Source organism: Falco rusticolus, chromosome 6 (genome assembly GCF_015220075.1).
Source record: "Falco rusticolus isolate bFalRus1 chromosome 6, bFalRus1.pri, whole genome shotgun sequence".
In the NCBI taxonomy this organism is placed as follows: domain Eukaryota; kingdom Metazoa; phylum Chordata; class Aves; order Falconiformes; family Falconidae; genus Falco; species Falco rusticolus.
In genome coordinates this window covers 10,168,895-10,740,365 of record NC_051192.1, presented here as the reverse complement: position 1 = coordinate 10,740,365, position 571,471 = coordinate 10,168,895, and the positions used below count along the sequence as shown (strand labels likewise).

Here is a 571,471-nt window from a genome sequence, read left to right as displayed (position 1 = left end):
TCTTCCGGTGAGCTTGGCAGCACCGCACTGACACCGGCGGTGCCACCCGGAGAATCTGGGATACAGGTGTCCGTATCCTCGTTTTGCAGACAGCAAGTGCAGGTGCCCTCAACAACTTGCCCAGATCAGTGCTGCCGAGCCTGTGGTGGAGTCGGGATTTCAGTTCACCATTTTCAGCACCTCTGAGTCCCTAGCGCTCTTTTCCCGTTTCCCTCCCTGAAATGGAAACCCACACGATGCAGCTGGTTTCGTGCACGCTGCAGCTGCCCCTGGTGCCCCGGCTGCCTGGCCCACGCTCACTGGAGGAGCTGGAAATGTCAGGCCTATGGGGCTGTCATCTTCCTGCCTCTACGAACCCTGGAGCCGCGTGGTCTGAGCACCAGAGGCCCTGCCAGGGCTTGTGCCTCACGGAAATCAGCACTTGGTACAGCTGATCTTGCTTTCCTACGTGCCCTGGCCTCTTCCATAGGAACAGCTGCCGTGGCTCTCCATGGGGCCGTGACACACCTGCACTTAGACAAGATGTTGGGCACCCCAAAGCAGGGCCAGAGCCAGGGCAGCTGGCGAGACCCCAGGTGGGATGCCCTGTGCATGCAGCTGACGTGGGGTGGGGGCGAAAGAAACAGCCCCCTGGACCCCTGCCCCAGGGCGGCAGCACTCTTCCAGTCCCTGCAAGGAGCACAGCCAGGCAGGGACGGAGCACAGGAGCCAGCAGAGCACAGGGGCTCAGTGGTGACCCTCGTGCTCAAGACCCACAGGGGCCAGTGACCCTTCCGTGGGACTCCCTCGTTCTGCAGAATTTATGGGAATAAATGAACAAAGCCAGTGCTGTATGGAGTGAGCGCCAGAGAGAGACATTACAGGGCACCCAGCTACAGCCAAGACACATTTCCCCATCAGGTGCTTTCACATATTAATCTCCCTGTGCTGAAGCCTGAGAAGAGGAGATCACCCAGGCAGCTGAGCTTTGCCAGGATCCACTGCCAGAAGGACTGGAGTGGGAGCCTGCCTGTGCTCAGGCATGTACTGCAATAACAGAAATGGCTTAATACGTACCTTTGGTTATTTTGGTGCAAGTCCTCATGGGGATGCCTAGGTTAGAACAAAAGTGTTCTATTTTAATTTAGTGTAATTATAGGCTGTCTACCTAGAAAAGCTGAATTGCTTTAACAATACTGTTACAACTGTCCCCACAGTATGGATGCAGTTGTGCCAGGATAATGCTAATATGTTTAATTTTTGTCAGGAAAGGGAAAAACATCATGTGTGTAGGGGCAGGCTCGCTTTATAAAACAGCTGTGGCTGTTTGAAAGGTTACCACCATGGTAACCTGTTGCCACACTGGTTCCTGGAGTTGCTCCCTCCATAGCAGAGCCCTAAAGCCTATGTGCTTCACAGCCACCTGGCTGCAAAGTCACAGCGTTTGATCCAGTATTAGGCAGCTTCAGCCCAGCAGACGTGTCTCTGAAAGGGCTGAGAAGCCTTTGTGAGGCTGCTCTACTGTAATGGTTGAGGGGCCTCAGAGCTCCCTGTAGTGTGGTAACATCTTGAGCAGCGATGCTTTTTCAACAGTGAACAGTAGGAGTGATACAGATGACAAATCACACACCTGATCAAAATCAGGTACTGATCCCTGTACCAAAAATTGTTCTAGGTCCTTCTTTTCCTTCAATTGAGCCAAGAAGAAAACAGATAAATTGCAGAGACATGTGTCCCTTCTTCTGAATGAAAAACAGATCACTTCAGTGAAACTGGGAAGGTAGTCAGGATCTATGCAAGACAAGGAAGAACATCTTCAGTCGTTTCTGAAGAACTGCACGGAGCATGGACACTAGATGCTGTTATGTCTGATGCATTAGCTCCCTACTACTCTGTGCAGGGCGCAGAGCCATGTTTTCAGTCCACTGTCTCATTTTTATTCTGTATGGTTCTGAATGTATACATAGCTGCATCTCTACACAAGACAGGGCAATGCGAATGAAAGGCATGTACGATGGGAAAAGGTATGGCTTTTAAGGCTGTTTCCTTCTGAGAATTTATTCTTCAGGCTCTGAGCAGTGCCCAAGAAAGTTGTCTCCCACACACATGAGCTTTGATAGAAAGGCGTGTTGTGCCTGAGGAGCAGAGCTGTCAAGAGGAGTCTCCACCTCCATGCCCAGATGGTTGTTAGTCTTCTCCTGCCAGAGCCCAGCAGTCAGTAGTTTTCCATCTCTAGAAATCCAGAGGAACTTTCCACCTGGGGGAACAAGAAACTGGAGAAAAGTCAATAGACCAGTCTAGGTTCATACCACATTTATGCAAGGAAATAAAAAAAAGGAATACTGTAATTAAGTTTTAACTGTATTTTACCCTCAGCAGCATCCCATAAATTAGGTACCGTGTTAGTACTGTGGAATGGCATGTGATGCTGGAAGTCGGCATACAGTAAATACACTGACGGTAAATAGGGTAAGTACTGTGTGCTGGTTGGCTTTGGCCACCTTGGGCAGCGTCTCACAGCATGCTGAAATCATGACAGCAGATGAATTTCTGTCCGTTTTGGGCAGTGTGCCAAGTGAATGAAGCAGATGTACTGCAGTCTCTGACGCCAGGATGGAATATGACCCAGCTGAGGGCACAAGAATACCTGAGCAATGTCACCTCTTATCTGTAGTGACAAATGGCAAATCCATGGCCCGTATCAATGCTGCAATAAGAGCTCATTAAGAGAAGAGATGCACAACCACAAGGAAGACTGATGGAGGTGGGAGATGAGAGGGCGGGCAATATGCACTGGGTGACAACCCATTTGAACGGCGTTGAAAGATGATGTGAGAAAGCTCTTCATGCAAATGCTGCAAGCAAAAAATGCCACATGCACATTTTTAAACACCTTCAGCAGACAAATACAGTCAATGCATTGAGCTAAGTAGGCTCCAGTGAGATAGCTATAACGGGCTGCATTGTTTCTGTGCTCGGGGAGGGGGGCGTGAGTGGATTCAGAGCTGCATGGTTGCCCTATACTGTAATGTACCCTACCAAATACAGTAGCCTTTTGTGTGAGAGGATGAGCTAACTGGTTGTTTTGCGGGGGGGGGGGGGGGGGGGGGGGGGGAAGCGGTTTGCACCACAGCAGCAAGTCAGAGCAGCTCCTGGGCAGCCGTGCTGGCGGTGGGGTGAAGGTGCATTGATGGAGGGATGCTGTCACAGATAGCCGAGAAGCTTTCAGCCTCAACCCTATCACACGCACACATCTTACAGGTTTGAACCCAATTGTTTTCAGAGCTCTGAGCTGGGGGATAAACAGGCTTAACTCCACGTAGGTCAACAGGGTGGCAGTTGTCTGTCTCGGGGCTGAATTTGGCACATTATCAACCAGTTCACAGAAAAGCTCTCGCTCTATCTTACATGCTCGTGTTAGTCAAATATTATTCTTCAAGAAAAATGACAGAGAGAGGAAATTATTTTATCAAGACGTGAAGTAGGTCATTGTTATATCCTGGCTTATCATTTTCCCTACGATATAAAAAATACAAACTGGATGCTGGCCTTGTAGAATGAAAGCTTTCTTCTTTTTCTCAGTTGTAGAAACTTGAAAAGCCTGACACGGAGAGAGGCGAGGGAGTGAGGCAGCACACCCCAAGCATGACGTGATACGCTGCTGCTTGTTCAAGGGAAGGGTACAGCCTGCTCTGCAAGGCTGTCGCCGAGATCCTGTTCTTTGTCAAGGAGACCAACCCCAAGGTCTAGAAATAACCCATCTGTGATGCACCCCTTCATTCTCCAAAGGACAGAATTGCAGCGACACGGCTGAGCTGGCCAGTGGCAGGGGAGGCAGGGAGAAAAGAAAGAGGAAGTTAGAGGGAGCAAAGAAAGGGCAACAACCTGGGAAAGAAGAGGCAGCTTGTATAAAGGATGCCTCTGACCTGCTCTGACTCCAGAGAAATGCTTTTGAGGCTGTTCTTTGAAAACTAGGAAGGAAAAGGGCTAAAGAAGTACAAAATATTGCTGCTTTTATTATATATTTGATCTGTAATTAACATATATATATATATACACATTTGCCAGGGCTTTTTTTAAAGAACATTTTCATGGCCCAAGATATCGATCTCAGGGAAGTTTTCACTACCTGGGGAAAGGCGTCAGTGAGCGGCACACATTATTAACACAATAAACTCTCACCACCCCTCCAGCTAAGTTCTGATTGAGAAGAGGCTCCCAAAAACTCACAGGCAAAAAGGATTATTGAGATAAACCTGAAAAAAAACCAAACCCCAAAACAAAGCACAATTGCTTCCAGCCTCCCAAATTCCTAGTTCATTCAGAAAACAAATTAACCCTAACCTCCTATCTGCATTGCCTCTGCAGGGGAATCACGGTGGGAGGTGAGCCCTTTATCTCGCTTTCAAAATCCTTTTCAGCTGATCTGGGGTCACAGCTGCTGAGAAGTGCTGCATGTCCTGTATTTTGTGTGATGGTCACCAATTTGCCTGCTTGTCCTGTAAAGCCTCTCACTGCCCTAGGGCTGCCCCACACCCCTCCGGGTGCACTGGGGGCAGGAGCTCTTCCCAGGGCTCTCCCTGCCAGCCCTGAGTGGGGACCCCAGCAGGTCACCTGGGCACTGCTGGGGACAGGCTGGGTGAGATCCAGGTTGGTAAGAAAAATAGCAAAGATACTAGTTTTGACAAACTGGACGAAGGAACTGCCCATGCCCTGTGACATACCACATTTCATTGCCCTCCTGCTTGCTAGGATTTATAACCTGCCATGCCATTTCTGCCCCAGGAGCCCCAGATTACAGAGACAATCTGGAGAGAAGGAGGTAAATCAAGGACGAAGCTGGAGGAGAAGAAAATATGGTTGGGCAATATGCTGCACATTGGTAGGGCTGGTGAGAGTGGCAAAGGAGAGAGCTGAGCAGGGAAAGGACAGCTTGCCTCTGAGGAGCCAGGGGCCGAGAAGCTAGCATTCAAAACAGGCACAGTATCTGCAGCTCAGATGCTCTTTGCCACACTGCCCATCAGCCCACATGTGAATCCCCTTACTAGTTCTCCTTAGCTCCCACAACCCCACCAGTTCCCCAGGTGGATTCCCAAAACAGCTGTCAAAATCCTGGTCTGCGCCACGCTCCTGATCTCTAGGGGCTCTTTCTAGCAGCTGGGAAAAACTCTGCTTCCTACTACATAACCCCCTCCCTGTCAGGACAGACTACTGGGTAACTTTTCTGCCACAGCTTTCCTGACATTTGTAGCACCCCTGGGAATCGTGGAATCACAGAATCGTTTAGGTGGGAAAAGCCCTTTGAGCTCATCAGGTCCGGCCGCTACCCCAGCCCTGCCAAGCCCAGCACTAACCCACGGCCCTCAGCACCGCATCCACGCGGGCTCTTAACACCTCCAGGGATGGCGACGGCACCACCTCCCTGGGCAGCCTGTCCCAACGCTTCACCACCCTTCCCGTGAAGAAATTTTCCCGATACCCAACCTAAACCTCCCCCGGCGCAACGTGAGGCCGTTTCCTCTCGTCCTGTCGCTCGTTATCCGGGAGAAGAGACCGACCCCCGCTGCCTACGGCCCCTGTCAGGTGGCTGCGGAGAGCGATCAGGTCCCCCCTGAGCCCCCTCCTCTCCAGGCCAACCCCCCCAGGTCCCTCAGCCGCCCCTCACAAGGCTGGTGCCCCAGCCCCTGCCCCAGCCCCCTGCCCGGCTCTGGACACGCTCCAGCCCCTCCACGTCCCCCTGCAGTGAGGGGCCCAAAGCTGAACACAGGGGTCCAGGGGCGGCCTCACCGGTGCCCAGCGCAGGGGGACGGGCACTGCCCTGGTCCTGCTGGCCACGCTGTGTCTGCTACAAGCCAGGATGTTCTTAGCCTTCTCCAAGTTCTTGCCCAGCAGGCAGCTTCCCAGCCGCTCTTCCCCAAGACTGTAGGATGGGATTGTTGTGACCCAAGTGCAGGACCCAGCACTTCTTGTTGAACCTAAAAAGAAGAAACCCTGAACCCTAGGAAGAACCGTCCTGGCTGCCTCTGCCAGTTCCTGCTCCAGCCCTGCTCTCATGCCTGCTGTGAGCACTCTCTTCTCCCATGCTTGAGCTGAGGTGACCTGCATTCATGGGCATCTTTGCATGACCCCACAGATAGATCTTCATGGCCTTCATGCCCAAGCCTAGACTGCAATCCATCATCTCCTGTGTACACTCCTACTCCAGTCTTCCGCATCGTAATCCGTGTTCCTGAAGTCATCTGTATCTCAGAGGTATTTTCTGTAGAGCAGATACATTTTCACTTCTCAGCAAGCTAAAAGACCTCAATAATAGTTTTCCTCTCAGGATTATGCCAGGCATCTGTTTTGTTTTCACAATGGTTAGACACCCAGTGTCTTTTTGAATGGGGAACCCCAGCAGTCTGTGTGCACCGAAGTGCATCACCACACTCTGTGCACCCCACCGGCAGGCTGTACCTGAGCCCCTCATTTCGCCAGAGTTTCAGGCCTCTGGGCAGCTTCAAAGGGGAGCCAAGTTCCAAAGCAGCCTATCAGACCTGGGGTTTCCTCCCCGAAATAGTGGCATGACAGATGTAAGGAGCCTGATCTCCCAGACCCGGAGAGGGGGAGCTGGGAGGTGCCAGGGGGACACCAGCTGCACAATGGGAGATGCACAGCTTGTGTCTGGACCAGGGAGTCCTCAGTGGCCAGACCTAAAAATGCTGATGCTTTTACATATAGATAAGGTAAATGCAGGGATATCTCTGCATTTTGGATGCGGGGCTGTATTAAAAAATAAGGTCCCAGTTTACAAATGAGTTGTGACAGAGGATAATGCGATCAGACCTGGCTGGAGGACTGGGAAAAGGCAGCCAGAGCCCAGGCTGATGGGACAGAGCACAGAGGGAGACGGTCAGCAATGAAGCAGGTGGAAGGAGGCAGGTTTTGCATGCCTTAAACCCAAATTCAAACATTGCGAGAGGAGAGGGAATGCAAGGCAGTGGACAGTCCGTGTCTCCCCTAGGCATAGAGAACCAGGACACTGAATAACCTCATAATGCTGAACGGTGCTTGTAAAATATGCCCAGATAGAGCTGCAATTGTCACTAGCCAGGGTGAACAGAGATCAGTACTCCCTGGAGAACTCTGCTGCCTCCCCACCACCATGGGATGTCCCCAGGGACACCTCTCCCTGGGCCATACATGTCCTTGCATGAGCTCACATTCCCTGGGGGGAGGGGGTGAGAGTAGCTTCCTAAGAGGGGACTTCTGTCAACAGTGCTGGGAGGTGAGTGGGGCAGAGAGACCTGTCTGCTCTGTAGGTACGTGCTGACGCTTGCTTCTGCACTCACCCTCCCCAGTGAAGCTTGCCCCAGTCAGTGGATCTGTGCTGACCTGCCCCCTTGGACAGTCTGGCCTGTGCATTTTTAGTTGGTTACTCTTAAAATCTGAAAAACAATGATTAGTCCTATTCTCTTTATTCCTAATCTCGGAGCCGACCACTTCCTCTTGGTATCAAACTTGGAAAAACCCCATGGCCACTGCTGAAAAGGCTTTTCCCTTTCCACATTTAAAGATCTTTTCTGAAGGTAGTTGCTGGGATCTTTTTGGTGGGGATTAAAAAGCTTGGAACGAGTCAGCACAAGTGTCAGTTTTATTGAAAGTGAGCAGGCTGTTCTTCCCTGATAGCTGCCTGACTCCGAGGGTGGACGTCGCAGGACAGCATCCAAGGCTGGTTCTGGGGCAGCTTAGCAGAGGGGGGGAAGCCACAGCTTTTTCTGTGCTGCATGGTAACACAAAGGCTGGAAAGCAAGGAACATGATATTCTTGGTGCAGAGCAAAACTTGCTGTCCTAATCTGCACTGTCCTGGCTCAGGTGTTTGTACGTGCTCCCTGATCCCCAGCCTGGCTGAGCCAGCTCAGCGCTGAGTCCAGCCCACCACCCTGGAGCTGGCAGCCGTAGCTGGGCAGGAGCAGGTACATCTCAGCACACTGTGCTTCACCCCACCAGAAATCTGCTTTGGGAGAGGAGCTGTAAGCAGGTTTGGGATACTGGAAAGCAATTACCCAGGCATGATGCTTCTCTTCTTTTTCAGAGACAGGATGAAAACCTTCAGTTCCCAGGTTTTCAGGCCAGAACTTTTCAGCCACAATAGGTATACATAATCAGACATAGAAGCCAGCCACAATGTAAGTTATTTTCTCCCTTTCAAACATCCCGTCTCTACCTGTGAGTCCCTTGCTAACTATTTTGTTAGCAGCCAGAGTGTCGCCTGGTCAGTGTACAAGGCCCGGCTCAGGAAGCTGCCATTCTAGTCCCCGCTTTCCTGCTCACAAACTGCCCTCTGCCTGAGGATAGGGCTGGATTTAGAAAGAAAGAGATGCCAGAACAGTACTACTAACACAGCTCTACAAGGCAAACCCTTTCAGGGCGGTTTATTTTCATGCAAATGTGTTTTTACCAGCCTGGCTTAAAACCATTTTCTAAACAAAGTTAAGATTCCAAGGGGTCCTTTGCTGGGTAACCTTGCCAGACTAGTGTCCCCTCTTAGCTGGGGAGAAAGTAGGCAAAGCTCATGTGCCTAAAAACATCACTCTACAGGAAAACTTCTGTTGAGTGGAAAATGAGCCTCAGTTTATCAGTATATGAGAAGATACTTCTTAGATGTCTTGAAGTCCTCAGGTTAAAGATGTGAACAAGGGCAAAGCATTACTGGTAGAAGATGTGTTCCTAGCTTAGACCCTACTTCTCCTGCAGCTGTACAGTTCTCCATATGTTTGAAAGGGAGTGCTAGAGCAAGAAAGATGAAAATGCTGAACCTCCCCAGCTCCAGCAGTTCAGGAGAGGGGTTTTCACGGAGAAGTGACCTAGGGGCTCTGAGCACCAGCCTCTGTTAGCTGTAAATACAAACCACTAAAAGGCACCAGAGCTTTCCCACTGGAGTAAAGGCATCGGGAGCAGGAGATTAATAGGTTGCCAGCTGTATCGGCATGATAAGCCAAGCAAGGACCCAGACGCTTTCAGTCAAAAGTGGATTGAGACCTCAGCAGGGACACATGGCAAATTAGCCAGAAGCCACACATGGAAAACTGAGCAAGGCAGCACAGGCAAACATTTCTTATCTTTGCTTTACGTCAATAGAAATGGCATCGTAAAAGAGGCAGCGCAGTATTTGCTGGAGAGGAGGAGGAAAAAGTCCACAAGCTATTTTGGCTGTACATGTGGGTTTTAAAATGCTACTGTTTTCCTTAGAAACTTGTCATTGAAAATGAGCAGGCAACAATCACCCAGCGACTCCTTCCAGAAGGCTGGTTGGTTGCTTTTTTCAGAGGCTTTAGCCGGGCTGTGCTGGCAGGAATGCTGTCTGCCACTGCTGCTGCACTCCAAAGGCAGGGAAAGTATGACCACTTAAACCAGCCCAAAACACAGCTGCGATAATTACCCCATCTACCCTGATTTGCCATGAAATGGGACTCGGGGGAGAGGCAGACCTCAGAAATCTGGGACTCTCTGCAAGGTGATGCTCTCCACAGCCATCTCCCCATTTCCCACAGCTCCTGCTTCTCCAGCAGCCCAGCCCGATTACCTCTGTCAGCTTTTGCTTTGCTTTCTGGTTTTATTGTTTTCTTTAAAAGTAATTAACAGAAGGGTGGATGAGGCCCAGATTTCTTGTGTGAATTGGTTTTTGTTGGTGGTACTTTTCATTTTGCTGAGTTTTCTTTTTGCTTTTAAGCTGTTTTGATAATACAAGAAAAACATCATTCCTACCAGAGGCAGTACCAAGCAAGGAGAAGACTCAGCAAGGAGAACAGTAATTAAGCAAAGGCCATGAGCAGGTCTCACCTCCTCGGTGGAGTCCAATTTTGCAACCCCACCCTGTGTGGGCAAGGGGCCCTCGCTGCACCTCTGCTGTCCGTGCACTGAAGCAGGGAAAGGCACAAATATTCCCACCACGCTGGAGGTGTGCAGGTGTCAGTGTGAGGTGAGCCGGGGAGAGCAAAAGGCTGGGATAAATACAGCTGAACAGCCTGGACCCATATGGCCCCTGGATCCATCCCTGCCCCACAGAGCCTCAGGCTGGCTACTGGCCAGAGCAAAGCTCCTTGCCGGGTTGTGGCCAGGCGTGGGCTCGCTGCAGGTGGGTGGCTTGGGGCAGGGCTGCCCATCACGCTGCCGGGGGGACCTGCAGCTCCTGACACCTCCCTCCTGCCACAAATCCTCACCCCAGGCACGCAGGGCTCTGCAGGGATGTTAGGCTTGTGCCTGGCAGCTGGCCGTGGAAACCTGAAGGCGCTCTGTCAAAAGGTCTGGTTGTGACTGTTCAGGTACCAAAATAATGGTATTGCTTACAAAATAAAAATATCTCAAAATGGGATTGTAGATAAACCAGTGCATTTTCATATAATGCCTTAATTAATGAGCAATTATCTGTATTTGAAGTCCCTGACACCATGGTGATGGGTGTGATCCAAGAGCAGAGACAGATGACCCAGTAGCTAAAAGACTGATCACCTCCCTGTTAACACAGGCATGGGGAAAATGACCATGGAAAATTCATGATGCTGAACTCCTCTCTTTTTCTCAGCAGAGGAACTTCAGGCAACATGGCTGTTAAAGCGCTGAGCACCCTCTGCTCTTCCTGACCCTACCAATTTCCTCTACGCAAACGACGTGTATGGATTTGATACATGGTCTCTGAGTGGCCCCAAGGCCTTGTACGTCCCAGTAAGTCAAAGTATACAGGGTAGAGGAGCCAGGTCCCTGCCTAAGCTTCTGCAGGTCCCTAAGGGTCAAGTTAAGCGTAAGCCTGACCCTGTTCTCAGGACCAGACTTGCCCGGTGTGTGCTTTAAGCTGCCCAGTCTCACCAGGCTGAGTTTCACCTCAGCTGCAGAGCTCAGAGGAGGTGGCCCTGTCTTGCCCCATGTGGTCTCAGGCAGCTCAGCATCCCCACCAGACCTGAGGCAGGTCTCCTTGGCTGGCTCATCCTCACCAGCCCAAGGGGCTTCAGGCCCTGGGGATGGGGCAAGGGGGCTGGGAAACAAGCAGGCTGCGGGACCTGAAGGCTTGCCCTTTCGCTGTCCCCATGGGTCTGGTTTTCCCCAGACCCAGAGGCTGAGCAGCACTTCCCTGCCCCACAGGGACACTGGGATGAGTAAACCCATTAAAAGCTGTGCAGTGCCGAGACACCAAGGCTACAGTTATAGAAATTAATAGGACAAGCCAGGGAATGTTTTCTGCCCCCGAGACCCATCAGCATGCCCAGCCATCCCCAGAGGAACAAGCTCTTGTCTCCCCGGCACAGGAGAGCTGTGCCCAAACCACCTGCTGGGAACCCTCCCTGGCCCACCCCGGCTCCTGAAACATGCCTGGGCATCAGCTGTGGGAGTATTTGCTTGGTCTGGGACAAAATCCTGCGAGGACAATGCCAACCATTTAACTGTACGGGTAGCCGCCTGGGCCTGTGCCCTGCCTCCACTTTGTTTATTAGTTTATTAGTACCTTGCTGCTAGCCTACACGAGTAGAGACAGAGCGCTGGCCATTAACAAGGGCAATAAAGTGCCTAAGAGGGAAAAGTCCAAAGCATTTCACCTGGTTTTATAAGAAAAAGGTGCTTTCTCATCTGGGATTCAGCCTCTTTTGTCCTGGTCACTGCAGGGCTGGGTTTGGTTGATGCAGGTAGTGTGATTTTGTGTGCGGTGCCTAGCAGAGGGAGCCGTGGCTGCCATGCATCGCTGCCATCCCAGCAGATGCTGCTGCTGTTACGGATAATAATACGGCCAGGCTTAAGACAAGCCTGCCTTGCAGGGATGTAATGCTCCGAGCGGCCAGCTTACTGAAGGCAACAAAGAAATGATTATAGGGTCAGGGAAAAATAAGGAGAAAAAAAAAGCTAAAAGAAAACAAAGAGCCATTGACAAGAGGCACAAATTAGTTACATCTCAAGTGTCATTCCCCATCTGATAAAACAAAAATGTCCAGAGCAACAATTAACAAAAAAATATGAGGGGTAGAATATCTCTGTTTAGCTCCAGGTACTGATTATACACAGAGCTCTTTTTTTTTTCTTTTTCTTTTTTTTTTTTTTTTTTTTCTCTCTTGCTTTGGGTTATCTTAGGTCTTGGTTAATGTGGAGCTGGTTGCATGTCAGGGGGGTGGGGGTGGGGGGTGGTCCCCATCGGTTTGCAGGGAAGGGCAGCCCTGCGGAAGGGAAGCAAAGGAGTAAAGCGGGTGCAGAGGAAACAGGAATGTGCTTTGGCTGCTCCTGGATAACACAGCTCAGTGGTGGGAATGAGCACTTGAGAGGGACTGAAAACTAGAGGCAAATCCAGCGGGTGGTTAAGGTTGGAAAGGCAGCACTGAATAAAACCAATGCACCAGAAAAGGAAAGGTGCGGAGACTGCCACTGCTGTGCTGTACTGGGGCGAATGGTCAGTGCCGGCTGTTGGGCAGGCAGCGAGGCGGAGGAGGGGTGGGCTGCCCCTGCCGAAGGGCCGTACCAACAGCTGGAGCTGGGCACAATTCGGCTTCGCCACACTGAAGAGAAAGGGAATTCAAGGCCAGGCTGGATGGGGCTTTGAGAAACCTGGTCTAGTGGAAAGTGTCCCTGTCCCATGGAAGTGGGGTTGGAAGTAGATGATCTTTAAGGTGTTTCCTGACAGTTGCTCTTCCAACCTCACTTTTGGAAAATGATCCAAGGACTGAGCAGTGCTCCACGGTGATTTTCTCTGACAACAGAAAGGAAACCAGACAAAGCCTGGGATACATTTCAGTGGTCTTGCTCCCTCTCCATAACATTTGTTTACAGGTGTGGAAGTAGATGCTCCTTGGTACATTCACTTTTTCTCCATGAATTTCACTGACCACCTCCTCTTGTCCTGTGGATGACCAGTGTGCCCCTGAAGCACAGCCTCAAAACCACAGGACTGGACATCCTCATGGGAGCCCTTTTGGGTCCCTTCCCTGTGCAAGCGCGGTCGGCTGCCCAGCACCAGGCACTGCCTGTGGCCAGGGGGCTGCTCGTCTCGATGAGCGAGGCACACACCGGTGCTGGTGCTGAGCAGAGCCCTGCCCCGCTCGTGCACTGGCTGCTGCCCAAGACCCTGCGAGAAGACATAGTCAAGAGCTGTCAGGAGTACAGCTAGATTCTGTTAAGTGCTGTCTGTCCTGGATTTGGGGTTGCTTTCTATCAGAGAAAGATCACAGGAAGCAGAAATGGCACTTGCCTCTTACAGTTTAGTGTTTGGAAGCAGCAGTTTTCTTAGTTACATTACATAGTTTACATGTATCACACCATCTCTGTATGGTCTGGCTGGAAGCGTCCCCATTTGGTTTGCAGTGATTCCTCTTTCCTTCCCTGCTGGATCAACAGACTCAACTGGTACCCTCAAAACTGGTCTGATTTCCTTCTGCTTTTCACAGCATCATAGGTTATTCAGTCAAAGTTTGGCCAACAATCTTGTTGCCATGGCACAAAGCAGAAGGGAGCAGCCCTATCTTTACTGCTTTAGTTTTTGTAGTGCAAATTAATTTTATTTTTTTTGTCAGTAAACTGAGGAAACATGAATTGAAGATGGACTAATAAAAATCTCATTTTTTTTCCAATGCAGTAAGGACTGGATTCTGCAAACCCTCGTGCAGCTTGCTTCCCTGTTAACCCAAGCGTAAATATTCTGGTGTTCAAGGCCTCTCTCCCCTGACTGGAGTTCTTCTGCATGGCTTGTCCTTCAAAAGCCAAATGACAATAATAAATTGTCCTACGCAAACAAGGGACCTATTTCACCTTTTCACTACACTCATAAAAAAATGGCAATACTAAATACACTTAAAGATCAAAAGCCTGGTATGCAAAACAGGTCCTGTGCACCAAACTGATGGGCTGCTTAGGGTTTTGTTGCTATGGTGCTGTTGCCTTGACAAGTTAAAATATCCCTTGTCAGCCTGCATGGGAGCCTAGACAGAAAAGTAACCACCAAAAAATACCCAAATGCTGTCTTTGACTATAGTCACTGAGCAGTTAATTTTATTTTAAGCTTTAATCACCCTTGACTTCATGTTTGGCTATTAACCCACCAACTGATCATTAACTATACAGACTGAATGACTGATTTCCAGAGGATTGGTCCAAAGCTGGGTTGGTTTTTGATTTTTTTTTTTTCTGAAGGACTTTAATATCTCCCACCAGCACACAGACAACCTATTGAATCCCCTGTAAAACTCCAGGGCTGAGCAGGGACGTACTTGCAGGTTATCTGCCTAGAAACACATTGCTCAGAGCTGATAAACTCACTGAGGCTCTATTCTGCTTTGCAATCTAACTCAAGCCTGGCTAAGCAGCAGGAGTAACCTGACTGAATTGTTGGGGGTCACAGCTTGAGGTCTTTAATCAACATTCCCAGCTTAATCAACAGGAGTTTAGCTGGCCTGAAATGCAAATCAGGATATTTTTGGTGTTTACCCTGGTGCTTGTCCTTTTCCTACCAGGACAACTGGTTATGGATAAATGTAGTGTTGCTGCATAAATGATCAAATGTCAATTGGATTTGGTATTTTTTACCCCCTCCAGCTTTAAAATGCCTACAGCTTAAAATTTTCTAGTGGCGACTTGCTTAGGCTGGTCTAAACATCTGCTAATAAATGAAAAGAGCAATTTTTCTTTCGTGAATAAACTCTTCTGACTCACAGTCCTTATTCTAAGCCACAAGACCATCCTTTCCTCCTGACTTAAGATCCGTAAGACCTAAGAAGCTGACTCTGACTCACTGCAGAAGGGCTGGGATTGGACTGTTTCTGCTATGTGCATCTTCCTTCCGAACACCGCACAGCCAGAAATAAGATGGGAGAAAACCTCCGCACGCTGGCCCTGATTTCTCTCTGGGAATCACCGAGGTTTTGATTGCTCCTTCTGGTATGAGAATGAATTCAGTTTGGATTTGTAAATAGCTGACTAACCACCCCTGTGCTGACAGGCACAAATGCCAGGAAATATGTAGTTAGTTCCACTGGTGCTGCATCTTTGAACTTTAATTGTAAGTACCTCTGTCGTACCAGGGGAAGCAGAACAACACATCTGGAACTAAAAGCTTCCAGCTAGACTTTCCACACTAACTATTTCCAGCTTTTTTCCAGATAGGAGTTTTCAGCAAAATATTTTCTAATTGAAAGATACCGATTTCTTAAAACTATTATTTTTCTTGTGGGAGCTACAAAAGAAAACATGCCCAATATGTTTCTCAAATAAAAGTAAGAAGAAAAAGAAATTACAAATATCAAAGCATCACGGTTTTCCATTGTTGACATTTAGATTAGTGTTTTCTTTATTCAAATGCCTTCTACAATTTAAATGATTTTACTTTTAAGTGATCAAAAAAATCAGCTTGAAAGTACTGAAATGAAATGTTTCCATTGACTTGAACTGCATTTTTATTGTTTGCCTGCACATATTTTCCATGGCTTGATTTTCTATCCTATTTTGTGACTTGAGGGACTTTTTCCATTTCAAGTACCTTCTCTCCGCCGGAAATAGTAACCAGATATGTTGTGCCTGAATAAAAAATTAGGATGAAGTTCCAGCTAAGGCAGCCAACGTGCCTTTGGAACATGTTCACAGAGGATCAGCACACCTGTGCCATTGCTTCGGGTATACAGCGAGGCTCTGCTGTAAGTCAGGCAGGAGACGAGCGCTCCATCAGGTCAAACATCCTACTGGCCTCCTGCAAGGAGTGTGAGGCTCAGCAGGACAAGAAAGTGGATAGGAACAATCCATAAACTGGGAAAGAATCCTTTTTCTGCAAATATTTATTGAATTTTCCAGTTGCAGAAATGCAATCACTTCGATTCACAGTCAGCAGGATGAATGTCCTAGCGTAACAAAAGCGCCAGGTTTCCAGCATTCATTTCTAATGCTAAAATCTTGCAGAAAAATCTGTTATTGTGCATAGGGAGGGACTGTTCCTGATGGGGACAAAGCTCACAGTGAAGTACCAGGCTGTAACACCCCAAGAAGCAGCAGAGGCAGCTCTGCCTTCCTTTACTCACGTTGCATGCCTGCCTCCAGCCCTGCACAGCAGTGGGACCAGGAGTGCACTGGTAACTTGGGCTGCATCCTGCACGTTTGTAAAGCTGTGGCAAGCCCACACTAGAAAGACTTTTCCAGCTCCCAGGAATGAAATAGCACCTCTGCCAGTATGGGTTATAACAGGGCTTCAGGCAAAATGCCACAGTATAACTCCAGCCACCTCCACAGTCACAGTTGTCCTTCACCCTGAGGACTGAAATCACAATAAAACGTAGACCCACGAGCAGCAGCACTGTGCCAGCCATGCTTGCTGCATGTCCTCGGCTGGGATGCGGAGCTGCTCGGGATGCTGAGCTGCTGGGTGTGGGGCTGCAGGGGTGCTGAGCTGTGAAGCTTTGGGGCTCCGCTGCAGCTTGGCTGTCGCTGTGGCTGGTGTGCTGTGGGGATGCTGGGCGGTAGGGCTGCGGGACTGCAGGACTCCCAGGCCATAGGGCTGCAGGGATGCTGGGATGGTGGGATGCTGGGATTCAGGGATTCGGGGATTTGGGGCTGGGTGCTAGGCTGTGGGTCTGCAGGGCTGCAGAACTGGACATGTGGATGCAGGTCTGCTGGTGACTTGGCTGTGGGACTGCTGGGGCACTGAGCTGGGGCAATGTGAGGCTGCTGGGTGGTGGGCACATAGGAGCGATGCGCTGGAGGGCTGCGGGCTGGCTCCGAGGCTGCAGGGTGCTGGGCGGGGGGCTGCGGCGCTGGGTGCGGGGCTGTGAGGCTGCTGGGCTGAAGGTGGGAGGGGGTGCGGGGCTGGGTGCGGGCCGGCGGGGTGGGGGCTGGGTGCGGAGCAGGGTGCGGGGCTGTGTGCGCGCCTGGGTGCGGTGCGGAGTGCCGTGCGGGCCGGCGTGCGGGTTGCCGCAGCGGATGGCGCCCCCTGCTGTCGGTGCCGCCGCGGCGCCCGGCCACGGCCCGGGGGCCGGACGGGGCGGTGCCCGTGCCCGTGTCGGTGCCGCTGCCGGTGCCGCTGCCCGCGCCGCTGCCCGTGCCGGTGCCAGCCTGGACCCCGGGGGAGCCTCTCCCGGCCGCACGCCGGTGTGGAGCCGGTGCGAAGTGCGGCGGCCGCCGCGCTCCCCGGGGAGCTGCCCGCTGCCGGGGCGGGGCCCCGCGCCGCCCCTTGGCCGTGCGGCCCGGCAGGCTACGGGGCCGCCCGCTCCCCCGGCCCCGGCAGCGGCCCCCTCTGCCCGTAGCTCCCGCACCTCCCCTGCCCCCCGCTCCGGCCCTAGCAGCGGCCTGAAAGTGCAAAATCCCGACGTATCGCGGTTATTTCCCCCGCCTTTGCGCCTACAGCTGGCGACAAAGGAGCCTGCCTGTTCCGTGTGAGGTGTCCCGTGGTGTCAGCAGGTTACTGACTTACACCGTCAGTCACTGCTTAGAGATCACAGCACCACGCTCGGGGGTATTTGTCCACCCGCTGGCGTCACTCACAGGACACCAAACCTTGGCATCACCCTCGCTCCTAGCACGCTGCGGCCCTGTGCGTGGCAGAGCTGCCGGCAGGAATGGCACCCGGTGCTCTCAGCACCCCTCTTTTCCGAGCTGCAGGGCATCCCCATTAAGCAGCACAATGAAGTTGTGGATGGATCTGACTTTTCCCCCCCTCGGGGACCACCGGGACATTTATACAAGCACCTCAAACTTCCCCAGCCCCCCACCATGGGGATGGGGTTTATTTACCTATTGTCCATTTTTGCTTCCTACCCTATAAAACCTCCACCATCAGAAATGTCCTGGTGTAAGTACAAACAGGCCATGCTGCACTCATTTCTTCATCTCCTCTTGGGCGAACTAAATAATTACTCACCTGGTTAACTACTTCTCATCAAATATAGACAGTGCCAGCCCCTAGGACACTGCGTGCAGTACAGCAAGTTTCGCAGAGCTGTCCTGTACCACTTTGGCGGTGTTAGCGGCACAGCTAGAGCTCTAGGGGCAAGATCCAGTACAGCATGTTTCACAGCCCTCACATGCTCTGTGGACCACTTTGGGAGTCTTTTTAAGCAAGCAAAACCTGATGCTTGAACTGATCACGAACAGCAGGAGGAAAACACACCGGTTTTTATCCAATTTTGATTTGCAGACCCTAATATTTTCCAGCGGAGGTGCAGACCATCTGTCATGAATTTAAAGCAACAGACAACAGGGTTGATTTTCTTAGCTCCCTTTTCTCTACAGATAACCCACAGATCCCTGCAGGGCCTGCAGACAATAGGTTGCAAACTGTTGGCATTGATAGATGAGCTTCCTCCTCTTCCACACAGCCTGGAAAAGTGCTTGCTTGTCTCTTCCTTAAACAAATCAAATATTCCAACCCCAAACAATGCTAGAGCTAACAACGGAAACAGGGACCACTTTAGGACTTGAGGCTCCTACCTCCTGATCCTTTCCATCCCCACCCCTCTGCTCCGGCACCCGATTCTTAGATTTGCATTTACTAACAAAGTGCACAGACATGTGGATGTGTGTGTGCGTGCAGGCTCACAATGTTAACCAGAACTTCGGAGCGAGCCATGGGACAAAAAAAATCATTCCAAAGGCATCAGTGTTTCAAACTGTGGCCTTGATGCAGGGTTTGAGCTGTCAAGGTGGGGAATTAGTCTCCTTTACATCAGCAACAAAAAAAGTCACTTTCTGCCTTTCCTACTCCTGAGAGGCTCTTCTGCCTCAGCCAACCGCTATCCCCCGTATCAGCTCTCAGGGATGGGAGCCCGTCACAGGCAGAACCAAACACGTATAGCTGCAGCACCAGCAAGAATACAGATAGAGAGAAGCAAGGACACATTTAGTGCTGTAGACTCCTGGAGGCAAGCTTGGCTTGCGGCTCCCATACGCATGTGCCAAGGTACTCATATCCACTGCAGTATGGACGTGTTCAAACCCTTGCACTGCAAAACGCTGGAACTCTTTTAAGGGTGGGAAAGCATCTGGCTAGCAAACAAGCTTTGTGTGTTTGGGCCTGGCTCATTTAAAAACCTTGTTTCTTCTAGAATATTGGAAGTAATGAAAGTGCCTGCAGTAAAATACCCGATAAACCTCTCCTCCTCTATAGAGAGGGTAAATGCATGTCATTTTCCAATTAGCTCTTGCTCTAAGCAATTATGTTGATCAAATAATTGAATAAGTGACAGGAATGTGAATTCTGGAGACAGTTAATTTCTTCATCTGCCAGTTTATAGCTTGACTTGCATGAACACATAAACCAGACTAATGTGTTATTTATGACTTCGAAAATACAATTATAATAGTCAAACATGAAGAGCTGTGTGTGCAGAGAGGAAGGTTTCTGCTAGTAGATTATTATAATAGCATAATGAGGGAGTTTGTCATTTCTAGCCAGCATGTGGGACAGGAAGGATGTGTGGCTTGTGTTTGAAAAAGCAAACAAGGTTGGTGTCAGCATTAGCGGGGGAGGGGAACGGCCCTGACCTGAACGAGGGGCAGAGAGGCAGCTGAAGCCTTCCCCTCCTGTGAGACATCGTGTACACGCTGCCCCAGGGGCTGTCCGTGAAGGCTAAACATCTCCCCAGCTTTCCCGGCCCTGCTACACATACACCTCTCTCAAAGTGAAGCTGAGCATTGTTTTTGAGAGAGAACCAGGACTGTGACCCTTTGCATGGAGTTGGGTGCAAAACAGACAAATGAGGTGTTTCCTGCTTGGGCTTTGTCTGGGATGAGTACCAGGACACTCTGGAAAAAGCTCCAGTCCAGCGTGCTCGACATCAAGGTACTGGAACAACCCTTGCAAACCTGGTCCTGACTTCCATCAAAAGCATGAATCCTGCTTGCAAGTTTTCTTCAGAAATAAGAATAATAATAGCAAAAAAAAAAAAAAAAAAAAAAAAAAGAGCTCAGCAGGAAAACAAACCATTCGCTTTTCTCCTTAAAGCTCATCTTTAGATTGTCTTAACTGATTGTACCTTTTATCTAAACCCCCTCTAGCAACCTGGCCTACCATCTAACAGGAACTAATTAGCAGAGATATACAGTAATAAAAGTAGTGCACAGGCATGAGCCATCGCCTCGCAGGGCGTATTACCTGGTTGGGCGCTATGCTGACTGCAAGGAGGAAATTTGTGCAATTAATTGCTTCCTGATTAAAGGCATTTGCAGTCTGGCCCTTAAACCTTCAAGCCTAAAAACACAGACTGAGTTAAATACAGAATTTGCCCACAGTAGTCAAAAACATTGCCCCAGACAGCAGGATTCAGCGCTGTAATTTTGGTTGGGAATAAACACTCCCCTGTCTAAGCGTATTATACCCCAAGCCAAGTACGTAGAAAGTATTCCAGTCAAAACTAAAGGGCCACAGAAGGTCCTGCGTGGGTTTGAAACAGTTTCTAAACCAGTTTAGTTGAACCCGTACTATTTTCCTGTGAGGACACGATCTTACAGGAATTAATTTCACAGTGTGAGGCAGCAGAGTCAGAAACCCCACAGGAGGTCTCAGGCTGGAAGGCTATTTAAATGGTAATAAACTTCGGGGGAAAACAAAAAATGGTGACTGATTACAGGCACACCGGGAGAGGGGCTATTTGGTGTGAAGATGCCAGGCAGGGGCCTTCTGCCTGCTGCGCACATCACTGGGCGCCCAGCAAACAAGACGGGGTTCAAACCCACCAGGAAGGAGGAGACCTATTCAGGCCCGGTGGGCAGCAGGAGAGGAGCGTGCAGGGTGGGGGGCTCTAGATTAGCCACAGGAGGCAGGACAGGGTGCAGCAGGAGGCTGGGACTGCTGCTCCTGGTGCCAGCCAGCACCATTGTCAGGCTCGGGTGGAACCACATCCTGGAACAGCATCTGATCCAGCCTCACTGTGCACCGCTCCTTAGCATCACAGTTTTCCCAAGGGCGTTTCCTTGTGATGTGATGCGGTGCCAGGTATCACACCTGGTCAGATGAAGCAACTTTATTTCAGCACGTCCAACTCCATTATGGCTGCCTCCTGGGAAGATGCAACACTGGTGATTTATGGAGCCTACTGCTCCTGCTGAAGAAGGGGAAGGCTTTGTTTTGGGCCATGATTTGTCACAGTAGAGTTGAGGCGTCACAGAAACACACGCTTTGTTAGCTCATGTGCTGCTGTTGCTTTAGCATCACCCCCCTATTGCTTCTTTGCCAGTTGGTTTTTCGAAATTCAGAAGTTTACTGATGCTCCACACATCAAAACCACTTTAACATCTAATTAGCTCTGAGTATAGGAGTGGGCCTCTCAAATTCAGGGCAACATTATGCCCTTCACTGTGTGCTTAAGCACCTTGCTGGGTGGAAGTCGGAGAGACAAAGATTAGAGACCTTTCCTTGCAAGCCTCTCAGCCCCTCTCCTCCCCACATACATTGTCATTAGCGATGGCAGCAGGGAGGTATATGGCCTGAATTACGTTAAGACAGATGCACAGACTGTAATTTAACATGCAGTTTGGCCTCCTTCCTCCACAAAGCCGATCTGGCACCTCTGCTGGAGCAGTTACATTGTGGAGTGGGAAAAAAATCAATCCTGCCAATTGTTAGTCACGGGGAGGGGGGGAAAAGCAAACCAGAAGCTGCTTATCAGAGACCTGCATTTTGAGAGAAAAATTCCCTGGATCCCGAGGAAGGAAGGATTCTCTGCAGAGCTCCAAGTACTTTTCTGACAATCTCATCCTGCAGGAGCTGGGGCAGGGAGCTGGGCCCCTTCCTATTGTGAAAACTGCGTCTGGAGAACTGAAAACGGCCATAACAACAGGAGTCCCCAGGCTGCAGCAGTGCTGTAAAGCTGCGATTAAAAAAACCCAAAACAGGTTAGTTAACAAATCTGACTGGCACACAGACAGTTGTCTATGAATTGTGATTTTAGAAACAGTAGGAATGACTCAAAGCCCAGAGAACTTGAAATCTGGAAGTGTTTGAGGCAAAGTCTTCCCTCAGCCCACAGTCAGGCTGGGGAGTGTCTGAAGCCCGGATCCCAATTTTGCCCAAGTCTGCAGGTGTTCAGAATGCCTTGTATCACAAAGGATTTGGCTAACTCTCTCTCACTTTCATGATAATTTTGATTTTGTCTGGATCAGCTTTCTGGGAGGACAGAGAAAGAACTGAGTATGTTGGTGCAACTAGCCGAAGAGCTGCATGACTGATTTTTTTAAATTCACTTGAAACGATCATTAATCCAAGCATCTCCAAGGACTTCCCAAGCAGCAGTGAAGTTAACGCTACCTGCTCGTCTCCCTGGTCTACCTCCCTAGTGCAATACATTCAATAATCACTTGCACATCTGAACAAGGTTCCCAACAGCCGCAAGGCCAAATTATGTTTTGGGTAATCTAAGCCAATGCCCGAGAGTCCAGCTCCTGCCATAACATGAAGAGTTTCATACATGCTTTTCGCTCTTGTACTGCTCTATGAGAACCAATTGAACGCAATCGTATCTGCTTGCACACGCTAGGGGATGCCTGTTTTCCCTGCGCTGAGGTGATGCTCACCAAAGCAAAGCTCTTGTGGGACCTCCGCTGGTAACCATGTGCCACCACAGCTCTCTTCGTCATTTGGGGAGCAAGGTTCTCTCCATCCTCCCATATTATCTTCTGTTTGGGCGAGACATGGGTTGCTCAGGCCATGGAACAGAGTGCACCTGTGATCCAGCTACTGTATGGGGAGGGAGAGAGGGTAAATACTACGGGGTCACAGAAAGGTGATCTAAAATTGCCTGAAAGCTGTCCTGACCAGTCACATAAACCACTGGGAAGCGGAATACTGCTCAGGAGCCTGCACAGACCAGGCCTCTTCCTAGTAATTTCTCTCTGCTGCAGCAAACAGAGCACATCTGTAGAACAGAATCTAGTTCAACCTGTAACCCTGAAGTTAAGACCTGTATCACAGGGCACATTGAAGCCACTGAAGTTGTATTAGCAAAGTTTCCTAAATACTCCAGAGGCAATTACTCTGTGTCCGAGATGACTCAAATTCTGATCTATTACTCTAGTCAGCATCCCTTGTAATTATAAAGGGTGTAAATCTATTTTCACCACAGTTCCCAGTGTTTCTCCCTCTACCACCTTTCAGAGGTTGTAGAGATGTGAATGCATATCACAGCTCTTGAACCTCTGGGGAAAAAGATGTGTCTACAGGCTATGCTCACAAAGCTCCTCGATAGACAAGCCCCCTTCTGGGTGTGATTTTCTTCAGAGAAAACAAACGGAGAGTTTGCAGAACGATGAATATTTTTAAGTGAAAGTAACCATAATAATAATCATCATCATCACCACCACCATACTATCATCTGTGCAGCAAAGGGAATGTAAAGAGCAATTAAGTTATGAGGATTGGTGGTGGGGACCTTCTGCATTACTGTACTGGTGTGCAAAGCTGTGTTACGACCATGAGCTCTCATTGGAATTTCAGGCCAATATTGAAGTAAAATGACGAGAGGTCACACAAGCTTGACTTTAAGAAGTCATTAAGCTGCACACTTTACACAAGACACTTGAAGCTGGGACAAGCGACTTTTCACATCCCTGCAGGGGCTTGCAGTCTAGCAGCATGTCTCTCAGGCAGAACAGAAATCACATGTTGGTACGTACCTTTAGAAAAAGTAGAAAGCTGAGATCCTCTGCAGGCATCCTGCAGAGGGTACAGAAACACAGCAGGAAAGGAAAACATGAAGAATTAAGAAATTAACTGTACTAAAATTAGAAAACATAGAAAATAAGCACTACCAAGGAAGAAAAAGAGTTGACCCTAACATCTGAATTATTTGGTGCAGCATCTTCGTTCCCCAGCATGCTACAAAAACATCCTGAGCCACACTGCAAGGCAGCACAGCTTTAACGCGTGTGCCTGCCCATGGCATACTTAAGTTTCATCGGACAAAACTCCACCTAGTGATGAGATGGGCTCTACTGCACACTCAGCATCCAAGGGAAGTGTGAATGGAAGCCAGTGACAAAATAATCTCCGCAATGTAACAAACCCTATAGCTACACTGCCCCGGTGTTGATACAGCCTCACCTACCTACCCCAAGTCCCCTTAGAGTACGGCCTCTGCTCCATTTGACTCAGATACAATGTTGAGAAACATTTGCTTCCAGCTTCAACTTATTCAGCCACATACCGACTTTGTAAGAATGTAACAGAAGTGACATCACCTGGCTGCCTCTTACCTTTCCCCCACAAACGACTGACCTGAAGCTTTATTAGTGGACTTGAACTTTGAACCAACGTCCTCTTCCTGATGATGATGTAATAAAAACAGAAATACATCACTAGTGTTGTATGTCCAAAAGTTTTAATACATGATCCTCACTGTTCAGAAAAGTTATTGCATTAAATTCTAATACATAAATTCATCTGAATTAGAAAAAAAAAAACAACCCACCTTCATTTTACACATTACAATTTTGTCACAGCAGCTAAAGAAAACCAGATTTTATATGCAATTGTCTCAGAAGAAAATGAAAAAAACCAACCCACTAGTCTTTCCTCACAAGAAAACTGCTATTGTACTATCAGTAGTTACTGCAAATTCCAACTTGAACACTATCCCCACAAGTATACAGCCCAGGAAAAGAAAAGTGCCATTCCAAATTACCATCTGCAAATCTGAAATTTATTGAACGATGACTCTCAGCATATGTTGAGTTTTCCTGTTAACTGAATTAACACACAAAGCATGATCAATTTAATTGCACACCATTTCCCTTAAGTTACTGTCTTTTATTATGACTTGAATAGATTCACAAGTTACAAAATACCAATGCTACCTACAGCAGTTTATATAAATCCACACCTGTGTCTGAATTGTGACAGGCACACAAACACGGTATTAGATCACCCAAATGAAAGGCCACATTCCCTGATCCTTTAAAACCAACATCCACAAAAGTCCCCTGCTCCATCGATGATGGCAGAGACAAAATCAGTAGGCCCTGCATGCTGTAAATAGATCGATGAAAGGAGCGGTGACAGAGGTGTAACAGAGCACATGGCAGAATGACATTCTGTATTTCATCCTCTGATTAGTATAAAATGCGCTACACCAGCCTGCAGCAGAAGCGTGACGAGGGCTCTTTTCCTATTCAATCTTATCCCAGAGCTGGGAATCACAAAACTACAATTCAGCTTACACAAAATCCTCAAGCATCACAACAATCAAGAGCATTGAGCTGCAGTTCCATAGCTTACCGTTCTCTTGCACAGGCAAAAAAAAATAAATAAATTACATAAGGCTCATCCATATTTAATACACTGCTTTCTTCTGCTGTAAAGAAAACAATAAAATATATCTGTCTTCAGAGGAAAAATGCCCTCCCTTCTTCCTCTCCTCCAAAATACCCGTCATTATGGAGAGCTCTCACTTGTAATCCACTTGAAAGTATTTCTCAGATTAAGTAAGGCCAGGTTGCTACCTTCGCCCACTTTCAACGGATGACAGAGAATATATTACTTCGATATACTTCACTAGGTTCTGGTATTAAAAATAGTTAACTAGTGAAAAAAAGCCTGTGTGGCTCTCTATGGACATAACATGTTCACACAAGTTCTAATTCTCACTGTCCCTGTGCCTTTAAATAGAACTATAGCTATTTCAGTGGTTTTCAATCAGTTTTAGTTAAGAGTAATGAGTTACCCTTTAAAACCATTTTGTATGTTTTTTTCCTGTGATTTGCTAGCACAGGGTCCAAACGCTGGAAAGCGAGTGAGCAGAGACAGCAGGATGCTTTCCAAAATCTGTCAGTTCAAAAGGCATCCAAAGAGCAAGACAATAAAAACTGGCCACTACGGTGAAAACTGCACTGAACTAGCACTGTGAAAGTAAGCAGACATGAAGAAGCTCCAGTGTAAGCAGCAGTTACGCAGGATGTTTTACTAATCGGTATCTTTTGTTTGTTCAGGCAGTCACAAGGCATTCATTACCACGATACAAAATGCAAAAGCTTTCATTTGAAAGTGCGAGAGGACTAAGACACTCAATTATTCCAGTTAAGAACACTTATTGAGAGCCTAATACAAGATTACTTAGCTGTAACATGATTTTCTCACAACTAATGAAGTCTGCACCAAAGGGGAAGAAGTTTACACAGGTTAGAAGATGATGCTGACAGCCTTCTTTCAGCCAGCCTTTATACAGGACTTAGCTTACTTTATTTTCAAAGCCACACACTGAACGAGATAGCCATCATCATTCAATCCAAACGTACAGGCATTTGTGTAACCTTCCCTCATCTACATCAGAGTTCCCAATCAAACACAGCCCTTGCGTTTTCTGCAAAAAATATAGTTCTTCTTGGTTATTGCTGTATTACAGGGAATGATACTAATATTTGCAGGAGAGACAGAGCATGTGTTTTGAAGATCACATCATTTACAAAAAGCCACACACCCAGTCTCTTCATCCTGAGCTGCTTCTGTACAGCAAAACTTACATTCTGTTTCTTCCAAACTGAAAGTACCTTCAGACCCTCTCCCTGCCCTGCCCATTGCAAGACCGTTTATGCCTCTTCACTATGGTTCTTACCAGTAGGTAATGGCCCATAATGCATTTATGACAGCACCTCAAGCAAGGGTGCACACTTCATCAAATGAATTTGACCCTAATGAAGTCCAGGAGAAAACAAGGAAAACCAGGAAGGTGAGCATAAAAGGGAAGGGAAGAAAGTTATTCTCACTTCTTCTCTGAAGGGAACAAATGTTTCTGACAGCAGAAGGTTTGTTTCCAGAGAGCTGTAATTTAAGCTGACAGGTTATTAAATAGAAGCAGCCCCTTCACCCAAACATAAAAACTCTGTACAAAAATCTTTTTTTATTTTAGATCTGCCTCTGAAGTGAATGAAGAGAATTTGAACGCTGGAGAAACTGAAGAGTCTGCATTGCTACCAAACAAATCAGACTGTGCAAATCCATGTTGTTTATCTGCAGTGCTGAGTCACATCTCGATGGTGGATGTGCCTCACCGAATACCACACCCTGGGAGGGTTTCAGCACTTCCCTCCTACCAGAACGCTGCCTTAAAAAAGAATCCCTACAGTGATGTCACGAGAAGTGATCATTTCCTGCCATACGGTGTACGTATATTTAAGACTTCCGCAAACATTTGGCCAAAAATTGTATATTATAGTATTTCCCAAGTCACAAACACTACACAAGCCATTCTTACAGGATATTCTGCCTAAGGAAGTGTGACCTCGACCTTAATTCTCACTCCCCTACCCCCAATCCACCAAGAAAAGCATTGCATCCTTGCAGGCTTTGGTTGTAAATCTCCAGCTTCTGGAATGCAGCAGTTAAGACTTCTGCATTTTTCAGCAACTCAGCACCCCCCCACCCCACTCCCCTTAGTTCATATATTCAATGTACAACATTTTCATTAAGTGCTTTCACACTCTGTTCATCAGAACAGTTAGGTCACTTCACACCACAGAGGTGGTACTTTCTGGATTTACACGCATCAGTCTTGAAGCATTTCTCAGATCCTGTAGCTGCTTGGCTGGCTTTCCAACTCCTTCCTCAAATCTTTTTTCCACAACAGGAAGGACAGTTTCATACAGGAAGGATGCATTCTGCCTAATGAATGCTTTTTTCTCAGGGTCCTGTTCACACCGTAAACTGTAATCAACATGCTGGACAGCCACTAGGATGATTTCCACAAGACTCTCCAAAAGAACCATATGCAACTCCGGAAAGTAAAGCTTTAACGCCTCCTCCAAGAAGGCCATAGTCTGCTTAGTGAAAGCTACCACAGTATAGCTAAGGTTGACCCAGCAGTCATCACCCGTGTATTGATCAAAATTGCCTACCCCACAGCTCCTCATCTCCTCCCTGAGTTTTCCCAGCGCCTCCGGAGTCATTAGGTTCATCCTTCTCCACATCTCCTCAGAATTGCGGTGCTTGGTGGCCTCAATGATGATATCCTTGTAGCTCTGTAAAGCACCTTTGATATCTTTCACCAGAAGGGCATGAATGATGAAGGTGAGATCCAGCCCGATCTCGCTAAGCTGCTTGCAGTGCTCTTTAGCTACCTTGGGAATTAACAAAAAGTGAAAGGTGTTACTAGTGTGCAGGCCCCCTTTACATCTTAAACACTTAACAAATTTGTCATTCTCACAAAACGGGGAAGTGTTAGTCAGTTATTTCTCCTGCTTGAAGAAATTCCTTATTAATGAGAAATCCATAACTGAAAGATAAACCCTGCCTGTCAAAAATACGCTGGACAATGACATTACAACCCCACCCATGCACCCACCCACTTGTTTCCACCCGCACCCCCCACCTCCCTTATTAGCAGCTGAAAGAAACCATAACCTGAGAAAGTTAGTCTTGAAAAAAATTATGGAAATGTAGTCCAGGACAGGCTTGGAAAACAAACAGAAAGTCTTCAAATATTCATCATTCAGATGGAGCTTACGTAAAACTAAGGGCAGGGTTTTTCTTGCTGTGTATTTTCATCTCAATGTTTTCCTCTGTTAAAATGAAAACACCCAAACCAATCCCAAATGAGTATTAACCTTTCAGCTAAGGAAACCTCTCTGGAGACCCACAACAACTGAACTAGGGTTAGAAAAGAGGATTTTATAAGCTTTGCAGCCTTTACTTTGGTTATCATGTCACACCACCCTCTCTTCAGACCCTCTCACCTTGACGCACTCTGCCGCAGTTGACAAGCTCTCTTTACTATCAAATACTTGCTTACTGAAGGCATCTACAAACATCCTCATGGAGGAGCGGGCCCAGACAACAAAGGCCGAGTAGCAGCCATTGTTGCCAGCGAAGTCCGTCTCAAACTCTCTTGCTGTCTCTAGAAGGCTGGTGAAGAAGACATGGCAGAGCTTGTGGATGTAGAGCAGCGTGGCGCCCTCGATGCGCAGCTGTCGGATGGCTGTCTGCACCGCGGCCGCCCGGTTCTTCAAGAAGAGCTCACACGCCTTGGTGGACTGGCCCAAGCGAATGAGCTGGGACACGGCCCTGCGGGTGGCCCGTGGCCCTCCCCGCAGCGAGCGGTCTGGAGACAGCTCAAACACCAGCACGTCTGTAAGCTGCCGGACCCGCTCATCCACCTTGGCCCGCAGCTCCTTCACGGGCTGGCTCACGGGCTTGTCCCCCAGGTACTCGTTGAGTTTATCCAAGAGGTCCACCGCCCCCTCGAAGTCCCGCTGAGCAATGCAGACGTCCAGGTCCTCAGGCAGCTCCTGGATCCACTCCAGAGAGAGGTCGACCACCTCCTCCTCCTCAGAGTGCTCCTCTTCCTCCTCCTCCTCCTCCTCCTCCTCAAAGGGGTTGGTGGACTCGGGGGGTGTCGGGGCAGGCCGGGGCAGAGCCTCCTGCTCCAGGCGTCGCTTCTCGCTGAGGGCCCGGTTGCGCTTGGTCTCCTCCAGCACCTCCAGCCACTCCTTCTTGATCTTGGCGTTCTCGGCCTGGAAGATGCGGCTCTCGGGGAACATGAGCAGCTTGAACATGTCCTTCATGGGTGGGTTGTCCTTGACGTTGACCACGGCCAGCCCGTCGAGGGGGTACAGTGCGTCGTAGCGGTAGGCGCCACGGCGGTTGGGCAGGGCGGTGGCCACCAGCAGGCAGTCGTTCATGAGGAAGGCGTGCACCCGCTGGATCTGCGCCATGTGGTCGGCGTCATACTCCACCAGGTCGCCGTTGTAGACCAGGTACTTGCCGGGGCTCTCGGGCAGGAGGTCGCGGCAGCCCTCCACCTTCTCCAGGAGGGTGGTGAGGGTGCGCTGCCGGCCCTCCTCGCTGGCCGCTGCCTCCTTGGCCGACAGCGGCAGGAAGGGGTCGGTGGAGGCGGCGCGGCGGGCGCCCAGCGCGGGGTCGTCGCGGTCGGCCTGCAGGAGCAGGGCCTGGGTGACGGCCTCCATGATGCCCTTCTGCTCGGTGAGGATGTGGCTGAGCTGGTACATCTCGCTCTCCAGGTAGCTGATCTCCCGCGCCGTCTCGATGAACTGCCGGTAGTTCTGGTAGACGTTGCGCTTCAGGCTCTGGGCCGTCTCCTCGCTCAGCGCCTGGATGCGCTGCCGGTGCTCCTGCAGGTCCCGGTCGCCGTCCGACTGCTGCGACAGCTGCTTCACGTACTCCCCCGCCGCGAAGCCCCCCGACTCCAGCTGCCGCCGCAGCCGGCTCCCGCCGCCTTCGCCCAGCGACAGCGCCATCCCCGCGCCCCCGCCCGCCCCGCCGCCGGGCGCCCGCCCCACCGCCGCCGCCGCCGCCGCGGACACCGCGGCCGCGCCTGCGCACAGCGGCCCGTACGCCGCCTGCGCCAGCATCGCCCGCCGGCCGCGCATGCGCAGGCGGAGGCTGCCGGCGCCGGCGGGGCGGGGTCACGCATGGCCGCGCCGCGCGCGTGCGCCGGGCTGGGAGGGGCAGCGCGCATGCGCCGTGGGCCCCGCCGGCCGTTCGGGCGGGTTTAGGGCCTGGCCGCCGGGGCGGGCCCGCAGCGGCGCTGCGCGGGATGGCGGCGGCGGAGGAGGAGGACTTCGTGCTGGCGCTCCAGCTCCAGGCGCTGTGGGAAGCGGAGGATAAGGAGGAGGCGGCGGCTTCTGCGTGCCCCGAGGCCTCGCCGGACCCTTCGCTCCTCCGCCCGCTGTCGGTGGTGGACGAGGCCTGGGAGCTGCTGGACCCCAGCCCCGACGTGCACGGCCTCTTCCTGCAGTTCAACGAGACGCTCTTCTGGGGGCGCCTGGCGGCCGTCGAGGTGTCGTGGAGCCCGCGCATGACCCTGTACGCTACCGGGGCGGGGAGCGGCGCCGGGTGGGCTCGCAGGGCAGCCCTGCGCGGGGGAGCGGGCCGGGGGGCGGCCTCCCTGCGGGCGTGACCCGGCCGGGGCGGGGGGCGGCAGGGGAGCGGGGGTGGCCCGGCCCGGCCCAGCTGGAGCCGGGAGGCGCCGGGAGCGGGGGGGGCGGCGGGTTTCAGGAGCCGCCTGGCGCTGAGCGGCCCCCGGTGCTGGGCCAGAGCTGCGGGACAGGCTGTGAGCCGTCCCATAAGCAGCAACTGGGTCCATCGTCCAGCGGGTTTCGGGGAGGGGGAGGAAAGTCTGTCATTTGTCCCTCGGGGCTGCTCCCAGCTCTGGCTTCGTAGCGCGGGATAGCAGTGGCACAGCTTCTCTTCCAGATATCTGGATGTCCTGCTTTTCTGACATAGTTCATACCCCAGGTCGTGGGTTGATCACTGTCACTGTGTTGCCCTTCGTTTGTCGCCCTCGGCAGCCGTAAATGGCTTTTTGCATGATGCAGGCAAAACTGGAGAGATGTTGGCTTGGAATAAGTAACTTGGTCTTGAACTGTGTCTGTCGAACCTTAAAAGAACACACTCATAGTGCTGTCGTTTTTCTTGTTCTTGGTCTTTATGATAGTTTTGCAGCATGGCAGAGAGGCAGGTATGAAATTACAATGTTATATTAACAAGACTTAGAATAAACCAGGAAGGGGACTATACAGGAAATCTGAGATGAAAGAAAAAAAACAGCTTTGAAGCACAGGCTGCAGTGCTGCCGCACACAGCTGATGCAATTGCTGCCTGCTGGAGTCCTGCCCCCCTCTTGTCCTCCAATGGTTGCAGTGTTCCTGAGGCACTTGAAAATATTTGGATACTGAACTGGTAGAGGACTAATTCGGTAACCAAAAAAACCCAAAACAACATAACTGCTTTCTGCTGGATTAGCATGCAGAAGTGATGATATGTGAAGGTTTAGTAAGAGCCAGAAGTTGGGGGTAGGGTGAGGAGTGAAATTGCAGCAACCAGTGGTTAAGTTGGTGTTAGCTGTTGTGAATCTCCAGCCTCTGTTTTACGTATTGTGTGCTCCATCAGGAGTTCTAATGAAAACAGTCCTCTGCCTCCTAAACAAATCAGCTTGGAACAGTCCACTGTGATTTATTTTTTTTCATTTTTTTCCCCCCAGGATTGCTATTTTTGAATTAAGTGATTGCAAGAAATTGAATAAATCATAGTTTCACTTTTGCTAATCCTGTTGAGTTTTTCAAGTAACTGCTCAAAGTGTTCTTTCATGTGAGTTACTGAGCGTGTGTTGGAAAGGGATGGTGGTTTAACTTCAATTTTCAACTTTCTTCATGTACTACGGAAGTAGCTTTTCATACTTGTTTTTTCCTGTGTCTCTTTCAGTTGTGCTGGAGTGTGTAGATATGAAGGAAAAGGTGGAATGTGTTCCATTCGTCTAAGTGAGCCACTCCTAAAGTTAAGGCCGAGGAAGGATCTCGTTGAGGTATTTGAAGACTGTTCGTGAATCTCCACATAAAATGTATTGCATCTACCCTACCACTTTGTACAAACATTTTACATTTCATAGTGGGATTCTTGTAAAATAGCTTGTAAAACAGCTTGTAAAATAGCAGTAGCTTTATTATTACATTTGTGTTGCTTGTGTTGCAGTATCATGGTAATATTTGGTTTATGTTTCCAAATGGGCAACTCTGAGTAGGAGTCTAAAGTAATTTGTTTATTTTACTGACTTTATAAAGAAAAAACCCAACTTTTTTATTCCTAAATTATCCTCTTAATATTAAGCCAAACATTTGCTGAAATCAGAAAATGGCTGTAGTTTCATCTTCTAGGTCAAAAGGCCAACAACAGAAAATAAGAATATAGGATATGACAATAAACATAACTTTGTGCCTCTGTTGGGGCTGCTGCTTTGAGTTGGCTTAACATTTGGATTTTCTTAATGAACAAAATGTTGTACAGTTTCAACTTTCCCACAAGTGTCTTCCACCCCCCCCAGTGGCAGAGGGGATGGTCTCTTCAAAGGTCTGACTCTAAGTTTGAGGATTATTTCTCCTTTTTGGATTGTCATTGTAATATTCTCCAGCATGGTTTGCTGGTATGGGAATAGAGGTAATTTGATTTGACAGGTAGAATAAGTATTATGTTTTTATGACCCAGACTGAACATACGAATGCCTGAAGATAAGATCAGTACCCAGATAAATGCAGAGGAGTGAAATACTCCCAGCTTAATCTTGAAACTGTATGTAATGCTTTTCAGTAAATAGGTAATGATTTGCATCGTTTCAGACGCTGTTGCATGAAATGATCCATGCCCTGCTTTTTGTTACTAATAATGACAAAGATCGTGAATCTCACGGACCAGAGTTCTGCAAACACATGCGTCGCATTAATCGCTTGACTGGAGCCAATGTCACAGTAAGCATAATCCACTTAACCTAATTTAATAAAGATTTCTTCCTGATCTTTTTTTTAGTATGCCTGGTGTGGTGTGAGTAATAAACTTACTCCTGTTGGACACTCCACAGTTGGTACCAATACAAATTTGCATCCAAGTGTATGCCAGTGCCATGGTTAATTTTGTTGGGGATGGTGGTGCAAACAGGTTGAGGAAGATGTGGTGAATTGTTAAGTCATACAGTTTTCAAGTATATTCTCTGTAACTACTTTCCTTTAAACTTTTGTTTGAATTTGAAACATCTTAAGGACAGAATAGCTCCGTGTTCAGAATAATATTTGGGAGCAGTCTCTTTTAGTTAAGATTTATGGGAGTAGAGGCTAATGGGTTGACGATATGATGTATCTGATACCATCAACTGAGATAATAACTGGAGGGAGATTACAATACCGGTATTTACAATGCATTCTAAACAGTATGTCATTTGGGGTGAAAGTGTAGAGAGATTTTGAAAGTGATTTTATTGCAGTTCAAACAAGATAAGCCATATTCCTACACATCCTGTCTTTTTTTAAGGCTTTATTTTAATGGTAGCTAAACGTTGATCAAGTTATACCCAGATTCAGCTCTTTTAACTGGTAATGTAAAAATCACAGCAGTAATGGAAGGAATTAAATGGTAATACATTTAAAAAAAAAATAAATCGTAGAGCTATTCACATAAAATTAGAAACTTTCTGAATTACTGCATGTTTGTTTTTTTTTTTTAAACCTAGATTTACCATACTTTTCACGATGAGGTGGATTTGTACCGCCAGCACTGGTGGCGATGCAATGGCCCCTGTCAAAACAGAAAACCGTACTTTGGATATGTGAAACGTTCAACAAATAGAGCACCCTCGGCACGAGACTTTTGGTGGGTTAAGCATCAAGAGACGTGTGGAGGTACGTTCACAAAAGTAAAGGAGCCAGAGAACTTCTCAAAGAAATCCAAGGAGCAAACTGGGGCAGCAAAACTTCCGAAGTCCAAGTCAACTAACAAAGGTATGTAAAATAATTCTTTTTTTCTTTTCCAAACACTTCCTTGAACAAATACAGATCAACCACTAAGCTTTGCTTAGCCATTACTGTGATGTAGGCAAAGAACAGGGCCCATTTGTATTTGTGCATTTCTAGGCTTCTTCTCAATTGTTTGCAAAAAGTTTAGTTTGCTGCACTACTTCCAAGCAGCAGATTTTTCAGGTGAAGTACGTAAATACTAAGCCCTTGATTTATCTATGAAAAACTTACTAACTTTTCTTATTTTCTTCTCTCATTTTGCAGGCAAGACCCCAATTCGTGATACACAAGATCTGATGCCTTTTAGTGGAAAGGGTTATCGGCTTGGGGGAGACGGTGAACTCTCAGAAAAAAGCATAGATTTCAGCAGCAATGTTAGTTCACAGCATCGTTCAGCAGTAAGGACGATACCAATCCCTAAAAACGAGATAAAATTTGAAAAATCACCCCGTAATGGCATCTTCTTTCCACTTTACACTGATGACGCCTGTGAGAAAATCAACTTAGCCTCAAAGCATGAGTTTCCCAAACCCTCTGTCGCTAATGCAAAAGCTTACAAGAATGTTAGTGGATCGCCTGTTAAAATTGCTCATGTTGTGGAAGAAAAATCAAACCAACGTTCTGCAAATGGCAAGAGGGTTATGCCTTTTTCTAACAGGCCATCGAAACAAATTTGTCTTGAGCAGACAGCAACAGCTCAGGTTGTACCTGAGAAAAAACGCTCAGAATGTACTAATGCACTACAGCAATGGCCAAAAATGGAAGACAAAACTGCCTTTGAAAACTATTTCATTAAAAAAGGGAGTACTGATGTCACCTTAAGTGTAAATGCTCCTGTGAAAACCAAAGCTGCATCTACAGTGTCCTCTGCAAGTTCCAGCACTGCTGTAAGGCAGAATGAAAAAGTCAGTTGTCCTGTTTGCCAGACTGAGGTTTTCGAGTCTGAAATAAATGAACACCTTGATTCTTGTCTTGCATAAAAACTTTCAGAAAGCTGTCTCAAAAAGATGAACCAGGGCTGAAAACATGGCTTGAAAACTGCTTTGCTTAAGGTTTGCAAACTGGAATTTAAAATACTGTCAGCACGCTGAACATCAAGTTGTGTGGAGTTATGCATCAGTGCTGACTGGGAAGCTAGCTGCTACTTGTGTTCCAAAGAATCAAATACTCAAGTTTTAGTTGGTGGATGGTTGTGCCAACATTGTTGCTGCATTATCTGGGTAATAAGAAGGTGGATACTTGCTGAACTGTGTAGTTTTGAGGCAGTTCTTAAAACTAAGACATTTTTAATCCTGCTAATTTGTCTTTGTTTTCAGGACCCCTTTGTGTTGTGGTTTTTTTTTTAAGTGTCTTTGACAATTCTTAAAGTTAACCACCTATAATAGATAAGAATTCTTCTGTTTACTGCAGTGTAATTAAGTGGCATGTATTTTTAGAATAGTAAATATTTTGCATAAGCCACAATTACACTCGGGTGGTTCTTCTCACCTGTGACCTTTTTGAAAAGATGGATGAGTGAGAATCTCCAATACGAGTTTTTGTCAAAAATGGGAGACGGACAGTCATCAAAAACATAGCAAAGCATCCGTTTAGGATTAATGGGTAGATTGTTGCAGGAAGAGAGAAAATCCGGAAGGGTGATGAAGTGCTAGGAAATGAAGCGTAAGATGCTTGGCAGATGAGAAGGCTGTACACTTAAGGGCTCAATTAAAAAAAATAAATCATTTTGAGGAGTTTTTTTCAAAAAGGATTTAGAAATTAGGTACACTGTTAAAAGTTGGAGTGGTCAACTGGAAGCTGATGAACTTCCGTTTCGTGTGTCTTTTTGGTCCAGGGTCCCAGCTGGGTTCTCTACCCGCTTTTTTTGATGGCTTGCACAAACTGTTGAAAGTTCTCTTGTTTTCTAGCGTATAGGTATTATGTGCCTACGAGTAACTGACCCCCATATCCTGACACTAGTAAGTAAAAGTTGTGAGGAGTATTGGTAGCAATACTGGTAAAGACTGTTCTTGGCCATGTCATAAAAGCCTTTGTGATTTTTTCACTTGATGCTGTTTTAACCTGTAAAGCACTGGAAGTTTAAATTGACGTTAGCTGACAGCCTTTATTTGGCTTCTTCTGGAAGCCAGCCAGCTCGGTGGTTAGTATCCAGCAAGCTGCTCAGTTGAGTGCTAAAAACCATTATGCTGTGAAACGTTATTCTGTATAAACCTTCTGAAATGTTAACAATTCTCTAGTTGCACTGAAAGTATTAACTGGTTAAACAGTTAACAGCTTGTTTCCGTACTTGTAAAACTAATCATAAGTATTTTTGTTACCAGAAAATATAAATTCCAATATTGTTGCTACAACTGAAAATGGCTGTATTAGCCTGGGATGCACATGTATTTGCCTCTGTATAATCCGTTAATTGCTGCTTCCTTTTAAAATTGGGAAATAAACTGCTGTGCAAATTTGGCAAATGATACACCAGTGTTTAAAAAGAGTTAAGGTGTTTTGTGAACACTGATGCTACAGATAATTAATGTTTGTTCTTGTATATTCTGAATAAATTGGTACTTAACTGCTTAATGAAAATTTAAAATTATAAGTTTAAATTTTCACATGGCAGTTGTCACTGTCTTGTGTTACTCACCAGTGGGCTCACCTGTATATCTAATAAGTCTGGTTTAATAGATCCTTCCTTTATTAACAATGTTCCTTCTTAGATTTCCCTGTAAAAACAGGTGTTGGTTGACTGCGTCAACCTCTGCCTTCTCCATCATATTTTTAGTAGTTTCACTTTTGTTGCATTTCTGTGGAAGACTTTACAAGTACTGATTCTAAAACTTAATTTGACAAGTTAATTTTCCATACTTCCTTCTAAAAATGGCAGTATCTGGCAATGTTCCCAGTGAAACATGACATTTACAAGGACGGTGTGACTCGGAGGTATTTGTACTGTCATATGTTTTTAAGATGAGGACTGGATTCACATCATGAATGGTCTCACATTGTGAAGCAATTTTTTGAGAGCTATTTCCTTTACTATTGTTCTCATCAGTTTCCTCACTTGTCTTTCCCACTGTAACCAATAAGAGTAATGGAGAAGGGAGGATTGTGGGTATTGTTAAATGAATTATTTTTTTTTTTCCTAATGTCTTCTTTTACATCAATAGTGTTCATTTGAACAACAAATAGAAAACAAATGGGGGAATTGACCTGTAGAATTCAGTGAATAGTACAGCCTGTCAGGGCAGGCAGGTCGGGGAACTTAAGCTATAGGCAAGTCCTGTCTCAAATATACAAATGGCCTAAAATAGATCTGTTTCCAAAACAATTGAGCAGTTCTGGACCAGCTGTGGAAAAACATCACCTCTGCCCATGCGTGTTTTTACAATGAAGTAGTATGGTGCCAAGATCTATTTTATACAGAGATAAATGTGACAAAGAGCAGGGTGGACAGGCTTTGCGGTTGTTACCTATTGCAGGCTATTATTAACAGGTCATGGCCTTGTTTTTTGAGGTATGTTACTGTGAATGCTGTTTCTGTAAGTTTTTGTTCTTGAATACAGTGTCCTTCCCACAGTTACAACAATGACTACCAGTATATTTTTAAAATGGACCAGTACATTTGGGTGAAAGGTGAGAAATTTTGTCTTCTCTGTCAGTTGACTTTGTCCTGAGTGAGTTTAGGTACTGTCTGTGACAACACAAACAGACGTGATTCACTGATCTGTGAAATAAGTTGCCTGATCGAGAACGTAAGAAACAGGATAATATACCTCATTTCTGAGACAAATGGGATATGGGCAAGGTCAAATGTGCGCGTGCTGTTTGTGACCAGATTGTTGTGCAAACTGAGGGCAAAACCAATCCCATCCTGTGGTGACCTACTGGAATTGCTCAGAATGATTCGGATGATATTTAGGTAGTTTAACCTATAGAAGTGAGGGTTACTTGGCTGTTTCATCATTATAATAAAAGGCTGCTCTTTGATTGCCTTGAAACTGTTATCAGGCAAGGAATCTTGAAGATAAACATTTCCATAAAGGAAAAAAAAAAACAACTTGAAAATATTTATCTAAGAAGGTTTTGTAATACTTGATGAGTTCTGATGAAAGAGTGGAAAGTAGAGTTTTCCTTTGGGCTAAGAAAAATGAGTTTGTCTTGCAAGAAGATACGTAGTAGCAGTGTGCTTTATAACATGTTTTAAAAGTGATAATGTGCATTCCTTTACCATCTCCAGTAGTCCAACCACTGTTTGTTTTCACTTTGGGATATCTAGGTCGTGTGGGAAATGTATTCTTACAGCAAGTCCAACCCTAATGCCTGTGCCTAAGCTGAGAGCAGGCTATTTATGTCTCCGTGGAAGTACATTACTGAGGCAGGGCAGGTGCTGCTGCTCGGACTGTAGGAATTAGTTACCTGAGCCGCCTTTCTAGGAACGTTTCGCAAGAGAACAACTACATGTTCATTTGGAACAGGCTGTTCTATCTGCCACTGGATCGGTGTTAGTAATAAAGCATACGAGGTAATAATATTTCATGAAATCAAAGGCTAGAGAGGGCTTAGTTGTAACTGGGTAACTCGTGAATAATTCCTGAAATGCAAAGTAGCTGTTGAAGCTTCTCTTGCTGCAGCAGTAGGATGTGCTATGGAGTAAATGGCTTGTAAGGGTTTACTTCTTCCTCGTGTTCTTCTAGAGTCCCTCGGTTCTGTGGTATTTTCCGTGCACACAGCATCCCTATACATCCTTAAAGTAAAGCAAGTTCCACTGTACTGAAGGGTAACAGCGAGAAAGAAGGAAGGGTGAGTTTCTGAGAAAAGGTGAGACGGACATCTCTTCTGAAGCAGCTGGAGCAATTCGTGGCGATGATGGGATGGTGCAGACTGCTCTGGCTGGAGAATGCCAGGAAACTGCCCCTACAGCTGTTTGCTTCAGCACTGCTCGATCCGCTTGGCCTCGAACGCGGTGTCTGTGCATCAGCTGTCGCATTTCGCCACCTTGAATGGAAAGGCCACTAAAAGTTCCCACCTTCTGTGGTTACATCTGACCTCTCTTCCCCTACGAGCATGTGATTGTTGCTGCCAGACCCAGCCGTGACAGCAGTGAGACAGCCACTCTCCAGCGCCTGCGCCTTACCTGCTCACCAGCATCCGTGAATTTCACACTCCAAACTAAAATACCCAAGTTCTTACTTGCATCTGGATTATTGCCGCTGTTGGAGTCTTGAGTTTAAAGAAACAACTGTTCGCATATGACCATAAAGACTCTACGTTAAATTACCCTTCAAATGTGGTTTATGGGTACAGAGGCCGTGAAAGAGGTTTGTGTTTCGGTATGCGTGAAAATACACTCTGTGCGTTCTCCTGTACTTGTGTATATGGAAAAAAAAATACCAAGGCACCAGGCGGGGTGGAGCTTTGGGATTCTCCCACAGGCCATTAGGTGGCAATGCTTGCACTTAAGGAATACTTATTTCTTCCTCTTCCCAACCTGTGCAGGGAAGGAACAGAAAGTCCAGAATTAGCCGGCTGGTATCCCCCCCAGGGCCGCGCTCCGGGCTGAAGGTGGATCAGCGGGAACACTGATGGACCACAGGCAGGGTAAAGGAGGGGGAGTGGAGGGGTGCGGGGGCAGGGCTGCCACTAGCTGGGATGCAAAGTCAGTTTACAAGGAACTAACGGGGTTTTCTGTGTTTCTTTCAGCTTTGCGGCAAGAGGGACTTAGAAGAGGCGGCAGTAGTTCCTTTTTCTAGACCAAGGCTCAGTGAATAACCCAAAAGGTATCATTTTGTCATCTACACCTACCGCACCGCTTGCATCCATTGTGTGAAAAATTGTTTTTCTGTCACTGCTTGGCATCAGCCCAGCTCTGCAAGAGAGGCAGGACAGAGCTGTAGGAAGTCAGAGTGGGCTGTAAACCGCAAAACTTCACTCCTGCGCCTCGGCTAAGCTGGGGAGCGGGAGCGGTGTGAGAGGCCGAGGGATGGATAGCTGCTCTCGGTGTGACAGCTAAAAGGGAGATGGCCATGGCCTTAATCCCTCCGTTCCCTTTTAGCTGCTGCCAGGCCAGGCTGCTTTAAGACTGGATTAAGAAGGTGCAGCACCTTGGCCTGAATAGCTCGCCCTGTCTCAGGCCCATCCATCCCCTATCGTTTGCATCGCTGCATCTGCTCTTTTGGCTTAATAAATCTTAGACCTGACGTCTCATAAACCGCATAACAATGTTTGGAGGAGCAAAAACCAACAAGCCAAATATTTGGCTCCCCTATTGCTTAATTTAGAAGTGGCAAATACTTTATCTTTTTCTTTAAATGACATCAACCTTTGGACCATAATTTCTGTGTTGGCTGCAAGTGCTTTCCCTTCAGGGAGCTGTCACTGGTTGCACAGAAGGTCTGGGGTGAGCTGTGGGCTAGAGCTCAGTGAAGTCCCCGTGTCTGAGCTGTAGGAATCTGGTTTAGTTGGGGTTTGTAATTCTAGTAGCTTCATTTGGCAACTTACTGACGGGAGGAACAGCCATGGAGCCTCTCTGCTCTTACTCTGCTTCCTCCCCACGGCTTTGCTCCCCTGCCTTTGCCTTCCCACTGACCACCCTGGTCTCTCCCCAGAGGCATCCCAGTAATTACCTGCTTTCTTCCCAGGAGGCTCCGCTCGGTGGGTGTGCTGCCACCCATTTGTAAGTGGGTTTTGATTGACCAGGAGAGCGTGTGTTGCGTTTTGAGAAAGGCATGAAGCAAAAAAAGCCAGGCACATGCTTTCTGGGGGGGAGGTGCCCACCTGCAGACGCTGGTGCAGCCCCTGCAGCACTTGCCCACAGCCAGTGCACGGTGAGACGCAGGCTGCCCTGAGGAAGCACTGGCCGCTTTGTTCAAGGGCAGCACTTCTCAGAAGCAAGAAATAATTCAACCAGAGCAGTTTGGTTTTTTTACCAATTCAAATGCCCCTTCGTTTTGAGCACTGCATACCAAGTCCAGTGGTTTTGGCCTGTTTAACGTGTAACCCAGCACACACTTTCTATTTTACAGGCATTACTCCCAAGACCCAGGGGCTGTGCTATCCATAGAGCACAGCACATCTTACACTGGCTGTTTTTCAACCAACAGCAAGGCGAACTTCCTGATGTGACAGAACCACGCAATTTGGTACAGGCTGCTCCAGATAACGCAGTGGTAGAAGGATACGATACAAAATCAGGGCTGTTCTGGCAGATGGCAAACAAACGCATCCAAAGGGAAGAGTCATCCTGAGGATAAACACCCCAGGGACTTCAGAGAAGATGGCACCTGCACCAGGTGGGGTATGGAAAGCTGCGAGTAAGGGACTTCAGTCTTAAATCTGCTGTCTTCTGCAGGATATGTTGCTAAGAATCGAGTTATTCCTTTGATTTGCATTTAGCAATACCTCTAAGAAATAACTTCATTACAGTGAGGGTGGTCGAACACAGGAACAGGTTGCCTGGAGATGTTGTGGAGCCTCCATCCTTGAAGACACTCAAACCCCAAAGGTCCTGGGCAGCCAGCTCTGGGTGACCTTGCTCAAGGGCAGGGAAGCTGGACCAGACCACCTCCGGGAACCCCTTCCCACCACCATGGGTTTCTGCCTAACAACCCCACGAACACATCAGGACAGAGTGAAATTACAGCAGAGGGCAGTTAAGATCCATCTGCCTCCCCTTGCGCTGGCCCAGCCCAGGAGTGCTCGCACCACCTCTTACCATCAACTTATTTCCAGCTGTGCATTTCTTCCTCACCCTGGAAGGTTTGGCAAGGGCAGCTCTCATCACTGCCACCACCCAGACCGTGTCCTTGAGGGGTGTGTTCCCCATCCCATGCATCAGAGACTGGGGGACTTCGGGCAGGAGCTAGGGCCATGCTACAGTACAAAGGGAGAAGACAGGCAGGAGGATGTCCTGCCACGATGGCCGGAGGAGCAGGTAGCTGGGTCACCACCTCCTCCAGCCTGCCCTGGAAAGGCAGGTTTTAACTGCTGCTTCCTTGCCAAGCCACAGTGGGGGCAGGGGGGGTCGGGATTATCAGCCCTGCAGATGGCATGAATTAAAGCTCAGACGTAATTAACTCTGAATGTACCTACAAGAAACCTAGAAGGCAGGAAAAGCATCTGATGACAGGAAAGGGGAGGTATTTCAGGCACTGCAAAACCCTAAGAGACTACTCAAGCTAGCTGGCAACGTTTCCCAGGGGATCTGGCAGAGTTAAGGGGACACGACCTAAGAGGTGTTCCTGCTAACGTCTGGGCTGGTGCTCGGGTCTCGAAATTTGTTAAGCCAACTCAAAGCAGCAGCCTTGCTGGAGGCACAGGAAGCAACATGAAGTTATCTTTGTCATCATATCCTATATCCTTATTTTCTGCTGTTGAAATCTGGCGGTTTTGCCAAAGCAGACACCCATCTCAAGTGGTGCCACACCTGTGGAGCTGTTTGCAAGGCACTATGGACACAAGCGTCCCCTGAAGGAATGAGACCTCAGTTTGGAGGAAAACACTGACAAGTTGCCTTGATGCAGCCTTCCTCTTAATCCCTTTACAGGCCCCAGGGCTGTTCCCTTTCCCACGTCCCTCCTGCAGCGGGGCACCCCCGCAGCACAGCACCGCTCTGCACCCTCAGCACCAGAGCCACGCATTGGGTCACAGCCAGCCCGTGCCCACCCTGCAGCAGGTCCTGAGGGCAACACTGCCTTAACTTCTTCAGGGAGAGGGGTTGGAGGCCTCTGCTGTTGGACAAGCATCCTCACCCAGCTCCGAGTTGTTAAATGACGGGTCCGGCCCAGCCCCGAGCGTATTTTCACCTGTGGCTGTGGATTTGTGTCAAAGTGATACCATTTTCAGGAGACTGACAAGGAGGTGTCGTGTTTGTGAATCCTGCACTGGTTTCCAGTCTCCTTGCATCTTTCCCTTTTCTTTCTTCAACAGAAAAACTACCCAAGCCTGGCATGAAGCTGCTCCTGGGTGGTGCCAGCGTGGTTAGTTACACTGACTCGGGGCCAGCTGAAGGGCACGTCCCATGAGCTGCCACGGTTCAGCTGTGTCATGTATAATCCCGTCACCCCTGCCAAAAGAGGAGGAGCACCCTCAGCAATTCAAGATCAGTTTGCTTCCCTGAGACAGTCAGCAGCTTGTCACACTGAGCTTCTGCCAAGCAGCACCAGCTCAGGGCAGGCGGCAGCAGCCAGAGGCCACCACGCTGGCCATGGCTTGCTTGGCTGCTCCCCTCCAGGCATTTCTTGCAACTCTCAGCCAAGGGCTCAGGTAGCAGCATTCCACCTGGAAAGGCAGGCACCGGGCTGCTGCCAGCCTTTGCCTCGGAGCAAGAATTCCAAACATTTTCTTGAGCCAAGTATTTTATAATTTAATCCAATGCTCACACCAGGGTATAGCACCAAAGTGGGCTGACAGCACTGGGGGAGCCAAGGCAGCCTGGCAGGGCACGAACGCGTGGGGTTAGCAAGGGGCAGGAGAGGAACAGGAATGGCAGGGGAAGTGTCAGGCAGGGCAGTAGCAGAGCTGTCTCTCTCAGTGCATTCTCGCACAAGGAAAAGAGAAAATTTGCAAACCCATGGCAAGCCCTGGAGGTGTACCCAACCACCTCTCACCTCACCTGCTCCATCCCTGCACTGGTAGATGTTTAATCATACATAAACCTGCCTCCCGAGCATCTAAACAAGAGCTTACACCATCGTACTCAACAGCAAAAAAAGCCTCCCAACCAACCAAAACACACATCCTTTGATAGCTACGAGTTCAAATAACTTCTTTGTGCAGCACAACATCCTCCACCTAAAATAGAGCGATTTGTCTCTTTGTCATCTCCGGGACACCAACGACGTTTTTCTGCCCGGACAGACGTCTTATCCTGGTGATGGCACCAGGGGGACCCAGCCACTCGCCCTTGCTCTCCGCTGGCCCTGGAAGCAGGCTGGCAGCACTCCCGCATCCCTGTGCCTGCAGTGCTCCCGCATCCCTGCCTCTCCCACAACAAGGACCACACAGCACCCCCTGCATCCTACTGTTTTCCTGGCTTCAGAAGCCTAATTTTTACCGTAAAATAAATACATGCTCTCCCTGGTTATGTCATTATAACCATGCAGTGTTATGCAAAGTTGCAGCAACTGTTAACTACACGCATTTCCTATTTGTGCTATTTTAAAGGTGTTTTTTTTTAAAAAAAAACACCTAAACTTGTCATAGTGCAGGTGGGGAAAAATAAAAGTAAGCAAAGTAGTTCAGAAGTTGCTACCTACATCCCATTGAAAAGTTTAACATATAACAAAAATTTAGGACCACAGAGTTAACACAGCTTTTGCTTGTTCATTAAAATATGACTGCAGAACACATGCCCCGCACCATATCACTTACTGTTATGTCGTGGCTGGGGAAGGGGAAGCGAAGGGAAAATAAAAATGCCCAGTGTGACAGCTCAAACCTTGCTCTTTGCTTCAGGAACATCATCAACTGGACTCTAATCTCAGAAAACAGATTCTGTTATTACCCATGGTCCTGATTGCCAAACATTAGTGTTCACAGTCACATTTTCCTTAGAGAAATATTTTCTCATTGATGTCCAAAGAGGCTGCCAAGTGCTCAAATAAAAAAAGAGTTCTTCTGAAATATCTTTCAGTTCCAGTAACTGAATGCTGCACTCACCAACAGCCAAGACTCTCCTTTTCAGGTTTAGGGGTGGTGGTAGCTAGTTTGTTGCTAGCTAGTGGTTTGGTGGGTTTTTTTGACACGTTCATTCCCATCATCACTGTATGGAAAAACTTTCCAAGATTGCAACAGCAATTAATCAAGCTCCAAAATTCTAGTTTCCTTGTTCTAACAACACTGCACCAGCTACTAAAAAGAAAATTAACTCTATCCCAGATGAAACCAGGACAGAGCTGCAACCATGTCTTCTGCTATAATGCAATCTTTATTAATAGCTTTATAAATCTTGCTTACATACAATAATGTAAGCAGGATACCTGCCTTAAGATAGTTCTGCTCGTTTCTTTGCTTGACTTTTTGTTTGACCCTTGCTTTCTTCAGGCAGTGAAATACTAGCTCACAACCCAATACAGTATTTAGATACTAAGCTTCCTGATTGGGAGTAGGAGTCAAATCTCTGCGTTTTAGTTATTCCAGTTTCTTCTTTTATTTAAAAGCAAAAATAAAATTGAACCACACCAGTCCTTCAAATGAGCCCAGGTCAGGAACCGGTTCCACCCTAGCAAACCACACTGACAGGCCCACAAGGAGCACTGGATCCACACGGCAAATATTTATAGAGATGAAATTTTACTTCCCATCTCCAACAGCATTTGAAAGAAATAATGGGTTTCTGGTTTAGACACTGCCCTGAAATAGCCTGTCAGCTGTGTGTGACACTGACAGGTTGTTGGTCCATCCATGTGCTTTACATCCCTCCCCACCCTGATGCCAGGCATGCCCTGCAAACTTTTAGCCATGTGAAGGTGCTGGTACTGGGTTTATAGGCTAAAAGAGCCAGTCACCTTTTCCAGCATTTATCACCATGTTATATGTAAGGTAGTTACAGTAAATTCCCCAGAAGAACCCATAAACCATTGCCAAGATAAGTTTAATCCCAAGCTGCATATTTATTAAGAAGGGGGGAAAAAATCCCCAAAGTCCAACAAATTACAGCTGGAAGACAGACAAGGAAACCAACTCCTCGTTGAAGCAAAAAGTTAGGAACGTCTCATCTTCAGAGGTAAAAATAGGCTATTTTGCAACACGCATCCATGAAGAGAAAGGATGGGCAGGATGCATCAACTGTCTTTCCTGAGGCAAACACATTGTGTATTCTTCCTCCTCACACTTTGTGTTCCCCCCCAAAGCAGACACCTACAGTGGATTTTTACTTGGCACATCCTGTGTGTCTTATACACACCCCATACGTGTTTTATCTTGGTCTCTTGGCCATCAGCCTCTTCCCATCCTACTTCACCGCTTCTGTTCAACTCCTCCCTGTCCTGCTAAGGACTTGAGTCTATCCCCACTGGGTTGGTGTCTTGCATCTCATCTGCCCTGCCCTTTCAGTTTTAGGGCCAACTCAGGCCCTGGCTCATCCGTTTGGAAGCTGTGGGCTTTCCCCTCCCCATTTCGGAAAGGGATAAATGTGCTGTATATTCACTCAACTTCGAAGATTTGGGGAAAAGATTGATGGCACTAAGTGGTAGCAAAAGTCAAGAGAGCAAATTCGCTGGAACTGGTTTTGTCTGGCAGGACAGAGGACCTTGAACCTGCTTCTGTCAGCTGCTGTCCACACCCACCAGACAGGGTCAGGCGACTTGGATTTAACAGACGTTCCAAAGTGAACACAGCTCCTGCAGCAGTGTAACAGCACAAACAGACTTCAATGCATTTGCAGTAATTGCTTTACATTCAAGCTTTACTTTACATTCACAGAAAAGCTGGGTATTTTGTATGAAAGCTGATGATGGGAGACCCAAGTTTCTGCAGCTCCATACACCACCACCACATCAATTAAAAAAAAAAAAAAAAAAAAAAAAGCTGATGACATCCAAATCCAGTTAAGTCCCATGAACTTCTTCAAAGTCTTTGCTGCTCGGTACTCATAAATTCCCACTAGGTATTTGCAAGCATGTGCAGCTGTGTATCTGCATGCCTGCAGGCAGGGTACACACGCTAGGCTTCCAGGGTTTCGAGACTCTAAGCTTGCTATTGTCACAGCACATTTTTTTTTTTCCTCCCCTCCTCTTTAAAGCATTCAGCAAGCACAGAAATGGTACTTTCCAGTCTGATTATACTTAGCAGGATGACTTAGCAATGTGATCTTTCCACTCCTGACCTTCAAATGGTCAGCACAACCAGATGTTTTATTTAAGACAGAGGCTGTCAGCCAGCTTCCCCTCAGATTTGCAAGCCTCTTTCTTTCGAGAAACACCCAAGACAGACTTCATCTTTCCCTGGTGCAGTATTTGCCTTTACTATGCAAAACAATCCCCCTGCATATCACGCTCAACAATGTGATAATTAAAAAAAAAAAACAAAAAAAAATCAGGTCTACACAGGAGGGTTACAAGTGCTAGAAAGGCTGCTTCCTTGTTCCATGTAAAACAAAGACAGGGAAGAGGCTATTTCAAGAGAACACGTAAGAAGCAGGGAAAAAGCCTCAAAGCACTTTGGGATCAGCTCAGTGCTGCTGCACTTAGGTTTCAGCCTCACACAGTGGCAAGAACCATCACCTCAGAGCAGAACTGAGCACGACAAGTACCCAAGCTCCATGAAAGGTGCACTAAGGCTGGCAGACTAATCCGGAGATCCAGGTAATTCCTCCTGAACCAGCACAAGACAGCAAGCAACGCAGCAGGAGCTTCACAAGAGTTATAGCAATGACAGGAGCACAGCCAGCCAGATGTTCCCTTGATAACCATACAGTCATTACCAAGCTCATCAAAAAGATTATGGAAATTGTGTGGCACCTTGTATGGGTTGGCATCTGTAGACTCTACCATTTTTCTGCCATCTTCAAAGGGCTCATAATTCATTGGGACCCATGTAAAACTGAAGAGCTACTGTTAGACTTTACAAATTCTGTTTGAAAAAGACTTTCATTTTCCACCTCACATACCTGTCACAGTGGTGAAAAAACCAGAGCTGCCTCTATGTCCATCATCACTCTTCAGCCAGCCTAAACTTGGTGATGTTTTTGAGGGAGAAAGTAATCAGGAAAATGATCACACCCAGGCAACTGTAGGGAGTCTCAATTTAAAAAAAAAAAAAAGACACAAAAAAGCCCAAAACCAAACCCAAACCAGATCCTACTCAGAGCAGAAATAGCTCTGATAAAAAAAAAACCCAAATCCAAAAAAATCCACCCCACCCACACAAACCACATGCCCCTTTTATCAGGGGGCATTTATAAATTAGTTGGCTACAGAGCAGTTTTAAAAGTTACAAAGATTACAAACAACCACATCGTTTTCAAGAACCTTTATACATCATCTTTTTTAATTAGATTAGCTTTACAAGCAACTTGAGAGCTCTTTCATAATGAACACTGCTTTTCAAATTACACAACTTTATAGGCAACCTGTAAACGAATCCTGAATTTCTTTGCCTGCTATAGATAAAGGTCTCATATTTCACAGCCAGCTAACATCATGAATAAAAATAGCATTATGAAGCTTTATCTTTAACCAGGACTAGACACACACAGATCATAAGACAGTTTAAAAAATAGTTTTAAAACAAGGACCTGCTTGGTGATGCTCAAGACTGAATATTCAACTGATGTGAAATGAATGGTTCCTAAAGGACATGGAAGAAATGGCTGACCTGATTTGTTGACCCTATTGTAATGACTTACATGGAGTGAAAAAATAAGCACTTTTTAAACCTGTCTGGCAAGCACAAACCTACAGTGTGATTAGAATTTGATACGCCGTGGAACTGCAAAAGTTTGAATTACACAGGGGCTAAGATGAGTTTAAAGGCTTATGCTTACACTTCTAGAACAAAACCAACCAAACCTCCGTTAAAGCAGTACTAAAGAAGATGAAGTAGAAGAGGTGGCTTTTTTGCTTGTTTCACTGGTAGCCTAAATGCACTGCAGACCAGACAGTAATGAAGATTTGCACTCCTTGGCCAGGTTGGCAGAGGCACTTACAGTAAAGGTATCCTGTCTGTTTTTCTGGGAAGAAAAGAGGAAAGAGGAAGAGAACTGTAAAGGGCAAGAACTTAGTAAAAAAAAAAAGGAAAAGCAAAATCAAAACAAAACTGGGAATTCTGTTGGTTCTCCTAAATGATATACCAATACTGAATTTTTCCCTCTTCTGTCAGTTTGTTACTAAACAATTAGCTTTTTCATGTTTTACATGAACAATAGTAATCTTTTTAATAAAAAATTACTGAGCTTTCCATAGAAAAGGTCTCTAATTGAATACAAACTATACAGATGTTAAAATTGTCACAAGTTGTAATACATACAGAAATATTTCTGTACACTCACATTGTTTTGGCTAAGTAAGGAAGTAAGGGACAGATAGAAAACTGCAGCAGGGAAGCTGATCAACACTCAAACTCCTGTAAATATGAACATAGTTTGCTTTTGTTTTCTTAAGCTTTTAAAGCTCAGGGAAAAAAAAAAAAAAAAGAAGAAGAAAAAAATCACTGTCCAAAACATCAATTTCTTAAAAATAAGAATATCAAAGTTTCTGCACATCTCACTTTTATTCTGTGATGTCCCCTCTCCGTGATAAAATGAAAACAATGTAAAAGAAAGTAAATGATTTCTTACTAAATATATACCTCAGTACTGATCAAAGGGCAGTGCCTCTTTGGGGAAATCCTTCAGCACAGTGAAAACCTAAAGATGTGTTGCACAAGGAGCCTACAGTGATGCACTTCAGCTTCAGTGTGCTGACCATCTCCTTGATACTATATAACAGATCAAGGCGTCAACTTACAGACTGCATGGGACATCAACATTTGAAAATAATAAAAAAAAAGTTAATTTTAGATATTCTATTAACTTACACACAAAGGAAAGGGGGGTGGCAAGTATTCTTTAGAAAAGGGAGAATGCTCAAAAATTTCTGTCAAGTACGTAAGGAGGTTCTGGGTACCTCTAATAGCCTAGGAAAGCCCTTGTATATTCTTGTAACTTGATGGTATTTACCAGGTCCCCAAAGCCAATGATAGCAACCGATAGTGTCAAGTTCACTTAGTGCCAGTCACTTAAAAAAAACAAACAAAAAAAACAAACAGACAAAAAACCCCTAAAACAAAAAACCAAACAAAGAAAAAAACCAAAGAAGAGACAGAAACTTCCCCTCTGTGGACTCAACATACAAAACCACAAATGAATGTTACTAATAGCGAGATACTGATTTGCTTCTGTTAATAAGGTTCAAGAGGACATAGTCAAAAAAACAATACAGCAGCAATCTTTAAAAGTTAAGATTAGTGTGAGATATGATATAAAACAATCAGGTCTTTAGCTGGTAATTAAAGTGCTCCTTTTCTGACTTAAGGTGTAAAGAAATTAAAGTGATTATCAGTTACTGGCAACCCTTACTTTAAATTAGGTCTTTCATGGCAGAGGAGAACAGTATGAACAGTTTTACAAAAATAGATCCATGTTATTTTGGAGAATACTGTAAATTTTTTTCTTTTTTCTTTTTTTTTTCAGTTTTTCTTTTTTTTTTTTTTTTTTTTTTAAGACTCAATTTTGATAAACTGTACCTGGTCATACAAAAATTACCCAAAATTCAAACTTTTACCATATAAAAAAAGGGAGAGATGAACTGGATTCAGCTGGATGACAGGTCTGGCAAAATATAAGGATGGGCAAATTCTATGTAGGGCACTTATTTATGTCCAGATGCATATGCTGTTTCTTACTGATTGCTTATCTTCTTCACATAAGCAGTCACAGGCCTGGAGTCACAATCACATAGTACAATGCTTCAGCAGTCAAAGAACCTTCTATTTGATGCAACATTGAAACACTGTTTGCTTCTTTATTAAAATGTTGGTTTGTTGTTGATTTTCCTTTATCTTGTTATTCACATTCAAAAGTTAATAGATAGCATCAAGATTTATCAGGGAGAACAGCAAGGGGAGTTGCTTATAAAGGCTTATAAAACGTTTTTCCCAACTGAGTCAGAAGGTTTATTAAGTTCAACCCTCACACCTTTTTCACCTGCAGAAATACGAAAAGGAAGTCAGAATTATTTTTCAGTATTTATCAAAGTACAATCCACAGAATTGCTATGCTGCTTTTCAGATTAGTTCTAAGAGAGTACTTCAGAGATTGTCTAGTACGTATGATCTAGCAGTATAGATATTTTTGTATGCATGCTCTGTATCCTGTGCTGAGTAAGATTAACGAGCTGTGGTTAGTGATCATCTGCAAAAACAGGCATGTATTTGGCTGCCCAAGTAGATGACCGCATGCTTCACATCACGCGTGCAGTTCTGAAGCTCATCATCTCAGCCTTTATAAAGGTAAGCTTTAAGAATGATCAACTGAGAATCTGAGAATATTGCCCATTATGCTGTATCGGAATATCCAGAATTTCTGGGTATTTACCTCTGTAAAGAAACTCTGAGGGAGTTTTAAAATGCAACATTCCATTTGACTCACTGCTAAAAAGTAAACAAAGCCACCAACCAACCTCTTCTATCCTTTTTTCTAAAAATTTACCTACATAACCTCAGGAACCCTCGAATAAAAGTTTGACCATCAAAATATTAACAGATGTGGTACCTCATATTCAAGACAAATTCACACATACTCTGCATGGCTTTAGTTAGACTGACACTGAGCAAAAAATTAATAGTTTCCTATTTTATGACATTTTATTCTAAAATCTTACATTTTATTGTCAGTAGAAAATAAAGAGCATCTTGCACAGTTCTTGCTGCAGATACAGAGCAAGGAATAACGCAATTTTAAGTGCAAATGAAAATGAAATCACAACAGTACAATAATGAAAATAAGTAACAGGGCAAACTGATACTGAAATTTAAACAACCCCTCCAACTCAGCCTTCTTTCCTTCCTTAAGTACCTGCAGTTTAGGGGGACCCTGGAGAGGGAGGGGGGCTGGGGGGGAGCAGCACACAAGCCCACCCACTCACTTCCCTGCACTCTGAGGGCAGCAGCTGCGCAGAGCCCAGCGGAACAGCTCTGGTCCGGCCAGGCTGGCTGCAGGGGCTGCGCAGTCCCACGCGTGGGACACGAATCCCGGCTTACAGACAGACACAGGCTTCCTGCGGGACCAGGCGGGCGTTATCCCGCATTCCCACTGCCGGCGAAGCCAGCAGCGGGACAGCCCGGGCGGACTGACGGACTGACTGTTTCTCTGCGAGCCCGGCCAGAGCCGCTGCTCTTACTGCTCCCGAAATGCATCAAGTCCCCGGCTGCACCAAGGGGGGCTGAACTGGACTGCAGCTCTGGCAGCCACGGGATAGCTCTGGGGCGAGTTATGAGCTTCAGACGATGAACAGCAAATGAATGGAAACCTCATTCGTAAATGACTGGCACACGTCTTCAGCATCATCGGTTTCAGAGCTCTGGACAAAACTGTGGATAAACTGGCCCTGTGGATGTGTGTGCTTAGTGGTATACCCGATTTTGGTTTATTTTTAAACTGCTGTAACAAACACAAAATCGTGATGGCAATTACAAGCATGACAGAAGTCCTAGGCTATTTCTCCTCATAATGCTAATTTGAACAGGAAAATTAGATCAACTTCCTCTTGAGGGAGAAGCCAGTAAAGGAAAACAGATGCTAGATATGTGGAATTGGAAATGGAGGAAGTAACTCCATTCTCCGATGCCAGATTTTAATTTTAGACTTCTGTTTTTCCAATATAGAGACTCTGATCAAGTTAAGTTGTATTCACTTGCTGAATCACTATATTTAATCAAAACTATTTCCAGGGCTCTCGGTTCTGCAGTGCCCCAGTCTCTGGTGCGTTTACCCTCCGACACCTATTAGGGAGACAAGACTAGGGAGAAGCTGCATCCCCCATATAAAAATACTGAGCAGCCTCAGGTCTCAGAGGAAGCGTCAGCAGGACAAGGCACTGACCTGGATTTCCCAAGTCACTGTCTAGCATCAAAATCAGTGGGTCACCTTCCCTATAAAACCTGACTCCGCTTTTCTCCCGCTTTTTGTGCACAGGGTGGGCCAAGGAAACGAGGCTGGATGGCTTAGCTATTTTTTCAGAAAAAAAAGAACACAGAAGATACTAACAAGAGATTACCTGTTAGATATTTTACTTTAGCTCGTGCTCTTTCATCTGCATCAAAATACCACACTGTTATTGCGTACCTAGGGAAACGGATGGAAAAAGAACTCCTGAACTACGAAGAAAACAAGACAGTGAGGCACTTGACATAAAACACAACCTAAACGAGGTGGTACTTCTGCAGTCTGACAGAAGAAAGATTTCATGAAGCACAAAGCAAGCACGTCTTTTTTTTTCTTTCATTAGTAGGTATTGTCTGAACAGTCACTGAGAGAGTGACATTGATGCTGTAAGTTTACCCTTCTTTTTCCCCAATGAGCTGCTACTAGGGTTCTTGCCAAGAACCTGTAACGCTGTCTGCATCACCTTGCCCTGTGACCTCATCTTTTACTTTACTTAAGCCTACAACTGAGTCACGCTGCAAGAACCTCTTCATTTGGACGTTCGCCATAAGGGAAAGTTAACCACCCCTTCTTACACAGCTCCTCTGGTTTTCCACTGCCCGTAGAGGATTTACATATGAAATGCCAGATACTAAGAGAAGACTTTAAGGAACTTCAGTAAATGGCATTTCGCTCCCTGACCCTGCTTGGAGCATAAAGGGGGAGGGGAGAGCGGTACAGCCTCTCGAAAGGCTCCAAGAGGATGCGCCAATGGCAGTTTCAAGTTACTTCTTGCAAAAGTACTTGTGTTATCTCACAGCTCCAGTCAATGTTCAGTGCTCCTGCCATCCAAACCTGTTGCGACATGGGCAACAGGAAATCTGGATCAACAACTCAACCATTTACCTATTAACTCTGTGTGGAAACGCCACTCAAGATGTGGGGGCAATGAATGCGAGTACCTTTAGCATCATCCACTGCCCTACACTGAGGGACAAAGGAGACACCAAATTCCCCCTGTGACTCAGACTGGGGGCAACTCCTCTACCACCCGAGAGAAAGAAAAGATTGGTCCATCATTGGTGGTTTCTGCCCCACAGACCTCTCCCAATTCCCAAACTAAATTGTGGTTTACCGCAAGTTTGAATACCACTATTTTCTAACACCTCCCTCCCAACAAGAGGGGAGGTAAAGGCTGCAGTACCTAGTCAATCTTCCAGTAACACAGGGAGGTGTCAGGACAAAGGGAAAGGAGGAGAGTGTAAAGTCATTACAGAGAAGTAATGAAGACAGCGCCCCTTGGCTAAGGTGGGGTCTGCTTATGGCTCTCTGTGCTGCTACCCGGTTCTGCCAAGTACACTATCAGAAACTTCTGGCGTTTCCAGTCCCCCCTCCTGCCTACCCAAGAGGATGTCTTCTCCTAAATAAGGGATCAGACATTAGTACCGACTCAGAAGCACAGCGAAAGCCTAATGAATCAGCAGAAAAAACCAGTCTTGTCACAATGCAACTCAAAGTGTATGTGGAAAGACCTGGGATCAGGTCATAATTCACAGTTTCACTTATTTCTCATTAAGATTTGCTCATGTCTTGATAAAAAAAAGCATCATGCAATATATGGAGTCCATTAGTCCTACCTTGTAGCAAATGCTGGCTGTACTTCATGAGGGTTGCGGCGATCAGACCAGAAGAATAGCAGTCTATCGAATTTGGGTTCAATATCAGCGAATTGGGCTTTACCTTCTGGAAATATCCGAAGGATGCCTCCACTTACCTACAAATTAAGTATTTAAAACCAGTGCTTGAAAACAATGTCTCGGCAAATATAGCATTTGAAAATATTTCAGACACTTGGAACCAAAACAAAAGCCTTTATCAGATACTACAGAAATTATGAATCTACGGCTTTTCTGTTGATACATTTAACAAAGTGTTTCACACATTTTTCAATAAGTAATTTCTGACTGCTTCCAAATATTAAACCTCCATTCACATTTAAGTAAACAGCTGTGGGTTTAGATCGGTTGGTTTTTTAGCTGCATTACCTACTTGAAAAAACAGACAAGACCGACTGATGTTACACAGGTGGCTAAAAATACGCTAGCATAATAAAACATTGTATTTCACATCCAAGTTTCACCCTTCCCCATTAACGAGATTGTTTTATTTAACAGCAGCACAGGTTTATCATGTTTCTGTAATGAAGATTAGGAAAGACTAGGAAGCTTCAAACTAAAGTTTGAATTTTTATTACTGTTGGTCAATGTAGATCTCTTCCAGGCTTTGAATATGCATGCCTAGAGAACAGCACAAGTAGGTGGGGTTAATTATTTTTAAGTCATATAACCTTCTTCCTAGTGATGGCATTGATGTAGTTAGATTTAACTATAGATAGCCACTGTAGGCCTTCATGGGAAAGTCGTAACTGTGCAAGTACTAACAAGGTAAGTTGATATAAATGACTGGGTTTTTTAATTGTGATCTAAATCAGCGAACGAGAAGCGGTAATTCAAATCAACTTGTTTTCCTAAAGAAAGTCTGAGCTTCTTTCTTTGCTAACCAATACACCTGGTAACATATTAATTTGTAATTTAAAATAGATTTTGCAGGAAATGCAATACCTTTGTTCATAAATCAAATATTCAGCTAGTAAATTTTTCAGCTATTGCAAAAATGCAATTTGCTTGACTTTGACACTCTGGTATGTATTCTTTTTTTTCCAGGAGAGAAACCATAAATAATCCAAAAATGCCCCAAAGGTACCTTTTAAGATGTTCTGCCCATCTAGCGCACTTATATACAAAGATGCTATCATGGCAAATAAGGCTAGTAATTTATTTCCTAATTGAAGGATCAAATTTGACATTTCAAAAAGCAAGTCAGAAACAGAGAGCTTGAACTGCATCAATTTCTGACTCAGCTTTCCAATCTACCAATTTTGAGTATGTTATCAGTTTCCTTGTCTCATCCAGCTCTCAGAAGAAACAGACAGCACTCAAGAAAAGAAAAGAAATTAAAAAAAAACCCAAGGAAAAAAGCCCTCAAGCTACAACTTGCGTTATCTGTATCTGGTGCACTCAATTCACACGCAACTTCCCAACTACAACAGAAGTATCAGTAGTTTTATCTTTTCTTTTTCATATACAATGAGAATAAACTTCTCCATAGCTAGCTGCACAGCAATCAAGAAATAAACAAAGCTATCTTTGCATTACTCTCTCATGCTTTCAATACAGCCAGTTAGCTAGGTCCATTCTTTAAATCTAGCTAATGCCACTGAACCGTTAGAAAAATCCTTATTTAAAAGTTACTTTATCATAGTCACTACATCTATGGAGAATTTCACGTCACTGGTAGTAAATTCTTAGACCACTTGAACTGTGTTATAAATCCTTAACTATTTTACACCCTGTATCTACAACGATACAGAGACTTGTGCTGCCTTGAACTATACTGATACAGCAGTAACTGTAACACTTGGCTTATTTGAAACTGCTCCCAAGCTACAGCATCTTTCTCTTTAGAAGCAACTTAAGTAATCTAGTTGCACAAACAGTAAACTCAAGATTCAACATGAATAAAAGGAGAAATAAACTAAAAGCAGCTGTCTTTCAAATAATCTTTATTTACTCTTTGTGTATGTATATGGGTGTTCACCATACAAATAATGTACGCAAAGTTGACTAATTAGGTATTTATGAAGCTTTGGACAATAGCAGATACTTGTAAGAAACGTACACAAAAAACATGCAACTTTCCTTCAACCTCACAGTTAACGTAATGTAAGAATGCAACTAAGGCACAGAAATAAGGACACAAAGACCTGTAGCAAAGGTGCACTAGGAAGTACAGGTTTTAAAAAAAAAAGTTATATAGGAAGAAATTATTGCATACCTTGGCATCCCAGTCTTTATTAAGATAATATATACACGTAACACATCTTCCGTCTCCATTTGGGTTATCAACATGGCGCACATATCCTGTTCCATTGCCTGGATAACAAGCCACCATAGCCTAGAGTCAAAGAATCAAACACGATAATTAATTTTATCTCTGTGTGTGGGAAGAAGTCTATGGTTTATCTGTATTAATTGCTAAGTAATTCATATATAAGCAACAGAAAAATTAAGATAGAAATAAGGGGAAAATAATTTTATCTGTGTTTCCTTTATAGTTAAAAAGTGGTTTTGATCCCAGAAAAAGTGGTTTAGATCCCAGATGTCTACAACAAAAGCATAAGACACACCGACAGGAACACTGTTAATTAAAGTATGGAAGGTGGGGCTGCTCCCATGTTGTGACTAATCATTCAGATTTCCCTCCCTTGAATGAAACACATGAGAAGAAAAACGTCTTGTGCATAATTAAGTAGCACGCGCTTCTCCTTATGGTAAGAATACTTGTTTTCCAGACTCAAGTTCACAGACAGCTATCTTTTGTTTCAAAAATCTTTATTTCCATATATAGTCTACTAAAGGAAGCCGCAATTCTTTGGTAGCTCGTTCTAGGCAGAAATCAGAACACAGTATTTGCCAGAAGTTGCATTAACGACCAAAAGGTCATTAAAAAAACCCCTAAAAGTTAAGCCAAACTTCATTCACATGAGATGGAAACAACTACACTGTATGGAAAGTACTCAAAGCTACAAAATTCAACTATACTTATATTTTTGAGATTAGGCACTTCAGCTTCTCAGTGCCTGTACTGTAATCATAGCGTAGTCATCCTTATAGGTCTCACATTATGTAAACATACTACATGTATCAAGTAATGTGACCTAATATTTGGCAGAGTCATTACTTACGAGTTTTGCTGCAGGAAGAAAAACCCACAAAAATCAAAACAGTGAGTTAGAGACCAAATAATGTAATAAGGGTTCTGTAATTTCCTTTCTTAGGGAGAAAAAAGGAACAAAACAAAAGCGAAGCTGGGCTGAAGAGGAAGATATTTGGTTTCCACTGAAAGCCAACCCTCTTGAAAAAAGTCCCACGTACACCCCATCCAAGCTCTCATGGAGCATAAACAGTGCTGAAAGGAGATCCAGGTCCAGCCCTGCAACAGCATTCCTAATAACAGGGAAGTTTTAATTTAGGGGGTTTTGCTGAGAAGTATCATGTAAATTAAACCCTGACATTAATTGTCGCTCAGCATCTGTGTGAAACAGCTGCTAAAGCTCATTCAGAATGAAGAAAACATTGAGACCTGGTAACTAGAGCCATGTCACTTCTCGCTGACATCACAAGGAGGTAGTCTCAGATATGAAAAAGTCTTCGGGCATATAAATGACCTAAGTATCTTTCACTCAGCTAAAACACTTAGTGTTAAAAGTTTAGGACAGTTCCCAGGTCTCTCTGGCCAACACAGGTTTTTTTTCAAGGGCATGCTTGGTTGCCGTCTGTTCGTCAAAAAGATAGTATTGTGATTAGAGAAGCATAAATCTGCAACCTATTGCTATAGTTTCCTTTATAAGGTACTGAAATGGGTGCCTGTTCTCTTTGCTGAAGGGAAATCAAGAAAGCAATCTTTAGCATCAACACTGCTGAAGAAAAAGAGGACCAGTCACACTTTTTGGAAAGCCTGGGGAAACACCAGCTGCCATCAACTTCATATAAAGAGCAGCCATATTCAAGGTCAAAAGCATTTCATACAATCACTTGAGTCTAAAATACTGTCAAAGTTTAAAAAAAGCCCTTGTTTTTGACTTCACAGTCTGCTATCAACGGCAAGAGACGAAAAACAGTTTTGCTGCGGTAACTTACCTAATACGTATTTGTTATAACAGTATGAATGACTCAGCCTTTAGCGGCAAATTGGAAAGCAAACAAATTTGCAGATCAGCTCGTGTAGCATAATGTATGTTGCTTTTGCCAGTTAGTGTGCCAATTCTCCCTCCCCAGCGGAACTACGATAAGGAAAGTCACAAAACAATTTATGGGCCATGTGAAATACATGGCTTTGTGAAACAATATGAAGTGACTTTGTGTCCAACTGTCAGATACTGTAAGACCACCCACCCATTCAGAAAGGGAAAAAAAGTGACCCAGGTAAATAATGAAAGCCCATACTTTTCTTGTTTTAAAGTTTTACAGTGTAAATAAGCAAGCAAATAGCAGTGTGCCAAGCAGAGAGAAAATTCTAGGGTTGCAGGTTGTTTGGTTTTTTTAAAACACTGTTCACAGCAGTCAAGAGAGCCAGGCATTTGAGACCAGAACATCCAAGATTCCTTAACATTTTAGATTATGAACAATAAAGTTGTTGGCTCTCAAAAACCAAAGAGCTACCTGTCGCATCAGTCTTCCCATAAAAGTAATTGATGAATTCAACTCAAGGCATTACATAGTTATTATTACAAAAACAAAATTACTTGTATTTTCTTGACAGACAAGGAGGTCTCCCCTTTTGTGCTTCTTAGGCATTACAATTTTTAAGCGTTCAGTAATCTTAATTTCTGCAAAGAATGTATTTAAGTCACACACTGGATTTGTTCACCCACTGGATTCCTTCGCAAACACTTTTACTATTAACCTCCTTCAACTCCAGAGCACTCTCTTTTAGCCTGAGCACTCATGCCTAGCACATGAGCGCTGTCCTGAGATACCCTCTGGAATTTATGAGTAACCGAGAAAGCATGAAAGCGCCCTCCCCACTCCGCAATCCGCCCACCTGCATCTATCAAACCCATGTACTCACAGGCTTAGGAAGCTGCTGATCACTCATCCACATACAGATGTTCTACCTGCAAATGTTTAACTCTGGAAAATTTACTTTAGGCCATCAGCCCAAACGAGCAACTTTAAGTTGTTAACGGAAGAACTAACTGCAACCACAGATCTTTCGCTAAGCATCGGCACCCTTAGCATGTCAGCTAATTAATTAACTTTCTAACTTAACAATTAAATGCACGCAGGTGATATCAGAGGGAATAACCCACAGTCCATATGGTTTTGTTCACTATGTAAAGAGGCATCAGCTAAGACGCTCAGCCCTGGGAGGCACCAGCACATCAGTGCAGCCGAAAACGTGATTTCATTTGGGAGTAGCCTCGACCTCCTTTCAGAGAAGTATGACAGCCTCGCCCATACATAAAGAAGGAAGAAGACTTGCAGGTAAACAGACTGAAGCTTCTCCTTCCATCCTCTCCATCCCTCTCACAGCTGGACACCTGCAAGTTTAGGTACTGCTCCTTAAAAAAGAAAAAAAAAAGAAAAAAAAAAGGAAGGAATAATAGCAAACTCTTAGGAAAGAGGGGAAAATAAAAGTTACATGAAAATGTCCAATTCGTTAAGTGGGGGGGAAGCCCCAAACCACAAACATAAAACTGAAAGAGGACATGTGTTGTCATATTAATTTATTAATATAAAAGAACTTTATTGTTTAGCTCAAAGAAAGCTGCATCAGTCAAGGAGATGTCACTTTTGCTGTTTGCTGAAGGAACTGCAAATCTCTGTGAGCAAAACAAAATGTCTAAATGCAAGACCAATGACTTCCTACCAAAATTTATCAGATGCTCTCACAAAGACTTCATTGAAAATCCTTGGCGTGGGTCATCTGACAGATTATTCAAAGAAGGGAAAAAGCCACACCCCGAAGAAAAGAAGAGGGGAAAAAAATGTGACCCATCGCTGTTTGGTCCATCTGTGATGTATATATAGCTCAAGAATTTGTTCATCCCTAACAAATGACAGTCCTGAGGAAACACATTTCAGTTTAAGCACATCAGCCTAAGATTTTTCACCAGGTGTACACAAAGTAACAATCAAATGGGAAGAAAAAAAGACTTGTATTGATACTACTTTGTGTGAGCAGCATCAAGATTACTGACTTAAACATGCAAATGTGGTACGGCTTGTCCTGGATTCCTAACTCTTCTGTCTCTGCTTGTGAAGAATTTGCAGAAACTTACAACAGAAAGAAAATATCAACAGGGGGAAACTCCTGTCAGCCTTACCCAAAACAGAGGAAGCTGGAAGGGGCAAAACAAACTCTTTGGGACTGGGCTAATCCCAGTATTTCCATACTAACTTCCATCTCAGTAAAACTTTATGCTGATACCCCCATGATCTAGTAAGCAAGGCCAGAGAACCAAGCTTTCACATGAGTCAACGCTGAAACTAGCGAAGCTGGAGAGAAACATCACCTCCTAAAAAGATTCCCTGATAAAAAAAAATCCATGCCTTGCAATCATCGTGAACTGGAGAACCTGCAAGAGGAAAGCAAACTACTACTTAATGGGCTTAAAAATTAAACAACGCAGTAGTTGAGATGTCCCCAGGAGAGAACAGGAATCTGCAAATTTTAGTTAGAAGCTAACCTAAAGACGAGACTGACACATTGAAGCAGCTTTGAATCATTTCTCTCTAGCCCCTCTCTCCTACTACTATATGACCACTACAGCCATTCAATTTGCCTATTAGCCAAGGAGTTAGGAGCTATCATTTTCTGCTGCGTTTTTCTCTGCAGATATAGTAAAACACTTAGCTGCAGATTAAAAGAAAAAAACAAACAACCCCCAAAACCTCACCTACTTCAAATACCAGCTATGTGGGTCATCTTCTGGCAAGCGCAGGGTAAGCTGCTCTTCTAGGAATACACAACAGAGGGCAGGGAAGACGAGCGTGCGTCACCCCTCTCCTGTGGCTGCTGGCAGAGCGGAGCAGCAGCAGCTCCTCTAACAGGGAAGCAGGCTTGGCAAAGCCGCCAGCTCTTGAGCTGCCAGAGGGAAGGCAAACCAAACTGAGGACAGAGATGAAAAATGCACTCAAGATAGGAAAGCAAAGGGGAAAAACTGAGAGTTGACATAGCTGCTTACGCTATAAATAGCATCAGCACGCGGCTCCGTACATGGGTTACATCTTCGTGGGCTTCCAGGGAGTTCAGAAACTAACGGTAATGTGACCTCCCTCACCCCTTCCCAGGGCTTTCAATGACATGGCCAGTACAAGATTTCTACCTGCTTCGATAGAACCGCATTCCACAAGCACAGAAAATCAAGCACCATACCATGCCATCAGAAGTTCGACACAACAGATTAATACTTTTACTACATTGCTTATTTCTAACTTGCCCATCAGGTGCTGACTTCTCAGACTGAAGTTCAGAGAAACCTTTGCCAACCTAGCAGTTCAGTGGCAGGCTCTTCCAACTTCTCTTCAAATTAATACACTGCTTGACTCTTGTTTTCAGTTTTACATGACATTTACCTGCTTACAACCTTCACTTCACACATTCTAACAAACTGACACAAATCAGAAGGCGGAAACTTTCTTTCACGCTGGTTCAGTGGCCATGTCCAGCCCAGCACTGGAGTTTGGATCCAAAGAGCCTGAACGTAACCAGGGTGCCACCAGCAAACAAGCGCTGGCATTTTTCACTGGAGCTACACCAAGTTTGGTACTCCCCCTTCACCATTCAATTCTAATTGCACTCGACAGCAAGATCACAAGAAGCTGATTTCACCGTATCATTCCTTTCGTTCATGCATGCACACAGGCTCTAAGAAATGTTCATGAGCTCTTGGATCGCTGAAGAAACGTGCATGTAAGTTTGGATATTTCATCAATTCTTTTAAATGGCAGAGGAAAAAACCCAGAACCGCAGTTGCCCAAGCCTGATATTCAGGAAATGACTGTGAACCTGCGATGTGCTCACACTTTGATGAGTACATCTAATAAACAGCAACCTTAGATAGGATAGAGAACATAAGATAGAGAAGCTCCCTCGAAACGATCAAGCAAGAGGCATTAACATGGGGGGGGATGGTGGAGATTCTCGCCGTGGGCTGGGGACAGAACCCTACATGGAGGCTTTGACCGAGCCCTGAGGAAAGCAGCTTAGGGCATCACAGAAATGCATCTCAAAAGGTGAGCCACCGAGCAACTGAAACCAGTTGCAGGCAGACATAACAGGAAGACCTAAAATACACTTCCTAACTCCCAGCTGAAGTCCTGCAGCCCCCACCACTACTAAACTGAGATAACGACATTTAAACATTAACAAGGTTCCCTCTGCTCTCCTGGACCTCACTTGGGAAGTCTCAAATCTCCAAAGGCAAAGAGAAGAGACTGCCAAGTCAGCTTACAAGCTTCAAGGGGAAAAAATAAAGACTGTATCTTCTTTAATATTTAACACAGTGGCATTTTCCAGGCTGCTAGCCAAGCTAGGTAGGGCATGCCTATTCTCAAAATTGTGCCAGTTTAACCAAAAGGTGCTGGTTTAAAACTGAATCAGTGAAACTAGCGCAGGTACCCTTGCAGTCATTTAATCCTATGAATGCCTAGCTTCCACTAACTTAATCTAACTGCTTATTAGGAAAATAAAACTGGGCTCAAATCTAAAAAGTCTGCAGAAAATTGTGCACTGGCTTAAACAGGTTATTAGAAAGAAAACCAAACAAACAAACAAACAGCACATCCAAGCCATGCTAGTGCTTCAAAGCACTAATAGCTCCCCAAAGGTTCAACATGACACATTCTGATAGTTTTGATCTCAAAGTCTACTACAAACTTAAAAAAAAGGCAACAACCTAGAACAAACAAACAAACAAAATCCCCCTGATATACCTAATAGAGGCTTCCCAAAGAGAGTAGCTAGATGAAAAGCTCTGCCACCAAGGGCAGAAAGTTCTCTCTCAAAAGCCTAGGAACAAACACAACACTTGACTTGGTAGCTGACAAAGTTTTAAAGCATATTTTGATTCGTGTCAGCCTAAATCTGTCTACATTATGATTAAATAAGTTGGCCAGTACACTTCAGATTCAAACAACTGTTGAATAATATAAAATGTGTTTGCAGAACTGGCTGGCCTCCATGGGTAACTCCCCATTCCCTCCAAGACAAGCAGACCGGTGACTCACTGGTTTTGGCGCTGTACAAAAATTTGACTTACAAAAAGTAAGTCAATCAACACAAATTTTAAGAGTCTATTTTTAATTTAATGTCATAAATGCTTTGAAATTAATAATACCATTTAGAAAGTAAGTACCTTGAAACTATTTCCCCCGCAAGATGAGGCAGAACATTCTGCTCTCACATTAGACTAGTCAACTTACTAGTTTCATCACTAACCAACCATTCAGAAAGGCCACAGAGAAGCAACATCTTTAAAAACTAAGAATAATACAACACTAAAACCAACTTACAGTGGCTTGCTAAAATAGTAAGAAGCTAAAGCTCATTCAGCTACATCACTTAAAATATATTCTGACAGCAGTTTGTGCACACCAGATTTCCAGAGCCAGCCACATGACATCAGGCACACTGACGGATGACACATGAAAAAGCGTGGTTACCTATTTTAAGATCATTACACACAATCACTGAATTTGTTTAGCTGCGTGAGATCTACTGGATAAACTGAACTTACATTACCTTAAAAAATAAAGCATGCACATTAGCTCAAACTTCAAAGCTGGAGACTTTTTATACTTCTTAATACCACAAGAGACTGGGGAGGAAGAAACCCTAAGGATTAAAGATGGGCAAGGGGTAGGTGTTTTTTGTTTTTAAACAAAACCTTACTGTAATACCTGTGAAAGTGAATGGCTAAAAGATTTGCCATTTAAAGAATATCACTCATCACCACTACCATTCTCCCGCAAAACTACAGATACTGAGAAGCCTCGAACTTCTTCCCTATAGAAGACAAGAAACTGTATATGACGGTTTTGCTAAATACTAGATTATGTGTATATATATATATAAAGTTATTTCATTACTTATTTAACACTGTAATGTTGTTTCTGCATTAAGGAGCAAAATAACCATAAAGTGACATTTAACTTGCAGGAAAGATATCTTTATATAAATCTGAATGTTGTGCAACGACACAGTAATAGGACTGCCTGTTTAGCACTACGGTTAGCCAGGTACTTGTGTACTCTAAGTATCTTAAGCTTACTGCCATCTACATGAACATTTACTGAAGTCAAAGTCAAGGTCTCAGCTAGCACCTCTAGATTTTAACCAGTTTACTGTTTACAGATCTACTGCCATAAACAGTATGTTGAGGAAAATTATTTTTAAAGTAGTTTCTAATGGTATTTGCAAAGGGACATACACAATTCAGCCTGCCCACAGCTTTCCAAACTTGACAACGTACGCTATAGCATTCACTCCTCCTATTAAGAGTCCAGACAATTCTTTGGAATTATTTATAAATTAAAAACCCAAGTAACTATGCACTGAAATGCTAATAGACAAAGTGCTGCTTTAATTTATATTAACACTGCACCAAAGTCTGACTAAGGTTTAAAGCTAAATAGCAAGGAACAGCCTGTAACATGCTTTCAACTCACCTACCATTTAAATCCAAGAAATGCTGACTCTGCCCATACTGGTTTTTATGGGTTTTCACACATAAAACTTCCTTACAATCCCACCATCACACCGTAATAGGGCCTCTCTCCCAGCTAGTATAAATAACACTTAGGGTTTTTTGGTTTTAACCAGCTCACCCAGTGTATCCAGTTCAAATGTAAGTAGGCATTATACAAATCTACTGGTGTTCCAGCTGTGTCAGGCTACCACCAGTGCCGGGGGAAAGCCTTGAGAAACAGCTGTGGCCATGCAGAGCTAAAGGCTGACCATAAACACTGGGAACAGACTGCTGACACCAGCACGCAAGTCAGAAAAGTGACTGGAAAACCCACCCCTTCCACGTATGTCCCAGCATTTCAGGTTAGGGAGGGGAGGCATTCTGCTGCAACGAGGAGGCTGTGCCAGCTTGGTGACACTCCTGGAGGAGGGTGGCTCAGGAATGCCGTCTATTTACTCCAAGAGTATGTGGCCACATGAGCACAAGAAAGATCTGAATGTACCCAACGCCGACTCCAGGCAGTGAGAAACACCTGAGGAAACTGCCCACCCTCTCCTAGCTGATACAAAAGCCCCATCTCCTCCTCAAACACCAATTCATCGGGCTCCACAGCCTGACAGCAACAAGATCATCGTTAGGTTAGGACCACTTGCAGAGAACAGAGAGCTCCCCGGTGCTGCTCCTACAGGCTTTTTCCCACACTCTTCATCAGTCACAGCCACTTACGCCCCAAGAGACCAGCATGATTGGAAATACCCACCACCACCCTCATGCCTTGGGAAAAATAAGATGTGCCGCATTACCAACTACCAATTGATTAAAAGGAACTCACCTGGTTTGTTCCAAGTCTATTTATACTTGGCATTAGGAAACTGCTACGAAAACAACCCATCCAGGCAAAAAAGTTACCTACCGCCTTGCCACCATTTCAATAACAAAGATAGTATTTTATATATTCCATCAAATCATTCACCCTTCCTAAAAGGCAAGTAGGTTTCTCTACAGATTGGCCCTTTTCTGTGAATAATTAAACCTGTTCATGCTGTATGTCAAGGTCCTTGTCAATCAACATTGTTGACTGACTGTAACTTGACAAGTATCAGTGTTAGAAGCAGGATGCTAACCTCAAATTCCGCATCCCCCAGTCTAAAAATCAAAAGGTAGTAGAAGCCAAACTCCACACAAAGTGATGGTGTAAGCAGAAATGCCGTGACAGTACAAAACATGACAGAAAGAAAGCCTTTCTGAATCAACTTATCACTGAGATTTTTCCCCTTTCCAAGTATTCAGAAGAGCACAGAACCAGGAAATCTCTCCCCAGCTGCTCACACAGAAAAGTCAGAAATCCTAACACCGGCTCAGTTAGCATGCTGCCAGTACTTACATACTCTTAAACGCGTTGCATTTAGTAAAAAAAGGAAGCACACCCCACGCAGAAATGACGGATTTCAAGACAGGACACGTATACCTCATTCTCTCATGTTTCTGCAGAAAGGTTTTCCTGTATGTCCCTAAAAGTCCAATCAGCAGGAACTTTTCCGGAGAACTGAAGGACAGTTAGGGTTTTACAATCCACTGTACTCACTGGGGAGAGATTGCAGGGATTAGCAATAGTCACCTAGATCAGAGGTGTCAGGTTAGACCATGAGGACTGTTCCGTAAGACATGTTTATGCAACCTGCACACGAGATCTGCAAAGCGTAACAGCAGTGGAAAGTACAGACGGACAGATGATGGAGAGCAAAATGAAAGGAAGATGAAGGAAGAGAAGCAGACACCAGAAGGAACAGCAGCACTGACATAAGTCTGCATCAGTGGAAGGGGGAAAATAATGCTGAGCACCATGAGAACGAAGGAACAAATAGAACAACAAGCAATTCTGCAAAATGCTAGATTCCAGAATCCTGTACAAGAAATCAACTCCCCCTTGAAGTCAGCAGGCAATCACTGCAGATTTCAGGGTTGGCAGAAGCGTATTGTTCAGCCACAGACCGTATTTTAAAATGAAATTTCTACATCATTACTGAAAGTAAACAACAGAGCTTTGAAAACATGGATCTAGTATTGTACACTAACAGTGGGTAATAGTTTCTGAAGAGGAAACTGCATTTCAGGAAACTTTCCGTGGGCAGCCAGCTGATTTACTAACTTCTATTACATGTAGTAGATGACCCTAAAGATACTACAGATCCCAGAACTCTTTATGTCTTAAGTCTGTATGTTGTCTTCACTTGATCCGAGATGTGCAACCAAAGAAGAGGAAAACCAATTCTGATGCTGGAGAAAGGCTGCAGAGAAGAACAGGGAGGAAGAAGAGGAGTGGGTAAGCACCCGTGGATGGCAGAGGCGCCTGCCAACCATACACTGTGGTAACGAAGGGAGCAGGTTCCACAGCGCAGGTTTTAATTAAGACTGCCCTGCTACTAACCCCATGAAATCAAGCTGCAAGCACTAATGACCGAGATACCTCATCAGGCCTCAGCTGCAATTGCTTTTCTGTGGCCTCCAGTCCCTTAACCAACCGCACTACAAAACCCCTCTGACACTGGAGGTTGCTCTCAGCGCACAGAATCGCAACCGAAAACAAGAAAAATGCCACCGCTTCACACACAGCACGGTAGCGTGTGCTCACATCCACCCGCTGCGTGCAGAAGGTTGCTCGCATAATATGTCTCCCAGAAAAAATGTTCACATAGAGTGGCCTTGCAAAAAGCTAACTACCTCTGGGTTGTCTGTATCCGATAGCAGCTCTGCTCTCAAGCGTATCAACTGGTCCCCCAGCTTGGCACACACAGAAACCCTGAAGCGCCAGTAGTAAAAAGACTGTAATATATTTTATTCCCAGGGTCAACATAAGCAATCCTATGCAACTACCAGCAAGACAACTGAAAGTTACTCCAGAAAACAAAATTTATTTCTTCTGTAAACCCTTAATTAGGGGTTCCCAAGCCAACATAACCCTTCCTGGCAAATGAAGGGCAGATAATAAAATAAAGTGTAAGAGATTTCTCAAAGGGAGAAAACAAAGGGATTCCACCTTCACACCACTGGGAAATTCTGTTCCCCACAGAGCCCCTGAAAAATTCTATTGCTCCCTCTAGAAAGACGTACCCAAACAGGGGGGGTAGGGGGGAAATTTGGAATTTTCCCTCATTCAAAGGCGATTTTTCTCTACGGATACTATGGGGCTATTACTAGTTGAACTGCAGAAGCTGAAGCCTCAGTGGTGAGGAAGGATCATTTGTTACTAGCTTTGTCTTTTAATAGGTATGTACCTTCGAAGTAGCAGGGTGTGAGCGTAGAAAGAGCAAAAGGCACAGTAAAAAGTGAAAGTCAAACACACCTCTGCAACATTCCTGTTGCTACATGCAAAGCCTAAACTCGAAGCTAGTCGATGGTGTCTTCACCTACATTTCCCGTGCTGCACAGGAGTATTACTTTCCATGTTTACAAGGCTCTTTATAAAGTTATAGGACTAAATAGGTAAAAATAATGTATGTTTATCTTATTACCTATATAGCTTACAATATAATTTTGGCATAGCCTTTGGCTCATGAGAGAGACCACTCCCGTTTTCTATTTCCACTAAGGAAAATGACAAAGTCAGGACTCCAGTCTAGGAACTCCTGTGTTGTTCCTGAGTCTGTGCCAGGTGTTAGGAGGCCTTGGGGAGCAACTACCTGTCATTTTCTCCAATCTATAATGGAGGTTTAATAAAAATTTAGTCAAGACATTAATTTTAATGCAAAAGTTAGAAAGTTTGAAGTATAAAGCATTTTAAGCATGAATCTTACTTCCAAGGCATTCCAGAGTACTGGAACAGGCAAAGCAAAAAGCAATAAAATAGTAAACTGCAATAAGAATTTCACTACGGACAACTCAACTCCTTTCAATGAAAAATTAGGAGTTACCAGCAGGATCCCCACAGGACCTGTACTTTTCATACGTGACCTGGGAAAAGGGGGCGAGCAGCAGAGTGACAGTGTTTACATGCAATACTGAAATATGTTGCGTAATCCATCCTGGCCCTGACTGCAGAAAGGTGCACAGAAAGGTAAAATGATACCAAGTGCCTGTATAACAAAACGGCAGGTGAAATTCAGGAAAGAGTAAGTGCAAAGGAATACCTGCTCAAAAAAAAAAAAAAAAAAAAAAAAAATGTCCTTATACACAGTGATGGCTTCTAAACTGGACAGCATCACTTCAGAAAAAGCTGTAGTAAATACAGGTTGTTCTCAGCACTGCAGCAGAGGCAACTGAAGTGTCATAAATCACTAGGCAGGGAAAGGTAACAGAGTACATCACTATGCCAGCATACAAATTCATGATATACATTAAATACTGTGCTTCTGGCTGCCTTAGCTTAAAGTGGGGTTAGCAGAAACAGAAGGGTTAGCAGAAACAGAAAAGCTGCAGAGAAGGGCAGCAGGAATGACCAGAGGTGTGGAACAGCACTGATCTGCAGAAATACTAAAAAGACTGTAATTCTTCAGTTCAGGAAGGAAAGAGTGCCAGCTGAAAAATGTATGGAAGCAAATGCCAGACTTTTAAAACCATGGAAAGTAAAACTACTGGGAAATGAGTTTTCACAATACAGAGTCTAGGAGACACTGAAATCACCAGGCAGTAGGTCTTAAACAAAGGAAAGTTCCTCTTCCATCTAATCAAACTGCAGGATTCGCTGTTACAGGATGTTGCAGAGGCCAAAAGTACAAATGGCTTCTAAAACAGGATTACATAAATGAATGCAGTGGTCCAGATACAACTGCTAGCTCAGAGAGTTCCTGAACTGCCGGAAGGTGGATGGTATATAGGAACATCAGTTTATGTACATTTTGAAGCTTCATACAGACACCAATTATCGATTAGTTACAATAAATACTTAATGGTATAAACACAGATGACAAATACTTGTATGAAATGGAGACATCCGATAAGGAAGAACTCTCACCTACCAAACATGAGAAGGCAGAAGTTTTAATTACTTTTTTTTTTTTTTCCCTGTAAGACTGGATACACCTCAAAAATACATAGCTGTAGCCTACAATTCAGGGATGGTCTAGCATCTAGTTCATACAGAAGGCCACTTCAGATGAGCACAACTCCATCTGGCTTCAATTTGCAACTAGATATAGGGCATGGATGGTCAACCTGGCATCTTCCAGGAGGCATGCGGCTCTTTATCTCTCAAAAGCAGTCATGCAGAGGATAGCCCATCAACAGGGTGCCTGCAACTGCCGAATACACGGCAGAGAGCAGCAACTGAGGCAAGCCTAGTCCTCTGCACCCCTGGAACCCGAGGACTCCAAGGGAGTACAGGCAAGAGGAAAGCGAGCAGCAGCACCAAGTACATGTGGAGAATGTAGATGAAAGAAAAACAGCTAGAAGTTAAATGGGGAGTAGGGATTGTAACTGAAGAGCTGCAGGCTTTTGATTTATACCACAGCCTGGCAAAAGATATGAACCTGACTCTTACCTGTTCAAAGGTTCCCTCCTCACACTTCTCTGGAACTGTTTTTAATGTTAGAGTGGGTGGCATTTTTTAAAAAGTAAAATATATCTACAACATACTGAAAATAATCTTGTCCAGATGTTTGTTAAAAAATTGCTACATAAAGTAAAAATATGGGAAATATTAAAGTAAAGCACTTTTTGGTAGTTTGTAGCTTTGAAACAGCGTATTTCACTTTTCTGTCCATCTAGCAAAGAAAGGATAGCTATCCCTGATGTACTATGCCCTCTCACTATAGAAGACATCCCAAAATCATATATAACCTTAAAATAATTTTGGAGAGGAAGTATGAGCCCCCCCACAGATAAATAATTGTTTTGGATTAAAATCTGGCTTAAATCAGTCTTCTGAAGCGTACACATGCTTTAGATCAGCAGCTACCCTAGGACAGTACTGCGTAACGGACATACGCACATACAAACTGTAGAACAGGCAACACGGGAGACAACAGTGAAGAGGCAGCAGCACAGACGGTAGTGCAAGTGATCATGTGGATGACCAAAATGGATCCAAGCCAGGAATGTTTCAAACTGTACATTACTTACATGCATTACATATCTGACCACAATGTTCCTTTAAGAAGCAAATGACCGCTAGCAGGAGGACAGACTTCTGGTCACTTCACCCAGAGAAACAATTAGGAGGACTTAGACTACTGACTGTGCCTTTGCTAGAAAAAAAAACCTACTACTTTAACAGACTGCAAAAACTGGCTTGTTCTTTACCTCCGCCACTCCAAACTGCAGTATGTCTTTCTCCACAGGAGGGCTGAGGTGGGCAGGCACCTCTGGAGATCATCTGGTCCAGCCCCCTGCTCCAGCTGGGTCAGCCACAGCAGGTTGGGGGACCTGCAGCTGAGTTTCAAGTATCTCCAAGGATGGAGACTCCAAAACCACTCTGGCAACCTGCTCCTCCGTTTGATCACCCCCAAAATGAAAAAAGCACTTCTTATGTTTAAACGGAATTTCTTGCATTTCAGTGTGGCCACTGTCTCATCACTGGGCACCACTGAGAAGAGGCTGGCTCCCTCGTCTTTACTCCCCCTATCAAGTATCTGTAAGCACTGGTACAGTCCCCCCACACCTTCTCTTCTCCAACATAACAGCCCCAGCTCTCTCAGCCTCTCCCTGTACGACCTGAAAAAGCAAATCCACTGTTACAAAGAATTCTACTGATTGTCTGATGCTCTGTCACATACGGGCTACAGGAGACACAAATAAGGTTACGCCAAACAGAGGTACAATTAGCCAACGTTATTTCACTGGGCATCACATAATATGCCAGCTGAAACTGAGTCAGTTTAAGATGCCCTTATCAACCGCCCACAGTTTCCCTTCTCACAGCAGCGAGGCTGTGTGCCAGCTGCCTGAGCAACAATGCAGCAGTCGCTGGAACTGCAAGGGGCTGATGCCTCCAGCCCAGCACAGACCACATGCTACCAGAATACAGCCGAAGCTGTTGAGGGCGCTTGGCATCCATGGCGAGGGTGAACTGCTTTAACAAATGCTTGAACAGGACAAGAGAGCAGCAATGAGAAAGGTATCTTATTAACCAACAGTCAGGTTAGGCTGTTATTGTAACTTTTTGTTTCAATTTGACTAGGAACTTCAGGACTGTTCCAACTGTATAGCTGCAGCCCTCTGAACTACGCAAACAGGAAGGTAACAGACCCTGGCACACCAGAAGGCCAGCAAGCCACTGCAAGAGTACACCCAGCAGAGAAACCTACAGCCCCGGCCACTTCACCAAGAATGTAAAGCTATCAATAGAACAAAGTGATGCGAATTGACAATCCAACCTCCTCCTGTAACCACGTTTAAAATATTTTGATATAAAGAGAGAAAAAACCCAACCCCAAATGAAGCAAATGCATATAAACCCCTCAACTCTTCAGCCAGTTTATGGCATTTTAAAACTTCTTACATTCATCTGACAACCAACGCAACAATTCCTCCACCCTGTTGGGACCAAAAGAGAGAACTGCTTCCTGAAATCCCTCACTGCGTTCACCTTTGTATCATTTTCAACATAATGCGTGTTTTTGCAGAAACAAGGCAAGGCAGTCTCCGGCTCTGCTCTCACAGCAGCACGCTGGGGCCACACAGCAGCACCTCCTCAGAGCTGTACAGCATTCCTACAGTCCAGAGCACCTTCATGGTCAAACTACGTGCTCTGAGCTGGTCTGACCCTAAATTAACATGTAAAATTAATCCTTGGGTATAAAATAGTCTTTTTCATTAGGCCCCGTTAATTACCCTTCAAGTACAGTCTTCATCTCTTCGTTAGAGCACTAAGCTCATAATATACACGTACCTGCCCTACCTTCGCACACAATGTCCATAGACATATGCAGGCACGCACATTTCCACCTGTTCTATTTAGAACATTAAAAAAAAAAACAAACCACAAACCAACAACAAAACTCTCAAGTAGTTTTAAGTTAAATACCAAAGAACAAGAAAGTCTTCAAGTGTAAGCAGCTGTTACGTGCATAAAAGCATTGCTCTATTTTTGACAGACACTGCCCTGGAACAGGGAGTGAATTCACTTTTGACTTGAAGTTTATGACTGCCACTTACCAGCTAATTCTGGCACAAGCCTGCCCTGAAAATATGCTTGATCAGCTATCGTTAACCAACAACCTTCAAAAACTGGAAGGAGTTTACAAGGATTTAATGAGCACCAAATGACTTTTTCAAAAGGCCACAAAGCCAGCATTAGTTCTCCTTTTGAAGGATCTAAGTAGCAAGTCACAGATCTGAAAGACAAAAAGGGTATCAGAAATAATAACTACTCCATTCAGTAGTAGCTGCAAAGTCAAATAACTTTACTGTTCTGTTCACTGAAAATATTGCTTTCAAAATATTATATCCTTAGTGTAGTGTAAAAAACATGCCAATGAAGATCTTGATATATTATTGATAATTGATAATATTCTGAATCAGTTTATTTCCAAAAAACACTTGCACAGTCCTTGGATTGTCCGCAGTCACTCCCCTACTGTGAAGTAACAAAATATAGCAGCACAAGAGACAGGGAGCCCCACAAGCATCCCACTGAAGCATTAATTAACCAATCCACTCACAACAGTCCCAAACTGAATTCTGAAGCGAAAAACTGTGTTGCCTTTGTACAAGAGCTCTCCAAGGAGCCTAAAGAAAACCAATTTAGTTTCTGGATGGGCAAAAGATTTTTGCTCTAGACAGAGTATCCGTTTCCTTTTTATAAAATAAGCTTCCTTTCTGCTGCAGCAGAAAGCCTTCATTTCAGCTACTAAGCTAAATGTAGCTTACTAGCTACAAGTATACTGTGTGCATACGTACCTAACAGCACCCAGTACAAGACAACATGGTAACAACTAGAAAGACAGCATTTTGGAAAATTCCAGTAGCAACCCAGCCTGTTCAAGCCAAAAGGTGCCAGGTACTATCCAGGATGGTCTAAGCACCAAAACTGAATTACAAACATCATGAAAGCAGGTAAGTATCACAAAAGAGAATAATATGCTACCAGTTATTTGCAGCATTAACCTATTAAAAAATTAAACATCATCTAGAAAAAGGGAAAACACCTCTCAAACACCCAGTCAAGGTTACTGATATAACTAGCCCAGAGATTTGAGAACTGCTGTTCAGACAGTCCTATGACTTGGCAGGACATCACTTCCAAGGAATTTCAGTCCAAGAGGCCACTGGCAAGGGAAGGCAGTTCTTCCTCTCAAGCTGTACAGCTATGATGAGAAGCTGCCTGCTTGATTTTTGGGTGGTACTGAATTGAGCCCATTCTGCACAGGAGAGAGTGCATAGCACATGAAGGCAGCAACACAATCAGAAAATCATTGATACACCTGACAGGAAAAAAACAAATTAATTGCCCACAGTGCACTGAAATCACTGATGTGCGCAAACCTCAAGGCTACAGGTTCCTAATCTCCAGAACAGCAACAACTCAAGAACTGCAGTTGCATAGTAAAAAACAGCTGGGAAAAACCAAGCAACGAATCAAACCAGAATTCCATAGAGCTATCCTAATGCACCAGGGAACAGAGAGGAAACAGGACAGGAAAAGTGAAATAGTACTGAAATTGCCCATTTCAGATGGAGCCCCTGAAGCAGAATGAGCGCTGGATGCGGCACAAGGGGATGTGGCAGAACAGGGACCTTCCTTACCAGCAGCAGCCAGCAACAAACAGCAAGCTGCACCACAGCACTCACTGCAGAGGATGCCAGACCAGCTCTGCCTTGAAAAGAGAAAGCAAGAATGTCCTTGGTGCCGATAAATCTCTAGAATAATGGATAGGGACAGCCAACATGCATAAGAAATCAAGTTGGGGGGGGAAGGAACCAAGAAATAACCAGTTTTCATTCAGAGAAAATGTGGTTTTCCCTGTGCATGCTACATGGGATCACATGGTAGGCAGACCAGCAAAGCTTCTGTATAAAACTGTCACGGGGAAGAACCCTGAAGGACAGAAGAATGCCATTTCTGATGGCAAGAACTGGTCTCACGCTGGACACGGAAGAACAAAGAAAAGAAAGGTTAAGGAAAAAAAAAACCAAACCCAACACCATAGCTAGTAAAGATTTCTTAAACGGTGTTCAAATTTTCATGAGCAAAATTTTGGGATAATCAGTCCCTAAGTGTTAAACTAAGGCTGTAGTTTGGCAAACACTTTAAGTTGGCATAAATTTGCATTGCTGCTGAAAGAAAGTCTCACCATCTGCCAGTCCCTTGTGCCAGCACAAACATCCGAACACTGAACCAGGAGCACTTCTTTTGCCAGTTTATTTTTCAGATGGATCAGTTCCCCAAACCAGTTCACAAGATGGCCATGTAAATACAACCACTGGCAAAGAAGAGCGACTACTTCTCCAGCAGCGCCGGAGCACTACAAGACACAGATACAGAAGATACAGGGCTACGGAGAAATTTCTAGCAGTCACAAGTGGTGCTCTGCACCCTCACACACGCTATATTCATACCACACTTCAAAGTTAAGAGTTACCACACAGACGCCCCTCAGAAACCAGTAGGGGAATCTGCCAGAATCTCAGCAACGTTCACATTTTCATTTTCACTGGCCATAAACGAGTATCTTTTCTGGATGTTGTGCTTCTCGATCAAAAGATCATTTGCACTGGAGACAACAGACAGTCTTTTGATCTTCTGTTCCATTTGGGACCCAAAATGCCTGTATATAAGGAACTGGAACAGCTTGCCAGAGAAGTTGCGGATTCCCCATCCCTGGAAGTGCTCAAGGCCAGGCTGGACGGGGCTCTGAGCAACCTGGTCTAGCGGAAGGTGCCCCTGCCCCATGGCAGGGTGGATGGAATGAGGTGACCTTTAAGGTCCCTTCCAACCCAAACCACTCTGTGGTAACAAATGAAACTGTGCTCATTACACATCAGGGCTCTACCCCCAACAGGGATGTAAGAACTGTGGGCTGCTGAGCATCCATGAACCACCATACAATCCTTCAATGACCAGCACGCTCGTCTAGAAGAAAACACCGTCATCAACAGAAACATCACTGTAAGGAAAATAACTGACAAGGATGAGCATTGGTCATATTCTGTATCAAGGTCAAGCAACTCAAATCCTTATTGGGAGACTGAGCCACACTTTCCCACGACTCAGTGACAACTTCAACCCTATACCATCATCCATTAGGAACCGATCAGATCGGTAAGTTTTTCTACCAAGAAAGAAATTCAAGGCATGATAGCGAAACAAATCCCCAGAATGATACAGAAGGTTCTCTGTAACTGGGCATGTCACAAGCAATTTGACATGCTTTACAGACATTTTACCCCACTTCACAAACATTCCTCAGCTCAGATCACCAGCTACACCTCTGGAGTCCTCTGATCAGTGGGAGACTCACACCAGCGGCAGCAGAGTCCCTCACTCGCCCCTGTGCTCACTGTCCTAACAGCATTTTGTCACCATCATCACTTCCCACACTACCTGCTTGGTTGCTGAGTCCTTATTCTCTCTCTCTTATTTTCATCTGTCTTCTTATGGCCACACACGCTCATGGTTATATTTTGCAGAGTAAGATACAGTGGAAAGAACATTCAGAAAACTTCCTCGGGTCTCCTGTATGCTATTTTTAAACAGCATCTGCAAAACTCAAGACTTTAACCTATCCTCCTCCCATATTCCCTTCTCAGTGCTACACAGCTGCCAACAGCTTCAGCTGTATCAGCTGATTACTGCTTCTTGGTGCCATTTCTCTTCCCTTGGAAAGATTAATCTGATGTGTTTGCAGGAAAACCGCAACATAAATAAATGGCCAGAGCAGAGAGCCTTTTCTTTCCAGCTTATAGAAAAGCTAACAGCAGGGTATCCACTCACTCTTCGAAGATTATTCTCTAAAGCAGCTTTACTAACTTTGAAAGAAGCTAATATAATAGGGTACACCTGGACTAGTTTGAATCCGGAGACCTCTAGGTCTTCAGAGAACTCGAGGATGCTCTAGTGCGCAGCATCATATTGAAAACTGATGAGCATCCAGGGAATTATAAGCAGCGGTTAAAGTACTCACAACCAGGCCAGTTTATTTTGAGATGGGAGGCTGGGAGAAAGTAAGAGATGCGCAATTATGCAATTCAACAATTCCAAGAAAAGCAGTAAAACAGGCTTGCACAATGTGCAGCTAATCAATCATATTTTTAATCCACTGGTGGCTGAGAAGCAGTGGGCGCCAGTGGCCTACTGGAAGAGACAGGAGAGCATTAAAATGCATCAATTTGAACTGTAGGTCTTTTCTAGCTATCACAAGAAGTGGGAATGAAGCAAAAAAAGGGATTTAACAATGACTGTCAAACTGTCTATTCAGTTTCCTACCAATAAAAGGCACAGGGTAGGGTTAGAAGCTGGGTGGAGCTGGGTGTGATGGAAGCAGAAGGAATAGCTGACAGATCAGATGTCTGTTTATACAGTGATTATTAGGAACCCAGTCCACAACAGGGATGTCCCAATGTTTTTGCAATACCAGTAAAGGAAGCAAACTTCAGATTTATATGAATCAGATTTAGATGATCAGCGGAGTCCAGAACTGGGGAAAGAGAAACCTAGCAAAAAAATCATAAAACTGCCCCCTCCCTTAACCCCTTCTCAGCCTCCATGAAGGAGATAAGAAAAAACCTCACCTAGGTGAGATTCAGGATGATTTAATTCCCTGGCTTTGATGAGCAGGTTTATACCTCCACTGGCTATCTAAAACAGGACAGCCAGGGAACAGAAACACATGCATGTACAAGTATGGTAACTGATAAGAGAAAAGGGGGGTGGGGAGCGTTAACATTTTTGAGAAGAGATGGAAGAAGACATATCTAGAAAATAAAAGGAAGGAGAAAAGACACTGCAGCTCATGTATGCAAGTATGTGCCACCATCACCCAGAGAAAAGAAGGAAGCAGGGTCTGGAAAGAAAGAGACTAAAAGAACAAAAACAAGGAATGCAGTAAATCAGGACTTCTGAGATGAGCAAATAGTTAGCCATTCTCTTACACCTGCTGGTGTACTGACCACACACCTCAGAAGAGGTCGGCTAGTTTATACCTACTGCTATACAGATACCTTTCAGGCTGGAGAGTAATCTGCTAATGGTCAGACCTAAGCAGAACCACATCAGTTTAAGCAGATGAGTTCTAGGTAGCCTGGTTAGTCTAGAGAAAACCCCTAACAGAGACTTTCAAATGTAAAACCTCAGGTTTCTCACACAACATTTTACCTTATTTCATTTCCTCTACCTTAAGACACCGGAGAATGTAAATCAGTTTAAACCAGATTCCATTAAAACAATGTAGCTTTTTCCGTGGTCCATAGTTTTACAGGCTAAGAGATGCAGGGTTTACATCTCAAGACCCATTTCTTTTCCCGTTTTCATGCACTGCTTCTAGACACTTCGTAGTGATGGCAAGTTCAATGCCAACACCACCAACAGGTATACAAGTTCAGCCTTAACTAAATTTGAAGTGATAATCTACGTATCATCTCTTCCATTTTATCTATGGCTTTTTTTCCCCAACACCAAAAACAATTAGCCTTGATCAACAGCATCATTAAAACCTTTGATCAATAATTCATTTATTTCTGTAGAAGTACCCAGCTGCTAGTTAAATCACACAGAATAAAATGCTAAGACTCTATACGTGTATTCAGTTATTTTTAAGATCCAGTAATGGAGGGTGGGAATTTCAGCACACTGTGAAGCGGATTTATTTATGATTCATCCCCTCTAATAGGATATGCTTGTTTACAGAGCTTGAAGTAGATCTGGTAAAGGTTAAAGATTCAAGAAAAGCTCCTGTGACTCCTGTGACATAATGCCAGCCCTTGCACAACATTCAAAAATAAAGTCAGTTTTCTAACAAGACGCTGCAGTGAACCCAACAACAGTATTTTAAATGACTGGCTGCAAGTGGTTTGGATTTTTTGCTTGGGTTTCATTTAAAAAGTCTAATAAAAAAAAAATAATTTGAAGTTAGGCTTAAAACAAACAAAACACCACACCTTTAGAACTGTTAATACAAAACCACCTTCTTTTCAAATCTACAACACTGCACATCTGATTTTGAGGAAACAAACTCTTAAAACTTCACCACCTCAGCTCTCCTCAGCACAGCTACATCCCTGACATCTATGAGCACAGCCCAATTCTAGCATGTCCCCTGTTGCAGAAGTGCTGTACCAGACTGCAATCATTTAATACCGTACCAACCCATCACCTCGTGCAGCTAGTACTGGTAGCTTTTTAGAAAGGGCAGGGGGATTCCCAAGGCCTGGAATTCTTTTGCAGGTTCAGATGCTGGGGAATTAAAGTCTCACCAGTGACGCTGCAAATTGGTTTATTTAGCACCTTCAGTAAAATGGTACACTGTGTTCTCCGCACATCAACTACACAAACCACAGTATTGCAACATAAACATGCATAGTCAGGAGTATTAAAGTTATTCAGTAAGAGCTCAGTCGGTCACATGTGCTACCATTTTGCCCATTTTGGTCCTATTACTTGAAATGAAACAAATAAGAATAAATATTACATGTAGATCGTTCATTTTCAAAAGTCTTTGCTGTGAAAGCAAACCCAACATACCCATGAAGATTTGAAAGTACACTGTATTTGACTAAAAGAACTAAGCAGTGGTCACCCTCAAAGTGCACTAACAGAAAAGCTCCAGGACAGCCTGTTATAGCTATTACAATGTCTGCACTGCACACCCCTCTATACTGCCAAGAATGAAAGTATGCCGGGACTCCGGCAGCAACACAATCAAAATTAGAAAATCAGAAGTCAGAAAAAGCAAGGGCAAGATGTACCGAAAAAAAATCCCTTCAGACAACGAAGAGGTGTCTGTGTGTTTATTTTACATCTTCCTTTCCCCCCCCCCCTAAACAGCCAGGAGCCCTGAAGGGATGTACTTAAGTTTCCACTGCCGGACTGCTCTCTCTCCCCAACACCTCCCCTCCCAGCCCTTCGATTCAACTTACTGTGGCATTAATGGCAAAGGTGCAGTTCTCTATAGGTGCAAAAGAGAAAAGGTGAAAGTCACATCACTCCTATCGCTGCTGACTTTACAAATAAGCATGCCCAAACACTGATAAATCCCATGTTTCAACAGATCAAACTCTTCCACTGACTTGTTCATCTCTTCTCACCAACTGCTTCTGTTTATTCAACTCAGGGGTGAATCTGTGAGAGTGACTGTCAGCTCCATTCTGCTCCTGCGGAAACTTCAGGGAACTGAGCTTCCCTGTATCTCTACAAGCACGGACTTTTGTGGGGAGATAAAAGCAAGGGAAGGTGAGAAGACAGAAAGTAATGCATTTCTGTACCACCAAGGAGTAAAGCACTGCACTTTTACTGACCTGATCCCTGCACCTGCCCTGATGCCCTAAATACTGAGAAATTTCAGCAGTGGCTGAAAAACGAGTGGGGCTAAACAAACCATTGCTTTGCTGTTGCTCCACAAAAGAGCAAAACATGAAGAGAGATAAGATTTTTCTCTCTCTTTCACAGTTAGCAAATGTATCGGTAACTACTTAGAAATGTAAGATAAGAGTAGTAAGATGCGTGATTTGGGATTACAATTCCAAAAGTCCTTTCTAAAGCCCTGGTAAGTATTATTTACAGAAGCATACCGCTGCACATAAAACCAGAAGCTGTATTCCTCTTCGCTGCATAAAACTGAAGCCCAGCAAAGCCACTGATACATTTAGAGTGTAAGTTCGAAGCACTTGGAGCCTTGAAGAGATTTAGGACTGTCTGAAACATAAATTGGCTTAGAAAGTCCAAGCTAACAGGGATCTAGGGGGAACCTAGACCACATCCCCGTTACAAAGACTTTAGTGCAGTACTGGTTCAACTACAGGTATGTAAAGATCACATTTGCAAAAAACTGATTCCCACCCACTTTTCCTTATCACGGGAGTTTCCCGTGCCCCAAACAAATCCAAGGCTGTTTTTTGCCCTCCAGTTTCTCCCCTCCTCCCTCCCGCAGCTTCCCACCAGCTGAGAGCTGCAGCTGCAGCAACAACAGCCCGTCTGTGACCGTGCAACCGTCCCGGCGCGATGGATGCTACCAGCTCACTGGCTTCCTTATGTTTTAATAGAGGTAGCAAACTGTGAAGGGTGTTACCCCCCCCCTTTTTCTTTTTTAACTGGAAGAATACTGATGAATATTCATTACTAGTCCTTTATCAAGGGGGAGGATATTATTTAAAGAACTGGAAGAGAACTTCAAACTAGGCAAAGACACCAGGGAATTTTGCCTCGGTTCTCTGGACTCAAAGAGTGTGATTTTTGCAGAAAAGAGACAGGACGGTAGTAAACCCCCCGGTGCCTCCCCGCAGCAGCGCTGCCCGCCGCGGCACTGCCCACGCCGCTCCCACTCAAGCCCCGCACCCGGCAGGCGTCCCCGGAGCCGTCACCCAGCAACCCCGGACCCACTCGTGCGGGCTGCCGCTGCCCCGAGGCCGCCTTGCAGCCGGTGCCCAGCACACGGTACCCCCCGCTTTCTGGGGACAACAAGTATACCGCTTTCATTTTTTATTTTTTTTTTTTGGCGGAACGTGCGTTCCAGTATTCACCGCCTAGCGCATGAGCTTCCAGGTCAAGTGTTTTAACGAAACGCCGGGATATAAATGAGGTGGCTCCCCCTCCCCAGCAAACAAACCCTGTCACACCGCCGAGGTGGGGAGCGACCCCCGGATGCTGAGCGCGGCCGGCCCCGGGCCACACGCCCAGGCACAGGCAGGGACGTGCGCACCCGCACGCACACCCGCAGGCAGCGCACACGGCCCCGCCGCCCCGCTCCCCCCCACCCCCCGGCGGCAGCGGCGGGCACCGGGGGTCCCGGCTCTCGCACTCACTTTCGTCCTGCCGTTGATTTTGTAGTTGCCCAGCTTGCCGTTGCAGTGTCGGATGAGATCGTCCATGCTGTTCATGAGGAGCCGGATGGTCTGGCAGCCCGGCTCCTTGCCCTCCACCCAGGTGATCTTGTCGCCGCGGATGTCCTTGGACGAGTCGCTCTTCTGGCTGACGAGCTGCCCGTCGGTGAAGCGGCCGGTGTGGTGGAGGGCCCGCACCTCCTGAGCCACCAGCCCGCCCAGCTCCTTGCCGAGGAAGTCGTCCACCACGCAGATGCCGTGCTTGTTCATGCAGGGCACGATGTACTCCAGCGCCAGCCGCTGCGGCACCAGCGACTTGGTCTGCCCGTTGGGGCGCAGCGCGGCCCCGCCGGGCCCCGCCTGCACGCCGCCAGGGGACAGGTTCGACTTGTCCCGGTACAGCAGCACCGCCTCCCCGGACGGCGACGGGGACTGGGCCGCGGCCGGAGCCTCCGCCTCAGCACCGGCGGCCGCGGCGGCGATGTAGTTGTTGGTCAGAGGGGCGGCCTTGGCGGAGGCCTCCGGGGACGGCGGCGCTGCGCCCTTCCCCGCCGCAGCCCACCCCGCCGCCCGGCTGCCCCCTCCGGCCGCGGCCCCGGCGCTGTGGGCGCGGGTCGGCGTGGGGTGCCCGCCGCGGGGCTCGGCAGCGCCCCCTGCCGCGACCGTCGCCGCCGCCGCCGTCGCGCCGCCGCCGCGGCAGATGAGCTTGTGCTTCTTCCAGTCCTGGCGCTGGTGCTCCTTGCTGCAGTAGAAGGAGCTGCGGCAGCGCCCGCACCGCAGCAGGTTCTCCATCTTCCCGCACAGCTCGCAGTACTGCCGGTCCCGCTCGCTGCTGCAGCCGCTGCTGCCGCTCCCGCCGCCGCTGCTCTCGCCGCCGCCCTGGCCGGCCCCGCCGCCGCTGTCATTCGCCATGGCGCCGGTGGTGCCGCCGCAGCCCCGCTCCGCCGCCGAAGGGTTATGTAAGGAGGCGGGCGGGAGCGGCGCTAACGCGGGCCCCCGCCCGGCCGCGCGGGGAGGGAGCGCTCACTGCATCATGGCCGCCCGGCTCCTCCGCGGCCCCCGCCGCCCTCCGCCTCCGCCGGCCCGCGGCCTCCTTCGTGGCAGCCGGGCGCGGAGCTGCCGCGGGGGCCCGCGCCTCCCTCCCTGCGCCGCTAACGCCGCTAGCACCACCTCATCGCCGCCCCGCCGGCGGCGGCGCGGCCGAGGGGCAGAGCGGCGGCGGGGGCAGCCGGCTGGCGCGGAGCGGGGAGGGGGGGGCGCTGCCTTCCGCTCCCCGCCGGCCTCTGCCCAGTGCGCGGGCCGGCGCGGCCGCCGCCTCTCCCCGCCGCGCCTCCGCCGCTGTGTCGGGGCGAGGAGGAGGCGCCACTCTCGCGGCTCGCTCTGCACGTACGCCACTTCCAGCCCGCCAGCGCCGCCGGCGCGTCAGGCGGGCGGGGCCGCGCCGGCAGGCGGGCGGGGCCGGACCGGGGCAGGCCGGGCCGAGGAGCCGAACGGCCCCGCCGCGCCCGCAGGGCCGGGCCCCGGCGCTGGGAGTAGCGATGGGCCTCGGCCGGGGCGCCCCCGCGGCGGCGGGAGGGCGGGCGGGAGCGGCCCGCCGGGGAGCGCGGAGCCGCGCTGCCAGGGGCGGCGGGCACGCACAGACGGTGCTGGCGGCGCTGCCCGCGACACCCCGGGCGGACGGTGGGCCGCTGCTCCGCGGGCGGCCTTGCGCTGTCGCCAGCGGCGAGCGGCCGCCGCGGGGGGGGCGGCGGCGGCGGCACCGAGGGGCCCGGCCCGGCATAGAAGCCGGGCGCTGTGGCCATGAGTGACGGGGAGGGTGGCGGCAGCGCCGTGCCGCAGTGGAGGGCCGGGTGTCGTCGCTCTCGTAGGCCCCTGAATACCCCAGCCGGGTGGCTGGCGGGGCGGGGTGTGCGCTGGCTCCCTCTTAAATAACCTGTGGCTTGTGTGCCACCGAAGTCGCCGGTAAAAAAGGCCGGAGTCCGGCGGGTTAGAAGGGCAAAAAGCAGGAAGAAGGAGCAAGTGATGTGGCCGGCAAACGAGGCCTGGAGCCGGGGCCAGTGCTGTGATGAACATGGCACGCAGCCCCTGACAGGAAAAAGGAAGCGGGTATGGCAGAGCAGCACCGGTGCAGGGACAAAGGTCCACACACAGTCACGTCGGCTGTCAGAAGCCGCATGAGGACCTGGACTCCTCCGAGGTGATGTGTAAGCTCCAGTCGGTCCGGCTTAACCGTGGCTTCGCTTGCTTGTGGGAGACGCTAGGACAGTGGAGTGTATTCTGCAGGTTCCTGCGATACAGCCCAACATGGAGGCTGGAGCCTCAGAGCCTCGTGGTACGCTGGAGCAAGGCCTCCTCCCAGGCCGGGGGTCTCCTGCACACCCGCTCCCAGAGCCATTCGGTGAACTGCCAGCATGTGTTTGCTCCAAGAGCAGGGCAGGTGAGAGGTAGCGCCTGCAGTTGCTGTGCGCTGCCCGTAAGTTAAGCAAATCCATTCTGAAGTGTCCAAGAATCCAAGAAGTGTCAAATACATGAGCCAATATACAGATCTGGAGGTAGGAAGGTGAAGTGAATCCTCTTGGTTGGTAACCCATAGGCTGCCGCAGGCTTTCACGTGATTTTGGATAAACCATTTTCTCTTTGCCACTGTGGGAGGGCAATAGTAGTGCTTTTGCTCCTCGCAGGCTGTTGGTGAGGCTTAAGACTGTGATATACTTGTATTATAGTGAGATGGCTTTATATACACAATTGAAATGGTTTAGTTCTTGCCATGTCTCCACATAGAACTGGATTTAAAATTAACCGACATAGCAGTAGGACTTGGAGGAATGTTAGGCACTGTGTGTACTATGTGAAGGGTGTTAAAAGGAGAAACAAAGTGTGCCAAGGATACAAACGCCTGTGGTGCATCTACAGAAGATGAGGAGAAACAGGATGAATTTTTAGAAGGGCAAAAGGAGTAGCGAGAGGACAAGCTCATGAAAGCCCAAAGGATGAGATTTCAAGGTGAATGTGATCAGCAAGCTCCATGGTGAATTTAAAAAAAAATAGAAATGAACCAAATGAACTGGAAAAGCTGGGAACTAAAAACAGATGGGGTTGCAGGTTAGTAATTTCTTTGTTCATTGCTCTTACAGGGAGGAAAATACAGTGGTAGAGGCAGAAGGAAGTGGGTTAAAAACAGGTTTTAAATCCAGAGCATAAAGTGTACAGATTTTTAATCTAGGTTTAATGACAGTTTTACTACTTTACCTACAGGTATATGAGGTATGTCAGCAACACTAGGCTAGGTATTCCTCTAGCTTACTTTAAACTGAAATTAATGCAACTGAATTTGTTGGACTCGCAGCATTGTTAAACCAGGCTAAATGAGAAGAGAGTCGAGGCTGTTATTTCCAAAAACTTTGGAAATGCAAACAATGATATTCTGCTAGAAAGAAACTGAAGAGTTAAGACCTTTTGCATTTGTTGCATACTCCTTCAGCAAACAGCAGAGATTAAAGTCACAGGTTTGAAACTCAGTAGTCCAGTTATGAAACAAATAAGAAAAGGACCAAGGTACAAATACAGTGCCTGGCTAAAACCTAATGATAATTATCAATTCATGGGCTAGTTTGTCTTCAAAAGTCATTTTTCTTTCCCTCTCCTTACCACATGTCTTTTGGGATGCAATTACAGGTCTTGGTCTTAGTTTTTACATTTGCTAATGTGCTGAGCTACTTCAGGTTGTGTTGACATACTGTTCCCCTGCATGGTCAACAGAAATACAGAGTTCAACAAAATTTATCTTCGGATGTATGGAGCATTTGCCATATTTTATGATTACAGCGCTTCACAGCAGCACAAAACAATTTAATGATGGCTGTTGTCCAGTGACAAAGCTGCAGAAAAGAGTGGTGGTGGTGGTAAGGAAACTCTGGAAGACAATGAGTATTTATATTACAATGGTGTCTACAACATGCTAGAAATGTTTTCCAAGTATATAAAGACTCTATTCATTTCCAAAAGGCTTGTTCCTTAAAAGACAGCACAAGGACAAAGCACGATAAAAAGCAACGTAGGGTATACAAAGCAAAAGGACCAACACGGTGGTTGCTAAAACTGAGGGGGGATGGGACTTCCTCCTCTTATTTTTCTGCTGGTTACTCTTCATTTGCTCCCTAATGTGGCGTACCCAAGATGGCTAATTTCTTGTCTGTGTCAGTGAACATCGGACAAGAACTTGGCTGGTGACTAGGTAATGATGACATATACTGCTTTGCAGAGAATGCAGATGAAAAGTCTTTAAAGTGATACCAGTCACGATGAGGGTAAACTTAATGCAAGGTCATAGTTTTTTGTCACCACTGAGATAAGGATTTGATACGTTTATTAGAAATGAAAAAAAAAAAGGGGGGGGAGGGAGTTGGCCAATGAATAACTTTTATGTTTTCATTAAGTAGTAATAATAGCAGCATTTATAATATGCTTTATGTATCTTGAGTACTACAGTGGTAAGGTTGTATGAGCAACCAAAAAAGAATCTTTGAAGCCCAGGGAGAGGGGGGAATGCAGCATAACAAGAGTAGAGAAGTTTCATTCACAGAACAAAATCAGCTTAAAAATGAAGTTTAAATAAAAAGTAATCTCATCTTCAGATAGTTTTGCTGTGAACAGGAAAAAGTCCCTGGGACTCCAGGCTAAGTTTTTCGCTGCTGCCAGAAGGCCACTTGGAAGCTACACATGCTCCTTACGGTGGTGGTAGTGTAAGGCATCAATCAGGCAGATACGTGTCCATGACAGTGTCATGATTAAAATTTAGAACTTGGGGGCTTGTAGCATTTGCTCTTTTTCCTCCGACCACTCCACCATGTTCTTCAGCCTGACTGCTCTTATTCCACTTAAACCAGTATTCACTGATCTCTACAGCAGCATTTTTCAGGCTTGCTTTTCATACTAGCAAGTGAACTGTAACAGGTTTGCAGCTTTTCCAAATAAAACTAGAGAACTGTTTGTCTGAGTTGGATCCTCTGTTAAACTCACTTCCTTTCTAATCGGGACAAACTGTACAAACTCTATATCCACAAGGCTATGCAAGTGCTCCTCTATTGAATACGTGCTCTTTTCCTGAGGTACTCAAAGGGTTAGTGTGGTTTATTCAACTCCCAAATACCTCCCCTGCTCCCTGTTTCTGCAAAGTGAGGAAAGGATCGCTCACTAGAGGTGATCAGGAAGGTGTAGGGTTATTGACTAGCTGTGCTAGTCCCAGCCGTTACGGAGGAGCACTTTCAAGGTCCAGGCATGGGCACTCTGATGTGCCAAGAGCTTGGTATGCTCCTGTCACAGTATGAAGTGGCACACAGCTTTTGGGACAATGGCTCAGAAAATCAGGCTCAGAGCCCTGAAAATAATCAGCAGTTACCCTGGACCAGCTCCCATCCCGTTTAGTGCCTGTTGATGACATTGTAGTTTCCCTAAAAGGTTTTGCTGAAATTCAAGTAACAGAATAATGTAGTTGTTTATCACTGAATATCATAATGGTGTAATGTTTAAAGGAAAAGCCTTTCATTATAATCTGGGATTATAAGGGTTGGGCTAAATTATAAGGAGAAGTATTCTCAATTACTTTGTAAAAACTTGTGTTTAATATTGTGGGATACCTCCAGGCTCTTCAACTAAAATTGTTTTTGCAGTCCCTGAATCTGTCTGAAATTATATGCGTTTGCTTCTGTGGGAATATTGCCTATTTTTATTACACCAAAAATATGGTTAGTGTAGATCTAGAGAGATTTATGTGTGTTTTAATATTTGACTAGTTTAATAATTGTAGTCATATTTAAAGAAAAATTAATTATGCTAGTGAAGTACAAGAGTGTGTCTTTTTTTTTTTTTTTTAAACTGAAAATGCTGCTACTAGATGTCTGTATCTGTAAAGCTAAATGCAGTGGAGCTTAGAAAATGCGCAATACTCACTCCAGTTTTGTCCTCATTTCAAACTTTGTACCATGGAAAGTTCAAAAGCTTTTTCCACATTGTTTGTGAGGTTTCTCCAGAGGGAGTATTTCAGGCTTTGGTTAGAAAAGAATTCCCCGTCTTGCTAAAGATTGACAATTATGTACATTTTTAGCCTGTAACTTAAGCAAGCCAGCAGGCCCTCGGGGTGCCTAAAGTGCAGTTATGAACAGAAAGTTACTTTTAAAGTACATTTTTTAAACACTATGTGAAATCCACTCACTGATACAGCGATAAGCAGTTTTGGAGGGGAACCCCCACCCCCAAGATTCTTGTTTTATCTGTGTGTAGGTCAAATATATCTGAACTGCTCCAGAAGCTTTTCTTTATTTTGGTGCAGATGAGTCTTCCAGCATGAGAACAGGGAGACTCCAATGTAAAGACAGGGACCCCAACATAAAGAAAGTGTCTCCAGTGCTTCGTAGGGCCACAATCATAACATGACCTTTTCACTTTGCATCTGGTATGTGCTTCCTGCCCCTGTGTCATCATGATTCAGCATCATGACATGCTGAAAGACCATCAAGGTGGAAACAATGCCGAGCAGTGTTACGATGATGTGGCCTGCCATGATTATTTTGTGTGTACCTGATCTACTGCACATCGTATTTTCTCTTTCCTCGTCTTCCAGCTGCCAGGCACGTAGTTCTCTTTTCTGCCAGTGCCTGGCCTTGTATTTGGAAAAAACAGGGATGCCCTGGGGTATGGGCAAGAAGGACAGGTCACTCTGTGCCCCTTGGTTTGAGAAGCTTGAGAGCACCTCAGCCCATGCATTACAATATATCCTGCTATTTAATGAATTACAGTGTCAGCTTTTTTTTTTTTTTCCCTGATTCCCTAGAAACTATTACCCAGAGATCAAGAGTGGAACTCGGGAACTGTTCCTGAAGCCATAAAGATGTATTTGTTAAAAGACTGGACATTTGGACATCTTATCTTTGGGTAAAGATGCAGTTTCTTTTCCCTTTCTCCAGCTGGCTAGCACAATTCCTGGTATCTCTTAAGTTCTTTTTCTTATTCAGGCAGTTGAACCAGTAGGAGAGATTCTAAGAAAACAGTGAGCTTAAAACATTTGCTGCTACAAAAGGAGAAACCTGTCTCAGTAATTTAAGAGAGGAAGGAAAAGGTAATAGTGAGGGAGGTTTTGAGCTGATAAGAGTGACTAGGTGTTATTCCTCAATAAGATTTAGGGGTTTGATTTTTTTATTTTTTTTTTTAATGAGGCAATTTCTGGAGAAGAATGGGGGCAGGCTTCATTTTTGTTTGCTTTCCAAGTAGAACAATAGTGTCCTCCCCCTTTTCTTGAACAATGGGGATACAATATTATAGCTCATGTTTTGTTAAACTATCAAGATATCACATCTGTCCTGAAGAGCACACCTTTGCCAGGGCTGCCTACAGACACGCACACAAGCATTGTGAGCCTGAGCCCTGAAGAGCCGTTGCAATCTGGATGGACTCAGTACAACTCAGCACCATGTTCTCCTGCACTGCTCGTTCCCCCTTCTGCTAGGATGGTGCCTGTCCCCACACACCGCTCCGATGCGTATTGGGATGCAATGTCCTGCTGCTCTCCTGCCATTGTCCTACTCAGCGTCTCCCGCATCCCAATGGCTTTGTGATGTCTTTTTGTGCATTTCCGTCCTTCCCAAAGACCCAGGCTTTTACGCCATGCACTTCTGTTTGCCTTCAGTGCTTCTCTTGTGCCCTTCTGCAGAGCTTTCTTTGGCTGCAGTCCATTTAAGTCATGGTGTTGACTTGCTGCCCACCAAAAGAGGTGGTTCTGCTTCCTCCAGCAGCATGCTTCTCAGCACCACGCTTGTCAAGCCCTTTGGTGAGTCAGTTCAAGAGAATAGTTTTCTGTTGGATTAACAAGTTGGATCTGCTTACCCAGTGGTTTGATGTGGTGCAAGAGAGGGTGTGGACCAGCAGAGCCAGGAGTCAGGGAGCGAAAAGCAGGACCACCCAAGTCAGAACGGTAAACTAACTCAGTCATGTCATGTAACTTTACCCTTTTTTACTCCATATTATATAACTTGACCCATTTCTACGTTCTCCCGAATGGAGAGAGACACCTTTCCTTTTGAAACTGTTGAGAGAATCAGCAAATCCAAAGTGCAGGATATTCTATACCAAAACGGTAAGGGCTAGCATCAGCTGGTGCTGGTATCTGAGGATTCAGGGAGAGGCGTTTCAGGCTATTGATTCTGTGAACAGCATGCCAGGGACTGACATTTTGTAAGCTGGTTTTTGTGTTGGGGTTTTTGTTGGCGTTTTTATTTTTCAGGTTTTAGTAGTTGAAGGGTTCTGTCTGTTCATTAAAATAGTTCCTGAGATTTTAGAACTGAACAAATGCGGTATTAAAGACTGTGATATTGGTGCACACTCATGATTGTGTCCTGTGTCTTCCTGTTTCCTATGCCAACAAGCACAACCCTCTGTGCAAATACTTTCAGTCTAATACCAGAGTGAGATATTTCAGCATGTTTTAAAGCACTTCCCAAGCAACTTATACCAAGGGCAGATATTTACTAAACCAGGAATGCTAGTAGTGGATATATAGTAATTTAAATTCCTGTATTAGTATGAGAAAAATTTTGTCGTCTCCCTGCATGATCTTAATTGACACTATTCATTTTGTCTCTTTCCGTGGACGTTCAGATGGCACAATGCTGTTAATGAATCCAGTAAAACAGAAGGCTGGAATTGTACACTGGAGAGCTTTTACAAAGCAGTACCTAAATATTAGGTCCTGGAAAATTAAACTTACAAGGAGTTCATGCAGGCACACAGCTGAATATGAATTATTAAAATCTTTGGTGTGTTCTCAGAGTGATAGTATGTGCTACCGAGCTGTAATTAGGGCTGGGTTGAGTCTCACTATCATGCTGCATCAGTTTGTCACTGCTAGAATTGCTACCCCTGAACCTGTTCCTTTCTCACCCAGCTAGCTAATTAGTGACCTAGAGATAAGTTGGCATTTATTGGTACTAGGAGAAATGGCCTTTCATTTTTATGCAGAAGCGAAAAACAGGTCAGCAAGCAATTTACACATTCTTCATCCACCCACAGTGCAATGGAAGATGATAATGCTTATCTTGTCAGGAGGCGGATTTCACTTTTTTCCTTACTGTTTCGTTGGGCTTACATTTTCTCCCTGGCATTATTCTCTCTTTTTTGTTGCTGTTGGTTGAGGCTTTTTTGTTGGTTGGTTGATTTTGGGGGGGTTAACCTCAGACTGTGTCTAATGCTAGGACCATGTTCGGGAGTTTTCATTAAAAAAATTCCTCGAAGAGTTCCTCAGATTACAGTTTCCTCACTGTGTGATATAGATAGAGCTTGAACTGGAAGGTATAGGCAGAGAATAGATAGACACCTATTTACGCGTTGTTGAAATTTGGGTGGGAGGCAACGCTCCTCACTTGTGCAAACATATCCTCCAATAAAAGCCATGTGCTGTAGCAAAAGTAGTTAAGGGCTTGCTGGCCCCCCTCCTTTTTTTTTTTTTTTTAAAATAAACAGCAATTTATAATGTGAGAGGCCAAACACGGCTAGCTCATATACACACAAAGGCTTGTGTGTTTGTGGATATGCCCACTACGTGTGCCCAGCCTGGCTCCTACCTTATTTTAGCTAGGGTGACCATTTCTCCCCTATTTTAAGAAATATTCTGCATTTCATTTGTGACGAGTAAAAGAAATGCTGAATCATATCTTTGCGGAGCAACACTCAGCACTGCATTTGTTAGCGGAGCCTTATTTTTGATTTAAAAATATCAGCCTCAAGAGACCGAATCTTTTAAGAAAAAAATACAGCATGAAGCTAAGAAGATTTCTCCCTCTCTGTTATCTTAAGATAGCACTGAATTGCAAATCTAGGATAAAAATCAACTGGGAACGTGGATTCATGTTGGAGAATCTGCCTTAAACCTCTGCTTTTGCATTTGTAATCCAGATATGGATGGGGCATGTCAGGAAGAAAACTTCTTCAAAGGTTCATAAATGCCAACGTGTAACATCAAATGCTTGCCTGGTGCACTATATGTTTTACTGCAGTGGTTTACTGAATGCTATATGCAGGTCAAAGCTATGAAGCCAAGGTAGCAAGCTCATTTCTTTTTGTAAGCCTTCAGAGCAGCTAGATGAGAGCCCTTCCAGAAAGCTCTCTGGAAACTTGCATCCAGCCTCAGCCCTCTATAAATAGAGGAGGTCTGCATCCCCGAGGAGGTTTTGCAATGCTGTTCTGCAAGGGAGTGCTGAGCTCTGATGGAGGCAGTGGAAGGAGAGGTACATGGTGGGACCAGGAAGGGGACCGGGAAGGGGACTGGGATCTGCTTGAACGTGAGATAAGGTCTGTGGACAGGTTGCGAGGAGAATAGTTGAGATGGCAGGCTCTTCGCAAAAATGTGTGTCCATTAAATCCTACACAGAAAGTACTGCTGGCAGAGTGGAAAATGCAGCCACAGCGACCGTGAGCTGCAAATGACAAAGATACCTGATATTTCCCCGATCAGTCAAGAGACACTCCTGAAGAGATATGTCACTCCCCCGGGTGAATGGAGAAATGGTTTCACTGGTATCAGTGAAAATTGCAATAAATGTGTTAAAAATTACTGTAGTTTACCACATAGAAATTTTTAAATTGTTCTGATGGACTGTCGTGAGTGAGATAATAACGCTACAGAGTAATCACAAATATAACTCTCGAGTAAGTCTCAAGAGCAAAACACTTGGAACTTTGGTTCTAAAAAACATGTAAATATAGAAGAAAACCAGCTGACTACTACAGAAGCTAGAAAAGTCTGTCCTAGCACTCTCCATTTTCATGAACGTAGGTTCCTTGATTGTGACAGCAAGTTAAAAAGTGTTGTCTTCCAAATTTTGGCTACAGTGTATTTTCCAAGATTTATCTACAGTTTACATGTGGGGCAAAAATTTTGTCAGGGGTCAAGCTTCATGTATTATTTTCAAAAGAGATAACTTAAAAAATGGGATTGAAAAAGGAAAATTTTACGCACTCTGACTTCTGATAGCTCAGCCTCATGGTTAATATCAAAATCTCAGTTACTATACATTTGAAAGAGGAATACTTAATTAGCTGTTTGATTATTCTGGGGAAAAAATCTGTAAATACAAAAAAGAGGCTGAATTTTGACTAAGCACAGTAATTTGGAGCCAACAAGGCTAATTTGGGAGAACAGTCTGTTTACAGGAGAATGAAAAATGAAAGCAAACCTTTTTCCTGTTCACAGACTGCATATTGAACACACTGGGCTATAGATAAGTTATTATTTGATCTCAAGGACCTTTGATATGTAATCTTTAAATGTTTTTTTTCCTGCCAGATGAGTTTCAGAGTTAAGAAAGACCTTTATTTTGTTGTTACAAAAAATAATATGGAAATGATAATATAGGAACACTGAGCCATTGCCCTACAAGATTATCATCCCTCTGCCTTCCTGAAAGTGGCACGTAGATAACAATTTCTTTAAAGTTGAGGGAGATGTGCTTTCCATGCCAGAACAGTACTTCTTTCAGCACGCAAAATTTTTATAGTAGAGTTTTAAAATCAGAACAATATGATCTTCAATGGGCTAGAATGTATGATACAATGTGCTAATTGTAAGGTAAATTACAAGGAAAAAAACCCAAACCTGAAACTGATGACAAATTACTTGGTCATATGTATGGCTTTTAAGTACACTGTGAGAAAACATGTACAAATGGGAAGGGATTTCAAACAGTAGCGTGCATTAGCTCCCAAACACTTCCCTTTGCTTTTTTATTACACTGAGTAAAATCATCCCAACCTATCCTAGGCCTGCTTCAACCGAATGGTCTACTGCAATCTCAAAGGCCAGAGTGGAAAGAGTTCTCTTCATGTAAACAAACCTGTTTACACAAACATGTGAAGAGTAGTCACTCCAATGTTGGTGTAATCCCTCTCAGCAGCTTCACAGGAGCCTTAAGGCTGTACTCTTGAAGTGATGCACATGTCGCTGAGATGTGTACAGTGGTTTGCAGAATATTTTCTTAATATTTTGCTAAGTACTGAAATACATTGTTTGTAAATTGGCCTGGCTGCATGCTGTCTGGTGTGAGAGTGTCTGAGAAGGAAGGGAGAGGCCAGAACCTGTTTCCAAGTGGTTTATTGACTATTAAACTCTTATAGCCCGATAAAAGCAACAGCAAATAACTTGACGCATGTGTTACAACAGTGCTCAGTCTCACTTTCTCCCTCGCTGCATCATATTTCCTATCTAGGTCACTGTGCTGTGCGAGGCTGTTGGTTTACCAGATAATGTTTCCACACGTTGACCCAGACATGGTGATGACAGGCACGTTTTCAGGCTGTTTATGCAAACCACCAGTGTCCCGAACCTGCTCCTGGCACGTATTTTACCTTCCTTGCTGGTTTGATGCCTGGTATGGCTTGCCCAGCCTTATGGATGGAATTGGCTATACTGACACCTAAACAGCTTTGTAGATAAAGCCATCTTGCCGTCAGCCTGTCAAACATAAATTCCATCACTACCCTGCAACTGCTATGTAATTAAATGTTCTCCTGCTAGGCATACTCTGGTTTAACGAGTTTTATGAGTCATGGCAGCAACGGGAAAGGAGAGTCCCCAAAAACAAGAATGGGCACAAACACCCCGTTGATAATCATCTTATTTAGAGAGAGTAAGATTCTCACTTATCCAGAGAAGCGAACGCCAGGTCTCCTCGGATCCCTCGGCAGAGTATCTCACATGGATGCTCACTAAGGTACCCAGAGAAAGTGATTTTGCAGTTCTGAATTACATAAAACTTGGTAGTACGGCCGCCTGCAAGGAAGTGGTTTATTTTGAGTCTGTGGCATATTGGTTTGAGAGTGCTTGAGAAGGAAGAGGTGAGAACTTGCAAATTCTGCGCCCTTATATAAGCTCAACCCCAAACCCATCTATACCACAGGACACGTATTACATGTATGAGGAGAGCATGTCCCTCTCCTTTTCATTGCCAGGGCCCAGAAGCCAAGACCCGAAGGTTTAAAGCAGCACTGAAACAATTTCTCCCTAGCTGCAAGCGACTAGATGCATGAAAATCACTGGTGTAAGAAGGCAGCTCAGTGGCACCACTCTCTTAGAGCCCTGCTGAGGCATGGGCATGCATGCCATGCATCACTGGGACCATCCACACCCCCCTGCTTTCACACCTTGTTTCAGCAGGGAGGGACTGTGCCCCCAGCCATGTGCACAGGGTCCTGTGGCTTTGCTTGCCCCCTGGCTGGACCTACGTGCTTGCTGTAGAGAATTGCCAGGGCAGGGAAGAGGCTAAGGAGCGTGTGGGGATGAGAAAAGGTTGGGCACAATTGGAGCTTCTCTGACCAGACTCGCCGTCTTGGTATAGCTCACACCGAACACAACGAGCCATGGAAAGCAAATGTCAGCTGCCTTAGCTTCTGGGTGCATGGGGAAGTCGCCACAGAGGTGTATAAGCCCATCTTGGAAGTCCAGCTCTGTCGGCTGAAGAGATACTGCTCTCCCCGCACTCAGGCACACGCACCCCCCGCCTGCTTTCCTTGACCCATTTACTAGCAATGAACTAGATGTAAGCAGACCTTGCGTTTCAACTGCTTGAGCTAGCACGGCTCGCTTCGGCTCCCGAGAGCTGGAGGAAGCACATAGGAGCAGTTTTGCTGACAAACCTGGGAAAGCAGTGCTGGTTAACAGGAGAATGGTGAGGAGCCGGGGTGGGGTAGACTGGGGCATTAACCCTTCCACTACAGCTGGAAGAAGGCTTGGGTCTCCAGCCTGGTTGTGGCCATGCAGCTGCACACAGGCTCTGGCTGCCCAAGCAGGGCTTTCAGAAGGGCTGTTCCTTCCCTTCCTCTCCCCGTGCCACTCCAGAAGGTGCTGCAGCTGCCCCAGCAAGCCTGCCTGCTCCTCCCGCGGCTGCCCTTGCCTCTCCCAGGACTAAGCACTGCGTCCTCACGCAGGGGCTAGCCAAAGCATGCTGAGCTGGTGCGTCTGGTGCTTGCAGCAGCACACAGCATGAATGACAGGGCTCTGTGCTGTCCCCCAGATGGGACAAGAATCAGCCTCTGCTGCAGCCCCTCTACTTACCTTGCCCTTTTACCTTAAGCTTTTAATCTATCTGGGTTCTGTTGCAAATGCTGAATTAAACCCTTAATACCCCTGAGCAGGGTTGGAGAGTTAAATCAGATGAAAGATTAGGGTACCTGAGCGGGATACATGCTTGACTAAGGGTCCTGAGACTAAAAATAAAGTCCCAAAGTTCCCCAGTTAGCTGGCTACATCCCTGGTGGTGCCAAGACTTGCTAGGCAGCTGCCCGTTTGAGATGCCCGTCCCTGTTCATAGCCAGAGCTGCTGCTCTCTGGGCAGATTGGCACCTGCCTGTTCAGGACACCAGTCTCAATTTGGTGGGCATCCTAACGCACCAGCAGGAGTAAGTAGCACACAAAATACTTTGCAAAACCCTGCAAACCTGAGGAAGGTATCTGACCTGCAGCAAGCAGTGGGATTCACACAGCCTTCTGCTCCAGACACAGCTAGTTTCTTGCTTCTGCCCTTTTCAGTCCTCCAGGCAATTTCTGAGGTGGCCACCAAAGCACATGTTTGAGGTGCTGGCAGAAGAGCGAGGCTTGTGCAAGCAAGAAACATGGTCTGTACACGAGAAGCATGGGAGGTCTGGCACGCAGCACCTTCAGGTTGTACATCCCAGGAAAAATTTAAAAACCAGTAAATAAAACTGTCTGCTTGTTTTGGCTCAGGTGACTGGAGACTGAGACATGGTAGTGTGAGTTAGTATAATTTAATTTCCATTTCTCTGTCTTTTATAAGCTGTGAAGTTCATGGTAATTTTCTGTATCTCATACAACTTTCTCAATCTTTGCAAGCTTCAGTTCTGGTCTCTTTTTAAACCTTGATACAGCCTTGCTATTTTCAGATTTGCAGGCTATTTTTGGATAATATCTACAAGACATGGTCTTTTTTTAGCTAGCCTCACAGCCAAAACTGTGCCAGACTCTCCTTCTCTTATACCTTGGTTGCTGCAACATCCTTTCTCTGGTTGTGAGACCTATACACGTTTGCCCTGCATTTATTTATTCACAGGGCTGCTGCAAAAGTTGTTCTCTTTGCTTGCCATTTTGTCACCCCCTTCCACTGACCTTATCTCACTCAGCAGAAGTACTCAACCCAATTTATAGATGCCCATTTATATGTTGGCTGATGGCATTAATCTGTACGTGCAGATGGAGTTATTTGCACACACACCGCGGGTGGAACGATTTTGCTGTGCCCCAGGTTGCTGCAGGAAGGAGCGGGAGCCAAAGGCGTCCTGGTGCTGCGGCAGCCCTGAGCACCGCACACCCCTCAGGGCCCACCACGAATGAGCTAAAAGGTCACTGAATCACCACCAGCAGCTGTTTGTTTCTAACACCACCTTTCCTGGTGTCCCAAGGCCTCAGCGCGGGTGCATCGAGGATATGCACCACTCCCAAGCGTGTGCAAGAGTGAGGAGCCCTGGGGAAAGGTGGCTGCAGGGTGCCAGAATAGCTCTGCCACCCCCAGAGCAAATTCCCCTGCCCACAGCCTAATTGCTGTGAGCTCCAAGTTGCCTCAAGAAACAGGTTGTCAAGGGGAGGCTTTAGGCCAAAGGACCCGATTTTCGTTTGTAAGATCTGTAGTGGGCCACTCGGAAGCAATCTGCACATTCAGATAGCCCAGAGCCCCTTCTTCCCTGGTAGGTCACCTGCTGGGATCCTACACAGACCCTTTTTCCTTCACCAGCTCTCCTGCCTCTGCTGAGATGTTGTGCAAGTTATCTGGGGGCTTATTTAAGGAACAGTACAGCACTGATCTGCAGTTTTTCTAAGGTACATGCTATACGTAAGGAAATACTGTAAAGCTGCTCTCAACAAGCACAGATTGAGTTTCCTCTAATTTTAAACCATCAAACACAGCTGCTTGTCTTTGCTTTCAAAGCCTTCCAAGCCCATCTCCGTCCTCTCTGCGACAAAATACAAGGTGAAATCCCACCTTCAAGAAGATGCCCCATACTGCCTCATACTTAGATTTTATCCCTGCACCTTTGTGCTCCCTGTCACGCTGCCTTTCACTTTCAGGAGCTGCTCCCAATGAACCTCTGCTTCCCAAAAGCTCCTTAGACCCGTCCACAGCCAAACTGGCCATGGCAAGGCTGCTAGTGTCCCAGTGCCCCTCGGGCTGGCCAGGCAGTGATACCGCAATGCTGCTGCATTTACAAATAGGTATGACACTGAGTGGCATCCCACACAGAACACTGCTCAATTTCTCTGCATACTGCTAACAAGTTTAACTTGGATCTTAGAAATTTAAATAGACATATAGAGGCTCTGGGTTCATGCAGATGGTTATACAGAGAGCTTAGGAAATAAGGAGCCCAAGTGTGACAAAAATAATGAAAGAAAATGTTCTAAATCTTTTTGTGAATTATATTCTCTTACTGTCATACAGAGTTTGCCTTGCAGGCTAATCTAGGGCATCAACCTACTTTATTTTGTTTAAAGACAGTAGTTTCTTTATTCCCCAAACCATATTCTAATGTTAGTATTTTACAAAATACAAAAATTTAGACATTTTAGCTTGTCTATGCTAGAAAATGGTACTGTTATAACAATGCAGAAGTAATCTTCCCCACCTATTGTGCAGACAGCATAAAGACATTTTATAATAGAACAGCAATTCCCAAATAAAAACTGGGGGAATTTTAGTGGTATAAGTCACCTCTCTATCATCCAAAGTAGGGCTTTTGCCAGTATAAACTAGTTTGGTTACAAAACATCACAGTTCTTACTGCAATTATTGTACTAGGAAAACTAGTAGATCCAGACTGCCTACAAAAACATGGCTGCAGCAGCCACCAATATCCTGAGGACTTGTTGCGCCAAAGGGAGTCCAGTTGTGACTCTTGATTTCATTGAAAGTTATTCCAAGAATGACTTTGTCCCACTGGACTGGATTCCCTTTCATAACAAGAGCACAAAGTGCACTCCTAGTAAAATCACCTATTCCAGGAAATATGTAAAAAGTAAAAAAAAAATATTTTTTTGTGGTTGGGGGAGGGACCATGGAGTGAAAATGAGTAATTTCTGTATTGCTGCAGGAATTCCGCCACTCCAGTAAGTATCCAACATCCCACCAGCACGCTGCCTTCCTTATTTTGCAGACTTGTGAGATTTTTGCAGCTCCAGGTGGCCTCTTTTTCCCTCCTAGATAGCACAGCTGGGCCTCACAGTCAACACAACAGTTAACCAGCACCTTTTTTTAGCTTGATAAATATATCTGCATGAAGGCATTGCGTGGCACATGTGAATCCAAGCGTGGCCAAGGTGCGGGCCAGGCAGTGCACAGCCCAGGGCTGAGGCACACCGGGCAGGAGGAGCTCGCTCCCTCCTCAGCACGTCAGCGGTGCAAACTTACAGCACGTAGGGCACGGCAGTGTTAATCCCGCTCAGCTACGCCATATCCCAGCCCCATGCTCTGGTTTCCACCAGAGCTCTGGTAGCCTTGTGAGGGGCATGCTAGGTTACCTGCGAATGGACAGCTTGGGGACATCCCGGGCACCTGGCCCCACGCTCAGCCTGGGCACTCCCCACTTCATGAGGCTTATCTGAGCTCTCTTGCTATCTGCTCTGCTGTCTTGTGACTTTGCTGAGCCTGACAGAGAAATAAAAGCACCATCCTTCTTTCATCAGGAGAGATGGAGCTGGTTCAGGGCACTGAGGCAGCAAGACCCAGGGAACGCTAACGTGAGTCACATTTGGCTCTCACCATTGGCAAAGTAAGCAGCTGGAAGGGTGGGAGCTTTGCTACGTATTTTAGCTACAGCAGAACTTGGGAAGCTGGAATGGGATGGTACAAAACTACTGTCCCTGCTCCCCCCTCTGCCATTACTCCCTCCTGCCATGGTAGTAAGACAGCATTCCCAGCTCTCCTAGGTGTTCTGCCAGCTCCCTGTTCCAGCTCAGCAATTTCCATCTTCCCTTGAGTGGTGTGAGCCAGCCCCAGTCCTGGCCTTTCATCCTTGGAGTGGCAAAAGTCAGCTTTGCCAGCTCAGCTGAGGAGCCCAGAGAAACGGCTTTGGCCAGACAGACCCAGCCAGGTGCCCTGGAGTGCAGTCGTCCCTGGATCAGCTCTACCAAGCGCTACTCACGGGCTTGGCATGTGTTGGTACCTTCACATGATCTACGCCAACCCATTTTACTTCATATTGCAGCAGCAGTGACTGGACCTCACCTAAGAGGATGGTAACATACTAAAACTCATTTAATCCAGGCCTTTGCACTTGTCAATCAGATGCTTTGCATGCAGCCGAATGGTGCTCAGACAGCATAGGCAGCATTGCCTACCTATGCAGTTTCATGTTTTTTTATGGTTGAGGGACGGACAGAGCTAGAGGGCTCTAGCTTTGACCATCATCGCTGCTCCCTCTTAGGTTTGGGACGCCTTTTAGAGATGTTGCTCTGTTGCCAGGGGGTGTGCAGCTCTGCAGGATGAATGACAAGGAGAGCCTGCTTCACAGGCTGGCTTCTGGCAGGTGTTTCACACATGGTCAGCTTGGACCCGACTTTGCATTGAACATGACTCGGAATCTGTCCCTCACTGCACTGGGCACTGCCTAGGCCCATGCATCTGTACAAACTGCCACCATATGTGCAAACGACCCTGCTCCGGTATCAGAGGCTGTGTCATCTGGAGTGTTTTACTCCCATGGAGAATCATGCCTTGGGTTTCTTTTCACTCCCCTGCTTGGGTGAAGGGGAGTTTGTTTTAACAGGTCAGGTTGAAAACTTGGGTGTTTTAGGAGCTGCTTCACATGCAGCTCAGCTGTCCCATCTCAGCATCCTGAGGAAGGGGAGAGTGGGCAGTGAGGCACGGACACCCTATGCTAAAGGACTCGGCCTGTGCGCATGAGTTAACCGCCTTTGCCTGCTTTTGTAAAATACTGCAAGGTTTGTGCATCTCACTATCTGCCCAATGCATGTATTACTCATTTGTTAAAAGCCTGCCAGTTATTCCCCTTCATCTGTAGCACCCAACTGCTGTTTATCCTAATTCAGCGTTTGGAAAAATCTTGTCACCCAAATTATATTAGCAGAAGGTGAAAGTAAGCACGGAGGAAACAAGGACAACTGCATATATTCCATGTGGGTAGATTACTTGTTCTTTTCCTGTGGAACAACTGTGGATGTTTTTCTTACTTTAAAAGAAACAACAACCCCCCTGCCACCAACCAACCCCCAAACCTCTAGCTACCTACGAGCTTCAGCTACACAAGCCATACCCAGCTGTGTGCACGTAGCTGAGTGACGCCCCCCCCAGAGCAGGGCACATTCCAGTTGCTTGGGTCTTTGGGATTAGCTGTCCCTTTCATCAAGTTGGCTTGGACTACTGTTCCTGTTGATCATGCAATGCAAATCTTCCTGAGAAAGACTCTCAGGCTATTGATTACAAAAGATAGCCATTTCAACAACCATTACATGACAAAATGTTGCAGGCAATTGTTGCCATAGATAGGAACTGTTTATTGATAACAGCCAGATATAAAATTATGCATCCTTTACACGAAGCAATGTTGATTATCTAGTGTAGCAAGATGAAAGTTATCATTTATGCCACTTGGGGAAAAGAGCTCTGCCAGAACGTGGGAGGACACACGTTATCTAACATCCTACCTAACTTGTAGTGGCTGAGAGCAACACGCAGGAGAATTAGGACATTTCTGCTTGTGAAACATCATGCCTGAGAAGCAGAAGGCTGTGAATTTATCCCCACCTCATTTTAGGTGTCTAAATGAAGCATTGGTGTCAGCAGCACAGTCGTCCTGGGCACCTCCTCAGAGAGAGATGCAGTTCAGATTTTAGGAGGGATGAATTGCTTTCTGCAGGCACTTCCCTCTCTCCACCACAGCAGCCAAGCTCCCCTCACCTTGGAGGAGTCCAGCTGCAGGGTGGCAGAAACACTGCCCGAAGGGAAGATACTGGTAGTTGTTTGGGGTCACTCTTAAGGAAGGGAAGGGGGAATTTCAAAAGGATTGGCTCAGGATTCCTCTGGTGGGGGCAGAGCCACAGCCAGCAGCAGTGTGTACAGCAGATCCTGTTTTCTCCAGCCCAGAGGTGTGCTCAGGAGGGAGGTTGTGCTGGGACAGTCCCCATGAGATAAGAACCTCCTGTGATGCCAACCCTGAAGCTACGCTGATTTACACTAGGATGAAAATAGCCCTCGGAGGTTTTACACTAGCGAAAGGTCAGCCAGACGGGGACAGCAGGGCCAACATATAAAGGAGCGGGTGAAATAGCAACTTTTCTCCCTATGCACTGGAGCTCTGCTTTAAAGATAGACTCCTGAACTATTTATTGGGACAATTGTGCGTGCCCTCTGCCTAGGAACAGGTTTACCTCTGAATGCTGTCACCATTAGAATAGGTATTGGACGGTTTTGAGGAGCCCTGGGCTCTGGCCAGGATTGTACTGTGCTAACGGAGATTAAAATACAGCCCTGTCCCATATCCCCTGCCTCACATGAGCTTGCTCACAGCGTGTTCCCTGCTAACACTTTCCATGAAAACCGGCCAGATCCCCTTATCAAAACCCATGGGACTCCTCGGTGCCAGCAGACCTTGCATCCACGTGAGCTGCACAGATGGACAAGTTCAGTGCACCTCCTTGATGCCAGCATGCGCAAAGGAAAAGTCAGCTTTTACTTTCCGAGCAGATGCCGCTTCCCGGTGGGGCAGGGGGACACCATGCAGGTACCCACTCCTCTGCCACAGAAAGCTGCTGCCAGCAAGGAGGTGGGTGAGCAAAGAGGAGGCGGCTTCAAGGAGGATTTGGAAAAGTTCCAGTTATTGCAAAGCCAGTACCATGCTGAAGAAAAAAGGCGGGTGGTTCAGTAAACCTGGCATGGCCAGCAGTGCCAGGGTGACAGAGGGAATTTTCCTGGCGGTTAGCCTTGAGCTTGGGGGTGTGTGTGTGTGCAGCTGCATGGCAAAGGAGTGGAGAGGAAAGTGTGCGTTGCTATGAACACATGTAGAAAACTGGTCCCCAGGACATGATCAATGTCCGAGGTGCTCCAGATGTGTCGATGCAATTAACAGCTCACAGTCCTACTGCCTGATCCACAGTCTCCTCTGCCCCTTCTTCCAAGAACCAGGCTTTGGAGTTCACAAATACCAAAGAGCACTTCTCTGATGTGCTTTAGCACTTGGCCATCCACCGTGGTCAACATACTGTTTTTAAAGCAGATGGGTCTGGGAAAGGTCATATTAAACTTTTCAAAGTCCACGTTTCTTTCACCCAGTGAGCAAGGTGGCTGGCCCACTACGGTAATGTAGCCATATCATAGATAATAAACAGTAGCTGCATGCCTCCTCTTCCGTCTCCTCTCTCCATAAGCCTGTATGCACCTTCCTGGCAACTGCACTGGTGGTGTGTTTTGGCCAGACCTGGCACTTGCTCTGGTAGGTCACCACAGCCACCTGTGCTGCCACAGCCAAGAGCATGGCATGCTGCAGCCCCAGGGCAGGGGCAGACAGCAGTGAAGTGGCAGCAGCAGAAATGCCACAGAGGGACTCAGCAACCTGCCTGCCACGGAACCTGCTTTTTTCCCCGTTGCCTTGGTGGAGGAAGCACCTGGGCTGGAGAAATGAGCCATTTAGCTACTGCCTAAGATCAAAATGAAGAATGCCTTTGGAAAACCGGCAAGTATTAAGCAATGCCCGGGGCAGCTGGAGAAATAGATGTTTTGCACAGCACTGTGAGAAAAGGGAGCGACCTTCCTTGAGGGCTGGGAGACAAACGTTTAAAGATTTGTCTCCCAGTCTGTGCAACCGGTGAGAGACCGGCTGTTGTAAGACCAGACTCCAGGAACACCTTCCTGGGACACCACTGGCAGCTGCTCCGAGGACGGGAGTGGGGACAGAGGTGGAAGCTGTTTCCTTGGAGCTCTGAGCCTGGCCTGGGTCACGGCAGGCAGCCGTGTGGTACAGGCTCTTTGGAAACTAAGTACACCTCACGCTGAAAACCAGCAACATTTGCTGCTGTCTTCCGCTGTGGAAAGCCTGTTTGGTCATGCCTCTAGTAACAAGGAACTTTCCTCTAATTTCAGGACTCAGTCTGTTGATGGCCACTTTGCACTCAAATATTTTTGGGTCACATTGTCCTTCAAGTGGAATAGTTTGTCTTTTACCTTCCTGTCCTCCCACGGTGTTTATGGAGAGAAATTATAAGGTCTCTCATTCTTTGCTTTGCTGAAATTTTTCCCATGTCTTACAGGACAGGCTGTCTGTTCCCCATAATTTTCCTGGACATCTCTTCACAGCACCTATTTCCGTTTGAGGGCTTTCTGAACACAGAGCTAACTGGAATTGTATACAGTATTCCAGATGAAGTTTCTTGGTGCCTTTTTTACAATGCCATTAGCATAATTTCCACCTCTTTTCCGTCCGATTTTTACTACAGCGTTTGACTCTGTTTATGTAGCCTCATCTCTCAGTGATCTCCGCCTGTGATATCCATAACTTCTTGAGTGCCAGCAACACCATCCAGCTTTCTGATGTTGACAGATTTCATCACACATCAGTCACGTTTCACAACACTCCTGTTTTTTTAATATCTAAACTGTCAGTAAAAATATTGAAAGCCCTAAGACCGGTCTTTGTGGAACCTTGTGGAACCCTCTCATTCCAGCATAGCACCTTTCCAAGGTTACTTATCTTCTTCCCTTCAGGCAGTTCCTCACCCATGTACAATTTGCCTACTAATCTCCATCTTCTCCAGTTTGCCTTTTAATCACATAAGTAGTGGCACTGTATCAAATGCTTTACTGAAATCCAACAAGTAAGACCTACCATGCTTCCTCTGCCAAAAAGATTGAGTTATCACATCTAGGAAAGATAATTGCTTAGTTTGACATGATCTGGTTTTGAAAGACCCATCTTGCATCTTACCCTGTTTCCCAGCTACTTATTACATGCAATTTGTAATTATTCATTCTTCTAAATTTGTTCTAAAGGTCTCAATATGCAGTTGGCAGGTATCTGGTGAGGACATGTTCCTTACACTTTCTCATAAATCAGGTATGGGATTTCTGTGTGACAGATCTAAATAATATGCTATGCCTACTTGTGCTTTCATCAGCTTATAACATGGTCTGTTTTTATATCTTGATTTATCAGTCAGGTGAGTGCTTGCTCCTGAAGGTGTAGGCAGATTCACTGACCTTATTCCGATCCTTTTGTAGAGGTTTTATGTGTTTTCCTGTATTTTATACTTTAGCTCTCAGGTTGTGCACTGTGTGAGTGCTTTATGCCTTCAGGCTCTGGGGAGAACAGGTTGTAAAATTTGCAGAGTTGCTTGGTCGACTGAAGAATATAAAATTAGTGTTTGAAAGGGGAGAGCAAAACAGCCAGGGTAAATGCAGTGTTTCTCCTTGGAGTCACTCAGGTTCTCTGAGAGCTGCAGTGCTGCAGGAGCAACTCTGTGTCAGGGGAGCACAGGAATTTGTTTTCATCAGAGGGATGCTTTCCCTGCCAAGCTGGCAGCAGCTGTAGGTGAAGCCTTACCAGGGAAGCACTTTCATAGTCCCTGTGCTAGGAGAGGAGTCCTCCATCAGTGACTGACAGAATACTGACCTTCACCTTCTGTTCCCTTTCCATCTCCCCTCTGTCATCTTCACCCCACCCCCACCCCCACCCCGCCTTGTTTAGGGAACTCTTGTCTGTTTGGAACTACAGTAATGTTCTTCACAGTAATGTTCTTCAGAAGCTCTCCAAACATCTCATCTTTATTCTCCAGTTACCAAGATGCTGGATGGCAGTGAACACATGTACACCTGAGGATTTTGCACATTGCAAATGCAGAATTCACAAGGTGAGAAAAACAAGTATTGTGTAACGCTCAGTTTTCCGGGACAGCAAAGATAAGGTTTCCTTCAGTCCTCAAGCTTGTTTCCCACAACCGTTCTAAGGATCACCTCCGCAGCCTGCTCTGAGTTACAGGAGATTCTGGAGGAAGTTAATTCCTAGCTTTCATCCTGCATCAAGCCTCCGTAGTTCATGGGCGTAACATCCAGTGAGCGCTCTACCAGTTAACTGATCCACTGTGTTTCATTCACCACAGGGAGGGTATGGGGGTTGGAGAGATTCCCCCCTGCCCCGAGGTCAAGCATCTAACTTAACAACCCTAGTGGGGCACAGCCCAAGATAAGAGTTAGAGGGGATGCTGATGGCCAGCCTAGTGATAGTGTTTGCAATTTTGCAAGTGATCCTGGTGTTGGAGGGTGTGTTCCCCAGTCATGTGAGGAAACAGCAAAGAAAATACCTATTTGCAAGGGTGAAGGGGAGGTCAGTGACATGAGCATTGCAATTACTTGCTGGTATGGGGCCCCCCAGTGCTCTCTATACAGGAGGACAAAGGCACTAATAAACTGGAAAAAGATAGCTATGGATTTAGAAATACACCAAAAGGTGCCTTCTGCCTTTTAAATTCCATTTCAAATTCCCTGCAAACACACTAAAATTTCACTGCTATGGCTACTTATGGGATGGTTAAGGCACAATAATTCATATTTTGAAAGGTGCTGTCTACTTGTACTTGAGATATTATTGTTACATATCCAGTCTAATCCACTTCTCATTCTGCCAGGAATATAAGGCAGATGTCTGTCATCACCAACCAGTTCTGCCCCACATCAGTCCCTTGAAGATGTTCAAATTGCTGACTGGCGATGTAGTTGCTTTAGTCATTATTCTGTTTCCTCACGTTCCTCAGGATCTGTCTCTTCTTTCCTCTCCATGTTGAAACAGGGCTTGTTGAAGGACCTGGTTATCTGGCACTCTCAAAACATGGCCAAGGTCAATCTGTTTTCTCCACTGTGCTGTTTGTACAGCTGTGGGTAATCACGCAGGCTCTGAACCCTCAGCATTCCTTTTGCTCTCTGGCTGCTTTATGATCACTGTCCCCCGCAGGCATCCACATTGAAAGCGCTTTGATTTCTGAGGAATAGACATGTTCTTCTAAGACTTCAACTTGTACAGGTGTATGTGTAATGTATTTTTAATAATGGTGGCTCAAAAGAGCTTACAGGGAAGCTTAGCATTGATGCTGGTGACTTCCATAAGGGACATAGTCTTGTCATAGAAACAAAGATTCCACCCATTTTGATATCATATTCTTAGACCAGTGCGTGGTCATGTATAGGTATTTGCAAAAGACCCCTGCTCCGAGCTTACTCTATGTTGTGTATTACTCTTACATAGCCTGTGGTGAAATTAGAGACCATTGATAAAGGCATTTAGCATTAAAAAGGCATTAAGATTAATGTTTTAGTTGTTACAGTTTTCTAAACAAATATTGATTTTCTGGGATTTGTTGATACAGATTTTCCTGGAGGACAGGAAAATAAAAACGTCATGCTGACTTTTTAAAGATGAGGTTATAAATGCACATCAAACCTTTATTAGTTTGCTTTCTGGGGCCTTTGCACTGTGACAGAACTACAAAATGTTCAGTCTGTAATGAGCACAGTTGTATTATCACAGAATCATAGAACGCTTTGGGTTGGAAGGGACCTTAAAGATCACCCAGTTCCAACCCCCCTGACATGGGCAGGGACACCTTCCACTAGAGCAGGTTGCTCAAAGCCCCGTCCAGCCTGGCCTTGAGCACTTCCAGGGATGGGGCATCCACAGCTTCTCTGGGCAACCTGTTCCAGTGCCTCACCACCCTCACAGTGAAGAGTTTCTTCCTAATATCTGCTGTAAATCCTACCCTCTTTCAGTTGAAAGCCGTTCCCCCTTGCCCTATTGCTACAGGCCCTTGTAAAAAGTCCCCCTCCAACCTGCAGGGCCCTGTTAGGTACCGACAGGCTGCTATAAGGTCTCCCCAGAGCCTTCTCTTCTCCAGGCTGAACAACCCCAAGTCTCTCAGGCTGTCTTCATAGGAGAGGCATTCCAGCCCTCTGATCATCTTCGTGGCCCTCCTCTTATGTTGGGGTCCCCAGAGCTGGATGCAGTGCTCCAGGTGGGGTGGCGTAGAGCAGAGGGGGAGAATCACCTCCCTTGACCTGTTGGCCACGCTTCTTTTGATGCAGCCCAGGATTTGGTTGGCTTTCTGGGCTGCAAGCACACCTTGATTTTTTTGTCCACCAGCATTCTCTAATCCTTCTCCTCAGGGCTGCTCTCAATCTGCTCTCTGCCCAGCCTGTATTGATACTGGGGGTTGCTCTGGCCCAGGACCTTGCCCTTGGCCTTGTTGAACTTTGCGATGCTTGCTTGGGCCCACCTCTCAAACCTGTCAAGGTCCCTCTGGATGGGACTCCTTCCCTTCAGCGTGTCAACCACACCACACAGCTTGGTGTCATCAGCAAACTTGCTGAGTGGTGCAGTCGATCCTGCTGTCCATGTCACCAGCAACAATGTTGAACAGTACTGGTCCCAGTACAGACCCCTGAGAAATGCCACTTATCACCAGTCTCCACTTGGACATTGAGCCACTGACTAGAATGAGTGTGACCATACAGCCAGTTCCTTAACCACCAAAGTGGTCCACCCGTCAAATCCATGTCTCTCCAGTTTAGAGACAAGGATGCTGTGTGGGACAGTGTCAAAAGCTTTGCACAAGTCCAGGTAGATGACAACAGTCACTCTTCCCTGATGATGATTTCAGTTTTCCAGACTGAAGCTGATCACACAGCACAGCAGTCAGGGAGAGCAGGGCCAGAATTTTGGAGACACCTGGTCAAGTAACAGACTATGGCCAGGTCACAGCATTGGCATGTGTACGGTAGATTCAGCGAGGAGGTTTTCAGTCTTATCACCCCCAGCATCTTCAAGGTCATTACCCATGACATAAAATTACATTCTTAAACTAATACCTCCTGACAAAATCTTCTCCAGCACATTTTCAATGGACAAAGGTCCGCAGCACTACTGTACTCCATCTACTTGTCTTTAATGCTTTGTGCAGCTGCTATGCAGAGCTGCCTCAAACCCTTCCCCTGAGGCCCAGGATAAACATTCTGGTTTCTGTGACTGGACCAAACATCTTTATCCTTTTGAAGAGTATGAGAAGGCTCATGAGCCCCCTGTGGCACAGATGAAGCAGTTAAAGTGTGTTAGTGGCATGGCAAAACGTTGTTCGTAGAGCCCCTGGGTACAAAAAGGCAGGACTAACTCTGTATTAGCATTTAAGCCACAAGGTGAAACCTGGTCAGTACTGATCACTGTGATTCCGTGGAGCAGAAGAAACTTGGATAAAAGTAGCAGTTAGGTGTGGGAGGTATAAAGCTATGTGGGAAGGTAGATGGAAGACCACCAATACACTTCAACTTCAGCAACGGCTTCTTCAGTGCAGATCTGTAAGCGGCACCCCCTGCTCCTGACCCCTTGTAATATGGTTGGCATAAGTAATGTAATTTTATAAGGCAAATGGCCATTCTCTGTGACCAAGCCAGTCATGTATCAGTCCCTTTTACCTTCCTCATCAGGCCTGGAAGGTCCTGCACACCAGGCAGATTTCCTCTCCCCCTCCCTATCAGCCAGCCTCAAAGTTCCTGACAAGGTTCCCAACTACTCCCTGCCTTACCAGCTTTTAAGGTTCCAGACACCTGGCCAAACAGGCTGTGATGACCCCATCACAGAACAGGGAAGTGTAGCAGCACACAGAGCACTGTCTATAAAATCAAGCAGTTACAAGTCCTGAGTAGGGCTTGGACCACAACTGCTGCTGAACAGCAAAACTCATGATCCCCAAATGGTCAGGGATGCCTTCACCGTCATCTGCTTCTGCCAAGAACTGAGTGAATGACTTGCATTCTTTTACATGTTTTGAGTCTATATGATGATTTTTATATTGATACTGCAAGGCAAATATTAAGACCAATCTGCAGAGGGTCCAGGTGATTAGGAATGATAAGGTAACCTGTACTACACTGACTGATCACAAAAATCCTGTGCTATTCTGGTCATAAAATCATATGCTATGCTGATCATAAAATTGTGTTACAAATTAGCTTTAATTGTAACTACAGCTTAGTGCAGTCATCATTCTGCACAGGATCCCCATAATGCTGGGCGACAAAACCCATTTCACGTAAAATCTCTCCTGGCCCAGCTGGGAATAAATCCTCTAGAAGTCCCATACAGATACCTCGTGCAGGCGTAGCTATTTTTGCAGCAAGGGAACCAGCTTTACTCTGGTGTAAATATATCAAATAGCTCATTCTCCAATCTAATAAAAAACAACATATGGCTCTTCAGCCCTGCATTGTGGAGGGGGTCTACTAAGCAGAGTGGTCAACCACAGAGAAAAACAGTCTGACAAAGTCAAAGAAGGTCCCTGAGACCAGCAGTACCAGCAGAGTGCGTGCTCAGGGGGGCACTTGTTAATCCTCGTTTTTTCCCCATAATCACCGTAGCCTCTAGGCATGCACCAGCCCCTAATGTTAGCCTTGCAGAAGCCAGAGGGGTTTGCACTGAAGCGTGTAGGAGGGATGGGTGTTTAGTTTGGTTCTTTACCCTGCAGAACAAGGGAAGCTTCTTGTTGGGGTTTGGAGTCTGTCACTGGGAGTGGTTAATATGAGGTGTGCACCATAGCTTACACGAAGAAGGTTCCCCTAACCTGTCATTTCTTGTGTGGGTGTGTTTTGCCCTGGAGCAACCTTAACTGCTTTTTAACAGAACTTTTTGGTGGGAATTGTTAGGAAAGCATTTCTCTAACTGCCTAAGCCTTGCTGTGTTTTTTTGGCCCTACCTATACCGCAGCATAAAATATTCTGTACATTGGGAATTCTCAAGACTTGATAGTCATCTCAATAGCACCCAATTTAAACAGCATTATTCCTGTTTTACATTGGCATGAATGAGGGTTTTCCATATATAATGTAATATTTTGCCTCTCTCAGATGTAGACACCAACAGTATTCTCAGACTCTTTCTTATAGAGGGTTAACTGCTGATGAACCAGATTAACCCTTTTGCTAAGAGCCATTGTCACCAAACCGCAGCACTAAAGAGGACCAAGAGGGTGAAGGAGAATATGTATTTGGCACTGCTTACCCAGGCGGTACTGAGGGTCACAGGTACTGAAGAGCATCTGAGACTCTTCAAGGTTGGTAGGGTTCAGAGAAGAGACTTAGGTGTGCGTACAAAAAAAAAAAAAAAAAAAGCAAAAAGCAAGTTCTGCTATTACACCATCGGCTTTACTATTTCTGATGAGAATTGCACCTTCAGGCTCCCTCACTTTTGTTACTCCCATAGCTGAAGGGAATGTTTTTGTTTTGATTTGTTTGCTGTTCTTACTCCACCAGCATCTCTTCCTAAACTGCAGCTAGCAACTTCAGCCCATACATTTTCTTTGTCCTGCCACTATTGCAGAAAATCACAGCATTTCATCGAGTGGACCAAACTGAAGCAGCTAGAAATACCGTATCACTTCAGTTAGAATTTGCAAAGGACTCAGGCATGGAGAGGGGCATGGAAGAGACAAGGCAGAGAAGTTAGTCTCTGCACTTCGCTTCTACTGAATCAAGGGTGTTGGTGTTGATGTAGATGCAGAATAAAGATATTCTCACCTTGAATTCCTCCAAAGTAATTCTTTCATGTGGTTGCCTCAGTAGAATGAAATCTTTATGAAATAGCCAGCACACCCACCCAGACATAAACCAGGCACTAACTGTTCATGTTTAGAAACAAACTTTCCCCATGGGTTCATTATTCATAGCCGGTCACTTGCCAGTTTTCCCTTGCAAGATACAAACTAAACGTTAGGAATAAAGGCAATGCACAGTTGGGTCTCTTTCCACACACACACACACACAGCTGGATGTTGTAGCAAACCTTTAGGTTCTCTCTGTCCCTCTCTTTTCCACTTGCTCATTTACAAGTCAGCTAAATCAACAGGGCATTCCTAAAGTCTTCCTGCAGATCCACTCAAAGGCTGCACCATGGTGTACTAGCAGTTGGTGTCTTTGCTGCCTCTTCCAAGAGAAATCCCAAATGCTACTGGCTGAAAAACATTTGCAGCTTTCAAACATTATTCCAGGAAAAGAGGAAATCATCCTCCTGATCCATCCTGCCAAGACTAAGGGCATCTCCGTTGTCTGAGAAACATAACAGGTTGTTGTTACAACAACTCGAGACCAGCTGACCTCCCACTTCCTTTTGTCAACCAGCTGCAAAACTCCTTGGTCATGTAACAGTCTCAAATTGAACATCTGACCCCAGTTTATGCAATTCCCCTGTGACTGTTTCGTAAGCTTTTTGTCACTTCACTCAATTGTTTGTTAAAAGCATTCACAGTTACATTGGCTAACGTGAACATTTCAGTATGACAGATAACCCTATGGTTAAGCCCTCCATCCCCAAGGCAACCTCACAACCTTGCTCTAAAGACTACGTCATATCATGAGATAAAATGAAAACCAAAAGGTTACACAGAGATAATTGCAGCTCTAACTATCCATAGTGCTACTGCTTTATAGAGACTTTAGGAGACATTTTCAGGCTGGTTATTTAAACATAGGAGGGCATCGCAAAGACAGCATTTGTCTCTAAAGCTCTACAAGCCATACAGGTCCAGGAAGAGTACACTGTGAGCTCTGCCAGTAAACCCAGGCTCCTTGAAGAGCTTCCAAAGAGCTACACAGAAATGATTGAGGGCATAAAGATATGGTAATTTCATGTGTCTGCAAAATCACTTGGGCCCTACCTCTGTACAACTTCATTACTTGAAGCTGTCGGTGTTACAGCAGCTCCACTAGTGTGGTCCTTGAGTTGGACCCACCACCACTCCTATGTCTGCCCTTTACGGTGTTCAACTGAGTCGATATTAAACTTGGGCTTTTCCAGAGAAGGAAAGATTCATTCTCCACTCCCTTGAGCATCATTTCAAGGTAGTCTCTGCTGACAACACTGCAGCAGAGCAAAAGCCTCACTGAAGAATATTGTGTAGGAGTGTTACTAAAGTAGGTCATTGCCCAAAGCGGCAGACTTCAGGGATAAAATGAATTAAGAAGTTCCTACCCCCGATGGTGGTTGTTTTCAGTTGGCTTGCCCACTCATAAAGGCACAGATGATATCTTGTCCACCTACTCATGCTCTGCCCTCACAACTTAAAAAACATTTTTTTTCCATATGAAAGCTGAGTTACTGGCCTTGTCTTAGGATCTGGAGCACAGTTGTATGCAACTCATATGCAACATCTCAGCGTGACCTTAAGTCTCTGAGGAAACCTTGTTGGTTTGTTAGTTTGTTTGGGGTTTTTGCCCTACCCTAAATCCTGGCACCTCCTTTCTCTTACTATTTTCTTCCTCAAAATGTTGTTATTCCTCCTTCACACTTGTGCAGCTGCCATTCTCTTCAGGAATAAAGAAAACATAACTGGGAGGGGGAAAGGTATAATTATCCGCTAGAAGAAAGATACTGCAAATAACCTGTTGCCAAAGAAGTTTATCACTGCCACATTTAAATGGACTGCCTCAGAAAAAAAAAAACACCCCAGTTTTTGTTCACGACAACATCTTAGGGATGTCAAGCAAGTTGCTGAATATCTCTGGGCATGTGCAAAGTGTCCCTGAGTAAAACAGAAATCAGTGGAAGACCAAGCCTCCACTCCCCACAATTGGCCGAGAAGTCTCCACTGCTGGGAAACATTCAAATGCTAGTGCTCTTTCCACCATCCTGTGACACTGACATAATCAAATCTACTCTACTTTTTGTCCAAATTGCTGCTGAAAACAGGGAAATAGCACAGTATTAAAAAAAAAAAAAGTATATGTAGAAAAGCAGTTTTGTACCTCTTCTAAACAAAAGGCTATGCTTAAATGTGTGCAATGATAACACTGACACAAATAATTTCACGTCCTGATCTTGCTACATAGAAAGCAGAAAGCTCCTGCGCAGCTGGTAGGGCAACAATCAAGCTGTTGCACAACTCAGTATGCAGATCAGGCCTGAGGAAGTTCTGCCAGGATCTTCTGTACTGTTTTTCAAACGTGATTAATATCTGTTTTCTTAGATTAGGAAATTGGAGAGAGGATTTGTTATGCTTCTGAAAAATTTTGAACACTGCACAACAGAGTCATATGTTCTAGATATTTGGAAATACCAGGTTTTAGCAACTCCTGCTTGGCTGTCTAGAGACTGTTTAAAGCTCCTTGTCAAAGCTTAACTCCTCCACTATCTGACTTAGGTGATTTATTGTCCTCCTAAATCTGTCCACAGATTCATCTGGTATTCAAGTTTGCTATTAGCTGTATTTGTTTATTTGTTAAACACAAAGGCTTGAGCCAGGGCTAGTGTCCCTGCTGTGCTAGAACTACCAAAGGCCGGGCTCTACTAACATTGGCCTCTGAAGCATTCCCATCTCACAGCTGGGCTTATCTGGTTTCTAGTAAGGTGCAAGTTCCACCCAAATTTTTTTCCCTAGTCAGGATGTTTATAATCACTCCTGGAGGCTCTTTCCCTCTGTCAAATTGAATCGACCAATTGACCAACAGATTAAAAAATTATTAAGGGTGGGGAGGAAGGACTGACACACACGCACACCCACACACAAAAGCTGCAAGCGCTCCGCCTTTGTGCTCATGTGAGCTGTTTCCTTGGGAATCCAGCTACTAAAACAGGCAACAGCTGTCTAGCAGCAGAGCGACAAGACTGATGATTTGCAAACCTTTTGGTTTTGGGATTTGCGACACCCATGCCTTTTTTAAACATGTTAGAGGAACATTATCAGGATGCAGTGTAGGAAAGAGAAGCACGAATAGTCCAGTGGGGCAAGATTTTTGTATTTATCACCATAAGAACTGAAGTGTCATCATGTGCCCTGGTTGGAGGGATATGTATTTACAGTGTGCATCCATCTCCCTTGTGCTCAATCCTGTGATGTCTCCTATGAACACTCACACTACATCTCTAGCAGAGGAATTTTTACCAGGCCTGACAAAATACAGGATGCAAATAACCTGCGTTCAGGAAGTAACAGTCCCAAACCAGGTCAGATTAGTAATCCACAGCCCCTCTCTCTCTGCCTGCAGGCCAGGGACCTCTATTCTCTGGCTCTGTGGCTGCTGCCTCCCCTGTGGAAGCAGCTACATCAGCTGCTTCTCAGATTTCTTTTCCAAGTATCAGGTGGCTTCACTATCAGACCTTTCTGGTATACAGTTAGCGTCTCCAGTTTCCAGGCCCTGTCTTGCTGTCAGTTAGCATCCTCTCTGGCCTCCTTCACCTGGTACACCTTATAGCCGGGTGCTGTGGGGCTCTCTCCATACTGAGCACTAAGGGGAATAGCATGTCCCTTGGTGTGGCTACTCTGGGCCATTGACGTGCTCCTGTTCACCTCATGTAGAAGGAAAGCACCATGGTCCTGATATGCCAGGGAAGAAAGAGGCTGTAAGGAGGCAGAGAGTGGGTAGAGGGCCTGAGAGGGAAGGGAGGAGGGTGAGGGGAAGGTGACATGACAGTCACTTTCTGTGGGCCCAGACTGTGGAAAGTCATAGAATCACAGAATCATTCTGTTTGGAAAAGCCCTTTGAGCTCATCAGGTCCGGCCGCTACCCCAGCCCTGCCAAGCCCAGCACTAACCCACGGCCCTCAGCACCGCATCCACGTGGGCTCTTAACACCTCCAGGGATGGCGACGGCACCACCTCCCTGGGCAGCCTGTCCCAACGCTTCACCACCCTTCCCGTGAAGAAATTTTCCCGATACCCAACCTAAACCTCCCCTGGCGCAACGTGAGGCCGTTTCCTCTCGTCCTGTCGCTCGTTATCCGGGAGAAGAGACCGACCCCCGCTGCCTACGGCCCCTGTCAGGTGGCTGCGGAGAGCGATCAGGTCCCCCCTGAGCCCCCTCCTCTCAGGCCAACCCCCCCAGGTCCCTCAGCCGCCCCTCACAAGGCTGGTGCCCCAGCCCCTGCCCCAGCCCCCTGCCCGGCTCTGGACACGCTCCAGCCCCTCCACGTCCCCCTGCAGTGAGGGGCCCAAAGCTGAACACAGGGGTCCAGGGGCGGCCTCACCGGTGCCCAGCGCAGGAGGATGGTCGCCCCCCGCTCCTCCTCCGCTCCACTGGCCGGGTAGGGCGCTGGCGGCACACGCCGGCTGTTAGCAAGGGCAGCGGGCAAATACCACCGGGACGCCGCCGCTCCGCCACCCAGTCCCGGTCCGACCACTACATGTCCCGTCGTGCCGCGGGCGCGGCAGGCCCTACGGCGGGGCGGCAGGCTAGCTGCCCAGCCACTCGCCTGCTCGGAGCCCGGCGCGGCCCGCGGCGCTACCCCGCTCTCCCGGGCAGTAAGGCCCGGCATCGCCCTCCGCGCCGCTCGAGCCCCGCACCGCGCCTCCCGCGGCGGGCCGGCGCCCCGGCTGTGCGGCGCCCTGCTGTCAGGCACCCGCGCAGGCGCCCTACCGCGGCGGTGCGGCGGGGCCCTGGCGGCGGGCGGGGTGGAGGCGGGTTGCCGTCGCGGGGAGCGCGGCCTGGCTCGGCGGCGGCACCGGGATGAGCGGCAAGGAAGGTGACGGCGGCGGCGCGCGTCCCCGTTCCCCCCTCCCTCCCCTCTCCGGTCCGGCGGCGGTGAGAGCCGGCGGCTCCCCGGTGCGCGGCGCGGCTGCGGCCGCCGCAGGAGCCAGACGCGTACCCCGGCCCTGACGGCGCGGAGCTGCCCGCCGCCGCCTGGTGCACAGCGGTATGGGCGGGCGCCTCTCGGGGCGGGCGGCCGATGCGCCGCCTGCCGCCGCCGCCGCCGAGGGGCGGTCCGGCCGCAGCCGGCCGCGGCCGGCGGCCGTGTGGGCCCACGGGGGCCGGTTCAGCCCCCCGAGCCGGCAGGAGGCGAAGGCGTGAGGAGCCAGAGCCCGCGAAAGCGGCGGCGGGGGCTGGGGAGCGGGAGCGCGCCTCCCCCGTGAGGCCGCGGTGCCCTGCGGGTGTCACTGATCTCTGCCCTTACGCTGAGGGGGGCTGCTTCATCAGGTGTTACCGTCCTGTCACTTGGGCTTTACAGATACGTCTGCAATTCCAGTTTTAGAAATCTTCATTCTCGGTGGTAAAGAGGCGGCCGGGCCGGTACAGCCAAAAGCGGGGTGTGTGTTAGGTCTGTGAAGCGGTTGTAGTGGTGCCATGGCGCTTGCCTGGGTGTTGGTTTGGCCTGGGCAGTCACAGAGGCCTCCCTTCAGAGCGGGCCTCCCTTCAGCCAGAAATCCGGCTCTGCCGCAAGGAAGCTGGCCTCTTTATTTTTCAAACTTAAGCCTAAGTTACAGTTCCTGCAGCTGGTGGGGTTCTCTGATACTCAAGTTGGTTATTCACTGGAACCTCTTCTCTATTTCTCGCATCCCCCCACCACACGCGCTTCAGGAGGGCCTGTTTTTTCCTGTAGGTCATTATGATGTTCCCAACTTTAAGAATGCTGCAGGGAGTTTAATTCTGTGCACTATTTCAGGGGTTGTGTTTGTAATGTTTTCAACTTCTACAGGAAAAACAAAACCCTGAACTCATGTCCTAACAGAAAAGAAGGAAAAAATGATTTTCAGTTTCCTCTTTTAGAAAGTAACTACGCCCACTTCTGGTTTTGGTTTTGGATAATAAACAATTAAACGGAAACATTTTAAAATCCAGTGTTCGTCTGTAACTTTTAAGTAGCTTCCTTTTGTTCTTCTTTTAAGGAAATTGAGAGAACTCCACATATTCAGAAAGGTATGCTTGTATGTAAGTTTGCCAGATTTTGGCCTCTGTTAGGAACACAAAGTGTACAGCTGTCACAAAAAGGAGGTAGTGAGAGGGAGGAATGGTTAAAACATGAATGACACAGTGGGTCAGTCCTAGATGAGGGAAGGACAAAAGGAAGAAGCAGTGTAAGGTACAAGTCAGTGGTAAAGTAAGGCAGTCCAAAAGAGATGAGTGCGAGGTGAGGGTTTGAAAGGGAAGGCTAAGGAAGAGGCGTATCGGGCCAGTTGAAGGGAACAGCTGTATTGGGGTGAAAACGAAGAAACTGGTTGATGGGCAGAGTGTAAGGACCCAAGATGCTGCACTGCAGGAGCTAAACCTGCATGCCTGGATAATGGTGGCCTACTTAAGTTATGCCTTGCTGCTTTTTCTGATTACTGAAGACTCTGAAGACTCATGACATAAATAATTACAGTAATGGAAAACATAGTTTTAATGACTCCTGCTGAGCTGAATATTTAAAATAATTTAAAAAAAAAAAGGGGGGGGGGAATAAAAGGTCTAATCCTGTAGGCCCTTGCTCACGCAAGGATTTCCATGCAGCCATTCCCTTACAGAAAGGAAACATAAAAGAGTATGAAGACCTTACCACACACACACACAAAAAAAAAAAAAAAAAAAGACTTGGGATCTTACCACACACAGCCATTAGAAGCGGTAGGATTTTTTTCTAATTTTCACTAGGAATGTGGTGGAAAAAGTAGCATGCTAATGTGAAGATGATGTCAGTTGGTAATAAGGTTCATCCAGTTACCTTATTCTAGCCTGAAAATATGGCTCCGGTCAGGGATGCTCTGGTGACAGTGTTCTGATCCTGCTTATGCTCTGGCAAAATTACTTCATTTTTAAATATTTTTTTTGTGTGTATTTTTTATGAATAGGATCGGGTGGGTTCAGAAAACGAAAGCATGACAATTTTCCACATGGTCAGAGAAGAGAGGAAAAAGAGAATGTTAATTCATCTTCAGCTTTGATGACATCTTTTAAATGTAAGTAAGCATTTGGAAAGCCAGATTATAATAATGTGGTATAGAAATTCTTAGGAAATTTTTTGGTATTTAGTGATGGAATAAACCAGCTTTCTCTGGGGGAGAAACTTGAAACTAGTTGGACTTCTTCATACATTTAGAGCTTGGTGTTTTGCTTTTTGTGCAGTGAAGTCCTGAGAGCGGGATTTTGCATAGCTCCACCTGACTTCTGACTTGCTCCCTTTTTCATCCTACCTGCGGTTCCCCCTCCCCACCCCATTTGTGCTGAACCTGATGCTAAGCAAACGGCTTAAGTGTTCAGCCAGGTTACTGGGTTACTGTTACTGTTACAGTTACTGGTAACTGCAAAGGTTACTGGGCCCTTTGGTGGCAGAAAACTTAAGATCTGCAGGTGTAATGCAAAATCTGAGCCGTGGGGACAAGAAGAAGAGATGGCTTCCTCTGGGAGACTGAGAAGGCTCTTGGCTGTTGACCTTGGCTGTGGTGCATAGATCGCTAAGTTACTTCAATGTAAATCTGGATGCATTGATTTGCCAGTTGGTAGCTGTTTATCCATGCTCTTTAAAAATAAGAGTTTAGCTAACTAATATAGACACTTACTTTAGTTTGAGTGCCTTTTCAAAATTAGCTTATGTTTCAGTTTCTTTGAATAAGCAAGTGTAAACTTCCCTCCAACCAAATTGTTTTTACAGGATTTTGCACAAAACCAGATTTAAACTCCAGTTAATCTAATTGAACTTTCTCATTAGACAAGGCTAAGTTGAGCTTCAGAAATGAGAAGTTTTGACAAAAGAAGGGAGATGTGATACGGGAAACAGATTAATTCTTGGTGTAAGATTTTCCCTGTCCCACATATTTTTTTATGAAGCTAAGGAGGATGAAGAAGTAAGAGCTGGATGGCTGTTACAGATGGTCACTTCAGTATCATGTAATTTCCTTGCTTTCTTTAAAACAGATACTTCTTTTTTTCTGTGGAAGTCAGCTTGGCAGGTGATTAACTTTGACCCCTGAACTTTTATAAGAATAAAGTACGTGCAGTTGCTCTTCAATTGAGCAGTGCAACTGTATTTTCAACTTTAATTTTTCACAGTTAAGCATATCAGTTTATTATAAGGTTGCCATTAATTCAAATTCAAAACAACACTTGTTTCCCTCTTTTCCCATGAGATCCAGTCAGCAGCGTTTGGTTAATTTCAGAAGAGATGTAAGTGACTCGGTTTATTCAGCTTTTCAAAGGTGGACTCTTTGTATTGCACTAGTGCTCGTAAGCCCCACACAGAGATGCTGGTGGTCTTTGTCTCCATGTCAGAGCAAGTATTAAGCAAAGGTGAGCTCCGGATGGTTTATAATTGAGCAGGCTGTGCAAGATGGACCAGAGTGCTGCACTATTTCCACATATGTTGCCCAAATCTAAATAACCTGATGTGTGACATTAAATTGTTATACACATGTTGCTCTTTTTAATCTCTTTGGGAAAAAAAAAGTACTTGAATTGCCATAGTTATCTGTTGGCACCAGAGATTTCTTAACTAATGGGAAGTTGTCTTCTTTAATAATAATAATTAATCAAAACCCAAGGAGTATTTCTTTTGCTTAATACATTTTTAAATATGACAGCTCAGTGATACAGAGAGTGGACAGGATCTTGGTTTGTAAGGCTAAGATTTGTTAAGTGTCATTTTTAATGATCTGATTCTGCATCACCAAGATCAATAGAGTATTGAGTCTTGGCTTTCAGTGATGGATTAGACATTAAAGCAGAATGTGTGGAGGAAATGGCTTTGTGATCCTGATGCATGAGCCTGGAGAATCCCCCGAGTTCTAATCCTTTGCAGTTTAGGCAATAGTACAATAGGTATTCTTGCATTCTGTTAGGCTAAAGATTACTGTATTTGTTGGTGTTTTAGTTCAGGTCACAAGACACTTCCTAGTAGTCCCTAACAGGCTTAAAGTCTAACATAAAAGCCACAACTGTCCGGAAGAGACTGGGGGACATTGCTAATATCGTAGATTTTCAGAATAGTGAATTTCCTGGTAGATGAAATTTGTAAATGGACATTGGAAATGTCATATGTGGCATCCTATGAAGGAAAGTACTGGTCACCTTCCCTCACGTTCCTGTTGGTATGACCTGAGGGTAAATTTCTTCTTGATGGTAATTTAGTGGTGAACTAGACTCTCAGAATTTGGAAGAGACACACCAATCAGACATGTGAAAGATTTAGAAGATTAGTAGGAGTATTTGTAATTTATCTTAGAGTTTCAGAAGAAGATCGGGGAGAACAGAACAAAGTAAGAGGAACCAAGTTTTTATCAAGGCAATGAGAAGTACAGTTATTTTTGTACCTTCATCTAAACTTAGCTTGCCAGGAAACTGCTACACTTTTTTAGAGGATATTCACTTGTCAGGCTCTTTAAAAATGTATCCTCTCAGCTAATTGTCCCCATTCTCACACAGATGTTTTAACTCAGTTACGCAGGAGGTGTGTTAGATTTCTTATAGGTATCTATTAATTGTTTATTTAGTGGAGTAATCATCTATAAAATGTTAATGGTATCTGTGAAACATTCATAATGTTTGACTGTGATAACCAGACACATATCCTCTCTTCTCTGCCTTCATTGGAGTTAGACAGAAGGAATGTATGTCTGTAAGACAGAAATCTTACTTTAAGTAATTGATCTCACTTTGCTTTAATACTTCTAGTTCTTAGGGATATTAAAATACTTGACTATTGGCCATGTCTAGCTGGGATGTGAAATGAAACTTCTTTTTACTAAATGGTGCATTTTTAACAGTGTATATGCCTTAGCCAAATGCCTTGTTTGGTTGGTTTGGTTTAGACTGGCAAATCTTATTTACTAATGATTGTCGGGGTTTATTTTTTAATTTATCTTGCTGAATTTGGGTGAAATTTTAAGTCTTGTTTCCTGAACAGCAGTATTGCAGAACACATTTTACTAGTTAAAAAAAGTATTTTACATCAAAGTTGTTTGGGCTGCCTTAAAGCATCATCAGGGTTGATGCTGCCTTATTAAACAAAAGTAGTATTTTTGATTTTGCAGCTCAGGCAGGTGGTGGGAGGTGGTGGCCTTCACAGCTGTGCCCCATGCAGGAGCAGCTGCGCTGCCCACCTTGGGAAAAGACATTCCCAGGGAAAAGACTGGTGGGGCTGGGGCCCATAAACAGTCACTGTAGCACAGGCTCTCTGCTCTTCCTGTACACTATGTATATGTGATAACCATATTGATTGACTGCAGCATTTCAGCTGGAGCTTGACACCAGGCACGATAAATATGAACGACTTGTGAAGCTCAGTCGTGATATAACTATTGAAAGCAAAAGAACAATATTTCTGCTCCACAGGTTTACCAGGTGAGTCACATTGAGCATGAAAGTGTTCATGGAAACGTAGAAGCTGCATTGCAGTGTTTTCTGTATTTGTGATTAATAGGTGCAGTGTTCTGTTGAGAGGAATTTAATTAACTTCCCATAAACATCTTTAGGGTGGATGTGAGCTAATGAATGCACACTCCAGTTAGAGAATTAAAGGGTGCTGGTTCAGGTTTCTCAGTTGGTTTTATTGATGTATTAAACAGCATCATAGTAGTAGAGTGTAACGGCAGGTGAGAGCTTTCCAGATTTCAGCAGGCTAGGCCAGAAGTGCATGCACTCTTCCTTCAGTTACCTCTGCAGTTACTTCACCATTTTGGTTTTTGCAGCCCTGCCCTAGGTCATCAATGCAAAGAGGAGGCGACCTGGGTTCTATTTATGTCAACTCATACTGCAGTCTAAGAGGCTTTTGTGTGAAGTTTTGAGCTTCTACATGTTTTGTGTTCTCATGAGCCTTCAAGCAATCTTTGTAAGCCACAGACAAACTAGAAGAATAACAAAGAAATTTGAAGCTTTGCATAGCCTGTTGCGTAAAATATTTGCTATATGTGTCAGACGTTGTTCTTAATGTGTTATAACTGTAACAGCTCTCCCTGTTCCTTCTATTTTTAATTTATTTTTTGTTGCCTATCAATGCATTTCTGCTGTAGTAGTGACTATTTATAGTTACCATAGTAGTAACAGTTATAAATAGGTATTACGAAGTTGCCCTCTTTTTAACTTGCTCCTGTTCTGCAAAGAGGAGGCATTGTGATAATTCTAGTAACTGCTACAGCCTTGACTGTAAATAGCTACTCCCACTGCAGGGGCTATGTATCTGGGAACTGGTAGAGGAAAGAACAACAACAAAAAACTCCTTTACTCTGATTTTTAGATTCCTGTTTTGTAAGACATTTCTGGTTTTGTGAGAGTGGAAGCTTTCCATGCTGTATTTTTATTTCCTTCTCCTTTGCTCTTTGCTATTATTGTGGCTTTAATTTCAGTAAACTTTAGTGCTTTTAAATGTTTTCTTGGGACCTGTCTATCAGTAGCTCCTTAAATAGACTGTAAACCAGTACACCATATAGGTTATTTGAGGGTGGGGAAGTTTAAAGGAAATTAGATAAACTAAACTCTAAATGCCAAGTACATACTATGTTTGTGAATAGATATTTCACCTGTTCCTGAATTGCATAGTTCATAATTACTTCCTAAAAAAAAAGTAATCACATGTAGAGGTAGATCCTGTATTGTATTTTGCAATACTGTAATGTATTGCAAAATACTAATTTATTTTTTTTAAGAGCTTGAGGGACTTCTGCAAATATTGCTGATTTTCTGGTGTCGTTTTTTGAAGCCTTTGCATGTATTTCTCATTGTTCTTATTTAAGCAATAATTAAAATTCTGGACTGGAATAAACATCATCTACCAGAACTGTGTTTGGCTGGTTGATTATTTTCATAATCTACAGAATTTAAGAATCTGCAGTAAGTATCAATGAAAGTTAAACTGTTTCTCTTTCCAATACTGGCTTTGCTTTTTCCTAAAGCCATTGAAAATGTATGGGTTAGTAAAGAAAATGTGTAATATTTTTTAACTGTTTGTTCACATTCTGAAAGCTGTTCTATGATTGCAGTGCTCCCAATGGGGAAGAAATACTAAACGAGTCTGAAGTCAAGCTCGATGCTGTCCGACGGAAGATTAAGCAGGTTGCACAAGAACTGATTGGAGAAGACATGTATCAGTTCCACAGAGCTATATCTCCAGGTAAATTATTTTGAAATAGGGGAAGTATGCAATTTTGCACTACGCTCAGTTTCTCTTTATGCAGCAGTGGTTCCTCTTCATGCCACAGGTCTGAATTTGTCACATTTCTATGGTTTAAATCAGGACTCTGATTAATCTTTGTTGTTAGCAAAGTTAGCTCTCGTATTAGAGAGACTATTGCCCTACAGTCATCTTACCTTGCAGTTAAATGAAGAATTAAATGGGAGACTGCAAATGGAAAGATTTGCACCTTGACCTAAACTGAAGTTGGGAGTAGTTCTAACAGATGTACTGGATGGTGTGTGACAGAGAGGAGTATGTGCAACACACTCATTTACTCCACCTGAAGGGTTGTAATTTCTAGGAGGAGAGCAGGAACAACTTATCTTGTGAAACGACCCCATCTGGAGTTGACAAAGTTTATGAATTAAAATCCTTAGATTAGCATTTTCTTTCTTCTGAAGACTCAGAATATGCTTTTGCCTCTGTTACAAGCATTAAAGCAAAGTTTATATGTTTCAGTTGCATCTTTTTCTGCTCCTCCCTGTAAATAGCAGTCTTTACTAACATCCTTGAGATACTAAGTCCCAGTGTTTTCATGATTTTTGCTGTCAAATCATATTTCTTTGCTGAATTGTTGCTGACTATCTGAATCTTACCTAAAATTGTTATGCCTTGTTTAAAATAGGAAAATAGGTCACTGCTTCTTTGACATCTTGGACATGGCATAGAAGTGTCTCGTGTTTATCAGTTTCGGTTTAAACATACTGGAGTCCTGTGTATCTTTCCATGTTCAGGCAAGATTTCTTCGGCTGAGGAGAGCTGAAGATTTTCCCTGAATGATTTAATTGTTTAAAAATGTCTGTAGGATTGATTTTATAAACCAGCAGCAAATACATCTGTGTAATTTACAGGGCAAACAGCTCACAGATTAACTTGTACAATTGTCTGGCACAAACTTAAGTTTAAGAGCGAGACAGCTCATAAGTGAAAGCTCAGTTTGGCACTTCTGAAACAGGAGGAGCTTGCCATGCTAGTCTTCAGTGGCTCTAATGCAATTTCACAGTCCTTACCTGTGGTGCATTGCATTGTTCAGATGAAATTTAAGTAGTTATTCTTAAAGAGCTACTTCATCTGTGTGTGTCTTGCTGCTGTCTATAGCTTTGTACTGTAATGAGGCAATGAAAAGAAAGATAATTCAAAACTGTTAACACTGCAGATGACCTCAAAACTGTGAATAAAGCTAGTCCAAGTATCCTGACATGCTGAAAATGTGTTTTGGTTTTTATTTGAAGCACTGCTTATAAAAGCTGAAAATTCTTGCATTCAGTTTCATGAACATTTTTGAAAGCTTCATTGAGACTTGGAAACCTTATCTGAGTAACCCCTGAAGTTTGTAGTCCCATGAGAGTCATATAATGCTGTCTATAAAACAGCAGCATCTGAGGTCTTCTACCTCTTGAATCTTTGTGAGACCTCATGATAGGAACTATCAGCCTTGCCATGTGAGCAAACTTGTTATGGTGTAACCAGTTACCCAGCATTAGCTGCTTCACCTGAATTGTCTCTTATTTTCTGAGCATGTGGCGCTGTGTGGGTAAATTCAAAGAGGCATACCTCTCTCTGTTTTTACTGAGGGGTAGCTTGCCTGGGATTAGCTTGCATTCAGCTCGGATGTAAGAGCATGCCTACCTAGCAGAGAGATGGAAACCTACTGTGTGATAACTTCTGTGTGTACCTGTGTCGTACAAAGCAAGCGAGCAAACCTGATGCTAGGTTTCTACTTCCAGATTCTCTCCTGAGTAAAAAAAAAATACTGGTTTTGGTTTTTAATCAAATTTGGAAAGTTAGATGTTTGGTTTTTGTATGAAAGATTTGTAAACTTAAGCTAGCCGTAGCAACCTGAAAACAAAGACATTAAGGAAAAATATTTGGTTCAGATTTTCTTTATGTATTTGGTAAATACTCATACATAGTCAACTACACTGGTTCTCCTGTATAATTGATTTCTGATTTGCATAAAGATACCTGTTAACATCAAAAGACACCTGAATAAACTCTTCAGAAAACGACTGAAAATATGCTGTCAGAAACAATTCAGCATTTCTAAAACTTTTCCCCAGTGGTTTAAATCTCACCTTCTTAAAGTGACTAAGATGTATTTGTCCTGAATTACTATAGACCTCTAGTAGAGGAAGTTTGTAGGCCTGCTGCATGCGTATGATGACTCAGTGCATCCACAGCTGCAAAGTTTTTGGAATAGAATAGGCTATTTCAGATGGAAGGGACCTACAACAATCATGTAGTCCTTACCAGTCATCTGCCTAACCACTTCAGGGCTGACCAAAAGTTGAAGTGTGTTAAGGGCATTGTCCAAATGCCTCTTAAATGCAGATAGGCTTGGGGCATCGACCTCCTCTCCAGGGAGCTTGTTCCAGTGTTTGATCAGCTTCTTGGTAAAGAAATGCATGCTTCCTAATGTACGGTCTAAACCACCTCTGATGCAGCTTTGAACTATTCCCATGCGTCCTATCATTAGGTACCAGGGAGAAAAGCTCAGCACCTCCCTCTCCACTTCTCCTCAGGAAGCTGTAGAGAGCAATGAGGCTGCCCCTCAGTCTCCTCCTTTGCAAACAAGACAAACCCAAGCTAGCTGCTCCTCACAGGACATTCTTTCCAGCCCTTTCACCAGCTTTGTTGCCCTCCTCTGGACACATTCAAGGACTTTCACATCCTTTTAAAACTGTGGGGCCCAGAACTGCACGCAGTTACATACACCACAACAGCACATCCCTAACACTTGCATGGGACTTGGAGTGAGATTGTCATAGAATTAAAGAATTTTCTTACCACAGTCTTAAGATAACTTAAGAGAATGAATCTTTCTGACCTCTCCAGGTAAAAAGAAAGGACGGCAAAGAGATATTAGTACACTAAATAATAAGAGGGTGGAGAAGTAGACTCTGCTGTCTGCCTTTCCAGCAATCAGGTGTGCAGTCTTTCAAACAAATGTCTGAACTTCGCGGGTTTGTGGACAGAACTGAAAGAGAGAAATATGCAGTCACCGTTGCATTTCTGGAGTTTGAACTGGGAATGGCTGTACTTCTACCTTTTTCCTCTCTTCAAGTGACATGAGTAAGTGGCAAGTCTATGGAATCTCATCAGTTGTATAATACTGCCTGGCCCTGAGATCTCCCCATTGTTGCAGTCATTAGGTAGTTCTTATCTCGTTAAGAAGACTGTATATTAAATCCAGCTGAAATAAGTTGCCTTCATTCCATTTCTGTAGGTCATCCACAGTGTCTACTTAAATTCAGCTCTTCTATACGATGTTCCCCTGTGACAGAACTCAGTGCCAGCTGGGGTTCATTGTGTGTGTTTTGTAAGGGCACGTGTTAGAATATACGTGTGTGTCACTGAGAAGACAAGGGAATGCTTTTAGGCATGGTTTAAATGAACTTGTCAAGTATGAAATGCAAACCTTTAACCAGAGCTTCACTCTTACCTTGTTCATTAAAGCCTCTGCTCTCCAGTTAGGTATGGGGGTGGCAACAAAAGGAATATGCAGGTGTAAAGACTTGTAGACTCTTGATCATGCTGAAGCTAGGATCAAGGAGGTGTGAGAGACGTGAAAATGCTTGATGTCAGGATTATGAAGCTGAGATAGAAAACCTAGAAACATGAAGAATGAGGGGACAGTTAGATGAACAGCAGCTGTGAGGGGGAATGCTTTATTCCCTCTGCCCTGCACTGTGATAAGAATTAAAAGCGTTGCTTTAAGTTTTGTTTTTTAGTGTTTGATTGTTGCTTTGCTTTTTTCACAGTGGAAAAAGCTTGCATGCATTTTTGAAAATAAATGTAGCTAGGAGAAGTGTTAGATCTTCTGTCTATATATATTTCTTAGAGCTGTAAGTATTGACCTTCCTTTCACCTAGTTTTCAATTCCGATTTTGTATTCTAAAGAAAATCTGGAGAACTAGTTAAAAAGCTTTTTATGAACAAAAACATTGCCATTAAACTGCTTTTTTCTAAAAAAAGGGATAAAGAAACGCCTATGTCCCATATCTCAAAAGCAGCATGTCCAATTAACCTCAAACTTCCTAAAAATATTCTCCTTTGTCTTGAAACCAAACATGAAACATCCTCCTGTTCCCCACCCTACCTCTCGCAGAAAGAGTAAAATGGATCAAAACTGGGCTCATAATGGAAACCAGCGTAGCAGCCTTAGCTGGAGAGTCATGACTGTCTGCATAATAAAGCTGCCTAATACATATTTTATTCAGTATAACTGTTAGCCTATTAATAGAAGAGTGCTATGACTATAATGCTTGGGAATATTGTTTGCCACTTGTAATTGTTAAATGCTTTTTTTGGGGTTACTCCAAGCAGTTGTTCTTTTGACTTGAAGATAAAACAATTCTGGCAGAGCACTAAAGGAGTTTCATGCTTTCCCTCATTAAGAATAGTGCTAATGGCACGCAGGACGTTTCCCCAAAGGACACTTGCATGAGCTCAAACACTGAGTATAGCACTAATTGAACAACAACAAAAACTGATGACTGTTTTCTACACGTTTCTTAACAGTACAGATTGTCCCAGGGGATGATTAAACAAGCAAACAAAGAGATACTGAAATAATGAAGTCTTTTTTTAATGTAGAGTTCTTCATTTGTTATGTTAGAATGTTCTGCTTTGTTGATATTTTTAAAGCTTTACTATTTGTAATATAGAATTCCTGCTCCTTTGGCCCACTTTGCAGTGTATACCTTATATATCCTGTGAGGAAATGTGTACTGTTCCTTTAAAATTGTTGTGAGACTGTGCAAAAAAGGACTGAAGAAAGATTGTGTGAATTTATGAAGGGGAAGAAATTTTTGGGGATTTTATATATGTGTATATTTATGTGTTTGGGTATTTATATTCATATATATTTAAAATACTAAGGAAGATACCAATAGTATACAGGAAAGACCTGTACGAGCCTTAAAGACAAGAAAGAGGGTGCTCTGCAACATGTGCACGTGAGTCACAACAACCCCACTCAACACTGCAGGCTTGGGGAAGGGTGTCTGGGAAGCTGCCTGGTGGGAAAGGGCCTGGGGGTGCTGGTTGATGGACATCTGAACAGGAGCCAGCAGTGTGCCCAGGTGGCCAAGGCGGCCAGCAGCATCCTGGCTTGTAGCAGACACAGCGTGGCCAGCAGGACCAGGGCAGTGCCCGTCCCCCTGCGCTGGGCACCGGTGAGGCCGCCCCTGGACCCCTGTGTTCAGCTTTGGGCCCCTCACTGCAGGGGGACGTGGAGGGGCTGGAGGGTGTCCAGAGCCGGGCAGGGGGCTGGGGCAGGGGCTGGGGCACCAGCCTTGTGAGGGGCGGCTGAGGGACCTGGGGGGGTTGGCCTGGAGAGGAGGGGGCTCAGGGGGGACCTGATCGCTCTCCGCAGCCACCTGACAGGAGGTTGTTGTGAGGTGCCTGTCTGTCTCTTCCTCTAAGTAACAAGTGATAGGACAAGAGGAAATGACCTCAAGTTGTGCCAGGAGGTTTAGATTTGATATTAAGAAAAATTCCTTCGCTGAAAGGGTGGTGAAGCATTGGAACAGTCTGCCCGGGAAGGTGGTGGAATCGACATCCCTGGAGGTATTTAGATGATGCGTGGCACTTAAGGATATGGTTTATTGGTGGAGTTGACATGCTAGGTTGTCGGTTGGACTTGATCTCAGAGGTCTTTTCCAGCCTAAGCAGTTCTATGATTCTCTTAGCATTTATGTAATTCTTCTAAGCATGTTATAAATCTGCTCCGTATAAATGCAAAACCTGTGCAATGCAGAGGGAAACTGAGACTTGCTTCATAGGTTGGCATTGTGTGGGATTGAATAGAGTACCTTTTAAGCATGATTTTGTTAAGTGCAATCTCTAGCTCTTCAAAGATTTGCTCAGTTTTTTTGTCCCTTAACCATAAGGATGTGTGAGAGAATTCTAAGGCTTTTGAGCTCTTAAACTATTTTCTGTAGGGCACCTTGGCTGAAAATCCTCTTCGAGTGATAGTTTTAACTACATGTTGGTGTTTTTACAATGAGGTCATTAGATTCTGCTAGGAGTAAATATAGGTGTGATATTATCTTCACAGCTGATAACTGTACCTAAGACAAAATACGGAGTGAGAAGCCCATAATTATTCTGAGGCTTCTTCAGTAGTGCGGTACAGAGTGATGATAGGAGGTGCAACCAGAGCGTTGTTGGCTGACCTTTCTGTTTGCTGTGTGCCTGTGCGAGCAGCAGTGGTGAGTGCTGTAGTGTGCACAGAGAAGCTCATTAGCTCTTTATCATGTCTGCACTTGCTCTCAATAGGATTAGATGACGAGGCTGTAAAATGTCAGCACCTTGTCAAAACTATTGCTCTGTGACTGCTTCTGCCGCAGATGATGTGGGAAATTCTATGTAAAAGTTCAGCATTGACGCAGTCTAACACATAATTTAACTTGTGCAGGCTCTATTTGTGTTCTGAGAGAATGATATAATGGAGCTTATTTCTGTCTCCTGCCATTTAGAGTCACTTCAGGTGTGTAATCATACTGCAACAAACTGGATTGCTGGATTGGGCAAAGCCAGTTAAGTCTGCATGGATGAAAAGGAAATACTTTAATTGTATTAGAATACCATTTTTTAACTACAGTATGTAGGACCACCAAGCATGATGCTGTAAGAAATGCTGTGGAGATGAGTGAGGTCTGTCCAAGCAGGTGGATTTAGATTACTGGTTATTTAAGTAATATTAGGGATTTTTTTGGTATTGTATGAAGGATTTGGATTAGAACACAAACTAAAGGAACTATCCATGTAATGATTTCTATGTTCGCTGGGTTTTTGTTCTTAACTTATTCTGCTTGTTATGTAAAGAACATCTCATACTTGAGCTGTGCTAGCTACCTTTGTATTTGTGGACATCTGTGTATTTCTGAAGTAATACCAAGGTGAAGAACTATTCTGCTTGTTAGGAACAGTAGAAGTAGGACTTTTTTTCTTTTTTTTCTTAAGAAAGTTTAAAAACTAATAAAAATAGGTGGCATATTTAATCATAGGTTGGCAATACAAAGGAAGAGCTTTTTACAGAATGAGGAAGGTATCATGAATTGTCTTTTCCTGGGTGAGACATGTACTTGAATACACCTAAAACTTGAAAGGAAAGCTATCCATGAAGGAAGCGGTCAGGTTTCTGCAAGATGGTGGGAAACTGTAATAACACAGGAACAGGATGTAACTGAAGAATTAATCTCTCTGCTGTAGTGGGTGAGAGGTAAAATGCCAGAAATGGAAACAAAGTTTCCTGATTATACTGGAAAATTAACAGAATTTGTAGTGAATAAACCAGTATTTATCAGATCTAATTTTGTTCATTTGTTTCTCTGTTTTGTTACTTTCTCTGTTTATGTTCTCACATCACCAAGTGAGCCAACAAACTTAGTCAAACTGATTTTCTTCACTCTGCAAGTTGATTATTTGGAACTTGATATTCAGCTGACTGCATTTTACTACCCTTTGCTTATTTCTGGTTCAGGCCTTTTTTCTAGGTTCTTCCAGGGAAAATGAAAAATCAGCAACTGCAAAACCTCTCATGTTTTACTTTCTGCTGCAGGGTTTTTATGTCCGTACACAAAAACTTCAACTGGGAACATGAATGTGAATTCAGTTGTAATCACAGAGGGCATGCAGTATGTCAGCTAATCCCTGAATGAGCCATTGAGTTCAATGTCGGCTGTAAATTCAGCAGGAGCTGTTCAGGACAGTGTTAAGTCCGTAAGAAAAGCTATATACAGTCTTTTAAAGATGCTACTGTGGGTCAGGCCAAAGAAAGGTTGTCCTTTCCTAGTTCTAACTTAAGATCTAACTGTACTAGACAGTCTGAAACTAGTGACGTTTTTGTCTTTTAATTCAGTTTCATAGCTAGCAAACGGAGGAGACCTTGTGCTCTAGCTCAGGAATTTTTTTTCAACTCTGCAGCTGTTAACATTCAGTTATTCACAGACCAGAACTCTCCAGCCTTTACAGGACTCAAGTGCAGGTGGAACATGAGAGAAGACCAAGAAAAATCTAGGAACCGTTTTTGTTTGTTTGTTTAAAATCACACAGGATTGTGTCATAGAGGAACTCCATTCCAGGAAACAACTAGTATAACACATCATGATTAGGTTTTTGTTTTGCAGTCACGTGGTGAGAAAGTTGGTGAGTGGTGATGTACCTTTTTTACTATCTCACCAGATCCATATTTATGAAGATAAATGGCCACCACTGGTTCTTCTGACATGCTAGTGAGTTGGGGCTATTGCATGGAAATGACATTGTCTTGAGGAGAACTTTCACTGGGGCTTGAACTGAAGAAGCTGTGTTTTGTTAGGTGCTCTTCCTTCTTTGATCATTTAACATCCTGGCTGAGTCAGAGCTTCCTTTCTTTGGTGGCTTGAACACAAAGCCTGAAGGCTGTAGTAGTGTAAAATTTGCCATCTAACTGAATGACTTTTAAAACTCTGTATCAATTATCAAGGCAGTTGGAGGTAGTCAAAGCAATCAGGAAGACTTACTTGTCACAAGAATAACTTTGGTTTTTTTGTTTGTTTTTTACTCATGTAGTACAGTGACTGCTCTTCAGAACTGCTGCTTTTTTGGGGGAGAAATAAACAAGAAACCCCAGAACAAACCCTTCAGAACAAAAAACTTTGTTACAAAATTATATCCCTCGGGTCTTCAAGTAGAAGCAAAATGAAAGCTTATGAATTTCTCATCTGCTATGAGTCATCTGCAAAAAAACTAGTGTTTGTCATATGTACATATGTGTTTCTAGTAACAATAACAAAAAGGCTTGATTAAACTGTTCTCTGCAATGAGAGATTAGAATACTCTTTGCAGTTTTGTGCAGGGGTTTTGTGCCTGTTTGGGGAAATAATTTAACTCTCACAGGCACCTGTGCCTATTAAATAGGGAACCTGTATTATCTGCAGTTAATGGGAAAACAGACTGATTTTGGGATTACCTTTTCCATAAAGTGGATGTACATTCAACGTTAAACAAAGTGCAAACAATATTAACACTTCAGTCTCTGAAATGCATCACTTCAACACATGCAGCTAGAAGGGAAGATGAGCACAGATATGTCAAGTAGCAGCTGACTAATCACCAAAACATTCAGGGCTTAATATGAGAAGTTTGCATCAGTTCAATTATTGATATAATAGTAAACCAGTTTAGACAAATCACTGTTAGATGTAATGTACATTCTTATTTATATTCCTTTAGTAATCAGTTCAAGGTTATTTAAAATACGTTTTTCTGACAGGTATTCATATCTGGCTTCGTACTGACTCCTAAATTAATTTCAAAACTGGATTGATAAAATGAAGCAGTTTATTCATGTGGATGTGGACTTACCTGTGTTGTTTGTCTCCCCAGTTCCCTTAAAAATTCTTTTGACGTATTAGTGAATAGAATTATCTTTTTTTTCATTTGTAAGCTTTTATGGGCGTTTGTTCTAGTGCTTTTATTTGTATTTGTTAGTCCCATTTTATAAAATTAATCCCTGTGTGGAATTATTCTTTTAAGCCATTTTCACAACAGGATGTCCAGAGCATGCCTGCCTCTGAGGCTAGCTGGCTTCATGCTCTTTCAGTCTGCTATTACAAAATTAACCTTTGACTTCACACTCACAATCAACAAAGCAGTTGGATTGTTTCGCAGCCTCAGTTTTAGTTTAATTACTTAAGTTTTTATAACTTGTGCCTGGGAAGAGACCTGTGAATCTAAGGAAGCATTGCCAAGTCTGTAGACAACTTAAATGGGAAAGGCCAAGTTGTGAATTGTCAGTTTCATCTTAATAGGATCCTGACTCTGAAGCAAAATGATTTAATTTGTGTATTAATACTTTTCAATCTATTGCTTGTACTTGTTTCAGTTGATGTACCCAGTTAATTATTTGCTTACTTCACCAGTTCTCCGCTGATCAATACACTTGTAGAAATGTGTTAAGTCTACCATCCTTCCCATATTTTGCAGAGCTTAGTAATAAGGGCTGTCTAGTTTAACTTTGGTTTTTCCCTAGTTGGGATTTTCACAGAAATATGACTTCTTTTTTTTTTCTGGGTTGTGGGGGGTTCTGTGGGTTTTGGTGTGGGTTTTTGTGTGTTTGTTGGTTTTGGGGTTTGTTCTTAATGAGAATGTGACTTGCCAGCCTGAACATGATGATAAGATAGAGCTGTGGCTGTGCTGTTTTGATTTTGTAATGAATTTGCAAGTGGTTAGTTTCACATGACTTGCCCTGTAAATAATGTGCCCCACCCTTCATATAGTGATCTGGAGGAAACTTGCTGTGTATATTTTCCTCCCATCTTCCTAGTGGCTGCTGTTGGTGTGTGATTCCTGCTGCATGGTTTAGGGGAGGAGCTGTGTAAGAGAACACAGGCTGTCATCTGCTTGTGTCCCAACCGTCAGCATAGGCTGCTCTGTGAGCAAAAAGATGCAGAGAAAGAGGAAGGAAAGAGGACAAAGGGATAGAAAGAACATGAGTTTGAGAAGGAATAGGAAAAGAAGCAGCTTATTCAGGAATATGACAGGTAACATTGACGTTGCTAACCTTGAGAATTGAGAGGCATGAAATCCTTTTTAACCCGTTTTTAAACTGTTGAAAAGATACTTAAAGGAGGAAATGAAGTAAAAATTTTAGGAGGAAACTTTGACCTCGTTTGACCTGTTGTTCTGGATTAAAACTTCCATGCATGCATGCAGGTACATCTCGGGTGGAATTAGATTCTGTTTACCCTAACCTGACTCCTGCAATTAAAGTATATCTATTCTTTGATATTTTTTTTTTTTTTAATAGAACCATCTTTTCCTACCCCTTATGCACTCATTTGACCCTTTGAGTACTCCAATAACTTGTTTTTTTGAAGAAAGCTGATTTCTTGCTGAGTTTCTTAGAGAAATTACTTAACAGTTCTTTCTTGGAGCTTGCATATGTAGATGAGGAGAAATGTCTTAAATATCAACTGATACAGCTGGCAAAAAAAAGTGCACAAACTTTTAGGCACAAAATCTCCTTTCATTCTCAGAAGATATCTCAGTGTAACTTTCTACTTCTTTTGTAGAAAATAAGTTTTTAAAATACAGAGTGAAGCTCTTACACTGGGTTACTGTAACTTGTCACTAGTGTCAGCTATTTATATAGAATAGATGTAATAAAGTATCAAAATACTTAATAATTTTGTTACCTTACATCTGTAATTATAAGAAGTGGTAGTAGAAATAATACAGTGCTTTTAATTGGGATTTTTGGTCCAAGTACTAGAAAAAAAAATTACATAAAAGGCAGTCTTACAAACTATTCCATTACTGGCAGCTCAATCAGTAAATAAGCCAATTTTGGAATAAATCCAAAACAAAAGCATGAGGGGAAAGGTATTGTTGGATGGTGTAGTGAAATGGGATGGGGTTTTTCACCTTGGGGATTATTTGCTGAAAATAGCGGATGTCCTACCATTAAGGTAAAATATAACATGTTTAAACATCCTTCTACCTGCACCTGGAAACACCTTATTTCAAGGTCTTGGGTCATTGAAGTGTCATCTTGTAGCTACTTCTGCAAGAAGGACTTTAAAAAGAAAAAAAAAAAAGTCGAATATGAATGTTCTTTGCAAAGTAGTTGTTACCAGGATTTGTTACCGGTCTATTTGTAATGGTGACAACTTTAAATGAGGTTTTGTAGTAAATAGTGGGAGATCCCTAATTGTGAAAAGATGACAGTAAATGACAAACCAGACTGTGTGCACAACACTCACATGATGGTGTTAAACAGAAGGAGCAAGAAGAGTGGAACATGTCAGCTAGGGTGGGATGGTGGGAGGAAGCAAAAACTGTGTGCTTATACATACATATATATACACATATGCCTATATAAAAAAATACATAAAAATAAATGAATGGAAGAGCCAAACACTTCTCCTGGAAAAGGACAAAATGTGTGTGGAATAGTGGAGTGAGCTGAAACTGGAAGTTATGATTGATCGAGAAAGCTGTTTACTAAAAAGTTTGAGAGCCGATTTGATCTCTCTGAGAACTTGGGAAAACGCCAGGTTGATTCTTCATATGCGATAGTCTTCTCCACAGATAGTAGATTCTCACAGATGTTGTTGTGTGAGTGCAGCTGTTTCTGGTAGTGTACAGCTTGTCCACAGAAAAAGCCAAAATTTCGTAATGAATTACTGGCTGTGTTACATCACAGGGTAAGTCAGGAAGGGAATGGGTGATGAAATCTACCTCTCTGCAACTTCTGAAGTTATTTATCTTAGAAGATCCTGAGTAGCTTTTATCTAGTATTCTTCTATTGCTTGTGCCCAGAATGCTTTACCTGAATTCAGTTGATTAAATTATTGTATTTAATTGGTCTTGCAGCTCTGTGTCTGTGTTCTGACTTGTGAACAGTAGTGCTAAGTGTGGCTTTGGTTGCTGGATGCTTATTCTGCTTTTCCCGCTGCTGCTGTACAGAAGCATAAGAGGTGCAGGCTAAATTGCCATTTGAATTGCCTCTGCTCACCTTGCAAATACATATTTAAAAGGAAAAAAATGCAGGTCACTTATCACGCTTTTGTGACTGTATGTATAAAGCCTTCTGCAACTGAATTTTCCCTGGAGGTTACCTCTAGTTTTTCGGAGGTATTTCCACCCTCTTCTGTTATTCACGTATGTGTTGTCATCTTTTTGATTTAGACTTTTTCTTTGATCCAGATGAAGTCTAAATTTGCTGCTTCTGCATATCTCCGTAGGCTGAGGTCCTGGCCCTGTAGAAGTCAGTTGAGGATTTAAAAATTATTCTAATGGAACTAAGATTCTATTTCTGGTACCCTTGGGTACCTCCACATTTTCTCACTTCATGGACTAGTAAAACTATTGTCTAATCCTGGCTCTCCTGCAGCCTGATACGGCCATGGCACCTCGTTGTTTCTCATGAAGTGAAGCCATCCCCTTAAAACAGCTCAGAATGGCTCTACTGAGCCATCTCTGTCATATTACAGTCTGTTCTTTTGATTTCCTCCTTTGGTGCTTTCTCTGTCCATAGGTCAGATATACACGTGCATTGAGTTTGTCTTCAGGGCTTTTTTTAGCTTAGTCCTGCCATGGCTGTTTGTTCCAGGTTTGTTTCTGCTTTTTTTCCACCGACAGTGCCAACTTCAGCTTTCTGCTTATGAACTTTTCCCACATGCTTTCCCCAAATATGTGCTCTGCACATAAGAAAAAACTGACAGCCTGTGAATTTGCTGTCTGAACATTCAAGCTCTTTTTTAGATCTCACCTTAGCTATAACACATACAGAAAATCACCATCTGCTAAGTAGGTAGCGAGCGGTGATTGTGGCAGGTGGCTACAGATGGTGTACAAATTGGTACAAGCTACGTTTGTTATCCCATCTTTCATTTCCTTGCCAACACACCAGCTCCTTTTGTCCCCCTGCATTTTTAGAGTGAAAGTTCTTTTGGACAAAGCTGTTGTCCAGTATATTCCTCTTATTGGATATCACAGTCCTGTGTGTTTGATTTTGGGTTTTGTTTTGTTGTTTTGCTTGTGGGGTTTTTTTATGGTTTTTTTTTTTTTTTTCTGGCGTGATTTGTAACAACAGATGCTTTGTCCTGAACATGAATTTCACCTCACCTGCATGTTTTAAGGAGCCTGTTCACCAATTCCTGCAAAACAGAGAGGTGGGAAATTCAGTTTTAAGCAAGTATCTACTGTTGCTAGTAAGGTGAAACAAAGGAAACTTCTTTTTTGTAGGTGAGCTGCCTTGCTTTTGATTTATCTGCAGTCTTTTTCTCTGCACTGTGTCCTGTTTCTTTGTAAGCTTGTGAAATAGTAATCTGCACTCTCCACCATATGAATGCTGTATTTTAAAAGCTCCATTATCATGGAGTGGTTTGTGTTGGAAGGGACCTTTAAAGGTCATCTAGTTGAGCCCCCCTGCAATGAGCAGGGACGTTTTTGACTAGATCAAGTTGCTCAGAGCCCTGTCCAGCCTGATCTTGAATGTTTCCAGGGATGGGGGCATCTACCATCTCTCTGGGCAACCTGTTCCAGTGTTTCAACACTCACTGTAAAAAATTTCTTCCTTATGTCTAGTCTGAATCTGCCCTCTGTTAGTTTAAAACCATTACCCCTTGTCCTATTGCAACAGGCCCTACTAAAAAGTCTGTCCCCATCTTTCTTATAGGCCCCCTTTAAGTACTGAAAGGCTGCAGTAAGGTCTCCCTGGAGCCTTCTCCTCTCCAGGCTGAACAACCCCAGCTCTCTTGGCCTTTCTTCACAGGAGAGATGATCCATCCCTCATCATTTTTGTGGCCCTCCTCTGGACCTGCTCTAACAGGTCATGTCTTTCCTGTGCTGAGGGCTCCAGGGCTGGATGCAATGCTCCAGGTGGGGTCTCACCAGCATGAAGCAGAGGGGCAGAATGACCTCCCTCGACCTGCTGGTCACCCTTCTTTTGATGCAGCCCAGCATACTGTTGGCTCTCTGGGTTGCGAGTGCACATTGTTGGCTCACATCCAGTTTTGCGTCCGCCAGCACCCCCAAGTTCTCCATAGGGCTGCTCTCAATCCCTGCATCCCCCGGCCTGCATTGATACCAGGGGTTGCCCTGACCCAGGTGCAGGACCTTGCACTCGGACTTGTTGAACTTTGTGAGGTTCGCTCAGGCCCACTTCTTAAGCATGTCCAGGTCCCTTTGGATGGGACTTCATCTCTCAGGCATGTCAACCACACCACAGCTTGGTGTCATCAGCCAACTTGCTGAGGGTGCACTCAATCCCACTGTGTTACTGATGAAGATATTAAACCAGTACTAGTCCCAATACAGACCCCTGGAGGGGCATTATGGGGAGCTGCTGTTCAGTATGTTTCTGAGAGTAACATGATGCTTTACACTGAAATTACAGAAGGTTCTGAATAATGAAAAATGCAGTTGGAATGAAAACTTGAAGATGTTTATCTACTGTGTTCTTGGTCTGGTTTTCGTACTTAAGAAGCATGTTATGTTGGATTATCTTTCAATGTTATTTCTGGATTATCTTAGCTTTCACTTTTTGCTAGTAAACTTAAAATAGTCTCACTTAAAAGATTTCAAAAAATAAATATATGTGAGCCTAGATCACTGCTGGAAAGTTTGAATCATTAGTTAATTCTGTTTTTGCAGGACTTCAAGAATATGTTGAGGCCGTCTCATTTCAGTATTTTATCAAAACACGATCTTTGATTAGTGTTGAAGAGATCAACAAACAACTAATATTTACAGCAGAAGACAGAGAAGAAACAACAAACAAGGTAAAGAGTTTTTCTTTCCTCATGTCACAAACATCTTTCTGGGGTGGAAATGCAGTGAGTAGTCTTAGTCACATTTTTGGCATCTGATTAAATAAGGCCAGTTGGTGGAACGGTGTTAGATACACATATGGGCTTTCACTCACTTGTTCAAAACGTGCTTTTTATTCTGACAAGTCGTAAACTAAATCCATGGGATACGAGTTTATAAATTTCACATCCTTTTTATGCAGAGCAAACTGAACTCCTTCTCGTAGGGGGAAAGATCCAGGATAGTGAAGTATCAGCAAAACATATGAGAGGAGGGGTATTTAGTGGCAGGGACTGCCTGTAAGACCTACTGGTGTGTAGTGATGTAGCAGAAGTTGGGGGAGACAAGTGAATCCAGGGCAGGATGAACTCCATGAATGAAATCTTACTGCTGGTACTGAGCTAGTCACAAAAGGCACTGTATTTGGCTTCTGTTAAAATGCGCTACATATGTCTGAGCTTGGTCGTTTGTAATTTTCCTGGAGTTGATCTTGATGCTTCCTCTCAGAGGACAAGCTTGTGTCCCATCATGCCTTAGCTCTAATACCATAGCTGCTGTTTCTTGACTTGCCCATACTTCTACCCTGCCCTAAATAGGACTTTTTGCATAGGGACATACTGCTGCCAGCGACCACAGCAAACCGGGTACAGTTTGATTGTTGACAAGGGACAAAAGGCAATTTTGTAGGAACGTACAGAAATGCATGTGCAGTGCACGTGCAGTGTACAGTAATGCACAGCACTACTGCTTTAGGTGAATTCCCAAGTCTGCTTCTGTGGAAGAGATTCTGCTGTAAAGCACTTCTTACTCTTTCTTCATTCTCTTGGTAAGCTATTTGCAAAGAAGCCAAGTTTGTAGCTTAAGTTAATTTCTTCCTACTGAAGGCAAACCCATTGTGGCACACTTGTTTTATAAATTGTGAAGTTGTTAACCCCTGCGTACATGCCTCTGACCAGATTTGTGAATTCGGGTGGATAGTATGTTATGGGAACAAGGGAACAGAAAGAAACCTGCGTTGTCTCCCATATTACCCATATTTTGGCAATAAAAAGTACTTGGATACAAGAGCAAACTTGTAACTTTGTGGTGAGTTTTCTTCATGAAGTATGTTGTTACTGTTTTAATAAGTTCAGCTGATATAAAATGGATCTGAGAGAGCTATACCCATCAGCGTCTTGTAGAAAATGTATTTTGAAAGTCAGGATGCTATTACAAAATCGCATCATTTGTTTTCACAATGCAGACTCTTTTTGATTCTTCATTGCTTTGGTAGCTTTGGACAGACCATTTAGGGAAAATTCAAATCTATTAGGCTGCAATCCTTCAGCCAAAAAAACCCCAAAAGCAACTGCAAATAAATGTTGATACAAAGGTGTGATAATTCTGTTTGTAAATAGAGATGGTAGAGGCAAGGTATGTTTATCATGCTTGCTAGAATGGAAATAACATCTCAAGTAGAAATGATGCTTTTGTACCTTCCAGTATGCTGGAAGGAGGTTAGTACTCCTGAAAACAGACTGTGTGGAAGTGCCATGCAATGTAATTTTCCAGAATGTTTCCAATTACCAGTTATATTAGATAAGTTAGTGTGTATTTGAACCATTATAGACTGCTTTTTCATAGTTCCCTGTACTGGGCTTTGTTCTGTTCTGTTCTCAGACCTCCAATTCCCATGATAAACAGCCTCATGCTTGGAGCCTGAAGGTAACACCTGTAGATTACCTGCTGGGAGTGGCAGACCTAACTGGAGAGCTGATGCGGCTGTGCATCAGCAGTGTTGGAAATGGTGACATCGACACGCCTTTTGAACTGAGCCAGTTCTTACGTCAGATTTATGATGGTTTTACTTTCATTGGCAACACTGGACCTTATGAAGTATCTAAGAAGTTGTATACCTTGAAACAGAGTCTGGCAAAAGTGGAGAATGCCTGCTACACGTTAAAAGTACGGGGATCTGAAATCCCAAAGCACATGCTGGCTGATGTGTTCTCCACCAAAACGGAGTTGATTGACCAAGAGGAGGGTCTTTCTTAAAATAAGGAGACTGTTCCAACTCAGAAGTGAAGAGGACTTCGAGAAAGCTTTTTTTGTTATGGTTTGTGGAGTTTTGACTCTTCTCAAAGCTTTTTAGGTAGAGACAGTTTTAGTTTTATCTATGAGAAGATGGTTTGCAGTGGAAATTTGTAACCAAAAATACTTTTTATGATGTGCAAGAGAACAAATGTTTGACTTTGTCCTCTTGGTATGGAATCTCCTGTATTGCTCCTGTATTGTATCTTCTTTCAGAACAACCAAAATTTACACTGCGCTCTACACCAGTGACTGTCTGTTGTGTGAGTCACCTGAAACTGTTACGGTTGCTGTTACCACTTTTCAGCGAGCCTAGCAGTGGGGAAAAAAAATGGTTGGGACCGTTATTTAGCATTATCATAGGTTTCTGCTGACTTGTTTCTGAGTATTTGGGTTCTATAGTCATGTTATACATAAAACAATGTTATGTGTAAGTTCATCCCTTGACTTGAAACTGAGGTCTCAAAGGTGCCATGTAACTTGTTTTCTCTGATTATGCTTTTGAGCGTAGAACTGAAGCTAAGTCAACTTTTCACCAATTGACAGTGAAGCTGATTGCACCAGGCAATTACTACTGTGCACTCATTATTTTGGGGCTCTGTTTAAATTGAGCTCTGTTCAAGTTAACACTGGTACTTGACAGTTTTGACATGAGCTAGAAAATCCACACACACATGAAAGTGGAATGTATTGGTTTACATTTTTTGTAATACAGTTTAATGCAGAATCTGACATCTTTCTGTTTGTAGAGAAAAGCAGAAGACCTGCCAAGTGTGTTTAACGTGAATAATTTGGTGTTAGGACAATCAGGTTTTGGCCAAAACAACTACGGTGTGGTGTTGGAAGTCTGTTCTCCATTGTTTGTGCTGCCCTGAGGACCTCCAGTGTGGTTGAACTGGTTTGAGTGAAAAAGGGCTACCCAAGCTTTAAATATCTGTTAGCAGGAACTATATAATGTGCATGTTTCTATGGAAAGGAAATTGCAAACAGAAATAAGGCAGACATTCTGACTTCCACGTTTATCTTTGAGGTGGGTATGTCACTATTGGCAAAAAATCAGGGCTTTCTGCCGGTGTCTGAAGTTATGAAAGTTTGATAATGTACATTATGCTAAAGGAAAACAGATAAAACAACATGATCTTTAGACTCCAGGAAACAGGCCTCCCAACTGCAATTGAAAATACTGCATGTTTTTTATTTCCACTTCCATATGCTGTGATACTGCCAATATTTTTCCCATGAGCATGTCCTGAGTAGCTTGGATCATCAGATGTATGGATAGGAATGGGTAAATACATTTCTGTCACATTTTTCCATTGTTTCCACATAAAGCAGTATGTGGTGGGTTGAACAAGGAGCAGCTTTTTTTCCTATTGTTTAATACTGTTTTTTACAATAAATTCTGAAAAGTAGTCACTGTCTGTACGTTGGTCCTTTTGCCTGTCGGTCCCAGTGGTAAATAATGGTGTGGAGTTCCCACTGTGCAGGACTTGGCTTGGAAGTTTCACTCCATTCCTATATTCATACTTTGAGAGGCACTTTCTAATCCTGAATCTTTTTTCTCTTTATCCCTGAACTTCATTCTAGGAAGCCTAAAAGCTAGTTAGGATAGAAACTTCATGTGATGCTCTTAAATTAAAGAAATGCAGAGGATTTAGATGACAATACAAATTTAATGCTGGAATAAATCTATGTCAGTACCCACATTTTTACATCTCTGCTTGTTTTTTCTCTGCTTTTTTCCCCGATTGGTGGAGAGGAGAGAAAGAAGGATACTCATTAATAAGGAGTGGTTTGGTTTCTGCCCACCCTGAAATGTATGTGTTTAGTATTTCAGTTGATGCAGGTAAGAGTATAGTTCTGTGTCTTTTGGCACAGCTAAATTTACTGCAAGTTACTGCTTGCTGAGCGTGTGTGCGAAGTGAAAGCAGATACTATTAGAGGTATTGTGTGATATTGAACAGAGAGGTCTGTCTCTTGTCTGTCCCAGCAGCTATCTGGTGGAATTCAAAAATTTCCATGGCACAGTTTGAAAAGGGATGAGATGAACACCAGCACATGGCAGTGCTTGGCCAAGTGACGTTCCGCCACTAGCCGTGGAATGAGCACACAGCGGCCACCACTTCAGTCACAGTCACCTGCTTTTGTACGTCACTCATTAGAATTACAGATGCCTAAAAAGAATACTTTTTTTCCTAGCAACTTTTATAAGTAGAGGTGCTTTCAAAAAATACATCTTGGTCCTAATGATATTAAGATTCAAATTTTCTGGAAGGCAAGAGAAAACTTGTAAATGACAGATGTGATTTCTAAACTTCAGGCTGCGGGCGCGTGATCAAGAGCTGTGAATAATTTCAAATCGGGAGCAAAGTGTATGTGTGGTGTATTAAATACCAGCACAGATGGGAAATAGCTAATGGCCTGCAAACCTCCTGCTCAAGGAAATATTTTCCCCAAAAAACAATTACACTGTAGCTATTTGAAAAGTGACAGACATTTATCAGCAAAACAAGCTGCTAAACAAGCAATGGCAATTTTCCCATTTCTTATCCCGTTACTCTGTGGAGCTATTGATACGCTTGGTCTACGGCCAGAACAGGACTACGTCATAGCAGATGTTTCACGAGGGCAGCTCTGCGTGCTAAAAATCATCTGCCTTTCTGGAATCTCCTTTCTCAGAAATGATTTTTCTTTATGAGTTTGCTTTTTTCCCTGACTATTCATTTGCAATGAGGAAAATAAACCAAACTGCATTTAGCTTTCCAGAACTGCTGAAGAAGTTATACAAGAGAAACTTCCTGTTGACAGGACACGTATGTCTGTCTACTTGGAGTCCTGCTTACTTGGATTTTCAGTAAGTTTATTGAACATCAAAAGCAAATAAATTAAAATAGGACCTTTTATAACATTTTAGCGTATTAGGCGTCTTATGGAATTCTATGGACCGGATTCTGGTGCTGCCCTCAAAGAGTTTGCAATTTAAGAGCAGCCAGAAGAGTAGCCAAGACAAACAAAAGGAAGATGGTAGAAAGCGGGGGTGGGGCGGAGGGGGGGGAGATGAAGTGACAGGATTTTTACTGGAAAACTCTGTGTGGTAGTAGGTTGGTTCACCGCTTCCCATTTCAGAAAAGAAACTTGTCAAAACTTCAGAAAGTCTGAAGTGTGACAGTAAAGGGTTAGCTGGGAAGGGTGAAGGCACTGGAGAGGCAAAATGGAAGGAAGTGAGGTAGAGACAAAGGGGGGAAGAGTGGCAAGGAGTGGGACAGCATGGAGGAAGAGCAGGCTGGGCTGCAGGATAGCGGGTGCACATGAGGAGGGTGGGACTGGGGAGGACGTGGCACAGGAAGAGCCTGCAAGAACTTGGAAACAACACTTTGAAACCAGGTGACTCGGCTGTAAAAGGCTTGGGGAGTTAACTGTAGGAACTGAATTTAAAATGACCCCAAGGTCTGCAAGGCATCTGGCTATCCTTGGGTCACAAACAAGGGGAACTTGATTTTCTGAGCAGCTGAGAACCTGCAGGTCCTGGACTGAGCAGGGTTTACAGGCTTCCAGCCGTGCTGTCGCAAATCAACAAGGGCTTGGTTCCCATCCCACCCACCTTCCCGCGCACGTTCCCTTCGCTCCCGTGTTGGTAGCCACAAACATTGATGTTTGAACTACCACCATTTGCAGCTGTTAGAGACATGGTTAGATACAGGTTTTAACATAAAGGAATGCTTACGGTGACCACCGTTTTCCCTTCGTGTGCTGTTTACGTGTCCATTTTGCTGTCGCTGCTGCTTCAGCCCCTCTGTTTCTTCCCTTTCTTAGGCTGTACCGTTCTTTTGAGCCATTGATGGTGTCCATCCCATGGTTCGGTTCTTTCCATGTTTAGCTGGAATCCTGGGGTAAAACATCTCCATGCAGGAAGAGAAATCAGTTGGTTTCTTAGGTAGGTTTGTCTACTTGCACTTCCACATTTGGGAGCAGTGCTTTGGCTGGGAGGGGAGAGGTCTGCTCTCCTCCTGCGCTCGGTTAAGGCCTGGTGCATACATCCTGCGGTGGCCGTGGTGCCGTGTGCCAGGGTGGAGGGGTGGGCAGATCTCACGTTGCTTTTGCAGGTGGGCAAACCTTAGTTATTTTGAGGTTTGCAATCATAACGAGCCAAGGTAATTTGCCTACAAACGTGAAGTTGCTTCTCCAGTTTTGAGGAAGTCTGGCTTTGAGGAGTATCAGTTCCCACCGGCTCCACCTCTTTCTACCTGACCCCTTGTCCCTTTGAAAGGCCTGTTTGCAGAAGGTAGGAGAGACTTGCCTATGACTTCTGGAGCCAGTCGGTGCCTCCCTGAACACTGGCCAAAAGTGGTGTGATGGCTCCTATCTCAGCTCCTCCCCCCCGGCCGGGCAGGCTGGCTCTGTTGTCCCTCCGGCCACCCCGGGGGGCTGAACTCTGAGCCTCCACTACTGGATTTTGCAGACCAGTGGCGTGTAGCTTCATATTTTTTTTTTTTTCCCTTTTCTTCCCCCAGTGGTGGTGTTTTCATGTCATGCAGATGTTCGTTCTTCCCAAAGAAAGAAGCTGTTGTGTTTGCTCTGCTCCTCCACAGCCGCAACAGGTCAGATGATCTCTTGAGCCCACCACAAACTGTTCCTGGTCAGTGCAGGTTTCATGGGGCTTCACCTGTTTTCAGGCACTTTTCCTACAGCCCTGAGCTTTCCCACAGGTTTGCGAGTCCTTTTTAATCTGGAAGGGTCCTACCACTTCCATTTAATTCTCCCTCAAGGTCCTCTCCGATGGCCCCACCGTGAAGAGCTGACAAAACCCATCTGGGAATAGCCCAATTTTTTGGTTATAATGCGCTTTTGCACGCTTGGGGCCAGGAACCCGGTGGGTGAAGGATGCGCTTGAACGGTCCCGGGTGTTCCGAAGTCGCAGGAATATTGTTAAGCGCTGGCTGTCTCGTTTTAGGAGGGAGTGGGGGTCGCTTCTCTCCTTGCGGCAGGGACTGTTGGGTGTCCTGCCTTGTGGCACCTCACGGGGCACATCAGCCAGGGGCCGGCACTCAGACGGCTCCGCCAGCCTCCGGCCGATGCCCAGCTGCCAGCCGGGCTCCGTCACGGCCCGTGCCGGGGGATGCTCTGGGCGGCATCGCTTTTCCCGAGCCCTTCCCCGTGCATCCCGCTGCGCCTGCGCTGCGCCTGCGCTGCGCCCCCCTCCCGGCCTGGGGCAGCGCGCGGGGGCCCGGGCAGGCGTGTGCTGACACCTCGTGGTGCGAAACGCTTCCTTCGCATCCCCCCCAGCCCTCCCTCCCCCCCAGCCCTCCCCAGGCCTCCCTCCTCCCCAGCCTTTGCCGCTCAGCCTTCACCCACCTAGCTGATGTGTTCTTGAAGGACTGCTGCTTTACAGGAGCGAAGCGATAATTAGCGAACAATTTAGATTCTTCTTTCTTAATTTGAGCTACCCATACAGTGCCTTACCAACTTGCAATTACACTGATGTTCCTAAATCACCTGGGCTCGTTTGACATTCTTACCTCTCTATAAAACCTTTTTCTCGTCTAGTAAATGTTGGGGTAGAGTTTGCCTGGGTCCTGCTTCACAGGAGGGTTGCATGGGGAAAGGGGAGCCATGGGCATTAGCAGCGAGACTTGAGTTTTGCAACTAAATCGTCATGCTCATTGTAAAGAACATAAAAGGTTTAAACTCAGCCTTAACAGGGCCTGTGCTCTGCAGGGACTGATTAGGAAAAGCAGGGCAGCTATATGCTTTCATTTTTTTTTTTATTTTGAGATCTGCTGTATTTAAACTTCTCTGGGCCTGCCGCCTTAGTAAAATGATGCTGTTTGTTAAGAGAACATACATTTGTTCTGCCACCTAGTGTCCAGCTCTAGAAATACTCAAGTTTTGGGGTTTTTTTTTGAGTTAAATGTTTGTTGTTTTCTCTTTAAGTTCCTATAAACACAATTAGTGATGTGGTGTAAGCTTAATTTTAAGGCTTAGGTAGGTCTTCGATAGTAATACCACTCAGTGCTTTCTATTATTTAGAAATTTGGGGAGTACCAGGGAATAGCATATTTTTATTTTATATCTCATCATGTGTGTGTGTATGGTGTTTTGAAAAAAAAAAGGCCATGAGACTTTGACTAGACGTGTTCTTGCAGCCTTGTGAATTTTATTTTATATCTCGTCATGTGTGTGTGTATGGTGTTTTGAAAAAAAAAAAGCCATGAGTCTTTGACCAGACGTGTTCTTGCAGCCTTGTGAATTTTATTTTATATCTCGTCGTGTGTGTGTGTATGGTGTTTTGAAAAAAAAAAAAAAGCCATGAGACTTTGACCAGACGTGTTCTTGCAGCCTTGTGAATTTTATTTTATATCTCGTCATGTGTGTGTGTATGGTGTTTTGAAAAAAAAAAAAAAGCCATGAGACTTTGACTAGACGTGTTCTTACAGCCTTGTGAATTATACAAATAGTCTTATTTGAACTAGGACTTTTAAGGAGTAGCAGTGCTAATAAGGAATCATAAACTGGAGTCCTAAATTCCTTAATATATATTATAATCATGCTACTCATACAAGAAAATGCAAGCCTTTTTTAGCTGTTCGACTCCTGCTAGAAAATCAAATGCTTCTGCCTGTGTGAATGTGCCTGTGTACTTCCCTGCCGTGACTGTGGTTGCCACAGAAAACCCTCAGGTGGAAAGCGCGAGTGGCTTCAAACCCACAAGGGTTTTGACCGTAGCATGAAAGCAGCAGCACTGCTGCGCTCTGTGAACAGAATGGGGCTGGGGTTGGTGTTTAAGCCCTGGGAGCTGAAGGTGAGTTGGTTCCTCTCATAGTCCTGGTCTGCCAGCTGTCCCTTGCCCTGTGCTGCTCAGGGGTGTCCCAGGCCAGGAGAGACCTGGCACGTACCACAGCAGAGGGCTGATGAAACACCGCAGTGGGCTTGTAAAGGGGGTAACACAGCCAGAGTTGTTAACTGGCTTGCCCCCATGGAAAGGCACCAATAATAATCACTTCTAAAATTGCATCAATAGAATTAGAAATGGTGGCGATGTCACCATGGAGATTTATTTCTTCTTCCAGAGGTCATTCAAGGGTAATTTAAGTGTCCTTCTCGTACAGGGCCATTCATTACTGAGTACCTTCCACAGGATACCCACCCTGGGACTGAAAGCCATCAAACAGCACAGATCTCCTGTTCTTACACCCACAGCTCCTGCTTGTCCTACACCCAGTTCCAGCCTGATGGGTTGGCACACTGGAAACCATTGTGCAAGGCTGGTGTGTCTGGCCGTGTGGCTGCAGACATCTATCGCTACCCAGGCACTCTGCAATACAAAATTAGCCCTGTTTTATGTTATATTGTCACTGTCATATCTGAGCATCTTTGGCTTTTTGCAGCTTAGCTGGGGGCCAGATACCCCGTTAACGTAAACTGCTTTCTGGATTACAGCCACAGGAGGAAGGAGGTGCTGCTTTGTTTTAAAGCAGTTCCTTTGCCTGTGGAAGATCACAGGTTTTGGAGGGATTTCCGTCTTTTTCCACCACAGCTTAACAAAGACTGAGATTTCGTGTGAACCTCTGAATGTATAGGAACCAACCTGCACTGAGTATAAAGGTGGGAGGGAGTTGGAGTCCTCGCAGTCTTTTGGATAAACTCAGGTGAGATTCCAGCTGGTGTCTTCGGTAAAAACACTTTGAAATCCCTAGCCCTGGCGGGGAAGTTAGTGGCATCCCTCACCTGCCAAAACTCAGCAGCTACATCCTGCAGCTCTGCCTCAGGTCAGAGCTCTCCCTGAAGCCATCAGGAGCTCTGAGCTGAACTGGATGCTCCCTCTGGGCAGCAGGAAAACCTGGAGATAGGCAGCTAGGAAGGTGTCTTTGCACGTCGGCACCAATCCCCTGGCCCACCTGTGGCCCTGCTTCTTTTCTGATTCTGGTCTCCTTTGCTTTTGGGAATCGCATTTTGCTGTAGGCTGTCACCACGGGGGTTTGCTGATGCAGCACCTGAAAACAGACTAACTGGGATATGAGTTCATACTTGCATTTTTGCTTTATTTCCTGCGCACTTCCCTCCCCGCTGCCCGCTGTACACACACAGAGCATACCCATAAAGATGTGGAGAAGGGGGTGAGCTCTGAGGTGAGAGAGTTTGCTCACGATGAGATAGCCGCTGTAGTAAGGACAACAGTTGACTGAAAAAATGTGGAAGAGCATTGCGAGACTGCAAAGTGACAGGATGGGAAAACAGATTGAGTGTAGGCAGAGTGAAGCAATATGCATAGGGGAAAATAATCTCTGTGTACCCCCTTCAAGATCAAAATACTGGTGGGGTTTTTTTTTTCCATGAAAATGTCACCTGTTTGTTAGCAGTTGAAAATGCCAGTCAAATGTTAGGAATTATTAGGAAAGGACTAGAAATAAAGATGAGGATATGCTGTATAAATGTCACCTTACCTTCTTTTGAGTGTGATTGATCCCTTATCTCAAAAAGGATATAGCGGAACTGGAAAAGGTCCAGAGAATGGCAAAAAGGATGACCAAAAGTAGAGAATAGTTCCTCTGTGAAAGGAAACTATGGAAGTCCAGTGGGCTGGAATCCTTCAGCCTGGAAAAAATGACATTAGGGAGGGTATAATAGATGTCTACAGCGTTACGTGTGCCATAAAGAAGGTATGGAGCAGCCATTCACTGTCTCTGCTAAGAGAAGAACTGGATGCCATCGAGTGCAGCCGGCCACAGGCAGGCTCAGGGCAAGCACCAGGAGCTGCTGCCTCGCACCGTGGATGGAGAGCTGGGGAACCCCTCACCCCTGGATGCTGCCCGAGCCGAAAGCTGAAGCGGTCTCAAGTGGGGGCTGGGCAAGCGCTTGGAGAGCGTGAGAGCCACTGCAGGGTACTGAGGTGACAAACCGAACCGAGCTGAGGAAGCCCCCGAGCCCCTTTTTGGCCCCGGTTTGTTTTGGGTGAGCGCTGCTTTTGGCAGGAGGGAGCTTTGATCCTGCCCCACCGTGTGTGAGCGCGGCACAGCTGGGCACCCCTCAGGGGCTGAGCGCGGCCACAGCACCCAGGGCTGTGCGTGCCCAGGGGAAAACTGCCTGTGCTCTGGGCTGCTGCTGGTGTTCTTCTCCCAGGAGGGGGATGCAGGAGGTCTCCTGAGAGGCCTCTGTGCGGAGGCAGCCACAAACATGGAGAGGGAGGACACTGGCATACACTGCTGCGGCCATGCTTATGCTTGCATGTGTTTCAGCGCAGGAGAATAGAGTTGAAAAAAGGTTTCCTGGGTCATTGAAGCCAAACGCTCTCTACCAGAGCCAGCTACATCTTACGCCTTTCACCTCAAGCACCCCCAGCAAACCGGTTGGGTTTCTCCCGCAGGGCTCAGGCCTGGGAAGAGGACAGGGTAGCCGCAGCTCCTAAATACAGCAGGGCACAGCCCTGAGAAGCGGTGGGGATCCAGCCTGTGTCATGTAGCAACACACAGGAGAGACCACTCGGGCACCTCAACGCAAAGATGCAGCTGGACGTGCTTCAGGCACAGCTCTACGGTGCAAATGGGACCATCACAGCATCCCCCAGGCTGGACCTGGGCTCTCGCCTCTCCACAAAACTCACACCACTTGAGCTAACGCAGGTTGTGATGTCGAGGTCCTTAAATTGTTTGTCTCTGTTTGTAACAGGCTTGTATTGATTTAGATTAATTTGGTTACCTAAAAAAAAAAAAAAAAAAGGGTTGTGCTGATTGCTCTAAATGGATTAAATAGTGATTTTAGTTAAACTGATGGCAGGCTTGTGTGTAGACAGGGCCTGGAGCTTTGTAAGCTAATGACTTGGCAGTAATGATATGAGTTTTTTTAGACAGCCGAGACCAAGCTGTTTTAAATAGAAGACCATAAGTGTTACTATTCTAGTAAATGGTCCCCAAATGTGACATTTTTCCACTAACTTGGGCTCCCCCTGAATCCTGGCGGATCTCTTTGCTAACTCTCACTTTTCTGGTAATAATTTGGCAAGTACTTTTACTCCAAATGGATTTTGGAATAAATCCACGTATATGTAAAACATGGGAAATTTCCATTTTTTTGGTAAGATTTTCTGATTTTTGTTCACCTTCCTAGCCTGCTAATTTTCCACAGTCTTGGCAATGGAAAAAAAAGTATGTCTTCGCTTTTTAGAAAAACTCAGAGGAAAAATGCAAATGAGCCCAGCTCCTGCCAACAGCAGGGACCTTTCCCCACAAGTGAGACCTGAGAGGAGGACAGGTCCAGAAGCAGCTATTTAATTTCTTCACCCAGAAAAGAGCAAGGCTGAGATTAGCTGTTGGCCGTAAAATCTTTTGTGCCCATATCATCTCAATGGGAAGAAAGCACCACATCTGCACAAAGCCTTTCCCGCCTGCCTCTGAACCAGCCAACTGAGCTTCTGCCAAGTGAATCTGCCTTCACAGGTCTTTTCTCTAAGAGAAACTGCAAATTCCTTTTTGAGTCATCATTCTCTGTTGATGCTTTTGTCTCCCGGTTGAGACTGAAATTTGAAAAGAACCCAACTCCAGACCAGTGAGTCACTGAGCCTTGGTTATCTCTGATTTGCAAGGAAGCCTTCTGAGATACCGACTAAGCCTTAGCTCAGAAAACAACAGTCCAGCAGGTAGGCTGTGATCCCGTTCTGTCTTAGGCGGGTTTATGGAACCAGAAGCAGAAACTTGGTGGCAAGGATGAGGAGGAGACTTCATGCCTCAGAGGAGGAGAGGACAGGAGGAAGGAAAAGCTCAGGGCTACCAACAGGACAGCGACTGGAGACCAAGAATCCTAATTGCCTAGGGTAACAAGTACATGGTAACTTAGCGTGCACTAACATGGATTTTTGGCAAAGGGTTTTCTATACCACTAGTGCATGTTGAATCCGGGACTGCTTTCTGCATTCCTGGATCCTGGAAGTTGGATCCCAATAACCTGGAGCACGTGTAGAGGTGAAGCCATGGGAGAGGGACAAGACACAAATCAGGCAAATCAGGGGTTAGAGCATTTCTAGAGGAGCTGGGTTACCCAGAAGGAGTAACAAACTGGTTCTTTGTCCAAGACACAGGCCAAAGAGATCAAGGGAATCAGCACCGTAAAAGCAAGTGGGTTGTGGTGACCCAACCGAAGCAGCTTGCTGGGGGTGGTGGTCAGTAAGGGGTAGGGAAGGGCAAAAGTACAGCCACAAGGCAGTCCCACAGCTTTAAACTCCAGTCTGCTTGTAACCCTGTGGCAATTAGCGCTGTGGAAGCCATCCACATCTTCACTGACCCCCTTTCCAGAGTGATCTGCCAGTGGATGAATGCCCTTTGGCCCCTCCTTCTGACCTGCAGCGTGTCCCCATCTGTTCGTGCAACCCCTGAGCCTGTGACTGCACTCATCCCTCCCATGTACATCCTCAGTGCCCATCACCAGGGTGTATCAGCGTCATGGGAGCACTGATGAACTGCCCTTATGTCAGGGAAAGGGAGCTGACACCACCGTGCAGTTAGAATAAAGACACAGACTGCGGCAAAGCAGAGCCCTGGACCCACACGCCTCCCAGACCATTCCCATTCATCATTCAGGGCGCAACATCCAGCCCCCATAAATTAAACCTCCACCAGAAGCCTGGAGGTCTTCTCCACCTTGCATCTGGCTCTACAACCCTACTTAGCAAGGCTCAGGGGCTGATCATTGCGACATCTTACCCAGGTCTGGAGGCTTGGGGTAGAGGTATTTTTCGAATAATAATTAAGTATCATCTTTTTGCCTTGAACACCTGAAACGTAGGTGAACAAATAACCAAACTGACCAAAACATTTGCCCAGAGCTGATGGGCAGCTAGACTGGGAATAAGGCCATTTACCCCCTCCTGTTTGCCATCAGGTGGTGTCTGAGAGCTCCTTCTGGACAGCTTCAAAACTATTCCAGGCTCACAGCAGAAAACGCTGCCCGTGAGGGATGCCCAGCCCTGGAACACAGCCCTCCCTGGACTATGAGTCGTAAAATAAACTCTCTGGTCAGAACGGCTGGCTTTGGTACAAAAGACTACAAAGCTCACAATGAGTAAAAGAATATCCTACAAAATCCTTCTTCAGACTTCCCCGAGCCTCTTCCATGAAACAATTAGTGGATGCTCTTGCTTTGAACTCCGTGACTCACTCCTGTAATGCAGTTGTGGCCTGTGATCGCTCAGTTGCTTCACATGTCGCAGGGAAACAGGCAATTGTGAGAATTTCCTCTCTCCCTCCCTGAGCCTCCCCTTGTAGCTCTGCAGCACGTTAGTGTCACCGCAATCTGGATGCTCGCATTCCAGATGTGCTGGCTCACCCTTCAGGCAACACTTCCTCAGTTTTAATGGGTGACCAAGAAGGTTCTCAAAGAGAAAATGCCTCTTAGTACATTTTACAGTGCTTTGTAATCCAGCTGCAAGTGCAGTCCTTTTATCAATGGTCTTAACAGTTAAGCTGTGGCTTGGCTCTACTAGAGTTTTACTTCTAATTTGGTATCTTCGCTGTGTGTGCGTATTTGTAAAAACTCCATTAAAGATAATAGACTCTATTAAAGCAATTACACTGGCTAATGTCTCCCACACTCTTTCCTATTAACCAAATTTAACCTTACCAGTCAGCAGTATATTTACTGTTACGAACTAGTAAGTGATTTTTGATTGCTGGGTCTGCATAACATACATGTTTGTTCAACTTTCCAAGTACACGGTAGACATTTAACATGGAAAGACATTTAACAATTAAACCAAAAGTGTTTCCAGAGATTCCTAGAGCCCACAGAATATGTTTGGAGGCTTCTCTGTGCTTCCCTTGCCTTGGCCATGCTGTGATAATTTTGACGGCAGAGCATGGAAAAAACCCTGAATAATTTGCCAACTTTTTCACAGCTAAAAGAGACTGAAAACAGAAAATTGAAAAATTCCTGCTGCTGGTACCACACACCAGAAACCCTGCCCTGTGTCCATTAAACAGGGCTGTACGTCTGTCAAAAGGAAAAGACTATTTCATTCTCTGGCTGCTGACTGCCAAGTGCTGAATTTCTGCTGTTCCCGGGAATGGCAGAGGGGTCTGTCGCAGGAGTGGCCCGGACGGAGCCACCCGCAGTGCCCTTCATGCAGGGTCCCCCCAGCCCCGGGGGTGGCTGAGTCAGTGACTCCCACAGCCGCGGGCAGCAGCTGCTCCTTGGTCAGGGCTCGGGGATGGGGGTTTCTCCGCGTGACGCTCAGGCTTCTTGCTTGTCTGCTTTTGACTTCCCTCTGCTTGATCTCTTCTTTCAGACCCTTTCCACCCCCGATCTCTTTGTTATTTCCCTTTGGCAGTTGCTTTCCCTCTTACCACTCGTCTTCTTTTCTTTCAATTTCTTCCCATTTTCCTCTTTTAGCTTCCCTGTTCCGCTTGGTTTTCTCTCTTGCTTTCTGCCAAGCCACACGCACCACTTTCTCCCTTTCTCATCATTTTCTCAAGGGCTGAATCACAGCATTTGTATGGCCCAGAGCCACCTCCCACAGCTCGGGGCGCTCAGCTGAGGAAGGTGACCTTCCTTGGCTCCCTCTGTAGTCAATGGGGAGAGACGGGAGCCTCCAGAAGGTGACTCAGTTTTTAAGGCTGTCGAAAGACCTTACAAAGAAGACTGATGTTCTGCCGTGGTCTGCCAGTAAGACAGATAAATAGCCTAACTTAAGAGCTTTGAATTGGGAGCCAAAAGTTATTTAGGATTAAAATTCTGCTTTTGCACAGTCTTTTGGCACATGTCAGATGGATGGGAGCACAAATCAGAGCATCTTCCCTCTATCCAGCATTGCCCTCTGTCCTGGTTTCAGCTGGGATGGAGTTAACTTTCTTCCTAGTAGCTAGTACAGTGCTGTGTTTTGGCTCTGATGTGAGAACAATGTTGACAAGTGCTGATGTTTTGAGTTGTTGCTGGGTGATGTTTATACCCAGTCAAGGACTTCTGGGTTTCCTGGGCCCTGCTAGGGAGAGGGCTGGAGGGGCACTTGAAATGGGGAAGGGACACAGCCAGGACAGGTGACCCAAGCTAGCCAAAGAGGTATTCCATACCATGGGACGTCATGCTGAGTATATAAGCTGGGGGAAGAAGGAGGAAGGGGGGACATTTGGCATTATGGTGTTCGTCTTTATGAGTAAGCGTTATGCGTGATGGAGCCCGGCTTCCCCGGGGATGGCCGAGCACCTGCCTGCCCATGGGAAGTGGTGAATGAATCCCTTGCTTTGCTTTGCTTGCGTGTGTGGGTTTTGCTTTACCTATTAAATTGTTCTGATCTCAACCCTTGAGTTTCACATTCCTTTCCAATTCTTCTCCCCATCCCTCTGACGCATGGTGCTGGTTGCCCAGGGTTAAATCACGACACCTCCCACGTGCCAAGCTTCTGCCCGCACCCTGACGGTCAGCACAAGTTGTGCCTGCAGCATAGCAGCAGACCCACTGACAGAGCCTCCCAGCAGCTCTCCCCCACCCCAAAGTCCCATCTCTGTGCCACAGACAAAGCTTTTGGTCCGCCTTCAACAAGCCAAGTGAGCATTTTTGCTCCCGTTCCTTTTTTGCTCTAAAAATAAGTGTCATGTAAGGAATAAGGAAATAAAAGTGAAAAGGGAAGCAAAACTTTCATTCTCACCCAACCGTTCATAAGCAGAGTCGGCACAGCTTTTGTTTTGCTGGGAGAATGTCTCCCAGGGGCTAGGTTCAACATTTTGAATGGAGCCGTGTTTAGCCTTTTCCATAGCAAATCACACAGGAACCATGAACTGCAAATGCAGCCTTATCTCCATCCAGACATTTGTTCCCAAGGAGATTTTCCCAGTTTTCTGTGATCAGACCGAACAAATACAGGCAACACGCTAACAACCCTCCCAGAGTTTCTCCTAGGCACGCTCTGTTGTATACTGAAATTGCTGACAAGCTGTTACACGGTAAAGGCCTATGTAGAAATCTGGTCCTACAATCTGCCTGCGAGGTTTAGTCAGTGGCTTTCCCAAGATTTTGCCTCCAGCCTGGATCATGGCTTTTATTGCTTGCTGATCCAGGAATGCAAAAATCTGTCGAAGTGGCATGCTCCCTCCCCTTCCCTGTGTGTCTCTGCCCTCCCTTCCCTTTACACACTGATGGGCACAAGAGGGTACGACCACCCTCCCATGAAAGTCCCTTGTCCCCAGGACAGGCTCGGTGGGATGCTCTTTCCCACCCTAACCCTTCTCTACAGGTCACTAGCAGAGGGAAAACTGTGTCCACGTCCACATTCTTTGGTCCAGATAGCTCTTGGGAGTATTCTTCATTAATTTTATTACTGGCTGCAGGACACAAGATAACAGAAAAGGGTCAGTCCTTGGCCTTGTGTCTGCCCAAGGTGCTGTTGTGCTGGTGGCTGCTGCAGTTGCTCTCTGCCCCGCCGGCTGCCGTTCTGTGTGCAGCTGACTTGGTGGCTTTGATAATCAAATTTTTATGAGCCTGTTAAATAAAATGCTGGCATTGAGCCACTGGCAAGTTGTAAAGCTGGCCAAATAATTGGAATAATAATTCACTCATACTGAACGTGGTCCATTTGAAGGTGGTGCTTATTTCCTGGATGGAAACGAATCTCTTCTGAGGATTTGGTTTAGGTTAGTTCACTGCATAGTTTACTTCAGACCCATAATTTTACCACTGATATGTAAAGTAGGTTCATAAATAGAGCAATAGAGCCTTGGCTGTGCTAGGAGATAGGGCTATGCACTAATGTAAATTATAAATGTAGAGTTAGAAAACCTAACAAGGCCAGCTGGCAAACTTCCACGCATTATCTCACAATAATTGCTTCCAGCCAGTAGATATTTTTTGTACAGTAGAAGACAGGTTATTTATATTATATATTTATCCTAAAACTGTAATAACATCCTGTGGCAAAGGTATTATCTGATGGTCTCTGAAATGGAACCAGCTTTTCCTCTTTCCAGGCATTAACAAATGAAAATCTTTGTGTCATCTTATGGCATTTCCTGAATTGGAGAATAAAACGAGGAGGATTTTTAATTCATGCAGTTTATTTCTTAAAAAGTAAATCTATTTTTGACAACAAGGTTTCCCAGAATTGTTACTGTGGTTTGTATCATTGACCAGAGAAATATTTCCTTTATGATTCTAATCAGGCAGAAAAAACAGTACCACTAGCAGGACCGGCTCTGGGCTTATCACAGTCAGAAAAATACCTGTGAACAAACAAGGCGTGTGAAGGTCACAGAAAAGAGTATGTTTTTTCCTGTCGCCTCAGAAATGCCTGAACGCCTGCTATGTTGCCCATCCGCACATTCTCAGACAAGCACTACAGTAGTGAGGATGTGAAGCCAATGGTTAGGAAGACTAATAAGGGTGTGTTTTAGAAATCTTAGGCAGAGACAAATCTTAGTGATGGGCCAGGCTCACTACTCAGTGTAGCTGTTCCATCTGCCAGTGATGACAAAGAACAAGTGTCATGGTTTAACCCCACACCAAGCCCCACAAAGCCGCTTGCTCGGTCCCCCCCGTGGGATGGGGAGAAGAATCAGAAGAGTAAAAGGGAGAAAATTCATGGGCTGAGATAAAGACAGTTGAATGAGTAGAGCAAAAGCTGTGCACACAAGCAAAGCAAAACAAGGAATTCATTCCCCCCTTCCCACCAGCAGGCAGGTTCAGCCATCTCCAGGACAGCCGGGCTCTGTCATGTGTAACGATGACTTGGGAAGACAAGCACCATCGCTCTGAACACCCCCCCCTTCCTTCTTCTTCCCCCAGCTTTATATGCTGAGCGTGACATCATTTGGTAGGGGATACCCCTGGGGTCAGCTGGGGTCAGCTGTCCCGGCTGTGTCCCCTCCCAGCTCCCTGTGCCCCCCAGCCCACTCGCTGGTGGGGTGGGGTGAGGAGCAGAGGAGCCCTTGGCTCTGGGTAAGCCCTGCTCAGCGGCAGCTGAAACATCCCTGGGCTATCAACGCTGTTTCCAACACAAACCCAAACACACAGCCCATACTGGCTACTATGAAGAAAATTAACCCTACCCCAGCCCAAACCAGCACAATGAGAAAGCAGGAGGATGGTACCCACGATTTATGAAGATATCTCAGGTGCTTTCCAGTCCTTCGGTAAATTGGGAGGATGTCATGAATATTAAGAAATGGGTTGGCCTGAGCTGTCTGCTCCCTTCCCAGCACAGGTCTTGGCCAAGGGAGTCTCTGCCAGTGCCTCGGTCAGGGGACTGCCGGGTCTGGCAGAAGGTCAGGCTGTGCTAATGACAGGATCCTTCCCATAAGGAATGCTAGCCTCAGGGAATTCTAGGCAGGTTGGCTTCACCTGTGCCCTGGGCAAAGTCACTGAAAATAATGTAATTACTGGTAAAGAACCCAGTCAGTTGTGAACTGAAGACGCTGATGCAGTAAGTACAGAGGGCAGTAATGAAAACGAGCCTCGCCAGGCCTGAGGCTCAGGATTCATCGTTGATGAGAGCACAAGTTTGGTGGGTATGGGCCATCATGAAGGTAAGTTTTCTGTCAGTTATTTGAACAGTATCATACAACAGCCTGATTTTTTTTTTTTTTAAAAAAAAGGTCCAATTATGTAAGATCAAAGTATTTAGTGGTATGAGATCTGGTGGATCAAAAAGGCACAGTTGTCCAAGAAGAACTGTTAAGGAATGGGAGTTACTGTAGTGAAGTCTGCATGAAGAAGTATAAGACTTACTGCTGTTTAATGTTTTTATCAATATCTGGGAGTAAACATAACATTTCTGCTAAGAAATTGGATAGTGCAAACACTGGCCAGGTGGCAAATAATGATGAAAAGTCACCTGGAGTGGCCAGGATTGCTCAGTAGAGAGCCCATCTAGGCAAGTGATGTCTTAGTACAGTCCTAAAATATCTAGTTAAATTAGACATCTAAAAAGCAGGAATACAGGCTGTACCTACAGGAGGTGAATTTCAGAGGGTAAGCACTGACTGGAACGCTTTGGAGAAGCCAGAACAGAGAAGCAACTCAGTATGAGCTCCCAGTGTGATGGAAGAAAAGGTGCTGACTGTCTTTGGATACACAATTGGTGAGAAGTGGGTAGTGATCAAAAGCCCCACATGAAACCATTGCTGGAATAGATATCCCACTGAAGCATTCCCACTGAAAAAAAGCACTGAAGATTTTCCTGCTGGCACTTCAGAGAGTCACAGAAATAATTCAAGAACTGGAAGAAAAAGGCCTTTCACCAGCTGCTGTAGAGTTCAATTTAGTTTATTCGAAGGAAGAAGATACCAGCCTTCGCCACCTAGGCTATGAACACTTACATTGGGGTAAAACCCCTGGGTGGGATTCAGTCACCTAAACATGGTCACTTACAGCATGTTTAGACTCCTTTGGGCAGAGGTAAGGATGAGATGAATTCTCAAGGCCCTGCTCAGTCCTGCCTCTGAGAGTGCTGCATATGTGCCACAGCCTCAGGCACAGTGTGCACCCCCTGCACCGAGCCCTTCAGTCGTCCCATGCCAGCGAGTTCCCCCGGCGGCTCTGCGAGCTCGGCACGTAACAGAAGAATTGTTTTAGCAGAGCAGCAAAAATCCCCTGCAACTCCTGCTAACATAATCACGTGCAATCAGAGAATAACCTGCAGTTCCTGATGTAAACTCCAAGGACAGTCTCTGCACAGACACGTGTGGATCAAGTTGAATTTGAAGCCAGACCCCATCCTCCAGCTGGAGAGCCAATGCACTGGGTGTTCGGCCTCTGGACTGTGGTCCTGCTCTAGCACCCCCTGGATTTCTGGGATGCGGGGAACATGCTTTACATATTTGCACTTTTAATACCTTGTATTGATGTTTAATACATCATTTAAATGCTCCTACACATATAAGGTGTACTGGCATGAAAACGTGACAGAGCAAGGCAGCAGGAACTCATTGCCAAAGCTAACGTTCGAATGCTCTTCGGGGCTGGGTGTGTGAGCAGCTCTGTGGGGCCCCGTACAGCCCAGGGCACCCCCTCCCCCTCAGCGCCCACCTCCTTCAGGCACAGCAGCCGTGTTGAACAGCTTTGGTTAAGTCGCAGGATCATTCCTCAGCCGGCGTTTTCGCCCCAGCAGGCCATCTGGTAGCCTGATGCAGTTAGCTGGGGACTGACAGGAGTGCGGGGAAGCCAGCAAGAGCCGCCGAGTCCCAGTGCTGCAGGATGGGACAAGCTATTGCCACAGCTCCCTGAAGGTGGGAGGTGTTTGTGAGGGGCTCTGTGCCAGGTCACTGTGACTTTCCAGACCCCAGGCCTTCCCCTCTATGGGATCCACTCAATCCACACAGGGAAATGGATGTATACAATGGATGTATATGATGGATGTATATACAATGATCATCTTACAGCTAAGATGACGTGTTAAAGGGGAAAGGTCTATTAAAATGAACGCTATAGCCAAATAATGACAAGTTCAAATCCAAATACACGCATCTTGTGAAAAAAAAATCCCCACAATAATGACGGTTCAATAGAAAATATCCTGTATCCAGATGTAGAAAGATGAATGCAATAATGGCTGCTTACTTAGTGGCTGTACTGTAATGTTTTAACCTCAATTTGTGAGAAGCAGTAGATACGGAAGACTGTGAGACAAATAAATTTGAGCCAATTTGGGATGTGGGGTGGGTAATATGGTAAAAAGTATGGCTGCTGGGGAAAATTCTTCTTTTTAAACCACCAGTGCTCCTGCTTTCATTTCTCCCAGTATTGTTCCTGGTTGATTTACTGACTTTAGAATTTTGGCTGGTCTACATTACTATGAGTAAACATCCCTAAAATCCATTTTTAAAGCCTGAAGAACAGCAACATGAATCCTCAGCTTGTTTGCTAGCGATCAAATGTCTCTAGAGAAACTAATTCTTTTCTTAGACTAATTTAAATTTATAGGAAGGCACTCAGTCAAAATAAACACCCAAAGGCTTAACTCTTTTGATTTGTATATCCACTGGATTAGGACTTCAAACATTTTTGAGTTATCTATACGATTCTTAATCTCATAAATATTTTGAACTGAGTGGTAATGAGCTCTCAGCTTTACTCTTGTTTTGAAGTCTGCCGTGACACCAGTTGAGTCACTGTCTTTGGAACAGGATCAGAAAATGATGCCAGTAAAGTCAACCAGCTGCTCCGTTACAGCTGTAGATGAACAGCAAAAAAGATGGTTCTGGAAAGTGAAATGTGTTTACCTGTAACAACAATCACATTAAAGTCTCACCAGTTTCTTCAGATTTGCATGTGTTTGTTTTAAAAAGTTGTTTAAACTTTTTCAACAAAATCCTGGCTCAGGTGAATCCTGTAGGAGTTCTGTGATTTAAGAACTAGGAGTGGGATTTCTGCAGTAAGCACTCCGATTTGTTTTACTTATCTATTATGAAGATTACCTTTATGCTAATCACATCACAAAGCATGTTCCAGAGTTATTGTAAGTACCCACAGAGTAACTAAAGCACAATCAAATTCAGAACATTTCATTCTGGATAGGGCGTGATAGTGTATCTAAGATAAGCACCGATTAAAGCTGTGCAAAAAATTTTTGCTTCAGTTCTGTGGATGAGCTATATATATATATATACTTCAAAGTTCTTTGCAGATAAACCCCAAATGCCCTTACTTTTACTGTGTTTTGATGGAAAACAATCCTGGGGGGATGAACTTCACCACTGAAAGTGAAATGAGTTCTTCTGGTTTTGGATATTTAACGTGAAAACAAAGGAGAAGTGGAAGAAGGTGTTAGTTATCCCTGCAAAAGATGTTACTGAGGGGAAAGAAAAGGCAGTGAGCTGAGCCCTGAGGGTGTGCAGGTGGAAAGGAGGCAGCTCAGAGGTGGCTCCAGCAGGACCAGGCAGTGGAAAAGTATCGGCCAGGTTCTGGCTTCTGCAGAAGGCAGCAATGTGGGGAGCTGGAGCTCATGGCCACAGCAAACCACTGAGCTGATCTGCCATCTCCCAGCCTCCTGGCCAGCCATGGTTATCGCCATCCCTCGTCCTGAGCTTTCTGGTGAGCTAAGGCAGCCCAGCCGGCTGCCCTGTCTCCCCACAGGCAAAGCCTCCACCTCTGGTCTGTGCCAGCTGGTGCTGCTGTTCTGCCCTCACCACCCTTCCTGGCCTCCCACCTTATGGCAACTTCCCCAGCCCATGCTGAGGCCATGCTTCAAAAGATGCCATGTAAATAGCTTTTAAAGTGAAGGAGAGATGATAAGAAGAACAGCTTGAGAAAATCTGTATTAGAACATGAGGACATGAGCATGACGCTTATTTACTTTTCTGCTCTGTGATAGATGCTGCAGTGCCACATGCAAGCCTAGCTTAAAAAGATCAAGATGTCTTGATCCTGGAGAGATCAAAATAAATAGGTTTAACATGTCTTGGATTTCCTTCTTTTTATGCTAGGCAACCCTTTTTTTCCCCCTCTGAATTTGACTTGAATTTGCAAGTAGAGTTGGCTTCCCTTCAGCGGCACGTTTTGGTGAATACTTTATTTACAACTGAAATAGAAAAGGTCTCTGGTGTAGCAATGATGGGGTAGAGGGCAAAAAACAAAGATGAATGCAAGAAGAAGAAAAGCCGAGCTTGCAGCTGAGCTATGAGACAAACCAGAGGTCGTAAGGGACAGAGCTACAGGAAATCTGTTCACTATGGCAGCAGGTGCAGGGGGGAGCGCTCATACGCTGATGTCAGTTGGGAGCGAAGGTACCACACAAAGCAGCAGCTATGTGTAGACAATGAGAAGCAGAGAGGGCAAGGAGTGGAAAACAGAGGGGGCAGTTTTGAGCTTGCATGAGGGCTCAGGAAGTTGTTTCAGAAGGAAAGAGACAGCAGCACTGCCTTCAGTACACAGGAGGGATTGTTAAAATTTAGCGGGATTTCTGATGCAGCCTGTAATGCTGTAGTTTCACAGTCGCTTTCAACTGGAGAAAGGTTTTTGGTGGTGGGGTGAGGAAAATAAAAAAAGGTTTAAATCCAATCTGTTCCCAGTTTACTGTAGAGACAGAGAAACGCTCTTGCCAGGACAAAGCGGGCAGTAGCATGGGGGAAGGGAAGGCAGACACAACTGGAGAAGAAGTAGTGGAGGGAGCAGGCAGGACCATTTCTTTTGGCAGCTGTGCGTGTTTATGCTATCATAATGAAAATTGGAAATTAAGAAATAGCAAAACACTCCAGCTCCCTCCTATCTAATCTAAACCAGAAGACAGCCATACAGTGTCTGCTGTTAGGTATGCTCTTCCGTGTAAATTCTTACACCATCCATCTCACTCTAAACACCCAAGTACTGCCCAAAAGTGCACGGGGGCAAACTGTAGGTGGGTAGATTGTAAGCTCTGGATGTCTCACCATGTCATTTGGATCAGACCTTCCACGAAGGGCACAATTCAAACAGCATTAAAACCCAAGAATACTATTCTCACCTACTAGTATTTGCTTCAGAAGCCTATCTTCTTCCTGCACCATTTTCTCCAGGTATACTTCTCTGTACAAGCTATCTGCGATCTCCCTCCAACTCCCTTCCAATGGTCTGACAACTGAATGAGAGTGACTGTCCAAAACAGATTGCCATGTTCAACATATATATATATACACACATACACACATGTACATATTCACACGTACTGCTGATGATTTACCGAGGAAATGAATTACGGACCACTGAGTATTCTGTTGTTGTGGGACTTTTTTGTTAAATATACACATTGACGTGAGTACACATGAGGTAAGGCAAAGCCACCTGAAGCAGAAGTGCTGAAGTTTAGGGTAAACGTTAATTCTCGAGTAGATTCGGAGCAAATGCAACCCCCACCCCGATTAACAGGGTTTCTTTCTGAGTACAGATCATGCCATGATTCTTTCCAATACTGATTTAGACAATAGTTACCTTTTGGCGGCTTTGGACTGATTAGCATCTCTAGAACCTCTGCTCTTCATATAAGCCGCTGAAACAAGTCTGCTGCTGATGCTGTTATTTGTGGTAGCATGAACAAAGGCTGGCTGCAAAGAGCTGCAGAAGGACCTTCCGAGGCTGAATGACTGAACAATCAAACAACAGATGAAATTCACTGTGTGTAAACTGAATTGGCACCTACCAGTAAGAACAATCCTAGCCTCTCATATAAAATGAAAAGCCCTGAGATGATCACTGCCACTGAGAAGGAAACCGTGGGATTAGTTACATACCAGAAAATACCAGCTAAGTGTGTGGCGGCAGTCAGAATAAACAATCCAGTGTTACAGACTCTTGGTAAAGGAACACAGAATACAACAGGAAACATGAACATGCCACCATAGCTAACCCTCACCCTTACATAGCCCCCCAATCCCAAAAAGCAGAAATAGAAAATTTTAGAGAGAGGCAACAAAGATAATAAAAAGTTTGGAGCAGCTTCTGTACAAGGGCAGTCTGAGTAGCTTAGCACCACGCAGTTTGGAAAAGGGATCACATGATGTGATAACACATATGGAAATCATCAGAGGCACAGACACGCTGGGAAAAATCTCTGTTTCTTCAAGCACAAAAATCCGGCAGCTCTCGGGCAGCGAGTCACAGGCAGGCTCAGAGCAAGTGCTGCCTCGCACCGTGGATGGAGAGCTGGGGAACCCCTCACCCCTGGATGCTGCCCGAGCCGAAAGCTGAAGCGGTCTCAAGTGGGGGCTGGGCAAGCGCTTGGAGAGCGTGAGAGCCACTGCAGGGTACTGAGGTGACAAACCGAACCGAGCTGAGGAAGCCCCCGAGCAGGCATCGGTCAGAGGCTGGGGGCATCCAAAGGGGAAGTGTGTGTGCTGCCTTGTTCCTACTCTTGCTGAGGCAGCTGCCCTGGGTTTGCGTTGGAGGGAAGGTTGCACTAGATGGGTCTTTTGTCTGCACCAGCACAGCAGCCCTTTTACAACAGATTTCTCTTCATCTGACTGATGGGAGCTAGCACTGACATCATCTGAATCAGATGCAATACAGCAAGGCTGAAGGAAGAAGGAGAAGGCTGCGTGGCTGTTTTCGGTAGGCACAGCACAGCTGCTCACTCTCTTCTCTCACAAGTCAGGAAGGGCACAGGCTGGAACATGAGGCCAAAACTCCCTTAGCGTGTCCTGTATTTCTTAGTAAATGGACTGAAACTAGAGAAGTTATCAGTTGTTAGATAAAGCTGGGCTTTCTTTTAGCAACTTTTATGAATGTTAGGAAAACTTCCCTGTGCACAGATGGTATTTTTAACTTACAATAGCATTTGCTGCACCTGAGCAGGCAGAAACATTTTTGATGACAGAGGTCATCCTGAAAAATGCTGATTTCATGTACATGGCTAATACAGTAGATATGATGATCCGTGATTGAAGCAGGTATTATTTTAGTAAAGTTAATAAAAAGCTGTAGTCAGTGGGCAGTCATAAGCTTATATAAGGCTCATAATTATGGGTATCAATAGAAATAAAGCTGTCAGTAGAGAAATACCAGGGATAGCAAAAGGCGAGGGAGGAGGATACACAGGAAGTGATGGAGGACTAAAATGACTTAAAACACAAAATAGAGAGGGGATTTTAGTGGAAATTCATGTTGTTGCAATGACATGAAGTTCAACGGGACAGCCTCAAGAAAGGTACAGTGATCTTAGAAAAAGAACTTGGAATTATTTGCTTTATATTGTGGGTTAACTCTGGTAAGCAGCTGAGCTCCATGAAACCACTTGCTCGCTCCCCACCCCCAGCGGGATGGGGGAGAGAACTAGAAAGGTAAAAGTGAGAAAACTTGTGGGTTGAGGTATAGACCGTTTAATAGGTAAAGCAAAAGCTGCATGCACAAGCAAAGCAAAACAAGGGATTCATTTGCTGTTTCCCATTGGCAGGCAGATGTTTAGACATTCCCTGGAAAGCAGGGCTGCGTCACGCTAAGGGTTACTTGGGAAAACAAATGCCCTTATTCTGAACATTCTCCCTCCCTCTTTCCCCCAGCCTTTACTGATGAGCATGATATACCACATGGCCATGTGCCCTGGGATATCCCTTTGGTTGTTGGGGTCCCAGCTTGCGTAGCCCCAGGCCATTCGAAGGCAGGGCAGTGTGAGAAACAGAAGAAGGCGCTGAGGCTGGAGTAAAGCATTGCTCAGCAGCAACTAAAACATCCCTGTCATCAACACCGGTCACAAATCCAAAACAGAGCTGAGCTGTCTGAGCCGCTATGAAGGAAATTGCCTCTATCCCAGCCAAAACCTGTACATACACATAAACGACAGCACCTTGCCGCAAAATGAGAATGTTCTGTTTGACATCGAGATGTCACACCACACAAAAGTAGGGAAAACACATACAGGGCATTGGCTACTTAAAGCCCAGGAATGCCGTACTAATTGCACACGTGTGCGTACCATGGAGACATGGAACACGGTGCTGGAGCTGGGCTCACCAAAGGACACATGATGGCTCAAAGAACCCAGCAATGCACCGTACAGCTAAAGTTGCAAGCCAACTGTTTCCCATAGTGTTTCGTGTGTGTGTGTGTGTGTGTATCTATCTATCTCTATATCTCTATATATTTGGTGTAGCCACTGGCCAGTGACGCTGGGCCTGCAGCTGGGACACGCCAGGGAGGCCATACGCCTCCGTCCCTGTGGCAGAGGCGGCTCTGGGCTGCGCTGCTCCCTTCGGGCTGATGAGGACGGGGAGCCGGACCGGGATCACCTCCGCTTCCCTAAGGTAGCGCCGGTGTCCTGCAGACCTGGCGGCACAGGGACGGAACAGCCTGAGCCCACCGCCTGCCTCGCCCTGCAGGCCCCTTGCTCGGAGGGCCTGTGCAGGTCCCCACGCCTGCGGCCCCGCGCCGAGGGCAGCCCCGCTCCCCCCCCGCCACCCGCGCCAGGCCCACCCGCGGCCCGCCGCTTCCCCAGGGCGGCGGGGCTGCCTGCGGCCCGCCCCCGGCTGGGAGGGGCCGGCGCCACCGTCGCTTTCCGCCCCGCGGAGGGGGGGGCCGGGATGTGGCGGCCGCAGCCCCGGCCGGGCGGGACCGGCAGGCGGCGCCGCGGCGGCGGGGGGGAGGCGGCGAGTTCAGGTGAGCGGGGGCGGCCGGAGGGTCCGCGGCTGCGAAGGGGGGCGCCGGGCCGGCGGCGTGAGGCGGGGAGAGGGAGCGGGAGGCTTCACCCGCCGTTACCCGCTTCCTTCTCCATCCCCGCGCCGGGGGCAGGTGCCCGGCCGGAGCGCCGGAACGGGTGCTGTGCGGCGGGCGTGGTGGGGCGAGGTAGCGCCCGGACGGGGCTGGGTCTGAGCCCGAGCCCGGGGCCGGAGCTGGCTGCGCTTCCCCCCACTGGAGGGGCCGGGCAGCTCGGCTAGGCGCTGCCTTGGGCCGGGAGGGCCGGCAGCTCCGCGTGATGGGAGTCGTACTGAGTACGAGGGAATGTAGGGGTTTTTAGGTGAAAAAATACGCACCTTTCATTTCTCAGTCTGAAAGTTTTAGGATTCCTAAGTTTTGGTGTTTTTTTTTTTTAAGTCCTCGGTGATGTTAGAGTACTTCTACTGTGAAATAAATGCTAAGAAAGCGTGTTACAATGCTGAAATGGCATCATTATTATTTTTGTTAGCTCAAAAAATCCTTTAATTTACTTCAGCCAGTGTGAAAGCAGTTGTGTTGATAGAAAGGTGCAATCTATTTATTTATTTTTAAATAACCTATTGCAAAGAGGGAAGTAATGGTGCTCTTAGAACGAAGTCACCCATAGAGTATCTCCAAACTTGACTTAAAGGAAGGAAAAGGAAACTGCCATCTTAACAGAGAAGCTGTGTATATACTTGCATGAATAACTGATTTCTGTAATGTGGATGTGCTGCCCTGCTCCCCTGGCGCAGCAGCCACCAGCCAGCTCCAGCTGGGGCTGCCCACCTTTCAGCGCCTGTGCTGGTGCAAGGCTGGAGCTGTGGAGAACTCCTGGAAAAAAACCCAGAACCCTTTGCCTTTCCTGGGGGACCTGGGGAAGAAAGGCTTGTCGCTCGCCCAGCGCATCCTCTGCCTTTTGGGTTGATCGGGATATGTGGTTCTCCAAGCTCCGTTAGTCCAGCAAGGCTTTCTGCAAACACCTCTGTTGTCCTTGCCAGAGGTTTAATGGAAAACAGCTCATTCATGTTTTGGTAATCCATGCAAATCTTTGTGTACAAGTGCTTGAAGTAACTTTCTTCTATGCTTCTGGATAGTGATTTAAGAGCTCTGCAGTGAAGTGCTTTTGTAATAAAGGCTTTTACAAAATGTGCTGCAGAATCATACACCAGCAAGCAACTACTGGTAATTAAAAGTAAATGAGAGTTTTCAAAGAGATGAGCAAAGTACACTGGGATGCATTATGTCTGGTTTTGTCCTTTTGTATTTGCTCATTTACATGCTAATTTGCAATTGGCCTTACAGAACTCATGAAAATGGGAGAAGTTCTACTTTATTAAACTTTTCTTGTTGTTTAAATACTAATGTAACTTGAATAATGTTGTACAGGTATTCCCCCATCTCATTGTTGAAGTTGTGGTTCCTTCTAGGAAGGCATTGACAGTGGTTTTCCAGTTGAAGCTACAGTAGATTTTTTACTGTTGAGAGGGCTTTTAGGCACTTGTGAAACTGAAAAGTAGGGATGTTTAAATATTTTATTAAAAATTCCCGAGTTTAGAGGTTTGTGGTTACTTAAAATGAAGTGGTCATGGTGGATGAAGGGAATGTAAATGAACTCCCAAATGCTTATGAGCAATGATTTGTACGCTTGGCATTAAGACTATGTCCAACTATGTATTTTTTTCTTGCTTTCCAGTGCTTATACTATCAAAGTTTTTTTGTGTATAGTGCTTTGAGATTGGACAGTGAAAATAACGTGTTCTCATACATGATACTGATGATGATTACAGTGCAGCAGCACTATGAAGAGCGGTCAGGGGCAAGCATTGTATTGCCGCTGGCTTCCTCCCTCTTCAAATTTAGATAAATCAGCCTTTGTTCTCTTCAGTAAAGTGAAGTCAAAAGTTTGGGCCTAAGCTGCTGCTGCTGGAATTGTAGTGGGGCTGTGCAAGAAAAAAGGATTTATTAGCACCAGGATAAATTAATTGTGATGAACAGGAAGACAGAAAGAACTGCAAACAATGTTTTGTACTCGCAAAAGCAAAAACCCTAAAGGTTAATTCTGACTTTGTTCACAAATTAGGCACACTTGGTTAGGCTTTTTTTGCTCACCGTAACTTGGGCCTCCAACAGCTACTGAACCACCTGACCTTTCAAATGAGATTCACTGGAGTGTGTAACACCTCCCGAGCACTCCTCAGGAGTTACGATTTTTTTTCATTTTAGCATTAGATTTACTTGAGCAAAACATTATTTCTAATTGAGTGGCAGACAGGCTGTGGCCTCTTCTGGTTTCAGCCATAACACGTATTAACGACTCCAGTGGAAAGGGGTTTTCTTACCTCCAGCCTCAAAGGTGAACAGAAAGGAACCTGCAGAGTTGCCATAGTGATTTCCAAGTTCATCCTTAGCATCTTGTGTCTTTTTTTCCAGAGTGCAGCCCTTTCATGCTGTGTCACTTAGATTAGGATTGAGCCCAAGGTATGTTGTAATACTATTCAATATTCTTGAAGGAAAACTGCTGCAAAAACCTTATGTATTTGGGATGAATGTGCCCTTTGTAAATCAGCAGTCACAAGAGGAAAAACTTGGCCCTCTGACACTGAACAAAGACTATTCTGCCTATGTTAAGCATGGTAGTATCCTTATTTGGAGGTGTTTGCTTAATTCTGCACCATGTTAACTATTTAACACTCAATTTAAGTTTCTTTTTTCTTCTCTTCTAGCATATAGGCATGGATTCCATTAACTGCTCACCTGAAAAATGCTTTCAGGGAGAAATATTTCTGTATTGAGCCTCCTAACTGCTGCTGTGGAAGCTGAGATCTGCTATTGACATACTTTGTTTGTTAAACATGAGTTTTCTGTATGGAAATTGAATTAGCTATTGACATGGAGTTACTTCCCTATTTATTGATGCTGACAATGTGAAGTGGCTTAATGACTAATCTGAAGTCTGCAGGCAGAGGGGTGAGATCATGTGCTTGCCTCAAGTAGGGTTTCTTTGTTCAGTGCGATTCCTTTGGGGCATGCAGAACTTGGAGTCTGTCTCCCCTTTGTACATACTGTACAATGCTGCTGTCTCTGTTTCAGACCCTCCATCTTATAGCCACACTTCCTTCCAGCACCTCTTATTATCTCTATGTGATAAATTACTAATTGCAACCTTGCTGCCTAATGAGTGTGATTGGTGGCACTTTCTATTCTTTCTCACTCCTCTCCTTCCTTTCCTTCCTCTGTTGTTGCCTTACGAATAGGTGTGCTAGTTGTTTGACCCTGGTGTCAGAGTAAATGGTCCAGTTACTTTGCTCTCTTTGCCTTCTGTTAATATGTTTGTTTGTAACAACAAGTGTAAAAAAAAAAAAAAGTTAGATTTTTACATTAAGTAGTAAATATTTACTACATCAACAGCTGTGTACTCAGAATTAGGGATGGAAAATGCATTTCCTTAATAGCCCTTCGCTAGCTCCTTTTTTTTTTTTCTCCCAAGTTCTATGCATTACCTGTATTTATAGATCGGATCAAACAGCACCTGAGTCAGATCTGCAATGGTAACAGTAATTTGCTAAACAGTGTATGCATGTTGAGATGGTATCATCTCCTTGGAAAAGAGCGATGTGGGAGAAGTGGCTCCTTGAAACCGAGAACAGAATGAATGTCTGTGTGTAAGCTTTCCCTGTTCTCTGCAATGGCAGGAGCGTTGGTTGTTTGGAGGGGTTTAGTGGGCTCTGGTTGAAAGGTTTCTTTTGCTGCACTGAGAGGTCAGTGGGCCAGGAAAACATTACAGATGAAAATCTCTTAGTAGAGTGACTTTGAGGTAGCCTGTGGAGTGAAAAGTCAAGAGGTTGACGGTGAGTATTGTGAAACTGAGTAACAATGGAAAGGTTAGTATCTGTGGGAAAGGCAGGAACTGGGATGGGAGCTGGTATCATTAGATTTTCTGAACTGTTTGGCAGATATCTGTAACTGTGTGAGGCGATGCATGTGGCATTGGCATAGCTCTTCAAGAACTTGCTAAATTCTGGATAATAATAATGGAAAATTAGAATCAAATGATAGTGTGGTGTTTTCAATGTGTCTGTAGATAATGAAGTTTGATAATGGCTTCACAACTGCGCTGATTGATGGGATGAACAGAGTAGTCCCTAGCTCAGCTCGTCTATCTGGCAGCACTTTGAGTTTAAATCGGCAGTCAGGCCCTTGGGTCTGAAAAGTATGTTTTGAGCATTGAAGGAAACCATTCTTAGAGTCTTCTTGTTTTGTTTTTGGAAAACCGTAAAGTCTCCAGAGAGCTTGAGAAGTGGAAGGACAGTTTTTTCCTGCTGGTAAAGTGTTTTCTTGCTGTTTCAGTGGGATACCAAAAGTATTTTTTTTCCCATCTTTAATGATATGATGGTAAGCATCATTTCCACCAACATACCAGCTTAGTTTTATGGATTATCACTACTGCAGATATACAGGCATCTGGAGTGGTGCTGCTGAAGACTATTTGCAAGGTCAAATGCTTATAGCTGCAGGCTTTTTTCTTATGTTATGGCTGCCTAATTCTTGTGGTTTGGTTGTTCCCCTTTGCCCCCACACAAATGTTTTACTTCAGGGAAACACGCTGGGGTTCCAAGGAAGGAGTGTCACTGAGCCTGTTCAGTGTGCTAAATCCAGGCAGCCTCAGCCCTGGGAAGTATCTTTTTGTTGTGAGGGCTAAGCTGATCCTATCAGGAAGGGTTTGTTTTTACTTGTTGGAGGGCATGGCTTTGGGGACAAGACTTTTCCCCCCTTTGTTAGGGTTTTGGTGGGGAGTGGTTACTGAGGCAGGGACGAGGTTGAATTTCACGTGCTGGGCTAAGATCCAGGTGCTTCCTGTTGCTGATGGCCCATGGAGACCCAGGTGATGGGGGAATGGGCAGCACAGCTGTTTGTTGGGGCTTGGCTGTTCCCATTTATTGGGAATTTATTTATTAACTTGTCAGTATTTGCACTAATAGCTTAGGCTGTGAGCTTGAGCCTCAGCTCAGGAGCTCAGCTGTGAATGGGTTGTGTTCCCAGCTCCGCTCTTGAGGAGTGATAGGCACAGCAATCTCAGCAGTGCAGGACAGGCAGCTGCTGAGTTTGGTGGTGTCTTATGTTGCTTTGGGAAGATTTCTTTAATTTTAACATCTTTGTGGTTGCTGTCCCCTGTGGGAGTGACACGGAAGGAGTGCTGACATCTGTGCATCAGCAGCGGTGTGGAGTCTCAGGGGCATGAGGTGTTCTTGGATGCCCTGGATTGTTCCAGGCTATGCTGCCACTGTGGTGGGACAGCACTGTTTTGGCAGGGCACCGTGCTGAAACTGCTCCTGTTCTGTCTGGAGCCCTTGTTTAGGAGAGCAGCATGTTTTTATTTGCTTAGAGAGTGAAAATCTTGAGGGAACTGTCATTGAAATTGTGTGAGGAGGGCCTGGTCACTGTTGCCTGGAGTGCAGCACCAGTGCAGCTGATGGTCCAATGGCTTTGCTCCCAGACTGGTTAATAATCAACAGGCATCGTGTTTCCCCTTTCCCAGGGGAACTTGAATGTGGCCATGGTGAAACAGCTGCTGTCGTGTTCTCATGCTTGTGGTCTGCCAGGGTCTTGAACAGACTTGGCCATGAAAAGAGCTGCTCCAGTTAATGGTTCCTTCTGAGCGGTGCATCAGTGTTGGCTGTCTGCTTCCTGTGAGAATGAAGATGGGGGTGGGGAGAATCCTGCTTTGTCGGGGGGGTCTCAGGTTGCTGTAAGGTAAGAAAAACCAGCTCCTCCTCCTTTTTTATGCAGAGAGCATGGTATGTTTTACCTGTTCTTTTAGCAGTTTAAGAATTTTCCTGCGATGGTGCCAGCTTTTGCCAATGACAGAATTTTCCATGGGATCATCTGCTCCAGGGCCAAGTTAGGAACAATTTCCTGTTAGCCAAGGAGGTATTCTCTGCCTGTCTTGAGTATAGTTATGATGCTTAGTTTTCTGGAAGTACATCTGTTACTATCTTTTTCTCTATGAGGTAGGACTGGGATCTAATAACCAGTGTTGCTGTTTTTGGAAGAACAATCCATAGGACTTCTGATTGCCCTTTGTGAAATCTGCTGGCTTGCCCTGTTGTTCTTCAGGGCTTTCTGTTTATCCCCTAGAGTACAGTTGGGAAGATTTTTAGTCTTTGGTTTGACTAGGCTGTGTATGTTCATGCCATTCACGTTCCAGACTAATTTCATTTAATTTTAAAATAGTTTAGCTTTGTTATAACTAGTGCTAACTGTGTGTAGCAACACTTATGCTGTGTTTCTGGTGAGCTTGGTGTGGCGCTGGATTTCTTGATGGGCGTCCAGACCTTTCTACTCAATCTGGACACACATGCTTCTGTTTCTGCTTTCTGTGCTGCCAGGTGTTGGTGAAACTCTGTACTTTGCTTAGGCATTAAGTGTGGCCCGAGTAAGTTTAGGTTGGCTGTGGCTTTAATATTGAAAGGCCAATATGACTGGTCAGTGCAAGCTGTATGAGAAGTACGTGGGGTTTGCTGTCTTTCTTCCAGGTCTCTTCTTAGGAGCAATTGTTCCACATGTTAGCTGTCTAAAAATGATCTCTAATGAGTTGAAAATGGTGATATAAAATATGAGAGAAGTTTTTAAAGGAGGATTATAATGCAGGGAGCTAAGCAGGGTATAATAATAGTAGTAATAACAATAAAAACCCAAACAGACCAGGAGAAGACGGTGCAGAGAACAGCTTAAGGCTGTTCTGAGGAATTCAGTGTAGCAGCCTGTGTACATATCATAAGCACCAATGTTGTAAAGTAGTGGGAGAAGAAAGTGACCAGGCCCAGAAATCCCTCAAATTCTAAATAAAATTAAGAAGGAAAATAGGAGTTGTAGAAATAACTGTGTTTGTAAACTCAGTTATATAGAACATATATGTCTGTGGCACAGTTATGGCTGCCTGATACTGCTGTGTGGCAGAGTGTTCAGGTTTGCCTTTTTCCATACCCATGTTATAATCAGACTTCATGGACTGGGTAGAGTAGAGGCAGTATTCCCTGGGCAGAGGTGGTCTTCCTCCTTTCTTTACCAGGAAATTTGTGACAGAGGCCGGTTTTGTTGTAGCTGTTCAGAGGTGATGTTACAGTTGTTGGTGGGTTTTTTTTGTGTGTGTGTGTGTAATGCCCTTGACACCATTTAAGGGATTATGTTTTTGAAAGGCAAGTGTCTACAGACAGTTATAGTCTCACAGATGGCTCCATCTTGTCCTCCAATTGGCAAGCAGCCTAGGAAAAGATATCAAAATAACTTTTAATATAGCAAACTGAATAATGCCTTGAGAGAAATGCTCTCCAATGTTTGTACAGGCAATAAAAAAGCCTCAGTAATAAACATTTTGTGAAATAACTGTAGTAGATCAAAGTGACATTTAAGCAATGCTCATGAGCACCATTTAATCACCAGCTAACTACTAAAGGTCTGCTGCTGTGCAACAATAGAGTTCCTATGTTGTTGTGCCTTACTGCATCTGTCTTGCTTAAAGCACTGACCATCATTAAAGGTTGTGATTTCTCTGTGTGTGTATGCTTAAATGCTGGTTGAGAACGCATTTATTTCAAGTACTGAACTTTATTCTTAATTTTGTTCATAGAAATCAGCTGTTTCCAGCTTCCAGGATGTGATGAAACTATTGTTTACCAACTCCCTTGTGACTCCTTTGTGGAATTAAAATGGATAAATTGCTTTCTTGCAAAGTTGGATGCATCTTCACAGATGAAAGTCTTGAACTTTTGCTCTGTGTGTGTAGATAAGTAGTGGGATACTGCAAATCCCTATACATGTATTTAAGGCTTAGAGGTATAACACGATAGTTCGGGTTGGACGGCACCTCAGGAGGTCTCTGGTCCAACTCCCTGCTAAAAGCAGGGCTGACACTGAGGTTGCCAAGTGCTTTATCCTGTTGGGTCTTGAAAACATCCAAGGACTGCACAGTCTCTCTAGGCAGCCTGCTCCGCTGCTTGGCTGCGCTCCGGGTGAAAAAGTTTTTATTTGTATCCAGTCTGAACCTTTCTTTTTTCAAGTTATGCCTATGTCTTGTCCTACTCCTGTGCATGGATTGCTGTTATCCTCACTATTGGCATGTAGCATCTTAGGAAACATTGTTGCTAGCAGAGTGTAATCGGATGGTTTTTATAACATGTTTAAATGTTTTAGAGTAGCATACTTGGCATTTCTTGATTTACTTTCCTTCCTATAGCGTAAAATAGCATTGCATGCATTGGAATTTACTGTTGCTGCAAATATATTTTTATACCCAAAGAGGGCATTCTAACCTTAAAGATGTTATTAGTTCTGCCTTCATGGCTTTCTCTGGTACAGAAGTCCTTGCTTATGACTCAGACTTCAAGGTAATTTAAGTTTAAAACATTTCATATATTTTTGTTCTGTAAAGCACTATGACATTTTTATTGTACAGAAATGAAAACCCATGTGTCTTCTCTGTATCTCTCAGTTTTATTGGCACTTCTTTGTTTTTGTAAGGCTATTCATACAAGATGTTCCTGCTCACTGAGAGGTGGAGGGGGATGCTTTGTAGGTTGTAAAACTTCTGCAAGTACCTTCAAAATACTGTGAATTTTTCTTTCCCCCTAGTCAGGAGAGGATTTAAAAGGCTTCCAACTTAAAGGCAGCACAGTTTCACTTGGGAATTAAAGGAGCCTGTCAATGAACTTCTATGTCTGGACTATCCTAATGGACTTACTTGACACAGATATTTAACAAACATACTTTCCTGTAACAGATCTGTGGATTTGTATAGACTTGTTTAGATTTGGAGTACAAAAACTTAGGCAGGCACAAGTCATATTATAGATAAGTTAAGGAGCCATCTAAATGTGATGTTTGCATTTGCTTCAAATTTCTGGTGAAAATGTGAGTTAAACCTGAAGTTTCCAATGACATTTCACTGTACAGAATCCCACACAGAATAACATTATTGCACTATCTGCCATATGGGGGACCCATGACTTTAAGGTTTAGTAGTTTTGAGCCTAGTAGGATTCTGTCTTAATCTACCTAAAATTCTACCTAAATGCTGCTTTCAAATTCTCCAATCTTTTCCATGAAGGCAGGAGTTCTAAAGGTACAAAGCCTTAGGTGTATTCTTATAGTGAAAATATTTTTTTTTTTTCCCCCGAGATGTCTTTCGGGAGTCTTGTGTAAGTCCTTAGTTCTGCCTTGGGTGTGCATTGTGACTATGGGCAAGTTGTATAGCTTCTCACATGGTCTGCTTTAACCCTAACGAATGCAGCAGATTACTGCAGTACCTCAGGACTGGTGGATCAAATGTCTCTGAAAAAGCATTGCTTTCCCTGAAAGGAAGCTGCAGCAGTTTGTACTGCTATTTTTAAATAATAATACTTGTTAGGAGTACTGTGGGTGAACCTGAAAGAAGCAGGGGAAGGAATCTGTTGCTACTACACTAGTACTACCTGGGGGCCTGTCCCATATGACTGAAAGGGACAGGCAAATGTGAGCTACCTTGCACAGGACCTTGCTAGTCCTGGATCCTAAATTCGGCTTTTCTAAAGCAAGTAATATATTTTTTTTAAAAAAGTATTGGAAATAATGAATTAACGATCTATATTTATTCTGGAAAACAATTTAAATGACACTCTAATGTTTTCCTCTGCCAAGCTTTTTGTTACTGAAGTGGATCTTCTCAGGTGTGCGTTTGACACCATATGGTACAATCTGTATCTTTTTTATACATTTAAAATGCTAAGCTGAATCCAGAATATGTTGACCTGAAAAATGGTTTAATTGGCTTATTCAAGACAATCTTCTTTTACTAAAGAGAATATTTTTGAAAGGTCATTCTGATTTTTGTGTTTACTTCTATTGTTTTTTAACTTGAAGTATTTTGCTTAAGACTTTGTTTCATTACAGTATCACACAGAGTCCTTGGCACCCAAAAAACATCTGCAAGCTCTCTCATAAGGGTACAATTTCTTTGAAGATTAATATGGTGCTTTAATTTACTTGGGTAATAAAATCAGACAGGTAAGGTTCAGTGAAAGGTGACAGATCCTATGGCCTTGTACTGAAGTGAATACAAATAGCATGTGGCAGAAATGAGTTTTAAAAAACCTCTGGCAAAAATCTGTGCTTTTGTTGAGCATCATAGGCATATGTTAATAAGCGTAACCTGTATTATTAGGTAATACATGTCAGCCCAGGGAGACTGTCAGAGTAAATTGTGGCAGGTAATTGTCTTGATTTCTTAGACGTGAATAGCAGTGATTTACAGTCACGGGAAAGAAGCTCTTACAAGAGTGTTTTCATTGAAATGATCTCAAAGGGGATGAATGGAGCTAGTGTGCCTTTAGAGTGGAGTTTGGTTTAGATGCTCATACAAACTGTGTGTGTGTGCTGTGAAAGAGTAACAGGAGCCCAGAGAACTGGCTGAAGTCCTGATAGCTGAAAGGCTGAGCACCTGGAGCCAAGCAATGAAATCAGTAGGCACAGCTGAAGTGGGGTTGGGCTCCTTTTAAATGCACCTGGAGAAGCCTAGAAACTTCGGAGCCCTGCTGATGGGGAGTGTGAAGCAGGGAAGGCTCCCCACCTGGAAAAGGCCGGGGTGATCTGAGGGGGCTGGGGAGCTGGAAAGCCTGGAAGCTCATGTGAGGAGGATTGTTGAAGTAAGTTGAGATGCACTTGTTTGCCCTTGTAAAGGGGATGCTGTTACAGGGCGGGGGGAGGCTTGTGCACATTGGGGTTGTGACAAAAAGGATAAACTGAAAAGGACCGAAGAGGTGGTACTGAGGGGCAATATTGGGGAAAAAGAGTATTTCTGTGTGGCTTTGAACATTATTTGGGAGCTTTGTGGATGGTTATCACTCTAGACTATGTAAAGTGTGACCCATGCAGAGTTCAGTTAAAGGTCCAGAGCAGCAATGGGAAGGATTCCTGGTTCAACTGTTTTTTTAACTTTTTTTTTAAGATAAATTAGCAGTTGGTTTGTGAGAACTAATTGGGGACCAAGAAGAGAAATGCAGTGGAAGCTGGTGGATAAGAGGGCAGGGTTTGATAGGAGTGTTGGAAAGCATGTGCAGGGTTGGGATGGAGACAGAAATGAGTGACAAAGTAGATTTGTCAGTGTTGATGATGTCCTCCCTCAGCCTGGGCTCTGACTGCCTGCTGCTTCGTGACTGTATCCCGTGATCCTTGTCTGACCTTTAGTGGTCACAGCTTTCAAATGTGTGTGAAGATAGGGCTTTGGTCTGGTTGCATCTTCAGTCTCCAAAAATGGTACAAGCCATGTACGGTAACTCTGCTCCTGTCAGGAGCTGAGTAGGCAGTTGCTCAGATCTCATGTGAGTTGTCACTCCAGGAGTCTGGTTACGGAGGCAGTGTTCCTGCAATACCTGTTGACATGGGTGGGAAATGCCAAGTTTGGTCTTTAATGCCAGGGCTCTTATCTGAGGTGGTCTGGACCGATAGCTGTCTAGAGGTGGTGGGTGTCGTCTTTGAGTGCTCCCCAGCCCTTCCTTAAGGTCATCTCATCCTCTGTATCAGATGACATCATCACTGTGCTGGCACATCTGTGAAATTCTGTAATTCAATATGGTTACCTTCTAGAGAGAAACTATTCTTTCCTGCAACGTTAATTTTCTGGTTTTATTGTTGGGTGTTCTTATTTTTAAAGATATCTGACTTGCTGTAGGCAGAATGACTTCTGTCCCACCTTATCTAGAAGGAGCTGTGATTTCTGTTGGAAGAGAGGTGTTTTTGCCCATGGTTAGTATTCTGCTGCAATTTCCGCAATACCTGCTATGGTACTTCTTTCATAGCTTGTTCATAAAATAATCTTAGAAATTCACCTGAACCATCTACTTTTCTCTTCTATGCCGGAGGAGAAGGATATAGGTTTTGTGTTCTCGGGCCCATTAAAACAAATGTCCAACTTCTGGTTTGTCTGCCTACGGCCTTGACTAAGGGTTGTAAGGGTCAAGCCAGATTCTCACTAAAGATCTCAAAAGGGATTTCATGTGCATCTTTCCTGCTTACCAGAGTAGGTCTCCAAGGGAGCTGCACTCTACTTGCTGGAGCGCAAATGTTGACCCCTCACAGGCTATAACACCTACAGACCGATGATGCTGGACTTGCATTAGCTGAAGCTGTCTGTGTAACAGTTGAGGGTAGGAGAGCAGTGCTGCAGTCTGTGCCTCGTACGTTCAGCTGAGAGTCTTCATATTGCCACTCGGAGTGGTGGTTTGTTGTCATTCAGCAAAAGCACAATGCACGCAATCACTGCTGCAAAGAGCAGAGGGTACCTGAGTACAGAAATTTTGTGGGAGCATAAAGAGTTACAGGGGTTCACACAAAGTCCTGAGGTTTTCTTTTTGAAGGAGCAGGGTGAGGGACCAGCACTGCTGGTTTGCCTGCCTCCTTGCTACAGGGGTTCTGTGTCCCATGCATTGCCCTAACTGAAGTTTGTGTGCATGTCCGGCTTTTGCAGTAGCTTGTATTTAAGCTGCATCCTGAAGTGCTGTGCTTTCTGTGGGAAGTTATTGCTCAGCTTTCCTGATGGTCTGGAGCTCTGTTCCATCTCCATTGTTGTCTAGACAGCACTGGCATCACGTCCTGACAGCCTGACTGGGGCTCTAAGGTAAACTTCCTTCAGCAGGCAAAGGAGGAGCATTTGTCCTGGGACTTTGATATTAAATTGTAAAGCTAAAAGCATTCTGACTTCTCACCCTTGGCAATATAGGAACTGCCACGTTGTTTTATTTTCATTATATGTGATCACTACTGAGCTGTTGAGAGAAAATTACTTTCTATTTCAGTAAACTCAATTCTGGTTTCAGACTGACTGTGCATCAGATGCTTAATTTGGAACCCACTCTCTTGGTGAAATTAAAAATTCAAATCTCCAAGCTGGAGCACTCAAACTGTGCTTGAATTGGAAATTGACTGCTGTCAATGTGCTCTCACACTTCACTTTTTCTTTTCTTTTTTTTTTTTTTTTCCCCCCCTTTCCTCCCTCCCCTCCCCCCCGATGAGTTTTATATTAGAGTCTTGCTGTAGATGATCTGACTGAGCAGAAGTAGTGGGAATCCACACTGTCACTCCATAGACAGAGTGATGAAAAGAGAAGTGTGGTGTGTTAAATAGAGCATTCTTGAAAAGGACTGCTGTGTACTAATTTCATAGTTTCTTGCATATTTGGTGAAATAATTTTATGTGATATGACTGCAAACCCATTAAGTGTCATTTGCAAATTAATTTAGGGCCTAACCAAACTTCCCAGTTTCAATGCAGAATCATTGCTCACCTACTTCTGTGTAATATTTAAAGCTTTTTCAAATCTTGACTGAAAGAACCAGAGCGTTCTCTCCATTTGAGAAATTTGCATAGACTGCTGCTACAGACTTTTGCACTGAAACTGGGAACAAAAGTTTTTTTCCCCAGGAAGAATAACACCAAACCTTAAAAAAAAAAAAAAAAAAACAACCAACCACAAAACTCCCAAAATAAGCATTGCCTGTCTATTGTGAGTGTTCTTGGTAGACTTGGAACTTGTGTGTCCTCCTCCCTCTTTGGAAAGTGGATGAATTATTCTCAATTATTTGTAAATTTAAAAGAATTATACAGGTTTAAGACAAACCAGGCTGGATATTTGTGGGGAAGCTAACTGTCTTCTGTTACTGACTGCACTGAAGGCATCCAGTGTTGGTACTGGCTTGTTTTCCCAGACCTGCTTGGGTCCTTCCCCAGGATGTTTGCTGTCTACCAGGTGGTCCTTGGGATGCGTCGCAGAGCTGGATGTAGGGTAAATGATGCCTGAGGAGGCAACTGTTACATTAGGCGGTTGGGTATGTGAGTCTGGCCGTTCCAGTTAGCCTAGGATGATAGCAGTAGGTTGGGTGAAATACCTGAGAGTGCTGTATGAGGAGGTTTGGAGACTGATGGGGTTGAAGCTCGTCGACCCGAGATGTATTTTGAATGTGAGATGTAGTAACAGCCAGAGAATGAGATGTGTGCTGAGTGTCTGTAACGTGATTACACTGAAATTTATTGCAAAGGTCTTGGGCTTCCCTGTTTCTTTTTTTTTTCCTCTTGGGACTTCATAACGGTAGCTGACTGCATGAAAACAAAACTGAAAAAAGCAGAAATGTAATTTTTTTTTTTTTTTTTTTTTTACAGTATTGTGCTATTGAAGTGGTTTTGCTTTACTGAGACAGCACGCAGTCACCAGGCTGTTCTAGAATGAATCTGACCATTTGCTTTTCTGGCCAACAAAATGGATTTTCTTGTAACGCTGCAGTGAAGAAGTTGGGTGTTGTGATTTTCATTTAGCTTGGAGGAATGCATTTTCTGTAATAGCTAAGCTTTGAGCCTCCAGTTGCCAGCCATAGGGTGTTGGTTAGTGATCAAGTAGGCCCTCACAGTGCAACTGCATGCTTTCACAAACCGGATGCTTATTGTATCTTTACATTTGAAAAGATCAGAAAGATTCATTTTTATTTTTTTTTGTTGCATCAAGGCACTTAGGCCCTGATTCAGCAAGGCACTTGCTTGAAAAAAAAGCCCATTTTTGTGTGTAGTAATGCGCTGTTGAATACTGATGGATGCAGATGTGTTTTAAACTCTTTGTGATATTGAACACAATTATAATTATGTAATTAAGGGTGCTTCCCTTATTCCCCCTGACTAAATAGGTGATTGTTACTGACATGGGAAAAGTTTGATATTTATCAGCTTACTTCTTAATGGATTCTTTATTTTCTTTCTTAGTGTTAAGGCAAAACCAGGTTAAAACAATTTTTTGTTTCTTGGGGGCGGGGGGGGGAGTTGATGGGCATATTGAAACTAGTATTAGCTAATGTGATTCTTACTCTAGAGAGAGGTGCTGCAACTTAATCAGGTGGCCTAAAATGAACTATTGCATTAAGGAGGTAAGTGGCTCAAATCTAACAACTCAATGACATGGGTATTATGGTAATGAGTCAATAAAAATACAGTTACTTAAACACTGTCTAAGGAAGACCCCTCTGACTTCTAAAATGCACAACTCTTTGAAGTGTTTTCTAATGGCGAATAGAAACTAACACGCATTTAATGACTTCAGAGAATACTTTATACATAATGTCTTGGAAATTTAACAGTTGAATAACTGAACCCAGCCTGCGACCTTAGAAATCACAGGAACCCTTGGTGAGGAATTAATTTGTAAATGGTATCAAATATAATGAGGCTCAGCCATTGCTTGTCCTCTCTATAGATACACTTTATAAAATGCTGGATAAATCAACATATAGTTAACATTCAATAAGTAAGATTAAAAAGCTAAATGAGACATTTGTATTTTAAGAGTTATAAAAATTTTTATTCAAAAGCAGCTTTCTTTGAGAACTTGCTTGTCTAAAGAAACGGTGTACATTCAGATCAGTACAGTCTTATTTTGAGTATTTAGTGGTATCTTTGAAATTCAGCAAATAAGTCAAGATATAACTGATTAGGAACCTGCAATATTTTATGTATTTTTATGGCATGAAAACTGAACAGTCGTCGTTATTGTCATGACAGATTGATCGATCCCTGGAAATGGTTTAATTTTTGTTCTGATAGGTTAAACATTTATGCGTGTGTGTCTCTAAATATTTTTATTTTCATCTCACTTACTTTGTGTGGTTTAATGCAGGTGTTTAAGGCTTCCTTAACAGGAGCAGCACTACAGAAATTGCTTAGAGCAGTGCTTTGATAGTTGGCTTTGGATATGACCAAGTATCTTTTCCTCCACGCCACAGTCACTGCTCACAAATGCTTTGAAGGTAAATTTGTAATTCTAATAAAAATCAACTGTGTGTAATACAGGTGTATTCAGATAGTTGAGCTCTCTTTGAAACTGCATGTATAACTTATCGGTTACTTTCAGGGAGAACTTAATGAGCTCAAAGTGTTCTACATTATGTGTTTAAAGCAGGGGTGAGGAGGTAATTGCTTCAGACTTTCTGTACCAATCTAAAATCCTAGTGCACTTCACAAAAATATAGGGTAGTTAACACCTGTACATCCACAGATACTACTAGAGCACCTGATAAAACAACCCTGAATTGCAGCTTCTGTGGCTGAAAACAAAGTCTGATCACTTAAAATAAGATGACTGTTCTGCTGTCCTTCAGCATCAGGCTGGGTACTAGAGAATGTGCTCTTTCCGTCAGTGGGAAGTGCTCTTTGGCTTCATCTTCCCTCTTTTATTTTACTGGTGCAACTAGGATGTGAACAGCATTGCTGGTCATTGCTTTACAGAAATAGACTCTCTCCCCCCTGCCCCCCCCCTTTTTTTTTTCTTCCCTCTCCCCTCCTCTCTCCTGTGCTCTGGCTCTGAGCTGTTACTTTCTATGAAATGTTGGTCATCAGAAAGAATTGTTATGGTGAAAGAATTGTTATAATTATTTCTGGGTTTTCATAATTTGGGTTTGAAGCAATTTGCACAGTATCTGACACTAGAATATGCGTTGCATCATCTTCTAGGATTGTAACATTTTAAAAAGAGTTGATTTGTAATATTACAATTGAGAGGCCCTTCTTCCATTTGTGACTCTTCTCTTTTTCTAAGCGTGTGTCTCATACGATGCATGACACACTATAATATAGGGTGTTTTTAATTACCTTCAGTTGTTTCACAGTGTTCCAAGGTACCAGTTTGATGGTCTTGTAGTTAATTGCCATCAGTTACTTTATGTGCCTGAAACTGGGGGAATTATAAGAAAAATGTGAGGCCTGTCTTTTTTTAACAAGCTAGCCCATTTGGTTCGGTGTAGTTTCTGTGTCTGATGTGCAGACAAAGCAAGTTATAGTTGGAAGGCTATGCGGGAAAACAAAGTCTCTGTAACTGAATTTCAGATCTGTGATGATAAACAACCCAAATTATTCTAATCGGCGGGAAAGGGACATGGCAGAAGGGTAAATGGCATGCAAACAGTATACCCAGAGCCTAGTAATATCCTGGCTGGATTCTGTGAAGGCTGAGGGCACTGCGACTGCTCTCTAGCTGGACCTGGGAGCCAGGCTGCAGTTGCCTCCTCCCTTCCGTATCCTTTGGGGAAAGCGTGGGTGTTTGAGTTGGCATACTGGTCCCAGCTCTGTGTCCACTCCTTCTCTGCCTTGTGCTCAGGTGCAGCTACACTGGGGCTAAGGACCTGTAACCCCCTCCTTGTAGCATCCTCTGAGTGGTTTGTGGCTTGGACTATCATCTTGAGTATAATTCAGGCAGTGGTGCCCCTCTGGTAGCCAAGTGAGGGACTCATGCTGCTGGACTTGTATCCAGGCAGATCTGGAGTCCATGAAGAGCTGAATGGCAAACCTATCTAGAGGAGACCTGTAAATGCTGGGAGGATCGAAGAGATGTGTGGGTTTTGTGTTGGACTCGTTCAGGATCCTGGAATTGTACCACTTTGGCTTCAATAACTTTTAGAATTGCATCCAGTTCTCACTTGGTGTAAATATCCAACATAGTCCAATTTAAACCTTACTTAATTAGCTTAGTTTAAACTTGGTGTTTAAAGAACTGTAATTGTCTGTTGACTTGAAAAATTCATAGTGGTTTAGTGAGATCGATTTTAAACTGATTTTAATTAAACCAAAGAACCTTTTCCATTTTTACAGATAAGGCCAGTGACTAGCCTTTGCAAATGGCAGTAAAGTATATCCAGTCTTAGAATGACTTTTTTTTTTCTGCATGAAATGGTTTCTTCTGCTGAAGGCAAATTTAGGCTGTTATTTTGTATATAAACTAAAAGAATTAAATTTGAAAGAACATTTCATTCAGTTTTTGTTCCCTTACTCCAAGAGAGGTTCCTATTTGTTAAGACTTCTATTAAATTACTCCCAGTACAGCATTTCACTGTCTTTTCATAGTAGACAGGCTGATGGACTCTGACCTTTTTTATTTCTGATTTCTGTGATGCTTTTTTCTCTGACAAAAGGGTATGTAAGAGACAGCTGGGGTATTCTAATTTATGGTGATAGGAAGCAGAATACAGAAGCTTAACTGCAGTCCCATGGTGAGATGTGCCACTATTATAGTATGTGGAAAATGTATAAATTGCTTTTGTGAAGGTTATTTGGAGAGAGTGTAGTGAATGTTGGGAAAAGTCCCCTGGGAAGTTTCAGGTCTAATGCTTAAATTTTCGTATAGGACGTCGCTGTAGTGAGGTGTGTACAAGACTTGCGTTACAAGTTGCTTGAGGAGTTCAGATTATGCCTACATCTATTAATGTAAAAATTGGTAAAGGTTTGTGATAATAGAGATAAGTATATTGCATGTAACGGAAAAATAAAGAAATGTGTTTTTGGAAGAGCTCTGCATGGGTGACGAGAATATTTCGCACACCTGAGATTCTAGCAATTGATTCTGTTTCAGTGAGTAGGGCAGCTAATCGAGGGCATAATTCAGCTAGTCACTAGATGCCTTTGAAGGGTTTTTCTGGCAAACGGGTCTGGTCAGTGTGGTTTTGTGTTACAAGCTCTGCACCATCATCCATTTTGTATTCTCATTGATTGTGTGCAGGACAGATGAATGGAATACCTTTTGACAAGCAGTAAATCTGTTAGAAACTGAAAGTAATCTTTCACCCATAATTTTTTTTAATAGAAGTGTACAGAAAACTAAGACAAGATTACACATTCCAATATCCTACTTTTAGTGTTTGTTGTGTTTTTTTTATCTTGGTTCTTTCTGTTCTGCTCTGCAAAGAGCAAATTTATCTTGTCATCTATGTAAGGAAGGTGTATGTGGGTTAATAGAGCTATTGAGAAAAGGCCCTTTCTTAATGGTATTAATATTGTCATAATGCTAGCAAGCATATGGTGACATCAGTTTTCTGGGACTCCTGGTCCTGCATGCAAAATGTTAACTTTAAATTTTGGACAATAGGCAGTACAGTACATCTAAATGACAACTTATAAAATATCTCATTAGACTGACATCTGCAGCCATGGAGTGTTACAGAGCGGCATCTGTTCTGGAAGCAGAACCTGCATCACTTGCTCATACTAATAAAACGTGGAGATGAACATAGGAAACCGGACGCGAGCAGCGACAGATTACGCACAAAGTTTCTTTGTGAGTGTGGTTCTCAAAATGCAGATTCAGTCTCATCTTAGATGTGCTTGTAAGTCTCAGAATTATCCTGGTTCAGAGAGACATAAGCAAGGTCTGTGCTTTAGTGTGCTGCTAAGCAAATTGAGAATGAAAAAGCACAGGGTGGTGTTATGAATAGGGAAGATGATGTGTTTCATTGTACCCAGGTTTGTGTCCTGATGGGTGCAATTGTGTTAGGAGCTCCCTTAAAAGCAGGTACAAACTCTTTAGAAAGTGAATGAATGTAGACAGTGTTCTCAGCCACACCTTTTCTCCTCTATCTGCAGTGTGGTCAGCATCTCTGTTTTGTTGAAATGGAAAGTGATGTACTGTTTGAAATTCATGAAACAATTATTTTCAGATGCTAAATCCACTAAGCCTAGAAAACTGCAGAAGCACTTTAATGATTTTTTTTTTTTTTTTTCCCCCCCCTTCCCCCAGATGGTCAGGAGCACTTAATGCCTGCAGGCTCTCTTTGTAAAAAGAAACTGGCAAAAAGACCTGGATACATGAGGCCAGAAGCTCAGCGACAGATAGAGTTTCAGTCCCTGGGTGCCTGCAAAGTGTTGAGCCCAGAAGAGCTCAAACATGGCAGGCAGAATTGTGGAGAGTTGGAGAACTGCTCTCTATACCGACGATGCCAAAATAACTTTGAATTCTTATACTGTAGCGCAGCAAGTAGTGCCACAGTTCCTGCTGATGGGGTAACAACATTGGCCGCTACTGAAAATATGCCAGGATGCTGCAAAAATCTTTCATGTTGCAAGAGTCCACGGTCAGAAAACACAGCGAGCGTCGTTTACCCTGCTGCAGCAACAAACAAAAAAGATGTTTCTGCTGTTTGCTGTGCATGGCAGAAAAGCCATGGCACTGAAGTGGGCAAGCTCCCAAACGTATATACTTTGGATCAGACAGAAATGAATAACAACTCTGAATATCAAAACAGAGATGTTGTTTCTTGTTCTGTTGGTGCACGTGATAGCTTTAGTTCAAATTTCAGCTTCATACAGCTCTCCCTGAACTTGGCCTCTGGAGTAAGTGATGCTGAAGGCAAGTCAGCCATTGAGGAAGCCAAGTATGTTCTGCATCCCAGCACTGCAGGAAATTTGCAGAAGCCAGCAGAGATGGTGCAAACTCATGGGCACTTGGGAGCTTTGCATTGCTTCTCCAGGCCTAGGGAGGATTTGGAGTATGAAAATGAGACCACAGCAAATGATAAACTACAGGACTGCGAGACTGTCTATCTCTCGGATACAGATGCAACATTTTCATGTTCTACAGACTCCTCGGATGCAGCATCTGCTGGCTCTTCTGTCACCTCAGGCTATGAAAGTAGCTTTACTGTTAGCGACCATAACTGGGATACTTTGATGAAAAAATATGAACCAGTGCTACAGGACTGCCTGCTGGGCAACCGCAGTACATTAAAGGTTAGTAATCTCACTTCATCTTTGATTCCTCCTCCAGCCCTCAAAACATTTGTATTTATAGTGCCGAAGTCAAGGTTGATGTAGGAGTTGGGATATTAATGGTTTTAACGGCATTTGTTCATAAGAGGTTTACAGGAATACTCTGCATGATAAAAGAACTGCTTTAGTTTTCTTTTTGGTTCTTTAAACAAAAAGGTGATGTTGCAGTACCCTACTCCTATGTTCTACCGAAACTGTGATCTTCTCACTTCTAATATGTTGAATTCAGAAACTGATGTGTGACAACTACAGGGTTTTTTTCACAGGTTGCTGTTTTGTCTGCAGTTTGGACCATATGTAGTACAAAATTTGGGGGTGGTAAGAACTCTTTTCTTGAGGCACCATGAATAAACACACAACAAACTTTGTCATTGGAAATGTTAAGCCAAAGGTTTCTTGGGAGTGAAGCGCCTGTATGAGAGTAGCCTTTTATCTAGTAGATGGGCTCTCTCTCTGCTCAAAGGAAAACAGGAGTTAAGCCTTTGCTCTAACTCCAGTTAGGGATTGAACCTTTTATTTTTTTTGCCTGCCACTCCAGAGGAGTATTGAGTTGGTAAGTCAGGAGTCTTCCTTTTTGTACATGTGTATACCTACCACATATACAGGCAGTCTCATTCACTTTGCTCTCTGTGGGAGACAGGTGGGGAAACTTTAAGAAGGATCAATTACAGTTTGTTATACAGTTTTTGGGATGTCATGGTGGGCATCAGAGGGAAACCATTCTGAGCCAAGTAGTGGCTTTATTGTACATGCAGGAAGCAGTACTCCAAAGATTAACATGGATTGCATAAATTTGTTCAACCTGCACTAAATGAGTGGTGAGGTTTTTCTGGTGTGTGGTTTTATATTGCGTGAGGGTTTTTCCTTGTGTGTGTGTTTTTGTTTGTTTTTGTTGGGGTTTTTTTGGTTTTTTGGGAGGTTTTTTTTTTTTTTTTAGTATCTCACTAGTGCCTCGAGTTTCTGGGATGTCTTTTAGAAACCCAGGTTCTTGTGACTTCTGAGCTCAGACATACCTGCTGAGATGCACTGTATTTTCTTTAGGCCTGATGAAACAACCTGCTCTGGGGAGACTTTGCACAGCCCTGTTGTCTGGGTGAGACAGAAGGTCAAGAAACTTTTATTCTTACTTTACTCCCATGATACCTGACCTAGGCTTATGGTGCTCTCTAATACTTTTCATAAAGGATGCATATAGGACTCAGATTAGGTTCTCCTATTCACAGACTTCACACACATTGACATGGAGCACTTTCTTTGGCTTCATGCCTGAAATGACAACGTACTCATAGTCTAGGATGGTTAGGGAAATTAATTTGCTGCGTATTTGGGAATATATAACACAATCAAAATAAGAAATTATTTTTCTGTCTTTTCAGTAATCTTATTTGATAGACACAAGAGAAACATTGCTATCTTTAATTTATGTATTCATTAATTCATTGAATTGAGAATTGGAAATTTGTGCCCTCAGATGTCTTTGCCCTTGGTAAAGCCAGTTGTGTATGTCTAATTTGAAGCACCTTCCTACTGTAAGTCTTAAATAAGTCTCAAACTTTTCAGAAAGGAACGAATGCAACTGTAGTCAAGAAAAGGAGATGATAGCAAAGTTGTTAAAAATTATGCCTTTTCTGTACTTATTAAAAAAAAAAACCACACTGGTCATCACATGGTACAGATATAGGACATGCCATGCTGAAGCAGCTCTTTGATTAGTTAAGCTCCAAACATCCTACCAGCCTGCAGATAGAAAGCACTTTACTGTGACAGCATCAGACAGTTTGCCGTGGGCATGCCTGGGCTGTGGTACCCAAGCAGACTTTAAATGACCTGCCACTGTGAGCACATGATGGAATAAACCCTGCAAAGAGCAGCAGAGCAGTAGTCCTCAGTATAGATGGTTGTTATACATCAACATATATGAAAAAAAGTGTCATTTGAATCATTTCTACTGCAGGGCTTCTTTAAAACTATCAAAAATATGGCATAAAATACAGAAAATAATTTATGGTGAGGATTCAGAGCTCCTCCCTTCAATACGTTACACATTCCTCACCAGCCTCAGAGAAGAAAACATTGTAGTATCAAGTGAAGAGCAAAATAAAATAAGCCTTGAGGAAAATGGAGTATATACAATGTTGGTTTTTATTTGTTTTTCTTTCCTCTGGGGCATTTTATAGCCTATTATTAATCAAGCATTTTTTGATTTTTTTCTGGCTTTATTTTTTATAGTTCTTTTCTGACTAGTCCACTTTCACATACCATATTTAGAAGGGATACCGTTAATTTAAATGTCTTGCCTAATTTTTGTGTTGATTGCGTAGTCACGATAAGTGAGTGTTTCTATTAAGTTGTTGACTGGCTGTACCTATTTTTCCCTATGTAATTTTGAGTTTAAATATAGGGATTTCAAGAGTTCCAGGGAGGAGTGAGATCTTTTGTAAATGCAGAATATTGAAAGTATCAATTCCTTTTTTTTTTTTTTTTTTTTTTTTTTAGGAAATTATTCCCCAGGCATTTTCAGACTATGGGCTATGAGACTATGCGCTGCTGCTTTTTCCAGGCTTACCTTTTTTCAGTGCTGTTAATGGAATGCTTCAGTCTTGTAACTGTAGCCATGTTAGGCTGTGGCTAGCATGGCAATGAGGAGAGGGCTGCCTACCTTCTAACCAAATTCTTCTAACAGTAAAAACTTGTAAAGGCCTTTGAATGCACACCTAGTCTTACGATTGTTTAGTAAATTCAGAACTGTGGTCCAGACCCTTCATGTTAACAAACAGAAGCAGTAACTTTCGAAATAAAATTTTATTATGGTAAGTGTTTCTTTTTGCATGTGAAAGGGCACGGTATGTGGTATAGGTGTTTGTGGTGTTTTGCTTTTTTCCCCATCTAGCATTTCTAGTGTGAACGCTTCTGAAAATGTAAGCATCAACCTTGTGTAGATAAGCCTAAATTATATTTTAGTGAAACTTCATTGGCTGCATATGAACACAATTTTCTGTGCCATAACATGAGTATTCCTGTTCCAGAATACTCATACTGTATTTCTCTTTTTAATTACAGAGGAAAATGTGGTTTGCATGTGGAAATTCTGGTTTTCTTCTGTGCAAAACTCTCATAGGCAAAAAGTTGTTAGAATGGGCTCGAGAACACAGTTTAGTACAATGTGATCAGAAGTAGATGTCATGCTGTTAGAATCCTCTAATTATCATTACTTTGATTTATTCAAAGGGTGAAAACTATCCTACAATCACATGATCTCTTCTGCTTTTCAAGAAATATTGTTTGTTATTCTCTGTATGTGTTTGGACTGAAGCCATGCTTGGCTCAAGTAGCTGCAGTTCAGCTGCCTTCAAATTGGTCTGTCTGTCTAACAAATGTTGGGCTTAACTTTAAAAACTGGGCCGTTCTAGTGATGTAGTAATCAATTAAATTTGTATTATGTAGAGGTTAATCGTCTAAATAGTTTTAAATGCAACTTAATTTTTTTTTTCTTTGCCTAGATAAAATCCTTGATCTTACGGCTTCAGAGACTTCAAGAAAAAGCAATAGAGGAAGATGACTATGATAGAGGTGAGAGTTGCTCCCTTCTACCTCCCCACTGGTTCATGCTGCTTTTTTTCCCTTTGCCCTCCTTCTTCTATAAATTTTATATTTGCTATGTAGGTGTGGAAGATTAGTTCAATCAACTGTATTGTTTATTCTGTTACATGGCAGGAAACAACTTAAAGAAAGAATTAGGTCAGCAGCAGGTAGCAACAGTTTCTATTTTCTTGAGCCACATCACCATGTGGGAAGGTTGAAATCCAAATAGCCACCATCTGGATCAGCTGTTTTGAAGCAGCATGACTTTAGAAAATGCAGAAATGAATGAAAGCTTTGAAAGGAAAAAGGACAGGCACTGGCTGATGGCAGTCTGATTTGTTGCTTGCCACATTTAGTCATGACACTACAGCAGGGCTCAAACACAGAAATGAGGTCAGTAGCTATTATAAATGTGAATGATACTGTCCTGGGGGATTAACTTGGTGTCCACCGAGCTGAATTAAAACCAGCTATAGAATATGGTGATGATACAGCTGCTGGCAACTTTCTGTACTTGAATAGTGCTTTTCCTTCCATATGCCTTGGCACTTCTGATAAGCTCTGTGTGTTTGCACGTTAATAATTGCAGCATATATTAACACACATATCTGTTTTCTTATTCTTTCCTGTTATGGTAGTCTGTGTTTAGGTACTCATATTTTGCAAGTCTTGAGGCTCTAGATTAAATTCTTCCCACTAGATCTGTCTTTGTTTGCAGGGCTTCCCAACTGTTACAGTAAAATCTGCGTGGGTACTTCAGAGAACAAGGCTGGGAAAAGATAGTTCCTTTCCTGCCATTTTTTTATTCTCAGCCTTTAGGGGTTGGGAAATGGTCAGACTTGTGGTGTGCCTTTCAAACTGAATGTGTGAAGCTTTGCAGTTGTACCATGGCTCTGTTTCCTTGCTCCCGAAGGTGTCTCCTGAACTGATTAAAATGTGTCTTGGTAGTGTGTAGGGAATAGCTGTGCAGCCCTTTTGCAAGAGTGCTTCTGTTAGCCTCTTAAATGTTTGCCTATATATAAGAGGATACTGTCACAAGTCATTCTTTTAGTGTGGCGTCTCGCAGTGGGGAAAATCTTTGGGTATGTTCGAAGTTGAGGATGTTGTAGATATTCATGGGTTTAATCTCTGTCAAATAGACATTATTGATGTTTATGCTTTACATGTGTAACACTCATAACTCTTCTTTTTTTAAGTGTCTGTGGGTTGAGCTCCCGGCTGGAGACTTCCTGCCAGCTGTGCACCCGGTGTGTGTGGTTCCCACAGATTCCAGCTGGGATTCTCTGGGCAGTCAGCCACTTCAGCAGCAGCATTTCAGTCTATCAGGTGTGACATCTGCATGTGATGCCACATAGTTGTTGACCTCAGTGGAAAACGGTAGACTTTTCTAACCTCACACAGAAGGCTGTTGTAGTTTTTGGGGGTGCTAGTACTGTCAAACCAGGACTATCTTTCTGCTGACCACCACTTTATCCCTTACTCTTTTTGACTTCCACCCTAGTTATCAGGCAGGTAGCATGGAGGATGGATTGCAGTCTTGCATTCGTTCCCCTCAGGAAAATGGTCTGGCTGAAATGTGATTTCACCCCGTGTTGTGAGCACAGCTTACAGGGAGCGAAAGTGGCACAGTACAAAGGTGCAGAGGAGCATCCGCAGGTGGGATTGCTGTTTTCCATGCTAAGTCTGTAGGAAGAAAACATTTGTCTTGGTATGGGACTAGATACTTAAGTGCTTGAGAAGCTTTGCCTTGGGTTCCTCCATCCCTTTGAAAATGAACTCCGCACAAGCGTTCTCAGAAAATGCCATGCTCCGTGCATCCTTAATTTTATCACTTCCTAATTTTTGAGTCCTTGACGCAGTTTCTGTCATACTGGTCTTTGTTCCTCTTCCAGTACAACTGTCAGCCATGGGGTTTTTCTTTGTGTGACTACTTTTCATTATTTTTGTAGTATCTGAACTGGCTTCCTTAGTTTTTCTTTTGTGGAACACGGGCAGCGTAGCTTCAGGGAAAGACTCACATCGAGAAGGTACAGTGCTGCAAGAAGAATTAGAGCCGTGACCTCCCCTCCTCCTCTGGCAGTAGCAAACTTTTCCACCTTTGCTTTTAGAGCTGTGCCACTCTTTCTGGTGGAGAACAAAGTCTTGCCTGGCATGAAGTGAAGTTTAAAAGCTTATTAAAGAGCTTACAGATTGGCCCAGCACCAATTTCTCTTCAAGTGAAATCTGTAATTAGCCTTCTTTTAAAAGGATCTTATTGCCAAATATTGCTAGCAGGGAATGGAATTGCTAAACATGCAGAGCTGTGATGGGGGACATAAATGGAGCTGTATTATCAGGGAATGGGAGAAACAGACAACGGTGTGTGTGGAGGGTTGAGGAAATTTTAAGTATAATGCTAAGAAAAAAAATCACTGTCCCTGTAATTTGTGGGATGATTTTGAGTATAGAGTGAGTCCTCTGTTAAGAGCAGAACTGTTGTGACCCAGAGATGGTGGTAGGGCTGTGTGCAGTGATACCATGGGTCTTGCTGATTTGGGAGCACTGCAGGTGAAGGAGAGATGTAGTATAATGTGAGTAGCTGTGAAATGCCCTGTTACGTAGTAGAGGGGAAGGAGAGCAGGTAGAGGAGAGGTACGGATGGCTGTACTCCCAAATGGAAAACTAAATTGTCAATAAATATGTTATTGTGCGTAACTGTGTTGTCACTTCAGCGCAGTAGAGGCTCTTCTCCAGCTTCAACCATAGGCCATTCAGCCTTGCAGGAGAGGACTCAGTTTTTAACAGCAGCTCAGTGGGAGGGAGGTGTGTTAGTACTTGAAGCTCCTCAAAGTGCTCAGCACTGGTTTCTGCTGTCTGACACTGCAACCGTAGCACCTTAAGGAAAGGCAAGCATCTACTGTCTGACATTGCTACTTCCCTGCTCTCCAGAGATTTTTCAAAGCTTCCATAGTTTGTAGCAACTTTGGAAACTGAAGTGTAAGTGAAGTGGTGGCCCTACAGAGAGGGGAAGGTAATGGACTGTGGTTTTGGTTGTGCCGATGAGACTAGGAAATGGCACAGGAATAAAGGTAAGTTTTCCCCACTACAAAGCCATGAACAAGTACCTTGTTGCAAACAGGTCAGGAATAAGGATATATTTATTTTTCCCTTTGCAGAAACACAGAACAGATGCTTGCTGCTTGGGTCTGTTAGAGAACATGTGTGTTTCATGTTAATGAATTAGCATTTATTTCCAGAATAGGTGGTTGATTTTTTTTTTTTTAAGGGATATTTGGAAGCACAGCCCTCCGTTCTTGTTTAGGAAAGAAGTTAATGCCTGTTTAAATCTTCAGCTTGTTTCTTCCTAGTTTTTCCATTCTTTAGATGAATCCATTTGCTCTGTCTTCCACCCCCCCTTGAGCCTGGGAGACATACAGCAGAAATGGCTTTTGCCATTGCTGGTTTACCTGTGCTGTGCCTTCTTAAAGACCTGCCTTGGTGTGGTTAGGCTGTTGGTGTAGAGGCGCTTCTAGCAGTCATTCAAGCCACTACAGTTTCTTCCTATACTTTCTGGCATTGCCATGTGTATGGCGGGGGTATGTTTGTTCTGAGAGCATCAGGGGGCAGCCTGGGGCACGGGGTTGCCCTCCTGTCCCATGTTTGGGCTCATCTGATAGAGGTCACCAAGCACGGTGCCGCAAGACCTGCAGGTTGCTCTCTCTTCATACTGTAACCATCATGGGTTGCATCAAATGCAGCTGTTCCTTGGCTGTGAAGTGTTTGTGTGAAATGCCTAATTCAATAAGACGAATCTTCTCAGTCCTAGTTTAATTTTAAATAGGAACCATTAGTATGTTAAATGTTGTACTGTTTGTTCTGTGTTTGTAGGTGATGAAATACCAGGAAGTAGCTTATTTTTTTCTGTATTTACTTGTAGTCTCCTCTTGATGGCCACATTACTGTATATTTTCAAAGCAGGTTCAGTACCATGGGAATATCATAACAGTGTTTTGCCTTGCATAGCATACAGTAAAAATTGGTCTGTTCTCCAAGGATCACTTGGAGTGTTGTCATGGCTCATTATTCATGATGGAGTTTGACAGCTCCAAGGTTAAACACACTGCTGAATACAGGAGGTTAAAAAAAAAAAAAACGCCACAAAAAGCAGCATATTTCTGTGTCTGTGGGAGTTCTACTTCCAGTGGAAGCCAGTGTATTTTGCTCAGTACAAATCCATTGCCCAAACATTTAAAGAATCCTTTCCTGTTCTTTGCTGCTTGAACTTCTCAACCTCTCCTGGTGCAAGGGGCAAATGGATTGGTAACCAAGTGTCATTGGACTGAATTTTGCTATTGAGCTCCACTACTGGTTCACATGCCATCTTGTTACTCAGAAGTAAGTTTCTGCAGAGCTACTGACTTTTTTAGATCTTTTTTGTAAAATTCTTGTATGCAGGAATATGAGCGTATGAATTCGTTGCTTGCAGCTGGTAGGGAATGGTAACTTCTTTGTGCAATCAGATTATATCCAGAGTTGGGGTTCTCCGGTGAAGGTTGTTGAGTAGATCAGAACAACTCCTTGTCAGTCCAACATGGCAGCTAGAATACAAAAAAAAAATTACATTTGTTATGGTAAAACCTATCCTGTCTTGGCAATGAAAATTCATGCTGTATATATATCTATTATCATGTGAGCCTTCAGTTATTTTATATTAAGGTCTCAAAGCTTGAGCTATGTGAATTGGTACCTGCCATGGACTTGCGCGCTGTGTGCTCTGCTCTGCAGAAAAATAGTGTTTGAATGTTGTGTTTTTTTGTTTTTTTTTTTTAATTTTTTCTCTTTGCCTCATGCTCTGTGACCTCTTCATACCAATTGTCCTTTCTATGTTTCAGAATCCGCAGGGCAGGGACAGAACAGTGTGCTGTGTAGGAGCTGGGGTCTCATTTTGCACATTTTGCATTAATCACGAGTGTAGGAAGGGAAAGACTTCGTAGCAATTAGCCTCCCATACATTTACACGTAAAATGATAGTGTGCAATGTTAGGTAATGTCTGGGTTGAGAATATTATTTGTTAAGTGGTATTCAAAGGGGGGTCTTGGCTACTTCTTGTGGTGGAACTTGCTGAATTATGCAATAACCCCAAAGTTCTGGCCAGATGTATAGCTGCCTGGTCTTTCAAAATTTTTTTGCAGTTCAAACTGCAAAAATATTTTTCCAGTTTAAACTGCTATTTCTAGTCATAGCTTTTAAACACTTGAACCAATTTGATCTTCAGGGGAATGGGTGGTGTGTTTTGTATTGTTTCTGGAAGAGCTATTTGCAGATGAGGGTTGGATAGAATTCCTGCTTTACTATACTTCCATTATTTGGAACTAAAATGCTTGCTTGGCAGATGGTTGTTATAACAAGACACAGAAATGAAGGCAAGTTAGCTTCTTTCTGGGTGAGGACAGTGAATTTGAGAGAAGCTACATCTGGAAATAACTCAAAGAACATGTTACTTTGGATTGTACTTGTTTTAGGATGACATGTACCTGTGGAAATAAAATCCGTAAACCTAGCTGTTTATTGAGTGGAGCTCTATATCCGAGGCTACCGATTAAAGAAAAGGTGGTGAATGCTGGAGCAGCAGAGCTTCTGTGACATGGGAGACTTCCCGTCAGCTTGTAACTTTGTCGCAGGCTATTGAGTTTGAAATGGGTTCAGGGTGGAGGGGACAAATAGGAGTTTCTGTTGCGCTGTACTGTTAGAGCCTTGTTCTATCACAAGCTTGTAGAAGCTTCCTGAAATCTGTGGGTAAGCGTTTTTAGGTTTAACTTTTCATTTTCGTAACTTTCCAGTAAAGCTATTAAGAGGATGGGGGTAAGGGCTTGTACAAATTCTGAAAACCAAATCTTCCTTGCATGGGTTTTGTTTATCCTATCTTTGACAGACTCAAATAGCTTCCACAAAAGGGTTTGGGTGGTTAAGGAAAGTTTAGTGCTTATGCAAAGAATAAATTAGACTTAATTTTCCTTGTACTTGGAGGCAGCACAAGTGGCAACTCTTCTACCTTGACTGTTTTTCTCTAAGATACCAGCCTCAAATGAAAAGATAGAACTGTTTTAGTCTGTATCCATTTTCTACTTGGTGCTAGCTGAAGCTGTGGACTTAAAGTTGAACAACAAGATGCTGTTGTTCAAATGTTTGGTCTTGGCTTTTGTCTGCTAGCAGCAGTAACAAACTGCATAAAAAGAAATCATGATGTTATGTGGGCTATTGTTTTTTGGCTTTTGTTTTTTTTTAAATCACAAAATTGGGATGGGAGTTGAGTCAGTCACAATGTAAAGGTATGAAACTCCTTATCTTGCTGTCAGGTAGATAGCTGGGAAACTGTCAGGTGCTTCTTTAATACTAAAATAATACAGTAATGGCCAATATTTGAGAGGGAGATCTGGTATACATTTCTGGGTGATTTTGCTTGTTGTGTTTACTCGTTACATGTGTGTAGCACATGCATCTTCAGCAATTTCTTGCTTTTGATGTGAAACCTCATTTTAGCCAGTTCAGTTTGTCATGTCAAGGTGTGTCTTTGAGGTAGAACAGGTTCTTGCTATTGGTCTGCTTATGCCCACATATTAAAAATGCAGTTGTGTTTTCTGCATCTTTTAATTCCTTATCTGAGTATTGGAGAGGAAGCTACTGTAGTCATGCAGCATCTCACTTAGACTGTGCAGCCTAAATATTTTTAGGAAGTGGTAGTATTTTGTGGGATTCTACTATGCTTTCTTATTTTAATCTTGGCCAGCGTGAAGAGGTTCAGCTACATCTTGTGTTTCTGGAAGCTGCTTGACAAAAAGAAAATTGCTGAAGTTTTGGCATACCATGTGCTTGGAAGCTTTCTCTACTCCTGGCCATCTGCTGTCTAAAACTGACACTGCGGGCTACCCCTCCTATGATAGTCAGGCTCTGTTTCTCAGTCCATGATGCAGCCAAGCTGTTCCCAGACAGCCTGGCTAGTCTTTTACAAACAAACATGCAATGAAAAAATCGGAACAAAATAAGCCATTATGGATAATTTAAGATCTTACTTGCTGAATTGCCGTTTGAAGCATAGAGCTCTGATGGGTGTAACTCGGGAGAAGTGTTGATGTGTTATCTGGACAGTACCCACTGAGTGAGTGACATGGCTCTCCTGCTACCCAGCCCATCTGCTTACTTTGCACTTGCAAAATCATGCGGCTGAATTTTATATTCAGGACAGACTTATCTTTCCCTTGCTCTTTAGAAGTATTAATTCCACATAAGAAAATTGTCTCTCATTTGCAGTGTGACCACTGGAGACGGTGTGTCTATTAATTCAACCAACAACTAGAAATTGATTTTGCTGCCTTTGTCTTATACTTAGGACATAAATGTTTTAGAGAAGCGGGGGGACACCTGCTCTTCTTAATTATTGTCTGATTAATAAATGACTGGGTATGGACAGAAACTTCTAGATGGCATGGTAATGCAACTTCTGTGTAATTGGAGATTTAAAAGGTGCTGAATGACTGTGACTACCATTTGAAAGCAAACACAAGTGTCTTCCAGCGCAGGTCCTCTGTGGGGAGCTGATAGTGCCCCTTGCTGATTGCTGGGTGGTTTCTGGTCAGATTCCTTAATAGGATGCTTTTATTGGAGACACCTCCCGTTGCTTGCCAGATGCCTCTGCAAAAGGGGATTGCCTCAAGTCAATTAACTTTTCTCCTGAGGTTTCCCTTCTGTCCTCCCTGTCCGTGTGCCCAGACCCAACTGCCCATGCTGTGAGCACATGGGGTGTGCTTATAGTTCTGCAGGCACGGCTGCCCTCTCCAGTGCTTCCCTGCCCTGCCTTCAGAGTATGCAAGCTTTTGTGTGTTCCCTTCTTATCTTTAGCCTGTGGAAGATAAAAAGTAGCAAATGTGCTGTTTTATGGACATATTTAGTTCTCTTAGGACAGCGATAGGGTTGTGGCAATGAGCGTTAATCAAAAAGTTGAAGAGGGGAAATTTCAAATTCCTAGCACTTTTATACAGTAACATGCTTTGGATAAAAAGTTACTGAGTGTAGGAAACGTTGATTGCGGGAGCATCCAAACCAATGCCAGGTAATGTGAGTTTTAAACTTCTGCTGTTGCAGTATCTAAACTTCAAACAGTCTTGTTTCTAGTTTCTGCCTCTGCCTGAAGAAGCTTTCAAAAGGCATGTTGCAAGGAGGTGGTAAATGATGTATCTTGAAAAACTAGTGTACGTGAGGCATACTGAGTGAAAGCACACAGAAGACAGGCTTAAATTTCACATGCATAACAATATAAAATTAATATTTAAGTACTTTTGAATAAATGTGTTTTATAAAATTTTGTCTAGCTCTAGGCTTTCAGTTGTGCAAAAGATGTGGGAAATTTTCCTTTTCTCCCTGTTGTGTTGTGAGGCAGTCAGAATAAGGTTAGTCTTGGACTGTAGGCACAGATGTTGACTTTCAGGAGTTAAATACACTGATTTCTGAGGGTGGTATTTTGCAGGGCCATCATGACTTCCAGACAAGGTTTATCACAGGGAAATATCTTTAGGAGTGTGACCATAATCAGACAAGCTTTTGGACACGCCAACTTGAGGAAGGGCTTGTATGTCTGAAAGTCTGTCTCATTGTTCCAACTTGAGTAGTTGCCCTGGCCTGACTTGTTAGCGGGACAAGGCTCATTCTACCTATTTCATGGTGGTGTAGTAAAATGCATTACAAGCAAGGGTGTGGTACTGTGATGTATGTGAGGGGAAAAGCCAGTTCTGGCTTTGCTTTACAAACTGGTAGACTCTGTGCTTACCATTGAAAACTTCACAGTAAGAATATCAGAGTTGCTTCTCTAAAAATGTCAGCTTGGTTCTTTGTATAACTTCAAGTAAGTGACAAGTTTTATGCTTCATTAGATCTGAATAACCAAGAGAACCTGTAGATAACTAAAATCACTAACTAGGAAGAGTTTCTTTTTATGGAAAAAAAAAAATACCGATAACATTAGAAAACTGGAAATTCAAAAGCAAGTAGTTTGAAATTTCCCATTGTGCATACCAATAACAGTAAAAGAAATATTGCTGGAATTAAAAATATTCTTAGACTTCTGGATGAATTATTATTAGCAAACAAAGTTCTCAGGTGTAGCAAGTACTAAGGAAACTATTTTGTTTTCAGCTAGCAGGTGTCTTGGAAAACACTCTTTAAAGTTAGTTGTAAGACCACTTAAATTTGAAAAACTAAACCAAAAATATTTGTAGATTGAGTACGTAATTTGGCTGCTGAATTTCTTCTGAAGGCACAGGTGAAAAAGGTGAATATCTCTTGATGGTGTGACTTTTTCATTTTTAGTTTTCCTTACAGAGGCAAAGATCAGCCATGCAGTCACACCAATGATCTGCCACTTTCAGAATTGTACATATTTTGAAATGAATTCTTGAATCTAATTGTTTACCTGCTGTTGGAGTAAATTATTTTTAGTCCGAAGAGTTTTATAGTTGTAAAGTGTATGATTAAAAAGACCTCAAACAATACAACCTGTAAATGTATTTTTTTCTTGTGTTGTCAAATGCATATGAAATGCTTTAATGTATTTTTTGTTTTATAAAGGAAATGTTAAAGGTGGTTTGTTATTTTCATGTTTCACCAATTAAACTTTCCTCTCTTCATGTCTGGTTCTCCTGTGAAATTCTTATCTCTAGCCATAAACACTAATGGAATTAATTTTTCAGGAAAAATGCAAGGCAACCCTCTAAATATGTACAGACGTACTGTGTTATCCACTGAGGGTGTATTCCCTAACAGTATGTCACTTAGCAATGTGATGGATAGCAAAACATTTTGTCCCCATAAAAATGAATATAAGCGGGGCTTTTTACACATGTTATAAATTCATAGGGACAGTGTAGAGAACATGGCAGATGAAGTTGCATAAAAAGGACCACCAGCCTCATCAGGTGGAGGATATGCTTGGTTTCTGGAATGAATTGCCTTTCTGAGGGTTCTCTTCTGTTTCAGCTCTGAGACTGCATACCCAGCATTGCGCTTTTCTGTCTTTTAGTTGGGTTTATTCTGAATCCTTTCAGAAAGGTTATGAAAATGTTGCCTCCTTCTGAATGGTTACGAGAATGCTTCCAGTTGAAGATTTGCATAAAGCGTTCAGTCCCAGGTGAAGCAGTTGAGAGCTTTAAGAATGGCACTTCTTTCCTAAAAGCCAGCATTTCTCTCAGCTGACCATACTGATGTTCCCCTTGTGCATCTTCATATTCCACATCATATGTACAGTCCCTGTGAACTTGAATTGTACGTATTCAAGTCCCTGCATGCATCCCCCCCTGCATTACATCAGTTCTTACAGGGACAAAAATTGTGGTGTTGTCTGCTCACCAGAGCCGTTTCATCTGTGAGACTGACGGCAGCTTGTGGAACAGGATATTAAATGATTGCTGATGAAATCCCAATATAATGGAGAGAAATGGCAGAGGCAGTAGGGTCTTGCAGTACAACATAAACCATGCTTGGCTGCTTCTGAATAATTTTACAAACGGTTGGTTTATCGCTGCGCGGTTTTCTCATTCTGTATTAGTTGGCTGTGGTACTGTATTGAGGGATTTGATTATGCTTTGCCTGGGCCCGGTGATGAGCAAACTTGGGGTAGACCTGAGCACCCAGGCCCTTGTTAGAAAAGAGAGGAGGCCGGTCTAGGTGAGAGCTATAGGTCTGTGGACGTGTATGCGCTGGAGAAGATGGAAGGATTTGAGCATCTTTTATGGTTATAGGAAGAGAGAAAATTCTTCAGCCAGGAAAGTATGGCTTAACACTGAAGTTTAGATCTGTGGGTTGAGTGAAGTCCTATGCATAGCTCACCACTGGATGGAGGTGGCAGCTTATTTCTGTCTGTAAATGAAGCCTAAATTATGAGTAGAGATCACAGCTAGGCTTGAGGAAGGGAAAGGATGAAGTTGAGTTGTAGGAAATCATCAGTACAGTTGAATTTTGTGGATGCAAACAAGTTCAAGAAGCTTTAAGACTGCAATGAAGACAGCTCAAATAGCTGAGGGTGTGGTTCTGCCCACAAAATTATTCAAATGTTTTACCAAAAAAACCCGTTGATGTCTTCTCTTTTTTTTTTTTTTTTTTTTTTTTTTAATGTTTTGACCTTCACCTCTTTAGTCTGAAGGGTATGGGTGACTTCTAGTACTGGCAAATAGTCTGGTGTTGCAGTGAAATGACTTTTGGCTGCTGCTCTGCACTGGGCTGAAGGTGTGCTCCTTTCAGTATGAACCCTGTGCAACAGCGAGAACTTTCTCAGTGTGAGTTACCTGAATTTAAATAACTCTCTTAATGATGAACATATAGGTATACCAGGAGAGAAGCTTCCTGGTATATGCTATAATGTAGTGCAAAGCCTACCAGTAGAGTTTACTGCTGAAAAATCCTCATCTATCAAATACCATTCAAGGGAAACCATTTCTCAGTCCTTAATCTGAGCAAGAGTCAAACCGGTGAACTGGAAGCAGAAAGCTCAATAGTGCATTAGTAATTCTACTGAAGTCTTGTGTTTACAGGTTTGAGAAAGTAGCTGTGGTGGCTTAAGGGTGCTACACTGATTCTGACCTTCTCCAAATACCTACAAGTACTATCTGCTACTCTGTACTCAGAGGCCAAATGTCACGATTTGTTGCCCAAGTTCACAGAGAATCTGCTGTCCCGTCCTTTCAAAGAACAAACAAAAGGAATAAAACAAAAAAGCTCTTTTAAGCACACAGCAATTAAAATCAAACCCAAATTTGTGTTGAAGTGCAGGAGTGTTGATTTGAAATATTTTAATTATGACTTTTCCTTGCTGGAGAAAACACTCGTGAGCAAGAACCGAAATCGCCCCAGTCACAGGCAGGCTTCAAACAGCTGGTTATTTTGGTGCCATCTAACCAGTAACAAGAATGAAAATAGTGAGGAGGTCTGAACAAAGAGATTCCAGTTGTGCTACATCACCAGCCTTGCCGGACTAAGGACAGGAAGAGTCAAGATGTATGTGTGTTTTAAAAATTATTTTTTTTTCCATAATACATCAACAAAATCTGCCAGGGAAAGATGTGCTGAAGAGGAGAAAGAATGAGAAATATTTTTTTGGGGGACGGGGAAATCTGAAGTAGAATTATTCCAAAATTAAAGTTTAATACTGTTTGAGCACTCTGCCTGCGGAAGCACTGCTACTGGAATAGCTTTCTGCTATAATTTTTCTACCATCACAAGTCTGTTCATGTCTGCCTGTAAGTAAGTCTTCTGAGACTTGTGCAGTTTTATATTTTCTGTCTCTGGTGCTTTTTTCCCACCTGTAACTACAGGACTTGTAATGATGCATACAGAGGATCCAGTAGGATGCTGTTATTTCATTTAAAGACTCTTACGTTTCTTTTGGACATCTTCAAAAACAGTCATTCAATTCCAAATAAGGAGGAGAAGAGAAATCTGGCAGAGGAACAAGAATCTTCATTCCTCGCTATGACCTGTATTTGTGCTATTATCAAATATCTTAATTTTTTTTCATTTATGTGCTACTTCGCTGGTTGGTTGAACCTGCCCATTATGGTATGCAAGAGGTGTTTGTCTCTTCCCTCTTCTTGCTTTCAAAATACTTAGGCTCTGCTTATCTGTAGGTGTTGTACTGGCTGACCCATTCAGTCTGAGTATTTAGAGGTAGCCTTACATGCTCAGCAAAACTTATTTAATTGCTATTACATCTCTTGGAAGGGAGAAAAAAAGGGGGGAAAAAGCCCTTTCCTTTTAAATCAAGCAAAGAGGAGGCAAGGCTGCATGTCTGTGTGAATGACTAATGCCTCCTGGTGTAAACAAACAGGAGTTATTCAGAAACAGTGTGGGCAGCAAAGTAGCTGAGCTGTATTTGACTTACTTTCTTCTCTTGTGGCACACTTATTTGTTAAATGCAGGAAAGAAATAGTTCTTTATGTAAAAAAAAAAAAAGTGAAATTAAGGGTTTTTTTTTTTTTGCTTGTTGAATGTCCTGAAAAATGCTGCTTTTTCTCAGATGAGGGGAAAAAAATAATTCGATTCCTACCCAAACCAGAGCTCAGTTATGCGATGGCTATAGGAGGCACAGGTCATGTAAGGGCTGGAGTCATTTGGGGGATAGCACAGCAGGCCTGGTTCTTATGGACAGGCATCCCCTGGGTTGTAGCTTTAAGGAAGCAAACTTGGGCTTTGACTTCAACAAGCCTGTGGCGAGAGGTTTCTTGTGCCTCCGTGCATGCTTCTATGGGGACCGTGCTATTAGTGGTGTCAGCCACGTTTCCTGGTCTCCCTTGTGTGCAAGCAACAGTGTTGTGTCTCCTGTCTCTGGAGTCAGAGGCCAAGTGCGCCTCACATGCTGTGCCTGCTTTAATTTGTCTAGAAGCCCCTTTTCACTGCTTTAATTTTATAGGGTATAATTGCTTAATAGAAACTTCCTTGCAGAGTGCCTCTAATGTCATTCATAGTGAATGCTGTTAAAAGCAACTAATAACGAACTGAATGGTTGCCTACAGAATCAATTTTTATTTCAGAAGTTGGGAGGGATGGAAAATGATTGCTCCAGAGAAGCTTACCCTCCTTGCTCCTGAAAGCGTTCCTGTCTCTCCCTTTCCTAAGGGGCAGCCTTTCCTCTATTTCTGTTGGGAGAGTGAACTTTTGTGCTCCCAGTTCTCTGCTCTGGAGTTCAACATGCTGCCTGGCCTTCTCTGCACTTACCCAAGTTATTTCTTTCTGTAACAGGTGTGGGCAGGTCAGTGGCTTGTGTCCCTTCCTCGCTGCTGGAGCTGGGATCCTAAAAGCTGGGGATGTACTTAGGCAAGATAGAAGTGATTGATTTTTTTTTTTTTTTCATTTCTTTCATCTAAGAGAGATGCCTGTGGGGTTCATTTTTCTTTGTAGGAAGATCTAGGCAGTTGTTGTTTGGATGGTTGGGTGTTCAGGTATGTATAGTTGATGCCTTTTAGTTCTAAGGATTGTCGTCTTTTTCACGCTTGTTTGTATGATCTTTATTTCTTTTCCTTCATCCATTACAAAGATACACTGTATGTCTGCCTAAAATTACCAAGGTCCATTTTGAATATTCAAGATTTATCTGTCGTGTAATGCAACAGTACACGTTTTTCCTAGTATCTCCAGTGCCTACCTAAAAGAGCTATTGCTAAATGTGACCTGCAATGCAGGATTTCTTGAAGTACCCTTGGGAAAGCAAAGAAAGCATTTATACAGCCCTGGTAGACAACCAGAAAGGCTACCTATACCAAAGTACACTGGATAACCTTTGGAAAAATCAAAAAACCAGTATGAAATACTAGACTCTTTTTTTCAATTCTCATCTGCAGGCCAATTGACTCTTGGACAGCTGGAGGTCTTTTTTGAAGTGATGTATAGTGCACAAACCTATCATCTCAGCTTCCAAGCAAGCAGACAGAATATACCGGGGCGAGCTAAAGGTCACAAAAATACCAATCGCATCCTCTATGCAAAGATGTTTAAAGCAACAACCTGAACCAACTTGCAGAGGAGAGATACAGAGAAGCTGGATCATCTTTGATGTTAATATTCTGCTCAGCTAAGATTAACTGCCACAGATTTCTTTTGAAGGTTAGGATGAAGCTGTGGCAATGCTTATTTCTAGTCAGAAAATGTTCTTCTTGGGAGCTCAGGGTAAGGTCAGAAAGTTGAGTGTTTGATCACTGCCAGCTCTCACGAAACTTGTGACTGTCCTGCTTCCTTCTATCAGTGAGGAGGCCTCTTGGGCCTCAAATACCTGTTTAAGAAACATCTTGGGGTACGTTTAGCAGTATTGTGATATGTTCAGTGCCGTACTGCCTGTGCATGGTCTCTGTGCAGGTGATGCTGTTGTCGTGCTTGGTTTTCAGTCATTATTTAAGCAGCCTCTTTCTTCCTTATTGCTCAGCTGCTTCCAAGCATAGGCAGCTGCTTGCTACTGAAATCTGTGGAAATGACCGTAATGAGAAAGGGAGTATTAATTACCAGGATAATCCCAGTGGGAAGTACGGATCTGTCGGAACTGCTATTCCCAGGTGGATTTTGTTCTCTGGAGTTTTGCACTTGTTCATTCAGAAATACACTGCTTGGGGTTGCTTCCTGGCAGCGGGGCTAACAAATGGCTATTTCTTTACTGCCTTAACTTTGGCCATGAAGAGTTGCCAGGGCTCCTACCGTGCAAATTCAGCTCCAGCAGATGCTGTTTTAAAAAAAATGAAGATTTCCAGTCTTTCAGGCATGGGAACTGTGTGCGAAGGAGAGTGCATCCTGCAGGCATGGGATGGTATGAAGAACTTCAGTGACTGCAAGGCAGGGAGTTTGCTTTCCTGTGTCTCCTACTGGGTTAAACTTGCCCTTTGCTGTCTTGGTCTGTTGGGAGTGAGAGAACAGGATTGCACTTCTGGCTCCCTCTTTGCCTGTACCTTTTGTCCTTGGTCTTGCCGAAGCTTCCTGTTTTGGAAGAACAGTGGGATTGGTGTTTTTTTGGCTTTGGTATTTTTTTTATTTCCTAAAAAGGAAATATTTACATTGAATCATATACGTCTTGCTTTTTTTTTTCCCCCTCAAGAGATGTTGAATGATGCATTAAATATCTGACCTCAAGTACTCTGCTTTTCTTCTAGCTTTCTTGATTCTTCCTGTTCTTCTCTGCCTTGCTGCACGCTGCCTGCTGTCATCTGTTGCATTTTCTGCCGTACTTTCTACTGTAGCTGGCAACATTTGCACCTTCTTAATAATTTCCATCACTGTTCTTTTCTTGCCTTCTTCCTCTGTTTCTATTAGTCCTGTGCAGTCACTCTTCCTGCCCCCAATATCTCCAGGGAATTCCCAGGCTACCTTTAGCATTAGGAGTGGAGCACCTGTATTGAGCTATCCTGGGATATTGCCCATGGATGTGGCTCCTGAAGCTCACATACATCTCTGTTTCTTCCTTTCCAAGTTATTGCCTGGAGCTAAAGCTGCTGCTGGTCTGATTGCTTCCATAGTCCTGATGTGACTGCAGGCGTGCTGGCAGCCTGTGGGTCTGGGGTTCAGCTGGAATGGCCCCTTGCTCTAACCACACTGGCTGAGCTTCGCACTCTGCCCTGGTGAGAACCTCGTGGCCAGCCACCAACAAGGTTTTGATCCCGTTCCAGTCCTTTTTGCCAGAATTTTAGGAAGTCTGTACTCGTTTCACAGCTAGGGTTCATTGTTAATGGATTTAGGTAAATAAGCTAAAGTCTTGGTTATATGTGAAGAAAATAAAGCCAAGCTAGGAAAGCATAAGAAGCTGTGGTGCTAGAGGATGTCTTAATATCTAAATATCTTAATCTTTTCTTTAGAAAATAAGTAATTTAATGTTAAATATAAGGACAGATGATTGTTTTGTTCCCAAAGGAAGATTTGTGAAACTGGATGCAGTGACCCCGAATGTCTGAATTGGATGAGAGAGAATCTTGCTACTTAAAAAAGATTTTATTTTCTAGCTTTTAGGAGTTTTATGTTAATTCTCTTGACTAATAACAGTGGAGGAAGAAGCTGAATATAAGTTTGAATGATGACAGTGCAAATTTTGCAGCATCAGGGAAAATTTCTGTAGAGTTTGTTTGAAAAAATAAAAAAGGCTTTTGATCATCAGTGAAGCTCAGTAACAGGTATAATGTTACTGACAATGTAATTTGTACAGAGGGAGTTATTCTATGCAAGTTTTCTAAAAGAACATCATTCAGACCTTTACTTTCTTTGAAACTATGCAAAAACTTTGTTGCATTTTTGATTATACTCTTTCATGTATTTGACACAAAATGTTGTACCTGATTGCACTGTCTGCTTAAACCTGTTTTTAAAAAGTATTTCTGGAAAAGGTTTGGAAACAGCACAACGGAGTTTTGTTTGAGGGTTTATTTCTTAATGTTCAAGCGTAATTGCGGTTAGAGTATAGGTATGTCAGCCTGGTAATTCCTGGAACCTGTTGAAGAGATCCATAGGATTTCCCGGCACCAGAACCATGTGCAGCATTCCAGAGGCTGGCAGGCTGCCCCCGTAGGCCTTTCTCTCCATCCTTTGAAATGTTGAAACATCCACTTGTCGCTGCTGCAGGCAGGATTCTGTGCTGGCTGGACCTGAGTCTGATCTAGTCTGGCAATTCTTGTCGCTTCAAGACTGTTTTTGTTTCTTCTGCTGGTGTAATATGCTCATGTTTTGTTGTATGTACTTATGTGCTGCTGGATTGTGCTTGGAAAGGTATAAGGTATTGTCCGTAAACTTTTCTTTCTGTCCTTTATAAAAAAAAAAAAAAAAAAAAAAACCAAAAAAAAACCAACCAAACAAAAACCCAAACAAAAACCCCCAAAAACTCCCCCACAAAAACCCCAACAAAACAAAAAAAACTCCCAAACATTTTTCTCTGCAACTTAGGCTTGTGTACCACTCCAGCCAGCAAATGGCTGTGCACCCTGAGAATCCCACTGACTCCGTGGATGTAAGGTTCTTTATATTTAGATTATGTTTTTTTAAGCTTTCGTGCCTTCAGGTAGGAGACAGCTGGCCATGGGCAAATTTTATTTACACAGTAATGCATCGGTTGATGAGGTTTCCAAGTAAACATAAATATCATTCTCCAGACGGGGTCGGGGGGGAATTACTGTGTTAATGCATGTTAGAGTTAAAGCATCCCCATCTAAGAGGCATTCCTCAAACAGTGCTTCGTTACCTAAAAGACTCTAAATGATATTCCTGTCCTGTTACTGAACAACTAGAAGACAGAGATCTTTGGGACTAATTTTGTTTTCTTCTGCATGTGCTTTACTGCAGCTGCTTGCAGCCTAACAGTGTGATCCTGCCATCATTCATGGTGCTTATCACTGAAGAAACCGTTTTGGCTTTCTAAGGTTGATGGTGGTGTTACTGAGTATCTTTGGATAACTACTTGAATTTGGCACACTCAGGAAACGTGCCAGAGGGTGAAACGAGCATCATTCCCATTCTTGCATGTGGCAGTGAAGAGGTCTGTGAAGAATGTCACCTGTCCCTTGGCCAGCTTCCAGTTCCCCTTCCCCGTGGAAATGAAAACATATGAAAGGAGCTATATGTTACTATGCTATGCCCCCCCCCCCTTTTTTTTTTTAAAAAAAATGGGGCAATAATGCTTTGAAAGATAGGTATGTGGCTTCAGATACCTATACTGTGTCTCTTACAATACTTACTGACAGGGTGGCCTGGTTATGTTGTTGATGATGTTGTTTCCATTAATCTGATTCTGGAGGCATTCAGGTGATCAATGTTTATTTTGTGTCTTAGGGACAGAGTTGCAGCTGTTTCTGGTTAACTTTTATTGTTTCTTCTTGGGTTTAGTCTAAAAGGTTGCTTAGGACGCATACAGTTTTTGGTTGTATACAACCGGCATGTGGGAAATCTAGTAAGACCTAAGCAACTTTGCAGCAAATCCAGAAGCCCGGTGCTTACAATCAGTGTTGATTGCACGCTATGGTGAGAAAGGTCCTGGGGTTTCTTTGTTTTTAGAGTCCAGAGTATAAAGTATTACTATTGCTCTTCCCAGTAACTGCAAAATTTCTTTCAAATTTACTTGGATGATACGGCTTCTGAATCTCACGTGTAGTGTTCAAATTTTAATCTTTCATTAATAATGGAAACTATACGGAGTTGTACCTGAATTGTGCTAGGATTGACGTAGTGAGACGAGGTGAACCTGAACATCTTCCTTCCCCTGCTCGTCCATCATTGCACAACAGAACCCAGGCTTCCTTGGGTGATGAGGGTCACACATCTGCATAAGTCAGGTGGTTGTTGACTTAACCTTAGGATTTCAGCTCCCACGTTAAAAGTGGCTTAATGGCTAACTTCGTATTTGTATATGCTAATTTTATATTTACACCACAGTCATGTTTCAAATAATAGAGTGATACTTGTGATGAGAAAGAGAATTAATTATTATACGGGATAGGGAGCTGAAAGGGATAAGGGAAAAAAAAACCCAACAAAAACATATTTCCTTTTGTGTGTTTTTTGTTGTGTGGTTTTTTTTTTTTTTAAGACTATGTGATCATATTTGCTTTTTGCTACTTTAACTGTAGGCAAGCTACTTTGGTCTGCTTCAGATGAGCTGTCCCTGAAATGGGTATGTTGTGACTTGCCATGCTAAAGTCTTCGGAGTTTTAATTGAAGACTGTAAAGCCCACTGAGCTCCTCCTATCATGACTGGAGCTTCGGAGTTGTAAGGTTTAACTGTCAATAAATGCTGACATTTGTTATTAATAAATTCTGTTTTTATGGAAAAGTTTTCCTCGTGTAACTTTATGTATTATAATTATTGTACTTCTGAAAGCTGCAGATCCTGTAGGTTAAGCTGTTCTCTTTAGACTGTATAGGCTGCAAGAAAGTGACAGTAATATTTGTCTTGGGGAAAAAAATGAAGGACCTGAATTGCTTTTTTTTCTCTGTCATGTAGATTACAACAAAGTTATTTTCTGTAGTAGCAATTACTGGATGGAGTGACCTTTACCAATTTATGACATTGATGTAGTGGAAGGGACATTTTTTTCCACTTGACCTTTATGCAATGTGTCGGCTTGTCCTGTAGCACCAAATGAGTTGCAGTTGACAGGTTTGATGGAATGCTAACTTGACAGGAGCTTATTGTTTGGAAGAAGATATGTGTTGAAATGAGGAGCCTCTAGTAAATAACATGATAAAAGTTGTTTAAATATCTTCCATCACTAAGGAACAATTTGCTTAGAAACAGCTGCTGCCCAAACTACAATTTGAACACTGGTTAACTGAGGTTCTAGCAAAAGTCATCAGTGGTATTTCAGAGTAAAATCTAGTGGTTTAACTTTTCTTTTCTTTTTGTTGTTCTGTAAGCAAGTAACAACGGTTCCTGTATTTAACCTTGCTTCTTGTATTCGCACCTCTGTAAAGGAAGAGGAATAGGAGTCAGGTAAACAGTTTTCAGTGTATGACAAAGAGGACTCAACTCCCAAGAGGATGGGAGGGGGTGTGTGTGTGGATGTATGCGCACACGCTCCACCCAAAAGTGTACATACATCCATATGTGTGTGTGTGTATGAGTAGCTTCTTGATTACTTATTAGGTATTAAAGAAAATAACGGTCAGACATGATTCGGGAAGAGGGAAGATCTGGTTGTGGGGGAGGAACGGGAGCTATGAGCAACACTAGGGTGAGGGCAGATAGAGAACGGGAAAGGAGGGCCAGGCCATCCCTGCCCCGCTGCTGGAGCCGGGAGGCGCAGAGGTCAGCTTCTCTTCAGATCTGTTCAAATAAAGCAGGAGAGAGGATTATGCTTTTTGAGGAGAAATTTAAAAGCAACAACAAAAGTGGGTTATTTCAAGTGTTTTGTTATAATCCAGTATTGCTTCTGCCCTGCTTGAAGGTTCTGAGACTTCCTGTAAATAAAATAATTCCACTTACACAAATGGATAGACAGAGTTCTAGTGGAACCCAGCACCTATCTGAGGCTATTCAAGTAATAATTATCATGGCTTTTAAAAACTACCGAGCAGCAGGACTGATAAAAGAGCAGCAAATACCATCTGTCTGATCTACATATTTACTGCATTTCTTCTCAAGCTGTCCAGTTGAGGTAAAGTAAAAAAGGAGTTGAGTGGCGTGTGGGAGGGGAAAACAGCTCAGCTATCTCAGCTATCTTCTGTTGCATTTGCAGGAGGTACTTGCAAGGGGTGGGGTTGGGGGTGGGTGGGAAATGCTCATAGAGATTGCTGTTCAGGCACATTAATGCAATCCTTCCTTGTTATTTCAAAGATAATCTGCTCAATTCCAATAGAAGGGGATGCTGCTGAACAGAATCAAGGTGAGAGGCTACCATATTTTGCTATGGTAGAACAGGTTTGTTGGGTGTACTGGCATAGAGTGAAATTCATAGCAAGATTCAGTACTGAAGCAATACTGTTTAACTGTGACTCATGAAGAAAGTAGAGATTAGTTGTGAAGCTGTACGCTAGTAACTTATTTCTTGCAGTGTTCTCACGTGCAGTTAACATGCTACAGAAGATAGGCTTTAGTGGCTTAAATGCATTTATTTTATGTGCTTGCAGATGTGTAGGAAGCTCAGCTGCAGGGCTGGAAGTAGAGCCTGCATCTGGTGAGCTGCAAGTCTGGGGTCTACACTAGGATCAAACTTGAAAGGGGTCCTGTCTTCTGTATGTGGTGGGTTCATATAAAATGGCAAATCCCTTGTCCTTTCTGGAGCACCTGCTTTTCTGAACCCTTTCTGGAGAGCATGGCGATAGCAAACCCCTCTCCCTGAGCTTGGTTTCTAGCAGGTGCTCCTGCCCTTAGCTCTACAGGCCAAGTCCCACCAGAGTCCACTCTTGCTCCTCTTTCCTCTTCCCTTCTGGCTCAGATTCTCACCAGGCTCTCAGTCAGTGCAGATACTGGTCTGGCAGCTTTAATTTCCAGCCTGCGGAGGCTCTGATGAGCAGGTAGAGAGGCTGCTGGAGGCCCTGAAACTTCAGGGGCTCAGGCTGGAAGAAGGCAGGGAGCCCGTATATCAAATTTTAAAGTCTTGTAGCTTGATGCGTGGAGACCAGTGAAGGTGCCTTGGCATTGCTGCACCCCACTCGGGTTGGACGTGTGAGAGGCTCTTCTGTGGATCAGCATGCGGGAGGAGGTCGGGCTTCTTCACAGTGGCTGTCGTTGGGTGGGCTCTGCAGTTCCTGTGCGAACGCAGTCCAGCCAAGCTTCTGACTGCATTTGGCGGTATATGGGATGTTGTCTTATTCATAACTGCTTTGCTGAAAGGGGACCGAAGCAGAATTCAAGGGCTGTGGAACCTGCTTAGGGAGCCTTTTGGTCTTCTCCCCCCTGACCTCTGCCGATATCCTCTGCCCTGTGTGCTTGAGGGGCAATTCTTACACCTGAAACTGCCAGGAGCTCTGAGCTGGGACAGTGGGAATAGCTGCAGAGGCAGATTAAAAGAATATAATAAATGTGAAAAAGAGTGTATGTAAAAGGGAGGAAGGTAGGGCAACAATGATTTTTTTTTTTTTTTTTTTTTAAATAAAAGACTCCAGGATATCCCTTCTGTTCAAATAGGAAAGAGATGCTGGGCTTTATCTGCTTTTGAAATTCGAAAATTAAGAGGTGGCTGCAGGAGTTAGTAGTCTTTTATAGGGAACACAGTCCTGTAAAAGAACAAAAGGGCACCAACTTTTAAGAAAAGGTCAAATTATGAAAGGGATAATACAAGGTTTCTTATGCAAGAAGCAGTTCAGATTGTGTAATTACAGCAATCCTTTTATCTGAAGATCTCACACAGGTGTTAATTAAACCTAATGAGGCCCCTGTGGCACAATTGTTACTGTCTACATTTTTACAGACGGAGGACCTAGAAGCTGAAAGAAATGGGGTTATTTGTCCGAGATCATGTAGCAGCACTGTAGAATTGGTGCTCATGAGAGAATACACAGAGTGTGACTTGAAGTCACCTGGCACAGCTATGGGCAGAACCTTTTCCATGAAACCATGCTGTATATCCCTACTGTCTTCACTCCCCGCCCGCCCCCCCCCCCCCCCCGCAAAAAAAAAAAAAAAAAGTAGGTACATGCAGATGCAGAAAAAGAAACCATAGATTAAGAAAAATCATTCTTTCTAGATGGACTGTCTTGGTTAAGCCTGTAACTGTTCCTGGTATTTTTTCTGTTTAATTTTTTTCTAACGCTATGCTTAGGATTTGCAGGTTCCTGTGATATGCTGGCTAGCATTCAGTGTTTTGAGAACCTTATGGGAATTAGCAATAAGGAAAATATATCTACATTGGTGAGGTTTTGTATGTTAATTCTTTCATGTGTTCATGTCAATCTTTCCAGTGCAGAGCAGACATTGTTTTGTGAGCTCCCTACAGGGAAATCAAACAACTCTTGCCGTTGTTTTTCTTCCTATACTCTTGAGCTGTTAATTCCACAAGAAATTCTGTAAAAGTACTGGTGGATGGATGGGGATGGGGAAACAGCATTTTGAGATCGTCTTACGGTGCTTTGTTTGTAGGATGTTGGACTTTTGAGCAAGTCATTTAAGCTTCTTGTCTGTTTCTGACCATACCCTATATAATGTGGGTGGCTGCCTGCCTTGAATTTAGTTATTTTATTCTTTTTCCCTGGCAGTAGAATGTGGGCAGCTCCAAGACAAAGCTTGTCAAAATTGCCACCCTTGTTATCTCTGGAAGCCTCCATAATGGGCTGAACGTGGTGGACTCTACCACTGCCATGATGCATTGGTGTGGATCTGTTTCAGAGAAGTGGTACTCCTGAGTTGTGCGGTCTGTTGGCACACTGTTGTCCTACTGTGCAGACTGGATCATTTAGAAATGATATGATATAAATATCATATATAAAATAAATGAAAAGATATAAAAAAACACCACTGTGTTGTGGTGGTCTCAAGTGTTTCAAGGCGTTCCCCACGAGCAGAACGCACAGCTACTGTTCCATGGGAAGCGTGGTGTATCTGCTCATCTTCCATAACAGAGACCTGCAGACCATGAAAGGAAAAGTAGCAAACAAAAGGGATTTTTAGAGTAATAACCTGCTGGACTTTTTTGTTTTTGTTTTTCAATGGCCTAAATGAACAGGTTTACAGCTTTTACATTTGATATTATTTTTTTCTCCCTTGCAGGGCTGTAGGATCCAGCTACAGTTGTCACTGCCCAAAATTATTTAAATTGTTTTGTGTTTACCCTATGTATGCTTCGCTACCGAAAGCAGTCTTGGGAAAGCAGTGTTGAAGATGGTAGTTACAGGAACATGCAGGAGCTTAGTATTTGTATAAGTAAGCCAAATAAATGTGTAGGTCAAATAAAATAAAGCTTTTTAGTTGTCTGCTTTGTGTCTCAGTGTCCCGCCAAAAGTTAACTTCATTCTAACCTTTGGTTGCAGTCTGGAGTGTAGTGGGGGAAATGGGAGTCTCTATATCTGGCAGTGTAATTCAAAGTCCAGCAGAAATCTAGGAGGAACTCAAATCACTTTTGGGAGAGAAGAAGCATCTGAAGAAGCAGATGCTAACTAGAGTTGGTGGGAAGGGAAGAGGGTGAAGGAGCAGCAGCAGGGTAGGGGGAAGGTGGGGTGTAAGGGCACCTGTGAGTTGCTGAGGAGAAGGGAATTGGATGGGGAGGGCAGGAAATAACTCACCAGATATTAACAGCCAGCAGCTCTGCTGTGTTTAACTTATTTGCTTTGCTATTGAGTTTGGATTCCTTGAGCTGGTGGAAATTATTGGATTGACTAGATATAGGAATTTTTTTACAATGAGGGTGGTGAAACTGGTGCTGGACCAGGTTGCCCAGGGAGGTTGTAGATGCCCCACCTCTGGAAACATTTGAGGTCAGGTTGAAGTAGGCTCTGAGCAACCTGATCTAGGTGAAGATGTCTCTGCTCAATGCAGGAGGGTTGGACTAGATGATCTTTACAAGTCCCTCCCAACCCAAACCATTCTGCGTGTCTGTGAAATTTTAAAATTTGTGGATTGATTTTGACTTACAGCAGGCAAAATAGTCCGAGAATAAATTGCAAATATTGTAAACTGTTCTCCCTTATTGCTTGCTTTCTTAGAATATGACTTTTCCTGGATGAAATAGAACAGCGCAATTTCTGGGTGCTGGAACAGTGATTATGGTGGAATCTGGAAAAGTGGCTAGACTGAACTATACCAGCATCTTTAGTAGTTTTTAAACAATTTTTGGTTTTGCGTCTACTGATCCAGGGTGCTTGGGAAGGGTATCAGCTGAATTCAAGGGTGAAGTTTTAATTCTTGAAGGGCATTGGGGATAAGGGAGGAACAGTGGAAGAGGAAATTAGATGTATATAGTTGAGATCAGGTAGGCTACTAAATGTGAGAGTGGAGACCTGGAATACAATAAAACATTGAACACTATTGTAGGAACTCGTGAAGGGGAGCAAGAGAGGAAGAAAAAAATTTTAAAATCTGGTGGGTTTTTTTTTGTTTTTTTGTTTTTTTTTTTTAACCAAAAGCAAAATTCTTGTGTCCAGGTATTCATCCATAATGAATGGATGTACTGTTTTCAGCTCTGTTACCACAAAGGCTTCCTTTATCTTATCCCTCCCCTCTTGTTTCTAGAGCAAAACTTCAGGTTTCCTTGTGGAATTCCTCATTGCAGTTTTCAGAGCCATTGGTTTGGAGTTGTGTGCACTTATATTCCCTTTATAGTTTTGTGTAATATCTATTCTATAACAAAGAATATTTGATGCCTTTCTATCAGCATGTCTCGCCACAGAAGGAAGATAATATTGTCTAATTGCATTTTGGTTTTGGTGGTGCAAATCTGTAGCTGTTGGCTTAAGCAGAACAGCAAGCAAATTTCTTCACATATTATAGTCCTTGGGGAACATTGCACAATTTAATATACACCACACTTCAAAATCTGTGCTGTTTTCTTTCAGACTTTAACTTAAAGCAGCTCTGCACCTACTCAGTGGTGTTTCTTAGCCTAGACTTTGTGCTGCTTTGTTGTGCATTTTTACAGCACTGCTTTTTAAAAAAATGAAGATAAACCCTTGCGGAACACTACTTATATTATCTATGCTAGTTTTGTACTTCTATCACAAAAAAAAAATATCTTTCAAACAGTGTGCTCTAGGATGGTATTCTCAATATATTTAGGTTAGGCAGTAACAAAGGAGCCTTTGTTTGACAGCTGGAACAAAGCACTTTAGATTCACAATATGTGCTTAAATAGAAGCTTGGTACCAAAAAATTCCAACATAATCGGACTGTCTCTAGTCATAAAATTCTTGATATAAGAGCCCAGATATAATCAGATTTTTAAAATTTCTTGTTAGAGTATTTAGAACTTGCTTTGTAAAAATGACTGGTATATCACAATACAATGCAATTAGTTGTGGAGCATTGCATTGTTTCATTTATTTGTGAACTTATTTCAGTTAATGTACTGGCCTGTCTTCTAATCAACGCATGGCATTTATTCAGAGGCAGTGAAGAAAGGCAGATGTTGGTTTAGAGATTCCTGGAGCAAGGAAAGGGGCGTAGTGAACTGGGATTGAATCATCCGCAGTGGACATTAATATACAGCTGACATTTGTTCATGTATGTGAGCTGTGCTGATTGGAAACCTTTACCAAAGCTCTTCCTCTACTATCTCCAGTAAAAGAAAGAGCTGTATTGTAAGCCAAGGAGCATTGCATTGATTTCTGCTAGCTTCCTTGTCTTGTGGGATCTTTTTAAGAGTAGAATTTAATTCACAATAGGCATCTATGCCATTGTGCTGCATAGCCTTGCTTTTTTAAAAATGCAGATTCAGCCTGGAATCAGCAGTACATGTTTTTCTTTATTTCTGTACAATTTCATATGTAGTGACAGTACTGTCAGCACTGCTTACAGAGTAATGTTGATATCAAATAAAGTGCACCAGCAATCAGCTTGTTTTTTCCTTTAACGTATCTTTTGATGTTACTGTAAATTATTTTTATTGTAAAGTCTATATTGGAAATGTGGGCATTTCAGTGGTTTTGTTAGAAACTTGATGTTTATGAATGACTATGAAAAGCGAAGAGTCAACAGGGCACTGTTCCTTTTGTATTGTGAATTGATTAAACAGAAATGATGTCTCCAAAAAAACACCTACACATTAAAAGTCTGGTGGTGGTTGAAGGAATTTACAGATGCAGCAAATCTGAAGATAAGGACTATGTGGGATAGACACTGTATGGATTGTACCTTCTATTTTTGTGCATTGACAAAGAGAAGGGGTTGCCACATACAGAAAACTGTCCACTATTTTAGCAACTGTTATGCACATCAGGCACTTTAAAAAATGTAATTACTCTGCATTTAAAGAAATTATGAAAGTGTTTAGTTTATGCTGTAGTGAAAATACTTAGGAGGCTCTTACTATTAAAAACTTCGCTATCAAAAATACTGTAAAAACTTAAATGTTTTTCAGAAGTCTTATATTAAGAGAAATAGAGATTAAGCTGCCTCTAGTACACTGAAATTATTATACATAATTTTCACCTGTATTGTACATCTGATGCTTTGTCCTCAGTCTCTTTTGCTGTCATTTGTTTTGTTGATTGTAAATCTTTCGCAGTAGGATTTTATTTTTTTTTTGTTCTTTTGCTCTTGTCTGAGCCTAATACAGTTGGAGCCTCCAGTGGCAAATAACTACTTTGCTTGCAGGATGGTCATGTTACAGGGAATTGTAATGTAGGTTTATCCCCGTAGTCATGGTGTGACTTAAACTCAGCCCTGAAAGAACAGCTGTGAGGATAGTTCAGCCTACATCATTGCGAGGTGATAAGGAGAAGGAAACATAGGAAAGCAATTTTTTTCTAATGTTGGCCAAGTAATTAATCACCAAAGTCAGGACTGATGTTTCCTGCCAGGCTCTCACCTCTCTCCTTTCCCAGAGATGTGCTGCAAGAACCTTTCTGGCTTTTGTGGCTTCTTGCTCATCTTCCTGCTGATGTTGAAAGTAACTGTATCTGCACCCTCAGAAAACCCACCGAGTCCTACTGCTTGTGGCCATAAATTGTTGCTCCGTTTAACTGTTACTGCTGAGACAGAGAACGTGTTGCAGATCTGCGTGGCAATCTGTCAGCAGTGTTGCTACTACTGATGTTCTACAAAATCGGGGCACTGCTCAAAGTTTCTGCTGAAAGTCTACGCTAGGCTTGTACTAGAGCCTTTTGGGTGAGCAAGTTTCAAATACAGCATGGACGTTTCCGCCTTAAGATGTATACTGTAGGTTGGAAACTTGGTGACGTGCTTTGGGGGAACATTTGTCAAACCTCTGAAGAATGTAGCTTTTTGTTCAAAGCCTAAATGAGCGCTCTTACATGCAATATGGGGGGGTGGGTGGGTGGGAGATCAGATCTGCCAGTGGTGTCAAGCTTTTTTTAATAAAAAGTGTAAACAGCTAAAACATGTCTGTTCTTGGTTGTTTGGTTGGGTTGTTTTAGCTTCCAGACTTTCCCAGCTGGTGCTGCAACACTGACATTCAGTACATTACATTCGGAAATGTTATATATGTTTTAAGGAAGCAGCAATTTCCTGGCTTGTACCTGGTATGGACTGGTGGTGGTGGTGGGAATGCAGAGCTTGCTGGGAGGCAGACAGCCTGCTTGAGCAGTCCTTGTCAGAAATCCTTCAGACATTGTTCTCCATTGCTCCTCTCACAGGAGCTATTCAGAGTACCAGGTCTCCTTTCCTTTCCTCCCCTGCCCAATTTGTGTACTGGTGTCTTGCTAGGAAAGAAAAAGGAGTGGAGAGATGGTAGACAGCTGATGTTGCCTGCAGCAGGGGAAGCTTGTAGCATCAAATGTGACATCATGTCATCGCTGTGCTGGCTACTCTGATGCCTTGTGTCTGGCTGGGAACGCAGGAGACCTATTTTTTTGTACTTGTCAGGTTACTAGTCTTTTAACTTTAAATTGCACAGGAATCAGAGGACACCATGGATCTAGCATCTCAGCAAGGTAGGGTAACGCAGGAATTATAGAAGGGTTTGTTGCCTGTAGTAAGAGTGACAAATAACTGAGGAATACACACAAAACAAAGAATTATGGAGCTGTAGCGTACTCTACAGATTTTTGGCCCTCCCGATTTAGGGTGAATTCTGTAGCAGTTGCTTCTGACTCCAGAGGATGTTCAGCAGCCAGGAGTTTGGTTTGCTCAGCTATTCTTCAAGGTAGTCTTGATAGTTCAGGAGCACAGCTGGAATGCTGAATTTCACAAAATTGTCCTTTTGGTTGGAGTGGAAAAAAATAAGTGGTAGGTGAGTGGAGTAATTTCACTTGTATTTTGTTCTAGCCTTTTATGAACTGAACGTGAATGGTTGGTTGTGGTACCCAGGGGTTTATAGCCTTGCCTGGAAAGCTTTAGCTTCTGCTTACTGGCTTTTCCAGGAGCTACTTTTTCCACTGGCTGCTGGGAGTATTGTAAGGACCCTGGCCCATTGAGCATTTTAGTTTGGATTAGGTGTGCAAGCCTTTGAAGGGAATCTCCCAGTTGTTCTGTTTACTGTGCTTTGCTTTGCAGTGTAGAGCAGTCTTGGGGGTGCATGGGCTGGTTTTTGTTCAGGTGGAGAAAAGTCTGAAGATGTGCTCTACAGGTGTGCCAGAGGGGCTCCAACTACCAACTGGCCTTCGACTGCACTAAATCTAGAAGTGAGACCCTCTGAACTGCAAATGTTGGGGCCTCGGTACTGAACTGTTTTACTCCACAGATGTGCACCTTTTAGTCCATGTAGTGGGGTGGGCACAGCTCTGGGGTACAGCTGCTGCTCCTGTCACTTCAGTGGGCTCTCCCAGGGTCTGCCCCCAGCCCCACACCTTTTGGAGCCAGCCTTGCCTGCATGTGCAGTTTGACTCTGCACTGGATTTATTCTGCTGGCTTCCATATGCAGGGTTGAATGGAAGGTAGGAAATGTTTTGCTCTGTACCAGTGACCTGACCATGACAGGAGGAAGTGAGGGAAAGGGGGAGTTGTTTACAGGTTTCTGGAGCAGGACCAAATGACTTTCACTAGCTGAAGAAACACTTTCTTAATGTCCAGCAATTTGTAGAATATCTTGATTGATCATCTTCCCACCTATCAGCAAAGAACAGACATAAATAAACATAAATATATGTAATACGTAGCTAATGAGACTGTGACAATTTTCTTAAGTTTTTTAAAAATGATGATGAATAGTTCTGATAAAGTTGAACCTTGCCATCAAGGGGATAAAGCCAAATATCAGAATATGTGGATGTTCTCATATACTTGATTAAAATTACGTAAATTGCTTCTTTTGTTCAAAGCTGTTACAAAACACGGTCTTTGGAGACAATGCAGTTCTCTGGCTGCTAACTGAGAACAGTAGTTGGTCAGCATCTTCCAGGCCTGTGCTCTGGGTTGACTTTAAATTGAGTGGGATGTCTGAAGTGTACCAGGCAGTAATGGATCGGGATGGACAGCAATTTAAGGGTTAATTTTTGCTGTTTGCACTGAAGTAGAAGCTTTTTCTAGGGTGTCTGTGGGACTGCTGCAAGGCAGCAAGCTAGCAACAGAACACAGTGAAATAAAAAGCTGGTAAAGAGAATTAAGTCTTATTCCAAATGCTTGTCTGTAAAACAGTATGTATTGAATACATTAAAGTTCCTTCATTTAAGAACTTCATCAAAGTGGAGGGGTTACTTTTTGCATGCAAGCTGTGTTTTAAATGACTTGCGTTGATGTGAAGTATGGGACAGAGCAACAACATATTAAGCCTTTGTGTGTGGTGGAGGTATCTGAGTGCCTGTGGTTTCTTTTGGTGTTTCAGTCTGTTGGTGAGCTGTGGGATTCTGTGAAGGTCTTTTCTCTGTTGCGGTAACATGCTTAAAAGACTAAAATGAAGACAAAAGAAGGTGGTCTCCCTGAGTCTGATGGCTTACAAATAGCAAAGGCCGCCTGCATCTGCTATTTGGCTGAAAAATCCTGGAAAATCTGGTGGGGAGGGATCTCAGGAGAAGACAGTTGATCTTGCTGGCCTCGGTCTTAAAAACTATGCTGGAGCTATTCCTGAGCGATGTTCATCTGACCTGAAAACCAACGTTGGTGACTTCCTCTGTCCCAAGCAGTTCGGTTTAGTGCTTTACTATATCTAATGTTTTTCCTTGTGTCCTTTGGCTCAACTCAGTTTTTTTGCTGAGGACTCAAATTGTGAGAAGAAGTGAAAAGCCCTGTTTTACCATTTTTTTTTTTTTTTTTTTTTTGCAGCACATAATAGCACAGAAAATTACTCCCCTCACTCCTTACCTCCACTAGATCGAAGAACCCTGTGCATTGCCCTCTTTTTCACACGTCCTATTTGCTAGACTTCTGATCACTTCCATTACTTCTGCTTAATCCAGATCTCTGGTGAGCTGCAGGGCTGAAAGCTGGACTGAATTGAGCCTTATTTGCACGGTTCCCCGCTCTGCAGCTGGCACTGAGGTGCCTGGATCTCTTCCTTTCCAGAAGAGCCCCAAAGCAGCGTGCAGCAGTGTTCAGCTCCATGCTGCTGGAGTCTCTTGAGACGTAACCCTAAACTGCAATGCTGAAAGGATTAAAAAAATCATTTGGTGCTGAGAGATAACAACCGGATATGGGCAGCAATAGCACTTATAAAATGCCAGTGGAACAAATTATTTAGAAACGTCTGTTAGTAGAAACTAATTGAATACTGTGTAGCGGGATGCAGCCAAGGATTAATGAGAGAGGGAATGAATAGGCATGTGGATCCTCTCATCTGTTTTCCTTCCCAAAATAGCCTGTTTCTAGGGCCAGGATGGGTAGGACTAGAACGCTGAAACAATTGGACGCACAAACACCGTGTGAGCATAATTACGTTGAAGAAAAATGACAGCGTCGTTAAATGGGTGTAGAGGGCTGCTGCGACTCCCGCGTGGGTAACGCAGGAAGCCTGATGGTGAATGGCTTGAGAAAAAGGAGGTGTTTCCACTCGTTCAGGTGTTATGTGGTCACTGGTCGCAATCCAGCCCTTACTCTTCTGGTCGTAACAGTGGTATTTCTGACTGCATTTGGAATTCCACACGAAATGCAAATGCTGATATGTTTTTCTGGTCAAAGTATGGGCTCAGGAATCTCACCTGGGCCCAAATTCCAGTCTCCTTGTGGTGATCAGGATAGGGAAAATGTCTTCAGCTCTGCTCCCTGGGAAACATGCCACAGATGTAGTTCACCTCTGCTGCTGGAAAGGTGTTTCTCCTTTGCAGGAGGAGCATGGTTGTTGGCGGAAGGGCTGGACCCTGCAGTAACTTGGATGATGATCATTTCAGCTAGAGCCTTCTGGCAGCATTTTGCACCCTAATAATAGCAAAACCATGAGTTTAACTGCCCTAGAACAGTCTGTTGGCCTAGGGAGAAGATCTAGTCTCATTAGTTCATTCTGTGTCTTTATTCCACCCCATCGGCACAGAAGCAGAAGGGAAATCAGTACTAATGATAGATTATTGTAAAACTGGATCACTTCACTAAACCAGAAAATGTAAACAACCCCTCTTCTTAAAACCCCTCAGAGGATAAAGAAAGCAATAAGCAGTAAAAAGCATGCACAGATGGATGTTCTGATAGTAACACGTTGTATTGAAAATGTTGGAAGGGAAGGAATGCTAATCATGCAGAATTGTAGGCAGCGAGGTCAGGAGGAAAGCACTGTTCTGTAAAGGTTTTCCATTTGTGGGCTAGCTCAATATATCCTCGAAGGCATTCTGGCTTGGGCCAGCCAAGCTTGTTACCTGTCACGTATGTGATTTTGCTAGTATACTGGCACTATAGAGAATACATGTACTGAAATAATAATTAAAAATGGAACTGTGTTCCTTTGTTTTCAACACAGGGACATAAAATAACTAACTTACAGAGAGAAGAATTCAAGAAATGTGTAGGTATTATGTTATGGTAGAGTCAAAGCAATCTCTTAAGAACCATTGTTGTTTTTGTTTAAATTTGAAAGTAAATATTTTTGTTGGATGATAAAGTAAGCATAACTTGGGAGAGCCTGGCATAAGTTAATTGTTAAATTGCTGTAATTCCATGTGCATCTTCTGATGAAATATATTGTTGAGATACCATGTGTATGTGTTCATTTCTTGACCTAATAACAATACAATTTTTTTAAACAGGTTAGACTTCAAATGTGTAATTGCCATCTAAGATTGTTTTAAAAGTGGAGCAGTGAAGAGTAGGAGTTTTCTTAGAATTGAATTCAGAGCTGTTACTCTAGGAAAAAAGCACAGATGATAACTTTGAGCCAATTCTTTGGAGCCTTACCAAATTAAAACTCTGTGAAAGTTCTGGGAAGCTGGCAGTTTTGTCCTTGTCATAGAAGAAAGTAGCTTAGCATCCTGGTTATCTGATGTTTTCCATTGTAGTCTTAGTAATTCATCCTTGAGCAAAACAGACCAATATATTTTACCAAAGAGGGAAGAACTGTCTGTGAGGTGGTCTTTACTTTTTGTTGATTGACCTTTTTTCTTCTTCAGGTAAAATGGAACCTTTTTGTTACTGCTAATTAACTTTTTTTTTCCCCCAAATTTGATTTCTAGCTGATAAATTTAGACGGAAACTGGAAGAACTGGAGAAAGAGAAAAATTCTTTAAAGTTTCAGCTTCCTTCAAGACATCCTTCAGTTAGGAGTTTTTTGGATAGGTTTGTTACCCAAGTTCAAGCAGCATTGCGCTGGGCTGCCGATCATCAGTAAGTTTGTTGATTTCTTATTATGTAAAATGGTACTTCTGTTTTTTTCAAAATGCAGACTACAATTTATGAATAATATTAATAAAAAGTTTTAAAGACCATTTAACATATCAATATAGAATTTGTTTGTGAAAATCCCCCCTGTCCCCCCACCTTTTTTCTTTCTGCTATTCTTTCAGGACAACACTGAAAAACAGTGATCACAAACTGGTGTATTAAATGGAACTTATCTCACTGATGTTGAGTGGGAATGGAATTGAATCCTTGACACAGCAGCTTGAGCATACAACAGCAAGGCAGCTTGAGCAATGGTTCCCTGTGGAGTTAATTCTGATGCTCTTTTCCAGGCAATGAAAAGATATATTTAAATATAAAGTAAAAACAGATTTATTTTTGATATGAATAGATCTTCGGGAGCTTCCTTTTATGCATCACTTGTTAGGTGGCAGTAATGTACTCAGCATTGTACAAAGTCACAGAAATAAATTCTCAACCTTCTCTTGAAGGGATAACAACTTCAAAGACTGGGGGAATGCAAGATGTGTTGGATGACCCAAGGGAGGTAGTTAGTTTAGGAAGAAAACGTTGTCTCAATTTCTAGGTCTGTCTTCAGCTATGCTGTGGTTACTGTTGTTAGAAGAAAGAGGATTCTTTGTAGATATTGGAAGCTATTCTCAAATGCAGTAACACAAATGAAAGAAGGAAAACCTGTTTTCTGGCAGCTTGTACGTAAAAAGGCTGCAGTGTGCTAGTCAGTACGTTTGGGTGTAATTTTTTAGACATGAAAATTGGATAAAATCAGTACAGATAATAGGATTTTATTGCAGAGTTTGAAACTTTTAAGGGTACTTTTAGCCTCTATTTATAGTATTTAGTAATGAGGCAGGTTTAAAACAAACTGCCCTCCCTCAGAGCTGTCTCTTCCTACCTTCTAAAGCCCTAAGAAGCCATTTTACCATTCCTTGAAGATTAGGATACAGCATTCTATATTTTGTCATTAAGATGTGTTTGATTTATGCCTTAATTTGTAACGATAACTTTTGCTTTAGAGGTGGTGTTGTCTTTGGTGTCATAGAAATTGAGTCACTAAAGCATCCTTGAAATACATAGTCTGCTTAATTTTTTTTCCTATATGTGTAGATAATCTATTTTTTATATAATATATATACTTTTGTGAAAGTGTTCCTGTTCTTTGGATGATAGTATCTGCAACTCTGCACAGGTCTGAGAGCAGTGTACTCTTCAGTGTCACATGAATATACTCTTCATTTTTCTGCCTTGTGCACACGCCTTTCTTTGTGTTTGAGTTTGACTGTTGTTGTGATGCCCTTTCTTTTCCTGGCTTGATTCTTGTAGCCTTTTACACTGCTTTATCTGTGGTCTGACTCTCTTGTTGACGTAGCAAACATACCCTTTGTCTTCAATACTGGTGTTTAAAATTTTTCTGCTTCCAACAGTATTTTTAGATAGTACAGGGTGGAAAACATGAGCATTTCTTCAAGGAAAATTTGTAGGCTTCAGTTTTATTTTAGTTTCCAATTTCAATTGGAACAAAACCAGTATACCCAAGATTTCTTTTTTCACCTGGAAAACTGAAAAGATGATCAGACTAGCCCCAGAAGACCAGATCATTGCAGTTTTACTGGAGTTAAGACAGTCTCATCTTTTTGCAAATAAAGAACTTTTGAAACGAAAAGTGTGTATGGCAGGTAGTTTAATACGTAATAGTGAAATTCATGCCCCAGTTTGGTTTTATTTGTTTATTTGAGATCAGATTTTAGGTGAGCGCATTCGGTGTTGACACAGGATATTGGGGGCAGGTGGTAGGAGCCCAGGGTTGGTTATGTTTAGCTTAGGAACAATGCCGTGTATGTGCGAGCACCTAGGTTTGGTGAGATCAGAGATCTTATTTCTGTTTCCTCAGTACCAAGAAGGCAGACGTACATGGGGATTTCAGAGGAGCTTCTGAGAATAACCTATGTCTGTTGTGGAATGTTTCCGAAATCTTGATGGGCCACTCAGAAATTTCTATTGCCTACAGCTGTTGGAGAGGTGCAGCTCTGGCTAAAAGCGGCTTCAGAGCTGCTGAGAAGTGTGGTCTGTTGGAGCCACAGCAATCTATAATGATTGTAAGGCACATACACAGTGATGGCCTAGCACCTCATAATATGGATGTCTCTTTGATCTGTTTTTTTGTTACAAAAATATGGTTGCACTGTCATTATGTCTATTTTGTTTAAATATTAATGCCATTTATTTTAGTACCAGGGTTTTATTTTGCTTTTTCAGTACGTTCTTCAGCCCACAGAGAGGGATGCATGTCTTCTGACGGTCCTGCAGAAGAGACTGGAACCTCTTGTTCCACACGCTTGTTAAACAGCTGTGCATGAGATCATAATTGTGTGATTAATCATGCTTAAACCAGACTTGCGATGCGTGTTTTGTATGTGGCATGGAATTATTTGCTTTGCAAGATTACAATGAGAAGTCATGCTTCAAAAACATTCTTTGTTTTAAACAAGATATTGAAATGCATCTCTGCCCTTTATGTGGAAATGCATGCGCTTGTCTCTAGAGGTGAACACAGAAATACAATTGGCCTTGCAAGCATGCGTGCCTCTATGCAGGAATGTGCAAGACAAAATAGGTTTGCGTTGCTTGTAGGTGCATTTTGAGAGGCTGATTATAGACTTGACACTTAATGCACTGGTTGCCTTGGGGTCCAATCATGCAAAGATTTTACAGCTGAGGGTTGTACTGACCACTGTGAGGATTCCCGCTGACTGTGATTTTGAAAGAACTCGCTGTGCAAAAGAAAAGTAAAATTTGGCATCATGGAGCAAACACTCCAGATGATCTCTAATGTAGTCTCCAAAAGCTGACAGAAGCTGCAAAAATGGCTTTGGCAAGTTTCTAAACTTCTGTCTAAGAGAGATTTTTCTCTATATTGATAGAAATTACATGCCTTAGTTTTGTCTCTTTCAAGGCAGTGATGGATAAATTTCTGAAATATGAAAAAGCTGGGGGAAGCCTGAAGCTATACAAGTTTTCCTTTTTCCTTCTTCAGCGTGTTGTAAAAACAGTGTAAATGTTTGAGATAATAAAGGAAGATATGCCAAGGAAAAATCTCTTGTTCTCTAACTGTATCTGCTTAAAATGTAATCATTCTGGTGATGGTATGTTATGACTCTGAAGGTAACATGTAGTATTCTGTTCTATTTAATCTTTGAGATGTCGATACCTGGTGCTAGTGCTGATTTTTAGCTTTTGTAATTTTTTTTTTTTTCAAAGGGTTAGACATGAAGAAACCCAGCTTTGGCATGAAAACGAGCATAAACTTTTGAGGTCCACTTACCAGGAGAGGATGCAGTTTTTGGCCACAAAACGAAACCAACTTTTTCAAGAAAAGAAATGGTTACAGGTAACAGGACTGCAAAGTTGTCCATAAGAACCAGTGCTGTGTAGCGAAAAAGCTTGTAAGCTGTCACACAGATTTAAATAAATTTATTGTAATAGTGACTTTGCTTCTGTGCAGCAATTAGAGCCTTGGCTGTGGTCCAGTTGATAATCTAAGTGATGATTGGAGATGGCAGCCACAGGAGTTGTGTTAATCTCATTATGGAGAAGCAGAACTGGAAGGCTTGGTGGCTGGTGTGCACGCTTTAACTTTCCTCATTATCTTTTAAAGTGTTCCTTTTATGTTCTAACTGGCCATTTTAATATTTCAATGATTTTCAGAAATTTTTGTTTGCAGACAAGGTTTTCATCCATTTCTGGTTAGCACTGACTAGAAATACACAATTCACCAGCTTTTGTTCCTGAAAGATGATTGATACATTTCATAAGGATGAAGGAATCGTCACAGAGCAGTTGGCATTTGCCAACAATAACTTTACACTGACACGTGATGTCACAACGTGGTAATTTGGCAAATGGAATATTTTTAAGATGGCTTCTGTCCAATTTTAAATCTGCAAGCCTTTTAAGCAAAATTCAGCTCTTTCTTTTCACTAGCCTTCAAAAATCTGTTTACTGTCTAGTACAAATCTTTCCTCCACCTCCTTTTAAACCTTGGTGATCACGCTCAGCAATGTGACATCCTAGCTAGTAGGTCTAGTTTTCTTTTTTTCTGTGGTCTTGCCTTGAAATCTCATTATTTTCGATATTTTTCTTCCTTTGGTGGATCCAATAGTATAACCATCTGCGTGTTTGTCTACACATAAATATATATAAAACCTAGAAGGAAATAGAGAAAAGCATCTTAGATGGCCATTGCAAAATCTTATTTAGATGAAGTGTCTTTTCTATCCTAGTCATCACCTTTGTATTGTTTAGATTTATTTCATCAACACATAAGAGGAGACAGTGTAGTTCAACATTATCGGTGTCCAGAAAACTATTTTTGGTGACCTAGATATCCAGCCAACCATCTCAAGATATTCAACTGAAAACTGCTGCACTTAAAACATTAGTGGATGTGGAGTCTTTATACTGGCTCCAGGTGAATCTTTATTTTTATGTAGTTATACTAGGGACAAATGAGCCAAGTTGCTGTACTGGCATACTATTTACGAGCATTTGATCAAAATCATTGTGAATTTGAGGTTCTGGAGAAGGCTGGACTATGCGGTTTGATAGCTCCCAGCATCCCTTAAGGATTGCTTCTGCCCAAAATCTGACATGATCTGAAGTCATTGTTACTAATTTTTTCTTTTTCCTCAGCCCTACTTTTCTTTCCTTTCCTTTTGCTTCTGCCCTCTCTCCTTTTGGTTCTGCATTTGTATTCAGGGATTTGAGAGCCTGTGACAGTATGTAAAATTTCATATTAAGGTTTCTGCCGCAGTCCGTACTTCATGGAGAACACCAGTCCATAAGTGAAGCTGGACTTTACAACCAGTACTGATTAACTGTCGTGTTAGAAATCTCAGCTTAAACTGAAACCCACAAAGTAAAACTCCAGCTTATGTTTAGTGAGCCGAGTATCATCTGCTGCTCCGTGCTGGGACTGTAAGTCCTTTTTATCTGTCCCTGGAGGCTGACCAAGAGCACATTAAAGGCTTCTTGTAGTTTCTGGAAAAGGATGTGGGAGAATTCCAGTTTACTGACTAAAATTTCCATTCTCCCAAGAATGCCTGTGAACTATTCCTGAGCAGAACAGCTTTCTCTCTGCGAATGCAGATTGTGTGCTTCTGGTATCTATTTCTGTTGTAAAAACATTTCAGTACTAAAAGTGTGTTTGTAAAACCAAATTCTGTTCATCTCCCTCTCTGTTCCCATGTAGGTTGCTTATTGCGGTGATTGCAATTACTACGTTTTTCACAGAATATGAAGGTCTTTGTATTAAGTAGAGCCTATTAAGATTTTGGCAGCATTCCCAAACCAGTAACACAGAGACAGAATTGTCCTTTGTGCGTGCTAAAAGACTGATTTGAGACTGAAAGAAACAAAACTGATGGTTTTGGCCTGCTGACCTTTCTGTCCTTGACAAATGCCTGTGGGTTGAAACGTGGGCCACTCTGTTCTCTTGTCACTAAATCTAAAACCAAAAAAGGAGGAAAATAATTGATGAATCTAGTGTTCAGCAGTAATATAAGTTGAAATTTTTGAGCCAGTCAACCTTTTAACATGCAAGAGCTGTTTCTTCTGGTTGTTTTTTTTAGGTGATACTCAGGGAGCTTGTTGCAGTACAGCAAGCCTGAAAGCGTGACAAAGTGAGCATTTAGTGAACTAAAATTCACTTAAATTACATTGAAAATCTTAAAAGAATGTTAAGGTTTCGAACTGAAGCACTCCAACACCAAAGAAATGCCGAAGTTAGTTATCTGTGCATATTATGTATGTTTTATGAGAATCTTTAATTGTGTGAGCATGCCTGTTTTGTTGTTTTTTTTTTTTTTTTTTTTTCCCTTGGATTCCTGCCTCATACATTGCTGAAGATGGAAAGTGCTTGTTCAGGTATTCAGAGTACCGTTTTATCTTCATTACTCAGTATTTGGCCCCAGCACCCTTTTACTGTATGCCACTCAAACTCCCTTTTGGATGCAGATTTATTAATTTGTGAATGGGCTTCTTTTACAGCATTAAACAACATGGCATCTAAGTGATTCAAACCCACTTAATTTTATCTCCGTAATGTTGCTTTGGATGAAGAGATATTCTTACTGCCATTTTACAGACAGAATGAAGGAGTGAATTGCTATAAAAAGCTATATGGTAGTTTCTAATGTTGGTTATAATGCCTAGTTAGCCCTGAAAAATTTTTGTTTGTGGGTGGGGTTTTTTTGTTGGTTTTTTGGAGGTTTTTTCCCCATTATTTTTTTTTTTCTGGACTGAATGTGGTCAGAGGATGGAATTATGAGCTTTGTTTTCTCTTGAGAATCTATAGATAGCACTTCAGAAACCCCTCTTGTTGGTTGTATGGAAAACGGTGAACATTCAGTCTGCGGAGATAATAGTTTACGTTGCTTGCAAAGTTTCACAGAGATGGTAAGAAATGTAGAAATGCAATAAAATTCTCCAGTATGGTATTAAACTACTTTGATAGGAAGTAGTTCTCTCTGTGTGTGTGTTTGTTGTTTGGTTTTCGTTTTGTTTTTTTCCCCTTACTTTTCAAATTCTGGGACAAATGAGCCAAGGGCCACTTATTAAATAACTTTATTAACTCAGCAACCCAGACTCCTTCACAAAGTGCTTTTTCCTTGGGTGCAAGCGATCTGTTTTCAAGGAAAAATTGGACCGTGCTCTTGCAAGAGACATCAGTATTGTAACGCATGGGGTTTGAACTTCTGGCAAGAGTACAACTGACCTTGAAGCTCTGGTCATTTTAAGCCAGGGTAGGATTTTGTGCTGTTAATCAAAATTAAATATTAACAATCAAAAGGACTAGCCAGACAGTGATTCACCACCTGCATCCCGTGCCTAATGTTTGATTGGAAGCCTAGAGGAATTACTGCAGGAATATTCTGCAGGAGGACAGAGAGATGGTTGTTCAGATAGCTACCAGACTGTAGCAAGATTCTGTTGTCATGGTTGAACTCTGAGGTTTTGGGTTTTTTGGAGGAGTTTTTAACTTGGAAATACCCACGTATTTTAAAGGTAAAATGTGTCTGGCAGTTGCTGTTGGAAGAGGAACCTGAAATTTAGTGTTGAAATGTAAAGTAGGGAGTTTCCAACTGTGGAAGCACTACATTTTCTAAGTACAAAAGGTATAAGAATTTTTGTATGTCAACAAAAAGAATGTCTTCTCGTTTAATATTGGTGCTAAATTGGACCACCTTAATTCATGTTACTTCTGAGACTTGTATTGAGACTTCTTCTAGGGGCGGAGGGAGTTTTTTACAGGGTTCATAGTAAACTCATGTTTCTTTTCTATGCAGAAAGAAATTGAAGACCTCCGAGCAAGACTGGCCATGTTAGAAACAAAAGATCAACAGCTGAGAAGAGAAATTGAAGAGCAAGATCGGCTTATTCAGTCACAGGACTGTGAACTGACTGCTTTGCTTGGCTGTGTTTCTCTGAGAGAACTACAGGAAGTAAGCAAGGCTGTGGATGACACTTTGGCATCCTCCTATCAAATTCCATTCAGTCTGGATCTTCCGGGGACAATAAAGAGGTATTTAAATTTCAATATCTTGCCAGTGGTGCAGTCTTGTATCTTCCCCAATGTACTGTTGAAATGGCTGTCAGCGGTGTTCTTCATAATTGTGCCAGCTAATTAGCTGGATTCAGACACTTTAAAATTTTCAAAGAACAGATGTTGAAGTTCTAATATTAATATGCTTCCTCAGGAAGGAAGGCTTTGTAGTTATTTGGAAGTCTTGCACTTAGTATTTTTTTTATGGTAGAGCCACCTACAGAAAGCATATGTATCCATCAGTTGTTAATACCTATTGTCACTTTAAACTATTTCTTGTTAACTGGTGGAATTTTTTTGCCCAGCTTCGTAGTGCAGTAATTAAAACATATGTCTCACAGCCTGGAAGTGTGTTCTAGGCACCATCCAAATAAATATTAGAGATGCTTCTTGCTTCAGTGAACTTCCAGTCATGATGAAGACCGACGTGATGAGTGTTAGGCTCAGACCGTGAACTGGAAGTAGTGAGGGAGGGGATGCAGCATGAAGACTTTTGGGACATCTACAGTTAAATGCATAGCATATGGTTCCTTTAAATGGAAAAGTTGCTGCTTTTGGTAACCTTTTGGAAATAACCTCATCTTTATTTACAAAAGCAATAGAAGCGCTCGGGGCCTAAACCATACTGGCAGTCAATGGGACATTGGTAATGGAACTTTGAAAGTGTGTTACTGCTGCTGTGTCACCAGGACAAAATAAAATTTGTATTTATCTGAACTTGCATTTCTTCCAGATAAGCAATAACTATGTTGCTTGCAATTTTTTTTTCTCCCTTCATGTTTATTGAATTTAGTTTGGTTATATTAACATTCATGAGAAATTGCTGCTCATGTGTGCTAATTTATACAGGTTTTTTTAAACTCAGCAGAACATTTCATAGAGGACGTACTGCTCTCTTCTGAGATTTGTTTAAAATTTTAAATTAGGTTATGGGAAGTAGTTTCTTGAATTAAGTTTAATTTGTTTTAACAGTGTCTTATACCTGTGTTTCTGAGATTGAGGAATGAAAGGTCTCAAGCAGTCTGTTGAGAACCCGTGCTTTGATTTGAGTTTTCTCTTAGTATTGGATTTGCTTATGAAAGAATATTCAGATTTATTTTTTTTCCTCTCACATTGCTGATGCAACATTTGAGTTGCACTTAAGTCTTTGGGAAATTATTTAAAGATAAATTAACTTTGAGCGAGTTCCTCCTGAACCAGTACTGAGTTCTTTGCTCACTAGCACCATGAGTAACACGATCACTTGAGGGAAAACAGGTGTTTATTTGAAGTGGGTTCAGAACTTCAATGAAGATTTAGAATTAGTTTCTTTCCTTTCTGTTAATTTTTAAAAGATGCCTTGAATGGAAGCTTTCTGTTTTTGTTCTGTTTGTTGATCAGCTTCATGTCACCAGGGCCAATGATGAGATGCTTTTTCTCTCTTTACTGTAGCTGGAGTTCCCCTGTTGCAAATTCGTAAAGCTAAATGCTGGTTTGGGCTGCACAAGCATGCACGCCTAGGCAGGCATCTGTGACAGCCTTTGGGAGCAGTTTATCTCTCCTGTATCAGGTTGTAGTTGGGTGCTCTTGTCAAACCCCAAGGCTTTTTCTGACCAGAACTAATGGCAATGATGCAGATGCCCGCCTGTGGCATGGCCACGTGGAAGCCAGAGTCCTTGGTTCAGAACATGGAAGCTCTGCATTTAGGTCTTCTGCAGCCTGACTGGATCTGAACCTATAGCCTCACCTGGCAGGGACTTCAGCGTCCTAGCAGGGAGAATGCTCCATTGCAGTTTTTAAGCTGGGACTTAATGTGTCCAGGAATGCAAGCCCAGAAATCTAGTAAAAGGCACAGGCAAGAGGAGACCTGATTCTGGGAGGTGAAAGCAGAGAGGATTAATGGTTATAGATGAGAGAGAGACCTGGTGGTCATAGTTGTTCAGGGAGTTGGCAGCTGTCCATCAACGAATTGCTAGATTTCTTTTTTCTCCTTCTTCCCAAATTAAAAGCTAAGTGAGCTGGCAGGAATGTGTGCAGCCTTTTCAAGAAGCAAGGCACCGCTCACTGTCTTTTCAGCAGCTTTTTTCTTCTCTGTAGGAGATGGTGGTGCTCTTTGGATAAAAAATGCTCTGTAGGTGTTTTCTCTACATGATGTGGCTTCTTGGTCTGATATGTCCCATGCAAAATCTGCACAAGCGTTGTACATGCTGTGCCTGCTGCTCTACTGGAAAATGCACAAGCTGTTGGGAGCACAGACTGAAATCTTCAGTCCAGCAGTGTGACTCAACCACTTGACATTATCATGTGGCCTCTTCCTTGCCTTTGGTTCTCTAATCTCTTCCCCCAAATTGTTTGCTACTTTAGGTAGCAGAAAGGATCAGAGAGCTGTGCTTGAGTGATGGTCAGCAGAGAAATTTCCAGCATGGGTTCTCTGCCACTTCTTGCTTTCAGGGCAGGCTATATATCCAGTAGGGCTGAGGGTAAGAAAATGCCCCTGCAATGGTTGCAGTTATCTTACTGTGAAACTGAACAGTGATGGGAGTCTTCAAGCTGTGCAGTCCGTCATACCCCTAGTGATCTGATGTCTGCATCCAGTCATGTTCTGTTCTCTCTTTCCGTAAGATGGAAAAGCAGTAAGATGTCTGGTGTGGATATACTTCCTGTGTGCCTGCGGGCATCCCTTACATTGTCATACAATTATAGAGTAATTTAGGAGGTCATCTTGTCAAACTCCTGCTCAAAGCAGGGCCGCAATTTCCAAGTGAGATTAGGTCACTCAGGACCCATCTGTCGGAGTTTTACGTGTCTCTAAGGGTGGAGATTTTGCAGCCTTGCTAGGCATCCTAAATTTCACCACCCTTACTGTGAACTCTTTTTTTTTAATCCCCCCATCTCATATCTAGCCAGAATTTCTATCATTGCAATCTGCATTGGATTATCCTAAATCAGTACTTGTGAAAGGCAATTGTATATTAGGTAGCAGGTTAAAATACTTGATGAAGCCAGTTCAGCATATTAGTTTTACATTCCAAAGTCTTAGGATATTTAATGTGAAAGAGGTTTTTCTGGAAATGCACATTTTATTTTATGAATCACTGCAGAGAAAAAAAAATTTCAAGTCTTCTAAAATTAAGGCTATCTGTGTGAGAAATAAAGCCATTGCTCATGCACATATACTAACGATCAGTGTTTATGTCAAAGTCGTTCAATATTGATGGGCTGTAAATTACAAGCTCCTGGCTATTGGGTTGCAAGATACTAAGTATTTATTTTAACGGCGTTGTACTAGTCAGTAAAGTACTGCTATAATGTGCTTTTGCGTAATTATTTGTAGGGTACATGAATTGCATTCAGCACTGGAATAACACATGGCTGATGTGAAGCATCTCTTAAGACAATCTGTGCTACAATGAATCATATTGAGTGACTTGCAGTTCACTATAAAATACAAATTATTTTGCTTTTCTTCGTCTAAATGTTATTAAGTAGCAACTTACTAAAGCAAACTTCAGGGAACATGAGAAAACATCTTAAATGAAGACTAATTGCCCAGAGAGAAGCGTGCGGAAGCAAGAGAGCAAGTCAATGTAACGTTGGGTTGAGCTCGTTTCTAAGCTTATTTTTCTTGTCAAACGTTGTTATTTTCAGGAAGATTAATAATCGTTTGTTTTGTCTTGTTTATCTTTGGTATGTGGTGGACTTCTTGAAAACAAAAAGCCTTTGTCAGTAACTATAGCATGCTTTTGAGTGTGAACGATTGGGAAATGTTAAACACGTTACCCTGGGCTCTTTCTTGTGGGCTGGTGGAAGCTGAGGTTAAAACTTGGCTGGTTAATGTGCAGACAAATATACTCACTTGTGTTTTGACAGGGATTCTCATCGAGGTTGAGACCACAGAATGTGGTCCTTTTGCTCATCCAGGCAGGCCTACTTGCTTTTGGTAAACTGAAGGATGTAATCGTTACTATAAAGTGAGGAAATGGCAGTGCAAAAGCTTAGTTTGCCTGCGTGGGGTTGTGTGGAGTTGTGTTTAAAAGGTGGGAGCACCAGGTGTTGTGCGCACCACGACACATGTTAGTGTTTTAACTGAGGATGGCATATTGAAGTCAGAGGAAAATAGGTCTGAGTGTTTCAGTGTGAAGAACTTTCTCCTGGAGATTACAAAAGGTAATAAAATATTTTGTTTCCATATCCTCTACTGAAGGGGATACCATTTCAGACATATACATTTTAAATTAATGTATCGTGAATTTTCTAGTCATAAAATAAGATCATGTTAATTATTTGCCTTACTCTCTTTAGTACCCGTTGTTTCCTTTTTTTTTTTTTGGTTTCTTTTCATTTCACAATGAAAACCAGGGAAGTCTGTTATACTTCTGTTCATATTTAGCTTCATTTAGCATTTTCTCTTTTGGTTTTATCCATATCTAGAGATGCATGTGACTGTGCAGCATATCATCCTTAAAATAAATTGCACAGTTCCATCTGAACTATTGTCTGGGCACTGGATGCTGGTTGAAGGAAATAAATTCAATTAAATATCTTTCAAAATATTTGAATACTCTACCTCTTCTTTCCCGTGGAACAATTTTTAATTAGGAGGAATTTGTTCCACAGCGAGTGTGTGGGATCTTCTGAAGATACGGAAATTCTCTTTTCTATATATTAGTTATTGTAGTACTGTTGCGGCCAGAGTCACAAGGAACTGAACTTGAAGTTTTATGCAACCAGTTCACTCTGCTTTAGTGATGCCTGGAGCTCATCTGACAAAGCTTAATTCAAAGTGAAATACAAATGCTCCAGGGTTTGAAAACTTTATTAGTTGGAATATACTCAGAGCATTCAACAACATCAGTTGAGGCCAAAGCCTGATAAAAGCAAAAAAGGTGGGTTTCTTTAGAGAAGTTGGTTTACTTGAGAAAAGTTAGAAAAGAACATTTATACATAGTTTCACGTATTAATTTAGGAAGTGGCATCCAGAATGGGCTGTCATGTACTGTCATTAGGAGAGAAGATGTTGTAAACGTTTTGTTGTTCTTCAAAGTGTATGTCCACATTAAATTTCTGGTGAAATTAGTGGTTAGCAAGCTGCGTGAAATTACTGAAGTAGTCTGAATGCAGCCATGTTTATTCGTAACAGCCTTTCAACAAAAATCTTAGCTTTAAAGAACTGTATTTAGAAGAAGCAAAATTGTATCCTATCCTTTCAAAAAGATATCTGTTGTTTGCTAGATAACATGCAGTCTACCCAGGAAAGTTTCATTTAAATACATGGTTTGAAGTTTTCTTTGGCTATTTCTGTGAAAATGCATACATATTAAAAAATATCCTCTGGGAATAAGAAGGTAGCACGAATATGAAGAGCAGAGGGATGAAATGGCTTTATAGCATCAAAAAGTTTCTGCTGCAGTGCCTGGGCTGCCAATGTTCCTACTGTTTGCTGGGCTTGTGTGTAGGACAGCAGAGAACTGAATTGTACTTTTAATGCCAGATGGTCTCGGAGTTTTTACTTCTGGGTTTACTACTTGTTTTTTTGGGTGGTTTGGAGCTTTTTTGTTGTCTTCACTTTTTCCCAATTTCACCACCTTAGTGGTGCTTAATTACAAGTAGAAAGTGATGTTGGTAGGTAGGTTAGAGGAAAAATAATCTAAACTTTTTTTTTTTTTTTTTTAGAAAGATCTTTCTGAATATTTTCAGGAGAGACTGCTCTGCTTGGTTTTGAGTCAGACCATGAAGACCCCAGTGGTTTAGCAGACATCTAAGCACATTGCATTGTTATGGAACTTCTGGCCTCATTTGGTGCTGGGGAGGTTTTAGCTGTTCCTGGGACTGGCTGTACATAGAATTGTTTTCAGCAAGTCACTGTTGCTTTCATTTTCCCAGGCAACTTAATTTACTTATGGGTCTTTCACTTGGTGGGTGATTTTCACATGCTGCATCATCAGGTGTCTGCCTTGTGAGGATGTCAGCAATCCTGTGCTGCTCCCTTGGCAGAAAGGCTTTCTGCCCTTCTGACGAGACTTTCCCTCTCCTGCCATCAGTTGTCGGCACCTGACAGCCACTTGCCTTCCCAGATAGTGTTGTATTTCACAGATGGTGGTGTAAGCATGGGTGTTGTGTGCATGTGTGTCTGGTCTCTATAAGATTCTTGCTTCTGTGCTGTGTGAGAGGATAAAGCTTCTGGGCTCTGTCCTCTGTACTTTTCCCTATTTTGTGCATGATCTGTTGTCTTTTTCTCCTTAAAAATACGTCTTTGAAACACACAGCACACTATCTGTCCACATGGTGTTGCTGTAAAATATCAAAAGTCCAGGGAAAGGATAATATTAAAAGGGAGTGCAAGTAAGAAAAATAGGTGAGAGAAGAGAGCTTTTCCACCTTTGTTTCACTTTTACAGATATGCATGATGAAATGCGTGTCTTGAGCTGTCAGATGCACAGGCAAAACAGGTAACTTGTGTAGTGGCCACCGCAGCTAAGGCTTCGTCACCAGGTAATAGGAGTGAAGAAGTGAGAGGTCTCGGTCACCTCGCTAGTTCAGTTATTTTAGCTTTGTAGGTCTTCAGGAATTGAAAAAGGGTGTTTGCGTGTGAAATACACCACGTGAAGAAGTGCTGCACAGCCCCAGAAACAGGTCTCCCTGTTGTTTACTTCTGTCGCAGTCATCAGGTCTGGACATGAGTCTTTAAGGTTTCAGTTCCTCCCCAAGCCTGTCCATGTTGACTTAATTTCAGTCAGTGATAAATCATCTTCCATGACACAAGCACAATACACAGGTCGCTTTGAGTATTTGCCTTACTGCCTGGACTTAGGGCCCTTTCATGCTGCTCTGATCTACTTTTTTTAAAGCTTAACACAGAGTTTTAAAACTGTTCTCTATGGTAGGAAATGTGTCTCTGTCTGTGCTACGAGCTGAATGAAAATACAATTTGGGTTCTTAAAATATAGCCAATACCACTGCTGCTACTATAGCTAGGTGTAGTGAAGATGGTATGGTGCCCTGTTTACTTAATTGTAGTTCTCTTGTTTAATGATCAATTGATCCATTCTATTCTGTGTGCTACAGCTTCACAAACCCTGGGGCGGTGAGCTTGCAGCAGAGGAGCAGAGCCAGAGGATGTTCCCCATCACTTGGGGAGGACTCGGCCCTGGAAATTCCCTGGACATTCTGCCTTTGGAGTGACTGGCTGCACAGCCAGCTTCCTTTGCCACAAGGGACTTTTTGAGGAGAAACTCCCAATATTGTGTCAAATGTCACAACCCAACCTGAGCTTTGATAATAGGATTGTCTCGTTTTCAGCTAGTCCCACGGCTGGGTTTGTGTTTGAGAAGGCCATCATCTTGGCTTTCTCAAAGTTGGCTGCAGGCTTTTGTGAGATGCTAAGACGAGTCATAGGTGAGGGAAGAGGTCTGCCTCTTCCTTTGTGATGTGACTGATTAGGAGGCTCAGCTTTCTTTTTGTAGATAGATAGGTGTTTTCCTCTCTGTTTTTGTCTACCTAGGATTAATTTCATTCCTTTGTTCTCTGCCTAGGATTGAAGGGTGGATTCCTTGGGCAAGTGGCTTTTGCTTCTTTTTTTTCCTCACTGGTGGGAGCAACTCCAGAAGAAACTGTGTACTGAAAGCCTGGCATGCCACACGGTGTATGTATGTGCTTTAGCATGTGAAGTGAATTTGCTTCCTACAAGGGTGCAAACAAAAGTCATCAGACAAGAGCTGGCAGAGTTTGAAATAGTGGCAGAGGACTTCTTGAGTTGCCTATGTCTGAGCAGAGTGCTTTGTTCTGTGGCTCAGCAGTTCATAGTGACTCTGATCCCACCGGGATCCTTGCTGTAGGGAGGAAGAAGGGCTTCTGGTGAATTCTGCTCCCACGCTGTAGGTACTGGCCTTGCTTGGGAAGAACACGAGGGGTTGGAAACAGCAGGAAGAGTGTAACTTGGAGGACAGAGACACTCCTAGGAACCTGAAGTATTTTTGAACAATCTTAGAGGCAGTTTTTGTCCTTCCAGGCAGCATTATTATAGAAAGAAAAAGTCCCAGCAGAAAGATGAGTACAAACTGCTTTAGCACCCATGTATGCGGTGTAATGAGGAATCTGATTTTCCCTGCTGAGCATCTGGTTCCCCCTGCTTGCCTGAACAGCATCCAGTGGGATATAGCATCCTATAAAGTCTGGGCCACTTATGTACTGATTCCTCTGGGTATGCATATGATGAGTTTTATTTCTCTTTAGGGAAATATGGCCAGTTGTCCCAATCGAGTTATGATACCGAATTATTTTGTTTATAGTAAAGAGAAGCATATAATATCAATGTCCAGGGACAGACTCTTTCAGTCAGTGAAATACAATGGATGTTAATCCTAGGAGAATGATTTCAGCTGCTGTGGGCAAGATCTAGTTTTTGTGCACTCCAGGCAGATGTAGCAGAAGAATGGGGGTCTCCTGAACATATCAGAAAATCTCAGGAAAATGTTTGGATGTGATGAACTGCTGCTGCAGATAACTGTTTGATTGTGCCTTTGTTTTTGGTCCTATGTTCCCGTTTCACGTAGCAGCTGGAACAACTGCCACAAATGACAGAAAGGTGGTGGGAAATACAGCACCATGTGCATGGTTGGTTGAAACAGCCAGTTCGGCTGTCTGAATGGTGTGTTATAGGACCAGAAGATTCCTCAATCCGTGGCAATGAAAATTCAGCTTGGGTTTGTCGTTAAAGATGCCAGTAGCATCTCCAAGCGTCTGTGAAGGGGTTGTTTCTGTTGGAGTGATTTTAGGCAAAAACCCCAGCTAGCATACTATACAGACTGTGGTGCTGCCTCAGACCTCCTATTGTGGGCATTAAAAAAAAACAACAGATCTTAATCATTCTTAGAAAAAATTGAGAAGCATCATCTAATGCCCTGATTTTTCTGCAAGCCTCCTGTAATTCAGGCTAGTGTCTGACAGCACTGCAGCAAATAAGGGGTGTCTCAATTTCGAGTTCTTGTGTATGTAAGAGCTTCTGGGCAGGGTGATGAGTTGTTATGGTCCACTTCAGGTAAGTATAGCTCTTTGAGAGTTGACAAAGGCAAGTGCAGTCACCCAGCGACACAGGAGTCAATGGGAAACCTTATTGGTAAGCTGAGGTTTTACGAAGACATTGGGAAAGTATACTTCTGGTTCTGCCTCTTGATAAATTCTGAGTGGGGGAGCACATGTATTGAAGGAATCCTTGACACAGCATAACAATGAAGATATACTGCCCTGCAAAAAGATCGCTAGAAAAAGAGCAAATTGTTGGAGCAAAATCAGCTCTCTGATGGTTCAGAGCTAGGTACATAATTTTGGGTTCTTATTCATATTCCTTGGAGAACTTTGTAGATTGAAATGTGCAGAAGATCCAGTGCTCCAGTACTGTAAAGTACATCTCTTGATAATTTTTGCCTCAGATTAATTTTTGAGGTTGGAAGCTTTCCAAGGTGACACTTTGCATTTTTCTTCTAATTCAAGTGACTAGTCCTTGCAACTGCCACAAATTTAATTTTCAGTATGAATTAAACACAACTTTTCCCTCTTATTTAGTGTCAAAGTCCATGCCTCAAGAGCACTGACAGGTTTAGATAGAGAAATTGGATTTTTACCACATCAGTTTAGCACCAGTTATGTGTTTTTAGCATTGTTTAACCAGCTCCGTCATCTTACAGAAGTTTTCTGTGGGTTGCATTGTCTAAGGAAAAATCAGTGTTTGGAAATCCCTGACTTATGTTTAAAGGATGATTTTGCTTTGCAGCACAGAGAGACGCTACTGTGAAAATCTCATTGTTTAAAGTCCTGTGGATCATTGCACAAAGATGAAGAGGAACTTACGTGCTTGACTGAAAAATTGCTTTCCTGGTATGGTAATATGCAGATGTGTCACCCAGTCAGGCTTATGAACATATCACATACAATGAAAATCTTGTTATCTAATGTCTTCCTTGTTTAGGGAGAATCAAACTTTGTGGTAGAAAGTTTATAAAGAAAACAAAAAGTGCTGTTTCACCCTAGTGCATTTAATGCAATCTAGCTCTGAACGTTCTTCATAGAGCAGAAGTGTAGGACCAGCAACACCCTTGTAGGTCTTGTCCTTGTAAAAAATCTCACATGGTATCTATAATCATGAATCTGTTGATTTTACTAAAAACTTTAGGTATAAGTATGTTTTCTTATTTATTCTTTTAGTCCTGCTTGTACATGTGTAGCTTAAAGCTGCCTCTTGTTAAGTATAGTTTTCTTCAAAAGCTTTTTTTCTGATTTGTCTTCAAAGCTTTCTGAGATATGCACATTAAAGGAACCATAAAAGTACAAGAAAGTTATTGATTGTTTGATTTGATTTTTGTATTGTTGATTTCTTCCTTAAAGGCCCAGCGAAGTCCATAGACTTAAGGTTTTTGGTGGCTTTTTGTTGGATTTTTGCCTTGATGTAGACTGTAGCAGATGTTTACAACAAATGTTCCCCAAGTAGTACTTCTGATTTCTTTTGCAAAGGAATGGACAAAGGCTTTTTTGGGAAGGTCAGCTTCTGTTTGCTGTTAACAGTAAGATTACAAGTGTAGGGCTTGCTTTATATATTTTCATCTTTTAAGAGAGTACAGTTTCTTGTGACTTCAGAATCAGAGAAGGAGTCATGTTAGAAGGCTGAAAGTTGGAGAAGTCATGCTCTGTGCAGGCTGTGACCATTAGGAGAAAGTTATCCTTTACAGGCAATCTCATTGCTCCGAGCCAAATTCAGATGTACTAAAAACTGTTTATATTTGCTGATAGTCAAGAAAATATTATTTAGTAGTATTTTCTAGAAGGGAATACATATTCATATGAATTGAGGTTTCAGCCTATCGTGCCTTCTCACATGCATACAATCTGAGTGTAGGTTTCTAGGCTGTTGCTCTTGAATTAGAAATTCAAGTATAGATAATTTTAATTTGTTCTGACTCGTGCTTAGTTTTAAAGAAACAAAAGTGCTTTTTGCTGAAGCACTGTGTTGTAGTGTGGAGTCAGGGAGTGAAATAACAGAATCTTTCAGGTGACAGTAATGTAAGGAAAAATATTTGCTGTTAAAGGGTTTCCTTTTGTCTTTCATTCTGTTCAGGCAGAGGTCAGAGATGGCTGCTCACTTTCTGTATGAAAATAAAAATTTCCAGTACAGAATTTATTTATTTATTTTACATTGGTACCACGTGTGTGGTATGTTCTATTGTGCAGTTATAGAAACTCCATTCTGACTAAATTTTTTTGTCACCGTATATATGTATTTTGCCATTAATACAGGAACTGTTTCTGCTAAAGCAGTATGCATTTATATATCCTGAATGTAGAGAATAGCATGACTTGCCTTTTGCCCATTTTCATTCTTTGAATTTTTTCTTAGGAAGCAAAACATAAATACACAATAGCCTGGTATGCAAAGGGAAGTATGCTAGCAAAGTGGAAGGAAAGACATTCAGAAACGTGCCTTCCTTTAGCAGAAAGCCATTCTTCCCAGTATTGTGCTAGTCAGCCTTCCTCTGAACAAAGCCACTTCCACAGTGTCTGTAATTCCTGCATGTAAATCATAACTACTTAGAATATTTTCTAATTCTTCTAAATTAAAGGTTTCTAAACCATTATCTGTTATATACATTCAGTGTCCTCTGTAGTCATGTGGGAAGCCTGTGACAGAGTGAGGAATGTGTGAACCAGACCACTCGCTTCCAAGTCTTCCTTCTGTCCCCTATTGCGTTGAACTGGCTTGCTTTATTTTTCCAGCACACCATTCCTGATTATGAACATCATTGTCTCAGCAGATTCCAACTGTGTTATTACAGTTCAACATACTCAGTACCTGTTTTTCTTTGAGGGCACTAAAATGAGGTATTTAAAAGGCACTGACTTGCTTGAAGTATTTGGATCTTAAAATTTTTCCGTAGTCTGGTGTCACCTGCCAAGTCAGCCTCAGCTCCTGAATGTGCAGCATTCCTACATACTTCTGCAGCTCTCCAGCTGAAGTCTGTGTTTTGCCAAAGTATTACTTCATTCGTCATGCAGAAAGGGTAATTCCTCAGCTCCTGCTTTCCTGTTCTGGTCTAGCATGTATACAATGAGGCCCTAGCATGTAGCAAGTCTACGTTCCTTTTCTTCTCTCCTTGTTATGGATCCTAATGTGCGTAAATCCATTGCAAGCCATTTAAATGATAGGCCTACGTAGCCATCTGTGTGCATGAAGAAATTACACATGAGATATAGATTGCTGTCCGTTCTGGCAGTGTTTAAAAACCTTTCTTTTCCTGTGTTGAGTCAGTTAAATTTGCGTTAATTGAATTCCTGTCTTATTCTAGTCCTTCCATCAGCTGGGTCAAGAACTTTTGCTTTCTCTGTGATGGAGTTAGCTTATATTGAATTTGAGAAGTAAGTTCTAAATGGTCATTATAATAGATTGCAGAGACACTGAGGACAAGCAGTCAAATTCTTGATTAGCGGTTCTTCCAGAGAAGAATAGCAATGAGTCAAAACTATGAATGTCTTCCCAGGCAAGAATTTAGTGTTGTTCCAAGGAGCTCTTTTTGAAGCCATTTTCCCTGGCAGTAATAAGTAAAGCAACTTTTAAGGAGACAGAATAGCCCTCTTAAAATGAAATATAATGTTCCAGGGTGGTGATAAAGTACTACTTCTGGTTCAAGTCACATGTAACAGATCATGGCTGTTAAAGGCCTTTGTTGGTAGAATGAATTGGTGTTGACTGTTTGGTTTCTCTTGCGGGTCATTAGCTTGTCAGTTAATTGGAAAGCTTGTGAGGGGCATCTCTGTGACGGTGTTTTGTGGTAGAAGGCGCCAACCTGGGAATAAACTTAGTTAAAAGCTGTTCATAGTTGGTAACTGTGTCTAGTTTGTACACAGTTTTGATTGCTGTGTGTGAATTGTATGATGGGATAGTCTTTAAAAAGGTATTGCTCTGAAGGCTAACAAGGTTTTGACACAGGATGCTGCTGTGAAATTTATACCATAAATAATACAAATACACATGTGAGAGCCTGCATGAACGCTGTAACTGTAACAAAAGGTTTCTTTAGATTCAAGCCTGTGCTTAATGCGGCTATCGCTAGCTTGAGTCAAAATGATGATTTACTAATGAGATTCTTTATTGATATGTGTCACGTTAATATAAAATTCTCTTAAAACTGTATTTCTGCAAAATTCTCTTTAAACTGTAGTCCTGCTGTCAGTGAAATGGCAGTGTGCGATTCCTTATTTATTTTTCAGTGACTTGATAGAAGCTCATAAAAAGAAATCTGGGTATAAAGTGTTTTTTCCCACTCAGCACCTGGACCTGGAAGTCCACATGGGCTTGTGCATCCTTGTTAGCAATATGAACTCTGCAACTGGGTCTTAGTTTGTAATGCTGTTTTGGATACATGGTTTAAAAAGATATTTTTTTTTAAAAAAAAGATCTCTCTTCCTGTTAGCTGTGTGAGTTCTGCAGAGGAGCGAAACGTTGTATGAACCTGGGGGGGGCTTCTGAGAGGAAAGTAAACAGATAAGAAGAAAGGCAGACAGAAGAGATTTGTTAAATAGGGGTGCCATCTTTATGCTGTTGTTCTTCTGGCTATAACTGCACTTTACATTTTATTGTGGCCTGAGTCTTTAGAGTGGAGTTTGATGAGGCAGTTTCAGAACAATTGGGTCAGTCACCCATTATTCATTCAATTACACACCACAGCCTCGCTGCTCCTTGTTGACATCTGTACAAAGCCCAGCTCTTTTTTACATAACCTGACCAGCTCAGACGCCGATTGTGGGAGATGCTGAAAGTCACTGGGAGCTCCAGAGCCTGAGAAAAGAAATGGCTAAATAGTTCATTCCCTCTGGCATGCCCAGAGGCAAGCAGGAAGCAGAGTATGTCATCGTTATACATGTAATATTTTGTGTTTTGCCCATATCTTGCTGTAGAAAAGGGAGAAAGTAGAGAAAAGTGGGAAATGGTGTTAAACCTCTTTTCCATAGCCAGCTGCATTTGTTTGTTGCCTTACACAACCCAACAAGTGTTGCCTTATGTTGTCTTGATCTGTTTCTGAGTGGACTGCCTTGTCTGGAGCTGGAGGGACCCCCGCGCTGTGGTGGTAATGAGGTGACTGGCCTTGCTGGGCTGTCGATTGAAAAGGTGTGTGCTCTGTGAAGCAGGGTATGAGGGAAAGCAATGAAAATAGTTCTTTCGTTAGCACCATTAAATGATGCACTGGACAGCTGAATTCTGCCTCTGAGGCTGTCTCACTGCTGCGTGTGGCTGGGTGAGATGGTCCAGCCAGCCCTTCTGTAGGTGGTCACTGAGTGCAAGTCCAGCTTCATGAGCTTTGGGGTTCAGACTTAAATAAGTGCTGACTCTTGAAGCAGTGCAGTACTTGGAAAATATGAAGGAGCAAGTTCTTAACAGAAAACTGAAATGAATAGAGGTAGGCAGCAGGGACTGTGTGCATGTCAAAACGGGCACTCAGTCTTAACGTGCTTTCTGAATAACAGTGACTTGCATTTCTTCCATTTGTAAAATGAATACAATGCTGCCTTATCTTGTGAGAGTATCATTGAAATAAATCCGGTGATGTTTCTGAGATGTTTGGATGCTTCAGGGCCAAACACTGAAGGAAAGCTGAGATATAAATTAATAGTTCTTTATTTGGGGAGAATATTAGCGGTAGGTTGTGAAAGAAGTACAATTTTTATAACACAGCTAAAAGGAAAAATTGAAATGCCATTGGTGGGGAGTGCTGACTGTCATGTACACTGAATTGAGGTGTCTGATGGAAAATAAAATAGTGTGTGATAAAGTAATTGAACACTGTATAAAAGTGTATGTCTACTAAGCAGGAGGAGGGAAGTACTGAAGTTGCCAAAGTAATCTATGTACTAACTCCTAATGTTTGATTTGACTTGGCTTTTTGAACTTTATGATAAAAATGTAACTTGTGAATTTATTTACAAGCACCAAAGGCACAGGTTTAAATTAGGTTTTGTAATATCAAAGTAGAAAATCCACCTGTTTTTATATGTGGAAGAAAACCTTGAATTTGTTCATATAAGCATGGGCAATGCCTCAGTTTCAGCTCACTGATTGAGTTTGGTACAAATATTTTGTAGGTTTTTATGAAAATAAACAGCAGTTATATTTCATATAAAATTACTGTGGTGATAAGTGACTGCAGTTGAACTTTTCCTGGCAGAGTTGGAAACTGGGTTGTAAAAGGATAGTTAACTGCAAACACTTTGTGTCAGAAACACCTTTGTGTTGGATGTTTGGATGGTAGCCTAGCAAAGCACCAGTCCTGGACACTACTGGGAACTTCTAAGATATGGTTACACAAGTAATCATAGTTGTGTTTCAGATGGTAAGTAAAATATGTATAAACTCATTAATTAAGAACTGTAAAGCTAGTGTACAAAACATTTTGCAAACAAACAGGATTAAGTGGGTAGAAATTGGGTGGAAAAAAGGTTGGTTAGTCACTAGCATCACTGAAACAAAATATACAGATTTTTTTTCTTGGTATTGGCTCTTTTGCATTAGTATGAATCATCTTAAAGCCTATGTGTTTTCATATAAAAATGTGTCTTGTGTAGCAGACCGCGATGAGCAGAGAAGGTCAACTTTATTTTATTTTATTTTAATCCCTTCTAGCCTTCAGGAAAAAGAACAATCGTTCAGCCTGTCCATTAAAGAAACTACTGCCAAGGTAAGTGCACATGAGTTTTCAGTTCTTCAGAATATTTGGGTTAGCAGATAATAGTATGCATCTTAGCAAATTGTCTGTGTTTAGAAAGTTGGCTTTGTGTTGTTTCTTCTAAACAGATTTTGCATGTAAATATTTTCAAACATACAGTCTAAGCCCCTTCCCCCAGCTTTTATATGTGGGCAAGCTACAGAGATTATGCCTAAGGAAGCAGATGGAGTAATCTATTGTTTCTCGGTTTATGTTTACTAGTGATCAGTCTTCTTGCTCGTCTCCATTTAGGAACAGACTCCTCAGGTTTGTGAAATGAAAGTGATCTCTAGTCACAGCTGAACGTTTTCAGTCTTAATACAGAGGCTCTTACTTTCTGAGCTGACTGGTTTTGTTGGTGTGAGGGAAGAGCATGAATGAAGTGCCTCTTTTCCCTGCCCTTTCACTAATAATAAACTAGCAATCTCATTCTCATCTCCCTTTAAAAATACAAAGAAAAGTGATGTGGCCTATTTAGCATACCTTTTGTTTCTAACCAGAGATGTCAATACTTTTCCTTTAATTTTCTTATTTCTCATGGCTTTCTTCCAAGAAAGAGAATACTAAAGTTTTCTTTTTATTTCAGAAGGGCTCAGTGAGCCACAGAGCATCTTTGCTCCATGAGTGCTCTAGAAAACAAGGTCTATTAATGGTAGCTAATTCATATAAGTCCATATGGAACAGAGTGGAAAATATTTCTGGGTTTTGGTCACTAATGAATTTATACTGTGAAATAAGTTTATTTTTCATGTTTTTTAATACCACTCACAAAAATTAGTGAAAATTTTATCTTTATAATCTGTTCTTCCTAATAATCTTGACCAATGCTTTTAGCATGCTCTGTTAAATAGGTGATTTAAAGACTACATCTTAATACCCCTCCCTCCTTCTCTCCTACTTTATTTTGAGCTCATTCTCCTCTATTCCTTGCTTATGTACACATCTTGGCAAAAATTAGTATAGACTATTATAACATGATGCTTCCGCCTATATTTTTTAAATCTCTGTGAGTAAAGTATCAAGGAAAAGATTGTAACTGACCTATAGCTTATCTGCTAAAATGAGTGAGATATTTGGTACCTCAGAGTGATGTGTTGTTTCAAGCTATCTGCAAGCTAAAACATAGGTTACAGGTTTTGCCTTCTCCCCTGAAAATATTTGCCTCTTGAAGTTTTATTTTAGAACTGTGGTATCTAGAGACTTTTTCAATAGGAGCTAAAGCATTAGGTAACAGTTGAGAAGTCTGTGAGGTAGAATTCCACAGCCTGTTTGTTTCTTTAAACATTCAATAGATAAAATACTATTTTAATTTCATTCCATTCCTATGTGATGGCTTTTATTTATTAGAGAAGGTAAATAGAAAGCACGTAGTGAGAGACTCAAAATAATTTATTATTTTATTTATTCAGATTGTCTCGTGCTATTATTTTCTTTTCAAACTGAATAGAGCTGGTCTTTGAAATACTGTATGGGGAAAACACTACTTGGTCAAAGGTCTCTTCTTTCCCCCTGTGTCACTAGTATTTATATGGCCTTTTCTGCCTCATCTGTTTTGTTTTCAGCAGAGGTTTTAAAAGCTAAGATTCACCTGCTAGTGAAGGGAACAATCTTCCTTATTCACCACCTTCCTTGAGAAATTAGTATCTGCTTTTGCTACTGGCAGGATTGTGCTGCATGGGAGATCCAGGTGGACTGTCCTTTTCTTCAGGCAGTGTAAAGAGAATTTATCTTTTCCAAGGCGCTGTTGTAAAGAAAGGTGAAGGTTAGTCAGCTTATTTTTTCTTGAGATGGCTGGAGAAAAAGTAAATTTCAGTGCTTTAGTGTCCTTGGCCCTGTTTGCGCTGCTTTAGATTAACGTTGTATGCTGGAAAGATGGAAGAGGATGACAATGGGCAAATATGCTTTTGATATTTGCTGCTTTTCATCTTGATTCCACATATCTTGGCTAACCACAGAATCCTGCTGGTTTCAGATAGGCTGCTTTGAGTAGTGTTTATGTGTCTGAACACAGATTTGTAAGGTATATTCCTGAACAAGAGCCTTTATTTTTCCTTTCTTTTTTTTTCTTCCTGAAAGTCTGCTTTAAAAAAACCCCCTGCAAACCACTGAAGAGAATTTTTAAACAAATACAGTAATATTTGGATGTAAAGAACTTCCCTGAAATTGAAAGGGAGTTTCTTAGACATGGAGCTTGTTGGTCCATGGGCTGCAGCGGAGCTGGTCACTGAGAACAGGGAAAGGGGATTGCTGGGGCCACAGGCGCTTGCAGTCAGGCTGGTTGGAGGAGGATGGTGCATTCACTGGGAGCAAAGGAGGGTGCTGGCTTTGTGAATGTTCGTCATTGTCAGTTAAGAAATAACCTTTCCTTAGTGGCTGAATAAGCTACTGTAATGAATAATGGTAGCTGTTATTAAGATAAAATCATTAGAAAAAATTATTTGAATTGGAGCTTGTAGAGTAGAAGTGATGTAACACAGAAGCAGTGCTGTTAGTTTAGAGGATGTTATATTATTTTTGCCTCTCCCAGTCGCTCATTAAGCTATGTTGAACTACACCATGTGATAGCTCTGAAGATTAATGCTGTTCATTTATCTACAGAATACACGTGACATAGATAGAAGCAGGCGCTTGGTAACGTACTTATCTCATATTCCAGAAGAATCACCTCTGTGAGTTAAGAGGAACTGCCTTTAAGCCTGTGGTCCCTGTGTTTGGTCTGTTAATAGAGAGTGCCAGTGAGCTTCCTTCTGACAGTAGTCCTTACAAAGTGGACAGTGTTCACTAGAAACTGATTAAACCTCCCAGCTTATTTTGCATAATTGCCAAACAGCTGTCTAGTGGTAATGACTTTAAGTTACTACCAGCATGGGATATATTCATGCAGTTTTCCTGGAGCTGAAAAATTCCCCATCTAATTGCAATTCACTGAGCCATTCAGTACCCCTGAAGAGAGAGCACTGCTTAGAAAGAAGTCATTAAAAACTTCCAGATTTATTTTGGAGAGGTGAGACAGAAATGGCCTTTGGGTTCTTTGAGCACGTTTATTTGACTCTGACAGGTTTGGGCTTTTAAAAATATTTTAAGCGAATTTGTAGGCAAGTCACTTAGAAGGAGGTGTTGAAACAAAGCGAAATTTCTGGGAATTGAAAAAGTCTAGTAGGTGCAGAAATGATGAGATATATATGTTTTTAAATTAATAAGAAGACACTGAAATTTTTAGATAGTAGCAGCTACTGCTTGGAGGATAGTTCTGTTGGCTCAAGAAAACAGTATGACCCGTTCATGAATAACAGATGCTCTTAGTTAAAGCAAGAGGCTACTATCCATTTAAAATAATTTACAGTTAGTGTAATGTCTGCATTACTATATTTTAATTGTACAAACAGACAAGCTATTACAGCTGCAAGGCCTTTGCTCTTAAAAAGTGAAGTGATAGCTGTGCTTCTATTAAGCATGGTAGATACACTTGTTTTTAAGGGGGAGAAAAAAAGTCAAGGAGGGCAGGGAAAATTTCCTCTGGAGATTTCATTTCACATCTCATCTCTTCCCAACTGGCCTGTACCTCTCTTGACTATTGCGTTACCCTTCATTCCAATGAATGCAATGTTTTCTCAAGTGTCAGCTACAATTTTAAGCAAGTGTTTGATTTCTGCCTTCACAACAAGGGATTTGCATTAGTTTGATGATGGATTTTTTTTGTTTGTTCATTTTGCTTTCTTTCACAAATGGTGCAACATGGAGTAAGAACCAACATCTCTGAATATGTGGGAACTGTATGAATTGCATATGCTGTATAAGATCCTACTGAGGGGTAGTATACTTAAATGTAAAGTACAGAAACAGTTGAACTTCCTTTCTTTTTTTCTCTCCTGTCTTTCTCCATGTTTTTAATGCCAATCCTGATTCATTGCTGAAGGAACTTCCAGTTAAAAAGATAAAAAAGAGAGGAAGTCAGAAACCTGAACTGTAGTCAGCAGTGTGTCCATTTGTGAAATGTACAGTATTGAGCCTTATTTATTGCTTGTGCAGAGAATTGACGATGGCTGCTTTGTCTTTTTTGAGTTAAGATGTGCAGCACAGTATATTTTGTGTAAAAATCACTGTACATCCTGTGTTACAGCATTTTAAACTGCAAATGTTGGCTTATTTACATTCCACTCCAGGCATCACTGCTGATGCTGAAATTGTACAGAATTTGTAAGATGGCCTTTCTTTTATGTGCAGTAGTGAAACAGGGCCTGCCTCATGCAGGTAGTTAATGCTAATACCGTTTCCTATTTTTATAAAAGGATGTGTGACAATGCCTGAATATTTTGATTTGTGTTGCATATTTCTCTGAAGGCATCACTTTTTATTAAGCTTCTTTACCTTGCTGTAAGATGTTATGTTGTGTCTGTAAACCAAGAACATTTGAAGCCCCGTTTAAGTTGCCTTATACTTTTCATGAATGAATTATATATCATTGCTGTCTGCTTCAATCTAGGTTTGCACGAGTCAGAAACTCTGCAGTACTTTGAGGAGGAAAGTGAGTGATATTGAAGCTCAACTACCAGCTCTACTTGAAGCCAAAATGCTGGCTGTTTCAGGTAAGTTTTAAGTGATGAGAAGGACTAACGCTGATGAGTGGCGTGTTAGCGGTTGTTGACCTTTCCCTAAGAAGTCTCAGCTATGAAAAGTTGTTGATGTGCACTTGTATAGATCTCTTGGAAGTATAGATCCTTCACACCAGGCTGTGTCATGCCTTGTGTGAAGTACTTCAGGCCCCTCTCCGTCGTTAGGAACTACTGGCAAAGTGAAAGGTAGTAAACATGCAAAGAATGTGGTACTTTTCCATACATGCAATTGATAAACAATTATCAATAGCTGTTCCTGGACCTAACAAGTTATATGCCTATAGCTCTCTAGCTACAAGCATAAATTTACAACAAAAGTATACTAATTACAAATGTGGCTTTAAATGACACTTTAAAATGGAATACAATAATTGGCAGCTTCTGCTGTTCAGGTCATTAAACAACTAATGTTGGCAGCAAAAGAGTGATTTGGTCCTTGGAGCACTCGTGCATGTTATTTACAACCAGTAAAACATTGAAATGTGATTACAGAGTCTGATACATAACAGCTTTACATGCCACTTGCTTGGGATTACTACACTGTTCGCTAAGGAAAAAAGGCTAGGCACCTGCCTCAGAGGGGAAGCTGAACAGGAGAGAATGGAGACTTGGATACAAGGAATCTTCTAGTGTTACACCAAGTAAAGAAAGGCTAGGGTTTTTTTAATACATGTCAAGATGATGTGTTGCAACTATCTGTTGGTGATTTACCTTCTGAATTAGATAGAGGAATCTAGTACCAGCACACATGATTATTTTTTTTTTTAAATGGAACCTTGTGGAGTATCACATGGTTTGTTTGCCAGAAGCTGGTAACGCCAGGCTTGAGCGAAATCCTAAAGGAAATTCAGGGCCGGATCTTGTGTTGGTGCTGAGCATGCTCATTTTCCTTGCTTCTCATAACACCTTTTTGAAATGGAAGCCCTCTTTATTTCTCTGTGTCCCTCTGTGAGAGGTAAGCTCAGCAATCACTGTTCTCTGCCTGTGGGCTGTTTGAAAGTAGGTAATTTTCTTGCTTTCAGAAATGAGGACAAAGTTTTCCCCAGCCATTTTATAACTTTCTTGAGAGCAAAATAGCCATAAACTGGATAGCCAGAAAAGGTATACCTCAGTCTGACACTTTGAGAGAGTAAATGACAATTCGAGGATGATTTCCAAAACATTCATAACAATATTTTGTACTTGTTAGCTCTTGAAAGAGGTTGCTTGTTTCAGGAATGAATTCAGAAGACAATTTAATTCTGATGTTTCTATAAACTGTTTTCACAGTACTGCAACTATGATTGCTTTTCTCTGCTTTCTAAGAAGTAGCGGTGCCATTTCTTAGTACTGCTAAGCGCTGCTTCTTTTTTATTCTTACTCTGAAAAACTCTTACTTCAGGGAATTTTAATGACTGTGAATGGTACAGTCCTATGTTATTACTAAGGCAGAATTCTGGAAGGAACGGGTTGAAAGTAGAGGGCAAAAAGTAATTTGGTGACAGTGGATACTGTAGTGTCTTTACCTCATTGTAAGATATCACAGCCTTACGGGATGGTCAGGGTTGGAAGGGACCTCAGTCCAACCCTCCACTAAAGTGGTTTCAGCTAGAGCAGGTTGCACAGAGTTGCGTCCAGGTGGGTTTTGAATGTCTTCAGAGGAGACTGCACAGCCTCTCTGGGCAGCCTGTGCCAGCACTCTGGCACCCTCAAGGAAAAGAAGTTCTTCCTCATATTCAGATAGAACTGCCCATGTTTTGGCTTGTGCCCATTGCCCTTTGTCCTGTCGTTGGGCTCCACTGCAAGGAGCCTGGGCCCATCCTCTTGACACCCGGCCCTGAGATCTTTGTAGACATTGTTAAGATCCCCCTCAGCCTTCTCCTCTCCAGGCTGAACAGGCCCAGCTCCCTCAGCCTCTCCTCATGAGGCAGACGCTCCAGTCCCCTCATCACCTCCGTAGCCCTCCGCCGGACCCTGCCCAGCGGTTCCCAGTCTCCCTTGACCTGGGGAGCCCAGCCCTGGACACGGCGCCCCAGGTGCGGCCTCCCCAGGGCAGAGCCGAGGGGCAGGATCACCTCCCTGCCCCTGCTGGCCACGCTCCCCCTCACGCACCCCGGGGTCCCGCTGGCCCCTTGGCCACCAGGGCTCACTGCTGGCTCACGGGCAACTTGCTGCCCACCAGAACCCCCAGGTCCCCTCCGCAGAGCTGCCCCCCAGCAGGTCAGCCCCAGCCCGTACCGGTGCGTGGGGCTGCTCCTCCCCAGGGGCAGGACCCTGCTCTGGCCTGTGCTGAACCCCACGAGGTTCCTCTCCGCCAGCTCTCCAGCCTGCCCAGGCCTCGCTGAAGGGCGGCGCAGCCTTCGGGTGTATCGGCCGCTCCCCCCGGCTTCGTGTCACCTGCCCACGTGCTGAGGGCACGCTCTGTCCCCGCGTCCCGGTCACTGATGGGCAAGTTGAACAGGACCGGGCCCAGCACTGACCCCTGGGGAACACTGTGGGCCACAGGCCTCCAGCTGGACCCTGCGCCGCTGGTCACCACCCTCCGGGCTCTGCCCTTCAGCCACACACATTTAGTTGATGTGATGGCACTTATGTTAAATGCAGAGTAGTATGCAGACGATGCAGGGGAAATACAGGAATTAAAAACCAGTCAGCTCTCAGAAGACCTAAATGTAAAAAACCCAACCAACCAACCAAAAAAACCCACCCCAAAACCCCTGAAAAAAATAGAAATATTTTAGTGTTAGAGCATGAAGTGATAAAATCAGAAAAGCCAGGATGCGGAATGAATTGCATCTAGCAGAGAAGCAAGTCAGGAAGAGAAGATTTGGTAAATGCAGAAAAAGAAAGAGGAAGGAAGAGATAAAAATAGATTTTTAAAATTTTTTTATGCTTTAACAAGGTGAAAACAGTGAGCAGTGGATAATACAGTGAGGGCTGCATTACTTGGTTTCTGTGTATTCCTGTGTTAGACATAAATGAATGACACCTCTTAAATAAAGCATAGTTAGGAAGTAGGTCTTAACCTTTAAGATACTGTAGGTACATATCCCCTGAACTGTCAGGCAGCTAACAGAATGTTAATGAACAGTTTGAATATATGAAATTGTTAGAAGGTGGGAGGAATTTTGGTTGAGTAATATCAATTATTTAAGGACAGCCTTGGAATAGCATGAAATTCAGATGGAATTATAGTGTATATATAAATATGCAGTAATAAGAAAGTTTGGTGGTCATAGTTAGAAGTTTTCGTTTAGTCTGGAAGCATCAGGCAGGGATAAATGTCTGTTATTTCTGCTTTTTTACCTTGGCAGTTAGATCACTTATTCACACAATTTCCTCGAACAACAATACGAATGGATACTGAGAACAACTAACAGATGTTGCATCATTTTTGTTTAGCTTAGCATTTTCCTTGAGGAAGCAGCCTAGAGTTAAGTGATTTTGGAACAGTGCCAAAGCGAAAAGGTAACTGAATGTATTTGCACACATCTGGATTCGTGTATCCCAAAAGTTAACTTAGATGAACTTAAGAATATAATTACTAAGTGATACATTAGTTTTCAGAGCGTATGTGTGATGACTTGGAAAGCATGATGCATACCTCAGCCTTTAATGGGTACCTTCAGATAACATTCACCTTCTACATGAACTGTACTTTCTGTTCCAAACATACCAACTTACAGTATTGATGTATCTGCACCAGAAGACATAAGAATATAGCCAATCTTGTTTTTTGAAAGGAAAATACCACAATAGATGCAATGTAAGCATAGCAATTCTATTAGTCTTGTCAATGCAATAGCTTGGATTTTAAGATGTATAATAAATGATACTGTAAAGACATAAGAGATGATGCTATGTATGTAAATGTCTCTCCTCCCTATTATTTCATCCTTGGAAGAAATATAAAATTAAATTTGGTGGAGAAAGAAAGGAGGTTTGTGAATCTCTGGATTATTGAGGGCTATAGAATGAATACAGTAGATTGATTAAATCCTGGTGAGATTTCATATGGAAAACCAAAACCGACAACCCATATTTAAATGTTCAAGAGATATTTCTATCAACAGTTACAATTCAGATCCTTTATATCAACAACTCTCTTCTGATTGGCATTTGTCTGTTGTGATAAATAGCTTGCAGTTAATACTCCTGAGATGTTGGTCCAGATTTTTTCTCCAAACATAATTAGTAGAATCTTATTATATTGTTCATGGTTTTTAAGTCAGTAGCTTTAGCTAATTATAGCTAACAAGTATACCCGATTGCATGAGATGTGACTGTTGACATACACATTTGTAAATACTTACTGATGAAATCTTATGGTTTAGCATCTAGTAATTTTTTTTAATTATTAAACCAAAACGCCTTAATGTCAGTGCTTAGAAACCTGCATGTGAGTATTATAACAGTTGCTTCTTACAGTAGCTCTTGACATGCTTATAAAAATTTTTTTTATCAGTTTTGGGAAGAACATGGCAATAGAAGATACTCTGTTTTTTCTGTTAGCATTGTGTGTATATATAGCATGAAATTTTTGGGGGGAATAAATTGCAGCTGAAGTAATCCTAAGCCAGAAAATTTAAGTAGGATGATATGTAAGTAAGTGTGAATGTAACTGTAGAAATAGTATTAAAATTTATTTTCCTACTTTGGGCTGTTTTGCACGAGAGCAAATCGTATCAGGAATGGTCTGTTTCTCATTTTTCCTTAGCAAGAAAATAATTTGGCAATAGGAAGGAGGATCTAAACTAAAATGAATTTTTAGTCATCCTTTTGCCTGTTTCTATATTTGAATAAAGAGATTGTTTTATATACTTTACAATGTCTTCTTAGACTCTCTGAGATTTCATTTTTTTCCCCCTCTTGAAAATGTGTAATAGCATGGGACTAGATTGCCAGAAAATGGCTAGCAGGGAGCTAAGCGAAAGTGAATGAAATATTGAATTCATTATGTAGTTATCAGAGATGCATGTCATTAACTTTCCTTATGTCTTTGCAAATACAAATTAGATCCAAACACAGAAGTCAGAATGAGGTGACTTGTAAGTAGTTAAAAAAAAATAATTCTGATCTTAAAACTGTTTATGCCAGTAAGAGATCATGTGTCATCACCCTATAATTAGCACTAGCTTTATTTCATTAAATACCTGCAAGTGAGAGGTGCTTGGAAATAGTGTTGTGGGATGATTTCCAGCAGTACAGTGAAAAGGTTTTTTCCCCTTGTTAGTGTAGAAGTGTGGTTTGTAAATAGCATGACACAAATACTACATACTGTATTTTCGCAAAACGTAATGCCAGTACTGTTGCCTCTTTGTCTGCTCTTTGATGCTCATTTAGGGCAAGTTCTGCAGGGCACAGGAAGCAATTGTAACAAAAAAGCCCCCACCCTTCCAGCTTTGGTGCCAAGCATTCCTGTTGGGAATGAGTATGTTTGAGAGGGGACAGGGTCTGGAAGATGCCGGTGCATGCTGCAGGACATTTTCAGCCATACATCTGTGTGTTTTGGTAATGTGGATGTCTAGTTTCCATGCCTGTGCTGTATTCTGTCAGTCCATGCAGAAATATATATGTGGGCGTAAAGTTCTCAACGTGGTGTTGAGATCTTCCCCCGTGTTGAGACACGCCATATACAGCTCTTTATTTATCTTTCATTGGAAGGCAATGGTGCTTCTGTTTGTTTGGAGGGATTTTTTTTTTTCCTGTTTTTTTCCTGTTTCTGAGAACTGTTGTTTGGTAACAGTTGGAGAAGTCTGCTAATCTTAGAGGCAAAAATACCAATACTTATTTTTTTTTTCTTTTAGTCAAAGTTTTTTGATGAATTCATGCCTGATGTAGGTCTGTGTCTTGTCAGATGATACAGCTGGTTCCCTGCTTTCTGATTCTTGCTTTCAGCAGTGGTCTGGGCTGATGGCTGAGGCGTAGTGAGACTAATTCTTGTTCATGCCTGTATTGCAATGTCTGGGTCCAGCATACAATGCTGTGTATTGCCATGTCTTCCCACAATGGTCACTTTATGTTCCGTGAAGTAAAATTTGCCACCGTGTATTGGTGCAAGTGATGTACTTTTTGGCAAGCCTGTTAACTCATTTAAAAAATAATGCTGGTGGTCCCCCCAAACCAACCCCCAAACAGCCACGCAGAACTCAGACAGCTATGCTGTTTGTCTTTTTATCTCATTTCCAAATGAGACTGCTGGATGTTACTGGGTTTCAGTGAATTTCAAGGATAATTTGTTGTAGCTGAAGTACCAGCATGATACGTGACCAGGCAGCAGAAAGTCATTGCTTCTGTTGCAGAAAGCAGCTGGCCATGTAACAACTTCTCTTTCTCTGTCCTGTTACCTGAGCTGCTGTTCCTGGAGTAGGGCGGGAGGTTGGGCAATCTCTTGGGCAGTTCCTTTTCTGGGGTGTTGTGCTCAAAGGAGAAACGTTAGATGGGGAGAGCTGCGAAGGGAGGGTGCTCACCCCATGGAAAGGATGGGCTTCTGGTCTGGAGGGGATGCAAGAAAACCCCTGTGCAGACTGTGGACGGGAGCAGTGATGTCCAGAGAGTCAAGGTGACAAACTTCTGAACCTCAGTGCGTGCACTTTTGGTGCCTAAACCTAGGTGGCATGGGTATTTCTCTCCCTGATCCTTCTCTGGTTTTCTTTCCTGATCTGGTGGGTAAAAAGGGGGTTGATGATTTCATGCAGCCTTCAAGATCATGGAGGTCGGGTCTGGGCTTGTTTCCTTACTCTCAGCATGTCCCTTCCCAGTGGCAGTGAGTGGAGGGAAAGGCAGGAGAGAGGGCAGAGGTGAAAGAACCAGAGACTGAAAGGCATAAGGTGAATGGGAGCTGGGAGGAAGGGGGAGGTGATGATGCAGGGAAGCCTGTGTGCACACGTCTGTACCGTTGGGTGACCTTGGAGTCACTTCAATTTGGGCATCCTTTACCATGTTGGTAGAGAATGTTACATGACTTACAACAACTATTTACTGTCTAATGCATGTAGTAAATTGCTGTGACTAACATGCTACTGGGCTGTACTTGTCACTCCCAGTGCAGGCACTTGAGAGCATCTGGTGGCCCAGCAGACACCAGTAGCTATTGCTCCTTGGAACAGGTTTTGTCTCCGTATTGCTGAATTGCCATCTTCCAAACCTCTGCCTTTTTCTTCAGCCTTGTTGTGCCTTTTTTCATTGATAATTTTCACTTGAGCCTTTGAGTTGTTATTACTGATTTAAAATTTTATTATTTTGGGATCTCCCACCCCCCACCCTTCTTTTTTTCTTTTTCTTATTTTGACTCCTAGGATTGCTCTGTGGTGACTCACAGTCCAGGTACAAGAGGCTTTCTACGGCAGAGAACCTCCTCCACATATTTGTCTGTGAGGTCTCTTGCCTGCTTCTAGATGGATTTTCTTACTTTACCTTTCGGGATCACATCAATCATTCAGTTGCATTATGCTTCATAAAAGTGTTGGCATGTGTTATTGCTTTAAAACAATAATTGTGATTCAAAAATGCTGGAATTCTGTTCAGTGTTTCAGGAGATGGTAGGCTGTACCTCATTTGCTATTTGTTTTTTTCAGATGTGCAAACACACTGGCATTGATTCCAAAATCCTGCATTTCTGTCATGTTTTTAGCTTTTTCTCTTTGTGAGCAGCTGAATGATATTTATTTTCTTCAATTTCTTCTCTGGTGTTGGAATCAGTTTGTATTGTCATTAATCACAGGATGGAGGATTTTCAGCTTTGAATTCCAGTGCCATTGATAAATACCATGGTAGCAAATGCCCTAAGCTAAAATGTAAATTTTCACTTTCTTATGTATTATTAAAGGTAGTGTTAGTCTGTGAAGAATTAACTTAGAGATAATGATAAAGAATGACCAGCCTATTCTTTCTTATATTCAAGCCAGCATCCGGTATGTATGTTTTACTGTTAATGCAAAAATTGCTCCTTCGCTTGTACTACGATGAATGTAGTTTATCAATAGTAGAGATGGGACTTAGCTCTGCTTCAGGTACAAATAATGGAAACTATGAGTGTATATAATTTTGGCCATAAATATGAAGAAAAAGTGAGAGTAAAAAACTTGTGGTTGATTAACTTTGTCGTATATTTTAAATGGGAAATATTTAGTAAAGCTTAAATAATAATTGTGGTTTTTTTTTTTTACAAAATGAGTCAGACTTTAAACCATATTTTTTAGTCAATTTATTGCTGGCAAATGGTATCAAAATAATGATATGTTAGTTTGAGGCTACTAAATGGGCAACAGTCTGCCCAATGGAGTAAAATGTGACAATGAGCTGTTATAATAGGCATGAGTTTGTGGCATGTAACTATCTATAGAGAAGATATACTTGATATACAGAGTACTATTTAGCTGTAGCCATACGAGTAAAATTTTGGGAAGAGAGGAAAATAAAGTAAATATACTACTTATGTTTACAGTGAGTAAAAGCAATTATATAGCTATTTTGTGCCTGAGGATAATTTTTTTAAAAAACTTTGCTGCTCATATGGGTTGCTTTGCTGGGTTTGGCTGGTATTTTTGGGTATTCACTTCTGGCTGCTGGAGCTTACCTGATGTCACTATCTGTAGAGAGCACGTTATGAAGGATGCATGCAAGAAGTGCCCTAGAGGGCAAGATTAAGGGAGAAGTTTAAACTGGGTTTTTGTTGCTGTCTTTTGAGATAATGGTAATGTTCAACCTCTCAAAGTGAAGCGTGCATGCTCAAGTCCTTGTGACTGTGTACTGCAAGCATGTTATTCAGCTGTTCAGAGCACTGGGTACTTTGAATTAGCTGGAAAGAGAAAATCTGACTCTAGTGCTGTACTTGAAGTATAATCAGTTTGACTGAGTTAATGTGAATGATTTCAGATTGTATTATAACCCCAATTGTACTTCAAATGGTTATTCCACCCCCCACCCCCCCCACCCCCCCAATATCCAAGCACTGTGGATTCCATGTATTTATTCAAGTTGAAATGGAATAGATTTAAGATTCTGATAGAGCAACAGAATTTCTATCCTGGGCATTTATTAACAGTTTTCTGAATTTGTGGTTTTCCCCATTTAGTGTACCAATTTGTGCCCACTGTGTTTATGTGAACATGTTTGGAGTGGCTAAAATTGCACATCACTAGTAAGTGTCACTGCAAGACAGGAGGAAGGATGGGAAAAGTGGCATTTCACCCTTCAGTGCCCTTTGTAGAATCTCTGTCTCATGTCTTGGTTTACATCAGATGCTCAGCTTTGGTCTTAGACCATTAATTCCTTAGTTTTTCTGTCTCTGAACAGTTTTTCTGAGTGAGCAGTCCTATTAGCTTCTGTGATTTTTGAGTTTTCTGGAAAGAGTTAGGACTGACTTTATTTATCTCATATTCCCCAATTAGAACTTTCTCAGCAGTATGGCTATATAAAACATAACACAGAGTGGTGGATGAAGTAATAGTTACTATGTTAACTTTAGGCAAAATACTTATTTAATCATCAAAAAGAGGAATTTTAACATTTTCAGGATATTAGCAGAATAAAACATTTTGACACGTCTGCTGAATATTTCTACAGCATCCAGTGTGACTTAGTCTCTTAACAAACTCGCTCCCCCAGGAGGATGTGTTCTTTAATGCTGGCAGCTAGGGATTATATATTAATTTTTAAACTGCTTCCTAAATGCCATAAGAAGGTTGATTATTTTGGTTGCTGTGATTGAGGTCAGGAGCTTACTGATGGCACTTGTGCATGAATTTGTATGTGCTCCTCTGAATTTTCACTGCAGACTTTGAGATATTTCTGCTGTTATGGGGAACTGCATCAGGCAGTTTTGTTTTGGCTTTTGGGCATATATGTGATGCTATTTCCTTATAGCCTCAGTTTTGATATAAACTTCCCCTCTGGGAATTAAGATCCATTCAGTATGTATAAAACTTTCATATGTAATATCATACTTTTTTCATTGCTGTCTTCGAAATATAAGAGCAGGCTCCAGATTCTAATGAAGAATTTCTTGCCTTCATGTTTTATTAAGGCTCTTGTGCTATGATGCTTGGGATGAGTTCAGGTGAATGAAGGTGGACTCTTTAATTTGTAGGTCATTGTTGCCTTCAAAACATCTGAATATCTGCCATTTTCCCACTGATTTTGTCTTGCTCATCTTGTCACTGTGTTTTGCCCATTTGGAAACACGTGACAGATTAATGTAATAAAGTTTGTGCTGTTGCTTCCCAATAAATGCATTGGTAAGCCACGAGATCCTACTTGTTTGTCAAGTATATTTATAGTTATTTAGTCGTATAATTCTTTGTAAGACGGAACTGGCAAACAAGGATTTAGCTGAGAATTAGAAATGAGGGGAGTTTTGAAGTCTTAAAAAGAAACAATAATAGGTTAGCTTTAAGTGAGAAAAGGATCTTGACTAAAGCTACCATATAGTGTTAGGACTAAATTAAAAAAAACCAAACCAGCACAACCCAAACAATCAAACAAAACCAAGCAAGACAGTTGTACTTAGCAATGTTCAATCTGTAAACCTGACTTATTCAACAGAGTCTTTTCCAAAATTTTGGAACCTGCAGTATCCCTTTGGCACACCCGTCCTCATATGGCCACTTGAGTTTGCAGCAGCATCTTTCCTTCAGGAGGATGGTTGTAGTTATCTGCTGAAAGTGCTTCTGTTCGCTCTTGCACTCTGGAGGAACAGCCTTTCTCAGCAGCTGGCAGTGGTTTGCCATCTTCCAACTGGTGTGAATTCTTGGTGTCCTGTTCTTGCTTCCCTGTCCTGCAGGAAATGAGCAGCAGCCAAACCATTCCTATGTAAGACTTTGTGACCAACACTTTTGAGACACCAAGTGAAAAGGATGTAATGCCAAATTTCAGGATACTCTTATGTGGACTGGATGTTTTGGATTATGTCTTAATTTTCTAAAATAAACTTTTTAATTGATCAGTTGTGGCTAAGCAGCAGTTTATTATATTCCTGAAACAAAAGCCAAAGGACACCTTTATATCTGAATAATGCTGGTGGTATAATTTTAATTCAGGAATCTAAAGTAATTGCACATACTTCAGAAGCTGATGAGACTTATGTGTGACCTGGATGTGCTTTATGTTAGCATTTGCTTCAAGGCTAAGCGCCTTTACTTACTAGATGCCTTTACTTATTAGATCATACCACCACAGTTTTGCTAAGTTAGGCTGATGCTAGAGTTTAGATCTTGTGCTAAGGATCTTTTGTGTTGTATTGGGCAAGTCTACATGGAAATTATTTTTGTCAAGTATTCTTTAAAGTGGACTTTCTGTAGGTTTTTGTGTTTGGGTGATTTTTGTTTTGGGTTTTTTTTTTTTTTTTTGATAACCTGCCAAGTAGTTGAATCATTGAAAAGACACGGGTAGAGCCATATAAATGTAACACTATAATAGTTACTGCACTGCTATTTAAAAATAATTCAATAGCTGAGCATCTCACTGTCATTGCAATTTATTTTTTCTGTGAATTAAGGAAATATTCCTCTCCAGCTTCTTATAAGAACAGTTTTCAGAAAGGTTAAGTGGGCAAATGTTACTGGGCTACACTGTAATGTAAACTGGTTGGGAACTGAACTTTTGACTCTGGATCCATGTCCAAAGGAGCCAAACATTTTTAAAAAGTCCAGAGCAGTGTGAGCTGGTGATACTGAGGTTATTCTGCCCCTCTCTGAGGTTTCATGGCTCAGGGAGAGCCAGGAGTGGAGCTGTGACTCTTAAATACATTCTCTCAGAAAAACATCTCCTGGTGGTGTTTGCATGGGGTGCAGGTCATGTAAGAAATGAATGCAGTGGGTTACTTACAAGCACCAGAAGGTTGTTTATGACGAAAAACAGGGTAGTGCTTCTTTGTTTAAGGAGGAAACACTTCAGGGTCTAGCAGATTGATAGCATCTATTTCAAAAGTGTGGTGAGTTGACGTGCTCCTCTGAAAGAAGAAAATGGCCTGACAGATCACACTGCAGTGAACAGTATGACATTTTCTGAAGTGTGGACCCTTAAGGAACAGATTTTCTCCAAAAATTTAAACTGTTATCAATAATTAAAAAAAAAAAAAAAGGAGTATTTCTGGGTGTAAAAGGTTGAATCTGCTACAATTACAATTCTTTTTGTAGTATATTAATGAAATGGATGCTTGGCAGTTTTTTTCTTTTTTTTTTTTTAAATTCCAAAATAGTCTTTCAGTTCCTCTTGGGAAGTATAGTTGCTTAATTTCCCTTGTTTGCTGTGTAACCTACTGATGTTGCAAGTGTCCGCTTCATTGTCTCTTTCCTTTCTCATCCCCCTGCTCCCACAAAACATGCAGGAAGTAATTTTGGTACTGCGAAGGATCTTGCAGAAGAAATAAGATCATTAACATCTGAGAAGGAGGGGCTGGAAGGACTTCTCAATGAACTGTTGATTCTGAGTGCCAGAAATGTCCGAAAACTAGAGAGAATTAAAGATGATTACACCAGACTGAAAGAAGAACTTGAACAAGGAGAGACTGCCTTTGGTAAGTAGTTCATAGCCTGTTACAGCTTTTGCTTGGTCATGAGCTCCTAGGAGCCTACTGGGTTTGATGAATCACGCTGCGTGTCACAAAACATGCTGATTATTCTGAGGAAAGTTTGACCAGGACCTAGATAAGCAATATGCTGAATGTGCTTTCAGCTCTTTCCACTGGAGGTGGGGGAGGCTGAGGGGAGAAGGGGTATCGCAGCAATACGCAGCTTCTTGAAAGCCCGGTTCTCCAAAACTTTATTTTCTAAGCCCGCTTTTGTAATAGTGATGATGATGCTGCTTATGTATTCACATACAGGGAAACATACAGTGGTTTTGTGTGGGAGCAGTAGATGTGGCTGCCTGTGACAACAGCAACATATTTAGTATATATAACTAAATATTTAGTATATATGTAACATATTTGGTGATGGATCTTGAAGGTATGAGGTGCAAGGCATGCCTGGTTCTGACGCAAGAGTTATCTTAATGAATTTATGTTTGCTGGGGGGCTTAAACAGCTTGCCAAATGCAGCTCTTGTGCTTGGATTGTAGTGTCATGGTGGAATTGGGGAAGTTCTCTGCAATTACTGGGAATGCTACTGACAAGTTAATAAATTGCAAAGTTGTTCCTAGACTTGGCTTATTCTTTCCTGTATCCCCTGTCCTGAAGTTAAGCAGTTAAAGTGGCCTTGCTGCTTGATTAAATGAAAAGGCTGAGTAACATTTAGTTGACTACAAGTATACAGTTACTATAGTTACCTCTAAACAGCTGAGTATAAATCTGAGAGCTACTTTAAATCTAGGGGTTTGAAATGCCTTTTCTTCTCAGGATCTTATGAGCAATAGGTTGGGATAAGAACTTGCTTTTTTGGAATCTATATTAAAATTCTAAAAATGATTCCTCCAATTAGTGCATTGTGACCCAAACCCACAAATGCACATCAGGCAATGCTTCCTTGTTGCCTGGATTTGCAAGTGAGTTGAATGAGGGTTCTGACCTTCTAATCTGCCCATTTTGTTGCTCCTTTGTTTCTAGGACAATTAAATTGCCTATAATACACATGTACTTCTCGTTCTGTGTTTTTCTTAAGCAGGGTTTTAAACAAAACCTGTGCAAGGCTGTTGCTGAAGCAACAGAATTGGTAGCAGTTCATAGACTCCTTTTTCCCCTTTCACACTTATGTAGCTGTGATGGGGTGTTTTCTTGTTCTGACCTCTACTGTCACACAAGTTATGACAATAAATTGCAAAAAACTGGGTGTTTACTATGTAGATTGTTCTTTTATTGTGATTCTGTAGGCATAAAGAGAAATTTGTCCTTGTGTAAAATAAAACTCTATCAAGCAGATACTAGTCACAGATACTAAAATGAAATCTGAGATCTTTCCTTTTCCTCATCCTTGCCCCCTTTTGTATGTGATCTACATCTTTTTCTCCTTTAACAAATGGCAACTCACTCTGGTTTGACAACACTTGCATGAGTTTTGATACCAAAATATTTAACTGAATATAAGCCTTCTGATAACACTCTGGAAAACAGTTATACAGCTTGTGTCTTGGAGATGGCATCCACTTTTACAAACCAGTTTTTATTTTGTACAGCACTTTTCTGTTTGTAGAACAAAGCATAAACATTGGAATACAATTTTGTTACCATTTTTTTTTTTTTGCTGTTGTCTAAAAGAACTGGAGATCTGTTGGCTTTGTTGGGTTGGGGTAGCTGAGCTGACTTGCTGCGTGGCTTCAGGCTTTGTGTTCATTTACACCAGTAAAATCTATGTTGCTGCTGAGAAAGGATGGTTTTGCCTTTTCCTTGTGTTCCTGCCCCATCCCATACGCCAGCTTGGTGCTGACCAGAAACGTGATGTGAGCTGGGCATTAGCACGCCCATGAGACCCACCAGTCTGTGGTAGGAACGCCAGCGTCAGCATGAGGGATGCCCTAGGGGTGTGTGGCTTGTTATACAGGGGGTGGGTGTGTGTCTGTGTGTGTGTGGGTGTTGACCCATTAGTTTTTGTGGTGGTGTGATTTTGGTAGAGTGTTGTCTGGCAGGAAAATGCCTGCTAAAATACTTCTGTTCCTTGAGCTAGTAGTGCAAACATAGGCTCAGCTTCTCTGTGCCGTGGGTAAAATTAGTGTGAGTGATACCATTGCCTGGTGCAGCCCGTTCTGGGTCAGTTTGACTTCTCCCTCTTATAGCTACAAGCCAGGGAGAGAAATCATTTCTCCATCTTACTCTACTAGCCGAGGATGTTACTGTCCTCTGGCCTTTGTTACTAGCTGTCTGCCCAGAGTTCATTAGGGCACCCTTCTGGCCATGCTAACTTAGAGCAAAAACGATGAGGGCTAGGCTGGCTGATCTGTGTCCTGGCATGTAGGAGCCTATGATGCCTCTTTGCAGCATGGGTATACTATGCTTTGGCTCAACTTACAGAGATGTATGTCTGTCCATAAACTAAACATAGGTTGCTGAAAGTAATGCAGAGAAAGCGGTCCCTTATGCTCGTTAAAGTCAGTGGGTTTGAATGCCTTTCCCTGTAGAAAGGAGATGCTTAGTTTTTCTTTGGGAAAGGTAGTGGATCAATGTTGTCTCCTCCGATTCTTGCTTTTTTGTTGTTTCCAAGGCATGATCTACTTTCTCTGCATCAGGAGCCCTTCCCTCTTTCTTTCTTTTTTTTTTTTTTTTTTTAATATAGCACCTTAAAACCTTCTGCACAGGTATTCGTACACATGGCTGTTTCTAAATCATCTGCCACTTTAACTGTTATAATTCATGCCTGTGAACTTCTTTAAAACTTATTTTGAATTTATTTTTTTTTAACTGGAGATAATCCTGCTTTGTCTGGAAACATTAAACAAAAAAAAATTGAAATGCTAAAATGTGTGTATGTTTGTCTTTGTCATGTGTATAAATTGGTCACCTATTTTTTACTTCATTAATAATTGTTGATTTCTCACAGTAATGCAGATATAAGGAAGCAGACGTCAAGGGAAGAGACTTAATCACACAATAATCAGAGCTGGAATTTTAAATAGGACACATCATTAGCATGTTAATGAATTTTCTCACTCTGTGCCAGCTGCCCAAGTATAAAAGATATTGCAGATGTAGTGCAAAAATCAGGCTTGGCTTACTGTGCTGAGAGCTGTCAGTGCTCCCTATAAAGGAGATTTGACAAAAATCCTTTCATATTTTTAGAGATGCTCAAAAATGTGTTTTCCCATTGGATAATAGAAGCATCGACAAGTAGACTATATATTAGCATTTTAGGATGAATAGTACTGATTTGCCCTTTAGACAGTAACTTTCTTCTGGGGGCTTCACTTCATCAGAACACTTCTATAAATGTGATCAATTGTTATTGCCGTTTTACAGATAGGAAAGCCAGAGACTCGGGGGTCATGTAATTTTACCTGAAATGGTGGTGAAACAGTTTCCTGATTGATGCTCTAGTAACAATCATGATTGAATTAATCACTTGCAGTAAACAGATTTGAAATCAAATGATACTCTCTGTAACCTTTACATTCTTCTAGACTGCAGGTATTTCTATAGCCCAAGATGTTCTGGGAAAATCACTGAAGGTCTTTGTGCTTTACTGTGGAGCAGACCTGCCTTATAAAGTCAGAAGTTTCTGCTGTGGTGAGAAAGAGAACTGCTTTGCAGCCCAAAACAACCAAACCCATCTTCCAGACAAGTGAAGCTTAATTACTTGCCTGTCTGCCAGACTGCTGGATTGTGCTTATAAATCCTGGCCTTGGGTTGATTGGCATTTGTAACCCAGGGCTGGAAATGAAAACTACCCTCTTGTCTCAGTTTCCTCATTACCAGTACTGACGGGCAAGTTTTCCTGCCTCATTTGCTGAATTCCTTTTCTGGATGCACTCAGCCATTTTCTGCCCCTATTACACTTTTGGGAAAGCGTCTCCTGGTAAATAATGTATGTATGCACAAAACTAGGGGGGGACTGTATTTCATGATCTAAATTGCTAGGTTGTGCTTGCCAAGTCATCTTAAGTAGAATCTCTATACTGACTTAATTTCTAGAGGAAATATAAAATAAAAGCTATCATGCACATTAAAATAGCTTTTTTTACCCTTTTTAAAAAAAAATGTTTGGAGGCTGTCATTTCAGTTTCTACTGCTCAACTTGCATTGACATTATTGAGTTTTGTTGTCTTACACATGGCTTGTCTAAGACCTACAACTCTTACCAGCCTGCTTGTAGAGTGAAGCTTTCTGGAACTGAACAGATATATTTATTAAATAACAAATTAGATGTAGCAGGAGGGTTTCTTAGGAAGCTGGAATTTTCTTTCACGCTCAGTTTTTCTTTCTCTAGTTCAATGTGCATACTGTGAACGCTTGCACAGGATATCATAGCATTTTGTTCTTTAACAAAAGAGAAACCTATCCAAGTCCATTGTTTTTGTTTTTTTTTTTTAAATGTGTGATTTGGCTTAGCTATTTAAGAACAAAATGTGTTCAGAATGTATGTCGAAGAACCTGGTCTTCTTACAGTCACGACTCAAAAAGCTGCATATTTGGCTGTTATGGAGGATGCAATTAATTAGTGTAAGCTTACCATCATGTGGACAGCAGAAACCACTAGTGGTGCTGCTTAAAGTAATACTGGCTTTGCATACTGAAATATTTATGAAAAGCAGGTTCTGTACCTCATACGCAATTGTATAGGATGTGATTTACCAAACTGTTAATGACCACTTACTGCAAAGCATGTTTAGTCTCTTTCAAAGACACATTTTTATTGACAGCTTCAACACTGAAAGCCTTATAATAGAAGCATATGCAATGTGCTTCCCGCTGGGAAACCTTTTTTTTTTTTGTAGTTTAAATATTTGTTTTTAATAATAGTTGTTATACAAAAGCTTCTCTATGTCTCTTTGTAACTGATTTTTATAATGCTTTTTGAAAGTGCCTAAAGATTATTGAAAACTTTATACCGATTTTAATTATTTCAGAAACTACCAACTCAGTGTCTGCCCATGACTTGAGAAAAGCGGTTCCATGTTTTGCTTTACTGATTCTTTTTTTTGGGTGGTGATTTTAATTTTGTTCCTCGGTGATGGTTTTTCTATCCCATATAGGCTTTCCATATTGTTTCCACGGTTCATCCTGTGTCTGAGTGATTATCTGATCCTAAACTGAAAAGCTGAACCTTTTGATTGCTTCTGTTTAAATAAATCATTAAAGGAGAACCACATAGTGTGTAACAGATGGGTTTCCATGAGGAAGAAGCTGTTCTGAGTCTCATTGTGTGTCCACTTCTAATTTGTGCAAGGTCATTACGTTCTGCATGTCATACCTATATGAAATGCTTGTTGTCATTCAAGTGAGTGGTGAAATGGAACAGATTATTGCTTATGTCTACGGCCATCTCTGTTTAAACAGTGATCTTGTCAAATTTAGCCAACATTCACTCTGTTTAGCTTTCACAAAAAGTATAAACCCCTCAGTGGTGATGCAGGAATGGGACTGACACTGCAGCTGGTAGCATCTTTTATTCTGAGCTGACATTTAGCTCATGCTCCAAAGTGGTGCTCAGCAGCCTTCTGTTGGGCAGCATGTAAAAGCCAGGTCCACATAAGGAAAAAAAAAAAAAAAAAAAAGAAACAAGCAACAAACAAAGAAGCCCAACCTTGCAGATCTCCTTTTGTGTTGTCATGGCCAAATACAGCATGAGTAATTGCACTCTGCTCATCAGTATTCTCTCTGCCGTTTCATTTGAAAAACTGGTATTTCTGCGTTTGCTTGGACTTGTACTGTTACGCATATTGCATGCTTGTCTGCATTGTAAGCATGATGCTCATTTTCTTGGGTTTTTAAGGCACTTGGGATCTTTTAGGTTAAGCATACCCATATACATCTTTTGATCTTACAGTTCTGTAAACTGTAGTCACTGCATTTTGAATTGCTACCAAGATTTGAGGATAAATTCAGACTAATGGTTTTCATTCTGTCATGTTTCCACAAAATCTATATAAAATAAGTGAAAACATTTTAAGTAACATCATCTCTGCTAAATAATATTTAATTGTAAGTAGTTGAGGGTTTTGTATTATGGAATTGACTTTTTTGATAAATACTATCTGTACAATTTAACAACATATAACGAGTAAGTTCTGCTAAGCATTTCCTATAGCTGAAATGTGTAATATATTTTTACATTAGGCATCAGTTTTTGTCAGGATTGAAAAGATTGGAAACCAGTCTGTTTTAGCATAATTAAGTTTGCCATATGTCTTAAATCACTTGTAATTGTGATTATAAAGGTCATCTTGTCTGGTGTTGTTCATTTAAATATGTAAAATACTTTTATTTTCACTTGGAGGACAGAGGTTTAGTTTATACAAATGCAGTGAAAGTATTAAATTTAATCTGCCCATTCTGTATAATTAGGTGCAAATATCTGTAATGCAGGAGATTCAAAGTATGTGTTCAGGCAACTTGAACTGACGCAGCAGCTTGGTTCAAAGCCCACAGATATCTATGGGGGTCTTGATCAGGCCACTTCTCTGTTGATGCTCAAAGATGAGCTTCTCTCTCTTTCTTCTGAGATCTGATGGTATTAACTTTATTGAAATGTTTTACATACCGGTGTAATACTCTTTCTTTGTAGACAGCAGTATGACCTAACAATGTGCAGAATGACTCCTGAAATGACCACGTACTGGTTTTGCAGTTGTAGAGGTGGTTATGTACTAGGTGCAAGAAACGGAGCTCGGTCTCTTCAGGAAAAATGATGATCCCATCCTTAACTAGGATAAGCAGTAGAGGCATCAAGGTTTTCAAAGTTGTAGTGCCACAGAAATACAGAGTGGCTCTGTTGGGATGATGGAAGTGCAGTTTGATGGTGAAAAGTGTTACTGAACAGCCTTCTGCTGCAATGAGATGGGCAACCTCAACCCCATAATGCAGCAGATGTACTTTAATGTGCTGGTGGACGTGCAAGCAAGCAAGCAGAAAGTTCTGATAGTGTGCCAGGCAACTTCTTCCCTTACATCTGAAATGCTATTGCCAGCTATATACTGTGCATTAAACTTTTGGGGCACGTGTAATACCAAATTATTCCCGGTTTTCCATCTCTGCCTCTAGGTTTCTGCATTGCTCTGCGTTTTTAGTTCAGCTGCTCCAGCTGATTGAGTGGCAACAGGATAAATATGAAGCAACAAAGATGAGTGAATCTGGAATAAATTTGGAAGTGTATACTACCAATTTTAATCATTCCTCATTAGATTCTCATTCTGCAGCTGCATCTTCTGTGATACTGGTCTCGGATTGAACTTTCACTTTTTTTTTTTTTTAATGACTAAAGCTAGTTTCAGAAGGAATGAGATGTTAAGATGCCAGAAGGCTAGGATTAAAAAATAGTGTTGGTAGGCTCGTTGGACAGATGGGACAGGTTCCTGTATGCAATTAAAACTACTTTAGCATGACAGTAGCCCTGGTGATGACCAACAAATCTTCTTTAAGATTTGCCACTTCTGGAGTTGGAGCAGATAGTACTGTCATGCTATCGAACTTTCTATGTTACTGCATTGTGAAGTGTGCTTTTTCCTGGTGGTTTCTACATGTTGTATGAAGAGAATTCAAGTTTTGGCAGAAAGATAAAGTTGTGTTCGACTGGAGCTGCTCAGAGGCAGGCAGAAAGGTGGAGCCTGTCTGAGGATGGTGGGGTGCTCAGAAGTCGAACATAGAACTGCTGGCATAGGTAGTTAGACTTGACAGATAGGATCAAATTACTTTTCAAAGAAAGGTAAATACTGCTTTCCTCGTCTCACAGATGAGGTAGAGGAGACACTCAACTGGTTTTGTGGTTCTGTTCGCTTTGCCATTTCATATAGATGCTGCCTGTATGCATTTGGTCAGGACCTGTTGGATGGCATTACAGCATGTGCTTGACAACTTGATCCTGAAACAATAACAGGATGGAAGTATGAGAACAGTGTTCGGCCTCTTAAAAACTTGAAATTTTATTGAAAAAGTCGGTAAACTGTGGGCCTAGCATTCACAAGTTTCTTTATTTTAAGTTCTATTCATTTTGGTTTTTATTCGCAGAGTCATACACCAGGGTTTTGCTTTGTCTTCTTGAATTTTTTTTTTTTTTGTGTCATTGTTCAAGTTACGTTAACATGGCATGATACTTTCAGGTCCCAAAAATGTGCAAAGGGCTCTTTAGGTTGACTTGCCTCTTTTACTTTCTTTTGAGGATAAGTGTAGAGAGGGACAGGATATTTAAGGAATAGCTTCTGTTTGTTTTCTAGTAGCCCTTCAGTGAAACCAATCTCAGGCAGTTATCCTTCCAAAGAGTCAGGCTTTCTACAGATTGAATATGAATATAATACAGCATTTTACATTCAGTTGATGTTTTGGTTTTTATGTAATTTTTTTAGCTGTAAGCAATCAAATGTTGTTTTGCGTCATTTGGGATCACTGATGTAAAATCGATGTCCTAGAATAGGATTATACTGCAGCAGAACTGGAGGGTGAAGATAATGTTTAACTTTTTAGTTACAGGTGTTTTTTTCAGGTGTATGTATTTTGATTCAAAATCTTAGCACATGAATACTTTTCCATGCAAATGTTTTCATTAAAGTGTTTTGGCAGTGTCCTCAAGTTACAGCATACGAGTCATACTGAGTGCATGCAGTTCGTAAAGAATTGTACCTCCTTACGTTGATGGTAAATTAACCTCAGTGACTGAATGAAAAGTCAGGTAATTTTCTTAGGCGTTACCTTTCATCTTTCCTTTGATACTGACTGGCAATATTCAGGTACAGCATCTGGGAGTACAAACAGCTAAGCAAAAGAGACCCCTGGGACACTATTCCATTTGGAATACAAGGTGCCTGTCATGAAATGCAGGGTTTTTTCCAGTTTTTGTTCCTGTTGATTGTCAGGTACAGAGTCATTCTTTCTTGTGTTTATTGGTTCAAGGTTTTCTGTGAGGTATTCGCAAATGCAGCAGTAAAGATACAAGCTAAATGAAGGTTTCTGTAATTAAGATACTGGAAAATAGGGACATTATCACCCTCAAGTGACTTTTCACTTAATAATTATATACTTAAAATGGTTGAAATGACTGCTGTGTAGCTTGTTACTTGAGTCACCACAGGGTTCCAAGCGTGCTGCAGGCTTTATACCCACAGATACACGGATGTGTAACCAAATCTGGAGTAATGGAAAATATTTATCGAAAGATGGGGAAGGTATAATATCTGATGATAAAAACAGAATAAACCCACTGAACTTGTAGTCCCCTCTAAAGCAGCTGTTTTTTTCTCCAAAATTATTTTAATGCTGCATGCATTATCCTAAAGAAGGCTTTGCAATAGAAAACCTCTTCCAATTCACATCTTTTACCAAGATACAAAACTGGAAATACAGTGAATTTAAATGAAGGAAAGAGATTATTTGTTCTGGCTATGATTCCCCAGAGCAGACGTATTTACAGTTCTTGGGGTTTTTTCTCTAAGCTTTTTGTCTTTTTCTGTACTTCCATTAAGCCTGAACTGATTACTCTGAGGCAATAGAAATCTTATTATTTAGAGCAGAGTTAAGTACCTTGTCTCCCCTGTTCAGGAATGGAAAGTTTTCATCCAAGAATTTTCTTCTTCCCTCTGCCCTTGGAGAGATAACCTGGAGTAAAAGACAGAAAACCAAAGAATTACTAATGCCTGAAGTCAGGAGCTGGAATTCTGTATCCTTCAGTTTGATTTCTCTTCTCACTGGAGCAGGAACAGAGAGAGTTTGCTCATGTTTCAGTTAATTTGTGCCACGGTTTCCTTGTATGAGTGGAGGTAATGGCTGCTTCTGTTACAATTTTGTGAGGTCTGTGGTCCACAGACTCGATACTTAAGCGCAGGAGATGGTAGCAGCAGACAATAGTGTAAGACCAGGGTTCTTACTGCCTATAATTGCACAGAATCTGTGGCCCATGTGCAGCAGGTGCTAGTGATTAGTATCTCTGATTACCTGCCAGATTTCAACTGATAGGCTGAGGTCATGTAAGAAATACATCAAACTAGGTATGTGAAAGACTACTCTTTTGTTGTAGTTGTGTTCGAACCCTGTTTTTTTTTCTTTATTAAAAAAATATCGTAGTAGTCAGAATATAATTAAAACTTTGAATGTTGCTAACTGAAAAAAAGATTCAATCATCATATTTGCAGAAGATATGTTTAGTTGGATGTGCATGTTGAAGGCTTGGTTAAAGATAAACAGGCAGTGTTTGCCAAACTGCATAAGATTAAACAGTTCATTACCTGTTGGAATTATCAGCTGGAAGGCACGCTGCATAATTTGGACCGCAACCTTTATACACTTTTGGCTGGATTACACCTCTTATCTAGTGAGGTGCACTGAAATATAATTAACAATGCGAGCTGGAAATGACAGGTTGAAACTGTGTGGATTTTTGTGCAGATAAACAGTCCTATATCTCGATTAGACGTCATAGTAACATTTTCTCTACTAATTCTTTTCCCCAGTTCTTGTATTCTGAAACATTGTACAGAGAAAAATTTCCTGTGCTCTGTGCCAGAGAAAAGCAAACAGGCACCAGCCGTATCTCCTGTGGGCTTGACTCTAAGAACCTTTGGAAAATGTTAAACCCTGCAAAAAACCAGCAGGAATTGCAGATCTCTTGTATTCTTGATTTTGAATGTTTTGTTTGAGAATTTTGAAAATACATGGAGGCAAAAATTTTGATCCTTTGATATCAGTAAGAGTTTTGTCTTCAGTTTCAGCAGAGTTCAGGGTTTCACCTGTGGCATTCTGCTATACTGAAGCAGCATCGTCTGTTTCTGATCTGAGGCGCTTGGATGCCGGTCCTCTTTCTTTGATGGAAGTGTGGTCCACATAAGAAAGAGCAGAATTTGGTTAGGAGTTCTTTTAACTAGGAAATCCTTCAGCTTTGTTATAAAGTGATACATTGTGCAGTTGGTAGGCCTCTCCTGTTAAAGAAGAAACAAGTATTTCATTTTGTAGCTTTTAGGCTAAAAGCTAATTATGTTGATTTTAGTTCAATGAATTTATAGCCCTTTGACTTTTGCAATGAGTTTTTTATTTTAGAGCAGCGTTTCTCTGTAGTTAGAACAATATATATATATATTTTTTTTTACGAGACAGAGCATTTGCAGTGTGATGTTTTCAAAAGAATTACTTGCAGCACTTATTCTTTATACTGCAGTAAAAGAATGACCTGAATGAAATGTATTGCTGTTGTATTTTCAGGTTTCCAGTATATGATCTTGTGGGTATATAAATGTTCTTGTTAATTCTCAGCTAGTGATCAAAATAAAAATGTGTATGCCCCAGCAGAAAATGTTAAGACTCTGGTACGAAGTTCATTCCTTCTATTCAGTACCTGTGAAAAAAAGGGGTGTAAGTACTGGTGTGACATACCATCATTCATTAGCTCATGAAATCGTCAGCCACTTTCTTAGATGGGAAGGTGTTATTCCAGTGGGAGAGGTGGCCTCTAAATGAGCCTTAGACACTGGCTGAAATATCTGAAATGGTAGTGTCCTTTTCAGGGCCTTAGATGGCATTACAAAGGCATCAATGTGAATGTTCGTTAACTTAGCCCTTTTTTCTCCATGTACTTTCTGTTTACGTGCTAAGTAATGACAGTCTTGGGAAAACTTAAATAACAACTTTAAAGAGGGACACAGCTATTCCTACAACCTGCTGGTGCTGAACAGGGCTTTCAACAGTTTCTGCCAGTACTTGGCATAGTCTTCTGGTAGCCAAAAAAGCCTGGATGGTGTGTCAGTGTCGTAGCCTAAAGATACTTCATGAGCAAGTTGGCCAGTACTCAAAAAGATTTTGCCTACAACCTGTCTGCAGTATGGATTATAGACCAGAGGAAACTGAAAAATAAAGCCCGTGTATCTGGGTAGTTTTTGCCGATGAGTCTGGTTAAAACCAGTTGCAGGTATGAGCCCTATTGTGCCGTTGCAGGCAGCCTGGGACGGTGTTGTACTTCTGTTCTGGTAGGTAAGAGCATTCTCCATTGCCTGGAGTTCATCCTGAGTGGAATGTGAACATATTTGCACAGATCACAGAATTGGTTTGGACAGCAGTTAGAAGAAAAAAAGAAATTTTAGATCATCACGTGAGCTAGTGGAATGGAATCAGTTCTTGCAAAAATTGGAGAGAATTTGTAGAGTAGTTGTGGGAGATTAAAGGGAGAGAATTTGTAGAGTAGTGGGAGATTAAAGGGTTGGGAGACAGACCTAGTTGTTGGAAGGCTCAAGGTGCTTAGTGCTTCATGAACAGAAGTGTGAGATCATGTGGTGGCAGTCTGCAGCTGCCTGCTTGGAGACCAGAACTCTAGTGGAAAGATCTCTCTGGTGGCGCACAAAAGCAGAAGGGATCATTTCTAATGGCTAGCAATTGAAGCTTGACAACTCTAGATTAAAAGATGAGTTCTTCACCTTTTAACTGGCAGGACAGTTAGCTTTTGCCAGAGTTCAGCAAAGATTGTTGCAAATTCCAAGCAACTGTTTGGGTTTTTTTACACCTAGTTCCAGCTGGAATGAATTCAGAGAAATTGTACTGCCTGTATTTTGCAGATGACCAGGATGAGGGAATGAAATAACCTCTGTTAGATTTGCATTCTGGAACTATTGTTTTATCAATATAATGATAACTAGAGAAGCAATTCCTATATTGGCATTTTTTTAGATTAATGAAGCCCAATGCAGAATGTTATTAACATTTTCTATTGGTGTTACAATTCACTAGGTTCTGCAGTAACTCCCGGTTCTCTTCCTTCCCCTTTTTTCTTTCATTTTTAATTTACTGTCTCCCAATACTTTTTTCAATCTTTACGTGTTTTATTTCCTTGTGCAGTTTATGCTATATGAAATTGTTTTCTTACAATTCAATAATTCATTGAAGTTTTATTCAGCTGCGCTCCTAATCACGTGGAGCACAATTTCACACCTTTTCCAGGGCAGTGCACAATTCACCAAGACCACTTTCTTTACCTGATTTATTTATTCTTAAAAGAAGCTGCCATGCCCAAGTCTTCTCTGACTCGTTTAATTCCTCAAAGGCACAGTATGTAGGTGTTGCTTCATTCTTATGCTGCTTGCATTTTGCCTCTCGTGGTGACCCCTGCTGAGGTTACTTATGTAGCATATGAGTGGATTGGTTAGGGAAATGGAGACCGCAGGAAAACACGGGAACACTCCAAAAGCATAGAGCATTTTACAAGCTGACTGCCTGACCTTGAAAACCAATATTCACTGGTCTAAATGGGAAGAGGTATTCACAGTTTTGCAGGATAAAGTACCAGGGTACCAGGATCTTTTCCTGTGTTAGAATACTTTGTCACAGTACTGAAATGCTGAACTGCAGCTGAGAACCATCAGGGTATATGTTTATTAAGTTAATTTTGCTTCTGTAGCATCCCCCTGTGTAGGATGCCAGGCATTTTATGCCTTTCAAAGAAATATAAAGAAGCAAGAAAACCTCCATCTTTTAAAATTCTCTTGGGTTTTGGGAGTTGCTTTAAAAGTTCTGAACCCCCAGTCTTTGGCATTCCTATGTTTATTTTATACTCTCTTTCTATCATTAAGCTTTCTGTGAACCATGTGCTTTTAATACTTACCCATCTCTGATAAATGCCATACATCTCTGCAGCAGAAAAAGTTTTAACCTCTAAAATCTGAGCATTAAGTTGTCTACAACTTTTCCTTTTTTCTTAGTTGTTCTTCCTGCTTAGGTTTACTTTGATTGTAAGCCTTAACTCCAGTTACGTGTATTTTCCCTTTATTTATATTTTACTTTTATCTTTCCTTATCCATGTTCAAACCTTTTGCATTTTCTATAGTCCTTTTATTTGCATCCGTGTGTGTGCAAAATAATTTCATTTAATTTATTATGCTATTCTCTCATTTGTTAGTTTTTCTGATGCAAATGGTTCCTGACATAAACTGCACAGACTTTGCTGTTTTACTATTCTGTAAATTATTTGTTACCTTTATTTTTCCCCAGTTTAACTGAGCTATCCACATTTGATGCTTAACATTACTACTTTTTAAAAAACGTGGCAGGCTGGTTCCTTGTTTCAATCCACATGTAACAAACCTGAGTTACAGAAAGATTCTTCATTCTACTTGGATGATTTATGGACTTGGATAGTTAGATGGTTGCTCTAAAAATTGCCAGTACTTGCTGACAAGTATTTTTACAGCCTACAAGTTTAGTAGAAGAGAATAAGCCAAATGGGAAGCTATTTCTGCTTCTTTCTTCTGTGTGCAGAGATCTTCTCCTCACTACTCCAAGATATTTCTTCAGGCTGTATTTTACTATTTGTGCAGTGTAAACCAGCAGGGACTAACCGACTGTATTTCACTCCCTCCTCCCAGCAGCAACGTATCTGGAATTCTCAAAGCAGAAAGAAACCCATCTCGTAGTGCTCTGTACTGCCAGATCCTTTTCCTGTCCCAGGTCAGGTGGATGCCGCGATGAAGTGCCTTCATGCAAAATTCTGCTTTCCCCTGCTCTAAGGTGGTCTGCCCTTGTTAATGATAACCGGGCTAGAGACAGCACTCGGTGCAGCTCTCAGGTACAGTTTCCTTATCGCAAACCTGCTATTTTTGTTTCCCTGCCCATTATCCCTGTTTGATGTGGTGCTTAAAAGGGTTTGTGGCTGGCTGGTCCTGGCTTAGTTGTGCCATTGCACATCAAACGTGTGTTCCCTTCGGCAGTGTTTTCCAGGTTTCCCATCTGTTCTTTCAGTTCCCCGTTTGAAAAAGGACCATCTTGAGCTGTGATGAAGTACTAAGCTCTCAAGGTAGAGTGTGATGATCCCACAGAGGAGTATTTTCTCTTACGTTAAGCATCAGGGTGCTCAAGATGACTTGGCATTGGAACAATTCTTTCTTTCTTTCTGTCCTTATTTCCTCGATGGAGTTTTGCTGCCGAACAAGTAGAACTGGTGATAAACTTTATACCCAAGATATTTCTGGAAATTACATTAGCCATAAAGTTTAAAAAGGCAAAAAAAGATACATTCCTTGAAACAACCTACCTGAAATGATTATATAATGAAGAATTCTGCTTCAGTACATAGAGTATTCTTCAGGGAACAGTCTGAGTCTGACTATTGCGAGCTTTTAATGTTATGAAGTGAGTAAAAAGCATGGTAATAGAAGAATTGCTGTCCAAGAATAACTCTGTAATAAGAGGTTAGGTAGGAGATGTTATCTGACTGTTTAGCAGTCGAAGGTCACTAGCACAGGCAGAACTCATTTAGCTTTTGTTCCCCATCCTTACTGTAGGTGATTACTTTCTTCACACAACGTTTTTGTTGTTTTGGCACACTGTGTGACTGACAGCAGCCTCTTTAAGTCTTCCCAGCTTTGGCAACCACCAGCCTCTGTGAAATGACAGTCTCTCTGTAGGTTTTGATAAGGCGTTCTTTAAAAGAGAGCTTAATCTGCCATCATTTATTTTATTAAATTGAAATATGTTCTTGCTGCCCCCTTTGCTGCGAGGTATTGCTTCAACAATCACAGGCCCATCTGATTTACTGTAAACAGTTATAACTGCAGAGTAGGTATGTGGGCCGTAAGTCGGTTGGAAAACGGGAGCAATTTGCTAGCGGAGAGAAAGTAACATTAAGTTAAGCTATTGTAGCATTCACTGGAGTCTTGTATCATCAGCTACGCCAGCTTAGCTAAATATTACAAGAAGCTTTATGCCAGTTGTTGTTTTGCCACTTACTTGGTGCCTGCCTTATCGGAGAGCACCAAGGTGGGACGTGGCTGCCTAGCAGGGTGTGGGACTGCCTGGGCTCCCTGAGACGGTGGGAAATCAGCTGCGGTGATGGAAGAGGGAAGGGGCCGTTCTTCCACTGTCCTGAGGGGGCAGCTGTGATCTGGATACTGCAAATAATTTATTTTTCATTTTGTCTAATGAACTGGAAAATTGAGGGAGGAGAAAAAAAAGCTTCGGTGGGAGAAATCGTGCAGGTGCAGGGAGGAGGCATCAAAACTGGGGATTCATTTGAAGAGAAGGTATTGTAGATTGGAAGAAGCTCGTGATTTAGTAATGCATGAAATATTTCTTTCAGCCAAAAGCAAAGCTTTAGTCTCCTCCCCTTGCAAACCTCCAGAATCAGGTGAATTCTATTTTTTTTTTTCCCCCCCTTAAGAGGTGGGAGATCAGTGGCCCAGTGGTTAGGGCGCTGTCTTGGTGTGCAGTATCTGGATTTAGTTTTTCCTGTGTCTGGGATTTGAATCCACCTGACCTGCAGGACAGGGGCAAAGCTGGAGAGGGGTGGTGGGTCCCAAGTAGTTGAATGTGCTCTGGAGGAGGGATTGTGCTATCACCTCTGTGTCCCGACTGCCATGCTAGAGCTTTCTCCTTTCAGGGGTTGTAAAACTCATCCTGTTTTATCATTCATTGCTTTTGCTAGTGCCAACTGTCTCTGGAACCATGGGAAGTTGTAATTATGCGATTATATGATTTATTGCTTGCACTCGGCAGCCGCTCTGCATTGTCGTTTCTGTTACTTCTGAATTGGATCCATTTATAAGTTTGATATTCTTACTAACATCGTGTAAATATAATTACAGGTAGTGTTACGTTATTGGCCAATCGCATTTGGGAAAAAATTAATTTCAATTTTAAAGTTTTTTTCAAGAACGCTTTAATTCCGAGGAAAGCCTCATGTTTGCAGAGTTTTGTTCGGGGTGTGGGTTAAAGAGTCATGATTTTCCTACCGCACTTGCTGCAGGGTTTTGCCCAGTGAGGGGAAGCACCATGTTCATTAAGGCAGCAAATGTCAAATTTTACATTTTTTTTTTAAAAAAAGGAGAAAGCTTTTTAACATTCTCTGTTTTCCACATAATACCATTTATCCTCGCCTCCAAACGTGCCTTTTGACCTTGGTGAAAGGCTGTAATTAATCCGCAATTAAAGCAACGCGAGCCTTGCGGCGGCGGCGAGCCGCCTATGCCGCCAGGGGGCGCCATTGCCGCGCCCGGCCGGGCTGAGCCGCAGCGGGCAGCCGGGGCGGCCGCTGAACACCTGGTTTCGAATGGTTGTTGCGGGTTTTGAATTGCGTTTGGTTCTGCCCGAGCGCACACCCGGCTGCAACGTTCCAGGTGGCTGTCGTCTTAACGATAGATGAGAATTAAGAATGGTAATAGGGGATATTTTATTTAAATCCACTTCTTTATCTTTCATTACTTATTCACATTCTATTATACCCCGGTGCTAGGTTCAGAACACTTGAGGACTTAACAAGGGGAAAAATAACCATTTAAATTTGGATCTTCTGTCAGCACCTGCCCTGATGGTAAGTTTTTAAAGCAGTAGTGCAGCACGGAAGAGCTGGAGCTGTTTCGCGTGGGGGAGAAGGCCTCCTCACTAACTTAAAAAATTTGTTCAAGTTGCACTTCCAGACAAAGAGTTAATCCTGAAAGAGGAAAAGACCAACTTTACATAACTGGGTGAGAAAGTATCACAAACAGGTACTCGCAGACCTCCTGTGTCCTGCTGAAGCCCTGCCACTGAGCGGAACCTTCTTCATTATGCTAATGATAGACTCTTAAAATTATCATGGGAGCAGAGAGGGAGCATGGCACCGTGTATTTCGTGCTGCTTCTGCTGCTGCCTAATGGAATAATGATATTCTGCATTTCCTAGATGCCTGTTCAAAAACAAGAGCACCACAAAGTGTTTCTTTATTTCACTGTTTTTCACTTTATTTCACACACAAAAAAAGACATTTTTTCTTGCAGATGCTGAATGGAAAGGGGCACAGTGTACAGGCTGCAGAATAAGTAGAAGTGGTGAGAAAATTTTTCGTGAAAATTTTTTTGTAAAAACTTTGCCAAGTCTTTTGATTAGTTGAGGCGTTGCAGAATGTTTTGCTGAGACTTCTGACTCAAGCAAAGGATGCGAGACAGACAATACAGTGGTCTGGGAAACGAGATATCCGTGTACAGGTCCACGTGTGGCTTCGTTCAGAGCTGTCTTGGATGCTGATTTCTTCACAGAATAAGGTGTGGAGGAGTAGAGCGGTCACGCTGAGCTTCTACCCTTGTCTCTGCACTAGATTTCCTAGGGTGGATGGATCCACTTGCAAACAGATACTTTGAGAGGATTAATGTTTCTTGAGACAGTGACCAGACGAGTCTGGGCATTGTCTGACCTGACTTCAGCATACCAGAATGCTGCTTTGAAACTGAATTATTACCCCTGGTCAGTGCTGGTGATGCTACAACATGTAATGAAGCCAAACTGTAAAATGTGTGTGTAGTCATGAGTGACTGAGCTGCACAAAGTGCTTTTTCATAGAGGACGAATCTCCTCAAATGTCACTACAGGGGGGAAACAAGCAGGTCCATTGACACTGCTATAGATTTGTTTCTGTGTAGCCACAGTGTGGGTAAAATTAGCCTTTTGTCCATGATAATTTTTACTGACTGAGGTGGAAGCACCATTTTCCTTTGTTGCTTGTGGGACCTGAGCTTGCTAAGAGAGTTTATTTGGTTCGTTAACAGCTGTGTTTAGTTTCAGGACAGCCAAATGCTTCATGTATTTGCTAGTGAAAGGCAGGCCCTTCCATGTCTTGATTTCTATCTTCAGGATGAAGTCTTCACTCACAGCAGATTCAGGAGTTGTTGGTAGTCTAGATAAAATGAGTTGTGGGTTGCTGTCCGCTTCCCTACAGCTACAGCACAACCTGTTCTACGTAGTATTTTATACCTTGATGGGAATTGCACGTGAGAACAAGTGCTGCGTTATCAGCATGGCACTTACATTCTCTTAGGCTTGTTCCCCGAAAGTCAGGATATGGGTTCATTGGAACAGTGAAATGGAATCAGGCAGGGGGATGGTGTAACTGCGAGTACTAATGCTCACATTGTGTGCACACGGACTTTAGGGTGTCAGATTTAACGTCTTTGTAATCCATTAAGATGACATATGTTGTTAATGATTTTAATAGTCCTCAAGTGTCTGTCTCTTGACTACTTAATACAAATTTTTGATTTTTAGGATCTGTGGTATAAATGCAATTCTGGTTTCCATGAGTGTTATTGCTCACCTATATCTTGATATGACCATGCAACATACCATGCTAATATTGTGTCAGGCTTACTGTGTTGCTAAAAGTATTATCCATCAGTCTGAACTAGAACCCAGTGACAGTGTGTTAACACTAAAAAAATAGGTGGATCTGTATCAACAGGTAACCTAAAAATATCAGTAATTTGCCAAACGTGTATGGTTTGGGAAAAACCTTCCCTTTCAATATAGTTACTCTCTTGTAGATGACACAAACAGCTGATGGTTGCTGGTAAATCTAGTGTAGCGTGTTCTTAGCAAGGTAGTGGATATATAGAAGGAAACAGCCTGTAACAAAAATATGGATTCTTTTTTACTTAGTATGCACTACCTGTGTGTTTTTGGAGCTCCGCAAAATTGCAGGATGCGCATGTGTAGCTAAAAGCCTCATCAGACTGATCGAAACATTTATAAAACACTCCTGATCAATGGAGTGAAGACAACATGAAATATGTTTCGAGGGAGTTATTATTATCTGTGAGAATCAATACAAATCTTGCAGGCGAATTACTGTTTCGGAATATGATTTGTTATGTTGAGGTATGCAGCCATTTTCCTTTCAGTGCTAGTGTTTAGCTATTTGTTTAGCAGTAAGAGGAAAATGTGAATTTCATAGTCAGCCATGCTGAGATGGGTTTTTTCCTTTCATTTTAATTTTTTATGAGTTCACTTTACTAATTCTACTGTGTGGGAGATGGGAAAACCTGCCGTTGGACTTCTAGTTGGGTTGCATTGCTCTCTGGACTTCTCTCTTGGTTTTCTTTGGAGACGAACACCAGGTATGAGATAAAAAGTGGACAGTTTTATTGAATGCTGGTTTCTGGACCCCTTTATGCACGTTTAAAATGATAACTAAGAATGAGAATAGCTTTTGAAAGCTAAGTCATCATCACCCAACTATTCCCAAAATACCATGTAAGAGAATTTCAAAATGGTGTGTGGGATCTAGAGCCTCTGTTTTTTGAACACAGACCCTTGCAGTCAGCAGTTTCTCTTCCCATGGGTTTGTGTGACTTCTTCATGTTTCTTTATAAAAAGGCCTTCTCACCAAGCTGTTTTTCTGTTGAGCTTTGAGCACAGCTTTGTTTGGTCTGTGTATGTTGGGACACATCTTCGTCTTCCATCCAGAAAGGTTATCTAGGTGGAAAGAAGTTAATTTAGGCAATTGTCCTTAAAAGACCACTCTAAATGTGCTAGTTTGATGTCTGTGCATGCATACAGTTAATCTAGCGTGTCCTGAATGACTACCCCACTTGTGCCCTAGTGTCTCCAGTTTGTGCTGAGACTGGGCAAGGGCAGGAATAAGAAGCCAAATGTCTGTTACGTGTGATTACTAGAACGTGTATGTCCACAACCCTGCCTGTATACGTACAAGTAGTTTTGTCTGTTTGGAATGCAAATTATTGAAGTTGCAATAGCATGCAAAACTGGTTTGTTTTGTGGGGTCCCCCCTGCCCCAGAACCTAATTCTACAGAGTTGGCTATTTTCGAACTTGCCTTTCCCAAGAGAAACAGCGGGTACTTCAGCATGGATGTCTGTAGGTGAGCTTATGGACCTTGGCAAACAACAAGATTTCTACCAGAATGGTAGAAACCAGGATTTGTCCTTCTGTATCTCGATTTTGAATGTGCTGTGAACACAACTAAAAACAATTTGTGAAGATCAGTTTAGGGAAAAAAAAAATAATCAACCCTCAATTACAGTGTGACCCCTGAAACACTTGGCTATGGGTTTTTATGGAGATGGTGGGAACTTCTGGCATGAGGATGAAATGAGGGAGTTGGGCGTGAATGGGATGGAAACCTTAGAGAGTGATGCAAAAAGAGGCTGGGAGTCTCTTACAAAAAGTCTTAGGAAGCAGGTTACTGTGTGATAGTCCCTGTTTCAGCTGGGTTTGATTCTCCAGAACCGTGATGCAAAGCAAAGTTGCTGTGGAAGCTGCTGTGCCAACAGCACTTTTTCATAGTTTGCCCAAGTAGTTTCTTTTGTGTAAAGATTTATGAAAGTCATTCCAAGAGTTGTGTTACTGCTTTTGCTGTCAGATATGAATGAGATTAAAGCTGTGAAAGAGATCACTGGAATTCAGAATATGATTAAACTTCTCCTCTTGAAAAATTTTATGACAAAAATGCTTTTGGGGAGGAGTTTATGGAGTGTTCAGAGCTTATTCCCAATAACTAATGTGACTTGCAAACTGTCTTAGCATGTAATATAATATGTGCATACAAGACATTAAATTGTGAAGTTTTGAGTCCAGCTAAAAATGTTGGTTTGATCTTCACGGTAAGTTTCAAGGGCTGCAAAATCTTGTGGAAAACGCTTGTTAGTATTCATTGGTTTTGCCCAGAGGACTCCATTGAACCATTGATTTCTGACTTTTTGTCATTTTAATCATGAAGGTGGTGTGATAGCTCAGAACTTGAAAGGGCTAAATTGTGTGTGGAGGGTCTCTGAGGCTGTCAAAACAGCGGTGTTAGTAGTGAGGGTTTTTTAGGCACTGCATAGGGCTCATTGGTTTCCCGTTGTCTCTGAATTGTCTTCTGGTTTTTGCAAGAACATGCATTTACTGACAGCGGAACAGATAGCATCTCTTTTTTTCCATGCTGCTGGTTACTACCTCCTTCTACCACCAGTAGGCTTCGGTTTAGCTTCCCTCATGATAAAAATTGAGTTCATGTTAAAAGCAGCAGTTGCACGTCGCTTTGCAGACCAGAGAGCCCTGAACAGTGTTCAGTTTCCTTGTTTAATTCTAAAAGTTTGTGAATTGAAAGCAATGGCATTCATAGGGAGAACTTTTCAGTTGTATGTTGTCTGTAGTATCTTAACACCTTACACAGTTGCTGCCACTTCCCTTTTCCTTCACCCATCTTCCCTCCCGGTGATTTTTTTTTTGTGTCCCTTATTTCCCCTGATAATCAACTCACTCAGACACCGATGACAGTCTTTGGGTTTTCAACTAATTTCTAAAGAAAGAATCAAAAAAATGCTTTGGGAATCTTGCAACAAGGTTAGGTTTTCCATTGCAATCCCAATCTCAGATTTGTTTGATGGGATTTGTTGCAGTTATTCCTTACTTCTTGTTGTGGTATCAGTATGCTAAATATTTTTTGTTTCCGTGCAATTAGCATATATTTAAGGCACCCTAAAAAAGTATTTTAATAAGTTAGGGAAAGAAATCCCCTCCAAAATTGTCCCAAAAGATAACAGTAGCATAGATAAACATTTAAAATTGTTGGAAGGGTGGCTTTAAATTTCCTTTTTAGTCTAAATCAAACAGTAGCATAGGTAACCATTCAAAATTATGTTGGAAGGGTGGCTTTAAATTTCCTTTTTAGTCTAAATTATTTAGAAGATCAGCTACTCTGTAGCTTTCTGAGTGGTTGTTACCACAAACGTCTGAGGCAGTTGCAGTGTGATGTGAAAGGTTCAATTAGGTTTGACAAAACTGAATGTGAGGTTAGAAGTTGTTCAGCCGAGTTTCTAATTTTTCTGGCAGCCACATAACCACTGTAGATTGAATTTCTAGCTAATGTTGCAGAAATACTATTAAAAATACTTAAAATCACTTGAGACGACAAAAATTCTCCTGTCCTCCTTTATTTAGAGCTTGTTTCTCACCACTATTACAAAATCTGTCATTGTGGTTGTTTTTGCCCCTGATTTTTAGGAGTTCCAAAAAACTTATCTGCCTGCAAGTGCTACTTGACAGCTGAGGTGGTGAAGCTGGCAGCAAGCTAGTGTGGGATGCTGTTGTGTGTCTTGAGAGCCTCCCTTTGCTTGGCTCGTCCAGTGGAGTAAATTATTCCCAGTGCTGAAGTCCCATTGACTGAAACTTGAATTTAGGCTGTTTAATGACATAAGTGATTATAAAAATGAGATTTACATCTTATTTTCTATATTTTGCTTCCAATATCTTTTTAGACAGTTGTTTTTTTTTTTAATCTTGGATCATTAACTGTTTAATGAAATGAGTAAAAAAATGTATTTTTGCATCTCAGTGAAGTCTTGCAATATTTATTTTTTTTTTTAAAGTGTAGTTCTCATACTAAATGAAAACTTGACAGGAAAAATTTCTTTGAACAGAAAAAGTCCCAAGTTTACCATCAAAACCTGGGATTCATTTGATCGAGTGTTAAAGATTACGAAACTGAGCCAGAGAAATGCAGTTTTCTGAATATGTATTTTAAATTCTTTTAGCTAATGTTACCCTTGGAAAGGGAAGCTACAATGCAAATGTTTTTGAAGTTAACAACTCTGTAAACGCACGCAGTGTTTGAAGGCTGTGGCAAATGAGGTGGGAGTGTTCATCTCCCTCGCTGTACTACTTTAATGTAAATTACTTTCCTGAATATCCATTTTGCATACAGGGAGCAGTACACAACAGACGCTTCATACACTTATGCTAGGATCATTTGAAAAACAAAGCGCCTCTGTAAAACCTGTCCCTTCCTTGGCCATCAGCATTTCATTTGGCGCTGGCATTGCTTCTCAAAAAGATTCGTCTAAGAGTAGCACAGGCAGCGCCTCTATCCAAATCCAAACGTTCAAGATGATGGAGAGCAGGGTAGTTAGTGGTATGTGATTCCAAGCTGGAGTTTATAACCATGAGGAGTCTGTAATATATTAATATATATGGATGAAATAGTGAATACGAAAATGATTAAGTTTGTCAGAAGAGTATCCAGGTATGCCGTGCCAGGCTGCCAGCAATAACTTGATCCCATTGATCTTATAAATAATCTGTGGCTTGTTATGTTTTAATTCAGAACACCTTAAAGGGCATCAGATCAATATATAACTATGTACATCCCTATATGCTCTTTCAAAAATTAACTTTGGCAGATACTAAAATGGAGAGCAGACTCATTGGCTCCTCAGATGGGACCTGCTTCTACAAAAGTTTCTCATGAGCCAAAGTAATGTCAATAAATAGCAAGCTCTGGATGAAACATTTGCTTGAGAAATAGAGAAGTACACTGATATAGGTTGTTTTAAATGTACCCCTAGTGATGGATTGTTGTTTGAGAAGTGGTGCTTGACTGTGTTTTTAAAGATGGTATCATGCTGCATGCAAATTGTCTGTATATGTCTTTTAAAGGGGGTCCTTCCTCATGAGTGCTAAATTTTTTCTTCCTTTTCTAAATAATTTGTGTCCTCCTTGTCACTGCTTCCTGCCAATATCCGTATGTATCCAAATGATAGGGGTTTTTTGGTTTTTTGTGTGGTTTTTTTTTTTTTTTTTTGAGTATTCTGAGGCGTGTTTTGTGTTTGTAAAGTTGGGGTTTGTTGGTGTGTGGTTTTTTTGGTTGTGGTGTTTGTTTTCTTGTTTCTTTGTTGTTTTTTTCCCTGAGAGACATTGGAGTTATTCTTCTGCTGGGATGTATGTGAAGACTCCCAGCTCCATTGCTAATGTAAAGGTTCATCCCCTGAAAATAACACTGCACGGTGTGTGCGAGCACAGACTTCTTCCCTCCCTTGGAACTGGTTATTATTTGTTGAGCGCTATCAACACACTTGGCGCTGTGTAATATAAAGAAAAAGAAGGATGGGATTTCTGCCCCAAAGGGTTTGCAGTCTGTTAGATGCACAAAACAGATTAGATAATGCTAAATATGGCACCGGTCAGATGCACAGATTAGTCTGAAAATGCCACAGATCTTTTTAATATAACTTCCTCCTTTGATGGATGTAGTCTGTGTTTTAATGAAAGTATAAAAATACTTGTCTTCCCCAAAGATTTTACAAAAAGCTACATCTGAATAACTGACAGGTAGGATCTATCATGCCAGGCTTAAGCTTATTGCTAAACGAAAATATCTGATAAAAATGGTTTGCCTACTGGCAAGGAATTAATTGGATTTCATACTTTGAGTCCTTTCTTTCCCTCCATCATTATTATCATGGAGTTACAGGAGGCAGAGATACAAAAGACCTATTAAGTCATCCAGGCGATAGACTTCTGAAAGCCTGCCTTCTATTACCCTTCTTTTCTTCTTGAGAGTCAGACCTTTCTTAATTTCATCTTGTTATTCCTAATTGTATCTAGCTTTTGCCATACTAAATAATTAATTTTCGTTATTGGCATACGTATCCTGCAAATATTTACAGGCTGTTACTGTGTCCCCTGGAAAGTTGTTCCTTAGCTCAACCTTTATGCAGTTAACACTTCGTGTCTTGATGTAATCAATCTCTTTAATCTCCACTTATCATTTTTGTTGCTTCTCTAATAACTCTCTCTAATGTGTTATCTTTCTGGTAATGAGGTGTCCAGAGCTGAATGCAATATTTCACACGTGCCTGCACCAGAGCTCCGTGGAGGGGGACTTTCAGCTCTCTGCTCCAGGAATTGATGCATCTGCAAACGTGGACAAAACCCCTTGAGCTTTATTGTGCTATATTGTGTAGCGAACAGGAGACAGATTGATTCAGATGACAATGGCTTTGTATCGTTTCAGGTGATAAAGTGATATTATATATGTTTTTCCATGCAAGCGTGAATGGGGTCGTCTAGATTTTTCTCTCTGCAGGAGTGAACTATGTTCACCAAAAAGATTTGTTTCTTTTATCCCCTCTTTATAATGTAGACAGTTAAAAGCTGAACAGACCAGTGAGGTTAAAATAACACCAAGGTGATTGGCAGTGCCCTGCCGCTGCTCTCTCCTTTGAACATCTGCCGGCACCCTCAGTGGGGGGAATGGTTGGGATAAGAGGGATTTCTGCTGACTCATTATGGTTTATTAACACCAAATTGAATATATTGCCACTAGAGATGTCCCTGGGGAAGTGGCAGCTAGAAGAACCTGTGCTTGGTAGGTGTGCCTGATTTGCTTGTGATTAAAATAAATAAATCCTCACACTGGAAAGGGTGGGGGGTTGCAATCAGGATACGCAGCCTTGGGAAGGATAAAGGAAGAGTGCTCTTGCGTTATTTTGAGGTGTGTTGAGGGAATTGCCGCTGTGGTTCATATCCTCTGCGTAGCAGATGTGAGAGGGTAGAAGGGTGCTGGGGAGGTGCAGCCTGCCCTGGCGGAGCGCTCCGGGCTGGTGCCCCGTACAGCTCAGCACTGCATCGGGCTGCTGTGAAGAGCTAAGCTGGCTATGACATGTTAAATACATTTTTCATCCTCAGCTGCTTGTGCTCAGAAAGGAACTGAGTCCACTTAAAATTTTAACGGGAAAGTGCAGCTGCTAGTCTGAAGGGGGGATTGGACTCCAAGCACCTGGGATCCCAGTTTGTTTGAAAGTGAACCTTTGACATCACCTTATCTTTCCTGCTTCTCCTGCAGGAGCTATGAGGTCATTTTCTGTTTCAGTTGACTGATTCAGCTCAGTGGCTGGTTTATTGGACACTGAGAAACTGAGTTAAACTAGTACAAAACTTGTTTCCCCTCTTCTGGTCTGCAAATAAAAGCTGTGTTTGGACACACAGGTCTGCCGGGGCTGTAATCTTGGTAGAATTTGGGATCCCAAACTGATTGTGTTCACTCCCTAACTTCAGGCGATGTTTCCTTTTGATCAACTTAAAATAAAATTTTGGGTAAACCTAACTTCCTTCGTATGTACACAAGTCGTTGGAAGTAATTGATTTAGTGAATTAATACCATTTTGCAGCGTTCTTTTTGTGCCTTATAGAAAGAACTGGCTTTCATTCAAGCTGAGCTTGGTATAAATATATTAAAATCATTATGGAAACCTAGTTTACTATTTTCTAATAAATATGAAGATAATAAAGATACACCTCTGGTAGGCTATAATGACATACAGCATAATTTGGTTGTGGATGAACCTATTTTAATGATTGCTATCCAAAAAGAATCACCATCTTTTGAAGATTAGCTAAAAAGTAGAAGTGCGGATTAAGACTGATTTAAAGCCAGGCCTTGTTCTGGTTTTAATCCAAGATTAAAACTGTCCCAGAGAACACCGTCGTAGTTTTGTTTGTGCTCTAGTTGTATTTTTGGTCCCTGCATTCCTGTGCAAGGCCCATGGTCTTGGGTGACGGGCAGGATAAATTGTTCTTGTACTGTTCACTTCAGCACATAAGCATTGGTGAAGACTGCCTGACTGGTCCCTGGACTGGCAAGCCATGGTGCTTGGTGGCTCTGCTTTGGGGTAGTTTGTTCCCAGTGTCTGGGTTAGGATCACAGTATCTGAGACAGTTGCTCTTCAGTGTTTAGTGCTGTCCTTCAAGTACCTTGCTGGAGACAGGTCCTGGTTTTGAGCGGGAGACATGCTAGGATGCTCCCAGTGTTTTATTTTACTCTTCATTTGGAGTAAGCCTGAATCTCCTGATAATACAAAAGGAAATCAGGCCTCCCAGCTGTACCTAGTAGGTTTATTTTGTTGTAGGTGATCGTAATCCACCACATATGAGTAGGCTTGTATTGCTCCCAACACTCTGACGTGTTAAGAACAACAGAGAGGAACAAAGGACAAAACCACTTGGGTCAATACAGTCTAAAGTTTTAGATTATTCCTTAGCTTTTCAGCCTTGCATATACAGAATGTAAAAACAATATGTTGAAGCAATGTAGGCAATCATCAGCCTTCAACTGCAAAGTGTCTTCTACTTCCATGCTTTATTCAGTGCATCTTACTGGGGGATATGCTGGTACATGCTAAGGGAAAAGGAGTCTGAATTAAATTAACTGAAGAAGAATGAATGCTTTGCAAGCAGTGTGGCATCATTCTTCCAAGTTTCTAAGGGTTTTTTAAAGCACAAATTAATTAGTCTCTCAGCTCCTCTGAGGTAAAGATCCTCCCACGCAGGGCTGAAGCCAGGAGAGACTGTTACATCGTTTAGTCTGACTTTGCCCTTAGCGTGTGCCAGGCAAGCGCTCTCTTAATATCTCTCACAGATAACCTAATGTGGCATTTCCTACTGGTCTTTAATAAGTTATTGAGGACTTGATCTGAAAGAACTGGATGCTGCAAGGCAGATTGGTGGCTTCTAGGTGCTAGACCCTCTCTTGTGTGGTGCAGCACACTGTCATGTATATGGGCATCCTAGACAGTGCTTGGGGAGAATTAGTGCCTCGAATGGGGATCTGCAGCAACTGCTGAGAGCTAGCCACTAAGAAAAGTTAAGGAGAGAGACCAGTCCCCAGCTTCGTGTCTCTCTAGAGCTTCAGTATTTAGCTCAGACCTTCAGGGAAATGTTTGTTTCCATTTGAGTTCATAGCCTGCAGCCTTCTCCTGAAGACAGGACAAAGTGATTTATATTTTCTTTTTCTCCCCCAAAACCCTAAGCGAAGCTGGTTGTCCTTTAAAGTATAGGCAGTATTTAATTTCTCTTATCACCTGGAAGGAAAGAAACTGGTAGATTTCACTTCATTGGAGAATATCCAGACTGCCAGGGAGGGAAAGGGAGCCTGGATTTACTGCCAGTCCTCTTTGTCTCTGACTGAGAGGATAGGCGATAGTATTTCCTGATGATCCTTTTCCCCTCTAATGAGCAATGGTACATTTTGTTTGACTAGACTGATACCTGAGAGAGACATTGAGCATCATGCTCTTGCCAAAACAGGGATACTAATGCCGGGAGGCTTTAGCTGGTGGTGGAACTCAAAGGTTAGTGAACTCAGAGGCATGTTGAGTGGTTTAGATGACCAACAAATTACCAAGATGATATATTCTGTGTCCTCAGAGAGCTTGTGGAATAGGCTGCATTTCAGCGGAGATGAAAATGTTTGAAATGAGTCCTTTTATATTTTGCAATGAACTGACTCCTCTTGGTTAGGAAGACCAAACAATGTGTTGTGTCAAATCTCTTGCACAGATGGCTTTCTACAAGTCTTCAATGCCACAGGTTTCCTAAGTCCTTAATTACTTCCAATTTAACACTTACGTCTTCTAAAACATCGAGCAAATACTAGAAACAAAAAGGAGTAACATAAAGAATGCAGTTGCAAAAAGTTAGTTTCCCCTAGACTTGTTCTTGAAAATATTTTTCAAATTTGTTTCTAAAGCAAAACCTTTGCCCATCAGTCTCTACTGAAACATCATCAAGTCTTACAGTACAAAGGACTGGTAAATTACTTTTGAATCTATTCCCTTCTTGCCAACTGGAAGTCAGTGCTGTCTTGTTTTTGCTAAGATAGCATTGTGTTTCATATGTGGCTGCTCTAACATCCTATCTACAAATTACTGCAGAAATTATGAAATAAATTAGAATTATAATGTAGAAAAATACACCCTGTGAAGAGGACACTTTTAATGTAAGACACAGGACTTTTATCAGGATATACTGCACAAGACTTGTCTTCACCTCTCTTGGGAGTTGAAGTTACTGTATTCTCAAGAAAAACAGTTAAACTACGTGGCAAAACAACTTAGCTATAGTGGTGGAGGTGGAGAGAGAGAAGGGAGGAGAGATGGAGGTTTGTCTTAACCACATCTCCTGTCCTGAGGAGAGTTTTGTTTCAGTTGGGGATGTCTTAGTGACTGAGCAAAGAAGTCATGGCTTTTAAAAGGTCCAGTATGATTTGGAAGCTGAAGTCACAAATGCTGAAGAGTTTTGGCTCTTCTGAGCATCTCTTTGGATGTTAGTAGAGGTTAGACTCCCTAGTACCTATGTCACTTAAATGAGAATGAGGCATCCTGTGGAAATTCTTAACCTTGGTTTTCATTCCTTTAGTTGCTACATTTCACTTCTGTCCCTTTTAATAACTTTTTTTAAAACACTGTTGGTTGGAATGACTTTGAGGCTCCCTTCCAGTACCAGTCCCATTTTCCCCTGCTTTCTCGTTTTTTCCTCTGGGCAAGCAGGCAGTTCTTACAATTAAGAAATGGGGACTTTTGGGATGTGGGATAATTACAACATCACTTTTTGGGATGATGCCAACTGATACTTCAGGAGCTTTCCAAGTCTGAAAATGTTGTTACCATTGTATCAAAAATCAGCATCTAATTATTTTTTCCTTCCCCTTTATTATTGTGCCATTTGAATTGTCACATAACGATTTTATAGTGTTCCAGAAGAGGCAAAATGTGTAATTCTTTTATTCGTGATAACTTAAACAATATGGTTCTGTTGAGGTTTGCTGATCCCTGCTGCTTATTCTCTTGCTGAATTCCAGTGCATGATACATAAGAGTGGTGTGGTGGAAATACTAACACCATTATAAGTGAAGGATTCTGACTTCAGAAGGTAAGTGACCAATTGCAGTCAGTTAATTCCATAAGAAATTAAAAATCAGCACTTGCAAAATGATCTCTTAAAAGAGTAGCTGTTATGATCGGTAGGAGAGTGTTTCCAAACAGGTCAAGCTTCCTGTTAGACACTGAAGTCTAACATTGAGTCACTCTTCCATAATAGCTATACTTGGATTTTTCCCCTATGCTTATCCCCCCCTGCCCCGCCCCCAAACTATAGCTTGAAAACTTGTGCTGCTCGTTTTAGCTACTTAATATGTGGCTTAGGGAAGCATGTTCAGATCAATCACTCCTGAAGAGAAACAAGGTTAGGGAGATCTCAGTGAAATACTTGTTTCACATCTGATAGGTCTTTTACTGTTCTAATAATCGGGCAATAAAGTGACTTCTAATACACTGGTGACTGCTTTGCTATCACTTCAAAACGGATGTATCAATTATCATCTCATGCTTTACATTTAATGGTCAGATCAGCCTCTGCACCGCTGTTTTAGTTTGTTTTTACTGTACCCTTTTTAGTCGTTCTGGGTGGCATATTTCAGATGAAGTTGCCTGATTGAATCTCTGGGGAAATCAGAGGAGGAGGAGATTAGAATTGAATTGTTAGTGCAAAAACATGCTTTCCTAAGTTACTGAGAGAACTATTTTTGGGATGCTTATTGCTGCAGCATGTATGGATATGAATGTATTGATTATGTACCAAGAATTTTTTTGCATACTTTCCTTGTTTTTTTCCACAAAAGATATCTATTTGTACTTATGTACATTTTGGTTTTCCTTTTGAATGCTTTTTTTTCATCCTTAATTCTTAATGCTGTCACTCTTAGGCAGCAGCAACAGTAGGATTTTTTTGCTTTCACTCCCTTGTGGCACAGCTTGGCGTAGATGCATTTTGAGTTATCCTTCAGTGAACAAGTACAGGCCACTTCTTTCACACAAAAAATGCTGAATGAATCATCCTGCTTTCCTCCCTCTTCCTTTTTTCCCCCAGCATATTTGTATTGCCTGGAAAACAGCCTTGCTGTGAAGTTTTGCAGAAGTCCATTATATAACCTCCAAGCCTGGGTTGCCTCAGCATTCTGCAGTGAACTTGCCATGGTTGCTTTTATTTTTCCTCCAGTTTGCTGTGATAATAGTTTTCAGTACCTTTTGTGGTATCATCTTCGTCTATCTGGAACAACAGAAGGGGTAGTAACAGATGAAGCTGTTGTGGTGATTCAGATTATGTGGTAGGTGAAACCCATCTTATTTGCATGCCCTGGTGACAGCAAAGTAAAGAATAGTAACACTTCTCTTTTTTTAACCTTTTGGTGTTTCCCTTATGTTCAGGGGAAATTTCCCTGCTTCTCTCCTGGGAAATTGCTGTGTGCAGCTCCAGTGTGAAGACTTTTTAAGCATTTGATTACATTGATTAGTTAAGCAGAATTCTTGTCCACAGCAAGAATCCATTTTCCATCTTTGTTGTTCATCACTGTCAATTTTGCCTAATTAAAGTCCCCTCAATTTTTAAAGACCTGTCTCAAGTCACCAATTTTACTAGGAGCATTTGTTTGAATCACCCGCTTCTTACTCTTGAGATTTATCTGTTGGTGCATGCAATAACGTTAATAGTAATAACCTAAAAAATAGAGAAACTTGGAACTTCTCCAGGTTTAGACAGCATTAAAGCACCTGAATTATAACTTTTTATACTTTTGAGATGTCTTTCCTGTTTACTTTTATGCTGAAATATCTTGGAGGTACTTTCTGTTTGTTTAGGCCAGTAGATGTAATCCTTACCTTGGTAAACCAAGGCACGATGTTCTAGTATTGCATTTTATCCTGTCAGTCCTGCATCCTGGTTGCTTCCCTCACATCAGCATCTGTGCCCCTGAGAGAAGTAACTACCAACAGCTGCTGATGTTGCCCCGTTTTGAGCTGTCTGCCCTCTTGCCCTAACCCTCCATTGCCTTACTCTCTTCTGAACTTCCCATGTCCTGTTAAAAAAAAGAAAAAAAGCAAACAAAACAAAACAGTAGCCTGACACTTCAGTCCCTATGAAGAGTAATTAATTTCTGCTTGTCTCTCTAATATTTTTGGTAAAATGTGCGAGCAGAGTGAAAATTACTTGGAAGATGATGCAGGCTGTTTCTTTCAAATAAGGAATTTTTTTGGTGTTTTTTAAAAAAACCACAACAGTGACTATAATCTGAAGTATGATTAATAACAAATTAAGCATGAAAGAATCCTGTGCACCAGCACAAAAGCTTTGTGATGAGTATAATGTTCGTACTGCAGCATTATCCCCTAGTACATGGTAATTATTAAATTTCAAAGTATCTGAAAGGGAAGATGGAGCAACTGTGTTTCTAATGAATCTGTAATGAGTTCTAAGGCTGGGTAACCATGTGGAGTTGAGGGATTTGCATAATAATTACTATGACTGGACTAAAACTATAGAGCTGTAGAGCTCTTCTCCAGAAGAAATAGAAATTGCCTTAAAATTTAGTGAAAATTCGGCTTTTGTAGCTTGGCCAGCAATACTGCAACTGTAACTAAGGAAAAAGAATTATAAGGGTGGTGAAGTGATGGCACTTCGTTCGTGCATGTGTGAAAGTGTGCCTGAAAGCAATAGATTTTATGGCCTGTATAATTGCAAAGAAAGAAATTCGAATTTTACACTAATTGGATCTCCTTCGGCCAATATTAGGATTCAGAAGAATTGAGTAACTGAGAAGTGTAGAGTGTAGGTAAAAGCCTTAACACACTGGTAAATGGAGACGGTTCATTTTTTAGTATGAGGATCACAAATAAAGGAGATTTTTTTAAATTTCAGTTGCAGGAGTGAGGTCTTTGCTTAGCTCTGAGGAGTTGCATGCTAACGTTGGTGGGTTTCTTTTGTTCAGTTTTGCTTTCTACTTAGATTCTTACAGTGTACGGTGAATGGTCCAAAACTGCATTCTTTGATTTTCTGTAACATGGCAAGAAAGAGGTCACATTTTCTATTTTGACTAGGACTAGAGGATTCTGAGGGCTCTGAAACTGTGAACTGGAAATTCTGATTTTCTTTCAATACTGACTTTGAATTTATATTTCAAAAATACAGTTGCACAGGTTTGGGTTTTTTAGGCAGCCAGTGTTTTACAACAAAATGAGTTCATCTGTATGCTGCCTGTCTTGGTTTATTCCGTCTTGTATTTTGTCAGAACCCTGTTTTTACTTAGTAAAAGTGTAGCATTTTCTTGCTGTTATTAAAGGGCAGCATTAAAACAAACCCTGTTTCATCTCTAAAGGGTGTGATGGGTGAACACTTGGTATGCAATATTATGCTTGTGATTCAAAGCACTGTGCTGACCTGATCACTTGCAATCACAACTGTGACTACAAAAATAAAGCTTTTATTATTTTTCTCTTTGGTTTCCTTTCTCCTTCTGCTCCATCAAATTTCTGCTGCTTGGCCTCATCTCATAGCCAGGCTGGTTGCCTTTCTGTCACGATACTTTCTGCTCTGGTTTTGCCATAACGCTTGCTACTGGTAAATGCACGAACTTTCTGTGGCTTCACCAGATAATGCTCCCTAGAGTGTTCTCTGCCTCCTGATGTTGTATGACTCGTGTGTGTCTGCATTTTTCTGATCTGACCCCAGGTGACATTGTTGGATGTGAGGTGCTCTGATAGTACAGTCGGTTCCTGGGAAAAGTTGGCAGACAGTGAGGGAAACTTGCCGAGATTCACTCCCACCCCAAAATCCTCCCCAATCTGTAAGGATGTGTAGGACTCTCTCTACACTCAGTTGTAGGCCTCTTACAGAGTGAGCTCCTTGTGAAGGGGTAGTTGGACATATAGTAGAAGTAGGTTTATCATTACCCACACCTCCCAGAATGTGTTCTTGTGTCTTAGGTTTGTTCCAATACCAGCATTGGCCTAAAAAATAAAGGGGAATGGGGGTGAGGTGGGGGCAGGGAGAAAGGAAAAAAAAAATCCAAAGAGATCTAGCTGTGGGATAGTGGATGTTGTCCAGCAGCGTGGAAGCAATCACTGACATGTTATAAAAGTTTGTGTGGTCAGGTAGTTCCTCACTAGGTGTGTATCAGGTATTCTCACATTTCATTCATTTTCTTTGCCTTCCAGAGGTACGTAAGTCAGGCCTTTTCTTTTTTCCTGTACCCTAGATGTGAACATACCATGGTGATTCATTAGTCTTAGGCTGGTGAAGGATTGAGGACAGCAGCTACCAACAGTGCTTGGAGCAGTTTGTGTGTCTGAGGTCAGCAAAACCAGCCAGCTCACCTCAGCCACCTGATCAGCAGGCTGATCATAGAATCACAGAATCATTTAGGTTACAAAAGACACTTAAGATCATCAAGTCCAACCACTAACCCAGCCCTGCCAAGCCCACCACTAAACCACATCCCTCAGCACCACATCTACATATTTTTTATACACCTCCAGGGATGGTGATTCCACCACCTCCCTGGGCAGACTGTTCTGACTTCTCCTTGTTGAACCTCATACAACTGGTATCAGCTCAGTCTGCCCAGATCCCTCTGTAGGGCCTTCCCACCTTCAAGCAGATCAACATTCCTCCCCAGCTTGGTGTTGTGTGCACTTACTGAAGGTGCACTCTATCTCCTTGTCCAGATCCTTGATAAAGATATTAAATAGAACTGGCCCAAGTGCTGGACCCTGGGGAACACCACTTGTGAGTGGCCACTCACTGGCTTTAACTCCATTCACCACCACTCTTTGGGCTCAGCCATCCAGCCAGCTTTTAACCCAGCATGGAGCACACCTATCCAAGCCATGAGCAGCCAGTTTCTTCAGGAGAATGGTGTGGGAGACAGTGTCAAAGGCTTTACTAAGGTCTTAGGTAGATGACATCCACAGCCTTTCCCTCATCCACTAGCTGGATCATCTTGTCATAGTGGGAGATCAGGTTCATCAGGCAGGACTTGCCTTTCATAATGCCATGCTGGCTGGGCCTGGTCCCCCAGCTGTCCTGCATGTGCCTTGTGATGGCACACAAGATGATCTGCTCCATAACTTTCCCTGGCACCAAGGTCAGGGTGACAGGCCTGTAGTTCTCTGGAGCCTCCTTCCAGCCCTTCTTATGGATGGGCATCACACTGGCTAACCTCCAGTCTGCTGGGACCTCTTTGATCTGCCAGGACTGTTGATAAATGATTGAAAGTGGTTTGGTGAGCACTTCCACCAGCTCCTTCAGTACCCTTGGGTGGATCCCATCTGGCCCCACAGACTTGTGCATGTCTAAGTGGAGCAGCAGGTCACTGAAAGTTTCCTCCTGGACTGTGGGGACTTCGTTCTGCTCCTCATTCCTGTCTTCCAGCTCAGGGGTACCCGGTCTTGCTATTAAAGACTGAGGCAAAGAAGGCATTAAGTACCTCAACTTTTTCCTCATCCTTTCTGGTAATGTTCCTCCCTGTCCCCCCTCCCCGTTAAAGGATGCAGATTATCCTTAGCCCTCCTTTTATTTCTAACATATTTGTAAAAACATTTTTTGTTCTCTTTTACAGCAGTGGCCAGCCTGAGTTCTAGTTGGGCTTTCACCTTTCTAGTTTTCTCCCTGCATAACCTCTCAACATTGTTACAGTCCTCCAGAATTGCCTGCCCCTTCTTCCAAAGGTGGTAAATTCTTTTTTCCCTGAGTTTCAACCAGAGTTCTCTGTTCAGCCCAGCTGGTGGTCTTCCACACCAGCTCGTCTTTCAGCACATGGGGACAGCCTGCTCCTGTGCCTGTAAGAATTCCTTCTTGGAGAATGTCCAGCCTTCCTGGACCCCTGGACCATTCAGGACTGCCTCCCAAGTGACTCTGTGAGTTAGTCTCCTAAAGAGGCCAAAGTTTCCCTCCGGAAGTCTGCAATAGCTTGTCACAGTGTGAGATGTATGTTGTCCTTCATGCTGTCTTGTTATCATGGTCAGCCTGTTACAAAGATGCTGCAAATTCCATTTCTGTCCCTCCCATAGCTCCAGCCAGAAATCTTGAGGTTGAACAAGGTCAACATTGCATACGGTGTCAGAAAGCACATGGGCTGGCACCGTGCTTATCTCAATCTCATGATCCTAGGACTACTCAGAGGGACCTGTCATTTCCTTAAAACCTGAAATTCCTGACACACACTGTCTTCAGATGGATGGATCTTTTTTTCTTTTTTGGAAGCTCATTCCCCTGCTTCAAGCCTGGAGTAGCCTGTGTCCAGGCAAGGTGATTTGAAATCGCAAAAAAAAAAAAAAAATTCAAAATGATGTGCCTCTACTGCTGAGCTAAATTGATCTGTTAATAGTGTCCAGAACAGTGCATGGCTTATTAAGAAAAGAAAGTCTGATTGATAAACTTATTTTCTTGAAGAATAATCTGCCTTCTTTGAAGTAGCCTTGCTTTTGAATCATTACCATGACATTATTTGTGTGCGTGTCTGCACTCCGAAACATTGTTTTCCTTTAAAATGTGGTCTCTAACAAGCTTTATCAAATACTCCTTGCTGAAGTGCAGCTTTAGGAATGTTTTGAGATTGAAATGGATATGTTTTCTGCAAGTAAATGGTAGTGTTTTGAAACTGCCCGTCACAGTTTTTAGTTTATCTCAATTGAAAACAATCCAGAGATTAGCAAGCAATGATTTTTGTTGCTAATTCCCATATCAAAGCTGTTTGTGTTAACTAGATAAAAAACATTCTGAGGCAATATGCGCAAAGGCTTGTTTATCAGCCAGAAGGATGAAGTTATCCTCACTTGACCTGAATTTTTTTCTTTGCTTTGTGCTTTTTCTGGATGCTTCTAAAACATTTAAATGGAAAAATAATTGATATTTGAACTGCACTAGCATAATTTTATCTACCTGTTTTGTGGTTTATTGCTTAATTTAAAACAAATCTGTAAGAAGTAAAGATAATAACATAGTGCTGTTCTTCCAAAAAAACAGATTAATGCTACTGAGACCCATACATTTTTTAAGTTTCAGAGAACAGTCACACAGTGGTGACTTCCTACTCCTTAAAATTATTATAAACGTAAATCTGTCTATGATTACTTGCATGAGAGTGGCGCAAAGGATATTACACAAGAAAACTATTGCCATAGTTTTGCTGTTCATTTGGGCCAATTCTGTGTGTCCCAGTTGAGCCGCAGAACCAGTACATTTTGTGTTTGAGTTCCCCTTCCAACAGGTTGTCATTAGGAGGAGTTCAGCCCTCCGACCCCTTGTTCTGTCCTTGTTACATCTTCTTGTGCCAGTTACCCACTGTGACCCGTGAATGCTCATCAGGAGTTGAAGCAGTAGGCTTCCAGACTTTGTCTGGGAGTTTTATCCAGGTGGACAAAGGAGCTGTGATTGAGGCAAAGAGATTTTTTGCTGTTTTTTCCCGGTGGCAGTACTGTGAGCACTATCTATTTGAACTCCTTGATTCAATCTGCAGTGCCTCACCCCATGGGTAATTTGTTCCGGCGTTCTCTATGTCAAATCTGATACGATCTTCATGGAAGAGATGAAAGAGTCCTTTTAAATCCTGGAATGAAAAGATTTTGTTTCTATAAAAATTTAGCGTTTTTCTCTTTGCTCCTGACAACAATTTAAAAAGGATGCTGTCTTTAATTGTCATTATATTTATGCACTATGCTGGTGTTTTGGGGCTATTTTCAAGCACAGCTTTAGTAACATCACTGAATGCTATGGGCAGTTGCTGAACTCAAAATCCGTTATTATTGGAGAAAAGGTTTAATTGCTCAGGAAGAGCAATTAAAAGGAGGTTTTGGGGTTGTAGTTTTGCTCCCCAAGAGTTGGAAGTGTGGAGAACTGATGATCTTGGCAGGTGACCAGGATAAAGGATTGAAAAAATAACACCATCAGTGAGAGAATTAGTAACTGAGCTTACTGAAAATGAATGTCAGGGGGTGGGTTCTTTTTGTTGTTTGTTTTTTGGCGTGGGGGTGGGGTGGGGGTTGGATAGGTAATTTTTTTTTTTTTTTTTCCAATTATTTCTTTAAGTGTGCATGTGCCTGCTCTGGAAGGAGAGCTTTCTGTCTCTTATGAGGAATACCACACCTAGATAATGCAAAAGTGCTTGAAACTTGTATCTTAGACTTGATTTGTGGGTTTTTGGAAAGATTTTGGTGTTTTTAAGGTAAGTCAGTTGTGAAGACACTTGCTTCTGCCAGCGTGGGTCCCCCCTGCTCCTTGTGTTTTGTGTTGCATTGATTCTTGAAGATGTTCTAGTTTTCTTTTTGTCTCTTTGTTCCACTGATAAGTCAATAAATGTTTCAACTTAGCTAAAGCTGATCAGAACAGAAGTAAGTTTTTTAAGGGGCTTTTTGAGGGATCTCGTGATTTTTTGATTAACTCTACTAGAAAGTCTGAAAACATTGTGCTTGGTTGGAAGAATTTCTGTTAAAATTATGAAGGGAAATGTGAAAACCGGTAACAATAGGAAGAAATCTAAACAAAAGCATGGAATTGAAATATCATTTGATATGTGCTTGGACTGGGTGCTTGCTATTATGCCCTGTGGAAGATGAGTTGTGTTGATGCAGCGCTAGAAACAGCTGTTCACACTGAGATCGGCCTTTATGTGTTGGCCACTTCAGTATGTGAGAGCATAGCAGTGTTGAGGTGGAAGCATAGTAATCCAGTTGAAACACAATTTTGCAGATATTATTTATAGCGGCTATTCTTTCAAAGGCACAGAGACCTTAATGTCTGTGCAGAACAGACAGGGAAGTTTGTTTTGTGCCAGGGGATCTTCCCATTCCTGTTTTGCTGTCTTCCCCCTTCTCTTCCAACAGCTATCTCTTGGATTCAAAACAAAGCACCCTGGTACCTCCTAACTCCTCTCTCTGCAACAGTTCTTGTGCTTATGATTTACAACATTCCTCCTTCCCTACCAGCTCACCTTACCTGCAAACGTTCTGCATGTGGATTCTGGGTTAAGGTGAATGCTGACACTGCCACTATGGGAGCATGGACAGTTGATGCAGATACTTAAAGCTGTAGCTGCAGGTAGGTGAAAGACCTTTGGTAACAGTCATTTGAAGAAGGGTGAATGGAAGAGGAACAGAGCAGGTCAAAAGCAGAGCCCTGCTGAGAGGATCAGAGCAGTGAGTTTGTGTCTGTGTTACGTACCAGCAGATTAGCTTTTTGCTTTGACCTCGGCAAGTTATATCCTCCCTTGGAGGAGAGTTTGAGGACCCCCTTGGCAGGCGACAACGTCACAGTCAGTCGGCAGAGCTGCTGCCCAGGGGGCCCTGCCCTCCGTGAACTGTTGGCATGTCTCGGGTCTCCTTTGTTGAGGGGTGCTGTATCCTTATGCAGGAGGCTGGAAAGCAATCTCCCTGGCTGCTGACTCTTTCTAGTATTGAGGATATCCCCACTGAGCTTCTGAATCATTCTGATCCTTCAGGTTGACATGATGATCTGGCCCATCGCCTGTGGTGAAATGTGTGTTGGCAGGATGCAGCGTATCCTCTGTCACAGCTGAGGGGTGGGATTTGGTTTTACCTCAGTGATGCTTTTAGAAATGGAACACCAGAAATAGCTGTAATTTTGGTTATGTATTTAATAGACTTAGGCCGGAGGCCTGTTGAAGCAGCATGTAGTTTGGAGCAACAAACTGAGCAGTTGGATGCTTGGATTCAGGTCCCATCTCTGTCTCATATTCTCTTGGCTGATGCTGATGCAGTACCCATGTCTTTCTGGGTCTGCTCATGTAGCTGTAAAATGGTGAAACAGTTCCTCCCTCCGTGAACATCACTTAGTTTTTTTGGATCCGGCAGCGAGTGGTGCTTATTTAAAGGCAGGACCCTGAGCAGTTCCTTGGCACAGAAGCTTCCACGCGGAGGAGGGTAATGTGCAGCCGTCATCTGGAGGCTGCTGGGTGGGCATTGTCTGATCCTGGCAGAAGCATGAGAACTGCTCTTTTTTTGCCAGGAGGTAATTCCCAAAGGGGTCTTCTATTAACTATCCTGAGCAGCCCAGAAGGCATTTCATCCACGCACTGTTTTAGACAAAAATGAGAATTCTCACTTTGTTTCAGCAGTTGCAGTGGACAAAGTGCACTTACAAGAGGCTGAGATTTGCCCTTAAATACAGTCCAGACATACAAGCTGTCACTCTGAAGCTTCTTGATCTGAAATAGTTGTGGTTCCCGTCAGCTAGAATTCCCATTATGGTGGCCAAAGTACATTGCTGCCTCCGTGTTTTTTGTAAATTTTTTTTCCTGAAATAGGCTTTTTTGAACAGTGAAGGATTTTTTTTTTTTACTTTTCTCTCTGTTGTCCATCTGGTCCCTTCCTCCACATCTGGAATGCCATGATTATCCAATCCACAGCACCAGAGATAATTTAAGAGTCTTAAAAAACCAGCAGAAGTTTGTGGAAAGAATTTATAGCCTATTAGGGTGCCTGTATGTTTTTCCTCCATCTAAAGAACCTTTGCATCATTGTGTTATTTCTATGGATGAAATTGCCCTCGGGGAAAACTGAAGTCCATCATAAAAATGTACTTGAGAGTAGTGTTCCTTTCTTAGAAATCACTGTAAATGAAAGATGCACTATCAGTAAACACTGCAACTGCAGAGACTGTTTCTTGGACCGTTTAGGTCAAACCAACAACTATTCTTCAAATAAGTGACAAAGTAGGATAATGACTTTTATTTTTGTTATAAATGAGATGAGTTATATCTGCGTTTTATTTCCCCTGCCCCGATAGAAAGCAGATTACGTTAACACCTTTCAGAACTGATGAAGCCTCAAAATCAGTGCAAATCAAGTACAAGAAACCCAGTGTCATTTACTGCCTTTATTGCTAATTTCTTAGCTAAGGAGGCCAGGAGAGAAAAGGTTCATCAAAGATGATTCTTACTAGACTACAAGGTGATTTTTATGGCAGGGTGACAGAAGCCATTACAGAAGGGCCTCTTTCTGTTCTCCTTCATGTGGTCTGCCTCTCCGCTCCTCCTTGCAGCGTGCAAGCTCAGCAGGTCTGCCCTGCCATCCGAATCTGGGTAAGTCATTACATGCCTGGCTGCCTGCAGAAGGCTGGCGCGCCCCAGGAGCTCAGGGCAGTGGGTCAGAAGGTGGCAATGTTCACTCTCTGTAGGGCTCGAGCCCTGCCAGGGTGCTGTGAGCTGGAGACCATTCCCTGGGGTGGCTGCTGCATAGTATGCTCCTGGTACTGAACCTTCATGAATGAGAAATTCCTGTTTTCCAAGTAGAAAATGGATGACTACAGTCATCAAGGCAGAATGGAAACAGTTTTTGAGAAAAGCTTCTCAAGCCACGGAGAATGGATTTTAAGAAATCATTAAGAAGTCCAGGAGGAAGAGGTGCTGACTTCAGGCAGTAGGAGTTGAAGTGCCGGGGTTTTCTGAAATGGCCATACCTGTCCCCCTGTTGTCTGTTTGACCAGTTCAGCTGGCCAATAACAGATCATCCGCCTTGGTGGGAGAGCAAGTGTTTAAAAAAAAAAAAAAAGTTAAAAAAAATACAAAAACATTAGTATGTTAATGCTTTTCAGAGAATCATAGCTGTCCAAATGCCACAGAACTTGCCACAATAATGTATTTTGAGCAAAGATGCAATGCCAGAAATCAAGGTTTGGCAGCTGTATTTTCCTTTACTGACATGCTCCGCTTTGTTTTAGTGAAGCAATGCTCGCTTCCTGCTGCTGATTGCACTGTTTTGCCCTGTTTAAGTATCTTCTGGGCAAGACCAAGGAGAATGAAGCTATTAAAAAAAAAAAAATAGTCTGAGGTTCTCTGGGATCATTTGGAATGAGTCATTATTAAGCAGTTCTGCCTCACAACTTTTTAGAAAGTGAGTATTTAATTGCTGCTACTCAAATGCATTTTCTTAGGGAGTGTTTCCCCTTTGGACATCTCCTTTCTCTTTAGGTAGTTTAGTTTTAAAAATGCTGAAAATTGGAATAGTGCACAATTAGGAATAATAGTTACACCACTCATTAGGGGAAGTGATAGCAGACTGACGGTCTCACGTGAAACACAGAGAAAGCAGAGAGAAGCTTTATTTCCCCCCATTCTGTGCTTGCCCTGACCCTGAGTGGATGCATCTTGGAAGAAAAGCCCAACACAAATTCCCATACATTTGTGTGTCTGTATATGTTAAAGAGGAACTTTTAATTGATGTTTCTTTGGGAACATAGAAATGCAGAATGACAGAAAAACTTTCTCCCCCTTCCCGAAGTATTTGACTGTTTCTCTGCCTCTTTAATGGATAAAAAATGTGATGGAAAAAAGATTAGCCATCAAGACCCTGATGGAAAGGAACAACAAATTGAAAAGAACAGCTGTAATTGAAATAAGGAAAGAAAATAAATCATGAGTTGGTTTTAAAAGATTTGGAGAATTCAAATTCAGCTGAATAGTCCTTTAAAGACAAAAGACAGAATTTTCTTCACAGTAGATCTTACTGAATCTTGCAGTAATATGTTGCTTCCCTGCCTCTACAGATTCATTTGTGCTTGTAGTCTAATCCTTCTAAGGCTAATCTAAGCCTTCCTGTGCTACTAAATAGGTGGATGTAATAAGCAGTCTATTGATTTGTTGTGTTACTCTACCTAGTTTCAGAAGCACTTATTATATCAAATAGCTTTTACTTTGCGGGGCACTCTAGCTCATCTGTTTTTGCTGCTGAGTTTTCATGCAATAGTAAGCATCTTACAGTGCTTACTTTCTGAAATATGCCTTTTGTTTGCTTGGATTCTGACAATATATTAATTTTCTTTCAATTTACGTATGGTTTCTGATCTTTCATGTGTTACTGTCTTCCATATAAAGCATTTTTTGCCCAGCTGAGTATTCATAAGTCCTTGCCAGCTATTTATAATTCGCTGAAAGCCTATTTTCTGTTTCACACTTCAGTTTGCATTGCAGGTAGAGTGGAATCTGTTATGTATGTGTGCTGTTTTCTCCCAAAAAGCGTGCCCAGTGTCTCATGCAGGCAAATCCCTTCATTCTCACCACTTCATCCACCAGGAAGTTACAGGTATTTAGATGGTCATGCTCGTGGACCTGGAAGCATTTCGCAGAAGTACTTGACTCAAACATCCAGATTAATTTTCCAGTGTCATTTTCTTTTTTTTTTTTTTTTGTTTGTTGTTGTTCGCTTGTTTTGTTTTTTTTTTTTTAACCTTTCTACCTGCTTCTGCATATATCGCAGTCATTTCTTCCAGGGCTTGTCAGAAGCTTTGGTGAGTTCAGCCCTATAGGCCCATTAGGCAGTTGCCAAACAGGTGTGTATATGTGGTACAAATAAAGGAATTCTAAATACTAATGATGAAATTCTCCTCTCTTACAGCTACATCCATCTTAGTATATAAAGAATGACCATTTTTATGCAGTTTGCTATGAAACCTGTCCCTTGAATGATTTATTTTGTGTAATCTGAAATCCCGTAATTTGGTTTAAGATTGCATATTTTTTGAAGTCACCTAGCTGTTATTTCAAATACATTTCTGCAGAAAATAACGATGTATTATGGGTTAACGTTTACTGAATAAGCAGCTTTATAAGGCAGTTGTTTAGCTAAAATTTCAGAAGCTAACTGTAAAATGATCCAAGGAATGAATCTTGAGATCATCATTGGCTGGGCAGAGGTACAGCCCATGTGCTGTGCTGACTTGGTAGCTTGATAAGACCGACTTGAATTGACAATTGACCAGCGGGTTTAGACCAGCAACTGACTCGACCAAAATAATATCCTTTGGCCCTTTATTTTTATGTGACATCCTTTGGCTTCATCAGAGTTGTAATCCCGAGGTAGAACTTCATTAGGGTACCCCTTCTCCTGTTGTGTCTGTATGCTTCAGTTCCAGCAGTTTGATCCAAAGATGCTGTATGTGGTCTCTGAATTTCATTAAGTTCACTAACTACTTCCACAGGGTGTGTGTGTGTATATGTATATATATGTGTATGCTGTTTGTCCAAGAGGTATGTAGTCCAACAGTACTTGTTACTTAATTTGTTGTGTGCCTCCTTCTGTCATTGTTAAAGTGTGACTTTCTGGTCTGTGGCTGCAGGCTTGATGGTGCTAGATTTATCTCTGGTAGAAACTAAATAGCTTTTCTGTGTGAGCTACATTTCATGTGAGGAATATATTCTGTTAAATTCCCAGATCCTCCGTGTCTTCCTCATCCTCACCTGTTCTTTTAATTTGGATGGTGAAGAAAGTGTCTCTATGGGATTCTGAGGATTTCCACACATCCTGCAAGTTAATTTCTCCCCCTCTTTATAACAAGCCAGTATTGCTTATTAGGCATCAGGGTCAAAGTCATCACACCACTCTGCTGTGAGCTGAGGCATTCTGGTTTCTCCCAGAAGTGAAACCAGACTTCTTTTGAGAGGCACTTAGCCCAAGAAGGCAGAGGATTTCCTAGAATTTTAATCATACCCCTTATGTTTTCACCCAAACTAATGTGCTTTAGAGCTGTGCTAATTGACCTGATGTTCTGGTTTTAGATTTGTGGTAGTAACCCTCAGAGCTAATTTACACAACGTGCTTTGAACTGAACTTGGTAATGCAAATATAATGTCCTATTAGCAAACTATGAATGGTTCCTACTGGGATTTGTACAATGATTCTGAGCTCATTATTACTGTCATTCAATACTGTGGATGAGTAGAGGAAAAATAATTAAACAAAATAGTACTTTAAATCCCAAAAGGAATGTAAAATCAACAAAGTTGAAAACCCAGAAGTCTTAACTTGTGTTTAATATATACACTCTGTGGAAAGGGAGGGGGAAGCACGGGTACGTGTTAAACACTTAGCATAGCTGCCCAACCTAATTGGATGGAAAAATTGATACCCAGTGAATCATGTATTTCGCCCAAATGATTCCACATTTCTCTGAGTTTAAGACTGATAATGTTACATGGAAAATGGTATAAGAAGTATTTTCTTCTAATCCTCCTTTAAATATAAGTCATCTTCCAAAAGTGTTGCCTGGGGATTTAGCTGTGTGACTCCTACTGATATCACTGGAAGTTTCACGGCTGAAATGCACAAACAGCGCTTTGAAAAAGCTTCTTGCCAACAGTGTGGAAGCATTGCTGTGTGAGCATTTCTCATTTCTACAGCTTCGCCTGGTGTGAGCAACAAAATCTATGGGAGACCTTAAAGTTCAGAAAACTGTTGAATGTTCCTCAAGTTTGTAAAAACACGCAAGCTTGTTGCAAGCAAGGCCACTTCTGTTAGACTGTGGGCATTTTGGCCTAATTTTTAAAATGCAATTGGGAAAACAAAGCAAACAAACAAAAAAGGACAGGCAAACCACTCTGTTCAACTGACATATCAGTCAGTCAGCCAAGCAAAGAGGCAGCAGCTTAATTGAAAAAATATTGTCCAATGTGATGCTCTACAGCACTTGGCTCTACTCAGACTTGAACAAAGTGCCCTAGAAAGTGGGCTGTAATGTGCTCGATAGCTGCAAACCAGCTCAGGCCAATGGAGTTTCCCTTGGGCTCAGTTCTTCCAGCAGCACTTTCCGACCTGCTCTTCATTATGACTACTTTTTTTTTTTTTTCTTCCCTATTTGACTCCATCCGCTTCTCTTTCTGGCGCTACTCCAGTCTGTTCCAGGGCAGACTGTGTCTCATACTGCTAATTGCCCAGTAATCAAACTGGATACCTGAGCAGGAGACCCAAGACTCTCTATGTTCAGGCTGTGGGAGTGGTGGAAAATTTTACTCCCTAGGCATCACAGCTCAAATTTTATGTGGTCCAACTGGTGGCTTGCAGACAGTTCCCTCTATCTGGCCACCGATTGATGAGAAATGGGTGGATGTTGTCTGAAGAGCTGATTAGTTTCTCCTGAGAGTGGCCAGAAGAGTTATTGCTGCTCTTGCACCTTAGTGAGAAGAGAAGATTGAAAGAGGAGGCATAAAATCCTAATTTTGTGTGTTTTGGAGCAGCCTTGTAATACTGCTAGTGCTGTTGCTATGGATTTTGAGATGTCCTGAAGGTTTGGACTTTGACTTTTACTGGACTTGGACTTCTAGCTCATGTCTTCAAAACTTAAGAAATTGAAACTTTCCAGGGGCCACTTGAAAAATCATTTGGGTCATGAAGATTAGATCAACTAAGCATGTGAATTCATAGCTAAAGAACATTTGTATTAGAAAATGTTAAATTAAGCTACTGTAGAAAGAGTCTGCATGAGCCATTGGGAAGTTCTTCCACATCACCAGAATGACCAGTAAATTGTCCACAAACTACTGACTTGGGAGTCCTTACTAAATTGTGCTAAACGTTTTCTTTTCTGGCAGTAACTGAAGCACTGCAAGTTTGGTATGGAGAGCAAACCCAGAATTGAAATTCCCTGTAGTAGTGAATGATTTACAGCTTAAGTGGAAGAGCAAAGGTGACAAGAACTGAAAAAGAGGAATCTGAAAGGCAGAGGAGTGAAAAGAAAAAGAATGGAGGAGAAAAGACACAAACAATGTAGACTTAGGAGTTGGGGAGGGAGGCAGCTAGGGTAATATGGCAGTCAAAATGTAAAAAATTAAAATCATAATCAAAAGTAAAGAAAAAGTGTCAGCTCCACCAGATATGGTTATTTTCAGCAGAGGGAAAAACCCCAGACAATGCACTGAAGCATGTGCTGCTTTGAAGAATGAATCCACTCATCTTGCTTACAGTATAGCAATGCTGGGACTCCATGCGAAGGGCAAGGTCTTTAATTCTCTTCTTTTATGGACATTACTCAAAAAGAGGTCTAGGGGCTTAATTCAAATAAAAGATTTTTCCATTGATACTGAAACTGTCTGCTTCAATTTAGAAAGAGATTTTGGACTAGTAATAAGGCTGCTTTTATCATCATCTCTCTAAGCAAAGTACGAATTGAGTCTCTTTTTTGCCAAAAAAAAGGATACAGGGTGCTGAAATATTTTATAGTTTATCCTGATAAGCGAAAAATGCAGATTTATGTTTGGCTCTGGTGACAGAAGAGGGTATCAAGGGAAAAAAGACTTGAAATATTGAGTAACATAGGTGGAAATTACATGGTAATCTGCAGTGTAGCAGGTTTTGTCTTCCATTGGAATGCCATTGGCATCCCTTGTTTATTGTGCAGTTGAAAGTGCTGTGTGCAACTCATTTATAAAATGTACTTTATCATCTTATGGGAAATCTTATGCCTTTGTTGAGACCACCTTAACTTGGAGATATTAAAGCTGTTGCTTTCAAGAGCTCTATTGTAGTAGAGTTTTGCACTAGAAAGTTAATAAGAAAGCTAACAAAGACTTTATAGTGTTAGCAATATTTTTAAGTCAGCCAATTAAATTAATGATCCTATCTTGAAAGCAGTTCAAAAAATGTATGCCCACTCAACAGTGTGCACTTGTCTGTGACTCTGCCCTTTAGGGTGCTCAGGATTTGTATGAGCACTTAGTGCACACACAGTCTTGTAGCTACATCTGTTTTGCTCAGCTGCTGTAATTTTCCCAATTACATTTTGTAAATCTCTGCTCTAGCTTTGTATGTTAGTAGCAGAGAGGCTTTTAAGGCATCACTGCATGTTCATGGTCAAAAGCATCATGTTTACATTGATATATCAAGTATAGCTAAATATTACCGATGGGTTTAATGAAACTCATGAGCAGTGGTGCGCAGGTGGCATAATGCCAGGAGGAGGAGGAGGAAATGGCTAGGGCGAAGATTATTAGGGATTAAGGAAAACGGTGTATTAAGGTTGTCTGCTTTACTCCATGTGACTGGAATGGCTACAGAACAGGCTCTGCTCGGCCTCTCTGCAGGGGAGCTTCACATTTTTTACTCGTTTAGAAGCCCTGTAATTGCATATACAGAAAAGGTGCCTGGTATAGCTAACAGTGGCCAAGTGGTTTACAAAGGGTTTCTGAAAACTGCAGTGTGTGGGACTATGTGGGACACTTTGCTTATCTGTACTGCTGCTCATTGTCAGCTATTTTTCAAAAAAGAAATTGCTGCTTCTCTGTAGTTTGAAGACTTGTTCTAGATCCTTGGAGAGAACAGCAGTGCAAAAACGCAGGTTAGTGCTATTTGCAGTTACCGTTTGTAAGCCTTGGTACAGGAAGTCACTGCTTTATTTGATGTCATTTCAAGGTTGTTAAAAAATAGCTTGCAATGCTGAATATTCTCCTTTCTCATCTCTATTGCAATTTGTGTTACTTCTAACCTTCGGCATATACCTTTGAGCTCTTCTTTGCTTTCTTTAAAATAATCTGAAGGACTGATGTCTTAGCAGCCACTTGTTCTACTGGCGTGAAGATAAGCGTGTGTCATTTTCCTTTGTCAGTGGTAACATTGGCCTTTTTTTAACACTTTTTTTCCTTTTTTGTTGATTTTCAAAGCTCTTATGCTTGCCCTTAGCTCTCCTTTTCATCTCTTTTAGTAGCCAGATTCTATGGCAGCATATGGCAGCAAATTCCAATATTTTTTTTTTTTTTTGGGGGGGGGGGGAGCTGTGTTGCAGTGCTGTATTTTTGTTCCATAAAGGAATTTTGAGCACAAGCATCTTCTGCATTAGATAATTGTATTAGTTGAAGTACAAAATATCCTCTGGCTGAGGGCTATCTTTCTGTACGTGCCTAGGTTCTGCCTAATTTGTATAACCTGACTAGCAACATGTTGAGCTGGAGAAAAGATAACTAGTAGTATTAAGACTAGCATGAAATTTTGCAGAGCTCTTTTGAAAGAAAAGTTCTGGAGGGGTTGGAGAGGTTCAAAGAAATCTTTGACCATCTTTGTTTTGTGAACTTAAATTAAAAAGCCGAAGTAGGTTACTAATTTAATATAGTGGGTTACTAATTTAATATAAATTTTTGGTTGCAATTCAGGGACTAAAACATTAGGAGTAATAGTTAATACCTGAAAGTTCAGCAGAACAATTAAGTTGGGGAACTTGAACCATCTACTGGATGTTTTAGGAGCCTTGATGTTGCTGAATGGCTGTGACATATGTCCGATGGTCTATGCATCATCCCTACTAGCTAGCCACAAGGTATCCTGTTAAGCCAGAAATTGAATTGCAATTTTACTTGTCTTACTGTTTGTCTCCTCAGACAAAAAAAAGTTTGAACTGTTCCTCCTTTTCATAACACAGGTATTAGGTGTTGTCAGTGATTGTCATGGAGCTTACCCGCTCTATAAAGCCTGATTGTTCTCTGTTGTTTGCCTTGGATAGCTATATAAATGGCTCGTTCTGGTCTTTTTGTTTAATCTAACAGTGTTAAAATAAATCTTACTTTCAGGAAAAACTTGTGGCAAGTTCAGTAACCAGTTTGAACTCTTTGGTGCCCATGCATATGTTGAGTCTGGTTGCCTTGTTAGCTTGTGTAATGGTTTCCAGATGATCTCTTGTGACTGCTGACAATCCACAGAGGGCAAGCTGGATGCATGGCTCTCCTTGATGTTCAGGCGTTGCTTTGAGAGAAGAAATGAGAAAAAAGAAAAGTTGGTTGGTTTTGGTTTTTTTTTTTTTTTTGGGGGGGGGAGCGGGATCTGAACAGATGGTTAGCAGAGGATTGAAGTAATAGGTTGCAAACAGGCAGAGAGGAAAACCAGGCAAGAGAACACACAAAGAAAAATGTAAGCCTTCCCCTTCATTTATCCCTAGTTGCTCAAGGAAGAATGGAAGAGAAATGGGAATGAAAGTGAAGGAAACTTTCCACGTGGTTTTTGGAATGGGTCTGATGTTTTCAACGCTAAGGTGCATTGATAAATTATAAATTACTGTGTATTGTTCTGTGTAAACAGTGACTTGGGTGGCTGCAGGGGAGCTTGCAAAACAGGAGGGTCCTGTCCATGGGATGGGATGGGAGGGTAAAACAAGCCTCGCCTTGCCTGTAGGAGAGTTCAGGGGCCTCTCCCCCGAGGATGTTCTCAGTGTGTATCTCCAGCATCCTTCCAGAAGTGACGCTATACAGTCACTCTGGAGCTAACAGCTGTGCATGGTTCCACATCTTAACTCATTCTAAATAAAGTAAAACCTGTCTGTAATGAAGAAAACCTTTCTGGGGGAAGCTGGCTTATTGGTGTCAGCAGTGTAAAGCAGAGAGATGCTTTGGGTTGGAGTTAAGAGTTCCCTGCAGTGAGAATATTGCCATCCGGTAGGTACCAAGCGTCTGAAGAAGCAGGAATGTTTTTCTCCAGGTCTGCAGCCAATTTAAAGCTCTGTTTGGTGCACCCCAAACATATGTAGCTTTTGAATCATCTGTGGAAAAGTAACCAAACCTGTGATGGGGGTTCTGCACCTGGCCTGTGGTTACTGTGGAGGTGGCATGTGCAGGAGAGAAGTTTAAGTTGGAAGGCTTGGAGGCTGCTCCCAGACCTGGGGCTGGATAGATGTGTGGTCTTGCACTACTCCCTTTATATTCCTCCCTACACTTTATAGAACCTCTTAAAGGTTCGGGGCAGATCTGTTGCCATGTAACTTCAGTGCCCTGGTCACTGCTGGGCCGACACTTTGCCTACTGCCCCTTTAATTTAGAAACAGCCTGCTTGTTTTGATACTGCATAATAAAAAAATGTGTATAGTTTCAGCTGAGGGGGGGTTTTGTTTGTTTTTTAAAGGTAGATTATTTGCTGAAAGTATTTAGCAAGTAATTTGCCTCCTTCCCCCTGCTGTGTCCCACATATAGCACAGGAGGAACTACCATGTGTCAGGCTCGCCAGATTTTACAGAAATCTGAAAGAAGCGTAGCAACCCTGTGAAAGTACGGTAATTCTCTTCAATTTTGGCAATTTAATCATCACAGAGCTTGAAGGGTCACCTGTCTCTTTGGATGAAATATACCACATACAATGAAGAAGGTTCAGGAGGTAGATTCTGGGAATGTCTGTTTCTCAAATGGGCCTTTTTATGTGGGGCCGTTTCTCCCCATCCCTCCCCCTTATGCTCTGCAAACCTTTTATGCCATGCCCAGAGAGGCAGAATTGTAAGTTGTTACAGGCAGAGCTGCTGGCACCTCCTGTCATTTCCCTTTATAAGTCTAGTTTTCTGGTTTTTATTTCTTTGCCAAACTGTTCATGCTGAGACTTTCTATACCTTATATCTGCCCCGACATCTAACTTGAGGGCAGCAAGTGGCTTTTCTGTTAAAATCAGTAATTTCTATACAGTATGTATTTTTAGCTGTATTTTTTTATGTCAAAGGCAAGATATCACTTGACTCATTGCAGGCTCAAATTCATTGTTGTACCAAGGCCTACAAATTAAGCCAGCTGTAAATATGTTGAGACCTTGTAGGCAGAGAAACAAGCAGATGGAGCATGTTCTTTGTCTGCTTTGCTATGTGCAAAACGCTGCTGTCTCTCCAAATGAACTGGTACTTGGCCTTTCTGGGGTCTCCTAAAGAGAGGAAGCTGATTGTCTTGGGTATTGCAGTGCCCACCCACTCCCAGCATGTCTAGAGGTTAGACTAAACCCTTCCTCCTGTTCAGGGTGTACCCGCGTGTTGGAAAGAACGTTAACAGTAGTCCTTCTGTATCAGCAACCCCAAAGGGAACTTCCTGAGGAAGCTGAATTGTTCACTCTGTACTTTTCCTCTTTTCCTGTTTCAGTGCAGCATGAGTGGGAAAATGCTCTTCTGTCCTGTGTTCTGCCAGTTTTGTATTTCTTCATTACTCTTCATATATTTTTACAGAGACTGAGAGTATGAAGTAGCAGTATAATATAATATTTTAAGTGTACAAGTGGGCAAAGTATTTTGAGACAGTGATGCTCAAGCTAGAACCTTTAATTGGTTGTTCATATATATCAGAGGAGTTGACCATCTAGCACTGGAGAGGCAACTGAAGCTGATGGCGGAAATCTTCGTATGGACAAGATGCAACGTACTGCATCCCTCTGAGAGCTGTGAAAGCAGTGGAGTGGCATTTGGCAATAGGTCCCTGAAAGCCCCCTGTCCTCTTGTGGGATGGAATTATGATAAGCTCAACATTCCCAAATCACCCAACAGTTGCTGCAGACTCTCTTCTATCCAGAGGGATTAAGGCTGTCTAGCAGCCCCGCTTCATTCACACAGCTCAGTGCCAGCAGAACTGCTGTGTTTGAATGTGCTGGTGGCATGTCACTGTAAAGCACAGCTTTGCATTTGTGTGACAGGACACTACCCTGGTTGCCAGGCCAGCTGTTTTCAGAAGGAAGAAAAAAAAAAATATCTTGTGGTTGAGTTATGGAATCATCCCCACTTAGCCAAATAATGTCTTCAACTCCATCAAGTAAGATTGGGTTATGTCTTTAAATGTGTGGCTTTAATTTCATAGATGTTCAGTACCAATTTTTTTTTCCAGTTCACCTTCATGTAAACTTCCTATTCAAGGAATAGCCAATCTATTTAGACTTCTAAATTTTGGTGACCTCATCTCTGGTGGCAGTAATTTACTCAGGCTCATTTTGTGTTATTCTGCAGTGATATTTAGGATTAGCACGTTCCCTTAGGACAAACCACAACTGCTGGAAGAGATAGGGAGTAACTATGTACGTCAGGATTTACTTCATTACGAGAAGACAGTCAGTGAACCAGCATAGAATTTGGTTGATTGATCTCACCCAGAGTGTGAGCTTTTTTTGAGTATTCACACATCTCTATCAAGGCACCTGTTTTCCTCTCTTTAATCCTGGCCTTTTCTTTCTGCTTGAGTTCCCTGGCAATAATGCTCTAGAGAGAGGCTGTTGTTCTTGAAGCTGAGCTTGTTCTTTGGGTTTTTCCCCTGCCTGTCTGCAAGATGCAGAATTCCTTGCCATTCTGTAATCCAAAATCTTGTTACTTGGGCTTGATAAATCATCTTGACATGTAGTTGGGCAGCTGAGGTGTCATCTCTGAAGTTTGACTGGCTTTTCAAGTTAACCTTTAATTATATCGAAGCCATTCTGCAGTTTTTCAGACCCCAACTTCACACATTAATGCAGCACATCTTACATGACAGAAAAGATCAGATACTTTCAACTGATCGTGTTCTGCTTTCACTTTTCTCTTAGCCTTGATAATAATTTCTATATTTAAAAAATAGAATAGTGACACGACAAGCAACCTGTCAACCTTGTTCACACCTAATTCTGTCCTCAGAGTTTACTCCGGGTGGATCAATGCACGTCTGTGCAGTTACTTCTGGTTTCATATTCTTCTTAAGAGCCAAACCTCATCCTAGATCCTTAAATCAGGCAAAAATCTCATTGAAACCAGTGGGAGTTTTGCTTTGTCTGACTAATAAAGTATTTGAGGAGGAGTGTAATGCTTATGGATCGGAGAGGCTAATTGTACAGGCTTCAGGTTGGTTGTGCAGGCAGGTAATGTCTGGCAGTTCTTTTCATGCTGGGTCTAGATCTACTAGCAGTCATTGTGGCTGTTCCAACCTTTAATTTTGTGTGAAAAGATGTGTCGGTATTCACCCCCACCCCAAAACAAATAAATAAAGAAAGAAATTGCTTTTTAGACCAGAAGGCAAAAAATTAACTTTTGACTTTGTATTTCTGGAACTCATTTTGTGGCTTACTTGTCTGGTAGAGATCTACAACCTGTGGGCTAGCGCTTAAAAATTACTGTGGTATTGGCTACCAATTTTTTGAGACACCTGCTTCAGTTTTAAAGACTTGTCCTCCTGAAGTGCCAAGCATCCGCATCTGGCGCTTTCATGTGGGCACTGGGTTCAAGGTGTCTCCAGTCGGATACTCAGTTTTAGAAAGCTTTTGAAAATATTGATCATAGAATCCAAGGCATGTGTCGTGGTCTGTAGGTCTTTGTAAGCTCAGTTTGTGTGGATTAAGACCGGAGAATAAAAATGATGATACATCTTCATGTACAGGCTCACATAGTATTTGTAAGTAATAGAAAGCATTACACCAGTGGGGCTGCTTTCAGAAGAGGAACACACGATATTATTTTAAAAGACCGCTATATACGTTTAATTATTGGAAGGTATTTATACAGCTTCTAAAATGGCAGATTTATTCTCTGTAACATCTAAAAGGCCAGCACAGGAGCTCACGACTGCCCTTTAGTGCCGCCTGACCAGGACTGATTCTAATCTGGACTTTGTTTGCTGCTGTAAGGAGGAAGAAAAATATATGATAAAATAAGAGAAAGAAATGCTGAATCACTTTTCTTCAATTAAGGCTTCACAAGAAAAGTCTATTTTTAATCTTAGCAAATACCCTGGTGTCTGATCTTCTGTGAGTATTTATACTTCTTTATTTTAATAACTCCCCTCAAGGCCAATATGAGCTAAGCATGTAAATCCCCAGAGAACTGAAGAAAAAAGCAATCGCATTCACTTAAATGTAAAAATAAACCATTTGGCATGTTTATGCAGAAAAGCATCTCATAAATTATCATTACTTTTTTTTCCTCCCTCTGTCATCTAGTACTTTCTTAGCTTGATTGAAGACACACAGAGCTTCCTGTTTGCATCTTTCTGCTTTGAAGTGACGGTGAATGGATTCATTAAATTAGAACAAAAAAAAAATCTGCTAATTTGTTGCTTGTCTTCTCTTTCAAATGGATGATCTAAAAGGCTGAAAGTATTGTAGTTGTTGCAGTGCTGCTTGCAGTTTGTTGCAAGGGAAGTAACCTCCATCAGGTTTTAAAGCAGTGTTTTCCTTCCAGCAAAATCTCCAGGTCACAGCTCTTCCAATTACATGCAAAAGAAGACAAAGCTAGTCTGGGGAGCTTTCTCTTTCAGCAGCAAAGTTTGCATTTCTTTTAATGTAGTTAAAACATTTGACAGGAGAGAGTAGGGTTTAGTGATGTGAGGTGATTTCCAAATGAGTGTTAGCTTTTTGCTGACCTACTTTTGACTAGTGGTTTATTCTTGTCCATTACTTTTTGTCATTGAATAATGCTGATGTATTAAGCTGTGTGCTTCAAGGGCATTGCAAAATTGCGTGTAGGGGCAGGACTGAACTGTGAAAGTGCGAATTACTCTATCAGATCATACCCAATTAAAAAGTGACAAGCACAGCAGGAGAAATTGAAAGCAAGGTTTATCTTTCATGTAACATAAGAAGTCACTATATCGGTTAGAAACAAAGTGAGTGTGAAACAGATTCTCCACCTTTCCTCATCCCTCTACAAAAATTAATAATATCTGCTGACTTTATTATCTGGAAGAATAAGCTCCTGAGTTGTAACAGCTCATGTTGAAGGATATTATGGCAATGGCAAGAGAAGGGGAAGTACGGCAGCCATACACCTTTAAGCTATCTACTATCAAAGCATGCGCTGGACCTCAGGTCAGTTCATTGGGGATTGACGGACAGGGAGTTTGGAAAGAGTGATGGTAGTTTATATAAAGCTGTAGTGTGTCATTAAAGGAGGACTTGCAGACTTGCAGGCGCTCTGCAGTTCTGCAGGAAGCGTAGGAATAAAAGCATGGTAAGGAAACAGAACTTCGACTGAGCCCTGCAGTTGTTATAGAACTGCTACAAGCTAAGGAAACTTATTTACTCTCCAGTACCATTGCAAAAATCCATATATAACCTTTTGTGTGACATTCACCAGCACTCTTCTAATGGTGAGATGGGTCTGTGAATGTATAAATGAATGCAGTTTTCTATGTACACTATAATCTTCCAGAATCCTGGTAGGTCAAGGCGATGTATTGCAGAACCTGTCTGATGTTGAACCTGGGTTAAAGATGTTATGGACAAAATTGTGGTGCTTTCCAGAGTACTAGGGTTTTGGTGTGTGTTTGGTTTGTTTGGTTTTTTTTGGTTTTGGGTTTGGGGTTTTTTTGGTAGGTTTTTTGGGATGTTGTGGTTTGGTTTTGTTTTGGTTTTTTTCCTAATTCGATAAACTCTCATAAAATAAAGAAAAAAACAAAAGTAAACCAGCTTTGCAAAATGTGTTCTGTATTTGCTATTGGGATGCGGACTGCCTCAGTGATGTGTGACTGCTGTGTGACCAGGTGAACACCCCCTTCTACAGACAGTCAATGTTAGGTTGACCCTGATGTTTGCTGCTAATGGCATTACCTAAGGGGTTGCCGTTAGTGAACTCCTGTGTATGTGTGTATGAACACAGCTTTACTACAGCTGATTTTGTTAATGCCAGGTTTTCAGATTAGGCTTTAGTGTGTGACATTCTACTTTATTAAGAAAAAAATTACAAAAAATAAGAGGGGAAAGTGAGAAATACACAAAGAACTTGATATGTGTAAGCTGTGCTTAGAGGCATTGTATTGTAGGGAAGATAGGGGAGAAAGATGAGTAAATTAATAGGGTACCTGATCCATGCAGCAAGCTTTGCCTGTAAAAACAGTGATGCTATGTAGAATGCATGTTCATACAAAATATATTTAATTGTTTTACAACAAATTAAGAATTTAAAAGTAACCAACCGATTTACACTCCTACTAGACTTGGGGTTGGCAAGCATCTGTTAGGGAGGGGGAAAAATGTTATCATAATGTGAAAATTGTTATCCTTTAGAAGTCTCTGTTTTCCTGGAAGGGGATTTACCTTTTCCCCCATTTGTACCCATGATGGAGTACCAAGGGTCATCCAAAAGAATGGCTTTATTATTGCATGTTACGGTAGGTAGTTTATGGGGGGTTCTTCCAAGTGAAGAAGGGACTCATATGCAGGCAATATCTAGGTCCCAAGTTTAAAAACAAACAAATAAAACCCCCAAACCACAAAAAAAAAAAATCACATAATAATCTTGAATGGTAGTTCTTTCCATTCTGTAGTGTTTTGGTTCTATCAGAAGTTTGATACAAGATGCATAACATTTTAAAGGGCTTTTGTGTATGGACTGACAAATTGCTTGTTTCTCCTGAGGTAAAGGTGAGGACCTAGCTGTGTGGATTTTCTTTTTTTCTTTTTCTTCTTTTTTTTTTTTTTCTCCTTTTTGTCAGGAGGAAACTGGTATAAACTGTGCCTCTGTTAGTCTCACAGTTTTTCTGGCACAACCAAGAGGTTAATGCATTAATTACTGGTTATATTAGTGCAATACAGATACAATAGACTTTTAAGGGAAAAAAAGGGATAAAACACCCACGCTGTAATTTGAATGTGGAAAAGATTAATGGAATTCTCATTTCTAATTGATATGTGTAAAATTTGTGGGTAAGAGATGAGTTGGTTTAAAAAGAAAATACAAAACTGTACAGTTACACCATTGTCTAACTTTGACTTCGATTTTGCAGTGACCAGTGTAAAAGAAAATGCTGAAAAGTACATGGAGATGCTGGAGGATAAACTACATAGGTAAGGATGATAACATGGAAACCTTTGAAAATTAAAAAATGCTTTTTAACGCAGCACTGATAGGCATAAAAGCGTCAGGGAATGTTTTGGAACTTGCATTAGAATAATACCAAAAACTAATTCAAAGCTGGAAAAGCCCACAAGTGTTGTTATGAAGACCTCTGTCTGTGGCTGTGTTCAGCAGCTTTGCCACCAGCCTGCCAATGGATGCAGGTAAAAGCAAGAATGGCTGCGCTGTCTAGACTGCTCTGGAGCAGTGGTGGTACAGCCAGAGAAAAGGGACCATGGGTGCAGTTGGTGTGCATATCTCCAGCTCCGCCTGCGGGTGCTGTGATCAGCGGTGTGAGCTCTTTGAACACCCAGAAGCCCTGGGGATGTGAGAGCTGGCTGAAAAATCACCCCTCTGTTCCTATGCAAAACCCAGCTTTGAGCTGAGCCAAGGAATCCTTCACCAAAATTCTGGGCATCTTCGACAACCAGTGACTCTTATATAACAGTTTTGAAAGAATGCCATGTTGGGGGATTGTGGAAAGCAAATAGAAACCAAGACAATAATGGAGATATTTTAAGAACTGAATCCTAATGCAGAATTCACTTATTTGTATGCTTTTTTTTTTTTTTTTTTTAATTGGTAAACAAATGCTAGCATTTATATTTCCTTCTCTTGCTGTGTGAAGGGGGCTCTAGATCAACTCTCAAATTTTAGGCTCCTCCTTGAAATACAGTTAGCAAATGTTGCAGTGCTGTTGTAATGGAATCTTCTATGTTAGTGGACTTTGCCTTGCACAAGAATATTTGCATTGGAAAAGGCTTTTGTAGGCTGTAATTGGAGTTTGTGTCTTAATAAAACACAGCTTGCCAAATTAGCACCACTTCCATTTCTATAAGTGATCAAGTATAATCAATAAACTTGTTGCACTCTTGTTTTGTTGTATTGATAAAGAGAGGGTTGTAGATCTTTAGATTTGCACACTCATACTGTTAAATATAGAAGTATTTCTTTTGCATAACTCTTTAAATTTAAAAGTAGTTCAGAGCTGGTTGAAAAATGAGGAAAACAAACCTTGAAGATCGAGCTGTGTGTCTTGGGTGCTGCCTGACCTCCTCTTAATAACATTTATATTCCACATACTCCAATCCATAAGTGTAAGACAAGTCTTAGGAATATTCTGTGGGTTGTCTTTTTGAAAACTCTGCTTTTTATTAAAAAATAAAATATAAGGTATAACAAGATGTATTGATGTTTCTAGGCTGTATGGATTTAACTGACATACCAGGCTTCCAGAAGGAAGTAAATTTCTCTTTAAGTATTATATAATTTGAGAATCTATATAGTTTTTTTTCTCCTTCTGAGGATTTGTCACACAGAATTTGCAGCTCTGGTTCATTTTATTTATGCTTTTTTAGTGCTTTTTGAGTTGTCTATGTGGACTTTTCTGCATTGGTACCTTAAGTTGCAACACATTTTTATGTGTTTTGATAGGTGTTGTTAATGAGCTTGCAGCTTTTTTTTTCCCCTCTTCCTGCTGTTTGTGGGAGAAAGTTCCATGCTGAATTGCTGGTATTCAACCTGCTTCTGTGGGGAGTATCATTTCAGGGGGAGGATTACAAGTTAAACCCTCTTTTTGGCACTGCTTTGTATTTTAGAAGCATTTTATTATGAACAGTCTTCGACCATTTCAAACTTCCTATAGCAGATGTAAGAGTTGTGGAATATTGTAATATAATCTGTTGCTTTTGTCTGCAAGGGTTGGTTTTCCTCAGTACCACATAGGCCTGTTTCAGTCTAGATTCTCCACTGCAGCCAGGCTATAGGCTTCAGACTTTTGCTGTTAAGGTAAGTGTTCTTCCCAGCATATGTTGAGGACCCAGATACATGAAGTCCAAGTATATTGCTGCAACCGTACTGGTGCACTTAACACGCACTTCAGAGCTTGCCATCAGCTTCTCTAACAGACTATTGCAGTGTTGCCAAACTTGCAATATTTTCCTTCCTGCCCTTAAGAATTAATAAAAAAACCCCAAACCAACCCCCCAACAACAACAATCCCTAAAACTCACCAAATAAACCCAACAAAAAAACTCCCCCAAAAAATCCACTGCAGTGCTGGCCAAGCCTGGGGATCACAGAATCATAGAATGCTTTGGGTTGGGAGGGATCTTAAAGATCATCCAGTTTCAACCCCTCTGCCACGGGCAGGGGCACCTTCCACTAGAACAGGTTGCTCAAAGGCCAGGCTGAACAGGGCTGTGGATGCCCCATCCCTGGGCAACCTGTTCCAGCACCTCACCACCCTCACAGTGAAGAGTTTATCCCTAGTATCTAACATAAATCTACCCTCTTTCAGCTGAAAGCCGTTCTCCCTTGCCCTATCACTACAGGCCCTTGTGACAAGTCCCTCTCCAGCCTTCTGGCCGGGCCCGTTAGGTACCGACAGGCTGCTATAAGGTCTCCCCAGAGCCTTCTCTTCTCCAGGCTGAACAACCCCAAGTCTCTCAGCCTGTCTTCATCGGAGAGGCATTCCAGCCCTCTGATCATCTTCGTGGCCCTCCTCTGGACCCGCTCCAGCAGGTCCATGTCCTTCTCATGCTGGGGTCCCCAGAGCTGGATGCAGTGCTCCAGGTGGGGTCCCATGAGAGCGGAGCAGAGGGGGAGAATCACCTCCCTCGACCTGATGGCCACGCATCTTTGGATGCAGCCCAGCACACGGTCAGCTTTCTGGGCTGCAGGCACACCTTGCTGGGCCGTGTTGAGCTTCGGATCAACCAGCACCCCCAAGCCTTTCTCCCCAGGGCTGCTCTCAGTCCATTCTCTGCCCAGCCTGTATTTGTGCTCGGGATTGCCCCGACCCACATGCAGGACTTTGTACCTGGCCTTGTTGAAGTTCATTAGGTTCACATGGACCCACCTCTGAAGCCTGTCAAGGTCCCTCCATGTGGGATCCCTTCCCTCCAGCGTGCCAACCACCCCAACGGCTTGGTGTCATCGGCAAACTTGCTGAGTGAGGGTGCCCTCGATCCCAGTGCCCATGTTGCCGACAAAGATATTAAACAGCACTAGTGCCAGTACCAACCCCTGAGGAACACCAGATAGGAAAGATTCAGTCCTGAACCAGTGACAGTTTTTCAATATGTGCAAATGGTATTATTCTAAAAATAGTTTATCCCAAGTAATTAAGGACTAAGAATTTCTTTTAACGTTGGTGGGTAGAGAAAATCTCTAGTGATTTTACCAGAAAGAAGTCTCTAAGATACTACAGCTTTAAAATCTTTTTATATTTATGCTAATAAAGTGGCTATAGATACTTGTTTTTTAAAGGTTCTTTGGACTTTAAGTAATTAACTACACCTGCTTTACAGCTTCAGTAATTAAAAAAAGTAAGTAAGAGCCCAAGAGGCTTTTTTTTCCCTCCTCTCCCCTCTTAGAGAAGTAACTTGACAGACTTTTTCGCTTTTTTTGGGTCTTCATATATATGCTCAGATTACTCCTTCATATAGATATATATCCTAACTTAAAGAAAGACTCTCTAAGGAAAGTTTAAAAAATAAGTTTTGTATTTACATTGTAGACAGAGGTAGAATTTACATCTGGCTCATTGATGCACTTTTTTTGGATGCCTTGGAAAACAATAGAGGATCAAGTCTGTGCAGCATTAATTCAAATAAGCTTCTAAATTTAAAATCATTTTGGTAGGTAATGTTTCAAATAGAAATAACCTAGATTCAAAACCCTTCAATGAAAAAAATAGCTTCACATATGGTAGAACTGTCAGAAATGTAATTTTTGATCACTTTTATAGTAGAAGAGAATTAATGAAGAAAACTCAGACCAAAACACCTTTAATAAAGATTCAGGTTAAAGTATCAATTTTATAAATTAAAAAGTTGTGTCGTGTCGTGTGTCCGTGTGTCCCCCCCTTTTTTTTTTTCCTCTTTTGTTTAGTCTCTTAAGACAAGTTTGGAACATATCCTTCTTCTAAATTTTTTTTGTTCCTTTTTTGGAGGTGGGGGAGGGAACCTAGCTTATTCACTGGAGTGCCTTTTTTTTTTTCCGTTTAAACAAATGCAGTACTTTTGACTGCACCCTACAAAATGCGTCTGTTTTCAAGTAGCATAATAAAATGTTAATCTGTTTGATTAAGAACAGTACTCTTAATAGCCTTGTACATACAGAAAAAAAGGGAAAATATGCATTGACAAAACAGGAAATATGTCCAGTATCTGATAATTTCACCCCAAAGAAGACTAACCACCCATTAAGTATACAGATTACGTGACATTGTTTTTTCCTTTTAAAATATAGCTTGTTTTCTGAGCAGGGGATTGACAGTTGTTGAGGACAGTGTCCTTCAAGAAAAGAATAAATAAATAGCACATGTAATAACCCTTCAGCCTGTCTCTTTTTCAGTCACCAATATACATCAAGCCACTCCTAGAGTTTATATATTAAATTACTAGCTGCTCTTTTGAGACTGTAAACACCATTGCCATGTCTTCCATGGTAGCCCTTGCAAATCACTTACATTTTGTTAGTAAACAGGAGATGTGCAAAAGTGATTATAGTTAGGATTATGAAACTGTGTTCAGTGAAGACGTCTGCATGAATAGCTGTAGTGCAAGAAATTTTGCTCGGATAAATTCAGCTCATCACTTGAGCCATTCAAGAAGAGAAGTTTAGTATAGTTGTCTGATCTAGCTCATTGAGAGTCAGCTGAGCATCTTCTGGTGACACCCTTGTTCTTTAACAGAAAGTGTATTTCTTCATCCCACTTCTTTCCATTCCAAGGGAGGGATCTGCTGGGGCTTTGTATCATTACTGTGACTAAAGCAGGCTTCGACAATTTAACTCTAAGAACCACCAAGTTCTGTCATAAATGAGCTTAAGTCATGTAAATGGTTGAGGGTCATGAATTTAGCCTGGAAAAGAGAGCTATAAAGCCATAAGAGCAGAAGATTTGGGTTGGGATTTTGTGCTTAAATGCTGTCTCCTAAATCAATACTTAAAAGCGGCTGGATTTTGCAAAATGTGGAGTATCAATAAACACCTTTAAAATCAATGGAGAGTACCATGTTACTTTTATTTAGGTACTTAGAGGTGAGAATCTAAGTCTAAACTGTGGTTTGTAAATATGCACTTGTTTTTGAAGAAACCAAAGAAATAGTCTCTTTTGAAATGAGCAGGAAACCGTTTATACGTATTTCTGCATGAAAAATCATCATAATCTGAGTTTTTTGCTAGTTCTTACATATCTCAATGAAAGTCATGTGACCTGCGCAATTGTGTCTGTCACAATTTATGTGTTCCCTGCATCTCCTTATATTTCTGTCCTTGCTTCAGTCTATTTCCCTTCTGTTGCAGAGGGAGCTGTGAGAATGCGTGTGCATGGAAAGATTGATCTGTCTGAGCACTGTATTTGGTAGCTGAAGAAATGAAAACAAGAGTGTGGAACAAGGTAAAATTAAAAAAAATAATTATCTTTCAGACCACTGCCCTGGCAGAAGCTAGTAAATGTTCCACAGTAAATACAATTACCTTATAAAATGCTTTGCAAAATCAGGAATTTGATTACCTCACTGAAACATGCAGCCAAAGGCTTTTTAGCTCAGTCTTGCCTTTGGAGACACTGCTGTGCTGTTCTTGTAGTAGTAGAAGGAAATAAGCCATTTTATTTTAAAATAAGAACAACATTTTTTTTATACTTTCCTTTCTGTACTTTTTTTTTTAAATACTCCTTTATACCAAAGAAAACTAAGGTTAAATTAATGGTGCAAATCAGCTTTATGAGATTTAGGATGAAATAACAATGCTTTTATTTTTCAAGCATCCATCTGCTAGATATCCGTAGAAGCATATTTGGGATACATGGCCCTTGTGAAACTTATTAGAAACTGATCATCTGTGAAAGTTTGCACTCCTAAGCAGATGGAGTAAATGTGGCAGAATTGTTAGAAGAGAGCGTTATCTTCAGATTTCATTTTGTGTGCTGGGAATGATTTGACATTTGCCCTAAGAACTAGGGGTTTTGGCTTACCACGTATTTCCTGAGTGGCGTTACATGTTAATGTGAAAGTTATGCCTGAACCATAGCTTGACCAATTAATGATAGATATGATATTTAATGAAGGAGCATCTTAGAAGCAAAAATACATCTTAAGGGGGAGGAAGGCAGAGAGCAAATGAAACATCAGGAGAAAACAAAGATCCTGGGACCATTGTTCATCCTTCTGCATGTACTCAGGGTGTGTGAGGGCCAGACCCGTCATGGAGAATTGAACCCTGAGGCAGCAGAAACCGCAGAAGGAGCTGCCTTTATTGCTAATTAAACAATGAGGCATTTAAGTGTTTCTTGAGACTGAAATGATTTTCTGCAGTGAGGTTGGGTCCCTGTATCCAACTGGAGCTTTTTAGCCTCCTGCATCCACCCAAAGTCCTGCCTGGAGTCCGATGCCATGCTGTTGAGGAGCAACAAAACCTGCAAGTTGTCCAAACCTGCAAGTACAAGCTTGCAAATATCAAGCGTTTTAATGACAAAGCCCCTCTGTGGCCATCTACAGACCCTTACCTTCTGTAAGGGTAAGGTTCCACCTCGGGCTGCTGGTGTTCTGCACGTCATGGTGTTGAAAGCCTGGAGGCGGACTGTGCTAAGGCTGCTGAGTAAGGCTTTCCAAAAAGCTTTTCCCTCTCGTATACGCAGCAGCGCAGACATGCCTGGGAGTACCAGATGGCCTGCAGTAATTTTGTGTGACCTGTGACCTGCCTCGGTTGCACTGAGAGTCATTTCAGCTGCTGGTAGTATCTTAGGAGTGCACAGATAGGACTGAAATACCATCTTTGCCTACCTCCCCCCAAGACTGTGTGTGTTCTAGTGCGCTTCCAAGAGAGCACACAGCCCCTGTCCCTTGCTGGATAATGATCTGATCTTATTTTGCTTACCAACAGTTCTGCTGCAGGAGTGTTAAATGCAGGTTAGACAAAATATTAGATCTTTCTAGTGACTCATTTAGTCCCTTTTTTCTTCCCAGCTGGTCTAAGTCATACGCAGCTGTGAGAACATTAGCTCTGAAATTGTGAGCAACGCAGACACTTTATATGCGGCGGTGCATTCCTTTGTATCTCATGGCCCACATGGTGATGGCTTCTAAATCCCTTATCATAACTGCCTCAGGATGGAAACAATTTTTTTGTACCAGCCGAGGTAAAGATGACATTTCTTGAGCTGAGGGAATTTAATGTGATTGTACTGTTCTCCAGGCCTCGAAAGATTATGCTGTGACTTCCATTCATCACAAAAACGGGGCTTTTTAGTGGCTTTTTCTAATTCCCAGATAAGAATCATGAAATTATTTTGGGGGAATAATATTGTTAAAGAATAACTGGTGACAATTACACAGAGGTGTTTTATTGAGCTATTTTCTCTGCTCTTCTGCAAGAATGGGAAAACAAATAAATACACCTGCTAGTAAGATGCGATATTGCAATGACTGTGCTTTACTGTTGTTGCATGATTCAGCACCTGGTAACTGGGCAAATGTACGTAAAATCTTTCTTCTTTTAATCGACTCTCTTTCGCTGTTTGTCTTTGTTCCTTTTTTGTTCAACAGCGTTTGTTTTCATCTTAATGGTGGCTTTTTATGACTCACGGACACGCAGTACAGGAAATGTAGTGGAGCCTTGCTCTTGCTAGGTAAGGTATGCTCATCTGCGCTGCTCCTCGTTCACTGAAGTGAAGGGAATTGTGTGTAATTAGGACAACTTGCATTTACTGAAGAAGCAGAAGTTGAGCTCAGGGTGTGCTTTACGTGATCTCATACACCTCTGATTTATTTTTTTTTAAGCTTTTCAATCAAATGTCACTCGGCTAGCTCAGAACAAATGTGGCTGCAACCTAGTTCCTCCGTCTGCTAGGACATGCATGCATTCTGTATCAGAAACTTGTGGTTCTCTCAGGCAGGCAGTGTTTTTAATGCGTTTGAAGATGTGATCTTCACTGAGCTCCATCCCTTCAGACAAGATGTCTGATGTCCTGAGGGTCCCATGCCATAAGAGGACAAGTCAGGATTAATTGCCATCACATCACATTTCAGTTCTCATGACAATGAACAGTTAAAATAGTTACTCTCTTCCCTTATTATTCATCCTGTTAGCTTATGTAGTAAGTCTGCTTTATAACTTACTAAGTTTCAGCAATGTTTCTGGGAGCAGAGCTGGGTATGAATGCTCTGAGTAGCAGAGCACGCTGAAGGGACAGTGTTTCATACTGCTGATGGTCTCAAAGCTGGTCTAAGATGCTCTTGGAGCACAAGCAAAAAGGCTGAGTGTCCTTGCGGGTGCATAGCTCGCTGTCTCATCTCGTTATGGCTTCTCAGCTGTTCCTGTCTGTATGGGATACTTCTTTTTTTTTGATACAACATCAGTTATATAGGGGTGGTTTCCCAAAGTGTGTTGTTTGCCTGTGACTTCAAGCTGTTCCTTATGGGTGACCCTTACCTCTCTGGAAAAGTGCTGTTGGGTGGCAGTGAAATCACTTGTGTTGCCTGCCCTTGCAACGAAGGGCCACAGGACTAAGTCTGGTGTGATTATCTTAAATACTGAAAATGGAGAACACAATTAGAAGTTGATGCTACTGGAAGTGGATATGGTAAATAACTTGCAAGATTTGCAAAACTGGAAGAAATTTTTGCACACTTCTGGGACATCTGAAGGTGTTCTGCCTTAACCATGGTTTGCTGCTCTTTAGAGTAAAACAGCCCCTTCTGAACATACTGTGAGGTTTTATCATGCTGGTGGGTTCCCATAAAACCTTTAACCAGCATCGCCAACAAAAACTTGTCTGGTTTCAGTAGTCTTGAAAAAGGATTGCAGTGTCACCAAACCCATACGGAGATGATCAAACACTTCACTTTGGAGAATCAGTTCGCCTTGTTGTGAGCAACACATTCGCTTTGTTTCAGTTGTCTTATTCTTCAGTTTACATGAGAGGCAATGTCATAAAACTAGCGTTATTGTTTCTTAAAGGCTCACGTTTTCCTGATACTCTTTTCTAGCCTGAAAACATCAACTGATGTCATAGCACTTACTTTGCTGTGGAAAGGTGATGATATCATGAATTCAAGGATTATCACTTCAGCTGTGTAACTGGTAACAAGAACATAGGAACTTGTGAACAAACCCAGCATTTTAAATAGATTTTTGTAGGGGAGGGAAAAATTGGCAAGATCCCACTGATCTTTTGTTTTAGTATTATTGTAGTGAGGGAGGTTTATTTGCCCAAAATATTCATGAATAAAGGGAACTGTGAGTAATGAAAAGTGAAATACTAAGTGTGGTAGTTAATAAATTACAGGTGAATTTGGGGTTTTGGTTGCTGTGTTGGCCCAGCCTTATTTGAGAGATACATCCTCTTTTTTCAATAGTTTTGGAAACTTAATTTTCACAACGGTGCATCCAATTAACAAAAAGGAAAAACTTAAGTATCCTTTCTTACTCTATTTCTTTTTTTCCCCCTCTGCTTTAAATGTTTGCCTGCTTTCTTGTTTGCTGTTCTTTAATTGCTCTGTCTTGAAAGAGAGAGGGCTTTTTGATTCTCCTCTTGGTCTTTCCTTTTTGTGGCTTCTCTGTCTCCTTTCATTCCACTTGTCTCATTTCCACTTTGTAAATTTTATTCTTATCTTCTTTCTTTTGTTTCCAACTTTATTCCTTAGCACACCTGTTTTTATGTGCCTCCTCTGTATATCATGGGGGGGGGGGGGGGTGAAGCTGGATAGTAGGAATATGAGAAAGCACTTGATTCACAAAAATCTCTTCTTACCTTTAAAACACAGGGGAAGCTGGATAGTAGGAATATGAGAAAGCACTTGATTTGCAAGAATATGTTCTCAGCTTTTAAACACAGCAGGTGTTTTTTTTCAAGGTAACTTAGACTTGCATGACCACGATACAGGTTCTCATTAAATGTTCTTATTGTCTTCACAGTCATTTGTGTTGTATTTGAAAATGTTTGCAATGTCCTGAAAGAGTATTGTATCTTGGAAGCTCTTAGTAAATTTAAATTCAAATAATCTCACAAGAAATTTGATGGTATTGTTTAATGGAAATGGACTAGCCTAGATTAACTGGGTCTGGAGGAAAGAGGAGAATCTTTGCTGTTCCTTATGTTTCTGGATGTGGGAAGTGTAGCTAATGCCCACAGGGGATGGAAATTGAAATCAGCTCTGGAAGTGCAGCAGATTAGAATTTGTAATCGTTCCTCTGCAGCGTAATGCACATTTCATCCTCAGGGTGATCTGGTGCCATGTGCTAGTGGAGATCCTCTGACAGACAAACTCGTGGCTTGTGCCAGGGTGCAGCTCCTGCTTCCCATCCTGCAACCTGTGTCTGTCAGCTCTGGCAGAACTAATATTTATACCCATCTATAGATGAAATGCATGTTCAATGAGCAGTAAAAATGGAGGGCAAAGAATGCAATCTGTTTCTTCCACCAAGAGAAGAAATATAAAAACAAACAAAAAACTCCCTTATTTCTTCTTCTGTCTGTGGCCTCCACAAGGTAGGAGACGATTGCATTGTTGGAACCCATATGTGACATAGCAAGGATCTTCTGGGTCTGCAGTGATACAACGAGTGCTTGCTGCAAGGGGAGGAGGACTGTGTCTTAATTCCTGAGGGACCATCTGTTGGCTGAAGCTGTGGAGGGAGATTTTTGCAGAAAGGGAGGGATGTGATGGGGAGGATTTTGTGTCCAGCAGGTGTCTCTGGGAAGGGGACATAACACAAAATTTACTTTTCCACTTTAAGTCCTAGTAGAGTTACTGTTGCACCGATGTATATTTGGTATACGTTGTGCCCTGAGCGTTTTTTAATGACTGTTTGGCTTCTATGTGAGAAGATAAAAAGTGAAGAAGGGCACAAGAATTACAGGCTTAGCAGTTGCTGTTGTTGTCTTTTTTTCTTTTCTTGGCATTTTGCCTGTTCAGGGATGCTGGATCACAAATATTGATTTCTTTTTTTTTCCTTTTTAATTGGGAGGTGGGGGAACTGTGGCACATGACTGTACTGTTTTATGAGAAGTAGGGGAAAGCTCTGTTCTTTTTAGATTTAAAAATGTTAGATTTAATCTCAGCATTGAAACTAGATCTGCTTAGAAAAAAAAAAAAGGTCACATTTTGGGCCAATTTCCACTATCTCTTAAAGCTTTAGAAAAAGCAAAGTACATGGTCACTCAGCCTTTAGTAGCTCTCTGTCCACATTAATTCAGGTTTTGTCTAGGCTAGGGCTTTTTCGAAGTTACTGAATTAAGTTCAGTAGTTAGTGTGCAGCATTGGCAAAGGCAAGGTGACAGGGGATTTTGCAGCTTATTCACGGACAAGCTTGCCTGCCTGCCCCGCTTGCCTCCAGGGTCTTTGTCTTCCATTCACTTTATACTCAGCATAGCAAAAATCATCAGAGGGCAAGGCTGAGTCTCCCCTTCTATAAACAGAAAGTATTGCCCTTGCTTAAAAAGAAAATGTGGTGAAAGTTCATAGCTTCTCTAGCTGTTTAGTAATTCTGATTTTGTTAGGAACTTTTCTTATTCTGTATGCCTTTTTCTTACGCTGCATTGTTCTGGTGCTGGTCAGTCACGCCTGAAAAGCTAGAGTTCAACACTTCAGTGAAACTCATTAACGTCACAGTAGTCCTCTCCACTGCAGACTCTTGCCTCATCAAGAATAAGTAATTCTACATCACTTTGCTGCTTTAGTGTGCTGAGATTTCCCTGTTTTGGGGCAGAAACAATGTTTTCCTTATGGTTTTTTTCAATCACTTGTGCTTTTCCTTGTGTTCTCATCTTTTTCGATTTGATTGAATTACATGAATTTTATTAAGAGTTTGAAATTCATATTCCTCAATTTTCTGGTTTGTTATTGTCGATGCAGAGAGGATCCCATTTTGTTAACAGTGAATGTCTAACATGACTGACAGCCGTCATGCTGCTGCTTCTTCCTTGAGAGTAGGTTACATCGGTTTTGATTTGGAAACCTACACAGTTTTTCTCATAGATAGCTACACTAACATCTATTTGCATTAATGAAGGGAAGGTTGATACTATGAGCTTTGGTGATTGCTTCTAATAGTTTTCCATTTCCTATGCAAAAATTCTTTTGCTGGGAGATAGTTCTGTCTCACAGCTCCATGGTGCTTCAGAAAGAGTGTTCAGCCACTGGCCTCATCCTAGGATTTTCAGGGGATGTTTGCAGATAAGTTCCAAGACTGTCAACGTGAGAATGCATTTGCAGTGTGCTATAGCTGGGAGGAGTTACCTTTGGATACTCTGTCAAGCCAAAGGACAGTGGTTTCATCGTCTCATCCAGGTAAGACAAAATTGGTGCAACAGGAGGTCCTAGAGTTATTTGTAGGTGTTTACTAAGAGTGTAGTGTCAGGTGAGAAGCACTTTAGAAACTAGGGACTGAGTTTGAAAAATTGGTAAAATGACATCAGCTTAAGCAGATGACTGCTTCCAGTAATTTTGTGGGGCTTTTCCCAGCCTTTTATTTTCACTGAGGATAAGGTGAGTGCATCATGCAAAGTGCTTCTCTTTGGCCACCAGCATCGCTGGGCCTTGCCCAGCTCTGCCCTGCTGTTGCCTTCCCTGTAAGCTGATGTAATGCAAACCTTCACCTACCTTAGTTGTGGAGATATGACTATGTGAGGAGGGGGAGGGATGTGCAAAGCTGTCACCTCTGTGTCCACAGCATTAAGCTTTTGCTCTCTTACCAGGTCCCCTTGTTGTCTGTGTGTAGGTGAATTTACATAATGAGAAAGACTTGATCCCTTCTGCACTTGGCAAGAAAATTGTTCAGAGGTAGATGTGTATTTTCCTACTGCTGCTGTTTCTGAGTGCGTCCCTGAAAACAAGACATGAAACCATTTGTGCATTTCTCAGAAGTTTTGCCATCTCTCTTGAGCAGGATTGCTATCAACAGTAGTAATGGGTATAGAGCAGTCAAAGAAGATGAGGATAGATGTCTGATGTCGTCTGCCTGCTGTCTGGCAGTGCCGCTAAATACTCCCGTCCTCTGGATGATACTTTCCACAAAGTCCTGACTGGCCAATTAGATAAAAGCATCATGATAATTAAACAAGTAGAAAATAAATAAAATATCACCACCTGTATAGCATGAGTATGAAGATGTTGGATAGCTCTATCTTGCATGCCACTGGGACAGTCTTTCCCACTAGCGTTTGGAAGCATTTATTACTTAGTGTACTTACTACTGGGAATGTACTCTGCCCATCTGGGAAGGCACACAGGTCCTGGCAATTTAAAGTTTGTGGTAAAGTTCGCAGCGCAGGGTTCGTGGTAGCTGACAGCGTCCAACCAGGAAGGATCTGTAGACCCTGCCCTTTCCCTCTTGCTCTTCTTGAGCTAAAGCGGGATTTGGCTCCTGACCTCATTTGACCCTGCGGCTACAGTGGGTCATATCGTGCCCTTGGATGTTTCAGAGGAATTCCGTAAGCACACAGCTATTGACATCAGTACTTGGCCAGCGCTTTCCTTTTTCCAGGTGTGTCTTCCTGGTTACAAAGGTTGAATTTCAAGGTAAATTCCCACATGATGACAATATGTCATCTCTCCCAATTGTATCTCTCCTAAAAGGGCATTTTTTTTTGCCCTGTTGTTTTTATCATTATGTATGCCTAATTCCCGCTCAGTCAGTAGTACACAGGATGGTTCACATTCCCAAATTCACATGACACTGAAAGTCTAAAACTGTTCTTCTTTGAGAGCAGGGAATATATTATAAACTATTGAATTTCATATCAGAGAACAGAGGTGAATGAAAATGATGGGAGAATTGTAAATACCTTCTATATGCTTCCTAACACTTGTGGTCAGAGACTGCAATAAACAATAAGAGATCAGCCTCATTATTCTAATTGCTTTGCAACAAGAAAGCATTCTTCTCTCAGTATAAATAGCCATTGCTGCTATTGCAGCAGTGTGAATTTGTGGCAGCTGAGAATGTGGCCTCAATGCAAATCCCGTGCTTTCTTCCTGTGGCATACTTTTGGAAACAAATGTATTTTGTTGGATTAGAATTGATTGTGACTTTAAAAGCTGCTGAATTGCTTCAGTTTCAGTGGAAGTTACTAGAAGTTGAATCCTTTGTGGGGTTCAAGCTCGTGACAGTATTTAGGCTTGTGCAGCAGCTCAGCTGTTTGAGCAGGGCTTAGATGAATAGATAGTTCCTGAGATGCATGCTTTCCAAAATCAGGGCTTAATTCACACCTCTCCTTTAAATCTGATTTGGGATCAAATATTAAGTAGCGCAGAAAAAAGATCTCATTCCGGGAATTCCCATCCAGTCAAACCCCCCCCCCCCCTCCAACTCAACAGTTTAATGACATTGTGGGGCTTTGTTGTTATTGTAGGAGCCAAAGGCAAGCAGGGTGCAGACTGAGTTATCAGAGTTAGTACCGAACTTGAAGGTGCTTTATCAAATTATGAATGAGGTGAATGATAAACTAGGGTTGGAAAGCTGGCTTTATGTGGACTGCTTCATAAGAAGAATTCCCCGGTAGCTTTTTCCTCATCTATCAAAGTTAAGTTTTTTACTCTCAGAATAGATTACTTATAATAGATGTTTCAGTGGAGGTAGGGGCAGAGGACCATTACTCTATTCCTTTTTTTTAAACAGGAATAAATAGCCTTGAAAGCAGGTAGTAAATTTTTACATTGTACATTAGGTCATATAGTAAAAATAAACTTTACAATAAGTGCGGGGACAAAATTGTGCAGTAAATTCTTATGGCAAGATGCCTGCCTTCTTCCCTTGTAAATTACTTAATTTTCTGCATTCAACATGTCGGTCCCATTCCTACATCCACCTTGCATTAAGAATCAAAGTGAAAACCATCAGCTGCAGCAGTCTATCATTTTGTGTTTCCAGTGGAGATAATTTAAGTATAAAACAGTGACATTGAATATTGATAGAAGATGACAGGCTGTGATTAAATTTTTGTGCTGGGTAAAGCAAATGGCTGGAGGATTGAAGAGAAAACAACAAAAATATGGTTCAGTATTGTGTGGTATCTTGTTTTTTAATAAGACTAATCAAATGTCCATTATTAGCTTTAAGCACTAGAAAAAATGTTGTTCTTCCTTGTTTTGGACAGGCCTTTCAGGAAAGAAAAAAGCAGACATAAAATATGTACATTTCACATAAAATACAAGGTGGTAGTTTTGTCCTTAGGATGCTGATATCAGGGGTTTTTTTTCTATGGACAAGAGAAAGATGTCATGATTCTTAGCAGATTGTTTTTAGATTTCAGTTTAGAGTCTAATCCTTCAGTATCCTGAATGCAGTAGGTAGCGTTTTACTGAATTGAAGAACTTGTGGATAATGAGCGTAGCTGGTAGGCTTAATTTTTTTAAAACATTTGGCAGAAAATTCTGTCAGATCCATTTTTCTGTTTACTGAGATCATTGTGAGGGGCCATGTATTTTTACAGTAATATTATTTCTTATTTTTTGTTGTTAGGCTCTTTCTAAGAAAAATTCTGAATGTCTTAATGGGAAGGAGTTTTTAAAGAAATGTTTTATGAAGTTGAAAGGTCTGAGAAGCTTCCTTAGGAATCTTAGAATCCATCCATCATAATAGAATGTGTTTATCCATTTTTTCTTAATCATGCAATTTATAGAATTGGTGGTGTAACCTCATTATGCATATATACAACATGCCCCAAACAGATTAAAAATATTAATGTGAGAATGCAATGACTCTTCATGTGAGAAATATTTGGATGCGTTACATAAAAAATTAGATTTTCTTTGGGGGGTGGGGGTAGGGGTGGGGAGTGTGGAATTTATGGGAGAGAGTACAACTTAGATCTGGTTCATCGCCTTATTAACATTTATTATTATGTTATTGCTTCCTTAAGTCAAAATCTGTGGAACTAGAGAGAAAACTGGAATTCTGGAAGGAGATCAGATATGATCGTCCTACTTCCAGTTGGTCTTGGGTGATTTACTTCCAGCCCTCCCACTTAACGCACAGTTTGTCTTGCCTTCTGCATTTAAGGCTGTATTCTCAATGACGTATCTCAGCTGCTGATGGAGATCATTCAGCTACAAATCCAGAGGAGGAAACTGCTTGCACTCACAGTTCCCCTATGCTTACCTCACTTTGACAATTTGGTGTGCAGATTTGAAAACTCTGTCCCTCATTTTGTAGTACTGTGAAATACATAATGGTTACATGGTACATTGGTTTTGTTTCAATGTCACTACCATTACGCTAAAAGGAAAGTATTTGTACAGGCTAAAAAGGCTTATTTCCTTCATATATGTACATCTTCACATCCATCCATCCATCCATCTTCATGTACTATGAAGTCCTTCACACAAGGATAAAACAATACAATTAAAATTGTTTATAAATAGAACACAGTACATATAAACAATGTTTAATTTAGCTGTTCTCAGCTAGTTAATTGTATAGTGCAGCATACACTTATTCTGTGCATGGGCTTTCAGAGGTTCTTTATCTGAAGACACTACCTGGAGCTACCAAAAGTAATAAAATGGCAATGTTACCTGCTAGGTAACAGCACAGGAGGAGGGAGAATATAGAGGCAGGGAAGAAAGGAGTTAGGTTTTTCAAATGAAAGGAGTCTGAAGACCTGTGGAGGTTGTCCCTCTGGCCAGACCTGCAGAAATACAGTGTCCCTGGAGTGAAAGTTCAGACAGGGGTAAGGAGAGAGATGTGAGAGAAGCAAGGTCCATGCAGCAGGCAGCAGCAGCCTGAAGGAGATTGTGCAGTGTTTCAGTGGCATTTTCCCTTCCAAAGTAGTTTTGTTACACTTCAGTTCCATTCTTTAAGTGTGTTTTATACTGTACCTAGGGTGTCTACAGTGTTCAGACAAGCTGGTGTCTGCTCGTATCTGGGGTTCTCCTCTAGGTCTTGTCTGAAATTTGGTGAGTATGGGCAAGGAGGGAATTGAACTGTTGGTCTTTCTTTTGCTCACAAAGCCAAGAAGTGATAGCTCCTAATCCCAACATAACCTAAAAGGCTGTGGTGGGTGTTCCCTAGCAATATTATAGAGGTTAGATCACTCAACAGAGGCACAGGATACCTGGCTCCAGGTACTCTGCCTATTGCATCTCCAGGTATACTCTACCCTGCTGCATCCCTGAGTAGAGGAGGATGCCATAGCCACCACACTGAGGGCTGGGATGGGGGCTCTGCTCACATGTTTCCTCAAATCTGTCCCTTTATGTGCATTTGCCTCTGCTCCTGTGCTGCTGTAGGAAGCAGAGTCACTGCTACCACCCGTTCTTCCAGCTGCATGAAAGTAGCATCCATGTCTCTGTGCTGCACTACGGTGTCCTTGTCTGGGTGTTCTGGATGTCTTTTGGATAGGACTGCTGTGCAGAGGACATACCTGTGGCTTAATAAGGTTTAGATATTAGAAAAGTCAGCCCCGAGCAAAATTTTTAGATGTTGAAGATGTAGGTGTCTAGAAGTTTGATGGGGATTGTGATGATGGCTTTCTTGTGGTTCTGGTCCAGAGTATTCTCCAGTAGCTCAAACATCACATTTAAAGAGGATCATCTACTTGCTGCTTTCTAGATTTTATTGTATGTTTTGAAGGGAGAAGGCAAGGTCAGAGATGCAAATGGCTTGTGCCAGAGAAAAGTACTGCAAGCTTCTCACTTTGCCTAGGAGTTGTAGCTGGTCTCCAAGGTTAGAGCACGTTGTCATCTGAGAGGGGAGTGTGGAGTCTCCTGACCTTCTAGGAGTGAGTCTTGTTTTTACATGGAGAAATGCAGGAACAGGGCTGAACAGCAAACGAGTGTTGTCGGTGAGCTTTGAAATAAGGGAGTATGAAGAATGTCTCCTGTAGTGGGGAGCAACTGTATGGTCAGAACAGCATGAGGTCAGTTCATGAGATTTTTCAGCTCCCGAGGAGTTTGGAGAGAAGAGGCACAATGCAAGGAATTGAATTGTGAAACTGAGGTTGTATGAAAGGGTTTATAGGATTAGGGAGACCCGCAAGAAGAAAAAACCAAAAGGTTTTGATTTCAGATGTTTAGAAAAGGTGACTTTCTAGTTTGCAGGCAAAGGGGAAAAAAAAAGTTTTGCTGTTCGGATAAAGTCCACATTTTCTTTGTCCCTTTTCCTGTACCTTCTCTCTTCTCTCTTTTATGCTCATCAGCTGAGAGCTGTGGTCTGATGAACCCTAGCTGTACCTTCTCCCGTATCAGTCTGCTGATGCATACCAGCCAGGTGGGGAAAACGCGTTATGTGCCTCCCTCTCCTTAGACTCTCATGTGAGCCACTGGTAGGAACACTGTAGTCCTTGGTTGGTTCAACAGCTTGGTTGTAGGCATCTTAAAATACGGCAGCTGAGGTTGAAGAACAAACACTGATAAGGCTGGAACCCTTTTTTTATGAAGGAGAGAAGCCAAACATATTCCTGAAGTACTACATACTTGTTAAATGTAAGAAGGGTTATTAATGCATGACTGTACGTTAATATGATAAATCAAATCAGAGGGGTGGATTTTTGCTAAAGGAATATGGTTGCCTGCCTTCCTGTAAGTGTTATTATTACTCCATACTGGTTTTTTTCCTTGCTGCCTTTGTTCACTGCATGGCTGTTGCCTTAAGAAAAAGCAACAAAGACATAACTAGATGTAGAGCAAGAAGAGCTAGTTCCTTCCCTGTGGTGCAAAATATAAATAGAAGTGAGTGACCAAAATATAGAGAAACTTTCCCCAGTTTGTACAATAGATCAACAAAGAATGGGGGTAGAGAGCAAAGTCTTTTGATTCACGTTGCCGTTTTCTGCAAGCCTCAAAACTTTCCAGTCATTTTAATTGTTGTAACGAAAACCCCTGTTGTTTCTGCCAGACTATTTTTGCTGCATTTTATTTGCTTTCTTGTCAGAGAAAACTGCCTTTAGGGTCAGTGCAGCAGTGTTAACACGTTTGCCAGGTACTGGGAAAAGGTAAGTACGTGCTTCCCTGAATGTGTGGCTCACCTCTTAGAAGGAAGTTTGTCTAGAGTATTTCTTCTCGGTGATGGTTAATCTCCCCTCATAAGTTAGCTTTTGTTTATGCACTTTCTAAATGGGTGTCTTGCTATGTAACCTTTTAGCTTCGGTCTTGCTCTCTTGGCTTTCAAGATGTGGCTTCTTACAGGGGTTTCCCTTAAAATAAACATCATCATCATCTATCAACACACAGTGTTGACCTCAGGGTGTTATAAACCACTTTTAACAATTCGCTCACCAAGGGGCATTCCTGAAAACTAGAGATGATGAGATTTACAAGTATTGACATCTCACTAGGTTGATTCCAAGTTTCTTTTGAGGAGATTTGGAGATTTTTGGAGACTTTGTTTTGTTTTGGTTGTTTTTGTTTTGTTTTTTAAAGTGGGGTTTAATATAAAAGCTTTTGGCTATTTTTACACGGGCATGTTTTCATTTAGGCTGTAATGTTCAGGAACTGAATGTGCCTTTTTGTATGTATGCAGAGTCCTCAATAGGAAAGTTGTGTTCTCGTAGTTCCAGTTAGCACTATAAATAGCTTTAGAATAATGTGCTGAGAGCCACATAGAGAGCCCTCATTGATGTCTCTGGGAATCTTGGGAAAAGTCAGCGAAGCAGTGTTCTTTGGGCTTCAAGGAAAGAGAGAGAATCCTTGCTGTATATGTTTCCCGATGTGAATTTCACCCAGTGTTAGGTGTAGATTCAAGATAGCCTCTAGTTTCCTTGTACCCTCTGGTCTTTGGTGGTGTTTCTTAGAAAACAACTTGAGACTTGGTAAAGGCATCTGCAGTTACAATTTGAGTTGCCACTTTATGACGAGAACTGAAGGATAAACCTCTCTGTTCCACATTCATTTCCTCCTAACCATAAACAGCTCTTTCTCTGACAGCTTTTTCATCATCATCAACTTGACCTAATCCGGAATTCTCCCTACTGCGTCCTTTCGTGTTGCTGTGGATGTCTCAGTCATTCCTCAAGTCAACTTAGGCCTGCTTTTGTAGATTCTTTCTGCATAGTATCCTTGAGATAAGACCCGTCCTAGCTATCTATCGAGTTAAAAAATTACCCTGGTCGAATCTTGCATCTCCCTTACTTCAACATCCATTTCCCTGGCCATGACTTGACAAAAGCAGTCTTGCCCTATTCTCATCCATTTAAAGTGCTGTTGCCGCTGCAATGACTGGCAGTGACTGTCGCTCCCCTCCCACCCCCCCCCTCATTCTGTGTTTCTGATCATTTCACTTTCTTTGCTTTTCTCCATTGGTTCCCTCTATCCTGACACATCAAACATAACTACTAGCCTTCAATGTCAAGGCTGCTCACAATCTTTTACTACCTGCTCAGTCTTTTATTTTTTTTTTTATTTATATCGAAAGACTGACTTCCATCTGCAGATGTTAAACCACATCGGTATCAATCACTTGCCCATTATGTTTTTATATTAGCATCTTTTGCCCTTCTTACGTGATTCCTTCATGGAGGGATGGAGATCTTAGATATCCACTGACCTGTTTCATTGGCCTCCTTGAAGTCCTTAAAATGCTCATTCACTGTGCTACCTCAGTGTGCTTGACAGTGATTAGACTAATTAGTTACCGATGTAACTAATTAAACTATTGCAGTATGACATGCCATATTCAGTCCACTGTTTATTTGAACATCCTCATCTGTGTCCTAGCTCTTGCTGCTTGTTTTAAACTTAAAAGCCGTTCTTTTTTTGTAATCATTGTAATCTGTTTGGGGTTTGTACAAAGCCTGGCACTTTGGACTCGTGAGCACTCTGGCACTTGGAAGTTCACAGTCAGTAGGAGATTTAGCTATGCTTTGTTGTTGCTGGCTATGTATAAATACTTGATGGGTTGTAATTTGTTGTGCGTTCCAGCAAATTGTTCCTGTCGGCTCCATTGAGCTTCCCACATATGCCACTTTGATAATAATGTACAGACAGGTGTATAACACCTAGAGTTTGATACATCATAAAATATTTATGAGTATAGGAATAATGTAAAATCTACTCCAATCTTGATCCATCAGTTTGAAAAGTTGCATACCTTGAAAAAATTCCCTGTGTTTAGTACAGGCATCCAGATACTTTTGGCTTCATGGAGACTGCAAATACACTCTTAGTGTGGATTGAACATGAGTAAACCAAACTCTGAAATTCAATTAAGCTTGATTTACACTTGTTGTAAAAGCTAAAGATTTTTGCATTTGGGGGACAATATTATTTTTAATAATTATTTGGAATGTGTTTTGCTATCAGCTATTTGCAGCTTTCAAGTAATTTTCATTCAAAAAATGTGTTTGAAAAAATGCTTCTAGGCACTGAGTTTCAAAATACAGCCGAAAAGATGCAGAGTCCTCGGACTTAGGTATGTTCTAAATATCCAAGTATGTGTCTGTTCACTGATTTCATTTGAAAAGGTCAGCATAGCATCTTAGAATCTGAGTTCAAGATGTATCAGGCTTCTACAGATACAACGGTAAAACAAAGATACCCTTAAAATAAAAGCAAGCTATTAGTGGTATGTTCCGTAATTGCTGATTACTAAAACAGGTGTAAAACTTAGACGCTGCCAAAAGCATGTTGACCGATGAGTTGGAGTTGTGGCCGCATAACAGCATCCCAGGCACCATTATGCTGTATTTTATATATGCTATTCATCTTCTCCACTGTAAATACTGCATACATCACTATCTCTGCCCTAGTTTTGTCAATAGAGCTCTTCATTAAATTGAATAGCCAAAGCAGGCTAGCCGCTGGAAATTATGATTTAGGTCTCTGGTGTATTTTCTGAACCTTTAATAATAAGCCATATATAGCTGCAAACAGACTTTTCCAAAAAGCGAGTAAATGGGCTTATGTATATCTGCAGGGAAATGTTTTGACTGTGTAACCATGATGATGTGACTGATGAGTACAGAAACAGTTGGGGTTATTTTATTTTTCTGGCATGGTAAGTGAAATGCTACCTGGATAGAACACAGAAGTGTAACCCAGTGAAGATTTTTTTGCTTTCTAATCAGTCATACCCTGAAGTCTTTGAGGGAGATCAACTTGTGGACCTCATGCTGCATTCTGCCTTCAGTAAACTTACATATACTGACTCTAAGCACAGATGAAATAGCTTAGCTTACCTTTTGGAGCTTTAGTTTGCTCTCAGTCTCAAAATATTGCAGTGTGAATTTTACAGCTTGGCATTTTGTAGAGTTTGTAGAGTTAAAAACGTACCTTTGTTAGGTTAATGAATTCATTGTGAGCAGTGTAGCTCCTTTATCCTTTGTTTCGAATAAAAGATAAGCTGGTCTTTAATTTAGTCAGAAAAGTTGAAATCAAACTTATTTTCCTTCTTTTAGTCACTCTGCTTACAGTTACAGAGTAAATTATATAATATGAAAAGCACTGTGAAAAAAAATATTGCCATTTTTAGATATTAGCATTGAAATCTGTCTGGAAGTGTGTATTGCCGTGGGAATTGGTGCTTCCAAGTCCCATCCCAGGCTCTGCCACCAATCTGCTGTGTTTTAGCAGGCAACTTAATCTTTTTGGTTCCTTGGAGACAACATGTATTAAATGGAATTGTGACCACATCTCTTATGAGCAGTGTGATGTTAGTATTCAGTGTCTTTGTTTTGAAAAACTATCTGTGCCTAGAATGCCCATTTACATTAGGTGAAAATACCCATTGGACAGATCTCAGGAGCAGTATCTGTAATGGACATGGACATCTCTGAGAGATGATCAATGAATTAAAAATATGAAGAAGTTTGGTATTTTGAATTTCCAAATACTTTTGGTTTTTTCTTTGGTGGCATAACAAAGTAGAAAAAAACCAAAGCAAATTAGCGAGAGAGAAGGACAATGTTCAAAAGTATAAGGCAGAAGGAAAGAAAGGGTATTATAGTTTAAGCTAACTTCAACTCATTGACCAGAGCTGAAAAAGCACAATTCAGTCTTAACAGGAAACTTAGTGTACCTATTTTCCAAAAGTTAGAGGTGATTTAATGCAGTAAACAGCGAGATTGTTCATGCATGATCTTCTACATCAAATTCAGGAAAAACAGGTGACTGCTCGTAGGCTGACAGTCCTGTGTATCTGATAGCGCAAAGGAAGCCCTGGGTGTGATCACAAGAGCTCTGGACTTGTGTCTGATCAGGGGAAGGTCACACGTAGCCAGTGTATGCCGTACAGTTGGAAGCAACATCTTACCACAAAAGTATTTTATGGTATCAGCTTTGCAATAAGGCCGTAATTTTGCTGCTCTTCAGTTTGAAATAGCTTGTGTTATCTCTGTGGAAGCATTTGAGCTGCTGTTGCTTTTTCATTGTTTTTATTTTCCTTGTATTTCCTATCTAATAACAAGCAGCCATCCCAAAAGTTACTTGAAATAGCAACTATTCTCCCTGAACTGCAGTTTTATTTTCTTTTGGCTTTTATTTCAGCTGTGGGAGCCAGCTACTCCAAAAAGTGTGGGAAGCTGACTTGGAGGCCTGTCAGCTGTTGATCCGAGGGTTTCAACTGAAAGAAACCAGTTGTGTTTTTGAGGAAGAGGAGAACCAAATGGATGAGATTGAGACGACTGCTGATGGCCCGTCTGAGTCTGAGAAAAGAAAAGAAGGTTGCTTTCCAAAGGGCGCAGAGTGGGGCACTGTTCCCTGCCCCAAACACAGCGAGCTAAAAGAGGTATCTGAAATAGTCTACAGCTGCATTTCAAGCAATAATGCTGGTTTTCCTTTTGAGAGGAGTTGAGTCTGGGTGATGGGTCAGCAGGGTAGGTTAAGTATGAACTTAACATCTGGCCTCCAATATGCAACATGAATAAAATAGCTCATTAGCTTCTCAGAAGCCCTTCAACCCTTTTTCCTTTCACCATCAGTCTTTTTAATATGTGGAAATTATTCAGGCAATAAATACAGAATGTACATCAGGATTAAAAGGAAAAACGATTATGTATTTAACAGAAACTGTCAGCTGTTCCTCATCTCACTGACAAGTTACACTCTGAGTTAGTTTTGGTGACTTGTATTCCTGGATCTGAGTTAGCTGAACTGGGGAGAGAGTAAGTTTTCTTCCCCCAGTGAAATGGTCAAAGGCTTCCTAGCTCAGATGCTGGTAGGCTTCCAGCATCCAACAAATAAAAGGAGGAAAAAAAATCATGAGACTTAAAAGGTTTGTCAAATTTCTTTTAATTTTCTGCTCTGGAATGCCATACTTATTTGAAAAATGTACAGCTACCTAATAATCTTTTAACTGCACTGCCAAGGTAAACAAGTTGTTAAAAAGCTTCATCATCCCGCAGCACCACTGTGACAAAAAGACCCTTCAGCAGGAGTTGACAAAAATTAAAAGTGTGCTTAATTGTACCTGATGTTAAGAGCCATTGAACTGTATGTTACATTGAAAGCTGATGCTTGATTTTGCATTCATACTGGCTGAGATTTGGTGGAAAGCAGGCCCTTAACTTACTCTAAAATCTCCTCTTGTTAGTAAAATTCTGTTTTTAAATTGAGCTTCAATAGTAACTTGCAGCCTTTTCCTATGGAAAAAGCTTTACAGACTGGATCCACATAGAGAACATTTTTATTGGAAATGGTCAGCTGTGGCTTTGATTTCCCACCCCCTGCATTTTTTTTTCTTCCCTCTCTTACTGTATTCCTGATGAGTCCACTGAAGTAATACGAGGAGTTCTGTTATGGGAAGCTGTGCTGCCCTTTCCAAAGTGCAGCTTAGAAGCTCTGAAGGGTTTGGGGGTTTGTGGCTGTTTCTGTAGCACTTGAGATTTGTGCTGTAGGTGATCATCTGTGTCACCCCTGCAAGTCCGGGTCGTTTCCCTGGAAAACAGCATTGCTATCCCTGAATGACATCTAAGCGGCTGAAGTGAGGTGACTTTTGGTTCTGGAGAGAGGTGCAGGACTCAAGAGGGACAGGCTCCTCCTGTGTTTAATGGAAAAGGAAAGCATATCTGCAGTGCTTTCATTAGGCTTCTCCTTTTGAACTTGCTTTTTGATAATTTCCTGTCTATGTTGACCATAGGGGGAACTTAGGGAGCCTACCCCCTAACTTCAGCTCTTCATCTAGGTGCTTAAACTTCGTGGTGTAAATGTCTTTGCCTGGGATCTGGCCTGTCCTGCTATCCTGCATCAACTCCACTGAGAATATACCAAAATCCAGTAGCTGATCTGTAAATAGGAACATGAAAATGCCTGTCAGTGAAGGACCTGTGGAGGTATTCCTGACTCTGTGCCCACAGTGCTCCTAGGACTGACAAACTTGAAAGCAAAGAAGAAGCAGTTTTCTTAGTGTAAGACCATTCATTTTCCAGCTTTTAGAAGGAGTTGAGCAACACGGATGTTTTATCGTGGCTTACTCAACTAGCCTTTCTCTGCTTCGGTGCTGCCTGCAGCTTTGGCCAGTGAGGCCAAGGTAATGCCTCGGTGATGACTGAACCCATTGCAACCATAAAAAACCCCAACATATAGACTGTATTCTGGTTCTGGCATTAGGGTTTGCTTTTATACTTTCAGGAGCTGGGATTTTTAACTTGTAGGGTATAGAATTTTTACCCAAACGAGTACACTTTAGGTAGTAAGGCTGAGGATCTCAGTGACAGGCCGTATCTCAACTTTTAGAGAAGAGCTATAGCATAACGTTCCCTAACATCTCATAGTTCATCACAAGGCAGAATATAAAAACAATCAGAAAACCTGACACATGACAGATCATGCTGACTTCCACTTTTGAACATGTTGAAGTGCAAGGGACAATATGTCTTGACCTGTAAACGGGCTTAGTTGAAAGACAACTACTTCTGTAGCATTTAAGTGCTACAAGTGTTATATGGTATTGTATTTTTTTATTTAAAACTAATGTCATGCTTGTGGGGGAAAAAAAAAAAAGGGGTGTGGTGGCTTTTAGTCTCTAAATTTATCCATCCACATGGCTTTCATGGAAAAACTTATTGTTGTCCATTACTAGTGAACCTTTCTGTAGCCATGTATCAGCGAGTGGGGATATGTAATAGAAAAGCATGTGTCTGTCAGAATACTTGGTCTGATATTATTCCACAAGGCTGTGGTGTCCCTGTGAGAGGAGTAGCTCGATGCGGTTCCCATATTTCCAGAATGACTGTTCTCTTCAGCTGTGTCCCCTCTGTTCCCCATTGAGCAACTCCTGGGGTGCTGTTGGTCACTGAAGCAGAAGGAAGGAGTGGTGTTCTTTGTATTTAGAGGTTACTGAATTACTTGCTCCAAAACAATATAGGAAAGGGTAATAATAGCATGTGTATTATATATGCCTCGGAAGGTACGTTTCGTTCCCAGGTGATTGATTTCCTTTATGGTGAAATGCCATAAATGAAGCTCTCCAGTTATTTATCATGTTGTGTCTGGCTAAGTATCTGGATATTGGTTTTGTTGATGTATGCTACAAATACTGCTTTCTCACATGTCACTGTCTTGCTGTATAGCTTTCATTAGAAAACAAAGAACAAATAAGAAACATAACAATAGTAAGAAAAGCAAACCAGATGAATGGAAAGAACCCTTCACTTAGATGCTCAGATATCGCTTTGCAGAGGGTACATTTTTAATTTTTAATTAAATATCCTCACTAGATCATAAAATATGGCATGTTCTGGTATAAAATATGTAAGGTATAAATTCTTTGAAAGTTCAGATATTTTACTGTCATGTGCGACCACAGGTTTATTAACTGTCAACAGTTATTTTATAGTCTTCGTAATGGTGTTTTCTAAGACAGTACAGATTTCCCACCCCCCCAGTTTATTTACATGGTAGACTCGGGCATCCCAAAATAATCCAGTAAATTACATTTTGTTTATAACACTGACTGTTAACCAGGGAAGACAATCACATGCTTTGGCATCTCAGCCTGTTGAGGCCAGAAAAAAATCATCCTGTGGAACACTCTGAGTTATTTAAAAATTAAGATGTGTTCCTTTTAATTACAGATAACTCATTATAGTATTTTTACAAAATGCGGAAGCAAAGTTACAGACAATATTACTGGCCTCAGTCATGTGAACGTCAGCTTGTTGTCTAATGTATTTGATACAGATTTTTGAATTTTCATATAAGTGTGTACGCTCCAGCTGGTAGCTATCTTGATGAAATTAGGGTGCCCCATCACTGCAGTTACAGTTAGTCTTTCCGTGGCTAATTGGGCATGATTTTCTCCCAAGTCTCTGAGGAATTAAAAGACGGGTTCCAGTTTTCATCCCAGAAATGTTCCATGCTTATTATTTTGCCCAGGTGACATGGCAGTGAGGTGGAAGCTGCTGTGATGATCATTATTACATAGTTAGATACATACCTGAGTGATTTCTAAAATACACAGTAACACTTCATTTCTCTTCAGACATTAATGCCTGCTTGTTCCATTTCTTGTGATATCTTGCTCTTTTTATTTTTATTTGCCTGTTGATTATGTGTAAGCAAACCCTTTTTGTAACACCAGGAACACGAATGATAACTAATAAGCAGAGAGATGTGTGTGTGCTGGGACCTCCTTAACATCAAGTATCTTAATGAACATGAGTATGTGTGCAGCTGCAGGCTTGAGTTTCTGACCTATCCTTTTTTCTTCTTCTTCTGCTATCTGGCATGCTGTGCAGTGCTCCCTCTTAATCACTATGAAGGAAAGCAACACCTACTAGATTTCAAGAAAATTGAGGTGATTAAAGTTACAAGGTAAAACCCAAAATTTGGTAGTGTTACCTTTTGTAAGTCAGTATTTGTGATAGTTATACCACCAGAATTCTTTGTAGATCATTTTTCACTTTTTCACCATAAAAGCGGCAGAGAACAGGGGTGAGAGTAAGGGCTGCTGTTTTTTCCTCACCTCTGGCTACTTCAGTTTTGCCATCTGGGATGATGTTTCAGGGTCTGTTGTAGAGCACTGTGGTGCTGGGAAGATGTTCTGTAATTGCAAGGCCTTCACGTGATTCACTTTTTTTAAGATACTGAATCTTATAGAACAGTTCTGAGTGATACTAAGTGGACAATCCTGAAGAAAAAAAAATAAATGAATATTTAATGTGGTGTCTGTCATTAAAACAAAGTCATCACAGGATATGAGACAACATTTTTCAGAATTTAGCAATAGCAAGCACCAAGAAAGCCTGTGTCAGCAGGCTGTACCTTATTACTGGGCATTGAGATAGCCAGTGGTCCAGGAGGCAAATGTGCAATGTGTAAAGGACAAAGCCTTTAGAAAGCTAAATCAACTGTACATTCATTCGAGTTTTAATTAAACGTTGTATTTGTAGAGCTTCAAAAATAATTTGGAAACTTTAAATTTAATCTTCATTTTAAATGTCAGCATTAAGCGTCAGTAAAAGTCAGCATTTGAGTGTTTTTTTGTATTGATCCAAGCTGGAAGGGATTTCTGTAGCAACAGGCAGCGGGGCTTGTACACAACGGTCACATCATTGTTGTATGTTCACATGCGTTGTTGTGCAGTGCAGTGTGCCGCTTGGCTGTACGTGATACTGTTGTGTAGTATCTGCTGGTAAAAATGTGATCTCTTTAGCCAGAGGTCCTAGCATCTCAGTACACTTAATGCTTACATGTATTTAGCAGTAAAAATATCATTAGAAAATTAATATTACAGGTAAAAGAAATCTAAGCAACCACTTTTCAGATAAATTACTGAAAATAGTACCCAGTAATAATAATAATAATAATAACGATCTTAGGGCAGCATAATGATTTTGCACTTCATTGTTTATATGTATGTACATAGCTACGATACTAAATATTGCCCTATCAAATCAATATCCATATCTCAGCTTATTTAAAGATTTTCAATACTGTTATGTGTGATAAGAACTAACGATTTTCCAATAACGTCAACATCAAATTTCTTTGCTCTTCAGCCGATCAACGAAATGTTGCCTAATTTCTTATAGACTTTACAGATGAAGCAAGTTTTGAAAGAGGAACTGACTGTAGTTAGCATGTGTTACCAATACAAAACATCAGTGGGGTCTCTTGTTTCTCCTGCCCAAAATCACTTACAGGGTTTTGTGCCGAAAAAAATTCTGTGCACTCTTGAATGGTGTATGGATCCATAAGACAGAAAAACTTGTCTCAGTCTATAGTTAGTCTTTTAGTCTGAGGCATATTCCATGTGGGTTTTAACTGGGAAGTCAAAGGCAGGCTTTAATAAAATGTATTCAAATTTAGCTTTAAATATTGTGTGGCTGCCACTGCTCCATTATAAATGCAATTGAAGTGTTTCATGCATGTGAAGCAAAATGATGTAACTGTTCAGCTTATATAACTTCTTAATGTGCTATATGTTTTTTTTAAGCTCCATTGAAATCTTATTGTTTATATAGCATGTATCTACCATATACTTAATAATTTATCTCTAACAGGTTATAGAAGACATTTCATTTGGAGCAGAGGGTCATTTATCTGAGGTAAGTGTTTTCTAGGCAGTATAAAGCAGTGATCTTGTGCAGGCTTCTGGATCTCAATTAGAACTAATGACACTTGTTTTTATACTATTACCTTCAAGTATAAATTGCTAGAATGTGCGAGCACTTAGAAAAGCAGCATAGGTACAACTAGAGTGGGCCCATTCCTTTTTTTCCCATTGATTGATAATGGCAAAATTGCCGTGTGTTTCAGGGAGCTTCTAGTTGAATCCTGTACTAGTGCTTTTAATACATACCAACAACAGGATGAATATGTTGGGGAAAAGTAGGACCGACGATATTTAGCCAACCTCACTGTAGCACTGTCATGATGCTTAGGAATAGAACAAAATCATGATGCTTTACTTGGTTCCTTGTACCACTAAAAATACCTTTGAATTTACTTTTGAATTGTAGCACAATACAGGGTAATAGGAATTCAATTTGAATAAAAATACTGGATGTTTGTAATTTTACACTGTTTTCATAAGTAAAAAAGATGTCAGATCCTAGTCTATATACTTAAGAAAGTCTAGGATACTTGAGTAACATGAGATGCATTTCCTAGGAGAGTAAGTGATTAGAAAAATCTGTGTACATACAAAAATCTGTCTACATACAAACTAAAAATTCAGGTAATATATGTGTAAGGAGAGTTATACAGGTTCTAAGAGCTGTGTGGATTCAGTCTGGTCCATTTTTATGGTGTGCCTTGGGTTGCAACTTACATATTAAGGAAATTTAGTATCCAAGCATTGTGTCCAGCCAGCAAATTAATTACAAAGGTAAGTAACCCCTAGTTCACCTTCCATAATAGCAGAAATGCCACCTGTCAAGTACAGGTGACAAGCGCTGAGCCAAGCAAATACTAAATAAATATATAAATAAAAATTGCAGTTTGGGATAATTATTCAGATGAGGCATTTCTTTAGATACCCACCAATGAATCCAAAGACTGTGGAGCAGCCGGAATGCTCCAGGAAAGATAATCTTAACTGCAAGACCAAGCTCAGATTGTTGACCTTGTGTGCAAGGGAACTGTGACGTGAGAGCACGCCTAGGATAGACTGCATAGCTCTGTGTGAGTTCAGCATAAATAAAAACCTTGAGAGCGAAGGTGAACTTTGCAGAAAATGCAAATAGCCTTTCTTAGCAGTAAACTTTGTTGTGAATTAAAGGAAAACTGTGCAGGTGCTTGTGTCCACAAGATGGCATGAAATAGGGTCAGGTAGTCTCCCAGGATAAAGGTAGCAAAAAGCCCTGCTCCCAGCAGGGCAAAATGCTTAGGGCATGTTGGTAGTGATAGCTGCCAAGACAGCAGGATATTTGCTGGAAACTAAAAAAATTGCGTATGGTCTGAAGCAAAGCAGATAGCGTACAGCTGCATGCTTATGTCCAGCAGTGACCTCCACTGAAAGTTGTAGCACAGCCTAGCTCTTGACTGAAGTTGTTCTTTTGCTTTACAGGAGATGTATCCAGAGCATGTGAGCGCGATGTGTGTGCTGAGTTTACAAATGCACCAGAGCTCATGGGCGTAGAGGGCTGCCGCTATGGAAGTATCCACTAAGAGCTTAATATGTTATGAGTCCTCACAAACAGAGGAATTTTGCCCTTTTGAATTTTTGAGGAAAAATGTGCATAAAGAGAATAGAGAGCAATGACAGAAATAGAGGAAATGGAAATTTGTTAGAAAGCCAGGCTCTTACCACACCGCTGCCACAGCTGGATTAATGTTGACTTGTAGACAGCTCTATAAAAACTCCATGAAACTGTCAGCACCCTGTACCATGGCAAAGCTTTGCCTAAATGTTCCTTTGAAGCCCTGGTCCCCTAATCCACTCTTGTCAGTCTCCCTGCTGCCTGCAGGAGAGCACCCTGTTAGTCATTCCAGATTGTTGCATCTTAGTGACTCGGGAGCAGAGATGGAGTGAACAATGCTAGGAACCACCTATAAATGATACCCGGCTATGCTGACTCCTAGCACAGCAGGGTGTGGACACCAAAAACCAGTCTGGGGCTTTTGTTTCTTTTCCAGGTCCTGGCCCACTGTGAATTTTATTGCTAAGTCAGTAAATGTCCTCATCCTCCCACAGCAGGAACTGGAATTGTCCCAGTTTAATTAAATGAGCCAGTGAAGTAGTGTGCACTCATTTTAGGAAGTCTGCACTCAGGAAAGATCTTCAGTCTGCTGGAGATGAGAACGGGAGGACTGCTGTCACCCAGACCACAGCAGGCTGCTGGATGGCAGTGGAAAGCTCTATTCCTGTGTAGATGTTTTTCGAAGGACACTCCTCCATAGCTGGAAGATACATGAGGGGAAGAACTGCCAACAACAGGCTGTAATTTTGATGAGTAATTTAACAGTCCCATGTGGTGTTGTATCCCTGTGGAGGAGGGAAGGGGATCAGTGCAAGCAAAGGGAATGTGGGATAAGCGTGTGGTGGCAGGGAGGAGGTAGGTCACAGTTGTGAAACAGCTGTCTGGAAAGCTTTATGCCTGAATCGTTGCATATGAGAAACCAAGGAGCGTGTTGTAGTGCTGCAGTCTCCTAAATATGCATAAACAGGCTGATGGAACAAGCTAGCAGTCTGTAAGTGGAAGGTGGTAAGGGCAAAAGTAATTGGGAAACAACCTTGATCCCTCTTCCGAGAAAAGGTAGATAACCACCTTCATGAAAGGGAAACCTCACCGAAACAAAATCAGGGCAGCAGCAGGTGAGGTTCTGTGGGACAGACTTTGTAGGAGGAGGAACCAGCAGATGATCTTTGGTCCCCTCTAGAAGACTTCATGTTTCTAGTACAGTGCCATCTTCTTTTGGTGCAGAAAAGGCAGACTACGCATCTGTCAGCAACTCTTCAGTTTACCAAAAGAATTCTGAAAAGGAAAGGACAAAAATGTTCCTAAGGATGACCCTAAAAGGGTACTGCACAGTGTAAAAGTGAAGCAGCAGGACCATCGAACACACTAAGCTACTGTAGAACAAAAGACATGCAAAATGGCTAGGGAGTTCAGGGATAAGCTGTGTGTAAGGGGTAGGTGGAAGAAAACGTGAGTTTTCTAACAAGAGAGGTGAAGGAGAAAATAATGAAACTAGAGCAGAGGGCAGAAATATTTTTTTTTCTTCCTCTCTTTGGTTTTAGTCTTTCTAAAAATGATAAACTATGTCCATGTATGTAGTGCTCTTAAGTATTCAGTACAAGGTAGCAAGAGACAAATGTAGTAACGGATCCTAAGGCAAGTGAGATGTACTCAAGTCAGGCTAGACTGATGAAATTTCTTCTGAGTGCATAGGAGCCAAGAAAAACAATCTCCAAACCATTAACAAGCTGCTTTGAAAACTCCTGAAGTCCTAGGGGATCGGTAAAAGGCAGACTTGGTATTTGTCTTTAAAAAGGAGGTAGGCTAGGAGTTTATGTGCCAGTCAACATAATTTCAATTAGGATTAGAATTCCAAATGCTCTTGATAGATTGAAAGAATAGCCTGAAATCAATAAGATGGGATACGTTGAAAGACAGGTGCAAATTACACTTGAGGAAGAAAAAAGTCAAATTTATGTATACAGATGGTAAATAGCAGCTAAGATGACAATACTGCAGAAGCAGGATCTAGGGTTATAGTGGACTGCAGATAGAGTGGGATTCATTACCTTCATCCTGTTGCAAGAAAGGGCAAATGTCATTTGCAGCCTCATTAATGGGAATGTCAGTTGTAAGACAGAAATAATTACTGTGCTTAGCTGAGAATGTCAGAGCCTCCAGAGGACTACAGCGCTGGTTTGGGCACCTCACTCTGTAAAAGGCAGGAACACACTGAAGAAAAGAAGGAAAGGAATAGAAATAAAAGGTTTAGAAATCCTGGTCTGGTTGAAAGTCAAGGTCTTCAATCACATAAAAAATAATGATAAGGAGGACAATAGTTATCGTTGTGTGCTGTATAAGGGTAAAATGCAACGTAACCACCTTGGTTTGTAGCAAGGGAAGTTTGCGGTAGGAAAACTTGCTCACTGCAAGGGCAGTTCAGCTCTGGAGCAGGCTCTACCCTGCCACCAGAACCACAAAATCCCGGCCAGCTGCCAGGGGCTGTGTAGGCTGACACCAGCTGAGGACAGCCACGGCAGGTCACCGAGCAGCCTTTGGTGGTCCCTGGTTGCTTCCTGGTCAGCCTTGCCACGATGCTAAGCTGGTGTCGGTCAGGAGTAACACGCATTATTTTCAGAGTAAGAGACCAGACCTGTTCTCAGTGGCCATTTTACTTTCCTCATTTACAATACCTGCCCAGGACAATGCACACAGGGCAGGAAATCTGGGATGCAGAGCAGGGGCACATGCTTCCTCCACCTGCACTTTGGACACTTTGTGGCCATCTAGCTCATACCTGAGGGCACGTGCACTTAGCCTGCTTGCAACTGAAGCATCTGCTCAAGCAGGGCAAACATATGGTTGGTTGCATTTTGTTTCTAGACTGATTTAAGAGATGCCCTGGCCTGATGATTAGGAGTTTCCAGTGCTCACAATTTCCATTAACTTCTGCAAGGGGTGAGGGTCTGCCAACAGTAACTCACTGTTCTAAACCTTGTGCCGTAATATGAAGTATCTGTCTGCAAGGGCAACTTTTTTAGTTGTTATGTTATTTTGAATTACTTTAACTATTACAGGAGAGAACAGATTTAGTACAGCTGAAAGAAATCTGGCTTTGATGTTCTGCAGAAGGTCTTCTAAGGCTTTTATCTTATTTGGGTTATGATATTGCTAGTTGGAATTAAGGCAACACCTTTTTACGAAAGTTCCTCTGTAGGAAGGTTGACTTTTATGGATATATCTGGGAATCCTGCTTCTCAACACAACCAGCAAAGACTCTAATAGAGTTAGATGTAGCTACTACAGTACTGATTCTTCTCCATAAAATTGCTGAACTAGATCCAAGAGAGCACAGAAAGTGTTTGCAATGGAAAAGCTCGTCAAACATTTTCCTTGAGTAATGCTGTCAAGGAGCTGTTGCTCATAGGTGACTAAAGTGACTTGTAAAAGCATAAAATGAAATGCATAAGGGTAAAGTGCTAGGGAAGCTATTCCTTCGGCTCTTAATTCAGTATGCTGATGTTCCAGCTGTGCATCAGCTGGAACCGTGTTCTTCCTGCTTCTTGCATCAGACTCATTTCTGGAAGAGAATGAGAATTTCTACTTTGCATGAGGAAGCAGAATTTCACCCTAAAAAATAACAAATCACACCCACATTTGTGCTGTTTTTACCTGCTTAGGGATGCGGATTGGGGGGTGAGCAGAAATCCCAACTAGTTACATCCCCTGTTCACAGGAAAATCCGTAAAGCAATATTGCATCTCAGCTCTTCCCTGACTTCCACAGTCTCTCCTAGCTGCTTCCTGAAAGTGCTGTTAGTGCAAAAATAACCAAAGAAGTCTAAAGCGTTGACATAATTGACAAGCTTGGATGAGTTGTATTTGATTAATATGTTGAGCTGGAGGCAGAGTCCAGTCTCTTCTCAGAGATGTTGATCAGTGTAAAGTGCCACTTTCCAACCGAGAGCTGTTCTGAAGAGTTCGTGTGTCACTGACAGCGGTTTCCCTGCCTGCATAGACAAATGTCAAATAAAAATGTTACCAGTGATGTTACTAGGCATGAAAGGCACTGAGAGAAATCTTTCCTATCTACTTCTCTGGGTTATCGAAGTTTTTTCAAATGAGGGCCTGGGGGCAGAAGCTGTGGAATTGGTTGAATGTTTAGAATTATTCTTGTATATTTTTGAGAACAGTATATTTTCCTTCCCATTTAATTTATAGCTGTTGTTGATGTTAAACTAGAGTTCTCTGCATGACCGCATCTTTCCAATCAAAAATAAGAAAGGCCATATATATATATATATATATATATGTATATGTTCTGGAAGATCATAATTTATATGGTGATCCTCCTGCATATTTCAAATGATGCCTGCAAGTAAGCTCCTGGGAGATGATGCTTGTCTATACTATGGAGGAACTTCTCATTTCAACTAAAAAGGTAGTTGTGTCATGTAGGTGCAAAACCAATTTGTCTGTACACTATTATTGCTGTATTAAAGAGGAATTAAGCTGCAAAATGCCTACTAGGAGTTTAAGATTAACAGACTATAACTCATACCTTGTGGAGCAATTTTAGTTACACTGCAATGCAACCATAGCCATATAGTTATGATTAAATGGTTTCAAGTATTTAAAGACCTAAACAAGTTTGATCCAATTTTTACTTAATTTCCCTGCCTTCCCATATTGTAACAATTCTACATTAAGCACGTTTTCCTAGTACTCATTGTTCATGTATCTTAATTTCCAAAGTAAAAAGGATGTTTGTTACATTTTTAGACGATTCATTATGTACCCAAAACGTGAAGAATATACACTTAAAGGAAGTGTGAAGGAAGAATACACTCAAATTTTTTCTCATGAGGTAGAATGGACATTTTACTTGAAGTGAGAATCTAAATATTCAGTTGACAAAGGAATTAAAGCCAGTGAGTTAAAAACTGTAGTCTCTTATTTTTAAGCCTGTTTAGTGTGAGACAAGTAGAGCCCTTGGCTGGAACTGCAGGACGGTAGAAGCTACCAGCCAAAGCTCAGAACCCCAAAGTACAGGTTAGCACTGATGCACAGCACCATGAGGTGCCTTTGCTACAGAATGAGCGTTCACCTGAAGTCCTAGGGTCCTGGGGGCTTCTTCGCTGGGTTCCTTCCTTCCATCCTTCCTGGGACCTTTCTTTACTTGGCTGTCAAGTTTTCTTTTAAAGGGGAAAAGAAAATGACAATTGTGAAATCAGATTACGTCGCCGTATGCCACTAAATGTAGTCATCCAGCTGCGTTGCAACTGTGGATTGCAGGCTGTAGTTGGATTTTATCTGGGGGTTTCAGCATCTGTGCATATTAGAGCAAGGCCACTGCAACTTGGAGTCTGTTTTGCCAACCAGGTATCTAAGTGCTGTCTCCAGCATCTTTCAACCCACCTGAAGTTCGGTGAGGGGGTAGGTCTAAAAGGCCTGGTTTGCCCTGTACGTTCACTGACACAGTGACTAGGGAAAATTTTTCGACTGTGGATCTTTACGGCAGGGCCAGACAAATCCAGCCGGTGTGCTGATCATTTAGATTAGCTGCTCACTGAACTCCTTGTATTTGCATATATGAGACTGGAAACATGAGGGCAATTTTAAAAGTGGAAGAAATGGATCTTCTCTTACAGCAACTGATGATAATGCTGGTTGGGCAACCCATTATCTGGATAAACGTTCCTGCTATTAACAGTACCCTAAAAAAGAAAGGGATACCCTACTATAATGCATATCTTTATAATGCTTTTAATATTTAAATATAATTAATGGCACAGGTATTCAGGAGTGTGCTGTAACACATACTTCTTTTGTTTGCTGTCTGTAGTAACTGATGATTTCAAATCAGTATGAGAAGTGTCATTTTTTTGACAGCATGAATATGATCCAATAATCTCATATATTAATAGTTCTTGATAAAAGCAGTGACTGGATCAGATTAAAGTATTCAATAACTTGATGTTATTAGAGCAAGAATCTGCTTTTTATGTGTCACTATAAGATACTAGTTCTTCAGGATCTGTACAGGACTAATTAATTTTGTCAAAGTACACAGTCTGCAGAAAGAGTCTGGTTTGAAAACTTCACTTTTGGCTTTTTTCTGTCAGAGCAATACTTGGGAGTTTGTGCATTAATTAAAGTCATTCTTCAGTTAACTGTTCAATGGTTGTATAGCACTGAGTGGTTTTTGCCTTGTTTTTCTTGCATTGGGGATGACGGTTTTGTGAAGACCTGATTTTCTTACATGTAACTGTTAGAGAAAAATCAGTGTTCAGAGGTGGAGCTTTCTCTAGACAGTCGTAATTTTAGATGTGCTTTCAGAATACTAGGTTTTTGCAATTTACTCAGTCTTCTAGCCCAAGACCTAAGTTCTTTTAGACAACTGTCATCTGTTCTCGCATGCGTGTCACAGAATGATTCCCTAAAAGCTTTCTGTTGATATAAATTGCCAGGGTTATCCCACTCCTTAACAGCATATGGAGTCCTGCTGGTGTACTGAATAAATGATTTAGCAGCTGGATGGAAGACTTGTTCCTCATCTTCTGTCCCTGGTCTTGAGAAAAGGACGTTCCTAGCGGCTGTAGAGAGAATGTGTACCTTCTCCTCCCCTGTTCACATTTTAAAAACAACGGGTCATTTTTCTGTCTGTAAATTCTGTGGAGTGCTGCTGTAATTCTGGTGTTTGATAATGGCTCTGAAGGCGGCTGCTCCGGTCTCGTGCGCGGCGGCAGGGATTCAGCCAGCTGGTTCTCACGTGCCTCCCTGTGTCTGAGCTGCCGGTGTTTTGCGATACAACCTCTCTCAGCCAGCTCGCTCATCCAGGGCTTGAGCTGCAGCTGGCTGTGCACCCCTGCGATCTGCTGGATAGCCACGTCTGGCAGGAGCCCTAGGAAAGCAGAAGGGCCAAAGCGCTGTGCTGTAACAGGGGATGTGCCAGCCAGCAGAGCTGTTCTGACGTTTGACTCTGTGCATGCACTGTGTGTCACGAAGCGTAAGGATGGCACAGAACAGAGGTCTGGTAAACGTGTTCACCAAAAATCAGGTTGGTCCACAATGGGCAGCGTTTCGACAAGTATTAGCATGATTTCTTTGAAAGGCCTTTGACTGAAGGCTTGATTTCTCTTAAACAACCAATGATGGCTGCTATTATAGCAACAGATCAGTACAAAGGACTCAAAGTATTATTTTTTTTTTAAAGGAGAAAAACTTTCTGAAGATTGTATATGGGTGCATGTGCAGCTGGCTTTAGGGACAGGTGCACAGACTGAAGAAAAATCCACTTTTCTGGACACCAGCTGGTGAATTACTCCAGTTTTTTCAACATGGTTCCAGCAGAACTTCTTGGCATCATACTCTTTTCCTTACAGATAAGCCATGTCATTCACTATAAACAGCGCTACGATGCCTTGGGAGGGAGAGGAGAGGCTTGTCTCAGTGCTGCACAAATTAGTTGATTTTTTTTTCCCCTCCTCTTGTATTTGCTGCTTATTTGTGTAATTTCTCAAAGAAGTACTCAATACAAAATATAAAAGATACAAATTACCCTTCTGCATATATCTGAAAGCAGACTAACTTATGGGAAGGACTTTGCAACTGGTTTGAAATACTCAGCTTAAAATAAAAAAGTGTTTTTCTCTAGAAGTTCTAAGTAGAGAAGTATTATTTTTGAAAATTTAGTCTTGTTTCGTGATAACACAGTAAAAAAGTGTAGTTTTATCATGTAATCTCTAACACTTTGATGCATTTTCTCTGATCAGTTGAGCAAAGTCCCAAAGTATTCTAGCCAGATTTTTCCTCAAAAAAGTAAGTACATTTTGTGTTTATAAGAGATACCGAAAGCGATGCTGCTTGAAATATTTAAATGGCCTAAAAGTGTAAATCATATTTACATGAAAAACTTGAAATTTAGGAACCTAAATGGTGTAGTCAGTGTGTGATTTCCCTCCCCTGCTGTGGTGAGACAACAGGGAAGAGGGAGAGCAGTTGAGTCTTCACACCTCTTTAATCATCTGCTGAAAGTGAGATCATGACTTTTTTCTGCTGGGAAATAGACTGAGACCACAAGCTCATTCCATTTCATATAAATCACTAATTTATTATATAGTAACAACTTTTTGTTTCTGTAACGGGAATTTCCTTTCAGGCAATGTCTTAGCACTGCAAAGTACCATATCCTCTTACTAATATTTTATTTTGCCCTTAATTTGATGCAAATTTGATGTAGAAAAGTGCAGTGAGCAGCAAACATGCTTTCTTTTCTTTTTCAACTTCCTGTAGGAGTTCTTCATATTTTCTGCCGAGTTGGGAGAAAAATGTGAAGCAATAAGTGAGAAATTGGTGCATCTGGAAGATCAACTGCAAAGTTCAGCCTGCCAAGTTGATGAAGGAGTTCTTCATATCCTTTTTGATATAGCTATAGATACGTATCAATCTCTGTAAGTATGTATGTGAAATACTTGCCTTTCAGATTCACGTGGAATGCTAGTTCTTAATGTAGATTAAGTACGTTAAGAAGGGGAGAATTGATTGTCTTGCTGAAGTGGGCATTTTTGTTGTAGCAAGTTTTGCTACAGTGCATTTTTACTGTGGTCTGATGCAACTTTAATTGATTTAAACAGAAGTTAGTTCTTCTTGTGATTAGGCACTGAAAAGCCTTTATTCTACTGTTACAATCCTTTTCTTTGTCGTGCTCGTGTAAGGAAATACCTAGTATACCCAAAGCTGCATGTATACAAGCATCCATGCACCTGCATTTCCCAACATGATTTAGCTAAATTAAGTGCTACATCATTGACTCAGACTGTGTATATTGTCAGATGTGGTTTGGGTTTTTTTTTCCTTTAAAAAAAGTGGGCAGCAGATGTGTCATCCTATGCAATTTAATCTGCCTCTAACACTCAGTGCAAGTAACCAGATGAGATGTTGTCTTATAAAGCACCCTTATCTCTTTCTGTGCTTCATCTGTCATTCAGTATCTGATTGAAGATTGCTTAACCTTTATGAGGCATTTGTTGGGCCTACATCTGTGGGCATTTTTTAGAGTTTAAGAGCACAGAGTATTGTTTCACTTGTAATTTTCATAGAAAAACCAGTGAGTCTAAGGAAGATGAGAGTACTAAGGTGGTTAGGTTTTACTGGAGAAGAGGTGTCAGGCAATGGCGTAATAAAGATTAATAAATTCAGGTTGGAGAGATTAGCAGAGGAGCCTTTACAGAGAGATAGATACCTGAAAGGTCAGTTGAGTTGATGATGGTGCTGGGAAGGATTCGGTTCCTCCTCAGCTGAGGCGGGCATCCTGCAGGAGTTTAAAGAAAGGATAATAAATGCACTGTGTGGAAATACCACTGTGTTTTAGGTAATTACACATCTATCGCCAGGTTGTTGCAAAATTCCTATTGTAGAAACTTGGTTTTTTTAAAAGGTATCAGAATGATAAACTTTAAAGGGGGGTGGGAGGAAGGTGCTTGGGGGGTTGTATCAGAGGGGAGAAATCCAGTCACTAATTTGTTACTACTTCAAATCTTTCTTCCTTTTCTAAGCATTTCAATGTAAAAAACCCCAATATTTTCTTGTATTTACCTCAAGTCACTTTGCAATATTCTTTTAATTATATTTACAGCATGCATGCTTGGTTGCAATTGTGTTTCTCCAATGCTGTTTGTGAGCATTCTTTCCAGAGCTATATGGATGCGTGTCCTGTGTGTGTGCAGAGCATCTAATTCCTTCCTCCCTTATGTATATTTGCTCTCAAGTGAGTTTTTCTCACTGACCCTAGTAGAAGAACACTGAGGGTTGGAGTTACCGGTTCTTTGCAGTGGGCGTAAGTTCATATTCAAACCAGTCAGGTCTGACCATAGTTCCAGTTTGCTCAGTAAGGTGAAATAAGCTGAAAACCTGCTTTTTTGATTCCTGAAGAAAATACACTACAGGTATGTAAAATAGTAGTGTTTGTATTTATTACGGAGTGTGCGTATTTCTTTGAAGCTGGTTAAACTGCGAGAGTGAATTGAAAAAAATAAAATTTAATCACTGGAAGTTTGAGAAGAGTTGTAGGTTAGTCTCGTTCTGAGCCACAGTTGTCTGACATGGACCTGATTTCCTTTATCAGTGAAATTCAGCTCACGTTATCTATATACAGAAAGGCACACTGTGTGATACCCTGGTCCTAGCCAGACCATCAGTCACAAAATAAGAAGCCATGTTTAAAACATAGGGACACACAGAGAAGCAGTTCAGCAATTCAGCTACCCCTCATTAACATTCAGTTGCTATTTCAGAGGTAGTCCAGATCAATGTGCATAAAATGTTACCATCTGGTACATGTAATCGCTGTGCTATGCTTCAAAAAGGAATAAGAAAAATAGCTGCTACAGAGTTACAGACCTGTAGATTGTTTTTTTTTAAATAAAAACTGCTCAGTGCCTATAAAATAAACTTTCAGTCTTAGTAACGTGCCTATATTGCAGGAGCTAGCACTGAGATTGGTGCCAATAATTAGCCGTGGTAGAAGAATTTATGATTAATAGATGGATCTATTGTTTGCACAGTAGCTTACTTGGTTTTGAATAAAACAATTTCTTATCCCAAATGTTGGACAGTTATGCAGTCTTCATTAAAAATCTGTAGAAGTCTAAAAGCAGGAGCTTAAAGAGCTGGAATTGTACTGAAAGCAGGGTAAATTTTTCAAACTCTTGTTTGCTGGTTGTTTTTGCCCTTGCCCTCATCCCCTAAAAAATGGCCTTACATGCGAATATTACAAACTGTATTAGGTCAAAAATCTTACTGGGGGCTGCACAGACGTAGATTAGTCCTGTCTTCTGATTATTAAAAGACTTTTAAAGACTCCACCGACAAAAATAAATTTGTGATGCTCTCAAGCCATTTGCCAATGTTTAGTGTGTGTCGTAGCTTTGATTAATAATTAAGTTTGTATTAGAAGAAAAATCCCAGATGTCATTGTTTTTCATTCTACGTTTTGATGGCATAGCACACTTAAATCAACCATGCTGTTGCTTGTAATTGCCAGCACGACCTGAACAAAGGAGAAATCCAGTGATATTTCTTGATCCTAGGCATAGACCCACTTAGAATTCTCATTTATTATTGAAGCGTTTCACAGCAAATATTAAACTGTACTTTTGCATAAAAAGCATCAGACAGTGGTGGTGGGGGGAGAGCTCCTCTGCAGCGTTATGACATATTTGCTAAAATCTATGTAGTATAACCAAATAAACCCACAAAACATTCAATTATGGTTAATCATTGGCAAGTGTATGAAAACAGTCCACATCATTAATTGGAAAACCCAAAAGATGAGAGGTGCCTCATTCCAGTGTCTGCAGAGCTGATGAGAGGTGTTACTTTCCTGACAGTAAAGGCCTGGAATCCCCACTAAAATTAAATGGAGCCTACATTGCAATTTCACAGTCATTTTTGTTCTTAATTAGCAGTTGCATTTTGATAGACAATTTGAATGCATGTAATGGTTCCTCCTGGTGAAAATGCTTTTGTTGGAAGAAAACCTGGCTGGACTATTATTATAAAAGCAATCTCCATTCCTCTCCCTAAAAATGGGCATTTGAAACAGTTATTTTGAAAATAGAATTTTGTGCCTAAACATTCATTAGGCGTTGCAGGTCACTTTGCTAATCCTTCACCTTTATCATGTGGCAGGCTCTCGTACAAGTCTTGCTTTACACGGGCATGGGTTTTCGACAGAAGCAGGAGTGTCGGATTTAGCCCTGACTGTACCTCACTGAGGAATCTCAGCCTGGGTGAACCTGTAAGAAATGTTGGGATCCCACAAGAGCGAGAGGTGGCAGTGGTGCCCTCTTTGAATTTGTTTTGGGTGACAGGAGGGTGAGCCCTTCCTAGGGTGCGTCACATGGAGAGAACGTGGTTCCCCTGGTGGTGTTAGTGCCATGATGGAGGTAGGTCAGTGCATTTCCACACATGTGCTGCAGCTCCTTTGCCTTCCATTTTCTGCTGGAACAAGTGATCTGGAGACAGCTGATATCCAGACCACTGAAGTGATCCATTTTCCAAAACATTGCAGTCATTCTGTTGGGGTTTTGGGTTTAGTAGTTTTTGAGGGGTGTATTTTGGGTTTTACGTGGGAGGGGTATTGCTAGTTTGCAGAAATGTGTTTGTGGATGTGAAGGAAGGAGACAGTAATGGAGGAGGGAAATGGGAAATTTCTGATCTGGTTTCAGGACCACAAATACCCGTGTATTTTGCAAGGACAAGTGATGGACTTCCCAAGTCTGTCTTGCTGTGGACTACATAGACCTCATGCAGGAGCAGCAGGGACTTGCTTAGCATCTCTCCTTCGCTCCCAAGTGTGCGCTTCTAGAAAGCCAAAACCCAGGTCATTCCAAATAAATTGGAATTGTCTTACCTTTTCTCTGGTCCTTTGGCACGTGGCATGTATGATCACAGAATCATTTAGTTGAAACTGACCTCTTGAGATCATCTAGTCCAACCCTCTGCTCAAATAGGGTCACCTAGAGCAGGTTGCTCAGGATCACGCACAACCTCTCTGTGCAACACCCGTTTGACCACCCTCACTTAAAAGAAAACACAAGTTTTCTTGTATTCAGATTCAGTTTCCTATTTTGGAACTTCTCTGCCTGTTGCTTCTTGTTCTCAGTGGACACTAGTAAGAAGAGTCTGGCTCCCTCTTCTTCATTCCCACCCTTCAGCTATTTATATACATTGTTAAGATCCCTCTGTGCCTTCCCTCCTCCAAGCTGCAAAGTCCTAGCTCTCTCAGCATCTCCTCCTATAATGGATGCTCCAGTCTCTTAAACCAGCCCTTTGCTGTCTTGCTCCAGTAAGTCCTTATCTTTCTTTACTACGCACCTCAGAACTGGACCCTGTACTGCAGGTGGGACCACACCAGTGCTGGGCATAGTGGAAGAAGGATCAGCTCCCTCCACCTGCTGGCAATGCTTTTCTTAATGCAGCCCAGGAAGCTGTTGGCTTTGCCACAAGACATGTTGCTGTCCACCATGACCTCAAGGTCCTTTCCTGCAGAGCTAGATGTAGTGGGACATCTAGCTGAGCTTCTGTCTCCAGCCACTGTAATGTTCAGCTGTTAAAAACAAGCAGAATAGTTACCCAGGTAAAAAAAAAAACCAACAACAAAATACACCCCCTTCTGATTATATCTGTTCTTCAAGATTTAATTTCTTCTTCAGATGTCCAAAATCCCATAGTCCCTTAGCTCTGCAGTAGCCCTTCTGTCTTACAATATATTCTCAGTTACTAACCTTGCCTACAAGAGGGCAACTGGTTTGTAATATCTACCTTTTGTCTCTTTTCTCTAAACCTCTATGCTGAGAGAACAGAAGATACATTGATGAGCCCATTTTTTCCCAAAAATTTGGTAAGTCTGCAGTAATTAGATCTGCTTTTTGTCTCCTTGTAAATCACAGATTCTGTCATGGTGCTCTGGTTTTTTAAAGAGAGGATGCCAAATAGGTGAAAAGCTTCAACCAGGACAATGTTAGAGGTGCAGCGTGGTTGCATACTACAGATTGTGTTTTGTGAAGCTGTTCCCAAGTGCTTTAATTTATTGCTTATGAGAAATTGGAGAGATTTTGCCAGTTTTTCACAGGAAGACAGCAGGACCAGAAAATGTTCCTAGTCGAAACTTGTTTTGGCTCCTGCCTTTGATACTGGCTTAACATTTGCAGCACTGGTTAGAGAATTCAAGCATGAAGGACATGTTTGCACGTGGACCCATGCAAAACTTAGGTTTGTTTTTTTTTCCATTTTCAAAATGGGTGAAGCCGTTTATCCAGACATAACCTCTGTATATGGACAGAGATTCCATGCTCAGCAGTGTAACATGTAATTTTTCCTAGCCATAAAGGCTTGTTTCACAGTTACTGGTTGATAGCTGGTTATGGTATTATTTAGGAGGTTATTGAAACTTACTGTAGTTAGACTATGCAGGCATCCTCCTTGTTGCTTTCTGTTGGTTTAGAGTTTCTTTCCCTGTCTTCGCTTTCTTCCATCCTTCAAGATTTCTCATCCACTGGCAGTGAAATGGTTTAATTTTGCTTTTTCTCTCTACCTGAAAAGAACTTGGTAATTGCTTGGGATATTACAAATAACAGCATGCAGTCAGAGACTGCGCATCAGAAGTAATTACATTTCAGAGGCTTCATGGTGTTCATGAACTGAAGAGTTTCTGTTTTACCAGTTAAGCTTTCAGCAGAGCCTCGTGATTAAGTTGCAGAGGGATGGACAGTCCAGGATGGCTTATAAGAGGATAGTAATGTTTCTTACTTCAGAGAAGATGCAAAGCATAATTCATTTGTTCTTGTGCAGTGCTTTGAGACCCTAGGATAGGAGAAGTCTTGTGTCTACTGCTATTGCTTGTAATCAGAAACAGAATCCCTTTGGATTAATAGAGCTGTCCAGAAATTAGAAGTATGCATGAATACTCCTGGTGAACATATTAAGAGTAAAACATCATAGTAAATGTATGTAAATACACAAAGATGAAATGCTGTGGAACTGGTAACAGAATCAGAAGCATCCAAAAGGCTTTTCAAAGGCATAATTGTAACTGCCTGCAATAGCAGTGATTTGTATAGCTTTCCCATGGTCCTCTCTAGCCTCAGTTTTTCAAAAGCAGCAGCTCACTTTTTTACATTCACATAACCTGAGGGTGTCTTTTTCTTTTTGTTTTGTTTTGTTTGTTTGTCATTGCATTGACATCAGGGTCGAGTAAAACAACATTTCCTAATGGCTGAGCTCTGTAAAGGATAAAACCCATCCTTGTGCATTATCCTTCCGGGGCGTTGTGTTTTTGAAATGGAGTTGTTTCAGTGCCAGCCTGTTTCATATCCCTTGAAGTGAGTTTCTGGCTCTCTCAGAGATCATTTGATGACTTACTGCTAGAAATGAACTTCTCCCTCCCTTGACCTGCTTGGGTTAGTCTTTTGGTGTCCTTGCCCTTCAGCCATACCTGTACAGGAGGCCTCAGTGTGGATGGGGGGGACACCAGGGCTTGTTCATGTAGATCTGGTCATTGGGTTGGACCTTCAGCAGGCTCTGACTTGTCTCGTCCTTGCTTTGCTCTCCATATAGTGTAAGTTGTGGAAGAGAAGATAAGGTGGTTTGTCTCACTGAGCTCCACCCAGTCCCTCACGCTTGATTCAACAACAGATAGTCTCACTGATGTAAGATTATCAGCAGAAAGGCCAGTGTACTGATGGTACAAACCATGCTTATTCCCAGGAGAGACTGGCCATCGGAACAAAAAGCTGTACTGCCTAGGAAGCCTGGCTACTTAAAAACTTGTGCATGTCTCAGCAGTTGCCACCGTCTCCATGCATGTCCTACCTTCATCTGCCGGTCCGTTCACTGCTGTGCCCCTCCTGTTGTTGCCAGCACCTGACACCTTCCCTCTGTCATCCTGGAGCCTGGGCAAAGAACGAAGTGGAAGGACTCATAAGAGGCCAAGCCGTTAGCCATCTCAGTTCTTCCCAAGTGCCCTGCGGGAAACCTGAACTAGAAAATGGCAAATAAAACGTGAAAAACCTCTCCTTTCTTAACCAAATGAAGCATTCTTGCTGAATTATCAGATGCTTTTCGGGTGGCCTTGTTCCTTTTAATGCATGACAGCGCAGCCTTGCTACTGCTAATCTTTTTGCTTTTCAACTTGTTCAAAGCATTCACTATGGAGCCTCGTATAGCTTTATATTTGTTTTCTGCACTATAATTATACTGATAATTCAGCTAAGATTAAAGCCTCCTGGAGGTAAGTAGAGCAGAAACACTTTCTCTGCTAGAAGGTAATTTTACTACTTACCTAGATTCCCACCCCGCCTTGAATAGCGCACGTTGCTGAGCCTGCTAACGCCACGCAAGCTGTGGTCGCTTGGTTTCTGTCTCAGGCTGCTCCTGTTGCCTTCACCTGGGCTCTGATCCACCCAGGTCTGTGTCTATGGCTTAAAAATCCACCTTCTGCCCAGCAGGGAACTCACAGCTAGTGCTGCTGCTTCCATGGTACCATTCCTTCATCTCCTTCCTTCCCACGAGAACAGTAACCACCATCCCCTCCCTTCTTTAAAGTGCTAAATAATGCCACTTGAGAACTTCAGTTTGCCTGGATTTAAAAAAAAAAAAAGCAAGTGTGAGAAATGTATTAATATTTAATCCAAACAATTTGCAAGAACTTGAAGCTACAGTTAGATAGCCATGGCCATCTGTTGTGAGCAGCAGAACAAGAGTTTATTTAATAACTTGGAAAGAAAAAAGGGACTGCCAATCACCTATAGATTTATTCCTTAATAAAGCTTGCACAGTCTTTGCAGAGGGAGATCCAGGTGGTGAAGGAGACACTCCAGACCGTGCTGGTGCAACTTCAGCCAGCCAGGGAGACAGGAGAAGAAAAGGCTGGAGACTTCCTCTGTGACAGCTGGTGTCCAGGAAAACAAGACTTGAAGGAATAATGAGCAGGAAGAGCTGGTAGGATGACATTAATTCACAAAGGGCTGCTTTTAGTAACTGAATACTGTTTTACCAAGCCTCAGGGATCTCTTCTCTCCCTGCATAACTAATAACTAAATCAATTATGGAGAAACAGAGCCTGGAGGTCTATCATCAGAAGTATTCTACACAGCCTCACACGTTTTGGCACAGATCGGGCGACAGCTTTCAGAGCAGAGCAGCCCCTGTAAATGTGTAGATTACAAATTGATACATTTCATTTCAAGTGAGTCTGCAAAGTTGCCTTTAATGTCAGTGAAATGTTCTCCTTGAAGACTCATAAGCAATATCTGTCTTCCTTACAGATTTAGTTTTTTCCTTGATTTAAAAATGTAGCATTAAAGCTGGAACATCTAGTATTTCTCGAAAAATAGCTGTAAGAATAGTAAGAACTGTTGGGGTTTTTTTCCCTTTGGCTTTAACAGCTTTCTTACACTGAAAGGATGAAATTCAAGCTAACCAAGTTCTTTCAACTGAAATTTGGGCCTCATTTACTCTGTGGCATATGAGTACAGTGGAGGTAACTAACAGCAGCCCCTATAGCAGTAGTTAACTCGCTTCATTTAGGTATTAATATAAACTTGCTTTAGTATTACAGGGGTTGTAAAGCACAAAAAAATTACTATGTTGGTGATTTGTGTTCCTTATATTTAAATATTGTATGAACAATAAGTCATTTAAGTCTCCTTGTAAAGTTTATTACTACTATTATATTGCTTTGATCTTCCTTATAAACTTCAGAAAGAACGCAGATTTTTTTTTTTGCAGTAGACATGTGTATATATACATACTTAAAAACATATTTTTATAGGAAACAAAAGCAATATTCAACTGAAGCCAGCTAATATGAATGACTTATATTTAGATCATTGTTCAAAACAGTTAATGCCTTCAGGAATTCATCATGTACTTTTACTTGGATACTAGTATGTCTCTGTCACAAAAAAATCTGCTTCTGCCATTTGTTGCAAAGAGAGAGAATTAAAAAAAACATATTTTTGAGCCAGTAGCCTTACAATGTCTTACAACTCAGTACTGTACTTTTTTATATTATTTTTCTGACATTTTTAGAATGATATTTTTCTGCTGCTTCAATTATTCGCTTTGTAACCACATTATGAAGGTTTTTACAAATGTTGAAAGTCATCGGACTACTAGCCCCCCAAGATCGTGTTCGTTTTCTGTGTATGTTTTGATTCTAGTTGAAACTTCTACCTCAATGTTAAGTACATCAGGAGGGAGGGGGGGGAAAGCACCAGGCAGCTGAGACATACCACAGGATTATAACTGCATCCAGGAATGTACGCTTGTCAATCCAGGGGAGCAGAGCAGAGGTGGTTTCTGTAGTCATCAGATCCTCAGGGTGGAATTACAGCCCTGTAATTCAAAACATGGTTGACTCTTCTCGTTGTGTAATAGATGGGCCAGTACCTGTGCTGTGGTAAAGGCTCTTGAATCTTCACCTTGTGTGGACTCCACTACTCTGTTCCCCATCCCCAGTCTCAGATGGAGATCTCTTGCTGCTCTGTTTGGCAAGTTCCATTCTCCAAGCTTTTCTGGACAGTCCCTGTTCAATACCTACCTCCCCATAGTAGTTTTGGCACTTTTTGAAACTCTTCCAAGCTGATGAGCAAGGCGTTTGTCTCCAGCTGAAGGCAGCTTGGGCGGCAGCCTGTGGCACCCTGACATTCAGCCCCTGCACAGGACCGGCTTCCCCCTGGGAAAGCCTGGCTGGACACACGTAGCGTGGCTGCTACAAAGTGCTCATGGAAACCCACATGAGTTCAGGTAAACAGAAGAGAAAGCACATTGACAAGACAGAGCTCTTACAGCCATTTCCTTAAGACCTGTAGAAGCTCCTTGGTTAACACCACAGAGGGCCCGGGTACTGACTTTCCAGCAGTGAAGAGCAGTTGTATAGGACGATGAGGACGCTCCCAGAGATGAAGGCCAGTCCACTAAGGCTGTATGACCCACCTCTCCCCACACAGAGGGGCGTGTGGAGTTTTGTCCTTTGAGTAAGTAGTGCTGCACTGAGAATAGCTGGTGGGCTAAGTGCCTTAGAGCCAGGGTCAGCCACAGCTGAGGTGCGAGTTCTGCCTCCTTGCGAGGGCTCACAACAGGGGTAGTGACCAACCATCGCAGGGGCAGGAGAACCCCCATTCTCATGAGCAAGCTTTCTTGACATTCCTATTCAATTTAAAAAAACTGTACGGCTTTTGTGTTCTACAGCTTCAGAGCACCACTGCATTTTAATAAAAACTCAGCTTACGCAAGCACTCTAATAAGACACTGAACTCCTGAGGAGAAGGAAAACTGAATCAGTCATCATTCTTGTCATATTTGTATCTGTTAACATTTATTTTATACATAATGGGGACTACTACTACTTTAATTTATTATTCCATTAACTTCACTGTTTGTTGTGGGAAGTTAGAGCCAGTAGTCATTCCTTTTCTCAGACATGCTGAATAATAAGCATACTAAAAAAAAAAAAAAAAAGTATACTATGCAATATATCAGCTGCCTTTTATCTGTGGATAGAAAACTTTCAAATAAAGTATGTTTTTAACTAATCCAATATCTGTTTGCATTCCGTGCAGCATACAAGATTTTAGAAATTTCATCCTGGGGAGGCAGCGCACATGAGGATGGGGGGAGAGGAAAGGAGAAACCATGTGTGTGACTAACATTGTGCTGTTGACAGCACTGGTTCGTCTGCTTGGGAAATTCTGTAATGCCTTCCGGAAACAGTGTAAAGATGCATTCAAGACTACAGTCTCACAGCAAAACGTAGCTATTTTCAGTGTGAAAGGGAGAGAAAGATCACGCAGTGAGCTATACAGATAGCTAAAACCCGCGCTTCAGTCCTGACTTGGCTGAACCAGTCTGGCTGCGCAACCGAGTCCTTCCTGCCTGCCCCCCCTCTGTTCCTCACCCATGGAGAAGGGTTGAGGGAAGGGAGGTGTGACTGTGCGCTGGCTACAGCCATAGCTGAGGTGAGTCATGCTCGTGCACACCCTCACTGCCATAAAGAGAGGTAGGAGAGCACCTGTGGTGTCACAAGGACCAGTTTCACACATACTTGCTAGGACTGTCACCTCCAGGTGACTGGTGCTTGCCACCAGGTGGAGGTGGTGCTTCCCACCACCTACAGACAATTAATCTTACCAGAAATAAGCCCCTTTCCCACCTTGGATGTGTGCTGTCCTTGTCCAAAACCCCAGCCCTCCAAGGTTTGAAGAGTACACACAGAGGCATAGAGGCTTTGTGTGCAGAAACCTTTGCCACTGAAATGGGATCATAGAACCGTTCAGGTTGGAAAAGACGTTTGAGGTCATCGTGTACAACGACAATCCCAGCACTGCCAAGTCCACCACTAAACCATGTTCCCCAGCACCACATCTACACATCCTGTTAAATACCTGCAAGGATGAGGACTTCACCACCTCCCTGGGCAGCCTGTCCCAACGCTTCACCACCCTTCCCGTGAAGAAATTTTTCCAATACCCAACCTAAACCTCCCCTGGCGCAACGTGAGGCCGTTTCCTCTCGTCCTGTCGCTCGTTATCCGGGAGAAGAGACCGACCCCCGCTGCCTACGGCCCCTGTCAGGTGGCTGCGGAGAGCGATCAGGTCCCCCCTGAGCCCCCTCCTCTCCAGGCCAACCCCCCCAGGTCCCTCAGCCGCCCCTCACAAGGCTGGTGCCCCAGCCCCTGCCCCAGCCCCATTGCTTTTCCAAAGCACATGCAACGGGCTGCTCGAGGAGAGCTGCACCATGAGGAAGCATTTCACCTCAGTCAGTCCATTACATGTGCTTTGGAGGAGGAGGAGTTGTTTGTGTTCAGTATACACATATGCACCCTGTGTACAAACATATTCTCAAGGGACTAAAGAAGAAAGCAAGGAGGGGACAGCACCCCAATGGCGGCGTGTTTAGCTCCAGCCTAATATTTCTTTTCACAACCAATTAGCTAATCCATTCTTTCTAAAGTGTGACAGCTCAGGCTTTTGCTATCATTACATGTTAAATCAAGATAAGCACATCTTTTCTAGAGCACTGGAGAAGGCAGTTCAGTAATGGGTCCCAGATAGGCAGTAGCGCTGGAGAGAGCTCCAGGGTGAGATTAGAATAAGCCTCGTGTATCCTCTTAGTTTGCTATCCTATTAGAAATGAGACTGGGACCAAGAGATTTTTTTTTTTTTAGTCTCTGAGATTAACATGCTATGAAGAAGCTCTGAAATATTATGCACATGTGGATATTTCTCTGCACGGTTAAGGAAGATAATGCAAGTTTCTGGAGAGATATTAAAGAAAAAAAAAAAAGAAAAAAAAAAAGAAAAAGGGATCTGTGAATATAGGAGATTCTGAACTGGAAAAGCAGCCAAGCCAGAAGCCACAGTAAAGCATTTCTCTCAAATTTCTAATGAAGGCTGGAGTATGAGGCCTGGGAAAAGAACATCTGGGGCCGAGTGAGTAAGGAAACGTCTGACTTCTTCACATGCACGGCATTCAGTCACTCCCCTTGTTTTCTTGTCTGGAGGAGCAGTGTCCTAGGGAAGGGGGTGTTGAGGCTTTGTCAAAGACACACACAAAGTCAATACATCACCAGGCTATTTGTTCTTATAATCGCCTGCAAAGTTGAACAAATAGTTTATAATAATAAGCAGCTGTACAGGAATACTGTGTGGAGAAAGAGAGAGAATACTAAAATAATCAGAGTCACAGCTAGGAGACACATGATAGATCTCACTGGATAAATGGAAAATTAAAAGACCTTTCTACAGTGACAATCCAATTTACAAGAAAACCTTCAAATCTATTACTTTTCTGACAATGAGACTGTGAAATAAATGAAGCACCTCTAGATTTTCTTGCCAAGTAGGCTCAAGATTTTAAGTCTATCAGCTCAATCCCAAGACCTAAAGCTTTGTGCCCGCTCTCCGGCTTCCCCGTAGAAGCAGCCCCAGTGCAAGACTCGGCAGCAGCAGCCTGGAGCCAGGCACAGCTCCACACAGGAGCTCCTCCAGGGCACTGGGAGTCAGTGGACACACAGATTGGGTTAGACATGCCAGGGCCAACCCGTTTCACTCCTTGGCAGGTGGGAGAGGTGACAGGGTTGCATTCATCTCACTATTTCTGTGCTCTTCTAGAAACGTAAACATTTTGTTACCCTTTTTTTGCTTTAAAGTTTCTTTTCAGAAAGTTCCTTATGCATCCCTCCATGACCTGGAATTTGAAAGGACCAGGACTGTTTAATTTTACCTGGCTCAAATACCGTGAGGTCAAGCAATGAGACATATTTGTTCTTAGCTATCGTCTGATGGGTTTGGATCACAGTTCACTCCTTTACTTTCAAGAATGTGAGCTCCTGGAGCAGCAGCTGGCTGGTTGACCATGCTCTTTCCCCCACTTAGATGGGCAATGCTGAAGATGGCACTGCCATCCACACACGGACCTGACAAGGCTTCACGAGCACTGCCAACTCCGCTGTCCCCACAAAGAAAAAGCAGACAAGATTTCAGGAAAAGAGGTAGAAGAACAGATGGAGATTAAGAAAAACTAACTTCATTACATAGAAGACCAGCAAAGTTCAGTACAAATAACTTAGCCAACTAAAGACCGAAAGGTGACCCACTCACATCCTTTAGTATTTAAATGGGGAAAGATTTCTGATGCCTGCTGGCTGCTTCACCTAGCAGAATCAGCCACAACAAGAAAATAAGACATTTCTAGCAGGGACAGGAATTGACTATTGGAGCAAGAAACGTAGTCTCTCAAAGTTAAAACATGGTTGGGATTTTTTGTGCTTTTTTTCTCCTCCCCCCCCCGAAGTTGTAAAGAAAGCGCTCCTGCATCCCAGATGTAGTAGACTCTATTCAGAAAAAGCCACAAGGCAGGTCCATATGGCCTGCATGATACCATATGGTACTGAGGAATAGTCACATTGCTTTACCTTAAATACAGGCATTTTCATTAATGGCTTTAAAGAAAAAAAAAAAACCAAAACAACAAACGAAACACAGAAAGAAGAAATGCTTTGATAAACTTGTTTAGCCACAGAGGTGGAGGACAGGGCAACTGGGTGTCTGTTAATTGGAAATGGCTATTTACCTACTCTATGATCTTGACCTTAGCTCAAAAGGGCAAGTGAGAACCAAGCATTAAGGAAGGGCTTATTGTAAATCGTCCCTGGATTTCATGACTGAAACAATTACAAAATGGTTTGGAGCTCGACTAGGCAGAAGCCTAAGGTTTTGAGCCAAATTTCCTCCCTCCTAGAGGCACGCAGGTTAAACAGGGCTGGGGACACGTTTCACAGTGCAGCACCAGGCAGGATGGGGAGATGCTGATACCAGACTCGGTGGCTGGGGAACCCAGGCAGTGCTGCAGCACTCACTGTGCCCAGCCCGAGAGGCAGCGCTGCACAGCATCCTCTGCAAAAGGGGGAAACCCAAGGAAACCCCAACCGGCACCGCAGCCATCGGACACTGCTTGTCTTGGCTGATGGTTCTGGCATTTGATCTACCTATTGCCACTTGTCATTAAATGAGAAGAAAAAGGTGAAGAGCACCCTGCCTCTCACAGCCATACGTGATTAGTCACTGCTAATTTTCTATAATGAGTTGTAGCAAATGAGGCCAGTCTCTCTCCATTAATCCTGATGGAAAACATTTCTTCTTTGCCATCCCATCAAGTACCCCAAATTCTTTGAGTGAATATGTGCTACAGCTGTACCAAACCCCCAACTGTGCTTGAAACTTCTCTCTAGCATCATGAACAGAAGGCAGCAACACAGAGCAGCTCTTCCAGCCCAGTAATACTCCTTGGTTATGACATGGGAACAGTAAGGCATCACCAGCTTTATTTCCTTCTTTCTACTGTTTATGTTTTTTATTATCCTGAATTGGAAATGTAGTATTGATTGGGTCTGCTTAAATGTCAGTGCTTAACAATCCTATTAAAATACAGAAGGTCTTCTGTAGTGGGAAAAAAAAAAAAAAAAAAAAAAAAAAAAAAAAAAAAAAAAAAAAAAGAAGAGCAATGTTGTCTCCTGAAAGATAAATAAATCACCAGGCCTGGTTAACGTCGCCTCTTCCACAGCCTTAGTTCTCAGGCTTTAGAAAGTTCTTCCCAGAATATACATTGGGGCCAGGGGGACAATCATTCAGCAATTTCTTTATTCATTTTCCCTATAAATTGGTAACAGAGCCTGCTTATTTTTCACAACATACGTTGGTAAGCTTCAAGTTTTGCCTTTAAAACTGCTAATAGTTACTGGACCATTTATTATGGGAGGTGGTATTTAGCTCTAGGAGTTGAATCAATAGGATAAAATAATCCAAACTCCTGTGTACACAGTCCTCTACAGCGACGTGGCTGATGTCTCATGGACAGGAGCTCCCTGGGTGCTTATTGTCCCCTCCAGTCAGTCTGCCCCCGGATAGGGGGGCAGACACATGTTCCCCACATTCAGCCCTTTAACACGTGGCTTATGTGTGTCCTAAACAGTGCACAGATTTGAAAGAAAGGAGCAAACATTATACTGGAATTCAAGGATTATTTTTTTCCCCCACACTGTTGGTCATCTTTTCATTTCATCTCTCCTCTTAGATTTCCCTGCACAGCATCCTGCCCCTGCCAGGGGCTGGCACCTCAGCTGTGAGACAGGGTGGTTGTGGCAGCCCTCAACCCTGCGCTCCCTAAGTGTGCATGGGCACGCACGCTCAGTCTGAGGGAATAAACAGAGCCCAGGTGCTTCACCCTGACTCCTTTGCATTGAAGCCTGCCGAAAACCTGATGCTCAGGGGAGGCAGACATGCCCACCAGGGATTAAGGATGCCCCGAGGTCAGCTCAGAGAAAGCTGTGTGCAGCGGAGTCTGGCACACGTCTGCCCTCTCAGAGGTTGAGACCAGCCCGGCACAGAGCAGAGATGCTTCTCTCTAACCACACACCCAAAGTGTCTGCAAGTCTTCTCCCTATCACTGCAAAGCACTGACAAACCACCACCAGATAGGCAAGAAAGTTTAGTTCCACCAACCGAAGCGGGATACGGAAGGTGCATTTGGGGCAGGCAGGGGTTCGCCCCAGCCCTTCCCGTGAGGGAGGAAGAGCTGCGTGACCCTGCCGGCACCGCACATGCCTGAGTACCCAGCTCAGGCTCTCATGGGGGCTTATCAGCTGCAGTAACACATCCACACACCTTCTTACCCATCTTGGCAAGGGCCAAGCAAACTCATCTGCCTGGAGATACAACAAAAACACATTCAAGAGTCAAGAACAGGCTGATTCTCCATCTGGCCCTACCAAAGCTCAGCTGTGTGATCACAGGCTTTCTGCACCTCGCTGTACCAGGCTCAGCTCTATGAATATATCAGCCCTGCACGGTGACTGTGCAGCTCAGTTACTAGTCTTAAAGGGCTTTTGAGAAATGGGAGAGGTGAACCTCTCATACCTGATAGGCAGCTCCAAGCTATCCCCAAATAACTAGTAGCGCTGCCCTCACTGAAGGGAGATGAAAGGGCAGAGGTCCTTGTCCCTCAGGGCTTTTAGGCACATCAATGATTTTGAGGCTATAAACCTGAGTCCGTAGGAAATTATACCAGTGCCTTTACTATAAAAACATGGCATGCTGTCAAAGCTGTCCAAGCTGAGCTTTCTAGTCAGTCTTGCTTTACTAATGCTAGGATAAAATCCACATGCCTCTCTATTCTTGCCAAGCTCAACACTCACTGGTTGGCAGCCAGGTCTCCTGGGAACCCCCTACGCAAGGATGCACTGTACATCTGGCACAGGATGCCCATCAGACCCTTTTTTTGGTCTATGTCTCTTCTGACTTTGGACACCAGTTTGATTTTGAAAATGCCTACAAGTGCTTCAATGAGGTTTGAGGTAATTGAAAAAGCATCATGGTCATCTGCCGTTAGGCAGGGATTTGCATAACCCTGGGTCGATGAAGAGGAAATTAAATGCATAACACATCTTCTATAAAGCATGTGGCATAGGAAAAGAAAGACTGTGACTACACAAACTGCAAAATTCAGCACCCATTAGAAGTCTAGTCTTTCCTTATGTCTTGGTGACAAGACTTCAACCATATGCTTTTGTTAACCTCTCTCAGTGTGTCACTGAATGCAACTTAATTCTCACCCAGAGTGAACAAGTTGCTCCAGCAGGAGCCCCAAGTACAACAAACACCAGTACTGCAACCCCCAGCCACTGGCCAAGGGGTTACAGTGCTAGCATGAAGTCTCACCAGGTGGAACACCTTCCCACATGCTATTTTTGGGTAAAAGGAGGACTTTACTACTACCATTCAGATGGTGGAATGATGTTTCTCTGCATCTGGGAGAGACCTGGATGGATTTTCAGCAGACAGCGTTCATATGGGTGAGTCCAGGGAGCAGCTCCACTTCCTGCAGCATCAGCTGCTCCCCAAGAGCCTGATGCTGATTTTCAGCTGCTCTTCCCACCTGCTGATGCCCTCTGGAGACCTTGCCTCCTCCTTCAGTTTCCCCTTGCAGATATACAGCCTCTCTAAGAGTATAAGAGTTTATAGCTGTCAAAGGGAAGGCTTCTCCTTCACCTCAATACACACATCCCCACCCTGCCCTCTCCTAGGCTAAACATCGAGTTTTGAACCAAACCCCACCTGCCCTTCCAGGCATGGTAGGCAATCTGACAGCTTTCAAACATAAGAGGCAAAAAAAGCCCAGAAAGCAAACTGCACGGCTTTGTTGAGAGTTTCAGATCTGCCAAGTGTTCCCTGCCACTTTTAATCACAAGTCAAAGTAATCCTCTAAGAGGTTTTGCTGGAGGGAGCATTAAAGTGTGCAGGATCGTGCAGAGTTCTCCAAGGAGACTCACAAAGCAATACCAGGAAAAAAAACTGAGGCAAGAGGCACATCACCGACATGATTCCCAAATTCTGCTCTCAAAGTGTTAAGGAAACCTGAGATTAGACAGATATTCACACAGAATTCTCGTAATGGCAGCCAGTTAAGTGCATTTCATTTCTGAATTGCACCTTTACAACCAGAACCAACCCAAACATAAGATTTAAGCACAACAAACAATTTGCTGTCCACTTTTGGAGTAACAGCTGAGCTGCTTAAGGAAATCTTGACCTAAGGTAACAACAAGATAAAGAGCTCTGACATCTGCAGCCGCATTCCTACAGCATCCGAACTCTGCTTGGCCTCTTTGTGTCTCTCCCCCCTTTGAAACTGGTATAAGGCAGTCTTCTCTTAGTTCGTCTGTTTTGTGCTCATAAAACAACAGGAATGATGACATGTGTCACTGGAACTGCACCAGAAGGTGGGTATTGCAGAAGTACAGTACGAACCTGGCTTCTCCAGCTCAGGGACAGATGCGAAGCTTTCAGAGGGTGATAGCAACTTGCTCTTCTTGCAATAAAGAGGAAACAGACTCAGGCCAGACACTACAGAATTGCTACAGTTACCCACAAGTCTAACACTTTTCATCCCATGAGGCAGGAGATGCAAGGTAGGTCCTTTCAAAGGCCACGGTTTAGCATAGTTTGTTTCATGGGTCCCTCTATATAAGGGCTTGTAAGACCCTGGAGCCCATCATGCATTTCAAGGTGGCAGCATTGCCATCACTGGATTTGCGAAGGAAAATACTACCTTGCTTAGATTTTATTTTTTTTTCACCTCTCATCCAAAACCTGTTGTGAACATTTTCCCTTCAGCTGTAAGTCTACAAAAGGGCGTGGGAGCCATTCTAATGTAATGATGCTGCACAACTGTTTTAAAAGAGAAAAGGAAAGATGTAGTCCTAGGTTTTAGCCACAATAAGGGAATAAAATGTAAATCGGCAACGCTAAAGATCATTTGGGAAGAAAAAAAGGTATTTACTTTTCCAAAACAAGCTCTGTCTTTAGCCATCTGTCATAAAACATTGACAGCCACAAAATGGTACAGACTCATCCTCTCAGCAGCCTTACCATGACAGAGATGGTTACATATGAATATGTAATGCCTGCCCACACTGGTCCACAACATGAGTTACTAGCATCACTATATCAACAGCAAGACAGTGCAGAAGATGATGCAAGGAATAGGACATGCACCATGTAGATTAATAGCAACAATAATATTTTTTTAAAAAGAAGAAAAAAACCCCATCCTTCTTGGTGAAAAGAGGAGGTGAGGTAAGGAGTTCAACCACCATCTCCTCACACACTTGGAATTAACAGCAATATTATTCATTCCAGACTATTCTGTGTGGAACAAATGTCACGCTTTACGCCAAACCAAGGGCAGTAACTTCTTTCTTTAAATTCACAGGATCTGCAGCATTGCAAACCTAGTATAAAACAGCCAAGCAGCTTCATTTACCCAAGTTCACTGACCAAGACATAAAAACCTGTGCCCAAGTGTGAAGCTAATCCAGACAGACAAGAGTCCCCCACCGTTTGCCTGGCACAGTGAGCTCATGCTGAAAGTGTTTCCTCCACATACCACTCGTTTCCATCCTGCACCCCACATGGAAGACACCTTTCTTACTCCTTGCATATCCTCTAGCCCAGCTGATAAATTGAATAACATGCACTTGCCAAGCAGCAGCCCACTCCAAGGCAGCAAAGAAACCCCCCATGCCCACCCACTTGGGGACAGGAGTAAGGAGCTCACTGTTCCCACCACTGGCTTTAATCAGCTTCACACTGAGGGGAAGGGATGGATCCACCACTGCTGATCTACCAAAACCAAACCAAGAAGCATTGAACGTGGATCTCGGCAAACATCAGCTCACGGAGAGATGTACCATGCTTCGTGCAGTAATCGGGGCAGAGATTATCTAGAGGAGGGCAAGATAATCAGGACTGGCTGGCAGACCCCTGCAAGTCTGTCTTTGGAAGGCACAATATCCCCGGTTAATCCTCAGGGTCGTTCCTCCTTTGCCACCTCTCAGCCCTTTGGTACTGCTTATTCCTATCTGCACATGCAAGACCCTGTTTTCGTCATGACATGGGTTAATTAACTGATTCTGACACAGTAATCGCCCAGTAAAATTAGGTCCACGCTTTCTTTTTTAACACACAAATGCTGTGGGTTTTGTGCCAGGGAAGCTTCAGGCAGTGACCAGGCACACGCTGGATGGCCGTGCTGCACCTCAGCGTGCCCTGTTTGCGCAGCTCCGCGATGCTGGAGAGCTGCTGTACATGCAGTGACAGAGTGTTCTGTGTCAGATGCAAAGGGACATGGCAGGACCAAGGAAAAGTCTGTATCTGCTTCAAATCACTCCACCGGTGTATCCCAGACATCCCATTGAGCCAGATCACATTTTAACACATGGGACATGTTTTGTATGAGAGCTCTGGCCCATCCCTATCTGTGTCATATGATGATTAACAAGTTTCAGAGTAGCTTTCTGACAGTCACAGAGCCTATAAGCCTGTTTTGACTCAGTAGCCACGTCACGGGTGGTGGTGCCAAATAGTCTGCAGACAAGGTGTAACAGCTCTATCAAGCCCCACTGAACCAGGGAACAGGATGCACATCCCCAGGAGTGCTGGCGAAGCAGCATTTCACATGCCATTTTGAACCACAGATAGCAGTTTACTCTGCAAATGCTACCGAGTATTTAAATATCAAGTGCTCTTCATGAACATGATAATTCTCCTCGCCTACCCCCCGATTCCCCACCCTCAGTGCCATATTGCCCTCCTCTCCAGCTTGAAGACTTCTTAATGAAGTTTCAGTACTTAATTCTCTGGTGAGCAGTGGATAGTGTCTGTTCCTCAATATTATCCATCCTCTGCCCCGTGCAAATGCACTGCGTGGCTAAAGCTCAGAGAATGTTTTATTTTGGGAAGATTCTTCTAAACTTTGTCATGATGGAGAATATTGACTGTCTTGGGGCAAGCCAGGACCAAAAGACCAGTATCCACTTTAACACCCATCAGTCCACATACCCTGAATTAGGGAGTGTGGCTATTGGGAAGCCGTTAATCTGGACCAGCATCTGCTGTGTGAGCCAGCGCGGGTACATCTCTCTCTGCCCTCCTGCCATACCCCTTGCTAGAGGTACTGCATCCCAGTGCCACTGAAATTAATAGCAGTTTACAACAGCTAGTGTCTGGGATAGGCTGGCCATGCTGCAGATCAGCTCCTGACTTGTAGCCTGACAAAGGACCTTTGGGAAGCCTGGGGAATGTCCTAAGGACCCATCCACATTTGCAGAGGAACACACAAAGCTTGCTGAGAGAAATCCTGTTATTAGCCACTATGAAGATGCCTCCATCTCATAGCAGATGGCAGCATCACATGCCGAAGCATTTTTAAAAGTGCTTTATGTGCCAGGAAGCAGTCACATCAGGTTAGCAGTTCACAAGCACACTGGAGTTCAGAAATTCATTTACTGCTGTTCCAACACTTCCCAAATGGCACTTTTGAGCCCTGCTGCCCCTCCATGACTATATTGCTATTTCCCTGCCCCCAGTGGCTGGAAGATTCATTTTATGTGTTTTCTCCTCCACCATGGATTCCTACAAACATGTAACAATCAGAAAGATTCTGCAGGCTGGGTTACTCCACAGCACAACTCATCTGCCTTGCCTTCTTGTTGTTTGTTTGGGTTTTTTTTCGGGTTTTTTTTGTTTTGGTTTTTTTTTTTTTTTTTTTTTTTTTTAAAAAAAGAAAACATATTGAATAGATCCAGGGTCCAACAAGTTATAGTCGCAGAAGCCACAGTAATTTGACCTCCACAGGTCGGCTTCAGTCCACATTCGTAATGTAAACTCTGTAACACAAACCAGTCCAGATTAATACCGAGCTGCTGTTACCAGCTGATGTCATCTCACTGCTGTTCCCCAGTTAAGCAAGAAGTGTTCAATACTACAGGTGTTAAATGTTGACGTCACAAGCCCCTCCAGCATCCTCTGTTTCAGGAGGCATGGAGCATGCTCAACAGCTTAGTGGAAGTGTCAGTTACTTCAGCTGTGCCCTGATCCTTTGAGGCTGATTATTTTAAATTTATCTTTCCATCCCATTTAATAATGTGTAAGGTGTTCCAACTTGGCCACAACCTCCTTTGAGGACAGGTTGCAGGTGAATATTTAAGTAGTCACATTCCTCAATAGCATCTGTAGTTTTTAAAGGCTTGGATGAGCATATGAAATAGCGTTCGCTCTGTCCCAGCAGAGGCATTAGCAAGTTATGTCAGATAAAACATTTTTAAAAGGGTACTGTCAGGAGTATCTGAGCAATTACCAAAGCTAAGAGGGAGAGCTAGGATTCAAATCGTGAAATGCCAGCAAGCAGCCCGAGCCGAGCTGTCTCCTGTGGGCACTGGGGCCCTGGAATTGCAGCCTTAAGCCAGAGAATGAGAAACATTAGAAGTCAAATAGATGAAGCTGGGGTGAGTTTATTCTCAAAGGTGAGCAATTTAAACCGTGATCTGTGATTTTAAGATTGCTGGCATTTGCATAACCAACATCACAGTAAGATAATAAGAACACGTAAGTAAATTCTTGGCTTTTATTTAAATAAACCCCTGATTATGCTGTACCTTAAGGCAAGTTTAAAGGGTAGTAAGGTTTTCCTGCCTCCTAAATGCACAACTGAGGCTACAGTCCCCAAAAGACAATGTCACTATCAACCAGAACCAAACTGTGGGAGGGCAGCACCACCTTACTAGAAAGGTCCTACCGGAGTTAAAGGAAGAAAAGCCACCAGACATGTACTAGCACATCACAAAGTAGTGCCTGATATTTCTCTGTTCCTCTAGCCCAACATGGCCAGGTCCCATGGGTTACAAATTCATGGATTAGTATAATCCATACAAATGTAATTACAGATCTTTACGGCTCTTAGCAAGCTCTGCATACTGGCTATGTGCAGAACAACAAGTACTTCTCTAATCTCATTTTCTGATTCCCCCTCCTAAAAGCACATCACCAAGCTCTCCTTTATCCAGCCTGAAGTTTGGTGCTTTTGATCTGTCAGGATTGAAGACTGTATAAATAAGAATAAGCACCGAAGCTTATTTTTCTTATCTTTTCCTCCACATCGCTTTTAGTCTGTGCGGCCACAAGAAAACATTCAGGGCAGACGTCAGGCACCGAGGTCTGTAGCCCCAGTCAGGTTTTAACTACAAGCCTGTCCCAGACTCAGCACAGACACCGTGCTCCTCTCAGGCTAAGGGCCACGTGTGGATATACCTGGCAAGACCTGGACACTGGGACTCCTGCTGTAACAGAGGTGGGTGTAGCTGGCCCATGCCACGGCTGTACCGGGCAGGACTGTCTCCTTGCTCTGCCCTCCTGTCTCAAATGCCATGTGCAATGGCTTGCTGATGGCACTGCAAACACGAGAGCACGGGCGCAGCAGAACGAGCACCCCACTCCTCTTCTACCATCAGGGAGGAAAGGGCTGGCTTTTCCAGAAGGAATGGGTCTCTCTGGAGGACACTATCATCTGAAACCTTCCAGTGGCCAGTGCAAGACCCAGACAAGCCTGTACTACACCTGCCTCTGGCCCTAGTTTCTGTACCTAAAACTCCTGTGGGGTTTTCAGGTGCCACAGCTAACCCAGGGTCTTCCTTGTAGGACCTGCCACTTGCTCCTGGAACAAGCACACCAGACTCCACTATCCTTGTATTTCCTCCACCAAATCCGTTTCACTCCCTCCACTTAAGCCCTGGCCTGATGTTTGGGTGCTCCCAGTGCTGAAGAGGAAGCTGAGACTTGTGTGCTCCATCACACCGCTGCAGGAGGGAGAACGCCGTTTAAATTGGCAGCTCTCCGTCACTCTGGTACTTAGTTACTTTGGGAAAGCAGAGGAGAAAAGCAAGCTCCAGGGGCAATTCGGCATCTTTTTTACCCACCGGCTCTGCAGGACGCCTGTGGAGGCCATGACAAGCTACTGAGCACCAGTTCACCCCAGAGGCTGCTTGAGGAACAGGCAATTAAAGAACAGCAGTCGGGGGAAGTTTCCAGCCTGTCACCCATATCACTCTCCCAGACGCGCACGTGGGGGTTTGAACGCTGCTGAAGGATGCCCTTGCTGACAGCCCCAGGTCTCGGTGCTCCCAGAGCAGATGGGGAGCTGGTGTGGCTCCCCCTCACGCCGCCAGCAAGCCCCATCGCCATGCTGTGGGGACACCTTGGAGGGACACGGGCAGAGCTGGCTTTCTCTGACCTATTATGTTAATGGCCCCTGTGATGGAGACAGACAAGAACTATGCCAGTTAATAGCAATTATAATGAGGTAGAGAAAGAATTCCTTTTCCAGTTGAGGTCGATAACAAGGCTCCCATGGGTACCTATGGGAAGGGGATTAGGACTGTTACAGGAAATTAAGACGTACGCAGAAGAGTGTCAAAGGAACCCTGGAGAGGAGTTTTGAAGTTCCTGTAGCCTGATGAGAAATGATTCACTTATTTTCCCAGATGGATTTTAGGAGAAGAGGCAGAGTTGCGCGTACAGAAGAAATGCCATGCATTCACTGGGAATAAGTAAGCCACAAATGTTACTTGCTCTGCTCTAAATCTCTTCTCCATACTCCAAGGGATGTAATTGCAGATAGCATTCCCACCTTCCCCTCCAGCTAATAAACACCTCACTCGCAGTGAGCTTCACTTGAAATAAAAGCTAGGGAGCCAGCAAAATCTAGTCTTATTCCCTACCAGCTTGTGCGATGCAGAGTGTTTCTTTAGCACAGACTCACAGCTGGGACATGGGGACAGCAGAGCTGCCCTAGCAGAACCAGAGCTGCGGCCCAGTCACACGGATACCAATAGCTCTAAAACCGCAGCTCAGAACAGGGCTTTCAAGGCATGCTGCACAGGAACAAAACTGCTTCTGAAGCACTAGCATTTTCTGCCAGGAGAGGGGTTTTAGTTTCAACAAGCTATGGCACACTCTCTGGTTTGAGGAGGGTTTGCCCCTTCCCAGTCTCTGCTGGCCTTCCCAGTTTGGAGTCAGGGCTTCGCTTCTTACTCCAGCAACCTCAATGGTCATTAAAACAAATTCAGTGCCAGCCTGACTGCACTGCTTTCAGCCTGCTCAGCCCCACAGGCAGCATCCCCAGCTCAGGGCTTGTCCCCCCAGCCCACGTGCTTACCCTCCCTTGGCACACAGATGGCCAGCTGCTGTGCCAGCGCACACAAGTTCTGATTTTGCTTCCTGATGTGAACACATGCATTTAGGACAGAAACCAACCAGCCTGCCTTACTACACTGAGCAGCCAGGTCCCAAACAGCTGATGCTGCATTATCAGCAAGGACAGCGTTCGAGTACTGGCTCATCAGCTACTGGTCTCCGAGCCATTCAGGGCAAACCGAACTGAAAACGCTCCTGGCCTCTGAAGAGCAGCTCCTTTTCCAGCTCAAGACTTACCTCCATTCACTCTTCCAACACCTGAAGAATGTTTGCTTTCCCCTTTGAAGCAGGGCTTTGCTGTTTTGAAAAGTAGGTGTTGGGTGCCAATTTTCCAGGTAGCTAGGCTAGGACAACCACATAGCTCAGTTTAAGGCACAGTAGTGCAGTTTGTCCAACGATGATGAGCTTAACACTTCTGCCCAACAGCACAGTGAAGCAGGTAGCATTTATAGACCCGGGAGCACCAGAGAGTGCACTGATGCTCTGGGCTGCTACCACCTTCCGAATTCTGCATGGACAACAGAAACCCACAGACAGAAACTCACTCAGACAGTAGCATTTCAAGTGAGAATGCAGGACCTCCTTTTTCCTGCATGGCAGCTCCTCACCCTCCACACCCCTGGCTGCCAAAAGTAACAGCATGACCGCTGCGCTGGAGTAAAGATTCTGCTTCTATTTTATTTGTGGAATTGGGGCTGCATAGGCAAAATAAAAGATAATAGGAAAAATGCTCCCCCCATCCCTTCAAACAGCAGTAAAAATCTGTGATTAGATTTTCTCAGCTACATCTTACTAGCATCTGAGATCCCATTGCTTAAATGGACAATAGCTATGTTTCTTCTATACTGTCTCCTCCTGTTTGGCGTCAAGGAGCCCAAAAAGCTGTGCTAGCTTTTCAAGGAGAGGAGTGCTCAGGCTTCCCACCAGTTTTTGTGGAAGCTGCAGATGCTATGACATGTGAAGACTAGGATCTTTCAGGTCAGGTGCTTACATACATGCTTTGAGTCAAGTTTGTTCAGTTCAGTGACAACCTGGATCAGGGCTCAGGTGGTCAACAAGGAAGGGAGGAACAAAACAACTGCAGGGCAGAAAAAGTCTTGGCAGTCCCTGGAGGAGCCATCCCCCAGAAATGCTGGGAAGAACAGGCGAGTGGAGCTCAAGCTCCCATTTTTTGACCATTCAGTGCCACACTGAAAACATTGGCATTTTTAAGAACTATTTTACAGAAAATACTCAATGAATTAGCGATGGTGAAATCCTGCAAGTGCCTGCAACCTTTTAATCTGACTTTGAATCCCATCAGATTGAATTCCCAGGTATTGTTGCGCTCGCATGTGGCACCTGGAAAAGAACTTCCATTATAGGCTTTTGTTCCATCTCAAAAGTAATCTCCTATATTTTCTCTTTTATTGTAGTTACAGTGAAAAGGGATCCTTTGGAGTTTTTCTGAAACACTGACATCAAAGCCCATCTAAGATTAGCAAAGTACGTGCTTTCTATATAGCTTTAAGGACTCTGGCAAGCTTCTCCCTTATTTAGCTGTTACATTCAGCTCTCAAACACAGAGTAGTCTTACTCATCTATAGATATCAGGGCAGATAGATAGAGGAAAGCAGAAAGGATACAGGGGATGAGCAATTCTCTACCCTACAGAATAGCAGTAGCTTTCAAGAGCTCCCACCCATCCCAGCCATACACAAAAAATGCAGCTGGTGAGCGGGGGGTGGGGTGGGGTGGGGAAAAAGTGCATTTATGGCATGTAGGGCCAAGGCAATATGGCCTTCTCCCCCTTCCTCTTCTGGCTCCATCACAGATAGAGCATCTGCAACAAATTAATTTCCCTTGGTGCGCTGCAGCCCCCTTGGCTGCACACAGACCGCGCACTCAGCATCTGCTGCCTTTCCTCACAAGTTCATGGCATGCTTTCAGCCAGTCATCACAGCGCCTACAGCTGCGGACTTTCCAAGCCTTTTACAACTGGATAAAAGATGGATCTTCAAACCCAAAGTCAAGACAAGACCAATATGTTAATTTTCGTACATCATCCAAATGAAGAATTGGACCTGGCTCTTCTTACAAGAGGAGATGGGTACAAAACTTTAAAGGACCCCCATCCCTTCAAAACCCATAGCATGGTGTCTTCCTAAGGAGGCTGGATGGTTAAATCCCTACTGTAGAACACTGTTTTACTGAACATGCTTCTCTATCATCTCAAACCTGAGGTAGGATGTAACCGATTTCAACATAGTACATATTTTTGCTACCATAGACAGCAGCTATGAGTAACAAAGGAGCAATAGTTTTGAAAGTGCGCACTAGAAACTCACTAAAAGCACTGTTACATAAAGTTTTCTTTTTCCTCTTTAGGAAAAAAAAACCCAACCAAAAACCAAAAAAACCAAAGAGTAGCTTAAAGCATGAATTTCAGAGGGAGTGACAACCTTTGAAGACCCTTTCGCATGCAAGGTACAAAGCTCAGGTGAACCAGGTGTAAACAGGAAAGGGACACAAGAGCTATAAAACACAGAACCACCAGAGACTGATGTGAGTTACAGCAAGAACAACCAGAAATAGCTTTTCACCCCTTAAATTTATACTTCTCAAATTTTCCTGATGCAGACAGCGCCTTCCTCCTTCGTTAGCACCTCCTGTTTGGTTTCCTCTGTTCTCAGCTCAAAGGATCACCCAAGTACACCCTGTAAACATGCTCCAGCTGGGAATTAACTCATCCAGCACTACGTGCCAGATGGATGAGTTTTCCTTTTCCAGGAGAAGGGACACTGTTCTGCACATCATCGTGCCATCATCACTGGGAGGTGGCTGCAGAGTCCTGAAGGCAGGAAAGCAGCTAGTGAAGGACAGGGGAAGAGGACCAAAGACTAAAACCAGAGTGCTCACTTGCTGAAAGGGCATGGTGGTGTGCAGCAGCCCTCTGGAGACCAGGGCTGTGAGCCCAAACCCATGGGCAGGAAGAATTGCCTCTAATACCCGGCCTCTCACCAAGCCAACTGATGTTCTTGGGCATTACACCAGCTGGCCTCCATAACCTACCTGTCAGGACCCCCTTGTTGTGGCCCTGTCCCCTGGTGGGTGTGGGCCCAGGGCTTGGCATGCTACCCCCAGGCTGCTGGGGCAGGCCATGGGACATGCCCTTCCCTCTGCTTCTGTCCTGCCCACAGGCTCAGCTTTCACCATTGGTAATTGCTGCCCACAGTTTGCTCCAGGCTGTGGTTACAGAACACCAGTAGGACTTATACCTTTTTCATTTACTTTAGCCCAAAATAAATGAAGAAACCTGGACAGGAAAGCCCAAACATTAAACTAAGGGTCTGGGATATCAATCATGGATTTTCCTCTAACGAGCCCAAGAATCACAGCGCTCCTTTAGCACACGCAGAACTGTAGCTCCCACAGTTAAAAACCTCTCTACTGTCTAAATTCTTCCTCCATGCACTTTCTGTTCCTTCGCAACTGTTTCTCCAGCACAACCTGGCATAAATGAGGCAGTACTGATAGAAAACTTTGCTAGATAAGGAGAAGAGGTGCTTCATCCTCCTTTGCCAGGACCAGCAGGTCAAGAGGTAACCCTGTGCTGATGTTCGTGCTCTTACGACTGCAGAGAAGCTCATGGTGAACAATTGAGACCAAAAAAATGACAACCAAAACCCAAACCCTAAAGGTACACTACCAGCAGTATTGCCATTTACAAGGTACGTACACGTGACAATTCACGCAGAATGAGAGAGGCAGCAGATAGTATTTTAAATTTCACTGGTAATACAGATGTAAATTGGCATAGCTTTAATGGCTTTCATCTGTCACCTAATGCTTCAGCTTAAATCAGTGAAGGCTCCAACTTCTCTTTTTAATGACATTTATTGTGTTCCATATTCATTTTTGCTGCACACTAGGAATTGATATCTGGGGGAAAGCTAGTAGGGCCAAGCTCCAAGTGGGGGGAGAAATAAAAAGATAAATCCAGCAATAAAAACACATCTCCTTGGGGTAATGCTCTGAGCAACAGGGCTTTCTGTTAAGGAGGATCCCCAGCAGCTAAGCACTGAGGCGCAGGATTTGTTTGCAGGTTTACAGGATGCCAACACTTGCTCAAACCAACCTGCACAGGTGAACATCTCCAAAGACTGCTCCCTACCTGGCCAGAGCAGTTCAGCAGGGGCCAGAGCATGCCCTGCCCTGCCTGTGCTGCAGCACGCTGTCCCACAGTGGCGCAGGAGCATCAAGCAGCAAACCAGCATGTCGAGAAGCTACAGAGGAGGCTGGGATAGAGGTAGTGACATGCTCGAAGTGCCAAATCATCCCTGCTCCTCCCGGTTACTCATTGCCCTTCAGGAGAGCTTTCTGCTTTGCTGGTACTTGCTGCTCTCACCCAGAGGCAAGAGCCAAGTACCTATCATCTTTGAGGGAGTTGATGGCTTTCTCTTCTCCACTGACAAGAGCACCTAGGTACAGGCTCCTATAAACTGCTTTGATGGACCGGGATGAAGGAATTGGTGCTGACAGAATAAGAGCCACTGGCCAAAACAAAGTTCAGCTCAGACTGGGGCTGAGCTGCCTTTCAAGCCTGGTTAACCGCAAATATGAACGACAAAGCCTTGCCTTCCTGTGCACCTTCTGCCTCCCCCCAGGTCCTGTGAGAGCTGGGAGTGAACGTAGATGAGAGACCATCTTTGACTAGTTCTAGACTTGAGGAGGAGCCAGAAAACGCTGGAAGCAGATGCTCTTAATGGCAAATATTTTTTCCTAGAAGTTTCCCAACCACCCAGTGACACTGCCTACCTGAAACACTGTCTGAGCGATCGGAATACGGCTATTGAAAGCTGGGCAGGAAATATTTTTCCTATACTATGAAAAGGAGCCTTCCTTTTGTATCTCTCCTAAAGAAATCATACTCTGTTAGTCTTTTTACTCAAGGAAAGGAAAGTGAAACAGAACAACACAAAACCCCAGCAATTAAGACACCACCTGTGCTTCCTCCCATAGCTGGTAGGCAAGCAATTGTGGAATTCCTTGGAGTACGGGGGAATCAGGTTCAAATTCTTGACGCCCCCAGATCAGAAAGACTTTAGTCCTGCTCTTTCTATATCCTTGATAAATTGCATGGGTCTCTAGGCTGTTGATACTTCACTGACAATATTTTCAGGGGGGTTGGACAACCTGAAACACCCCCAGGATAGCAACCCGTCTGGAGCCTGGCACGCGCTGTTGGGTTGGGATGTGGAAGTTCACAGAGCACCTCTTGCGAGTAACTCAGAGCCATGGAAACTGCCAAAACAAAAACCAAAAGAGCCTTCCGCGGTGCTGACAAGACAATTCCACATTGCTTGTAAACCATGTCCTGGGTAATGAAGTGTGAGAAATCGTCAGACTTATGCAAAATACCTTGCATCTCATGAGGAAATAACTTATCAGAGACAGGTAAAAAAGTGCCCCAGCCTGTTATTCCCAGTGTATTTCAGTCCAAATGTATTCATTTTGCTTATGAAACTTGAGAGGGAGTTTCACACCACACAAATTCAGATATTCTTCCAGCTCACGCCTGGCTTCGTAAGCTGAAATAAGTGAACTTGGCAGACAGGACGAAACCAGTTTGGCAGCTTTGCATAGAGAAACAGTTGCATTGATAGGCAGGAGCTTTTGAAAGAGCAGAGACAGACACCCAAGGTGTACAGCTACCATTATAACCAAGGTGTTTTGGAAACGCTTCTGAAACTGCTGACCTAGAAGAGGAGTGCTGGAAATCATTTGTCATGTTGCTTTGTAGTGTACAGGAAATCTGATAAGGCAGGACTTCCCTGTATGCTTTTTTCCCCTCATTTACTCACACAAGTGGAAAGCCAGGAATATCCTGGAGCAAGGACTTCTGTAGGTGGTCCCATATAGTGCTCGAGTAATTGTCACTTTTGCCTTAGACCTCTGCCTTATATTTTTTGCCTTATCTTTTGAAGAATAGCACTGAGGACAGCAGCGGATACTTCAAAGCATATGATGCTCCAGTACAGACAAGTTAACATCTCCAGGCGGAGGAAGAAATACCTTAGTGTTGTGGATAGCCCGATCCCAAGAACAGATTGAAATTCTTTGTTTAAGGGGGGAGGAATCTATTGTCAGTGTCTTTAACCAGCCTGTGAAGCATAAAGCCCTTTTACACAGAAACTGTCATACAGGCAATTATAAGAGGCAATAGATTTGACCTACGGATCAGAAACAATAGATTCATTTGTCCTGATCTACACTGAATCAGATTAGGGACAACATACCACAGCAAGAACTCAAACTGCAGGCTATCCTTTCCATCACAAAACTGAAATAAACTCGCACATGCACACACAAAAAGTTTCTTTTATACAACTCGTGTAGATCCAGCTAAGACTGAATCAGAAAGTAAACCAAATATTTGTTCATCCATATCTTTGTTAATGAACGTATAAATCAAGTTGTCTCATATCTATTATCTCTACTTAAAAAAAAATAAAAAGAAAAAAGTCACATCGTATGATTTTTGATCGGGGGTATCTAGCTACAGACCTTATTTTTGACTTGCAGCACTAATGGGAACGTAGAGTAGTTAAAGGCAGTGTCTGGGTAAAACTAGAATCATTCTTGATTAAAATCTGCAAAATCCTGATTTACATATGCTCAGCTGAGAAAAAAAAAAAACATTTTCAAATGGGCAAGTTGAAGGTTGTTTATTCAGCCATCATGAAAGAGGTTAGAAAAACAGATTGTATTTTTATTATCTGTTCACGGGACCATTTACTAGAGCTCATTAAAATGTGAGTGCCCACAGTAGCATGACTGAGCCTTGACTTCTTTCCCTTTGCCAATTCATGCTATGTGGAAAGCCCTTCTGCCCATTTAAAACTGGGGAGTAAAAAAAGAATCCTTGGGTTTAATAAAGAAAAAATACCATTGACTCATGGACTTAGGGTGCAAGTTTCCAGAGATTCTAAAAACCTGACAGATTCAATTATGTTAAAGTCACAGGCACCCAACCTTCTTGCAAAACTAGCACCTTAAACAGAATACCTAGAAGATAATCCGGTTTTAAAACCCCAGGTCAGGTACCTCTCCAATCAGCCTTCCTGGTCACCATGTACATGGCTGTGGCAGTCTGAAGCCAGAAAGTTTGGCAGGTGTGTCCCTTGGGACTCAGGCTTCATCATCAAATGCTCAGCTGTTGCCCATCATCATCACTGGAAGCCAGGAGAGCCAACACCCCTCCCTGCCCACCTTGACCTACCACACCTGCAGCACGTTTCCTTCACAAGCCAACCAATAACAATAGTCCCTTGAGTGTTTTTTTTTATTTTTAAGATTGGTCTATCTTTCCTCCCCCCTTTTGGGGGTAGGCTAATTCTTTTGTTCAAGGCTTGTAGAGCATAGTCCCGCTAAAGGCTGTGGCAGATGGTGAAGATGCACTATGGGAATGACAGCAAAGACAGCGGGATACACATGAGATCAACACCAAAGAGCGCTGAATAGCAGCAATACCGAATTGTGGCATCATTTATCATTGTAGAAGGCAAGACATAAGGTTATCTCAAGGGATTAACTTTTTAAAATCCCACTAGGTCCTTACAACCATCACCCTGCAGTTTTGGCTATCGAGCCATTTTATTCCCTGTCCTTCAACCCAGCTGGTTTGTTGAGGGGGAGGCACTTTATTGCCTGTGTTGCTTGTTTCACTGTATAAAGAGCTGTCTCACACAGCACTAAGAACAGAAGAAGTAAGTGCTCTTAAAACTATGAAAAAAATGGCAGGAAAATTGTCTACATAAAGCCACAGGGTAGAAATCATGGGCAGAGCAGAAACCAGGAGTTACCCTGGCCCTCAAGTATTGCTAATCCCTCTGGATGATGCTTACCCCCACTTGCAGAAAAACTGAACAAAAGCCGTTTTCCTTTGCATGCCAATCATCTCCTTTACCAGATACTCTTAAATCCAACTTTATCCCCTGATTGCTGCAATTCTGCCACATTAAAACGATTCTCTGAAGTAACGCTGATTTATTCACAATACTGCTATTTAGCAGCCAGAGCATCAGAGCAATATGGTTATGTTTTGATTTCAATTCAGTTACCAGCAGAGTAGGAGCCACAGCACAAAGCCGAGATATGCACAGCACAGCTGCGGCAGCAACCACGCACCAGCAGCTCAATGCATCTGTTTTCCCAAATTAAAGCCTTTCTGAAAATGCCCCTTGGCCAGTCCTTGGGGGCTCAAATGATTTGTGCAGGTGGACCCCCAGGTAAGAAAGGGCAGTTTCACTTTCTGAGAAACAGATCAAGACCCCCTCCTCACCCACAGGGACAAGACTGGTTTCTGGCAGCAGCACCAGCTGGAGGGGCTGTAGGAGCCCAGGTTTGAGGAAAGGGAAATACCATGTCCCAGGAGGACGCAGGCTCTTCCCATGAAACAGGTTTAAAAGCAGAGATTAAAGAACAGATCAAAAGCAGCAGTTCTTTTTTCAGAGGAGAAAGGAGTCACCTCAGGCCAAAGCTCTTCCCACAGACCCATTTCAGCATGGCTGGGACCAGCCCCTCCGAGCAAAGGGTCAAGAAAAGCCTAACCAGGAAAGATGACTCTCAGATTTAACTATACTGCAAAATTCAAATATCACAGTATCAGAGCTTCAACAACCAAAGATACAATTACCTCCTCTAAAAGCAACACTTTTCAAAGGACCTGCCAATCAGACAGCCAAAGAGGATGTGCAGATATGAATAAAAAAGACACAGATACTTTCAGCAGTCAGCTTTTACCGCGTTCTTTTCTGCTAGTTGTAACCATGCTATCACATGAGGGCTTAACAGGTAGAAATCATCACTTACCAGTAATTTTTAGCAGAGGACTCTGAAGCTCAGTCCAGAAAACAGCTTCTGCTACTCTCAGCACCTACAGCAGGCACCCAAAGGTGATCAGGACCCAGCTCGCTGCTCAGCAGACTGACCTCCTTGCTCTGGGCTGTGTGGCCAAAGGACCCTTGCAGAGGCACCTCGTCATTAGGCACAGCTGATGAGCACTCACCACTGATGGCAGCTCCAGTGCTTGCATGTCATGAGATTAATTACAGCTTTGACTACCACACTGGAAAATTAAATTACCTCCTTCAGGTGTGCTGAATGAGCAGAAATACCCTAACCCTTATGCACAGGGAGCACATGGAATTAAAAAAAAAAACCCTTAAAACCCCCCAAATCCAAACCTTCCAAAAACTAGAAAGAGGGTAACAGTAGCAGCCCAGGTTAATTAGTAGCTCAGTTTACCACTCTACCAAAGGTTTTGGTACTTGTCTTAATCCCATTTTTTTTCAATGCCTCTGAGTGACCAAGGATTTAATTCTGCCTGTTCTAGATACTGCTTTTTATGCAGCGTTGAAGGAGCTCACTGTTTTGGGAAGGTCTGCATTTTATCTGGAAGGATGAGATGCTTTTACTTAAAGCCTGCTAATGTGAGAAATCTGTAGCACCATGGAATTCACCAGTGCTACTTGAGGAAGTGGCTGTACTTCTTTATAGCCTCTCTGGAAAACTGCATTAGCTCTGATGGCTGCCCCAAAGCTGCTTCTGCAGTGCTGGGAGGCTGCTGTGGGCTACAGAGAGCAATCCCCTTGCTCCTCCTTTTCTCCCCTGTGCCTGGGAAAGGCCATTTTACTGTAACACTGAAGACTGCAGCTCTAGTTAGGGTGATACCTCAGGTTTTGTTACCTTCAGTTCAAAACTAACACTGTTGAAATTAAAGCATCCTGCCCTGCTGCCTCTTGGAGACAGAAATAAGGCCAATGCTGCTAATTAGTTTCTGTTCTGGGGTCCCCAGGAGTTCTTGGGAGCTCAGCATCCTCTCTCAGGGGCCATCCCCAGCCAGCTCCCTGCTGGATTACAACATCTAATTTACAGGAGCAGTTGAAATCTCAAAGGGTTAACACAATTTTTTTATTTTACATCTAGGTTTCTGTGTGTCTCATGCTCCATGTGACAGAATTCAGTGGTTTTTAATGGCTTAAAGGGTGTTTTCTCAGAGCAGGACTCTATAAACCTGTTGATTGTTGAAAGTAAATTCAACTAGGGAGCCACAGAAATTTCCCTTACCACATTTTTGGAGTTCTGAATTGCCATCTGGAGGAGCCGCCTGGCTGCGGGGGAGGCCAAGGGATCAAATTCAGACTGGACGCCTCACTTGGGAAGGCTAAAGTTAGGTGGGAAGAATCTCAACCAAGACGCTGCAACAGCTGCTGGGAGTATTTGTGGAGCAGCCACCAAATGAAATGTAACACGAGTTTTTTAATGGGTACACTGCTGGTTTTAGAAATTGAGCTTTCCAGCCCTGTTCTCCTTTTGGAATTCTTTTAACCGCAGGAGATGTGGGATGTACTTTGGTTCATCACCTCGAAGGAAAATAGGTGCTTAAATCCCAGTGATTTCAGCAGGAGCTGAGATTTTCCAACTGTGGGGCTTTGTAATCCATTTAGTTTCCATTTCTAGTGACTGATTTGTCTGCACACGTAACTAAGCATGAGATTTAAATTTTTACCTAAGGAACAAACTGGTGGACTCCATGATTTTTTTCAAGCAGGATGCCCTTAAATTTGGGGGGAATAAAAATATCCTCTCTTACGAGGTGTGGATCCACCAGTGAATGGAAGGAGATGCTGCTCCTGGCATTGCCACCCGTGGTTGAGAGGACTGGTCCAGGCGGTGGGAGACAGCAGTGGCTGGGTGCTGGGCAGTCCTCCTCTGGCACCCTGCAGCTAACCAGGCTATGACCTGCTCTACTGGGTCCCTTTTGTCGGCTGACACTGCCAAATGCAGCGTAAATTTGTAGATTTTTTTTTTCTATCATATCCTTTTCCATCCAGCCACACTTACCACTATTGCTGGATAGCAGTCATAAGTAAATTAACAGATTATGCTCTCTGTGTGCTCTGAAATTACTTACTGTTAGCGATCATTCTACACACCCTGTTCCTGCATTGATATCTAACAGGTTTGTATTCTGAATTTTTTTTTTTCTATCTTATTCACTCTTGTGCATGCAGCTAAACAGAGCAATAAAAGATAATTGACCAAATCGTTTTCTGTAAGCCACTTCTGTGTCCTGTGAACATGGGCTGTGCACAGCCCCAGAACACTGGATAGATTGCTGACACGGCTATATTCGTATTTGGGATGTACCTAGGTTATCGTGCTTATGCTGAACACTGTAATGTTCACACGTGAACCATCCTAGAAAGAGCTGTCATTTCCTAGACAGCATTTATTATAAGCATTAATATGACAGGTTTTTTTATTATTTAGAAATTAGGAAGAGGAAGAAAAGATCATTTAAACCACCCCTGAAGGATTAACATAACCTTTCCTAGGCAGTTATTTTCGTTGAATTTTCTTAAAGGCCAAGAGGAAAAAAAAAAAACCAACAACCCAGAAAAAAAGATTAGGCATGGCACATTTGTGACAGTGGGTTAAAAGAGATCTTGGGCTGATCATTTAAGTTGCAAAATCAAACAACGTTGAGCTGTGAATTAAAAAAAATCTCAAAATTGGTAATTGCCTGAAATGTTACCAGTCATTACTGGCATGAAACCAATGAATGGGGGTAGGAAAAAGTAGTTAGACAGTAACTTACCTTAGTAGAATGTCAAGTGTTCACCAGATATTTGGGGAAACTGTCAGGCATGGCATCATACAATTGCTGGATGTAGCTCTGCACAGATGTCTGTAGCATTCTGCTTATGATATAACATAATGTAACATAAAGTAACGTAACATCTTTATTTCCTGGACTACACCAGATCGAGCATGGCGTGGTGGTGGCCCTCATTTCCCAGTGCTTCTTACTAGGGGACGATGTGGGCACAGGATGGCAGAAACTCAGAGTCAGCTTCAAATGTGAATAGTAAAACAACAGCTACAGAAAGAGATGCTGTGTTGTAAACCATGACAAGTTGCACTCAGAAAGAAGCCCAGCTGGAGTTCAAATAAGACATGACTGAAGATTTGAAAAGACTTTTTGCTGGAAAACAGCTTGATCTTGCCTGAAAACACATACCAGACCACAGAAATTTCTATAAGCAAAGGGAGGAAACTGGCTGTGAGCAAAGTGATTAAACAACAGCTCCAAGGTTTGGTCACAAAAGTCTCAGCAGCATCTGAAGGCATTTGGGGGGCATGATACTCCTTGTTTTACAGAGCGCCAAGGAGAATGCCTTTAGACAGCAATGGAAATCCACTGTGTGCATGAGCAAAACTGGGCTCATTCTGGCACTTCAGGGCAAATCCTTTCGTTCTTGTCCACTCTCAGCTTCCAAGGTCCTACTTTCAGCTCCTTGAAGTGGTCTAACAGCTAAGCAGCTTGCTGCGTGCCAGAGCATGCTGGAGTCTGTCGTGCCACACACGGAGGTAAAGTGGGTTGGAGGCCCAGCTGACCCCTCTCAAACCACCACACCTGTTGTCTTCAGGCTTGTCTTGTTAATTTTTGAGGATTCTCTGAGTTCTGTGAAAGTTTTCTGGCCCTCAGCTGCGGGAGCAAGGAGCAATGGTAGGAGCAGGAAGGTAGATAATGGAATGAGGAGGAAAGAGAGCTTTTATTTCCCTGCCCAATCAGGAAGACTGAGTGGATAAGGACAGATAGGAGCAGCCTCATGTTCACAAGCCCTGGTCCACATGGGGGACTTCAACCACCCTGCTATCTGTTGGAAAGACAACACAGCAGGGCATAGGGAATCCAGGAGTTTTCTGGAATGCATTGACAATATCTTCCTTCTCCAAGTGATAGAGGAGCCAACAAGGAGAGGTGCTATGCTGGACCTTGTTCTCACCGACAAGGAGGGGCTAGTGAGGAATGCGGAGCTCAAGGACAACCTTGGCTGCAGTGACCATGAAATGGTGGAGTTCAAGATCCTTAGGGCAGCAAGGAGGGCATGCAGCAAGATCACTACCCTGCACTTCAGGAGAGCTGACTTTGGCCTCTTCATGGATCTGCTTAGTGTAGTATCATGCCCTGGAGGGAAGAGGGGCCCATGAAAGCTCATTAATATTCAAGGATCACCTCCTCTAAGCTCAAGAGCAATGCATCGAAACAAAGAGGAAGTCTGGCAAAAATGTCAGGAGGCCTGCATGGTTGAACAGGGAGCTCCTGGACAAAATCGAACACAAAAAGGAAGCCTACAGAGAGTGGAAACAAGGACAGATAGCCTGGGCGGAATACAGAGAAATTGTCTGAGCAGCCAGGGACCAGGTCAGGAAAGCTAAACCCCTGACAGAATTAAATCTGGCCAGAGACATCAAGGAAAACAAGAAAAGATTCTATAGGTACATTGGTGACAAAAGGAAGACTAGGGAAAATGTGGGCCCTCTCTGGAAGGGAACAGACCTGGTTACCTGGGACACAGAGAAGGCTGAGGTACTCAATGACTTATTTTCTTTGGTCTTCACCGGCAAGTGCTCCAGCCACATTGCCCAAGTTGCAGAAGGCAAAGGCAGGGACTGGGAGAATGAAGAACCACCCACTGCAGGAGAAGATCAGGTCTGACCATCTGAGGAACCTGAAGGTGCACAAGTCCATGGGACGTGATCAGATGCATCTGTGGGTCCTGAAGGAACTGGTGCATGAAGTGGCTAAGCCACTATCCATCATACTTGAGAAGCTGTGACAGTCCGATGAAGTTCCCGCTGACTGGAAGGGGGGAAATGTAACCCCCATTTTTAAAAAGGGAATAAGGAAGACCTGGGAAACTACAGGCTGGTGAGTCTCATCTCTGTGCCCAGCAAGATCATGGAGCAGATCCTCCTAGAAACTATGCTAAGGCACAGGGAAAATAAGGAGGTGACTGGTGACAACGTGGCTTCACTAAGGGAAAATCGTGCCTCACAAATCTGGTTGCCTTCTGTGATGTGGTTACAGCATTGGTGGATGAGGGAGGAGCAACTGATGTCATCTACCTGGACTTGTGCAAAGCATTTGTCACTGTCCCACATAACCTTCTTCTCTAAACTGAAGACGCAGATTTGAAACATGAACTATTTGGTGGATAAGGAGTTGGCTGGATGGTCACACTCAAAGAGTTACAGTCAATGGCTTGATTTCCAAGTAGAGACAGTGTTCCTCAGGGGTTGGTACTGGCACTAGTGCTGTTTAATATCTTTGTCGGCAACATGGGCACTGGGATCGAGGGCACCCTCACTCAGCAAGTTTGCCGATGACACCAAGCTGTTGGGGTGGTTGGCACGCTGGAGGGAAGGGATCCCACATGGAGGGACCTTGACAGGCTTCAGAGGTGGGTCCATGTGAACCTAATGAACTTCAACAAGGCCAGGTACAAAGTCCTGCATGTGGGTCGGGGCAATCCCGAGCACAAATACAGGCTGGGCAGAGAATGGACTGAGAGCAGCCCTGGGGAGAAAGGCTTGGGGGTGCTGGTTGATCCGAAGCTCAACACGGCCCAGCAAGGTGTGCCTGCAGCCCAGAAAGCTGACCGTGTGCTGGGCTGCATCCAAAGATGCGTGGCCGGCAGGTCGAGGGAGGTGATTCTCCCCCTCTGCTCCGCTCTCATGGGACCCCACCTGGAGCACTGCATCCAGCTCTGGGGACCCCAGCATGAGAAGGACATGGACCTGCTGGAGCGGGTCCAGAGGAGGGCCACGAAGATGATCAGAGGGCTGGAATGCCTCTCCGATGAAGACAGGCTGAGAGACTTGGGGTTGTTCAGCCTGGAGAAGAGAAGGCTCTGGGGAGACCTTATAGCAGCCTGTCGGTACCTAACGGGCCCGGCCAGAAGGCTGGAGAGGGACTTGTCACAAGGGCCTGTAGTGATAGGGCAAGGGAGAACGGCTTTCAGCTGAAAGAGGGTAGATTTATGTTAGATACTAGGGATAAACTCTTCACTGTGAGGGTGGTGAGGCACTGGAACAGGTTGCCCAGAGAAGCTGTGGATGCTCCATCCCTGGAAGTGCTCAAGGCCAGGCTGGACGGGGCTTTGAGCAACCTGCTCTAGTGGAAAGTGCCCCTGCCCCGTGGCAGAGGGGTTGGAACTGGGTGATCTTTAAGATCCCTCCCAACCCAAAGCATTCTATGATTCTATGATAAAATAAAGAATTGGCTGACTAGATAAACTAAACACACACACACACACATACACTCACGTATATTTGTCATTTGCATAAGATAAAATATAGGAGAAATTATCTCAAAGGTAGTTTAGCTTTTGTAAGCAGCTAAATTAAGGAAGCTGGATTAGGACTTGATTTTAAAGTGGATACTGGGTGGGCATGATATGATAGTATTTTTAATACCTAAAAACTGCTAAAATCTTTCCAAGCCATGAATTCCCAAAAAAAAAGTCTTGCCTTACTTGGGAAGAAACATTGTGAAGCTGGTTTCTCCCCATGCATCTCTCCAGTTAAAAGCACCATTTGAGGGCTGAGCCTTTCCAAGTGCAGGGAACACTTCAGCTAACCGGCTAAAGCATCTCCCTCTGGGCATCAACTCCGTAAGGCTCAGTCAACATTAAAGCCTGCAGGCTCCGAGGTTGGGGAGCATGATTTAGGACACACCTTATATTGTTCTGGAGAATGAGAATTAGAAAAACCGGTTCCCTAATCTCCAGCCTGAAAGGCCAGTGAGGGAGCTGTGACTCAGTGCAGCGATAGGAAGTGTTGCTGCCATTGGCTTCTAGGGACAGAGACCTGTCCTCTCCATGAGGACCGGTGTCATGGACTCTGTAGGAGGAAACAGATATTTCTGCTGCTGCGGCAGGCAGGGCATCACTCAGCCTTCAGTGCAGGCTGCAGATTTGGTCACTGCAGCGCATTTTGAAACATGGAAAAATGCATGTTTAGAGTAAGCCCTGCTTTGAAAAACCATGCTCAAGGCTCCCTGGAGAGATGTATCCCTTTGATTTTCAGTGGAGCCGAGCTGAAGGTTGTAGCGGGTTGGAGGTCTGGGCTTGCACTGCCCACAGTACCCAAGATAGACCACGTTTGGGATGATCTACCTGTGAGGCTTCTTCTTCCATGAGGCTTTCACAGGAGGGGAGTATCAAGGACTGGCCATTGCTGTTAGCCCTTTTTATAAACAGTGTTGAATGCTCTTATTTGCTATTTTTAATGATGCCACTTGTTCCGATGTGTTTACAATGTGAGCTCCCCAGTCCAGGGATTGTTGCCTTCTGGATGGGGCTTGACACTGCGGTTTTCCGTGCAGGGCTGCACCCGCAGGCACTGGAGCGACGCAGACTGTAACACCTGTAAGACTTGCCAGCGTGACGAGTGCCTCCCCGTTTACACAACGTGCCTTTGTACCTAGATGACGTTGAATCAAATCCTCGGTGCACTCAAAGGGTGACTGGGATATCCCTGGTCATAGTTGCTTAATTGCTTTGCATGGCTTAGAACAGCAACTGCAACAAGCACAAACAAGCAAACCATCACAAGGGATGCTTCCTACCAGCTCCAGGCAGCATCTACCATCTTTCCATGGCATGCGTTTTTTGGGTTGGTTTTGTTTTTTTTTTTTTCTTTGGGGGGGGGGGGGGCGGCGAGGAGAAAAGAAGCATCTAGGTCAGGGTACGCTTTTAATAGGCAGGACTAGTGCGGGAAAGCCTTGTAATATGCTGCTAGTGACACGCTAGGCAGAAGTGACAGTAAGCTCATGGAAATATATGGAAATTTGACATCCCGCCTCTCCGTTGCCCTCCCCTCCCCACCCTCTGGTCTGTGTGACTTTGAATCTGCCTTGGAGAGCCCCTGCTGCGCGGAGGCTGTCCATCCATCTGGCAAGGTTACAAACACATTTCAGCGCTGTCTACAACATGCCTGATGTAACCTCCTTTCTATAGCCTCTGCTCCCCTCCTCGCAATCTTTGTTTGACGTGGAGGAATGAAGCCCTGCGAAGCAAACCCAATGAACTATGAAGAATCGCAGGGCCCAAACTGCCACATCCCAAGAGGGGAGAAGGCGGCGGGAGGAGGCGGGGGGAGTGCAGAAGGAAGAAAGGGGAAATGAGGTGGAAGAAAGAGCTAAAAAATACAAAGAAGATCTTACAAAGGAGGGGTGGGGGAGAGAGGATAAGGAGAATGCCAGCAGAGATGGGCTGCGCCCTCACTACGGGGGTTTAACACTCGGTTATTACTTGCTTTGCAGCTATGTTCATCTGTCAAAATCTCAGATTCTGCCTGTCGAGATATTTACATTATGCTCACTCATGACAGCAGAGAGCCTGTCGCCAGCTTCCCTTCCTCTTTCCAGGGCTGTTAAGGAGGCAGAAAGCCTTTGTTTATTTGTCAGTTGTGATTTTATTTTTTTTCCTACCAGGAGACTTTCCCTAGCCAGGTCACGGAGTGGGGGCCCACTATAGAAACCAGGCACGATGACATTGCAGGTGTTGGTCGTTGTTATGGCCATTGGGATGAGATGTTGAAGTTCCCGTATTAATCAAGAATTTCATTTACTTATTTAGCTAAGAGCTAAAGTGTTCATTTAGTTGTTCAGTAATTTATTTTGGTTTCTTTATGACACTGAGGCAAGCTGTTTTGTATACATTAATCAGAAGTTCTATGGCCCATGACTTTAGGACATTTTATTAGAAATTAGGTAAGAAAAAATGGGAACAGTCAAATCTCGCTCTGATACGACTCCATGGAATAGCTGCTTATATATTGAGAGCCAGTGTACTGAATACAGATGATGTAAGTCAGAAGCATTTAAGACTGAAACAGACTCTTGGTTTTGTTTCTCTAAGAAAGACATTTAAATTGTCCTGGTAATTTATGGAGGAAGCCTAGGTCTTCGTAGCATGGTGCCTTTAAAGTTTTTCTGAAGAATCTGCAGGAGGAAAATTTACCTCAGGAAAAACAGAGCTTCCCTGGCAGTTTATTGAGGGGCGGTGGGACGCTGGGACGCTGATGATGGCCTGGTCTCCAGCAGGCCAGCTTCTGCTCCTGGATGCAACTTGCAGGCACTGTTCCAATGCAGGTGCCAGTCTAGGTGGTCATACACCTGTAGGAGGGGAACCAAATGTGTCAGCAACTAATACAGGGACATCTTTCCATTTCGCCATCTCAGGTTTTTTTCAAGAGCAAGTCACACTCTGACTTAGCCTCACTAAAAATATGCCTTTCAAAAATAAAATATTCCCCTGTGCCCCAGCTCCTGAGACAGTGGAGCTTCCTGACATGAGACCTCACATGGGCCACCAGCAGCTTTCTATGGACTTTTGAAAAAAGACATTAATTTCTTTGACCTTCACTATTCGTGCATTGCATTGCTCTTACTAAAAATGGACCAGCTAAAAAGGCAGGGAGAAGGGCTATATGGCTACTGCTTTTGCTTGTATTTAGAGCTTTGAAGGTGGTTTGAAAAGAAAGGCATGGGCTGTGCAACTCCCACCAGGTCTGCGACCTTTGGAAAAGTGAGAGGTCACCTGGAGCCAGCGGAGCCATCTCCCTTGGTAACAGTTAGGTTCCTGCATTACAAAGGGGGCTAATATGGAAAACATTCCTCATCGGTTTTGCAGGGTTTTTTCCCTTTCTGTCTAACTGGAATCGGAGCTGAGTTTTGCTTATTCTCTGCTGAAGCACACAGGTTACTGCAAAGTCAAAATCTGCTTACAGAACTGTAGAGGAAGATCATGTAGTTGCTTGCAACCTTTCATATCTATTAAACTTAATCCAGTTTGCTAGGCAACAAGTAGGAGATGGGATCGCTTGTGTGCTGTATTACTCCACTTAAAGACCTTTAACAATTTGCTATTGTTTGAAAAAAATTGCATGCCATCTGTATTAGTCACACTCTTCCTCCCAGGAACATAACCTTAATTGCTGCTGCTGGGTTTGTGTGTCTAATGTGTTTGGTCCCACCTATTTTGCTTGTGAACCTGTTATTTTCAATCACTGCCTTAAAAAAGAAGTACTTCATTATTGCTTCTTCGCTAAATGCCATGATATTTATTTTCCTCTAGGCTGAAAGGATGAGCAGAGTGTTTAGACTGCTTTGTTTGGCATGGTAGCATCCCTGGTTTTCCCTGTTATTCACAATCTATAAATATAAATGGTTCAAAATAAAAAAAAAGAGTTACACTGGATCGTTCTCATTTGATGGCTGGCTGAAATGGAAACCCTTGCTCTTGGAATGGGAGCTTGGGAAGGAACACAGTGGCAAATGCCCAACTGCAGCAGCTATGTGCTCCAGTGAGGTGCTCAGAAATAACCCTACTCACCTGCAAATCTGCAAGCTTCTCATATGTGCCTCACTGTGCTGCCCCATGGTTCTTGGGAAGCTACTCAATAAAGAGGTGGCACCGTGATTCCTGCTGTGGGATGTACAGTGACAGGCTGGTTTTCTCTCCCTGCCTGCACCGTACCATGGTCATGATGCCCAGCTTCTGCACCTCACTGTTGGGCTTCATTTTGTTTTCTTTCTAATTGTAGGATTGTCACTTTAGTGTGCAGCGTGAGCACACAGGGCAATTTTCCCCCCTGACTTGACATTTTTTATTATGGGTTTTCAGGTTTTGTTGACTTTGCCTATAAGGAGTGTTTTGAAAGACATTCATACTGCTGCCACATTGGCTGGGTCCTCGCTTTTCCTTTTTTTGCACTTAATAGGAACCGTGTATACAGACGCCTCAAAGATTAGTTGGCTGGCCATCCTGTGCTGTACAGAATAAAAATGGCTGGAGAAGATTGCAAATTCTCTCATCCAATTACTTTTTTTCTGAAAGTATCCTGATTTACAGTGTTCCAATTAGAATTTGTTATCTTGCATAGCAGAGGTTTCCTACCTAACAGTCCCTTTCTTTCTGCCTACTGTGAGACAGAAGTAACTATCTGAAGAAAATTCATGTTTAATGCCAAATGCCAAAGGTCACAGGGGAAAAGGTTCTGGAGAGAAACTTTTGCTATCCCATAAGATGATGCTTCAGACTGTATTTTGCTTTGTTCCCAAAGATGCCAGCTTTGGACTCCATTTTCCATCAGGACTCTTTACAGCTTAAAGCCTGTTACAGTATCATTAAGAAGAATTTCTTTAGGCAACTAGAACATTTAACATAGAATTCAGCAATACTGGTGCTTTTAACCTCATCCCATCCCAAAGGTGATAGAAGCCTAATTGCGCTCAACACAGGCATTGTTTAAAGTCTCACTGTTTTCAAGAGTTCTGCTGAGTAAGGCTGAATATATTCTGCTTTTGTCCTAGTCAGATGCTGAAAAGCATTGCTGAAAAGCACTATTAAGGTTGCCAAATTACATGCTCAAAAATACTGCAATTAGGAATGCATCATGTCTGAAATCACCTTGCCCACATCTCTTTTCTTATTGTGGAGCCTATTGCAGTCCCTGCACCCGGTGGATTGTGTTCCCTTGATGGGCAGATATTCAATATTTTCTGTTTCAAATGCAGCCTTCTGCAAATGAAACCTACATTTCTGCACACTATACAGTCCCTTCTGAGAAAGCTGGGTTTTTCCTCAGCTGGCTGTCTGCCAGTTGAGCCCTACAGTCTTTGAACCTATCTCAAATATTGGTCCAAAACTCCCAAGCTGTTTTTCCCGGTACAGCCTTCCTGGCGAGCCCCGTACCACCCCTCTTCCTTTGCGCTGTGCCTGAGACAGTGAGGCATCCTCTGCTGTACCGCTTCCAGATCTGCAGCTGGGCTCCTGGCCTTGTGGTACATCCCACGGGCCACCCACCTTCCTGTGGGCTGATTCACACCTCGGGACCTGCTGTATTTGTGGGTGACTGCACCACAGCAGCACTGTGAGGGGTGGAGGCTGCCTGATCCCCATTTCACAGCTGAGGCATAGAAAGGATGAGGGCAAAAGGTAACATTGATTTCATCACTTCATTCGAAGTGATGAGGGTGTGATGATTTGGGCATATTTGGCAATTTAGAGCATGAAACGCACTCACTAACATTGTCCCTTGTCAGCCTTTGCAGCTGGGAGAGCTCCAGCATCTCAAGTCAGGCACCAGAAAAATAGAAAGACACAGTATCAGTGATCACTGGTGTCAAATTCGGTTTAAGTCATGTGTCAAGCATGACACAGGATCTCTGATGATTTTAAGGACATAATTGGATTTTTCAGAGCAGTGATCAGTTGCTGCAACATTGAGCTAAGCTTGATTTCCTGTTCTTCAATGCCTAATTCACCCTGTACCTGCTGATTTCTGCAACAGGTGAGTTTTTTCTCGTCCCCAGTGTTCCCCTCCTCATCAAATTCACTTTCCCTCCATCCCATCCCATCCCATCCCATCCCATCCCATCCCATCCCATCCCACTCCATCCCATCCCATTCCACCCCATCCCACCCCATCCCATCCCATCCCATCCCATTCCACCCCATCCCATCCCATCCCATCCCATCCCATCCCATCCCATCCCATCCCACCCCATCCCATCCCATCCCATCCCACCCCATCCCATCCCATCCCATTCCACCCCATCCATCCCATCCCATCCCATCCCATCCCATTCCACCCCATCCCATCCCATCCCATCCCATCCCATCCCATCCCATCCCATCCCATCCCATCCCATCCCATCCCATCCCATCCCATCCCATCCCATCCCGTTCCATGCCATGCGATGCCATGCCATGCCATCCCATCTCATCTCAATTTCTGCTCCCCAGGTTTCTCTTTGTGTCGGTGCCTTTGCCCAAGCTGCCTTCTTTCTTCAGTCCCAGCATCCCCTTTCCCCAGGTCCTGGCAAGCCTCAGCCCTTCCCCAGTGTCCCTGCATCATCTGCAGGGCCATCGCTCCCCTCCCTAGCTCTGCTCCAGTTCCCTTTGCCAGCCCCGTCTTTGCTTGGTGCCAGCTCTCCCTTCTTCCTCCCCTCCAGCCCAGCTTGCCCACTCCATCCCCCAGCTCCTTGCCTCAGATGGGGTCCGGAACGGGAACGGGGACAGCAGCCATCACACCAGCCACTTCTTATGATAAAGGCAATGTGGGATGAGCTGGTCCATGGCATACGGGGGTGGGATGACACCCTTGGCTTAGCACAGACCGCTGGCTTCAGCATCCGAGGTATTGCAGTGGGCCCAGGGCAGGACAGAGGCAGCTCCCAGCTGCTGTTAGCACCTTACAAAAGTAGCAAGCTAAGGTGGTTACATGTACAGAAGTACAAGCTGTTTCCTGCTGTGCACTGTGAGAACTCAAAGGCTACTGCAAGAACAGTAGAAGTTGTCCCAATTTTCAGAAAACAGTAAAAGAGTTTTGCAAACTGAGAACCTATCAGAAGTGCAAGGGAAGGTGGAAGTACCTAGAGTAAAACACATGTTCTTTTTAAGATGTGGCCATTTGTTGCGTTTTTCCTTCTAGTTATTCTCCTAGTCAGAGATATTTTATCAATGATAAAAATAAAGCAGAAAGCAGAAAAAGTGTGTAAGGTGATAAAACCAATAATATACAGGACTTAGTATTTCAAATTACTTGAAAAATCTGCTTAAAATTATGAGCTACAAATAAACTTGTCTATGTGAATAAAGACCACATTTGTCCCTCAGAAAACCGTGATCTCTTGCCCCTTTCATCTCCCCTCAGTTTGTACTGCGAGTTGACGGCACTTTCCCTTACCTATGTTGTGTTTCTTTTTTCTCTCATTCTGCTCTTGCCTCAGAATTGTTTCCCGATGCTTGCATGATTTTCCCCCTGCTATTCTCTCTGTAAATACTTTTTCCTCTTATTAAAATAGAAAAAACCCCCCGTCAAACCACGAATCACCCCATAGCAAAAAAAGCCCAAGCCATAAGCAGAAGGCTTTGCAAGAGTTGCCAGTTTTGAAAGACTGCCCATAAAGAGCCACCAAGAACGGAGCAAGGTAATGAAATCACCACAACTGTGTGGAAAAAAGGAAGGAAGGTGATACAAGAGCATGTATATTGAGGGAGCAGCCTGTGAGCGTTTTCACCGACTTTCCTAATTTCACCTTAACAATTTTGTGAGGCAGAAGTTAAGCAACATTAGCTTCACATGGTCTTAAAACTTATTTGTGCCTCACCAGGCAAGCACTCCTCCTCTTAATAAAGCAAAGACTTCAGAGTACAGAGCTTCTTGCAAGACTGGTTTCCTGGTGAGGATCAGCCACTGATCATTTGCTGCACCAGGGCTTCAGGACTCTGACCAAGGTGTCCAGGTGGATAGTCCTGAGCGAGTCGAGACTTCAGTGGGCTCCGCTGCAAACTGTTGCCAAGACACCTGCCTTCCTTCTGAAATTCAAAATTTGGTGATGCTCCTACTGAAGGCTGGCTTGTGCTAAGAAAGATGCTGTGAACTGAAATACTGTAAAGGCAGGCAACTATTCTCTTCTGATAAAGGAGTTATGCCCAAGAAAAGGGTCATTAATCAAATGATGGGGATCTGTGAGGAGTTAAGCCACTACAACTGTTTAATGTATGAACAACAATCAGCGCACTGAGTCATTGCAAAGCCTTTTAAAACAATTTGAATATGCAAAGAATGCACTAACCGATACAGGACTAGACCAGAACCTAATGTGCCTTCTGAATGAAACTGTCTGGCCTAGGAGGTCAGGAAATGACTAGAGATGAAGATGCATACATTGCTTCTCAGGTACCCCGCCGATGGTTACACCTGATAAGGATAGAGCAAAGCTCCTCAGGTCTTGGTGCTCCTTTCCCAACACAGGACTGTGGCAGTATCAGTGGCAACACCATCACTGCCTTTGCAACTCTGAAGTCTTGCCTTTTGTTTACAGGAGCACAGGGTGAGCACTAACTTGCCCTCATCTTTTTGGTAGGTAACACCAAAGGCAGGTGGCTTTTTAAATATTTGTGAAGATTAGAGCTGCAGTGCTGCAAACTTTCGTCTGTCACAGGTGCATTCAGGACAGTGAAAGCAAGTCATTTAATGGTACAAAGTCAATAAGCACAAGTTAATGTGTATGAAACTCCTGTGCAGATGCCTTCTTCTAGGAATAAAGTCATCCTCTAAAGAGGATTATGTTGCAGTGAAAATATAATACACATCTGAATGAGTCTACTCACCTGAGAATTTAATATACTCTACACTCTGTAATTTAAGTGCATTAACGTCATACATTGAGTTGAATCACCTTGTAGTAATTGACTGTGTCCCATGTTTATACGGTCATGGTGTGCTCCATGTGCGTACCTGTGTGCTCTGTCCCTTCCTCCACTTCTGTGTCTTTTGAGGGAAGATCCTCAGAGTCAATGCCAGAACCCTCTTTTTCCATGTGCCTCTACGCTGCCTACCACTGATTCCGTATAGCCCCACGACACTGCAGAGGTACAGCCAATACATGTGGTGACCCTATTTCATATCAGTGATTTTGGGAAGCAAGTCAGAAAGTGGGTACCATATGGCATCCAGCACACATTTTGTATATAGCACTTCCAAGCATATGGACTGGAGTTAAGGCCAAGTTTGGTGCCTGAGATGGCATGAGTCTACATAATGGCAGGTAGAGCACAGACACCTGCCCACGCTAGCTCCAAAACCAGAAGCCCTATCATCAAATCATTATGCTATCACTATTGCTATAGCTGATTAGTTCTGCTGACAGGCAAGACTAATTACCTTAGGTGCAGCCCTGTTGTCTTCCAGCTATACCTCCTTAGGGAATCAAACTAACATTTGTTATTGCCAATAACCTGCAGTCCGTGTCACAAGGTCACCTAAGACCAGTCAATGGTAACCTGGGATTCCTGGCACCGTGCTCATGTGCAAAGCAAAGCATGGCAACCCCAAGATTGCCCCCGAGCATTCCCTAGTGGTCAGCAGCAATGGTTTCCCTTCTTCATCAGTCCGGGTGCCATCTTTTGTAGCATTCCCAGTGACATAATTTCAACCTGCTGGACAAAACCAAGTCTCCTATGTGACCTTTTTGTTCTGGCATTCCCTTAGACATGATCAGACTTCCCCCCCCCCCCCCCCCCCCGATGATCTATTGATCTAATGTACTGCTGTTTTATTGAAATTCTCATGTTAATTCCACTCTCATCTGGCGTCACAGAAACTTTTGCTTGCTCATGCAGTGTAAATTAGCTTCAGCTCAATTAACCTCTTGACATAAGTTGTTTTTTCCAATTTCTCTTCAGATTTGCTAGTTTTCCTTTAGACCATCAGCACTTGGCTCCTTTGGTGAACACTTTTCTGCATTGCAACACTGTGCTGTTTCAGCAGTGGCTGCTGCAGCACAAGGACGCAAAGCCACTTTACAGCAGTTTTCTGAGGAAGGCAGCTGGGTGCCCTGGTGCATGACAGCCCCTGGCCTCTTGGTCCAGAAACTCTTCCTTAGCTCAGTGAAAACAGAAATTAGAGAATGGAAGGGCACAAGAGCCAGGAGCACTGAAATGAAGCTTGTGAACTTGCATTTCCATTTAATGCCTACGCCTATATAAGAAGAATTTGTCCCAGTACTGTCAGGGTTAGGGGTGTACAAGATGCAGCATACGGAAGCAGTTTACCCTATTCATCTTCATTAGCTCCTTTCCTTTAAATTGCCCCTAATTCTACAAGGGGGGCTCCACTCATTATGGTCAAGAAGGGTATTACTGCATGTGAAGAATACACAGATTTCTAATGGTGAGCTGCTATTTAATTGAATTCAGTGAATGACAACACCATGACATTGCTAAGATTAATGACTCAATAATTTTTGAGACAAGGCAAAACGTGAAGTAAATTGATTGCATTAAAATTTTTTTTCCCCCTTGGAAACAGTACTGCATACCAGCTCAGCAGTGTCCTGGAGAGGAACGGCGAAGCCCAGCTACCCCTTTTCCGTTCAACTCTTGCCTTCTGACATCACTTTGGAGTAACTTTTAATGTAATTTCCTAGTTGCAGAGATGCAGGCTGACTTTAATTGAGCTGAGATCTCGACAGACCAAATGATTAATGCAGAGGGCTTTTTGGAGTGAAAACTTCAGTTATTATTAGATTATTCAAGAGAAGGAGAGAAGGTGTCAGACCATGGAATGGAGGACTGCAGTGACTGCACATCTTGCTTTTGAGAAAATATGAATAGATCTTAATTTCTGCCATCTTGTTAGTAGCTTTTATTTACATAAAAATCAGTTCTTGCCTAAATACAATGTCAGATGTAACATCTTGTTTAAAAATTTGTTTGCAGACAATGAGATGGCTGCTACCTTCCTACATGTGGCGTAAGTTGAGATGGCTTTTCACATAGTGTCTGTGACAGTGTCTGTCAAGTGTCTCTGTAAAATGTAAAGAGCAGTGTTTGGTATTGCTCATCATCACCTGTAGTATCGCATTTCAGTTTTACAAGGTAGTCACCAAGGGGTTACAAATCTATCGGGAAGACTGGGCATTATTATACAGGTGTGGTGTTTTGTTTGTCTGCAGAAGACAGTGACAAAGACAAGTATTCCAGAGCTAGGGTGTAGATTAAAAGTGTTGATCAAGGGGTCTTGAGGAGGAGGGAAAACAGAAATAAGGCAACTCTTTCTGTGATGCCATGTGGAGTCCAGAAACTAATCACAGGTGTCAAGAACAAAGTTTTCTCAAGTAAGCTATGTGAAAACTGGGGTGTTTGAGTGGATGGCATAGAAATACAGTCTTAGCTTTTGTCCTCTACCCTTCCCTCCCCTGGGTGAATGGGGAGTCAGGGAGACAGTAGCCCTGACAGCCCTCTCTGGCAAATAAACTCCCTTTTATGTCAATAAAGGGAGGTTCTGGTGCCTCAGATAAGATGAAATTAAAACATAAAATGGCTGAGATCCACAAAGGATCTTTACCAGTGAGTATAGTCTTAACAGTGGGGGGTTTATTACTTTATCTGCTTGTATTCTGTTGCATTATTGCAAATACTTTTCCCGTAAGTTTTGTCTAACAGTTAAACTTACCCAGAGGTAAGTGGCACATGATGGCATGTTCCTCAGCCAAAGTTTGGTGACCTATAGAGCAAGGATCGTGGTACGGGTGCCCTGCTTCCCAACACAGCCCTTTCAGGAAGGGAAGGCAGCTCAGGATCACAGAAGCTGTGGTAGCCCATCCAGGATCTGCTTTCTCAGGGTTCACCAGTGAAGAAGGACCTTTTGGAAAGCAGGCCAGGAATTCCAGCCATCTGAAGGAGTATGCTAATGACCTGCCTCTCTTTTAGCCAGAGGGAAGAGTGCTTAACTATAGCCCATGGTCAGCGGAACTTGCTCCAGCAATGTTCTCCAGTGAGTCTAGAAGCAGCTCCAAGGCATGGGAGAAACAGGGAACACAGGGAGGGAGCAGAGTCAGCACTGGCCAAAGGCTCCCCAGGCACACAGGGATCTACAAAACAGTTTTATTACTCCTCCTGCCACTGGGCAAATAGGCAGGATGAGGACAATGACTGTCCCTCTTAATAGGGCTGCTCCAGCAATAGCCACGGGCTAGTACACTCATAACTTCTCTTTTTGGCAGCAGCACCAGAAGCCAGCTTGGCTTCCCGGAGTGGTGGCACAGGTAGAGCAGGCAGAAGGGAAACCAACAATAGCCTGAACTAGAGGGGTTCAAATCACCTAGAGATGCTGTTCCCTCCCACCTCCATCACAGCTGGCTCTATGACTTTCCTACTCCACTTTGTCCCTTCTCTCCCATCCATTTGAGTTAAGGATTTTGGCAAGAAGAAGAACTTCTCTAATGCATTCCTCATTAAAGTGGCACAAGTGGGCAGCACTTCAGGGAAGCCACACACGATATATAGGACTCTGGGTTTTATTGTGAGACAAAAGGCAGGGATCTCATCAGGGTTACATTTGCCATCATTAATCAGAAGAAAAAATCCTTTAGCAGTGCTGACAGTTCCAGTTTTGCCTTCCTACTAGATTTAGACCAGATGTGACTCAAGTAACAAGACAGTTGTGGAAAAAATAACTATTCCTTCTTACTTTATAAGTGAGAAACCTGCAGATGCTCAGCTCCTAATTAAATAATGGTGATAGTGAAGTGTGCAGGTTGAATGTTGCCACATGCCTTCACTGACTTCAGCTCGGTCAACAGCTAGTTTAGATGGAGGGTTTCCATTTGGTCTTCACCCTGGGCCAGAGGTGGTTCAGACTTCTTCCCAGAGGCAGAATATGGACTCCTTGTGCCCTTCTAGGAAGGAGAGGCTGAATGACTTTCATCACAAGAATTTTGGGGGCTTGCAAAGGTAACTGAGTAACCCTTCTCTTTTCAGCGGTGGCAATTCCTCTCCCCATTTCCCACCTTCTCCTCCACAGAAGCAGCAGCAGCAGTGATTCTTCAGGACCCTGCCACTGCCATGGGGCCAGTCTTTTTGCTGCATGCTCATAGACACCTGGCATAAACACTCACTGTGATGACACCCAGTCCTGGCCATTCTCTTTGCCTTATTTCATGGTGCAGCTATGCTGGAAGGAGATGACTTTAGCTAAAGTCCCTTCTCCCTCTTCTTTTAGACCTTTGCTAAAAGTGGCATCACCTATTCAAAACATTGTCTGTGTTCCCTCTGAATGGGCCTGCACTTTTCAGGGCTTCACAGACACTGGAGCTTGTTTGGGGTTTTATATGTACCAGATTTCATTGTGTCACAGCTCAGGATGGTAGACAAGCCAGTGTGGGAAGCTTGTGGTACTCCTATGGTACAAACAAACTGCAAACACATCTTAATCTGCTAAATTGGGTTGGCCTTTGCTTTGTGTCACCATGTAGAGCAGCAGATTCAGCAGCTCTCGGTGAGCCTTGCCATATCGTTTATCCAACAGGGAAAACCAGCACCTGTAGCATCCCTGGGTTGTATACACCATGAAGTCAGTAGGAATCTGTGAGGTAAACGCCGAGTACTGACTTATTTGAAGTCAGACATTGTTTTTAAATGTGCTGGTCTTACACTAATTGGACTAAGTGTGGGATTGAGCTTGCCAGTAAGAAAATGAAGCAAGTTTCAAGATGGTTTTACGAAAATTTCTGGCATCAACTTTCTTCTTGACAGTATCTGCAGGACTCAGATGCCTGACAAGCATTTACACAGCCACAATAAATTCTATTTTTATTTGACATAATTTGCATAATTTTTTCCAAGTTCCTGAAACAATAGGCACAATGTAATTGGCCTTCAAGGAGTCTCTGGATACATTACAGCTAACAAGTGATGGGGGCGTTGGTGCTATATGGTGTCTTTCATCCAAATAAGACAATGTTCCCTAAACACTGGGCAAATCCAATACAACTGTACAGAGTCATGAATTGCCTGACTACAGAAATGTCTGTCCTGCAACCCATGAGGAAGTGTGGAGAGAAAGGGAGGAGGAGATGTGTCCCAGAGCAGTGGATCCGGGCTGTGCCTGGCAGCGTTATGAACACCCAGCAGAACGGGAAGCAATGGCTCATGCCAAAAAACTTCTTCCAGCTTTGAAGTAAAGCAGCAAAGGGCCAGCTCAGGATATGAGATCTGAGGCAAACACTGAAGTAGGTATTTCTTTCCTTGTCTGTGTTCAGTTAGACTGTAGATGAGGAGCGACGTGTGTTTGTGTGCGATGTGTGCACAGGTACAGCTCACTCAGCCATCACTAAACCACAATCGGCTCTGAAGTGGTAGACAGATGCCTCTAAACTGGAGGCATGTCTACACAAAAGGTTGGTGATCAGTACTTCACACAAATAAGTTATAAGGAAACAGAGACGTGTAAACTGTAATAATGTAACTGGAACTCACCCAGGATACCCAAGGCAGCAACCTTTCATTACGGCTGGCAAGATTGATGTGGGAGCTGGAAGAGCTCTACAAATGGCTAGGTGCTTATAGCTTGTTCGAAAGACTGCACCTCTGACAGTCCCCTGTCCCCTGGTGCTGCTATTGCACTGAGTGAAAAGGAGATAAAAAGGCCAACTGCTGACCTACTTCTCCTGGCACCTACATTTGCCCTGTGTCATCCCAGGGACTGAAAAATTCCCAAACTCATCTCATTTGTGGCATTTAGCTGGGCTTTGACACAAGGTTCAAAGGTAGGCTGTGGAAAAGGCAGAACGGTGAAATACAATGTGCTACAAATAAGATTACATAACCGAGGCTAGAGAATAACGGTAAATGATCAGGTAGCACCGAAATAATGATTTTACTACTTTGAATTACAACATATCAAGGGAATTGTCATTGAGTCCAGTTTTATTAATGCAACGCTTAACTGATCCAGAGGAGGCAAAATGCAAACTCCCTCCTGAATTATTTTAACCAGTGTGAATTTGGGGGTAGACCAGACCTCAGTCAGAACAAAAGAGAAAATAATCCCCTTGTAATGCAGCATTTAACACCTAGCAGGCAGGTGATAATTGCTTCAGTCCAAGGGGATTAGCACATTGTAACCTCATTATAATGTAAAATGTAACTTCCCTATATGAGATTGTCTACACAAAAATTTATAGTGGCATAAACAAAGGTATGAATTCAAACAGATTTAGTTTTACTGGAATAATTCCTAGTGTGAATGTATTTCTTTGGAGAGAAAAAGGTGTTTTGTTTGTGTTGCTTGGGGTCCCCCCCCCTTCTTTTTTCTCCTGCAGTTTAGTCAGTAATGTTTTAGAATTAATATATGATGAATCAAAAATTACCACTATTATTCCTGAACAAGAACATTCACACACACAAAAAAAAATCAGTCTGGTGTAAGCTATATTATTTAACTCTACAATTTTTAGCGATGTAACTCATAAAATCTTCCTGCATAAGCAAGCTTTAGGCAAAATGAAACTTTGCTTCAAACAGATGGTGCAGATCCATGATAGACTCGAACAGCCCTAGATTCATCCTGCCACTGCCCTCCGTGATGGCAGCAGCATTGCGGGGGCTGTATATCCAGACAGATCAGGTACTTTTAAAATAGTGTTACAAGTAAACAATGAAAAAAACCCAACCAACCAAACAAAAAACCCAAGACACACACCCCCCCCCCCAAAAAAAAAAAAAAAAAAAAAGAAATGGGGGACAAAAGAGGAAGGATTTCTCTTCTCCATTTTCGGGGAGGATCAGTCAGGGTAGGGAGCAAGATATGGCAGGTTGCCTCCACCTAGCAGGGGTTTAGACTGATGTCACTTGACTGCAAAACCACACAATATTTTTCTTACATCCCGAGTATGGTAACTTGAGCTGTCTAAAAGCCAGACACCCTGGTCTAACTTAGTCTTATAGGTTTGGGTTTTTTTTTTTTTCTGTTGTCAATGGAGAGACACAAGCCTCACAGGCTCCTGACCTGCCTTAGGCACTTAGCTTGGTGGATCCTGTGTGTCTTCATTATTTAATGCTGGGTGAGATGAACCCCACCCTGACTGTTCAATGAACTATGCTGAAGCAGTTTGGTAAACGTCACTTTAAATACTGTGGGGTTTTTTAGAGTTCACCCAAAATGAGAGACGCTGGATGTCAGCCAAGTCCTCCACCACTTAATGACACTGGAGCATTCCTACACTAAGGAAGTATATGGTTTGGGGGGAGTCAGTTTTTATTAAGTAGCAAGCATGCTTAATTGTATAGAGCCAAGTAGTAGTGCATTTAAGGAATGCTCATACACAGAAACACTAGAAAAACATCCATTCTTCCTAAAGCAAAATCATTTTCTGATCTCAGTGAGAATTTTGGCTTAATCGGTACAGGATCAGATGCATGGAATGCTTGCGACATGAAAATATATGGAAAAAAAAAAGCAATTACCTGTGGTTCGGTACAGACTGAAGTCCTGCTGTGAGACAGCTAGTGCCTGAGCCAGCTGCCAGGGCCCCCTTCGCTGGCCTGGGTTATCCACAGCATGGCTGGAGCTGGCAGAGGGGCAAAATTCTCCAAGAGAGATGCATGGTGCTAAAAGCCTCAGCAACGGCTGCTGTTGTGGAACAGGTATAGTAAGGATTCCATGCCCATCCAGCTACCCTTGTACTCTGGGGCTGCTCTGCTTTGTCTGCTGGTGCAATAAAATGCTAATGCTTTATTGTAGACAAGTCCTGAGGTGAGTTTCCAGATGATACCTTACTCTTGAGTGTATATCTGTTATTTATTCCATCAAGCCAGTTCAATAGCAAATAGCAAAACCTCATTTTATCAAGGACCCTGAACCAACATTAATTAAGCAAGCCCACCCTGAAAATGTGTTGTGTTATGCTGATTTTATAAGTGGTCTAAGTGAAGAAAGGGGTTAAGAGGCTCTGTCCTGCAGCCACAACATGCAGGAATGGGGGAGTGCTGGTTGTGAGGGTCTTCTCACAGATAATGATGGTTATCAAGAGTTTTATCACACAGTTCTTTCCATTTCTCTCTAAGGAGCAAGCCCCGATGAGGTCTCACCTGGCTGTTGTTTTATGCATAGCCAAGGTCAGAACAAAGAGTAAAATATGAAAATCTAATCTGCTCTGCTAATGCAAAGTAACTTCCTCACCCAGAGTTCAGCCACTCAGATATAACAGGCTAAAGATTGCTTTCAAAGGCTTAATTCAATTTCAGCAAGCTTGCTGGGAACTCCCAGGGAGCAACACGGGCGCCTCCCTGCCTTTCCTGAAAGGGATACATGGCAGAGCTCTCTGGGATCAGCTTTTTAATTTCAGATGCACTCTTACAGACATCAGTCAGCTCAGCTGCATCCTTTACATTCAAATCACCTGGGGATTTGGCCGCCTTATAAACAATGCATGTTGCCACTTACCAGACATTTACATATCAGAGAAGTCTAAGGAAAATTCTTCCATGTGCTGTAAGCTTTCTCTTAGCAGGTAGGAGTATACACAAGGGCACACATTTTTTCTAAATAGGATTTCTATTATAGATAAGATAGCATGTAATAACCCAGCTATGTTTTGCCCTAAACAGGTACTCTAAGGCTCTTTGGCTCTTTTTGTCCATGGGTGATCAAAAGCATTTGTTAATTGTTCCATTAGCTTCTCTGCTTGCTGCAGTCAGTGGAGTCAGGCACCGAGGAGCATCTGAAATCCCAGGCTAGAGACCTGCCTCTTCAGCCTCTCTGAGGATACTGTTCCAAACACCCTACGTACAGCTCTTTGCAGCTTCCTCTGAAGCATGTGTCATTGCTAGTACAGAATGCTGGCTACTTAGATTAAGTTTTTGTCATATTTTCCACCCTGCTGTATATACTGCTGGTGCCAGTGGAAGCTTGTCATTTTGGGATACATGGGATCAGCATTAAGGCCAGCATTACTACCTGGGAAGCCAGGGTGACAAGGCAGAAATGACTGTAAGCATAGAAAAGCAGTGGTATAAATTCATCAGTGCACTTCCTTACATTGGGAATGTAGTTGGGAGCGCCTCCTGCTGCTCCTGTTTAAGATCTCACCAGGTCATTTTATAGACAAACACCTTCCTTTACAGCTGCACTACTTTCAAGTACTCAGGACTGACAAATTTTTCATACAAATTGTTAGTATCAGTACCCAGCAATAAAGCATCTGTAAAAAGAAACATGTTTGATTTAATTAGAAGTATCTAATGGATGGGACTATCTAGAAAAAAGTCTTTTGCCAGGAAACAAACACTTATCTCCCTATACCAAGTGCAGTTAACAGTTTGCTAATTCTTTATAAGAGGCATTAATCTTTTTGTGCTTCTTCCCCCAAACAACTGGAAGAAATTGTTTCTTTTTAATTACTCTGCAGCATCTGTACTACATTATCCAGTTCAGCTGTAATAATAAAAATACTTAGCACATACATATCATTTTATATCTTCATAGTGGCCTACAGCATTAATTAATGCATCCCAAAACATCCTGTACTTGAACTAAATAGGTACGCTACTGAAGGTAAATATCTATTTCCGTTGCGCCTTCTGTGGTATAATTTAAGATTACACAAACATAAAGGAAATCACATTCCTGTTATATGTCTAGGACCAAACTCAGGCTCTAGGATTTTTCCCTATTCTGTTTGCCTTCAGCTGTTGCTTGATTTAACTTTCCCATCCTGACGAGGAAAAGAGCTTTTCTGGGATAAAGTATGTACAATGCTCTTTTAGGAAACTGTAAACTGGAGGCAGTTCTCCAGCTTGGGAAAGGAGATAGAGAGTTATTTTTACTCTTAAATTCCTTCGGGGGAGAAAGGCACTCAATACAAGTGTGACAAGAGCCATACAAGTACATAGAGTGAGAGAGAGCAAGAGAAGGAAAGAAGTGATTAATGCAGCTCAGCTACACTACTAGCTAGAAGATGAACCTGAACCAGCAAAACTGACATTTTGACAGAAAAATTTCTTTCCAAGTATGGTCACTTTCAAGTTAAAGATACCAGAGGAGCTATTAACCCTGGTTTCAAACAACTCTGAAAATAGCCATCACCACCAGCTAGGAATGATGACTCTTCCTAAAGCAGAATGACTACATATAACCAATACCAATTGCTCTTCCCAAGCTGCCTGGTTTACTGAAATCGTTCCCAGGCTCCTCTCAGGTCTTGCTGGAAGTGGTCTGTCTGCAGCCTGCCAGAAATCAGCCGAGTGGTGATGCCTCACTCACACACCAAGTGGGAAGGAGCTGGTCCCCCAAGAAAAATCACACAGGAGTCTCTGCACTGTGCCAGAGCCAGGATCCCAGGGTGCCGCATCCTTTCCCCTCCTGCTCTGCAGAGCTGCTAAGGGCAAAGCTGCCAAGCCATGCCCCTGCACAGCCCCAGACAGCAACACATACAGCTCCACTGCCAGTGCCAGCAGCGCTGGAAACTGTGGGACAAACAGGCATGTGCAAGTACAGCCAGGGGAAGGGTCATTTCTTCTTAACTCTTGATTTGAGTCTGGAGCAGATGCGCTGGCCACCACCAGGCCTCATGGTGCAGACCAAACAACTCTGAAATTAATAGAATAGTGGGCGTGAAGAGAGAGTTTCATAGCTGATTTTGCTTTTGGTTATTTATTTCCATACATTTTTAGACAGAAATGCCTAGAAAATTCAGGCAGCAAAGCCAGCTGTATTTCTAGGAAGGCTGTGTATTTTTATGCTTTGGGGTTTTTTGGGGGGGCATCTGTGAGACTGCAAATACAATTAGTAGATGTATCAAACTGCAGCTAAAAACCCATGAAACGTTTTCCACAGTGTGGACATTTCTCCTTAGGAGTTCTTCGTGACTCACTGTTCCTTTCAAGCAGGTTAATGTGCCTCTAAATTTCACCTGACAGAAAATGTATCACGGTGTCAGCTGCATTAGGGAATGACAAACACAGCCCCAACGGTGCTGCTGTCGGACACCTCGAGGTTGCTCTCTGCTGTTGGACACCTCGAGGTTGCTCTCAGTAAGCACAGGTGGAGGAAGTAACCTGCCTCGGTTCCCACAAAATAAAAGAACATGGCCAGCTCGAGGACACACTAAGACAAATTTAGCCACTTGTAAAAGCACTCATTAATCTCTCTAAAATGAGCTTCCCAGGTTCTTGGAAGGGAGGGCATGTGGAGGTGGAATTTGTGTGACCTGCTTATAAGCAGAAAACCAACTTAGAAGCAGTGTCTGGCTTCTGAACAACTTCTGCCAGGTTGAAATCACCTTCCCCCAGCCCCTTGCCCATGGCAGGCACAGCCCGCGCGGTCGCAGGGAGCTTGTTGGTTCCCACGAGCGGCTGCGTCGTGCTGACACGGGGCATGCTCTGCGGCGTGGGGACCCGCATGCTGCAAAGGTGCTTATGTTTCTATTGGTCAGGGGAGCTCCTAACAGCTTTACCCTGCTTTTGGGACCCAGCCTTGTATCTGTCTGCACCATGGATGTGCCAGTCTGCAAGGGAGTAGCTGGAGATATCCCAGTGTGTCTATAGACTGCTACTGCTGCTAAGTGAGAAGACCAGTGATTTTAGCTTTGGCCATACCAGCTTCAGGTTTTGTATTGAAAAAGACAAGTTCACTCCCTGTACGTATCCTAACTGGAATTAGGATCATATGCACCCCATCCAAAAATTGTGTTTATCTTTCTAGAAGTGGGATTTGCAAGCCACAATATTTCTTATTCTTGTACTTCAGGTTCTTGGCTGTTATGACCAGGACCAGATACGGAATGATGCCATCTCCCGTACTGATGGTCTCGGGGACATGCTACACCAGTGACTGAAAAGTTGGAGTTATGGGTCTAGAATGAACCTGGATACAGAGGGGAATATTCCAGCTCTTGTCTTCTTTGGCTGCTCTGGGAGTTATTACAGCACAATTTGTTTGAGCTAAGACTAATGCCGCTAGCTTCCACTGAGAGATTTCAGTTCCCCTGCAGAGCTTGATTTACTTTCCTTGTTTTTTAAAAATCCCTTTTTTAAAAAAAAAGCCTGAAGAGTGAAAAAAATCTTCTAAAGCAATTGCAATCAGCTCCCATTTGTCTATCTATATATCTTTATCTATTCACTGATGCCTTTTTTGCATAGATCTCAAAGAAATGGATGGTGGATGCAGGGCAATGAGTGAATACCTCCAGCCAGACACTACGAAGGTTTAGAGTTAAAAAAAATCATGTCTAAGCAAACTGGTTTTGATCCAATGACAAAGGTCTCAATCAAACAGAGCAGATTGTCTGGACAACCCATCTGCACTGTTCTTGTTCTTCATCCCTCCTGATGCAACAGATGTCCAGTAGCTCAGCAGCAAAAATCCCCACCTGTAGTGCACCTCTCTAGATAAACCACCATGGGAGCTATGGTGGGTAATCCACCAGCTTCAGTCAGATTTGTGGTGAGTCTATTCCAAGAGTCATCTGAAAAATCTTTGAAATCTCTGGCTTTCTGGACTTCTTCAGAGTCCCTTCCTTCACGCTATAAACAAAGACGAACACTGTAAAAAGATTTACTGGAACAATGGTATCCATCTGCTCCTATATCTCCACGAACCCACATTTCATAGGTTGAGATTAAGCAGATGGCCAGACAAGATAGCCAATAACTCAGCAGACATAGCTGTAGCATAAATAAAACCAGTGTGCAAAGGCAGTTAATGAGAAACGGGCTCGTTTCTCAAAATCCCTAAGTTCTCCCCAGAAGCCTGAGGGGTCTGTCTCTCTAGCTGCATTCCTCCTGACCCTACAACTGCCTTGGCACCCAGCCTTTTCTCTCCCCCAAACAATCAGACTGGCTTAAAAACCCCACAAAACGAAACAAAAGGTTGCATACTTTTAAGACTCAGTTTGTTGTTGTTGTTTTTGGGTTGGTTTTGGTGTTTGTTTTGGTTTTTTTCCTTTCTTCCCCTGAGACAATCAGAAATGTGTTTGTCGGGGAAAAAAAAAAAAAAAAAAAAGAAATGAAAAAATAGTCCTAAACTCTTCAGGTAACCATTTGTTTCTACAGCTATGCTCTCATTAAATTATCAGCTATCACAAGACTACGGATGAAAGGTAAGGGCTGGCAACATCGAGATGTCACATTAAATCACAGCCGGCAGGGGAAGGCTGGACAGGGCGGCTGCGAGCGAGTCCTTCAAGGGTGCCCACCGTGGGGAGGCTCTGCTCGTCCTTCAGGGTGCCGTGTTACACGCTGGGGACCCCTGCCTCAGAAGTGAGGGGATGGAGGTGCTGCAGCCCCTGTCAGACCCTGTGACCCAAACCCATTTCTCACCAAGCTCAGCAAGGACACTGCAGGGCAAAAGGAGAAATCCTCTCTTCTTGCAGACTATGTGCAGTGCGGTGCCTTTCAGCAAAGCTGCCCTGGCCTTGTCTCCTGCCTGCATGGTAAGAGTGAAACAAGTTTAGAGACATGCTCATCTGTCCAGAAAGGATAGGGAGGATGGAGCAGGCAAGCTTACTTATCTGTCACCCACGATGTTTTTGTCCTGTTGGCAGAGGACTACACTTCTTCTTATGCAGCATAACATGACAATAAACGAACATTTAAAGGTCTGAGGAAAAAAATAAATGCACTAGTGCTTGGAGCACATTTTAGTCCACTGCTAGTGAGGCCCTAAGAAAATCATGCCTATTTTTATATTTGTGCCTCAGGCGGGAGGCCAAGCCACCACTCGGAGGCAAGCACGGCACCAAGACCACTACCTTCCCATCTGCAAGTAGCGTACCCCACCCCACGTGCAGCCAAGGTGCTGCCTGCTGCTGTCTCTGACATGGGGTTTCTCCTCCTTGTGGTGGGGTAACTGTCTGTGGCTCCCCAGCATCGCCTATCAGAACCGAAGACATAAAGCCCACAGTTGTGCGAGGCTTTCACTCTGCCCACTGAACAGAAAGGGTTGGGGGCTATGGAGGCGTCAGAGAAAAGCCACTTCACAGCATCTTTGGTGGTTGTTGACTTGGATGTGTTTAGGTTACCATCTATCATTGCCTCTAAGGCCCCCAGCTCACGATTTCTCTGTTTCTCAGGGCATCGGTTTAACCCTCGTTGGCATCCCACTGCTCTCCACTCCATACACACTTTACCACAGACCCATGGGATGGAGTCTTCCATAGCAAGCTTTGCCTTCAGGCCACCAAAGTGTTAAACTTCTAATGCGCTCACAGACTGGCTGTGCCTTTCCATCCCTTAGGGCCAGTTTGTATTGAGGTCCAGAAGCCACTCCCTCGGGCCACTCCAAAGGCCATTAAAGTTAGTGGAAAGGCATGTTGTAGGAAGTGACAGGATCAGGTGGGCAACAGCTTCATAATTGAAAGGACTTGAAATATTCACAATCAATTCGTCAGAGGTGGCAACTCATTAGCAGGCAACTGATTTTTGAGATGCTGCCAGCCCAGTCTTCAGATAGCATCCCTAATTCCCAGTGTGTCAGCAAGGACAAGGTGCATTTGGCACTCCTGAAACAAGTCTCAGGAGCATCATAATGGTCAGCACCCAAAGGCATTGCAAGTTTGGAGTTTATGAAAGTCAGGGGTTGAACTCGTTCCCAAAGCTTTGTCTCCAAAATGTTGGTGGAAGTGCTTTGCCACATACAAGTCAGATCCCTTTGTTGGAAGCCCTTGTGGTTACCCTTGCTGCTTTACTGAGCACATATTGTTACTATATTTGAGAAACAGCGTCTCACTAAGCTCTTCCCCTAGTCTAAGAATAGGAGGTTTTCAGGGAAATGGCTTTATTGCAGAGTGGCCTTGATGCAAAAATGTAACCGTCCTGCTCAAGAGAGAGGGTTTCCAAGTTTGTTAAAAAATATATGCATTTGACAATTCTACTGTAACGTATTATGAGTGTGAAATAGAATAGGGGGATTTTTGTGGTTTGACTTGCTTTTCTGCACTTATATATGGTAATTAAATGTAAAAAAATGCCAATTAAAAACAAACTTTGGCAAGAGATTAGTCAAAATATGTGCACTTGGATTTTTTAGGGGCTTGAGGGGGCATTCCTTTGACATTTGCTTTTAAAAAAATTGCCTTAAAATATGACACTTCAAAAGCAGCTGCATTGTGTGTTCACAAAGTGGTTTCCATATGCAGAGTTCATGTCAGATCTACAAACGTGTATGTGCCCAAATGACCGTAACCATTGGTAATATGTTAAATAATTATTTGCATAGTGCCTTCTCAAGACTAGTGGATCTCTGTTGGTGCTTAGTTTATGAGGAACAATTAAAGACACAATATGAACCTTACCGGTAATAAATGCCCCTATCCAGTGCAGTGTGTCAAAGAATGAACTACTGCTGGCGCCATGAAAAAAGAAAAAAGCAATCTTATACAGCTGTCAAGATTTTCTGGCCTTTCTTACCTATTTCTGTGAATGCAATTGGGTCTTGACCTAGTTGTGTAACTTTCCTGTATCTCATCCTCTTCATTTTCAGAGTGGGGATAGTCATCTTTCTAACTGCTGTCCAATATAGCAAAGGGAAATGCACCAGGAGGGCAAGAAAATCATTACGGGAAAGGGTTGTTCATTGTCATACATAAAAATTGCCTGATTAGCTAGCACTGTTGTGAAATGGCAAAGTGCTCAGACGGAGAGAGAGCTCATCAAGCTTTTTTCTTATTGCAAAATACTGTTTAAAATAAGCTGAGGGTTCAGATGTGCTACTGCAGGAATGGGTTGTGCCAGCCTGCTGTGCTTTGTTTCTGTCCTGTGAGCCTCTGCTCTCTCAGTAGGCAGCAGCCCCAGCTATGATCCATCCCTGCTCCTGCCAGAAGGCTCTTTCTAGAGACAGTCCCACACCTGCCTTGGGGACCACTCAGCTGCTGGGCCGTAACAGTTCCTCCTGCTAGAAAAAACGCAGCTTCTGAGAGCAAAACCATCTGCTCTGAGAAAACCCCTGCAGGAAAGCCAGGCAAGCGTGAGGTCTCATGGGGACTGGGACCGTTAGTGCAATATACAGTCATCACTCGAGACAATTAAGAAATCTGCTCACAGGAGAAGCGATGGTAAACACGGTGTTGTGTGCTACCCGGTGTTTATCATAGACATTCTGAATTTAAAAGATAAATAAACATGCAGTGTGTTAGCAGCAGTCAGGAAGCAGGTACAGAGCTGCGACTGATCAGGACGGAGGTCTGGTTCCATCAAGGACAAGGAGACCCACCTTGCTTGTGTCCATGAATTTACTCACTTGGGTGCCATGGTCCTTTCGCTAGCCTGCAGCACCCTTCCCCTGCTTGGTAGCTTACCCCAATGTTGAGGTATTCTCAGTTCAGCTCCTTTTATCCCCAGCTTTCCCTCTCCTCTGAACTCAACAGCTGAGATATCTGCTTTGAAGTTTGCAGTGCTTTGGGGTGGCGGGCGCTCTCCCTCTCCCTGCCCTGGGGGCTCCTGCCTTGCTGCCTCAGAGGAGGGTACAGGGTGAGCTGGGTGTCCTTTCCAAACTGAGCAGGTGAGCAGCCAAATCTTCCCTCCAGTGACCAGGGGCATTTGTGACTGGGAAGGGGATTTACCTCTTTCTGCTGGGCATGGGCAGAAATGTAACTTTATGTCCCTCTCCCAGCCCCAGATCTGCGTGACCCAAATTTGTGAAGCATGATCCCCCCAAGCTGGCCCCAAATTCTTGAGTCACACGCGTTGTGATGCTGTTTCTCCCAGGTTGGCAGAGGCCATGCCAGCACTGGGAGGTGGCAGGCTGGTGGATGTGTCCACCACCCCCGCTTCTCCCTCGTGTTTAGGACAAGCTGACGTCTGGTGGCACAGACACAGCCTCAGTGAACCAGCAGCAGCTTATTTTAAGAAAGGTGTTTTTTTAAAAAAGTTTTTAAGAAAATCTTATGTCTTCCCACCCAGCCCTGCCACCAAGGTGTTCACAGTCTGGTCTGGTCTGCATTGGTGGTGAGGGAATTAATGAGAATGTTGTATTTTTTTTGAAAAAAAGGCAAATAACTAGACATCTGCACTAGAATCATGCCTAGCAGTTTTATATCAAATATCAATATTAATATAAATATTAAGTATAAAATATAGTTAACACAGTAGAATCTTCCAGTCACTAACTGCAGGCCAGTGACCCCAGGCATCTCCAGAAATTAGGGTGAGAGGATGAGGATAGGGGGGAGGAAGAAAGAAAAACATTCTTTGTAAAATAAGATTCAGACATTCCCATAATTGAAAGAGGAACACAACCTGAACAGCCAATCATGGACATTAACACCCAGATGAACACACTTATAAAGAAGATAATAAACAAATAAAGATGTAATTGTCCCCAACCATTTTTGGCATGTCTTCTTTGCGTTAAAGCCCAGAGGAGTAGATGGAGAATTTTTGTGGTAGTGCTTGTGAGGAATGTGTCGCAGTGCCAGGGGGAGGATTTTTCCATTCAGTTCCCTGCCACTCTCTTGGGAAGCACCAAAGAGGCACATCTTTTCCTAAACATATTTTTGCTTTGTTGGTTTTGGTGATGGTAGCGCTGCAGGAACAGTACCTTTTCCAGGTGGTGTTCTGAAGGCTGTGTTTCTCCTGACTGAACCATCAAAGGTCCCTCAGGAGACAGCAATTGTCATAACCGACTGGAGGGAGCATCCATCTTGCCCAGGTCCCCGTATCTGGCAGTCCCCGCCGTGGACTGCTCGGGGGGGACACAGCAGTAATCCTGTGGAAGGCAATTACAAACTGCCCTGCTCTGCATTTCCTCTTCATCTTTCCTTGAAAATTGCTGTGGAAGGAGGCTTCCCACCTCTTCAAAATTCCCTGTTTCTTTATAACATTTGCTTTCATCTTTTGGCAAAGAATTTCACAGGTCATGAGCCCATTCTTTGGGAAAATACTTTTGTTTTGCCTTTGTACTAGTCGGTTCATCACTCATGTGGGACCAGATGCTGAACTAGGAGAGAGCAGTTTATAGCTTGTTCAAACTAAAACCTTCTTTTAAAACTCACCCTTTCAGGTCTTGTCAGCAGCTCCAGGCATCACCAGAGCATATTGAAAAGCAATTTGTGACATCTGCGTTCAGCAATTTAAGTCTGGGTCTTGCCACAAACAGCTTAAAATGGAAGAGCATTAAAAGGTTAAAAGGACAAAGCTGCACAGAGCAAGTTCTCCCCAGGGATCCAATATTAGTTGGTCGTGTGGTCCTGGAGATAGAGGGAGGTTAAGGAACAATTGCAGACATACCACTGAGCATGGCTGAGCAAGTCACTCCCCCGCTGCGATCCTAACTGGGCAAGAAAGAAGCTGAATCTCGAGAAAAACCAGCACTTCATCTTAGCTGAGCATCTTCACCTTTCCTGAGCAACTTAATTGTCTTTCCTGTAAATGAGAGCGTGGTGAGGACAGCGCAAATGCATGGAGGGGCGACGTGACAGCTAAGCACAGAACACTGAGCTCCATCCCAGCTCTGTGGAAAAACACTACTGCCATTCAGGATTTGGTCCCAAATAGCCACGCAGAAAATGAGAAGTGGCAGGCACAGCACCTGCACAGTGGTGGAGAGAGGAGCCCTCTCTCATCTCCCTTCTTTCTGCACCAGGCGTGCTTCCCTCGAGCCCCACACACAGCCCTTTAGCTGCAGGGCTACGGCTACACCGGCTGCCCACCAGCCTTGTCCCCCTGAGTGACACATGCTGCATGGAGCTTAGCACTTCCCTCTGAGCGTCCCCATCCTGGCCAACGTAGGTCCTCCATCCCACCAGCCTTCCCACCAACTCCAGCATCCACTCGGTCCCTGACAAATGCCCGTCTCAGCAGAGCTCCCTGCAGCAGAGCGGGCCGGGGGGAGGCAGGGACCCCTTCCTGGGTGTGCTGTGCCCGCAGGGAGCAATGAAGCACTGCCCATAGCGGGGCAGTGATGGGAAACTTCATGACTCTGATTCCCTGCACAGAGGTGCAAGGGAAATCAGCACCGTTGGCTTTGTTCTTTTCCTCTTTCGTGTTATACTGCCACCGCTGAGCAGTTTAAATAGTTTAAGTGGTTTTTAAAGTGGATTTTACAGGCCAGGCTATGAACTTAATGCACAACATTTAACAGAACTATGTCAGTTAAAATTCCGTTGCTATAATTCCATACTGAAATGTTCTTCTACGTTGTTTGACATCAAATCCAGGTCTTCTCTCTGGCATACAGGAACTAGAAAAGCAGGAAAGAAAACAACTCTGTATTAACAATCCAAACTAGGAAAACCCCACCCAACAGTCATAACATAAAAGAAAGAAACATCATCAGTCAGAGGCAAAGAGACTTGATTTTAAAACCCTGTCTATGTCATTTGTAATACAGGTAGATAATTGACTTAAATATATGAGTGTCAGTCATATTATTTCCACACCTGCAACTGAAAACAGTTTGTTCCCTACTGTGTTACATGTAACCGTGTTAACATCCTCAAGTTACATATAAACACATGGTAACAGACAGAAGACAAACTAGAGGATACCTGGCACAGGCTTGGAGTGTTCCTTCTGAAAGGTGGGTTTCTGCAAAACCTGATTTCATGCCATGCATGCTAAGATCATCACGTGCTTACTAGCAGGTACAGTTGGGAGATAAAAATGAAGAGCACAGTGTAATATCAATAAAAGAAAAGTCCTTGTCCACCAACTGCCTGCAGAGACCGGCAAGAAGATCCCCGCACAAAAGCCAGCAAGACGTTCAGCACTACTTAGATTTTTAGATTTCTTCTCTTTCCAGATATAATTTGTTCCACATGCTGTTTACCCACTGAATCTTCCAAACCATGTCTTGGCTAGAAGGCAAGTGATGACAGGTCATGGAAGAAGCAGAAGAATTTTGCAGCTTGTCTTGGCTGTACCAAATATGCCCTCATGCTTGGAAGAAATCAAACGCTTCGTGCCATTAACAAACTGTGGCAAGGCCAGAGAGTCTTTCCTCCCTGGCAGGGAGTGGAAAGATGCGCTGCTGCTATAAACAACAGGGAGTCACAGGGTGAGTTCAGTGCATTGACACTTATACGGGAGAAAACAAGGTATGGGCTGGCTTTCTGAGGGCAGATGCTCCAGGGTACTTTACTCTGGATGGGTGGCAGGGGACAGGGAGAGATTGTTCTCCATGACCACTGTGTGTCACACATTTTTTTTACTGACTGCTTGGGAGCTGCCCTTGAAGCAACAACGGTGCCCTCATATTTCTTCAGTTTTCAAAATCACCCACAAACTTCTCAAGCAAATTCCTTGTCCTACAAGCCACTGGGGTGTCACTTGCTAAAGGTACGCTCTGGGAAGTAGCTTGCACAGCTGACAGGTATGCAAGGTTTATCTCTTTCATCGTGGAAATTTCGTAATTGTGCTAGGTATCAAAACTTCACAGTCAGTAACATCTAAGTAACACCACCATGAAAGTGCATGTTATAGCTCGTGCTGCACAAACCTAATCTTTAATGCACAGGCATGAGGCAAACTCCCCCCTCTTGCAACCTGTTAGTTCTCCGGAACATGCAAAGGGAAGGAACCATAAATCTCTGTTTCCACTGACTCCCCTGGGGAGTAGAAGAGCTATGTGCTTCCTTGGTAATATCTTCTCTGCTTCTCCGGGCACCATTGACGGAAAGCCCAAGATTTCACCTGTCTGGGATTGAAGCAGTGGAAGTGAAAGGCTAACAAAACAGGAGGAAAAACGTGACAGCTGGAGGCTGTGTGGCTCCAGTGCCCATGTCTCTGTCCCTGTGTGCACACATCTGGAAGGGGCAATACAAGCAACGGGACTGAGCCTGAGCGCGGACTCAATAGCAACTGAATAAATGAGCATGGATTTGCGTCAATGTGTTATTTTTGCTGTGGGACCCTGCTGAATTTATTTGACCTGGAAGTCACCAATCATCTTCCCAGCTGGGAACAGACCAGCAGTGCATGGTGCGATCTGTATAAGAATCTAAGCTACAATGGCCGAGAGGGAGAGAGAGAGAGAGAGAGAGGAATTTGTTGAGGTATATTTATGTGTCTGCATCAAAAGACCAAGTCTACAAAATCACTGGATTGTTATATCGGTATGATGTGTCTCTGTAGCTAAAGACAAATAGAGACAGAGTTGAAAAAATGCCTGTTGTGCCATGCAGTCCATCTAATTAATCCCTTCCCATGAAAAGTTATTTCACAGATCATATTGTCCGGACTTGTGGTTTTTTGGTTTTTGGTTGTTTTTTTTTTGGAAGTTCAGTCAAAATTTTAAACTTCCTGATTTCATCTCAGTGCTAATAGAAACATCATTCTTAATCTCACGTAATGCCTGAATCTTTCAAAAATCTGCAGATAACCATCCTTTTACTTTACTTCTTTTAATTAGTCTTTTCAGTGACAGAATTGCTTTGTCCTGCCTGAATTCTACCAGATTTTGCCTGGTAATACAACACAACAGTTCCTTAAATCCCAGCCATCAGCTCTTCTGTGGGTTTGTTTCCTATGGCAAGTCAGTGTCTGTGATTGCCTCTTGGCTGGCTAAAGGGTCTAGAATATCTTAGATTTTGTTGGAGTTCATCAGGATCTACTTTTTGGGAAAACTAAAATAATCCAGCATTTCAAAGGTGTTAGAATCCAGCCGTTTATTGATGTGAATGCTCTACTCGGTTACACCCAGCTATTTGACACGCACATCTCCCTTCCTGACTCAAAAGCTGTGAGTACGTTGGAGGTTGTCCAAAGGAGTAAGCTAACTCAATGCCCACGTTACCAGAACTTAGCACAGCCTTAACTCCCAGTCTTCACCTTTCAATTTATTTCCCTGGTAGGACTTACCGGCGCACTGAAATCCAGATGCAGTCATCCAGAATCCAGTTGTGTCACTTCTGAGAATAATTCATAAAAAAGTGTTTCTGGCCTAAAACCTGATAAAATTCCTGCCTTCTTCAAGATTGGCTCCTTATCAGGTTGTGATCGGCAGTTTGGAGTCAGTGTATCAGTATTTCCTTGCACGTGCCAGCATCAAAAGGAAAGTACGTGCCCCTGTCTCCAAATAAGAGACATTTTCCATATGTGTACTCTCCACTCTGTCCTGCTTAATGACTATACATTAAGATATTATGCAGGAAAGGTTGCAACATTTTGTAGCATATGTCTGCGCAAGCGAGAAGCATGTCTCACACCTGCTTCTTGGCTTTGGGACATTATTCCTCATAACTCTCTTACAGCCTGGCTGGCTTGCGATGCTGCAGGCTTTGAATGGCAAGCCGGGGCAACAAAGCAAGCCTTTCCCTGCTTGGGGTGGCAAGCTATGTGAAAGCCAGCCATCCCTTCCCCATCTTGTGCTCATAGGGAAGGGGTGCTCTGCGAGGGGTAATGGCCAGCCCCCTTCAAAACAACGCTGCCAAACCACTTCCAAAGGAGGCTTAGAATTATTCGCATGGAAAAACACTTATGACTTACTTTCTCATTGGAAATTCAGAAAGCTGAAACAGAGACCATTTCCCTTTAAATAACATAAGCAACGCTGGAGCAGGATTACATCTGTCACAGATAAAAATGCTCTATTTATGCCTTATTGTAATCCATTCACTGGGTTATGGTCCTCACGTCCTTCAGGGAGTGTCGGAAACCCACACGGCGTTCCTGAGTGCTACATTTTGCATTTGGATCTCTGATTCTGTTGACAGACGTGTACAATCACACGCAGCAGTCAGACAACTCCCTCTTGACTCTGTATCGGAGGAAGAGTGAGAGGGCAAATTATTTCAGCTGAGGTCAGCATTAACTTAAGCTCAAAATAACTCCCTCCAGATCCACCTGTTTCAGACAGAAGCATGTGAATAAGTGGTGGTCTTTGGTGAATAACAGCCGCTTCCTGATTTCACACACCATTTTGGGGCTCTGCCATCACAGATGTAGACAACGCACATGTACTCAATTAAAAAAGAAAGACTGCAATCAGCCTGATAAATGAAAAAAAAAACCAAACCAACCTACCAACCACCAACCCCTCACTCTGCAAGAGTAATGTAATGGGTTAGTAAACACATATTTCCTGTTTTATGTATAAGCACTGAATATGTAAATACAGGCATGCTTTGGGGAAAAGATTATAAATTTATTGAGAACAATCCATTAAAATAAGAGACTGATGATTGCATTCATGTTAAATTAAACCAAGGTTTCTGAGAAGACACCCTTTAAACAAAAGAGTTGCCAGTTTCCCTTAGTTTGACTTGCTGAGAGTATTGCCTGCCTTCTTCCTTTTTTTAATGTATCGGAACATAGCTTCTTCTTTCATTCCTTGTAATGGACCGTTCCTAATAAAGCTGAGGGATTCCAAGGAAATGCAGTGAATCACTGATCCTCATTCCTCATTGCCTTGTGGTCCAAGATCCACCCGTCCTCCATGTCAGGGACTTCTTTTTTTTGACCATGTTCCACCCAACCTGGGGTCGAAGGGCTCCTGGCCTCACTGTACCCCGCTGAAGATATTGGGGAACGTCCAGAAACAGAATCCCGTTTTTGCCAGTCCCAGTTATCGATACTGCTGTGTACTGGCTGGTGTCTCCCAGGCTCTTTGCAACTGCTTCTCAGATGAAGTCACCTGGGGTTTAGGCAGAAGTTCTCAGAAGGGCTTGGGAAGCAAGAATGGGACTCTACTCTTGAAACCATCATAGTTCTTGAAACAACCCTTAAGTAGCATAAATATATTTTCCTTTATATCCACTTAAGCTGAAATTTAAACTCTCAAGAACTGGGAGATTTTCCCTGAGTAACCACAAAGCTTCTTATAGCTGGAGGCCAAAGCTGAGGCGAGGTACCATCATGTTAACCTCAGGCAACTTTGATATTTTTGTTGGCTGTGTCCTCAGAAAATAATGGTATTAGCAGCTCTGACTTAAAATAAGAGAGCTGCGGCTCCCTCACAGCAGGTAAACAATCTGTGCAATTGAGCACAAATCCTGGTAACAAGGCCTCCTTCCAATTAGGAAGCAACAAAACAAACTGCATCAGCAAAAATTCCTGCGAGGATATTCCTTAAGGCTTCTTTGTGCTCTTTATAAAACACAAACAGTTTTACCGTGCGACACCCCCAAATTCATCAGCTGCTCACAGGAATACTTAAGCACTGCTTCTTTGTGAACCTGAGCAGAAAAGATTGCCTGGTGCTGTTGCAGCTAAACCCTGGGGTCAGAGCAAGAAGGACACATTTACACGGGAGAGGCATGGATGGACGTGCACAGACACAGAACTGCAGCCTTTCTGTGCAAGGGGTGTGCACTAGGCTGAGCTGCAACCTCTGGGTAGATATTTTAATTTCAGAAAGCTGTTTGAATGGAATGTACTTGAAAAACAAATGCGTTTTAAGAGCAGCCACAACACATATCAAATGTGGGTGACTTGGGTCTGAGACTGCACTGTCAGAAACATCCTACCCTTACTTCCCCTTCTGTCTGAACATGGAGGGCTGGCATCCAATGCTGCAGAGAGACAGGAGTGCTCCTAGAGATATCCAGAACACAGACTTTGAAGGTTTTTTTATCATCAATATCTACACAGTTCCCTAGCACAGACAATTGCATTGTTCGGCTGTCTCAGCCCTTTATTACATTGTCAGAGCTCCCTGGCCCACATGTGAGCCTCCCTGGTGACAGTGCATCCTCCGGGTCTGTGATCTCCATCTTCCCCAAGGTCCAACTCACAGCCATCAGCAGCACCTCTGTGCAGAGCACGTGCAAAGCAGTTGGGTCTCAACCTTGCACTGGAGTGGTGAGGAGGGAATGAAGGGAACCAAGGCTGAACCGAGGCCATGAATTACTGGACTTATGAAGAAACAGTCATTGACTGAATTTGAGGCTTGTTCCTGACCTCTAGAAGGTCATCTACGAAGGACATTGATGACTCTTAGAAGAATTACTGAGGAACAATTTATTGAGGTAAGATGGGGTTTGAGGGATAAAATACACCATCGAACAAAGGTGAAAAAAAGACCAAAAAGATCATTTTATAAGGCAATACATCATTTGATGTCAGCGTTGTTAACACTGGAAAATACCTTATTTTTTTTACAATGTGCAGGCATAGCCACTTTTCCACTGCTCACCTGGACGCAAAGGGCACCGCCAGAAGAACAGCTCTTTCTGGGGAGGGGCTGGGGTGGAAGCTGGAGAGGGGCCATAGTGCAGTGATCTGGGAAAATGATTTCCCACTCTCTTGGTGTGGTCAGCCTAGAGACTCCCAGGCCAGAGATTTAGTGATGGACCAGGGAGAAGCAGTTTTCCTAGCAAAGGGTAGCAACACTGCCTCTGGGAGGCTGGAGTTCAGTGGCAGGGAACGGAGTTTGCCAAAAGCAGTTTTTAACAGCCAGTTTGGCTGTGATCTTGACAGCCATTTCTATCAAACCAGGCTGAAGCATCTCAAACACAGTTCTGTCTAGGCAAAAGACATAAGATTTATAGCAATCTCTTGGAACTGTTTTGCAAATGTGAACGGCTCTTTTGAGTTGCACATAACCTTCTTCAGTGGAGATATTGAGCATCATTCAAATGATGTAGCTGTCTGTGAACTGGGTAAATATGAGCTATCTCCTTTCTGGTAGCAAAGGCCTTTACTGCAGCTCACAGTAGGAATGGTGCCTTCAGTTACAGTAATGATTCATGATTATGTTGAAAGTTGACAGCTCAGCATGCCTGTGTCTATGCCAGAAGTCTGCATGGGATGCCTGGACAGTAGCCCAGGTGGGGGAAGGACAACTACGGTTGGTCTGACTAAGAGACCCAGCCAAGTCCCCAGAATTCGTTGCAACCCAGATGGCACAGTAAGGCTGTTCCGGATCAATACTTGTGTTTAGCTATGGGTATCAGGCTCAGACACCTCTGCTGTGTCCGAATGATTGTCTCACAATATTAAAGAAGGCTGGACTGAGTGGGAGCTGTTCTGTATCAGCAAGATCTGCCCTTTTGCAAACAGTGCGGCCGTGGTTTTTTCCCCAGAGTAATTAGCAGGTTCATAACCTTTAGCAGTGAAGCGGCAAGCAAAAAGGGAGTTCACGTGTATTTTCTGCAGGAAGTTTGCCCTCCTGGAGGAAGACCCACTGGTAAGGGTGGAGCCCTTAGATGTTCAAGATTTTTCAGGGATGGGGCTAAAGTTCCTTTTAAACATGGGGTTTATCACCATGATCACCTGAGAATCCACCCTATGCGTATTCTGGACCTTCAGTGGTTGAAACATGGGTTTTCCCACGTACGGACAGGGGAAATAGTTGCAGTTTATCTCAAGGCCGGTATCTATAGGTTGCAATGGTAACATAGAGGCCTCCAAAGGTGTTACACAACAAGGAAGAATTATTTGAATGGTTCGCCTCCTGAGCAGTTTTTAAAGCTAATGAAAAGATAATAATGTGAAAACAGAAAAATAAATAGGTGATATTGAGTGGTGGAAGGCTGAAAACAAGTGTTATGTTAAAGGATAGATGGAAGGCAGTCAGATATATGTCTGAGGTGTGAGGTGTGACTGCTGAAAACCCCACTAGCCTTCACAAGTTTTATGAAAGTGGGCTGTTGTATAAAGTGAAATACTAGAGACATTTCTAAAGGCATAAACCAAGTCAAGGGCAAAGTTAAGAAAAAACCTCCAGGTTGTCTGATCATCACCAAAACAGCAGCAGGGAACAAGAGTAATCCCTGGATGGAAGGCTCCAAGACAGCAACAGCACATGGAAGGACAAGGAAACAAAAGGGTACACGTCCAGAGCCTACAGCAAGAAGTGTCAGCCTGCTGCAAGAAAGGAAAGAATCAAAATCTATAAAAGGCTTTATTGAATAGGATGAAACAGATGCACCATCAGGAGTTAATAATAAAGGATTGTTGCAAACACATTTCATACTGTCGAGGGTCTCCACAATTTCCTTTGATTAAAAAGAGACTTTTGGTGGAGCAGTTCAGAATATTTCTGTTGAAAAATACTCAGTCATAAAAATATTCTAACAAAAGCATTTAGATTTGTGGGTGTGTGTATGCATGTGCATGCCTGTGCATTTTTGGACTGACATGGATGAAATTCTCCAGGAAACTAATCATAGGTTTTGAACTGATCTACTTTTCAACACTTGTGCTCATTCTACAGACTTTTATTGCTTTTCAAGGATTCCTCTTGTACAAGCAGATTAACTGTAACAATTCTGCACTTTTAAAGGACTGTCCTCGTATGCTATAAGGATTATGTTCTACTGAAGATTTTTTGTGATTCTTTTTTGCTTTTATGGAGAATATTAAAAGAAAAGCATACAAGAGTTAAAACCTGTTTTGATTTTCACACAGATCTTTGTGCCTGGAAGCTGCTAGAGAATCGTCTGTTATGAAGAAAAAGAGGAAGCACCTTGTGTATTGCCCTTGGAAATTTCCACTGATACATACACAGCTATTTCTAATCGCACACGCTGCAGCCATGCAGTGGAAACATGAGTCCTCTCTTTCTTTTTCACAGGAATAATGGCAAGTGGATGACATGACTGAAATATATCAGTGACAGTCTTGCTATAACCGTGGTAGTATAAGGACACGGGTAAGCCAAGGTGTTTTTTAAGATCTGCCTTCACACATAAGCACCCCTGTTTTGTGCTCATGTCTTCCCCTGAGTTTTTTCTGAAAGCCACCCTGCCGCAGCAAAGGGGCATTTAGGAGCTGTGGGAGCTGGGTACCTCACTCCTCTCACTAACTCTGAGACCTTTCCCCCCAGGCTGTCTTTTATTAGACTAAATGGCATGGCTGGAAAAGATTAGACAAGGTTTCTAGCATATAACACCTTTTCTAGGTCTGAAACGCAGCAGCTGAATTCAGAACTAAAAGCAAACCTAACCTAGTTGCTCGGAATTTGGTCCCTCCATGTACTTTGCTCCCTTACCATAACATGCTTTCAGTCTTTTCTTCTAGCTGAAGTCAGCCGATACGATACTGAAGCCTGCAATATTTGCTTGAAAGAGTCTGTTCAAGGGCAGCATCTGGGAAAGGATGGGAAAAACAAGCAGGGCAAATTCACTGCTCTGGGAAGCGGGTAAAACTTAATTGGTGCCGACAGAGCTGAGCTATAGGCACAACACTGGCAAGGATCAAGGAAACAACTAAGTACTTAGGAAATAAGCACATAAATACTTAGGCAGGCATTATACATCATTCACTCTATTTATATATGTTTTAAAAGGGACACCCCTGCAACAAATAAAATGGTTACTGCGGGGCTTTTTTTCTCAGGATGCTTCCTTTGATTAACAACAGGGCTGGGATGGCTCAGCAGCCCACTGCTCTGCTTCTGTAAAAGCAAACCCCCAGACCCTCCCAGAATCTTCAAGCCTTCCTCTTTCTTAATGGGTTCCTGGCCTTTTAGATTTCTCCACACTTCCCCAATTAAAATGTTCCAGCCCTGGACGTGGGAAGCCATACACAGCTGCACACCCGGCTTTCCAGCCCGCCGCCGTGACGGCGGGAGCTGCTGGCCAAAACCTTGGAAACAGATTTTTAATTTAGATTTTTCGCCAAGTTGTGGCCTATTTTAAGCCTTTAAAACTACCCTGGATCTCATGCAGATCTTCGTTGCCTTGAAGTAAACTTGCGGCAGCAGCATGGTGGAGCTTCCCAGAGGCAGCCCTGGGTAAAAGACGGGGAGAGGGGATCAGGATCCTGCCCGTTGTTTTACTGTTTGCACAGAGGATAGAGTAGCTTCATTTTTTGTTCCAGGCTCTCAGCAGAGGCAGACCCTCTGCTGTTTTGTCAGTTTAATGGGAGTTTAATGTATCTTTTTCTTCTCCTCAGATGTGTTAACAGATACACAGATCTGCAGCTTTATAGCCAGATCCCTGAATGTATGTTCAAAGAAGATAAGGGTGCAAGGAGCTTTCCCTTGTCCTCTCCAGAACACGTCACAGGCTGTCCCAGCCTCCAGGGTGTCCCTGCTACCTACTCCGCTGCCCTGCAGGACCTCATGACCAGGCTGGGGAAGGAGGACCCAGGGGCCAGCCGTGCCGGTTCACCAGCTTAGTCTTGGCAAAGGGGCAGGCTCCCTTTTCCAGAGGTCTGTGAGCAGTCCTGTTGTAGGGCATCACAGCACTGTTATCAGCTCTTTCCCAGCAATCCATGGCATTTTGCACAAAGTAAGGTCCCCCTAGCCCAGTGCTCTGCATCTGGCAGCGTAAGAGGAGGCAGCAGGCAGGGGAACCACATGAGCCTGGCCATCTCTGGTCACGAGAAGCATTTCCCGGCTAGCGATATGTTTGGTTGGGTAACGAGAAGGTTTTTGTGAAATCAGAGAAGCGAAATTCTGTGGGGAACTTTTAAAAATAGGAAGGCCAAAGACTGAGCTGCTTTAAAATGTGGTTTAGGATGTGACTAAGCTTACGTGGCATAGTGACCTGTGAGGAGGGGACCCGGGTAGCTGGGCTGCAGCAGCCCTTGGCCGCCCCGTGCCCAGGTGAGCCAGCCTCTCCAGGGCAGATGGCAGAGCTGTCCCATCCTTCACCAGGGAATAGGATAGGCCAGGTCACACTGCCACAGCATAACAGGGCTCTTTGGACAAAAGCAGTCTCCTCACGGGAGGAAAAGTTCTTTGCCCCATCTTTTACACAGGGCAATCAGAGACATCAGACATTAACTTCCCTCTGTTGCTAGTGAGTGGGGTTAGAGTTTAGATCAGAGACCTAAGTAAGATGGTCTGAACATAAACTCTGCTCCTTTTCTTACCAGCAGAAGCTTGCCTCAGCTCAAACAAGATCTTGGTACATATTTGCTCTGTGCCTTAGTTCCCTGCAAAAGGAAATCTTACAACAAAGACAGGGAACTGCTGGGCAGGGTCCAGCGGAGGGCTATGGAGGTGATGAGGGGACTGGAGCATCTCCAATCCGAGGAGAGGCTGAGGGAGCTGGGCCTGTTCAGTCTGGAGAGGAGAAGGCTGAGGGGGATCTTACCAATGTCTACAAATATCTTAAGGGAGAGCATCAAGAAAATGGGGTCCAGGCTCTTTTTAGTAGTGCTCAGGACAAGGAGTAACAGGCACAAGCTGAAACACAAGAAGTTCCTTCTGAATATAAGGAAAACTTCTTTACCTTGAGGGTGCCAGAGCACTGGAGCAGGCTGCCCAGAGAGGCTGTGGAGTCTCCCCTGGAGACATTCAGGACCTGCCTGGACGCGAGTCTGTGCCAACTGCTCTAGGAGAACCTGCTTTAGCAAGGAGTTGGACTAGATGATCTCCAAAGGTCCCTTCCAACCCTGATGACTGTGATTCTGTGCTTCTGTGACTGTGTTGAAGGCCTAAGACAGATATGAAGCATCACTCCTTTGCTCTGGGTGGGACTATTAATTGAGCTCATTTATGCAGCAAATATACAGTTTGCAGTTGGGCTGAGGTCTTGGGTGCCAGGCAGATGAAAATGCATTCAGCATTGTTCATTTTCAGTTACTATTCCTCTCCACTGTTAAAAAAGGCAGCATAGATCTAGAGTTCAAATATGAAGGCGCCTGATGACGAATACATAGCACTGGCCTGCAGACTGGGTGATTCTCTGCTGTCAGGCAGGGCTCTGGAGGCTGAGGCATTGCTATACTCGGTGACATGCTTTTCTCTGTGCACAATGATTAAATGAAGATTGTGAATGAATTTGCTGAAGCAGTTTTATAAATCCCTCCTCAAACCTAACACTTACTAAGATTGTGTTCTTCTCAGTTGGTCTCTCTTGCGGTTGCGTCTTGACGTTAGCGTATTATGTCACCCATCACTACAGGGAAAATGACAACAGCCAATTTATGCACACTGGAATGACATAAGCTAGTTATAAGGTGTCCACTGTGGTTCAGCATTTGCTGAACTGTTAACACATTTCTTTTCAGCTGACAATGCTCGCTGTAACTGGAAGTCTAATTGGAGTAAGAGACTTGCACAAATCTGCTGTCCTATAAAATCTGATTTTGAAATCAATGTGCAGTGCAGTCAGCTCCATTGATGCTCTTATTTCTTTTTTCATCAGTGTTTTTCTTTTAAATAGTGTGCTGTTTTATGTGTAATCAAAATCTATACAGAAAAAAAATCCAGGGGATGTGAATGACACGATACAGCTGCACAGCAGCCTGGAAAGCTCTGCAGATCTAGGCAAGCAGACATCTCATGATCTCCTGACCTAGCAACCCTCCCAGTAATGAATAAATGTGTAATAAAAGCTTTTGAAAGGAGTCAAGACTTGTGCACTGGAGGAAGCTTTGGTTAGGATGAGATTTTAACACAAATTTTCATGCAGCTTCTTCTCACCAGACCATAGCACTGCCTGACCATGCAGGGTAAGATTTCTGCTCAGTGACAGCCACTTGCTCACTCCCCCCTGTGGGGTGGCCTGTGGCCTTTCTCCTGTGGAGCTGCTTCTGGTCTGATTTGGGATTTGGCTGGAGGGGTGAAAAGGGTGGGGCCTCAGGGTGGACTTTGGGAAAGGGACAGAGGGCGCTTGAAATGGACAGAAAATAGAAGCTGATAGCCAAGGGGAAGGAAGCAGAAAGGCAGCGTTGCAGGTTTGGAAGTCAGAGGTGAAGTCATCAAGGGATGTACAACACCAACTGACAGCTAGCAATAAATGCAGAAGCCCAAACAATATGGTTATTTTTAGCCAATAATTTTCAATGAATAGAGATATGGCATCCTTCCAAAAGGACAGCTATAATCAGGGAGGAAGTCATTTCACAAACAAACATACACAGAGTTCAGCTCTTCAGGCTAGGAGAAGTGAGGACCATGGTCCCTTCCAACCTTGAGATAACCTTGGGATAAGGTCCAGAGTGGGAGGGAAACAGCAGAAGTCAATGTGACTTGGCACTGGTCATCGCCAAGGGAATGTGGTATGTCAGACTCATTTCTAAAAGTCCTGTCTCTGTCTGTCTCAATTATCAATGACTGAAGCGCAGGCAGCTCTTGTGCAGATTGCACAGGATGGGGAATGGGCACACAGTGGCTTCCCAAACCTGTTCTTTGGCCTTGCCAAGGTCTGTCCCCTCAAGTAAGGACCGCTTGTTCCTTCTTTCCTCCAAGGCATTAATCTCTTCAGAAAAAGACGGGAAATAGGCCAGTTTGGTCTTAATCTTTTTTCTTCTGCCTCCACCTTATGATCCAGGTTTCAGGAAGGGATGTAGCCCCCATCTCCATCATACAGCCACAGCCAGGTTATGTGGCAGACGATGCAGATACTGCAGACACTGGCCAGTAGTGGTAGGGAGGTTAAACTCCTACAGCACCCCAGAATATATATAACTGGTCTTTAATTAAACAGTCATTTGCCTTTTGATCTTCATTTAGTGAATCAGCTGGGTGATAAAGGATTGATACAAAAGTTTACCGGCACAAACCTGTAAATTTAGCCTCTCTGAAACAGCAGTTACTTCCTTCTTGTGTGCAAGTTAGCTGCCAGTTTGCAGGGGCAAGACCACTTGTATAAGGATATTAAGTTGTAAACTCAAAAGAATTTTTACTGTGGAGTTACAGGACTGATCAGCTTTGCCACTTTGCATTCAGCAGTTCAAAAATCAAATGAAACACTGCTTGCTTGCTTTCTGGTTTCTGAAGAGTACAATTTAAGAAATAAAACTATAAAAACGTATTGCATCTACAAAATAACCCATAGTCAATAATATCTATTCATACTTTATGCAAATTCATGCCCTAGATATGCAAATGTTAGTTCAGAAACTTGTTAGCAGGAGCTGCAATAGACAAATATACAGGCTATTGGCAGGAAAAGTACTTCCATTATTCATTTGTCACTGGTACCCAGGACTGTGATGTTATTCAAGGTAATGTACTGTCTCAAAATAAATCTTTTATCGCTACTCACTTCAGCAGCTGGAACTGGTGATGTATACAAACACATACAGATACAAGGCCAAAAGGCAGCCATCTCTTGCTGTAACTGCTCTATTGCAGCACAGTTTCATTTAAATGCTACACACTGTTCTTTTGAAGGGTTTTATCAAGCTAATGGTCAGATGTGTCTGCTGATTTACACACTGCTGATGTGTACAGTGCCTTATGTACACAACATCTCATAAAGCACCTTGTGCAGAAAAGCAGTAATGGTGACTGACTGACTGGAAAAGGTGAAGGGATTTTGTGCTTCCCTATAGTCTGGACCACAAGAGTTACAACAAGACCCAGAACAGAGAAGCAGCAAGATAATTAAATAAAAAAACAAACCCAAAACCAAATTATCTTTCTTCTGTAGACTGGACTGGTGCTAAGGTAAGCAAAAACTCCTTTTGTCCCTTCAGAGATGAAACAGTCTGTGTTGTTTATAATCTTGATCTCAACTCAAGTCAATCTTATTTGAATCAATTCAGATTTTTCATCAAGCTAGACACTGGAATTGACTTGAAAATAGACAAAAAGAAGAACAAAACTTTTCTGCTGAAGTTTTGCATAACAACAACACAGGAAATATAAACACACAATCACATTTAACTAAAATTCCTAGAAAAAACAGAACGGCAACTTTGCCTCTGCTTAAGAGAGTATTTAAGTTTAAAACTTAGCTTTCAGAGTCTGTCCTTCTGTCTGAGACATGGCGGAGGTGAATTGGTGTGTGGTATCTGAAGCATAGCAAGGAAGACTTGTATGGTGTAGAAACTCAAGGAGATAGGAGGAACAAGGCAGAGAAAGATGGTTCCCATAGAGATTGGTTCACTTTTTTTTTCTAGTTAAGTGGTGCTGAAGGTACCAGTCTAAAACACTAAAATGGAAAGTACTAAATGCTTCCTAAAAAATTTTAGTGGAGATCTCACATAATTATGGGAAGTGAAAAGGGCATTTCTTGTATGCTTTGGGTCTAGTTCATAACACTGCACAGACTTTCAAATGCAGTAGTATTCCTTTACCATCTCCTCCTCCAAACAAAGGTTGAGTGAATAAATAGTAGTAAAGAGAATAAAGGAAGACTTTGGGAGAAAAAAAATATCTGTTTTTGAAGAGGAAAAGGACAACATTTGTGGGGCGTGAGGCACACGGAAGAAGCTGCTGCTCCCATAGTCATCATGGAACAGGAGGACCCTCCAAAGAAGTAGAGTACATTCACTTCTAGTACATTCACTTAGGGGCTGGTGGTAGCAGGAGATGGAACTGTGCTTTGAGGAGGTGAAAGCAAGGCTGGCTTCGGGGGAGCCAGCTGCAAGCATGGGTGGGCGCATAAGCAGGCACAGGCGCTCCAGTGAAACATAGGGTACTGTGCAAATAGCGTTAAGGTGGGGCATGAGTGGGACCACAGTGGCAAAGCACCTATAGTACTGAACATCTAGAAAAGGGGCGTTAGGACAGCTAAACTTTAGCTGTGTCGTGATGCTCATGGCTAATGGGATTGCCTCCAGTGTGTAGCAGACCATTGCCCTGGCATCAGAATCCTGCGTACCCCAGTGGCTCACAGCAGGACTGCTGCCCTAGAGGGACATTAGGCGTGGGGACTCTCCAGGGGCTTTTGCCTGCTTCCTTGCAGCTCTCCAAAGTGCTGCCAAGCATGGCTGGTGCTGAGCCACAGCTCTGCCTGTTCCTTCCCCATGTCACCAGCTTGCACCAGTGTCTGCGTGCATCACAGCAAGGCTGCAGCCCCACAGCTGCTCCCCATGAGCTCTCAAGGGTCTCCAGGATGGTGAACAGAGAAAGACATAATGGCCCAGACCACCATTTGCAAAATCAAATTCCTTCTGTGAGCCCTGTGTCTTGCAGGCCAACCTTGTGGCTGCCTCCCCTCCACCACCAGCACCTGTGTCAGTGGCTGTTCTCATATGGATGGACTGAGCGAGATAGCTTTAACAGCACCCCTTCCCTCCTGCTTCTGCCTGGCCAGGCCTGGTTTATGCAGGAGGGACAGAAAATGGCATTTAGATACGCACACGAGTTGGCTGGGGGCTATGATATGCAGTGTAGCATGCTTAAAATAATTGCATATGTGGTTCTTGGAAACTCACTCCTCTAGGGTTTGATTAACAAGAAATTCCTTGCTTCTCAAAAAGCTGATGAGGGAAGTTGGCAGAGATAGTGCAACTTTAATCCAGACAGGGGAAATACTGTCTTTTAAATTAATTTCACAGTTCCCATCGTTTGTTGCAAAGACAGAAGCAACAGTTTGAGTCCATTTAGTAACAGTAAACCCCTTGTTTTTCTTGCCCAGTATTTCTTTCAATATATAGATGTTTGTTCTTCAAAAGCCTTTAAACACTATCTAGGACTCCATGTCAGTTGAAATCACTGTATTTATTGATCTTCTACATTTTAATCCACTGTTCACTAGAGTATGTAGACACCACGATTCAATAACCTAAGCAAGAAACAGTGTCATGGGATAAATTTGTGGTCCATCTTCTGATGAGTAAAACAAGATTGCCCGCTTTGACTAAGGAGTTGGTCCTGCCTGTTCTGCTGTGTGCCTGTATGAGCTGAAGACATCTGCTTCTCATGCAGTGTGGCCGCTTCTTCTGAAGGTGCAACCTAATGGTCTTGCTCCACCTCTGGTGATTGGGCCATAAGCAAAAGCTAAGGCAGCTGCTTCGGTTTTGGTCAGCACTGCAAAGTCTTTTCACACAAGCAGTAGGAACACTGTCTGTGCTGTGGGATGAATAACATTCTTTGGTTGTTTAGATTGCGGGCACTATCAAAATGAGTCAGGTGAGATTTGGAATGGGACAATTCCTGCATTTCAGCATTAGGATTCTAAAATGGCATGTCAAATTCCTGTGGGGCAATACATTCCCAACAAGCTGTACAACATTGTTAGGAGCTTAACTTTCACTTGTCTAGTGCTGGTTGTTTGTTGTAGATGTGGAATGAGCTGAAAGGATGGTTACAGAAAACCAGAAGCAAACAACCAAATTTACATGCAAGTGGGAAGCCTCTCAAACCAGACAGTGCAGCAACCAGAGATCCCACACCGAGGTTTTAAGGTGTTTGCTAACATCTGTACAAACAAATGAACAAAATTACTCATCAGGGAGATCCACTGGGCTTCCTCAAAGCTTATGCATCATGTAGGCTTGGGTCACCTCTGCACTGGGAGTTTCCCTGGAACAGGAGGAGGCTTGAGCACTTGCCTCTGTGCCTCACAGCAGTCACAGCAGCTAACAAACTCAGGCGGGGCTTGGCAGCCGAATAATTAATTCTTATTTTCTCCTGACCTACAGAAAAGTGCTGGCATGGAGGTGGAACTGATCTCTTCTGCTGAGGGGAGAAGGGATCCAGCTGTGGGTTCAGATGGCAGCTAAGACACCAGGCAGACTGGTGGGACTCTACTTCTGAGGCTGCCTTTCTCTCCCTCCGTGCAGTCTGGATGATTACCCAGGTTTTGTTTTGTTTTCTTTTCTCTCCAGCACTGTCCTTCCTCCTTCTTTCTCTCCCATGCCCCCTTACCTCACTGCTTGCCTCCTCTTCAGCCTCCCCCACAGTAAGACATTTTGCCAATAGAAACTTTATAACGTAAGGTGGCTGTGGGCCAGTAACACTCAAGGCGTGTTTTGACTGAGCACCACCACCTTCTTCAACGGCACAAGCCCTCACACTTCCTCCAGGTAGTGACAGAAAGTCAGTGAGGGCACAGCTTTTCTCCTACCCCTGTGATGCTGTGTGGTACCCCAGTGTCTGCTCTGGCCTTGGCTGTGAGCTTCAGTGGGCAAGGTCGAGATAACTGAAACTCAGACTAGCACCACAGCCTCTCTTTTGGAAGCGCTTTTGCCACTTCTTGTCCACAGGGGTGAGTAACTGGGTGGTGGCATCCCAACAGGAGGAGCATGCTTGGAAACCTCATGCTTCTGCTGGGCTGGCACAGAGGTGCCGAGAGTCCCCAGCCTCTGGGGAGAGTTGTGCAAACCCATTGCCCTTGAATGGGAGGAATGGAAAGGCTTCAGAAGAGCAGCAGAGGCTGTGAAACACCAGGAATATGAAGTGTTTCTGGGCCAGGTCAACACCAGCTCTACCAAAGAGCCACTCTTCAGAAGAAAAGTCAGGAGATTCCAAGTGATTTGCCCAGCAAACAAGAGCTTCACATATTTCCAAGCAGGGATCCTACCATCTCCCAGTCGTCACAACAAGGAAAGGGGAGAGAAACTCCACTGCTGCTGCTAGTTCTTGTTTGCTCTGCCTGACAAAGATGCTTCAGTCTCAAGGTCCTTCAAACGGAGAGCAAAGGGAAAGTACGTGCACATTTTTTGGGCGGGCATTGCTGCCACTGTTCAGTCTTCACTGGCCATTGTCCACTTCTGTGGTTCCTGTTCCTGTTAATACCCAAGCCATACAGTGATCTAGGAATCTCACGTCTCCTGAGACCCTTCCTTCATTTGGTGGTAATGGGCTGTGGTAGCCATGTGTCAGTCTTCATGCTATGCAGGTCCTTGTTCTGGCTGCTCCTCATTTAATTTTTTGACACTCTTGCCTCATTCACTTGCTTCATGGAAGCGGGGCTAGCATTCTGCAGCACTTCTCCTGCAAATCCTGACCTTAACATGGCCTCTGTTTCAACTACATAGCAAAACCTGGCTAAAGTACTCACAGATCCCTTTGTGCTATTTCTGAAAACTTAACAAGTGCCTTATGTTTTCTTAGCAAAAAGCAGGATTTTTTCAGATAAAAAAACTGAGGAAAAAGAAAAGGAGCAGAAAGCAGATAAGCAGAGACAAAGCAGTTCCGTAAGCTTACTGTAAGTTTAGCATCAAAAGAGATAAAACTCTTCAAGCAGAAGATACAGATCTGTAAACAGCTGGACACAGTAGCACCTGCACAGGTAAGTACTGATCAGTTTCAGATGCCCATGAGGGGCTATGCATGCTACTTGGGTCCTGCACTTGGGTCACAGCAACCCCAGGCAGCGCTACAGGCTGGGGCAGAGCGGCTGGGAAGCTGCCTGGTGCGAAAGGGCCTGGGGGTGCTGGTTGATGGACATCTGAACAGGAGCCAGCAGTGTGCCCAGGTGGCCAAGGCGGCCAACAGCATCCTGGCTTGTAGCAGACACAGCGTGGCCAGCAGGACCAGGGCAGTGCCCGTCCCCCTGCGCTGGGCACCGGTGAGGCCGCCCCTGGACCCCTGTGTTCAGCTTTGGGCCCCTCACTGCAGGGGGACGTGGAGGGGCTGGAGCGTGTCCAGAGCCGGGCAGGGGGCTGGGGCAGGGGCTGGGGCACCAGCCTTGTGAGGGGCGGCTGAGGGACCTGGGGGGGTTGGCCTGGAGAGGAGGGGGCTCAGGGGGGACCTGATCGCTCTCCGCAGCCACCTGACAGGGGCCGTAGGCAGCGGGGGTCGGTCTCTTCTCCCGGATAACGAGCGACAGGACGAGAGGAAATGGCCTCACGTTGCGCCGGGGGAGGTTTAGGTTGGGTATCGGGAAAATTTCTTCACGGGAAGGGTGGTGAAGCGTTGGGACAGGCTGCCCAGGGAGGTGGTGAAGTCCTCATCCTTGCAGGTATTTAACAGGATGTGTAGATGTGGTGCTGGGGGACATGGTTTAGTGGTGGACTTGGCAGTGCTGGGTTAATGGTTGGACTTGATGATCTTAAATGTCTTTTCTAACCTAAATGATTCTATGATTCTATCCTCTGCCCACATTGTACCTTCTGCTAACATATTTTGCCTCTTTCCTGATGTCCTTTGCTTTTTCTGGTGATTCCAGTGAACATAATCATGCACTCTGACCACCACAATATGCATCACCATGCATAATATCATGAAGAACCTCATATACATACACTATTTCTGTAGCCAGACCTGCTTAATAATATGAACTTAGTGTTAGATGGCTTCAGAAAGTTAGAAGCCATCAGGTTCAGGTAAGTGACACATATTTGTGAGCCTAAAGGCTTTTTTTTGCTGCAGTATCCATTCCTGCTCCTTTGTTGCCCTGGCTTCAGACTGGCATCCCTTGTTCATGTTTATAACATTCAAGGTGAGCAAATGCAAACAAGCATTTCTGTGCTGCTTGTAAGAAGGACTTAAATGCATTGGGAACATCTTCAATGAGGAGAGAAAATGTGGGAGAGTATGGGCTTTCATGTGGCATCACACTAATTAAGGGATAAATGAATGCAGAGAAAATGGTATTGTGGGAAGCTGAGCTCTGAGCATATGCAAGTCCCTGGGCTCATCAGCAGCTTTCTATAATACATCGGTCCTATATTACACGATCAGGAGGTGCTATAGAGAGCCCTGAGGTGTTTGGCTGGGCAGTACTGATGGCTGTTACCCTGACAAAATTATCTTGAGTGGGAAGAGTTTGCATTCCACAGTGCAGGGAAGGGAAGGCTTCCTGCGTGAAGCATAGAGATCACAGAGAGTGAGAAACCTGATCGTGGACTGAAGGGTTGGGACTGCGTTAAGGCTGGCCGCTGCCCTTCACCCTAACTGCCGAAAGAGTATTTCACCTTAAATACCCATCTTCAGATCAAATTCCTCATTCCCTGAAAATGTTAAGCCTCACATTCCCTCTCTCCATGCTGTCATGGGATGCATCTTCGGGATGCATTCACACATACGCTGCCCTCACAGCCAGTTGCTTTGCTAAAGCTAATACGGTTTACTCATGTGGCTGGATTTTTCCCAGGGCTGAAGCTCGTTTGATCAGAGCTACCTCTGCCTGATGCATCCTCATGCCATGCCCGTACATAACGAAAGCCTGCGAGGCACCTCCACAAGTAAATTTTTGCCTCTCCACAGACTTCATTTTGGAGGCGTTTTTGGCTTTTTTTTAATGAATCTGAATCCTTGGCTCTCACTTTGATGACTGTTTAATCAGATAGTTCAACCTAAAATAAAAAGTCTCAAAAGGGCTCCAGAGGCAGCTCCCAATTAATTGTAATCCATCCACCTAAAACTTCTCCATGGTAAGAAATTACCCTGTGCTGTTTATGATATTATAAAATCTTAAATAAGAAAACGCAGATGTTAGTTTAAAATGAGAAAAGCAAGTCTAATGAACAGCTGTTAATCTAATCAATTCCCTCACTTAATTTACTGTTCAGGTTAGATATACACATCTGTGATCTGATGGATAATGTCTTATAGCAGACAGATATTTAGAATCCAGGAAATTCAGAATTTATATTGCATTAAAAAGAAAAAGAACACCAGGTAATGGAAAATATGTTGAAACTCCCAGCTTTTTCACAGAAAATGGATGTGTAAAATTCCAGAAATACTGAAATATCTTGGACTATTCAGAACAAGAAGTGTAGCCGGTTCTGCCCAAAATGAAAATTCATTGTAGTAAACTGCAGAGCAGCAGCATCCACTAGTACTTTATTTCTAGCCATATATGCTGTGCCAAGAAAGATATTATTGCTAAATAACTCCAGATTTTCTCATATACGGTAGTCTTGTGTAATTGCATACATCCATTAATTTTGGCAAATGCTTTTCTTTCCTTTAAACAGGTGAGTAAAACCTGCCCTTTTGTTCATATTCTGTACTCGAGGTACATATAGGTTAATGGATTTTGCACTTGGCTTGGTGAGTTTTCAGAGCAGCTTACCAGTAAGAAAAGAGTTAAAAAATCACAGTACATTAATTGCTCATAGACTGCAAAAGTGGTGTTGGTGCTGATGCAAGGGAAATGTTGTGCACACAACCTATCTCTTCTATTTGGAACTGATAAACCTGAAAAAAACCCGCAAACATACACACATGCACACACACACACAAATCCCTGCTGCTGCAAATTAAAACAGAAACTGCTTCTGTGTGCAGTTTCACTTCTCTGTGCAGCTGGGAGGATGAGGCCTAAGCATCGCTGTGGGCTGTCAGTCACTGAAACCTATCCCCCAGGGACTATAATTACCCAAACCCAACTGCTCAGTAAAGGGTACTAAAAGCAAAGGCTTCTGAATAATGCCATCCTCCTAATTACCTAAGGGTTTCTGTCTTCAAGAAACTGATCAATTCTCTTCTCAGAAACTCTAAAGCTAAAGTTCATGCCGTGCTAAGGGAACAGCTTGATGAATCTGATTGTGTTTGCTTTCCTTGGATATCTGTAGTGCCAAAAGCTGTTCTTCATCCTAGTGGTTCTGCCGGAGAAGAGCAAAGCCCCAGCTGGAGGGTGCTATATCTATATCTATAGTTATCCAAACATCAGATGTGCTTTCGAAATATATCTATAAAGCATCTCAGCCTCTCGTGTCTGCAAATTTAGATGAAAAATCTCAGTAAGCTTTCCTGTGAAATTTCTGAAATGTCTGGTCCTTAACAGGCCAGAAGTTCCCCATGACCACCTTGACTGCTGTGCAAAAGTGTGGCCCGTGTTTGAACCCTGCAGTACCCCTGACCTTTGGGAGCTCCTGCAGTGGCACATCCGTGTTTCATTAGGCTGTGGCTGGAAATGGATTCACTCATCAGGAATATGTGGCCTGTTATATCCCCGAGTCTGTCCCCTTTTCCTATTTGCTGTAAAAAAGCAAGATCAGAAGGCCCTGAAATACTTTCTCTGCACCAGAGGTTTGTAATATTTCTAGTTGACGTGCCCCTTTCTTTTCCCTATGAATTTATCCCTTCTCGCATTCCTTCTATCTGCTGCCTGCTGTGGCCCATCCTGATGCTCTGTACCCCAGCCTCTAGCCTCTCCCTCCAGATCTGACAAGTAACCTGTCATCTCCCCTGCAAAGAACACCCGTGATCCCCACTCTGCAGCAAAGGGACCCTCGCCCCCCCTCTCCCCAGCCCAGCCCAGCTGCTGTTACCTGCTGCCTGGCAAGCTCCCGCCTGCCTGCCCCTGCCCCGCACCCTGCTCTCTCCAGCTGCGGCCACCACAGAGGTGGATGGGGCCATGGGTGGAGTGACCTGTGTCCCCAGCCCTGCCCGAGCGACGGGTGCAGCCCCTGCAGAACACCCTCTCGGCAGGCACTGCGGAGGGAGAGGGGATGGGCACGGGGAGGGGGCAGGACCATACCCACACCCACGGGCAGTGCCATGACCACAGGTCACTCCATCCATGGCTCCATCCACCTCTGCCCTCCCACCCTCACTCCCCACACCCTGTTCCTGTGGTTCAAGGCAAACACCTCACTCTTCCTCCTGCTCTCCGGACAGCAAGGGCACCTGGGGCGCAGGGAGATAGGAGATGCCAGGACTGCTGGAGGCTCCAGGGCCACCATTCCCCCTCCCCAGCCCTGAAATCTGCCCTCAGCTTCAGCGCTGCGCCTCTCCCTTTCATGCAAACCGTTCCCAGTGGCTGGGTGATTCCTTAGCTGCTCGTCAGAACTGCTTCCCTACCTGCATGCCATTATTTATTTGTTATTCAAAGCATGTCGGCTTTGAATTTTTTATTCAAAGCATTCTTGCATCTGCTGTTTGCCTGGGCAAGTGAAGCCATAGAAGCAGGCCCGAACACATCAGTCGCAATGCTGAGACAGTTGTACTCTTCTAAGGAAACTTGCGCAGCGATAGATCTCCAGAATGAAACACTACCTCGTAATTAACATTCATTAGATGTATTTATGTCAGCGTGTAGCCCCAGACATATAGGTTGATGTTCAGCAAATGCATATGACTGTGCCTGTACTAAACAGATGTTCAGTCACTTCAACTTTTGAGTTAAAGTCAACTTCAATGGCAGTCCACATTTGCAGGTTGGCCTGGCTCATAAGAATGAGTCACATGCCATTTTTCAGCTGAAGGGATGGGATTTGATTCTGTTTCAGTGGAAAGATAACAGAGCTCTCATTGCCTTCTTTTGAGATTGACAAAAAGAAGAAAGGAAAAAAAAAGATTTTCTATGCCATGGCTAATCACTGCGCAAAGATTTGTTTCTGATAATATTCATAATTTTCATAAAACTAAAAAATAGGTGTATGAGTTTGGTTCAAGCTTTTGTAAAATGTTGTCTTCAGCTTCAAGAAAAATGTATAATTTCAACTGAAAAAATATTTTTTTCAGGCTTTTACAGGCAGAAGAAAAGAGGGTTTTATAATGGAAGTCCCAGAGCAACCTCAGCTAATGCTTTCTGTACCAAGGCGTGATAGAAAGAGGAAAAGCTTGGGTTCTGCATACACCAAAAGCACATTTTTAACAAGCTGTTCTTTGTTGTACTGAATCACACTGTTTATATGTTTTTCCCTCTACAAACAATTTTGTGTGCTTTAGACAGAGAAGGGAGGAACAAAGAAATAATAAAAAAAAATTAGTCAAAACAAAGCAAAGTATAAATGAACTCAGATTCATTCAACTGAGATAATCAACACATGCTGTACTTCAAAACTGTTGGAAAGGACAACAGAACGACTTCATTAGACAGTTGTATAAAAAACAGACCAAGTGAGGCAAAATACCTTGTGAAAACATAGAAAATATGTATCAGCCATTAGAGCTGGGTTTCCTTCCCTCTAGTACCTCCTGTCCAGCATGGGCAAAATGTGACATTTGGGTTGGAACTCCTAAAGGCTGGCAGAGAGGTAGTCCATTTCATCTTACATCCTTCACAACAGCCCTTTTCCGAAGTGTGTTCCCTCTTCTCACTACGCTGCTTAATTGGCATTTTTGATGCAGCACTGCAGACTCTGATGGTTTTCTGAAGACAATCACTGTTTTGGGCCTTAGGAAGCCCATAAGAAAGGCAAAGCACATTAAATCCCACAGATTTTGTCCTGAACACTGCTGCCACATACTTCCCTCAGCAAAGAGGAGATTTCCCCTGGCAAAAAAAGAAGAGCTGTAGCTTGAAAACCTACTGAACCCAGTGATCTGTGAAGACAGGGATGACAGGGCAACATAGATGCTTCTGTCTGATGTTCCTGTGGATATATTGCTCTCCTTTGGTTATTCCTCAATTGCCAGGCCTTTCTGGAGGCACTGTGCCTTGAGAAGACACGGAGTCATTGACTCCTTCCTCTGTGATTGTCCGCTAGCCACTAATTATAGAGATGCAGAACCGCAGAATGTTTTTAATGTGCATTTGACCAGCTTTAATTACCTTATAGAACTCACTCACAAGAAGGGGGATGTTTTCCTCTCGTCAGCAAGCTTGTTGCACATGTGCATGAAGGTCACACAAACCCCAAGGAGCTTATGGCCAAGAATGCAGTGAAGCATGAGATGGACTCCATCTCTGCACCCTTCGCTTGCCTACGCTGGCACAAAGTGGGAAGAAACACCTGGGTCTCACTGCTGTAATAAACAACAGCTTGCAAGTGGTGGTGCAACAGGATCCCTATATGAATTTGGAAAATACAAAGCAATAATGAGTAAGAGCCATATGTTTTCCTGTGTGAGAAGTGAAAAGGTGTGGAAGGAGCCATGACCTGCAGAAAAATGATTAGTACAATGAGCTGTGCAATTTTTTATGTGGAACCCAAGGATATAGCCCTGCTAGTCTGCCACAGAGGGGAACTGCTGTTCAGAGCTGCTATCAGGTGCTAAAGCTTACTAGGAAAACTACTTGATTTTTATAGATTTTATACAATTTTTATACATTTTACTTTAACTAGACTGGTACCTTTAAGGTAGTCCAGTACTTTAAAATACACTGCATTACACTGAGCGTGGGAAGGAAAACCTGCTACATGGATATAAGGTGCCATTTAGCTGTAGCCTTGCTAGAAGCTGTGTGCAAGTCTGCTGCGCTGCTGTGCTGATACACCGTGGAAATCAGCTCACAGTTAGTTTAATAAGAGGACATCAGAGTCTGCTTGTGAGGGCAGGGAACACAGCAGATGGATCTATGGAGGTGGTCATGCACAGACTTAGGAGGATGGAAACAAAAGCTGGGCGTTCTCAAAAGGTTTCGGCTGGCAGGTCTGACATCCTTTGGGCTCTGGACAGTCTTTATTTGAGCATGAAGGTTGGGGACATGCAGGCAACACAGGGTGCCCCTTGGTCAGCACTCTGTGCTGGCGATGCTCCATCCTTGCCCCAGTCAGCTGTCGAGGTCCCTAATCTTACCCCAGCACTTGGCCGCCATGAACTTTGCAGTTCAGCTGCACGTCAGGTTCATTGAGCAGGTTTCGGGGCACAGTGGGAAAAAGCTAGAGGTATACTTGGTGTCATCAATCAGGTAGTACAGGGTGGGCTCTGGCTGTCCAGCAACATATGTTGAAAGAGAGGCTTTCTTTTATATTTAATCTTCCCTACATTGTGTTCTCCTTGGTCATCATCTTTTATTACACACCTACTTTACATTGTTTTAACTGGCTAAATATCCATATATTTAGCACATATGAATGTTACAATCACTAGCAATATCTTTATTCAGTTAGTGTCAGGACACTGGATATTTTATTTGGATATTTCCCCATCCACTCAGTTTCCTCCACAGAATACTTTGAGTACCTTGTGCAGACCTCAGCTGACAGACATTATTTTTCTGCTTGTTGATCTATTATCAGTTGTGTTTTCAGGCTCCCTGATCTTGTCCTTACACAACTGCAAGAGTTAGATGTCACATTTCTCAGGGCTCAGTAGCAGTGCTTTCACCAGCTGTGGCTACTTCTCCAGGTCACTTGCTGTGCTTCAAGACACAGTTGTTTGTGTAGTGGTTAAAGACAGCATGGGATGACCGGGCACCACCTCTTCACAAGCAATCTAACGATCAGAAATAGATCTTCTATATGAACAAATCACCACGTAGATAGTACTGGTAGCTGATGTGGAAGGAAGGGTCATGAGAAACTGAACTGTCCAAGCAGATGGAAGCTGAAAACTGATGAAACTCAAAGTTGCTGAATACAAGTGTGGATTTATGTCATGTCCTTTGCACTCAAAAAGTAGAAAGGAGGAAACTCACTGAACACCCTCCGATGTCAGAGAAGAGAACTTGGGAATACCCCAACAGTTCCTAGACATGATGGTAGAAGACATATTCTGGAGTCAGGATTAAGAGCAGAGGTATACAAAGATCCAAATGGGGTTGCCATCTTGTCTGTGAAGTATTGACTTTTGGAAGTAGTAACATGAAACCTCTCCCTGACATTTGGGTACTGTCCCATTTTCCATCCATAGGAAATGCTGGTGTATACATTTAGGTCACTGGTAAAGAAATGCAAGTGTGCACTGGGCCCTTGTCAGCCTGCCCTCAGGACTGAGTCTGCTGCGTGTCAGGAAGGCTAAGCATAACAGATGGGACTGGTGGATGGATAATTGCCAGTAATAGAAATCAAAGTAGGAGCTGTGTTCTTATGGCTGGATGAAAGACATATACAGGCAGAACAACTCACAAACCTGCATGGCTGACAGAAATCCTGTATCTCTCACGCAACAAATTCCTCAAGCCCTCCCCAGGTGGATGGGGCTGTGACTGCAGAACGTGTGTGCAAACATGTGGATTAGATTCTAAACCTGGCAAAAAGATAGGGTTTCTGGGTCAAAGAGAAATTCAGATTTTGAAAATGTGTCTTTTGTGCCTCTTATTCTTGCCTCATCTGCTGTCCCTCATCTATCCTGCATTCACTTTTCCATTTATCTTACCCGCGCTTATTTAGTCTACATACACAGAGACAGAAATAAAATAAAGCACTCTGAAATCAATATAATGCATGGAAAGTTTCTGCTTGCGTGTATAAGACGTTTTTCCCAACTCTCTGGTTATTGAACTGTAACATCCATGGGTCAGGGACTGTCAGCTGATCTTGTACAACAAGGATACATCCATGGCTGGTCTTAAGACACTAGTACAATAAACATGAATAATGGTTAGGATGATACATCCTGCACAGTGTCACACAATTAGCTTCTCTTTGACCTACAGCAAATCAGTGACTTGAACTTGTGGTCTGGCCGCTTACTGTAGAGGGTCTTTGAGCTCCGCACCTTCAGGAAGCAAGGTTTGTTCCCTGAGCACCTCTGGGGCTCACACACCTCAGGACCTTCTCTACCCAGGGCATTAAAAGCATGATGTCATCCTTAGGAAACAGTGGAGATGGAAAATGAAGCCAGATTCAAATATGCTTTGGCAAGTTTTTGTTGGCATTTTTTTGCAGTGTGGTGTAAAGTGCATTTTAGCTAGGTGGCTTATGCCTTCTTATAAGAGTAAGAAACAAATCTGTTTCTGACAATCCTGTGCAAGACTATGCCAAGTTTCCTGTGCTGAGACTCGGGGGAATGGGAATAGAAAATATTTTGTCAGGAGAAATACAAACAGTATCCTATGGTGTAACATTTATGTCAGCTCTTGTCAGGGGGGTACTGCAGCTTCCCAGGGTCCCGGGGAAACAAGTCACAGCAGGGCACGGTTGGAAGCATATGAGTTGGGGTGGCTCTGTCGATTCTTTTTGCCAGTTGTTACCTTGCTCTGCTATGGGACTGGTGTCTGTCCCAAAGGAGATGGAAATCACTCTCTCTGAAGCAGAACATTTGCAAAAAGAAAATGTTTTCAGATGGGCCAAACCTCCCCTCCTTCCTAGCGTGAGGAAGGGCAGTGCATGCCCTCTGGTCCCTGTGCTCCCAGGCTGTGGTGGAGGGGAGGTGGTGAGGGGGTTCTTGGGTGACCCATGATGCACAGAGGGGTGGCAGGGCTGTGCTCCTCCAGACAGAGACTTGCCCATGCACTGCGTAGATGTGTCTGCCTGGGTGTCACTTGTCCACAACCAAGAGTGGTGGAGACTGCTGCAGCTGGGAGCAGAAGCCAGAGAGTCACAGGGCCCAGCCTTCCTTGGGACATCAGAAGAGAGGTCACCCTGGCCTTGTCCTTCATTGCTGTACATAACATTGGGAGCCTGAGTGCCTGTGTGAGGCAGAGGTACCCTCAGAGACTGTGGAGGTGAAAGGCAGCTCTGGATAGATAGCTCAAAGCAATTAAATGGTGGGTTTTGAGATGGGCTTGCATGTTTCCCTGTAGGGCAAGGCTGTTGTTGATAAGTGAAAATTAAATGTCTTTTGCTAATCCCCTCAGGGTGACGATACCTGTCAGAGGTATCCATAACTTGCACTCAAATCTCTCTCACTTCCTCCAGCTCTTGAAAATAATAGTTATCTTCAGCACCTCTGGGCTTGTGTACTGTCATTGAGCTGCAAGAGATCTGAAGCTGTCATCTACTCCTGCAAGATGGGAAGGAGGAAACAGAAAGAAAAATAAAATGAAAGAAAGAAGAGAAAAAAAAAACAGGAGCCCATGTAAAGTTTGTTGGTAAACTTTCCAAGGTGTGCTCTGTGTGGCCTCGCTGTGCAAGTTGTTCTGCAGTCTCACTATTCCCAGTCCTGGAAAGCTTTTCATGCTATCTAATCTGCATCTTCCTTAAACTTATTACTTCTTGTCATACTCCTAATGGATTTTTACACTCGTTATCCCATCCCATCCTGCAGCACCCTTCTACACAGCTGACAACTCCTAATGTGCTTTCTCATGCCCAGATCTAAATCTGCCCTCCTGTGCGTTGCTGAATGACTGTGCTGTTATCTGTTGTTCAGGGCATTAACAAAAGCACCAAATAGCACCAATGACAAGAAAGACCCTACCTCCCTTGGCTTGTCCTTCCATTTCTGGCCCAATAGAAGCCTTCCCAATCTTTTTTTCACTCCTCCCATAGAATGTTTTCCCAATTTCCTTATGAGAATCTGTATGATTTACTGCAAAAGGCTTTCTAAGCTGAGACATAAGACATTCATGCCTCGCCTCTGCAGAGCCCCAAACCCTGTTGCAGCAAGAAATTAGATCAGTTCAACACAATTTCCCCTTGACAGATCTACACCAATTCCTACACTTTTTTTTCCTCAAAACCCCCCCCCCCTTTTTTTTCCCTTTTTTTTTTTTTTCTTACAGGCATGTACAGATTATCTGGCTGACCAGTTGTTGCTGTATTCTAGCAACTGAACTGCCAACTCTGTCATCCCTGAGATCACCCTGGTCCTACCCAATTCAAACAAGTTGCATTGTTTACCTTTTGAACTGTCTTCTGGTACCTCTCCTGTTCTTCACAAGGTTAATGTTAATGAATCAGCTTTAATTAAACAGGACTTTAAAGAGGCTAGGATGAAAAACATGGAAATGGAAATATCATTCCTCTTGGTGAATTTTAACCTAGCCTAGGCAATTCACCTCAGATTCCTGCCTTGCATTACCTTCAGTCTCACTTCACACAAACTTGCATTTTCTCTACCTTTAGTTGAGTTTCATAGCATAAAGTTTCACCCCTAATCTAGCCAGAGAAAAAAGGACAAAGAAGAGAGACTTTCTGACTTGGAGAGTGTTTTAGTTTTTCACTCTGTTGCTGAAGCTTTGGAGAATGGCTCCTGCAAAAGAAGGCTGCTGGGTAGAGGGTTCTGGTGCTTTCCCAGCCCCTCATACTACCAGAGAGCTGCCACAGTGTGGGACCATCATCTTCCATGGGACCTTGCAGACAGCCTGCCACTGCAATGCAAAGAGAGGCACACTTTGCACTCAGGGGGGTCTGTCGTGGACACAGAAAAAATAATAACGTAAAGTATCCAAAAAAAGAGGAAGGTTTAAGCCTTAATCTATGGCAGCAAAACTGAATCTCCAAAAAAGAGAAAAGAAAAGACCCTTTCCTTACCGACATCAGATTAACTCACAGGTAATTCGTTGAGGTCACTGGCATTGCTCCTGGTAGAGCTGCTGCAAGGGCAAAGTTCCTGTGCAGATTTGGTTACAAAACATTTTCGGAAAGCGGGAAGTGGAGGCTAGGGCTCAGGTCAAACAACTGTCCTTGACTGTATTTTCTTGTCTAAAAGATGTGTCTGAAGTACAGACACAGCACAGGGAAAATCTATAAATGAAGAATTTATAAAATAAGGGTTTAGTGGGGTTTCTTGATCTAGAGCTAAGAATAACCAGAGCTGCAGCCAAGGTGCCCAGACATATGAGTGGCAGTAATTAGTTTCATGCTGTGTTTAGAAGATAACATATTAGATGTAATCATCAACAGCTCATGAGACAACAGAGGACAGGTTCAAATAGCTGGTATGTGGAGAAAGAAGTTACATCAGGGCAGCACTGTGTGAAAAAATCAGTTTTCCTTTTGCCTGGTACTTATTACTGAAATATTTACAAAATATGCCCAAATTTGATGCAAAATTTGTTTTACCTATTGTGTGTGGAACATAAGCTTTCCTAGTGGAAGCAGTAAAAACTGCCAGTGCAAGGTTTAAGCTTCAGGCTCTTGACACTGTTTGCTCTTCCCAGACTTTTAAGTGTCTTGTTTTATAAAGAGCTAAATTGTTCATTTCTCTTCTGAGTGAGGATCTTCAGCCTGGGAGGTGCCCAGCTGGTTGTAGGCAGGTGGTTATGACTGGTTTGAAGATCCACTTCCCTGCCTCACCCCCTCCTTCACTCTGTTCCCCAGCGTGGTGTGTGACACAGCAATGCCAGTGCTGTTCACACCAGCTCTGGGATGGTGAGGGGCATTAGCAAAGTAGGATTTGGATGAGAAGGAAATAAGATCTTTTCCCCTGACCACAAGAGCAACACAGAAAGGATGGAGAAGGCAGCGTAGCAGGCCCTGTGTTTCTGAATGACTATTTGGAGTACAGCCGGAGGCAATCTCAGCTGGGTTTTCTGTGTCACGGTGGGCTCCTGTCTACCAGCCCTGCTCTTGGGAAAGCTCTGTCCGCGGCACGGCAGAGTGAGGAAGAAGGCAGCTCAGTACCAGCCAGGAATAGAAACTATTCTCACAAGTTGTTCAATAACCAGAAGGTGAAAGCCTGTTGGAGCAAGCAGGAGAGAGAGGCTAAAAAAAGCAGACGGAGTCAGTTATACAAGCTGGGATCATAAGGCTGCTGCTTCTCTGAGTGAATATAAAGTACCCTGATTATGGGTTTTGGAGTAGTAAGGCAGTAGTTTATTCAGGTTCACAATATTCTGCTCTTCTCACAGATCACTACGTAACCTTAATTACTTGGCAGGGTGAAAGAAACACTGATGCCTGAAGAGATGCTATGTGAACTGTACACACTTGAGAAGGCTTACTGCATGTTTGGAATGTACATGATGTACAGCTTTTTTTTCTTGCTAAATGGAAGAAACATTTCTGTTCCCAGCAGAAACCAGGCAGAAAGTTTTCCGCTTGTTCAGAAAAGATTATTTCCTCTGTAACGCAGGTAAGAAAGAGTTTGAAAGGCAATATTTACCTGATGTTGAATTAGTAGCAGGTATCAGCTCTGTACCTTGCGTGAGGACTGCTATGCATCCCAGAAGGGGATTCCCAATAGCTGATAGGCTGGACAGGGTCAACCTTCATGAACCACTGAGTTTCAGGCTTAGCTGGCTAACTATTATGCATAACTACTTAGCTGAGATGTCTTTCCTAGAAGTAACCCTATGAGCTTGAAGAAATGCATCTCAATTAATGGAAAAAGTAAGTTCCTGAGAGCATAGGAGTTATCTTCGTGTTACTTTGACATGCTCATTACCTTAGGCATTACAGTAAAAAAAAAGCTGAAGGTCACTGCAAAGAAAGGAAGATTCAACCTGGAACAGTTTCTTTTGTCACTCTGAAATTAAGGCATTTTCTCCCTACTGGAGCATAAAGCTTCCTGGATTTTCAAATCAAAATGTCTGTTATATTTCATTGATACTTAGCTTATCTAATCTCTTAGATTTTTCTATTAAGAAGTGTGCTTATTGGGGTGTAATTGCATTACAGAATGATAGCAGGATGAGGCTGTTTTCTTGACCAAGAACTTCAGAAGACTTCCAGCTGCTTTGGGATCATACAGTAGGGTTGCTAAGTGCACTTAGTCGGAGGCACAGATGAAAAGCTCTGTTATCCATCATAGACTCATTTTCCAAATTGTTTTCTTCAATTGTAAAAATGTGATACATGCAATTTTATATAACACAAAACATGTGAATGAGTAACATTTTGTCTGGTTCTATAGTTTTTTGGGAAAACACTTTCCTTTTTCAGCTAAATGTTCCCAAATTCTTTCAATAGCTTCCTAAATTACTCTCACACTACTATTAACAAAAATATCTCTATAGAAGACAAGGAAGAGCACAATATTGAGAAAGAAAATACAAAACATATGGAAAGAGCAACAAGGAAAATAGTCATGACCTTTTTATTTATACCAGACAAACTTTATGATATATGTTATATATACTCTATTTTATTAGGGCTCTGGGACATCTGCCAGTATACTAGCTTAGCCAATTAATAGGGAAAGCGATGACTACTCCTTAAACATCATTGTGATAACAAATTTTCCATTTAGCAAAACATACAGAAGGTGGGAAATCCCAAAGAGTGGGATTTAAACACAGTTAACTTGTAAATCAAGGGCCTGATTCATCATTGCATTGCTCCCATTTCATGTTGGAATACCTGTCGATCTCAACAGGTTTTTACAAACATAAAACCCAGACAAAGGTGTTGGTGAGTCAAGTGACCAAGACTTTTTGTTAAGTGTTTTTTTCTTAGTTCATTTAAGGTATATCCAGATTGTTTTTCTGCCGACAAGGAAATAGTCATTTAGCACTTGATCCTTCCCAGAACATATGTGACTTCCACAAGGACAGGTTATGATAAAAGCAAAGCAAGGTACCATGTATGAAGTACAGCAAACATATGAAAGATGCACAGCAGGCAAGTCATCCTGCCTGAAAATAGACATGAAGACTGAGAAGAAGATGCAAAATTAGTGCCTTACCTGAAATCAGTGAGTCGGGGTGCACGGGGGGGCTCAATTCTTCTGCTGAGTTTAGAGGCTGATGCCTCAAAAACACCATGATATCGTTTACATGTAGAACCTCAGCTTTGCACCCTCTGGTGTGCACGATGCACAGGTTTGGGAGAGAAATGCTGACAATCAGCATAGGAAGGTGCCAGGCTATTTTAATCTAAGACAACTGCCATTTAAAAGTTATGGCCAGCATCAAAGGAACGGGACAGCCACAGTTTTAGAAAGAAATTAAAGTAGACAGCATAGTGTGTGGAAAAAATTGTTATGCAAGAGTAATTTCAGTTTGCTACCAACAGTAGACCTTGCTTGGTATCTGCTGACAGTCCCCTTGACTTCCTCAGACAGCACAGTCCAGCTTTCCCCACCATGCTCTGGGAAACCCAAGCCATCAGGGACAGCCAGAGACTCGCTTTGGCAGGCATTCCAGGGACTGAGCAATGCTTAGGCATCTAAACACTTCAGGAGCGATTCCAGTGCTGAAACAGACTTCTGGTGCCTTTTGAAATGTCCTGGGGTACCCAAGACATCTTCCTTCATCAGACAGACATGACACAGAGGAGACCCTGGGAGAGTTGCACACTCTGTGGCAGTGCTGAAAGCCTGGCAGGGTGCCCGAGGCATTTCGAATGTCACTGGTACATGTGTTTGATGGCACCACTTTTGTCTAAACTATGCTGGGGAGCCAGTCCTCCCATATAGCACGTAGATGACAGCCATCCTGCTGCCTCAGGTTTCAGAGAGGCTGGTTCACATCTAGATGTTCCCATCACCTTCAGTTGAGTATGGAGTAGTTTAGAGCCATAGTTCAGATAGCTGGAATACTTGAGACTTCAATCCTTTACACTGCAGGGGAGCACCTCACTTGTGAAATAACTGTATTGACTTAAAGGATGATTTTCATCCTTTTAGTGTGGCAGAAGCACGGTCTAGACAAGATGGCCCAGCACCCCGTCCAGCCAAATCTTAGAAGTGTCCAACGTTGAAGAATCCACCACTTCCCTGGGGAGATTAATTCAAATGGCCAATTGCTCTCGTCTTGAAAAGTTTTCCTCTTGTGTCCAACTGGAATCTTCTCAGGAGTAACTTGTACCCATTACCCTTCGTCTTTTCTATGGGACTCCTTGTGAAAAGGAAGTCTCCATCTTCTTGGATTCTTCCGTATCCTTTAAATACTGGAACACGGGGATAAGGGCTCCCCTGAGCCGCCTTTTCTCAAGGCTGAACGAACCCGGTTCTCTCAGCCTTTCCTCTCACGGCAGGCTTCCCAGGCCTTTGGCCATCTTTGTGGCTCTCCTCTGGACTCGGTGCAGCCTGTCCACATCTGTTTTGTATAGCGGGGACCAAAACTGAACACAGTATTCCAGGTGTGGCTGACGAGTGCCGAGTAGAGTGGGATAATGGCTTCTTTCTCTCTGCTGGTGATGCCCTTGGTGCTGCAGCCCAGCGTCCTGACGGCTTGCTTTGCCGCAGCAGCGCACTGCTTGCTCATATTGAGCTTGCTGTCCACCAGGACCCCCAGGTCCCTGTCCACAGAGCTGCTCCCCAGACAGGTGGATCCCAGGCTGTGCTGCACTCCTGGATTATGTTTTCCCAGGTGCAAGACCTTACCCTTGTCCTTGTTGAACTTCATGAGGTTTTTATTAGCCTGTTCTTCCAGGCCATCCAGGTCTTCCTGCAGGGTAGCTCTCCCTTCCGAAGCATCCACTTCCCCACTCAGTTTGGCATTATTGGCAAACTTCATCAGGGCACACTTGATCCCATCATCCAGATCACTTATGAAGATATTAAAGTGTTGGGCCCAATACTGATCCCTGGGGGACCCCACTTCTGTCAGGTTGCCAGTTTGAAAAGAAGCTATTTGCCACCACCCTCTGAGTGCAGCCTGTCGGCCAGCTCCCCACTCACCACACGGGCCACTTTTTAGATCACAAAGCATCAGTTTCTCTAGGAGTAGGCTGTGAGAAACCATATCAAAAGCCTTGGAGAAACCTTGAATTTTTATGATGTATAATCTAGGAAAGACAACCTCAGTAATCTATGTCGTTTTCCAATTCTGAATTCAGCTTCCTCATTCAGATGAATTGAAATGGAAAGCAGGGGATGAGGTTTAATTTTATAGTTCTCTGGAGACAAGTGGTTCAGCCAGCGTATAAAGTATCAAGTATACTGCCAACTAAACATTTAAGTGGACCCTATTGTGGGATTAAAAATATCTCCAAGGAATGGTGTGACAAATGTCATAGGCAAACAGAAATATGCTGTGAAAAAGAAAGCACCTCTAGAATACTTGACATGAAAGAGGTTTTGAAGAACAGATGAGAGAAACACCTAGCAGAGACTACAGAGAAATAATTGATTCCACCATGAACTGGGAAGATAGATTCAATGGCATCTTACAGACTTCCTGTTACTTGATTAATTCCCATGAGAGCTTTCAATATACCATGACATTCTTGATAACTTTACAATTCCTTTGTCCTATGACTTCTACACAAGCTATTATGTTCACCTTCCTTTATTTCTTTCAATAGGTTTCTTCTTTTCCTTCTTTTAAAGTGCCAGACAGTAATTTCAGTAAATAACGTAAAGAAACGCAGCTTAAATCAAGTTATCAAGTGATTAAAGCTTGCCTTTTTTTTTTAAATGAGAACAGAGTGGAAAATTAAATAGTATGCTCTGATGGTAGCTAATGTTTTTATTTAGTTAGGTGAACAAGTGCAAAGGAACATACATTCAAAATACTTTATAATTTAATATATGTAGGATGAAAAGCCATGAAAACTCTAAGTTACTTCACTCTACAGTGTGCTACCATGTGCTTCAATCCTTGTCTTTTTACTGTTGAGAACTGCACAGATTATGAACTGCCTCTGGCTCCGATTCTAATCTCACTTGTGCTAATGTAAATTCAAAATAACCACTCTGAAAGTCAGTTTAAAATGCTGTAATTGAGAGCAGGATTAAAGCTTTAAGGCCATTTTTTAAATAGGGATTGGGGTACCTGGTCTCTCAAATATCAGTTTAAATGAGATTAAAATTTGACTCTGAGGAATTTACTCTACTGTCAGTTACATGTTATGGTGACCTCGGTGGTGTTCAGTGCTTGGGTATTTCAAAGATAAAAGCCCAGTTTCTCTTCATACAATTTCTGACCTGCTGATGCAAGTGCTTACAAAACAGGTTTTGCCCCTTGCCTGGCATCATAAACATATATTCATTTTGGTTAAGCTTCTTAAACTTTGAAATCCTAATTGATACACATAATTGTATTTCCCCCCCTTACTGATACTAGATGTGTACCAAAACATGGCATCTTTGAATATTCCTTATTTTTTTCAAAGGAAAGCTCAGCATCCTAGTGTTTTTCCTTATTTGATATTTGGATGAACATGTATCTCCTTTGCTTTGCCCTTTTTCTCTCTAATGAAACTTGTTGACCATGCAGAGATGTTCAATTAGTAGAAGCAGTGAGATTATTCATGGCAAATGAATTATCAAACAAGGTTATCTTTCTCTTCAATACTTCAGTACAGAACTTACATCTAAAATAATCTTTCATTATCTCTGAATGTTCTTGATAGATTAGGTGTGTTTGTTTCTGTCAGCAGTATTTTTGGAATTCATTTATTAGACCACAAGTTACTTATTTTCATTGCGCAGTGGTCATCTAACAATTTCTTCTCCTTAATTAGATGATTGTATTATTTTGAACCAGGAATTAAAAGGCAGCAGATGGGGATCCATAAAAATCAGTATATATCTGTCAAACTGTCTTGATAAAGTTCCATTTTGGTACAAAAATGTTTTTAATAACCACTTTCATATTAAATCATAAATTCCATTTTCGGTGCAGAATATTTGAAGCATCTGAAGTGCTTCTTTGCACACAGAGATGTTGATACCTGGTCAACCTGCTTTGTGTGCTTCACCTGTTTTTCACAGCTGATGGGGGTGAGTGACTGTGGCTGCCAAGGGGCCTGGGGTGACTGGCCCCAGGGACTAAAGAGATGGGGATGAAGCAGATGCCTCTGTTGACATGGAGAATGTGGGACAGGACCATCCAGTGACATAATGGTGTTTACTGGCATGATTGTGGAGCTAGCTGCAGGTGACCCAGCTACCTTCCACCTGACATTACAAAGCCTGTTTTGTTTTCTCCCTGCCTGACAGACATAGAAAGTCAGGGGGATGCACGCATCTACTTTTAAAATAAAGATGGGTGATGTGAAGCTTCTGCTTTCTCTGTTTTACTGGTTGCTGACTTTTGCCTTGTTTTTGGCAAAAGATAACCACACTCCTTCTTTAAAAGCAGGCTGTTTCCCTTGTGTAACCCCATCTGTGTGCAAGGTGCCCCGCTGGCTCTGCTACAGGTGACTGACTTGAAACAGTAATTTTCATGCTGTTGGGTTTTTTCTGTATTTTTAATGGTGCAAGTTTGGACAAAAGCTTTTTTTAGTATTACTTAAAATTAATTTATAGGAAAACAGGAGATAAAAAGTGAAGCAAAGCTTCTGGGACATCAAAATTACTTCAGTTAATACAAACTCTCTGGAGTTTGAGTCACACACCTGCTGTGGGCAAAAAGAAATGGTTTCAAGTCAGAGAATTTCAATCAAATTTATCACCAGTTAACATAAAACTCCAATTGCTGATTTCAGTATTGAGAAAAAACCCTAAACAAACACACACTTATGGAAAACACTTCAGCTTCCCTCCAACACCTCTCCTCACCCTGCTGGTCTTGCATCCCCTTACTGCATATTACATGGCCCCCTCATTGAGGTGGTAATAGTGCAGGAGATGGGGTTTCCTACTCAACTGCATACCTCTGGGCAAGGCTCAGTTTGAAATGGAGACACCTGCATCTCAATGACTACATGCCCCAGGGTGTCCTAGATTCCACTGGAGTCAGTGGACAGCTGTGGTAGAGGTTCAGAGAGCTGAACATAGGCATCCGAGTGACTGAAAGGCATCACAGACCTCCACATATGGGACATGACCTATGGACTTGCAAAATGAGTTGCAAAGGTGAGCCAAACTGGAACATCTGAAATGGCACAGGCTGCAGAAGTGTGGGCCGCTGAGCCCTAGTCCTTACAGGCGATGATGCCAACAGGTGACTCAGCTGACCCGCCACTAAGGGCCCAATTCAGCAGATAAAGTGTAGGGATCCAGCCCAGTGGCGCACAAGACCCAAGGAGGACACACAGCCTTCTGGAATATTCACTAGATGTTGTTTGGTATGATAAAGCATCTAAAATAATGCTGGGTGTCTATACTGAACCACCTGAATAAATATTTAGATGGCTATTTTAGGATGCACTGAATCATTCCCTAGGCTTTGCTGGTTGTTTTGACTTAATTACCACTGGCTATAACAGGAGCTTGCAACAACAGACTGTACGCAGATGCCTGCTTGTGAATGTGGTTGTGAAATCCCACCCTTATTGCCTATACATGCCTATGTGGATGTTGAGCGGGCAGACTGACTATTCACATGCCTAGTTAAATTGAAAACTAATTGGAGATCAGTGTGACCTGTGGCCAGAAATCAGAAGAGGAGCAGAGGAAACAGAACCTGAAAAACACAGTGCCTGGAAGAAGTGAATATACATGAGCGGGGAATCTTTGTCAAAAGAAATAAGAGCTCTGTAGCCTAAATTAATCTAGAAAACAGCACTGGTGGACAGAACACCCAGGAGCCACTCCAGGAACTAACAGAAAGGCTCAGAAGTGTAGGATATGATTTTAGGTAGTGTTAAGATAACTGAAATGTGTTCCACATCATCCAAATTCTAACACAGATATTAAAAAGTACGCACTAGTGAGGAACAGCAGAAATATATCATAAAACCAGAATCATTTAGGTTGGAAAAGACATTTAAAATCATCAAGTCTAACCATTAACCTGGAAGAAGCCAAGGGAGGAGAGAGCGCTATCCCAGATGTAGGAGAGACAAGGAGAGGCCCTGGGAGAAGCAGGAGGAAGGGGGCCTGGGTGAGGAGAGGCTGGCTGGAAGAGAAGCCCTGGATGAAGCAGACACAGCAGAGGCAAGCAGCAGGGTGGACTGGCCTGAAGAGGATGGAGAAACAGCACAGACGGTAGATGAACTTTTGAAACCTTGTGGGGGACTGGTGGCCACTCCAGGGCAAGGTGCGGGAGCTACTTAATGAAGTTAACCTGGTATGTGCTGGTAAAAGCCTGGTTGCAGCCAGCTAGCTTTGGTAGTGCTGTGACAACCACCCACAAGTCCTTTCCTGTTCACAAACAACAGCTCCAGCAGGGCCCCTTCCCTAGCTGGCTCACTCACCTGCTGTGTCAGGAAGGTCCCTTCCACACACTCCAGGAAACTCCTAGGCTGTTTCCTCTCAATTGTGTTGTATTTCCAGCAGACATCTGCTAAGTTGAAGTCTCCCATGAGAACAAGGGCCAGCAACTGTAAGACTTGTCCCAGCTGCTTATAGAATATTTTTTTCTGCCTCTTCATTCTGGTTGAGTAGTCTGTAACAGACTCCAACCATGATAGCTAACTTGTTGGCCCTCCCCCTGGTTCTTACCCATAAACACTCAACCCTGTTGTCACCATCATTAAGCTCTAGATGATCAAAACACTCCCTAACTGTTGCTATTTTATCACCCCTCAAGGCAGCCTCAAAAAGAAGTTTTCCAGCATTTTGCCATGTCTGAACACTGGAGACATTTTTTGGCATAACTAGCACATCATTTACTTTGCACCATCCTAGCAAAGTTCTTATTGCCTTCTTGTTATACTTTATGCTTCTTTTTTCAAATATACCTATAAGCATTGTTAAAGTGGAATTTTCTTCTTCTGTACCCATATCAATTAGTTCCCATCTACACTGGGTGCCAAAAGTTGCAATTTGAGTTAAGATGGACAACAAATATTGCAATACACCCATATCAATTGGTTGCAACAGCTCACCTCTCACTGTGTCTGTTATGGGTTGCAGGTTCTCCCACTTGTCTCAGCTATGTTGGGCACCAGTTGTTGTAGTGGGAGTCCAACTCAGTCAGCCTCACATGGGGCACCAATTGCTGCAGCACAAGCAAACTAGTAGGCTGCAACAAGGCTTTACAGTTAGTCAGCTTCTACTGCCCATGCTGGATCACCTTCCTCCAGAGGTCAGACCACACTACTCCCACACTCCTCAGGGCTATTTATCCACTTAGCAGGAACGAGCTACAGCTGCACATCGTCCATGTCAATCAACCCACTGCCTCTGGGGCAAGGCCACAGCTGCATGTTATCAATGCTGATCAACCCACTGCCTTCGTTCCTCTACACCTAACATGCAGGGCTACCAACCACGTCTCCTTCCTTGCCTGTCCTTTCTGAAGAGTTTATAGCCATCCATTGCACCACTCCAGCTGTGCGAGTCATCCCACCATGTTTCCATGATGGAAACTATGTCATAGTTTTCCTGCTACACAAGGGCTTCCAGCTCCTTCTGTTTGTTGCCCACGCTGTGTGCACTGGTAAGGCTGCACCTATTGATCCTGCAACCTTTTTAGCGGGAGAAGTCCTGTTCCCTACGTGACCACTCGGGCACCTCTGTGGTTTCTAGCACATCAATAACCTTTGTGTCTTTAGCTGCCACATGGATTTCCATCCCCTACCTCCGTTGAGGTGGCAGACCAAAGGACCTTGTTAGCACACCATCCCTGAAACATCGGCATGCTGCCCCCAGGCTTATCTCTAGCAAGCCTGGTTTTATACCTTTCCCCTTTCATACCTAGTTTAAAGCTCTTTCAATGAGCTCTGAAGAAAAATATCATGGGGAAGTACCATAATAGTGCAAGAAATATGACTGAAAGAAATATGAAGAGAAAATATGGGAAAAAAGAATCTGTTTAAGTCAAACTCAGTTCAGAGAAGGACAGCTGAAGATGTTTTAGAAGAAAGGTGCTACGGGTGACTGGTGAATTCTTACAGTTAGAAATGTACAGACATTGCAATATTCCCAGATAACACTAATATTATTGTTACATTAGCCTGTAATGTTGCTTGTGATTTGATTATGTTTAATCAGTCTCTGTAAGTGGATAGGTTAAAAAAAGCTTCTAAGCACCTTTCTAAATACATTACTGTTATTATTTCAAAATGGCAGACACTGATAAATAAAGGGGAGTAAATGGTGAAGTGGATTGGATTTACATCGAATTGGTAGTGAGCCCAGGGTCCCAAGTGTCAGGGAAACACAGAATTTCCTCAATCAACAGAACAAAATCTGTTTGGACCTTGAGCCTCCAGTGATGGAAAGAAGGTTGTATGGAAGGGTTTCTTATGGTTAGTTGCAGGGTATGAGGAAAAGGAGAGAGATGACAAAACAGCCTTCCGTAAATCAGAGTGAAGAAGTATTTTGGTTTTATGCTTTAATAAAATATTTTTCTTATACCACATTCTTCTCAAATTTTAATTTCTTTCTTGTCACACTGCATGGTTTTAATTAATTAAAGACGAAAGAACAGAAGAATGAAGGGAGGCCATTTCTGAGAAGTGTTCTTGAGAGAGCTCTTAAGCCTTGTTTTCCATTTGTCACACTGCATATCAGGAAGCAAATGTGAATAAATGGCACCAGCAAGTGTCTGAGGAACCCTGCAAAGTGGAAACAACATTTTCCCAAGGCACTACATAGCTGCTAGTATAAGCCCTTTCATATCTCTCCCTGGACCCACCATGTGATACAAAAGGCTCAGGCAGATGGGAGGTGGAAGTGGGGAACTCATTCCCATGGCAGAAGGATGATGAGAGCTCATGGAGAAAAGAGTTTGACATTCTTATGTGTTTTCTCCATGGTTCATGGAGATCTTCACAGAAACAGGTTTGCAAGAAGAACCTCAGATACATGGCATGAGCTTGTGAGGGATGCCAAAATGTCCAAGCCCAGAATATATATGCTCAACACTGGCTTGAGATTGCTGTACTCCCCTGTGCCAGGTTGCACAGATCCTCCCTGGTCACCATCCTCTACCGGACTGTTTGCCAGGGTTTTTTAATGAGGGAGAGGGAGAAAAGGTAAAATCTTTAGAGGTGGAAGCTGAAAAAATTCTTGTTAGAACTTGCAGCCTGCTCTGTGGTTTGAGGTACCAGGTTGTCTAGGAAGCCCGGAGGGGCAGATGCTCTCCCCTGCTTTGTATTTGTGCAGCACTTAGCAGTGAGGATGAGCACCTCTTATTTGGGACATTGGGAATAAGACAATACTATTGAGACTATTAACGGTTCCTCAGACAAATGCATCACCGCTTTAGTGGTTACTGGAGTCTAAAGTATATTTCAAATAAAAAATAGAAAAACACATCTCCGAAAAACGAGAAACTGATTTTGCTTTAAGAAATCTCAAGGGTAATTTGTTTCCTTTGCCTAAAGGAAATCTTTCAGCTATATTGTAATTTCTTACGTTATTAAGTGCTTTCCCCACTAATTATTACTATTTCTTCTCAGTTTGGACTTTAATTATAAAATATCAATTACAATTTCTGTATGTTTATTGGCTGGAATGGCTATCCCATCCAGCAATTATATGGAGTATTACACTGTTTTCAGGCTCAAGGCTCTATCTCTTGAAAAGGAAGAAAATAATATGAAAACATTCCAATCCTCCTGACTGACCACAGGAGATAATTCCTTCATACCAGTTTTGATAATAAACTATGAAAACTGACTTCTGAATATCAATTAAGGTGTTTTCCAAAGCAATTCTCCTGTTTTGCTAATTTTTTTAATGGTTATTTTTATGGAAAGTATGGGGAACTATTAAAAAAGATAATTGCATAGCTTTCAGCATGGGAAAAAGATGAGATAGAACATTTTTATTACACAGATTTGAATATGTTCGATTCAGCTGTTTCACTGTTTCATCAAATGCAGCTTCCGGGGCCCAGCTATTGCCGCTGGGCTACACTGTCCAGGAAATGTCCAGATTCATATTCTAGGGATGAATGGCTAACAGAGCTCCAGGGCAGGTTTGTATTTTAAACAGCAGTCTGGCTTCATTATATAAAACCGCAGGGGTATAGCACCATTCACTTCAGAGGAGGTTTTTTGCATTTGCATTAAGAAAGAATATCATCCTTGTTGGCTGGTTTTTGCAGTGCTTGGGGTAAGTGTTGCACCTTAGGACTCTGGCTGTGATGGGACCACTCCTGCAGGAAAACAATTCAGTGTGAATAAGGGTGGCAGGAGTTAGTTCTAAATTGAATGAATGGAGGGTTGGAGTCCTCCATACAAACCTCAGAGCATTGCCTTTCCTTGCTGAGTCTGTGTATTTTCTGCCATGACACTATTAAGTACGTTCATTTCTAATTTACCCGGGCTGGTTTTGGTACAGTGTGGCTGATACAATTATGAATCTGTCTAGAGTAGGAAATAAATACAGGCACCGTCAGAGCCATGCTGGCTGGTGGGGATGGGTGGGGAAGGATCCCACCCTTGGTGGATTTTCCTGTGGCAATGGCTGGATGTGCCTTCCTCTTCCATCTTCCTGATCTCACACTATACATATTCACGCATGTTTTGCATCCAGCCTTTTTTTCCCCCAGTGCTTGTGTCCCGTGACTGCAGTGAGAACTTGCCCTCGTGTTATTCCTGCAGTTCCTGCCTTTCTACTCTGAAGGGCACCTCCCTGCGCAGCCCCTTTCCTCTCTTGTTGAGCTTTTGCTGCCTCACCAGCCAAGCTCCAGGTCTGTAACCAGTCAAGCTGGGGAGAGCTGTGATGAAGTGAGGCTAGGCTTTGCAGCCATGACCCTAATGAAGCCTTTGATGCCATGCCATGATCATTTCTGCCCTTCATCTTCCTCTTTCCCCTTCCTCAGCTAAGTACTTACTGTCTCATGACTTCTAACAGGTGGCCAGGAGTGCCTTTTCTCAGGCTCCCTGTTTATCCTTGCAAACAGGAACGCAGCCATGACTCCTGGCCCCTCCTGTTGGGGCTGAGTACTCTGCTGAGATCTTGAAACCTCACCTGTGCTCCTGCATCCTGCCTTGGGATTTGCCTTTGGCATTTCCTACAGAAGTCCCTAAACTCTGCTGGTCTACAAGCAGGGAGATGCCAAAGAGAAAAGGGTGGAAAGAAAGGACCCTCAGGATGATGAGGAAGAACAAAGAATTAAGTGGAAGTTTTGAGGAAGGAAATGAGAAGTTGGACGGAGCTGCAGAATTGGGAGGCTTGTAGTGTGGATGCTGTTTTTATACCATACTGCCCAGCTCTTCCAACATACACCGAGACTTCCACTGCTTCTTGGGGTACCCAATAACATGAGTTTGTTAGTTATTAGCAGCTGAAAACAGAGAAAGCAGTTGTAGGGTTTGTGCTGCAAAATATTTGCAGCTACTGCTTCAGCCAAGTATAAATTTTAATACACAATGTCATATGAAAACATTGGTATACACCAAACTTGGTAATCTGGAGCCACAGAGGGTTGGCAGAGAGCAGTGCTTATGTGAGAGAGGTTGGCTGAATATTCACTTTAACGGTGCAAGAGCTTGGGCGTTGCGAAGCTGATGGTCACGTTGCCTAGCAGGCGGTGGAGATGACAGACGGATTGCTCAACAAATGCCTATATATGGATGGTGACATTTCACCAAGCAGCTAGATGAGAAGTATTTGTGGACAAGAGCCACCCTTTCTACTCTGTGTTTGTACATCTCCTAGCACAGTGAAGTCCTGGGCTTTTTTTGTGGGTGGCAAAATGTTGCTGTGCTACAAATGAGTAACAAAAAGCACAGCAGGAGGAGGTGATTGTAGGCTTTCCTGTTAACTGCATGAACGCATGTAGATGACAAGATACATGATGATTGTATCACAGCTTCTTGGGTGTCTTTAGCATGGTTGCCAATTAGCCCTTTTCAGTGCCCGCGCTTGCCTTTAGGTGTCATGTTGTGATGGAAGCAGCAAGGTTCTGTTCGCCACCAGTCAGTCTGACACCACACCACTGTGAGCCGTCCCAGGACCTGGCATGCTGCTGATGCACTAGGCGTACCCAGATGAATGGGACCACAACAAATGCCTCCACGATGTGAAATGCATAAATACTGAGCTGTATGTAGCACACAGCTGGAATCTGGTACTCTCATTGCTGTGCCCGGCTCGAGTGACAGACGTGAGAAATCTCTGTGCCTGGGCAAGTAACTGGCATTCTTATGATTGTTTGCAACATGCTGTTGAGGATGAACAAATGAGTGCGGGTGCAAACATGTTTCTGAGTTCATGACTGGACTGCACCCTTCGCAGACGTGTTCCTGCCTGAACTGAGACACAGCAGTAACTGCAGCATCTCCCCGTTGTTCCTGTCTATCACATTCACCGGCCCAGTGTTCATGGGTCATAGGAATAGCCGGATGAGTTACTGTGCTCCCTGGGTGCAGAGTGCCCCAATCTGTATATTGTAGTTTGCCATAACTAGTTACCTCACAGCTGTGTCCAGAGAAAACAGTGACTTCTAACAGCCTCCTACTGGCACTTCTACCCTTGACATTTTTTCCCCTTTCCACCTTTGTGCTGCTTCTCGTTGTTCCAGTCACACCGAATTCGATCTGCACAGGCACCTCAGCAGCCACAGACCCCAGTGTCTGAGTGCAATTGTGTTTTGCCTTCTATTCTTGGGAACAGTATGAATGGTATCCAAATCCTCTGCTCCCCTGCAGTCTGTCTTGCCTGACATCAGCTACCCTTTCAAACCGCAGTCACAGAAATCACTGAGTCGTAAAAAATAGAGCTGGGAGGGCGTCCAGACTTCCCTAGACTATCCCTCGTTCCTTGAATAACCCTTTTGAAAACAGGCTTGCATCTGTTTGCCCATGCAGGGGCCTTGTTATCCTCAAAAATCTCTCTTACCTTGCACATAACTGTGTCTACATGTGATTTAGTTCATGATCCCCTATAACTTCATTGCTTGTTTGCCAGTACATTTCTGGGACTCCTCACCCTCATTCTGATGATGAACCCAGACTTTTGCCTGGGTTCTCCTGCTGAGGTGTGGCAAGCAGTTTGGAAAAGCTGCACCCAACACAGAGAATCTGACACCAAGCTTCCTGATGATACTGCTCCACAAACACGACTGCAAAGCTAATCTTGAGGATTCACGTTTATGAACGAGAAAGCAACTAAGAACATAAAAGAAATTAAGAAATGCTGAGGAGGGTCAAAACCACAGACCCTCTTGCCCAGCACGCTGTTTGTGACAGTGGCTCTGGGAGGTGTTAATCTGGAAGATCATGTAAAGCTGGCCAGTTTCTGTGGTCCATTCCCCTTGTATTCCACCAGTATTCAGTCTCTATGATCAGAGTGGAAAAAAGCACTGTCTGTGAGGAGATCCATTTCTACACAAAACAGGGGGATCTAGGATTTATCTACTTTATGGGAGATGAGAAGTGCTCATCCGTCACTACTTCCAAATTAAGGATGACAGCGACTTCCAACTAATCATACCTGCTCCACTGGGAATGCATCATGTGCTACAGACACATCTCAGACTCTCCCTCAGAAATAAAACTACTTAGGATTTTTCATTCCTATAAGGCTTCTCCACTGCTGTAGTTGTCATCAACTTCTCTCTTATTTCCTTTCCAAATTTATGGCCAACAGCAGGTGTTGACCTATTCCTTTTTCATATAGTCTTCCCTTACCCGTGTTTGCCAGCCCAGCATAGAAAGCAATCTTCCCCTTTCGGCTTTCACTTTGCTGGGCTAACTGAGGCAGGCTCTTGAAGTCTTTGTCTTTTTCTCTGGTTTATACGAATTACCCTTCCCTATGAATTACCCTTCCCTGCCCTTTCATCCAGTAAAGATTTATTCTTGTCTGGAATATTTTCCAAATTAGTCTGAATTCAGTTATGCCAGAGTTTAAGGGCTGGATGACGATGACACACTCATTTCACACAGGCTGTATCAAAAGACTCCAGAGAAATGGGTTTGCAGTTACTAGCTTTGGCAAGATTTGAATTATCAAGCTGTTTGACTCCAGTAAACAACATCAGTCCGATTTTTAGGTCACATCAAAATGAGCCAGTCAGGAATTCACAGTTAAAAAAGATATACCCAAGAGCAGAAACCCCAGACGGTCTCATGGGGATTCCCTCACCTTGGGTGGAAGTCTTGTGCAAACCACTGGGGCTTTTCTGATCTGTTTTTCTTAAGCTGCAGCTGCATCCAGCTCTACGCAGAAAAACAAGATGACCTACTCCCTAAGGCCTGTCCCTTCGCAAGCCTCACCCTCTCCACCACTTCTGGATCCAACAGAGGACCAAAGCCGTGGGGGTGGGTTCAGCTTTACAAGGTCATAACCGAACTATGGAAAATTTTTTTGGAAAGTTTTCAGTTTCATGGATCAGATTTTGGCTAATGATCATTAATACTGTCAACCCAGAGGTCTAAGCTCACATTTTGGGGATGTGTTCTCAACGCAAGGCTGTCTTGGCTGGAGAGAGCAGAAGAGGCAGTGCAGATCCTGGGGATTTTTTGATCATTTCTCTGTGGAATATTTTGGTGCTGCAGAGTCTGGAGCTGCAGTACTAGGCACTGTGGGGGCCTCACTTCAGCAAGACTGTGAAGGGATGACTACAGAAGCAGGAAAAACCAACAAAAATCAGGAGTGGTGTTTTCTGAAGTAGAAAAAGTACCTCTTTGAAAAATGTTCTGCACAAAGATCAGAAAGGTCAGTCTTCATAAAATAAAACTCCTGTGTTTCCGGTAAGTGCCTGTTTACAGAAAGGTGCCCAGCTACACAAAAACATACCACAGCTGGCTTTATCAGTGTGTGATAATACAACATGAAAGCAAAGAAGCAAAGGTAGACTTTTTTAAACAGAAAGTACCTGCTCCAGGAAGGTGTCTGTCATCACTGCCCTAAACCTCAGTTTCCAAAGGAGCAAGAAAGTTAAGTCAAAAGACTTACCACTGCTTTCAAAATCCCAGCGCTTGAAGTCAGGGCTGGTTTTTTTATTTTTGTTTTGTCTGGAGATGCGAGTACAGTGTGGACAATAAGGTTACGCTAAAAAAATCTTTTTGTCAACATTTAGCATACAATCTTTCTTTTCTGCGTCCATTCTCCATTATGATACACCTCACACAACAGAGCCAGGAGTTCATCTTTGACTCTTTCCTTGAACAGCAGCTATTAGTTTAATTTTATGGAAGCTCACTCACCTGAGAGTTTTCCCAGACCAATATAATCAGTCATCTGGGTATAGCATTTCAAATTGAAGCCACACCTGCATTTTCTGATTTCATCTGAAGAAAGGTAACTAGCTATTAATGCTCCACCCACCTCCATTTAGAGCATATTTATCCCCATCCTCATTTCTGGTGCAGTTTATCCAAGCTTTAAGATATTGGGTTGGTCTTTGGTGCCTATGTATAAGAAAAGCTGGTTACTTTTCAAGAGTTATAACACAAATTAAGAATCTTCCAAAACTTACAGGCTCAGAGTGTTTTAATGCCTGACCTGGAGGAATGAGCTGGGAGGGAGAAGTGTGGACTCTGCAAACCTACCATTTACTGTCCATTACAGGTGAGCAACAGAAGTTCTCTGTCCTTAGGAGCCTGGCAGCTTCCCTGAGAGCTCTGGTTATACACACATGTACATATGTGCCTGTGTGTGTATATATCTACATGTATGTATAGGTAGGTATGTATATGCATATTTATGTTAGAGAAAGAGGGAGAGAGAGAGATTCTGGTGCAGGGAGAGAAAGGGAAACTTCACCATTCCATAAGAGTTGTGCGTTTCAAAGGCCCTGTAAAAAGAACCTCCTGGAGTTTATAGCCTTCTATAAGGCTATAATATATATATAAAAATATGTATAAATATATAAGTCCACTTCTGGACTTTTCATGTATCGGGAAGATTAAAAAAAACAACAAAAAATACACCGGTATTTGATCTCTCTTAAAGGATGTAATTATCAGATTAATGTCTACTTAAGAGATACATTACTGCTTCTTAATAGCAATGGTGTGGCAATTCTAATTACTTCTGTAGATCTTACACCACTTACTATTTTTGAACAGAACAATTAGTTTAATTACACATTGTTTCCGAGGCAGCTGAGCACTCGTCTGGCTCTAAAGGCACACAAAGGTTAAAGTGTCTCAGCTGTCCGCTCTGGATGGACGGGAATGCCATACCCACCGGACGGGAACGCCGTACCCACCCGGTCAGTGCAGCCCCGGTGAGCTCATCAGCTGCTCCACCCAAAAACTGGCTGCGGAGCCCCAAAGCAGCTCGCTGCTTCCGAGCTCTCTGTGTAAAACATGGATGGGGAGCGAGGGCGAGGGAGAGGAAATGCTGTGTGGGAGTGGGTGAGCTCACTCCAGGGGCAGAGCATCTCTCAGTTCTGGTGATGATGGATTTGACTGCTCTTGGGAAGGCAATGGAAAAGCAACGCCTCATAGAGATGGCAGGGAAGCCTTTGTGCACAAGCATGGGGAGAAAAGAAATCAAAATGTCTCTGCGGGTTTTTTGGGTAACAGATTCATAACTAGGAACTGGCTGGGATTCGTTGTGCTTTTGTAAGGCAGTGGTAGCCCTATCAAAGCTGAGAAAGGGTAAGAGGTAGGGCAAGGATAGACGGCATTCTGAGGTTTCATTTCCTAAAGGCAGAGATGACCAAAGGGAGCTGCATGAGGGCAGAGGATAGGCCTTTCGGGCTATGCTTCTGCAGCAAACATGAAGGATGGAACAGAGGCATGGAATAATTAAGTCCCTCAGAATGACAGTTCCTCATCTGGGACAGTAAAAGCCAAGGGGGAAGGTTGAGAAGGTCTGAGGTAGTAGAAAGCCCTGGGAGGGAGTTAGGGGATGTGTAGCTGCATGATGGCTTCAGGAACAAAGGTGGGCTGTTGCGTGAGCACAACACAAGCTTTCTCACAAGCTTCAGAGATCAGCCAAGGAGGAGTATTTCTCACTCTCTGCTGCTCACATTTTACAGTCAGTGTTCATAACGTTGCAGCTTGCAGGACTTAATCAAATATTTTAATTCCCATCCTCCACGGCTGTGAGTAAGGGTATGGGTTTTTTTGAGAGCCCCTGGTTTATTTTCCCAGGTTTGTGGCAAACTTCAAACATGTGATAGGGTAATGGAATTGTGTAATTAGTCCTGAGTACAGCGATCACCTTAGACTCCAATTTACAAATCACTTACACCTTATTGCCATGGACTGGGGGAGAAAGGAGTCTGTGCATTGACCTTCCATGCTGCTTCTGCAGTTGCTCAGTCTTATTCATCTCTCTGGAGGTTGTGGGGGACTTGATGGAAAAATCAGACTACTCCTGTAGGCACAGGTAAAGAGGCTGGAGAGCAGGTGTAGAGACCCACACGTCGTCCTGCATTCGGTGTGAATAAATGCCGTTCGCAGATGCTTACAGACTTTCCCATAAACATTCATTAAGCTTGCGTGAGTGGGTCTTATCAGAAGATCTCAGAAAGAAACGGGGTGTGTCCGCTCATACCAGTGGCAACCACTATAATGAAGTAATCAAGCAGGATGTGCAGTATCCCACAGGACCCGTCCACAGGTGCATTGCTGGATGTGAACACACAGGGTGTGCTGCAGCCCCCAGGACTCTGCTGTGCAAAGCTGTGGCTTCACAGCACACCGTTCCAAAGAAACCAGCCTGGAGAAATAACCTAGCCTTGCCACACTGGCGTGCTCACAGGTCCTGTGAGTGGGTGTCCACACGAAGACCCTGTCACTGCTTCCATTACCAAAGCTCTGTTTCATCATAGCAGCGTGAAATGAGTCTTCCTATACTGTGCACATCTCTTCCCCTGTTCCATGCTGAGGTTACCCACAGTAATGTGTTAAGATGTGGGTAACATCTCTACCCATGCCCCTGCTCTGAGCTAGGGCTCCTACCTGCTTCCTGCTTGCCCTTTCTGAGCCAGCTTTTTTTGTCACTGCTGGTTGATTTTCCTATCAAAACAGCCGGTTATTTCTGAATAACGAGGAGTGAATGTCAGTGTAAGGAGGGTAGCTTTGCTGGGGCTTTGCGTGGCTGGGGAGTCCCTTACACGTGGTCCCTCTGCTCAGCCAGGCAGGCACTAGCTGCTTCCTAATCAGGGTGGCAAAGGGACCCCACAATTCAACTGGGCAGGAGCAAGTGAGGAAGAAGACAGGAGGACCTCAACACTTCAAAAGCCTGAGTGCCTTTTGAAGACATGAGGACACAGGAGCAAAGGCAGCTATTCACAGCTTTGGCATGGATCAGTTATTTCCGTCACTGTCAGTTTATTTGCTTTCTCAGTGTATCTGGTATGATGCAGCCAAGAATTCATTCTGCAGAGGTGCTGTCTTCTTCCTGTGCTCTGCAACACATCCTTGAAAGCACCCGCTTTCCACCACGTTGGGACCCTGTCAGCCCTCAACATCTCCTCCAGAATGCCTTGGACTCCTAGCTGGAGGAAGGATCTGTGAACTCTTTCCCTCCCAGTGCATCAGTCCTGCTGTTCAGGGCTGAACTGGGTGAGTACCTGGATGGTAGTTTCCCGCAAAGGGCAGTCTGCAAGCTTTCAGAGAGGGCACAAACCTTTCATGCTGGATCACTGCATCTTCAGATGCAAGAGGACAGAACATGACCCCAAAAAGGGCCAGAGGGGCAATGGTGATCCTGTCACCCACATTCACAGGGAGCGGGTCCCAGGGGGCTGATGATCTTCTGCTGCCCTTCCTGTACCCTCTGAAATGAAGAGGTCATACCCTATCCAGAAGTTTCATCAGTTGAAGCATTTCTCTCATTTATTAAGCCACTTGCTTGTTTCATGGATTGCCATAGCAGAGCAGTGACAAGATGTCACTATGGACACCAAGGAGAGAGGCTGAAGGAGGCCAACGGCTCACAGACCTCCAGGGACCTGTGTGAAGGTGGACAGAGTGCCTGACTCCCTTGTAGGCTACTGGCAACAAAAAATTCTGATGGGCACGAGCTTTGCTGCCTTCCTGAGGCACCACAGCATGGAGCAGAGCCTTGTATTTCTCTTCAGTCAGTTGCTTCTGTTAACAAACCTGCTGCAACAGAAACCCACTATGAGCCTTTTTTGATAACAAGGCTGCATTCCTACCTTCTGTGTTATTAATACTTTGGTAAAGATTACTTGTAATGTTTTTCACCTCTCTAACGTTCTATCTGGGGAATCTCAGAACATTTTGCAAACATTAATTAATTAGACTTGCAGCACCACTATTTACTAGCTAATTGTTTGCCTTGTTTTTAAAGATTAGTTTCTGCCTGCTATAGATGTTCCATCTCCCACATCCAGGAGAACTTATGTCAGGACATGTGCAGCAGATGGATATGGTATTAAAATGCCCACGTTTCCCAAATCCCGTGCCTGTACCGCAGCATCAGATTACATCTTTACAAGAACAATCTAGTCCTAGAACTGAGATGCTCGGATACTCTGAGTACTCTGTGTTGTAACAGCTGGCTTAAAAAACAAGGAAATTAATTGGTGGCTACATTCAGATGGGGGTTGTGATGGACAGAAAGGGATTTCACTCTCTGGAATGTATAAACCTTTTTTCCCTGGGCTTGTGTTGCCTAAATTTAAACTATATTTTCGCTTCAGTCGACCTGCTATTATTGAGAATTTAAAAGTTTTTTTGCAAGGAATACAATTTGAAAAGTTTGTATTCATACCTATCTGTTAACTATGGTTTTTTATAGACATCTTGTTTTTTCAGAAAACTCCATTTGTCTCCTTTGTGTTTGCAGACCCTCTGTTTACATGCTTCTTATATACACATTGTGATTTCTCTGACACTATTAAAAAAAACAGTCTGTTTCTCTAATTTTTTAGTATGTTCCTTTATTAGCATTCACCCTCCAAATTCAAAACCAGAACATTTTTGCAAGAAAGACACGAAGACTGCTGGAACTACTATATTTGGTTCTTGACTGCTCAGACCTTAAAGCAGTATCTTAAAGGCAATTCCTTTTGTGGTCCCAGGTTTTATTTTCTTCCCAATTCCTTTTGTGCATTTCTGCATTTCTGTGCTGAATCAATATAATGCCAGAAAATCTGAAAACAAACCCAAAAAGCAGTTTATGGAATGATAAGTAAATCTGACACATATAATCTGAGACTAGGCTTTAAAAAACAGAATTACCAGTGTCTGACACAGAGGGAGAAAAGCACAGTGCTGCTGTTGCTATTGCTGTTGAAACCATTTCTTGTTGTTTCTACTTACCTTGAGTTTACCTAGGTTTTGCTGATGCCCTACTTCAGACAATTTCTGAGTGAAAGAAAAATCATCCAGTTTTTATGTCACTCGCTGTTTCCCAGCGAAGTAGCAAGTCTCTTCCCCTCTTTCATCTTCCTCAAGACCAACTGTTTCTGAACAGCAAGTATTGCTGAAATTGATTTGCTCTAAATGAGTGTCATGGTTTAACCAGGACAATGAGAAAGTCTTACTATAGAGGAACCAACATGCCACAGAAGGGCCACAAAGTTGAACTGTATTGGAATTCTGATTACTTTACCTTTTTTACATCCTTAACAACAGTTGGGGCAGTAGCAAGAGAGTCAGTCCTCTTACCCAAGCTCAGCAATACAATATCCCACAACAGCAGTAGGGTAATAGAAGTGCTGTGATGAATTGATGGGTTCATTAGTCTACAATCAATGGATAAGACTTCATAATGGAGTAGACCTCACAGGAGCCAAATACCAGCGCTTTAATTGCAGCAGGTGCTCAGTGCCAGGGCATGTATTAAAAAGAAAAATTAAATGTTTCACCGGAATAAAAAAAAAACCCCACAACTGGAATCAAGTAGACTACAAGAACAAAGAACAAGTTGCCAAGAGAGAAAAGAAAGAAAAGACATTAACTACCATGCTCATTTCCAGCTTTGCAAACTGGAGCTGCATATGTGAAAGCCGAGTACTTTGTGTGTTGCGGTAATATCTGAATTATGCAATCTGAAATGTGCTTGTCCCCACAGCACCTTTGCGAGGCCAGGGGAGCTCTCCCAGCACCTTTCACGTGCAGAGCAGTGACAGCACAGAGGCTCAAGTGTGTCCAGGCACTTCATCTCCGCTGGGCTGAGTGGGGAGCCAGCATGCAAGGGAAGGGTGGGAAGCTGTGGGAAGGGATGAGACGGAGCCCAGTCCTGCTGGCCCCCGCCTGCCCCTCAGCACAACACACTGCCCATTTGCAGGCACTGCCATTTTGGGAGCAGAACACGAAAATGAGTTGTCATGCTCCCTCTTCTGCAGAGATTTCAATTCTCTGTGCTGTCGTTCTCCTTCATGAGCTGTTCATGGCAGACAGAATTAGGTGGGATTTTAGTGAGCTGCAGCCTCTTCCTTCCTCTACAGCTGGGCTTCTGTCCTCACCCCCAGGAGCCAATTTGCATCACAGCTCCCTTTGCACCAGGTGCACGCACAGTGGGACCTTCACCTCAGCAGGCAGTCACTGTAACACAGGCTCCAGGCAACTCTAACAGCAAAATATGCACCTTTTGCTCACTTGATGCAGGTGAATGACATGCCTCCTGAAGGTGTTCAGCCCCAGACCTCCACCAGTGTGGTGGAACCAAGTTGGAGAAAAAAGCGTCGCATGGGTGGTACAGCACCAAGCTACAAGGAAATAAGTACTATCAGTTCAGGAGTTTGCAAGTTTGTGGTCTAAAAGATATGTTAATTATGAATAGAGAGGGGATCATTCTAGCATTTGGGGCATATTCTGTTCTCAGTTACTCAGTTTTGCCTCTGCTGAGGTTCTGGGGTGCCCAAATGCTGGTGTGATCGGACCCAGATGGATAAACCTAGTCCAGATTTAAATCAGTCCCCCACACCACTTCAACAGAGGTTATGTAGTTTATAGGAGGGTTGCTTACTTCCTATAACACACAGTCGAGTTCCCAAAGAAATGTACAGTAAAACCGTACTTTAAAAAGTTTAAATGATCAGGTTAACAGGAAGCATCCTTGGCGATGTCCCTTGCCGACAAAAATGTGGCTGAGTACAGTGCCTTAAATATAAATGCAAGGGAGGATATTTATATAAATAAGAGCAAACCTGTTTTAAAAAGACTATGATAAATATGCATATCTGTTAGGGTATCTACACACAAATCATCTTCTGCTTGTCTATACATACATGTGTGGAGACCAGCATGTTTATATTTAGAGAGATATGTGAGTATATATTTATGTATGAACAATATTGCAGTGTATATGTGTGGGTTTCTTTCAGTGTATTTGTATATATCCATGCAGAAACATGCACATGCAATGTCTGAGATTCTGATACTTCTGAAGATGCCTGTTCCTGTGGTCATGATAATGTCTGCAGTGGAACTGCATACTGAGAATATTTTTGTAAGATTTAAGTTTTTCATGTTTCGGACTTCAGAGATCAGCGTCTGCTCAATTTACCATAAGCTGGCAATTTACCATACTAAAAGTGGAAGCGAGCTGCTTATGACTGATCTCTGTCTCCTCATGTGGTATGTCTACATGTCACACTCTTGTACCTCTTAGATCTGCCAGGTGTCTATGCCATCTACTCATCTGTGGGCACCCATACTCTGCTCAGGGATGAGCGGTTTGGCTCTCTTAGCAAGGAGGTTCCCGTGGATGCACATCTGCTGTCACCATGAGTAGAACAGGCACCCTGGATATAGTCAAGATTACAAGCTTCCTGATGAAGCATCTGAAGAGCCTGGTTTTGTAGCCTTTACAGCTTCATATGACTAAGGAACTGGAGAGCAGGATTTTTTTTTACTGCCGTGGGAAGAAAAAAAGGAGAGCAAAGGTGATGATGATCCGGGCAGAGAGGATTTACCCTGTTCTCTGCCACAGGGTCTCCTTTTCATCTTCAGAAAGTCACTTACACCAGCATTTTCAAAATGTGGCCACTGGTTCCTGGTACCGAATGTAGGACGACTCATTTCAGTACTCGGGTTTCAACACCTATCTTTGGCAGCCTGGTCTGAATAGTTTATCCTTAACACTCAGTGCTGCTTATAGTGTTAAGAAGGCTTTACATACACCTTCAAAGACAAGAAACAGTTTCAGTAAGAGTTCCTCGCCATGCACAGAGTAGCTGCTATCAGCAACTACTGTATTACTTTATATGCACTGTGCATACACCGAATATTATCCACTGCAAATTCCATTTTAGTGAGACTGCTGTGGGCGATTGTTCCTTTGTGCAAAGTGTCCTAGGAGAGCATGGCTACAGCTCACTATTGTCTCTTTCTTCCATTATTGCCAGAGTTCATTTTGTACTTCCTTGAGCTGATAGCTCCGTACCACCATTGGTCCAATACAGGTAGGACAGAGAGGAAAAAAACCTTGGGATTGACTCTACTTTTTGTAGCATCCTACTGCATTTTATCAGTTCATTGTTAACTATAGCTGAAAGCACGGCCTAATGATATGCTGTTGTTGGAAAGCATGAGTCTGAATGTGCGAAGAATATCATAAAATAGAAATAAAAATAGGGGCAATAATATGAATGTTTCATCTGCTGTGAATCTGTTGAAAGATAATGGGTTGATATTGAACAGCCTAATGAGAATGAGTAAAATAGTATATCATATAAATAAAGGGAATAATTGCAAGGTGTACTAACAGGGGCTGGGGGTCTGAAATAAAGCAGGAGGCAGCTTCTGTCCAGCATCGTAAGAAAATGGTGTTACATGACTTGCTTTCTGCGTAGCCAACAGGAATTCTTTTCAGCAGCCCAGTACTACCAGCAAAGCCTCTCCCAGCAGCTGGATGTGGGTCAAAGGTAACAAGGATTTGCAGGACTGTGGCTGGGGAACTCATGGGCTGTTTAACATTCAGGAATAGGAATGAAGAGAGGGGAAGCCTTGGATACCAACAGCTAGAATGACAAAGTGGGAAAATCTTGATCTTTATTTTTTTGAGGACAGAAGTGGTAAGATTTTCATTAGAACACTACAAAACAAATTATATTTTACCAGCAGGACACTGCTTTAGTACTCTCAAGGTGGATGATAATAGGAGAATGAGCCCTAGAGACAAAAGAAAAGCTTCCTACAGGAAATTAAACCCAAGCTTTGCAAATAAGAACAATAGCCTACAATTCAGGTAAAACTACAGACACAAATGAATGAATACAAAATGAACATTAGCAGAGCCTGAAGCAGCGACACCTCAAAATACAAAGAGAGGAGAGTGGCTTCACAGCACCTACTGAAACGAATTCCTAACAATATGCATACTAATGAACCTGAAACGCCACTTAGTTTTTGCATCCATTATTCATTGTTCAGCTTTATAGGAAACACGGCCGTACAACGGAACGATTACAGGGAGCATCACTGGGAGTGGGATGATAACGGGGAGGAAACAGGAGCAGCATCTGTTCCTTCACCCCAGTCCCCTTGCGTGAAAATTACCATAGCACTGGAAAAGGAAAAGGTTGCAGGAAGAGAAACCAGATGAGAGGTTCAAGATCTCTTTGAGCATTTCCACACCCCCCCCCCCCCCCCCGAAATCTATGGGATTGCTGTCCCTGAAGGAGCAGGAGTCAGGAGATGAAAAGAAACACCCTACAAGGGCCTGTGCTCTCCCTTAGCTGTCTGGGCATGTTTTTGGGGGCTGATACATTCTTCTGAAGCAGAAACTGTCTCTTGATGATTAAAAAGCCTTATGTAAGAGAAACAATATAGATAACGAGCAAAGCCGGTTCAGGCAGCCAAATCTGTAAAAGCTCCTGGGTGCAGGGAAGCCAGAGGAAGGTGCTCAGAGAAAAACAGACGGAGGCAGCAGCGATAGCCTGGGTATCCTGTTTTAATGTGATTCCTGTCCCTTTATGTCTGTGCAGGTAAGGGCTTTCCTGAACCAGATTTCTCAGCTCCCTGCAGCACTGCAGGACGTGTTGAATCTGACCTGCTAATAAGTTTACAGCACCAGCCAAGCCAGATCTATAATGCATCCTTTCTAATGAACTGGAACTAATTTTTTAGTCCTAGGCAAATTTGATGAAGAATTATTTAAATATATGATATATATTTCAAAGTTTCTTATGTTTTTCCTAAACTATGTGCCTTTCACATTTTATTTTCTAGGTATCCAGGGCCACAGCAAAAGCAGAGGGGCTGATGCCGACCTGGAATAACAGATACCCTTTCTGCACTCCTCTGGCTTTGTTTGCACACCTTTCAGCAGACTGCAGCTGGCTTGTTTTACTGCGGGCTGGCACATCACCAATGGGACAAATTTTAATACACGGAGAGCTTATTTTGCATAAATAAACTGGAAACAGAATGGCTGAGGTAGGAAGGGACCTCTGGAGGTCATTTGGCCCATCCTTCCACAAAAGATGCGGCACAGGCTTCTTCAGCTGTGAGAACCACAAGATTCCAGGCACTGTGTTAGTGTTTCCAAATCAATATACAGAATACATTGCACATTCACATCTTTTTGACATAAAATCTGCGGCTAAATTACAAAATTTAACAGGGAGTATATGAATTTTTACCCATCAAATTAAGAGAAATGGGACAGTACAGATTCATTGAAACCATAGAGGCTTTTGCTCACTTTTGCATTTAGTGCATCTTACAACCTGAGAAAGCATAGCCTTGAGAGCTACACCTTCTGCAGGCACGCTCTGAGGGTTCACTGAAATTACAGCATCCACTGGTATAGGCATCAGATTTAATAACCTACCAGATCTTTGTCACTGAAAGTGTTGGGCAATCAGATGTTATATTCACTGGAGTTCAAAGCTGTGCTGAAATGTCTGGAAAAGTTTTAAATTTTCATGAGATGGAAAAAATTTTTTACACACCTGGGTTATACTAGAGTGGTTTGTGGGTATTTCTCCAGGAGAACTGCTTCTACACCTGGATTTGATATTGTAAATTCTTACTGAAAAGAAATTAAGGTAACTGGTTTCTACAATTCACACTTTAGAAAGCCAGTACATTGCAGGGAAAGGATTTTTTAGCTCTGCTGTGGTTCCCCTCCCCGCCCCCCCCCCCCCAACCTCAACAGGCTTTCCAGTTTTTGTTGTTGGAAAACCCATAATATTTTACTTGCACTACAGAAGGATTAAAAAAAAAATTGCACCTGAAACTTGATGTGAAAATTATCATGTCCAAGAGCTATATATCATCACTACTTTCTGTGAGAAGGTTTTGAGCAGTTTTACTTCTGAATTTTATTCCACTGCTCTAAACCATTGTCATGGAAAAGCGTTTGCAAAACTATGGCTCCAGTCACTTTTAATGAGTGAATTCCTGTTTTGTCTGATTTTCTCAGTAACAGGAAAAAAACAAAGAAGGTATATAATTCATGTGGAAAAACCTGTTTTCTTAACTTAAGATATAGTCTGTCTGTCTGCCTCTGTGTGATAGTATGCTTACTCTCATGATGTCTGTATATTTATTTTAAATAAAAGACTAACAAAAAAACTCCTGACATCCCAAATATAGTATACCAGGAAGAGAGCAGAAGGTTCATCCTCAGGGGTTTTGTCTCTACTTTGTCAATAAAAACCCTCAATGAAACCTGGATTCATAGCATGCAGATGTGTTGTTCATTATCTCTTTATGTATATAATGAATAAACCATAAAGTCCGGATAAAAGTATAAATATTTATATTCATGTACACATGCAGATGGGGTTGCAGTAGATCAGTATTATCTGCCCTACCTTGTGCTATCTTATTATTATTATTAAATGTGTAGGAGCTGAGGAACTATATCTTTTCCTTCCCTTCCCATTGCTACATTATGTTCAGATTTCTTGACACCTGCAACTACAGAGTTTGCATTCGTGTTGGCGGGGAGGAAGGAAAACTCAGCTACTTTGTTGGTGGAATCAAATCAGACCTAGATAGATGGGTTGGTAAAACATTTTTCAAAAATCCCATCAGTTTGGATTATAGTTATACTCAGAGAATGCCTGGGGATGCGCTGTGCCAGTGAGCTCTGTCGTCTCTCCATGGACCACGGCTGCTCTCCGGGGAGACAGGCAGCCTGACGGCTGGGTTTGGGCACCGCAGTGTGAGCCCCAGCTCTGCTACAGGCTGCCCGGGGGCTGCTTCATCTGCCTCCCCCGCTACCACAGTGGTGGTGTTACCTTGCCTATGTTGAATTTCAATCAGGTTTATGTGTTCAGTTCCTAAAGCGTGGGGCATTGGTTTTACCTGGGTCTCCTAAACTTACCGGCACATACTTTGGCATCAGGTGATGTGGTCAGAGATGGCTGAGTCTTTGATATCAATACTCCATTCTGCCAAATGTATACATTTCCAGGAAGCTTTGGGGAAATTCTGGTTCTACTGAAGCCAGTGACAAAACTTCATGGGGATCAGTGGGTTATAGATGCCTATTTTTATTTGCAGGACTACCAGTGATGAACAAAATGTTTTTCCTTTTTGCTATTGGATGTCATCTGAAAATCAGGGAAAGTAAGTGCAGCAGTGTGGAGCACCATCATGTCATTTTTCTACAACCAGTTTTTGTCTCTCTCTGTCTTTTGATATTAATGTGGAACACAGCAAGTCATACTGAGTGTATTTTATCACCCCAATAGTGCCATCACAAGACCTGGCCTGATTAGACTGTAGCCTCTCTGTATATTGCCTTTGTGGGACATTGTCACTTGTCTACCCATGTATGAAGCTGGAAACCAAAACTCCAAGTGCTCCATCCCCACAGTTCTGTTCACACTTTTAAATATTGTTGATTAGAAATAAAAGCAGACTGCTACATGTAAGAGGTACTCTTACAGGACCACAGTTGATTGCTGTGTGTGAAGTTTAGAAAATGACCAGGATTCCTTTTAGGAGGTAGCTCCATGGTGCTTAGTGATGGATAGCAAAACAGACTGTCACTAAAATGTAATTTGCAAGCAGGCCACAGCACAGCTGAGAACAAACATTAAGAAGGTCATTCTGATCTGATTTGTCAAGTTCATGCTTTTATTTTGGCTTTCTTGAAGCAGAAATCCAAATATTCTGATGGATGGTGGTTTAGGACCTCCTTGAGCACAAACTTGTAAGAAAATATTCCGGACAAATTGTAGTTTTGGGTTAAAATATCACACACTGCCCATGATTTAATTCCTCCTCCATATTCATGTGCAGAACTTGAAAAATGATGATGTCTGTTCATCTGCTTCAATAACTACTTCTTCAGCTCTTGCTTATTTCCAGAGTTGTGAATACGCAGATGAAAAAAGACACACCGTTCCATTTATAACTACCAATTCCTTTGCTTCTGTCTTAAACAATTTGCAGAAAAAGTTTTCTCCAGTTTCATGACTGAGCCTGGAGCAAGAATAAAGGTGAAGGATGTGATGGAGAACGGCAGGTTTTTTTGAGGTTCTGGCGGTCACCTCTCAGTGCAGTCACACCAGCTGCCGCTCACCTCTAATAGACACCCCACCTGAGGGTCTCTGAGATGTTTGGGCAACCCTGCTGTAATATTACAGACTAGTGGTGGAAAGAAGACAATTAACGCTGTTTCAACATAAATTCCATGGTGAATGCAAAACTTCCCTTCTTCCACTTTACCTTCTTTACATGCCTTTTTGATTGAAGTACCCATTTTCCATCACCTCCCCAAAATGCCACCTTCACATTATGTCTTCGGAATATACTGCTCCCCACTTCCCTAGCACCCTCTCTTCCTACCCAGCCTCCCTCCCCAAGCACTCCCAAACCCCACTCCAGCTGCTGTGACACACCATTTCGCACAGCTTTTTTCCTCCCCCAGCCAACACCCAGACCCCCGCAGCTGCCTCTCTCCCCAGGCTCCTCTTCTCTACCTCCCGGGCACCCAGTCCTGCCTATTTGATTCTGGTTTATTCTGGGCTGGTTATACCACACTAAGCAGCATAATGCTTCACAGCGGTTCATTAAGCAATACAACCAACATCTGTCGTGTGCTTGCTTTCTCATCCTCTTCCCATAGGAAGGTGTGTGCGCGGCACAGTGTTCGCTTTTGAGATTTTTTTAACACTATATGTGTGTGTATATATATGTATATCTGTACATTTGTGTGTGTGCATACTTCTATGTGTAAATACGTATGTACATATACATATGTAAACATGCACGTACTTGGCCTTGCATTTATACAAAGGAAGGAAACCGCACAGAAATGTACCTTGCCTGTAAGCACAGCAGGGAATGAGGACTGGGAATGTCGTCATTTTCTGGAGAAGCTTCTTACCCTCATTTTGTACTAACCCTTGAGAAAGGTGTGTCACACACCAGACCGGGTTTTACCTTGGCTGCAGCAAGTTCCACTAGGCTGGAGGCACGGAGCATAGATTGCTGCCTTTGTCCCAGAGCTTTAGGCAGTCTTTCAGAGACTTAAACCCTTTCCCTGAAATCTGAAAAATTAAGGGCATCTGAGAACTTGGGTCCATATTAGATGGTGTGCAGAACTACCTGGCATATGGAGCAGGACTCACTCCGCAGTAGCTAGAGATGCTGTTCCGTGCATTTGCCGTTGTTTCTCTGAATGAGTGATATTTCTACCTAGGTATTTTCAGGACCACATAGAGGATGAAAGAGTGCAAGCCCGCTGATTTGGAAGCCTTTGGAGAACAGCTGCTTGGCAAAAGCAAGTACAGTATTTTTTATGTGCAGTTCACCAATCACACACTTATTAGAGTGGAATAATTTAAGACATCCCAGCTTCTACTCTTTCCTCTGTTATTTCTGCCATTTTGCTATGCTCCATCCAAAGATACCTTCTTAGCTTCTTGCAATATGGATCTGTGCAAGTTCGACACCTCAGATGGCGACTCGTGTGCTCTAGAGCACTGAGAACAACCAAACCACTCTGGGTACGTGCATTTGCAACCAGTTGAGGGCAGGCAGGGGTGTGCTGCTCTGCACTGGTACACTGCCTCTCTCCGATCTAAGATCTGGTATTTGCAGCAGACCTCCGTCTGCCTTTGCGACGGTCAAAACCTATGAGTGGGGAATGAGCCCACCCACCTTCTCTCTGAAGACTGCCTCCCCAGATAGCAGGGGCAGGATCTGCAGGACCACGGTCCTTGCTTTTATTCTGGTGCGTGGGGAGGTTGCATGGGCTCCTTGGCACCCCTATGCCCCTGACACCTGGTGCCTGGAGCAGCGTTTTTCCATGGAAACATAAAAGTGGTGGTAGTCTGTGGTGTGCTGCAGGGTGAAGTTTGGGGCAAGTTTTCAGTGTGTGATTGAGGAGCTGGGCTGGAGAAAGACTGTTTTACATAGTTACAGCCCTGGGTATAAGCTTCTGTTTCACATTAACTATGCTTCTGATGGTCATATACAAAATGCCTCACTGTATAAGGATATTAAACACATTGTTATCATCAAGAATAAAATGGATCCATTTTAGTGAGACTGTGTTAAACATATAGACTGTTCTCCCTTCCATACCCTTTACTCCATGCTGGATGATGACATGCTTATCTCTTAAAAATACCATAAGCTTGGACAGGACATATGAAATTTTCCAAAGTAGAAATAGGATAGGGAGGAAAGAAGGATTATCTCAAAAGTACAGTTTTGCACACAGGTCTGCTGTTATACAGTATCAAATGAAGCTAATCCTTCATTTTACATATATTCACTTGGCTTCATTTCTTAGAGCTCTGTTCTTCCATCAGATTTACAGGCTGGATCTTAGATAAGTTAGAGAAATGAAGGATATTCTGAGGCTGGAAAGTTCATCTGCTGCATGCTCCTGGACTCCCAGTAATACTTTCCTCTGGGTGCTTTACCATTGCTGCTGCGGGGTAAACGGATCTCAGGGAGGGGCTATGGTTTCATGGAAACAGGGTATTTTTAGTCCAACACCAGCTGAAATTTTGGCTGTTTCAAGTGTAAAATGCCTGAGGTGAAATAATTGCGGTGCAGCAGTTTCCTCAGATGTGGTGCCAGGAGCCACATCAATGGCTACGCTGCACTGAGCTGCATTGCTGCAGCCTCCTTGAAGTCACAGTCACAGCCGTCGCTGTGCCCCCATGGAGGGCATTCTTCCACATGTGGCAGCCCTGACCCCCGGCAGCTGCTGCCCTGGGCACCCCAGGAAGATGCTTACCTCATGCTCCCACCAGCAATACCTCCTTGAAGCCACGGTCTGATGCTGCCTAATGAGACCTGCATGTGAAGGAGGTGGGTTTGGACCCTGAATAGCATTAGTGAAGGTCCACGGGCTCCCTCTGGCCCTTTCTGCTTTTCAGGCAAACACGGTTGTATCAAAGAAACTATTTTAGAAGGGATCTTTTCCTTGTAAATGCAATTCAGTTTAGAGACTCTAAGCCAAACCATCCCAAGCTGCCCTCGAGCCTTGCCAGTCTGGGGTGGAGGAGGAAGCACTGTACCTTCACACAGGTTCAAACCAAAAATCGTGGGCACGTGAATTGGCAACGACTGGGGCCAGACGTTTCAAGCTTGATTGGATTTGTTTTTGCTTGTAGATTTCGTAGAGAGCAAAACCTGGTTTTGAAGAGAGTAGAGTTCAGCATTTTTAAAGCTGCAATCATTCAGCCAAGCATTAGATAGAAGCAAATCTGAGCATCTCTGTGCCTTTCTAAATAAATTTTAAGAGATGCATTTTTAAAAAAAGTCCTGTAGGTGAACATATGCTTTTCCATTGATAAAATCCGGAGGCTCCACATCTTGAATAACTTTGAATCAAGACATATGCATGCCTTTGATGATGGCTCGGTATAAAAAGCATGCAAAGTTAGTAAAACATGACGTGACTTAGAATTGCTGCTACAACTGGGAGCGTTTACTGGGGAAAATTGCAGATTCTGTTCCATCAAAACAGCAGACTGCAGCTGCCTCCAGAGACCTGGTGGAGATGATTCCTCCTTATTGCAGAATGTGTGGGCTAGGAGCCTTCTCCCCTCCTAAAACCCATGAGAGGCTCTGCCTCGACTTCTGACTCCTGATGAAAAGCAGCGTGCAGGAACCTCTGGAGGTGTCTCTGCCTTCCTGAACCCCTTCCGCAGGCTTCTGAGTGGCAGGGGGCAGTTTGACACAAGGGTCACAAACAACATTACAGACATTGCTTTGGTCAGCAGTAGGTAAACATCCCCATCTTCTCTGTACAGCTGTTCAGTGGGACTCCCAGCCTGGCTGCGGCAGCATCAGGGCTATAGCAATCAACCGCATCCACTTCTTCTGCAAGGAGGAGACTCTCCTAGGAGTCGAAGCATAGTGTCTGGCTAAGGAAAAGCCCACCCAGAGGCAGATTACAAGCAAAAAAATGATAGCTAGAGCTTTTTTGTACGGGCCAGGGCAGTACCTCCATGCTTCCGTCTTAGATTGGCTCTCCCAGGCACTCACCCCTGCTGTGCATGGGTTCACATGGCAGGGACCCTCCAAGTGCATGGGCTGGGATCGTTTGGGATGAAACACAACCAGAAGATGCACCCCAGTTGCTGAGGAGAGCTCAGCCTGCTCCAGAGTGACCCACTGCTGCAGAGGGAGCATGGCTTCTGGACACCAGCTCTGTCGCTCTGGGGTCTGTCCCTGCTGCCCGTGCTGGCCGGTGGGGCTGAGCACTGGAGGCAGCACCCTTTTGGTCAGCTGTCCTTTTTAGCTGAACCCTTCCTTATTCACAGTTTCCAAAGAAAATGATGCACAGGCAAACGTGTGCCAGAGAGACAGCACAGCAGAACTGGGAACAGAGCCCAGGCCATCTTTGCCTGGGACCAGACATCACTCAGTCACCTTCCCTTGTATCGGTTCAAGACACAAACCTCCACAGACACTAGCATTGACCCCATCAGGGACAGACCCCATCGGGCAGGGACATGGAGGCAGCCCCTGAGGTGTGCCTGCCATTCTGCTCCACCCAGCGGGGGCCAAGAAGGAGCAGGGTGGTTAATGGCTGCCTTTCTGACAGGGGAAAGAAAAGGGACGAGAAAGACCGGGGGAAAACATCATCAGCTGAAGTCTACCATGAACTTCAGCCTGTTGTCCTAAAGACAGGTTTTGGACAGATTGGTAAAGGCTTACAGATACCAGTAGAAGGATTGTCTTTGTCCGCTTGTTCTTACAAAAGAAGTTTGTGGGGAAAAAACTATATACTTTTCTTGTCCCCAGAGACACTCACTATCTTTCACTATAGCTGTGTGGCAGGTTTGCAGATTTCATGAGCGGGACAGCTAGTCTGCTGTTAATTAGCTGTGTTTTTACTAATAGGCGTAACAATCAAACAAAAGAAACAACAGGCAAGCCTTTGCACACTTTTCAAGAACTGCCCACAGCTCTAAAACTTGTATTTATTGACAGCAGACCTTTAAGAGTGTGCACATATGTCTGTGTGGTTTCTAGCCATGCAGCACTTATTGCTGCATCTGTCTCTGTAAGTGCAGGACACAAAAAATGCTGTATGAAATACCCATTTTTGAACCCTTCATAATAAACATCAGCTTTAATGGGCTGTTTTTCTTCACAAGGTCATTACTCTAGCAAATGCCCTCTGCTTTGATTTTCGGGTAGTGCAACAATACAGATTAACAATTACAAATAAACTGCCTGCTCAGAATGAACAAACAGTGCACTGATAACCCGCTTTAGATGATATCTGCGTTCGGTGTCACTCAGAGCCAGAGGATATAAGGAACACAGAATATGCACCCCAGCTTCTTCTTGCTCATCTCTCCCACCCCAGACTTTCAGAGGAAATTCTCCAGTCTAACATTTTTGTGATTCCTGATAGAGGTTCATGGGAAGAGAGGAGCCATTGTAGTGACAGCTTTCTACTCAGTACCATACATCACTGTCTCGAGCTATTCTTAGTGATGCTTGGAAAGCAGTCAGAGCAATCTGTGAAACTAGTCAGCGATACTGACAGCATCTCACCACAATTATGATGATGTATACAGTGCTAGCTAATAAACCTGGGGAAAAAAATACCAAAACAGAAGAACATACTCTGTTTTCCATTTTTTTCAGAGCCATTGGCATGAACAATTTCAGAGAAGGGAGGGAGGGAGGGAGTTAGGACTGAGGAAGGACACTGAAAAGGACACCAAAAAAATACCCAAACTAGAAAACCTCTCTTCAGACTCTCTTCTTATTCATTATAGATTAATTTGATTGCCAATAATTCTAACTCAATGAAATGAGAATTACTGAGCTAGATTTAAGAAAGCTTCAGTGGTTTCAGAAACAAGAAGAGAGAAAAAAATTAACCTTGTTATACAGGGGACTGAAGTTCTCAGTTACATATCCTTTGCCGATGTACACAAGTGAAAACTTCATGCTTGGCAAAGAAACTGTGCTGACTTACGCCAATCGAGGCTTTGGCCTGGGTAAAGGAACCTGCTATTGCATTCCTTCCACTGCAAAGGTTTTCAGAGCTCCCCATCTCTCGTGATGCCCATTACAAACAGTTATGGTCAAACAATTATACTAAAACCTAGGCATAGAAAAACAAGTAAGCTACTGGCATGAAAAGAATGCAGGGGAGACATCAGTGAAAATATAGTAATGGTGAGGTCTATTAAATTGCTGAATGCTTGCTCAGGGAGCTGCAAAAGCAACATTATTTGAATCTTAGGTCTTTGAGGGCCAAAAACATATATTACAGGGAGAAATAATCCTGCCCCTGTGTCATGAATAGGAGGACATCCAGTTTTTTGCACTGCTGACTTCTGCTGTGTGTGGAACAAGGCAGCTGGGAGAAGGATCAGTCAGCATGAGTGCTTAGTGAGCCTGATGCCCTTGTGCTGTCAGAGGTGGTTACAAGATGAGCAAGGCACAAGGAGGTTTTCGGTCCATGGCAGTAAGACCTGTGTTCTGATTAAAATGTAGGATTTTTCAAGTGGTTTGTAGCTGCCTAGGGGACAAAGGGGCTGCCCAGCAGAACTTTACTCTTCCTCCAGGGGACTCCATCAGCAGTGATTGGGAGCACAGTTCTCCCACTAAACCTACCTTTGCATCAGACTCACCACAAAAGCCCTCATCCTACTGCTGCCCCATGGGCACAGCAAGCATATCCTACACAATGTGTACAGACTACAGTGAGAGCCAAGCATCTCCACAGGAGCTGATCTGATACTAGCAGCAAGCATTTGCCCGGTTCAGATCATTATTGTTTGCTGAAACGCAAACAACAGGAGCTAAACAGAGAGCTTCCATTTGTGGGAATACAGTAGAGTCCTGACCCCATAAGTCTGGAGGGACTGGCTCAGCCCAGGCCCTGTGCATAAATTCTGTGGGATCTAACTGGCACAGAGTGCACTCAGTAGGCATGGGTAGAAACCCTGACACACAGCTTCTTTTCCAGACATCCTTGAAAGAAGCAACCAACAACAGTAAACTGATCCAACAGCCCTCTCTGGCACCACCACAGGCACTGCGGGTGGGATCCAGGGACCCAAAGAGGATTTAAGTAGTCCAAAAGTGAGGAATGTAATGCAATCATATTAGCCAGACTCCCTCCATAGTGCATGGAGGGACACAAGCACATCCAGAGGACACATCCATGGGCCTTGGATGTCTGCTGTGGTATTCACCTAAGCCACTCTTCAGAGGTGACTTCCCACTGATGACTGCAGGGCCTGAATGACTGATTCAGAAGAGATGCCTTGTCTTACTTTTATCCAGCTAACATCAGATGAAATTAATTCCATTCTCCTCTCATGCTCCAGTTCCCCAGAAAGGAATGTGAAGTTCATTGAAATCAGGCTAATTCCCATGATTTCTGAATCAAACCTAATGAGAGGGAGAGCACAAGTGTTAGAAGAAAAGAAACTTCAGCAAAGGGCACAAGTGACTCCAAATGATGTTCACAGAATCACAGAAGCACAGAATCATTTAGGCTGGAAAAGACCCTTAAGATCATCAGGACCCACCACTACCCCAGCCCTGCCCAAGCCCAGCACTAACCCACAGCCCTCAGCACCGCATCCACGTGGGTTCTAAACACCTCCAGGGATGGCGACGGCACCACCTCCCTGGGCAGCCTGTCCCAACGCTTCACCACCCTTCCCGTGAAGAAATTTTCCCAATATTTAATCTAAACCTCCCCTGGAGAAACTTGAGGCTGTTTCCTTTTGTCCTGTCACTCGTTACCTGGGAGAAGAGACTGACCCCACCTGTCTACAACCTACCTCATCTTCCTACTCATAAATTTCTTCAAGTGTTAGGGGCAACAGCAACAAAAGGCCTACAATTATTGGTATTACAGCAAAAGGCAGAGCCATTCACAATAAGGAGTTCATTTATTGTCACTCATATCAAGCACCATAGAGCCACAGCACAGTTAGAAGCCCTTCAGCTACACAAGGCCAAGAAAAACACCTTTCCTGGCTCACCTGGAAATCACGTTTAGCTTGGCTTTAAAAATTCTAGCTCCAAAAGTACTGTGAAATCAGTAAAAAGTTAAAGAGGAAAAGTAGCCGAATGCTTCTAAATACTCCAATGACAACAATTAAGCTCTGAGCAATGGCCTTGCCACTGCTCATCGTCCTGGTTCATCCATCTCGAATAAGTCTGGTGCTACGTATCAACTTTTCCCTGGGCATGAGTAAGAGAAGCAGAAGAACAGCACAAACTGCCAACTCGGTGTGAGTCCTTCTGCCCTGGGCAAAGGTGGTGCAATCTTCCTGAAGATGTGACAGTTGCACAGGAATGCCCAGTTGCTTAGCAAACAGCACATGCCTCAATATGAAAAATGTGAAGATTCATTTCATTTTACTGCAGAGATGGCTCTAAACCAGCCGCTTTGTTGGAAGGCAAATGGGGATGTGTCTTCCCATTTGCATGATGGCATTATTTAAAAACGCTGCACCTGGACCCCGTTGTGCCAGCCACTGCACAAACAGAACAAAAGGCAGCCCCAGCAGGCAAACCAACTGCCAGGCAAGAAGCAACAACTACGCCAGTCCCACGAGGAAAGGCTGCATCACTGCGCACCAGCCTGCCAGGCAGGCTGCTGGGCTCACTGCTGGCCCTGCTGCTCTTGCGCCCGAGGAGGGGTGTGAGGGCAGGCTGGAAAGGGAAGAAATCAGGTAACTTTGCAAGTGTTTACAGGGAGCTTCTCCAGTGGGAGGGGAAGCACAGGAGAAAACAGGAACCCTCCAGCCGCTTACCAAACGGGACCTGAAGATCATGTTAGCAGCGCTGGTTCATTCCCACAGGCATGCTGCGGCTCTGCGGCGCACTGCACAGCGCAGCCCCAAGGCAGGATGATGTGGGTTAAGCATAGGGTGCTGTGCCTTAACATGCAGTTTCTCAGCCTTTGTGGTGGGTTTCAAACTTTGCTGCTAGCTTTTATGTTGAGTACAGTAGGGTGGTTTTTTTAGTCTAATGAGTTTTCAGCGTGTCTTTGTTCCTCACCAGCTCTATACACACACGCGCACACACACGTATAGTGCAGCTCATCCTCCAACCAGAAAACCTATTTGAATATTTCTTGGAAGGGTCAGGAATGGAAATGGGAGATGAAGCACTCAAAGCAGAAAGCAAGGGTGTCACTACAGCTCACTACCGTGGCAGTATGGAGAGTGCAGCCTTGAGCAGTTAAACCACCTTGTACCATTGAATTAACGGCCAGTCCTGGCAGGCTACCCTCTCTGTGCTCTACACTCTCCTTCTCTTGGTGGCTACTAGTACAGGTGCAGCTAACAAGAAATCATTCCCAGAAATACGCTGGGTCTATTGTGACCAGTGAGCAACACTGGGAAAAGGAGGGTTTGGTTTCTAGAGAAACTTGCAAATCACAAAACAGGGGCATGAAAACAGAGGAAGCATCAGGCACCACTCTGTGGAGATAAGCCGATGATGCTCCTCATTAATGCTTTGTCTTGTTTTAAAGTTCAAGAGATACTGCAGCTTAACTTGCTTCCCTTGACTGGAATTCATCACTGCTAATAGAGCAGAGCCACAGGGTGAACTGTTAGACATGCACTGGCAAGAGCAAACTGTTACTGCATGAAAATCAGCCCACGTTAATGTCCTTGAAGAACCAAAGTCTGGGGGGAGGATGCGCTTCCCTGCTATGCCCAGGGTTTTTTTATTTACTAACTGGCTAGAGGGTCAACAGTTCTGTTTTTCTTGACTTTCCAGCATTACAGTTTGCCTTTACTGCCTTCTGTTCAGCTGCACCCACAGGAGAGAATGATGTAAAGGAGAAATCACAACACTGAAGCTTCTAAATCCCCAGGCAGGACGTTTTGGAATGTGTTTCCATGTGCATCCTTAGGAGAACTGTAATACATTTGAAGGAAGAATTTCTTCCCCTCAAAGAACAGAGCACTTGTGAAACGATTTTTGCAAGCTTTACTTTTTTGACACATCTAATCAGATGCAGTGTTAAGCCTGCAATCAGACATACACCAGGTGAGAAGCCTTTCCTGTGATCTGGGGATGTGTCGGAGCTTCAAACTGTGACGCCTTTGTTTCCCGTGTAGTTGCATTGCTGTGCTGCCAAGATTTCCACCGTGCCACACAATGGATCACCCGTTTTGTCCTTGCAGTTGCTGAAGCCTTCGTACAGCGAAGACACGCTGTGCTCTCTCATCGAGACCTAACTTTTGTTCTTTCCACTTCTTTTCTTTCTTCCAAGTTGGGTCGTAAATCACTAAATAAGGCTGCCTGCTTGTTTATAAGAACTTTCCCTCCATAAATCAATGTGTCCTGCAGAAGTCAGCCAGTAGTGCTACAGGCAGTGAGTGGGGCTGAGCATTACGGTGCCACAGGAGCTCAGGAACTGAGTGCTTGTGCTTATTTACGTACAATAAGTTCCCTTCCTCCCCTGAACGGAGTCTTCTGTGGCTTTCAAAGTAAGGTTGAGTGTTTTGCCAGGATTCCCCCTCTCCAGGATCTGAAACACCCTCAGAATATCTGAGTGTGTATAGTTTTATTCCAATCGCATGGCCTTTTTATACATTAAAAAAATCTATGAAAAACATCAACACAAATACCAAGCATGCAAGCACTCCTCGAAAACCAACCTCAGTTTGTAAACTCATTCCCCACAGCTTGATGTTACAATATGGAATATGGACTCCTTGAATGCAGATATGTTTAAAGTGAAGAAAAGGAAACCGTGAAACCAAAGGATACATGCATAGAAACCTGATTTGCACATTTGTGATAGACTATAAACTCTTTTAGTGTCGTGAAGGCATAATAACATGTTTACCTTCAAAAAGCACTTAAATAGTATATCTGGAACAGTTTGTATGCTATGATTGATTACAAGGCTTTTCCTCACAAATACAGCATGTTATACGTAAAATATTTTTTTTTCATTCTAAAGACATGAAGTAATAATTTTATCTTAACATTATTTATTATTTTTAGGCCTAGCTGTTAAGCTGCAGACAAAACCTAGAGCTGCCAGCACTGTGCCTGGTGATGTGTTTGCCCAGCATACAGCTTCAAGTAAGGACAAGCAGCATGCAACTACAAGAAGAAAAGTCATCACACACATCCCCCCCCCCCCGAATCTGCCACAAAAGTGACATCACAGGAGATAATCAAGCCAAAGGTTCAAAGATCTTAATACTTATTTTTTCAAATCATAAGACATCTGTGGATACATTTGCAACTCTTCCTACAAAAAAGACCGGGAGGTGAAGTACAGTGTTGTAAAGCTCTACCACGGGTTGTTCAGTGCTGGTAGGACTATGCCTGACTGATTAAGAGTTTTCTGAATTGCCTAGAGAAGGAAAAATGCACAAACCAGTAACATTTCTGTGGGGCCATGTGCCTCAGTCTCTCGGACATTGCAGCAAATCACAGTCATCCTTTCCATCTGTATTAAATTCAACCTCCTGCTTGGGGAGGATGAGTATGAAGGACAAGCAGAAGATTTTAAGTAATACAAGAGACAGTTCTTGCCTGACTTGGTGGAAAACATCAAAAACCGAGAAAAGGCCTGAAGACAGAAAGCGAAAGTAAGGACAGACTGGCATCACTGAGGAATTCCACCTCCAGTCATTCCTTACACCAAGGGAGATGAGACAGTTTTCTTTTTGTTACACAACAATATGCAAATCAACCTAACTAGCTACAAAACATGCTTTTATTGGATGCATAATATTTCCTTTTATAAAACTTAAAGGAAATATTTAGAGAGAGACTCACAAAAGACAGCAGGTTTTTTTTCCCATCTCATTTAAGTTGTGATTTGCCATTAATTTACAGTTACAAATGATGGCTTTCTTACCTAATATTTTGGTAAGAAATTATTAATAGCATGCTTTGAAACAAGAAAATGTGTTAAAATGCACATTATTTTTCAATACCCAGGAGATTTAGAACAGTTTTTGCAATAGAAACTCTACCTATTTTTTGTAATGGTTTATTTGTGTGCTAATCTCTTTAAGTGCTTCTGCTTTTTTTATTAACAAGTATTCACCCCCTCACAGTTTTGTGGTCTGGCAAGGAATGCAATCTTTTTTCAGCTGACCATGTGGAAATTGGTAAAATGATCCCCAAGCCAGGGTGTGCCTGTGTGTGTGTCAGGGAGACAACACAGGCTTTCTGCAGTGTCAGATGTACAGTGATTTCTGGAGTGATACAGTGGTGATCTAGAGATGCTGTTGATGTTTGCACCAAATTGGGAAAGCAGGATTGCGACCTAATGTTACTTTTCAGCCACATAAATCATCATCAGAGCCGATGAAATTATCAGACTGCATTCAAATGAGGGATGGAAAACTGACATTAGAGTTTATGTTTATAATTAAGCTTGACAAACAAATTTTAATCGTGCCAAGTGCAAAATGCCCAGTTCTGTCATCTTCACTGTGCACATATCGCCTATCCAGATGCTCCAGATATACTTTGAGATTTACGTTCTCTGCCTACATATTCCTGTCAATTACAGCACAGATCACTCTTCAGTGAGATTTATTATCTTATTGTGTCACTGGGGCTTGGATAGCGAGGAATTATAATCTTACAAGCTATTATGAAATGATTTCCACTCGTTGGGGCAAGTCATTTTCAGGAAGAGCGATTATTTCTTGTGGGTTTTCAGTGGTATTCAAAAGTTAGACAGAAGTTGGCCTCACGCTTGTGTGAGTATGGATCAGACCCAGAACCAGAGGGAGGTGTGCAGGATGAGTGCTCAGCTGCAGCGGTAAGATCATCTCATCTATGTCGAGAACTGTTGTAGAACAGCTGTTCTCATCTGGGCCTTTCTCCACATCGTCAGAAAAACAGCAGAATAAGACAGCTCAAATGTTCAAAGAGGTCGTGAAGCTTTTGAGTCTTTAGAGGCAAACTTGCAAGCTTAGTGGTTTGCAGATATCTTTTTGGACAAATGCTTATTGCGTATTGTTGGAATAGAGTTGCTCAGGAAAGAGGAAAAAAAATGTACTAAGCATTTTTATTGTTGGAAATGACAGCTGACAAGGTCGAAGCCTTCCATACATGGCTAGTTTTAGAAACAGCTCTGGCAGAGCACCGGCCTGGCTGAACCCTGCCTTGTTTTCCACCAGCTCCGCTGCCCACAAGGACTCTGCTCCCTCCCAAGACGAATGGCAGCCTCAGGGGTTTCACTCCAAATCCAGACAAAACCTGCTTTGGAAATACTGAAATCTCCTGGCAATGGGATTAACCTGTCAGCTCAGCTTCCACTGTTTGATCAGTGCTAGCAGAGTGGTTAGGTAAAAGCTTTAAATTACAATTCACATCCGAGCCCCACTTAGCTCAGTCCCTGGGCTTAGGGGAGTGCTTTGTGCTCCCCGTCGTAGATGGATTGAGGAAACAAACGCGCTGCCTTGAGTCAGGTGTCCAGGGTGGACATGGCAGAGGTGCCCAGGCACGTCCCTGAGCTTTGTGTCCTTGCTGGGTGGCTCTAGGCAGGGCCCTGCTGGGGCACAGAGCTTCACATTGTCCTACCAGGACTTCTCATTCTCCCAGCCAGCTACCCTGGGAGGCCCCAGCAGGGATAGGAGTCAACGATTTAGATATTCCTGTGTCTCAGATGGATGCTCCTAAGCAGGCATTATGCACCTCACCTAGGTCTCAAGATGTGTTTGACGAAGGAGGCTGGAACATCTATAGGGGCTTGATCCCCTCCTGTTCCCCATCATCCCAGGGAGTGGTAATGCATAGGTAGCTCTTAGGACATCTTTTAATCCATAATATTCATATAGGGCTTTGGCATCATTGACATCATTTTACAGTTGAGGAAAAACAAGGTTTGAGAACTGAAGTGAGTTTTTACCCAAGGTCACCCATGAGCCAGTGACAGGGGCAGAAGAGCTCCCGGTCCCCTGAATCCCAGGGCGGTACTCTGTGCAGGAGAGCACATCTCCCCCAAAACCAGTTCGGTGCAGACACCCAAGCCCTGCGCAGTCTGTCTGGGTTGCAAAGGGCAGAAGACAAACAGAGGATCTGCAAATTCCTGCTTTCCATTATATCTTTCTGAGGCGTGACTTGTGCCGGCATCAGCTTTCTTAAAGGGATCATAATCTAATAGAAAGGAGCAAAAAAGCTGATCTGGCTGCTGCTGAAAGATGATAATCCAGAAACAATTAGGTGTCTATCCACCCTTCTTTGTTAAGAGCATGAATAGCACATGTGGGGAACATATACTCAGATGGCTGCAAAAATGTATTGTCTATTTTTACGGATCTTTTATTTAAATCTTGCAAGTAGTAAGAAAGCAATTTTAATAAAAAATGCTATGCATAGAGGAATTGCTGCTTTTCATCGGAGAAGTGGCAAAGTGAAGAGTTTTCTTTATTTTTACTAATTTTCAATTTGATGCAGATGTGATTCCAATGCTAATTATGCCCCCCACTGCCTCTATGCTCCAGTGAAATGTGACTCCCTGATGTTTCTCATTGTCTTTTGTTTACAATTATAAGAAGTTGATGGAAATCATCTGGTTTTTGCTTCTGTACTGCTGTGGGATTTGTACAGCAGAAACCTGTCAAACTCATGACCTCTAGCACGAGGAACTGTGGCCAATTCCGGCTGCAGTCACAGCTGAAATCTTCCCATTGAACTGTTTCTCTCTCACCCCCTGCATATCTATGATGAAACAGTTCCTGAATCATGGAAGGATGATCTCAGAGTGAAGGGTAAACACTAGGATCTTCATGAGTGCATTTTGATGCCCAGTTTTGCTAAACACTCTTTTGCTCAAGGCTCTTTTTTCTTGTGCCTCAGTTTTCTCCTGAAAAAAAAAAAAAAAAAAAAAGAGATAATAATGAAGATGTGCTGTGAGCATGATTTCATTAATATTTCCAATGCTTTAGGACAAGCTGGAGACTGGAGGGTTCTCTCAGCACCTACACGCTGTCTCCAGAACCAGGATCCATTAAATGAAAATGCCTCTTGTATAATTTGCTGGTGACCTGCTCATGACATTTCCTAGCCTGGACCGTCTGTGAATGCATTTGCATTTGCTGGAATTGTACGGCTATATGAGGCATCTGTATTTTAGGGACAAGCAAAGTTTATGTTTTAGAAAGATAAATAATTGAGCTCACCCTTAATTATATATAATGTACCTAGGCAACTTGTACATACTCATGCAACAGCAATCTGTACTGGCAATGAAAGCATTACCAGGAACAGTCATCTGGATTTCAGTGCTATATAAAAACCATTAGACAAATACAGCTTGCTATCTAATGGGCTAATTCAATTCATTCTATTAGTCTGAAGTGAAATATGTGGTAAAAATAACAACTGTCAGATTGTCTGCTGCGCAGAGGAACAAGAGAAGGCTTTTCCCCTACTTTCTAGAGATTTTTGTCCTACTTTTCCTTAAAACCCACCCCTTTCCTATAGTCCTATAGTTCCTCCACTATTCCCAGTGTTTACCTTCTCCCAGCCAGGGTTCTTGGCTGGGTGAAGGCTGGCACACAGTGGTGGCAATGGTGCTGCTGATGCCAGTGCTGCAGGGCCAACACTTGTGCTGCTGGGCCAGGTGGTGGCTGCTCCTCTGGAGGGGTGGGAGCCCCAGGTACAGCTGTGTGATGCCACTATCGCAATGATTTTCACAGTGCGGTTGGGAGTTTAATGTCGCGGAGCTGTCTCTAATGCTTCATCAAATGTAGCTGAAAAAATATCTAAGGGAGTTAAAAGATTTTTTGGAGGGTAAATAATAGGCAGCTGTATAGATGGAAAGACAGGTGGATACAGATAGATGGGTGACTGCTGCAGTCTCATTTATCTGTTTTCCTAGGAAACCAAGCTAATATTGAGACAAAACTGTTTATAAATGCTAGTCAAATACATGCCAGCAAAGGAATACTTCCGAGTGGGAGATGCAAAAACCTTTGCTGTGAAGCTGAACTCTGCACAGGCTGGCAGAGACCTGTGATGGATGTGGTGGCGATGAACTCATGACTTGCCGCCGGAGGTGGAGGGCAGAGCTTATCTGCACGGCAGATGCAGGGAGATACTATGTGATCCACAAATTCTTGTGGTCTTCCCTGAGTTAGCTTCCTTGGATTCTCCATTAGCATGTCAGGAGTTGCCACAGATAATTGTCACAGAGACACCCCCATATTACTAGCTCAGCCGGTGGGTGTAGGGGGTCAGAAGGAAGCTGCTTGCCGCACTCGGAGCAGCTGCAGCCTGTGCCACACAAGGAATCCACCCAGGGCACAGGCGTTGTGGCCGCCTGAGGGCACAGACTGATACAGACACCAAGGTAGAACTAGACCATCAGCATGGGAATCAATACCCAGAATCAAGGCTGGGGCTTAGGCACATTGCTCCACGGAAAGCGCATCTTGACATTCAGTCTGCTGGTTGTACACCCGGTGGTATAAACATATTTGTATGAAGTTTAGCAAGGGGAAAAACTGGAGAGCTGGCCACTGGGATTCCATAATGAAAATCTGTCTGAGCTCAGCATCTTTGGCCACTCCTGACTGGTCACTCTATGCAGAATATTAATATCTTCTAATAATAACAATGATGGTGTTGCTAACTGCATTTCATAGGTCCAGTTGGAAGCACAGATAGCCAGCTTGGGTATCAAAGCCCAAACTGGATAAAGCTTGCTTGGATTCCATCTTACTGGGAAAATGTGGCAGTCAAATTTGAAAGTAGACAGACGTTCAAATGACCCTCTGTTTTGGCATGTTCTTGCTTCAGAAGAAACCAGGGACTGAGCCAACATGATGAATGAATCACTTTAAATCACTAGAGGGTAAATCTGAAAAGATTGCAACTTCATGTTGCAACTTGCAATCACCCACATTTTTCCACTGCTACCCCCCCCCCGAGACTGGAGGCACAAACCTTAAATTCACTGGAGTTTCACACTGGCGATATGAGTTTAAGTGTAATGGATATTTGAGATTTAAGCTACTGTAAACAAGAAGAGAAAGTCAGACACCCACCATCTTAAACATACTAACATACAAATATTTTATGTTATTTTTTCCATGCACCATTTCACATGTGAAAGGCATTTTTTCATAACCTGAAGTTTATGGCTGTGCATTTCTAACAAATCTACATTTCCATACTGCTCTCCTGCCATTACAACCAGTTAGTAGCAATGAATGACCAGTTTGCTGCAACCACTAAACAGTTAGCAATCTCCTCGCAAGCACCAAGGATGTCAATGGTCCTTATACCCCAGCTGGTTCTTCTTCTCACTTGAAAGCTGCCAGAAATGGTGGTAGGCGCAAACGTTTTTGTACATACTGCACCCCAGTCAGTGGTTTGAACTTCAGCAGCCCCGTCCCGCTTGCCTCTATAGCTTGCTTCACCAGGAATCGTGCTCATTGGAGCTAACTGTTTGGAGCCCCACAAATGTGAATATGAAGCATCTTCTATATCCAAAAGAGCACAGCAAGATGGGGGCTCCTCAGCTGTACCCTCTGCAGTATGCAGGGAGGGAGGTGAAGTAAGGAGGCAGCTAGAAAAATCAGTTCTGTTAAAACAGGCACCCTGCTGTTGGTAACAATACCAACTATGTGACACTTGATGGAAAAGTGAGTTCCAGTAGCTCAAGCATTATCAACCCCTGTTGTGGTACCCACCTGCTGCTGCCCTCCTTCAGGCACTTGCACCTGCTGGTAGCTTGATGCTTTCCCCTGCGGTCCCCAGCACCTGCTGGCAGCCTGATGGGACCCTCTCCTGCCATGTTTGCCTTTCCTTTTAAAAAACATGCCCCTTTTCTGTTGGAAAGCAACCACTTAGGAGATGCTCACATCATGGAGGTGACTCCAATTCCAGTTCTGAAGTCTCAACAACAGCTTCGTGTTCAAACTCTCCTGTTTTTGGGGTCTCTGGTGTTGCCTGACACGAGCATCCATCCCCCCAGGCAAAGCTCTCTGCTGCAGCCTGGGCAAGGCTCACAAAGTCTATTAAATTGCAAGAGGAGCCAAAGCTCAACCTAACCTCTTTTACAAACATGCGTGAAGTGGTGGAGCAGAGGTACCCTCTTCCACTGGTGAGTGGGCATGTGAACCCAGGCCATGCCTCCGTGTGGGCACCCAAGCACCGGGAGCGCTCCAGGTGGCCACACAGCCAGCACAAAGTAAGAAAAGTGGTGTGGAATGAATGTTCTTATAATTCATGGAAAATTATTTTTTAATTAAGTTACTGAGCATCTGGGGGGACCCTTATTCCAGGAAAAGACAATGTCTTATTCTGTGATTTTGGGCAGGACTTCTCTGTGTCTCTATTAGTTCATTTGCAAACGTACAGTGCTCTAACAGGACATTGGTAATCTATATAATGCAGAGCATTTTACAAAAGACACTAAACACCGTGGTTCTCACTCGGCCAGTGGGCAAAAAGAGGCCCAGGGATTCTAAATGAATTGCCCAAGGTCAAACAGCAGCCCAGTGGCACATCTGGTATGCCAGATCTCCAAAGTCATGTAATAATCCTTAATTCAGGAGATAGTATTGCCTCCCTAAAGCCAATATAATGATATTCACTAATGAGGTTGTTAGGTTTAATTAAAGCTGGTAGAGTGCATTACATAGCAGGAATGAAATTATTGTTTCATTATTGCATATTATAATAATTACAGAATAGCTAGACTTCTGCATCAACCACAGAAAAAGACAACCCAAATTCTGTATCCTATAAAATTTTAGACACATCGCGTAGGAATTACAATGGACAAAAGCACTGATGATCTCAACATCATGCTTAAAAACTTGCTCACAATCTTCTGGTTTATTAATCAGTGAATTTTTAATAATGGTTTAAAATAAATGTAGTTAAGAATGAATTCACTACATTCATACATATACATAAGAATATTCTCTACAAAGACTGATTCCTTGAATCTCCAACTTATTACTGAGGGTCTGTTGTGCTATAACTACAGATACATGATAAAATACTTGGGGGTGGGGAGACTTCAAAATACTGGAATATGAGATATGGCATGTTTTCATTTTTTAATAAAAGGTTGTACTTTGTTTCCAGCTGGAAAATGTAAACAGAATTTAAAGGAAAGCTGAAGATAAACCAGCTAAAATTGGAATAGAAGTTTTCTAAATTACTCTATTTGGGTCTGGTTAGACCTCCATTATAACTTTACAATTGTATTACCTTGGAGTGACATGTGTTCTCTTAACAGATGGATTTCCCTGAGGACCAGATTTTGATCCGGTATGTGTACTCTCTAAGAAGAAAAAAATTAATTTGCATAGGAAGATCTGCAGCCTTGGCTTATACTGAGAAACACCTTATTCCACAGAAACCCTGAAACTTTTTGTGCTGCTTTATGCAGGGTAGTGTGTCAGAATCAAATTCATAACTTAATAAGTTAATAATTCCCTCATACTTTATCCCTAAAATTCTATCCATTAGACAGCAACAGTGTACAATACATTTGTTCACATATTTTCTCCCTCTCCAAGACATTCAGTGTGATGACCATGATCTGAGGGATCAGAAACCATCACAGGGGTCTTGCTTCAGTGTAGCCACAGCAACAAAACAGAGTAATGCTGCTTGAACCATCTTGAAATTCAGTGGAAATGGCATGGAAGGAAGCAGCCAGACTAGTTTATAGCCAGCAGCCTGAGGAACATATAAATAGCACAAGTTTTTTTGGTTTCCCATCCCTTGCATATACAAGAAAACCAGGAACAAGCACAACAGTCATAAGGAGCACGCAAAAGAGTATTGCACAAGTCTCATTTTTCTTATAGTAGCTAACAACACAGGCAATTAGAAACTGCAAAGACTACTTCTGCCCTGTGCACAGTCAGTGTTCACAAGCTTTGACCCTCTGCGGTAAGGGGACATCCTTAAAGCCTAAAAATACTTCCTGCATTCACTACCCTTTTTGTTCATCTCCTTTCCTCTTGTCTATACAGCAAATGGGGCAAGGCTTCCTATTTCTGTATGACTGCTCAGACTGTTCACAGCTGAGCCCCAGACATTTGTGGTTTGTTCTAGGCCCTCTCTTTTTAGCAGATCCCTTTATTCTCCGAACACATTAGATTGTTTCAGTCTTACACCGACTACGGTCAAATACCATGTAGACAGAAGCATTCATAGGCATGTGAATAAAGAATTCTGTTCATAATCCTGGGTACACGGAGTAACTGCCACCTCATGACAGATAAAGGTGTGTGCATGTGTGTGTCTAACTGCTGGGCTTGCTCCTGCAGGCACATCTTTAGGTGTACAATTTCCTACCAGCTGTCTTGAAAAGCCAGATCGAAAACCCAAGAACCGCAGCAGCAAACTCTCCACTGATTCTTGATAGCTCTGACTCAGAGACGGAATTTACAAAGGTAGCTTAAGAATATGCTGTAGTCTTCATTTTTCTGCAGAGAGGTGTACGCTCAATGTAGACCAGCATGTGGGACAGAAATATTCCATGAATACTAAATGTCTCAAAGCATTTCACAGAAAATGTGGAAAGCCAGGGAATGTCCTTCCAGCCCCTGAAAGGGGGCAGAAAGTGAGGCAGGGACTCCATCTCCAACAAAAGGATGATGTGATGGTGCAACATTCAGGTGTACTCTCGCAATGCTTGAGCCTAGGCTCCCAAGTGGGATTCAGGTGTCTTACTGATGTTTTCAGCATCAGCACCCCAAAGCCAGAGTCTCAAAACCTGCCTGGATGTCTCAGTCCTGGCTGGTTTTGCAGGCTAATATCCCCTCCCAAAACCAGCACAGACAAGGCTAGTAAACACACCCTTGGGAGGCCAAAGTCCTCCTGGAATGATGAGAATTCCCTTTTACATGGTCACTCTCTTTGGCGACATGAGATCAGGGATTTGGGCAAGTGCACCCTCACTTCCAGAGCAGTGCATGGCCACAGCTCTGCAGGGCTCCCCAAGCTGCATGGTGCTGAAGACCCCATGGTAGCACTGCCATTTTCCCCAATGAACCTGGTCAGGGGATCCACCAGGGACGTGGGAGGGTCAATGCCTGGTCCCATGGGTGTGTGAAACCCAGTGCAGACTTAGTATAGCTTCAAGATCCTGAAAACATCCCATCCTTCTGAGTGGTGAGGTCAGATGAGGATTACCTGGTGAGATCCATGGTGCTGGGGGCTTTGGAAGCACGTTGTTTGTTCCTGGAAAGAGTGCTTCACAGGGAGACAAACACCACTGCTTTCCGCAGGAAAGGGTTGATCTAGCTCAGGCGCTGAGCTCGTGAATAAGCTTCATGCCAGATCCAGCCCCTTTCCTTAGCGTTTGGTTTCCTACCACCTATTCCAGGCAGCACCTGATCACTGTGCCAGCTTTCGCTAATCTCATTCACAGGTGCCTGCCTCACCCCACGAGCTCAGACCTTTCGTGGAGCTTCTTTTCCAGTGCGAGAAGCTGTGCCGTGGGCGCAGGGCAGGAGCAAAGCCCCAGCACTGCGCCGCAGACGGGGTGAGATGTAACCCCAGATAGAGCAGGGCTGGTGCTCAGTGCCGACCCTTGCCAGCTCTGTTCATCTCAACAGTGCATTCCCACAGGGCACCTGAGGTCACAGCACCCAGCCCAACCACCCGCTCCAGCCAAAATTTCCTTTCTGCTGAGGCGGCTATCAGCCTGCGCTCAGCCCGTCTGATGGATTCATGCATTTAATCCTATTACCTAAAGACAGGGAGTGGAGCCGTGTGTCACACCGAGCCAGGAAACACGGGGAGCTTCAGCAATTTGTGTTCATGCAGGAAATGTTTCTGCGCCAGTGGCAAAGCCACATCAACTCACAATCAAAGACAAGCTTCCAAGAACGATGAAGATAACATCTTGTTAGCAGCAAATACAGAGACTTAATTTAATTAATTATAATATAGCAGCTTTTCAAAACGTCTGAACAACCTTACTGGAAATGAAATACAATACAAAGGATAGGAAAAGCAAATCCGTAGGTGTAAAGCAGGGGAAGTTTCAGGTATCCACTCTTCTCTTATTCTGACTCTGTTGCTTCCCCTTACTTGCTCTCCTCTTACTTTCATCTTCTCCTGAAACTGATTGCATCATTACCAAGATGAAAGGGAGAGAGAGGGGGAAATTCTGGAGAAGAGAGAGATCGCTTATAACTGTACAGTGTTGGGGTAAGGTCTGTTTAGCTTCATACTAAGGCTGGTCTTGGTGAAAGTGTTGATCTATAACCTGGAGGAAAGCCTGGAAGGAAAGCAGGCTAAAGCAGGCAAAGAACCAGTAAAACAGCTTAATTGAGAGTGCATGAGGAATGGAGGGATCTCAGATCGCTCCGACCTTTATCTGTTTTTAATGACTTATCTAGCCAGGTTATAGATGGAAAGCTGATCTAAACAAATGCCTTGCTGTTTTTCAAGGCTTCCTGGCTTCAGTCAGACAGGGGATTTGCAGAAAATAATCTTCTTACAGTATTTCTAGATAATTTTCATAGCTGGAGCCACAAGAAACCAGTCATATGTAAAGACCCACGTATATATGTGGCCATTTTCTAAGCTCAGAAATATCTTGAGCTTCATTTGAGCTCTAACTACACATCCATACTGGTTATTATGCTACCTGAGGGGTTCACCCTTCTGCATTTGTTTTTGCTTCCATCCTAAGACTGAGAAGAAAACTCTCCTGTCAGATTTAGACCTCGAATTTTCAATACCTTGTTCTTCAGCACTTGATTCTCGTAAAAGGAGCAAATTGTTGCAGTGAAGATACACTGTGTGGTAAGGATCCAAGAGGGAATTTAGATTCATGACAGCTGAGATACAAGAAATATATTTTGCTTTTCTAGTTGGATTTCTTTTTCTCCTGAAAGCAAAAAAAGCCAAATAAAATGCAGACAAAAATGTTTAGCTAGAACTGGACAACCAGCAGTTGTTTCTTGCAAGCTAAGCCTTCACCTACAGAAACTATTCAACAGAAACACAGAAAAAATCTTTTTCTTATATATACTGCATAATACCTCCAGTACACCAATTTCTCGCAAGTGGGTGACATTGCACATAAGAAAAAATTGTTAAGGCCACTGGGTGAATTCTGATTTGGATATTCTGCTCTTCTTTTCTACGCTGTGGAGCTAAATGGTGGCAATAATGAAGGAGAGTACAAAAATATTACGACTATAACTTTGGATGGCACTTGTTTTTGCAATGTTAACCGCATGCACTGTTTTCAGACCAACCTCAGGTAGATGGCTACATACTTATGAAATGTCACCAGACTAATGCTATCAGTACTAATTGGCCAAATAATGAACAATTGCAGAGCCTGTACTCTCAGCATGCCTGGAAGGTGACTCTTCCAAAGCAGAGTTAAGATACACTGCCAGGGCACCAGCTGCTTAGGAAAAAGACTGCTTGGCTGTGCCGGCTCAGTATCTGAAGGGAAGAGTACAAACACCCAGGGCAATTCAGCACAGCCTCTCTCAGAAGATCTAAATTTATCTAAACAAATTTCGTAGGGGAGACTCTCACTGAGTTGCCATCTCGAGGTGTAGAATCAGATACAAGTTTCTCACCATCGTTATTATTTCACATTTTTACACAAGGCTTCATGATTATTGGTTTGGAACATTAAAATGCAAATGATAGAGGAAGTAATACATATTTAAATGTACAGTGTCAGCTTGGTATAAAAGCTCTTCTGGAACAGGATGACACTATTTTCTTCAGTAACTTCTAAAAGTGGCAAAATAAAAATGAAAGGGGAAAAATAAAACTTCAGGTCTATTTGCACGCATGCTTTACTGGTCATGCTGAAAGAAAAAGCTTAGTAAGCTTGGAGAGGAGGGCAGGGGGAGAAAAATAGTCCTTAGTGTAAATGCAACCTGCAGCTAGCTCTGTGACTTCCCAGGCAGCACGAGGAGGAGGAGATGTGCCAGGAGTGTTAGATTTGAAACAAGGGTAACCTCCTCCCTACAGAAAAACAGAGAGGAGCTTTGACTTATCTTGTCTTTGTCACCTCTGGAATCAATATTCTCTTCACGTAAACACAGAGAAAGGGTGAGGAAAGGACAAAACCAGGGCAGAATGCAGAAAGCCTTTCTGCCTCCTATCCCATCCTTGTGCGATGCCCTGTTATTCTCCAGATTTAACTTCTGGCTAAGGAGTGACAGAAGGTCCCTTATTCTCGTGATGCTTTTTTCAAAGCTTGCATGGTTACCAAGGCAATACAGAATGTTTCCCTTTTTACTTTTTTAATACCACTTTCCCATTGCTGTGTTCTGTTTCCTGAACAGATAAAGCAAAATGTAAAAAGTGTGGAAGACATTTTTCATAGTCTGAAGCTGTAGCTCACAGCTGCGTGCCCATGCATTCCCCATTTTCACTCCAGACTCAACAGTAGGACCCCAGTGTTTAACGTTATATGTTAATGGGTAAAGAAGACAGGTGGCTGAGCTGTCGCTACAAGTCATTTCTTCCCCCTTTACTCACACTGCCCTAAAATATCCCTGCTGGCTCCACTTGCCTCCTCGGACACTGTTCTGCCTCCCACGGAAGGACTGCAGAATTGGACTCTGTTTTAGGAATAGCAGGTGTGAATACGGATTACAGACAGTCCCAAGAGGTAGGTCTGCATTTCTTCTCTAAACTCCATGAAGCTGAAGAGCATCCGGGTGCAGGCCTGGACCAGCTCTGTTATAGAACAGCACATCTTGATGAACTGACAAAGTCAGCAGAAAACCTAATTCAGGCCCCCCTCCTGTGTGCACCCCCACACAGAGACATACACACACAGAGGTACAAACAATCCTTTTCAGGTAGAGCTTCAATAAGTTCCCAGAATTTAGCCTTAACATGTCGTCAGAAATGTTTTTGCTGGAGGAGTTGTGTCTGCGTAGCTTTTGGCAGGATAGTGAAGAGAGACAGGAGAGGAACACCCTTGGTTGAGGGAGCTAATGAGTTGGTAGAACTACTGTCATGTGTACCAGCCTCTAGTGAGAGCAGAATTAGGAACTCTGAAACTTGTAGCCTTTGCAAGTATTTTCATTTCAATTATCACAGGATTGGAATCCAGAAGATTACAGCAAAACAAAATTGAAAAAAATAGGGGGAAACCCCCTCTTTTCAGAAAGCCTGAAATTGTTACAGGTTAAGTTATAATTTTGCGAAATTCCTAAAGGGAACATACACTGCTCATATTGATTAGATCCTCCTGAAATGATTTCACAGTTTCTAAGTTGCACTTGTTTCAAGTTGTGGATAATCAAGCTGCGAAGTGAATTAGCTTGTTAGAGTCCACTGCTTGTGTTTCCCTTCATCAGCACTCGGGCTGTCTTGTGCTCGCTCCAAGGATGCAGTCACCACGCCAGGGCTGCAGCCAGCAGCTGTGGGTGGGTGCCTGGGAGGGGAGCTTTGCTCTTTTCCCTGCTGTTCTTTCCCTTCAGTGCATGGAAGGCTTCTGAGCCATAAGTACACATCATGTCTCTTACCCTTCAAAAAGTCATCTTCCATAATGCCTGTTTATTCTTTTAAATAGAAATTAATTCCAAAAAGTGTCACCCACTCCTCCGCCCTGTCCCCACGCTGGCATGACGCAAGCGAAAGGCCACCTGCTCCCCGCAGCCTGAGCTCTGGGCTTTTCACCAGGGTTGCCCCCGACTTGAGACAGGCGAAACTTGCTGCTCTGGGCTTCCAGCTTCCTGCGCCAGTACATGATTCACACTGGAAATTATTACTAATGTGAATTAAAGTAGCCCATGAAAACATATTAAAAAGCTCTTTTTCATTAGCTGAATGCCAGACGCAGGGTAATGGTCACCAAAGGGAATTCGATGCTACACCCCAAAGGATCCAGTTGGTTACCTAATGCCTTTCTGAAGGAGGCTCTGTCCCAAAAGCAAGTCAGTTATTTGTGTTCTACTCAGAAAGGGTCAAACGGGGTAGACACCGTAACTGTTTCCTTGTAAACTAATAACCTCCTTCCAAAACACACTCTGCTGTGGCCTGTTCTGGATGTCTTTACAGTTGCTTATTAATTACTGGTAATAGATTTCCTTCTGAGACCTAATTACAAGTAGCACTGCCTAGAAAGAGGTTTGACCAACGGAGAAGGTTCCTCCTTGTCATCGTTTAACCACAGCTGGCCGCTAAGCCCCCCGCTCCCCCAGCTTCTCTCTCAATCCTCCTGGGTGGGATGGGGAGGAGAATCAGAAGAGTAAAAGGGAGAATACTCATGTGCTGAGGAAAGGACAGTTTAATAAGTAAAGCAAAAGCTGTGCACACAAGCAAAGCAAAACAAGGAATTCATTCCCCCCTTCCCACCAGCAGGCAGGTTCAGCCACCTCCAGGACAGCCGGGCTCTCTCATGTGTAACGATGACTTGGGAAGACAAGCACCATCGCTCTGAACACCCCCCCCTTCCTTCTTCTTCCCCCAGCTTTATATGCTGAGCGTGACATCATTTGGTAGGGGATACCCCTGGGGTCAGCTGGGGTCAGCTGTCCCGGCTGTGTCCCCTCCCAGCTCCCTGTGCCCCCCAGCCCACTCGCTGGTGGGGTGGGGTGAGGAGCAGAGGAGCCCTTGGCTCTGGGTAAGCCCTGCTCAGCGGCAGCCGAAACATCCCTGTGCTATAGCCCATACTGGCTACTATGAAGAAAATTAACTCTATTCCAGCCAAAACCAGCACAATCCTGTTTTCTTCAACCTAGAGCATTCTCACAGACCAGGGAGCACGGCAGAATTACATTTCATTTCTACTTACGCTTTTTTTCTTCGTAAGCTGAGCTTCTTATGTATCTGCATATAAAGTCCATATGTCAAATCAGCTTTACACTGGACGTTCCTTAGCTTGCAGGGCTTTCATTTTGCTGTGTCTGGGTGTCTGGGTGTCTGGGTGCAGCATCTCCCTTCCAGTAATCTAATCCCAGTCCTGGGATTCATATATCTTGGCCCCTGCAACCACCTTGTTTGTCTTCTCCATTATTTCCTCTACCTATTTTGAAGATCTGTTTTATTTTCTGTTTCCTACATGCTGCTATTCTCTTCACTCAGTAACTTGCTTCCAGTCCAAAGACTGATGGAAATGGAAAAAAAAATCTGCCTTGTATTTGCCTAAGAAGTCTCCAGAGGTGCAGTCAGCAGCTACATTAGTAAAATGGAGCAAACAACAGTTAACTCAAACCACTCTGTAATCCCATATTACCCACTTCTACGGGAATGGAGAAGACAATGAGGTTCATCGCCAGCTCAAATGTACAATTAGGGCACAGATTCCTACCCAGAGGAGCAGAGAGAGTTTGGTACCAATTCTGTTACACATCCTTGCTGCAGAAGTACCTGTTTTCATAAATATCCCATTGCAGTTTCTTGAAGAGTGGTAAAATGTGGGTAAACTGTGGTAAATCTCATCCTCAGGGTACAGACTTGGTAGAAATACAATCTAGGTGATAATTAAGGATAACCAGGAAGCAAACTAGGTGTTTCTCTTTAGCTTTCCAGGACATGGGATGAATAGGACATCTGAAGCTGCTGAACAAAGCATTAGTTTTGCAGTATGCATGATAAGCTGATAGAAATCTAGTCATACGATGCCACTGAGACCTTGATTTTGAGAGTAAAGAAAAAGACTCTAGATGTGTATACGGGTTGTAAAACTGCTCACAGTTACATTAGAGAAGTTTGGAGTTTTTTAAGCAGGGGTGCACAGCTTTATTCTTCTGTGGGTAAGGCCACAATCAGCAAAGGTAAGTTGCAATACTTATACTGTGAGTAGCTACAGTTCAATCAGAGAGCACAAATGCTGACCCCATTGTGCTTGCAACCAGGAGGGTAAGTATGACAGTGTCCTTCACCATCGAGGACTTCTGGGCGCTGACAGTTTGGGGACTGCTTGCCTGTATTAACCAGCAACTGTGCACTACTTTGCCTGCAGCCTGATGTGACTTCTCCTCCTGTATAGCTTATGGTTCCTCTGGGAAATGCTCTTAAGCCTGTTTTGCTTTTCATTTCAGGATCCAGGTCTGTTTCCCAGACATGTGAGGAATTAACCCAGTGTGTCACAGGGAGACGCGTCAGCTACACATTAGGTGGCCAAATGGGCTGGCTCAGCTCCTTCTTCTTTAGTCAGGGGAGACACCCATGTTCTGTGACCCCAGGGAGGTTCCTGTGAGCCGGGGGGAGCCTGGCCCCCAGCCAGCATGCAAAGGGCTTCACCTGGCCCAAATGTACCTCGCCAGGAGCGAGGTCTCTCATCCAAACTAGTGTCTGCGCTGCCTCTGTAGGCAGCGGCAACAGAGGGAGGCAGCTCTGGCTGATTCATCTGCTTTTAAGCCAGGTATACAGGTAGGTGGGATGAATCACTGTCTGGCACTGCCTCCGTTGACTGCAGAAAGAATTAGGCAACTAACCTAAGTCAGATGTTTAATTTGTGAGTGAGTAAAATTAGGTTAAAATAATCTCTCCCTGTGTTGCACTGTAATGGGGAAGGCTGATGATTGCACCTTATTTGAAGAGAGACACTGCTCCTCACCTCAGTAAAATAAAATTACTTTGTTATTTCTTTTCCAGCTGTGCTATTTGTTCTGATGGGTGGATCACTGCTCTCTAGTACAGCAGGTAAAATGAGAGGAGACATCCAAATCACTGATGCAATATTGCCAATTGTTTGTATCTTATTGCTGGTCTCTCACAATATGTTCTGTTTTTTGAAGCCTTGGGCATTGGAAACAAATGAGAATACCACCTTCCTTTTTTAATATAAACCAGAAGTTTATGCTTCGAGTCTCCTGGAAAACAAGCATGAAAAGCATGATCTGAGTGTGCTATACAAGAAATAAAAAGTTGAACGCAAATAAAAAGTACCCAGGATATACTAAAAAAACAACAACCTTCCTTCATTTTAACCTGGTTTTCAAGTCTGAGCCAAGATTTTCTTCCTTTTGCTTTCAGTAGTTTGGCTCTGTAGAAGAACAGAACGAACCCTGAGCTTTCTTGCAAAGTTATAGTTAAAAAAACGGTCTTGAGCTGTGGTATCCATTACAGCATGGCCAATGAATGGCACCAAAACCATTTAGCTTTGCCACCTGTTCCCTCATGAGCTGGACCCTCCAGGATTTTCCTTCTATTTTCTTTCACACACAGGGGCCATGTGCAAAGCCCAGAGGCTGTCTCTGGCTGTTGCTTCTTAATTGGGCTGTTGTGTGAAAACAGAAAAGTTCAAAAAGGTTCCTCGGCCTGATTCATTTCCCTGTGCTACAACGGATGCAACCAAGGTTACATGGGTCCCCAGTCACATGGAAGAGTCACATAGCAGTGGGCCAGACAAAACAGCCCTGCTTTGACTTGTTACTTCAGTAGTTGTCCATTCCTTCAGGCCACAAGTCTCCTGGGATCAACTACAGGTCAAAACCTTCCCCCACCCCAAACCCAAGAAAATCTTCCATTGTATTTCAGCATGTGACTTAGGGTTCTGTCCAAATCTTGACGAAGCCAGTAGAAGGTTTTAATAATGAGAATTAATGGAACGGTGTGCTTTAGATATTGAATGATGATCCAAGGAGGCACAACCACCCCCACAACAAGCAGCTTTCTTCACCCGGGGACTTGGCAGGCAGAAAGCATGTAGAAGTGCAATTCTCAGTTTGGAAGCAAAACTTCACAAGCATGGGGATGATGGAGTAGGAGTTAAAAAGGTTTTTTTTCTCTTACTATTTTGCTGACTTCTAAGTAGGGTGCTGGCACATGTCATATCTTAAAATGAAATTAGGAGGAGACTCAGTGCAGGAGTCTGCATATTGCCCAGCAGTTCAGGACTCATGCCTTGACACTTGACTTCCACCTTATTTAGGCAAGTCACTGCTCTCTCAGCCTTCATTAAGTAGCTACACTGGAAACGGACCTATTCCACTCAGTCTTTCATGGATAGCGAATATTTCAATTCATCTTTGAAACACTGAAATTCTGCAAGGCAAGGAATTATACCCAGTGCAAAGTATGACTAATGTTTGTGTGAGTCATCGACCATGTTACCAAAGATAGTTTTTGAGAAACGAATATGCACAAAATAAGGCTGATCCAGCAAAACCCAAAAATCTCCTGCTGCATGCGCGGTGGATGTGAGCACACCAAACAGTGTGCTGGGATTTTCCCAAGCACTCCGTGACAGCCCGCTTCAGCCTGTTTCTGCTGCCCCAGGATGGAAAACACCCAGCTGCTGGGCCAAGGCCGAGCGCTTTGGATATCCTACCATGCCTTCTCATGACCCGTGGAAAAAACAAGGGGAAAAAGGCATCTCATCCACAAGCAGAGGAAATTTCAGGAATACTGACCTAAGATGCCCCGCCTGGCCGTGCTGTGCACAGAAGCACAGTGATGGAGAGCTGTCTCCGACGAACAGGCCATCTGGTACCCGCAGCGTGCTGCAGCGGGAAGAAAGGGGTGTTGTTTTCCAGCAGTACTGTGGCCAAACAACCAGCAGCAGTGGCAGCCAGAGAAATGCCCTTATTCTTTTGGCAAAGGCCTCTCCGTGTATACATACGGCTGTTCCCTCACCCACCCCCTGTCCGAATGAGAAATCAGGGCCTTCCTGACATGAGGCAGCACACGCCAGATGCTGAGCAGTCAACAAGACAGATGCTGCCAGGGGGACAAAAGATGTAATCATATAAATACTTAAAAGCCCTTTTTAATTGAAATCTTCATTGTCCTTTTTAAAAGGAAGGTACTTTTAAATAGCTATTTAATTCCTTTTGAAGGCAAGGGCCAGAGGAAGTATTTCTTTATAAGGATGAGGTGCTTGGCCTTTTTTCCCGTAAATATAATGACTTGAAACTTTCTTTTCACAGTGCTTTTCCCCCATGGGCGCTTATAAGGAGAGCAAATTTGGGGCTACTTTTGTGCTCGTGCATATATGGATTTTATGAAGAGTATGAACAGTGTGTATGTGAGGAAGAGCAGTCCCCTGATGGGATGGCAGAGTCCTGGTAGGAGCTGATCCCCCGCAGTGCCCCAAGCCTTCAGCAACACCAATAAATCCACCAATGGCATTAGACCCATGGAAATCTGCCTGACAGTCTCCACCGCTCGCTTTTGCTGTTGGTTTCCATACCCATTTCTAACGCATCCATTGACTCCCAGTCCAGCTCGTAAGGGCATACCCAGAACAAGCCTTTTCCCCATACAGAATGGGCATGAAAGGGGAACGGCTGCCTCACCAAGCGGTGCCCAGACCATCAGCAGGCAGCACCGCCACTGCCACCCCAGCTCCTACAGCCCAGTGCCCACTGGTGCGGGGCTCTTCGCTCTCCTATAGCAGGCACCGTCACGGCCACTGCCTGGGCTGCCAGGGAGGGCAAAGGCTTTAGCGAAAAAGAGGCAAATGCAACACCCAGGCCTGATGTTCAGTCCTGGGAGCATCTCCTTGCTCTGAGGAAGGCACAGCAGCAACTGTCTAAAAGTTCACTTTGACTTTAAAGTCTAGCTGCCCCAACAGTCTTCGGGAATGGCAGCACTGGCTTTGCCCTTTTCAGCTTTGTGGAGGAAAGGCAAAGAGGGATAGCAGCAGGATGTGGCATCCCAAATCAGAAGCATTTGCATGCTTTCTCGCAACCTCCCCACTCCTTTCCTCTCCCCCTGTGAGGATTCTGGCACTGATCACGAGCCCGCTGAGGTCCCAGGGGATGACACCATCTGCAGCAAGGCTGATGAATTAGATTCTGCACGCCAACGGCAGGCGGCACAGACAACACCCTGCCTACTCAGCTGATGCAGAGGTAATGATGGGGGAAGAAACCTTGTTTTGTCATTGTGTCTCTTCCTGAACACATTCCAGCCAAATGTTTCCCTACCTCTTCTTATTTGTGAAGGCAGCCCCCACGATGACTCCCACAGCAAATTCACCGCTAGCAATGCCAGCTTCTGTGCAGTGGTTCTTCTATGAATCTTGCCTTCAGGATCCTACAAGGCCTAACTGGGCACTGCTAAAGCATCTTACTTTGGGTACGTAAATAGCCTAAGACCAGAGTCATGTCTTTTTTTCTCATAGTTTGTCTCACTTATAAGTTAAGCATCTCTTTAATGTGGCACAAACAGTACAAAAAGGTGTAGTTGTCATGTCCAACACAGGTGCTCTTACTCAGGTTTTACTTTGTTTTTCACTTGCAAAGCAATGCCAGACTTTCATCTGATGATGGATTTTGTCAAACCTGGGGGAAGCTTAGCAATGTGACCCCAGATGATTACTCAGGAGCATGTCCCAGATGTGTCATGTCTGCTTGACTGATGGCTGCCAGATGGTGGCCCTGGAGAGGGCAGAAACAGGTACCATTTTAACATGTTTTTGTCTAATGTGACCCCTTGATCCTCAGGGGAAGGCAGACACATGGTATGCAAGAGGCAGTGTCCCTGGAGGTGCCAAGTTAAGTACAGAACCTCAGGAACGCCTCATTTTGACTCGCACCGTCAGCCCTAAGCTCTGTCCCAGGATCACAGGGGCTGGTTGTCTGCACACCTAAAAGCAATAAAGCAGAGAGGAAGAGGGAAGCCAGTCTGTTCCCATTCCGATGGGAGCTGAGTCTTTGCAGCGCACAAACCCTGACAAAACCCTTTACAGGAATCACAGTGAGAACTGCTGCTGGGGCAGATGTGGCCCTTGGGGGCTGAATTGCTCCTTGGTGGTCAAGAGATGTTCAGATGGTGTGGCAAGGGCACTGCCAGCTTGTGGCGGTGCTGCCATGCAAAAGGGTCACGACCCGGCTATGTGCTCAGGCTGGCCTGAGGCGCTTCAGCAGCCACAGTTCAGATTTCTTTATAGCATCCCTCTGTGTATAGGAAATGTCATTCATGACACATTCACAGAGAAAATATTCAGAAAACACCAGCTGATATGAGTAATTAGCATATTTAACAATCACTGCTTGATTTCACACATGACACCCTCTCTTCTGAGATACTGCCCCTCCCAAATTGCTTAAAATCTACATGGGAAAAAAAATGGCAGAAAATTTGGGAAAAAAAAATTATTTCTTTTTTATTTAGACCAAGGACTAGGTGGTGATACTGCCAACTAACAACACCGATAATGAAAAGTAGTTTGTCTTTCGGTGCAAACCTCACTACCAGCAGCTTGAGCAAAGAGACCAGCTCCTCTCATTAGAGACACCATGACATAAGGAGGGGCAAACCTTCCTGTGGCACAACGTTCCTGGGGCAGGTAACTTCTGTGCCTGCTAAGTAAGTACAGAAAGAAACCTTTTACTTTCCAGGAACAACTTTTTTTTTTTATTTTTTTATTTTTTACTTAGTTCGATATAGTAACAAAGAGCTGAAAGGTGCCTGCTAATAGCAGAGAATCCTACAGTATGTGAGCAGCCAGTCGTTCCCACCAAACCTTCCAGACAGTGGTCCTTCCACCCACCCTAGCCCATGCCTATCTCTTGGTGCCGGGGGAGGGGAGAGCACACCTCCTTTCTGCCTCCAGGCTGTGGGTTAAGGTCCCTGGGTAGCTCCTGCAGGGTCAGAATTCATTCCCTCTAATGTGAACACTCAGAACTACAGCGCCTTGAATTATTTACTGTTACTAATTTATATAATGAATGCAACTTTTTGTTCCCATTCATGAAGCCTCTGCAAAGAGGAAATGCCTTTTACAAGCACGTCCTTTCTTTACAAGAGTTTGCATTAGTTTATGGGTTTAGAGCTAACAGCTCTAAGCTTTAGTGTCATTCACTGTACAACCTGCGACCAAAGCTGACATCCTATTTCTTCTTTGGTTGGGACAACCAAAGAATTGCAGCCAGGACTTGCACCCTCTCCCATTTGCAATTGCAGAGTAAATCTAACACGATTTTTGCAGCTTTTTTAAAAATAGGCCCAGGACTGCTGTGCAGGCATAGCTTTTTTTGACTGCTGATATTTATGATGTTTTGGTTTCTAGAAGTAATTCTGCAAGTCAGAACCCATTCATGCCTGTGAAAGGCAATAAAAGGGACCAGAGGCATCAGTGATGTGAGTCAGCAGCTTCTATTTTTATGGGCATTTGTGAATACTCATTTGTTGTATTAACCAATGGGTCTCTCATGTGAACTGAACAAAAGGTGGCAAGTTTTAAGGTAGAGGAAACACTACTGAACAGGCTGTATGAAAAACTCATCCAAGCAGATGGCCAAGTTAGCACTGTCCTCAAAATCTTATGGGGCAGCTTTAGATAGCACTGCAAAGTGAGTGTCCCTCTGACCTTTCTTTTGACTGCTTGAGAAATGAATGGGTAGGCAGAGGAGACCCAAACTTCATTGCTTCACCTCCTAGTGCTCTTGATGATCGGGTGCATCCCCCCTTACGCATGCACACAGATGTGGAGGACACTGTAGCATACTGTGTCATCAGTCCACCTGGTAAAACTGATTGGATTCAATGCAGACAATCCACATTTCTTACTTCTCCCAACAGCGCAAGAGAAATGCCCGTGACTCTTTCAGTGGCCTGACATGGACATCGCCAACTCCCTGTCAAAGCCCCATTGAATTCAGTGAGAGCTGGATCAAATCAGATTTTTCCCTGCTATTGGCAGCCTTTGGCGGTTCTGCAACATGTCTCTTAAGGCCTGTTTTCAGGTGCTGATGTTCAAGCCAGTGCAAAAACAAAGACTGCGGAATGCGTGTATCTGCAGTAGCACATAAGATATTCAGCTATTCCTTGCAGTAGGAGCCAGCTGATTCATGCTTCATTAACCTGCACAAAATTTGTAGTCTTCCCTCTATCCCTAAGCAATAATTAACAGCTGAGTGCTGTAATGACTTCATGTTTTACTAAGACTTCACTTTTTGCTAAATATAAACCAGCACATTTACTAGCACATTTAGGAGTATTACCATCAATAATTAAAAACTGAACTACAACTGTCCAAATAAATGAAAAGAGTATGTTTTATAATGCATGATTCTTGCTCTTATATTGCATTTAGTTGCTTCCTAATTTGCAACATCTAGTGATTCACTGCAAATTAATGCTATTCTAATACACATATGTTTTACCAATGAATCTTTAAACATCTGTTGTTCTCTCTCTTCAAAAGGTACCTGCGAGTGCAACGGGGAAAGGAAGTGATCGGCCAGCAGAAAATAATGAAAGGTAAAGAGACACACAAAAAACCCACAGCAAAACTCCTGCTTCACACGTCTTGTCTTTTTACTACCAGGACTCATAAGAAGATACTCTGCTTTGCAGGATTTCTGAGATACATCAGGAGCACCCAAAAGACTGACTAAGCTTTGTCAACGCTGTGCTAGTAAACCAGAGTACCACTGAGTGAGGATCCCTAGTGATGTTCGGGGGGGTGATGTAGAGCAGCATCTGCAAAGGACAGGTGGGTCTGCAAAGCTGGTTCATCAGGCAGAGCTGCGACATCGCCACACACACCGCAGGATGCGGTGCGGGGCTGCAGGGCTGCCCGCTCGCACAGGCCGGCACCACCTGCAGGGACTCGGAGCCGGAGGGCGGCAATGAAAGGTTAGAGGGGACCGGGGCCTGCCGACACTTCCATCTGTATGCCCTGCTTCCTATGCCATGGCTGAGATGCTGTGCAGCCTGGGCAAAACGTTCAAAGGAGCACCCACCCCCTGTTCAAAAGCCAGTTGGGCTCTAGAGATCCTTAGCCACATGGAAAATCACAGCAGCTTCCTTGGGACAGGATCTGACTTTGCCCAATTATTTAGAAAGCAACATACAGATTAACACATGGACTCGAGAAAGAGAGAACGAGACAGAAAAGAAGATTGATAATCATAATTAAAAGCCTATGAGACCCTCATATACAATGCTTTGTTACCGGGGTAGGTTGTATTGTGTCTGTGCCAGTGGAACTTAATAGCAAGTCATTAGCCATCAAATCACTAATACTGATTTTAAATCAAATAATGTCGCTTTGCGATTTATCTTGTAAGAGCTTGGGTGTCTGAAAAATAATGTGCTGCTTAATCATTAGACCAATTAGGGGCTACAGGTTAAATATGTAATGTAGAGAGCCACTTCTGCAAGACAATAGGTCTTCTGATTTCATGTACTGAGTGAGCCCCCACTAAGTCAAATATCTGAAGCCAGATCCATGAGATCAGAATTGGGCTTAACCTTTCAGATTTTTATCTTTTATTCACCCAGCAATTAAAGACAAAACCTCATTACATGTGATCAGCTGCTGTGGCATACTATTTTAAATGTAAATCTTTCAAAGTGTGAGAAAGTGAGAAAAGCAAAGTGAATTGAATAAAAACATGTGCCTTTCTCTTTTGCCTTCTGGTGTAATTTCTATATACTCACCTTCCTGTTTATATTATAAAAATAGTCAAAACTAATGACAATAAAGTCACTTCCTAGCTAGCACTTTGAAAGGAAGCGTGAGCCTGGAGGAAATTTCACAGCTGAGCTGCAGGCTCCTGGGGAAAAGAAGGCTTTATAACACAAGTGCTGCTGACACAACCTTCAGTGCAGTGATGCTGGCAGTTCTTGCAATGTGTGCAAGGTCCTTTAGTCTGACAAGCAATAAAAAAAATTGCAGTCAGTTTGTTTTCAAAGGCGTCACTTTCCATCTTATCATGGCCAGGTTGCAGTTAGGGGGAATGTGTTTGCAACCCATGATCTCACTGACCAAGGCCTCTTTAGCTTTTTTTTCCAGACAAATTTCTTTTGAAGTGAATGAGAAGCTCTGAACAGGGTATATTTATACACAGTTATACAGCAAAGCCAAAATTACTGAATACAATGGGGAGGACGATAAAAGCTGCAGATTCCTGCACCAAGGAGGATCAAGGAAGCATAAAGGAAGAAGCTCCTCTGTTTCTAGCATGGTACAGGTTTTCCTATATGCTACATCGCTATGGAGGACTCAGCACACTACAGTAATGCAGCCAGCTGCTCTCTTATTCATTTTGGCCATACAGTCCTATGCATCACATTGTATAGCAGGCTAGTATAGCAGTCACTGGAAGAAGTCCTAGCTCCTCTTTGGTCAGTGGAAAAATTCCAGCTAAGGGTTTCATCCCTAAGTTCAAACCCAGGGAGAAACAAAAGAGTGAATGAGGACATGGATTTACAGAGTTTCATGTTATGGCTGCAGTGTTAGGGCAGGCTGGTTCAGGTTAGCACAAATAAGGCACCGCTTGGTGCCTTCAAAGATGTTGAAAAAGCAACAGCTGGTGCTTCACATGCTCTTTTCCTGGGGGCACCTGTAAGCTGCTTAATGTCACCTCACTGATAATCCATAGTAGTCCTTCAAGATGAACATTTGGGTAACCTTTTTGCAGGCAGGGGGAGGGGCAGGAAAGTGAGATGGGCGACAGGGATGCAGATGCAATCTTACATGATTTTCAAGTGATATCTTTAGGGAGTCCAATTGGATCTCCACGGCAAAGGGTTACACTGCTATAATGTGTGCCAGAGCATCACTAACGATTGCCACACCATTGCTCTGCAGCTCCGCTAACAAACAGCAACATCAGCCACACAGGGATCCCTATTGCCCACTGGGGTTATTGGTTTAGCACTTCTGTATGAATCGTTGTGATTGTTTTCCACCGTAGCAGGTACCTGCTTGTTTGTGAAGTGCCCTTCTGAAAAGTGTAGTGAAGAAAATGCCCCTGACCCACAGCAGTGCATGGCACATGGTATTAAACGTGTTCCCTTTAATGCCACACAAAGGACTTTCATCCAGATGACTTGCCATACATCAGCCAGGGGCATCATTTCAGGCCTTATTCTTGTAGGAAATCTTTGGGTCTGAAGAGAGAGCTGAGCTTTCTTAAATTATAACTATCCACTGCCAAACCTACACTATTTTTCATGATGTGGGCTGTGGGCCTCTTATTCTGCTGTTTGTAATCTAGAAAGTAGAAATTAAGCATCTTCCTCACCTGCCATTTAGCCTCTAATTTCAAGAACACTAGCTTTTGTTTCCTTCGCTGTTAACTGTTTCCTCACTGTTTATCCATTACAGCATTTTTGTTGGCATTTGTTCATCTTTCACACTAGCATTTCACAGAAACCAAAGCGGAGCCTGGAGGGTATGTCTGGGATGCAGGCAATGTCTGCAGTGTCACTTGGTTTCATATCTTTGGAAAGTCAAGAAGCAGTGAAAACACAAATGGAAGTGCCCTTCCCCACGCCTAGGGGTTATAACCCCGTCTGCTGCTTAAGCCCCTGACCTCCAACTCCACGCCACGCATCGCCAGCGCCGGGGGGAGGACAGGCCGACAGCGCTGCTGGAGCTGCTGCCCTGAGGACTTGACTGCAGATGGTCCGTGGGAACCATCCCACCTCCCTTCCCTCTTGGCTCCATCCCTTCAGGGAGGAATCGCAGACCTTGAGTTGCAAGAAGATTCAAGGACATGGTTCGTCCTTACCTTAACTGGGAAATGCTGGAAGGACCCAGCCATCCATCTGGCTTCTCCATCAGGCTGTTAGCACTTTTTCACAAAGGAGTCTTTAAAGTCAGGAAGCAACCCTGGATCACTGGTGTGGAAAGGGAAGGAGCTACTGGCCAAGCATTTCTGATTTCAGCTTCTTGTGACCCTAGGAATATCACAAACCTTTGCTGAGGGTTAAAAATCAACCCACCGGAGAGATGACTTTCATTCCGCTACCGAAGTTACTTTATAAAGATCAGGGTTTTGGAAAGGCATGAAGCAAAAATGAAAGATTCATACTGCAGATTCCTGTTCAGCATTTTTGTCTATCCACAAGAAGCCCAGGAGTTAGTAAATCTGTCAGAGAGGTGTTTTAATAACTCTCAGCTAAAGCCTAATTCACTAATCTGTCAATACAGAAAAGCCTTCTTGCTGTGGAAAAGTACCCACTCAGTGCAAGCTTGTATTTCACTAAATGTGGGAGGATTATGGACACAGATAATCTACTTTTGCTGCTGGTTTGTATTGTTTATTAACTGTCCTCTATTCCAAAAGCTCATCTCTTGCCACTTGCCAGCTTTATAGGTTGAATTTGTAGCGTATATACAATTACAGAGAGACACCTGCACACACAGAGCTGCACATATATGCGTACTTACATTTACAGTTTTCTACACTGCAGAAAGTGCTGCCCAGGCATTTCCATTTGAAGAAAAAAAAAAATCATATTAATTGCTGAAAACTTTCTCAGTCATAAAACTTTCTAGCTGAATTGTGGCAGATATGAGCAAGTTGCTTCATCTCTGCTTCAGCTCTGTGGCTGGAAAATGGGGAAAACAGATTTACATATACAGCATCATCATACTTCAAGGCATCTCAGGTGCTGGAAGGAGAAGGACGGAAACCCCCAGAATAAAAATAGAGGTCACAACCTGGGGCATATTCAAGGTTGCATAGGAAGTTCCTGATGACCGATATGGGCATTTCATCAGGCTCTGCAGGAGACACTGGGCTATGCATTTTCTGATTTCTGATAAGGTTAGAAAGAAAACCAGAACAGGTACGCTGTTCATTGCACAGCTGCACGGTGTCCATCCTTCCAAAGGAAGAGGTAAAGGTCCTGACAGAACAATTACGTGAGGGTGCAGTGAAAGTCTGTACTGTAATGTGTGCACACACACACACAGGGCTACTGGTGTGAAAACGCCAAGGGCAATTTTATTATAGTCACTTCCCTGCAGCTGGCTTTGCAGCCTTGAAAACCTAAATGTTCTTCTAATACTGGACTTTTGGTATAGTGTTTTATGACTTCATTTGTCATATAGTTTTATCTTAGGTACTGCCTTTATTTGTGCTTTAAAGAGGATATGTGGAGAAAGGGCAATAACTTGCCTATAATAGGGGGCAGAAAGAACAATTTCCTTGCCTATTTTTGCACAAAACAGAAGCAAAATATTCAGTGTAAGAGAGTTTTGATGATACCTTATCTTTCAAGTCTTTCTCATATTTTCCAGTAATGGTGCTATTATGTATCTTTGATTCTTTTTATGATTACAGCCTGTGACATCCTAGTGCAGTGCATGAATTTATCTGTTTGCAATGATATGGAAGCTTTCATTTCCACTTCACTGCTTCCCTTATCTACCAGCTGCCCATCATTCTCGGTCTCTTTGTCGCCTTCTCTTTTTCCTCACTCCTCACCCCGCTTCCCCCCAAAAGAAGAAATTGACTTTCAGTTGAAAAATAATCTTAGTACGATAACTTTCTGGCCCTGGGTGGAAATACCTGTTACAAATGGGACCTGCTTGCCCCATGCCAATGAAGAGGGAGGTAAATTAAAGACAGCACCTAAAATGGAGAGCGCATAGAACCAACAGAAGTGCACCAGGACTATCCCATGCAGGACTGGCAAGGCTGGTGAAGGCATGTGTCTTTGCTCACATTGGTGCTTTAATCACAGTGGCCAAAGGGATAATGGTTTTCTTTACAGCCCAGTAAGGACGCAGGTGGCCTGGAAAGACTATTACCTTGGTGATAGGATACACAGGAATAACAATGATTAATAGATCAGAAAGCTCTGATGCATCCTACCTGAACCCGGTTCCTTAAAGTCCCAAAGACTGCTCTGCATGCAGGGAGAGGGGAGGGGAAAGGAGGGAAAGGGAAAGGGAAAGGGAAAGGGAAAGGGAAAGGGAAAGGGAAAGGGAAAGGGAAAGGGAAAGGGAAAGGGAAAGGGAAAGGGAAAGGGAAAGGGAAAGGGAAAGGGAAAAGACCTTTTCAGGAAGATGCAGTGTGTATCATGGATGTGGCCCGTGGGCAGGGCACAGAGCTGGGAGCTGCCTTGCTGCAGGGCGATCACTCTCTAGCTGCAGGCAGCTAGTGGGAGGGCTCTCAACCTTTTTTTGGAGGAACTCCTCTCACCACTGACTGTAGGCAGAGTCTAGGAACAAGTCTCTAGCTTTGGCACATAAATTAAAGCACTATGAGAATTTGCTGTTCCTCCCTCTTCCCTTCCACATGCCCTAACTCCTTTTTTTGGAGAAATGGGTTTATTTTCATAATCTGGTCTTTTTAAACAGCACAGGTAGACAAGATGGAGGGAAGCATCAGGCACTATTGACTTTAGGCCATTGCAGCCACTGAGAACTTTAACTCCTGGAGGCCTGTGGGCTTGAACCTTAGTCCTGTAATCTGCCTGCTATGAGCTGCAGAACCCTGCTGAGGACCGTTGGGTTAGTGGCTAAGGGGCTGATGTCAGAGTTGGGCAACCTGAGCTTCGCCACTGCTCCCGTGTCACCTTGGCCAAGTCACTAAAACACCCCCAGCACCTCTCCTTACTGCTGTTTCATTGAATCCTGCCTGCTCACAGCCAATGGGAGGGTGGTGCAAGCCACAGAGGACAGACCGCCCGCCACGTTTCTCTGGTTCCCACCTAGTACGATGCGACGGTAAAAGCAACCACAATACCCTGGCAATGAAACTCCACCACTTCACCACTCACAAATAGCTGTATGATTCACTTAGCAGCCTGCAGACCACAGCCATTCCTGCTGTAAAAGGCTGCTTCATTGATTTCAGTAAGCACTTCAATCCTCTCCCCAGATAATTTAACCACAGGTGTATTTTATCTCCACATACTTTCCTGGAGTTACACATGACCTTCCCAGAAGCAAATTTGGTTCATTGGGTTTTATCTTTTGATATATCCCTTTATGCAAAATATAGCTCAGAAAAGGTATATTTATCACATTCTCAGTAAAAGTAAAGAGAAAAAGCCACAATTTCTTTTGCAAAAAAAAGCTGCTCAGTCTTCAGAAATTTCTGGACAAAAATTAAACAATCAGCTTAAGTTCTATTTCCTTTTCCCTTCCCCAGAATAATATTAGTTTCTGCTTCCACAAAGCACATAGATCATCCTCAGCAGGAAGCCAGGTAGAGCACATTAAAGAAGAAATGATATAGTGGATTGGGGTTTATGAAGAGAGGAGGCAGTGCCTGGCTGGTCTAACCATGAAACATTGTCTGGCTGAGGTATGTTTAATCTTCTGCTACACAGACACCTTCTAAGCAACTTATCTTCTTATGGGATATTTTTAATAGCTTTTTTGGAAGCAATGAATAAGGCCTTTCTCAGCATCATGCAGTGATCCAGTATACTGCAAATCCTTCTGGCTATTAGAGGTACACAGACCTCAAGAATTCCGCATTTAAAATAAATATTTGCTCGCTAAGACTTGCTTAGAATTAACCAAAAGGCAAAGTACCGTCCCGAAACAAGCACTTTGATAATCCACATCCCATGTAAATAGGTTTTTAAAAATGAGACAAAGTTCGGATTCCTATCCCAATAGACAGCATATCAAATTTAAGCAGCATTTGGTTTGAAGGCCTTTTTAAAAACACACAGTAGTCATAGGTTATAGCTCAAATATAATTTCAGGTACTGGTGGTCAAACAGGAGATGTTTATGTCTAACTCAGGCATAGCATTGAAGTTGGTCATGCTTCTGAGGAAAGATATATCTGTATCCTAGTAAGAATTGCGGGGGAGGAACCAAACAACACATCTTATAGCACAGGCAAACTAAAATGTTGTCAAAGAAGTGTGGCCCTGGGCTCTGTCTCTCCTTTCCCTCCCTGTTTACCTCCTCCAGCACGGATCTATGGACTTCAGACCAAGAAGAAACCTGTGATACCAGCCCCTTTGATATTATGGCACAGAAGCTGAAAAAGGAAGGTACTGGGTGGCTCTTGCACTTATACCTTCAGCTTGTGCCCCGCGGGATTCAGATTGCGACTTGGTGCTGGTGCTGATGGTACATGAGCGAGTGGTACAGCACACAGCTGGGAGAGCTACAAGTGACAGGGATGGATGGACCACAGACACATCTGGGCCAACACCTCTTGCCTGGCTGGTAAACTGGTTTCACCCAAGGAGCAGATCTATTTAATTACAGATGCCAAGTGCCCCGGGTCACTTCATACACAGCTGTCATTACCCGGCCAGGCCTGGAAGAGCATCTTTTCTAATCAAAACTGAAAGGAGCATTTGTGAGTTCAGCTTTTTCTTGTCTTGCTGCAGTTTTGGGGCATGATTCAAAATCAGCCAAAACATTGCTGGGGTTGGATTCGTCTGAGCTAGCCACCCTCAGCTCACTTCATGCCCCACGGAGAAAAAGAGCCATGTTAGGTTAGCTAGGTTTCCTCTTCTCCTGCTTGTTGACACCTTTGAAACAAACCACTGGTGACAGGCTACTGCTTTAATTGCCACCTTCAAAATGGGAAAATAGTGTTGCCTGTCTCCACCTCCCAAAGGTTATGCAAAATTTAATTCATCCATTTATCTGCTCACTCCTCTTGTAAATGGCTTGGAGATTCCTGAAAGGGAAGAAATTAGCGGGTGTGCATAAGGTCAGGTTAGCTTACCCACCCTTTGTTAGGATGCAGCTCTGTGTGATCATCTTTTAGAGGAAATCTTGTGCTCAAGCACAGTGCTAAAAACAGCAGGAGTGAAAAATCTTGCATCACCTAAAATATAGTATTTCTTTTTTGGCATACTCTAATATGCTCATTCTTCATAAGCACTCCTGTTGTTAGTTCTGCTTGCCTTGAGATCTCAGCCATAAGTAAAAACACTGCAAGCAGAAAAAACACAAAACCTTTCTGGGCTGATGTGTCATTTGCATTTTTGGTGTTGCAGCCCGTGCGTGTCAAGGTTTAGAGGTTTTCCTTGAAAGCTGATTTGCTCTGGGGAGTATCTCTCTTCCTGCTATGTCTTCATCTTTACAGCTTGTTGTGCTCTCCCACTGCCAGTCCAGGGACTGCCTGAGTGCCAGCAACACCTAAGTGGTGCTTTTGCTCTAGCAGCCTCCCAAGGGCCCGGTGCTGTCAGCAGGTTGGCACCAGTAGGACACTGCCAGCAATGCCCCAGAGGAAGTGTTAATGTCAGGAAGCATTTGTAAATATTTTTCTTTTTTTGGCTGCAGTTGGTAGTAAGGACACAGGCACACTGGCAACTGGTGAAGCTGGGGGAAAGCACCTGCTTCATTCATTCCAGCTCATGCACCTTTCCCTGTCTTCCAGCCTGGGTGTTTTTCCTGCCAACATGGGAAACGGGGCTTGAGTGGCCACGCAGGGAGCCGCAGGCTGCCAGTGGCTGCCCACCTTCCCAGCCGCCCTGCAGCTGCTGTCTGGGACATGCTGAACCTGAGCCCAGGCACCTGCTCAGCCCTGGGGTCTCCCGAGGGGGCTGAGGCATGGGGACAACATGCACCTTATGTGAGGTGTCCAGGCCCCCTGCTCCCCCAGGGCAGGTAAACGATGCTTTGCCTCTGCACAGACCCTTTGCAGGGTCTCTTTGGACCTCTGTGCATGATGGAGCTCCTTCCTCCCCTCCCAGCACCTAAAAAGAAGGAAAATAACAGCATCATGTTTTTTACCAAGGCAATTTTGCCTTGGTGCCAAGTTTTACTGTCACCTCTGTTAGCTTCTTATGACAAAGGCACCAAGCTGGATCCTTCACCACATGCACACAGAGGGCTGCACCAGGGCTCGGGCTGGTGCACTGGGTATGGGTGCTACCAGAAACACAGCAAGGAGTTCATAACCCAAGGATAAGAAAAATTTGCAGCCACTATTTGAAAATGCAATCATAACGTTATGCTACTTCTGAGGGTTTTGTTAGGCTTTTCTTCCAGCAGGTCCCACACAACACAGTTAAATTGACTGCAGTGGGGGGAGGAGGCACATACAGGGTCACAAAAAGTGGCCAGGATAGGGCTCAGACAGGCTTTGCCTCCTGACTTCCAGTGTATGTGAACGATGGTGCCCCTCTGACAGCGTCTGCTTCTCTGTGAGGTGGGGTGCATGCTGCCTGGGCATAGCTCCTCATTTACAGGGGTGGGCTCTGGCTCTTGGCAGAGCTCCTAGAGTTTGGCTTGCTCCTGAGTAGCAAGCTCAGGGAGCACTGCTGATGTACTGGAGTTTTCTCAAAAAAAAAATCTTTTCAGCTGAGCTGATATTTCCATTGGGAAACTTCCACTGCCAGGTAATCTTATCTATCTATCTATCTATCTATCTATCTATCTGTATGTATGTATTTAAGGTACTACTGAAAGGAAATACACCGACATGAGGAAAATGTCCAAGGAAATTATGATGCACACTAACAACGTTCCAATTAATTAATGGTAAGTGACATGGGAAGGAAACGTTTGATGTGGGACCATCTGCTCAGAGCTGTGGCAGTTCTGCAGCGTGGGGAGAGCCGGAGCACAGGAGCCGTGAGGAAGAGAGGGCTCCCCGCTGCACTTTGACGCAGGTGGCTCCGTAGCTGTGAAAGGAGATTTTTGAAGGACACGGGAGTTTACTAATTAAAAAGATAAATCTCCTGAATTGCACTCCTATAATTACATTGTCATTACAGCAAACGCAGCTAAATTAACTTACAGGAGCATGGCTTTTGCCTTGCCCCACTATGTTTACTAACAAATCCCTTCATGTAGCAGCCCCTTGACTGCTTTGCTGGCTTGTTTAGTACCATATGTTTTGTCCTGTACACTCCAATGGGCAAATCCAGTCATCTTAATAATCCCAATAATTACATCACAAAGTCCAGAACATTGATTTTGGCTGCATGGTGCTGTCTCCCCGGTGACAGGGGAGTCTGACTCACTGCCTGAACTCAGATCACCTGTCAGAACTCATCTTTTCTCCTGAAGTCATTGCATTTGGTATTCTTCTGCCACTGCAACACACTCAGACCTTTACTTCTTGCAAAGCTCAGCTCTGCTTCCCCACAACTCAGCAATTGTGCCTCGGGATTGTTGTGCGTGGCTCTTTGTGGCTGTGCTTTAAGTGAAGCTGGTTTGCACCATGGGAAGCAATCCTAGTTTGTACTGGAGCTGGGGAGGGAGGAAAGTGTTCAAGCTGGGAGCTGAGGAAAGGAACATTAATACCAAAACCCCAGGCTTTGCAATGAGAAAGGCAAGCTTGGTTATTAACAGCCCACTTTCTCCTCCTGTGCCATTTGGATGATGTTGTCCTCACTCCTGTCAGCCTGTGAGCTGGCAGGAAGGTGAAGGGGCTGCACCACAAAGAGCACCATGTGGGACAGAGAAAAGAAGCACCTTGTTAAATGTCTTTAACATCAAATGCTAGGAAAAAAGCACCTGACTTTCACTGAAAAATATGCATGCGACAAATAACAATACATATCTAGTCCTCTTCCCTGCAAGTATAACTTTGTAAAGCTAGCTAGATTTAAAAGATTATTTAGCACCGCAAAAAAGTTGCTAAACTAGACTTGGCCCAGGATTGTCCTGTAAAGCAAGGTTCTGCTGGAGGGTGCCAAACCCACGTAAACTCTGAAAGAAGGGGTTTAGCTGTGGGCTGTCAGCTTGCCTAGCAGCTCCCTGCAAGCCTGGGGTTCCCCAAGGCAAGGTCTGCAAATGGACCATGGCTGAGTTCAGTGCCTGGGGCTGGGGCTCTGGGCTCTGGTCGACTTCGACCAGCCAAGCCAACTGTTTACTCCTCCTGAGCTGTACCAACATTTTTCTTCCCAAGGCTCTGCAATTTACTGTGACCTCAAAACTCAAAGCAGACACCAGATTTATTTGACACAAAGACATAACCATCACTGGTTATGCAACAAGAACTGGGCTTCAATAACCAGCCTACGCATGCCAGGAGACACACACGCTTGTGCTGCATTTGTGCTGCCAAACCTGATGTGTGCACCCTGTGCTGCCTTGCAGCATGGGATGGTTGATGGTGCAGAGGTTCAACAGTGGCACAGGTGGCCCTGGCATATAGAACATGCTGCTGCTGCTTAGCGAGGGAGCACCAAGGAAATTGCCCAGGTGTGCTCCCCAGACCTGGTGCATGCCTCTGACCGGAGGCAAAGGTGCTGATACCCATGGGTTGCTGCTTTGATGAGGCCTGGAAAAAAGCTGCTAGAAAATGAAAAATGGATGGAAATCACCCTCTTTCCTTCCCTCCTTCCTTCACAACGCACTAGCAGAGCCCCACTCCTCATCTCTGCTGAGCATGGTGAGGAAATGTCCTGCAAGCAGCAACCTCAGCATGGCTGAATTAGAGGCTCCAACATGGTGTCTGAGGCAGGTGGAGTGCGGTGGGGCGCTCAAGGGGAGAGGGAAGCGGCCAAACCAAAGCGGAGTGAAATGCCGAGGGAAGAAGGCATGGCTGGTCCCGTCATTCTGGCCAAAGGCAGGTATGCACTCCCTTCCTCAAGGCAGAGGGGCTCTCCCCAGGCAGCAGATACCTGGTGGTGGGGCACTGCCTGAGCAGGAGACACCCGTGTTCAGGCTGTTGCTCCTTCTCAGTGGGAGCAAGGCCTCAAATTCATGCATGCTGAGCAGAACAGCACTGCCTGCCCCTGCTTGCCAAGGCTGCTGGTGGGATCCCACAGCGGATGCAGACTTTGTTGATGCCCAACATGGTCCAACTGCATCCCCCAAGCCAGAAGTAGGGAACTCTCAGCCATTTTGGAGCAGTGGGGAACAAGCACCTTGGAGGCTCAGCCTCTGCCAAGCAGAGTGTCAAGGGTGCTGATGGTTGTGCTGGCCAGAGCTGAGCTGGGAGAGAGGCCAATGCTGCCCCAGCAGGGCCAAGTGTTACCTCCTCAGCAGCCAGGCAGCCCTGAGGGTCCAAGCCCCAGCTGCCTGCCACTGCCCCGTGGCAGCAAATGTGAGGCTAGGGACTGAATCCTGCCTTCTTACCTCCCCTAAACAGCCTGATGGAGCTGAGAGGGCAGACACTATTTAAAAGTCTTATTAAACTATCCAGGATCACATTCTGCAACAACATGAGGAGTTAAGAGCCACATAAATTTCCAGTCCCAAGGCTTTTAAAGGCCTGGAACTGGGAGGGAGTCCTTCACTTCATGTCACTTCGTAGAATAAAATGTCAGTGCAACAACAGCTCCAAGCTCTTTGTATGTCTTTGCAATTCTTTCTTTTCTGAAATGTAGCAAAAAAAAAAGGAAGATGACTCTCGCTGTTTGGCTGGCTCGACATCCAGCTATATGTCAGAAATATCCATAGGTCAGCCAAGTCACGCTTGTACGGACGGAGACACCCTCACTGGCTGCACTCTTTTATAGGAATAGGAGCTTGGTTCCGAGAGGCAGGATTTTATCCCTTGCATAACATGCTGTTAATAATCGACAGGGTCAAATGTTCCACTAGGATGGGGCTGTGGGTTAATCGTGGCCTTCGCTAGCCAGGTTTCAAGTGGAGTGATGCTGCTCTGCGCCTCTCGTGTTGCCCTGCAGGAAGTGTGGGTGGATGGAAAGGAGGGAACAAAAGGGAGGAGGAGGAGGAAGGCATCAAGGGGTCACAGTCTGGAAAGGATCTGAAACTGCCATACATTTTTCAGCATTTAGCCAGCTCCAAAATAGACCATAGGCAAGTTCAATACTGTCATTCGTTGGTTTACCCTTCAGAGGATCTGTCTGCTGTGAACCACCCTGGGAGCTTCCTTCAGATGGTTTTATTCCTGACTTCAGGACAAGAAACAAAAGCTGAGCATTCAGCTCAACCACTGATGGCTGCAATGGCATTTTTTCTTGGGTGACTTTTGTCTGGCCCACCGTCTGTCAGAGCTTCACTTTATGTTCAGTGATGGTAACTGCAAATAATTTCTTCTTCCTTGGGAAGAAGTTCCTACAGGACTCAGGGAACAGGTTCATCACAAAGAAGAGTAGAGGAAAACTGGTGGAAAAGTCTATACATTGCACACTTCATTGCCCTTCAGTGACCATGATGAAAGTAGATATATGAAGCTTTGCAGCACTGGAGGTGCACAGGTACCATAAACTGGTTACTCATGAACACAAATTTCAGTTCCACTGTTTTCAGGAACCACACACGGAACTCAGACAAATGACAGCTGTGCCAGCCTCTGCCTTCATAATTCTTCTCTGTAAGTGCATCGGAACAGGTTAACAACACAGCCCAGCACAAGCTTTTCAGCACTACCTGTAAATAACCTGGAAATACCAAATTGTCCTGCTGTACAGGTTCCTCACTTTGCAAAGCAGAGACCTTCTCAGTTCCTCACGCTGCCACTGTGATATACTTGTATGCAGTTATTGTATCTCTGCATTGCCTGTCAGCTCTCCTCATGAATTCCACATTGTTAAAACCATATGGGTACAAAATAAAAGATGATCTGGCACACAGATGGAAGTAAAAGAGGCAATCACAGGTGAAAAGTCTGCTGTATTGATATAATAGAAATAGGGTGCCTATTTCAGTGTCTGAAAGCAGTCACTGAAGGCATCATTCTTGTTCATTCTTCCTTCCTGCCACGAGGCAGGAGCAATGCTCCTTAATCCCCATGGGCTGTGGGGCAAATAAGGTGCTATTCAGAATGAGAAAGGGCCGCAGGGCCAGTCCGCTCCCTAGCTGCCCCTGATCCCTGGAGGACCCACTCTGCAGCTGTCTTTGGCCAGGTGGTGATGGCTTTCCCCTCTGCTCAGCCCTGCTACCAAGCCCAGTGGTGTTGAGTGCTGTAGGCTGTGCCAAAACATCAGCCAAGACATACCCACCCTCTCCCCACTGCTTCCCCGACCCACCTGTGTGGTAGGCTCAGGAGCAAGGAGTCCAGTAAAGTCATCCTCCGGGGCTTAGTTTCTCCTCCCTGGCAGCATGGGAAAGGCTCATGCCCCAGTCCCGTAAGAGGGCTGCAGAAGGAACCGCGGTGCCTGGCAGTTTGCACGGCGGCTGAAACCAGATCCATCCCCGTGCAAACTAAGGTAAGGCAACTTTTTCCTAAGGGAAGTGTCCATGTACCAAGGTATGTGTATGCCCCTATGAATACTCAAGCAATGCTGTTACTGTCAGCCACAAAGACTGAGAAAAAAAAAAAGGAAACAAGGCCAAGCCTTTCCATGCCCAGCACCATCCAGTAAAGCAAGCCATGTATTTAAATATGGCTTCAGACCTGGGTATTCTCTGATCAGTTTTTTTAGAGTGTTTCTTCTCCATTTTTACTCCATGTATTTTCTGCACAATAACACTGGCAATGGAAGGAGTGATGAGTTCACATGCCTGTCATGCTGTCTTGAGCTGTTTCAGCGGCCTCCTGGAGAGAACACCTTACTGTAAACCTTTGCTTTTTAGCATATTGTACTTCTGGGGTTTTTTTCCTGGAATGTATTTATGGGCTACTCCTAAAGTACCAGTGTGCCTGCATTGGCTGTCATGCAACAGACTTCTGTATGGGCTCATTTGGCCAGCACCAAGCTCCATACCATGGCAGCTACAAAATTACCACTGCTATAGCCAGTTTAATTAGTCCTGGCTCAGGCATTCACACAGCAAACTCTCTGTGTGGATACAGCCAAAGGCACTGCCTGCCCCAGCCGGGTATTGCAGGAGCACAGAGCTTGGCGGCACAGGCAACACCCCCACACCATATATTTGGACTCCTGAGATCAAAGGTAAGAGCAGGGTACGTGGACATGTAGCCATGACAGCAGGGGAAAAGCATAGTCATCTTCCCCCTGCTCCCTGGGGAGAGGAAAGAGCTTGTGCTGCAACTTTCAGGCAAGTGGAGGAGGCACACAATCTTGCAGAGGATTTTCATCCCTCTCTCCTACAGCACATCCCTGAGCTGCCCCTGGTGTGAACACCCAACAGCAGTGCTGGAGCTCCTCAGCACATCGTGGTGGTCTTTGCAAAACCCCAGAAAAGGGTCTGAAGTATGCACGCAGCTCTGCCTTGAGTATTGTCGGTAGTTGCAGTTTGCCAAAGCACACAGAGTCTGGCTCTTCTCGGATCTATTCAGCTCTAGTTTTCAGCCTGTATGGTCACAGCTCACGAGCATCTTGATAAGCCATTGTACCCCTTCTTATAAAAGTTTTTTAAACACAGAGTACAAAAGAGTCTGGAATGTCTTGGAGACCTATGCCATAGCTGGCATCTTGGGAAGTAAAAAAGCTGGAGACAGAACTGGTAAAGTTTCACTGTCTTGAATTTGTACAGGCAAAACCACACAGAGCTGTCATGCCTTCGTTTCACCTAGCAAGCAGCAGCATGCTGGAAAACTTTTTTTTCTTTTAATATACTTGCTGCAGGTGTGCAGAGCTTGATAATTAAGAACAATACCATACTCGAGACACATCCACCAAACCTTGATTACTGTAGATGTCTCTCCTCAATTTAAATTCAGTTTGAACCTATATTTACTAGGTTCTTATGTTATTGCTACTGTCAAACAAAAGTCTTTGGCAGCTGCAGAGACCAGGGAGAGCCGGCTGACTGCAAAGCAAGAAGGCATCTAGCTCTTCCTTGACACCCTTCCCTCCTAGCTCTTGCTTCCCCTCCTGCCAGAAGCCCACACACTTCTCTCGGGGTTGAAGCACATTAGCACTGTAGAAACTCAATCCAGCAGAGCACATGAGGCCTTACAAAATACATTTCAGATGTATTTGAAGGTGAACTGGTAGCGTCACTTATTGTTGAAACCACCTCTTGCTTCACCGTATAAGCCCTTTTTTGTCTGCTGATTATAATTTCAACAAATGCTTTAAGGCCTTGGGTCCTGAAATGTTCCATGCCCCTGTGTCCTTTCCACAGTGAAGGAGAGCTTCAGCCAAAATATCTTACCTATTTTTGGAAAAAAAACCACCCACCCCAAAACCAAAAAGGTCATAGCCAAGCAAAAATATTCAGCTAAAGAATTATCTATTTTTGGTTTGGTTTAAAGAACCCACAGCAGCATAGTTCAAAGCCAAAGCCTGAAACCTGTATCAGGAGGTGCCTTTTGTCAGGGACAATTTTCACTTTATCACTCCCAGCTGCCTCCATTTGACCATAATGTCACTTTGACAAAGCTCATTAAACACTGCTGGCGGCTTGGTTAGCTGTGGGCTGGGTCCGGCGAGGGGGAGCGTGACATTCCCACGGTGGTGGGTCTGCGCTCAGCGCAGCTTTGGCAAGCAGTGACAAGCCCTGCTGTCCCCAGCAACATCTGGCTGCCTTACACCAGCGTTGTGCCCCACGCTGAGTCCCCTGCCCTGCTCCGTGTGGCCCCGGCAGGGCAGGTGGGGCAAAGCTCCTGCACAGCAGGTTTTGGGGCAGAGCCTCTGTACTTCTGAGGCTCTGAAAGAGTTTGTGACACCCTGTAGTGCCTCACAGACTGCACCACGTCTTTGGTGATGCGAGGGGGGACAGGGGCCTGGCCTGTGGCACATAACCTTCAACCTCCATAAGCCCTGTCCTCCTAGTTACCTCTCCAGTAGCACCCTTCTTTGGATCACAGTTACTGGAGATGAGAAGCTTGCCTTTCCTGGCCTCTCCAACCACCTTTTTGCTAGTGTCTGAAACAAGGTCAGGGTGTGGGCTCAAATACCAGCCTTTGTATCTACACACAGATAATTTGCATGCTTCTTGGCACGGTGTTGGTCCATGTCCAACAGTACCCGGGCACGGTTCAGTGGCAGGTGCCAGGGGTGGCTGCCCACAGGCAAAGCCTGCCCAGGGGCAGGAGAAAGCTCTGGTGGGCAAGGTGAGCTGTGCTGTACCTCCTAGCCTCAGGAGCAGGGACACCTCCCCAGGTTACATCCCTAAAACATCAGTGGTGTCACTGCTGGGTATAGGCATTGCAAGGCTGGGAGGGTGCTGCCCAACTCCAAGTAATATGTGCAAGGACAGTTGCTTGGAAGAAGGAGCTCGGAAGGCAGGAAAACAAAAAAGATTGCCTGCTCCGCGACACGTTCCCCACCACACGTGTTCCCCACAGCCATCCCTCAATACAGAAAAAGGGATTCAGAGCCTAAATTACAAATGCTCAAAGTTTAGAAGATGCCTGTGTGAACCCAGTTTTTCCTTTTTCTTCACTCATTAATCGCATACAATCTTCAGAGCCATTTAATCAGTCCCCATAGCACACAGTATATGGCCACCTTGTAGGTGCATTATGGATGGGTAGAGAGGGAGGCTCTTTCGGTGAAGAAGCTGTGTAGTAGTTAATGAGTGAGGGAAGGGACTTCAGGGGGAGAAGGAGCAATTTTGTGGGGGTTAACTGCTCTGAATACTGTCCAGGAGCACTAGAGGTTAGTCCAGCCTTTGCCACAAGATTCCCACGCAAATCTGGGCGAGTCACTTAACCTGAAGGTCATCATAGTTTTCTCTTTTCCATGTACCGGACTTGAAATGTGGCCTTGCTTTGCAGCAGAGATGAGCCCTGAGAGCCACAAAGCTTTTCCTCTTGTTTCCCCTTCCTCAGTCTCACAGGGTTGGTCTGGAAAGAATTTAATTGATGTCTGAAGTCTTCCCATGTCATAGTGATAGCTCCCCCTTGACAACAGTGCTTACACAGCAAACTGCAAATAAGCCATGGGGCCACATACTGAACAAAACACCAGCCAGTGCCTTCTGAAACCACTTCTGTCTTCGCTGGGCACTCAAGCAGGCAGGGGTGTGTAAAAGCAATTTAAAACTTCTCCTCCTTGCAGTGCCTGCAGAAAATTTGACAGTGATAAGGAGGCTAGTGCTCTAGACTCCTGGCTTGCCAAATTGACAGGTGCTTTCTTCCTCCACTCCTTTGTGTATTCAGATGCATCGTTTGCTTCTTTTACCACCTTGGGGCAGGGATGGGGGAGGGGAAGGCTTGTGTTGATACAGCTCTGAGCATAATGGGAGCCCCAGCCAAGAGCAAGTTTCAGAGGCTAATTCAATGTGTATCCTAAATGACTGGGATAAATGAAACATGTGCACAAACCTCATGCCAGTTTTCTCTCTCCCTCTCGGGCATCTTCCTCTCTGCCTCCAGTTTACCCTCTTTGTTTTAATGAGGCTGCAGTTCTGCAATGTTGTAACTGGCATCATCTCAGCGCTCTGCCTTACAGCCAGCCTGGAAATGAGTTGTTGGGAGCAGTTTTTGAGAGATCTGCGGGGAAGGGGGCTGTGGCAGAGCACAGAGCTGAGGCAGGGCACGGGGGGCATGGGTACGGGGTGCAGCTGCATGCGGTAAACTCCTGGACTGAGATTTTTATCTGACAGCTTGAGGAAGATTTCAATGTGGGCCTCGCGTCTCGACCCAGTAAAACTTCACATCTCTTTTTAAAGCATTTTGTAAGCGGCAACGATTTTACCCTCATAACAGCACCCTGAACTGGGTGGGGAAGTTAAAGGCTCAGTGGGGGCAGAGCTGAAGGAAATGGACATTTGTAATTCAGGCTAGAGTTTCTAAAACATTAGTTCCTCCTGAAATGCTTCAGCATGAGTCAGATTTTCAGATGGGCACTGAACACAGCTCCAGACCTGCAACGGGGCTTTGGCAGTGCCTCCTTCCCTCTGCTGGAAGGTGACTTCTGGGGCTATTTGTCTCCAGCTCAGATTTGCACAAGGAGGCAGCATTGCCACCTCTCACAGGGGCTGCTTGTCCCTTCTCAGGGACAACTCCTAGGGCTTTTTTTCCTGCAGTCTCCCCTGGTTTTCAAACTGGGAACCCCCTGCCCCCCCCCCCCCACTGAGGGGCGCTGACCCCACCTGCCAAGCACTGCCCTGTGCTGAGCTTTATTATGCGAGTGCAGTGCTGACACCAAAAAGCCCTCGCAGCATGAAAAATGTGCCCTCTGGCCTCTGGCTCACCCTGCCCTTGTCATCGAAGCGTTCCCTCACTGCCACTCGTCAAGCTGTAGCAGCAGCAAAGCAGAACCTCATTGTTTGTCCCTGTTTCCCGCAGCCTGCCTGCCTTCGTGCACAAAACGGGCTGCCAGGGTGGCAGCCAGGTACACAAAAGGGCCCACGCTCTTCACGGGGGCTGTGTTCCCACCTCCCACCCCTCGTTCAGCCAACAGGACACGGGCAACGGGAACATACTCATGCCAGAAATACCCGAGCCAGGGCAACAAGTGCTTTGCAATCCCTCTCCAGCTTGCTTGCACTCCAAGGAGAGGAGATGCGTTGGGTTTTTCTGTCCTGTGCTGCTTGCTGGTTTTGAGTTGACTCTTCTTTCAACAACTCGGTTTTTTCTCACCATGTCTCTCTCTGCTGCCTGTGTGAGTGTGTTTCCAGTAGTCCATCTCCATCCCCAGGCTTCAGGGCTTCCCTTCTCCCTGCAAGCAGGCTGTCCTCCTGCCCACTCCTGCTGAATGCCGGCGAGTGCTGCCCTGGGAGAGCTGCAGGTAGCACAGGGATTACCCTTGTTTTGCTGAAAACGATGCCGTGCAGCAGTTGTCCCCTGACACACGCTGCCTGGGGTGCTTGCTCCGGCAGCGTGGGATGTCGCGCTCTGTTCACTTCGCACTGAACAGTTTATTGGGAGGAGAGCTGTGCCTTCCCCTGCCCACACAGCCAGTACAGGGGAGCATGTTCGGAATAAGCCTTTCTGCTCTCAAGCAGCTCACATGGATACTTTGCCTTTCCTTAGCGAGAAGAGCAGGATGTGTCTCGCAGAGAGGCTTTGTGCTTCAGACCAGGGGAAAGCCATGGCTGAGGGATGTCAGAGGTGACTCATCCCTTTGCAGGGATGGCAGCTGGAGACCTGCTGGCCTGGAGGTACTCTCAGAGGCCCAGGCTCGGATAACAGTGCTCTGATCTGAATCAATGCTTCCCTTTCCAGGATTTGAAAATCTTGCCGGCAGTGCTTAAATAGGGCACCTGTTTTTCTCCCTTGTCCCCAGGCTGACCTAACGGTGGTGAAGCAATTTCTCTTCCACTCAGTAGCAGGACTCCTTCCCCCCAGTGCACAGTTTGGCAGATGCTTACTGGTACAGAGTCCAGGATTTTGGCCTTTGGGAATGATAATCATTTCCAAATTATTTTCCACTTTGTGAAGTGCATCCTGAGCGCACAGCTCAGCTTGGGGCTCCTCATGTAACACCTGGGGCCATTATTTCCTCCCATGCTTCCCGACATCCCAAGAGCCTCCTCCAAACAAAGCCCCAGACAAACAGTCAGAGAGGCTTTTCAAGAGCCTGTGCGTGCTCTGAAGTGGAAACTACATTTCGTCTGCAGTTCCCAGGGGGTCAGGGCGTGAGAGCTTTTGCACTAGAGGAGAGTAAGCTGGGGCACAGAAGGGGCTGCTGGCCCTTCCCAAAAAAGAACAGAATGGAAGACATCACCAGGAGCTATGCCTCAGTGGGAAACGACATCACCAGGAGATATGCCTCGGTAGGACACAGCAGGTGGCATGGGATTTGGGAATATTGTCATGTATGAGCACAGGTACAAAGCAGGAGGAGAGGGGGACTGCCAAGCATCACAGCTTCGGTAGCAATGGATGGCTCCAGCAGCTGGAGAGGCTCCTGTATCTTTCGGGTGGCATACAGTGACTGTGCTGTGAATTTGGGAGTGCTGAGACTGCCAGGCAGGGAGACCTGCCTTGCCTCCATGGCAAGACCAAGAAAACAGCAGCAGGAGGCAGGATCCCCCCTCCCCTTGCAGGGATCTCAGTGCTGCTCTCAACCACCTACAGACAGCTGTGCTTGCTCTGCTAATTCTGCTAAGGCACCAACTTAATTGGTGAACTGGTTGTTTATCTTTAAAAATACACAGTTGCCCTTTCTCTCCAGCCTTATCTCAAGGAACGCAACAGCTCTGATCTGACCCAAAACATCTTTCCCCTTCCAGAGTACCAACAAAAAGCCTTTCCCTAGCATTTCCTTGCTCACTGCCTGCCTTGGTGTGGTGCTTCATCCTGGCAAGCCAAAGCAAAGTCAGCTGTGCGACTCCACAAGGAAATAATTTTGCTTGCATGTCTCATGGTGCTGCACCTGGATGTCACCGAGAGCTCTGCCAATGCCTGTCATGAAGGCTCTGCTTTCATTCAGCCCACAACTTAGGGACAGATTTTCAGAAATACTTAAAGGTTGCAGGTTACAGATAAGTAGTGCAGGCTTTCTTGAAAATCCCCTAGGCACCTACCTGCTCTAAACCCTTAGTTTTCTAAATGCATTTGAAAATATTGGCCCAGAGATGCTTAAACAACAGCAGCGACCCCCCCACCCCCCACCCCACCCTAACTAGCTTCGAGGCATTTCTCAAAGTGACCCTTGGCAGCTCCCAAATGGACTGAAATGTGTTGCCCAGGCTCCAATTTTTAAGACAACAAAACAGCAGCTGAGAACATCAGTCACAGCAAAGACTGTTTTGGCAACACCGAGAAACTCTGGGTTAGGTCATGTGCAAATGGCACGTGTGCAATTACTCCTTTAGTCACAGGCTGAAAATTGTGGATCATCTCACACCAAAAGGACTTCTTTTCCCACCCACCCCCGACTAAATATTTTAAGAGCTTTAAAGTCAAAACAGGAGAAAGGGAGCTGACGTGAAGGGCTTATCATCATGTAATGAAGCGGTGGTCCTGTCATGTGTCACATAACTCATGTGAGAGGGCAGGGGGGAGAAGGGGAACATGACAAAAAAAGCCTCCATCGGGAGACCACATCCCCAAACACAGCCAGGGAAACACCCGTGTGCATGTGTATATACGCTTGTGCATAAAACACCGGCAGGATCCAGCTGTGCTTACTGTTCCTCCCAGAGGTCCTGTTACAGCAGTGCTTCTAACCAGGAAAACCCTATGGCTTAAAGGCAATGGAGAGACAGGCGGTAGTAGAAGTCAGGAGGGGGATCCCTTAACACCAGAGCAAAGGGAGAAAAGGGGGGCTTGCTTTCCTTTGTCTTTGCAGAAAGGTTGGCCTTGCACGAGCAACGCAATGAGGTTTTATGCCTCTCTTCTTTTTCTTTTCAGTTTTTCTAGGGCAGTGGCAGGATCCAAACTACACTGTGTTTACAGGAACGTCCATTACACAGTCCCTCATGCAACCAAGGGTGTCCAATGGAACTTCTGATCCATCGCTCATCTTGTGTGAGGCTGCTGCCTACACACTTCCATCAATGTTTTCATGGACAGCCAGGCCACTGCGAGGAGCCAGACTATGCTGGGAGTTCACTGCATCACCACATCTCTACTTCTTGAGCAGAACTACAGGCTTGACACATTGTGGGACTGCAGATCAAGACACCGTTTTTTTTGCTGGGAAAAATATCCAGGCCACAGTGTCCTTGAGAGTCCTGCTGCAGCTCCTGTGCCCCCAGGTCCAGCCATCACCTCCATGATGGGCTCAGCCATGCTGCATTGCCTGGCTCTTGCCCTACTCACAGTTTGATAGTGGCACAGAGGGGTGGGAAGGCTCATCCCCACCACCTCCTTCAAGGTGTTCCTTTCTGGGAGGCTGCAGCTGTAGCCAGCCCCACAAGATGGCCCCTGGCCAACACCATGGCTTTGGTGAGATCACTGCCTCAGCAGGATCAAAATAAAGGAGCTGGCAGAGAAGCGTAGAAAACTGTAAGATTTGTTTCCAAGAATAATCTCCTTTTATTCCTTTTTTTTTTTCTTCTTCTTTTTAACAGAAGTATATTAACGGCAAATATCTGTTCAACTATTGTAGCAGATATGAGCCAAATATACACCAGAAATCTGCGTCACAAGACTATTCCTAGCGAATGCTACTTCTGTCTCGCCTTTCATTAAAGGTACACATCAATGTTCCTGCACCGCCTTGCTTCTGCTCAGGTGGGGACCCTGCCTTTTGCCCCCAGAGCACCCAGATGCACAGCATGGCACAGGATCAGCTGTGTGGGAAGCGTTGAGAGGCAGGGAGGGGAGCAGGGAAGCAGGGTATGTTTTAAAAACCCCACGGGAGCTGCTGCATGAAAAATGCATCTCTTCCAGTCCTGGCAGGGTAAGGACAAAGGAATTGAATTGTTATATAGAAGAGTGCAAGAGGAAAAATTCCGAGTAAAATCAGTGCTCTGTCACGTCATCTCCTTAGGATGAGCCTTCTGTTTCATTTTTTGCTTATTTATTTTTCAGTATCCAGGTTTCATTTGTGTTTTACACCCACTATACGGCCCCGGTGGTACCACTGCCCTTCCTGTTGCAGGGATCTGGCTTCAAGCACCCACAGGCCTATAGCCTTGCCCACCCTAGGAGCCACCTGCCTACATGGCCCCATGCAGGCACAGGGCTCCTGGGAAGCACCACGAGCCACCGAGCACCCCATGGGCCCAAGTTCCCCACTGAAAGGCATAGGAACTGAATCAAGTAGGGACCCAGCAGGCAAGCAATCAGCAGGCAAGCCCAGGGCTAAGTGCCTAATCGGCAAAATAGTGGCTCAGCAAGTATCTGATGCATGTAGCTCAATAAATGGGAGGTAAATCTGCTGTTTGGATAATGATGGGTCCTCCTTATGGGCTCGGGCAAACACACTGAAACCTCACAGATTCAAATTACTGTCTAGTTTTTCTAGTGCCAAGCTACAAAAAGTTTCAAGATTGCTAAAGGCTGGAAGGGCACAGTACTGCAGCCCATAACTCCTTGAATTAGGGGGTTATTAAGTGTTTAGAAAAGATTTCTGCCATGTGACTCCTCCTAGGAGAACAGAACCCTTGGGCTGAAAGGTTTCCAAGGTTCAGGCTTTTAGGCTGCAGCTACCCTGAGGCTACATATTCAGTAATACAGCAAAGGGAGGAGTGATAGGGTCACTAAATGGGAACAAAAGGATGAGAAATGGGGAAAGCACCAGACCCCACCAGCTCTGCCTGTTTCTGTATTTCCCCCCATGCCTTAGAGGTAGCACAGCCAACTCTCCTTGGGCCAGGAGTAACAGCACTCAGATTTTAGCACTTAAGGGTGAAATTCACCTCCCTCCTTTTAGGGGTCTAAGGTTTAGTCTTAGCTAGTCTGCATGGGCACCCTTAACAGTCATATGGGAATGACAGATGTTGACTTCTACAAGTCATCATATGCCACCCATTTCAGCAGCCTATTTTATGAGAATGACCCTGCATGGACTGGAGAGAGAACACGCTTCAGAGAGTAGACCCAAGAAGCTAAGAGGACCTCTGAAGGTGAAAGATGATCAAACATGGTCTGCATCTCTGAGACCTCCACTCAGTCTGTCATTGACCACCAGCAGCGTCATGGGAATGTGGGTATACAGCGACAAAATATGTTCTACATATTGGAGTTTCTTCTTCACCTCCTCTAAATTAAGGAATGATTAAATGGCTGCAAAATCAAAGACATAGCAAAGAAAAGAGGTTTCCATTTGTTCTGCTTGCTAGAAACCCTGGGGACACCTGCTGGGTTAGTGACAGACCCAAATGTTTTCCATTTGCCTTGGGAAAATGGCATCACACAGCAGACAAACTTAAGAGAGCAACATGTGTGGGCTTAGCATTGCCATTGCAGTCACACTGGCACGCATAGGAGAAGGAAGTCATCAGTAAGCCTGCTTAAAGGGAGAAAGGCAAAATCCAGGCCAATTAGCTTCTGAGGTAGCTCAGAAAACCTGGCAGCTCCACAAGGAAAGCAACAAAAAAAAAAAAAAATCAAGAGAAACACCAGACTGTGAGGGATCAGCTGCAAGAAACACAAGCCAGTATGAAAATCTTCTCAATCCTTCTCTAAATAAGACCTTGGGAACAGAGCTAATCTGTATAATATTGATCTAATGTAATAATACTGCTCCTGAGTCTATAGCCGAGATGGCTGTGCATGGGACTGGAAAAGAGCTGCCGTGAGCTGACAGCTTCACAAGGCAGAGCGTGGACCAGCTCCTGGTCTGCCCACCACCGAGGTATTCCTGGGAAGGGCTGACTCAGGAGCTGGAGATGAGAAAAGCAAGGCTTTAAGTACACAGATGGAGTAATTTCTTGTCACCTGGAAGGTGACAAGGCAACAAAAGCTGCTCCTTAATGTTCATCCCTGACTTTGGACTCCTAATACTGACTTTATAGCACAGTTTGGCTACATCATTTTGCTCTCACTGTACTGCTGTGGAGTGCAGTCACCTAAGCAGAACAGGCCACCTGCCTTCGTTCATGGTGACATGGCCTTCTCTTCATTGTACTTCTTTCACTGACAGCTTCACTCTTCTGAACCCTCCTAAGGGTTGGTGGTGCAGAATCCCTGGGCTTTTGTCACAGCACTCTCCAAACTATCAGGCTATAACAAGGTCTTTTACTACCACATACCAGCATACTCTTCATGCCAGTCCCTCTGCTGCCTTCTCCTAGTCTCACCTCATCCAGGGCTCATGTTCTCTCTCTGCTTCTTCCTCCCCTCTCTTCCTCAGCTGCTCTCTCTTCATTGGCTGCCCAACCTCTTAACAGAACTACCACAGCTGCATCTTGTCTACATCAGCCAACCCACCGCCCCTGAAGCCAGCCCATGGTTGTATATTATCAATGATAATTAACCCAGCTTCATTCCTCTACAAGCTTTCACCCCAACAGGAGGAGCAGCAGGTTCCACCACCCTCTGTGGGGCTACACTCAGGGCATCTCCTGTGTCCCGGACACTTCTTCAAGCCCCTCCATGAAGGGCCCAAGTACAACACAGTTATGGAGTGGCTTTGCAGGGAATAAATAAGCTTTTGACTAAGAAAGACAAATTGAAACATGGGAAACTGAAGAAGGAAGAGCTGATGGATACACAAAACTGGTGAAATAGAGAAGAGCAAGAAAAGCTCACACTGTAGTCAGAGGCCACCTGACTTGGGCACCCTTGATCTCGTGATGCCCAGACAAACACCATGCCCTGGTATAAGTCACGGCTACCTGGAGGCTGCTATAATTTACTGTGGGCTGCCAATAGTCCCATGAAGCAGCTACAGCAGCTATTACTGTAGGAAAAAAAAAAAAAAATCCCCCCAAAACACCCAACCTTATGTCCTCTGCCACTGTCAGGCAGAAAGAGCAGGGTGGGAAAGCAGTGTGGCATTTCACCGGGACTGCAATGCCAATGATGAGTTGTCGTCCGTATCTCAGTCTTAAAAATATTGGATAGCTTCAGCTCCTGGGCTGTTATATCACTTTGAAGGCTCTTATGCTTGTGGGATGCTGGGCTGCAGCATCCAGCCAGAGACAGGTACTTCACGCCACTTACCCCAGCATGTCAGCACAAGTGGCGTAAGGAGATATGACTCAGACTGAAATTGAGGTGTTTACCTTAGGGGAAACTGCAAGGGGAAAAAAACCCCCACAAAACCAACAAACCAAAAAAACTGATTTAGAAAGCTTTTAACACCATAAATGAAAGGCAAGCTCACCACAATAGAGCTGAGGGCAAGTGCTGGCTGTGGGAATGTCCCCGGAGGGGAGGACTGGGGGGACGGGGCAGTGTCTCCCCACCAGCCCCACCGCAGGCAGGGGTGGGCAGGCTGCAGCTGTGAGCAGGCAGCCGCCTCCCCATCCTGGGGACTTGCCGGGCAAACTGCATGAACAGCTTCTTGGGCGCAGGAGTCAGTTACTGATGGCTTCCAAGGAAGTAAATGGGGAAAGCTTTTTACCCTTTTTCTGCTGTCCCCAGGATATCAAGGACTGCAGAGCCAGAGCCTTGCTTGCCGTAATGGTGTTAACTCTGCCCAAGGAGCTGGCTTGTTTCTCCAGCTCTGGATAATGGCAGCTCCTTCAAGTGCTCAGAGGATCCCCTGCAGACACCCCCCCCGCCCGATGCTCACCCACTCCTCGCCACTGCTGCAGGAATAAATGCAGTGAGCCTGCCTGTGTCCCCAAACCCTGCTGAACTACTGCTTTGTATCACCCCTTTCCTCAGGACTTTCTTTGATACATTAGAAGTGCTGTTTCCTTCCAAGCACAAACGATGCTTTCAAGGGGGGAGCAACCAGCCGTGCCTGGCCGCTCTCAGGGGGTGAGTGCCTGGATTCACAGAGGACAGGCAAATGAGAAAGAGGAGGCACTGAGTGACAGCCCAGCCACCAGGCCCGAGGGGGAGAGGTCCCTCCGAGCCTCACTTCAAAGAAATAGCTCAGAAAACAGCAGAGCAGAGCAGAGCCAGTAACCTAGAAGGTGCCCGGCAGCGCTGCAGAGGCCATGTCTGAAGGAAGGAGAGGGGGTGATAACTTGGGAAGAGCTTGGGAAGAGCAGAAAGCTTTTCACAGTGTTTAAATGGTACATGGTGCCTCTGTAACACCACATTTGAAATATTCAGGTCTCTGCAAGCTGTTAATGAACTTCACACCCTTCATTATTGCAGCCTTGGTCTACAGCTGAAGAAACATGGTTGCGAGTTGCCTGCATGCAGGTTCCTGAGGAAGGTGGTGAGCAGAACCATGTTGGCTCCCTGGGGTGGGCTGAGCCCGAGGAGGTGGCAGCACCTGTGTGGTAACACCGTGCCAGAGCAGTGTGGCAGACTTCAGGCCAGCCATCCCTGACCCTCCGACATCGGTACCTCTCCTTTATGGGAGAGACTCGAGGCTCACTCAGGGGAGGCCTGGGATGAACTTGACACTGCTGCAAGTGGCACTTTCTTCCCCACAGCCCAGTGTTTCTGTGACACAAAGCTCCGCAGCAGCTGGGGTAGTTGGCTATGGAGGGCTGGCTGATGATATTCCCCTGTCTGTGCATGCTTTTAAGCGTATATTTATGTGCATCTTCATCTCGTAGTGAGTAACATCGAGGTGCCTTTGGCAACTGAGAGAGGTTGTGGGTTCATACAGATGCTGAAAGAGAAGGAAGCATAGTTAGACAGAAGAAGGACAGGCAATAGCAATTTTGAAGAAAAACAATAACGATTTTAACAGTAGCTGACATCCTGTTTGGGAAGACAGCTGGAACATTTGTTATCTTTTCTGCCAGAATGGCCAGGTACTGGTTTATTGATGTTATCTTGAAGATGACAGAAAAGCGTATTAATCTACCTTGAATGAGAATCTGGGCTTTGAGAACAGCAGCTGATGCCTTCTGAGGGACAGAGGGATTGAAATCAATCACATTTTATAACTCACAGCAGTTCCTGTAAGCAACTCGAAGATCCAGCTGCCCCACTACTTCCAGTTTTCCCTAACGGCTGCAATCCGGCTGTCAGAAGCAGCTCCTCAGCTCAAGTTATCCTTGCAGTAATGGTGGCAAAAGAGCAAAACCGTATGACCCCTCCACACAAATTGACTGAAGACTAAACTGAATGTTTCCATCCCAAGGCCGAGGCGTACAGGCTAAGGAACGCCTGACAGATAAAGGGTGAGCTGCAGAAAGGAGAAAAGACTGAGACATGCAGGCTGCAAGTGGACTGGGAAGTGGCAGTCAAAACAATATAGCTGGGGAGTAATTTTGCCTGGAAGGAGCCTCTGGAGTTCACTTAGTACAACCCACCTCTTAAAGGAGGCCCAGATGAAAAGTGAGAGCAGGTTGCTTAGGGCCTTGACAAGTTGACCTCTGAACATCTCCTTCAGAGACATAGGTCCAGCCACCTCCAGGGGCAACATGTCTCAATGATGAACCATTCTCGCTTTTTTTTTTTTCCTGATACCTAAACCAAACGTCCCTTGTTGCATCTTGTGACAGTTGCATCTTGTTCTTTCTGTATCTTGGAGAAGAATCTAGCTCTCCCTTCTTTATATCCCCTCATCAGCTAGTGGTGTCCTGTAGTTATTTCCCCCCATAACCTGCTCTTCTCCAGGCTGCACAAGCCCACCTCTTTCGGCTTCTCCTCATCTGCTATATGCTCCAGCCCCCTGATTGTCTTGGTAGTTGTCTGCTGACCTTGTCCCACTCTGTCCAAAACTGGACACCACTCCTTACGTGGTCTCAAAGGTGCCAAATGGAGAGGCATAATGTCTTCTCCTGACCTGCTGGCATGCTCTTGCTAGTGCAGCCCAGAGTGTGGTTGGCCTTCATCTCTGCAGGGGGTTCTGCTGGCTGCAGCCTGTTGCTCACCAGGGTCCCCAGTCCTTTTCCACAGAGCTGCTCCTGAGGCAGTTGGTCCCCAGCCTGTGCTGTTGAATGAGCTTGCTCTGGTCCAGATACAGGGCTGTGTTGGTCTTCACAAGGCTTTTGTCCATTTTCTCAGATTTTTGAAGCTCCTTTGAACAGCGGCCCTAATTCCCCCTATGGTGACCACTTCCCACCACCACAACTTGGCGTCATCCACAGATTTGTTGAAGGTGTGCTCCATCCCATCATCCTGGCTGTTGATGATGATGCTAAATAGCAACAGCCCCAGTATCAACCCTTGAAGACAACCACACATAATAAGTTGCCAGTTAAACTTTGAACTGTTGACTACTACCCTTTCACCCTGATGGTCCAACAAGAAGCTGTCTTGATGCCCTCCTCTCCTCTCTTCCAGTTTCTATTTTCCTCCATGCCTAGTCTTTTACCTGGTTAGTACTGCATGTGAACGTGGGGAAAATGACTGACAGAATGTGCAAATGTAGCCCAACATCACACATTTTTTCTTTAAAGTAACATCTCCGTAATTTGTATGTCTGGCAGCGCTGCCTGTGCAACTCCCTTCTGGTTTATTAACACCATTGGCAGGACACATCAAAACTTCCTAAGCAATACAAAAAAACCTGACAGTTGTCTCAGCAGGTGCCAGCCTCACATGCAATGCACATACTGTCTTCTACTGCTAAAGCCAGAAAGGGGCTGATTATTAGTTATTACCAACTTACTTGCATAAATACACATAAAGATCACACTCAAGAGACTCAAAGAACACTGTTGTTTATCAATGGTCCCAAGGGCAGCAGAAACCCCCCTCCTGCATGCCTCAGCTTTGACACCCAGGGGCTCTCAAGCATTGAGCTCCACGCCACGCAGGGTCCCGCACTTCCATTGGGGTCATTAATCCGTGTTTCGCTCTCATGGTGATGTGGGGCAGAGCAGAGGAGGGAGAGTGTGCCAGTTCATGCTAGGTGGGATATGAGCTCCTGCCCACCATGACAGGGACTGGGGCTTCACTCCTGCTTGTCTGTTTAAAACGTTTTGTGCCACCCATTTGTACAACGCGTGTCTTGCTGGGCGTGCTGACGGAGCTGATGGCGATCTGAGCTGCCTGCTGTCAGCTGTACAGCCACAGCCTGAGCTGATGGCTCTGACACTGTACCTCTGACTCCTTCTGTCAGCAAAAAGTGACAAGGACAGCACCGTGGTAAATCAGAAGGGTTAACAGAGAAAAACCACCACTGTGGTCTGATGTATTTGTGTATGGCAGCTCTCTAGCATATAGTTACTATGCCTGTGCTTACAAAATGCATAGCGTACAGGTATTAAGCACAAGCATTTTCTTATTTACGCAATCTTCTTCTCAGCCAAGATACACCTGTTTTATAGCAGGCTGAAATCAGAGACTTGGAGGAACTAATTTTCAGTCCACACTGTGTTCTGAATCAGTTTTGAATGAGCAAAGGTCCTTTATCCCAGGCCCTCACCCAGGGCATGCAAGGAGGAATACAGGAGTACAGGGATGAAAGCCTCCCCACACCTGGGCTGGTGTGTGCTCTGCAGCCAGTGGGGTCAAACACAAACACTCCTTAGCTGTGTCAGCTTTCATGGGTTTTGAGGCCGCACATCAGAATGTCAAAGTACTTGGATCAGGAGAAGATACGTGCAGGGATGTGAGGAAAGTAATGCAGGCATCAGCACGCTGCTGCAGCTGCTGCAGCTCAAGCCTCCGCCAGCTCAAATGCACATGCCAGCCTGCTCAATACTCAGCCTGAGAGCTCCTCTGAGGTGTGTAATTAATTAATTGGTCAATAAAAATATACACTTGTTATTGTTTGTTGGTCATCGGTCATCTTACAGAGCTATATCTACCCAACACCACTAGAAAGATACCACCAGAAAGACCTGATCTCACCCTGTTGACTGCTGACCTCAGCAGAGATGGCATCAGGCTTAGGGACTGCTGCATGCCTGCATGGCTAGCTGCTTTGCCTTTTGGTTGAACCAATCCAGACCTTTGCTTTGGGGAAATACTTCATTTAGACATCAAATTATTTTTTTTCAGGCAAGCTGGATGCCTTGAAAACCTGGAAAAGTAGTACCCAGCCCTTTCTTCCTGTACTGGAAAACGCATGACAGATCTCATCTCTTTCCATCAGCAGGAGTCTAGCAAAGCGGAGCCGACAACTTCTCTGCCCACCGCTCCCTTTCCCACCTGCACAGGAGGATCAAATCTGCAACTGATGACCCTGGGAGCTTCTTAGAAGATAGAAAAAAAACCAACCCCTTCTTACTTCTGTGCCCTGATGCCTCACAACTGAAGCTGCAGTAACTAAACATTTTAATCCTTCCCATTATCTTTGCCCTGAAGAATGTTGTAATATTCCTTAATAAGTTTTAATTTAGATAGGAACAACATGTTCCTGAATGCAATTCTTCTCATGCCCTAATGCATTCACTCAACTAATATTCAGGGAACTGAATAATATCAGCAACATATACCCTTAATTCAAACTGTTTACTGGAAGTGGGATCTAAATTGAGTTTCTGAACCCATTCTGCATATAATACAGCTAGGACCAAAAAGATGTTGTTGGCTCGCTGCGAGATAGCCAACCCGGAACTTTGCCTTGATAGTTTTGAGTTCCCCTTATCAAATCACTGAGTGCACAGGAATTTGTTGGCTTTTTTCAGAGCAACAATCATTATCATCCGCACTCAGTGTGTTCTGATGAGTTTATTATGCCAACAGTAGCATTTTTAAGATATGACTCGATTTTTTTCATTACTTTGTTTCTGCCTCATCAAATGGAGTTGATTATATTATTTATGGTTCAAATCCAGCCAGTTTTCAGTGTGTGTTACATGGACTCAGTACACATGCTTTCTCTAGTAATTAAGTAGTTGCTGTGGATGGGCCATGCCTTCAAGCATAATGCTTGCAGTACATTTGCCCTTTTTGCAAGCCTCATCATACATAAACGTGCCTTGTCATACCACACATCAGAAATTTAAGATGCCTGTACAAATTTGGAAAAGTGATGGCAAGCTGCCACATCATCTCAGGGTGTAAGCACAGCAGAGGCTTAAACTGACCACAAGTCATCAGACCTGAGGCAAGAGAAACTCTTTGGCCCTGTTTGACACCGGAGGTCAAACATGGCAGCTGCTCTGCTCCATTTGAACCTGATCATTTATGAATCAGCTCTCTTACCCTAAGGAAAGCCAGACCTGGTCAGTCTGTGGAGGGAGAGCCTTTATAAAGTAACACAAGTGACTCATGGGAGATGACTCTCTCCTGCTGGGAATGCAGATCTCCTGATGGAGACATCCTGATGGAGACGTCCTGACGGAGAGGTGGGGCAGTGTTGTACTGAGAAAAGCCCTAAGTTCACCAGAGGTTATTGTCTGTCGGCTCCTAACCAGCCCTTGCAGTTTATCTATAGCTACCTCTGTAATTCAGGGACTGAATCAAAGCCCGAGCCTAACACACCTGATCTTGGTACATATTTATGTTGGGATAACCACTTCCATTCTAAAAATAGCACAAGGATCCTCTAGCCAGGCATACTTTTTCCTGCATGCCCATTTTTGTGTGTCCATTGCAGCAGGTGGCAAAGGAGCATGGCCAGCAGCAGCCTGCAAACAGTCTCTCCCGACTTTGTACCCTTCCCTCTCCTACAAAGGGATCATTGAGAAGATCCTGTACAAGCTAAAACAGATGGAGTTTCCTGGGGGAGTTTTCCTGGCACAGTGAGAGACCTAGTCCCTGGGACGTGGCCAGCCTGAGGAGCAGCACAGTGTACAAGGGTGAGTTACTCTCTGTAGATGAAGAAAATAATGTTCTGAATCAGGGAAAGAACAAAAAGGCGGCTTTCAAATTTATTACAGTGCATGATAAATTGTACCTGTAAGGGATTCATTATGATTACAGCTATTATCTCACTTCTATCTCTTCAGGTTGTGTAGGAAGCTACTTGATTGGGAAGAGAGATTATCTTCTTTTTGAGGTTATTCTGTTTGTTTCATTCACTTTACCATACTGCATGCTGTTAAGCCACGTTGAAGACAATTGTTAGTGTTCTACTACAAAGTCATTAAAAGTTAAAACAAAATTCAGAGCCTGTCCCTGGCTGTGTTATTTCTGCACTTTTACATGGCCAGCCGCTGCACTGTGGGAGGCGAAGGTCCTGGGACAAAACCATGTGTCATCAGACTGCAACACCCACCCCGTCTCCAACAGGGCAGAAGCAACCAAAACTGGCCAGCCCTTTTTTCTGAGAACCCTATTAGCTTAAATATGCAATTTTCTACATTTTTAAGCAGAAGAGGGTTCAGGCAATTTGTTCTGTTAGACAGCAGTGAGCCTCCCTTCCCATGCCCCCCATCTGCCTCTGTGGGGCTGGGCTCCTGTATTCAGAGGCAGAGTGGTGTTCTCCAGGCCGGCACGCTGACAGCAATACCCCACTGCAGCAAAGCCGGCTACCTCTGAACGGCAACCCATTTGCTCAAACCCAAATCCAGCTGCCTGGAAGGTGTGAGAGGTGTGGGCAGGTTTAGCAGTTCCCTCCATCTTTCACCACCCCTTGTACCTGCAGTTGCTGAAACCTGCGCCTCACAATGGCCACGTTCACTTGATACTTTGGGATGCTGCCAACTTTGGAGAAGATTAGTGAGGGAAAATAACATCCGTAGCAGTTTATAAGTGAGCTAATTCTAAAACAGATTTTTGTGGGTGAAGACAAGGTATATCTGTAGATCATCATCTCTCCAGGTGCCAAATTCTAACCATCTGCTATTGGCAACGGCAGAAAAAATTCCTTGAAAAAATAATCTTTTGTATAGGAAAGCATGCAACAGCCCAACTATATAGGTAGATATCAGCAACCCCCAGGCTGTACTACTTAAAACAAAGCATTAGGAAACTGAAGGGTAAAGCACCTCACAAAGCTGTTGCGTTATTTGAATTTCTGTGTTTCCAGCACCAGCCAGAGGAATGGTATGAAAACCTGTCAGCGAAAGGTTACTTGGATATTTACTTTTAAAGAAATGTAAGCCAAGCTATTGAATGTGCTATCTTTGCTGGAATACAGACATTATTCCAGGGTGTTGTCACGAAGATTTGAATCTTTTTATTGCAGCCCACTGGCTCTTTTCAGTAGCCTTCTTTTGAGTTACCTCCATAACTGTGCATTAAGCGCCGGGCAGCTGTGTCATGCAAACCCTGAGTAAGCAGTACACCCTCAGGGGTGGTGGGAAAACCCTCATGTGGTCTACAGGGCTTCTGATGTTCCAGAGGCATCTGAGGGCAGAGTCCACAGTGCTGAACTAGAAGCTGGAGGGGAGCTCTTCAGGCTGGCAGTGAAGAAGAAAAAAAAAAAAAAAGAAAGAAAGAAAAAAGAACGAAAAAAAAAGAAAAATCACTAAGCACTTCATACTTTCAGCAAGGATTCTTGTGACATTTGTGGCAGATGATACACCTTTCTCCATATCCCCCCAACACATATATACACACATTTTAAGATACTCAGCAGCATGCTGTATTTTTCTGTAGTTGTCAGATTGCATTGAAGATTACAAGTAACTTCACTAATGTATTATTACTGCCATTATTCAAGCAACTCCTTCTTTAGAAGTTATGAAATATGGATCACGAACAGAATCTGAATAAGCACATATTTTCCTTGTTATGTTAATAGACTGGCTGAAGTCCACCAAAACAGGCTTGCGTGTGCAGCTGAGGGTTTTGTTTCGAACTTCTGGATACTTTATACATACAGGCTAGAAAGAGGGCACTCAGCACAGATCTGTTCATTTGACGCTACCTCAGCCAGGGCAAAAGCCCTGTTTGAAAACTGTTTTTTAATCGAGACATTCTTACAGTAATGAAAACAATTTCATAATTGGCACTTGGAGAAAAATTCTCCTAGCAATAGGCAATATGAGAGGTGTCTTTGGGCCCCTCCTATAAAACAGCATATTTCTTATGTTTATCAAAGCCTAATCCAGTGACAAGACATGATTCAGTAAAGTTACAGGATCACATGGATGAGCCAGTTACTCTAATAAATTCTAGTTTCTGTGATGTGAAAACTTGCCCAGACAATGAAAGCGTGGGTTAAGGCACAAGCTAAAGAGATGGGTGAAATTTTTAATGGTTGATCACTGAATGCTTTCAAGATATGCCCACCATCTTGGTTTAGGAAAACATCTTAAACAGAATTTCCTCCAACATCCACAGCATTTTTGGCCTGATTTGAGTAACACAGCAGTGAGAATATTCTCATTTTTTCTGCCTCCTGTTTTGGTGTCCTTGTATTTTAGCCCCTCAGCTGATCAGCATCCAGGACTATAATCATTTTGTCTCAGACCCCAAACTCTTAAGAATCTGGGAAAAGACCATCACGAACAATTTTTTTCCCAGTAGTGAGTTGGGCATACTGTACAGCTGAGTCTCATGAGATGCTCGAACACTTGAAAATGGAGAACATGTAAGATGGCCAAGATAATGTAACTGCCCTTCAGCCTTCGAAGATTTCCAAGAGGAAGTGAGGTAGTTTCCTGAAGTGTTCAAATGGCAAGGCCTTTTCATCCACAAAGTAGACCCCTGAACCCCGGGCACCTGCCATAGCCCTGGCAATCTGCTTTGGAAAAAATTCTCATGAGCCGATTGCATCCAGCTGGATTAGTTAGAGAAGCTAGCCCAGATAATCCCTCTTGACACATGTGATGTTCACCTCTTTACATCAACTTACAGAGAACCAACATGAACACTTGATCAGAGCCTCCGGTTCCCAGTGCTATCGGAATTTAGGCTGGTAAACGCAACAGCAGCCTTCACTTTGGTTGTGTTTTATTGACATAGATCTGGAGCTTGTGAGAGCCTCCCCATTGCCAGCCCTGACACAGCAGCAGTGTGTGCAGTCACACGGGACACGTGGAGCTTGAGCAGCCAGAGTACAAGTTCCCTCACTCCATGCAAGATCACATTTCTCGTCTGAACTGGACAAAGCACATTTGGGTTGAGCCTCCTGTCTGTAACTCAGCCTTTTGCTTCTCTTTCAAGACTGACAACAAAAGTGCCCGCTAGCATTAGTTGTGATGTTAATACCTCTTAGAGACATTTCTAAGTACCTAATTGGAGTATGACAACATACTGCCTCACCACATCTAGGCTACCAAAAAACCTGCTGCTTTCTTTGCTCCCTGCAGCTCAGGGAGGTGTGCAGGGAGTGGGGCAGGGAGGAGGAGGCAGGGCTGCTGCCCTAAGCATGTAAGGTCCAACCAAGCCCCTGAATCCTCCCCTTTCCTTGTCCTTTACTTTATTCTTAAGCCAGAAGCAGTTAACGTCTTTCTGAGCAAAATGTTAAGTCATCAAAGGTGTTGGACCTGCCAAATTGCTCACTGAAGATGGAGTTCCTTCAAGCGGTGCTCCTCTGGAGCCATTGCCTCCTCAAAGCACAATGCTGACACCACACCAGGTAACCAAACAGAACTAGTTCCCAAGGATTTGCAGGCTGTGGGATCTGGCATTGGGCTCTGCTTTTATACCCCTATGTAAATCAACGGTAATGCCTGGCTGTGAGTGACCTTAGATCTGGGCTCCCGAATGGAGACATTCCACCTTGGCTCCTAAAAGGAGCAGGCACAAGCCCTAGAACTATACGAGTGCAAACCATTTGATGGATTCTCCCGTACAAACGGTTTCAGAAGACATAAATACAGACCTGCAATTTCACTTTGGGGCTGGCCAGAACCCATGTGTTCTAGGGAGGCACCTGGAAATAACAAGAGAGAGGAGTGAAGCCATGTGAGACCTTTCACCCAAAGCAAATGCCAACTGCTTGTGCCAAGACTGCTGCTTCACCTGCCACATCCTGCCTGCCTGCCCACCCTTTTCGTCTTGCACGATCCCAGGCTGGAGCTGGCAGAAGCAAGTGAAACTCTCTGTCTGAGCCACCCTGTGGGTGAGAAACTTTCTTCAAGGGAGTTATCCTACTCGAGGAATCTGACAGTCCGTGAAGCACAAGACTAATGTTCATTGTAAGTTAAGGCAGAATCAGCCAAGCAGAAAACTCCACTGGCTGAATATTTCACACGTTATAAATAGGAGTTGTTGACTTGTACAACATGAAATAACCAAGAAACAACAGGATGCCCCTTAGACTGTGGCTGCAGAGACTCCCTCCATGCACCTGAAGGAACCATACGCTGTAATAGTATCATATATTTTATTATGATCTATGCTTTGACTTCAAAGACAAATTCAGCTCCTTTTTCTTGGCTGCTCTCGGGTGAAATTGAGCTTGTTCACCTCCTGCACTAGAGAGGGAACAAAGCTTTATGCATTTTTCATCTTTTATCACTGTGGAAGAGAAATAAACAGATTTCAATTTAATATTTCCCTGGCTCCAATTCATATCAAAGTGCCATTGAACCTGCTAACAGAATGAGACTTAATGACATACTTAGACCAATGGAACCACCCAAATCTGAATCAAGGCTTCTCCAGGGTCAAGAGAGAGCCCTAAGGACCAGGCTTGGAGCAGGCTGTCAGCAGAATATATGTGGTGGGGATGACAGAGACTCTGGCTTCCAGGATGGTCTCCCCATCTTCTGCTCAATTTAACCCAGTTCCCTCTCCCAGGTCTGGCTGTTCAGGGCTCTGGCACAGCACAGAAAACACTGAGACAACACTCATCTGAAGACCCCAGGTGTCTGCAGCTTGAAGCAGCAGAAATAAGTTGCTGAGGAAAGAGGTTATACCTCTGGAAACGTCAGATGTCTGACATTAATGAGTTGTGTCACATTTTTTAATCTTAAAACAAAAATTGGTATGCCTTCCTGCACAGTGATGGTGCTTGAGTCACACCCGGCCATGGCAACCTCCATGCTGGGCGCTCCTGGGAGGTGTAACAGCCTGCTCCACCTGGGATGGGAAGCCACATGGCACCACCAGCATATGTCAAAACACATTAGCCCAGAGCTCCAGGAGGAATAACTGAAGAGAGCCTGTCACTCCCATGCTCTCCATTGCCTCCTTGTTGCTGTAGCTGCACTCACATCTCCCTAGTTCCTACCTTCTATTTTTTAAAAAGCTCTAGACATCCACAGCCAACTGCCTTTGAAGCTCTCCTGACCCCCCTGTGCATGCACAACTCTTGCTGGTTTCTGAAATGATGAAGTCAGTGGTCTGCAGTGTGAGCAGCCAGGTCAGGAGTCTTCACTGCAGCAGTTCTACTCAAGTGGTAGGAAAATGTCATTCCCGCCAGGAAAATGGAATTTTTCCTCATTCTCCATGGGGAGATCACAGTCTCACCACGTTTCTAGGGATTCCTTGAATTTTTTCCTCACTTCTCTTTATGTCCCAGATACCCAACCTTTGCCCGCCCATGAGCAACACTGAGCAAAAGCACACTCAAGGTAATGAATATCATGCTTTGCTCTCCCTATTTGCTTCGGTGTTTAACTTTCTAATTTCCCCTGAATGATGGCAACATCAGAGGGTCTCACATTGTCTGCAGCCATGGGCGGGATAACCCATATTCCTTGCCAACCACTGGGGTGTTCACAAAACACCCTTTAGTGCTTTCAGTCCCTGACCTAAGAACAGAGTTCATCCAAGTCATTAGCAAGCCCAGCATCAGCTCAGCAAGAAAACAGATGGGCACCCTACAGACAGGCGAAGAGGAGGCAGAGTTTGCATTGCAGAACATCCAGAGCACGTGTAACCATGACTCTGTGCTGCGGAATCTGCTATCATTGCCATCAGTGCTCTAGTGGTTTACACCTGTTGCCAACTTGACCCCCTATCTCAAGAACTGATGTGGCATATGAAGGACCTCAAAGTCACAGTAAGCAGGGAGGTACCCAGCTCCGCTACACTCGGTGGGGGTTAGGCAAGGAGGCCACAGAGTTCAAATGCTCCCGTTGTACCATGTGCTATGTGACTTCACCTGACTCCTCAGGCTCAGCACCAGGCTCGTCACATCTGGTAGCTGACAAATGTGGCGGGTGAAGCTACTCACCTGGGGCCACCCAGGCTGCGTGGCTGCAATTGCACCATGGGAAGTGCATGGGACCATGCACCTTCCCACAGGATATTAACGGGAGAGGTGGAGATTGCACCTGCTTATATCTGTCTGATCATTTCCAGATTCAAACAGCAGGGGTTTTTTTTCAATTTGCACTCTTAATCTTTGAGTGTCCTATTTCCCTTGGCAGCAGTGCCATTTACTCAAAGACTATCGATGACTATTTTTCAAAGCCTCAGGAGATGAAGTCACTCTATGAAATCCTTTTAAATCTAAAAGGACATTTAATATATGGTTAGGGATTATTATAAAACATATGTCTGGTCCAAAACCTAGTCTTGGAAAATTCTTGTATTCCTTTCTTAAAGGATAAGAACCAGATATAGACTGGAAGTCAGGGATGGGTTTCCCATTCTGAAAACAGGTCTCCTCTGCCATGAGACTAGAAGTGTGTATTTGTACTTAGCAACAAAACCTAGGGGATTTTTTTCTGCATTGGGAACCCAAAGTATAGCATTTAGACCTCAGCTGGTTTGGTTTTTTTCCCACAGCAGTGCCTGAAAGAGCCTTCTGAAAAAGGGGAAATGGACATTTTCTCCATGATAATCAAAGAAACTCATGATTTCACAGAGACATTGTGACTTTGTCATCTGTCTGTAATGAGGTAAGCAATAGAAACAGCATGTCTTCTGCTACTTATGCTTTCAGTGTGTCAACATATTCACCTATATAAATCTTACATCATCCTGTGTATATTGGTTCAAACGCAATTATTTAGAAAATCTGTTGAAAAAGTGTGTGACCGAAAAACTGAAACGTGGTATAATCCTAATAACTCCTTGGTAACCTTCTATAGTTGTTATCACAATCTCTCCACTCATTTGATTTTGCTACTAAATCCCCCATGCTTTCTCAGGCTACTTATCCTTGCAGGCTGGAGGTCAGGTTAACCCAGAATGGCAGATTCTTCTCTGATAGTATGTCCAATATGAGGGAGATTCCCTGCCTTCAGCAAGTTTTTAAAATGAGATTATTGATTTCACTTTGCAAGCGAATCAAAGTGGATCACCTGACCGAGAGTGCTGGAATTTCATTTGAGGGGTAAGGACGAAAGGTGAAGGTTTTTCTATGGAGTGACAAGCAGAACGAGCAAAGAAAGACTCCTCTAGTTTTGAAACTCCCAACTCTGCTTTGGACATTATTGGAGAAAACGGAGTACAACAGAAACCCCAGTTCTTTTAGAAGGTCGTTGAGTTGCGGCTGCTTAAAATGATACCAGATTTTCCTTAAGACATTCACCTAATACAAAATCACCTTCTCTACATCGGTTATTGGATCCAGGCACTGAAATCTTAAAAGCAAAAGAGCCTTCATCCCTGAGTCTGTGGAGCACATGGCAGGAAGGCCAGTTGGTCTGAAATACAGGGTAGTCCCAGAAGGAGATTCTCCTGCGAGGTTTGACGTATTAAACTGTTGCACTGTCTCACAACATCACTATTCTTAAACCCAGCCCTGGGCTCCTAAAATCTTTGCACTGGAGAAATACATGTAAAAGAAAGAATGCTTATAGGCTAAGGGTAGTCTTGCAAAGAACAACTCATTTTGGAGGAACAAAGAGGGTCTCTTCGCAGGGGGTATCACGCACACTGTTCCCATAATCACTGTTGGATTATGGGTTGTTTGTATCCCTCAAGCCAGTGCCTGGCACCAGAACATTCACCTCTGGGGTAAGGGGCTCTGTCAGCAGAAACAGAGGTGCTCTGCCCTCGGGTTTCTGGAGGGAGTGACAGAACCCCAGGCTCCACAGAGCTGGCCTGATTTTCCTGCTACCGCCCCAGTTTACATCAAAGGCATGATGCTCTCTCCTGCCAGGCTGAAGGCAGTGCCTTTCGATGCCTGTTTCTGTTTAGGGAATGCACATAGTTCTCTCCAGGCTCCGAAGAAAGGAGACTGAACACAGCCAGTGCAGCAGCGTGGCCTGCCCCAAGCACTGCTCCATGTTAGTATGTCAAAATAATGACATTCCCAGCCAAACTCTTCCATAGGTATAAATGGGAGAGGGGGAAGAGCCTTCAAACTCTACAGATGGGTGGGTAAGGTACTCCAGCCTCCCAGGATTCAAATCTTTGGCACATATCCCAGGCTGCAGCAAGGGAGCCCAGAGCATGAAGAGGGAGAGGCAAGCAGAGATGTTGCTCTTTCGACAACTCTGGCTCCTGAGATCCTGGCTCTATTCTCCAACATAATTTCCATTACCGTCAAGAACAATTCAAATAACTCCAGTAGCATGATCAACAGAGTATGAAAAAGGTCCAGAGGGGATTCAGTATGTTGGTGCCACGGAGGCATCACTGTGCTGACACATCTCAGTCATCCCTGTTCTCCCCTGCCTCCTGCACAGCCAGAGGGGCTCTGAGCACCAGCTCCCCTGGCATAACAGGGAAAGCACAGCTCCTCTTAACATATTTTCTACAATTGCTATATTTGGCCACTGATGGCCCCCTTTGGAGAGGGCAAACCCAGAAATATTTCACTGTTTCACATTGCTGTGCGTTAGAAATATCATCCTCTGGAACTGCAGGAGCTGATTTCCACACACAGTTATTGGGTTTTGTGTATTTCTGCCCTTTAGAAACTGTCATCTGTGGAGCATAAGACAAAGGCATGGGGAAAAAAATCCCTGTTATTGCCTGCTTTTTTGTTTGATGATGCTTCTGCTTTGCTGCTAAAGTAATTTTCAAAGTGATCATAATAATGAATTCATTTATTGGTTACTTGAATCATGTAGCATATTGAGTTTCATTGCAAGTATTCAGAAGAAATTTCTATTCAGGTAATTCTTTATGGCCTTAACATTCGAGGATCAATTTGTCTCACAAGATGAAACAGAGGTCAGAAATTCAATGCAGTGTGACAACATTCTGTTATTCCATTTATTATTATGGCAACATCCACTGGTACCACAAGTGTTAAGACTTGCATAAACATTCCAATTTTAAATCTTATTTTTAGAGATCTGAGCTCAGTCATAGAGATTTGCTGTAGGCAGAACTTGTCATACAAATATTCAGCCTAGAACTAATTTTCTTTAACATGTTTTAACATCTTCCAAAACAAACAAAGACTTCAGCACTTTTAAAAACACAGTTCTCTGTATCTTGATCAAAACACAAGACTTGATTCAACAATGAACAACTCTAGTTTGAAGCTAATACAAAGTATAATTTTGTTACTCTAGAAGTAAACTAGAATAACACACTGGTAGATAAAGGCTCAAAATCTCTTTGTTTGTTAGATACTCTATTAAAGCCTCTACTAGATTCCACTTTAAGACTAGCTCGAATCCAGATGAACTCTGCTCCGCATAATAACCTGTCTGAAATGGATAGAAATCCTGGGTTATAAAAATCCAGATGATCATATATCATTTACTGAGGCATCCAACAACGCTTCAAACTTGTCTCAGCTAAGATAAGTTAGGTGAGTGCATCTCACATCTCCTGTTCTCATTTATTAAAAATAAAAAATCACCTTAGAGGGATAATACCTTGTGTAGAACACAAAACAGGACTGAGTTCAAATAATCCAAACGCTGTTCTTGCGTGATAGCTATAGCAGGTCAGGGTGTTTCTCATTTTTTCCCCCAAGATGTTCATAAACGCTCATTTAAACATTAAAGGCAATGAAAGTAATGAACAACGGAAAACTCTGGAAAACACTGTACTGCAGAACTCTACAGCCAAGCTCCTTTTTCAGTGCTCCTCTCATGCTGAAGAGAGACAAAGAAGGCCTGTCAGGGGGTGACTCACTTCAGAGTAGCTCCGTGCTATCGTTCAGCTGAACCACCCTATGCAAACCTTTGTTTTCCTTCTCCAGCTATTAAGAAAATGTACCAGATGAGTTCAGACGTGGGAGGCTTCATCCGGACAGATCTTCCTTGGGAATCTGCAGTAGGAAGACAAGTGAGCAGATTGCTACCCTGCTCCCTTACTTGGATTTGCAGCAAATAGCAACAGTGTGTTTGAAAACAGTTGTAAACTAAAGAAAGTTATTTTCCTTTCATTGACCACACTCCTCTATGGAGTTTCATCTAATGTGCATCTCACAGAAGGTGTACGTATGTGGTTTTTCTTTCAGCTTCTGCCCAACACCAACTTTTTTGACTGTGTCTATCAGGACCATGTGTGCACCTGTGGATGACTTTTCCCCTGCTGCCACCTCCACAGATGACATAAATAGCAAAGCATCTCCTGTCTTCAAACCATAGCCAACAAAATCCCAGATGTAACAAAAAGGAAAAAAAAAAAAAGAAAATGCTTCATCTCCAAAGAGCATTTCACTCGGTGAGAA

The 571,471-nt window shown here is 43.5% G+C and overlaps 5 protein-coding genes across 11 annotated transcripts; 3 read left to right on the top strand and 2 right to left on the bottom strand.

The window, feature by feature from the left end:
- Positions 1 to 24,257: 24,257 nt before the first annotated feature.
- EXOC8 (exocyst complex component 8) lies at positions 24,258 to 30,178 on the bottom strand. Its single transcript, XM_037392019.1, has 2 exons — positions 28,625 to 30,178; positions 24,258 to 28,009 (listed from the first exon to the last, which is right to left on the bottom strand). Exons 1-2 carry the CDS (start codon positions 30,143 to 30,145, stop codon positions 27,401 to 27,403), a joined length of 2,130 nt encoding a protein of 709 aa, XP_037247916.1. The 5' UTR covers positions 30,146 to 30,178; the 3' UTR covers positions 24,258 to 27,400.
- Positions 30,179 to 30,377: 199 nt separating this feature from the next.
- On the top strand, positions 30,378 to 48,895 carry SPRTN (SprT-like N-terminal domain). Of its 2 annotated transcripts, none has more exons than XM_037393233.1 (7): positions 30,378 to 30,713; positions 32,112 to 32,211; positions 33,207 to 33,257; positions 33,904 to 34,171; positions 34,451 to 39,775; positions 39,878 to 39,954; positions 41,200 to 48,895. In XM_037393233.1, the coding sequence occupies exons 1-5, from the start codon at positions 30,445 to 30,447 to the stop codon at positions 35,164 to 35,166; spliced, it is 1,404 nt and encodes a 467-aa protein (XP_037249130.1). In that variant the 5' UTR covers positions 30,378 to 30,444; the 3' UTR covers positions 35,167 to 39,775; positions 39,878 to 39,954; positions 41,200 to 48,895. The 2 variants fall into 2 exon arrangements, with proteins under 2 accessions (XP_037249130.1, XP_037249129.1); XM_037393232.1 differs by lacking the exon at positions 33,207 to 33,257 and adding an exon at positions 33,020 to 33,148 and having other exon boundaries at positions 30,379 to 30,713.
- EGLN1 (egl-9 family hypoxia inducible factor 1) lies at positions 48,134 to 83,432 on the bottom strand. Of its 3 annotated transcripts, none has more exons than XM_037393235.1 (5): positions 82,000 to 83,428; positions 56,691 to 56,810; positions 54,434 to 54,570; positions 52,930 to 52,997; positions 48,134 to 48,845 (listed from the first exon to the last, which is right to left on the bottom strand). In XM_037393235.1, exons 1-5 carry the CDS (start codon positions 82,927 to 82,929, stop codon positions 48,742 to 48,744), a joined length of 1,359 nt encoding a protein of 452 aa, XP_037249132.1. In that variant the 5' UTR covers positions 82,930 to 83,428; the 3' UTR covers positions 48,134 to 48,741. The 3 variants fall into 3 exon arrangements, with proteins under 3 accessions (XP_037249132.1, XP_037249133.1, XP_037249134.1); XM_037393236.1 differs by having other exon boundaries at positions 48,134 to 50,858; positions 82,000 to 83,426; XM_037393237.1 differs by lacking the exons at positions 48,134 to 48,845; positions 52,930 to 52,997 and adding an exon at positions 50,787 to 50,858 and having other exon boundaries at positions 82,000 to 83,432.
- Positions 83,433 to 116,459: 33,027 nt separating this feature from the next.
- Positions 116,460 to 142,742, top strand: TSNAX (translin associated factor X). Of its 2 annotated transcripts, XM_037391768.1 has the most exons (7): positions 116,487 to 116,559; positions 117,701 to 117,731; positions 118,643 to 118,750; positions 122,012 to 122,126; positions 123,761 to 123,891; positions 139,105 to 139,232; positions 140,920 to 142,742. In XM_037391768.1, the coding sequence occupies exons 3-7, from the start codon at positions 118,735 to 118,737 to the stop codon at positions 141,292 to 141,294; spliced, it is 765 nt and encodes a 254-aa protein (XP_037247665.1). In that variant the 5' UTR covers positions 116,487 to 116,559; positions 117,701 to 117,731; positions 118,643 to 118,734; the 3' UTR covers positions 141,295 to 142,742. The 2 variants fall into 2 exon arrangements, with proteins under 2 accessions (XP_037247664.1, XP_037247665.1); XM_037391767.1 differs by lacking the exon at positions 117,701 to 117,731 and having other exon boundaries at positions 116,460 to 116,559.
- Positions 142,743 to 167,311: 24,569 nt separating this feature from the next.
- Positions 167,312 to 372,911, top strand: DISC1 (DISC1 scaffold protein). 3 transcript variants are annotated; one of them, XR_005104969.1, is made up of 14 exons: positions 167,312 to 167,358; positions 186,965 to 187,953; positions 191,493 to 191,562; positions 224,684 to 224,834; positions 228,126 to 228,255; positions 232,211 to 232,446; positions 248,108 to 248,162; positions 252,673 to 252,775; positions 265,110 to 265,298; positions 322,692 to 322,752; positions 346,231 to 346,471; positions 350,421 to 350,496; positions 352,188 to 352,232; positions 362,102 to 362,170. XR_005104969.1 is itself a non-coding variant. In XM_037392564.1 (14 exons), exons 2-14 carry the CDS (start codon positions 186,982 to 186,984, stop codon positions 370,291 to 370,293), a joined length of 2,520 nt encoding a protein of 839 aa, XP_037248461.1. In that variant the 5' UTR covers positions 167,312 to 167,358; positions 186,965 to 186,981; the 3' UTR covers positions 370,294 to 372,911. The 3 variants fall into 3 exon arrangements, 2 of the variants coding, with proteins under 2 accessions (XP_037248461.1, XP_037248462.1); XM_037392564.1 differs by lacking the exon at positions 350,421 to 350,496 and adding an exon at positions 370,145 to 372,911 and having other exon boundaries at positions 362,102 to 362,219; XM_037392565.1 differs by lacking the exons at positions 167,312 to 167,358; positions 350,421 to 350,496 and adding exons at positions 169,825 to 169,875; positions 370,145 to 372,911 and having other exon boundaries at positions 362,102 to 362,219.
- The last annotated feature ends 198,560 nt before the right edge of the window (positions 372,912 to 571,471 follow it).

Coding starts and splice junctions, on each gene's coding strand:
- EGLN1 (XM_037393235.1), bottom strand. CDS start 82,929: ATGGCGAATGACAGCGGCGGCGGGGCCGGCCAGGGCGGCGGCGAGAGC. Junction 54,571..56,690: donor ATAAAGACTGGGATGCCAAG/GTATGCAATAAT, acceptor CTTAATTTGTAG/GTAAGTGGAGGCATCCTTCG. Junction 48,846..52,929: donor TAAAGTAAAATATCTAACAG/GTAATCTCTTGT, acceptor TTTTCTTCCCAG/AAAAACAGACAGGATACCTT.
- SPRTN (XM_037393232.1), top strand. CDS start 30,445: ATGGCGGCGGCGGAGGAGGAGGACTTCGTGCTGGCGCTCCAGCTCCAG. Junction 30,714..32,111: donor TGGAGCCCGCGCATGACCCT/GTACGCTACCGG, acceptor TGTCTCTTTCAG/TTGTGCTGGAGTGTGTAGAT. Junction 34,172..34,450: donor GTCCAAGTCAACTAACAAAG/GTATGTAAAATA, acceptor CTCATTTTGCAG/GCAAGACCCCAATTCGTGAT.
- DISC1 (XM_037392564.1), top strand. CDS start 186,982: ATGCCTGCAGGCTCTCTTTGTAAAAAGAAACTGGCAAAAAGACCTGGA. Junction 232,447..248,107: donor CTTCCGGGGACAATAAAGAG/GTATTTAAATTT, acceptor AATCCCTTCTAG/CCTTCAGGAAAAAGAACAAT. Junction 248,163..252,672: donor TTAAAGAAACTACTGCCAAG/GTAAGTGCACAT, acceptor GCTTCAATCTAG/GTTTGCACGAGTCAGAAACT.
- EXOC8 (XM_037392019.1), bottom strand. CDS start 30,145: ATGGCGCTGTCGCTGGGCGAAGGCGGCGGGAGCCGGCTGCGGCGGCAG. Junction 28,010..28,624: donor CTGCGGCAGAGTGCGTCAAG/GTGAGAGGGTCT, acceptor TTAATTCCCAAG/GTAGCTAAAGAGCACTGCAA.
- TSNAX (XM_037391767.1), top strand. Junction 118,751..122,011: donor TTTGATGACATCTTTTAAAT/GTAAGTAAGCAT, acceptor GATTGACTGCAG/CATTTCAGCTGGAGCTTGAC. Junction 122,127..123,760: donor CTGCTCCACAGGTTTACCAG/GTGAGTCACATT, acceptor CTATGATTGCAG/TGCTCCCAATGGGGAAGAAA.